Source organism: Fringilla coelebs, assembly GCF_963513975.1.
Source record: "Fringilla coelebs genome assembly, chromosome: 13".
Lineage (NCBI taxonomy): Eukaryota > Metazoa > Chordata > Aves > Passeriformes > Fringillidae > Fringilla > Fringilla coelebs.
Window position 1 is genome coordinate 9,500,966 of NC_140039.1, and position 473,013 is coordinate 9,973,978.

General features: G+C 37.7%; 2 protein-coding genes across 2 annotated transcripts; both read right to left on the minus strand.

Annotated features, from left to right (window-relative positions):
* Positions 1-23,594: 23,594 nt before the first annotated feature.
* On the minus strand, positions 23,595-39,000 carry WNT5A (Wnt family member 5A). The gene is made up of 5 exons (XM_084214398.1): positions 37,547-39,000; positions 34,235-34,368; positions 32,829-33,094; positions 27,852-28,144; positions 23,595-26,300 (listed from the first exon to the last, which is right to left on the minus strand). Exons 1-5 carry the CDS (start codon positions 37,550-37,552, stop codon positions 25,842-25,844), a joined length of 1,158 nt encoding a protein of 385 aa, XP_084070524.1. The 5' UTR covers positions 37,553-39,000; the 3' UTR covers positions 23,595-25,841.
* A 16,052-nt stretch (positions 39,001-55,052) lies between these two features.
* Positions 55,053-457,906, minus strand: ERC2 (ELKS/RAB6-interacting/CAST family member 2). The gene is made up of 17 exons (XM_084214527.1): positions 457,794-457,906; positions 444,488-445,288; positions 406,816-407,232; positions 376,524-376,598; positions 368,303-368,458; positions 364,943-365,110; positions 339,463-339,630; positions 317,234-317,371; positions 311,103-311,243; positions 310,423-310,563; positions 300,863-301,056; positions 284,728-284,863; positions 246,855-247,015; positions 185,047-185,194; positions 171,744-171,875; positions 109,014-109,204; positions 55,053-55,240 (listed from the first exon to the last, which is right to left on the minus strand). The coding sequence occupies exons 2-16, from the start codon at positions 445,142-445,144 to the stop codon at positions 109,124-109,126; spliced, it is 2,913 nt and encodes a 970-aa protein (XP_084070653.1). The 5' UTR covers positions 445,145-445,288; positions 457,794-457,906; the 3' UTR covers positions 55,053-55,240; positions 109,014-109,123.
* Positions 457,907-473,013: the final 15,107 nt, after the last annotated feature.

Genomic DNA, 473,013 nt, shown 5'->3' on the forward strand with positions numbered 1-473,013 from the left:
CTGGAAGTGGGAGAGGTACCAGGTTTAGCAGCAACAGCTAAATCTGAGCTCAGGCTTACAGGTCAGATCAAAAAGCTGCTTAAATGTCCAGAAAAAAATGACTGCTCCACTGGCATGTGGCACAAGCTGTATCAAAGAAATAAACAGTACTCCACTAGGTCCTCAAATCCATTCATTTCTATTCTTATCCTTTTCTCCTTGCAGATAAAACAAAAAACCTCATTATATTTTACTTTCCTAAGTTTTATGGCTCTGACATATACTCAGAATGATTGCCTTTGCTTCTGTTAACTACCTGCCAGCACTCTTATTAAAGTTCATTTAGGAATAATCTATTACCAAAAAGGAAAGGTCCAAGTCTCAAGGATGGATTATTTGAATCACAGCATGCCATTCTGCAGCAACAGGAAGACAGCCAGTTCCCCCCACCAGCACCTTTCAGACCTGCTCAGTGGGGGAAGAGGCAGCCCTTGGGAAGGTGGATTGAATTTCCAGATGGAAAACTAATGGCAGAAAACTCAGGTCACCACAGCTCTGGACAAGTGCAAAAGGACAATATTTCACTCTAGTATGAAGAACTGCATAAAAAGAATATAAATTCTGTACTCTCCCTTAAAAACTATCCAGATAAATGGAATATTTAAGAAAACATATGCCATGCAATTTTATTTGCATATGGAGCATTCTTATTTGCATTTATAAAATACAAATCAAAGCCAAGATACCAACATAGGCAGAATACAAAGTACAAGGCTATTCTAAAGTATGATAATAATGCAGACAAACATTTTTCTTTTCTTTGTTCCAAAAAAAAAATCTAGAAACTTAAATGTATGCTTGAATGAAAATGTACCAAATATTATCATTTATATTATTATCTGAGTATCTTTGATGGTTCACTTAAAATATTTCTTATCTAGATTATGTTTTAAAATGCATCTAAGTGTAAATATTTCTTAGGAGAAAAAAACAAAAAAAAATCTAATGGAATAAGAGGGGGAAAACATCAAGTCATGTTGACTGAGACACAAAAGGTAGGCTTTGTTAATGTTATATTCATTACCTTACAAAATGTTTTACAGGAAGTGTGGTAAATCCACCACAGATGTGATAAAGACTAAAACCTCTTTTAAAGCAAACCTATCCATTTAAAATAACCCAAAAGGTATGTGCAACATTTCTCAGCAATATTCCAAATAAATAGCTGATGAAACAAACTCAATATTAAACTGAAACATTTCATAAATTCTACATAAATACAGTCCTGTAAATCAGGATGAAAATCACAAAACCCCTATTTTTCCCTTCATCTCCTAGAGATATTAAAAAGCACTTAAAAGGTGATTTGGAATGGCAGCCCATTTGCTCCAGCACTGGGCTACCACCCTGACACACAAACCCACTCACAGTGCAACACACTGCAAGGAAAATATAAGCACTTCATTTCCCTTAGAGCACTAGTTAAATTTAGAAAAATTATTTTGAAATACAAGTATCTAAATTAAGAGTACATTATTTGATACACTTAAGGGAGGAAATGTTACAATTTTTATCCATATTTCATTTTGGGTTTTTAATAGACCATTCTTAGATGAACCAGGATTTAATATTTGCATTCAGCACACCTGTAAATGCTCCAGCTGGGTCCTGTCAATCCAAGCACTACAAATTGCTTGCAAAATTCTGATTACTAAATGCATATTAAATCAGCATTAACATTTTCCCCTAAAGATTTATATAATAGTGCAGTGGAGTTAAATAAGGCTTTAAAAATAAAGAATCAAACCAGCCACTTCATCATGATAATGTTGTATTTCATTCTTCTCCCAGGAATGTCCCCACCACCCTGCTATTTTTGGTTTGGTTTTCTACCATTCTCCTCTACATGTAACCAATGTTTTAAAGCAGTTTGTAAAGGAGTATTTAGACCAACAACAGACAGTCAGAAGAAAACAAAGGGATATATTTTGCTATTGCTTTGTAAGATATGGTATAACCTGGTCAGTGCATAGCACTCCCACACATGAGACAATACCAAAATGCTGAAATGGTGCAGCTGAAGAGCAAAAACACCCTTGGGACTCAAACCTGCAAACATTTGTTCCCATGATTAACTATTCTGCCATGAGAAATTTAATTTGAATCATTAAGAGTACTCAAAGTACCAGAGTTAAATGCACACATAAGTATTTACAGGCTTGGACTTTGATGTGACCCAAGGAAACAGCAAAGAAACTCATTCTCTATTTTTTTTTGTTTTTGTTTTTGTTTTTGTCCTCAACTGAGCTGATTCCCATCACTAACAGAAGCATCGGGGTGGAAGCTTTCCCTGGGATCACAAAATTTTAAATCAGATTTTTCATTTGAAGAAAAAACTATCTCTCTCCCAACAAAAGTAGTATAAAGAGAACACGTGTGCAGATTGGAGCCCATAAAACAACCATATATAACATTCAATATTTGCTTATCTTCCTATGTTAGCTTGGCAAGAATTAAATTTGCTACTCATGACTACTGCTGACATTCCAAGTTGATGCCAAGAAATGTATTTACTACCACACACTGCCATCTTTTATATAACATCACATAACATATGTGTGTTTATATGCATATACATATATGCATACCCAGTCAAAAAAAGAGCAGTGCCACAAATAATAAATCAAGTGAAAGTAATATTTAACCCACACACCCCAAACTTGCTAATAAACACTTGCAATGTATGGACAAAACCTATGCTAGACTTTCATCATGATGTAATTGCTATTTCAGAGAAAATTGAGCAAATTAACATGGCAGCCAAACCAACATGAAGTAGACTGACTCGGCCAAAACATTCTATTTCTCATTTTATTTCTGCACTAAAAATATTACTGAAAAATTCCAATTATGTAAATAAGGTAGGAATAAATAAAGTGTTAAAATATAAATCCGTTTCAATGGAAGAGGAACACACAAGGGCATGAACTCTGCTTCTCAACCAGGCTAATTCTCTGCTGAGAAAAAGACTGCACAGATCAGGGGATGCCAAAATGAGCACAGTGCCCCAAATCCAGCATGGTGTGTTACGAGGGAAAGGTATCCTTTCTTTTCTTAAAATAAAGCAGGGCAGTAAGTATCTAAACTTAAACGCTTAAGGGATTTTCCCCATGGATGAGGACGATAATTTGATACATTATATCGTACATTTCCTTCAAATTCCAGTTAAGTCAGTTGTAATTAGCTATTTCTCCACAGGAGCTTGAACAGGCATCAGATCTTTCACTCATCTACAACTGTGCTATTTTCTAAAGGCATTAACCAAGAAACGAGCATGCTTCCAGAAAATTCTCTGATGTCCCATGTCTCCAAAAGAGCAGGGCACTGGCCCAAGTGGTGCCCAGGGCATGATAGCCATGGCATGGACTTGGACAGAGCCCAGCCCCTGGCAGATATTTGCATTCTCTGCTGCTCAAGAAGTGGGATGTGGTCTGTGCTGAGCTCAAGAGCCAGGAGTTACCTTCCACTTCTGCATCAGGGCCTGAGAGGACTCTGTATCCTGATGCTCAGGGGTGTGCTGGGCTGCTACCAGATGTCCTCTTATCGCACTCATGGACCCCTGCCTTTGTTTTGTTCCACAGAAAAGCACTCCTCCTTGTGTGAAGGGGTGCTCACCTGCTGAAACACTCCCTGGAGTCCCTGGGAGGGACACTTGGTGTAGGTTAGAGAAGCTAAACCGAGCCCCAGAGCAGTTTTGAGCAGAGACTGCCATTTCTGCACCCTCTGTGCCCCTGTATTGACTGGGTTCTTTCAAGAACAGCCCAGCTGTATCTGAGCCTGCAGCCCAGCAAGAGCTGCAGTGACCTGTAGGGCTCACATCATGGAAACCAGCAGAAAGGCCAGTGTGCTCCTCATGCCACAAATGCCTCTGGCCAACATCAAATGTTTATGTAGTCCAAGATCACATCAATTCTACAAATTAATGTAAAGTTCACCATAAAAGAGAAAATCAAAACACTCGGGTCAATACACAAAATTCCACAGAGTGCACCCTCAGGATTTCCCTTAATGAGATAGAGCAAAATGCCCATAAAATGTAGACAGCTGGTAATAACATCATGGCAAAGAAGCCTCTATGGATTGCTTAGAAGCTCAAGTACATTTCAATTTAAAAATGTTTAAGCAAACTACATAAACTGAGTGCAAATCATATTTCCTTCTAAATAGGAACTACTACATGGAGACTGTAATATACAGTTTTAGAATTTATTTACATAAGAAAGAGACATTCTAAGTTTTGTAACATACAGTGTTAATATTATATATTTAAATAAGCCTTTATAATTTTTCATCGTGCTCCTTTAAGTGTCTCTTAAATCAGCAGAAAGAGAAGCCTTGATGTCAGCAGTGCTGAGGAAGCACAGCTCCCTGTTCCTCCTGTGAGAGCTGTGCAAAGCTCAGGGCTCCCTCCCCACGAGGTACCCATGGAGCAGGGATGCTCCCTGGCCTGCTGGGAGCTGGTGGCTCTTGTTCTGCCACAGCTGCACACACACTGTGTTCTTCTTCATGTGAAGCGCTCAGAATCTGCCCTAATTTAAATTTAAGTTGGAAAATCACAACTATCATTTAAATAATACACTAAAGGCAGAACCAGACAAGCAAAGTATTGGTTCCTATCTGCCTGTCCAGATACAAGCCAGCTACAATTTCAGAAACAAAGTGAACACAAAGCTCACATGCTGACACCAAACATAAGAGCTGTCAATGGAGCAAACAGTAACTTCTGTAGTAGGAATTTTAAAAAAATCAGCATTTCAGCATAGAACTCATAAAAAGCATCTGTCTAATAATAAAAAGCCATTGTGGATTTTTTTTTTAAATTCAAAGTGTTTTATCAGTTCCTGAGAGGTGTTAGGAGTGCATTTGTGTTGTTCCTCTGGCATGAAGTCACCCAGGAAGTATCTTAATCAGTCTTTGGAGAAGCTGTAACCAGTGTTTTGGGGTCCTTGGTTTCTCCAGAGAAAGCAAAACATCCCTCAGGCTCTACTGATCTGTGCAGCAGGATAAATAGCAGAGGGAAAGGGATGTATCTCATCCCTGAAGTCCTGAGTGTCCCCTGAGTGAGCCCAGACAGGGCTGATGGGCAGAGGGACACAGCAGAGGCAGCAGGAGGGGCTGGGCCAGTCACCTCCCTCCCCTGCTCTGGCTCAGTGACCCCAAGGGAGGTTGCAGCAAGCTGAGGGTCAGTCTCCTCTCCCCAGTGATGAGAGGAAATGGCCTCAGGTTGCCCCAGGGATGTTTTATCTCCTAACTTTCTACTTGGAAAATTTCTCTCCCAAAAGGCTTGTCAAGCACTGGAACTGGCTGCCCAGGCTCCACCAGCAGGGATGGAGTTGCCACCCCTGGAGAGATTTAAAAGATGTGTGGATGTGGCACACGGGGAACTGGTCTAGTGGTGGCCTGGGCAGCGTTGGGTTAATGGTTGCACTTGATCATATGAAAAGTCTTGTCCCACCTGAGTGATTCTGTGAGCCACTGAGCACAGTGCCATATGGCCTGGGATATCCCTTTGGCCAGTTGGGACCAGCTGTCCCCGCTGTGTCCCCACCCAGTCTATGCACTGTCACAGCAGGAGAAACTGAACAGTCCTTGATTGGTACAAACACTGCTCAGAAACAACTAAAAACATCACAGTGATATCAGCATTATCCTAAATCCAAACCACAGCACAGTACCAGCAGTACTAGGAACAAAACTGACTCAATCCCAGCTGAAACCAGGACAACAGGAATCCCTGCCCCTCCTGAGGCTGCTCCTTCCCTCACTGTGTCTGCCACTAATGGGTACCAGAGCAGCAGGAGGAGACGTGTGGGAGCCATAGCAAGCAGTCATGGAGCAATCTTCTTGTAAGAACAAATTCTTCTGGACCCTGAGCCCAGGATCTGAATGTCTGCACTTGCATGTGTCCTGAGCTTTTAAGAACATTTGGGTAGATTTTAATATATGTGGTAATTTAATTGTAATAGCTGTCCGTGGGGTGTGTTTTTTGTATAAAGAAGCTTCAGACAAAGTCTGTTCATTTGGGGGATTTAGTTAACAATTTCCTGGAAATTATTACTTGAAAACTGACTGAGTTACTGAGTGTGCAGGTGACTGTCACCTGCAGGGTTGTGAAAGAGTCACCAAAATCATTTATGTAACTCAAAAAAAACGAGACACTGCCTCTCCTCAGTTTCAAGCTGATGAATGACATATGTGAGTGTGCCCTTAAACAAATAAACAAAACAAAAAACAAAACTAAAAAAAGGTTTCCTGATTAAATAATGAGCTATTGCCTGGAACAGCAAAAACACATAAACAAATACAGTGACTGTGAGAGCTAAAATGGGGGGAGAAAACTCTTTCAGTGAAGAGCAGAATCCTCTCCAGAGCACGAGCTGTGAGCAGTAAGCCGAGACCACGTCATCAGTATGGTTGGCACCAGCTACTACTGAGGCCATTAGTTACTAAAATGTGCTGACTTTTTTTAGCATTGACCCAAGTTCCTTCCATCTCCTGGAGAGCATTCCTCTTTTTTTCTTTTTTTTTTTTTTAATTATTGTGGGGGGTTTTGAGGAATTATTTTAAGTAGCAACACAAAGAGTTGGAACAGGTTGATACTGTGGTGGCATCACGTTTTGATCTCTTGCTTCAAACAAAAGATGCACACCCAGCTATCAAAATAAAGTGAACTTTGTTTAACACGACTTGCCTGACTTTCCCTTGCCTTTTTCCCTGTGTAGTTGTACAGAGCTGAGCCAACAGGATATAAAATGTTACCCAACCAGAACTGTCCACAATACTGACATTTGATACCCATGTTGCCTCTGCTTGTTCCTGAAGTCATTTTAGAAACGTCCTTTCTGTGTTAGTCTTCTTTGTAATATTTAAGTAATTTTAGAAAGAATAACAGACTCTCATCTAACTAACTCACACTGTCAGACTAGCAAAGTCATTTTTCTAGGACAGCTTCCTTTCCTCTCTGTCAAAGGACAGCAGGCTATGGCAGATCCCAAAGCAGGGGACTGATTTGCAGAAATGTTGTGTGTGACAGGGAAACCCTTCTCTGTTAAGCAAGAGCAGCTGCAGCTGCTACAGAGGTATCATCATTATGTGCAGTATTCTTTTAGAAGGCTTAGTTATGATATCAATGTGCATCTAGGATCTTCCACACCATCTGTATTTTAACATTGCCCAACCAGAAATATGTCCATGTATATATATTGTTCATAGGGATTCCAAACTTTTAGATATCTCAATCTGGGAAAACAAACAACATTCCCCCTGCTCCTTCCAAGCTTCCCATTTCCTATTCCTGCAAGGCAATAAAAATACTTGCAAAAGTTTTTGGACACTCTCCTATCTTTTCTCCTGTTTGAGGAGAAAAATAAATGTTCCTCAGATTCCTTATAACAGAGAGAGGTTTAAAATAGTTTCTAAAAGATTTTATAGCATCTTAAAATATTCTCTTTTATCTTTTATATTTTTCTTACAGTGTCTGTAGATTATGGGCTGAGTTTAAAAAACCCTTGGGTGCTACTTTTGGAGTTGAGAGTATGCATATGGTGCACACATTTCCAACTAAGTGATGACTTCCATGAGACGTAGTACTACATGTGGGTGGGATGCTGGCAAGTAACAGATTTTAATGTACAATTCAAATAAGGGCATGAAAATCCAAGTTCTGCAATAAAAGAAACATGTTGAAATTCAATGGGAGAAATTTAAAGTTATTTATTCTGAGCCTTCAAAAGAGCTGGGAATTTTGGTTCTGTCCTGAGGCTGCACAAAATGGCTACATGGAAAATCTGTCTCCAACCAAATCTGCCCAGGACTGCAGGCATCAGGCTGGTTTTGTGATGTCATCTAGAGTATTGTTTCACAGAAAATATGGAATTGATTGCATTTTGCTAAGTGAAGTGGAAACAAAGCGACTTCTCATGCTCAGATGTAATCACTTCAAAATTAGGGCTAATGCATCTTTCTGCCCTCAACAAGAACCTCTCTACCTGTCAGTGCCTCCTGCAGCCTCCAACGAGGTGTGCTGATATCACTGTGCTGGGCAGGAGCCCTGGACACAGCAGGATGGGGACAGTGTGGTCGTTCAAGCTGGAGCAGCAACACGACCCAAATGCTTTGCCCCAGGCACTAACATAATGAGGGATGGCTCTGATCATTAGTGCTGGAGAAGCAGTTATATTGTTTAGCAATTTATCCAGTACAAGCAACATGCTCAGCTCTGTACAGTACACAGCTCACATTTATTTCCTTCCCCAAGGAAAGCATAGATTGACCACACCACAGAATGTACTGTGACTGGGACACTGTGTCCCAAAAATCTTATAACATGCCCTGGTCTTTGCTGGGTAGACATTGTTACTGAACTGTGTTGTAGCTCTACACTAATTAAATATTTTTAGGTCCTTAAGAGTGCTAACAGAATAGTACATAACAGATAACCAGTATATTCTTGAAAGTTTTGCATCAAGTTTGTACAGATCCAAGAAAAAAGTCTTAAAGGAAGCATTTATTATAAAGACAATTCCTGGAGAAGGAAAAGTAGGTGTCTGTTTACAGCAAAAATGGGAAGATATTTTCACAAATGGAGGGGTGGGTGGTGACAGCACAAGGCATAGGAACGTAAGTGGGAGAAAGATTAAGAATTTGGGGGATGTGGTATCACGAAAGAGCAAGAGGTTATGTAAAACTAATGAGACATGCAGAGCCCTAAAACCACATGCTATTACCCAGGGATCAAATCCCACAAACATCCCATGCAATTTAAGAAAATCATTTTTTCTCATCACATCTAAGACATACAGTGTAGTAGGAAAATAGTGTCTCCTTTTTCTTTTATGCTTGGCACACCATCAAAGTCTCCCATGAAGTCAAAGAAAAGCACCTCCACCCTAAACTGAGGCTTCTACACGGGGAAAGAAAATATGTTCCCTTCACTGGCTATTTCTACCAAAGAAAGCAGAAACCAGGTGGGAGACACACAGAGCCATCAGCTCTCCCCGTTCCACCTCAATTAAGCCGGAATTCAGCCAGGTCATTACTTTTACAACAACGCTATCAAAACCTGAGGTGATCCGGTCCAGCCCCTACACGAAGATGACACTTTTGGAAGCCCAGCACTTCCTCAAGCTCTCATTTGGCCCTGCCTGGGAAGGGCTGTGCCTCCCAGTAGCCCACTGGGCCAGGGCTTTGGTGGCTTTCAGCAAACGGTGGAGGGCTGGCCTCGCCCGCGCCTGGGAGCTGGCGGCTCCCAGGCCAACGGGGAATGGCTGCAGACTTGAAAGACACGCTGCTTAAAAGGCTCTCTCATGTTTCAGCTGACCATGTGTTTTCTCTTAGTACCCTGTGAGTTCAAATACCTCTGTATAACAGAAGTCAGACTGAAAAGGCATTGTGCATAAAATAATTCTTATCCGCGTTGGTACGAGCCTTTGTGCTCTTTAAAAGCATATACAAGTAGGCAGGGTCCTATTCACACTGCTCGGTCCATAGATTGTATCTTGTTCAAATTCAGTGATAAAAAAAAGGCTTGTAAAGGTTTTCTTTTAAACCTGATCTGTAGCAGCACAGAAATATTTAACAACATCCACATCATTCATAGGTAACTATCTTTTGAGAAAGACCAGATTTCTCTCTCTTCCCGTGAAACACTGCCAACTTGAGTGCATTTGCCAACAGCAAGATCAGGCTCCAGGGAATGACAGCTTGCAACAGCATCCTACCAGGTCCTAAAGCCTATCCCAATCCACAGCTGTTTAAAAAAAAAAAAAAAAAAAAAAAAAAAGAAAAAAAAAAGTAGTAGTCATGAAGTATTTCAGTAGTATTGAAGGATGCAAATGTATCAGTGGCAAGAAAACAGAAATATGCCAACCAGGTGTGTGGTGTTCATACCCCAATTCAGACAAAGTATTTTTTATCTCTGATTTATATTACTTTTTTAAAGGTACTGGTTTTACAGTTTGTTCAATGTGCTCAGATTGCCAATAAATGAATAATCACTGAAGTAAACCTTCCCCACAGACTAGGTTGTCACTCTAGCAAAATAAGTTGGTATTGATTCGACTCAGAAACTTCTTGTAGACTGAGACTTCTTGTAGACAACAGCTTAAGAAAGAATTTTTATTAAATTGAGAGGCTCATGTGTTACTATGCTTTCTACAAAGGCAGTCATTGTCCACAAGAAAAGAACTTCTCAGCTCTCCTCAAAGTCTTTGCATTTATACTGCAACCTCTGGCATTTTCTCAGAGACATCATTTAGGACAATGTGGTGGACTCTGCATATTCAGTCTCATCCTTTACCTACCACACTAAACCAGTTGCTCACTCATTGGCATGGGAGTCAGGGACCAGCTGAGATGTTCTTCACTGATGCTTTTAGGTGCTAATACACAAAAAATTGCAATCTTCTGGTGGAGATTTTCCAGCCTTACAGATACATAGTCTAAAATGAGCTGCAGACACAGAGACACACACTTTCCCCCAAGCACCCTCAGTCCAGGGTGGTGCACCAGGTTTGCTTTCAAGACCCTGGAGCCTTTTGGAGCAGAGCTGCACTGTACAGCACTGTCCTTGCTCCACATCCTCCTCCATCCTTGCAGCCCTGGCACACCTTTTCCACTGCCATGCACTCTCTTTTTTTTCCTATTAAGAGCAAACCACAACACAAACAGGATTGCTGACAGTGCCCACAGACTCCTGGAGACCCATGTTGTATTCGTGTCAGCCATTGGGGATTTAGCCAGTCATCCATACAGGTTTGAAACAACTCCTCCCCAGCCTCTCTCCTGCTTAGTAGCCAATGTCCAAGCACCAGAGAGGGCAAGGATATGTTTCAAGGCAGCAAAAATAATAATCTCTCAGGCTACCAGGAGTCCTTTCTCCAAACCAGGTCTGTAGGGCTGGGGGAGATTTGCCTTCTGCACCTTGGGCTGCTGAGCCCCCTGAGCAAACCACGTGCAGCAGTTCACAGCTGCCAAAGCCTGGGGAAGGCAGCACAGGGTGGGTCCTATTCTTCATGTGCAGTTTAATTTCCAGGTTTCTCCTAATCAGCCTTAGTGAAGCACCTCACTGCTACAATCATGTTATTCTGAGTACTGATCCCACTGCCTGGGTTGTGCTGTGGACTTCCCTCAACGGTCAGGATCTCAGTCTGAATGACTTGATGCTCTCCTATGGAGTTTTGGAAACTCTGTATTCTTGTAAAACCCACATAAACATCCTACTGTCATGAAAATTTTTATCATTAAAGAAAATTCCAGTGTCGTGAAAGCATTTACTATATGGAAATAATTATTTCCATGTCAGAACAGTGTTTTACAGAGGCATTTTTCATTTGAGAAAAATCAACCTACCTACTTTGTTAAGTGAAATGTTCCCAAGCAAAGGCAAGCCTAACTCTAGAACAGCAAAGATGGCTAGAGCTTGTATAGCTTGTTTTTGAGCCAGAAACAATTAGTTATAACACTGCTAGTAATGGGTACCTTTAATACTTTGACTCAGCCTTCTGTGTGTTTCTTTCCCTCATATTCTGCTTTATACCATCCATCCTCTCTACTCACACAGAAACCAGAGACTGGCAGCCTTTAAGAAGCAGTTAGCTGCAAGTTAGAGGTATATCCCAGATCTCGTGTATTAAATTCCCTCAGGCTGTTGACCTCTTCTATTCCCAGGGAAAATGCAGGCTGCATCACTGGGCAGGACTTCAAAACGATTAGGGACAGGGATCAGACACCACTACACCAGTGTCTGATTTCTTCCCTCAAAGAAAGAAGACCTACAAGACATGCTTCACTCCTCCTTCGCAGCTTTTCTGGAGCACAACATGTTCTGTGTTGCTACGGGTTATGAACACGAGTTCGGGAAATTAAATAAGCACCTAATCCAAGCACTACTCAGTTAATTAATGCTGTGCTGTTAACAGGGCTATAACTGCATGTGCTTCACAAGAATTAACAAGATTTGTTTGCATTAGCATGGTCTTACATCTCCCAGGTGACAGCAGGAACCATGAAATGGGGATTTATGCCCTGCCCTGGCCGCTGCCAGCAGTGCCCAGAGGGGCTGGGCAGGGGCTCTGGCACTGGTGCCCGGGGGCTCTGGTTGTCACCCATCACCTCCAGCCCCTCTCAGGAGGGGCACAGGTTGTGCCCAGTGCTGAAGCCAACTGCACCTCACGGGGGAACTGCAGAGGGCTGGGCACAGACAGGGGGGAGGTGGCCCTCTGGCCTTCTGATTAAATGGACTAGAACTGAACTTGCAACAAAAATAAACACAGCAAGTACACAAATCAGCAAAACTTGCGTGACTTTACGAAGACAAAACTCAAATTACTTCAAGATGATCTTTGCAATTACGTTAGCAAGTTCAATAGAGCATCGGGGCTGACAGCTGTAGCTTTGTGTGCTGAGGAGCCGCAGAAGGCGGTGACAGAGCTGCTCTTCAGCAGGGCCAGGCTGAGCCCCTCTCCCCTCCTATTCTCCAGCCATTACTCACACAGCACCATGGAGATGCTCACTCACAGTATTGGGAAGAAAGATAGAGTGGAGCTCTGCTCTGTGTCTGGTTGGGCGAGACTTCTACTGCTTTTAGTTCATGATTCCCTCCAGTCGTCCCTCTTGCGCTGTTCCTCTCCCCAACTTTGCAAACTCCTGCAAATAAAGGTTTATAGCCTTGACTACTCACTTGTGCCAACCCCTCCAAATACAAGGTTTATAGCCTTGACTACTCACTTGTGCAAACCCCTCCCAATACAAGGTTTATAGCCTTGACTACTCATTTGATGTGGACTACACAAGGATTAGCCAAACGACACAGGCCACGTTACGGGGCAGATTTCTGTAGATCTCAGATGAGGTCCCACATATTACTCTAGTTTGCTCATCTGCAAACATCTGTAGCAGAACACAGTGATCTTCCACTAAACACAAAAAACAACCCGCACAAATGGAGCCAGTTCCATTTGTTTTCCATATATGGGAAGAACTCACTCTAAACAAATTTAATTCTTGACTCCAAGTGGAATTGAAGATGCTTTTCAGATAAGAAGTGGTAAAATAAAATCGCAGAAGATCACAGAAGATGATGTTGTTATTCCCTTCCTGCAGCATTCATCTAATTTTATGTTTCACATTGGGGCAGTTTGGCCTTCTCTAAGACCAGAAAGACAGCAAACAGCAGTTGAGCGGTGGTTAGACTGCACTCATGTAACCCAGCAATCATAACTCAAGGGAGAAAATTATTTCCTGTCAGAAATATAGACTGAAACTGCCAAGAAAATCTCTCCAAAGCTACAAACTTATCACCATTCACCCATTAGACTTGTGTTGAAGAGAAAAATCAAAATTGCACCACGTAAACCATGGATGGAATAGCACGCAGAGAGAAGGAAAAGAAGACATAGCCATGAAGTCAGCTTGAGTTCTAGTAAAAACTTTGTTCTGAAATCACATTTCTAAAAAAATCAGAGAAGTAGGTAAAAATACAGTTGCATTTACAGCCTACCCACTGTGACATTTTTTCCAGACAACTGGCAAGATTTCTCTTTAGCTACAAAGCCGTGTCTTAACAATCTTGTGGATTCACTCATCTCTCTGCCCTTGGTGCCAGAACATTCGTGTGTGATGAGGGCCTGGGTTGGCTTTGGGACATGATGCACATGGGGAGCGGCCCAGGGAGCACAACCTGGGAGCGAGTGCCCGCCTAAGGGCTCCAGCCTCCCCGGCCGCACTCCGCCTTTCCCAAGGCTTATACCGCCATGGAAACGTCTTCAAAATTAGGTAACCAAGGAAAAAAAGTTTGGGAGGTGATGTCCCCTGTGCTTTTTCAGAAGTATTTGCCCAATGACAGCAAATTTCTCTCGCTGGGAAAGAGTGTTCAGCTCCTTTGGTACCAACAGTGGGAAAAGGGAAAAAAGCTTGCACAATGTTATTTCCTGATTAAGCTACTGCTAACCTGTAGCCTTCTTGGTCTGTTCTGATCTATTTTGTTCTTTTGTGTTTTTCTTTTTCCAGTTTCGTCTGCTGAGCCCAAAGGAGATCCAATTTATAACTGGATGGCTGGTTCATAGCCGCATTATCAAAGATTTTCAGATGTGAAACCTTTGTCCATTTTTTCACACTGGTATCCATAGCAGATAAAGCATCATTATTAATGCCTTATCCAATGTCCCAGAGAAACACAGACTGGAAATTCAATTATCTATTGTCACAAGTCACTTTGTTACACTATGAAAACAAAACACAAAGCAGATTAATTTTTTTTAATAGAGCTCCAGAACACTAAACTTTTCAAGAAATGAGAAACACAGTAAGAGCTGAATCTAACTATAAATTCTGACATATGTCCACTTATAATGATTAATGACTAAGAAAAAGAAAAGAGACTGCATGCACAAATGCCAGCCTGAATTGATGTTAAGACATACAGCTATTTTAAATATTTTCCCTTCTAATTACCTCTATCTTACTACTGCAAAATATTCACCATACAAAACCTGATTGGCTCTCCTGCCTCTCTCAAAAGCAGCAGGCAGTCAAATAAGCTCTGAAAAGCCAATTCAAATGCCACAAAGTAAAACAGCACTGCTGTTTCTTCCATAGAAAATCCAAATAAAGCTCATTTACTTCTCTTGGGTGTATAAGACAAAGATATTAACACCACAGCAGAGTTTTTCTATAGCAGTATATGAACAAAGAGACTGAATGCCCCAACCTGCAGCCACTGCTACAGCCTCCATTATATTTGCTCATATGTCAGTAAGAGCTCAAGGAAAGGGCTGTGTCCACACTAACTCAGTTTGTTCACCATTTCAAGAGTGATCTCCAAAAACATAAAAAAGACAGAGCTCAAGAGTGCACTAGTAAATAACATTCAGGATATGCCACTTTGTTCACTACTTTCCAAGGACCAACATTATTTTCCTGGACAGAATGGCTGATTTTAAGACAGCTTTACAGCTAAGGCATGGCATTTCACATCCTACAGAACCAAGACAGCAGCTGACACAGACCAAAGCCACCAAGCACAGTTTCAGGGCTGTGTAGGGTGTTTTTGAGGCACGGGAGGATGAGTCCAGGTCACACCGTGGGTCCCAGCAAGGCCACATCTGGCGTAGACCAGGTGCCTAGTGACAGAAAACAAACCACATCCCTCAATGCCGCTGAGACAGAAAGTTTAACAGCATGTTTTGGGATCTCAAGGTGCCCCTTTGCTGTCCATGACCATAGAAGATGGAAATAGCATCATTTGTCACTGGTTCCGTGCCACGCAGCACATCTGGAATCAGGGTGTTGGCGGTGTTTGTGTTATGCTCTCAGCAGGAGACGATCTGCTGGTAGAGATCATGTCAGCACTGCTGGAGATGAAAACATCCAAAATAGTGTCCATGACTGGCAACTTTTATTTTGCAACATATGTCAAACTCCTGCCTGTGACGTGGCACGACTAGCTATTGTATGATGTAAGGGCTACAGCGCATTCTTTAACATACAATGCAATTGTCTGGGAGAAGTTAATGTGACTCCCCACTGCGAGACACATTTCATGACAACCAAGTCCTGAAAACTGCTCTTGCTCACTTAAAACTGAGCTGAAAGGGCTTCTCAGAAGGCGGGACACACTGGGCAGAAATTTCCAGAAGAGAACTGTAAATGGAAAACCTTTAAGCAAACAGCAGTATTAACCAAACTGGATGCAGAATTACTAGCATGGGTTGGGCCTCCTCAGAGTAATGAAGCAATACCCTTAGAAATGCCTCTGTATGTTCAGAGCCTGCTCTTAAAGCAGATTAGCCATGTTGTCATCTTATGTGAATAACAGTCTTTGCCTGGGAAAATGAGTTGAGACCACACCAAAATGACTCCAGTGAAGAGCTCTCAACATAACCTCAGGGATGCTCTTGTACCACCAAAAGGAACCAGCAAAATGCTGACTGGCTTCCCAAGGCTGTTTTACTGCAAAGCACAAATACAGTTTATGAAATCGAAACACAGTGAGGAAATACTTCCATCAGGCCCCAGCATGGTGATACAGTTCCTCAAGGAAAGAAAGTCATTCTTCCTCCCTTCCAACATGGAGCTTAGGAAAAATTCTCATGTGATGTGAGTCATCTTCCCATTCAGACATGAATTCACTTTATCCTTGCTGGAAAGATGATCTAACCCTTACCTTCTCCAGACTTTCTCAACAGGGGATCGAGCACAGGGTAGAGAGGAGCTCAGTGACAGAGGTGAAAAGAGGAAGGAAAAACATACACAAACACACAGAAAAGTGATAATTCTGGAGCTTTCCGCCAGGAAGCCCCGTGCCACTGCACAGCAACAAAAATAACCCAGGGGTTCCCTCTCTGCTCTGGCTCCCTGTGAGGAGCCACTTTAAAGCTTTTAGAACATTTGCAGAGTTTGAGGGAAATGTTTTTTGTTTAACTTCAGCTACTTCAGAAATGCCTGGGGCCTGAAGAAACATATTTTTGGATTGCTCCTAAAGAACAGACTGAACTTTGAAGTTTGGGGAATTTTTTTCAGATCAAATGTTAAATTAATAAACACCAACATGACAAATCAGTCTGGGAACTGGGGAAAAAATTAACAATCACTAAAAAATCTTTTTGAATTAATTAATTGTGGCATATTGTTACTTACTCTAATACTTTGATGGGTCTGGCATTTCAAGTCCCCTAAGCCACACTGCATATCCTAACTAAGCACTTTTGATATTATTGCCTATTTTTCCCCACAATATAAAGGGCATATCATCCTCAACATCAGCCTGGGTAAGAATGAGATCATAACTAGTTTACTTATGGATGGTTTAAGAAATGCACACAACAATTCAAAGCAGCTGGAATCTAAAAGATTGTGTACACAGCTTATTTATAAGAGAAATTTCATCAATGCCACTGAATTTACCTTGCACTTTCTTGTTGATTGCAGTGTCCCATGTGACTTATTTTCTTTTCACTGTATTGCAAGAAACAGCTGGATAAGGAACCCTGGAGTCCCTGGGAAGCCATGGGTCAGTCAGTTGTAAGCCACACACCAAATATTAATTACAGCTATGTGGTCAGAGCCCTCTGCTAACACTGCAAGTAGGAACAGGATTGTGCCAGGATTGCCACATCTACATTTTTGTATTCTTGCCTCAATTTTCCTCACCCTATTTTCAGAAAGAAAACCATGGTTCATTTCCAATAGGTGACCCAGTAAATAATTAAAAAGTGATAATGTAAAACAACCTCCCTCTATGAACAGTGGTGAACAACAGTTTGCTCACTTCTGTAGTTCCCTACCATCCCAGGCAGCTATAAGAGGGAGAAATATTCAATATCCTTTCCTGCAGATTTTAGGGTCACTTTTTTCAGGAATCATGAGATTCATCAGCAGACCAGAAGTGTACCTGCAGGGACCACTGGAGCAAACTTGCTTCTCCCAAGATCAATTATTTACATTTAAAAAAATAAGTAAAACTCCCCCTCTAGGATCTTAGTCTATTCTCATCAACACAAGCCAGGTGAATTGCACCAGGATATTCCTGCCATGGGATGGAGCTGAGAGAGGAGAGCTCCTACTGATGTTCTCCCTGTGGACTCCTAGAGCAGAACCACCTCCCTGGCAAACACAGCCCCAGCCCTGAGCCTGCCCTGATGGACAGGGTGCTTTGATTAACACCACGAGCTGCTGACCCAGAACATCAGTGCCTCAAGGAGGATTCCAGCAAACATCTGGTACCATTAAAGATCTACACCCTGAGAGGGCCAGGGCTGAGGGATTGCATAGTTCCTCTCCTTGGCTGGAACAGCGCACAGATTTGAATGTTACATTTAAGGAAATTGGCATCAGAATAAAGAATGAGGAATGTGAACTTATTCATTTAGTGGTCTCTCTAATGCTTCTCCATTTAATATTTGCAAATTTAATATTAACACATGCAGGTCTTAGAAAAATTATGTTACAAGGAACAGCTTCTGTACTTCTTATAATAAACAACCAACCAAAAATACATGGTATGTATAGCAGGGGTTTACAGCTGGGATCCTGTATTACTTCTTATAGTCACTTATCTAAGATCTAGTGTCTATAAAAAGCCTCTCTGTTTGCTATTTACACAGGTGTCCTGGAGCATTATATAATCATGTAGCAGATCAACATAGCCTTAGGATCTCAAAGTATAATAAAAGTACATTAGGATCGTGACATAGAGGGAAAGAGTTGGCTACCATTTGACACTGGTCTTTTATTCCTTCCAGAAGTTCACCTGGGCATGGAGGATGGATGTCTTTAGTTCTTCATGAGAATAAGACAAAGGAAACATATCTTTTTGCAATCTTGCTTGCCTAGATTTTTAAAATGCACAGTCAAGCTGGCCCCTCATGTAAATGTTTAAATTTTGCCACTCTTATTTATGCTATGCAGTTCCCCTAAACTTGGCAACAGATCTCCTACAGTAAGGTCCACAAGCCAGGGGTCTGGTAAGAGCTATACTTTCAAGAGTCAAGACTTTAAAAAAGTAAAGCATAGTAACTTAAAGTATTCCAAATATACACCACCAAGGAGGACAACAAGACATGAGAGATGACAGAATCAACACAAGGCATAGATGTTTCCACATATTCTCTAACCACAGGAAGGATCAGAAAATATATTACAAATTAAAGCAGATTCTATGATTAATGAAAAATGCCCTCCAGGAAAGGCATCTATCATCCCTTAAAAAAAAAAAAAAAAAAGAAGAAGAAAAAATGTGATGTATTATCCATAAAATCCTCCACAATGACTAATCTGTCATTTTAGTCAGCCAAATCCTGAAGACAAGGTTTGAATCCTAACAAGGTAACAACAAAATCCACTAGCATGTAAGAACAAGGGACATATTCAATTCCTATTACATCTGGCTTCATTAGAGCTTATTCTGCTTTTAATCTGCTGTAATAAAGTCCTTAAGTCTGAGCAAAGATCTTAGACTTTGACATGCTCATATAGAAGTATACATTGCATGCAAGTGACATGGCAAAGGCAACACAAGTACATCAGACCTTGTACTTGCTCTGAATGAATTATGTCCTCCATTCATGAAGTCCCACTGTCATTCTTTTCCAGAGCATCTGCTATGCAGGATCAACACTGGCTCTTTACAAAAGACAACATCAGGATGAATAAACTTCCACCTCCCATTCCCCAGGCTGTGTACAGCTGCTGCTGATGCCAAGACATGGCACCCTCACTCAGTAGTTTTATCAGCTACTCAGAGTCCCATATTAGAAGACTAGCAAAAAAGCCCAAAAAATTAAAAACCCATTTATATATATATAATTCAATGTAAATTGAAAACTTTTTAGAAAATCTTATTGCCTATTTGCAAGTACAAGCATGTCATCGTGCTTACTGAGGATTGCAGAGGTCATAAGGAACAAGCATTCCATATAATGCATATAACTACCAAGGAATTGCTCCCAGACTCCTGTCATTGGATTTTGCCCACTTGTACATATATAAATCAATTGGCACTGTGGCTTAAAATGGACATACTGTCCTTGACACCAGCAACCATTTGCCTGCTTGACAGCTCTGCAACACTAACTCTAAAAACAAAGCATTTGTTTGCTGCATCTTGCACTGCTGTTTTTCTCCAGTGTTTTTTGGAGCTGTTTCTTAGGTGATGGTTTTACTTCCAGTTCTTTAAGTCCTCGAACTTCATTTACTTATGGGGCCCTTTGCCCACAAATGTACTGTGCAAGATGAAAATTTCAAGGGATTACTTTGATCCAGAAAACATATATGAAGAAACACAGGTATTCTCAATTTTATATGAATGGCAATCAACACCAATGGAGACTGCTAAGAAAGTCAATGAATTTGCACACCACAAATTGGTCCTTTCCCCATTTTCTTCAAGTATTACTAAGTCACATCTCACTGAGTAGCAGCTTTCTTTTTCATGGTGTGAACCCTTTTGCCCAAAGAAAAGCACAAAAATACATCTGAACAGTATTTTATAGCATTAATGACCTCAACCTCCCTGCCCCAGGTAATGGCCAGTTCAAGTTTGCTCAGGGATTACCCTTCACTCCTCCAAGGCTGCTGATTTACAAAGCAAAGAGATACTTGAGAAGCACTAGCAGTATTTGCCTACTAAGCATTAGCTCTTCTGAGATCAATAGTCATGGAAAGTAAACCCCAGCCCATACTTGAGAAAAGCTATGTAAGTTGCAATTTTCTGTATGAGAAACAACAGGAAACCCTACCAGGACATAGGCTTGCTTGTGTGGGCAGAAGAAGAGGCAGAAAGCAGCAGCAGAAAACAGCAGGCAAGATTTTAAGCAGCTTTTAAGACTAGCAGCTGCTGCACTCTGCTAACAACTGCCCAGGAGAAGCTGGAGGAAACCCTGAGGGATGGGTGGTTTCTGCAAGTGGTTCTCGCCATGGAACCTGTCACTCAGGTCTGGAAGTCATTGGAGGAATGGCACAGAAAATGTCACCTTTTATTGAGGGAATATCCTTTGCTCAGAGTGTTCAAGAAAATTACTGAAAAAAACCCCCAACAAACAACATTAAAAAAACCCCACAAAACAACAAAACAAAAAAATACCGCTTTAAGAGAGATGGATGGTTGGAATGGAGCGCTTTATGAAAACAGAACAAAACCAAAAAAGAGCTGTGAGCCATGCTATGAACTCTAGTGTAGAGTTTGCATTTTTAAAATTCCTCGCAATGGATCTGGAATAAATCAGCAATGGGTCAAACCGGTTCAGAAAGTGTTTGAATAACTGCCCATGGAGTGGCCAGAGGTTCTCCGTCAGCAGAGTATTTTGACTGCTGCTGTTCAATTACCATTTGAGAAAGCAGGACTGCTGGGAAAGACAACACAAGGTAAACCAACACGGGCTACAAAAGCAATCAGTGCACCAATATCCACAGTGCACAGCCCGGCCCTCGGAGACCTTCCCAAAGCAGCTTCACCTCGTGCTGCTCCGCGCCAGCAGCGCTGCGCACAGCCAAGGTAAGGGGCTGTCAACAGATCGGGAGAGCCCGAAATATCTCATTTTATCTCTGTCACAGAAACCGTAATTGACAAATCATTATTTTACATTTATAAAATATATGATGAGGAACATACCACATGCATTCTAGACTTTCTGTCTGCACTGGAAATCAGCTGGGAAATTAGGAGGTACGGCATAGAAACATCACTACGAATATACCGTATTACTGCTTTTGCAGCTGCAGTCCCAGAATTTGTTTCACAATAATTCAGTTACCCATGTTTAAACAACCAGCCAGCAGAAGAAAGGCTGATATATTTCATATGCATTCTCTTTGAGCAGGGGGGCCTTCACGTCTGGTCGAAAAATGTCAGGCTCATATGACACCACCAGAGTCAGGAGAGATGCCTAACCATAACTAAAAGCAGAATTTGGCCAACACAATTGGAAAATACCAGCAGAGTATATACAAATGCACACACGCAATCTCATATAAGAGCAGAGCATGAGACAGATTGGATTTTTTAATCACACCTTTAAAGAAAACAACATTTCATGTACAAACCTCTCACTGCACTCCTACGTGGATCCTTTATCCCACTGCAACATAAACAGACATACCAGAGTCTGGAGTAGGGAAGAAAGATTTTTCTTTTTTATTTTTTTTTCCCCATTGAGGATTTTAAACACAATTTAAAAAGCAAAGGAACAGATCTGGCCTGCCTTCCAAACTGACTTCAATAATAGATAAACAGTTTTAAGACTACCACAGTCAGCAAGTACATACATAAGCTTTACATTAATACACTTACCTACATTTTTAGGAGAGCTTCATTTTTCCTCGTTGTTCTTGGTTTCCTCTAGCATATAGTCCACAAGAAAAAAACTAGACATTTTTTCTGATTCACCAAAACCATGCTTTTACAATGAATAGCCTAATGGTTTAAATATTATTCCTCAAAACTTCTTATCCAAAGGAAAGCAGCCTTTCTGTCAGCTTCTGTACCAATTCCTACAAGTTTTGTATCATCCTTCTAAGATAATTCTCTCAAACCCATCCTTCAGAAAGGAAGGATTTTAGCTTGCATCCTGCATGCAGTGCCTGACTTGAAGCTCCATTCTCTTCTTAAAGTCCCTCATCTCTGGTGCACTTACTGGTAACACCTGAGGGCTTTGGTACTTTGCAAAAACAAAGTGGATCTCAGTAGTGGCAAAGACATAACCAAGCACAAACATTTGAAGTTATCACTAAAAAACCAGATTCTGAAACAGCATTTTTAACAAAATTAAACAGATAAACTTTGGTGCAAATTAAAAACAACCCTCTTGTATCTGAGCCCATAATGACTATTTTGAATACAGATTATTTACTGCTGGCAATAAAGAAGTTTTTTGGTAACTTTTCTGTTATTGGGAAAAGCTTGAATACAATCCAGTCAAGAAAAAAACTGCTGACTTTCCTAAATAGGGGCTGTGTTTTTGCAATAAAGAATACTGGTCAATATACAAGTGGAGGAAAACTGAACCAGATGTCAGTAATAGGACCACAGAACGTTGCATTTGCCCAGAATCGCTATTTTAAACACATGATGTTGGTCTACTGGTTTGTGGGATAATACATTCTTGGCAGCCAGAAAGAGTTTCGATATGTTAGAAGGTTATCCTTGAACCAAAAAAAAAAAAAAAAAGAAAATATAAAAGGAGGAGGAGAAGTGAGGTAAAGAAAGGCCACTAATTCATCAAGTTACCTATAGCAAAAAAAAATCACGACTTAAGGAATCAGTTCAAAGACAAGTCAGCGACAAAACAGAAAGCTTGGGGTTCATATTCATTTTTGTTTTCTGCTTTACCTCCTTAATATGAATACTTCATTCATCCTTCATTGCACTTTGCCTTCCTGGGTTTTTCTAAGGACTCTTCCCTTCATTTGCACTCAGGTTCTGGTGAGCTTCCACCCAGCAGTGGGAGCGATGTGGGGAACCACCCCCACCCAGAGCACACAGACCCAGCTCCCAGGGCTTTTCCTCCTGGAAATCTTTGCTCACCCCAGCATCCTGCTGCCCTCACTGGCATTGCTGAAGGCAGCTGCCCCAAAATCCCTGAAGGCAGCCCTGGAAGCCATAAGCACACCAGTAACAACCCAGGTCCCTGTCCACCAGCCACTTAGTAGCTGCCCATCTCAAAAATGCTGCCTAGCTCAGAGTCACAGTTTCTGAGTGGATTTTTGGTGTGTTTTTTGGTTTTGGGTTTTTCCCCCTTCTACTTAAGAAGTCCTCCTCTTCTATCTGTAAGCCTTCTTAATATTGAAATAAAACTTCAAAATGTACTTTGGATGTTTGGCCAACAAACACATCCCTGTTTTACCATGTAATAAATTCAAAAATCAACTCTGCTCATTGTCTTAACAAACCCTTCTCTGAAAGATAATTAAAACCACTTCCCAATATACAACCAAAGTTTTATTTTTATAGTCTATCTTCAATTATGGCATAATCCTTTCTTTTTTTTTTTAACCAGTGAAATATACAAATCACACAAGACAGAAATATGTACATTAAATGTACAGAACAGAAGAAAGGACATAGAAGATTTACATATCTGAATGACAGGTAAAATATTTTACATTAAATAGGGTTTTAATAGCTAGGATCATGAGATTCAATTCTGCTCAGACAGAAGTCACTAAAAAGGAACATGAGGTGATTCAGCAAATGAAAAAAAAAGATCATGGTTTTTGTACAATAAAAACCAAAGTGACATATTCAATGAATTAGTGCTTTATTTATTTCTCTTACTTTAAAGATATTCTTTGCAAACATCTGAAGATGAGGGGTAAATATGTCCTTGTACAATAAATTAAGAGCAATAAAGCGCCATTAAGAAGCTGATAAATGATCAAGATGAATTTAATGATACAGCTTAAAGGCTTGTGAAAAGTCAAGGCTTTAGTACAACTAGGCTAAAGTGAAAGGTTTTCCTCACTTGCTATCTGCAAAACCATTTTCTTTGACTTGTAGGATGGGACTGAGTTGGAAAGTGGCATCTGAACCAAAGATGAAATCCTGTGTAACTACACAGCATGGGGGGAACACATCTTGTTTGACAAATAACAATTCTCTGTTCAAAAACTGAAAAGCAAGGGCCTAATGCAGCACATTTTGGAGTTGGAAGGTGTCTCCTTTCAGCAATAATCAATAATGCCCTTAATGTGAGAGTGGAATAGCAGTGATCTCCAGACTGGTATCAATTCAAGTGCAGGGTGCTGCCTCTACCAACCACCCAAGGAAGTCCTGAAATTGGGAAGAGGCTTACTTCTTTGTGATTATCCTTAAAACTTCTGAACGTTAAAAGTTCTTAAAAAAATAATAATTAAAAATAAAAACCCACCAAAAGCTTAGAATCAATCTAAAAGCCTGAAGAGATCTGAAAAAGAAAATAAGGGATGAACTGCCCCTTTAATTTAGATGTTTTATTTTTTTCCTAAATCATTAAAATATATATGTACAAAAAAGCTTTGAAGTATCAGACACCAGAGACCACAGTTCTCCCATATATATGTAACTGCTCGAGTATAGCCTGAACAATTGTAGTGTATATCTGCAGTATATTATCTAAAGCATGTGTATTAAAGACATAGGATGATAAATTTGGTATTGCTGCAACGTTTCATTGAACTATTAATAGTCAGTTAATGTTATTAAAATATGAAACTACTGTCTCCTTGAGTGAAAGCGTTCCCAAAATCTGCGAAAAAAATAAAAATCAGTCATTCCAAGAGCGGATATCTAATGATTTATTTTCTCACATAAAATTAGAGGAGTTATTTGTCAAGCTGTGTTTTGAAAGACAGCCAGCTATTACACCATTTTAAGGCATTTTCAAATTTGGGGACCTCTCCTTTCCGTGGGCTTGGCAGGCTGGGGAAGCAAAGCTGTCTGTGGGCATTGCCCAGCCCAGTGCTGCGGGCAGCCTGCCCCGGGCTGCTCCACGCCCGCCAGGGCAGCGCGGCTCCGGCACATGAGACACTCGAATGTCACAATTAGCTGATAAGGCCAAGCTCTGCCTTGAAGAATATCTTTATTATTCACCAAGGCAGATTTCTTTTTCTGTTTTTTTTTATTTTCCCTGTCCTGCTCGGTTCTTGCCAGCCCTGGTGACTCAGGGATAGCGCAGTTGAAGCCTTTCTGATCCTTGCTCTTTGCCCTCCGGTGACCCTTGGCGGGCACCGCACCTTGTGATGAACATACCCCTTATTTACAGAGCCCTACATGCACTGAACAGCTTTATACACCCTACTCTAGGAACTTCTAGTGTCTGAACCTAAAAGTCATGGACAGCTCTGTGTGTTCCTCACATCCATAAGGATGGTTCTAACAGCCCAAGCACATTACGTGGTTGCTCTGTCTACTGCACATGTATTACTTTCCATGGATCTAAATTAGGATATGTCGGCTTTTCCCCTCAAACTACTCTATTGTTTGTAAGAAAAGTCAATTATTTTTTTTTTAACTTTGTAAAATAAATATTCTCAGATTCTCCCCCATTATTGCCAAAAATATAAGCCTCACACAGTTCTGGGATGGACGCAGAAAGGGTTTCCAGGCACTTCTCTTTGCAACCTTTATATTTTTCTTTTTTCTTTCTTTTTTTTTTTCCTTCCCCGCCCTTTTCCTTACTTTCTTTTTTTTTTAAATTTTTTTTTATTTTCTTAAAAGAAGATGAAAACTCCTTGGACTCTATAAATAAAGTGGAGATAGTCCTGCAGAAAGGGAGAGGGGCCCGCACCCCTTGCTGGCAGGCGGCTGCAGTTCCTCCCACCTCGTCCGTGCCCTATTTGCACACAAACTGGTCCACGATCTCTGTGCACAACTTGCATTTCACGTAGCAGCACCAGTGGAACTTGCAGTGGCAGCGCTCTCGCTGCACCGTCTTGAACTGGTCGTAGCCCCGGCCGCAGCACATGAGTTCGCAGCCGTCCATGCCCTCCGAGGTCTTGTTGCACAGGCGGCCCTGGGTGCCCAGGGAGCCGGTGCTCTCGTTGCGCACGCAGTAGTCGGGGCTGGGGTCGATGTACACCAGGTCGTGGATGGTGGGGGCGTTGAAGCGGCTGTTCACCTGCACCAGCTTCCCCCGGCTGTTGAGCTTCATGGCGGCGGCGCTGTCGTATTTCTCCTTCAGGGCGTCGCCCACCTTGCGGAAGTCGGCGAGCTGCAGCCAGCAGGTCTTGAGGCTGCAGGAGCCGGAGACGCCGTGGCACTTACAGGCCACGTCAGCCAGGTTGTACACCGTCTGCAGGGGTCGGGAGAGAAGCAAGAACCACGATCAAAGACTAGCACGGCTGGGAGAGCGCTCATACCCCTCATCTCCTGCCCTCTGCCGCGTTCCCACCAGCCCCTCCACAGTGTTCACCTGAGCATCCTCTCCCCTCCTCCTATTCAGTGAGAAGGACGAGTCAGCTGATAACCCATGCACCCCCAGCGCCCCAAAGAGCCAGGAGGAGGAGGAGAGGAGAGTCTCACCAGCCTCTCCTCACAACAGAGACAGCCACAACAGCACACACAGCCCACACAGCAGCATCACTCAGCTGCACTCAAATTGTAGGAATTCACTCTCACACCAGCAAAGGATTTTGCTGTTTCATTGAGAAATGTAAAACATCTCCTTATTTTCTATCTGAGTTACTGTCCCTATTGATCTCTGCTTGAGGCTGCAATTAGGGAAAGAGTTAAGATTCCTCTTGCTCCTGGCTCAGCTGCAGCTGATTGTCTACTCTTGGCTCGGCATCCTCCTCCTATCCCAAATACTGCTCTGGAAGAGAGACTTCATCCAAGAAGAAACCCCCAAACACCTATGGGTGGGAGTCAGAGCTACATAGCAATATCCTCTTTACAAAGCTTTGGCAGGGAAACCTCAGTCATTTGCCCTGTACAAATAAAATAAGAGTCAGTGTTGACACTGCCCCAAAAATCCTGGGGTCTGACACATTAGATGATACTGTAGACAGCTTCCACCCAGCAGTTACAGAGTCTTAACACTGCCAAATGGCACAGCACAGATGAGGCTGAGGAAGGAAAAAACTCCTCAAGTCTCCGTAAGCAACTGTGAAAGTGTCATTTTTCTTCTTGCTAATAGTAACTGGCCTGTCCATTGCTCTCAGACACCCTCCTCTTACATTTAAATACTATTAATTTTCAATTATCTTTCATCCTTCTTCACCTTAGAACACAAGTACAAAGTCTCAGCTGACTATTGTTGGCACTTCAAGCTCCAGGAAAATAATGATTTTGGCTCTTCGTATTCAGACTATTAAAAAAAAGTTTACACCCATTCATTTAAAGCATTTTTGAGATTAAAGAAACCATGAAAACACGTTCAATCACAGAAGACCGTGTTTTCTAATAGCATAGAGAAGATTTTCACATACTCTTAAACCAGGAAAAGAAAAAAAGTCAGAACAACCTTGTGGCACAATTCCAGCCCGGGAAGCCCAGCACACCCCTCTTCCTTCCAACACACACTGTCCTGGTTGGAAACACCAACTAATAAAATTCTGTTCTACAGAGAACCCACAGCGAGCAGGGCACTTTTCATGAAACAATACAGAGGGAAACACAACACCCTTTGGTCCCCAGTGAGGAAAGCAGCAGGACCGTCAGACGACCAACAGCAACACCAGCTCGTGCCCTCTGCTCCCACCCAAGCCCCGTTTTCTCGCTTTGCGCATCAAACCACAGCCGGGCCACGCTGGCTGCTCCGTGCCCCGCTGAACCACGTCCTTCCTTCCCAAGGAGCAGGGATGAGGAGGAGCGTGGCGGGACACGCCGTGCCGCAGACACTCACTCTCCTGCCGGCCTCGTTGTTGTGCAGGTTCATCATGATGCGGGCGCTCTCGTAGGAGCCTCGCTGGTAAACCCGCTCGCGCTCGCGCGCGTCCACGAACTCCTTGGCGAAGCGGTATCCGTACTCGATGTTGTCCCCGCAGCCGCCCCACAGCCAGTCCCGGGGCAGGTCCTTGGGCCGCGCGGCGCGGCTGCAGCCGCACGAGGACAGCTCGCCCTCCCGGCAGGCGCGGCTCATGGCGTTGACCACGCCGGCCGCGCTCACCGCGTAGGTGAAGGCCGTCTCCCGGCTGCCTGCACGGAGACACAAGAGGGGTTAGGGCACGGCCGCCACTCCCAACCCGCCGTGGGCCGGGAGCACCAAGGTTCTCCAGAGCCACCACTCACACGGTAACCCTGAACCACGCTGCCCAAAAGATCCTCACTGGGAAAGAGTCAAGCCAACCCAACCCAAGCCATGGGAGCACACCAGTTTGTCAAGGGCAGAAATCGCTTCTCTTTCATGCTGGATGAAAGTGCAGAGTGGAGGTGGGTCAGGGCCAGAGGCCAGCGGGGCCAAAGCAGCCATGCCTAATTGTGAGGGGAGGGAAGGGTATCAGGCTCCCTGTCCTTCAGAAGAAAGAGATGTTAAATACAACTTTTAAAAGTCTGGTTCTTAAATTACTACTTTTCAAACGTGATTGATGCACTTCACCCACTTATTCCAATTTATTTAAAGTTCAAGCAATTTACAAAGTCTCCCAGCGTCAAAAGAAAGGCACAGCAGAACACACAACTTTTCACCCTACACATTAGCCAGACACTTCTGGAGGAGACTATTTAAAACTAACAACAACCTGCGCTGGTTATTATCCACCACTTCAGCTCTTGTGAATATGGCAAGGGAGCCCATGGACAATCATTTTTACAAATTACAGGGAAGAAAAAACCCTTGGCACAAGGTGGCCTTGAAGATTTTCTCCTGTATCTGGTGCCCTTAAATGGAAATGGAAAACCTCAAGTTTCCAGCTTTCATTAAGAAAAAGTTACAATAGCCATAATGTAAGACATGGCCACATACCACCCTATTGACAGTACCAGATCCCACCTCATTAAGTGTCTGACTTCCCCAATCACTTTTCCAAGGGTGCCACAAGTTCTGAGTACAGCTAGCAAAGCTTGCAGATAAACAAACACAAAACTTGCACCACAGAGCAACACTTGAAGTTTGTTTTTCTCCTTAAGAGACAGCATCCCAATGGGTCATTTCCAAGAAAGATTCTTGGAATGACTAGGAATAGACTAAATATTTTTTTTTCTGTTTATATGATTTAAGTTTTATTCCTAATCTTTAGTCTAATCAATAGATCAAGCTAGTTTTTAGTCTTGGTTTTACGTGATTTTACTTAGGGAACATCATGGGCCTTTGAAAAACTGGGATGTTAAGAGGCCGTGTTTTGGGCAAGTCATATATTTAGACAGCAACATTTTAGGAAAAAATCTCTTTGTACAAGATGTATCATGACAGGTCAAATCTAATAGGAACTTTCAAGCACTTCTGAAACATAAATAATTTGAAGTCTGGTTCATATTTAACATCAAGATGACATCAAGATCAGAGCAGCTTTGTTAATACAACAGCTGTCATCCACTGGATTAATTTTAGTAATAGATGCTGGGCTTAAATGGGAAAAATCAGAAATCTTATGTTAGGAAAGATGAGACTTAAGAAAGATCAGAAGCACTTTGCTACCTTACAATGATCTATACTCACAAACACCTGTTCTTGGAAGCATCTACATGAATTGTGGGTATAAAGGGTTACAGGAGTAGCATTTTCAGTTACAAAAACATTGGCTTTATGTGGTGACTTAAGCCTTGCATCTACTGCAAACTATAGCAGGGGGAACCTCATACAGATTTTAATGTTCCCATTTGCTCTGTAACACACATTTTTGGATTAATTCCTTAAGCAAAATTTCCACTATATTGAGAGGAAAGAAACGTGGTCTGCTTTGGACCACAGGACTCGCCTCTTCCATTCCATTTTTGTTCTTTTGCATGTTTAGTTAACTCATGCTTTCACACGGTTAACTCTGCCACTTACTGCGGGATTTAAACTCACAAAGCTGACTATTTTTGACTAGTTTTCATTATTAACCTGGAACAAATTTTAAAGAACTTACTCTCAGTGGGAAGGAGAAGGAGAGCCTTGGGTACAGGAAGGAGAGCTTTCCTGCAAGATGCCTCCTTGAGCATTTAGGCAAATTATAAAATAGCATCAGCTGCTGAGGTACACTTCAAGCCAACACTGCCTCAAGCCATCGACCCCAGGAACACATTAAGAGTGATGGCTCCACACGGATGAGTTACTCTGAGTTTTCTTTTTTCCTTCTTTTTTCAGTCTTTAGGCACAACTGTGCTTTCCTTCACTGTCAAATATATCTGTCTTTTCCCACAGTCCAGGATTTCTCTCTATTGTAGCCATGGCAAGCAAACACACATTCCAAACACGTTCGAGTCCCCCCTCTCCCATATATATAAAACATAGAAATGGAACTGTTCAATATACACACACTGTAGGAAGCCACCCACAGAGCAAGGCGCTGAGCTTTACACTCCATCTGAATAAGTCTGCAAGAACAGAACCTTTTTTTTTTTTTTTTTTTTAATACCTGCACATAAGATACAAAATGTTCTTTGTCTTGCATTTTAAAAGCATTCAACATCAGGCTGAAGGCAGAATAAGCTGGACCCCAACCACAGGGAGCTGTAGGGGGAGGATCCATTGATTTTGTTTCCTGTTAGCACTCAGCTGTGCGCGCAGAGCCCACGTGCAGCCGGCACAGGGCTGGCCACAAAGCCGGGAGATGGCAGCGAGCACCACGGCTGACCCGGGAACCAGCACCCAAGGAGAGCCCTGCAGAACACAGGCCCTAAAATTTTACAGTTCAATAAGCCACAGAGCAAGTTTCCAAACCCAAGGGCAGGTTTATTTGTACAGCTTTAGCTAACTGCAGGGTAAATCCTGGAAGAAAGACTGTCCATTGACACACGGGGCCGTGGCTGTGCCGGCGGGCAGCGCCCGCCCGGGAACTCTCTGGGGCGCAACCAAGGGCACGTGGCAACATCTCCCAAACAATGTGCACTCAGAGCCTGCACCCTGACTGCTGGGAGCAAGGGCCACCTGACAGCCCATGGCAGCCTCAATCAATGCAATCAGCCTCTGAAAGTGTCCACTCTTCCCTCCACACAGAGGAACGCCAACTGGTCATTACTGAGGCCAGTGTGAAATGCTACAAGTGCTACACCTCCTTCCTCGCTCTCACTGAATACACTCTTCATGCTCTCACTCCTGAATATGGCTATTAACCTTGCTTCCATCTGCAATTAGAATAAGTGGCTTAATTACATGATGAATTGCTGTGTAGACATCAGCTAATACAGTCATATCCAGCAAAAGGGTGCGGCAAAGTTATTTAACTTGAAAGGAACCACCTTTAATCAGATCTGTCATACTTGGGGAGGGCAGAAATATCGATTCCAGAGACAGACACCACAAATCACAGGCCCCATCCTGTACACTCCTTCACACCAACAGTCCCCCTGAGCTAATTTTCACTTGCTTGGATAATAAATAAGGGCTGAAGGATGAAGGCCTAAATTTTAAACAGATTAATTTTCTGACATTTTTTAGATTACTAGAACAGAGAGGTGTATAGAAGAAGCTTGCTTTCATGTTTTTAGACTTTTGCTTGGGTAAGGTAAAAAAAAAATACCCCTATGGAGGGTTAATACTGTGCTTTAAAAAGCCTAGGGAAGGTTGTTTATCTAAAATCAAATGTTCCAGTTCGGTACATTCATGCAATAGATTTTTTTCTATTTGTCTGATAATCTCCAAATAAAAACTTCTTTTAACAAAAACTGAGACCAAATGTGAATGGATGCATTCCTTCAACTTTAACTGGAGTCAGCCCATTTACAGACAAACCCAGATTGAAACCAATTTTAAAACTTTTTCTTTTCTGAAGCAGGACAGAAAAACACAGCCATAAAATCTTTGCTTTACAACCCCAACTAAAAAGCAGTGCCAGTGTACCACTCACTACTTAAAGCATCACAAGTGTCACCCAGAAAAGTAGGCATTTTTCAATTGATTACACAAAATCAGCAATCTGCCTTGAGAAAGTCAGAGGAAGGTTTCACCATGGACCCCGTTCAACAGAACAGCACTGGTTAAAATTTTGCCAAGGACTTTAAAATACTGTGAGGTCTTTAAATGCTAATAAAGTCAGGCAGCACATGAGCACTGGCCATTTCAGAGAGGATCTGATAGGGGAAGGGTTGGGTGCCCACCAAATTGTGATAAGATGTTAAACAAGAATCTGTCTCTCACCATGGACGTGATTCCATTAAATGTCAGTTACAAGGACAATCACACATTTTACCATGATAGAACTGATCTCATGAAAACTACCCTGCTACAGTAATTTCAAAATAAATCTGTTTTCCTTAAAAAGAGAGAAAAAAAACCACTCTATCTGGAAATAAGCAAGGAGGAATTGCCTATAAACACTAATCGACAGAGCAGCAATTTTCAGTTAACCTCTGGACCAAGAGCGATTTATTATCCAGCTGCTAACTTTGGAACTAGACATGGACATCTTTAATTTTACAAGACGTTGCTGGCTTTAATTCTTGTAGGTTGCCTTCGTTTTGTCTCAGGTTTTCTAAAAAAGAGATTTCAGGGCCTCATTTTCCTTTCTCCCCTATTCCCATATGCAAATATATATTCCTACTTTGTTTTCCAAGACATATGGCTGGACAGTGGTGGGAAATCACCTCCAGCTAAAAATAATCCAGCTCCTTTGCCAACTTTTAGAAACACTTGATTGTATACAGTACTCAGTAAGAACCTGGCAAGAGATTCAAGTGCAGAACAGTGTGTGCCATACACATCCTTAGACAAGAGTTTAATCACAAAGATGTTGCTTCCTACCTATCTGCATGACTCTGCCAAAAACAGAGTTGTTGTCCACAGTGCTGCAATTCCATCTTCTGTGTCTGAATTGATACTGGCACTCCTTAATGCCCGTCTTTGCACCCTCTCCAATGAACTGCATGTGGTCCTGATACAACTGGCAGAGTTTCTTCTGTCCTTGGGAAAGCCCTGCTAGCTGGCTACACAGTGGCTGGGCTCCTATAATGTACACCTCTGACATCTGTACAGGGTTCATGGGGTTCATGGGGTTCATCCCTAAAGACCTGCACAAAGAAAGATTTGCATTAATAAACAGAAGATTTCAAAATAAAATAAAGCAATTTAAAAAAAAATCTATAAATCCCAGACAGAACTGTACCTTGTATGTGAGTATGCAACTCCTGGTTTTGTTAACAAGTGAGGAAAAACCCCAGGCACTTAAATATGAAACTTTTGTTTTAAGAACAGGACAGAAGTTACTAGTTTCCACCCATGTGGTTATCACCATACATTAGAGACTGAAGTTCGACACAGACTTGGAAGACTTGCATGTAGGCAGTCTTTTATCAGCTTAAATTGACAGAGTAAAAAAACCAGAAGCTCCAAACAATTGCAAGGCCAGGAAAATAAATAAATCAAAAATGAAAAAAGCTCTCCAAATCCCAATCTTAACGCATATTTTATACTTAAGTCTGGGCATTTCAATCTGATCTATTATAAACAAATAGGGAAACCTTAAGCAAGCCAGAAGTTAGAAACTTGCTACAGACTGAGTTTAGCTTCTTCCAAATGACAACACAGAAACATACAGGCAAAAAATTCTAAACAAAATCAACTTTGTTTTCTTAATTCTTAAAGTGCTCTTCACATGATACATTTCAATTAAAAAGTAGCTTAATCCAAAAGTCATCAGTGGAAAAAGCAGAGAAACACCTATTTCAAGAACTCTCAACATTGTACACTGTACAGATAATTTGCTAAAGCGGGAATTTAAACGTACTCCTTTGTAATGAAATATATTTGTAAACATTTCAGTTACAGAAAACTTCAAACTGAAACTTTAAGTTTTTCCTTGCAAATCAGCATTTTCTCTTGTACATGCAAAACATCTAATGTAAGAGAGTTGAAACATCTCTTTTAAAAGAAAAACAATTTTAGTGATTTAAAGATGATAAAATTCACAGAGAATCCACCAGACAGAATTCTAAAAACTGTGTTTTACAAGACGAGCTGTTGTGCATTTACCCTCACTCGACAGCCCCGTTCCTTCTCCTACACAACATATCCCAACCAGCACACTTCTCCCCTGCTGCCTCGCTCCGGCCGCACTCCCGCAGAAACAAAGTACAGAAGAAGCACAGAGACATTGAAGCAAGCAAATCTTGACAGCCCCTTTCAAACCCAAGTCGATACGAGATGCTTACCACCAAGAGCTGGCTTCTATTACAACCTGGGTAAAAGAGGAGAAAACGGCCAGAGCCACTACGAGGTACTGAGAAGCCATTGTACTGCCAACTGTCCCCACAGCACCTCCGTGGATTAATACTGCACTGGATTTCTAGAGGGGGGAGAAAAAGGATCAGATTGTTTATTGCTTCTCAGACCATTTTCGAGCATTCAAGTTTAAACAACGGAAGTCTTCGGGCCCCTTTTAACTTGACTCTGACTCGCCGGCCCTTCTCCCCGCCGAGGCTCTGGTGCCAGACGCAGGCACGTCGCAGCTCCCGCTCCACCGGGCAGAACCCACCCCGCCAGCCCCCACCCCCCCGCGGACACCGCCTTCCCGGGGCGCCCGCCCGTCCCTCTGCCCCGGCCCCGCCGCTCCCGCACCCCGCCCGCCGCTGCACGGGACGGGACGGGACGGGACTGGCACCCGGCGCAAGAGCTGCTCCGGACACGGGACCCGTCCCCGCTGCCCCGGGGCCACAGCGACCCGCGGGCCCCGGGCCGGGCATTACCCCATCGCTGCCCGCGCCGGGGACACGAAGGGCTCGCGGCTGGCTAAAGGCGGCTTCAGGTTTGCCAAGCGAGCCCGACAGGGAGGGGGCCGGTGCCTCGAGGGGTCGGTTCCGCGGGGGGCCCGAGGGCTCCCGCCCGGGGATGAAGCGGCCGGTCCTCGCCCTTCTCCGTCGTCCCCTAAAACATCCCGGCGCAGCCTCGGGGCTCCCGCCCTCCGCGCTCGCCCAGGCAGCCCCGAGCTCCGCGCTGGCAGCGCGGGGACTGCCCCGACGGCAGCCGCAGGGCCGGTACCGGCCCGGGGAGGTACCAGGAGCGACAAGGGGCAGCTCCGCGTCCCGACCCGGACCCTGCAAAAACCGGGCTGCCGTCTTGGAAGTCAGACGCTTTCCCCGACAGGTCCCGCGATCACCGTCTGGTCCTCACACGGGACTCTCTCACTCTCTCCCTAGAGCCATTCCTGGGGTTGATTTCCCCTCCCCTCGGAAGGGGAAAAAAAAAAAAAAAGAAGCAGAAAAAAAGGACATTTCGACACTTGGGGGCTCCCTATTCCCTATTCATTCTCCAAAGGCCCTTAACGCTGAATTGAAGGTGTTCTTAATTCTAATTTATTTCTGTTTGCGAAGGGCCGGGAGGAGCGGAGCGCTGGCAGCGGGGCCGGCCACAGAACCTGCCCGGGCACACGCGGGGGAGCTGCGGCAGCGCAGGGACCCCCATGCGCCGCTCCCCGACACTGCTCGGGGGCTGCAGCCCGGGGGCGAAGCCTCCCCGCGCCGTGCGGATAAAACATCCCCTGCCGCTGGAGATGAGCCCCCCAAGTCCCCGCTGCTGGGGGTGGGGGCCGGTCTCCCGCAGCAGAAAGAGCCCGCCCGTCCCACGGGGGCTCAGTCCCGGCAAAGGTGCGAACGCCGAGGGCGTGTTGAGCGAGGGACGAGGCGAAGCGAGAGGTGCGCGGGGCAAGCCGCGACACCCAACAGCGCACAACGCGCTGGGCTCTTTTCATCTCGTTACTTCTTGAAACAATGACAGTATCGGAGGAGCGCCACCAAAGTGCCCGAGCCTAGATGAGGTCGGAGATGTCGGTGCCCATGCGGGACGCCGACAGCTGCCCGGCCCAGCAGCCAGCCCGGGCACGCCGAGCTGCCCGGCGGGGCGGGCGGCCGCGGAGGGAGCGGGGGGCCGGGACAGAGCCGGGAGTGAAGCGCTGTCCCCGCTGCAAGACGCGGTCGGCGGGGTCAAAGGGCTCTGTCCCCACAAGGCCCGGGTGCCCCCCGAGCTCGGAGCCCCCGAGCGGCCCGGGGAGCGGTGGCGGCCCGCTCCCAACAGGGGGCGGCCTCGCTCGGCGGCTCGGCCCTTCCGACGGCACCTCCGCGCCCCAGCGCCGCTGCCAGCGCCTCCTGCGCTGCGCGCACTGCGCCGAGCAGCCGGGCTGCGGAGGCACCTGCGCCCGGGGCCGCGGGAGAGCCCGGCCCTTGCAGCCCGACCCTTCTGCACGCAGCAGCTGACAGGATACCACCAGCAACAACACACACACAAAAAAGCCTACATAAAAAAAAAAAAAAAAAAGAATAAAGAAAAAAGAAAAAGCAGACTGCCCAGCAGCACGGAGCGCACTGGAGATCGGGAGTGTGAGGCACCGTGTTCAACTTTGTAGGGCCGCGGAGACTGGGTTTTGGTATTTAACGCACCCCATGCGGAGCCCGCGCTCCTTGCCGAGATGAAAAGAGAGGCTTTTACAGATCCTGCACCGCGGGATCGCCTCTGATCCTGTTTTACACGGGGTGTCTGGAAAGCCTGCGAAGGCATCTGGTTTTCTAGGAGCACTACCAGCGGGCAGGCGGCATCCAGAGCCCGGCTCCGGGGGGCTGTAAACCGCGGGAGGCGCAGCGGCTCCGCGGGGACCCCCCGGCCGCCCCCTGCTCCCCGCTGCGTCTCCACAGCCATTTGGAGGAGCCAGACCACGTCTCACGTTTGCAGGGAAAGGCACGGGTCGGGTCCCGGCCCAGCTCTCCCCACCGGAGGCGCAGAGGGGTTGTTTTCCCGGGGGTGAAGGCACATCGTGTCCTTCCCTCGGCGCCCGGGGACAGCTTCGCTCCTCGGCCCCGCTGAACTCCCCGTGACCCTCCGAGCGCAGCCCATTTACCATACAATTGACAATTAAAAACAAACAAACAACAAAAAGCCAACAGCCTTTCCAACATGGAGTCCTCGCAGCGCCAAGGGGACCCCGAGGAGCCGCGCTCCTCCGCGCTGACCCAGGCGGGACCCGCTGCAGATGCAGAGTGATAATCTCCAGAAACTGAGAATAAAATTAAATGGGGGGGGGGGGGGGGCTGACTCCGGGTCCTCCGCTGGCCCCCAGCCAGTTCTCCTTAAAGGTACAGGCCACCATTAGCGCCGACGTTGGGCTCCTCCATAGCGATCCTCATCGGGAAACTTTGGGAAGTTTGGAAAGATGTCTTTAAACTCGCGTTAGGAGCCGCTGCCAGAAAGATGCACCCGGACGCGGCGGGCAGAGCGAGCCCAGCAAGTGTCCCTGCGGCGGGCAGCCTCTCTTCGGGGGGAAATTTAAAAAGACAAGGAAAAGCAGAAAATACAAGAGCTTTTCCCAAGTGGGGAGCAGAACTCTCCGCGGTGGGTGAGAGCGGAAGGTAGGAGCACCCGGCGCTACCGAGGAGGGGAGGAGAGGCCGCCCCGCGCCGGGGCCCCGCACCTCGCTGAGCGCAGCCCACCCTGCGCGCCCCTGCGGCGCGGAGCCCCCGCGCCCCGCGCGGACTCACCTCCATCGCGCGGGATCACCGAGCGGGAGCAGCCAAGTAATCCAAGCGGAGCAGGAGGAGAAACGGCGAGACGAAAGTAAAATCCTGGCTCGCAGGAGCCGGGCGGAATCGTCCCGAGCCGCGGCCGGGGGAGCGCGGGGGCCCGCGGAGCTGGCGGGGGGCGGCGGGCGAGCGGCCGCCCTGTCCGGCGCAAACCGAGCGTGTCCGACTGCGGAGCGGGGCACCAGTGCAGCCTTCTTTCCAAGGTCCATCAGCAATCGCAGTAATTAGGGCTTTCCACCAGCAGAAGAAGAAGGAGGTAAAAAAAAAAAAAAAAAAGCCAAAAAAAAAGCCAAAAAAAAAAAAAAAAGCCAACCCAACACACGCACACAGCGCCCGTGGGCGTGATTGTGCGGAAGCAAATAAAAATCTTCACAAGCGGCAGCGAAAGCGCCGCGGGCGACGATCCGTCCCACCAGCCCAGGTGGTGCCGCCGCGGGGCTCCCCGCGCTCCCACCCGGCTCCGCCGGCGCTCGGGCCGCCGACCGCCCCCTCCGCAGCTCGGCGCGGACCGGCCCGCGAGAGGGGGACGATGGAGCCGAGCGGGTGCAGGGCTCCCCCCTGCCCGCCCCCCTTCACTTGCTTAAAGGCTGGGCGGTGCAGAGCCGGGGGTCCGCCGCTGCAGAGCCATCCCGGGGCCGGCTCCCTCCATTTTACACTGAGAAGAAAAAGCCCAAACAGAAAAAGAAGTTTCTGCACAAGCGGGAAGGGGGAGGGGGGCTGTGCACGCGTTTGCCTGTCTTACGGGGCGACTGATCCTGCAAGGCGAGCAGGGGCAGGGGGAGGGGAGCAGTCCGGGCTTCAGGAGCTGCGGCTCCCCCAATCCATCGGTGCCAGAGGCGCCCAGCGCCGGGGAGCGGGATACGCGGGAGAAGAGCCGGGAGAGCAAGCCGGGGCAGGCGGCGTCGCGGCAGCCGACCCTTCCTCCGTGGGGCTCTGCCCCCGCCCGCTGCAGCCGGCCCCGCTCCCCCCGCGTCTCTCCCTCGCTCCTCTTCACCCCGCTGCTTAAAACTGCGAAAGACGAAAAAAAAAAAAAAAAAGAAAAAAAAAAAAGAAGGAAAAGAAAAAAAAAAGTTAAGAGAGCCAACGGCAGCTGGAAAACTTTCTCGGCAGCGCATGCGCCCAGGGCCGGCCTATTGCAGACGGGGCTGGATTTTAAAGCTGTACGGCAGCGAGCGGGACCCCGCGCGGCCCCGGGGCGAGCGCCCGCTGTGCGTGTCGCCGGCCCGGCCTGTCCGCCGCGCTGAGTCCCACATCACCGGGCCGTTCTCCCTGGTCAAGCTCGGCGTGAAGCCCCGTGAGAGCAAAGCAGTGCCCCGTGCGCCCATCCCGGCCGGCGGGGTGCGTGCGGGGGTGCACGGCCCCTCCAGCAGCGCCGGCCGGGATGAGCACATCCTGGGCCGGGATGGGGGCACACGTACGTCCCTGCAAACCCGTGTACACCCACATACGCGCATGTACACCCGTACACACAGCCGGGCTCTGCCGGGCCAGCCCCGCGGCGCTCCCCTCGCACACATGTGCTCACAATGTGCGGCGCACATGGCCGCGCCGAGCGGCTGCCCGGCATTCCTGCCGGGCGGCTCGGTGACAAGCCCTGCTTGTCGCATGCTTCGAGGCGCGGAGGCGGCCGCGTGTGCCGCCTGCCAAAGGGGGAACCGAGCGATCTCGACGGCTCGTGTTCCTCCTCCTGCGGCGGCTTTTTGGCGCTGTAAATTTGGCAAGTTGTTGACAAAACTGTTTGGATTAAATAAAGTAAGACCCAATGAGAGCTACAGGGGAGAGGGGCTCCGCGGGCGCTTTGCACCTCCCCGTTCTTTCCCTGCTCTGCAGCCCTCGGGTTTTTATTGCACCTCTCCCGTCCCTGTGCACCCGAGCACAGGAAATGGGAGCGTTCCCCCAGCCACGCCGTAACTCCGCAGTGTTTCCCCTGTATCCGTCTGCAACAGCGGGTCCACGAGGGGATGCGGGGGAGGGGGCACATTATCAAAGCAGCCCTGGGAAATCCAACCAGGCTGCGAGAGCAGCTCGCTATCAATAAATGCATTCACTCCCTCAAAGCATTCCAGTGCAAACAAAATCCCTTCAGGAGGCCGATGGAGGGACAAGTCACATCCCGGCCGGCCCGAGCCGCTGCCGCTGCCCACCTGCTCCCGAGCCAAGAGCTCGTCCGCCCCGCCGGGGCGCTGCCCGTCAGGTAAGGCAGCTCCGGCGGCACCAGCCGGACGGACCGGCTGCCCCCCCGGGCCCGATGGCCACGGCTCCCCCTCGGCCCTGCGCCCCCCTGGCCACCCCCTCCGTGGCTCTGGCGGGCCCCCGAGCCGCCCGGGGGGAGCCGCGCCGCAGGGGCCGCCGAGAGGGGCGCGGCGCCGGGGGCAGCGCGGGGCGCGGGGCGGGAGCGGAGCCCCCTCGGGCCACGGCGGGCAGGGGACCAGCCCCGCACTCCGCGACACCTGAGCGCCCCGGCGGGGCCCGAGGTCGCAGCATCACTCCCGACAGGTTTCTGTACTCTCTAATAGCCAAAGAGCCTTTCCATTAGGAATCCTCACTGCCCGGGCTGCTGTTCATTCCTCGGGACGCCTGGTGAGGAATTTATAAATTAGGTGTAGCACCAGGTCCGGGGAGGGGGAAGGAATAAGGGGGCTGTTCGTTTCTTTAAGAAGACCAACCTTAGTTTTATGCCTAGTAAATAATATTTTATTGCCTTTGGTTTACTGTGGCATTTCAATTATCCCCTTTAGGAGTCTGCAAACTGCATAGGTTAAAGGTCATTTCTCAAATCACTAGAATTAGTAAAGAATAGCAGAAAACTGTAAAAGGGGGAGGAGCTGCGCAGTAAAACAAGAAAGATCGCCTGGAATAAACTAATAAAAAGCCCCGAGCTGTTTACCTCTCGCATTTGTATTCCCGAACGATGTTTATCATCGTGTAATTGCATAATGTCATCGGGCACAGGAAAACGCCAAGCCCGGGATGATCCACACGGGCAGGGCTGTGAGCGGCAGCTTGGCAGTGGGAGAAGCCAACACCAGATCATTTTCTTTGCCGGGATTCCTAGTCGCTGCCTTTAAAAAGAGAACTGAAGAGGGAATTTATAAATCACAGGCAAATTTTCAAGCTATGGCGCATATAAGTGGAAATAAAGGGCAGAAATCCAAACGTCCTGCAAGGCTTTAAGAATTTTAATTTCTCCTCACTATTTAAAACAGCTGGGTGAAGCTAGAGGGGGCAGGAGGGAGACGTATTGACAGTGTTACAGGCATTCATGCTGCCCGTGGTTTTGTTTTCCAGGTTTGTTAGTGATGGAGCTCTAAAGGTAATTAGACAGTTGATCTGTCTGGCTTTACTGCCAACATCGAAGAGTTTTCTGGAGAAAAAAAATAAATTCTCAGAGTAATGTCATAAGAAGTGGGATGATATCATTGAATGCCTAAACAGCAGAACCTCAAAAAGAAACTCTGCAGGATTTTAGAGATTTAGGTCTGTTAGAGCTGTGCAATTCTCTCTAGGGCAGAAGTAAATAATTTCTGGTCTTTTCAATGTGTGTCTGCCATTTTTCTGCAGGGTAATGCATTTTAACAAAGGAATGGCCACATCAAAACCTTGCACGCCTGTGTGGTGCTGTGTGATTTACATCTTTCCACCTTGGCCAGTGGCAGGGTGTTCCCCATGAAGAACCCGTTTGGGAAACAGAACTCTGAAGGAAAGGAGCTGTTTTCCTATATGTCTTTTTAGCTCATGATGGAATTTGAGTATATGGTGTGGGAATTATGACACATCTCACACGGAGCCACTGTGAAGGCACAGCCCATGTGCAGCTGCTTTGGTATCATTACAGTGAATCTGCTTTTTTAGGTGAGGGTCATACCCTAATGCCCATTTGACAGAGCAAAGATGTCACATCACTGTGAACATGTAACCTGCGCTCTGCCCACCAGACCATCTGCCCCAGGGATGACTTTATTTTAAGCTCCTAGGGATTTAGATGTAACTGCCTTGAAAACACATATGGACTTTCTTAAGGCCACTTTCTTTCCCAAAAACATACTGTTGCTTTTTTTTCTACAGACCACCCTGTCATCCAAAAGATGGCTGAACTACAAAAGAAATGCCAAAGATGATAACTTTATGCCAAATCTTGCAGTAAGTGTTATTTTCCTAATCCTCATCCAGTAGAGGCAAGAAACAGCATGGGAAACTCTCTTTTTAGACAATAATTCTATATTTCTACCTTGCCTAAATTCTGAACAGACTTTGACAAGTTGAGAGACTAGAAGACAAAGGAAAAAGTATGGAGGTGTGTCCATGTATGGATGTACCCCCACCCTGTTCCTTTCCCATCTCTCAAATCCCAAATTCATGATGTTGAAAGATGCCAGCATTTTTGGGAGCAGCAATAAACCACTAGAGAGGAAGAAATAAGAGTCTAGATTAACATTCATCTTTACCAGAGGAAGACATAATTTAGATGTAGTGAGATGCAAATAAGAGTCAGCAGGCAAGAGAGGAAAGTTTACAGGGTAATGAAGTGTGACAAATTCAGGTGAATACACCAATCTTCAAACCTGCAAAGCCTGTAGAAAAAAAAACATACCTCTTTACATTTAAATTGATGAAAACTATACCAGTTCATTATTACTAGTAATAAACTGCATGGCAAACAGCCCCGCTTTGTCTGCATTATCAACTGGAGAAAGACAGCTGTGGACTCATTTTTTATGTGCAAAACTCAGGTGGGTTCTTTCCATTTTCTTCTTCTGAGGTCTAATAAACCCCAGGGCCACTACAGGAATCACAGCCCTGGGACAGGACGTGTGTTGGGTCATGAGGAAAATAAAGAGATGAGAAAATAATTTAAAAAAAAACCAAAACAGCAGAAGTAACTAAAAGCTATTGAACCAGGATACCAATGGGATGAACACCTATTGCAGCATGGGGCTCACTGCCATGAGCTCAGCCAGGTGGAAGATGGTCAGGAAATGCCCTCTCCCAAGAGCAGGGAAGGCTGTGTTTTGGTGCCCCACAGCAATGACTGCTGTTCTGGAAGACTGGTGCCATGGGCAGCAGCTTGTGCCCTGCCCTGGCTCCTGCACACTGAGCTCAGTGAGCTGAGGTGCAGGTGCTGAAGGTGTTCAAGGAGGACACGAGTCCCCTGCAGCCAGCAGGAGGTGGGAAAGGTGTCTGTACCTCTGGAGTTAGAGAGGCTGTGGAGGGTTCTGACATTTTTTAATTTGATCTCTGGAATAGTAAGGTTGTTGAAGGTAACTATCAAAGGGATAAATTTACACCCCTAGAAGAATGTGCTGTTTTCTCTCCTGTCCTGCCTCTCTCTGGGGCACGTGTCCCTCTGCTCACACCTTGTACCTTTGTCTGTGTGTGTGGGTCTTTATCTCGGTGATACCTCGCCCGTCCACATCTTGGCCATCCCCCTGCTGCCACCATATGTCATTGGAATGTTTCAAGTAGTGAGTCTGGTTTACTTAAAGAATAGTGCTTTTAGAGGAATAATACTTTGCTTTGTTTCCATTAGGACCTTAAAAAAAAACGTTTATGGGAGGAAAAATAAACAATCCCACCACCGCTCCTTAACAACAGAGTACTTACCCTCTCCTAATGCTACCAGTTCCTTCTTTCACTGAGGCCAAAGGCACCTCCCATAAACTCTGGAGGGCTCTTACATGTTTCTTCTGAGGGCCCTGAACATAACTTTCCCCAGTACACACACACAAAGGCACACAGAGACTTCATTTTCCAGAGATGACCAGGCAGGCAGTTTTGTCACGCTGACCACAGCCCAGGTGTCCTGGTTCCTCCTCAGAGAGCTGCACAGGAGGTGGCACATGGAAGGCCATGGAAGGTGGCACGTGGAAGAGGGGGAGGCATGGGAGGCAGTGGGACAAGGACTCTTTTCCAGGGCCCATCTGCATCCCTCCCATGGAACAGCCAGTCCTGCTCTCCACGCAGGTCTCTGCCTCGGGGCTGTCCTTCCCTTCCCAAGTGCAGCTGCAAAGGGCTGGAGGAGCAGCCCAGCAGGAGCTCTAGGGTAAGGGATCACAATGGGATCTCTGCTCTTTGAACACACCCCTTGGACCTTAGGAGGCAGGACTCCTACCTTAGGAGGCTTTTAAATCCCATTTTCTGCTGGCATATTTTGGTGGCATTGGGGTGGTTGCTGTGCCACACATTCTCAGGATTCTCAGGACATTGATTTTACTGAGAGCAGAGGAGCAGACCATGAACTGGGAGAAGGAGAAGAGAGGAAAGGGCTCCACAGATTTTCTGTAGGCATGGAGCAGTCTGATACCCACTCCTGACATGGTCACAACCACGTGGCAATGCCTGGGGCCACACCTGCTCCTGAATAGCACTCCTTGGAGAAGATTAGAAGATTAGGCTGGAGTTTATAATTGTAGCAATATTAGATCCTCAAATTCCTCATAGCTCAAGGAGGAATGTAGGTGGATGTTGTTTGAAGCTCTCACCTGAAATATCTCCAAGGATTTCTTTAGTGTTTGTACACACATATGTCATCAGTAAAGTGTGTTTGAGAGTGAGAGAAGGGATCTTGGTTAGCCCCTGTATGACACTTATCTTAAAGAGTACTTAGCTAATTCATCATTTCCTTAGGACTAAAGATATGTCATAACAGCTAAGCCAATGTATATTTGTCCATGACTGCTTAAAGCCAGTATCATTCTGAAGATAGCTGTTAATCTAGGCACCATGAGCAGAACATCTGATAAATTTAACCCTTTCTTCAAACTCCATAGTAGTCTGTCAATTGACCTTGATTCTCCCAGTTTATTTAGAATATGGCATTATTTAGAACTCATTTTAAAAGATATTTAAGGTTATGATGAGTTTTGAGCTCTTCATTTTAAGTATTTGATCAGGCAAACCTTGTGACTTGTTGCCCTGGTGATATTTTTGTCTTTATTTTTCATGATCAAGGTACTACTTGAGCTCTATATTATTTTCCTCAATTTAAATAAAAAAATATGAAGTCTTTTGAAAATGGTACTGACAGTGTGAATGTTTGCCCACAGTGAAGAACACAAGGATACACTGACAGTAGAGACATGGGACCAGGCAGAGGAATATGAACTAAGATTCTATACTGAACAGGGGGAAAGGGCACATGGCACTTGGTTCTTCTGCTAAAATCAGTAACTTGGATATTGGTGTATTATGAACCACTTCTTATTCTCTTCTGCTCTTTAGAGCTTGTAGAGTGTTACCTTTTGTGGTGCAACTTGACAAAAATATGTTAATGGTATAATCTTGCAAGAAACAAGTGGGCAAAAGTGCATTGTCCTTCCAGGCAGGACCTGGGGATGAGCTGAGGCCTTCACTGCCCTCCAGCCTCTCTTGATCCTGGTGTCAAAGTCCACAGCCTGAGTGTGTGACTCCTCTTGTTCTGCTTCTTCACCCAAAGGCAGAGAAACTCCATCTGAGCAGTTCCTGGGGCTGACAGTCCCATGGGCATGGAAGATGATCTGTCCTTTACCATGGTACAGAACACTGTAAGCATTTTCATCCAGTAGCTGTATTTTGCTTCTGGGAGAGCATGACAGGTACTCATTAGTGCCCAGTGTGATGGTAATTGCCCAGCCCTGCCTTGCTGGCACCTGTCCTGGTGGCAGCATTTCTTCCACCCAGCCAGTAATAACCTGTAATTCAAAGCAGAGCAGTGACTCCATGATATCACTTTCAACAAAGCAGCCAAGCAAAGGAACAGCTACAGGAGTAGCCACTTAATTGCTTGATAATAGTCATTGCACTTCAGGTTATCTAATAGTCTTTATTACAGGTTGCCAATTTTGCATTTTTTCCTTATTTAATCAGTTGTTTTGCCAATATTTTAATGAAACACTTCCTTCCAGATTATCTGAGGCATACAGGGGAGCTTACCCAGAGCAGAGGTGGGTGTACTGATTGATCCTCTGCTGCTTGAAGTGAACTTCAGAGGAAAGCCAAACCTCATTCCTTTCTGTAAGGTTTTATACAGAACATCTATTGCATTCTCATGATCAGTTAGGTGTATTTCTACCACCTTTTTTTTTTTGACCATATGATTATGATGTTACTGTGGAGGCTGCATTATCATGGGTAAGATATTCTGAGGATATTTCCATAGAATCTGATAGCATTTCTTCACTATCCCACATCACCAGCTTGTATTTGTTCAGAAGATTTTCAGTATTTTCTTTGTGTGTTTGTATTTTCCTCTGTGTCAAAAAGGTGCCTTAGTTGTTAGTCCCAGCTACACTCTGTAAGAGAGTATAGAATATACATTGTAAAAGTCCCTTAAATAGTTAAATGTGTGTCACAGCAGGGCTTTTTGCCACTAAATGGGCAGGGCACTCCCCTTCCAAATGCTGGACTTTATACTCGCCATTTGCACTGCAATGCATATTGACAGTCCTGTCCCTGAGAGCAGAGCACTTTTGGGGAAAGCATTCCTTGTCTGAAACACAATTTGAGCAGTATTTTATTATACTGTGACCCTGTGAGCATACATTCAGGAGGGACTTTTGGGGTTTATTTCAGCTGATTATGGAACACAGAGCAGAATACAGCCAGTGACCTCTGTAAATGATCACATATTTGACTTTTGGATAAGAAGTCATCTAGTCATAAATGATTTATCTAAAAGATTCTATCTGATCTGAGACTAAGCTTCACCCAGCTGCTTTAGGAAAGGAAAGCATGTAACAATTTATAAATTTCACATACTGTAGTACTTTAGAAAATATATTTACGTTCTATATTCTTTACATATATCTGGACTGGATTTTGAAAGCTAACTCAAAGTAAAATCAGATTTTTGAAATGTTTGTTACAAAGCCCTTCCTAAAAGTCTGGTATTCATTTCAAGATGATATCCTGTATTTAATAAGAATTGTTAATATTGTCTGTGTAGCATAATTACAAAACTGTACTAAGATGTGGCACTCAAAAGAAGTGTCCTTTTCATCTTCATTCCTGCGGTGCAAGTAGGATGTGCATCACATCAAAACTATCTCTTCAATTGCCATTTTGTTTATAATACAGTCTTAGGCAGTGACTTTGAAATGAATATGCAAATAGGAAGAAATTTAGAAAAATAAAAACATCTGATTTTTTAAATTTGTCCCATTCCTCTGGTGCTTGACCTTCCTGGAAGTACTGGGCTATCACATATCAAGGCACCATTCCTTTCATATGAATTACTCAATTCAAATACATTTACTTTCTTTTCAGGCTGAAGTTTAGTATCTGTGTTGGTAAGTAATCTAAATTCTTCTCCAAACTTGCTCTGGTGGCGAGGCCAAAGAAACCAGTTGCAGAAAATGCCCCTCTAATGCAGTTTCTCTCTCATCCCTCAGAGTTTACCAAATGTACATGCATCACAATTTGTATTTGGAATTTCAGATTTGAGAGGGAAAAATAATTGAGCCAAACTAGACAGGCAAATTCAGAAAAAACATTTCTCAACTACTAGTTTTGATATTTCCTGGTTTGCCTGATTCCTTGGGACACTGATGGTGGCAATGTAATATATACCAAGAAAGTTTTATAAGTTTTTTTTGTATTTCGGTCTCTGTTGTGCCAGATGCTGATTATATTCAAATCCCACAGCAATCAAAGGGAGAAGGTTGTTTCACACTGCACAGGACACATGGGTAATCCAAGTCTGAAGCTTGTGTTTAATTTCAGCCAGTCTTACCTTAGGTGTCTCATGCCAAGTTCTCTGTGTACCCCCAGAGAAGATGGCAAAGCAGCTGAAGAATCACAGGGTTCCTTCATGAAGAAGTTTTCAAAGACTGCACATGGAACTTCTGTGTGAGGGAATTTAGAGCTAAAAAATGTGCAAAGCAGGGCAGGAAGTAGAAAAAGCATTGGAGAAGAGCAGCAATGCATAAACATTTTAACCCAAATCTTTCCCTTTCCCTATGTAGGGAACAGATGTGGACAAGGATTGCTGTGAAGAGGTACCAGTCTGACCACGAGCATTCACATTAACCCAAATGCATTTATAATTGATTTCAGGCTCTAAGTCCTGTAAAAATTTGCTCACATGAGTACTTGTATTCTTCTGTAAGCTATCTGACCAATTATAGCCCCAAATACCAAGCACTGATATCCCTCACTCACTGGAGAAGGACTGAGAGTAATTCCTTCTGACTTCAGTAGCGTGGGAACAAGGTGCCTCTCCTGCTTCCTGATTTTAAACTTGTAACCTGCTTCACAGACACTAGTGAATATAACAACATTTATAGTCAGCTTAGGAAATGGTTCTCTGTATTTTAGCAGAATGACTATTTCCAGTCTGCTGTATGTCACAGAGAAGGAAGATTGTAAGACATTTCAGTTAATTTAGCTATGAATTGCATTAACTGATGGTAAACTTGAAGAAAAATTAAGAATATCTGAAAAATAATCAGGTCTGAGGAAGAGGTTTCCCCTGAAATATTAATTTTCTTTTAACCAAGAAAAAAAATTCTTATCATATGAGCTGGACAGGTCTTTTCCTGTAGTTTTCAGACTCTGATGTTTTATTGACCAAACTCCTTGCTTTAGACTTGAGCTCATGTTCTCTGAGGAAGTACAAGTGGTAATTATGCAAGTCTTTCCTTCCCTGTCATGGGCAACATTCACAAGGGAGATTTACAACCTCCAGCTTTCAGATACGGAGGCTGGTTGTTTAACTTCAGAGAGAGCAACTCTGACATGGTGAATGGCATCAGAATTGGAACAAATCCTCTAGAAACTACATGCACAGTCCTGGGAGTTAATTATTGGAGGGGCGGGGGGGGGTTTGCCTCTTCTTTCTCTTGAAGATTGCTCAGAATTTAATTTGTTTTAGAAATACTCCTAAAAAAATGCATTTTACTCCTCTAGTCAATAGCAGACCTACCTTTAGCAATAGCAAAGTAACCAATGAACTAAATGATATTTATTAAATTGAAACAAATTCAATGAGATAAGTGATCATAATGTAAAGACACCACAAGGAGAGATTGTGTTAAGAGTTGAGTGCTGGCCTACATACACAAATGACAAAATACATATAGACAAAATACACTGTAAATGAACTTCAGTAATGAGACCTAAGATGTATTTTCTTATCACAAAGCATTCAAAAAGTCAGGCAGTCTGTTCATCTGACTTACATTTAGCTGGAATTTTGATATATAGAGGAAACAGTTTGGCCCCATGCTCCTGTAAATGTACACATTTGCTTCAGAAAGAAGAAAGTGAGTTACAATCAGAAATTTACTTTTAATCAATGGACTTTCATTTCACTTCAGTAAAGTTTGGATTAGGCCCTTAATGCACACGCTTATCACGACTGACACCAGTCCTGCCTTTGCACATTTGGTTGATCTGAGCCTGGAGAAGGTGCAGAGGGCAGGAGAGCTGCACAAGGAATATGCCTGGTCTGTAATGGCTGCATTTTTGTGACCCTTTGTGGATTGTAATAAGGATTTTTTATTAAAACAAAACAAAACTGCAAGAGCTTGGGGGCAGATCTGTGTTCTCTTTTGGCCTGTGTTAACCTCTAACCAAAATCTGGCCATTTAAAAAAAAAAAAGTACTTCAGCTGGTTTTCTTTATTTTTGGAAGTTTAAAATGAAATATAAAGCCCATAATAAAATGCATATGAGGACATGAATCAATAGACATGAGAACTATGTTAAGAACTATGCAACCATAGAGGTCTTCATTAACAAGGTTGTTCTACTTGTGAAATTCAGAAAATGCTCTTATTCACTTGTATGCATATTGTTGTTTGTGTCATTATTTATTTCTATGGTAACCAAAACAGTAAAGACAGCAATATTAGACAACAATCAAGAGAAAAAAATACAACTTCATTGCAAAAGGAGACAACTAAGAGCCAAAACAGAGGTGTTTAGATGATGGTGTAATTTGCTATAATAACTGTTTAACCACATATTTGGCAAGCCCTGGATAACTCACTTATGAGTAATGCATTTGTCCAAATTACATTCAAATAAAAAGTAGTTACCCTGCTCCATTATCATGTGCTCTGCACAGATATTTCCTCCCCATCGATTTTCCCACGGCAAGAAGGCTTCTCACGGAGCCCAGGTTAGCTGTGGATTGGTGCTGATTTCTCTTGTGCAGCCTCTGCCAAGCTGGTTAGGTGCTCTGGAGCCACATATCATCAGTCCAGTGCTATCTGGAGCTATCTGACTTCCTTATGCAGCCTCCCACTCTCCTCTTCCTTGTCTGCTCCATCTGGAGGGAGCTTGGCTGCTCTCCTCCAGCCCCAGCTCCCCGAGTGCACGGCAGCTGCAGCTGCCAGAACATCTGCTGTCTCCTGGCCTTGCTGGGGTGAGCACCAAAAGCACAGCCCTTTGAAAGTTGGACACTGGCCTCCATTTGAAACTGGATGAGTTCAAAGTTCTCCTGTTAGTCCTGAGACTCAGAGCTTCGTGGGAATAGACAACTGTCTGTAACACAAATTCGAGTGCGCGTTTCAAAGGGATACAATGCGTCTTCTTTAGGATGCACTGGCATTGTGCCTGCTCTTCCCCTGCATCTGTGGAGATTTGGGGTTAGAACTGTCTCATTCTGAAGAAAAAGTCATTTTCAAGAGCAAAGAGTGGAAGGAATGCAAACCCAAACAAAATTAATCCTTGACTCTGCAACTTGCACCCATCAAGGGTGGGCTTCTAGTGCACCAGTGCCTCCAGCCTCATACAAAAGCTGAAACAATGTGCCCTGGGCTATTCCTGATGAAGGCAGAGGTTGCCTCTTGTTTAAAAGGCGCATTTGAAAAAGAGATATCTTATTTGTAAAGTTATGAACATGAAATAACATCACTGTAATCTCACAGGAGGAAAAATCTGCACAGCAGCCCCTCATCAGCTGTACTTTTCATCTGTCAGGGTCAAAACATGCCCTGGCGACGTGCAGAGCTCCCACTGGCTTCATAATGGGAAATGCATTACTTCTTTAGAGCTCACTTGGCTTTATTTGGAATGATTTAATACTTTGGTTATTAAAAGTTTCATGGTTTGGAGAAGGAATATCAACGGGTGACACACCCTTCTTTGCCAGTCTGTTCTGTACTTTCTGACAGGTTTCTGCACGGGGCAGAGCCAGAGTGTGCTGGTGAGTGAGGGTCTTCCAGGAACAAATCCTGGACCTTGAGCACAGTGTGAACAACCTGGGATGCAGTAGGAGTTCAGCTTTATCCAACTCCTGCTGGCATGGAGCTTTTGGCACTCTCCAAATGTGTCTTAACTGAGATGTTGGCTCGAAATGCAAGCTGACATAGCTTCATCCCCTGAGTGTCCCCCACTGCTTATACTTCAGCTTGCTCAAACCTGGAGCTTCTCTGGTTCAAGTGAACAAACAGCCTCTCTGAGGAGGAAACCTCAAGCTCAGAAAAGCCTGATCCTTAGTCAGGCTCTCTCAGAGCTGGAGGAGCTCTTGACAGTATGAACTCAAACTTCAACATTAGTGGAGATGTTCCTGCACCCAGAGTTGCCCTCTGGGGAGCTCCCCACCTCTGCAGCACCCACAGACAAAAACATGTTGGCCTGCCCCTCCCCTGGGGCCCTCACAGCCACTTTTTACAGAGAAAAGATCCTTACTGAAAATCATCTTGCAGAAAATAGGCTTTAAGGGCCTTTGACAGTTTCCCCAAAGGCACTGTGGTCCTCTCCAGCTCCTTAGTAAGAAACATTGGCACATGCTGTCCCTGTCACCAGGTGGGGAAGCAGGAGCTGCCTTTAAAGTGATCAATACTGAAAATAGAATCAAAAATATGTCTCCAATGGGACGGGCAACACCCTGATACAGACACCAGCAGAACACAGAACAAGCTGCTCCAAATGATTGTGCAGGTCTGGAAAGAAGATAGAAGCTACTGCTACTCAGTTTGTACCACTGCAGCTCAAAGCTAAGTAGGCATAAATAGAATACACAATAAATGTATATTTAGCTGTAGTTAAAAGTGAAACTTAATATGCTATGTTAGTGCATAGTGCTCTCTTACGAAAGAAAACTAATTTATAGGTAAAGAAGCAGAGCTTAAAACTAAGAGACTGTGTGGTTTAAATAAGCTAAGTAAAATGCATACTTACTTACTTACCTTTTATTCTCCTGCTGTGTGTGCCCTGAGCTGGTCCAGGGACTTCTATGAGGTAAGAAATTCCTGGTCAACAAAAGTTCCTTTTCTAAAAAAAGTGAACATAATGGAAACGGGGAACCACTTACCAGGCAGCTGAAAAAGGAGCTGACTGTGCAGAGAATTTCACACCTTATGGCTTTTGGTCAGTAAAGCACATAAACAAAATGTAATTTTCTATGCAATTACACAGGGTCACACAAGAATATTATGTTTTAGAAACCCACTCAAATGCATATTGCTCTGTAAGAGTCCAATCCAGAAAATGGTTCCTCACTTAGTAAAGTTGCTCGTAAGCATTTCTGGGAGTGGGGCCTACGAGACATTTTCCTTTTTATGCTTTCTTAAACAGTTTATGTGATAGTAACAACAGGAAGATAAATTACTTTGAATGGTAGCAATTAGAGAAATAAGGAGTGTGATAGATTTACCATATGGAAAACATCTCTCACACATTTTCCTACAGTCATTAAACCTGCTTTTAATGACACAACACTGATTTCAGAAAGAAACAAAGTTTATTTGATGAAAATAAACCAGCTGATCAACACTAAATACTTCCCATACACATGATAACAATGTTATGAACTCTAAATACCTTGGTACTTTACACTTCTACAAGACATTAAATTACAATGACTGTCTAATACATGCCCACTGGTAATTTCTAGGAATTCCTTAGTTTCATATCAATGTCCTTAACCATATATCAATATCACAATCCAGAACATGCCACTCACTTGAAAAAATTATTACAAGAAGCACTATCAAATGAGGATCTAAGGTAAATAGGGGATACTGACCCATTGCTGCAGAACATCACATTCAAACGTCACCCTACACACACAAAAGAAACATTGCGGATATAGTTTGTGTCAACACATCTGAGGTCTTTTCATAAACACTGTTTAAAAAGGAAATTGAAACCCACTTTCAAATGAAAGTCAATGTGCAGGTACGTGCATACTGGATACACAAAATTCATTAAATACAAAATTCATACTGTACATTGAAATGAAAGAAAGAATGTGCAGTACAAGACTGATCTCACATTAAAATAATAACCATTATCTTAAATGTTAAGCAAAAGTTGGTTTGCTTGATTACACTCAGAGGAGGGGGGGAAAAAAAAATCTACCAAACATTGCTCAAATAAAATATTTCCCAACATCACAGTGTTTATTGTAAACCCCGAGATTCTATTTTAGGATATGAAAAGATTTTCTCCAAACATCATAGAATATCACATGAAATGAAAAGAAGGAGGAAAAAAAAAAAAAAACAAAAGCAAAGCAAGAAGAAAAAAAAATCAATGTTAGACAAAATTTTCCTCTTTAGGGGCTGACTTTTAGGCCCTGATAAAAGTTTAGATCAATACTCATACCAACATGAGTGGAGCAAAAATGCCCCTAAAATAATATCTGTGACAAAATTGGCACATACATATAAATATCTAACTATACAGCTTTGTATCTGTGACCCTATTTCCCCCCTAGTTTATATCCTACTTCAAGTATTCGGTTGCAGAGTTAAGGTAAAGACCTGATTGTAAGAGACACAGACGATTGTCCCCTACTGCGACAACAAATCTGTCATCAGAAACCTGTTTTGTTGTCTGAGTTTCCAAGTGCAACATTTGTCATATGTGCTAAATATACTCCCAAAAGCTTTGCTGTTTCAAAAACAAAGATCTAAAATGCCGTTGATAGTTAAAGGACAAACTTTTTAAACATGAATGAAATAGGAATTATCTATGCTAATTCTATACATTTTATTCTATTTACTGAAGACAGTCACATCCAGCAGGACTCCTGCTCAAATAAATTGCTCCTTGATTGCACCGAGAATCATGGAACAAATAAATAAAATATCATTTCTAGACAGTAATTTTCAGGGGGTTACTATGTATGGCTCATGTAGGATGTTTAGGGTTAATCGCACCACAGGTTCAAAAAATAATTTTTCTAAATTCAGTGCAAGACTTTAGGAGTATCCATTTAGATTTCTTTTTTTTTTCTTTTTTTTTTCTTTTTTTTTAACAGCAGCAAAGAAAAAGTACTAAGGATTAAGGCCACCCATGCTTAAATTTATTGTTTGTCCTTTAAAAATGCAGATATTCTATTTCCACTGCCATCAGCATGGAAGCATTTCTTCCATGGACAAAAATATGCCTCAACAAAACAGCCAAAAATTTGCACATGTTTGCCAGACTGACTGAAAATGTTTGTGGAGTCAGAAGGAACCTCTCCTTGAGAAGTGGTAGAGATCTGACTGTCAGTTAAGAGTCTCTCACTGAATGGAATGACTTCACATTTTTGTTTTTCCTTGCATGTGCTTTAAATTTATTTTACTAGACACATTTTGTTGACACAAACAGCCTTCAAGTGCTGTTTGTTCATTGGTATTTTCTTTAACATCTAAGATTCATTGGGGTCTATGTTGGAGACTGTTTTTCAATGCAGAGAACAATAACAAACAGTTCCACATTTACAGGAGACCTAGTGCATATACTGTATTCACAGCAATCTTATCTTTGTTTTTGTTTTTGTTTGTTTCTTTAAAGAGTCCCAGCTTTTATTGTTGAAAACATGTATGCATTTGGATGGTAAAAGGTTGATACATCCTTGTGTACATGTCCATATATACACACACATATGTATTTATATACACCTCAAGCTTTTACCATCCAGGAATAGATACATCTTGTATATAATCATATATTTATGTTCAAATTAGATGTCCTATGCATTGTCAGAGACACACACCATATTTTCATAAATCTAAGCTTTGTCATCAGTTATTAGTACCAAAAATTGATTTCATTTCCAACCTGGCCCAGAGCTTAATACCGGTTATAGTATCAATATTTGGTTTTGGTTTGTTTTTAATTTATATTTTTTTATCAGTAGAGAAAAGAAAACAGAGGAGGGTAAAGGCTAGTTTTTATTTTTTGGAAAAGCCTGTATCTAACTGGGGGTAAAGTTAATGCCAACACCCTTATATAGCATTTTACTAATACCTCTTTGATAATCTAGTGCAATAGAAGTGATACTTTAGAATAGACTAGGTAAAATCAGCAAATGCAGATGCCACATCTGGGGAATCTGAATTACCTATTAAAATCAATATTAATTTACCAAAAATTTGCTAAATAACCTGTTTAACTGAACTTCATTAAACAACTATATTCTGAACAGATGGTTTCTTTGTAAAAACAGTAACTCACAAGACCCATTAAAGACAGAAACGAAGCTCTTATAATTTCTGCTTGAGTCTCCTTCATTACTTTCCAAAGTATCTAATTTCACAATAGACTACAAGAAATAATGGAGAAAATGCTAATTAATGCAGCATTTCATTAGATATCAACCTTAGCATTCATTTTCTGCATCTGTGATCTTCTCCAGGATATCATGGTCATGTTTGGAGATCCAATGCAATAGATTATCATTGTTACCTTCCAGTGCTACAGTTCTTTCTTCCTTTTTCACTAGTTCCTCTGACAACTGTAACAAGGGAAAAAAAAAAAATCCAATTAACAACATGACTGAAGCATCCAGAGCGTCTTAGTTCTCATCTAATCAAGATTCTCATACATATGAGTGGAGATAATGCTTTTCTAGGGGCTGAGGATTAAGTATGGCATTTAAATTCAATTTGAACCCACTTATGTTCATAGGGTGGCAATTAGTTTTATTACTAATTTGTATGACACTACTCCCTCTACATGGGAAATATTTTAAACTCCTAAGATGTCAAATTCTGTTGTGCTTGTGATTCTGTAAACAGTGACTTTTATGATCTTGTCTATAAGCACAGTAGCTTTGAAAGGGAAATGTTATTAATAAAATTAAATATTTTTCTGTGGGAGCCAAGGGAACCATTGGTTTATTTCCACCCAGTTCCGTGGCAGGTGGGAATGTGCAGCACCTCTACCAGCCTTCCAAAATTGAGGCACTGTTTTCCTGTCATATTTTAAGCACTTTGAGCTCACTTTAATTTGCAGAACAGTGGAGAAAGGTTTATGGACACAAGAAGCTCAGATTTGCAGAAGTTAGAAGACACAGCAATGTGTTAGGAGGTTTTCAGCCACACACCCACTAATCACAGGTGCTCTGCCTGGCTTGGCTGGCACTGCTGAAACCCAGCAAGAGGGAGCTGGTGTCAGCACAGCTCAGCCAGTGGGAGGAATCTTCCTGCCTTCCAGCAATTTTGGATGAGGCTCTGTCTGATTGGGACTACAGAGAGAGGCCTCAGTGATTTCTGTTGTTACTTTAGCTGTGCTGCAAGCAAACAGCAGGGTATGCTTGAACAGAGAGCAGTGAAGTGGTCTCATTCACATTATCTGTGTATCAGATGAGTGGGAGGAATCAAATGATTCCTTTAGAGGGCAGTTGTTCATTTATTCACTGACTTTATTTCTAGAAAATTTGAAATGCATTATGTATGGGATTCTCCATTATTGCCCTTCCATTTATGTAACCTTAAAAGTTTCCAAAACATCATATTTTATGAAAAAGAAATTGCCATACAATGCTTAGGGGTTTGTATACAGCTGAAGAGTTGGGTTTTTTAAAATAAAGATACTGACTAAAATTCCCCTTTAAAATTTCAGAATCTAATATTTATCAGATAAATTATTCTGTGAGTAAAGTGAAACACTGTTTACAGAAAAAAATTATCATATTATTTTAAATCCCTATTTTCAACTTCACATCTTGCTGGAAAGCACACATAACAGTTTATATCACACAAATGTAGATGAATTTTACTTTTGCAGTGAGCAGTTGGTACAGTTCTTCTGGTCAGAACACTCAGGGACTAATCCAAAGCCCACTGAAATATGGAAAGGTTCCCACCGATTTTAACAAGTTTTGGATCTGGCCCTTGAACAGTCTAAAAATGACTTCTGCAGAGCTGGAAAGCCAGGGAGTTCCTAAAGTAGATCATGTTACTAGTTCTGGCACATAAAATCGTTGCAAACTTTTTATGAAAACTGTAAGTCAGCGCATGCATTACGTTGGGGAGCTGTGCATAGCTCCCATTCTTTCGTGCGCCGAGAATTTCTTAATCATCGTTCAAAGAGATACAGGGGCAGAGGAAGCACACCTATAAATTAATGAGGATAGCACATTCCAGAAACTGCAGCACAACAATGCCTAGGTTTTTAAACTAAAATGTGATCACAGCAAATCTTCAATGTAGTTGCTATTTTCCAAGCTGAAGTTCCTCTGCAATTAACACTTTTATGCTCAGAAAAAACAAGAACCCAGAATAAAGTGTCCAAGCTGAGGAACAACAGCAAAGCACAAAATGCACTCCCTCTCCAGCCTGCTCCTCACATTTTCATTGGGGTTTTAATACAGAATGAAAGCCCCCAAATAAACCTCACCCACTTAATCAACCCACCCATTCACCAGGAAACCATATATGTATTGGAAGTGTAACAAAAACTTGTTGGCCACAGGTAGGAAATGCAAAGTATTTCTCAAGTAAGTCAAATAAATATATAAAAGGATATTGCTGTCAAATACCAACTGAGGTTGAGTAAATTAAATTTATATTTGTTTCTTCAATGCTGCATTTGGTAAAAGTCACTGAACCTCTAAAACAGAAATAAAGTTTGGTAACATGCATTGAGCCTGAATTCAGCAGTGCTCCAGCTGAAATTAATGTCTTATGAGTTTGGCACCTCTGTCAGTCCATTAGATACCAGTCAATGAAAACAGCAGAAGGATGTGAAGATATAAAAGTGTAGTAGCCCACAAATATTTGTTCAGATTGTTTTTCCTTTGGATAAAGACACCTGCCTGATTAGTACTTTTTACCTCCAATCCTTTCCTCTCAGCAGTGATTTGCAGAAACAAGCTGGAGAGGGTGGGTAAACACAAAGGGGTTAAAGGGGAAACTGTTTAATAACAGTAGTAAAATGCAGGCTATTTTTGACATCTGGGTTAATGTCCATTATGCTCCATATGCTTTCCAAATGTTTGCAACAAGCACCCAGATACAAAAACAGATACCCATTCACATAGGCTTAAATTGCCCTCTCCTAACCTGTTACACATGGTACCTACATAAAAGGCCAACAACTGATATGGTAATTAGTGAGTAAGAAAGAGAGGGAATAGACACTTTATTGCAGGGAACTGGTATCTGACCAAATGTTAGTAGAGAAGGATATCATTAATGAAACCTGTGAGGGCTATTTCTGTTCCCTAATCTACAACAAGGCCTCTGCACTATAATGTGACATCCTTGAAAAAGCTGTCAGGATGAATTCCTCAGTTTCCTTCTCCAGACTCATTCATCATTACTGCAATCAGAGTACCAACAAATGATGGGAAGTTATTTCATTTTCTGGAAACAAGTAACTAGACTGGAATAAGGCTATAACTCATAAAGTCTTTCTCAAGTGATGTCCTGGAATTTGCCTATGCCTCTTGCAACAACATCATGTAAATTGTAGGAGGGAGAAAAAAAAAAGGCATTCTCAATTTTTACCTTTGTGCAAAACCATGAAAAGAATGACTCCATTAACTAAGAAAAAGCCCCGACACTCTAAATTCTGCCCCTGCTGCCAATCTATTGTGGGACTAAGGAAAAAGTCATATCATTTTTCTGTGCTTAAACTTGCTCTCTGCTACAGCAGGCATAACATCAGGCTCCTCACAGGAATTTGCAAGGCTTAATGTTTGTAATGCTAAAAAGTCTTGGATGAGTGCTAAGTATTATTATTTTTCAGTTCCTGCATTTGATTAAAACTGAAATAACACAGTAAAAATTAAATTAATATATTAAGTTACAAGTAAAGAGCAAGCATGTGGTTTGTGGAGCTACTTGTAACACTTTTAATACGAACATGTATTACAGAGTAGGTGATTCCCAAGGTCTGTACTGACATGTACCATGTGGGCATAACTTAACAACTGAAAAACCCCCCAGAAGTTTGATTCAGCCAAAAATCTGTTCGTGGCTTCTGTGTGAGCTCAGAGCTGGGGCCAGCAGGAGCCCTGTGGGCTGCTTTCCCCTGCCCCTGAAGTGCAGTTGCAAACACGATCACAGCCCAGATATTTGCAACTCAGCACAAGCAACAAAATTGGGTAGCACAGATCTGCTGCAGTGCTCGCCGCTGCAGAGGTCCCTTAACACAGGATGTGACAATGGCACGACATGGGCTGTTTGAACCTCCCTGTCATTACAGCCCAACAATAAATGCTGGTTTTGCTACTTCCTCCTGGCCTAACTCTTGAGGAAAGAAAGAAAACCCACCTCTCACTTTCTAAAGAACACAGTAACCTGTTAAAGCCTGTTATATCGACATGGAAATCTCTAGTGAGGAGGGCCAAGAAGAAAAATAATTAAGGCATAAATTTGAATCCAACCTACGTAGAAAATTTTCAATGCTGAGATGCCAAAGACACCTAAAGACACTTGTTGAGCAGAGTGAAAAGGTAAAATCTAGTTTAAATTTATAGCATTCCTTCAGTGTCCCTCTAGGAGTTTGGCTTTTTGCCAGTGTTCCTTGTTAAAAATTTGTTAAACGTGTTTGGCATTAATGCAAACACAAAGTGCTCATTTGTTACAAATTCTATTGGAATGCATTCATTTAAGGCAATGAAGTAGTTACCAGAAAAGAAAAAATGTTCATTAAGTACATTTTAAAAATACAATGATGTATGCGGTGCATAACTATGGCGCCCCAGTGGCTATATAAATATCTGACAGAATAACCACAAGTTGTGTTTGGTTTGAAATTGGAATCTCTTAAACAGAACCGATAGAACAAAAACTGGTTTTGTTTGTTGTCAAAACTGATGCTAGTCTTTCTTGTTTAGATCTAGTTATAATAACCAAAGTTTTGCCATACAATTTTTTTTTTTTTTGCATCTCAAATCAATAAAGCCCATGGGTTAAAGTAATGCTCAAGGAAGTTTCTTGATTCTAAAGGTAAGTGCAGCACTGCACATTATCTGGAGAACACTGGACACAGAAAGTAAACACCCTGCTTGGAGGAGAACAAATTTTAGTCATTCTTAAAAACTCCACTTGAGGAAATGTTACCTGGGAGATCTGCAACTGTCTGACAACATTCAGGTTCACCTCAGCAAAAAGTATTTCTACTCCTTTCAGAAAATAAAGAGCTCAGACCTAGTTAACATCCCAATACCAAATCCCTCTTTTATAATAATGTGGAATATCCCTGCTAATGATAACTCTTGATATTGAATAAGCAACTCTGAGGTTTGTTTTTTAGATATTAAAAAATATCTTCTTAGCTACATTGTAAAACTAAAACCATTTTTCTCTTTAGTTATTCAATGATTTACAGCTACTTACAAAAAAGTTTAAAAAGCATAAATACATAAGTAAAACGTATTCAAAAGAAGGATCCAGAAACTGTGTGATTTAATTAAATACTGAAAGATTCACAAAAAACCACCAGCATAAAAAGTTATTTATAAAGACAGAATTAACTTTGCTTCAATTCTGGCAAAGAAATTATTTATCCCATTTGTTGCTATTTATGTTTTAAATTCATTACACAGTAAACTTCAGAAGGATCTGCAGCTGGTGGTAGAATCATTGCACGAATGTGATGAACTTTCCATATTGCTATAATGCCAGAATTGTTAATCTTAGTTAGGGATAAAAGCAGATACCATTGGGATGAATAAAATCAAATGGATTCAAACCCTCTAGACAGCAAGAGTCCTTGAAAACTACTGTACAATTACATCATAAAATTAGATGAAGTTTATGAACCTTGAGACTATTTGGACAAGGATGCCTTCTCTACTGGGAATGTTTATAAATCAATATTAGACAAGTGTTGTATGAGTTAAAAGACAGCTATTTCTTCTTAGAACCTTTTTCTTTTCATAGAACAAGTCCAGTCCAAATCAAAACTCTCCGGAAATATCAGAAAACTCAATACATATCCTTCAATCTGTCAGTTGGACACTGAATTAAAAAGGGAAGTGTTAAGGATGGCTTCAGAGCAGAACTTTTCAATGGGCTGAGCTGGAGTGAAGATGATGGAAGAGTTTCCATCGATTCCAGGAGACCCCGCAGCCGCCCAGGGAGGCGGCGGGGATTCAGCAGCGCAGGGCACCGGGCGCTTTGTCAAGACGTTTATGACTTCCTAAAGATAGAGCACATTGAGATCATCGTAACTTTTTGTTGTTGTTATTTAAATCGAATTAAAGTGACAAGAAAAGAAGAATTCTTGTGTTTCAATGCCTCAAACAGCGACGCTCCCATCGTGATCCTGAAAGCTGTCGATAGCAGGGATCACTCGAAGAAATTGGAAGGTGCCTTTTCCATCCTGGCTGATGTGGAATGCCATTTATTCTCCTGCGCGGGATTAATTAGGGGCCTTTCTTTGGGGTTTTTTTGAAGATCAAGGTTTCGCGCTCGGTGCTGCCTAATAACACGGTGTGCCTGCCCGCCACCTGGCCCGGCGCGGCTCGCCCGGCTCCGGCGGCGGCACCGCCTCGGGCCACGGCAAGTGCGGGCAGGAAACGCCGCCACGGCCGCGCTTAACCCGCGCTCTGCCGGCCCGGAGCCGGCCCTGCGACCGAGCAGCGACCCTGCGGAGGCAATGGTGCCGCCGAGCGCCAGGTCACTGCCCCGGCGGGGGGACAGAGCCGCCCCGGCCCCGGCCCCGGCCCCGCTCGGGGAGGCGCTCGGAGCGCGCTCCGCCGCCAACCCGCGCAGCGCTGGGGAGCCCCGAGCGCGCCCGCAGCGCCCGTGCCTGGGAAAAGAAGTGGTTAAATAAACGCTGTGTCAAGCCCCCAATCTAATAAGTCATCTTATTAGGAAGTTGTGATGCCCTGTTTGCCCTCGCCTGTGGCTTGTCTGCTCCACTGAAAGGTCTCCTGCTGGGACCTTTGTGGCATTATACGAGGTAGAGAGGGCTGCTGCAATATATGAGCCTTGGTTTGGAGCAGCCAAAACAGCAGGAGAACTAAGCTGCAAAGAATTAAACATGTAACAACTTTGTAAAAGCACAGACAGTGATTGAGGTTGGCCCTTTTGCTGTTGACACATTCTGGCCCCTGTAGGTTGTGGTCACTAAGCCCATTAGAGCTGCAGTGTGGCAACATCTAGTTCAGCAAGTTCAATGTGTTTCTGGTTTATTTCTAAATACTGGATGCAAGCTGGCAGCGATAGGAGAGTGGAATATGGCACCAGAAATATGTCATAAACACAGTTGTCATTGTCAGGGATGTGAAATTACTTTTCAAACTATTTATTTTTGGCAGATGGAGGGTGGGTGTATTTTTGCACTTTGTTAACTGAAATTTAATTGCAACTTGCTACATGTTTTGTTTAATCAACGAAAAAAAAAAGGAGACAGGAAACCTTAAGATACTGTTTTCTCTTAAAAGACAAAATTTTCACTGGAGAGAGAAATCTTTGTTGCTAGAAATTCACTGCAAAATAAAACCAGAATAAAACCAAACCCAATAAAATCTCAGATTGGATAAGTTTCACTTATGAGCATCCACTTATTTAAATAACTACTCCCCACTGTACTTTTGTTTCCATTTCTTTAGGATAAAATATGCATTTAACTCAGATTTTAAAAACTGGGTTTTGAAATGGGCAAGACAGATTAATTAATTAATGAAAGGAGGTATTACAGACATAATGAGGGGTAGATTTAAGTTCTAAACCCTAATATGCAGAATAGAATGCCCCTTCCCATCTCCTTGTGGACCACACTTTTTCAGGGAACACTGCAAGGTTTCTGTTGCACATTGATGAGGATGCTCATGGTCCCTCAGCTCTGAGGGCTCTGTTTGCCTCTCCAAACTGTGTTGTGGCCCCAGGTTTTGAGTCCCTGCAGATTCACCTCTGCCAAGAGCTACCAGTCTGTGGATAGGGAGCAAAGGATGAGTTGGCTGAACACTTGTGCATCTGAAACATTTGTCTCTCCCTGGAGCCTGTCAGTGCTGCCCCTGCCCTCCTCCCCAGATGAGGCAAAGCTTATGTAAGAGGTGAAATGTGCAGAGAGGGATAAAAACAGGTCACAGCTGAAGGAGGAGGGGAGGGTTTGGCAATCTTCTGTTCTTTGTGTCTGCAGCACAGGCATTTCCCTGGTGCTGCCCCTCTTTTCTCCAGGGGTTTTTGCTCAGGCGTGGTCGCCCTTTGGGTGCCCCCAGCTCCCTGCTCTGGCAGCACAGCTGAGCTCCAGCTTCTGCTGACCCACAGAAATGACTGCCACTCCTTTTGGAGGGATGAAAATTATGTCAGGGGCAAAGCACATTCTGTCTTTGGCCACCAGTAATGAAGGAGCGCTTCTTTTCTGTTCTTAAGAGTTTGCCTGAGCCAAGCAAGGTCAGAGCTGTGGCTTTTCTCTGGATAAGGGAAATTTCTAGAATTTGCAGGAGGGGGTTTTTTCTGCCATCTTTTGAGATTTGCTGATAATTTGTAACTAGAAGGAAATTCTTAAAATCTCATACATATTTTTCTGGTTGTAGAGTATGATTTGGGTTTTACCTCATGCATCCTACCAGTCAGTCAATATTTAATAGCTAAAATTGGCTGGCTGTTGTGCTTGGATAACTCTAGTTACTGTGGCTGCTACCACACTGTTGTTAGAAGCATATTGGTTACTAGATGTTGTACCAGAGTAAATACTAATAAATTTGGTGGTTGTGGAGAGGAAGTTTAATCCAAAAGCATCCCAGCCAGTAAGGAGGCACACAAGGGCTGTACTCCTTCTTTTGATGCACCCAAAGGCAGGATGGAGTTGGGCAGAAGAGAAGTGGTGAGGGCTGAGTGCAGTTTTGAGGTGCTTTATGTGTGTGCCTATTTCTGCCTTTAGGAAAGGGGTGGATCCTTGGCCAGGCCTGAAAAGTCTTCTTAGAAATGCTGGACATAAGCATGGTGTCCTTCAGGCACACGACTCCAGTAGGTTATTGAAAGCTTGCTGGGGTTGTTTTTTCCTTTACCAAGCAATAGCAAGAAATTAAATAAAGATGCATCTCATGGCTTGTGCCTGCTTTCCCAATCACCTCAGATTTCTCATCTTCTAAAGCTGAGAATAAACTAAAGAGCTTCAGGGTATTGCTCTGTGAATCTGAATATCTGTACCAACAGCTGTATGTCCCACCTATACTTCATAATTTAGACAAACAATTAACATGCCATTTTCTTAGTTTATTCAGCTAGTTAATAACCAAGCACTCACTGAAGTTCTCCTCTCAGGTATATCTAAATACTGATTGTGCTGTGGAAGGCATTGTGAGGTATGCTTTTTGTATTAATAATAACAATATAAAAGAAATCCATATGTCAAAGTATAGTCAGAGTTCTATTGTACACAAAAAGTCTGTTTTACACTACATGAGTTATACTCTCACCTTCTTCCCCTCCAAAGGATCCTAAATATATTTTTTTTATTTTACATAGCTCATGATATGAAACTGCTGATATAAATGGTGCCTGCTGGTACAGTTGCATCTTTTAATGTTAAGAAGAAAGAGATACAACTAAGGCAAGTGTTAGTAGGTTTGGTCTGTTTGAAGACCAATGCTGGATCCATTTAAACTCCTTCAAACTGCTAAAGCATTACAATGACTGTGTGTGGCACTGGGAACAGGACCATACATGCTCGACAGCTACTTATTTTTTAAATACCCATCCAAGTAACATGCAGCATTTTGAAATCTAACTTGTGTGGTCTAATTATGCAATAATTTTTATAATTTAGGCCCCAATATTATGAGCTTCTCCACAATTATGGCTCTGCCCACGCATTTCTCAGTGCATGATAGGGAAGACATAGGGGCCAGCTCTGTTAAACATACAAACATATGCTTTAATTTTTAAATTTTCACTCTATGTGAGACTTAAAAATGCACTTAATATTAAGAAAAGGCTTAAGAGTCCATCCTGAAGGGGACCTTAGTGGCTTTCATTCAACTAAAGGCATACATATATAATTCCATGCAGACTGAGGACCCACATTTATCAGCATTCCAATGCTAATGAGTATCACATATAGGGAAATGATAAAATAGCAGTAAGCAAAAATTTGCTCCCTCCCAATCTTCAAACACCACCTTTCTAATCACTATACACTCAAAAACATATATGTGTGCAAGAGTTGGAGAGATCAGAAGGTTAGACTGCAAGATTTCCAAAGATATTCAAACCATCCATGCAAGAGTCAAATGACAGGTAAACATGTAGAACTGAAAACATGAACTTCATTACGAAATCGTATAAAACTACAATGGTGCATTTGCGACTTGATACTATTATAAAAAAAAGATGCATTGCAATTAAACTGTTTAGCAAAACAAGACAAGGAAATTAATGAGTAAGAATAATCACCACAATCCATTGCTAACTGCAATTTACTCTGAGCAGTATTTTTTTCTAGACACCACCTATTTCTCTATGCCTGTTTTCTTTCTCCTCTCAATCTCCCGTTTCAGACCTTGTCTGACTTCTCTATTTTTCTACTTGCTTAAACTTGATTTCTCCCCACTTTTTTTATTCCATTCTCTGCAGCAGAGCTCTTTCTGCCCTGTCACCAACCTCTACTCTCTGCTGAGAGGTGGCACTGGAAAACAGCTGGAATTGGTGTGACACCACCACCCTCTATTTTCCCTGCAGCTCTTGCAGAACAAGATAAAACATGAGAAGAGTAGTTCATAAAAAGCAGGTTTGAGGACACTAATTTGCTAATTAGAAACAGAAAATACTCTTGATGTGCATGCACAATTGTGTCAACCCCACTGTAGTAAAGGTAAAGACCAGAGTGGAACTTAATTAAAGGAAACAACTTGGAAAATAAGAATAGTGACGGCAGTACAAAAATTGTTCATTCCTCCATTAATTTTAGGGAGAGCAACAACTGAACAGGTACTTATAAAAAGATATTTCCCACTAAAACAACTACAAGAAAGACAAGATAGTTTTAGGGCTACTTTCCAGAAACTTTGTTTTCTAATTCAAGAAGGTAAAACCGTATTTGACAACATATCCTAATTTCTCATTAAACACTCTAAATGCAAACAAAATTATCTAACCCATTTAGTTCTAATTTTCTGGATTTTTCTTTTCTTACAGTTGCATATCTTGCCTCATTTTCTATAGGAACTTAAAGATTTAATATATAGGTCACCACTTCCAGGTACACCTCTACATTCATATTTTTAGAGTCTGTAAATGAGACACAGTGGCCTGTTCTGTATAAAAAACACTGGATTTGGACAAAAAGATGTGGGAAATTCAGCAAAAAAAAGCACAGCTGGATCATTATTTCATATTTGAATGCAGCATGTTGTATTATGAAAATTTGAGGATTAAGTAAAAGAATGCAGTTTCACCACATTTTTTGTGAGGAAATCTTGTTTTTAGAAACATTTTCAGAGATCAAATCAAGCTAACTTTTTATTAATTTATCTAAGCTACTCATTCTTTTGAACAAGTGAACAAGTCCTTTTTTTAGAATATACCTCAACTGTAATTTATCAATTCTTTTATCATCAAAAGTTACTGTTTAAGCCAGGAATAGCTTTTTAGCAGAGCTCAATGGTTAATCATGCAAAGCCAAAAAAAACCACCAACCAAAAATCCAAAAAACAAACAGTAATTTCTCATTCAAGTTACAAGGTCATGAACAGGAGATGTGAAAAAGGAGCAGAGGAGAAAGAGGGTCACCTGTGTCCTTTTCAGATTTTTTTTTCCAATAGAATATTTGGGGATCTTTCATTTAATTAAATAAAATCTTACTTTGAATTCCCCAAGGTATGCACCTTCCATCATCAGGCATTACCACAGTAATGATCAGAAAATATTTTGTAGGCTCATTGTAAAAAATGCAATTTGTTCCAGCAATAATTTCTAATTTATCTATCTTCCAAATTTCAAAGTGTGGGTCAGGAACAGTTCACACCTTCCAGTGTTGCTGTGCAGAAGGAAAGGGAATGAACCCTCCAGGTTCCCTGCACGCGGCCCTGGGAGCTCAGGGCTCCTGCTAAACCCAGAACATGGCATTTAATGGTCCTCAGGAGGCCAATACCATCCACAAACCACTTAGCACAGTTCCACTTTCATTCAAACTCGTGGTCTCTGCAGCTGGCATGGCAAGCCTGGCCAACAGCTCCATGATACCCAAGTCAGAATTACTTGTGTTCTATCCAGAGCCAGTGCCAGCCTGTTGCACTCAGTGTCCATACTGCAGGAAAATTTACCACTCAATTCATCTTCAACCCCTTTGGATTATTAATGATTTTACAGATTTATCATACTTCTATTTCTTTCCCAAACTGAGTATTAATATTGCAATAGCTTCTCTTTACATAGAAATAATTTTAAATCTCCTTTTTTTAATATTTTTTTTTAGCCTTTGTTGTGCTCACTGTTCTTTCTCAGTGGCTTATCAAAAATGGGTAGAATAGCAAAGATGTAGGAAAGCCTTGAACAGGTAGAGGGGTTAAAATGGCTTTGGGTTTAAATAACTTTTTCTTTTCCAACTATTTATTACATTGTTTTCCTTTTTTATTACTGCTGCAAATAAAGGTAAGCTTTTAGACGACTGTGCACAAGAATTCCAACTTCCCATCCTGAAGAGTAATTGCTAATATTATATCCTGATAATTACTATGCAGTCTTAGAGTTTGGGATTGCTTTTCTTCCATGTGGTTCATTTTACATTTATCTAAAGGTAATTACATCTGCCCAGTCCCTCAAGTCACTGCAACCTAGATTTTACATTTTCAGAATTCCTTTAGTCCTGCAGAACAACAAAATAGATTTCAAAACCATTTTGTGGGAAATTCCCATTAAATATATCTGGTTTCTCAAAAGAATGAGCTGAAACCTGCAGGGCAGCTGGGATGGAGGGAAGGCAACAGACACAGCTCCACTCTGTGCATAATTCAACAAAGTGCCAAGCCATGCTTGTGGAATCCTTTGCTGTGCTGGTGCTGCTGGCTGACACAGTGTCAGCATTTTTCAGCATTACACCACCATCAGCCTGCACTGGGACCCTATAAAACAGCTGAAATAAAAGAGCTCTTTCTGCATATTTATGCCATCCTGCTTTGAGCACTTCCTGTTGGCCCCAGTAAATCTCTGCTAAATTTCAATCGACTCTCGGGGTGTTCCAGCTGTTAGATAAACTTCCAAGGGTATTTTTGTGACAGGTACAAACCTAGACAGGAAATCTCAAGAAGAAATCCTAAATTAATTATATGTCAACATTCAAGCCACAAGAAGGAGCAATTGTCATAAATTTTTGGAAGTTAGAATCCAATTTTAGTTGTAAGTGCAAAAAAGTTCACTGACTCATTTGTGATTCAGTGCCAATAAAATATTTCATATTCTTCAGCAGTTCACTTTGACTAAACATAGAAGGGAAGCTAAGAACAGTGAGCTGTATATTTAAATCACATTAAAAATTCAGATGCAAACTAATATCAAATTGTAGATTTACAATTTATAATTCAGAATTTCATAATCTTATCCCATCTTTTTGAAAAAACAGATACTACATATAAACTAATTCTGTGTTAAATAAAAGCATTTAACTACCTAAAAATCTGATAACAGTACCAAGAACATCTTTCTGCAATTCCCAACAGCACAGACTCCATCTCTCTCCTCTCTCCCAAACACGGTGTCTTCCGTGTGTTTTGTGAATGCTGGCAAGGACAAGTAAGGAAGGGGTTCAGAGAGCAGAAGGTGCTGTAACAGTACTGACCCAGAGCATTGCCCACGTTTCCTTGGCTTTAGCATTGCTGTGGAATTCCTGACAGCTTTTCCCATCCCTCTGTAACGTGTCCCTGGAGAGCCTCAGTAGTGTCCAGGGCACACAGGGGTGTGAGGGCTCAGCAGCAGCACGGGGGGCACAGCTGGCAGAGGTTCCACATCCTGCTCCCCCAATATTCCCAAACATTTTCCTGCAACGCTCTGGGGGTCCATAACCCTTGCTGTGCTCCCCAGACGTGCTGCCCCAACAACAGTGTGGGTTCCTCTCCAAGTCCACCCCTGTGGCAGCCAGGGCAGAGCTCCCAACCCCGAGCAGCTGAAAAGGCCAACAACTGTGTGCCGACTCAGCTGCTCCAAAGCAACCTTGTGCTTGAACCTGGCAGGGGGCCCTTCCCAAACCTGCCTGCCTAAAAACAAAAGGGACAGTTTTGAGACACCTGTTGTCTCAGTACAGAGAAAAATGTGCCATGGCAGGGGGAGAGAGGGAGCGGGAGAAAATCCCATGAAGCTTTGCAGGCTGCACTGCTGGATGCTGCTTTGCGGCACATGTGGGAGATGTTTGTGGTCCTCGTCCTGGCACCAGGACGGTCCCAAGCTCTGGCAAGCAGCCGAGCACAGGGCACTTTTCCAAACCCTGCAGCCACTGCTCCAGCCCTCAGCAGAGCTCCTTGGATAGGGAGTGCAGGGAAGAATCATTGCTCCACACAGGAGAGCCCAACAAGGAGCTGCAGCCACCTTCCCTAGGCAGAGGCAGGAGGAAGCAAGCAAGGCAGGGGATCTGCTTTGCAGCAGGAAGAGCTGCAGGTCAGAGGGAGAGCAGGATAGTTCAGGCTATTGGCAGGAGAGGCAAGGAAACGATGATCACACACCGTGGGCACGAGGCCACGGCTGAGTATTCTCTTCATAAACAATGTTCTTTCACACAGTGCAGGTAACATTCCCTGTTCTTTACTGAGTACTTTCTCTTCCCAGACACTAAAAGGATCCATTCAGACTCTTCCAAATTATTTCAGTGGAGATATATCAAGTAGTCCCAGGAAGCAAACACTCAGAGCCCCATCTGCAGCCAAAACTGGGCCCACAGCACAAACACAAATACATCAGAAATCCTGCAAGGAACCAGCAGAAACATACTGCACTTAGCTGACCACCTTGATTCTGTGTCTCTCAAATACCGTGGATAAATAACTACTTATGTCACCCTGGGAGAAAAGGAATGTATGATATGGCTATGAAACCACCTGGATTTTTTATATATAAAAAGTGTTTTCACTACTTATGGAAAGCCAGACATGTAAATTACACTGCCTTTAGCAGGAAAAAATATGTGCCAAAGACCATGCCTAGGAGCAGAACTCGGGAAGAATGGGGGTATGGTCATGCCAGCTTTGCAATGTTTTCTTTTACAAGCCTGTTTTACTGCTGAGGTGGGGGAGACTAGTGTTATTGCTTCCTCAGAAAGCTGTTCTCACAGGATTTGACTATAGGTCATGAAAATCTTATAAGGTCAGGCAATCCTGCAAGATTTTAACAAATGGAAGGTTTAAATATATTCCCAAGATTTTGGTTATGTCCGTTTCTAAGATGGAAAGTAATCCCCTTAACAATGTCCATCGCCTGGAAACAAGAATTAAATAAAAGCAGATCTGGAGATCTAAATTCAGTACCCTTGAAAGTTTACACAAATTTGTTATAAAATAATTTATCTACTTTCAGCCTTTTCACATGGACAGATAGAGGTGGCATTACCAGCAAAACTACACCTGCATATTCAGTATGGCAGTAAATAGACTTGGCCTGCTCCCTTGGTGCTGATTCTGTGAAGGTCATTCTGCAAGAGCAAGAAGACACAGCCACAGCAAACTATGCCATTAGAGGTCCCTTCAAGGCTGATTGTTAGCATTAGAACATGAGCACTCTGGGTATTTATCAAAATGTGGACACCAGAGTGGCTTGAAGTAGTTTCACTTCCTCTTAAATGATAATAAATTGGCAGCATGAGTGTTGACTGCCTGCAACGCAACTTCATTACTTCAGAGGTTAATGGAGCAACCTCTCTCTGTTGATCTTCCTGTCACCATTGGCTACAAAAGACTCTCTGACACAGTGCAGTTTTCAGGAGAGACACAAGTACAACAGAGATTAACCACATCAAAAAGAATACTGTCCCACTCCATTATATTCTGCAAAGCTGATGTGCAGCAAATAGCAGTGGCCAGCAGTGTCATCTGCCTTGTCTGACAATGAAATCAGCATAAAAAAAGGTGATGATGCCGTATTAGAGACAAACACCTTTCAAACATCTTAAAAAAAAAAAAAAGGAAGAAGAAAGTAAAAAAAGTTGAAATAAAGTAAAAAGAAGGAAAAAATATAGGAAAGAGGAAAAGCAAAGAAATAAGGAGGGGATAAAATGGAAAAAAATTAAAAATAAGATAATACCTTAATTATAATGTAAATATTGGAGCCACTGACCTTGAGCTATTTTGCACTAATTCTAGAAAAATCCTCTTGTATTTCTTACAGAAAGCTACACAGTGAATTAATCAAGCTATTATCCTTTTGAACACTGGATTCGTGATTTTGCAGGAGATGAAAACTGACAGGAATAGAGTAGGAGGTGGCCATGAGATTCAAAGAGGACTACATTTAATGCTGGCTAAGTGAATAACCCTGTGAATGAAAATGTATTCATTCAGGGAAATGTGCCTCTTCTTGTTACAGGTTACTGCCCTGAAATGCCTGGCAGGCATCTTGACTTTCAATAATTCATAACTGCTGTTGTCACTAGCACAATGAACATGTCCCTTACAGCTCTGAACAGAGACCATTGCCCAGGGAAGCTGAACATTCTGCACATCCTATACACAAATACCTGGAAGTCACTTCCCAGAAGGGAGGTGACTCCTGTCCTACCAGCAGCATCCACTTTGTCAGGAGCACAAACCCAAATTCACAGCACACCCAGGTTAGTTTTCTTTTAGTGAGCATGTGCATGAAATACACTGTCTCACTGGAAATGTTTCATTTTGGTCAATATTTCTGTTCTCTTCAGCAGATTAGCAGATGAACAGGTAACTGGAAGTGCATCAGACATGCAATTACAGCACTGCAAATAAATGCACACATCCAGTAATTACATGTGGGGTTGTGCAAACCATTCAGGGGTGTTCCAGGTCACTTGTCTCCACTCTCCACTTTTCAACCCCACCAGTGTTTGGGATGGGACTTAGCCAGTCTGACAACACCTCTACAGCAAATACATCAAATTCTTGTTGAACTCTTATCTTTTGGAGGTTTCAATTAGAAGTGAATACTTTTGAGCATGAAACCCATCAGCCTGAATGAAAGCATCCACTTTCTACACACTCTCAGTGGCAGGTACTTGGACTTCTTGTTAGAAGAAACATTGATAATAAGGAGTGTCTGCTGATAGCAGAAGGGAGGAAGACCCTGCTGGAAATTATAGGAGATAAGGAAGATTGGGATTTCTTGCTGGAGAAGCAAACAGAGGATCAGATTCCAGGATGGAACTTCTCCAAACACCAGAGCAAGTGTACCTTCCCAGCCTGTGACCTAAATGTTATGAACAAGACAGGAGTTCAGTGTTCAGCTCTGATTGTGTCAGTGGCTCCTTTTGAGACCTTGGGCAAGTTGCTTAATCTCTGTCAAGATTTACTCAAGTGTAAAAACCAAAAAGATGCTACTGAAACTGGAGAAATCCCTTTCAAATTACAAATCAAAGCAGAATGTCAATTCTACACTTACTTCTGCACTATTACACCATTTTCAGTTTGTTTATGTTGATAAACATATACAGTATTATCTGAACTCAGGCTGATAATTAACCATGGCTTACCTTTAAAAGCATACATAGTGGACCTGGATGGCAATTTTGAAAAAAAGTTAAATGTTTTACTTTCACAAAGTATTCAGTCTCTCCTTAACTTAACATCCTGAGGTCTACCAGTTTGAAGTCAGGTTTTTAATAGCTGCTATGCAGCTGTGGAAAGACAACACTTTACAGAAGGATTTATGCAAGAATTAGAAAGAAATCTCATCCATGGAAGAGTTTAAGTCCAGGCTGGATAGGGCCTTTGAGCTACTGGTCTAGTGGAAGGTGTCCTTGCCCATGGCAGGGGGTGGAACTGGATGAACTTGAAGGTCCCTTCTGACCCAAACCATTCTATGATTCTATGAATTGAAAAAAACAAAAATTGGTAGTTCAGTGCCATGTTGGCTCCATGAATGTTTGAGCTGAGAGCATCTCTCCCATAAATATGCCAAAATCAAACCAGGCATTTAAGATTGTCATCTTAAATATCCTGCAGTGCAGCAGCTTGTAAAAGTTCCCATTTCTAATACCTCAAAAAGATACTGTCCTACTGAAAAGAGTTTGAGAAATTACACAATGGCATACCAATATGAATACCAATTGCATATGAGGGTGTAAAACAACTCTTAAAAATGGGAAAACTCCACCTCTGCATGCAAAGAATACCAGATGCAGCAATATACACTTCAAAGCTACATTGCTGCAGACAGAATCAGCCACAGCTTTCTTTGTAGACTTTCCTTTGAAGAAAGAACTTTATGGGTAAGTGGGTGCATAACCACTCACAGCTACACAAAGCTGTTCATCCTTATACCAGAACCCTTCATTTTTGCTCCAGTCAGAAATAGCAGCCAAAGAGTGGCTGGTCTATAAGTTAAGACAATATTTTTGGATATCAGTGAGAATTTAATTCCAGCTTTTCTTCAATAGCCATAGATTTTTTTTTGTACTTAGGTTTTTAAATCTCTAAATCAAGTTCAGCTCTACTGAAATGTTGCTGCTGCAACGCCAATATATATTACAATGCACTGCTAACATAATGTTCAAAATTGCATAATTCCATCTTGCATCACAATGAACACTGCTGTGGATACATTTATATAAAAGCACTTCACCTGAGCAACCCAGAGGAAGAAAAAGCCTATTAGGCATTTCAGAATCTCTTCAGTACCACCACCTAACAAAACACATGTGACCTTGGACAAAGGTAAGTTTTAAGAAATAAAAACTTGTATCAAAAATCCCAATTTTTGATAAAACAGCAAGTTTTATATTTTCTGACAAAGGAGATTATTACTGATATCAGGTGTCAGTTTTTATTGATGTTGTGATAAATTCCTTATCCCCCAAAACTGAAGCACATCAGGCACTTTTATCAGAGAGGGAGCAGTTCCTATTCTCAGCACATCATTGGAGTTAAAGCAACATCCTCAATTGCAGAAGTAACTGAGTATAGAGAGTTATAAAATAACTACGGTTAACTACATTTTAATTATATGTATGGTTGAAAAAATGTCTACAATTAGTAAAATAATTCTAAGTATTTGAAATATTTCACACTAAGGAAATATTCTGGATCTTTTCTAAAGATCCAGACTCTGACTTTCCATTTTCAACTTTTTTCTCTAAAAACTCTTCAGTTTTTTCTTAATTAGAATTTTTAACAACCAAAGGCAGGAAACTTAGAGGGAAATCTGTACCAATGTATTTTTCAATGAGAGGCAGACTTAGAAGGATTTTCTTTGTAAAAAAGCAACACTTTTTTGATCTTTATCTCCATTTGCATGGTAGAAGTATTCAAAGGAGTGAAGTATTACAGTCATTAGTAAGTAAAAGAGATATCAAGTGTACTAAACTCCAGATTATCCATCAGAAATGAAACAAAACCAAGACTGTACAAGTATAAGACAGCCTCTTTTTCTGCTGGCTGAAATCTTTCATATGGTATATAATGCTGGCAAAACAGAACTTTTCTATTCACCTTTTCCCTATTGAAAAGCAACTCTCTCTTTATCTAACCTTTTCTAAACCACCATTGAAAATTGTATTTTCTGACTCAAACAAAACATTGTTTTTCTTTCTGCCTCATATGGCTAATAATAAAGACTTGAGGTAAATCTCCCTACAGCTGCTTTCAGTTCATTTTAAGTCAATGAAACCTATATAATCCTGTAATACAGTCAATTGTTTCTTTTCCACTAGGCCTGAAGGGCTGCAAGCTTAGAAAGGGAAGAATTACTGTTTTGCTTTTAAGCACCTATTAATATTTTGCCCCTCCAGCAGTTCTTTTTTTCCCCTTTGAAGCCTTTTTCCCACTAAATTAATGTTTAACAATTAAATCAAGCTGAAGGAGATCTTAAAAGATCTAGACAATTACTGATTGGGTAGAAGAACAGGCCTTTAATTTAAATGGGAAACATCTCTGAAACGATGGTATGAGACCCCACAACTAATTACATAATTTTCTGCATCTGAGAAAACATGAGCTGAGAGAATGCAAATAGAGACACACATGGAATACCAGGAAGAAAAGCTGGAACTCTAACATCTTCCTATCATCTTTGAGAATAGAGCGACTTGTAGAAAAACAAGCTTTGAGCTACTAGATGGAGTAAAAATGTAACTTAAAAAAAATATTCAAGGGATGGCATCTCTTTTTCAGGCAAACATTGCCAATACGCCCAGAATGGCAATCCTAAGTCTCTATGTAAACATCACAAGCAGGCCTAAGAGCCCTTTCAAAAGTGTGTGTTCTTTGTATATATAATATACTTTTGTGCACTTGTGAGATAGAAGTGTTCTGCATTTCCCACTTTCTTCCATAGCAATGTGTACGTTACCTTAAAAATATACCCAGAGTAAGGTATGATAATGGAGGATTTCTCTTAGGCCTGGATAAACAGAGTTTGTTCTGAATGAAAATCCTTCAGCTGAACTCAAGAGCTGGCTAGTGGCCAACTCCTTTGTCAGAGCCCCTGAGCACCCGTTCAGAGTCCTGTCCTGCCCCCTTGGTTCAGGAGTTCTGTGGGCACTGAGATCTGCTCAGACCTCACAAATCAATCAATGGGTGCTAAGACCACAAACACTGCTCTTTTCCCCTCCTAGCCCAAGGAGAATACTGTGATTAGTCTTGCTTCTTAAAAGAGGCCAGACTGAACTATGGCCAGGGAGTGTTCGGACCAAATGTGCATTGCTGAGACTTAATTAATGTCAGTGACATTATCCTGCATCCAACAGAGGTGCAGAAGCACCTAAGGGCACCTGCTGGGACATCCAAGAAAATGATGGATTGTGCCAGGAGGAACTGGATATGTCCATGGTGTGAAACTTCCCACACTGGACACGTGCCTTTTAAGTTTGTCCATCACACCAGCATTAGGGACAGACATTCAGTGAACTGGACACCTAATTTCCCAACAGACCCTGTAAAGTATTTCCAAAGGAATCTGGCTCTCACTGATTCCAAATATACAAGAAAACAGCAGTTTTAAAGAGAGATACTTTATGTTGGTTCCAGTTAAAACAGAACAGTTGAACTCTCAGAGAACTTGAAGGTTTTGTTTGCAGTTTCAATGTTGACCAAACTATAGCTATTCTTTAAACATTTCAGAAATTGCGCATTTTTCTCTGGTGATCTCAAGTACTTCTTAGTACAAGACAAGCCACAGGCAAATGAATTAATAAAAATCCCAACAGATTTTCATGATTCAAATACGTGCTTAATATTTCAGATAGAGTTTTCTCTAATTTAACAGTTTTACTCATCCCTAGATAGAATCAAAACATGATTTGAGGGAAAAAGTGTTATTCAGGTTTATGATTCATCAAATAATTTTGAAGCATTGAGCACATTTTAGCTCACCATCTGTTACATAATACTCAATACAAAGTAAAAAATATTCCAGTTTTGGCTACAAACCTGAATTCCATTTTCAGAAAAAGGTTGGGATGACAAACAGACACTATGAAGGACACATTCAGCCAACAAAAAAACACTAGCACTTCCAGGAATTAAGCCTCTCATTCCTATAACAAAAACCATCACTAGCATAAAAAGGTCATGTCCTTTCCTGCTTTTAATATTTTTTTTAATATAAATTCTTTAGTATCTTTCTATTACCCATTGTAAATGTTTCATTTCACCAAGCCAATTATATTCACAATATATTTCCCAATACAGACTGTAACCGATTCATGAATGTGTGTGTAGCAGAGGCATGTGCACTGAAAAGCAATCTCCAGTCAAATGTCTTCTTTTTGTCCACAGAAAGAACAACTAGGTGACCTCACATGTGTAACATACACAGCACACTGTTAAAAATCAACAAAACTGAGAATCATGTATATTATGCAAAACCACCAAAACCACGCACCCACACACACACTCAGGAAGTTCTACAGTAACATTTCATTTATGTTCCTGAAAGGGATTGACTCTCTCAAGGAAATATAAACACTGAGGGCCACCATGAGCACCAGCCCCTGGCAGACAGCTCAGCACAGGCTCTGCTCACAGCTTTGTCTCACTTGTCCCTCCCTGCCTGAAATCCTCTGTGTGAGAGGGGCTGGCATGGGTGAGACCTCTGGGGCTGTGACCAGCAAGAGGAGAAGACACAGTCAGGGAAATCAGGCTGGAGCTCAGGGCTCCCACAACCGCTGGCACCAGCTGGGCGCAGACTGCGTTGGCAGTAGCTCCGAAATGACAAATCTGGGGTGTGGCTGTAGGGTTCTTACTGAGCAACCAGCACTGATTTACCTGCTGCTGCCTTCTCTCCCTTCTGAGTCAGTGTGTGTGCTGCCAGGAGCAGCTGTCCCACACAGCTGTCCCACAGAGCCCAGCCCCTGGGCCTCCAGGGCTGCCCAAGCGCTGCTTCCCTGCCTGGGCTGGACACATCCCTGGGGGCAAAGCCAGCCCTCCCAGCCAGCGACTCGGGAAGGGACACACAGGACAGCAGCTGCCAGGAAAAATGGCAGTGCCAGCTCCCACAGAGCCTCAGACAGGCAGGGGCAAACCTGTGCTGTGCCCTCACGTCCTCACTCTTTCCCCTCCATTCCACACCCCACATAAATCTGATGAGGACACTGTCCTCTGACACCTCTGTTCCAGAGAAACTACAGAACAAGCAAAGATGTTGCTAACACTCCAAGAATGTGCTGAGCTGGGCAGCAAGTTTGCTAAGGATTGCCTGAGAAGGCAGAACCACCCTCCTGGGGCAATCTGAAGGGAGCACAGTATTAAACACTGTTTTTAAATCCATGAAGATAGGGTGGGTCAAGAAGACAGATGATGCAAAAGGCAGGAGAGGGATGAACAAAGGCACAGGCTTTGGGCCAAAGAATAAACCCTCCTGACTGAGTAATGGCAGGGGTGAAGAGGAGCTGGCTGGCAGCAAGAAACGCCACAGAGGCACCGAAAGCTGCGCTCCTCACGCAGGCAGAAAGCGATGCAAGGACGCTGAGATGTTTCTGCATTTTGGGTTCAGCGTACTCTGTACAACGTCAAAAGTTCAGCGAGAAAATTTCCATCTCAGCCTGAAGAAGAAGAGTGCAAATATTTGAGTTTTGTGCTAGCAGGAGGCCGTTCCTGGAGGCGCAGTGTGCGCGCAGGGCCCGGCGGCGGCGGGAGCAGGCCCGAGCGGCCGGGGCAGCGCGCGGGGAAGGCCCCGAGCCAAAGGCAGCGCCGGGCCCTGCTCCGAGCCGGGGACACGGAGCCAGCGCCGGGCCCCGGCCGGGTGGGACTGAGCTGGGGAGCCTAGCCAGACACCTAGTAACAAATAAACAGCAAACAAAGATGTACCGGCGACAACAATCGGCTTTGGAAGTTAACAGGAGAAACCTGGAAAGTGTAAAACGTATTTGTGTTGCTAGGCAAAGGCACTGAAACTAATTCTAGAGTAATGCTGTGTCAAGTAGAGTTTTGCACAGACGAATTCAAAGACCAGAAAACAAGGAAGATTAATTGTTATTTAAATTTCCAGACTTGGATCACTCCCATAAGCTTGACAATGAAAAATTAATAATACGGATTCATGAAGTTTGCAATAAAAAGAAAGAGGCCAATGTTATGTTCTTAACAGGCATTAGCTAAGGGGCATGGAAAGGTTTAAACTGTTACCATTCAGAGCAGTGATGATGAGTGAAAAGTGACACAGGAAACTTAGGGACTGTTTTTAATCACTCTTGCATAGCTGTTAAAGGCACAATAAAATGGCAACACGACATTATAAATAGAGCATGTAAAAGAGCCTTCTGTGACAAGGAGAACTGTGACAGACGCCCTTATTAGACAGGTTGGCTTAAGCATTCACTCTGTCACCCTTCCCAGCTGCTCAAATGCTGTGTCCCATCTCAAAGCAAACTCAGCTTGTTCAGTTTTCCTTGGCCCATCTTTAGGTTAATATTAAAAGGGTGATTTATCAGACAGTTAGTTTAAAAAGCAAAGCATGCACCAGCACAAATGTGTTAAGACTTTTTCAATTTCACAGGAAGGATGTCAGCTTTGTTGTAAAAGCCTCATATGATTTGAAATACAATTTAAACAATCTGGGATGCTTGGAAGTAGATTTGTAGAAGAGAGACCATCTTCCCACAAAGACGCTGGGAGAGGCTGGAGCTTCCTGGAGATTTCTGGTTGTGTCAGAATTTTGCACATCTGTCTGCAAACCACCCCACAAAAACCATTGCACAACATTGTCTTTGCCCTGGTTTTCAAAGAATCGTAGTACCAATAATTCCCACTAAAGTCACCAGGAACATGCAACCAGTGAAAGGAATCTGAAAGTTTGTGCAATTTATGAAGAATAAATTATCATCAATCCATTTAGTCTTGAAATGTGGCCTGCAACCATATTAAATTCTAGATGTTATTCATAATTTACAGCAAGAGTTTCAGCATAGAGCCTGAAAGCTTAAAAAAAAAAAACAGGCAAATATTTCTGGTTTTTATAATTCATTTTGGATTCTTATTTCCTTGCCAGATATGAACTGCAATATTTAACATAAAAAGCAACTATCATTCAGAGTGAGCACTGAAGAATTACAAGGTTATTTCCAGCTGTTATTTCCTTCAGCTATTGCATCACAGATATGCACACATTTATTTTGCTAAAAACTTAATGCATTTAAGGCCACAGTTAAAGAAAATGGGGTCTCCTCCTAATGACTTGTTAGCAATACCTGCCCTTCATAATCACACAAGAATATATAGCATGGAGCCCATAAAAAGGAATATTGGTGCTCGTGTTGTTTAAATTTCTTATTCTTCCTTCCTTTCCCCAAATGAGTACTGTGTTCACCTAATCTCACTTGTCATTCTCAGAAATGTTTAAAATAATGAAAAGAAACTCCTTAAAGAGAAAGATGATTTCCCTTAAGGCTAGGCATAACTGAAGTATTCCAAGGAAATAATATCTATAGTGCTCAAACATGAAGGATCTTTCACGAGACCTACAGTTTTGGACATTTCCCTAACCCTTTTCCATTTTATTGTATTCAACTGTTTTTAAAGGAAATACATTTGAAAGTCTTTTTTCCTTAACAAATATCTCCTTATATAAAGACTGTCTGTGAAATAATTAAGATTGCTCAGTGCTAACCTAGAAAAGGATTGCACAACCCTGACAAATAAGTCCCTAGACATAAGGACATGGCAAATGACAGGATGTCAAAAGCAAAAGGAGGGAGACACCTACAAATTAATTCTGTCATCTGCTCCCTGCTCACCCACTCACATCACGTGGGGCTGAAGAATGAGAGACCTCACCTCAGCAGGGTGGTGAAAGAATCAGAAGAAAGAATAAAGCAGCAGCTGATCATAACAGTTACAATTGAAAATTGGAAAGGAAAAGCACAGGGAAAATTGAAAAACTGAATTTAAATACAGACATAGAGAAAGAGAGAAGACATAAAACACCCCAGGCAATTAAAGGGGGAAGACTGTGCTAGAAGAAAAGCAGGGGTTAGCCCAGCAGCAGACTTACACCTGAGGGACCCTCTGTGCCAGGGCACACTGAGGACACTGAGGGGTGGCACTGCTGCTTCTGAGCCTGCAGAGCCATTCCCCAGTTCTGGAAGAGGAAGAAGGCAGGTACAGGCATGAGTGATATCCACCACCCCTGCTGAACTCCACTGGAAGGCTGCCAAAAAGTGAACACAGTTGAGGATTAAACAAACTATGAGCAAACTACCATTGCTGAGCAAAACTGGAAGAGGGAAGGAAGACTGAAGTGCAGAGGTTGTGCAGGAGCACCCATCACCCTGAGGATGGCTTTGTGGCTCTGGGGGATTCCCTGGGACATTTGCTGCTCCCTTCATGCAGGCAAACCACACTGCTCCTGCTGCACTGCAGGCTAAAACATCCAAAAATGGAGCAACCAGCAGGGAAATTGTCTGTATTTCTTGTAGGCTTCTTCCCATTAGTGTTAGAGCAGGTCCTAACATCAGGATGCAGATGTCTGGCTGAAAATGTGCAAAGTTTACCTGACAGCATGCCTTTAAGGAAATATTTGTGTGGAGAAGGGCTACATTTGTGGGAAGCTACCTTAGGGTATCCTTATCAATGTGCATTTGCTTTCCCTCCTTGGGAGCAGGTACCACTATCAGTGTAAAATGATAGCTTAATTGTTGGAGTACTTACATGGTTTTAATGAGTAGCTGCTTAAATGGTCCAGCAATTCCACACACAAATATTTGACCCCAGGGCTACAGTAATTTATGGACCTCACAATTACAAAAAGTACTCTTTTGTCTTTTGCTTTGCACTTGGACTGTTTCTTTTATTACTTACTCCACATCCTTTCCCACTGTTCCCCTATGGAGCTTCAGGTGATTATGGGAAATGACAGAGGGAGATGTACATTACTTACACATAAGAGGGAAATGGAAAGGTCAATTTATCTACATACCTGGCAAACAGGAATTGTGGAGAAGTTTATGTGGAAAAGTTCTAGGTAACTTTTTTTTTTCTAGAACAGGGAAAAATGGATGTGAGCTAAAATATGGGGTCTAGAGCTAGAGGTTCAATATAATATATGGATTTGCCTATAGCTAAATGTGGAAATCCTGACCTTTTAGGTGTCAATAACTGCTGTAAATGTTTATGAGAGGGGAAAATGGAAATTCTCATCTAATTCAAGTCGTGCCAGAAACATATTTTCATTGTCTACAATGATATAAAAACTGTATCAAGCACAGCCTGATCATATTAAAATTTTTAATTACAAAGTCCTATGCAACTATGAACAAAGTCTTTGGATGTTTCTTCATGAAGTCCAACTTAAGACACACATTCCAGTACTTAAAAATTCTTGCTGTTTATGGTAAGGGATTCATTAAAGTACTTTCAAAATATAAGTTATGAATCTTTCATATAATATTTGCAAAATCTGCTTTAAATGTGTGTTTCTCAGTGCTGATAATACTACAATAGAATTGGAAAAGAAGAAAGCCAAAAGTAATCTCTGTCTAATGAATAACAACATTTTCAACTCTTTGGATGAGCTAAAAATACACAGCTTGGATGAGGAAAGATAGCTTTGAGCTAAGAATAGCAGAAACAAAAAATATTTAAGACAAAACAAAAAAAAAAAAATCCAAAATCATTCTTAAGAATTTGTGCAGAGCTTTAATATTTATAACGTCTTTTCCCAAGCAGAGCTTCAAAACACAAAGAGGACGTGAAATTGATAACAAAGGAAAGACGCCAAGAATGTACAAAATAGAAAGAATTTCTGCATTCCTTCTGTGAACATGGAAGTCCTCCCTCTGAAGCAATTTATCTTGGCTGATGAGGGATTGGTGGGTGTGCCCAAGACAAAACTCGTCAGACAAAGACATGTTTGTTTGCTTTTCATTTATCTTGAAGTCAAAAGCACAATATGTGTCAGTGCCAATGTGGGCCTTTCCAGATCTTCACTCTGCAGTGGGACATGAGATGAAGAGAAATTTTCTTCCAAAGGGAGGATAGGTCTGTAACTAATGCCATGGTTATCATAAATTTGTATAATGAGTAGCCTTTGGAATGGCTGTACAAGCATAGTGAAAAGCATTCTAAACAGATAAGACAAATAAAGCCTGAAAGCAGCATCAAAGACAGAGGTGACACCGTCTGTTCCACCTCCTACAGTAGAATAATGGCCCACTCATTGCTACAACTGTTGGACTATAGGGCCTTGCTCCCTGCAGTGATGTTCCACACCAGAGAAATGTAGATCTTTAAATTAGCATAAATTAGTCACTCAGAACCCACTCCAGCTAAAAACTCAGGCCTAACTGGTAGACAACCTTCCTTATTTTATGTTTTTGATTCCAGTCTTGCACACACTAACAATCTGTCTTTGAAAGGGAGATATTATCCAAAATCAATGACTTTGGGAACATGACAGCAGAAGTTGTTGCTTAGGAAGACGGAATGGGTTAACTGATACATGTAGTTTTTAATTTCAATTGTCCATGTTTCCATGTGGACAAAAAGTGACCCTGAAGACTGCATTCCCAGTAAGGTCAAACACAGAACAATTAACTTTCTGTTCAGAACAAGGTTAAAGATCTCTGGAAGACAGAGAGTCAACACTTTCCTTCAAAGATAGGTACACAAATTTATTCTGACAAAACAAAACAATATGAAGTGAAAAGTCAGAAAAAATTGTCTTGGATCTCTACTATCAAACATTGCTTTTCTCAGAATGGAAGTCCAAGAGATCCATCACCAAAAATTCTTTGTAGATGAACTACATGTTAAGTTACCAATTCAAATTAATTTATCAATGCCACGTCTGGATTTTCATGCATTACATCTGCTATTATTTTATGTTTTTAATTGCACCATGCTTTAGGATGTAAATAGCATAGGATTAATGCACTGAACAGTGATCTTCATTCTGTTTTGTACAGTCACAATTGCAAAGCAGAATTTCTGGAAATTGGGAAGTCCTGAAATCCTGAACTGTTGCTATACCACTCAGGGTTAAATTCTGTCTTGTTGGCTTTTGACAGATTGACACCAAGAATAAAAATAGTACCACGATAATATTTTCTCTTCCTGAAATTTGACTAATTCCAGTTACTTTTGTACCCTTATTAATCTCTTGGGATTACTAGTTTTAAACTACACAAAATAAAATGTATTATCTAATGCAATCATTTGATGAAATTAATGGGCTGAGTTATTACTACAGAAAATGAGTGTTCAGTACCCCTGGGAATGAGGGCCTAACAAGGGAATAGCAAGGCATTGCTATTTTGTCCAAAATTGAATAGTTACATAATATTTACTGTTACCCACCCATGTATTAAAACACATAATGCAGTTGGTATTTAACTCAAATTTGTCTCATTCTCAGAATAGCCCACGGAGATTTTATTTACTTCCAAAGACATTGAAGAAAGAAGATATCCACTGCACTTGCATAATTCCTGGTCAAGACCTAGGGCTGGCTTTAGGCTGTATGAGATTTAGAGGACTCTCAGCCTCCCTGCTGGAGTGTGCCAAATGCTACCAAAGCCTGAATTTTAGCCCTGCTATCCTCAATCCTGGATAAAATTCTATTGCAGTTTTTCAGTAAGAAAATAAGAGGGAATCCCTTAAACTCGGTGGCAATAAATGGTATTTGATAGTTTATCCATGGCCTATTTACCACAGGAAGAGCCCATGAAAAGGGGTGAGGTTTGTGCCTTCCAGAAGCAAGCTGGGAAGAAAAGCTTCTGCCTAAAAAAGATGCTTCAAGGAATTTATCATGAGTTTCAGAACAACAACAATATAGTTGGTTTCGTTACAATCCCTTTCTTCCTGTATTCAACCAGTTCTGTCTCACATGCCTGTTACTCAAATATTCAAAGATCACTATGATGCCCTAGACCTTTTTCTACAGGTTTTACTCCTGAAGTACAGAAACCTTGGAAATATTATATCTTCTCATAAGATTAATATAAAACGCAAAACATTCATAAATATGGTTTTAAGCTACTTCAAATATAATGCTGTAAATCTTATTACAGACTTCAGATGTAATTGTTCTGCTGTTTGTCTCATAACGCTGTGCCTCTTAACTTTATATGGTTACAAAGGGGATTAATTTTGCTTTAGTCCTTTGTTTTCTTTTGCTAATAAAGACCAGACTTGTTTATTCATTTTCTTTCAAGTACTTCTGTTTCTTATAGCATGAGCTCATACAGATGTAATATAGAAAATCAGTAAAAAAGTCTAGATGGTTCAGGTAAAGTACAAAAATTTGGACAACTGAAGAATCATCAGAAGCTTTGGGGAGCATTCATTCCTTTTTTATTTCATCTTATATTTCTCATAGTTCCTCTTATATTTATATATCGCTTTTTTAATATATATTTGTATTTTATTTCAAACTAGTAGAAACTTTTTTTGTCTCCTTCTAACTTCATATGCTTTTCCTCTCAGAATCCAATTTTCTCTTTCCAAAATATCCCCTAAAACTGAGAACACTTGGCTATTAAGGGCTTATAAGTCCATCTCCTTTAAAGGTCATATTGACAAGAAGGATGTACATTTCCAGAAAAGCCCATCTGATCCTCCTGCCAGCTGAAAGCCCCTGTGTAGATCTTTGCTGATATGAATGTGTAGGTGTATGGCAGATTTCCCATATGGCACACCTAGATCAGGTCTAACAGTAATAATTTTATAGACTTTGAAAAAAAAAATTAAAAGACATTTTGTAAAGTAATAGAGTAAAAATGCCTTCAAAGTTTAAAAATAACATAAATATTATTTGAAATGATTTTTTATTGCGTGCCCCTAGCCTGCGCTATGAACTTGAATACAAAAGAATTAGGAACAAAAAAAACACCTTAGGTAATTGCCAAAATGAAACAAAAAAGTGCAACTGAAGTAAGTGTTACAATCAATACAGATTTTGGTACTCTCTTCTGTTGCAGAATCCCAAAATATTAGTTACAAATAGGAGCTACACAGTTTACATTGACAACAATCCTTTATATTCTCTAGCTATAATTCCATTTTAAGGAAGAAATACTGTTTTAAATAAAAGAATCATGAAAGCAGGTCTTTTCATTGTATTCCTCTGACAACAGAGACACCTCTGACCTGTAATTTCCTGGACTACAGATTATGTGCATATTAATGAAGCTCTCACTTATTATTGGCAAAAATTTTCCTTAATGAGAGATAAGCTCTTAGAATGCGAATACCAGAAATACCAGAAGGTTTACTTATGGATTTTTTTCTTTTTTTACCCATCTCATGCAGTTGTCTAAGGCAGGATGAACAAAACCCAAACATTGCTATGCTGCCTCTACAGACCTCCATACAGACTCTGTGACTTCATCTCCCCTTCCCCTCGAAATGCACCATGTCCTAAGCACTGTACACACACTTGGTACTAACAAGTTTAAAGTAGGAAGTGATGGTGATGTGATAGCAAATGAATGTTGGCAAAATGTCAAATGTCCGGTGTAAAATTTTATGAGCATGCACATTCCAAAGTAATGTGGACACAAGCCATCCACTGTAGTTCATTTTGGCAGAAATATTGCAAAAATATATAATTTTAGCATATATTACAATTCACTTGCAGATGCTTAAAAACACATCCATCAACCTCTCCAGAAAGGTCAAAGGAACACATGGGCAGAGCACATACAAGAGGAACTGGTGCATCCAAAGTCACTGGTTGAAAAATAACACACAGACAGGTGAATGACAGCCTTTGCACAGGTTCCTCAGTGCTGACTAGAAGGAAAAAACATGTCTAACATCAGGGAAATGTAGTTGAGCAGGGCTTTGCTGATGCTACTGATGTTACTGCTAGCAGGCTGTGACCAGTCAGGCACTTCTGAACCAAAGCTCTGCACCAGGGACTACATTACAGACACTCAAACATACCTCTGAAACACCTTTATAAATATACTCAAGTCTACTCAGTGTAACATAGGCAATATCCAGTGGACACTTACTGAGAAAAAAGCACAGTAGAGTTAAAAACTTTGTTAAATCATTTGAACTGGTAGGTTTTGAAATGAAGAAATCATTACATTACCCAATTTTATACTTCTAAACACACAGTCATTAGCAACTAGCAGTTTTCAGAATGGATGGAAATATACATCCAAAGAATTTTATTATATTAACTCTTATTTATATAATCAATTCCAGTTCACAAAAAGAAGTGTGACATTTGCCACACTTTGAGACCTGTGGTGTGTAGTGTTTCTTCATGTCCCCAATTAAATTCTTTAGTTGGCAGAAAACATCTGATACCTGGAAGAATTGACCTCTTGGAATATTCATCTCTAGAGATTATTTAATCACAAAGCAATATAATATCTGTGAAAAAAGGGGAACCTAGCCAAGGCTTTGAGATCCTCTGCTATAACTTTGAAACCCACTGTCAGAAAAAAGTCTTCTTTTAAATAAAAGATATGACATCCCTCAAAGCTCTATCTGTCCAAGGCTTTGTGAGCAGTAAGTGATAAAAGACATTAACAGAGAGATATTTTTAATGAGCTTGCACATTGTGTGTCTGCAGGCAGCCTGACTCCTTCTTGTGGCCCTTGGGCTCCTGTCTTACCAAAATAGATCTCCCTTCATGCAATTCTGCTCCTTTGGCTTTTGCCAGCACTTTACAAACTGTTATGAAACAAATACACTAAAACCCAAATAAAATCCTGCCAAGTACCAGACAAAGCATTTATTCTGGCTGCACAAGAGTGTTCAAACCCATCAAATTCAGGCCCCCCAGATAACAACAGGTAAAGCTGCTTTTGCAGCAGAGGTTGTACCTCATGTGCAGAGAGTGTCCAACACCTGCTGCTAGTGACTGATCAATGGCAGGCAAAACCAGCCAACGGCCTTTGTGTGGCCAGGATTATTCCCCAGCAGTGGGAACCTACTGGTCAAACAAACAAACAAACAAAAAAGGCAATGATCCTAGTTGTGACTACAGAGGCCATGAGAAGTAAAGGAAATGCCCTGCTAGATCACACACCCACAAAATCCCTTTCATAGGCTGGTCCATAGGGTCAGCTTCAGACAGAAGCTAATGGGGAAGACCTCTGACTCTAGAGTGGAAATGGGAAAGTAACACTGATTGTCAAAGGTGCCTTGGGAACACTGCCCAAGACACTTAAGAACCACCTCAATGACTTTTTCATTTGTCTCCAGAGTTTCCAGAAGTCTAGACTTACTATCTTGGAAATGTCAGTATCAGACAAATTTATGGTGAGAAGCAAAGTTCATGAGATAATGTGGGCAAGGAAAAGAGGATGTTGAGGGGAGGGAGAGGGAAGAGAGAGAGATAGTAAGTCTAGACTTTATTTTTCATATATCTTCCATTTTGTGACATCATCTTGACTTCTAAGGATCTGGTTGATCTTGAGCTCATGGGGAAATAAATCCAGTTCATAAACAATGGCATCAGTTCATTTGACTATGATACAAATTGATAAAAACATCAAGCCTTGATTTTATCCTGTTTGAGCATCTAATGACCAGGGATTCATTGTCATGCACATACACCTAATGCCTAACTCAAAGTATCAATTCAAAGTTGCAGGGAAAGACTGCAAGCCAGGGTCACACAGAAATGCAAAAAGATGATGCTAAACTACCAGGATTTCCTTAAGTGAGTCTTTCAGTCAAAGCTGAGACTAAAAGTAATGCGGATGACAGTACTGCCCAAGGTTCCTTCCATTCTAAGCATTCATCAGTCCTTAATTCATGGTTGTGTTGAACTTCAGTTGCACTGTACATATTGTACAGATTCCTATTCAGCCTGAAAGCAATTAATGTTTAAAAATGTGCCCACTTCACCTGATGAACAGGCTGACCAGAATGAGTTTCCAACCTGTCTGGTTAAACAAAGAAGAAAAGCAAACCTGAAAACATTAAAGGGCTTAAACATTCCCTTTGATTGTCATTAACTGATTTACACCTAGAAAAGGCATCAGAGAACATACTGTGACAAAACTAATAGGTTAAGATGTTTGCAGAACAAGAATAATCCTTATGCTATAGACAGGAAATATTCAACTCAGAATAAAGTTTAATGAGGGCAAAATAAAGCCTAGGCATGTGTAAATGCCTCTTTGAGGATAGTCTTTATACAATTACTCTTCAAAGATAATGCGTTAATGTTTTTGGCAAAAGATTACAATTAAATCAGATTAATAGTTTCCAATGTTTTTGCATCTAATGTGCTCAAAAATGTTCTTTTGCTCATGTTATGAATCTGTCATCCTTGTATTTTTTACATATTATAATTGGTTATAGCTTTAGTTTTGCAGGATGACAGGATCACATTAATGACAACAAAATATACCCTCCCTTTGTGTCCCAGTGTATTACAAAGAATCTACAGGTAAATTCATATCTACAACTAGCATTTCATTCCTTTCCTATTGTGGGGTTTGTGCCATTCTCCCTGAAATTACAATGAAAATAAAATATATATACTAAGTCAGCTATCAAAAGAAAAGGAAGAAATTTGTACCTCTTGTTACTATAACAGTCTATTAAATTAGGAAAAGAAGATGGATTTGAGTGGAAACAATGTACTTTTTCTGCTCAAATACTGCCACAAATCTGACTCAACGTAAGTGCTTTATTCAGAATTAGTGTCAGGAACCAATGTCCTGATGCTCCTACTCCCTTTTCCCATCACAGTCTTCAGCACTGAGGAGCCCTCCCTCATCCTTGGGCTTTGAAGTGCATCCTCAGCCAGAGATCCACACCCTATCATACACCCTTGAGGAATCTGAGGTAATTTACCTTCTTAACTACTATACTCCTGTATAAGAGTAGAACAGAATTATAAACAGCTGTAGACATTTCAAATACTTAGGTCTTCCAGTAAAATTGCTGTAAATTTAGAAGGTTATTGGATGAAATGGGTTTAAACCATGCCTTCAGTGTCTGTTCCTACTCTTCACCCTTTTTGCTGCAAAGTCTTTTGGACATTGCTGCAGTTCTTTGCTTTTACCTAAGGCAGAGGAGCCTGCATTCCTGTTTAATCACTGTGGCCTGATGTGCCTTGCATTGTTTCCTGGGATATGGGGTGACCAAAAGCCTGTGGGTCACAGGTTAAACTTTCTGGGATACATGCATACATTTCCAGCATTAATCCTGATTTTGATTTTCAGGATATTCAAGAACTTGGAGGCTCAACTGAAAGAAGTGTATTGTCCCATTATAGAAAAGGGGGGATGGGAGGGGGAAGTGTATAGAAAACAGTTTTCTGAAAGGCAGCCTCTTTTCTGCCAGAATAATTTCAAAATACCAGTTGAATTGCAAGTACAATTTCTGTTCCTTGCACCTCTAAGTGGACTTGACTGTGGATTCAAAAAAATGTACCTGTTTATTCTCTAAGGGAAGACTATTTAGAATAAGTGTATGCTTACAATTATGGTAATGCTTAGAAACCTCAGTTACGAAAGGATTTGGTTTGGGGTTTTTTATTTTTTATATAAGTTGCAGTGAAATCTAATGAATTGCATTGAAAATGCGTGATTTTTGCATTCACATCACATTGCTCCTTCTCTGTTCACAAAGTCTCATAAATGTAACCAAGACAGATCAAGTTTCACTGAGAAAATTAGCCTAAGAAAAAAAGCAGAATTCCCTCCACTACCACCCTTTCTGCTTCCCTCATATAGTCACAAGAGAAAGACTAATATCAGCTGCACAGAGAAGGAAGAAATTAGGTCCAAACTTGATATTTCATGCTACATGTAGACTATGTATTTATGAGAGCTTTAAATGTGCTCATATTTGTCAATAAAAATATGGCTCTACCCAAATTCATAGAAACTGTGAAACACACTGGATATTGCCTTTACTTTTTACTTATCCTCCATATTTTGTCTCCATATGCAGAAGAATGAAGATTACCTGTCAAAATAAAATGCTGCAAGAATGAAATATACAGCATGTACTGTGGGAAAGTACTTGGTTTCCCTACAGATGCAGCAGCTGGTGTGCACTGCTCACAAGTGCTTATTTTATTCAGCCAGAAAAATAAAATAGTTTATGGCATATTTCAGTGAAGACATCTTGAATTTTTCACATGCTTAGTATTCACTATTTTTTACTTTAATATTCATAGGTCTTGACTGAAAATTAGTGCTCTTTGTACTATAAAAGGTTAATTTTTAACTCTCTTTCCCATCCAATTTAATATACTGTTACACAGGAAGGAAATCAAGATGCCTTTTAAATCCAGCTAAAAGTATCTATACACTTCATATTAAGCTGCAATGCTTAATTTAATATCTGTACAGGACTGGTAAACATTTTACACAATGGATTATGTAGCCTAAGGGACAAAGCCACAGCATTCAGAAGGTGGTATAATAGGTTTGAAGGATGACTGTACACTTGAGAGGAGGCAGAAAAACCCAAAGCAAGGAAATCTTTACCACAATTGCCAGAAAATAATGTAGTCACTATGTGAGCACACCCTCTGGCACTCTCTTCTGTTAGGACAGGAGAGAAGTCTACAGTACTGTCATGGTCCACAGGCTACAAATGTTCCCAATGTAGCTTTGTATTCAAAGCTTTTGACAAAAAAGGTCAACAGCTGTGGTTCACTGAAAGTCTGGGGACAATAATTCTGTGTTTTAATGACATAAATGACAATAGTTTTTCAACAAGAGAAAGAACAGAGAGAGAGACAGCAAAAATGGAAAATAAAATTAGTCTTATTTCATTTCCTTTCTACATTACTAGTTGGAATAAAACATAAAATATTGTTCCAACTTCCCTCAAGTGCTTGAACTCATTCTTCAAAATGAAAAGCATTAATTACCTGCAGCAGTTACGTTCATCCAATGCTACAAGATTTCATTTAGCCTGTCCAACCTCCGCAGAGCCGCTATTGGACTTTCATTTGAGCAGCGAAGGGAGGGTTTGCATGTTATTATGAAAAGACTAAATCCCAAATATGCAAACAAAAATTCCTCAAGGATCAAAGGAAATTAGATCATTAATATCATACTTGCATATGCATTTAAAATTTTATTGCTAAATACTGGCAGATAACAAAAGATTCTATAACTACTGCACATGACTCTGAAAATGCATACAGCACTTTCAGAAGTGATTTAAAAAAATAAGTGTCTAGGGAAGATAAAATGTTTCCTATATTATATTAATGTTATCATTTAGGATGAGCCAAAAAATATCCTTCTGCAGGTTCAATTAAAGTGCTTGGGAAACTCGGGGATCAAAATATTTACTAGATACAGATGTTATGAACTTAAAAACTAAAAAAAAAAAACCTTTAGAATCCTTCCTTCTACATTTCTACTGTTTCCCTGCCATTCCTACCATTTCGTGATGTGCTTGTGATTTTTCACAAGAGCTCAAAAGGTTCAGCTCAGCCAGGGAAGCAATGGAGTAACTTTCAGCTCTCCTGTTCTCATAATCTCCTTTATCCCCGAACACACCTCCCACCACTGGCCATGCGTGTCAGCTGTGCGATCCCTTTCTCCTTCACTGACACCAGCAGCCTGAGTGCCACAGTTTTGTCTCCAGTGTGATCCCTAGAAGCTAAATTCTCTGCTCCTAATGCAGATTGTTGTGGTTTTTTTTTTTCCCCTTCCTGCTCTGAGATTCATAACAAAGCCAATAAAAATGGAGGGTCTGCTCACAGAATCGGTTCCACACATACTTGTCTTATGGAGGTGAATAATCCTGCTGATTTCAAAAGAATGACAAATGTGCATGAAGTTCAACATAAGTGTAACTGATTGCAGGCTCGTGGCCTGGATGCTGATCCCAGGATTTGGCTCCAGCAGCACAACCTTATGCAGCTTGTGCTGATAAGCTTTATTTTAATATTAGTAAAGGGGGTATGGCACAGAACGTGTCTGTTAAAAGGTTTAAAATACATATGTATTTTATTTAAGAAACGTTGAATTTCTGGGCAACCTCCCTAAATTCCTTTAGTTTGCTGAACAATTAGAATCAGCTTTGGCATTCTTGTGTAATGACGCAGCGGAGAATTAAATGACAGACCATATGTATATGAAATGTATGTAAATTCATACAAACATGCAGTAAAGTTAGACATATTATAAAAGAACAAAAAATGCAAAAGTATATGCTGGTTTGTGCACACAAGGTTCAACACTCTGGTAAAAAACCTGCTATGCTTGTCTAGGAATTTATCTTGCCTCATCTATAGAACAAAACAAATGTTAAAAACTTTTTAAAAAATTCTCTTTTTCAGAGGAAGTGCACATTTGTTCACCAAGTCTGACCTGAATTTGCACACTGTATAGCATCCTTCAAAATGTTTTTCTGGAAACAAATTTCAATTTTTCAACAAAAATGTTCCTAATTATCCTCATGTAAAGATAATTTTTATACACTAGAAGACGCTGAGGCCCAAACTAGAAACAAATATCAAATCCTAGGGAAAGGAAGTACATTTCTCTCTTATCTGTGTGCCCAGGCACTTTTCTACAAGAGTTTGAAAGCCACACACAGAGGCACTTGTGCAGGCAATCAGGGGCAGTGCTGAGGTACAGCATTTCAGTCATGGTGTCACCCACACAGAACTCTTGGCTTACAGAATGTCACAAGCATTCTAACACCCACAGCAAGATGTCACACTGCTTACAAAGCAATCTCTCAGAAGCACAGGCAAACCTGATGATTAGCTTTCCATGGTTGCACTGGTGTTCCTTTCCTGACACTCCATGGGACACAGCCCTGCCTAACACTCAGGGAAAGGAGAGCCTGCATCTTCCTGCTGCTGCTCCATGGGCAGAAGGCAGCTCCAGCAGCTGTGCAGCTCCTCCTGAGCACAGCAGCCTGAAGGAATCCTGCACTTCAGCAGTGCTGATGATGCTGGGAAACAGAGATGGAGAGAGGGGCTGTCACCTGCACAGCCAGAGCACAAAGAGTGGCAGCTCCCACTGCTCAGGGGACAGCAGAGAAGTGACCAAGAGTGATCACCCAGAGCAGGCACCTCCTGGGCTTCCAGAAAAGCCCTGCAGCCCTGGATTCTGCAGTTTGCACCTCACATGAGGTTCTCTGACAATAGCACCATAGCACCTTTTGCTTTTGGAAACAGAAATGGCACTATGGCATTTGTAATCTCATGGCTTAGTTTTTGGTTGTGTTTTTACACAAATAATTAATAAAAGCTTTGCTTTCATGCACAGTGAATTCTGAAGAACATCAGTAGTTTAGCATAGAACTGGGAAAAAGAATCAGAAAGCTAACTTGCATTTTGAGAAACAGCACTAATCTGGAAGAAGAAAAGAGCACAGGAGATTTTGGAAACATTTCCCAAAATACTTCAGGCCAGAATTTCCACAGGGTTTCTGAACCATGATCACAGCATTTATGATGTATGTATGATGACTTATGACAGATTTCCATCTAGCCTAAGGCACTTATTTTCTAAATTTGTTATGTATCATAACAAGAAGACAGTGAAAATAGTTTGTAATGACCACCAATAAAGAAAGATTTGTAAAACACAGACCACATTGATCCATGACAATAAGGAACAAGAGTTGAAAGCAATTCTCCCTCAAAGTGCTCAAAAAAACCCTCTCCAAATGCAGCACTGATTTATCATTAAAGAACAGGGAAATTTTAAAATAAAACCCCATCTCTATTCATCCATCCATCTATCTGCTTTATACATCAATTAGGAAAAGAATACATCTGTATGGTTCAGAATCTAGATATAAGCACCTGCTAAAATAGTTTTGCTAACAATTCTACAGTCATTTACTACGTTTGTTATTTCAATTAAATTAATTGCTAATTATCTTTGCAACAGAAGAAACTCCTAACCAAGAAAAAAACCCAAGCAATCCAAATCCAGATATTATCACTGGTTGAACCCACTAGCCAAAACAGTCACCCTTACTGTGGAAATCCCTCATCACTACGGACAATCCTAACTGAGCAAGGAACATTTCCTTACTTGGTTAACTAAGGTAATCTCAAACTAATGTGTTTGTCCTTTGCATACCTTATTTCCCCATGAGCCAGTCCAAGCTCTCATCTGCTACTGCAGTTTCCAGCTGCTCTCAGAATTAGAACAACTCCCTGAATTTATGAGTGTCTGTTCGGAAGCTGGACAACTTCCAGGACCCAGGAGATGAATGTGACCCTCTGATCAGCACTCAGCAGTTCAATACTGCTCAAGGAAAGAACTTTCAGAGTGCTCAGTGGAAACACAAACTTGCACACACTGAACACAGCCCTCTGTGCCCTCAAAATTCTGCCCAAAACAGTATAGTTTGTGACCACACTTTCACACAGGGACTGGGAAATATAGCTGACATCTGAAAATTACCTGGTAATAATACAAAGAATTTATAAGACATGGTTCGTGCTTCGGAGAATTTTATATTCATTAAAATGAAAGCTGAATTGTGGAGATAAAAGAAATCACACTCCTATCCAAGCTATAATACTAGGAATTCAGTGATTTTTCTGGAAATTACTTATGTCATATAAACAGCAGTAATTTTTCTTCAAAAGGAACTTGTTCTGTGTTTGTACAGGGATTGTTCTGTGTTTGCTGCAGGGATTGGTGATGACAAAACTAACGCTGGTCACAGATTTTTGCTGTAAAACTATTCAGTTTACCAAAAAGGTAGGCAAAACTAAAAATTTTGCTGTTTCTCAGTATTTCCTAACAAAGTACTAAACCAAAATAGAGCTCTTTTTTACTTTCATAAAAAATGCCAAGTGGATTTTAAGCACGGAGCTTTATTCTTCAGCCAGATGCTAGAGGTATAGGGATGATCACTAAAGAAAAAACCCACCAATGGCAGAACCTTTCATCACAGATATCTGTCACTGCAAATTTATCAGTTTAATTATGGCATCCAAGAATGCTTGTGCAGCTGTTCTTGTTATTAACTACATATCCTGTGGTGGTGCTAAGTTAAAAGCTTTTGAAGGAACGTCCTTTACCCACAGCTACCTGTCCAGCAGCTCCATCCCCACAGCACAGCAGAGCTGTTCATGCCTTTGGCACAGTGCTCATTGGGGGTCATACATGACTGAGCTTTGATAGTCATGCTATGCCCTTCTACCCTGAAAGAAAGAATGCAACTCATGTACCAGTTAATTTCCTGTATTTTATAATTTAGATATTCTCTTAATGCCTAGTTTCATGCTGTAATATTAATAATTACTATCTGATTTATGAGGAATTAAAAAATCAAATCTGTAAGCTTCAAGAAACTTCAGATTTGCCATTGGATATTTCCAGACCTTCTGTATCCAAACTGAGGGTACAGAGCAGGAATGCAGACTAGAAATTGAAAACAGATAATAAATGCTTTCCTTGTGGAGGACACAAAAGCAGGGAAGGATTTAGATGGCTCTGTGATTGGCATTGTTTCAGTGCTACAGTAAATAATTTCTGGTCTCATACAAATTTAAAGTTGCCAAATGCTGTTTTTTATTTTTTAACTATTATAATCTTAAGTCATGTTGGGAATGAATTTAACAAATAATTAAGTGTAACTAAGGAATTCAGCAACCTCAGCCACCTTTAATTTATATATTTTCGTGGTTGAAAGAAAAAGCAATTACTAGGCTCTGTATAGCTCCTAAATCTTAAAATAAATGAAATCTAAAAGTAGACTCAATGTTAAATGCATATAAATGCATTTCATGCATAGGCATTTTGTACCAAATACATTTATAAACATTAAGCAACAATTATACATGAAGTTTTTAATTTGTGATAAATTCTAATTAACTGATGAAAGTTAGTCTAGAGAGCCCTTTAAATTTCCATTCACATTTCTTTATTAAAAGATGTGAAATACCTGGAATCTTGTATCAAATCTTATGTACAGTGAAGAAGGTCATATAAAATAGACCTTCTTTCAGGTATCAGCAAGATTCACTTTTTATTAACTATTTTATTTAAGATATGCAAGTTAAAAGGCTTAAGTCTGACTGATGAAACATTTCTGTACATTCTGTATTGAATAAATACTCATTACTGAAAATATTTCCTGAAATTACACATATAGATTTTGTATGTTGGGTCGTGAGGAGCTGAACGTTGTCTGGAAGATGCAAGGCTTCAGTGATCAGAGAAATTCCTATATGGGTGTATATGTGTAAAATGACTCTAAGTTCTCTACAGGAACAGTAAATCTCTCAGTATGAGGATAAGGGGAGGTGCTGAAATCCTGACTGGCATAAATAACAGAAAGCAAAAAACAGAAAAAAACCCCATAAAAATACAGTCAAAATAAATGAGGAAAAAAAGATATTAAATACTAGGAAATCTGAATATCTGACAAAAATCACTACAGGGCAAGCTTTGGATTAGACTTCTAGAAATCTCAATTCAATCAAACAACAGATGTCAAACTGGAAGTTGACACATCAGCCATGTCCTGTCCAGTGCTGTTCATCATGGGAATAACTACCATTTTATAAAGCAGTGTGAAAAATTCCCTCAGTAAGGAGCCATAGTGGAAATGTTGGCCCTGTGCTTTCCCCCCCATTTGTTATTTACATTAAAATAATGCCCAGAGGCTGTAAACAGGATTGAAACCTGGAAACGAGTTCTGACAGCTCTTTGCATGGTGTTGTCTAAGCTTGCTGAATTGGCATGTGTACACAAATGAACATGTTTGTGTACACACACAAACACAGCAGCCCTGCTCACTGCACATACAAACACACAGGTCTTATTTGCATACTCCAGCCCATGACTTTATACTACCAGGATCACAGATAAATACATTTTTTTGTATCCTACATAATGCAATGACCTCTTGGTCCGTAGGTGGGCTGAGCAGACAATTGTTTCATTTACAAAGCAACCTAGCACAAAATCATCTGAGACCCGCTAATTTTTTAGGCAAAGTCCACAGTACCCACAGGAATAGATGTCACATACATTTTGGCATTAATTATTTTCCTCACTCTTCTCCATTTTATAAATTCATTATATATAAAGACAATATCAAGTTACACTTCTTTGCTCATTATCTGACCAGTATTTTGAACATGGGATAAATTAGACATATTTTTCTGCTGTTTTCTCATTGCTGAGCCCCTGTAGCAAATACTTGATAAGGACTAAGTAAAAATCCCCTAAATAGGATTTTTCCCTTATACCTCATGTTAGAAGACATGGATTCCCAGCAGCTCTGTTAACTGGGCACATAAGAATTCCCTTCAGCTCTCCAGAATTACAGAGTATTGTCTTCTGCTGTGGCTATCAGATCCATGGATATTCTTAGCCTGGACATACAACTCCCTCTTTAAATCACTTTGCACCTTGGGACAATTTAAGTTTTATATCTGTGTCTGAAATCTGAAGGGGAGGGAAGGCAAAAAGATAAATCTATGGTATATTTATCTTAGTTGCATGATTGGACCTCTGTTAATTAGGTCTTCCCCAATCATCACCTCTTTAATTGGCACTTTTCTAGTATCAGGAAGAGACACCCAAGATTTAGATATCTGATGCTGCATAAAAAGGCCACCAGTAATGCACAGCCCTGTGCCAGCAGGGCAGCATCTATTGACAACAGAATTACTTCTTGTTTTAAAAACAAAGTCTAAGCAATGAAGTACTTATAGTGTCAGAAGTGAAAAAAAAAAAGGGGGGGGGAAGAAAAGAAGCAGAAAAATTGTCACAGGTATTTTCTAAACAGATAAATGTTCCCCAGCCAAATGGATGTACCACCATCAGATTAGGAAGACAGAAAAATAAGAGTTCTGTACCAATGGGAAAATTCTAAGCCCAGATGACAAACTCCTGTTATTCCATAGGCAGAATATTCCATGATATTTTCTAGGCAGAATATTCCAAGATATTTTCTGTTTTAAGATGCTTAGATTAAGATTTCAAATTTACAATACACCTCCAGGCTTGCATGAGCTTACTGTAGGGTTTTTATTTTGGGGTGTCTTGGTTGTACAAGGAGTAGGAAAATAAATTTAAAACATTTCAACATCTCTTTCCTTCTTTCTGTCTCTTGTTCTCTGCAAATATTTTTTTCTAGTCCTGTAATGTTTGCCTCATGCTCCTTTTTCATTCTATGGAGCCAGATCTTCTGGAAGAGCTTACCTGCTAATATTCTCAACCATTATTTAAAAAAAATCCTACAGAATTCAAAACAATATTGTTCAGCTATGTACTAATACATTTATTTATGCATTCCTTCATTCCTTTCGAGCAAAATCTGATTTGGCCCTACATCTTATGTTTCTTAAAGATAAACAGGGCATTATTAAAAAAAGTTCTTGTTTAGGCATAAGCCAAATGTACCTTGGTGAATATGACAACAATTCTTATTTATGCACAAGTAAATCAAGGCTGTATTTGCACTATACAGTTTTAAAGGTTTTCTGACATCATGAGTTAAACTGATTCTGTTAATTGTTTAGGAAAGATGAGAAATATTCAGCTCTTTGATAATATTTTATTGTAAATGACATTAACCTACTGACTTTGAAGGTTATACCTCCAGTTCAAGATAAATGTTTCTAAATATTTTTACTGATAATGTGTTCTAAATAAATGCATCTAGCATTGCATTTTATTCATCAACAGAAGTGATGAATAGTGATTAGAAGCTCATGATGTAGCCAATAGAACTGTTTGTCTGAAAATCTGCACATCTTGAATAGAGAAAGAAAGAAGGAGGGCAGGATGGAACATTTTTTTGGTTATCTAGAACTGGATATATTTAAGCTAAAGGTTTTTTTAATAGCTTCTCAGGCTTTGTTTCACATTGAAGGGATTTTGTCCCATATCAAAGATGTCTGTTAAAGAAAAAAAAAAAGGTTCTTAAAACCCTCCCCCACAAGCTTTGGCCAAACACATAGTTTTCAATTTAGGAGCAGGTGACAGTGAGGTATATCCCAAGAGCAAAGTATTTAGACTTCTACAGAACTAAACAACCCTGTTGTGATGAAAGCTGGACATTCCTCAGTGCTGGGATCAAATGAAAACATTGGTGTTTCACTAAACTTTGTGCCTGACAATGTAAGAGTTTTACAAAAACCATTAAACATTTATCATCGCATCCTGAAAATTACATTTAGATAAGAGAAATACTTAAATAAAGCTAAAAATCTAGCACAGAGTAAAAAAACCAAAAAAGCAGAAACTTCTTAAAAATGGATGGATATTTAAGAATGATGCCTCTTTGCAATAACCTGTCAGCAATAAGGGGTTTCCATAAACAGGAAATGCTATTTTAAAAATAGGAACATATTATTATCATTTCTGATGACAGAAAGTGCATACTTTTTTTCTTCTGATTATGTTCAGTGCAAAGTCCATCAAGCTGAGCACTTTTACAGACCAAATAACAGGAAATTGTAAGGTCAGAAGAGAACAGTGGAAGTTTCTGTAACACAACTGTGGCAGAAGTTGTGGCCACTGGAGATCAGTAGGAAAAGGCTGAAGAGGCAGGAGAAATGATGTAATCTGGGAAAGTGAGGTTTTAAGTTTGGAAAAAGAGGGTTTGAAGAGCCTGCAGGTTACTAATGAGGAAAGAAGGGAAAAGAGGCCGGATTGAAAAGAAACCAAATGAGCCTGAAATCCTGGAAGGAATATTGCAACTGGAAAAGGCTGTAGAGGGAAAGGAGCTAAGAGAATGAAGAGTCACTAGAGGCCCTAGGAAAAGAGACATTGAAATCCCAAATACAAAATTTTAAAAGAGCAAGTCTGGGAAAATAAGGATAAGGTGCTTCCTTGAATTAGGAAGACAAAGTTGAATATGAGCCATATCCATGCAAGTGTTGAGATATTAGTAACTGGAATATTGCAACATTTTTATTTAGAAAATTTCTCTTAATGACATGAGGCTGATTGTCTTTGACAGGTGGGGTTGGCAGACAAAAAGCTCTCGGTACTCAAGAGGAAAACGAGAAGACAAATTTGGAGAGATAGCACAGTTCATGATTACTTGGATGTCAAGAGCGTAGAAATGATGAAAAAGAAAATAGAAAGTGATGTTCGTGTTTGGCCTATAAAGTCTAGAACAGGAAGCTTCTATGTTTTAGAACAATGTCTTACAAATCTTACAGGTACTAAACAACATGAAAATTAGCTAAAACAGATCAGTTTTAGGAACATATGCCACCTTTTAAATTTGCCTTTAACTGCCTATAGAAACCCTTGCTACAAGAGAAATTACCCTCATCTGTTTTGCAAAACACCATTTCCAGAAGTGAAGCTTGGTCTCACTGAAACATAGATAAATATTTGTGTTCAGATGATGAATTCACTTGCTTGTTCTAAAGATTCATTATTTGATTCTGCATCTCTAAGAAAAACAAATTTGCACAAAGGTTTATCACTACTCCATTTCAATAGTGCACAGAAAACTGAAAGTGTTGGAAATGCACAACTGTGCTTTATGCTACAAAAGCCTTTTTATAAATTATGACTCTATACACAATATGCCTTGGGGATTGTTCCTGTTCTAATCAAATACTTTTGCAAATTTCTTGCCAAGAACTGAAAAAGTATTTACCTGTAATAGTAAGGTGAAAAAATGATACTATCAGGTAAAATATGTTTTCACATAGACTGTGGATGTTTTATTCACTCACTAGCCAGCTTCTAAAGGTTCCACAAAAAATTAAATCACATAGCTTAAATATTTGTCTGCAAATAACACTGGTTAAATAACTCTGCAACATCTGGTTTCCTTTTCTGTTTGCTATTTGAGAGCTTTTTCTGAGTATAATTAATCCTTATAAAATGGGAATAAAGCAAGTTATTGTCTTTTGGAAACTGATGAAGTACATTACAACTACAGAGAAAGGGACTGTACTTCATTCTGCACAGCAGAGTTAAGATGCCCACAAAGAGGGGAAAAAAAAGTTTATGTTCATGTGAAAATGGTACTTGGAGCTCAGAAGTCTAGATTCACTTAACAAATTTAGTAAAATGAAGCACTTAAAGTAACCACAAAGCTGAAGTGGAGAATTTCAGCAGAAGGACAGTTTGAGGAGTTGGAAAATAAAAGCACAGAGACACATGACAGGACAGTTTCTGTCTGCCTTGATTTTCCAGGGCTCTGTGCCAACACTGACTGAATTTGTGGGCCAGTACAGATAATCAAAGTGGGAGAAAAAACCCAACGTGAATGGTGCTTCTATGGGAGCTGTGGTAACATACAGAAGTATTTGCATGTTCATGACAGTATTGGTCTAAGATCAAAAACAAAGGTTTTGTCCTCCCTGTATCTTTCAGTCTGCACAGGAGAACAAAGCCACACTCCTAAGAAATCATCTTTGAATTGAGGATTCATTACTGTAACACTTCAACCAGCAGACCTTGACAGGGCGGCTCCAAAACCAAGCTGTTTAAAAAACTCTACATCAAAAAAAGTCTTTATTATGTTAATTACAGTAGGCAAAACTAACATATCCCAATCTTTCTTTTAGAAATCAAAAAAACTCTTGCTTTTGTTCTCCATAAACATAAGTTTAACATAAAAAGGTCAACAAGAGGCAGTGAATCTTGTTGAAAATACTGGTCTACCTCCTGTTTCTGTTACACATGGAAAAAAAAAACACTAAAGAAGAATTAGAAGCAAAACTAAATTTAGTACAAAAGTCTTTCCTACTTGTCCAGTTGAGGTACTTGGTTCACACATAAAAATAAATTAATGAGTGGATTTTTTCCTCCCCTTTAAAATCAATTCTGTCACCTCATCAAAATCACCAAAGGAGATTCATGTTGATCAGCTACTACATATTTATAATGCATAATATTTTGAGGTTGATCTGATTTTGCTTTGTAAACACAAAGTCCTACATTCATAACTTTCTTTGTGGCCTTTTATAATCAAAGCTTATTTTACATTTCAACAAGATATTACCCACAAAAGGATTCAGACTTTATGGAAGAGACTGGTCCAACCCCTTTGCCACCTACACAAGCAACAGCTTGAACCTCAGGCTCCAAAACATAACAAAGAGCATGACCTTTTTCAAGAGAACCTCAGCAGGACTCAGAATGTAACCTTGATATCCCTCAGCACTTCTGACTGTACAATGTAAATTGTAATGAAAGAAGAGTGGGTAATGCACGTAGGAGTCACACAGTCATAACAGACTAAAGCACAAATATTCACTGTTCATGGTATTCAGTTTAATAAACTCTTATTTTGCAACCCTCTTCATTGTATCTTTAGAATAGGATCTAGGCCTGCTGCATACTAGACATGTACTGGACTTTGCTTGCTGGATCAAATTAAAACCACGAATTGGCATCACCAGTTTGGTCAAAATTTATTAACTACTCTAGGTATGCCACATTACACCGTTTCCAAAAATCAGTTTGCTAAAGGAAATCTCCCCAGCGAAAATGTGGGTTTTTTTCAATATGCTTCAAATTTCTGCATTTTTCTGCCTCAATTTGTTATGGAACTATCTTTCATATTATCCCTGCTTTTATTTTCTTTGGTGTTTGTTTTTAAGTAGAGTCATAAATGTATTTCCATTTCATGCTATTCCCAGTTAGGAATAAAATGACGGTACTTCCAAGAAAGAAAATTACCCGGGAATCTGTTCTGCATTTGTAGACAGGAGAGAGGCACTTTGAATGGAGAAGAAGAATTAAATTAGCCCCAGATATTGGGGCTGAATACTAGCCATGTGTTTTTGAAGTGAGTATCTGCAAACCCTTTCCTACAGATCCTTTATAGTCTGAACTTTATAACAATAAAGGTATAATCTGGTAAAAAGTTCGCTGCCCTACAGCAAGCACAAAACACTTTTTTTTCCTTTCATCCAAAGGAACCACTGGTCTTTGAATAAAATATTTTTACCTTCCCCCACGGCCACCAGTTTAGAATGAAAGCATATTCCATGTTTAAGATTCTATATTTACTCAGTTTAAATATTTATGGGTGAGATGTATATACAGTATTGAATAAAACAGAAACCAGATTCATTCCTTAATGAGTGAGAAAGAATAAACTTCATATGGGGCAAAAAGTAGTGCTAGAAATTGTCACTGCTTTCAAGTCAGCAGCCACAAGAAATGTTGTCTTCTCAACTACTGTACAAAACAACAAAACCAAAAGCAAGCCTTATTAGTTTTTCTTCTACATTATCAGATTTTTATGACAAAGGTTAAAATGTTAAAAAATGTGTTTAAATTTATTCAGCTGTTCTCATAGTTTCATGTTTCACTGGGCTGCTACACTGCATTATGTTCCCATATGACTAGATTAAAGCTATCTAACAGGCTGGTGAAGTTATTAGTCCAGCATCTGAATACTTGTTCAGAACCTTCTTCAGAAAGTACTGACAAGCTGAAAAAGTCAGAGTGATTTGGTTTAAGTTTTCTCTAACAGGACATCCATGGTATTTGTCAGATCAGCGCTTCTAAAGAGTCCTCTTCCTCCAAAGATCCTGATAAACTAAAAGTGGCGTTAAACCCAGTTGTAGGGAGACTGGACAGCCCAAGGGAGAGGTAATGGGATACAGAGACTTTAACCTTTAGGTCATCAATTTAAATTCAGCTCAGGTTGATCATGACCAACACTTCCACATGATGAATGTTTGCTAGCCTGTGTAAAGAAATAGACACAATAAATATTGGTGAACACATTACCAAGGTAACTGATCCCTTTTGGTAATCTCAGAAGAATACCTACATTCTGACAGGCCACCAAACACTCCTAATTCCTCTGGTTTCATGGAATCCATCACCACTGCAAACTCCAAAACAATGTCCTAACCACCATCAAATTACTTTCAACATGTTTTGGAATGTTTTTTTCTTTTATTAAGTGGATATTTCAACCAGAAGTATCTTCAGCAGTGATCACAGAATTAGCTTACCATAATAAAGTTGAGTGTGCAAAGAATACAAAAGGCTATATTGAAAAATGGTGTTAAATTCATTGTTATAACCCAAGTGCTACTTTCAGGCAGATTTGGTTGAACTGTTAAAAGAATGGATATAGGAAAACCAGAAAAACCCAAGACAGCTGACAGGAATAACCAGAGGCATGGAAAGACAGCTCTAAATGGAGTCTGAGATTGAGATTTAGTTTAGAGTCCAGATTAACAATGTTGCCTGGTATGAATATATAAAATAATGATTATTACAGGCATTTCTTCAGAGCCTGGGGGTTATGAATAAAACTAAGCACAAAGGTTCTTTCCCAGCCTATAAGAATTCTGAAGATTTCAGAAAGGTCTTGTTAGTATTAGGACAAATCCTTTCACAATTTTCACAAAAGCAGAGATACCCAACCTTTTACAGACAATAGTCCAGTAGTAAAGACAGTTGCCTTGGATGCATTAGATATTCAGCTGGATTTAAGTCTCTATTCAGCTGGATTCAGAAAAGGAAATTGAACCAAAGTCGCATGTCTTAAAGGATAATGCCCTAACTATTAGGCTCTGGGCATTGTAATGCAGATTTCTCTCAAGGTTTCTTTTTTAGCAGTTCCATTTCCAATAAATTATTTACTTGCTATTTGAAATTAAAGCTTTCTAAAGGAATTTTTTTTTAAACTACCCTAGACATGAGAGAGGTTTTAGGTTTGATACAGAAGCAATTTCTATCAAAAACTCTGTTAACTTGGAAAGATCCCTATTAGCTTTAGCATTTCCAAGAGCAGATGCGAAAAATTTCAGACATTTGTACACAATCTTTTTTCTTTGTGGCAACACTAAAAAGAGGACAGCAAGACCATGCCATAAGATCTCTTCCTCCTCAACACATCAAGTGATTTGAGGCTGAGGAATTGTTGCTACTAATATACACAAATCAACTTCTCCCACTAAAAAAAAAAAAAACAACAAAAAAAACCCTCACCAAAATAGGGAATAAAATTAAAAATGTTTTCATGTAAAATTGATCAAGGGAAAACACAACAGCATTCACACTACTTTTTTTTTACCTAACTCAGAACGAAGTTGACTATTTTTATAGCTGGGAGGATAAGGTCTTTAATGTGGGCTTTCACTAACATATGAGTCATATTTACAGTGATTTACTTCTACCCTTCCAATCTATAATCTTGGAAGTATGCTGTTCCCAAATGAAATAGCAATTTTCATGTGATTTGAACTACAAGTCTGTTTTTCTTAGCTTGTTCTTCTATAACTGATCTTGCATTTGACTATTGCCTCCATCAAGATGCTTATTGATCACAACTTTTAGTTATTGTAGCTGCCTTATGCAGGGCTTCCCAAATTACAATGATTGAAATCAACAAAGTCATGGAATATAGTTTATCCATAGTTATACAAAAATTTATTTATGAAGACCTCTACTCACCTCCCAAGTTTACCACTCCACCAACTCATAGCTTTCTGTAGCAATGTTTTTTCCTCCCCCCTCCTTCTCAGTTTTCCCATTCTGGCTTTCATCCAGTCCTCTCTACTTTTCTCTGTCATCATGTGGGTTACTAGAGTGCATTTTTTAGCTATTTATCCAAATTCATAACAGTGGTACCTAAAGGCCCTCTTTAACACACCAACTCACACTCACTTCAAAGCAATTAACTCAACACCGTGCTAAGCAGTTCCCTGCAGCAATGCACACAGAAGCATTAATATGATTACAGTCTTTATCAATTTAACTTCTGTTCACTGGGAAAGGAGAGACATTAATGTTACACTGAGCAAATGGTAGCCCTGCTAAAGCCAGATTATGGGACAGTGAAAGTCCTGTGTGTGGAACCAGAAATGCTGCCAAAGGAACTGCAGCTAAACCATGAACAACTGAGTACAGACTGCATCCTTCCTACTTCAGAGTTCTCCTACTACATAAAAAGTTCCCTTGCAATGAAAATAGACACTAGCACAGCAGAAAAAACTTGTCTTTAAAACCAATCATCTGTCATGAATAGAAGTTTCTATTCCCACTTCCACCACCCCCAATTCACCACATTACAAAGCAGAAATAGTTCACGTTTGGATACCAAACTATGTGATACATCTACTACCAGGACAGTAATGTGTAATGAATCACATTATTTCTCCAGAGTTTTAAACAGGTAGAAACAATCAAAGATAACTGCCAAGGAAATCTACAGTTCCAATTTTATACTGTCTGTAGGTCTTCAGACTAAAAATAACGCACAGATGTCCTTTTCAAAATTAGCATTCCTATTAAAAAGAAAACCAGACTCATCCTAGTTGATCTTAGACATTGACTTATTCACCAGAATCATTCCATTGAGGCAGATAAATACATTTGCATGAATGAGGGCCTGCACTGCAGGACTTCATAAAAACATACACATGGGACAAAAAAAGAGCCTAGGAACTTAGTCAGTAATTTTGACAAACTTTTGTCTTATAACTGCAATGCAGTCAATTTAGTTGGCTATTCCTAAGTTCAGATCTAATACACACTGCTGTACAGCATTGCCTGAACAGCATTAATGTGTTCAAAGCAATTTCATTTTTTAAGCTTCAAAACACACTGTCTCTGGCTCATAACTGTTGATGCACTTTTGAACCACAAATTCTTCTTGTCATCTTGCCTAATTATAACACGTTCTTTAAAACGTAACTTTTGTTTGAAAAACAGGTTCATAAAATAGCTCAAGTTCTACATTCAAAAGAGCTTTAAAATTAAACTAATTAAAAACCTACAAATGTAGGAATTCAAAGAGAAGAATTTAGACATGTGTAGCCAAAATGATGATCCTGGAGATGTTCCTACCTGGAGATGCTCCTACCCCATCCTGCACAAGTTTCTGATGGCCATAAAGGTTTTGATGATAACAGAGGCCAGACCCAGAAGCTGCATCTCTGTTCAGGGTCAGAGTTTACCTGCACAGCCAGGGTTCTTCATCTCATGGCTCAGCTTCTGCCCAGTCCTGTGGGGAGCTGCACAGCTGATCTGAGGAGTTTGACCCACCAGGCACTCTCAAAGCCAGCCTAATAAACACCAACCAGGTGGGCTCCCTACAACATTCTTCAGGTGCTATGTTTTTCTAAAACAGGACATGAGCACCAGTCATTCCCAGTCTGGCAGCAGCTCTGCTCATCCCAGAAGCCAAATCCCCTGGTCCCATTCCTTCCTCAGCCCAAGACCCAGCAATGTCCTTTACAGAACGTTCCAATCAGTTTGCTACAGGCTGCAGTAAATGCTGAGGCAAGGAGAGGGAGATATCAAAGTTCTACCACTGAAACTCTTTCATTGTACAAAAAATAATTCAAGATTCATTGGGCTGGAGAAAGAACACAAGAGGGAGCAAGAGTCTGTAGCCTAGTGATTTGGGCACTCAGCTGGGAAAAGGAGTCCTGGGTTCCTGGCCTGTGCTCTGTAGAAGGTTCATGCAATTTATCTCACAGCCTTTCAACAATCTAAGTCTAAGCTCAAATCTGGCCATGTTTTACTTCCTGATCCAAGTCTATAAATAACACTTTGTTTGCAAACATCAATATATCTCTTGTATGCTTTTAATGCTAAATTTTAAATAGGAAACATCAATATAACAGAAATGTGCCAAAATCTGAAAGCTTATTTCATGTTCACTTTCCTTTATAATACTTAAAATAGAAGAACTTACTTGTGATTGGGTTAAAAATACTATAAAAATGCAAATACATGGTTTTACCTGTTTCAATAATGCTGCTTTGAACCACTAAATTGGAAGTTATTTTTTCATCTCATCTTGCTCAGGATGAGGTAAGATTTTTAAGGAGTTATAAAAATAGTAATAGCTTTCTAACATCTTTATCCTGCTCAGTTTCTGATTCTCACTTAACAGTATTTTCATTTGCTGGTTCTCATTCCCTAGAACAACAGTGCAATGTCATGCAGGCGACTTTAAATCCAAGCAAGGTTACCCTGAAATTCCCACTCCAACAATTTCATGGACATATTTCTGGTTTTGCTAAACATTCTTTTCATAATAGCTTCATTTTGGGCCTAAGCCTACATAACAGGGTCCCTTTAAATAATATTCCATGCCTTGAAACATATTACAAAAACTGTTATATCAAGGCGAGTTATGCAAGGGCTCTCTATGGTTTTAGCATATTTACTCTGTCACGCCATGTGTGAGACTGCAGCCTCCACAACAAAACCTTTACACACTGAAGTCATTATCTCTGTGAAGTCTGCAACTGGCATTTAAAACTTATTGATGGCCTGGGTATTGGTGGCTCAGTAGGCAGCACTCTTGCCGGAGGCCCAGGAGGTCAGGGGTTCACATTCTGCTCAAAGAACAAGTTGGACATATTCCAGGTTTGTGTGTGGGCTGTGCTACACTCCTGAAGGGGCAGTCCTTAGGACAGTAAGCAAAACCTTGGCTTTTTTGGGTTAGCAAAGTTCTCCCACAAAGGGAAGAGGAAGAGTAAGAAGAAAGTTTAACAAGTGAATGAACACGATCACACTGGCTGTGGACCTGGATTTGGTTGTGTGCTAAACACAGAATGGTCCAGCTAGAGAATACTGAACAGCTTTAAAGAATTTGCCACATTTTAGTCTCTGTGGTCAGCATATGTTCAAGGGAGAGGTACAGACTCCAGGCATGCTCAGTATTAGCCAACTTCCTCAATAGCAGAGTGACTTTGGGTTCAATTTCACACCACAGAACTATGAAAAAAGCATGTGCAGTTTCAGCAAGTGAGCAGTCCAAACAAAAACACTTCAACACTGGAGCAACTTCCACCCATACTATATAATCACTGAAAAAATATCCAGCCAAATATCCAAGTCAAAACTAGCAACACATATAGAGAATAATATAAATCAAGATTCGACCTGCTCTGGTGTTAAACTTTGATACTTGAATATCCCAGATGTCTCCCTCCTCCTCTTCTTCTTTATAGACAGGTAAAGATGGATCTCTTGAAGGAACTGGGGATCACACTCTAGGCAAAGGTTGGACAGGTGATCAATGTACAGCATGAGATTGTGCCGTGGCTATGTGCCTCCAACAGTGACTGGATCATCTGGTTTAGAAAAACAATTCAAAATTGTAATATTTTCTAAAGCACTTATAAGGGAAAAATTAGCAAAAGGGAGAACATGTAATTTTTATAATATGGAATATATCACAGAACATCTTTCCATAATTATATATTTAATTTCAAAAATTCATTTATTTTCTATTTAACATTTAGTTAATTAACTTTTCAATTCCTTAGAAGTGAGTCTTGAGAGGATTGCATCCCATTTCCACTGGCAGAATATGTTCAAAAGTTCCCAGTGTGATACAAAATTACTCTTATAAGTGTCACTTTATATTTTTTTGGCATCTAGATTTAGACACTACCCTACAAAGCACCAGGGCCAGGCCCAGCCCATTCCTTAATCAGGTTTTGGGGCAAGCCAGTATTTATCAGCCAACTGGGATTCTACTCTGCAGTGCTCTTCAGGAGGTAAGCACAGAGGCTAATGTTTTGTTAATGAAGATACATCTCCCAACACACCTTCAATGTCAATAGAATGAAAGAGCATTTTCTAAAGGACCCTTCAGAGAACTTGAATGATACCTTTTCTTCCAACATTTAGGATCACCATCTTTTATCTCCCTATCTTTTACATGCTTTTTTTTTTTTTTTTTTAACCATCATGGAAAAACAAATACTGCCCTCCTTCCCAGAAATATCCATTAGTATAATGGATCTTTAGGTTTACCTTTGGTGAAATCAACCTGAATTTAAGCAACAGTGTTTACACGCAGTAAAAGAGATAATTAATTATTATCATCATGGCATCTTTAGGCTATCACACAATTGATGTATAAGCAACGAGCTGCTTAAATGAAACAAGACATTGATGACATTATTTCAAGTTCAGAAACAGAAGAACTCCTAATATAATCCCAGTGCAAATTTGCAAAGAATTATGTGTTCATTCTGTCACTAAAATATGAAAAGGAGCTATTTCAAGGAACGAAGGATGTCCTCTTAACCTGCAACAACAAATTTGTTTGGTTTTTTCTCTTCTCAGTAAGAAAGCAATTAGGATTTTTTCCAATAAAAATATCCTTGTCCATATATAAACACTCCTGGTAATCATGTAATTACCTTACCCAATCAGATTAAATTGCTGTCAGTTGAGTTCCCACCATTGATTAACTTTTGTGTACTCTGAACCTAAATGAAGTCTTTGGTAAAGTCACTTAGTCATTTACAAAGGTGTCTCTATGATCCCATAAAGGGTAACAGCAGTATATTATTTGCTATAATCATCAAATATCCAAGGTCAAAGATAGATCACAGTGGACCCCTTTTTTAAAACCCAAAGAAACACAGAATTAAACTATGTTGCTTATTTTTGTGTTTCTTGCCATGACTTCTAAATGTAATAGTAACCTTTGACCCCTCCATATTAAACACCATAATTATGTAATTAAAACTAATTATGCAATTTAACATACATATTTTTGTCCTACAACAGGCAGGTCAATTACCTAACTCATTGACCTTGGAAGCTTTCACAGTTTAAACAAAACAATGAGGCTTTCAATTAATTTTAAAGTACAAACAGAGAAGGAGCAGCAGAACCACAGGTCCTCACACTGATACTGCATGGAGGGATCACTTACAAACCTCTTCATTTTGGATTCCACAGATTAAATCCCTTGATAAAAGCTGTTAAACATCTTTCTTCCATGTTGATATCATTAGAAATGTGAACACATTTGTGAACAAATTATAAATGCACATTATTTGCTAAATGCAGGAAAGGAGACCAAGTAATAGGCTTGCTTTGTCCCACTTCTTTTCTTCAGTATTGTTTCCTCTGCTTCCTCCCATACTTCATTGCCTCTATCCCTGTTTCACCACCTCTTTCTGAAGTCTCTTGCTTTCCCCTGTTTTCTTCATTATCTTCTCTGTTCCATTTCTAGCAGTAAAGTTTATCATTATATCAAACTGCTGTAGCTGTTGTCTTCTCCAGTTTCCATCCACATCCCTGACCCCATTCACAGGGTTTCTCAGCAGGTCTTGGCATCATGTGCCTTCTGATGATGATGATGATCCAGCTGAGAGGGAACTAAAATTTAGCATTAAAAGCTACAGCTGAAGCAAACATGGTACATGCTCTAAAATGAATTTTCCAGAGAGGGAAGTTTGGTACAAGTGAGAGACAATTTATGAAATTGTTGAAATATGCTTCACTTTGATAATATCTTTTTTTCTCTTTAAACACTTAGGTAAGCTCTATATACTGCACTAAAGGTTTTTCAAATTGTACAAGAGAGACTCATGCAATATTACATTGTGTCCAAAGAACTTGTTCAAAGAATAAAATTAGCATTATCATTTAACCACATGTTTATTCTTCAGTAAACTAAATCCTAAATCCCATTCTCTAAAGAATAATTTTTAAAGCAAGTACAAGCCCAGGAGCTTGGCATTAAAAAGGATCATGTTCTGCTATCCTGCTTTTTTCAGTTGCTATATTGACCACAAATAGATTCAGCAGAGTTAATAAGCTTAGGTGTGAAGTAAAGGGACAGACCACATATATATAAATAGTCCCTATATATATATATACACACACCCTATATATATATATATGCATATATACACACATATACCAATCATGCTTTAAGTTGTTTTCTCTAAGCCTTGTTTCATGTGGGGATCAGAAAATAGCTACTGGAAAAACACATATGAAAATCTTTCCTGACTTCTTGAAAGTAAGGCAAAAATACCTAAAGTGCACTTTGTGCTTTGGTGTCGTTTCTAACACCATTTTTGGAGTCCTTTCAGTTCTCTGCTTTAATTAGGCCTGACTTGCACAAGGAGCTTGAAAAGATTTCAGTAAACCCTTGACATAATGGAAACAAGGAGCACTGAACTCTGAATGAGGAGTTACAACAGGAAAGAAACAATTTAAGATGGTAGCAGGCCTTATTGCAACATTAAACCTCAAATTGGATCTGATTTACCCAAAGTAAACCAATATATTGAAATAGTGCCCCAAACTTCTGGACAAAAGTTTGAAGAAAAATAATACAGTGCATGTGTAGAAATTCTGTCCAAGGGACTGGAGGAGATTATTCCTTATATTCTCATTTAACAAAAAGGTTCCTTCTGTTTTGAACGGAACATTAAAATTCTAATTCAGCTCATAGAGCATCCCAAACAGAGCAGCAAAAGAATCTGTGAAGGAGCCCAAATATGGTGCTATTGAAACAGAGTGGATTAGAGGAATTGGGATAGAATCCTACAAGTGGCTAAGCAGCAGCAGGAGGTCAGCTTCACAAACAGCAGGATGCTGTTCTTGCCAGACGTGAGTGACATAATACAGGCAAAACAATCAAGACTTCAGCTGATAAATGTATGCCTGAGGAAAAGGCCTTGCTGTAGAACTTTCATAAGCAACAAATATTTAAGCAAATTCTGTACACCTAATTTACACTGGAGAGCACTTTTTTCTTATACAAACATGTCACATTAACCATATAGACCAGAATTCTTTATATCATAATGACAAAAATTTTAAGAGCCTAAATTTGGAAAATATAGGAGTCTTTGCTCAATTATTCAGTAAATGGATTAAACAAAGAGCTTTCACAGGTTGATGCAGCTTCAAATCTGACCCAAGCAATTCTGTGTAAATTAGGATTAGTACACATGAAAACATTAGCTCCAAATATCTAGGATACCCCAGAAAGAATAACAGATTCCATGTAGCCCCATTGGTTATCCATAAATTGCATACATCAGTAGTATTAGACAAGTTTCAAGGCTCTGAAGGGAACAGTGGCATTTATAAGGAGACATTGATATGCTAAAGTAAGATGATCAATAAATCATTTTGGTTTCTAAATGTTATGGTATTATATTAAATCATACTTTAAACATCTATTTTTTGCTTCTATTATTTTTAAAATATATTTTAAAAGGCTGAGATACCACTTATTTTCCATTTTATGCTATGAGCAATAAGAAAAAAATTGATTCAATTGCTTTTTAGCTAGGGAAGTGCAAAACATCACGTGTACAACATTAATCTGTCTACCCCAAATTCTTCTCTGTTCTCCACAAAATATCCTTTTGGGCTAAATACTTCTACAAGTCGGAAATCAATTGTAATTCTGAGGTCGGATTCCAGCCTGGAGCAGAGACCAAACTTCCCCTAGAGTTTTAGGACATTGTGAAATAAGAATTTCTACGTGGAGCAGTTGACTGTTTTCATTCAGAAATCAGATTAAGAGGCAGTTGGGCCTTTGAGAACATGAGCTACAGTGGTGAAGGAAGCAGGACAGAGAAGCCAACCAGGAGCACAAGGACACAGAGTTGCCCTGCCATGGCTTGGGCAATCACATAAGTCCACCATGGCATTGGCAGACACCACCTGAGGACACTGACCCTTCTCCACTTGGCCAGAGCTCTCCTACGATCTGAGCACAAAGGGGCATTTCCTACCCCAGGGACCATGACAGAGTGTGTCTGCACTTGGGTAACTTGATGGACATGGGAATGATCTATGGCCATTTCTGCTGGAGAAAGATCAGACTGCAGGGCAGGCCAAGCTGGCACCAGTCCGTGGATCTTGTAACAGCTGGCCATCTGTGATCTCAATGCGCATGATTTCTGGAGATCTTTCACAAAACCATTCCATCAGGAACTTGAAATGACGTGGACACAGCCATGGCATTCAGCAGCTCCTGCTCAGCTCAAGAGCAGGTGATGCTGCTCCTCCCTCACCTGCAGTTGTGCTGTTACTGAAGCCCAGAGCCATCCTGCTCTCATTCCCACAGGCACTGGGACTTAGCTACATGCAGGGGTGTGCTGCACATTGAAACCTGCTTGGTATGGAGCAGAGCAGCTCAAGTAAAAGCTGATTAAGACATGGTGCTGAGCTAAAAACTGGATGCTTTGTGAATATCTGTGTTTTGGCCTTTCCCCAAATGTCTTCCCCCAACAAGTGGGAGAGGACAGCTGGAGCAGACAAACTTTCTGTACCCAAGAGATTTTTTTCCTTTCTTTTGAAGGTATTACTTGCCTGTTATTACATTTACCTACATGACCTTTATTCTTTCCCATATATAGTAAATTGCACTCCTGTATGTGAACGTTGTGTAGCCATTTCCCCCCAAATACAAAACAGAATTATCTTCACTGTCATTCAAGCCTTTCTTTTTCCCCCATTACAAAGAATTGATGCAAATCTATTTTTGTTTGGTCTGGTTTATGCTGACAGCAATTAATTCTAAAGCCTCAGCATAAAGACATACAAGAATCACATATGTTTTTAATCTACAAGCAAGTTATCCAATTATTTTAGGTAAACTTTATGATCACAACCATCCTTACCAACTCTGATATGATAGGCTATTTTCTCCTTAATGGCTTAAGACTAATATACACTGCTACAGGGAATATACTCTTCAACATTCCTCAGGTTTTACCTCCTGATCTTGAAATAATAATATAGTAAATGAGCACATTTTGTTTATACTTGTTAGTAAAAAGTCACTAAAAGCATGCTGGGAAATAATATTCCATGCCTTAGGACTCAAACAATTTCTCTTTATAAATAGAGTTTGTGTAAATCACAGACAAAGTTGACAAATTTCATGGATTAGTCATGGTGAAAATATCAGATTTAAAACAGATTAACAGGAAAATCATATTACAATTCTGATTAACCAAATTCTGCATCTTGTTGAAGAATGAAATGAAAAAGTAGTGATAATTCTGGAGCGAATTCACTAAATTACACTTGCACTAAGTTGCATACAGAGGGTAAAGATTCCTCATTAACCTTGTAAAACCTCTGAAATCTATATTTAGCTACATTGGAATGAGAACATCACAAGTTAAAGAGATTACAGCACACTCAAGCTATTTCAGTGCATTTTTCCATCAAATTACGCTAGCATGAAATTATTTTGTCACCTCATAGAAAAAAAAAATCAAGGAAGAAACTGATTTGAAGTTAAAGCTCCTATTTTCACAATTATTTGTATTCGGTGCATCTACTTAAAAATTAGGGAAATAATATTGGAAAGAAGTCCCATTTTAACAGAATATCCCATTATTCCTGTAAAAATATAAAATTCATAACAGTGAAGAACAACATTTGGAGTTAAGCAAAACTATCAGCTTTCACGTAGAACTTCACGGCTTTTAAGTGTTTCATGATGATGTAATTTAAATTGAGGCCTTATTTAAAAGAGAGGTTACACACAACCATGTGATTCAAAGAGACTTGTTGACTACATAACAATTTGGCTTGATGCCTCCATGTCCTCCACTGAGCTGCACAGACCACTTGTCATCCTTGCATCTGAAGACAGCCAATTTGTCAGACATTTGCTTTAATTCTTTTTCTTTGTCTTCTTTACAATATCCTTCATATGCATCCTGGTCATCAATATCATATATCTGACTGGAGGATGGAAATTCATCTGTGTTTCCGTCTTATTTTCTTTGCATGCAATCCTCCTGGGTCTTATAGGATGTGCTTAATAAGAAACACATTATTCTGCTAAAGGAAGTCCTTGAGCAGACTTTGAGAAGCAGTATGGCAAATTAGTTTCAGAACATGGAAGGTCAGGTTGGAAATAAAAAGCTGCAGTTATCTACAGTGTTTTCTGCAGTTCAGAATGTAAGAAAAGGAGGCCTAACCTTCAAGAAAGGATTTGCTTGATGTTTTTCCTTTAGAAAGCCGGACTAGTTCATGCCCAAACAATAAAGTGTTGAACATTAGCTGAAACTAATTAAAATTAGCTTTTAGTCAAATTCACATTTGCAACAAATGAACAATCACACTTCTCTTCCAACTGCATTTAAATGTTTTTGTTTCCACAAACACGACATTGTTTGCAACAAATTCTACACCATTCAAATATTTAAATTTAAAAGCGTGCTTGAGTTTGAACTTAAATAGCCCTCTGCTTGGGAATGCCGGGTTTATGGGTGTCCTTGCAACCTTAATTCTGCCCCCTGGTGTCTGTAAATGATGGCTATTTCTAACTAATGATCACACGTTATTTTTCAGTCCAGGGTCTGTGTCACTCTGTCCACAGGACAAATGTTCCTTACACGGTGCAGTTGCTTTCAGCACTACCAAAGTTTTTAAAATGCTGCTTTTGCTAAGCATCTCCCTGGAACTATAGTGCTGCTTGCTTCCTGGGCTTGCCTGTGCTGCTCATCACCATATCCCATCTCTCTAGAGCACTAACAAGCCACTTTCTTTTTTGTGATAGAGGAGAGCATTATTATCTGTGTGGGAAAAGACGGTGCACAGACACTGGGCACAGGTTCAAAAGTTTTTGTTGCAGATGTCTTGGTCATTTGCTCTGATGTATTCAGCTTGCTAGTGTAAAGTTCTTCAGTTTTTATAGCCCTTTTCATTTTTAAAACAGTTGCATAGACTTCAAGATGTTATATTTGACACATTTCTAGAAAATAATACTGTATTTTTTATTTTCCTCACTTTGTAGATGTGAAAAAATTGATTTTTTCCTGGCAGCCCAGAAAGCTGTCAGAGATGGCCTAAAGCTCAGAACCACTCCAACTTCAGCACTGGTTCTGCTCCTGCTAACCAGACACTCCTCCTGTCATCATGGCAGAGTTTTTATCACTCTGAAGTTGCTGAGGGTGCTCTCTGCATCTCAGACGAGCCCTGACTGAATACAGAAGTCCACACCATACCCATTTTTTGGGCTACACAATTTTTTAGCACAAAAGGAATCTGAAGAAAGAGAATGGGTAGGGCTAAGATGCCCAATAACATAACTGCTTGTCCATCCCACAGTTACTGTCCCAGAAAATGCAGCTCAAGAACGGAGTCAGCAGCAGGGAGCAAGCATGGGCCAGCAGTGAAGGCAGTAAATGGCTGTGCAACTGAGAAGTGCTGCAACATGTAACCAAAAGGACACCTAAAAATAATTATATGGGGGCTACTTTAAATCTGGCACCTTCCAACTTCTAGGTTTTCAATTTACACCCATTTAATGAAACCATTGTCTTCCAATATGTATTTGCTATATTAAAAGACAAAAGTTACAGACGACTTTCATGATGGCTTGTGAGTATCAGAAGCAAAGTTTAAGTTTTTAATGGAGTTGAAATACATGTGCACACCATTTAAAATAGAACTGCTGCTATTGGGGATCACCTTAAATCAGTGTTGTGCTCTGAAAGAAATTCTCACTTATATAGACCTGAGCAAATGAAGGCATTTTGAATTGCTTTGCTTATTGTTAAGGCACACTGGGGCATAAATCCATCACTTGCTCTCTGAATAAAATCTGAGTTCCCTCTGGAGTTGTCATGCAAACCAAAATATAGTGAAAATAACACTTCTGATTCTTTAAATCTACCAGCATTCCTTCCCTACTTTGAAAGAGATCCGACCCAAAAACCAGCTGGACTTCTAAGGAACCTTTTTGCTGATTCCCCAGTGCAGATTGGAGCAATGCATTTGGTCAGGTTAAAAGTCAGATCTACTCTTTGCTTTTACCCTCTGGCTCTCAATCACACTCACAGACCTCAATGGATTTCTCATGATCTAACATCAGTAAATTAAAATCAGCTACAAAATTTAACTAAATAAATTTATTCATAGAAGCAATGAATGCATCATTAAGATGCAATAATAGTCTCAGTCACGTCTATCAAAAACTTTCTATTTTCTTTGGCAAGACCAGATTAAAACTGAAATGGTATGAAAAATCCAATTTACTCTCCAGTAGTGAGCTTATATGTCTTGTGTTTGTACTTCATTCTCCTCAGTCATGAAAAATATTACAGTCAGGTTTTGGTTCTTAATACTTTGGGGTGCAAGAACTGCAAAAGACGTGTTTGATTTTCTATTGACACTGAAATGAGAAAAAAAAACTCCACAATGTTAACTTACAATACAAACCAACCCACCCCCCTCCAAAATAACAAAGAAAAATCCAAGCAGAAAAAACAAAACAAACAAACAAAACCAAAACAACTTTGGACTATGTTTGGTCAAAATTTTGACATAATAATCTATTTCCCACTTCTCATGTACTGAAAGAAATCAGTAATCCATGTTTGTGAAGTGTTTTAATGACCTCAGATGAAAATTACAGAAATGCAAAGCAAGAATGATTGTTGTTCTGATGATGAAAATGTCTTATTCTACTCACCATGTTCATTGCCTAAAGTAACACAGTGGGTAGCCTGTTATTACTAAAGGAATAAACTTTTTCATCAAACACTCTTTATAAAAATATTTCCCTGGAAATGTAACACAGCATGTAGCAAGACTACTACAATTTTCCATCAACTATGAGTACAAGCAGCATAGGTACTGTTTTTAGATAATTTCACCCAAGCTTTTTGGCAATAGTTCCTCTCAAGGAAACCTACATTAACCAGAAATTTAGAGTCTGTTATCCCCAGGCCAGCTTCATTGGAATTTTTAATATGGCACTGTCTATTCAACAGTTGTGTGTAAAATGCCAATAAACTGGCCAGAAAAGAGCTGAAGGGCTAATTGCCTTTTAACTCCACTGTGATGATAAAGTCACGTAGAAAGAAAGGAAAAACTCCCACTGCTTTAACAAGTTTATCTGACTGCCACTTTAACATTCTCTGTCTGCATGCACTTTAGTGCATTCACCAATAAAAGGATAAAAGCATTCAAAATCCTGTACCCTCAATAACTAAGAAGTCCAGATTCAAAACGTCTGCTCTGCTGGAATCAGCCCATTAGGTCAGCCAGCTTTTTGCCTGGCACTTGATTTCAACTATAGAGTATGTACCAGCAAAAACATTTCCTTTTGATGCAAAAGATTATAAATCCTTAGGAAACTCAGTGAGAGAAGAAAAGGAAGGATACCATTTTGAAATAGTAATAAAAAGCAGAAACTGCTTCTCACAGATGAAGGGTGAAACAGTACCAATCAAGCCAGTGGTGAAAATCCCATTGACAGGTCAGAGAATTAACTTAAAAAAATAAAATACAGGAAAATATAGCATAATTTATAAGCTGGATAAACATACAATTTAAACTTCTTCTCTGTTCCCTCAAATACATTTTATATTATTCCCTTCCATACTTTCCTTTTCAAAAATCCAGTTTTATAAACATGATTTCTTTCACCTGAACAAGATTTTCTACCTAACTCTGCCTTTCTGAGCTTTCTTCATGGTGTAGGTGCTTCTTAACCCCATAATTAAAAGTAGACATTGAATAATATCACTTATGGAAGTCAGTGCTAGAGACAAAAGCATTTTCCTTTGCCAGCTGAGTGATGACCATCCTTGTCCTCCTTGATTCCACAAAATGAGACAGTTGTTAAAAGGACATTTCACTGAATGATTGAAAAGAAGAAACTAGTGGTCATTTCATTTTTTGCTGGACCTGTGTTTTTACTTTCACCAGAGAAGGAACACAGTCAGCTCAGACAGTGAATTGACCTGTTCCACTTAATAAAATAAAAGCAGCAGTAGAGGCACTGTGATTGCCAGCTGCAAACCAGAGTGTTGGTTTTTTCTATTAAAAATCCCTTCCATGTTTTTCTTATTGTAACCTGGAAAGAGTACAAAATCCAAAATCCAATGGAATTTCTATCTAAAAGAATACTGTTAACACTGAAAGTTCCTCAAGTACTCACCCAAGCAAATGTTGTATCAGATTACAGTAAAATTTAAAAGCAGAAGTTGAAACTAAAATGAAGTGTCCTTCAAAACAGACTCATGTGCATCAGAGCTTATGCATTAATGCACTTATTTCCATACAGCTCTGCACTTCCCTTCTCCATCACTTTGTAATTTGTTCCAGATTTTGTTATTTCTTTCAAATTTGAAGGTACATTGTTCCACATTTGAGTGATGAGCGACTGAACTGGATGGAAGTACACTGAAATGTTAGAGGGAGAATGAAAACAAAAATGAAGTTAAATTTTCAATTTATAAGGTCTTATTCTACTCACAAGTGAAAGAAATAAACAAAGAAACATCTGCTAACAAATAAAGAAAACTAATTGCTCAGGGAGACCCAGAGTGGTCATGTTCACAGTACAAAATAAACAACTTTGCTATCCTTCCAAATTTAAAATGCCAATACCTAAGGGAAGCAATGAATTTCTCCCTAACAATACCCTGCTTTTAGGCTGTCACTGCAGTTCAGGGGTATTCTTCAAGCTTAGATCTTTCTTACTAGATTAGAAGGCAGAGTAAACTAAAAGATCAAGCTAATCTAGGATAAACTTCTTTTCCACAGTTCAAAGGCATTGGCCTTTCCACAGGTTCAATTGCAGGTTTCTTTGAAGATGTGCCCTAAAGTTCATTAAAGAAATTTCACTGACTTGAACTGATTTCAACATAAAAAAGATAATGTGAGAGCTTCATTGCCATAAAGAACCTGACAGACTGACTTTGAAGCTTTTTCAGGTGGCATTAATTTTTTTATTCTTGGACTAAAAGCCTTATTTAAACATAGCTTTATGTTTAAGTCCTCATAAATACTTAAAAATTAATAGAAAAAAACCCCTTGGAAACACAGATTTTTAGAATCCAGTTTAAAAAATTGGTAGTTAATTATTTTTTCTGAATTCAAAGTCACCATCACTGATGTTTTTCCTCTCACTGACTGTACTTAACAATATTTCCAGGTGGTGCTGCACACAGTGCTTAAGCAGCAACTAATCTGTGCAGAGAAATTTGATAATAATCATATGGCAAGAAAAACTGCAGGCTTTAACAATATAAGATTTAGACAGATGTGCTTGGCCTTTGTCTTAGTAACAGGTCCTGCACAGTCTGTGACAATAGGAATGGGAAAAGGAAAACATTGCTTAAGGTTTTCTCAACCTCTGTTGAAATCCAGAGAGACACATTTTCTGATTTTAACTCCAGAATTATAGTTGATGCTTAAGATAAACCTTTGGTTTCTTACATTAGGATAAATGCTCATCTCCTTATTCAGAAAAAAAAACCAAAAACAAAACCAAAAAGAACAAAAAACAACCCTACAAGCAGAACTTGCAGACTTTTGAAATAGTTTGCAGCGTATTACACTTTATACCTCTTTTAGTGCTCAACACGACATTGATGACATGAAGAAAATGTTTCTGGGAACACACAGAAGATTTCCCAAAGCAAGGGCAAGCACCTTGGCATCAGTTTTCTGAATAACCAGATACTCTCTAACTTTCCAGAAGAGAAGCTGTGGTTCCTGGTTACTACAGATTTCAGACTTCTGCACCAGACACACAAAAAACGATTCTTGAATTCCCTTCCATTCCATCATGTTTACTCTATGTAGCACCTTACTGACCAGATTCTGTCAAATAAAAACCCCATTGTGGAGTCTGACATCCATTGTTTTGTAAACACTGCCCATGCATGGACCTTGTCTTCTTGGACAATAAATTCTACATATTTAGATAAACGAAATACTTCCATCGCCTGAAAAAGTTGCCTAAAGGAAAAGTCAGATATTCTGGCAGTACTCTATTCCACCTTTAAGTTTTCATACCTTGAACCTTTATGAGAAAATCCTAAACAGAGAACTGTCATTTGTACTAAGGTTTATTTGCAGCACGTCATCCTCAGCTTTCTGGTATATCCTCTGTTACTGTTTCTCTTCACAAAAGCACACAGATGTCTCTTTTAGCCTATTTGTTTTATTTACTTTGCTTTTCTGAGTTCAAGATTTTATGCTGTAGATTAAAAAAAAAATGACAGAACAGTTTGCCAATGTTGACACATTTAGGTTCTGTAGTAAAAGCTGTCAGGCCATGCAGCTCACTCAAGGAAACTGTCTTAGCAGAAGAGTGCAACTGATTATAAAATAATTATTAAAAATATTACAAGCTGACTGATACAGGGATACATACTGAAGATAAAACACATTACAGCTTTTGTTAATTAGCAGATCTCTTGCTGTATATTTATCCTCTTGCAGGGATGAACAAGTAAATATTTTAACAAAAAGATATTGAAAAGTTGATCTTTCTTTCTACTACCTACCTAATGTTAACTGCATAATACAATTAAAGCCTAGACATTCATCACATTTATCTTGCATACAATCTACTTCATGTGTTCTCCACACACAGGAAAAACTGCTATGGTATAACTACACTATCAGTTTATGACTTGGAACAAGCAAAATGTAAAAAAGTTCCAGAACTAAGATAATCTCTTCAGCTTGAATCTTGAACCTTATTAGATATGAGTTATGATACAGCCATAAACTGTGCATGTTTTGTTTTCCCCAGGACTCCTGCCTCAATCAGTACACAGAAGAAACATCAGGCCAATGACCAACTAGCCAAGATGTTTGATCCATGGTTTCTTCAAAGTGGTTAACTGAATGTTGCTCAGAAACAAATGTCAAACACACACATCGATTCATCCAGGCTTTTCTAGGGCATCCTTACTGTGACATTATTGCATCCATTTACCTGACTGACAGTGCCCACTGTTTGGTCCACTTGCATTTTCCTCATCTCTCCAGACCCTTCAGTTTCTACCATTAGGGATTTTGCTCTGTCAGTTCCAATGTTCCATCCATCTTCAATTTTTTCCTCCAATTCCAATCTCCCCACCCACTCCTGCAGAGTTTAGCAGCTTTCTCCTTGTCTCCTGAAGCCCCAACCATCATTCCCACCTGTTTACACAGCTCTATCTCACCCCAAAGCTGGCTTATCCTTTCTTTCATATGCAGATGAATTCCCTAAGAATCTCACAGAAAGCACAACTCTTCTATAGTAACCAAATTTAGCAAACATTTTCTTGGACAACACAAAATACATCCATGAAATTAATATCATCCAACTGCTAACACTCAGGACACCATGTTGAAGCAACTGGATCAATAAATCTTTTTAAACAAGCAATATTTACAAGTGTGTTTGGGTCTTTTTTGTTTTTTGGTTTTTTTCCCATTATTCTCTGTGTTGGAAATAGCTGAGACTTTCCAGCTCAGCACCTGGAACCATTTGTGTAGAGTATAAACTCTTCAGACAGATACCTCACTTGGCAAGTGTCCCAAGTAATTTTATAAAATTATCAGCTAAAAGAAAGGATTTCTTTAAGGGAAAGGTCAGACAACCTTTAAAAGAAGAAAGGATAACTAGGCAGGACTGTAAACTGGGAATATATAATGCAGATAAATAAACTCCATACTACTGCTTTCCTGTAATGACTTATTTAATTTCTTTCTTTCTTCTGTCAGAAAGGAAATTCTGAAGTGCTGCAATTATAAAATGAAAAAAGATGTGGAAAATATTGTTTAGTAATGATGTTAAAGTAGCTGAGAAACTATTAAAACTCAGCAGAACAACAATAAGTATAATTAAAAATCTAGTTAACAAATTTTGTTGATGATTAGTTTTGATTATTGATAATTGATTTAGGTCATCATGTATTTATACAATTTTGTTATTCTTCCTAAGAATGATAGAAATAAAAAATGATTGCATCTTTATATTCAGTAGAAGAAAAACAAATACATAGCACTTTCAAGCTACAGTATTGACTGCTCATTAAATATATTTAAATCTATCATAATAATCTTTTTTCTTTTAATATTTTGTACTATTTTAGTGTCCATGGTGAAATTAGGGACACAATTTGTCACAGACCAGGTCAATACAAATAAATCAATAAATAAACACCAAATAACTTATGTACAGGTCCTCAAAACTCAATTTCAAAATGGAAATGTAACTGCTCCTCCTTACAATTTATTTTGTGAAGTTTAAATTTATTGAAAAGAGAACAAATAGCTGCAATTAACGCCAAATACTGATTCTGGTTGAAGAAGCAATCAGAATCAATCAGAGTCCTCACAGAGGAACATAATGCATAAATTATACCCATAACACCTAAAAAGAATGGGTGCTTGAGCAACACCCTCACGCTCCAGCAGAGAAGGTAAAAGTTGCTTTTATGGTTTGATGTAAAAGGTAATGGGTGACTCTCAGCTGACATTGATGGATTGGACATCACACCCTCCAAGCCAGCTGGAGGAATTCCAGTTTTCATAGGTGTGATAGCACTATCAGTATTGCTGCCCCACTCAAATAATTGACCAGTGACATCACACCCAAATTGTAAGATTTTATTTGGAGGCCATGGGCTGCCATGTGTTTAATACTACAGTGTACCACAAGGGCCCTTAAAGCATTTCCTTTTCATTTTTTTCCCTCTGTTAGGTGGGTTATTAACGTTATTAGCAGTATTTCCTACTCTGCATATAGGAAATACCTGCTCCTACCAGTAATACCTTGTCAAACTGTAAAAAAACTCGAAGGAAACTACCCACTATCCTACACTCCATAAATACATCAGGCTCTTAGGCACATAAAAGTGAGACCCTGCAATCCCTAGTTAATACCAGACAGATCCTTGTTACAGTATTTTGGCTCCTTCTACACATACCCCCACCATTAAATTTGATTCAAATTAATCCTGCCTAAAATTAAAGTAATGCTAATATTTACTATGCTGAATTTGAATTCTTACTATAAGAGAAAAACAACTAAGTAGAAGAAGTGACAGGAATTAGAGACATTTGAAATATAAATAGTTGTCATTTTTCAATATATAATTTTAAGATTAAAATACAAGATATTTAAAAATCAGATTTGTTTTCTGAACAAAAAAAATGGTTGTGGACAATGTCTGTTGAACTCAACAAGTGTATCATCTAATTTCTTAGGACAAAGACAATTCACAAAAATACAAATACAATCTTCCTTGGCCTCCATTTTTTGTAAATTGCTTAGGCACAAGAGTTTTTCTAACTGTATGAATGAAGGAAAAACACAAAAGCCTTGGATTTTCTCACTTCAGAGGTAAAAAGTCCCAACTACATTTTAATCCATTTAGTTACACCTTGAGATCAACACAGTCTGAAAGCCCAGCTAAGTCCCCTGATACTCTGTATTTATTAAGTATTTGAAAGATGGGTCCTTATTTCTAAAAAGGTTACTTTTAAATAATACCAACTTTGAGAATCACTGTAGATATTGAGTTATATTTAGAATTGTAAAGAACTTTCTCTTTTGCTTTTAGAGGACCATGGAGAACCATATACATACGAAAACATTTTTATTTATTAAAATTTAGTCATCTCATTTCTGGTTTTTTGTACCATAAACAGATGCAGAAATGTATAATATTCAGTGTGTCTAAAAATGAAAGGCACCAGAGTATAAGCCAGAGTCAAATTCTTTCCCAGCATTAATTCCACCCTTTTTTCTTCCACCATGCATTCTTGCCCCTTCTACAACAAGCCTTGAAGTTTAGCAGCTTGAAATCATATGTCTGTCTGTTAAGCTGCTGGTATGTGGAAACAAAGTTTTTAGGAGACCCATAAAATCAAACAAGATCAGACTAAATTATCTGCTGCTGATCTGCACTGATACATTGCTGCTAGTCACTAAACCAGTCACTTAGGGTCCTCAAAAAATTCAAGGGCAATGAACCATGATGTGCAACTTCATTGAAAGCTAGTTAAGCACATTATCAGACAGAAAACGCATTTTGGACCCCCTCTGTTGTCACCCTGGCAAACAGTAACAGTGATAATTACCTCCTCAGCTCTGGGAGGGACCAGCTGAAATATTACACCACCAAAGCTCCTTCGTTCCACAAATTGATCTCCTACTGAATAGGAATGCATTCAACTATTTTTTTAATTCTGGGATAGAAGTTATGCTCCCAAACTTGTGCAGAGAGTCCCAAACTACCTGGAGAGGAGAAGGCTGCACTTCAATCACCTTCTCTACAGTCATGCCTGTGCAGGTCCCTCATCCTACACACCAAGTAGCTGAGATCAGATCAAAATGGGGCTGCTGGGCTTCCACCACTGCTCCTTTTCCTTTGGGCAGACACTAGGTCAGACCTTCTCCACCTACCACTGCACTCAGCTTCATCATTGTCAAGACAAAAAAAGGGACTGCATCAGTCATCCAAACATGGTGTGATGAACATTTTCAGATCACCTCCTAATTGAAATGAAAACTAACCATAAGCATAGAATTGATCACAACTCCCTTATCCTGGGTATTAAAAACTATGAACAGGTGTGTAAAAACTAAGTATTGAGTATGTGCTTGTGCATGAGCTGCCAGAGAAAAGTCTCGATCCTGGAGGACAGCAGTGTGTGGGTGGTGAGGAAGTTCAATCCACTGTTCTTTATAGCAAAATTCTTACCACTTGTCCAGGTCCTCTGCCTCTGTGTAATTACCCTCATGGCTAAAGCCATGAGAAAAGCACTGATAAGGAACCCCCACAGCATCATGCATTACATGTCTTCAAGTGATTCCTTCAACAGACAGAATGTTTTGTTTAGCTGGAACAGTGTATCTTAAGTGAAAGTTTCAGAATCCACCACAACTGTTCGATGCTTAATTCTTTCCTGTTGCAGATTTCTCTCTTATCTGCCCCAATAATTTTGTGTGTGTGTGAAATACATGCTGCAATTAGCTCCATTGCAGTTTTCCAGTGATCCTAAGTGGTTACCTACAATTTTCAGTCTGTGAATGTCACAACAGTGCTTCTGAGCATTTCATCCCCTATTTTCTCCTACAGATATGACCGATAGTTTTGCCTGATTTGTACTCTCCCTTCACTCATCAGACTCCTCTAAATTCTGCTTCCTGCATGAGTGTATTTCTGATTTCCACATTCTCTGTTCCTCCTCTCAATTTGCAAAATATCACTGGAAAAAGCCTCCTGCCCCTGTAGCTTCCTCTGTTATAGTACAAGTACAGAAAGGCCACTGGCATGCCCTGGTTATGTAGGGTTTATAATTTAAAATATGACAGTTTGTAGGTTAAAGGTATAACTACAGTAGTTTTGAACCACATTCCTAAACATGAATCTTGCAATCTGCCATCTCTCCTAATATTGAAATTTCCACCCTTGTTATTAATATCCCAGCCTTTTTATGGACTCAATTTAATTACCAACATTTGAAAAATATTTTGGCTCCAATAAAATTAAATTTCTTTATTGTTGTTCCAAGAGATATATCCTCAAAGACTCTAAAACCTTTGGCTACGAAAATAAGCATCTAAGTCTTTGATTCCTTGGATACTTATCTTCTCTGAATACATCAAGGAAAAGAAGCAAATAAATAAATAATCCAACTTTGAACTGGTATGTCTGAGACCTTCAGGTAGCAAACAACAATACTTGACTGGGGTATGTAAGAACCCAAATATCACAGATAGGATACCATGGAAATGCTTAGAACAGGGGAAATGAAAGCCACTATACACTACAATACCATGTTTTTTAATTCTCTCTAAACACATGCATAAGTGTGTTTCTCTCTCCCCACAAAAGGATCTACACAACAATGGACAAGAACTGCTATTTTACAGAATTGCTTTCAATAAACTTCCCTGAATGCACACCTCCTGATTTGTGATGCCCTTTGATTTACTGAAAGTGAAAATTCAAAATCACACAGATCATAACATTCAGAATTAGTCATTTCCATTACAATTGTAATTCCTATTGTCCTCAAGGACTTCAGTCCCTTCTGTCCACATTTTTACAACTTCAGATAAAATTATAAAGAAACAAATAAAGGTTAGATGAATAGGAAGATACAGTCCTGATCTGAATATTTATCAGCTTTGCTCATCACTTGACCCTCTTTAGTCACACAGAAGTGAATAGCCTTTAAGGATAATTATTAGGGATATAAAGGGAGACATGGTGGTGAGTTTATAGATTTGTACAGAGCTTCCTCTCACCTTGAAGAAATATGAGAGAAACTGATGGTGTGATCTGCTAAGCCACAGGGACTGAATGCTGACAAAACCAGGAGAGGACACCAAACAGTTACAGCACTTTTTCTTTCTTCTGCACTCAGGAAGCCAAGTTGTGTATATTAGAATACAGATACAGGTCTGTAACAGAGGCAGGTCTCTATAAACTGTCTCTGTTCCCAGACTAGAGTGCATCAGGCCCCAAACATGAACAAGCTAAATGTGAGTCCTTGCATTAAACAGATTGGATATTCATAGCATTGCATTTTGGGGGAGATGGAAGAGCCATTGATATCGGAAAAGATCACTTAAAAGTTGTAGTAACAGGAGAACATACCTTTGAAGAAGAGAAGCAGCTGCTTGTACTCCTGTGAAACCTTACATGAACATCTGGGGTTTCAGATGTAAAAGAGATTTTATTTGTATTTCATGTGAAATATATTTTATTCCAAATTATTTACCTAGTTTAGTAGGGACATGTATTCAATTATTATTTTGATTAAAGTAATGAGGTGACTTAAAAGCATTAATTTAAAATTACACATTTTGATTTTTGTAACGTTTTTAAATACACAGCTTGGACAAATGCACATGTAAGCAGCCCCCAAGCACATCCCTGTCTCTGTAACTGTCTCTGCCAAGTCTTATGTGCTAAACATGAAATTCATTCTCTTGACCTCGTCTCCTGCTCTCCTGCTGCAAGGGCTCAAGCATTTACTGCCTGGTGCTGCTTCTTCTCTCCAAACCCATAACCTGGTGTGCTGCAAGCCACTGACAGGATGATCAGCCTAGTCCATGCAGTGGGACTTTGATGGCAGTGGGGAAATGACAAGGGCAGCTCAGGCAGCTGAAAAAGCAAGGGGCCTGCTGGGCTGGGCTGTGTCTGTCCTGGGAGAAACACCCATCTCCCACTCACATGGCTCACGTGCCGGGACTCCAATAAACTGGGAGGGCTGGAGCACGTAGGAGGGATTGACATGTGGAAAATCAAATATGGAGGGGAAACACTTCTTTTATGATGCACAAAACCCATTGGTGTGGTCAACAGATGGAATGTAGCCAGATGCTCATTACAGCAATGCTATTGACATGGCTACAATTAAGGTAAGAGTCACTGTTTCCACTGTAAACTCCTGTTTGCAAGACCTTATAAATTGGCCGTAAAACTTCACTTCAGGCAGAACCTTAACACACAAGGTCTCAGCATTAAAGTATGTTTCACATATATTAAAAAAAATGGTGTGCCTTTCAGATTACATGGTAGCTCAAAACAGGTTTCTCATTCTTGTTCTAGTATTCTCTGCACTCCTTGCACTCAGAAAAACCTTTGTGTCTACTGAGTAGAATGATGGAATTTTCCATTCTAATTACAATTTTCCATAGTTGGGAGCAGTTCCATTTCTTATTTTACTGTCGCATTAATAAGCTAAGTCATTAGCACTGGAAAACTGGTTATCATCTTTTGAAACAGTATTTGTAATTCACAACAGCTCCTATATATGCATTTAACATAATCAAAAGGATGCATTATAGTTTTTGAGTCTATTTTCCTCACATAAACACTCTCCCTCAATGTAAAAAAAAAAATCCTCTAGTTAATACAGTATGTTATCCTTTGTCCCTGAAGTAAGAGGGGAAAAATTTCCTTGGATTTCAACAGGAGCAGATCCAAGCTTTCAAAATACATGGGTGCATTACACTATAATTACTTCTTATTTATGGAGTGCTGACAGTAGGCTCAGGGCTGTGCAAACAAAAGAAGACATGGTCCCTGCCCCTTGGGGCTTGCAATCTGAAAACACAACAATTGAGGCACATAAAACATCAAGTGGCGATACAGTCCACAGTGGAACACTAACGTGTTTGTTTTCCCATAAATAAATTGCTTTTTGGGAGCGGAGGAAAAGGGGCAGATAGTCTTCTTCAATTTGCTCTTTACAAGAGGATTTGAAAGAATTCATATTCCTAGCACTGACTTCCAAATTCCTGACTTCCAAATTCCCCATCAAGCATGACTGTGAGAAAAATAATATATAATATGTAAGGACTTAGTGGGCATTGTCACAGAAAGAAATAAAGTTTGCATTTCCTTTACAATGTAACTGCATGTTTGCATTGAAGAGAACACATCCCCCTGTTTCTGCACAGAATGGATCTGCCTTATTCACACACACACTGCTCAACCCACCACAGCTGGAGTCAGAGCAGACAAGGGACTTCTCAGTAGAGATTTTGTGCTCATGAAACTTGGATTGAGATACACAAACCCAGTGCACTTTGTCTTTAAAGAACAACTGCAGGCAGGTTTTCTAAAGCTCAGGAATGACCCTGCTCTAAGTGCTCCAAGACAGGGCCCATTTCAAAAGCCCTCCAGGAGACAGAGAACATTTCATTCTGTTCCCTCCAAGGCACATTCCAGGGACGTTCCCAGCGGACACAGACTCACCCTGAACAACAGAGCAAGTTCTTGGTTTAGAACGGTCATTTTAAATTTAATTTAATCAGACCAGCTTAAATTCAAACATTAGTGGAAGGCTAACCACTTCTTTCTCCTGATTTCATCTCCTCTGGCCAGTGACAGCAATACCATGGGCCCTGTATGTCTTCCCACTGCCAAATTAAGCGAGGAAAAATGTTGGAAACAGGAAGACATTTTGGCACATGCAACACAATCCCAACTAAAGTGCTGATGCTTAATGCTTCTGGAGCACTCCCCAGTTGTGTATATGACAAAATCCAGTCAAAACTTTGTAAGAGCAAGATCCTGCAGCTCATAAGCTTCACAGTGCAAGTGCCTGAGACTACAGCTCTGCATTCTTCACATAAACTTCTTATGACCTGTGGCTTATGGCTGGATACCGTTTTTAAATTAATCCAGCCTTGGTTATTTATCACACTGCGTCAGTGACAAGTTTTAAAAAAACTATTTGTTAAATAAACATTTACACTGTTAACTTATTAGACTGTAATGTCTTCACAGAATTATAAGGTGGTGGTTTTGTTGTTTTGTTGAGGGTTTGTTTTTTTTTAAGACCAAGGCCTAAAATCTGACATATCCTAGAAGGGATCCTCCTTTCCATTTATTTATTTTTCCTACACTGTCTGTCACTGGTGAAATTGAATTAATGAAAGGCAAGTGATATTAGTAACAAAAGAATTACTGTCTAGGGAGTACCACAAGAAACTATACATAAGAAGTAACAACAATGAAACAGTAGGAAATAATATGTAAGGTTATTTGTTTGTTGAAATGACCCCCCAAGAGGAATCCTGGGGCTTGGAAAATGAGCACATGCAACTGAAGGGAAGGATGTTGGTGGAGGGGAGATGACAACCCTGCCCATGGCAGAGGGATGATGACAAGGCCTTTGAGGGTTCTTCCCAACCCAAACCATCCTATAGTTCTGTGATGAAGCTGCTATAGTAGACTAACTCAAATTTGCAGGCTTTCTCAGCCAAAAAATGAAATAAGGTACTAAATAAACTTCAGTGTAATTACAGTAGGGATGAATGTTTTAGAAGACAGTGGAAAATCAAGGGGGAGAAAAAGAAAATGAAGCAGCATTTAAATTTTGACCTCCCAACCACAGTGAAGTAGAATTTGTCCTGACTGCACTTTGCAAATAGAAATGTAAAACAAAATGTAAAGGAACACTGTCCCTACATCTGCACTATAACACATGTTTCTGAGAGTTCTTCCTCTGCTATCCCCCAATATTATGATTAAACCCACTTATGCTACTTAAGACATCTTTGCACTGTTACTACATTCAGAGGCAATGAAGAGTGTTATTTACACACTGATTGGAGGTGGATGTGCATGGTGTCTAGAAATATAAACTGTCATGAGGGACATCTTAAGGATAAAAAATGAGATTTAAGTCAACACAGATAAGACTCTATCCAGACTTAACAGCCCATTCAAAAAGAGGTATTTGCAAGGTTTGGATTGATTTTTACCTTGAAAATATAACAGAATCCTTAAAGAGCTTGAATAGCAAAGAAAGAATAGGAAAATACACGGTGGGACTGAAGGCACAGAAGATGCTTTGTGCCTTGTGAGTGCATTTGCTGTGGCTGGGCACACGCTGCAATCCACAGCCAGGCACAAGAGCCACATGTGAGTCCTCCCCTGTTCCTGCTGGCCACGTACCCTGCTGGGCAGAACCTGCCTCCTCCTGCTCCTGCAAGGCTGTGCTGGGGGTGAAGGACACTGCATTCTGCTGACCTTCTATGTTGTTATTTTTTTTTCCCCTTAAAACTTCTGTCTCTGTTGCATTCCTTACAGACACTCCTTGTTAAAAACAGTTATTCATACAGGCAATATACATAAATGACTTTAATATAAGCACTTGGGAAAGATTCATTAGTAAGCAAACAATGACTAAATCAAACCACTTCAAAAGAAAACCACAACAACCATTTGGTCATCTCTTGCAAGAACACATGTGATAATCTCATGCAAAATTCATGCCTACAGACTTGCCAAATACCATGAGCTGAGTGTTGGTTTCACACATCTAAGCAAAACAATTTAACTGCAATTCTCAAGACTATTTTTAAACCTCTAACATCAGACTAAATTCTGTCACATTAAGATAAAAGAATCAGTAAATAAAGAAATCTGTGTAAACTGCATTTTTTCCTAAAACATTTATTGTTATTTGGAAGACCTATAAAATTCAGTGTTGTAATCAAGCACTTCTGAGTTTTCATGATCTCAGATGTCTTTTTCTCTTCCATGTTAGGGGACTGTCATGGCAAGCTAGAGAATTTGCTGTAACTTCTATTGTTTTTATTGAGTTCTGCAGGACCAAGGCTTTAAACTGTAGGTCACCTTTTGGAATGTAAATTAGAGCAGACCAATGGCTGTCACTTATTTATATATTTTTTCAAACCCTCGTTTCTAAAATTGGAATAGCCCATTATGTAGAACTAATTCTATTTCCCTCTACTTTGACTTCACTCATTGTCTTGCTCAGTTTTCCCTGAAAAGTCTGTACATATTTATGATTGTGAAAAACAGAAAACTTTCTCTGTGTTTAAAATAATGGATATTTAAATCCAATCCTAGTTCAAGTGTAAGCATCTTTAATACATTTAAACTTTAAAATATTGAATGCATTTCTACGTAAAGACATCTGTTGCCAGGGATTAATCTACCACTGAAAGAAATGTTTTATTAATGCCAACTGAAAAGCAATTGACTTAACTACCTGGAACAGGATACAAAACTCTCTTACAGAACTCCCCTTTTTGCTCCTTGCTGGGGTTGGCTCAGTCACAGGGAAAGGAGGAATCTTATCTTTTCTTTGATAAAAGGCTATTGCAGATACCCTTCTGATATCCAGGAAATATCATGTCTAATGAATAGGCACTTTGTTACTGAAGTTCAACTTCTGGTTAGAAATAATTTTTCAAGTGCTATATATAAGAAATGACAACTGAAATCTATCCAAAGAGAAACTAGTCTGAATGATTTACAGCTGGCAATGATGGGAAAAAGCCATTTTTGTTATGCTGAATCAGTAAAGCCATGACAGGATAAATTTTTATTTGACCTTTAAAGAATGGGTTATGTAGGTAAAATCCAAAGAGCTCGTGTTAGTGGACTGTTTACAGGAAACAAAACCCTCATGACTGGTTGAATACATTAGAAATCCAAACTCCTTGGACTATTTTTTGTTTGTTTTAGCAGCATCTTCCTAAACCAGCACCAACATGCAGTAACTCTGAATATTTCACTGGATGCCAGTGGACATAGTTTTATAATTGCCTTCAGTTTATCTGCTCCTCTGCTGCAAGTGGACATCCTGCCTTCCTTTGCCCCTCTCCCCGAGCCTCCCAGGCACAGATTGCAGTTCTCATCATTGACCTTTTTTGGCTTCAATATACTTTTTGCAGCTGGTGAGCTGGATAAACTCACTGATTCAACAGAACAATCTTTTTATTTTTTTTTTGTAAGGGTTATGTTCAGCCAGATCTGCAGGCTGAGCATGAGTTCTAATAATGGCAAAAAGGACCCAGGAGTCAAGGGAAGGGCAGGAGCATCCTTCACAGAAGCACCAGTACACTTAGACCAGCTTTCACAGTTTGTACTTCCCATATCCACTCTTCTGTCTCTCCTTTTTCATGCATAATTTCTGCCTTCTTAGAGGTATTTTTTGGTTATTCATAACACATGGCTATAAAATAACAAGCTAAGATTAATTGGAATGTCTTACTCTCATATAAAATATTAAAGAAGCTTGCAAGTTCCTTTGATTTCTGCGTTATGAAGGTAGGAAAATGGACAAGGCAGGCTATTGATAAAGGAATGTAAAGCTCTTCTTTAGGTAACAGATTCCAGTTGATAATTGCTGCAAAATTGCTACAGCCTCATACCATCCTTATAGGTGGATAACACTGAATTAGTTACTATCTGTGATCTGAGGTCTGAACAGACACTCAGTAGTACTATATAGTTGGCCAGTACTGTATTATTAGAAATCTAAAGGGAAAAATCAAGGAAAGAAGACAAAATTCAGGGTTTGCAAATAGAGAAAAGAGGTTCATTCATGGGGTTCTTCTGACTTCTCTAATAAATTCACATCCCAAAGCGTATTAGCACTTGTGGCGTCACCAGGAAGTTATGTGCAAAATTCCCTTCACAGCAGCTCAATCTCACATAGAAAAAGAGTATTTAATGATCTGTAGATATGCAAGATATACAGGTAAGAGTGATTCTTAAATTCCCTGCTCCTGACTGACTGCTGATGAACTAAAGTCTCTTTGATACAAGCCCCAAGTTCTCCTGCTGAGAAGACTCATTTAAATTTAACTTGTGATGCCAGCAAAGTCCTTTCAGCTACATCTGGTACTTTATTATAACTTCTGAAACTTTGCTTCACCTTTGCTGGAATGAAAGGCAGATAGATAAAATGCATAAAGTATTCCCACTTCTTTACTACCTGTCTGTATGTGTCTATAAATTTCATTGACCATATACTCTGAGTTCTTGGTAAAATATCTCAGTCCAAACGAGCCTAATCTAACTCTGAAGTCAGCACTGCTTCAAGCAGAAATGTCATCTTAAGTAAAATCTATTTATGCTAACATACAGTGGAAAATTTCTACAAAATATTCACTTCTGAGTTTTACATAAGATTTTGATTTATCCATGAAATCTGTCTGAACAGGACTGAGTGCCACAGCACTCCTGACCATGAATTAAGTTTGGCTCAGGAAACATTTATTCCCCTTTGTCCATCAATGAACATGCTGTTAAAAGGGATCTGAGCTGCCACTTGGTTTTGAAACACCCAGGCATGAGGGTGGTTTATGTACAACTGCCTATTCTCTGAGAACATAAATCAGCTGCAATTTTTTTGATATTACTTTCTGTGTACATGTGCACTGTTCAAGAACATTATCTGAGGAATTCCCTGGAGCTGCTTTCTACAAGAATGTATGTCAGCTTTTCCCCTTGAGCAGAGCTCCTCCTTTCCTGCAGCCCCACCTGAACCATGCCTGCTAAAAATTGTCACTCCCAGGTAACATAATCCCAGCTAAAACTCCCATGCAAGATGTAATCTCAGCAAGCCACTTGGAATCATCTCTGCCATGAGTAAAAGCCTGCATTCTTCCAAGGGAAGGAATCAATATGATAACAGTGTCTCAGATGGATGCCTAATCTGTCCACATGAGAACCTGCCAGGAGTACACTCACTCACAGTGTAAGATTAAACCACCTTTATAATCTGTCATTAGAAGGAAGAGGAATTCATTCATTTTCCAAAGCTTCTCTTAGACTCTCAGTTAAACCTTTCCCATTTTCATGCCTCTACAGAAACTCAGAAACAAAATGAATTGCAAAAAGTAAATTAAAAATCCAATTTTGCTCCCAAATTCCTGTTTAGTTTTGTCTCTAAAAATCTACTTCCATTCATATACTTCCTCCAAAACAAGTATATAAGGTTGAACCACTAAAAGAAGACATCAAAAGTTCCATTGTCTTTGAATTGTGACTATTTTTTCTTTTAAACTAACAAATACATATCTGAAAATACAACAGTCACCTTTGTGACACTGATCATATGTACAACAAACACTGATCATATGTCCAACTGATTATTGACAGTAATACAGAAAACTTTATATTTCCAAGACAAACTTCAAATCAGGAATTATTTTAGGGCAGACCAGTTAAAGTTCAACATGAAACAGCACAAACCAACCAACTAGTCAAGCATATCTTTAATCACTAAGAAGCAAGTATTTCCAAGAAAATACATCTACAGGCCAATGTAACCAAAAATATCATGTCATAACTTCTTCTGTAATAATATTTTCAAATTTTACTTTAGGAAATCCTTTGCACTTACATTTTTCTCATTACTGTTCTTTAAAGGTAAAAAATTTATGCCTCAAAAATTACCTCCTGGGAAGCAGAGATCTCTACCCAGAGGAACAGGAGAGGTTACCAGTTAGCAATTAAAGAAAGACAAGTCAGTGGCTAAAAAAGGCTTTCTAGAGGAACTAAATATAAGCCAATTCTGACAGCTCTGCTAATCACTTGATTAATCATCTTCAGAAACAATATCAGGGCACATGACAGTAGTTTATCTTTGTAACATCTGTCATCCAGACAGGTACCCACCCACCCTTCAAACCAAGTATATATGAACCAAGACACAAGCCACCCTTCATTTTGGGTAAAATCAACAAAAGTTAAAGAAAACTATCAATGTGATTGAATAGTTTAGGAAAAAAAAAAAAATTAAAACATACTGACTCCAGCAAAAAATACAATGGAGACTTTTAAGTGAAGCAGAATATCAAGAAAATGACTGGCTTAGTTAGATGTGACCCTGAGGAGGAAAACCTTCCTGAAAAAGGTGATGATCTGAAGACAAGCTGACAATGGTGACATCCCCAATAGGAGAGCAAACAACCTAACATATTCTTTTGTCAGAAGCAGGGTTATCATCACGATTTCACAATGAGCAAAGCAACATATTGGCGTAAAAAGGAGCTGGCTTGAATTCTCCATGGTCAGACCAGAGCAGCAGTAACCAGGCTATGTCTCTCTCATCTCATGCATCCTTTACACCACTGTGCAACCCTGGTGCTGTTTCACCATCACTTAACCCGGATACAGGCAGCACTTTTTGACTCACGAGGAAGCATCAAACTTTTCTCTTTATCTGTGACTCTTGTAGTCAGCACAGTACAGAAGCAGTGTCCCCTAGAATGCAATTTGGAAATTCCCTATCAGGGCACAGGATACTCTAGGTATATAAGCATGGAGCTCTAATCCCCCAGAAAGAATCTTCCCCCCAAAACTATTTATGTCTTATTCCAGCACAAAATACCAGCCCCAGCTTCCACTCAGAGCCAAAGGCACACCTGTGTAACATAAGGCAATACCTTGCTTTTATTAAGGTATTAACTTACACCTGAAGGTTTGGCCACCAGAAGCAGCACAGCTTTGCAACTTGACAAACATCTTGGGACAACTTGGCACAAAATTTTGTCTCCATAAGGCATGAAATCCTTGAAATCCTTCATTAAATTCTGCTTTTGTTACGAAATCACAGTTTGTGAGCATTAACCTTGAGATTTACATAAATTCCCATTCCAATAAGAAGACAGAAATCAATAACTTGCTAGAAGAACAAATTGCTGTCACTCACTCCACCTAGGGGGAATTTTTTTCTGGTCATTATTTTAGGTAGCACAGTAAAGCACACAGTAAGCATCTTTCCTTGCTCCAAGAAACACACTGAAACATCAGCTCAATTTCATTAAGATTGAGTCTATGGGAATAGTGCAGATCCCCATGGCAGAGGCTACCTGGGGAAGTGGGGTCCAGGTAATGCTTAAAGATGTCTCACGAATTCCAACAGAATAGGGAGCAGTTCACAGTCTGCAGTCTGTGCAGCTGTATCAACTCCTAAATAAAATCCAGCAGGATGCTTTTTCTAAACCCTAAAATCAACAGTGTATCACTTTCCTCTAAGGATCCCTGTTATAACTTATCCATGATACATAAGGTTTCTTGTATTCTGACACACATCTGCTTCTAAGTTTTTTATCAGTCACTCCTCCATACTGTGCACTTTGTTAAATCATCAAAAATCCCTGATTTGTGTTTCAAAGGAAGCACCATACTGCTTAAAAATTATGCTAAAAAATGAACATCACAGATGATCCTCCTAGAATGAACATATGCCTTTTGGATTCCCTGGACTTTTATTTTCATAGTTTAAGATGCAAATATTTTTGACCAGGGAAAAAAGCAAATAGAGGGAAAGCAAATTAATATTATATCGATGCTACTGAGAATAATTCTTTTTAAAAAGCACCACTATTATTTACAGTTTGGAAAATAAAAACCAGAGACCAACAGAGGTGTCAGTTCTTTAATTCACAGTATGACAAAATGATTACCAGGTGTCAATCCAAGTATGCAGTTGATGGGTTGGATTCAGAAATCAGGTGGGAATTTTTGCAAACAGTTTTCAGAAATTGAGATGGATTACTTTATCCCCATGAACTGAAGTCCCACCAGAAAATGCTGCCCAGCCATAAATGCCACAAGGAGTTGAAAATGGAGCCTTTCAAGACCAGGGTCACCCCTAGGAGCAAAGCAGGGGCATGGGTCTAAACTGGGTGGCAAAGTTACATACACAAAATTTCAAAATGACATTTCATCCTTAAATTCTAACACTGACCCAGGTTTGGAAATAGAAAACGAAACATATTTCTTAAAATAAGGTATGAATGTTACCAATAATAATGGGAATTGCTTTTTACACTAAAATATGGGATTTTTTACTCACTTGGATAGAAAAATAGTGATTAAAAAACTTGATACCTTCTTTCCCCCATACAATGGATTTAGGTACTCAGCCTAGCAATCTCCTTTCAACATTCATAATCATTGGTATTATTTAATATTGAAATTTGAAAGAGTGTTATTTATTATTGAAGATTCAAACTCACTCAAATTTCATTTTTGTGTAAGAAAACTAAAAGGGGCACTTGCTCCATCTTAGCCCCCCACCTGGTAAATAAATAAATAAGTAGTATTTTTATGTTTATGGCAAGTTGCCAATGCTTAAATTGGCCTCCTTGAGAGGCTGATAGAGCTGTTTAGTCACTACCACTTTGTTTGAAAAACTGAATGAAAACCAGGGAGGCTAAAAATGTCTTGGTTTACATTCACTAACACAAAAGAGAAAAGAAAGAGTGATAATGGATACAGTGAGGGTAGCTATGCCTAAATACTTTAGAGTCAGTCTCCTTAAAAACAATGTAGGAGGGAAAAAAGAGTCTAAAAACCTCATTGTTCTAATTGCTTTTCATGGGGCTAATTGGTTGGAAGTGACACTGGAGCTTCTCAAAAATAAACTACAGTCAGTCTCATTAAAATTGTAAAGGATTTAAAACAAAGCATAATTTCGTTATTTCATCCAAGTTCATTGTAAATTCTTTGCTTTCCTACAATGACCTCACAGTATTTCACCAAACAACTCAGGATTTTCCCACTATGGGGGCTCCAGTTCACTCCATCTTTTCATTCCCCTTAATGTCTGAGCATAATATAAAGTTGTTTAATGATACAAACATTTGTATCTCTCCCAGAAAGGAGCAGAAGGAAGAGCCTAGAGTCGAATGCTTGTTTCGGATTTCTTGTTTACTCTGTGCAGCTACTCACATTCCTGAGTGTACTGCAAATTTAAAATACCAAAAAATTATATATTTCTTATTTTAATTGCAATACAAAGATTAGAAACAGATCATCATGGAAACTAAACCCTACTGAAAACAAGTTTGTTGGTTTATTTAACTTTGACTGCAACTGAATATAAAGTTTTGTTATTTTGAAAATGCTTTCACATGTGTTGAATTAAAACTGAAACACAATTTCTAATGCAGTAAAACCTCATCTTGAGATCAACTGAAAAATTTAATGGTTCAATGTCATGGCAAGAAAATTTGGCAATGATACATATTTTTTGAAGTCATTAAAAAGCTGGGAGATTAGTTTCTCGCCTGGTGTATTGTGTGGAAATACATCTCACTAAACCCATTTATTCTTAATGCAATTTAAATGACATCCAGTGGATTTAAGCAGACACTAGAAGCAGTGCACCATTGTTAAAAGAATGCCATTCACCATTGTACACAACCAAAAATCAAATGAGATCTGAATAAACCAGTTCTGACCATTTCTTCAGTCCTACTTATATCCTAAAAATCCTCAGTATCTGCCAGAGCACTTTTGGGGCATATCATCAAGAGATTATTGGCCACTCCACTTCAGAGCATTTAAAATTAAGAGACAAAATTTCCTGTAAATTTTCATGTTCCTTATCTTCATTAGTATATTCCATCAGTAAGGCTTACTTCCCATTGGGGAGAATCCAGAAGCAAACTTGCTGTAAGTAATTGTTAATTACAAGTATCACAAAGTACAAAATGGTCTGTGAAAGAAGGGCTCCTTGGCAGCAACTGTGAAAACTGAACCAAGGTATTTGAGAATTAATCTGCTGCTGAATGTGGTCCTACAAGTGCAGCTTTGGAAACGAAGTTAAAAGAAGCTACTGCTGGCCAACCACAAATCACTTCAAATACCAAAAATAAAAAAAGACTAATAAATCATCAAAAAGGCAAATCATAATCATAAGGAATGACAAGAAAAAATCCTATAGAACTACTACCAAGGGCCAGATGAGGTCCCCTTATTCCATGCCTTTTATTTCACAATGACATGGGTGTATTTTGTCTCAAGCAGAGCTATGTGAAGAAAAATTTCTTGAGGTTTACATGACTTACAAGATTTTAATTTAAGTCAAGTACAAAGCTCAGTTTCAGCGTCCCTTATTAGTAGCCATGTTACAAAGACCAGCAAATTGGGAGGTAAAGCTGCTTTAGCAGTGATGCTTATCTGACTTCAACACATCTTTCTTCATGTTTCAATCATAGAACAGCTGCTGTCATCCTCCTGGGAAAACAGTGATAACAGAACATGGAGCCAGCCCTAAAGCCTGCTAACACAGGAGCCTTTGTGGAAATAACTCATCTGCCCTTAAACTTCACATACAGCAAAGCTTGTGACTGAGGTGAAAGGATGGAGGTAGCTGGAATGTTCTTTCAAAGCCTTTTGCTCCTCCTTCCAGAAGCACTCAGATCCAAGACCTTGGTCTCCAGCTGCTGCACCTTGATCTCCACATAACCACAGGGATGGTCTGTCAGCAGCCAGCCTGTCAGAATGATCACAAACTACTAAATCCATCAGTGCCCCATCAAAAACCTTTAGGACAAAGCATGGTGTGTCTTAATATTGACAATCATATTAGCAAAAAGTTATTTGTAAAATAAACTATTAAACTTCTCTTCAGGGTTTTTTTGCTTGTTTTGACTGATAACAGTTTGATGAGTTTTGGAACTTCTTAACAGGTGTAGAAATTAATTCCACTGTTCAGTGAATAATTTGGAGAAACACATCCCCTTAAGAAAAAGATTTAAACCCTAGCAGTTTCGGTAAAAATAACATTCTACAACAAAAGCAGTAGTGAAAAGAAATCACTTTAATGATAGGAGAGTGCATTGAGACATGTCCTGGAGGAAGGAGGGAATTCCTTGGACTTACTATTTTAACAAGGATCATCTGTAGGTTTTTATTTGGTGCAGACAAGAAGGTGAAAGTTTCGTAAACATAACACTTCAATTGATCTAATTTTATTCGGTTTTTATATGAATGAGATCTGTGTACTTTTTAAAACACATCTTCCTTAATACATGCAAAATATTAAAGTCATCAAAAATTTTATAAAATTTACAACTAAGGAATGAATTAATTTTAGGAGGCTGAGTAACATTCTCCTCTCAAAGGAAGATAGGGAAAGTGAAAAGTGAAAATCCTTCTAGGATTTCACATCATTCCTATAACTTCCAGGAAATAACTGCTAATACATAAAATCTCTAAAGATTTGAACAACAAACCACAAGCACCAACACATCGACCTTCAACCTAAAATAACTTTTACTGTATATTGACCTTCTTCATACAGTTGTTTCTTTGCCTTGATAAATAAATCAGCATATTAAGCACGCTGCATACTGTACCTTTGTTAACACGAGAAATTCCCATGAAGAAATGTGTGTAAGGAACACCTCAGAGCTGGATGTGCTCACCTTGCCAGTAGCTAACCACTTTGGTAAGTAAAACTTCCTGCCAATATGAACAACTGGATCCTTTGGGAGGGAAAGCTGGCGTGCTCAGCCTGGCCCTCACACCACACAGCAGCTAAAGGGACATTGAGCAGCACCTCCCCAGCACACACATGCACTGCCTGAGCCCTGGGGGAACAGCAGCTGGGGCTCTGCTCCTCAGTGTGGCCTTTACAAGCCCTTCCTTCTTTCCCTGCCTCACAGAGGATGCTACTGGTCAAGCTGGTCTCACAAAATAATAAACACTGTTTGACTACGCCTGCAAGAAACATGCAACCCATACAGCTCAAAATGCAAATTTAATGGGATGGGTAAATGCCAGATGGATTTGCATTCATGTGGGTTCAGCTCAGGTATGAGTGATTGGAATGATTGACTCTGAAAGCTTCCAGTCACTCTGTGTAAATAAGGATGGATAAAAAAATTGGCACCACTGCTCAGTCCCTGAGAGAAGAGTCAAGCCAACTGGCCAAAGGAATTTAGATCTGGACTTCCTTGAACATGTCAGGAGAATAAAATATTCCATTAAAAATGTATCTTAATCACTAAAGAAAGAGCCATGACATGCATTCTTTCCACCTCAAATGTTGATATATTTATTTTTCAATGCTTGTCAAATTTTCAAGCTTTCAGAAAATAAAATAATTAGGAAATTGCTAATCTAATTAGTACAATATATTTACAACTTGGGCTTAGAGTGTGCTTGCAAACGTAAGATAAACCAACAAAACATAGCGTATATATCCAGGCAATTAATGAGTTTTCTTTGAAGTTGTTGTAAATAGGAAGCAAATGCAAATATACCCTTATAGAACCAGGAAGTCATGCCAGAGGGCATCTTGTAATTTTTGAAATATTGTTTTAAATAAGCAGATTGACCAGTTGATTAATTTCCAGTGATGACACTGCAGGTATCTTGGGGTTTTTTTAGCTCAATGGCCATATTGTAATTTATTGAGTGCTAGATAACCTACCAGATTCCTACCTGGAAACTCAATAAACAGCACTGTCCTAACCACAAAACCAAAATAGCTGAGTTTATACTTTTAAGACTTCTGCACAACAAGCTGCCTTTTTACTAAGTGGCAAACCCTTGGGAAAACACTACAGACCCGATCTGGAATCTGGTAGAGCTGATTTCTGCCTGGACATAAAGACAGCTTAAATCTGGTGAATCAAACCCACTCACAGTTTTTAGCTTTGGGAATTCTTTGATGGTGCATGGGCATTTTGGTCATGTTCTTTACCATGATAGAGCTCTTTCACCACAGTAATGCAAACAGTGCACAATTCTGAGAAAATCAGAAGAAAAGGGAAATTTAGTAGATGTTAAATGGCAAAAAAGCAGCTATTAAAAGAGTATATAGGTTCTTACATAAGCATGAGATCCCTTCATCTGCTGTCAATGACAGTTTGTAAAAACAACATTATAATAAATGTAAATGTAGATGTTATAGTAATTTAAGGAAATCAATATTTTGAAATACAGATATAAAATTATGTGCACCAAAGGTATTGATGCTTAACATAGATTTGATTCATTATTTCAATCTGCAAGTGTGTACTGGCCTTTGTTCAGAAAAGGGGAAAAAAAAGGATTTGGACATGGAAGTCTTGGTGCACTACATCATAGTGCGCTCGAGCTTCACATTGAGATTTTTTATGACATGTTAATTTTGTTTTAAAATGGAATTCTTTCTGCTAAACCTGTAAAGCTTTTGATTATTGACTCCAAGCACAGAGATTTCACATCGTAAAGTTATTTAAACTATGTGCACACCCTACAGATTAGTAAGTGCCAAATTCTTCCATTGTTTCCAAATTTTTGTCCTGCTTTGGATATCATACAAGCTGTCCTATACAATATAACGTTGTCTCTGCCAGAAATTGCTAAAGTGAGAAAAGTGTTCAAGAGTCATTACAGCAGTTGCCTTGGAAATTGGCAATGAGGATCCAAAATTCTTTCTCTACCACACGCCCAAAGTTTTGAGTCATTCCTGATTTCATAGGAGTAAATTTATACTGTGCACTCTTTATTCACAGATTCTTTCTAAAATCTCCTCTTCATGTTCTACAGGAAAACAGACACACAGAAATTAGTATGCATCAGCTTGGAGGGAGAACAGAAAGATGGATTCCTATGGCTAAACTGCCTTTGGAATGGACTGGAAATGCTGCCAAGTAGCAGCCCTTGACTGTCTTTGGAGAGTGAAGAGTCCAGCAGACAAAGCCCTGGCTCTTAGAAATGAAAAGCAGAGTGTCAATGATGCTCCATCCACACTGAGGGAAAAAGTAATTTACTTTATCTTCTATACTCCTTCCTACACCATTCCTGATTACTCTTAGCTCCTGAAAATTATTTAGAATATGTTAAATTCTGTGAAGATCTTTCAAACTTTATTCTACCAAGTGGAAAACAGGAGACAGGGTATTATTAACCTTGAAAAGTTGAGGGCTTTAATTCAAAAACTCATTAAGTAATAAAGGTGAATCCCTAATCTTATTTCATGTTATATTTTATGTTCTGTAACTAACTGTAATGCACATGTGTGTTTCTAAATCCATTATGTACGTCAGAATTCTCCATCCATTAATGGATAATTCTTAAAAAAAAAACAACAAAAACAAATTCAAAACCTAAATACAGCCTGGATATCTTACTGAAGGTAGAGATATGAAAAGAAAAATCAGGTAAGATGTTTTTTCCAGTGTAGCTTCAGTTAGATGTGGAGAACAAAAGAACAATTTTTTAAACTTTCCTAAAGGGAGTAGAGCTTTTTCAAGAATTGACAAAAAGCCACAATGAAAGAAGAAAAGTTCTCACTGCTCATGTGTTATTGGTAGCTCACAAGAGCAAATAAAAGCATCTGAAACAAATAATATCAGTTACAATACTATTGGTTTAATAGTTTGTTGTGTTTTTGGTTTTTTTTACTTAAAGTTTGACCTGTTCTTCAGCTACTTTTTTTTCTATGCTCTGTTCTGTATAGGATTGAAGATAATTTAACTCACTGTGCCAATTATGACTATTTCTTACTGCCCACATAGTTTTGTCATGCTTTATAGTAGCAATGTAATCAATATAAATTGTCTAACTCAGCTGGAAGAGCTTTTCAGAAGATTTGCCTTTGGGCTGGCAAGATTCTGTGTGTGCTACATCTCCATCCATACTAAATCCCAGGCAGTTTATTTTGTATTAAAGCTTCTGTGCAGTGACTCACCTAGAGTAGCAGACAGTTTATTTGTGTTACTTATTACCTTTAGCAATGAATAAAACAACTGTTTTCTATTCTGAAAGTCAGTTTTCTAAAGGGGCTTTCATATTCATAGCCTGAAGTAATCACCAAAACAAAAGCTGCCTTAGCACAACACAGCCAAAATCAAAGGCAGAAGGAAAACCTCCTCCTCCTCCTTCTGTGTGTTCTAGATTTCACCTCCCTCTCCTTTCCTGCCTTCAGGTTTCAGCTGTGTGCTATTCATTCTACCTACCTGCAAAAGTAAATTACAAACTGCAGTAATTTGACTATGTGGGGAATCTACCAAATTAATTAAAACAAACTATTTTAAAAGTTAAATTATAAAATAAGGAAGCAGAAGCAAAAGGTAGATGATCTATTTTACATATATTTCCTTGAGTTAATAACTGGATACCTAAGGTTGCAGTAGGCAAGATTTTAATTGGGAGAAAACAAGTTGGAGCTGGGGTAGGAATGCAGATTATGAACTATAGCAAAGCCACAGTAAATAAATTTTACTGTCAAGTGAGATTAGCCAAAGACAAGAGGGAAAAAAACATAACAAAAGGAAAATAGGAGAAAATGGAAATAAAAGGAATTCAAAAGAATGATGGAGAAAATCCACCAAAGAGTAACTTGAAGAGTTGAAAGAAATTATGACTATTTTCCTCTCAGTCCTTTGTTGCTCTCCATGTATCCTAATTCTACCCTAATGCTCTTAGCACACAGTTTACCTACCCCTCTCATTGGATATAACCCAATAACCTGGATTGCCATTCACCTTTTCACTCCATCTCAGAAGTTCAATCCTGCCAAAACAAACTATGCCCTGCCCTAATGCTAAAGCTAACCCAGTCCTCCAGCTCCTTCCTGCCTCCCCCTGCTAAAACACACCCGGGACTGCAGCTCTGTCATTAATCACACACGACAATCAAAGCTTTGGAGGGGGCTCTTTTCCTCAATCTGCACTCCCACAAAGCCAATTCCCAACTTCACAACCAATCTCTTCCTTCTCATTCCCATCTCACCAAGCCAAATCTTTCCTCCTCACTACTGGCAGTGGGAATGAAAAAGCAGCAGAAGAAAGCCAGGATATTATTTAGCCAAAATTGCTAAATCTGATCCAAGTACAACTGTATAGTTTTTTGATGAAGTTTCAGTTCCTTTATAAGAATGGCAAAACCAAAAAGAAATTATTATTCTATAAGGCAGGAAGAATATTTTCTGTCACCTCATCATGCTTCCTTTCAGTTCCTGGGAATAGCAGTGTCTTCCTGCAGTAATTTTAATTCAAGGACCACTACCTTACACAAGCTGTACTCTTGTCATAGGCATTGAAACATTTAATAATTTTGCAGAATCCACACAATTCTTCAGGATCACTAAGTTTTAAAAGATCATCTACTACCAGAAACTACATCTTAGTACGTTACTCATATGGTGGCCCTAGGAGCTAAACTAGCAAAATAAGCCAAAAAGTCAAACACCCAAATCAAGCAAAAAAACCCAAAGGGGGACAAATTTTTTTTAAATTCAAATGCAGATTCAATATCATTTTGTAAGATAAACTTGAACACATCCCATATAAAAAAAGCACCAGTTGCAACAAGATACTTGGATCCTTCCTGTTCGTGGTTTAAAACTTTTTCCCCTCCTCATTTTCATTCAGTATTTCAAAGCAGCATCTGGGTGAAACATGCTCTAAATATTGTGATTTATTTATTGCCTGCAACAATACTTGGCAATAGGAATATGCATGCAACAACCCCAGAGAACACTTGCAAAGACACTGAGAAAAGCAAGCTCTTGTAAGAGACAATTAGTTTGCTGAGCAGTGAGCAAGCAGCAACATGCATTTTGAATGACACCTCTAAGTTTCAACAGCAGCTTGCAGGAAACATTTACATTTGAAAAATCCCTACTTTGACCTCTTTTTGCAGCTTGCTTGCTGGCAGATAGGAGTACATGACAAATGAAGCTAATTGAAGTGGGCTGGATGCCAGAGAGCACCTGATGGTGCTTTAGGTGAGAGGTCAGTGACACTGAACACCAGCAGGTGTAATAACAACCTCGGGCTCTCTGTAAAGGAAATGCAAACAAGAATTCAGCCCCGGGATATTCGGGACGGAGCCGACCTGTGATTGGCAGCCAGGGCTGCCTCAGGAGATTGGGGATGCTTTGTCAAAGCTCTATCGTGACATGGCTTTGAGCAGTGTGCCACAAAGAATGGAGTCTTGAGCTAATATCATGAAGCAACATTAAACTGGGCACTGAAGAAGAAAGCAGTTTTTCTAGTATTAAAAAAAAAAAAGCTCCCAAAGACACAGAATAAGTTGTTCTGATGCTCAGCTCCTGTTTTTACCTTGCCACAGAATAAATTATTCTGATGCTCTGCACCTGTTTTTACCTTTATCTGTCACCACTTAAAAACCACACTGCTGGAACTACCTGACCATCAGTCTTGTAACACTTGACAAGAGAGTAACCTGTTCTTGCAAACTCTGCACGCTGTAGCCACTACTTCTGAGAAGAATATAGAAAAACAATATGTAAATAACTTTTTAAACCAATGTTCTTCCATCTTACTAAATTGCATTATTTTGTCAAACACCTCTCCTGCAGATTTGGAGGTTTTATATTCCAACTATTGCTTTTGATCTAAGGAAAAGTGATTCACTAATAAACAATATTTTTCTTGCTAAAGGCTTGCTAAAATTGCATTATAATACCAAGAGTAATGCAAACAATTTGGACCAACCACAGTGCAAGTCTTGCAACAAAGCCATTAACCAGTGCAGCTTTCATAGATCTGGGATTATTTTCTAGAATACCACATCCACGCTTGGTTTTTTAAATATTTGCATTTTTTTTTATTTTAGATTTATATATTGCATGTTGTTTTAGAATCTGGCAATGGATCTCTGTCCATTTAAAAAAAAATTCCATCATGGCATAAAAGAATGTAAGACTTTTTGGGCAATGGGATAAATACTTTAATTAGTGTTTGCAGGATCCTAGTAAAAATTATCTGTGTCATATGTGTACCTACATTTGATCTCACATAATAAAACTATGAAAAAAAAATACTGGGCTTCATAATTATCATAATTAGATGAGTGGTCTCTGAATGATGATATGTGGTAGATCCTGCTTGGTGAGACAGATATCCTGATTTTCTTTCACATAAAATATCTATACTACAATTAATTCTTAATACATTTTTTTCTTAAGATGATGTTACATCAGGCAATTCAATTGAGGCCACTTATTAGAAAGACTCATTGATGAGATTTTTATATCATACCTGGAGTAGAATACAGCAAAGGTATGTTATATTTAGATTGTATTCATTATTTATACTGCAAAGAGAGTCAAAATCATGACAATGAGAACAGCATAGCTGACATTCTCTCCAAAAGTTCTGGTGTGAAATCTTGTCCTCCAAAAGTCAGTGGGACAATGACAGAGTTTACTGACACCAATGTGCTGCTGTGTTGTAAATCCTCCAGGACAGTGGAAGTTTCATGTGCTACATTCTTCCTCTTCAACAAACATGTATTCAGCACTTCATAAATAAAATATGATGAAACCATGAGAAAATAAAGATTTCTAAACCCAGTATTATAGTTTCAAAAAAAAAAAAAAAATTGAAACACCCACTGTCATTACTTTTGAAGTAAAAAGAGTCTGTGGCTTTCAGATCTTCCAGCTGGTCAAGTCTGTTTCTGAGCAGCTTTTCTGTATAAAACCATGTACCACCACACCCTGCAGGGCTCTTGCACCATGCTCCAAATTCATGGTGCAGTTGACTATTAATGAATTTTTCTAAATATAGAAAGCATACACAAATGAAAAATGTGTAACCATTTCCATGTGCAAAGAACTTTTTTTTTCTGAAAATCAAAATGCAGTTTCATAAGATGCTTAGCAATTCTTCCTTTAGAAAAGTTCCTATTCTAAGACAATTTAGTTGCACTTACATGCATCAGATCACATAAAACCATGAAACTGAATGCACAAAGACAGCATTTGAAATATTTCTAACATCAGTTATTAACTGAAGTTGGCTTTATGGGTGCTAAGCAGATACTCAGCTTTGTCCCTCCACCCATTTAGGGGAGAATGTAGTTATGTGTTAATCACCTGCTGGGTGGTGGTGGGGAATCTGTCCTTTGATCAAAGGAGACATACTGGTTTTACTTTACATCCTGTCTCTCTCACTCTCAACTGGCCCATAGCTGGAGGGATTCATTTCAGGATTTTTCTTTATTCCAAGTATTCTGTTACTGGCTGCATACCACCACTCAAGGCATCAGGGCTAAAACCAAACACTCTTTGTGGTACACCCATATGACAGACTTCAAAATGGAAACAATATTGAAGTTAAACCTGTAAGATCAAGTTCGCTGAAACCCTGCAATGCACGAAGCTTTTGAACACTTCAGCATCAGATCAAAGTTTGACAGACTCAAGGAGAGAACCAGTACATTTAAACCTATCAATCCTCAAGGAAAAACAGAGCACATTGGTAAAAGTACAGCTGACAGTGCTCATTTGGTCTTGGTGCTAACAGCAGTCAAATACAGCCAGAGAGCTCATGGGTTTTTCTCTGTACTGTACCTTTTTTTCTGTAACTAAAGCAAGGTTTGCTCACTCAGCTCATTTAAAGTACATTTTTGGAGCTCCACTGCTTTTAGAGGGAAAGACAGGGTGTTTTTCTCTTAAAGAATTACTTCCAGATAAAACTTTTCAAACTTCCTTCAAGCAATAAGACTGTATCTGTGAAGGATTCACATACAAGTTCAGCAGTTTTCAGACTAAGAGCTCTCTTCCCCACAAAACCAAAAGAAAAGGTATGCTAAGGCACTGCAATTTTTGAACAAGTTCTCTTCACTTCTTCTAATTAAACATTAGAAACTGACTAAGTAAAAGAGATAAATTTAAAAAAAAAAAAGGAATTAGTACTCTGAGCTCTTTTCTCACTTGCAATCAGTTGCTGGCTTTTTTGGTTGACAGGTTCAATTCAAAGAACCACTTTTACTAGCAGATATTTTTGAGGATTATTCATTTTCCTAAAAATGAAGAATCATTCTAGTTCTAAATATGCTTCCACCTATTAATTACTCAATGGAAATAGATTATAAGCCTCAAGGTAAAGAGATTTGCAACACTGAAACCGAAAAATAGCTCAATTCAATTATAAACCAGTTAACAATACAACAGTTTCTTATTAAAGTTTCTGCCACTGACTTTGGAAATGAGGCAAATTGACAAATGGAGACTAAGATCTCTTAGAAGATGAGTTGTGTAATAGATGGATTAAAAGCTGAATGTGGCTTGGTAAAGAAATCTGGCAAAGAAAAGCAGCTAGCAAATTTCAAGCAGTTTCACAAGTTTTTCTTTTTAAATGTCCTATCATTCATTAATACATTACAAATGACTGCTGCAGGATCTACAGAAATTTCTCAACAATTTTGTCAATCTCAGACATAGCATGACTTTGGGAAGTTAAATATGGTAGAGAAGGATGTTTTCATTAAATCTAACTACAGCTGCAACATAGAGTAAAGCACACAAGAGAATTTAGAAAATTGGGAAAAACATTTCTTTCAGCAGTATAACACTGAAGGAAAGAAACCTACATCATTTTTTTGCCCTGCAATTAATATAAGTAAGGATATAATGCTCAATTACTTTAAAAAAAACCCAAAAAGGCAATCTTAGAGCACTTGCAAAAGGCTTGGGCACAGTTCAATCAGAATGCAGGGATCTGTTATTACTTACTCAGGTATAAATTCCTATTGGCCTGTAGGACCAAAGTCAGACCTAAAACCTCTAACTGCCATAATCAAAATCATCCTAGCTAACAGAATCCCTAAATCATTAAAAAACTTACCTCAGTGTTTGCATTCAACCCTCACCATATTCTTGGAGCTAAAATGAATCCTCATGAGAAGTTCACAAGCAGACCAGCTCAGCAGATGGAGGACACAACACAAAGAATGCAACTGTGCTGCCTCGATGGCTCCAGCAAACTCAGACTGAGGCCTCAGCCACGTTGGGAACAGTAGCCATTTATAAGCTTCCAGATTTGTTTGAGATTTATCACCTAATTTCAAGGCACTAGAACCATGTGTGACAAAATTAATCAAATTATTAATATAATTGGCTCAGAAAAAGCTTGTTGCAAGATCTATCAAAAGATCCCAACCAAAAAAATATTTAGAAGAAATTGTTTTCCTAAAATGTGACACAGATTTAGTCTCCAAAATTACAGTTCCATGGAAAATATCATTTATTACTGATCTCCATGCTTGCATCTGGTAGAAATATGTCTATCTGCAAAATGAACAAAGAGTTTCTGATTCTGATTAGTTAAACAAGAAAACTGCTCAGGATAAATTTCTATTAGTTTAATAATCTGATTACCTAAATTGGTGTTCTAGCCTTTGAAGATAAAGCGATTTCAGGAAAGGTCCTTTTGTTTTTAACTGATGGGTATAATTCTCTTCCAGACTAAGCTTTTCCACTTGAAGATGTTGGTGCCCCTGGCTGCTGTGCCCCAGCATCAGCTGGATGTTATCACTGCTCCTCTGCTCCCTTATCCCCACCAGGCAAGGACAGCCAGGCTGGCCTGATGAATGGGCACTCATCACCACTGATGCTAACCTGCCCCTGCTGCCTTGAAGTTGATAAGGGATTGATTCCTTCTGCTGATGGATGTGGGGGTTACAATTCCAGCAGCAAAAGTGGAGAATGGTGGGTTGCAAAAACATCCTCAGCTGGCACAGCTGAGGCTGGGCACAGAAATCCTCATCCATTCAGGTGTGCTGTGAGCCCAGATTCTCATCTCTCTCCCCTGGGAGACTATGACCTCTTCAAACCCTTCAGGAACACTGTTCAAGTGAGTAGCTTGCTCATTTTAGTACACAAGTTCTGGTTTAAAGTAAAACTAGTACATAAACTGTGCAGCTAGCTTGGTTGGCTTTGGTAGAACTCAGAGCCAAGCTGAAGAAGAGCTCATGGCCTGGCCAGCCAGATGTGCTGAAAGGCTCCCAGAGGGAACCAGTGAAATCATCACAGCTCTTCTGGAAAACAGATCTATACATATTTTCACTGGTTATTTGTCTGTAAAGCAGAGATCAAAAGAGGAACAAAACGAAACAGCAAGGTTCTGCCATTTCCGACATGCAGGGACATTCCATCGCCACTAGAAATGAGCAATTAGCCCAAGAGATTTTTTGAAAAAATAGGAACACTGATGCCAAAACAGATGACTAATTAGAGTGGGACAGTATAGTGAAATCAGAAATATTAACGAGCATTTCTTAGCTTTTTCTAACTCATTGCATTGGTATTTACTACTAGAGCAAAATGACACAAATAGCTTAATATTGTCAAAACAATCCCAAGAGGCAAATACTGAACATAATTAAATCACATGAACCAGTGTTTTTCTTATGTTTCTGTGGTTTTACTCTCTGTTGTAGAATTATTTATAAATTATCCTGCTTCAGCCACTGATTTGAGGCTCATTCTCAAGACAATCCCACCTGCCCAATGCCTTTACTCTGTCAGAAAAAGGACAGGAGTATGCAAGGATGCCAGCTGGAATAGCCAAACAATTCATTTGTTTCTTTGCACCCACACCACCCTCAGCTCAGCCTGAGCTCCAGCCAGCACTCCCTGAAGATGAGTTCCATTATGGAAGGTGTGTGACCTGAAAACCTGCTCCCATGTAGAACCAGTGCCAGAAGAGCAGAAAGCACAACAGAGAGTGTGGATGTGACTCCAAACTGGCTCCAGCCCTGTGGCTGGGGGGACTGGCTATCTCTGACAGCAGTCAGCACCTCTCAGAGCTTTGCCTTGAGAAAACCAAGAGACAAATGCAATGACAACTGGTATTTCATTGATGTTAAGTAGGTCAGCACAAGGAGGCTTTCTCACTTTTTTTTTCCTTATTTTTAAGGTGGCATTACAGTATTGTAACCAAGAGAATATTAAAAAAAGATATTAGAAGATTTTAATTAGGTATAAATTTTCCATCCTTTGATAATCCTTTCCATCCTTTGATTTTCTCTTTTATTTTTTCATAAACTTCCCAGAAGTTATATAAATCTTGTTTATTCAAAATTGGGGTTTTTTCATCTTTAGTGTTCAATTGTAAAATCTTACATTCAAAAGTTTATGTCATATGACCTTTGATTAGATCAGGAGGTACTTTTGCTTCCAAACAAACCAGAACCTTCCAACCAGAATGATCTGCAGGCAGTCCCACATTCACATACCCTAATACTCACTAACAACCCTTCGAAACTGTTTTCAAGACAAATAAAATAACAGTAATTTCACACATTCTCATGATAATTTGTAGATGTGAAATCCAACAATGCAATTCATCACTGAAATCATATCTTTAGGGCAGATTTTTGCTACTTTCTGACAGCTTCAGATTTTAAGCAACAGCTAGATGATTTTATTACTTGTGTGAAATCAGTAATTAACTATTCCATTTTACAGCAACTATAGCATTTCAAAACAAAGATGAAAGCTGTGAAAACACATCCAGCCTTTTCTCACTTTCTACAGTGTTTAAAACTGCTCTGGTATGTTATTTATTTTTACTATGGAAGATTATAAAAGAGCACGACTGATGATGATGGTAGGCCCTGTGATTGTTGACATCAGCCTGACTACATCAAAAGCTTCAAAGTTCAGTTCATCAGCTACATTTTCTCTTTTTTGTACACCTTCTGCACCTGCAGTGAGAAAGCTGAGGCCAAAGTTCAGGCAGAATGGCCTGACTCACACAGCTAAAATACAAGGAAGAGACAAAAAACTGTTGAATTTATAAAATTAATTTCTACAGCTACACATGAGGGTGATTTGGTGTTTCATAAATACAATGTTTAAGATTAGATAAATGAGCATCTAGTTCATACAAATAATTTTGAGAATACATTTGTGTATATGCACAGGTGCAATGAATACTATGTATATGTGTACTATGAATAGAACAATCAAAAGGAAGAAACTGCTCTGAGTAAAAACTGAACAGAACTAAAAGAAAATAATAGAAATTACAGGGCTTTCATTAACTCTAACAGGCCCAGGGTTACAACTTCCAGCCTTAACTCTCATGTCAAGTGATTGACATACTGCCAGTAAATAATCAGTAAAAAATAACCAAATACATACAGCTAAACAAATCCCTACTTTTAATGAAAACCCTCTGTCTTCAGCAGTGAACAATTAATACCTAAAAAATACTAGCAGTAGTATTGAAATCTTTAGGAATCAAAGAAAGGTAACTTCTTAACTAATATAAAATGTCCCAATAAAAATAAAAGCTATAAATGTCTTCCATTAAGAATCAAATTATTTTAACATGAATAAAGTCTTGTCACAAATCTGTCCCTGTTTTGGAAAACAAACATTACTTGGGAGGTTCCTCCTTTTGTTTAGAAAAAACTAAGTTACAGTAAAACAACAGTCCTGCCTAAAAATTCACAAATCCAAAATGCCCTTTGGCTCCAGTCAATGTAGCAACACCCATTTATCTAATTAAGCATAGAGCTGGTATTCACACACTCAATGAGAAAATTAAAATGAACTCTGCAAACCATCATGCTCTTCATTTTTCCCTTGCCTCTCATGCTATTGATGCTCATTTCAAAGCCAGCATGTTTTTTTTCCAAAACAAGCCAAACAAAAAGAAAAATAAATTATTTACAAAAGTTCTAACTTGAAATAATGAAAACAAAAAGCAGAACAATAGCTAATAGTTAATGCCTTGAAACACATCCTTATATAGCAACATGACCAACGATTGCACTGCTTTGTACTGCTAGTTTTAGCAGGCACATCTTGGAAGGGAACTGTTCACCACATCCCAGCAAAGACAAATCTAGGCACCACATTTGTTTTATAACAGCCTTCTCCTCCTCCTCCCTGAAGCATATGAAACACATCCAATAGTTTGAAGTGAGCAGTGAATGTTTGCCTGAGCAATATTCTTTCATCCACGCTGCAGAAAATTTCTGTTTCGAAGGAGTTTTTTACTGAATGGCACTGATGCCTTGTGAATGCCTACACAGTACCGACCAAGGCTAAATTTTAAATGTACAGACTTCATGGGCTGCTCCTAAAACCAAATTTGGCAGTCTAGCTGTATGATCCTATTTTCAAAAGCACCAGCCATCAGCTGCTGCCAGGCACGGGCTTCAGTCACTCTCTGTTTCACGTGTGAAGGGAACCCCGAGGATGTCACAGACAATAAATTTGTCCAAACATCCGATCCGCTTCACATCTGACACAGAACACAGTCTACAGTACTGTACAAACAAAATACTGTACAAACAGGTTTTGTGCTGAGCTCTCTCTCACACATGGACAGCTTGTGGCAAAGCCTGAACTGTTTTTCCAGCGTCTGCTGCACTTCAGTGGTTGGAACTGGAAAGGGAAAACAAGCACTTGTGTTCTACCTGCACCAAAAACATTTTCTGAGGGTCACATGGCTTCAGTTACCCATGACAGATTGCTATATAGGCTTAATTCTTAAAACTTATCATCACCTCATGATTTTCTTTTTTTTTTCCTCTGTAAGGGTGAGGAGAGGGGAAGAGATCCTGTTTCTAACAAGACTCGAGCACTGCAGCTACATTGGCTACTAAATGGGCTGGCCAGGGAGATTTCCCTGAACACTCTGCCAGATCTCTACAACCTTACAGCACTTTCTCATCCTGAAGTTTAAAGGGACTACACTTTCTTTTAAACTAACTATGTTTTAAACATAATTAGAGGCCCAGCCTGTGCTATCATTACTGAGGCAGAGTCCCACCTCATGGCATCCAGAAAAGCTTTGATTGCATAAATCAATCATAACCATTAGTCTTGGAACAAAACAAGATCAGAAGCTAAATGTTTTGATACATCAGGCACTTATGTTTTTTGATAGGGAAAAAATCCTCTTGAAGAAAAATCGACTACAATTCAAAAGCATAAAATCTATTTTACACAGCTCAAATAGATGCTAAATAAATATTCCTTTAGTCTCCTGTCAGCCAGCTTTCAAAATCATTGTATTCTTTATACACAGATTTTCTTAAAGCAAATCAAATATGGTTTTGAGTCTCTAAAAGGGCAAAAATATGCTTTGGTTCATAAACATGTTCCATGTTGCAATGGAAATGCAGTCACAGTTTAAATAATTTGAACTGTATAACTACAAATTAGTTATACAGTTAGTTGACTACAAATATACAAAGTACAAAATAGTAAGGTGAAGATTTGTTTTTAGAAATCCACATTCTTGCAGTTCGAATACTTTTAAAATTATTTTTTTTTATTCTATTTTCCTCTCCAACACAAAACAAATTCCTCATGTTCATTCTCATTGGGTCTCTTGTTTTCTTCACATTCACAGTTAGCTTTTGATAGATGTCTGCAGTAACCAAAAAAAATACGTAGAAGCTTTTCTAAATAAGATGGATATACACCCAATTAAATTTTATTAATGTTGTGTTTTAATATACATCCAGTTGACTGAGAGATTTGATTTCCCTCAGCCATACTACATGTTATGAAAATCAGCAGAGTGTGAGAGGCAGAATGGTAAAATGCCAAAGGCAATATAATGTGTGGAAGTTTTAATAAAACATTAATCTTTGCTTATGTGAGTAGTTTTTGCTCCTCTGAACAGGCCCATTGAAGTAAATAAAATTGTTCCTCCTGTAAGAAGGAGTGAGCAACATTTTCTACAAGCAATCCACCAAAGCCTGGCGTCTTCAGCAATGTTGAGACCACGGTGATTTTGAGCTACAAATTACCCACAGCTCCAAAGGCAAGCCCCAAACAAGTGGATATGCATCAACCAATACCTGACACACCATAATAATACAATTTACACATCATTTGAGAGATAAACAATTCAAGCTGCACTTTGTACTCTGGAATATCACAAGCAAATTATTGTATGGATGTCTTTCTATGATAATATTTCAGGCAAAGAGCATGTATTGCACAGAGATTATACTTCCCTTACTAAATATCTGCTCCTTGTTTTAAAATTTCACTAAAACATTTCAGCTGAAGAGGTACTCTCATGTTTTTCCATGCATATCATAAATTCTATTCTAGTAAAGCTGCATGCTTAATCTGTGGGAAAATTTCTTAAGTATCAAACTTTCATACAAATTCTGCAAAGATATTACAGTGCTCTTCCAGGGATTTTAGAGATGGTACAGCAAATTAATACTAGATTAAAGAACTTATCTACTGAAAAAAAGAAAATTGTCTAGACAGATACAAATACATGTCTTTTAAAGTTCTGTACCCACCTACACCTTTAGCCACAATAAGTTAGGAGAAAAACAAAACCACTAGACCATGAACCATTAGACACAGTTTCCCATTTTTCACTGCATATGAGAAAACATCCTTACAGCATTCACAAACACACAGCCCCATGCAGTGTAACAGAAAACACAGCAATTAGACTGCAACATGAAAAAGAGAGAAAAGAGAGTTTCTCACCCCTCAAAACAAAACTGGAACTTTGGTTTATAGGAACGGCTATGCCCATATACCCTCCTCATCATCCTGTGTGCCAGACATGAGGAGATGCACAGAGGTGGTGTTGGCATTGGAAGGAAAGAAAGAAAGAAAGGTTAGTTACTTTGGTGCACATGAAATACAATTTTCTTGGCTTTTAACAACATGATTTTTTTCTAATGAAAGCCAGTGAACACTCATGAACAAGCTTGTGTTGCGTACGCAAGAATCTGCATCTATAGCAACCAAAAAACAACAACAGTGATGTAAAATTTTTTTCTCCCCATTAAAACAGTGTGTAGGAAGATGATTATAAGATTAAACATGAAAAGATTATCTGTTTTTTAAATGCACGCAATTCAAACCAAAATTGAGAGCAATGAAAAGCTCAAAACTTTAAGTAAGCAAAAAAAAAAATCAAATTGTCTTACATTTTCTTAAAAGATACAAAACTGCTGAATAACCAAAACCTTTTTCATTAGCAAAGTAAAAGTGCACTTTTCCAAAATGCTTTCAACTAAATTTATCTATTCAACACATGTTAAACACTGCACATTTTTGGACACTATTAAATAGTCCTTCCCCTTTTTTCCAGTTTTGAGCCATTAGGTTTATTCATTTTGAGTTTTAGGGATAAATAACATTAATGACAAATACAAAAATTCATAACAATTTCTTGAATTTGTTTTTAAAGGGGATTAATTCATGGTAGACAAGTTGAAAGCAGAAAGTCTTTCTTCAGAATTATTATAAACTTGAATTCAATAATAAAATAAATTTTAATAAAATCTAAAAAAAAAAAGCCATGAACTAAACCAGGAGATTGAAATGTTCTTCCCCAGATACACTAGGATGGCAATTTTACAATGACTCTGTCTATACACACAGAGATATGCATGTGCACAGCTATCTCTATATACAGTTCTACTGTGCCCAATGATGTGATACTCAGCTGCTAGAACTTAGAGGTGCACAACTCAATGTTTTTAATTTAACTCAGGACTTCAAAATCAAATAAAATCATATCATTTTACTATCCTTAAAATTTACCCATTAATATTTTAGAAATATAAAAAAACCCCATTCAATAATTTTGAAAACCTTGAAAGTTAGCTGGTGTAACATATTGCTGGAACTTAATTAAATCTAAAAATTTAATAAAATGAATGGTAATTAATTATGATTGAAATGGACAGGAATTTTAGCCTGAAAGTATACACTGCCAGTATCACTACTGTTCCTAACCCATTCTTGGAATAAAAAAGAGCTCCCAGATGTCAACTGTTATTAAAAACCAGATGTTAAGATAGATGTCTTGCATGTTGCTGAATTAAGAAATCTGACAGTCCACTATAAACTTAGCTATCATTTAACACAGAAGAAATGTGGGTAAATCTTTCACAGTTAACTTGGAACACATCTGCGTTCTAAGGTCTGCACAAATATACCACAAAGCAAAGGCAGAGTAAGGCCTGAATATCCTTATTTATTTTTGAAACAAAGGCACAGGTTCTGCAAAACTTCCAAAGAGCTGGGTTTGCCTCACTGAAAACACAAGTTATTCCTCTGAATTCTGCAGGAGCCACTCCTGCTCAGGCCCACAAATGCTAATTGAACTGACTTTCAAGTTGACAAGAATTTTTGCCAGAGTAAAGGTTGAAGAAAGAATGAAGGATTTCTTTTCCACTGAGTAGTTTGATCCTATTTCACTAACATAATGCATTAGGTTAATCTTTGTTGATATCCTTAAAAACAGCAAGAAATCAACAAAATGGAGAATACAACAGGTTTCCAAGTGACTCCCTTAACTACACATAGCTGGTTTGCTGTTCAGAGTATTGCAATTCTTCAAACAGGCAGACATTCATTTATTTGTGCCATCTCCTTTTGGCAGAATTCTAGAAGAGTTGAAAAATCAGATATTGTCAAATATTTGTAAAGATTTTAATGGGAAATTAAAGACAAATACAGTTTGACACTGATCCTGATATACAAAAAGCAATAAATTAAAAGCTGGAGCTCAGTTAATGTCAATCAACATGGCTTTATTGTGTACCAGTCCTGTCAAAATAACTTTCTATCTTTTCCAATTACAGAGAGACTCTTTTTTATAAGGTAAGTGCTTTGAAATAATATGCTGAGATTTCTGTAAGGCCACTGATTATGTGCCACATGACACAGTGTCAGAACATTTAGCTCTGTACTGAATGAACGTTTGCTGGAGAAGGAAGGGAACCTATAGATATCTTTCTCATCCCAAACTTGTTCCATATTCCCATGATCTGAAAGAAAAGCCTGACAGTCTTCTTGGAAAAATGAACAGATGTGGAATTATCTGAATAAATGTTATCAGACACAGGCACATATGCCTGAAATCATAAATACACTATCATAATTGGACAACTATCATAATTAGAGGTAAGGGAACTGCTTCTGAAATCAAGGACATCAAAAAAGTCTTTACAGGTCATGGCTGAAATGAACACATGGTACAAGGTTGGATTTACCAAGACAAATACAGGCAGAGAAAGAAAACTCAGAACTTTTCCTGCATCTCTGGACAGTAGCATAAGATCATTAAGAGAATTTCACATCTGGTCCTCATGTCACACTCTCATGAATATTTGAAAGACTGTAAACAGATCAGGAAACAGCTAGAAAATTATTGAAAAATAAACTTGGCAGCGAGAAACAAGAGACTCAATCTAAACGATCCCTCAGAAAACATTAAAAGATTTTCTCATCATTATTAAGTAACAGAGAAAAGGAGACAGATCTTTTCCCTAGTAAAAAACATCTAGATAGAGATTTTGGGGATGCAGTTACACTGCAAATAAAGGACATATTTTTCAGCAATTTATCATTTCTGGATGATTTGAAGACTTCATATCAAGTCTTAGACACTTTCTAAAATATATGGTTAATTACATTCAAACTGTTTTTTAAAGTACAGATTTGATAAAGAAATTGAGTAGTCCACATTATGATCACAGTCCACTTAACCTTCAACAGCTACAGTTAATAAAAATCCTCTTCCATCATTTTGTCCTCACATCTGTTTCAATGAAAATGTGTGCCATGATCCATCTTACCCTGTATATAAAAATTTATTACATGTTTTCCAATTTTTTGATTAGCAATTTCATAAAATTAAGCACAGTGTTCTGTTTTGACATAAAATTGAATAAAAATAATTTTAAAAACCAAAAAAACCCAAATAACATCACTGTATTTTAAATTTTTAATACTCAGAACAACCTCAAAACCAGTCTCAACTGGTGTAAATCCTAACTTACAGCTACAAATTTTTTCCTGTGGATAGGAACAAGTAGGCAAAAGCACTGAATAAAAAGCACATAAGAATCAGGACTGTAATTTTGAAGGTTCCATGAATAAAGTATTGTACCAAGAAGGTAAGGTTTGGTGCCTCAGTGCAAACAGATAATGGAGGGAATACAGAATTCTTCACTGAAGTTCCGAGACAAATAAAATTCACTACTTTTTTCTGCATTCTTGACACACAGTGAAGCAAAATAAAAGCTGCAGTTATGCCTTATCATTTATTAATATTGGAACACAGGATTCCAGAAGGAAGCTTAGTTTTTCATATCAGTGTGTGTATCCTACAAAATCATTAATCTATGGCTCTTTCAAACAATAAACTGCAATCAAGCAATTTTTCATTAATGTTTGTGTACATTAACTGCTTTTTAAACTTGGATCTTTCATTGGTTTATAAGGTCAAGAATAGCAATTCAATAACAAAAACTGCAAAGCAAAATCTCAGTTACTGACAAGCAAAACAGGAAAACACCCAAAATTTGAGAGATACCATTTGACTTGAGAAATTAGCATACACACTTGTCATAAAGTTGTTAACAATTCTGAGTGTTTAAAATATTGATTGCCTTGTATTTTTAGGAAAGACATCCCAGTATCTAATTTGGACCTGTATTTATAGTAAAGTGGAATAATCTCAAATACTATTAAGGCTTTTTACAAATAATTGATTTTATTTCATACCTTTTTTTTTTTTTAAATTTGTGCCGCTATTTAGTATAATTGCCTACTTTCTTAAAAACAAGTATCTGCTATCATTAAATGTGATTTACTGCTCTAATCCAATTGCCACAAAACCTCAAATATGGCTTCAAAGTATCAAAATGAGGAAGTTAAACAGTGCTTGGAAAACATTACACCCAGATGTAGAAATGTACAGAGACTGTTTCTGTTTTGCTACTGGAGTATATCTCAATGCAAGCTTTCTCAATGCAGGCAGATTTCTTAGCCATCAGCTCTCTAAGGCTCATCAGTCAGCAGTAAATTTGAGACAGTGGCCTTCAGGGAACAGGGGCTGCCTCACACAGCAGGTTAGAAACAAAGGAGAACTCTAATCATGGTCTACACAATTAGGTCTAGCTACAAAATTTTAATAATCAGATGCCAGAAATTGTCAGCCCAGTCATTGCCATTCTGCATGTAGCATATTCCTGATCACTGGTGAACACTGAGTAGCTGCAGGAGATAATAAATATTTGTGTTCCAACAGCAATAGTGAAACTCTCAGCCACTACAGTGGTCCTGAGAGTAGCCTCTGTACAAAACACCTGTCTTGGGGGGTATTTGGAATTAATCTTGCCCAACACTGTTCCCTTTAGCAATTTCACAGTGTTGGAGGACCTCCTGGAATGTATCTTTCATTTAAGTTGAATCAAAAAGGACTTGGGGTGCCCAATCCAACACCACATCTGGATATGAACCATATGCAAGAAGTGGGAATTACCAGGAGGATTTGATGCAAATTTGCATTCTTGATGAGAACTAAAACCCTAATGCAGGTGCACTCAAAGACTTCAAAAGACTGCATTACTATGAAAATATGTGTTAGAGCACAATCTCCTGCACTCCTGTGGCATGCAAGTATCTTTATAAATCTGTTCTTTAAAAAAAAAAAAGTCCTGATCTCCTTCTAGCTTTTGCAATACAGGCAACATTAATAACTTGATGAGTTAAGCTTTTCTGGCTCTCTTCCCACAATAGAAGACCCTTCCTGACAAAGCTCATCACATTTCCCTTTCATGTCCTGCATGCTAAGAATTAATGTCTTAACTTGGGTTAAATAAATCTAGCAATAACCTGCTCATCTCTGCAACTAACTTTCTGATGACTGATTTACACTGCTCTCCTTATTATCTACAGCCTCTAATGGGTCATTAAACGTGTAACTGCTGGCTCTGAACTGTGAAATTGTCCTACTTACAGCAAATACTTACATTTACAAATATTAATTTCCCCTTTTTACAAAGAAATCTACCTGCTATACAATGACATTTCTTTCAAGTCAAGAACTTAGTCTAAAAATCAGAATCTTTCAGAGCTTAGAGAGACTTTTATCTGCTGCTCAGTTTTTGGGAGCAAACACAGCTGAGGACTAATCACATGAACTCTCCATGCACAGAACAATTGACTACAGAAGAGTTTTGTGCGTGAATGATTTGAAGAACTAAGCCTGTAGCTAAAAAGTGGAAAGACTTACAGTGGATTCATTTAAGTGTTTGGGGCATAGAGCTTTAAAAGGTCTTTATTTTATGTTTCATTTGTATATTCAAAAAGATGAATAAATCTTAAAAATTGCTTCAGCAATATGTATTTGTGTCAGAGGTCTATTTTCAGAGTTATCCATAACAGAAGGGGTCACAAGTGACCATGCATCACCCAGTTATGAAAATGGCCTTAAATCCCATCTCACCATTTGTTCTATTTGTATATAGTTGGGTTAAAATCAATCACAAATACAGCCATGGGCGAAAGTGAAATGTGTTTCTGACCATTTACTTTCCAGCACCCAGACCAGTGTTCACACGAATAAGATGTTTCAGCAGATACTCATGCATTCTAAAGTTTTATCACTAGATGAAGCGGAAACTCAATGCTTCTTATAAGAAGTGGTCCGTGAAATCAGATTTGCAATGCAAAAATTTATGGTCCCCTTTGTAGTGAAAGCCTGTGACATGTTATCTCACTTAAGTAACCAGTGCCAGATATGCAACTTTTGTTATCAAGTTACTGTCTCCCAGAAATGCATTTTTGGCTCTCTCAGTTGGTCTAAAGACCTATTTTAGACTATGATGGTGGCAGATAATTTTTCTGCTAAGAAATGTAAGATAAATGTAAACCTCTATATAAGTGTTGTATATTATAACACACACATTCAGGGGAAATGAAGGGGAGAGATTTCTATAGCTAAACATGATCTCAAAAAATTCTTCCATATGTGGAAAAGACTGGAAAGCTAACATATAAATATAGATATATATAAATATACACACTGCTCAGTGTGTATACATTTATATCACATTCATTAAACCTCAAAATATAAAATAAATTAATTTCTGTAAGCAAAGGAGAGGTATAAATTTCCAATGTGCAAAATCCATCTCCTGAAGTATCAAAGACAGCAAAACCTATTTCCTAGTTCTTGTTTTTAATAAAACTCCAGTTTAGATGGTCTTTTTGTAAATTAAAAATTTATTATCATTAAAAGATGTATAAAAAGCAGCCTGGCTACAGTATAATTGCAATTAAGTGGCAGGAATAACAAAAGCATTTATAAATATTCCAAATTCCCATTGGCGTTTACTTTCAAGTGAGAAATCTTGAGTAGCTCACAACGTTTTTAACAGCAAAATGGCAGCAAATCAAAATCAAAAACCAGAGCATTCCTGAAAGAAAAATTCAGATTCAGAGATACTCTTCCAAATCTCAAGGCTCTTTCTTTTCTTCCATCACAAGTACAATGTAACTCACAATGACCTTTAGGTTTGAAGCCAAACCTCAAAATGTGGGCAAGCCTCTGTGGAAAGCAATTTAAGTTTTCTTCTTAGGACAAAGGAGACAGAAATACCTAGATAGATGTCAGGCAAAATTTTCTATATCTACTGAAATAAGTGCATGATAACACTGACAGAGTTTTGGGAAATGCTTAGACAGAAGTTATTTCCTCATTAGAAGAGAACTATTTGCCATTCAGTAGCTGCTAATAATAAACAATATAGCTATGAAAACTGCATACAACTTAATTGGAAAATTGGTGTTTTAAAGGCGACCATGATACAAATAGGATTTTACTGCATTCAGTTCAACAAGTCTGAACAATGTGTGATATGAATCACAAGTTCTTTGTTCCAGAAGAATAATATGTGCAGCAAAGATGAAAAATTGGATGAAAGATTAAAAATTTGAAAGCATTTATCTGACTAATTTGCACTGCACTTCTGAGCTCTCAAAACACTAATTCAGCACAATACTAGTTATTTACAGTGGATATGTCTGAGATTGTTTATACTGAATGTACTGACAAGCAAACCTTGCCCTGCCCAAATTCCTAAATTAAATAAATCCATGTGACTCCGATGAGCTTAGTGCAGGCTCAGCTCAGTGCTAATGCAATTGCGTGCTGCCCTGCAGCTTGAGGCACCAGCAGAACAAGTTCACATCCATTTGGGGAACAGACAAGAGCAAGCTCACACCTGCCTAAAAACAATGTGTAAACATACAGGATAAAGAAACACACAGAATATTAAACAAAATCTGGGTCAGGGAGGAAGGCAGTAATTCCAACTTCGTGCATTAGGCAGCTATATCATACCACTCCTTTTATGTAGGACAATGTCATTGGTTTTTTCCTTCTTTTCTCTTTTCTTCTTTTTTCCCTGAACAACTAAAAGACAAAGTTTCAATGATGCAGGAAACTCCCAAACAAGATATTTCCTTTTCCCAGGTACTAAACTTCTGCTCTGACTGAAATTTTTACTCGCAGTCTAAAGAAATTTGAAGAATTTTATTCTTTACAAAAAACCATGGTTATTTTCATTAGTTAAAATAGCTAAAACACTCTATTTTGTTTTGTGTTTTTATGGCTGTTAGGTTTTGTTGTTTGGTTTTGTTTTGGTTTTTTTTAAGGAAAAATCTCAGTTTCGATATCCCTGAGGCCTGTTCAGGAGTTTGAGGTTGGCAATTTTCCAGGGGGGCCACAGAATACAAGGCATTATGCTAACGACCAGGACTGCCAAAATACACAAAGTAGCATGCTCTCCCTTCCCCTAAAATTACATATGGATCAATACAGTGATTTGTAGATCAGGATCCAGACACTAAAATAATAATCGTTGTTTGACTGTCCTGTGGTTCTGATTTCCAAGTCATCCACCTCAAACAAAATCCCATCTGACCTGTTCAGAGTTTTTCACATATCGTCTTTCAGCAACTCCAAGGATATTTAGCAGTTCCAGCTGATGAATAAAGACCTGTTGCCAAGACCAGTCACCACTTTACAAATCAATAAACACTTTTTTTTCAGAGCACATGGTCTTCTTCAAAAAGTTAGTTTTTAGTGGCATACACCTACTTGGCGACAGTAAGTTTGTTGTCAAGTTTCACACATCGCTGCGTGTGATTTCTTTTCTCAAATGCTGGAGTTTACCAGCACACTTTTAAAAAGCCTGTTTAAAATGAGGCATATTTAATAGCAAGACAGCTACAGACTCATTCTGGAACAGTTGGCCTTGTGACTGGAGGAAGGGAAGCTCCAGAGATGCACCCTGCCCCATCTCTGTCCTGATAAGGAGGACTTTTCCTTTCAATAGGAGGATAGTTCAGAAACCTTGAACTGCCTTTTAGGCCTCCTTGCTGAGACCTCAGAGGAACAGAAAACTTGTTGGTGAGCTTGTAACAAATTACTTGCAAACACTAAATCTTGTAGAAGAGCCATCAAAAATGTTTTAAGTAGGAAAAAAAATCTCTGTGTAGTCAGACAGGATTAAAAGATGTAAAAGGACATCTTTTTACATGCTTAGGCACCGTGTGACATTCCATCCTCAATTATAGCTTCTAAGAATAGGGCCAATTTTTTGGAAAGCATCCAGTTCCTAAAGCACACCCTATGATATTCACATTTTTCTAAAAATCTGATTATTTTCTATGAGCACATAATCTCTCATAAAAGAAAATCAAAATATATTTGTAGCCCTGGTGACCACAGAGTAAAGCATTCAGCTTTGAATCCACTACAGCTCAGGTATTCAGGAAACTCTTAGGAGATTAAGACCACTGTACATTTTATTTCTTTAAAAATCTCCAGTACTATGGGAAGTAAGAAGATTTGATAGTTGTTATAATCAGGATTGGCAATAAAATCTAAACTATGAAAATTATTCAGATATTATACCTCCAGTCTTGCACTGGGTTAATTCATAGTCAAGTTCTTCCCTATGACCTCTCAAATACCCTGATTTCCTATTAAGAATGCCATCAAACTAATTTAATCTGATGCATACTCATGTCAGATTACCTACACTTCTTTTTTCCTGTAAAAATGACATTTTTAATTTCATAATCAACTACAGTTTTTTACTAAGTAGTCCATAAGCAGAATCTTGAACTTAGAACCTTCAACCACATCTTCATGCTCTCATGAAGTCAAAGAAGTCCTGGTTGATAACCAAAGATTGCTATTCATAATGTGGAGACTATCCTGGAGTTAGAGATGGGTCATACAAGTCTAGGACTGTAAGGACTTTGAGCCAGGAATGAAAAATGCCCCCAGAAATGAACAGTGAGAGGATATGGGTGACTAGAGCATCAAACTCAGAACAGGAAACAGAGCGGGAGGCTCTGAGAGGCTCCTGAGATTAGAAAACCAAAGGGAACAGTGGTCACAAATTGTTGAGGCCAAAACAAAAATGTTTTAAGGAAAAAGGATTTAGAGGTGAGAATACTAGAGGCAGGGAGCTGGACAGGTGGGTTTGGGGAAAAGTCTGTGCTGTGGGGCAAGATAGCTGCTAAATCTGGAAGTTCCAATTTATTTAGCCATGGTGCTTTTTTGTTCCAGATAACTCCTGGATGCATCAATCCAGATTAGATTACTGTAATGCATTCTGCAAGGGGCTACATACTACAACTCCTTGGAAACTGAAGCTAGAGCAAAATGCTTATTCAGCTCAATTTCATTCTAGGAGTATTACACCCGCACTTCAGGATACACACTGACTGCCAAAATGTTTCCAGGTGGAAATTAAGAAAGATTGCCAACTCTCAAGCCAAAACTGAAGAGAATAAATTTAAGTTTTTGTGCAAAGCTGCAAAATTATCTTTTTTTCCTGTTTTTTTAAAGACTAGTAAAAAATTGTTAATACATGTTACTGACATGGCAGCACTCAACCCCCTGAAATTTATTTATGCCAAATAAAAATCAGAGGTACCAAAATAACCAGAAATCACATCATGACCAATTGTAAAAAGACCATGATGAGAGTTAGAGTCTTCCTACTCTTTATGAAATTTCCTTAAAACTTGACCAGAGTTAGGTCCAGACAAGGATGGCAAAAAAATGTCACCCAACTATGCCTCTACCTAGAGAGCAAAATAAAGAGGGAATAAAGGCTAAAAGTGTCTGAAAATTTGTCTTTGTTCTCCAGCAGCAGCCAGAAGACCTAAACACATCCATTGTATCTAAAAAAAGGTGTTCAACTAGTTCCTTCAAGAGAAGTCAGAGATCCTGTTCTTCACTAAGCCTAGAGTCATTCTGCCACATGCTGCCCATGGCTGGATAGGAAAACAGGTAAGAGTTGTAACAAAACCATAATCATTGAAAAAATGTCAATACCTGAAGAGGAAAGCTTCTCATAAATATTATGCCTATTTCAAACAGGATGTGCATCTTCCAAGGTCTTCCAAGAACCTCTGGTACACTTTTGTCTTTACAAAGGATACAGAAATGTCTTATTTTTTGTTGCAAAAATGTACTCCAGTGCCCATGTACATACTTTACAGACATATAATAGCATGTGTTTCTCTATATAAATGTGGCATGTGGATTAGAAAATCCAGAATTATCTACAGAAATGAAGAATGTTTCAAATTAACACTGTTCAACTGTCTCTGCCTCCCAAGAAGTTGGGAGAAAATCCTCAAAATCCCTCCCTAGCATTCATCAAATTAAACAGCATTTATGCCACAACATGCATGACTTCTTCATCTCCTTAAAAAAACTAAAAATTTCCTCTGATGATTTGCAGGCTTATTATTTTTCCCAGCTTATTCTGTGACTTTAAACCATATGTTGGGTTATAGACACCTACCTAGAATCTGTGTGTAAGGTTGAATGGGAAATGCAGGTTTCTATGGCACACAGCAATCAAATTGCTGCTCAAATGAATGCTGTAAAGAGGGGTAAATAACAACATAAAAAGTAAAGAAAAAAGTAAAATCCATGATTGAAAAATGTAAGATAAAGCAATGTCTAGAGTTCACTCATTATTACCCTTGACTATGCTGTTCTCAAAGATTATTTCAGCAAGGATTTTTCTATGAATCTCCTGTTTGCTTTCTTAACAAGTAAACATATGCTGGGCTAATCCATTGTTCACAGTCTGTGGAAATTTTGGGATGACAGCACTTCAGGAGAACACCTATTCTGAGTCCAACACAAGCTGAAATAAAGCTCTATTCATCTAACCTGTTCTTAGAAACCTCCAAGAAAGGACCTTCCATTACATGTATATGAAAGAATGTCCACATTTTGTTTCCACTTACAGATTCATTAGACTTATAGTGAAAAAGTCTTCTTTTTAGAAACTAACCTAGTTATTCCTGGCAAAATTAAATTTACTGCTCCTAGCCTTTCTCCATTGGGCACTGGAATACAATTGATCATCGTCTTTTTTACAACAACATTTTATGTATCAGAAGACTTATGTCTCCCCTTTGGTACTTTCTAGACTAAACAAACCATGTTCTTTAAGCCTTCCCCACAGGTCATGTTCTCTAAAACTTCTATCATTCTTACTGCTCTCCTTTTGTCCCTTTCTACTTTGTCTATGTTTCCTAAAGCATGGAGATCAAAACTGTAAACAGCTTTTCAGATGAGCTCTCATCAGTGTTCCAAGGAACAGAATAATTGCTTCCTGCTTCTTCTTCAGTATTATATCTAGCCTAGAATTAGATCCAACTTCATTGCAATGGAATTCCACTGTGCAATTTTAGATTCCTTTTCCCATGCTATTACCTCAATAGCATATGTGACTTCTCCCCTGTAAGAGGACTTGCCTTTACCAAATTTCAAATTTCTTATTCTAGACTCTCTCCAGTTTATCAAGACTGGAGCAGCTTTTTGAGCAGTTTGACTGCACCTGCATACTTGGAGCTTCTTACACCTCTATCCATGACCAACAATATTAATGGCATCCCTATTTTACCACTGAAATACTCAACAGAATCAGATAAAGGACAGACCTCTTTGGAACCCTGCTGTAACTGGCCCTCCTGCCTGAAAATGAGCAATGGAAAATTTGTCTTTTTGTCTATTGTCATGGCAATCTCATAATTATTTAAATTTAAAAATACATTTTTAATTAAAGCCTTTATTATTGCAATTCATTTTACACTAGTTATTAATTACATTTCAAAAATTATGTATTTATTTGCATATTAAAAATATCTGGTGGGACAGGGTTAAACACCTGGTGAATTAAAGGGTACCACTTTCTGCTTTAACCACAAAACCAGTTACCCTATCAAAGGAAATTAGATTTGCTTGACATAATTTTCCTTGGCAAATTCAAGCAGACTAAATATAGGATGGATATGCTAGACCTGCATTCTTTTTTAGAGAGTGGCCCAAAACTGTCACCTAGGAAAAAAGCTGAGTACAAGTGCTAATAAATACTAGTAAATTAGCTAAGATTTTATATGCTCTGTCTTTAATCCTGCACCTATTTCCACTACTCATATAACATCTCAATGTTCTTGAATATGTTTTGATACTGATTTTCATTATGCTTCTTATACATTCTCTTCCCTGAATAAGCTGTTACCATGCATTGAAAAGCACTTGACTAAATGTTAGCCCTCTTATATTGTCTTGTGCCTCAAATTTCTTTCACAGGTTCAGGTTTCTTAAACTAGTTGAAAACAGTGTCTGGGTTTCAGTAACACTGTGGTGATTATTACCTGTTTTTTCACATCTCTTGCCTTCATTTTGGCTTTTTTTTCCCTTCCGTTCCTTGCATAAAGCCAAAACTTTTTTTATTTTACAGATATTTCCATACAATTTTTCCTTCTTTTATAAACTCAGCCAACTTATCTCTGTTAATCAGAAACAGAACCAAACCAAGACAGCAAGTCCTTAAGTCCCTTCTCCTCCTTCTGACAGAAAAAGTTCTTCTTAACATGTTCCAAGAATGCAAAGGATTATGTATTATGTTGTTCAGGTGTATGGTTTGGGGTTTTTTAATTTGTGTTAGTAGCCAAGAAATTGTGTTTTCTCATTCTTACCTGCTCCTGATTCTAACACAATTCCATTGGTCATCGTGTAAAAAAAGTGTGATTTGCCTCTTAGCCTCCTACTCCCAATTAAGTAGTCTATCATACATCCCCATTATATTTTCTTCCCTGTTTTTTCCCTTTTATTTCTACCCAGACACTATGAACTTATAACCTAGTTTAGTATCAAAAAATGATTTTTCATATAAAAGCAATGTTAAATTTTTCCTCAGGCTCCTTCATCTGAAAATGAGTTACTTGTTTCTACAGACTGTTTTTCTACTCCAGAAAAATAAGGTACCAGACCAAAAGCCAAAATTTTAAACTATTTCAGGACAGAAATAAATACCAGAGCTATTAGCTTCAGTTCAAAGAATTCAGCGTTGCTTATTAGTTCTTTGGAAAATTTATTTTATTCTGAAATAGCAAAACAACAAAGTTATAAAACTGAGGGTGAAGAAAGAGGTGACCAACCTGATCTGGAGAGGGTCTGTGGTTGTGTTGTGTCCTCCCAGGAGACCGATGGTGGTGGTGGTGGTGATGGTGGTGGTAGTGGTGATGGTCATCATCATAGTTATCTGCCATCAGCTTCATTCTGTTTTGTGTCTGTTTAAGATGTAAAGCAAGACAATTTTATTACATGTTGGAATGGATTATTCCGACAGTGTTTTAGGACTCTCTTGGCTCTGGGGCTTTTTGGGGAGTTTTTTTGAGCTAAAGGATCTAAGAATAGAAATCCAGACTGCTGGCTCACAAAGAAAAGGAAAGAGAAATAGAGAAAACAAGTATGTGAACACATCCTCTGTTTCAGTTTTCACATCCATAGAATGACATGAAGAAGTCTGAAAAGCAAATGATGACAGATGATGTGTTTGAAGGGCAAAAGACATTCAGCTTTTCTAAATATATTATTTTAGAGCTGTTTCCCATTTTTCCAGTCTAACATTATGTCTTAGCAATCGACTTCTTAAATCTCACTGAAAGGAATATGAAGTGTACTTCAAACATTTACAGTTGGCTACCAAGGCATGTCAGCAACAACCATGAATAGCTGTTCTAAAAGTTTTATTTGGGGTAATTTATTTTAATTGTACACAAGGATCACCCTGCTAAACAATAACGAAAATGAATCTGAAAACTAAGTGATAGAGACACAGGCACTTAGAGAAATAAGTGATTATGGAACTTGACACATTACTGAATGGAAGTAAGTCTAAGACCTAGATCTTGAAAAAGAGATCAACACTTCAGCTACAGCTGTGTACAGATAATAAAATCTATGTCACCATGGGATAACAAGATACATTGCTGCTCTTTATCACTACTACAATTATTCCATACCATGAAATACATAGACTTGAATAATTCAAACCTTTCTCATAACATCAAAAATATCTTACTACCAATAGTTTGACACCTATGGATACAGTTGTTATTTTTTTGTGGTACCAGGACTGAAGACTCTCTCAGGCAAACCTGCTAAACTGCAATCAAGTTTAAATTAATTTTGCACAGAAAAAAATGGTGTCAACTCCCAAAGTTCTCTTCCAAAATTAAAATAATCAGTTAGAAGCATATACAATTAATACCACATAGGTGACTGAAGGAAAGATAGCAGTCTCAGCTCACTTGATGTCATACTCCAATGCAGCAGGATTCATGGTAACCCCATTGAGGATGGGAGCTAAACACATTGCCCAGGACTTTGCCCAAATTAATGAGTTCCAAAGGACCAACATAAGCAGATGAATTTGAACACAACTCATTGGTTCAGTATGTCCCCATAGTAACTGGTCTAACTGCCTTCCAATGCCAAGTCCCCATAAGATAACTCATGTCCCATAGCTAGGATGTGGTAAATGTGGTAAATTCCAGGACTGTTCTAATTTGATTTTTCTTCAAAAACAATTCTATATCAAAGTGTCTGTTTGGAAAATTTCACTGGCAAGTATATTTTTATGTAAAACCCAGAGATTACTATAAAATTCCCCAACTTTAATGTTTTTTGCTGAAGTTGAAAAGGGACTTGAAAAAAACAAGCAAACTAAATATTCGTATTACATAATATTTCAAGTATAACAAAGTCTAATGTCAGGAAAACGGCCACAGAATCTTAGGAAGTCCTGATGTACCTTTTCATCAATTAATTTTTTTCAGTTGTCACAATGTTTCTCAAGCACTTCACATGATGTTCAATAGAGGATCAGACAAAACCGCTTTACAGGAGGGGAGCTGTACTCCGTTTAAGTAGCAACAACCAACTAACCCAACCAAACCCTCAAGGAATCCACAACAAAAAGATAGAGAAAACATCACAGGTCAGATGTGCACTATTAGACATTCTGAGCATCTCCATAGCACTGTAAGAGCACTTTCTCAGTATGGTATAGAGAAGAATCTGCACCGTTGGAAATATTTTATTCTCTCCCTCCCAAATACAAAGATGGAAGCAAACAGCTGAATGAATTTCAGTTGTGACTTTCTACTGATTTTGATAAAAAGATCACCTCAATCAGAATCATCATGGTTGGTCTGTTTGTCTTTAGATTCAAAGAGGAAGGGCTTTTGAACAAAAGAGTAGAAAAGATGGAGAATTAATAGACAAATAATAAGCCACTTACTATAAACACTGTCATACCCTGCCTCTTTGGGGAAGCTCCTAAAATTTTATTAGTTTATTTTCTTATCAATGAACAGCCTTAAATTTCCTACCTTTCAACTGTATTCCATAAAGAATGCAAAAGTTAAACAAGATGAGATATGCAATCCTAAAAGTGTCCTCTGTAATGAGGTGTTGGGGATTAGGCGTGTCATGGGATAAGAACTGTAAATGAATGATGTCATCTTTCTAATTTGGTGCTGAAATATAAATAAACTACTTCTAATGTTTCTTCCTTTTGCATGCCAGATTGCAGTAAAATCTGCACAAAGAAATGTTAATGCTCTAGTAGCCTTCCTTTAGTATGCTTGTTCTTTGTTCTGGGAGCAAAATAGACAAGAAATATGAAATGAGAATTTCTTTTCCACCCAAGTAACCATCAAACCATCTAAACTTCATCATGACTTGTAACTGCCATCAGTTTCTTAAAATGATGCAACTTACCTGGCAAAATAATACTTTTAAAAGCTTTTTGGTTTTCATTTGTTAGCTCTTCAACTGATAGCGGATGCAATTTTGATGTTCTGTTTGCCTTTGCTTTAGCTACTCCTAGTGCTACACTTCCACGCTGAACTGTATTTTCCAGGTATGCTTAGCTTTGGCTTAACAAGTACAAACATCTTATGATTTCAAACTTGTAAAAGAAAGATTTTTGAGGAGGACAAGCAGGACGATTTCTGGAGAAGAAAACCAAAGTAAAGCTATCCTGAGGAACAAGACAATCCTTTTCACATCCTTCTTAACAAAAATCTGTAACATCACTTCTGTTTTCTCCCTTTGCCAGCTTTTGATATTTAGCAGGCTTTAAAATGCCAACTATATTTTTATTTGAGGAAGGAATTAATTAACCACATTGGAATTTGTTCAGGACCCCAGGGCTTCACACCCCTACACCTACATACACACAGCAAGGTGTGTACGTGTTGGGACACTGGTTTATCAGTCAGAGGAAAATCCTCATGGTCTGGGTGCCAGAGCAACACATTCAGGGACTGTTCCAGTGCTGCCTGAGGGGGGAAATACCACACAGTGACCTGGCAATGCCATCACTTCCTGTCACAACTTCTGCCTTAAAAGTTCCTATTCAAGGACACCCAAGAGATTTTCTTATATTTCTTTAGAAAGCACAGAACATTATTCAATACTGACATTTCTGGATGATCAAGAAATTGAATCTTGAAATATACAATAAATGAAAATTATAGTGGTGATCACACATGCATTCAAACCGTGTAATGTCTAATGTGCATCACTGGTGCACCACTGCACCTTATCTGAAATAGTTCAATTGCACAGGTCAAACTTGTATTCACATTCTCCTCTCAAACCTGAAATGGGATTCCAAAAAATTTACATAGCCACAGCTCAGCCAACAGTTCTTTTTGAAAAAGTCTACAGAACATCAGGCCCTCACCTGAGAAGGAACATGTTTTAATTTGTATTTATACTAAAAAAGAAAAACATGTGAATTTGTGAAATGCAACAATTAATTAACTCTATCTCCTAAAGACCATGTAGGGCCTTATTAGTTCTAGCCTAAACAGTGCCCTCAGTTTTTTTTTTTCCTCTTAATTTATTGTCTACATTCAAAAAATACTGCATCCATTTTGAAATAAAGGAATGAGCAAGGAATTAAAAGCAGCTTAGATCTACTTGCACAGGTATATTAACCCTTAGGGCTTGAAACAGTTGTCTTTGATCATTCAATATCACTATTTGCTAAGCTGTCAAGGTCATGAATGGTATGTGTAACTGAATTTTTAACCCCCTTACCAAAGAATTTATGACCTAGCACTGCAAGAAAACTGACAGATATTTCTTGTCCTCCTAAAAGTCTGTTGAGTTTAAGGAAGGATATACCAAAGTGAAATGAAAGTCTTTGATTGACTGGTAACAGACTAAATAGCTTAACAGCAATCTGTAACTGTAAAACTGTAATATTAAAGCTGTCTTTTGCAAAATATTTTAGCAAGGTGGCAATAGGGAACTATGCTTTCATCTGTCATCTGGATCAAGTTAACAACACAACTCTCATGAATGAGGTTCAAATGAGGAAAAATAATAAGATTTGTTGCTCTGGGATATAGGTGTAATACAATTCAATAGCTATTACTTTCCTTTGGATTTTCTTCTCAATCTCTCTTCATTTAATGGAATTTGAAGTTTCTAGAATATTCACTTTCAATAGGGTAGGATTTTTCCCGAAATGAGAAGGAGGCAGATATAAAACCTGCAGGCTGTCCTGGAGCTATCCTGGGGTCTAACTCTTAAAGCACGAAATTCAAAATCCAGAGACCCACATTCATGGTTTGATTATGCAATGGCCTCTTGTTGTCTTTAATGACACAAACTCTTTTTCTTGCAATCTCACTGGTTGAAAAAAAGCATTCTTATAATTCTGCAAAAAAACTCTGAAAATTTCATAAGGCAGGCATTTAGTTCTAGTCTTCACAATTTTTAATAACAGGTGATTTTGTCTGAGCTTTTTTCCTCCTGATACAATATTTTAGAAACAGAAAAGGGGAGTGATCTAAAAAAATTTAATTCTCCAGACTACAGAGTTCACCAAGTTTATCCAGAAGCTGCATGAAGAAATGATTGGAATGAATCTAGATTTAATGAAAGCACGTGCAACTGCAATTGGTTTTCCTGTATGAATCCAGTGCTTCAAGCCTGAGTCGCATTGACATGAGGGTTAAAAAATGTTTGCTAATTAAGCCAGCTCTGGCCTTATGCTCTCCAAATAAAATCAGTTTTCACATTAGAACAATTTGCATTTTTGCATTCTTTGAAAATTGTTGTCATTTCAACACAAGGGAAGAATTTCTTACCATTTCTACTGCTGCACAACTCAGAAATCACAAACTGCCATGGAATACAATTTATACTGGATTTATTTGACAAGTTACAATTCATTAAATGTTGGACAGCAAATGCTGTACTTGCCCTCACACACCCCTAAAGTTCAAGAAATTACACTTGTCACTCACAATCTTTTAAGTGACTATAAAAGTTTGCATACAATCAAGACTTTATAAAAATGGTACCCCAAAATATTACAATAAAACAATGTAGACTACCACAGAGAAAGACAGTCTTGGAAAGTAGCTACAAAAGGCATTTGAGAAAGCACCACAGAATCCTGTGCTTGTAATAACCCTTATGGTGACTTTTGACAACAAAAGAGTCAACACAAGCTACAAAGAAAACTAGAATTAAATGCCATTTAAAGCCTGTATTTCCAGAACTTAATAAAGTTCACTAATCCTTTTTTATTTTTTTTAAAAACCCTCTTCATCAAGTTTTCCTTTATTCCACTTCTGTTGTTTCATCTTAACTAAATATTTTTCTGAAATCAAAAATAACAAGTTCAAGTTCCAACCTTGGAGCCTCTAAAAATCATCTTCAACCTCACTGTCATTGTTCCCCCTGCTTTAACAGCTCAAGCCTATAGAGATACCTGCATCCTGCACAAGTGATGGGAAAAGAAGCCAAAGAGTGAGATTAATTTGCCATCTAGAAAAGATACTTAGGAGAGAGCCCTTTGCAATGTTTCAGTTTAAACTTTTCATATACTTTGGGGCACTGTTTCACTAACTATCCAGCTGTAGAAGAAAAGAAAATTCCAAGGCTAGTGCTACAAAGCCAAAGCTTGAGACTGCTCCATTTTTAATGGCAGCACTTTTCTTGAATGCACACAATGAAATGAGACAAATTGTTAAAACACACCCATCAAGTATGGTTTTGACAGAAGGGTCCTTTTTCCACCAGCCAGAGGATCTGTTAACCTGTTATTGCTCTGAAGGACCTTTTGCCAGTATTACAGCTGCATGGAAGAAGTGGACTTGATAGACTTCCAGAGATTGTATTACTTAATGCTAATTATTCAGGCCACGTTTAACAGTGTAATACTAACAACATCATGCTAATTATTTCCAAAATAAATTATACTCTTGTCTTCAATGGGTATAAATATACAATAATATTCAATTCAGGCTTCTTCGTTGCTTATGTAGGGAGATTTTAGACACCAAGAAAACTCCAATGGAAAAAAATAAGCTTAAGACTCTTAAGTTTGCCAGCACTCATCAGTAAGTGAAAGATAACAAAAAACACAGCAGTATGTTAACTAACCAGCAACTGCAAATGCTAAATAAGTATGATAATCATAACGGTATGGGTGTTGGAATGCATCACCATGGGGCAGTGTTATGTTTTACTGAGTGCTTTAATTATGCATTTTCTTTTTATAACATCCCTGTAACGTAATCTGTTCTTATATTCTTACTCTTAACTACATTTTAACACGGGTTTGCTGCTTTGTTTCTTGCCTCCATTGAAGAACACAAATTTTTCCCTGTTAAAATTCCAAATGGGCTAATAAGCATGTTTTTCTTTTCCTGTTATAGTGTATGCCTTGTCTTGGAAAGTGTGAGAGACAGGATGCATGCAGGCTCAGAGTGTGCATGATAGCACACTGCAGAAAAGCTTGGCTACTCTGCATTTAACTCTTTTTAGGTTTTACCTCATTAAGGATAAAACTGTTCCATACAATATAAGGAACACAGTCAACTTTTCATGCTAAGAAAGTATACATATTTATCTTTTTCACATCTGTATTTAGTTAACTCACATGATGGTCTTACATTTAAAACTTAGAATTCTTATCATCTGTAACAGGTAACCCAGAGCAGTTGATGTTCAGGCCCTGTCTGCCCACACAGGACAGAAAATCAGGATTAAGAAAAGGTACTGACTATTTTCCAAGTTTTCATTAAATCCAAAATTCCACCCAGGGAAAATACAAAATCAATTGCTGGACAAATTAATACTCTGACTTGTCTGCAGCACTGCAAAGCAACTTCTATGTAAATTTTTTCAGAGACTTAGGTCTGGTAATTTAGTATTGAACGTGAGCATAGAAGCTTTACAGACACTTCAGTTCTTTTTTAATTAGAGCACTATTTAACTGGCATGAACAACCATTACACCTGCTGCTTTGCAAGATGACAAAATGTGACTGACTTACCCTGAAAGAAGCTAAAGCTCAGAGTAAGCCTCCCTCTTCACAAGCTGAAGGACAACAGCTTCCCAAACACCAGCTGGGACATTGGACACTTGGCAGACAGAGACAGGCAGCACTTCCAAGTGCCAAGCAGACACTTATCTAAAGTACTGAGGCCAAATTTCAACTTTTCTGACACTTGTGATTAAACAAAGCTATGCTGAATAGAACATGGACTGTCTGACTTTTTTTGTGCATTTTCCTGCATTTAGAATTTGTGGTTTTGAAGTCTTTTAAAGCTCTGAGAATTAAAAGTATGGCTTGAAGCACAGGAAATATCTTGTAATAATACAGCATACTCAGTAATATATAGGCTCAAGTCATGCTAAAGGTATTTGTCTGAGTCCTACTACTAACCTGGGTAATTACATAGAAGTATGTAAGAACATAGACACAAAGAAGTGGGTTAAAAAGCATAATTAAAGCTCTGAAACTCTAGCTGCCTGAGGACATCTCAGGCCAGGTCCTGCTAAAAACAGACAAGCAACAGAAGAAGGAAGGGTCTCTTTTTTTCCTTTTTACAACAGGAAATAACTCATTAAAAAGATACTTCCCCATAATAATTATTTAAAACCAGACATGAATCAGAAACTTCAGCAGCTAAATAAGACCTTAGAAACTGCAAATCTCTGATTAGCAGCACTGGTCATTTTTCACCATCTTTAATGTCTGATTAGTGAGTTTCAGCTGTACTTTTTACAATTTCAATACAAGCCCAGGTCTCCCATTTGTATCATACACAAAATATAGCTTAAGTTGAAATTACTACATTTTGTTGCATACATTGTATGCAACAAAAATTGCTAAATGAAACATACATTTCAATACACTGGTTGTACATTTCAATATGGACTGAAATGGTGATAACATCACACCACCTAGAGACCCCTTATATACAGCTAATTTCTTTTTGATGCTGGATTGTCAGAATTACCAGTTTTATCCACAATTACAGCATCAGAAATATCTAACAACCAGTTTTTTACAGTATTTTTTTTAATAGCTGGCTACTTAGCACTGCATTTGAGATCGAGTGTTAAACTATATTTAGTCTTATTATCATGGGGTACATTACAGTAGAACATAAGGATTTGTTTAAAACATGTCACATAGAGAAAAATCTTTTTGGCTTGGGAGTTCAGATTGTTGTAATAGAGATATTTACTATTCTTATTTGAGGTACTTAATAACCATTTTCACCTACCAAGCAAGCCAGATCCAGAATTACAAAAGTTTCAGTGTTAATATATATATTATTTTATATCTGCATTACCTACTTTTTCCATTTAAGATTTGCAGTCTCAGTGAAGTTAAACCATTTGTCTGAATAAAGTTATAGGATAAGTTCAAGACCAGATTATCACCAGTAAAAAAAGGCTGCCCTGAGCCATGGCCAGGCTTAAATTGTAAGACAGATCCTTCAAGAATTAAAAAATCCTGAACAGAGAACAAACAGAAACAGATTTTAAAGCAGGAAAGGGCTCTTGTACCAAGCTTGTGGTGCTTTCAGGGGCTGACTGCTAAAGGCTAAAGAAGCCCCTCCCATTGAAATGCTTTGTGTAAAAATACCACGCAAAAGACTTTGGATTCCTGAGAGCATAAGGAGGAAAAAGTGATGCCATATCCAGCCATGACCCAAGTCCATCAAATTTTATAATATAAAGTGTCAAATCTTACTGAGAATATGTGAAAAGTGTTATGAGAGTGCTGCCAACATATTCAGTATTTTTTCGATTAAGTTGTTCAGGCAGAGGCTCTTAGCTCCACTCACATATTGCCTTGCCTACCCTGTGCCCCTCCTGTGTTAAACTACAGGGAAAAGCGGCACTCTGCACTTCCAGCCCTACAGGAAACTGCACTGGGCAAAACTGAGATTCAATCAATTTGCAATGACTGTCCTGACCCACGTTCAAAACCATAGATTCAAAAATAAATCAGGTTAAAAATTAGGAGAATAAACCCCAATGTTAAGAGGTGCAGAAATATTACTTTAGATATTTCTAATTAATAGAAAAGTATCAACTAAAAAGGTTTTTTTAAAGACAGTAAGGCCACTGAATGCTTTCTATTGATATAAATGGGATCTGAATAGCCAGATTTAAAATCAGAGAGTAAAAGACATTTTACTACATTTTCTGAGAACTTTTAAGGAAAAAATAACCAGGTTGATCATGAAGTTATTAGAACATCTATTCCTACCTGTCCAAAATAAACAAAGAACCTGGGTACCATAAGTGCAATAAAAAACCCCGTGACTTAAGGGTCTCAAGACTTCTCTTTTGTTCACAATTAGGTGCTTAAAGCTTGAACAAGACCAAGATTATGACTAATGGTAAACAGCACAAACTGAAGAGGTAAAAAAGCAGCAGAGTGATCAATTAATTATGCCTGCAGTACCAATGTGAATGGCTTCTTAACATGGATTCTATTCTGTGATACTGCACAATTAAACTGCACAATGTCTGTCTGAAGCAGATCTGTGTCAACAACAGCAGCAATACAATGACACCAGCAATGAGAACATCAACAACAAAAAGAATAAAATCATATGGGGTCCTATAATACTGACACCTGTGAAACTCAAGGCAATCAGAAAGATGCATGGCATCAGAAACTGAAGCAACAGTGATTAGGAACCAACCCCAGAGTTGCTGCAGATAACAATGTCTGTAATGACGCTGTAAAAAAACAGTGCAGGACTTTTCTGCTCCCATGCTGGCTAGACATACAGAGAGCTTAAATGCAATTAATTAATTAATTAATTCACAGTGCTGCAGAAAAATGTTTTGGGCTGCCAGAATAATCACAATCACAACAACTTCTAGTAATATTCTTTTGCTCATACAGTAAAATAAACCCCTTCAATATCATAAAATGCACAGTGCAATAAAGCTGAATTTATCTATCGGGAAAAATACAATTTGGGGTATTTTGTTTTTCTTGAATGCTTGATATCACCACCATAAATATCAGAGTAGCAAGGTTTCTGAAGTATTTAACTAGAACAGGATATGTAATGCAACATGCTGCCTACAATTCCACTTTACTCATTTGCTGGTGAAAGAGCTTTTTAAAATATTTACAAGGTAATTAGTAAGAAATAATTCTGTGTATTGCATGCAAGAGAAAATATTGCTAGTTGTTAGTTTGCTGAGAAAGTGTGATTACACACATTTTTTAAATTCCTTGATGGTTTCTCACCCTTTCTGCTGCATTAGCAATATGTTGATGTGATGAAATATAGAGCAGTGAACTAAAAACTCTGCCAAACACCAGCTTTGCCTCTGGCCAGAGCATTCTGTACACCTGCAGCCCTGAGAGCACTGGAAAGGTTTCTAATTTCATGTTTTGAGAAGAAAAATAAAATGCTCTCAAGGAGTTAGAAGACCTTGCATTTTGGCCAACTGCACTTACATTTTTGGCAATATATCCTAGAAGTGAAAAGAGACAACTGGGACGTTTTCTCTCAGTATCCAAGTTCAGGATGAATCAGTAACATAGCAGTGTCTTCTGCTCTTCCCAAAATCTCTTGAGATGTTCTAAAAATTGACTTTTTAGCTAATTATTTCATGAATGATTGCATCACAGTACAAATTTATCTAAAAATACCTTCTTGGAATTCTCAAAAGGAATCTTGGCCAGGGTGATTATGCACATTATGTAATGACTCAGCCAAGCCCACATGGTAATTTTGTTTAATACTGTATTACTGAAAGGGTTCTTAAAGCCTGCTACAAAGTTCTACAGCTCTCAAAATATAGCATTTGGTGGATGAATCAAAGCAATTCCAGTGGTTTTGTTTTGCTGGGAGTGTATTACTATGCTTCCCAATTATTTAGGCAGTAAACAATAAATATTTAGCTGACAGATTGCAGCTGCTAAATTGTATTTAAATCTTTACAATTAAATGTTTGTTTCTTGTGAGAAAATGTGTTTGCAACACAGAGGTCAGAATTATTACAACTAATTTTACAGCTGAATACACTGTGATACAAATAATTTTTCTAGGTTATCTAGGTTTTGACATAAAAACAATTCTCTTCTTCCAGCTTAAAAATAACAGAACTTTTACTTAAATTCACACAGTCACAACCCATGAAAAGATGGCTCAATTCATTCATATTAATAACATTTTATTCTTCAAAATATGATATGCCTATCTGTAGCTTTATTAAAGTGAATCATAAATATTCCCATTTCCTGACAAAGGCAGAATATTTCATTTCCCTGACTCTTTTTATTTTGCAGTGTGAAAAATTGTGACAAATTATTTTAAAATCAATGTCTTAATCTATTCAACATTCACAAAGGCCAGAAAATGTGGAGGAATACATGAGAGGAATACAAATGTTTTTATCATGGACCAACATGTTATTTTGCCTCTCATAGCAAAAATTCCTCTTACAATATAGAAGAGGGATGAATTTAGGGCTTTATGTTAATGTTTAGCATTATCTAGTGATTCATCTTCTAATATTTATAAATATTTCTCCTTTGATAATCACATTAGGCTGGAGAAGTAGGGCTTTTTTGAATTCTCCCTTTCAGCAGTGTAACAGCTGTGGAAATGCAGGATGGGACAAATAAGAGCAGAAGAAAACAAGCAAGGCTGCAGCTGAACATTCACTGAGGCTCTTGAGAATCAGGAACATACTGAGAGAGAGCATCTCTCAAGGAAGGAGAGGAACTGAATCGCACAGAGGGAATCTGCCCCGGCCCTGCCCAGCACAGTCAGAGCAAACCTTTGTGCTGGATGCACATGAGAAACCTCTGGGGGTGGACAGTGCTCCCCAAAGGGATTAAACAAGTATGAGTGAAGTCTACAACCTCTATTATCAGATAATTCTTAAGTGTAATAAAGGGGTGACCTAGTTAAACCACATTCCTGTTCCTGGTGACTCTTTTTTTGTGGTGTCTGAGATAACAGGGAGATTATTTTGGCATCAATTTAATCTAGTTAAATAGCTTTACTGAAGATCTTTATCGCTATAAATAATGGAGGTATTTGAAGTATTTGGTTACAATTCTAACTGAAGTTCTCCAACACAATGCTTGTCTAGCAATCCTCTTCCTTCTCTCTGTCTGAAGAAACCAATCAATGTTTTGAACACTTTCCAGCAATAGCTTAAAGGTGCAACTCCAAAACAAAACAAGCACAACAACAAAACAGTTCTCAGTTGTCTGATGAACATTTTTTAAACACCCATGATATTTAAAGGTATCATGGAACATAGCAAAGGGGGGTATTCATTTACTCTTCAGTAACCTAAGATGAAGGTAAAAAAGGGGAGATATCTAAAAAAGAAAACAAGTACCCTCTCTTTTCCAAAGCAAACCAAAACTCCCTGAAATTATTTGGAATTCAACATCATCTGCTTTGGTGCAGCACAGTACAGTGAAGTGATAAAAAGCATGCAGCATATCTGCCTATCTATCATATAGATTTGGATGAAAAGTATCCCGGGCAGCTGACTGACCTCTTGACAATTGCATCATGGCCAGGACATATGTGATGATATCTGTTTCTAGAGAGTTTTTTAACTAAGTAGTTTTATTTAAACCTCAAATTACTTATAGTGTTGAAGACACAGTGATTTTTATCCATTTGAGAAGTAATTTCAAGGATAATCACAATTTCTAGATAACCTCTCAGAGCGCCTGAAGCCTTCTGAAAACACAATTACTTTACAACAGATAAGCAAATAACTCAACAAGAGCAGGTTAAAATGAGTCAACAGAATGGACTCTTGCTTCATGCAAAGAGCATCTCCTGTCCTCTTTCACAGAATTAAGAAGGTTGGAAACTATATGAAGAGGGAAAACAAAATGTATTGGCTGCATATAATGTGAGCCAAGTAAATGTGCAGCTAATTCTTAACAACTCCAGAGAAGCAATAAACACTTAAATGGAACACATCCTACCTTGTGCAACTGCTGACACAGGTCAGACCTGGCTTGAACACTTCCAAAAGGACATCAGCATAAAACAGTACAAATGAAAATAGTGCCAGTTTTCTGTTGCCATGAAAGTATGAAAAGTAAAGTCTCCCCACCTGCTGTTTTAACTGGTGTACTAATCTGTCCTTCTCTCGTTTAAGGGCCATTACTTCATCTTGAGTCTTCTTTTTCTTTGAAGCAGACAGCTCAAGCAAGGCAATATTTGCATCTTTTTCACTAATTGCAGCAAGCAAAGCTTCCTGTCTGATAAAATAAATAAAATTAAAATTGTTAAATTCTCATTTAAAACAGAATATATACAGCTATACCACACTATGTGAGATGTTTCTTTCAGTCACTAGGAGAACAATCACCTACCTTCTGAACCCTTTAAATAGCAAACATCACCAGGTCTAACCCAATCATGAAATAAATTAATTAGCCAAAAATTTCTCTGTATAGACTTTTCATTATTTGCTTCATCAGCAATTTATTTCAGTCTCTTTTACTACAATATGATATCTAACAACAGTTCTGTGAAATGTCTTGCTTTTAAAAATCTTTGATTGTTTTTGTAATTCACTTTCTTGAATTCTAGAATACCTTACACAAATCTCTTTTGACTTATGCCAATCATAGAGACTGAAAAATAGAAAGCAAAGTGATACAGATAAAACCAATTTTTATCCTGTTAACTTGGTACCTTAGGATTCTCAGTGCAGGAATCTCTGGATATCTTCCTCATATTTACTTACATGTTTATCTATGGATTTATTTTCATGTGCTGTGTCAATACAAAAATATATTTCTAAAAGTGAAATACAAGTTTTTTGATCAGATTGTTCACGAGAGATCATTTCCTTTCCAATCTTGACCCCTCAGTTTTAGAGAGCAAACAGAATCTTACAGTGCTCAGATAATAAGGGATAACACAGACACTCACAGGGGTACATCACAAATAGTTTGTGAGGACATAAGACAAAGGCAATTTTTTACAACATGCAGTTGAAAGCACAGATCTTGCAGTGTCTTATACCCTAAAATGCTCATGCTCTGGCAAGGCCATAATCTGTCCTTTAATTTCATAAATAAAAGAAATATATTCACCTTCTGCAACGTATTCAGAGACAGACTATGACTTATCAGCCAAGAAAGAGCACATAATATCTAACAGCTTTTAGAAAAGAATATGTTATGGCCTGTGCCTTTCCCCAGAACTATATAAGATCAATCATTAAAAAATAAACATGGATAAATGAATCATAAATTAATTTAGGCTCCAACTGCTAATAAATGTAAGAATACAGCTCGTGAACTTCATACAGTCAAGGTGAGCTAAATGTTTGGAATTGTCACAGTCCTTTGCTTGCCAGCAAAAATGTCAAGAAAGTTATTTCACTTTTATTTCAAAGTTCCTAATGTATTAATATAAATATTTATAGGACAATATTTCTGATGGAGCCAAAGAAAAACAACCCATTTATTTTAGGCAAAGTTATGCGACATGGATCAATTTTAGATAAACAGTTGCATTTTATTCATACACTTTAATAGTCTCATTTATTATTCTGTCTTGTTCATTCAAATCTCAGTTAAATGATGTTTAAAAGAGAATGCTGTAAGACTCCAACAGTCTTAATTTAAATTATAGTTACGAATTATTTTAAATAATCAATATTACACAAAAATACGTATCAGAGGGGCTGCATATCCATAATGCTAATTTGAAATGAAATATAGGTACATTGTTTTTTTATAAACCTCATAATAATACATAAAAATTGCTGCGTAGTAATTTGTAAAAGACTCTCAGTTTGTTCACATGTTGTGCTTAAGTACCTATTCCATAATATTTTCATTAAAATATTAGATTTTTAATGCATCAAAAATAGAAAGAAAAGTTGTTTTGCTACTCTACTCTGAACTTGCAGAAAGCAAGGAATTTATCATAAAATCTTGGAATGGTTTGGGTTGGGAAGGACCTTAAAGCCTACCAGTGCCACCCCTGCCATGGCAGGGACACCTTCCACTGTCCCAGGGTGCCCCAAGCCCCCATGGCCAAACTGGCCTTGGGCACTGCCAGGGACCCAGGGGCAGCCACAGCTGCTCTGAGCACCCTGTCCCAGGGCCTCACCTCCCCCACAGATGTCAGTCATGATAACACAAGGTCTCTGGCAGAAATAAAGGTATCCTGTGACTTTAAAAGCACAGAAAAGGAAACAGCATCATTGCATCTAGGCATAGAATATGTTCCTCCAAATTAAATCAGGTTCACTCCTCTGCAGTTTTCTGAGAGCATGCTGCCATAAAATTACTGAGAAAAGTTAGAAGAGCAACAATGCTGCAGTTATAATATCTCAAGTTAAACATTAATACTACCATCACAAACCTACCTATTTTCATTGTGTGTTAAAGAAACCTACATCTCAGAATTTCCAAGGCTTTAGAATCCTTAAAATTATGTTCTTAAGTTGTTGTTGGTTAAATCCACGCCAGCCAGCGCCAATGTAATGTCTGCTCTCTAACAGCAAATTCCACAGTAAATACTCGTCACCCATGAGGTTTAAATGATATATAGTTATTTCACACATATTACAACTGTAAAAAGCCAAAAATTGAATAAAAGGACTAAATTAAAGGTTGAAAAGGACATGAAGCTATAATGAAATTTTACTTCTCTGAAGTTTAGATGATGTCACTGCCTCTAAATTGGCAGTAAAAACACAAACCTGACTAGTGAGGAAGAAGAGTCAGAACTACTGAATTATTTGGTATCATTTCAACATCTGATAATAGGATTCAGTCACATCCATATTTCTTGACTGCCAGCCAAAATGATCACACATTCTTGTGATGTTAACTGCTCAGCTGTGCAACATTCTCCACTCCACTTTAAAGTAACAGATGAGGTGAAACCTTGCATGGGAGAGGAGAGCCAGTCAACATGCTTTAAAAAATCTGCACTCTGGATTCTGCAGCACCAAACCCACAAAATTTTGCAGACCCTAGCATGTATTTTCTCAGCTGATGGGGATTTTCCTATCTTGGGAAAATGATTTGGAAAACATGTAACCAAACACTTTATTCCCGGAAATAATGACTCATATCAAGCACTTCCAGGAAATGATGGTTCATAGTCATGTGAAATAACTGCTGTCAAATGACACCACAAGTGGTCCACTGAGACACTGCAAGGTTTGAATCAAACCCACAGCACATACGTGTTTAAACTGCCCCCCCCAAAATTATTGCCAGCATAATTTTTAAATCTTTGTAGTCAATTTAAATGGAGCAGGGAGTTTGTGACACAAGGGTGGGGATTTCTGGGGAAGTGCTTCCCCAGCCACAGGGAATGATGAACACATCAAATGCAAACTCACACTGCCAGGACCCTTGGAGCCACCCAAATGTGTGCCAGCCTCTGTTGAGAAGCTGCAAAGCCTCATCTGAGAGAAAAGGTGTTTGAGCTTGGCCATGGTGCCACACAACGTGCTGACAGCTTCCAGACTGGGGCTGGCTCCCACAGCCTGCCCAGGGTGGGCACAGCACCTGTCTGCACTGACATATTCCTGGATGTGGCAGTAGATTATCCATGTTTATTATCATGGATAACCTCAACTGCAATAACCTCAAATACAAATGCCATTGAACCTGGCATCCGGGTTAACAAGATGTTGGCATAGCTGGTCTATTCTACCAAATGATAGGTCAGTTGCTTTAATTCTTGTTAATTACTTCTGTTCAGAGGGAAGACAAAGAAGCCCAAAGATTTTCTTATTATTTTTCAGAGTACAAAGTAAAGATGCAGGTTGTGATAAGAGCACCTGAGGAAACCATTTCCTCCTTTACTCCTGCATGACCTAGGATCCAGCCCCCACTAAGTCCCTGGAAGACTGAGGTGGAAAAAGACCTTGCCCAGACTTGTGAGCCAGTGGAAGTGCAGAGATCCAAGCTTTTGTGAAGTTGCCTCTCAGGACAGATCAGGATCTCCACATTATCATATCCTATTGATTACATATTGCACATAGTTTACCCTCATCTGTGAAAGTTGTTATGCTAGCCTGTCATCATATTTCAAGTTTTCTATGGAAGAACAAAACCTTATGGACAGAAGAAATTTATTTTAGCTATTCAGTGACCTTGCTAAAAAAACAACATCACTGTTTTTGCAGCAAACATTTGAAATGAGATTATCTGGCCACTAGGAACAAGGTTAAGATGCCAGCAAAGTGGCTGGCAATAATGACTTCCTCACCTACAAACACAACATAACTTCATTCAGAAATGTAAACTGGTGGCAAGGTTTTTACCTAAATCTCTCAGGTAAGGCATACAATTCTACTTTGCTTCTAGAAAATAAAACTCATCTTGAGTTTTAGTGCTAGAATTTTTGAAAATCAAGACTTGATTTGGCACCAATAACAACATACAGCCTGATACACTCTCAGCTAACGTGCCTAAGAGTGTAAGCATAATTTATAATTCCTAATTATCTACTGTGTCAGGAAAAAAAATGACTATCCAAATACAGTTTTACAGAGATGTTATCACTATTTGCAGCCAAAATGTCTCCTTATTGTTTAATAAATTATAGCAATAAAATACATTTTAAAATAATTTATTAGAGCAGTGGATTAAATGACATTCTTTAACAGTAATATTTATAAAGAGTAATCCCTTTTGTTATTAGTAGTTTTTCCTCTCTTTTTTGGCAAACGAATCTGTTATACAAATATCAGGGTAGTATTTTTAACACCAAAAAAAAAAAAAAAACCAGTCTCACTTTTCACAGTAAAAGTAAGTAAACCCTCAAATTAAAAAATATATATTAAACCTAACAGCAAATGCTCCACGTTGGTAAATATTCTGTCAATGTTTCTTTCACCTGCATAAAGTAATTCCTAGGACTCCCAACTTGTATTTTCCACCATAATATGCTGCTTATTGCAAGGAGGGAACGGAAAAACTTTCCCTGGAAAAGCAAAACTTCTGCAATGAAATTTCTCCTCCCCGGCAAAGGCTGACTGCAACAACCCACAGCAACCTCAGGCCAAGTCTCCCTAACACAGAGCCCGTGAATACAACAGTCTCCTAATGAGCACACTCACAGCTGGGGGATCTGGGCTGACAGTCCCAGTGCTTCCACTAAGAGGTACCAAGGAAATTTGCACCAAAATCTGATTATACTTAATGTCACTTCATATACAATAGAAAAGAACAGATGAAAGAAACAGTACCACTCTGATGGCCAGGAATTTACACAAGTTGTGTTCTATCCAAGATACCAGTTTGTACAATGTTTTCATTAACTAATGAATGATGGACTAGAAAAATCTATTTGTTACATTTCAGTGAGGCTTCAGAATGGGGGAATTTTCATGTGTCACGAAGACAGGAATAAAATTGGTCTTTCCAAACCAAAGATGCTGTCTAGAAGAGCAAGGAGAAGTTCCATATTGGTGATCCGTTGTGAATAAGGCAAGTATCATACTAAGAAATAAAAACAAAAATAGATTGCAAGGCAGAAGTGAGTCTTTTCATCTACACAAAAGGTCTTAGCTGAAATACTTAATCCAGTACTCTGAAAAATGTGGGAAAAGGCAGAGAAATGACAGATGAGAAAACATCAGGAAAAACTACAATAAATAGTCTTTGAGTGACAACATGAGAGCCTAAAATGCTATGTCAAATTGAAACAGAACTACTTTTTTCTATATTCATGGCACACAGAACAAGAAGCAATGTCCATAAATTGCAGAAGAAAGCAGAAAATTTTTTCCTCCTAATATCTAGCCAAGGTGTAATGATAATGGCCATTCCTCAGGGATAGTCAAATACAAAGAGTCCTTTCCCTGCAGGAATGATCAATTATTAGTCTGATAAGAGAGATAGCTTTTAAACAAACAGAAAGTATAAAATAATATAAATCTTTTAGTAAAGTCACTGGAAGTAGTGTCAAATAAAAATATGAATTTAAAAAAAATTCCTTACTTAGGATTAGAGAGAGCAGGTGATAGCAAAGTAACTCAATTATAAATGTTACGTAACAACTGAAAAATGCAATCTTAGGGATCTCCAGCAGTACACATGCAGAGTTTGCATTTGTGAAAGCATCTGTCCTGGAGTGAAAAAATTACTTAATAAGAAAAGGAAGTCTTAGCATACTAGAAGGGAAGATAAGATAATGCAAGAAGAAATAAATCCATGAAAGTCTCTGTTGAATGCCAAACCGAAAAAGTATATTGTATACAGTATTTTATCAAACTTCAGCCTAAACAAATGTCAAATGGAATAATTTTTTTAACAAATATGGGCAACAACTGAGAGAAAAGGGTTGCTCACTAGCATATATTTAGTCAAGATTAACTAAGGATAAAAAAATGTACTAAGAACAGATTTAATAACCCTAAACTGTCATTCAGCTAGTAGGAGGTATTCAAGATACAGCTAATAAAACACAAAAAAATGGTTCTAACCACCCACAAAAAAATCTCAGTAGTATAAAACACTGAAGGATGACCACTAAGATAAATGCTTTCTTTTGAGAGCTGCCTTGCAGTTAACCTTCTTAAAGAGTCTCCCAGAAACCTCTAATCATAATACATTGCATTGCCACTTATCACAGTCAATTTAGAAGTGAGCTCTGTAAACACTCCTGCCTTACTCCCCACCTCTGTTAGTCTAAGAATAATTTTTTGAGCTTTAATAAAAGAACCCATGACAACTTTTTGGGAGGTGGGGTGAGTTCTTAGAAACAGTCCTATTGTAACCTAGCAGAATTCCAAGATTAAGATTTATAGAAACAAGACCTTCTAATGAGAACTTTTACTGCCTTTATTATTTAAGCTGTTCTCCACAAAATACAGAAACGCAATTTAGAAAGTCACTAATAAAGCTAAATCAAGTCAGAAATGTTTGAACTAATGATATACAGTACAATACTCAGCCAGCTTCTTACATGCTAATCATACTGAAGGACAAAAAAAAGCCCCAAAAAACAGTTCAATCAACTTTTTCACTTTAATTATTGTTTTCTTTCCCTTGTGACCCCCGGTATTCAACCTTAAGTTCAGTAGGAGGTGACTAGAGATAGACAGTGATGAGAGATCCTGTTTGAAACAGCTTCTCTCTGTCACTCCCAAAGCAAATAAATGGTTTGTTAAAACATGCTGTTAATCCATTATGGATGTGCATGCATCTTAGAAAATAAACTTCAGAATATTATTGGTATTTTAAAGCTTTTTCTGACAGAAAATTTATCTCTCCAGTTGCTTGACAAAAGCACATTTATAGATAACTCCTTTTAAATGAACAATTATCTTGCACTGTATTCAAAGAACAAACCCCTCTGAAATACTTTCAGAAGACAAAGAGAGCATGAAATTGCATTTTGGGTTGTCCTGGCTCCCTTAACAGCAAACACAGACAACTATTGATGCTCCACAGCCCAAACACAGCAAGAAAGGGCTGCTCCATTAAGTGTGGGACAGAAAAAGGGGGACCTATTCTTACACACCCACTCCACACTCCAACCCACCAAACACTTTTCCTCACATAATCTAAGTATCAAATCTTGAATTTCCCATCTGATCAAGTCTTCTTCTGGAAGCAGGTGTGAGGATGAAATATCAGTGCTTACACTATGTGAGACAGACAACAAATAGCCTCTATATTACACCTGTATTCATTTTATATTAGATGTAGATTAGACTAAAATCAGGAAGAAAAGGGAAGATCTGTCTGTTCCTAACATGAAATTTCAGAGTAAAAGGAAAGGAGCAAACGAGAGGACCTGATTCTGAATAACCTCAAGGGTTTCTTGACAAAACAGCTTCATTATCCATCTGTCCTTCTCCATTCTACCTCCCCAGAGCCACAGTTCATTACTCCCATAATCATACCTCTACTTACATCTCCCACATTGCCTTTACATGGGCAATTTCAAATTATTATCACTTTTCTCCTCCTTAATGGCAACTTGAAATGTGCATATAGGTCCTTTGTTAGGGAAAAAAAAACTAATCCAGATTTTAAAAGGCAAAGAAGGAACTTCATGCCCATCTTTCAGGACTAGTTTTCAAGTAAGAAGTAGCCACTCAACTGCCCTTTCAATTCTTGGAACTTTTTCAAGCCCTATAACATTGTACTCCTGATGTCTTGATAACTTATATTTATTAATGACAGATAAGTAAAACAGATGGCCTAGAAAAGACATTGTGAAAGCAATTACACCTGAGTTTCACAGATCATGCTTCCATAACCACTGCATTATCAATTCATTCAAACAGGCAGCATAGCTCACACAGGAGTAGATATAACAACCTTCAGATTGTGTGAGAAGTACAGAGGAAAAAAATAATTCACAGTCCTGCAAAGCACAGCAGAAGAAATTAGATGACAATTATTCCTGAGTTCTGCAGCATTTTACTGGAACTGACTCCTGTTGCTCATTTGGCTTTGTCTGATTCTCCACAGGAATGTCACCAACACTTGGATGAAATCCCTCTGCCTGCTCTGTGCCACAGCCCAAAGCAGGGCAGAAATGGGGATTGCAGGGAGGAGCAATGGGATCTGAGCACATGGGATTGTGTTACAGCACAACATGGCACTGCACAGGGTCCACCCAAGTTAAACAGGAAAACAAAGCTACAGGTAATCTGTCATTGTCAGCCCCCTCATCCTTCAACACCGCTTTTTTTGTTTATAGAAGACAAAGATAAAAGTGCTTTGGAGGAGGAATGGTTTGATCTTTAGAATATAGTTCCAATAGTAATGTTTTTGAACTGCCAAATAAAGGTTTAAGCAGGGAAAAAATGTTACTATTAAGAGCTATTATGGTTTTAATGAATTTGCAGAGAATTCAAAATATTTGAGTCAAAGACATATAACACTGAGATGTAGAAATGTGATATTAAAAAAAAAGGTATGGTATTGCTAGGCACAGAAGAAACTTTAACATATAATTTCTGATATAACATTTGATAACATATCATATGATATAACATAACATATGATGTTAGGTTCATTTCATATAATTTCATTATATCTGAAACTACTGGAACAAGCCATAGAAAACAAGTCTTAACACCAATAATTACTGGGGCTAATATTAAAAAAAAAACTAAACACCTGGATAAAGAAAATAAGATTTTTTTATTTCTTCTCTAATAGCAGGCCACAATTCTGGTGCAGGATATCTAAAGACCCAATTACCTAAAAATGTTGTATCAGAAAATATTTATTCAAAGCCTGCCCCATCTCAGTAGAAAAAAACCCCAAATTTCATTTTTTAATAAAAAACTGCACACCCAAAATACAGCATGAAATGAATAACTATAAAATAGAAAATATTAGTAAAGACAATGAAAGCCTGGAGTAGGAACAAGATATTTTATTTATAAGAAGAGAGGAAATTAGGCAGCAGCACACAAATATTTCTCTAATTAGTCTCTTAAAAGATTGAGAATGAAAGAGATAGGATACCACATGATGTTATTTAATTATATGACTTCCCTGCTAATGGAGCTGTTCACAAGCATTGCCAGAAGCATGAAGACCTCACATGATTCAACTTGGCATAAAGAGGTTTCCTCATTGATCTTCTTTGGTGGGTTAACTGTTTGGAAATCTGTTTCTGACTAAGGAGACATTTTAGAAAATGCATATGTAGAGTCTTGGAGCTCTAAAATAACCCACCCTGGCTCACTTTGACACTTTGTGCTTTCTCAGAGCAGACTAAAGAGGTACAAACCATTGTCTGATCCAGTTTACAGCCCACAGGATGGATGTTGGAATGGCATTAAAGAGTCAGCACAGTAGAAACAACAGAACTGAGATATCTTAATATAGTTCCATAATGAATTGTAGCATGTTTAGTCTTCATAAACAACTTTTTACACATCATGCCAACCAACACATGAAGTCCCTGATGATTTCAGCAACATTTCTGACAGTGTTTAGCAAAACTTCTTAACCTGAAGGACTGTTATTCCAGGAAAAAAGGCTTTGCTTTTGGGCTCAGATCAAGTTGGTTCAAATTCTACTAAAAATGGATAATAAAATCAATTAATCCATAAACTACACTGGCTACTGAAAATCAGTACTAGATGATACTTTTGAAATTATTACAATCAGTTAACTAGAATTAAAACACCATATGGCTCATACTGTTCATTGGGTAGATCAATCAAACTGGCGCTTCTTTCTTGTCAATATTTTGTCTATCATCTCTCTCCATTGTTAGAACACTTCCTTCTCAAGCTATCAGGCAGGTATGTGCCAGAAACTGACTGGTCTGGTTGGGTATTCTCATTATATGTTAAAATAACCTAGGTGAATCTCCCTGGGAGGGTATTGAGACTTTTCCAGAAGCAGCTACCAAACACAGGTCAGATAGCAAAGTCAGGTTTCCCCAGGGATACAAGAGGATACAAGAGGTATGTTTGCAAGAACATTTGAATTAATAGAAATTGCTGAATTTCAACAATGGCTGTGGTATCTATAAATTCCTTCCAAAATGTAAGACATGGACTGTACATCTAACAAAAACCAATAGTGCTTTTGGAAAGAAAACCAAAATCAGCAATTAAAAAAAAAAAACAAAACAAAACAAAAAACTCTTTAGAATCAAATAAAGGACATGTTCTGGGGCCTCTGCATGCCCATGGCTGATTTTTGTTAAACTCTGTACAAAGTTGCACTTACTGCAACCATGGATAAGCTCTAGAATCCATGACCAAAAAAAAAAAAAATTCTGAGCAGGATTTTGAACATTACCTGAATCAACAGCACATCTGGAAAGAATTGTGGCAGAATCAGCCCAAGTAGTTGCTATGGAAAATGCTGGCTGGAATTGCTATCCGGGTGGCCTTGTGACTCACACAAATAATGTGATCCATTTTCAGATGAGCTGTCACTAGAAGGAGGAATGCTAATAGAAGTGCCATTGCTATGAGAAATAAAACAGCAGCTGTTAATTTCTGCAATGAGCCCAGATTCAGTACAGGTGGGAGGAAATAATGGCACCTCAGCTGCTCAAAAAAGCCAGAAGTAACCACATCAAAGCCTAGATACAATAGTAGGTGTAGGATTTTTTTCCTGCTGCACAAAAGGGACCTCCTTAGTCACTACAACTCAACTTTGCAGGTACCTTTGCTGCTGAATGTGCACTGCAGTACAAAAGAAAATGCACACTCTCAGAATACAAAATGATGTGAAATATCCTAGCCATTACTTTAAAGCATATGAGAACCACGCTAGCTGGCTCCAACAATACTTCCCCAAATAAGAAATTAACATAAAAACTTGCCAAAAAGACACTGAAAGAGAGAATGCAGCATTATCTTTTCTGGATTAGAGGATCAACCAAAAACCAAAAATCACATCAGGATCAAGCACAATGAAATTGTATCTACGTCTGTCTTATTTTTTTCTGAAAAAAGAGAAAAGCATGCAGGTCATTATTGTATTCATTACAAAACACTGTGATTTAACAACAGAAAACAAAGTTCTAGTTAGCAAAGAACTGAGGTATTTTTAAATGTAGGAAACACTATGTAAAATAAAAATATTTAAAACTACATTCAAGTATTAAAAACTTGGCAAAGTCATAGTTAGTTTGTTTCTTCTACTCATTTTAAAGCTACCTTTTGAACACTGCCCATGGTTCTACAGTTGACTTCAGCTTATCCTTAAGGCAGAGATTGGTAATATGCAGAGTACAAAGGAACAAAGTATGTTTCTCCCCAAATTACTTCCATGCTTCTGAACATTAGTGGAAGTTACTCTATAATGAACAATTACTAACAGCTACAATTGTTTGGGAGGAACAAAGTCCATATGATGTTTATAAAGGCTGACATATTCAGTTCACATGCACAGGAAGCAGAGTAGCTTGAAGCAAGAGATCTGAACAAGGAACTCATCACATCAGTGCTGACTACCTAAGTGAAAAGTAAATCAGCAAAGTGTCTGGGAACACAGTTTCACATGTGTTGACAATACTTCCAAAATATGTTTTCTAAGAAAACACTGTCTCAGACACTCATATAATAAAGAAATTTTTTATTTCTCTGTAGTCACTACAGTGAATAAGAAACATGCAGAATATAATAAAAGAACTGCTAATAGGTATCTCCTCAATAGCTATTTTTTCAACAGGTAGAATAACTGTTACTGGTTATAACCAAATCCTGGTGTTAGCCAGTGAAATTTTGATGGATCTGGAATACTCAATAGAGATTAATTTTTTAGTTCTTTCCATTTGACTGTAAGCAATGTCACTAGTTGCCAATCCTTTGCATCTGAAAATCTCTTAAGGAGTAACGTCCAACTGAGTGCTCCAGCTTGATTCCCTGCCTGTTCACAGCCCCGTGCTGCTCCCACCTCTCTCCTGTCTTAGCAGGTCCTGCTGCCACCTCCACTTCATCTCAGTACCACCAGCTCCTCTGCTGCCTGCAGCTGTGCCAGCACTGTCCCTTGGCCAGGAAGGTGGCTGGCTTGGAATCTCCACCCCATGTGCCCCAACAGCCCCAGCTCCAGCCAGCTGATATACAGACCATTGATGAACAAACTGCATAAACCTAAAACCTACCTGGCAGAGCTCATCAGAGCAGTTTACTCTCTGTAGTACCTCATTATTAAGTTTGTGTCATTATCTGGTAACCAAACCAGCAGTCATAATGCAGTAAAATGAATAAATCAGAGCACAATCAAAATCTGCTGAAAACAATACCCAAAATTTAAGAGTATATTTAAAAATGATCAATTCTTGAACTGAGTGATGGACAGAACCCCAACTGTGTCCCCAACTCCTTTCCAGAAACACCTTAAATTCCTCCAAGGACAAAAACATATGTTTTGATTGTGGAGAGAGGCCTTACTTTTTCAAGTAACAGAACAGACTCAGGAACTATTTCCAAGTCCACAAAGAAATGATTACTGGCAATGACTACTGCCCTTCACTGGCAATTTGCTAAAGATTTGATAAAATGTGCTGGTTAAAAAGCTGTGGCATTCATTTCCTTAAGACTGATCTAATACAAATCCCCTTAAATTAATATATTCCAGCAGCGAAACCTCAGCTGCTGCAGGGAGGAGAGAAGCTCCCAAAAGAAAAAATAGCATTTCCCAACATTTAATGACTCACAGATCAATTTTCAATTGCCACCTTCAAGGTGATCTACTGTTCTTTAATATACAGTTACAAACCCACATATCTGAAATTATTTCATAATGTACCTAGTAAAATATGTGCCAACATATTCTTTAAAAAACCTGTAACTTCAGCCTAATTGATTAAAGAAAAATTATGTTATTGAAAAATATTCAATATATCCCACAGATCCTTTTTGCACAGAAACAGAAGTGGTGAGGAATCTACAAAGGGCCATAAAACTCTTGTACTGAGTTTATTGTTTTTTATTCCAATCAGGTAAAACCACTGTTTAGGAAATCCTAATCAAGAAAATATTTTAAGTAAATCTCATTAGTCATAGGCTGGTCAGTATGCAGCACAGTCACTGCTTCCAGGGGTTGTGTGATTACATCCCAATAATGAACAAAACCGTCTCTCTCAGGGTCCAGACCAGCTCACCTGAGCAGGATGTCCACACTGAAACAGGGAACAGGAGGGCTTGTTGGCAGGTTTTAGAGCAACAGGTAACACTCAAACACACACATGTAAAACACAAGTCCTCTGCTCCTTGCTTGATCTATCAGTGGCCCATGGACCTGTGAAAATGCTCTCCTGCACCTTCATGAGTCCTAACCACAGTAATGCACAAACTGCTCTAGTACTGCAGAACTTGAGGTAAGGATTAAGTTTCGTGTTGCTCCTGCCAGGAGTCCCCAGAAAAAATTATCAGAATGCGTCTTCTGAGTATAATAAAATAGAGATATTGAGAATTCCAGGCATGGGGTTTTTTCCTATTCAATACAGACCAGCAATAGTATAGCTTACTAAACCACAGCAACCCTCCAGAGTAAAAAAATCCAGCTGCTAGATCTGGTCCAAGTCTAATTCTGAAAAGGGACCCCAAGGACTCTAGTCCTCATAAGGTCACCATGTGGTATCAATTGGCCTAAAGTGCCTTTCCAAGCACCTTTTTTGGTCAAAGATTCCTGGTTCCCTATGCTCCGTGCAGCCTGCACAGCTGGGGCACATTATTCTTCAGCTCATCCAGACTAGGGGCCTGGTTTTAACAAGGTCACAGGATCAGAGGGCACAGCAACTCTCTCCTATCTCATTTATTCTAGAGTTTCCTTCCTGTGGAAGTTAAATGTAAAGGTGAGTTGATGGGATTACTTGCAGATCTCATCCTGCCATCCTTCAGAGAATCTCCATTTGCAGACTTTCAGCACTGTCCATCAACACAAGATGCTCTTGGAGGAGTGCAAAGCTCTGTTTCAAGAAAACACATATTTCCAGGTTCCAAGGAAAAGACCACATGTGTCCCATTCATCCCAGTTCTGGCTTTGTCCTTCCCTTGCAGACTCTCCATAGAAGGTGCACCTCATGTGAAACTGGGAAGGCAGTGTGTCCACCAACAGATCCTCTCCTACCAAGAGGTTCTCCCTCTGGACAAGGTCAATTGAAATGAAAAATACAGCCAGCCTGTCAAGGACATCTGAGTGCATAAAGCCTAAGGACTGTGGAGATTTTGGCAATACAACATCAGAGGTGCCAGGGTCAGAGCTTAAGGGTGAATCAAAGCAGTCCTAAGTCAAGCAGCTGCTTCAGATTAGCATCACCATGGGCATTCTGCTCCTTCAGAGTCCTTCCCTGATTTCTTTTGCATGGGATGACATGGGATGACATGGGCCTGAATGATTCACTTGAATAACCAGAACATTTCTATTAGATTTATCAGGAAAAAGTGAACCCTATATTTAAGGGAAGAAATCCTTAGCTGTTCCAGCTATAAATGACATGACATCTGTTTAAAAATGAAATGTATTACACATATGACAAACATATCTATTCAGTGAAACTCTCAGTACTTTTACTTTCCAAATACCATTGTACTCTCACTAGCAAATATTTACACACCATATCTCAATCCAGAAAAACAGCAGAGATTACAAAGAATTTCTCAAACATGGCTGTCATTCTCTCCCACTGTAGATTCAGCCAAACTTTCTATATGAACTTGGTGTTATTCAGTTTTATTTCTTTTCAATTTTTAAAAAAATTTGAATCTGAGGAAGATTAAGTCATAATATTTATAGGCATTCATAAAATATGCAAATCCACATAAGGAAACAAAATTTAAAATGAGTGTGAAGGCTCTGATGACAATTATATTGAAAGAGTTAATTACAGTGCAAACCAAGGACTTCTGCAAGCTGCAAATTTACAGTTCCTTAGAAATGATGAGACTCAAAAATGCAGTAGTGAAAATATTATTGCTTCTGTAAACTCCAAGCTCAAGTATAAAGTAGATATGTAATCTTCAACTCCCTAAACACTCCAATTTGGCCACTAAAGATGCTGTTTTACATTTCCAAACATTTTCCCCTGTCACTACTTTTTATACTTCAGTTCTCAGGTTGTAAGTATTTGTTACTTGCAAAGCAACTCCTTTTGAACACAGAATCATGGGAGGCATTTGTTACTAACTGCTAATGCAGCCTGCCAAACAAAAACTCCCTGCTGGTGACATGACCACCTAGTGACCTCTAAAAATGTTTTAACAATGTGAAAAATATCTCCCTCTTGTAGGAAACAGCAATTTTTTAAATTAAATGTACATTGAATGTTCGCTTACATACAGATAAATGGTATTCAGAGTCACCTTCTCTGTTTCCAATTTCAATCTTTTGAAACCCAGCCCAAACCTAAATAAATAAACGTTGATACTAAGAGGAAACTAAGAGCTCAAGAGCCTTGTGATTTCACAAACAGCTTTTTTCCATTTTCTAAAATCTAAACTTCGAGCCAGACATAGAACAGGTAATGAAAAGAAACAAGTTTGGCAGCTCCTATGTGGGTCTAAGCTGAAAATATGTCAGGCAAAAATAAGTGGCTATAATTTGGCAGATTTAAAGTCTTTAAAAGTTTGCAGCTTGCTGAACTGATTTTTTTTCAGTATGTAAAATTTGCAAATTGAAACACTATAAGTGTGTTGAAAAGTGACTGTTACAGAATGCCACCATGACCAAGCTTTTAAACATCACTTTACCACTAGCTACTCCTCATGCAATAGCATCACAAAGAGAAAAACTAATTAGGATATCTACTAATATGATAATGAACATCTAATGCCTACATATGCTATATTTCTTTAATATTCATTGAGGGTGTTTTTTCAAGTTACCAGGACACTGACAGCTTTCTAGGAAGTACTTTATTAGATAGATATCTCATTCATTTACTTCTTTAGAAGAGACTGGAATAAAAAATACTGCTACTTGACAGGTTTTTTAAAAAATATACGTTTCTGGAATATTAACCTGTAATTGCCTCAGATCATTTATGAAGAACAAATTTGCCAGTCTTACTCCATCAACATTAATGATTTTTACCAAAAATAATAAACTAGCTGAGGTACAAGCCTTGAATCTCTCTCCTACTCACAATCCTTTGTCCCTCTGGTCCAATAGTGTATCAGGCTAAGCCAGGCTTAGCAGGCTGATGCCACAAGGCTGACCAAAGTCACAGCTCCTTCCAGGTCGCTGCCACAACTGCACACAACTTCAAGGGTGACATACAAATTCAAGTCCTGTTTAAAAAAAATTGTTCACCTTCTCCTAAAGTCAGAAAAGCTGAGACATAGAGCTGAACAGCTGAAATACAGTTATTAATACCTCAAATAATCCAGAGGAACTTCCCACAGATTTTGAGCACATTGAGTAAAGTCCTTGTTACACCAACACGTTACATCAGTGCACAAGGGCATGCATTTGCTGATGTGTGGCTTTCAAGAACTTTATATTGCACTAATTAGCAGTGATTCCTATAAAGCATGGATAATTTTAATGGAGCCAGGAAGGACACTTTCTAGTACTCTAAGAGAACTTTTTATCTAGATAAAATTCTCATTCTGCATATAACATAATCAGCAACATACACAAGTTTTACATGCATGTGTAGCTACCAACAGCTTTTAGGGGAAGAATGCCTATAATGAGTGACTAAAACTTTTATTCCTAAACCTTATTCATAAGCTACAGGGTATGTCTGCTTGATTCTCCCTCTGTTCCAAAGGTAAAAGTGTAATTTACTCTTCTAAAATTGCAGGAACTGCCAAAAAAGTAAAAGGATACATTTCAGGTTCTGAGTACCAGCACAGAATGCTCATCAATAGAATAAGACCCAAGGCACTGAATTATTTCTCATCTTTGACCCCACCAAATGCTGCTGTTATTTGGGAAGCCTTACCCTGGTTCCCAATGTGTCTGGAAGTGATCTGGAGCAAGGTGTTCTCCATTCAGAAGCTCTCTCAGCCAATATTCACTAAAAGACATCTGATATAGACAGCCAGATAACTACACCTCATCTCCTTCAAATCTCATGCAAGGCACACATGCGAAAAAAAAAATAAAGTAATTAAAAAAGAAGGATAATCCTTGCATTTCCTAACTTTTGCACCAATGGAGAATCTTCTGATTTATGTGAAGTGATGCCCTTTTGATCCTTATACCAGAACATATTCCCAGAGCTAATTCTCACCTGTAATTTTGTTAAAAACCTGTTATTGCTTCTGTAGGTGATGTACAGAGGTTTCCATAATGTTTCTTGAATCAGATCTCTAGCTGGTACAGATTTATTTTGTAAATTCTACTAAAAAAACTGAGAATTTCCTACTTCAAACCTAATGGTCTGGTACATAAACCTTGCACTGAGTCAAACTACCTTACATCAAAATTATAAAGATGTTATGATGATTGTTGAGATTGTATTTATTGATGCAAAATCATAGAAATAAAGCATATTTTCATGGTTTTGTAAACTTACTAATATGTTTTATGCTTTTTTTTTGCTCTGCTGTGTTTCTTTATGGGTTTCATAACAAACTCAGGGCAAGACATGTCTCAAATTCCATCTCTAAGTAACAGATTACTGACTCTGCTTAATACATTATATGGTTTTATTCAGCCTGCTACAACTACTGCACAGGAAGAGCTACTCAAAGTTTTCTTTCTTCTTTTTTCTTTTTTTTTTTTTCACAACAGTGGGAGACATGCCAGCTGGGACATTTTAAGTCTCTTTCATTAAAAAAAGGTTAAGGTCAAAATAAGTATGATAAACATGGTAGTTCATCTTCTCAAAACTCAAGATGAAAGACTAAACAGAAGAGAATATTTTAACCTCACCAACTGTAAAATGTTCTCTTTTTTTCCTTAATGCATAATTAGAAGGAAAAAAACCTTTTTCCTATAAACTTTTTTCTTTAAATGTATTCAGTAGTTAATTTAACAACTATATAACTATTATATTTATTATGTGTTTTCAATTATCTAGATGACTGACATTTTCAAGTTTTATGGAGGATTATGAAGAGTAAAACACTTAAAGAGAAAAGAAATGCATTTTCCCATGGTAAATGGAAAAAAATTAAAAGAGAAACCACATTGTGTTTTAGTTAAATTTGTTGTCCTCTGTGTAAAAATTTCTAAATGTTATGTCTTTGAGATCCTTTCATGTAAGACTATATCAAAATAAAGTAAAACAATATTAAAATACAGTAAATCCACATACTTTCATTTCTTAAACTAAACTACTTTGTTATAAGAACACTAAAATATGTTTTCACTCACTTTCTCAAAGAAAAAAACAGCCCAAAGGTTATCAGATGAATGGGGACAATAGATTAACTTCCAAAGAACTATATTCTGCTTCTTGTAAAAGAAAAGTAAATTTATAGCACACCAAGCTTTTATTCCCAAGAGAATATAATAACTGGAATGTGAAAGTCTAAAACTGGCAACAAGTAAAGCTGGTCAAAGTATAAGTAATGAAACTTGAAACGAGGCACAGAGATTTGAGAGGTTAAAGGGAGATAGGGTGGAAAGCTCACAAGACAGACCTGTTCTCCCTCAAAACCTTAAGAAAAATCTTGAGTACAGCAAAAGCAGCATGGGTTGCATAAATTTGAAGTGACAGAGCCTTTTGGACTGTGGTGTTATTTAAAGTGGAAGAATCTTTTGGGGGTGGCAGGGACCCACAGAACATTACAGAGGGGCAGCTTTCTGCCCAGCCTTAAGGGTTAAAATGAAAAGAGAAATATCAAACAGATCATATTAAAATAACTTTACCTCAAGGACTGGTGCAGTGAATTACCCATGGAGATCCAGGCAGGAAAAAAGGCTCAACTAGCTATTTTCCAAAAGTACACTGCCACACAACTCCTCAGTTAACCCAATATTGATTTTTTTTTTTTGTGTACTTCTTTAAATCATAAAAAAACCCCTGAAATCACAGAAGCTTTAACAGATCTATTGATTATTCTTAATGGATAACACAACTCATTTGGCATCAGTGGGTACAATGCCACAAAAAGGCTGACATACAGTTTATTTAAGGAAGAGGGGAAGGTGTCTAGTCAGTAGTTACAGAGAACAAGCAGCTCACAATGGTGCCAGTTCAACAATTAATATCATAACTGTTCTGATTAAGACACCATATACCCTGGGATGGCTGGCACTGCAGAAAGTGTAAAGTCAGGTAAGAATTTAGTCTCAAGTGCCCTCTTGGACTAATTCCTGCGATGGTCTCAACAGGAGGCCACTCCAGGGCTGATGCAATGGGAAGTCTGAGCAAGTGCAGAAGCAGCAATTCATTTAGAAAATCATGTATTTTAGAAAAAGATCTTTACACCATTACTCTGTGACCTGCACTGGCTGTCTGCCAACATCTGGGTGAGACTGAACCTTCTAGTTTCGATCCACAAAGTCTTAAATGGCTTGGCACCTGACCCCTTGGAAGATTCCCTCTTTCCCTTCCTTTGTGCTGGGCAGCTTCAGAGACCTGGTGTGAGTGCACTCCCAATGGAAGTGTGAGGGTCTGGAGGCAGCAGGGAAGAAAGAGGAATAGGGACAAAGAAAGGAGGAAAAAAACTGCACATCTTGATGTGAACCAGTCCATGAGGTTATGCTGTAAGGACCAACACTTCACCTGAGTGCCTGATTTCCTAGTCACAACTGCTCAATGAACACACTAACTGCTGGCAAAAATTCAGCCTTTGACTTCATAAGTGTTGAAATTATTCTGAGGTTTTCTTTATTTCTTGGCTTCACTTATGGCATTTCCTTAAAAAATGATAAAAAAATACTTTGAGTGGTACGTAATTTTTTAAGCCATCATTACACAGCTAAATAACAAAAAATAATATCAAGTCTATGTTTTCACATGGTGTCTTAAATCCATAGTAAAAGTCAAATGTATGTTATTAAAATCCATATTTTTATCAGTGCTTAAAGCACACCTTACACCCAGTCCATTAAAGTCTCTGCATTCAGTGGCGCTGCTCTGAATTTGCTGCTTTAAGGCTGAAGCACTTAGTGTAAAGACAGACATTCAGATATAAATTACATAGCAACAATTTCCAGAGAAAGGCCATGTTCACAACAGCAATAAAAAAGACTCACAGATTTTTGCAACAGAATGTTTGGAATGGTCAATGAGTAGAACACTGATGTTTTGACTCTGAAAGACACATCCCATAATGCTTTTGCACTCTTGGCATCCAGCTTTTCCCGTAGCATAGAACAGTTAAAAGGTACCGAATCAGGATAAGAAAAAGCAGCCATAAAATTCAGCAGTTATTCAATATATGATTGCACTGTTTGCACACATTCCCTGAAGGAAATGAGAGCAGAAGGCACACAGTACACTGCTCAGTGATGAGACTCAAACAGGGGCTAAAGCCTGGGAGATGTCCCTCAGGAAACCCTTCCTAAATACTCCTCTGTGATTTAATCTAGTTAGCCACAGGGTGTCAACACTGGTCCACACAGAGGGAGGCTCACTAAATTTGTATTTGCCTGTTCAAAAATAAATCTTAAATAAAACAATCTAGAAATAACAGTTTGAACAATTTGACACGTACAATAAACATATGGAATGACTTACAAGAGAAGGAGACTGAAGCACAGAGCAAAAGTGAGTTCAGGAGACACCCAGTCCTGTTACTTAAGCAAGCAGTGAAAAGGCAAAAAAATCCTTTTGCTTAATGCCAATGGGACCACTACATGTCCCAGACAAACAGGGTTCAGCTAACAGGGAAAAGGAAGATTAGGATAAATGGAAAAGAGCATCAGGCATTTTCTTCACCCACTTATATTGGTGTTCTCCAGATTCTTTCCCCAATGACATCAAGAACCCAGGTTTTTTTCTTTTTCAAAGCTGATCATGCTATTAAACTTGTAATTGCACAGCCTATGTGCAGCTAATTAATCTGCAATGCAAAATCATCCAAAACAAAAGTTCCGTTTTACTGATCTCATGCATGTAAGATGGCAGTACCCTCTTTACTCTAACCCTTTATTGAGCAAAATATCTACATTTAGCTAAATGCACTAAAAATAGCTGTTCCCCTCCAAAGCTTATTAAGTCCTCAGGTGTGCTTTAAATACAGCACCTTTTTTTCAAATCTATTGATTCTGTGCTATGAATTAATAATGCATAATGCAGCAACAAAGCATATATTTATATATTCTACTTTAATAATAGAGAACAACTGTGATAAAGGAAAAGTGCACTAGAAAAAATGCAATCTTTATCACAAAAGTTATACTACCAACTCTTCTACTTCAAATGAACATTTTAAAATCAGTAATTCTAAGAAAGAAATTAAACATGACACAACTGAAACAGAATTAAGAGGTCCATCTACAACTTGAGAACTATAAAAATGACTTTGCACTGATCAGGGGTTTTTCACTATGATCAAAGCTGCCAAAATAATTTTCCTATCCAGAATTTCAACCTCTATCCAGAATTTCCATCACTTCTCTATTCTAGATTTTCTGGCTTATGATTATTTCCTTGTGTAACATATTTGAAATACACTGATTATACATGCTTTTCTCTTCACCACAAATGTGAAGTCCCTCCAATATCCACTGTTAAACAAACAATGAAAATTTTCCATCCAGTGGCACTGAGTTACAATGAGTAAAAGAAATGTTTCAAATTCCTGAAGACACAGTTCATAAGGAAAATGAGAAACACTGTAAAAGAGATACACATAGAAGTCTGAACTGGAACAAGTGGCTCTGAGAGTTCATTCAGTCTGGGGGTTCAACGATGAGGGCAAAAACCTGCACTCACCATTAGGGATTCTACTTCAAGTGTACAGAATACCTTTGAGAATTTTTTTTCTTGACTACTTGAAAGCCACAGAGTGGTCTGCTCCTGTTCACTAAAGCATTTCAGGGCATGCTTTCTCACAAGCAAATCACATGTGGATTCAGCAGAATTACCCACATGCTTCAGCTGATGAAGTGCTTAAGTGCTTTGCTAGTAAGGAACAGCAAGAGTGCTACTTGTAAGATCTTCCCTCAAATCCCATCCATTTGTGGTTGTAGGAGTTGGTAAAAGGTCACAAACATTCAACACTCTTCATATGCCTCAGAATCTTATTTAATCCTCAGATAAGAGCAACTATCAACTCTTTTAGCATCCTGATATCTCTATTTTGCTCCCTGACTCAAAAGTATATCTCCAGAAAAAAGTATTTTATCAGACTCTTTAAAAGAATAAACCTGTTCTTTTTAAAAGCTTAGTGGTCAAAAACTGAATGATGCAGCAGGTTAAGGAAAGGACACCTTAGAAAATTAAACTCCTTTGTAATCCTCCCTACTTCCATTGGCAAACCTCAACACTGGCAGGTAGATATGGCACTTCTGCCTTTTCCACAGTGGATGTTAATTCAGACCTATACAAGAGTCAGTCACTTGTCTGTGGTGCCCCCAGGAGATAGGATCACTATCACTTTCAAAAATACGAGCAGACAGGAAGAGAAACATTGTTCCAAACAAAAATCATGGTGGTAGTGTTTGTAAGAGGTGATGAACACACACACCTAACACTGGTGATGCCTGACTGCTCTAAAAAGCAACACACCTAAAGAAAACCAATTTTATATTAAGAATAAATGGCACCTTTTGATGTTGTGGCCAAAAATTGATTTCAAGGGGTTTGGGATTTATTGGTACCTTAGACCAGCTACACTGCACTGGTCCTCACCTGGGCTTCACTTTATGCCCTTCTTTAAAGCACAATGCAAATCTATAATTCTAGCACCTTTAGAAACTCCTTTAGGTTACAGGAATTCAATTTATTTCAATGGTTTTTAAGTCTAACGAGAATTTACACTAAGACTATTAATTCTAGACTGGAATAACATAAGTGATTATTTGAAAGTGTCATCTTTCCAGTCTCCTTAAGCAACTGTACTTTATGCAAAACCTTCCTGAAAGAATGATCACCCAGTCTATGTGTCAGAGATCAGTATTTCTCTGCAGAGAGAATTTACAGAGAAGCAGTGAATCAATTTTAAGATCTTCTGCTAACAGACAGTGCTCTGCATGACCTTGCTCTTTGCTCTATCATGTTTACATTTTCTACTACAGTATGTCTCTAATCCCCAAAGTGTCCCTAAGGGAACTTCACTGGTTTTTAAGTCATGCTCAACTGCTGAACTTTGCAAAAACACAGACAGGGAACCAAAAAAAAAAAAAAAAGACCAAAACAAAACAAAAATTACATGAACTACCAAAAAACTTGTTTTCTATCTTAATTTTTTCACAATTAAATATTAGAGGGTGGTTGTTTCTTAATTTAAAAGATCTAGAATTCTGATAGTCATTTGTTCTGTATTTTCCTCTCAGGAAAAACTACTTTCAAAAATATTCAGTGTCTTGTTGTTATTTATAAATTCCTCACTATTATGCCCAGTAATAAAGAACTGCAGCATAAAATTTGAGAAATAACTTTAATGCACAGTAGTAAGATCAAATATTTCGCTGCAGCTCACCACTTTTGGGACACAAATTTGACTAACAGGCCTGTAAGGATTTTGAATTTCAACAAACTCCTCCAAGCTGTGGGATAGACTACTCTCATTAACACATGTATCTTGAAATGATCCCATGTGAACTAACACTTAAGGCAGTTTCATTATTAATATCTTAACACACCACAAGGAAAATTTGTACTGATACCAGTGAAAATTTTAAAAATTAATACACTCTCTCTCCATGTTGCAATCATAAAAATAATTCCACAAAAGGAGGCATAACATCTCACATCTCCAATATTGCTGCATATGTGAGTGCTGTTTGAATAATTTGACATTATATAACATGATACAGTTTTATACTTCTATGTTCTTATATCCCTGCCAACATATGCAAAAGAAATCTAGGCTACAATTATTGTCAACAGCAATGCATTAGGCACTTTTGAAGGTAGATGATGAAAACAGGAAGATAAGTCAGCACCTCTTGCTGTGCAGACATGGAATGCTGGAGTGGAGGTAATGAATCTTTGTTACTGCAAGCAGGGCAGGGCTCTCAGAGAAAGATGAACTGCTAACATAACATGCACAATACAACAGGGAGCTGCTATGTGCCTGTGGACACAATGACTGAATATTGTCATACACCTTTGATGTCCTTACCTGCTCACAGCCCTCTTAACAATCTCTCCAGACACAGCTTCACATTTTCATGCCCAATACTCACTAGTCCAGAACTAACATGCCCAGTACTAGCAGCCCAGCACAGTTACAGACCAGGCATGAGATAATTATGTGCTTGTTACCTCTGTTCTAGGTTCTACAAATCACTTGGGTAAAGTTACTAAAATAAAAAGTAGGAAAAAATATTTAATTTTTTAGGAAAAAAATTTTATATAAATATTTAAAGCTACAGATAGAAACTCAACATAATTTCTGAAAAATATACCCTGGTAAGTAGTAACCAATCCATGGCAAACAGAAGTTTTTGCTACTTACATCTCAAATCTTCACCATCAGGGGAGCTAGAAACTCATGGGCTTTCAACACAGTGCTACACTTGGTTTGCACCTTTCCTACCAAACAGAGTTTGAGTAATGAAGACACTCCTGCACCAGAGGAAAGAAAAGAAGGCTACCTACATTAATGAAGCTCTCTTTTATATCTAGTGATAGATCTCCTGTAGGAACTTGCTTATCACAGGTGACCCCAGGTATGAATCACAGAAGCTGCTGCTCATAATACTTCTAGATCATGTCATGAAAAAGATTTCCATCACTGACTCTGTCATTTTAGAAAATACTGAAGACCTGTTTCTTAATTGTGCAGATATATATACAATTCTTCAAATCTGCTTGTCTCATTCTATATCAACTCTAATCTACCAAATAAGAAACACAATAGGAACATCACATGAGTTACCTACACTGATGTTGTTATGACACTTAAATGCAAGCACACCTGGGTGATATATGTATATAAAATAGAGATATTATGCCACCTAAAGCATTTTTTTTCCCTAAGGAAACACATCTTTAGTCTTTCCCTTATATTCAAAAAATCCTGAGTAAAAATTTGCACAAAGACACTGAGTAATTTAGACAGCAATCTTTTCATGCTAATATGTGGTTCTGTGACTCAGACATCTTCAACCCATCAGTGTTGGGTCCTCATACAGCAAGATTAGAAATATCAGACCTTAGCACTAAATATTATGAAACTGCTAAAACTTTATCATACTTGGAGAGCTTAGAAAATCTGGTTTTCACCAACCCCTACACAGAAGGACTGATGGCAATGTAAGGCATTCAGATATCAAGGGATGCAAAAATATCCAAAGTGCGAGTTCTTCTCTGTTTGCAGTTCTAGCTTGCGCGCTTGATTTTTTCCACCACCTGGAATGAGCAATGATATGTTATGGTAACTTCTGCCAAAAGGCATGTAAAATCAGCATACATGTACATAGACATACAACATTTGGCTGTATTCTGATACGAGAGAAGGTGATGGCTTTGGGAGTTACACTTGAGGAATGGGTGTTTTTATAAGCGATAAATGAATCCCTAGTGCCATTCTACTGATCTACCAGAAAAAAAACAGGGATTAATCTGGCCCAGGACACCAACTGTAATAGTAAAATTATTTTGTGGCTGCTTTTCTATGTAGATTTATTATCCCTCACTGTGCAGACATATATTGTCAATAAATAATGTCCCTGTTCACCTAGGAAAAGGCCTTTCCTCTTAAAAAGCTATGTATGGTAAGTCCGTGTTTGAGCAGTTTCAATTTTTACATCATCTTCAACAGAGACGTCAAAGCTTCCTCTACTAGCTTCATGAAACAACTCTGAACTTTGTTTTCTTTTCAGAGACATATTAAACATTATTTTCTGCATTAATAATGAAGTTTAGAGCTCTCATTTGGAAACATCCAGAAGCTTTGATTCTGGCAGTGATTACAAATGTACATGACAAAAATCAGGGAAAGTATTTACATTCTAAAAATCAAGCAATACTTAAATATTGGAAGGGGTGGATCCTAATTTGATTCCATTAAAATTTTTTTAAAAACCCAAATGGTATTTAATTACAACTATTTCTTAAGCACTTTCTTCTCTCACTTCTTTTTTTAGAGGAACATAACACAAAGGGAGAAGAGAAAAATTAACTGATCTTTACTCAGGAGAGCATTAACAGAATCTTTTCTCAGTTTCTACATGAATACATATAATATAACTTGATTTTTTTGTTGGAGAAACAGCAGTTCAAAGTTAATTTTGTACATAAAAAACAAACCACAATAAAATATTGGACAAAATCCTGAAATCATAAAAGCTGTGGTTTTAATATCAGGTAAGGAAGACTTTCTACTTTCAACATTTCAGTTTTGTTTTGATCACAGGTTTTTTTTTTTCCCCAGGGATCAAAAAATTTGGAAAAAGTGCAATAGTGAATTTATACTGGGATGTCATAATTTTATTAAACAAACTTTCTCAAGGGGGATGTTATTTTCACTGCAGTTTGTCAAGTTTTCCTTTTCAGTCATCAATATATAATCATTTTTCAAAAAGGATATATTGTCCAGCTCCCAAGGAAAGTATAATCATATTACATTGCCCCGGAACATTGCCCTCAGCTTGATCTTGAAATGACTGCATAGGAAGATAAATGATATTTCCATTGCAAAATCTCCACAAATAGTGGAGCTTTAATAGTGTATTCTCCAGATATGCTTTTTCCTTAGCCTTTCAAAACTACAGTGTCAGGCAATATGATAAACACAGCAATATACAGGTGAAATTGACTCTGTCAACCAAGGTCCGCAGGTAATGCAGGCAAAAAATAAGGCAAAGGCAAGAACAGCAGTGAGATCTATCTTGCCTCACATTAGGTTTGCCGGCTCAAAGGGCTTGTGTGCAGCCCTGACACTGCAGAAATGAAATAACTCCAAAGTAGGAGGACTCCAGCTCCACTGGCTCAGAGCCGCATCCCAGCTAACAAGACCTGACAAGGTTAATTGCTTCAGATGGTGATGTACTGCTGCAGTTTCTAGAATTCCTAGAATTCAAACTCACACTGCTCTACAGAACAGGAAGATCATCCTCAGTTAATAAGGGTGTTTCTGACACTGCATTCCTGCTAACCTTTCTGACAGCTTTCCATTAAAATTGAGTCAGCATTTGTAAAAATCATTCACATCCATCTTCCACACCAGAATGCATAAACCAAAGTTTCTCAGGAGAAGACTGGTCTGAATTATTCATTATTATGCCAACCACCTTAATTCAAAAACCCCCACCCTACAGAATCACCTACTTACAGACTCTTTTTGTTGTTCCATATTAGCAACATTTCAACACCATCGCAGAAGGCCTTTTCTGTTCAGAATGAAATTTATTCTGCACAATAAAACATTTTATTCTATTCACTTCATAGCACTCAATGGACCTTGGATGGATGGTCCCAAAGGCACAGCACCGTTTTCAAGGTCTGTCTTTTGATGGCCATGGACTTCTTAGAAAGGAACCAGGTGGACAAACACACCAGTCCTCTCCCACCATTCCACACTCACAGCCCCACATTCAGAGCTGCTCATCTGTGGTGGAGGACAGGAAAGCAGCCAAATTCTCAAATACACCAAACAGCCAAAGCATGCCCACAGTAAGACTAAAATCAAATTCTCCACACAGAATCTCACCAGTGCTTTTTACCAGCACTTCTGGAGGGGCACCACATGTCAGAACCAAAGCAAGACAGTGCAAGTTTCCCAAGTTCCCCTATGAACTCCACTGCATTGGAAGTTGTCTTTGGACAGATTGCTTCCTTGTTTTGAACTTGTTTCTGGAATTTTCTTTCTTTTTGTTTATTCCTCTATCATCTTTGACAAAATGGCAAGGATTGCCCTGTCACCTCAGTTAAAACTGTAATAAACCCTGAGGATTATACTTCCTCCACTAAAAGTCCAATTTTTTTTTAATTTAATCTTCTTATATACATCTCAAAGAAAGCAATGATTAGCTTCAGCTCTTCTGTGAAACATGAGGGGTCCATAACAACAGCATTATGCCCTTGACTTCCTTTATAAACCATGAAGTAAAAGGAAGCCAAATGTGGAAAAATAAAAGACAGAAATAATGTACAAGAATTTCTAGACACAGTAGTTTAGCTTTAATCTTTCTCTATTTAACAACAAAGATAAAACTGCTGCAAATTTTTTGCTTTCTAAAACATATGTATTCTTACAATTTCCAAATAAGTACAATTTAATCTGCATTGTATCATAAATCATATCTAAAATTAAGAGTAATCCATATGCTCATATAGTTGTTCACAAATCTTTTTAAGTAACAGAAAGAAAAACTGAGGTGTAGAATAGGATGTCAATCATCAGTACATTCTGTAGAATGATTTTTTCACTGAACACAATAGTTGTGTGCCAGTGGGATAGGAGATATATTTTTAAATTTTATTTATTTATGGGTTTTTTATGTTTTGGACTTGCCAAGTAAAACACAATAAAAGCATTATTGACAGCTTTATTTTCCACTTCTTACCATTTATTAAGGTTTCTACACCAGTTAAGGGGTGACAAGACATCAGAAAAAAACAGGAATGTGTTTTTATGCAACAACCACTATTATTAGCACTTAAAGTGCTGTACTTTCTCTCAAGACCCTCACCCACGATTGTGTATCTTATGTATCCATGCACATGGAAGCCATAAAATATATGTCAAACAAAATAAAGCAAGTTATTAAGTCAAAATAGACCCTAAATCTTAGTGGAAGTCAACAGATAAACATACTACAGGTCTAGCATAGCCTAAGTACACAATGCATAATTCAGAGCTGAACTAAGTTTATAACTTATTGCAATATTTCTTACTCAGAGAGAGGTCTGGTGTATTAAAGCACTGTTCACTCACTAATTCAGCAAAACTCATGAGAAATGTCCTTTTTTTAAGCCTCTACAGTGCTATCTCTCCCATGATAGGCATGCCTGGGAAGAAAAAAATGTGGTCTGAATCTGTGTATAATTAAACACAGAAATTTATTGCTGAATTATTTGTGCCCTGGTCTCACTGCCACATTCCTACATACATCTCTTTATGTCATTCCACTACCATTGTTTGCAAAGGCTTTTTCCCTTATCATTTCCTTTCCCAGACATCCATCCTGCTGGACACTGCCAGCTGAAATATAAACATCCTTGTAAAAAAAAAGACCCATTCATCTCCAGAGGGCACAATATGAATCCATCTTGCAGAGTGCAAGGAGGCTACCAAGGTGTTAGGAGTCGACAAAGGAACTGTAGGACGTGGGAATCCAATGAGAGGGAGAAGAATTGTTGGGGTGGGGACAGAAGACTACAATGTCTACTTCACACTCATCTCCAAATCTAAGCCAGGGGCTGTGGCTCCTGAGCAGTTCAAGCTCCTGCTCTCCTGCTGTCCAGGCAACATTCAGGATTCAGCTCAGTTCAGCTACTTGCACCACAAATGCTTTCTCTGTGGGATGAAGAATTTGGCACCACTTGTGACAATGCCTCTATCTTTATAGCCCACACATTTAAAAGGAAATAAAATGACACTATTTTTAAATCATAACAATAGGATCACATGAGAAACAGTGACCTCACATGATTCTTTATTGGTGACCCAGAGTTGAGCACTATGTAAAGACCCTGCAGTGAAACAACTTCCACAAGTACTTAACTGGTAAATTGCCACTCTATCAGTCCAGAGCACTGATGGGAAAAGAGATGAGTGTGACTTACAAAGTGTCCCTGAGGTGAAATAATCTGGGTTTAAAACACTTTATATCAAAATAAGCACTTATTTAGAAGCAGTGCTGCTCTTTAGTACTGACTCTCCTAATTGTTTTCCAGCATCTCCATACTAACCTTTTTTTCTCTCCAGTATTTCCTCCCTAGTTCAGCTATATCACTGGTATTTTCATTTTCTATACAAATCACCAAGAATTTGCTCATCCTAATCTTTTGCTTCTCTTCTCATTTTCTAACATTCTAAAATCACAGATTTATCAAAGAGCTATAGAATGGTTTGGGTTGGAAGAGACCTTAAAGACCATCTTGCTACAACCCTGCCATGGACAGGGACATGTTCCACCTTTTTCCCAACATTTACTCCACCTTCTAAATAAACTTAAATATTTCTAGTCATAAAACTTACAAAAATTCCTCAGGTAAAGTTTTTTATACAATTCTTCCCTCCTCAATTAATTATTGTGGGATAGAACTACTTGTGGTGTTCCAGCCATTTAAATTGAACAGCAGTGGTATTTCAATTTAGTCATGAAATGCTTTGCATGTTTCCATATTTCTTCCAGCCTGCTTTTCAGAGTGCTGCCCATGAGGACAAAGTCAAGCACAGTTGCTTAGGATGATAAACTCATGCTGTAAAGTACCTTTTATAAACTAAAAGATTTATAAAAGAAAATAAGTATTTTCAAGGTTTTTTCCATTTTCAATATCTGAGATTTGGGATATAGGGAGCAGTTTCTGATCAAGCATCTCAAAAAGGATGCCACTTATTCACACACTCTTAAAATTAATATTCCATTATAAACTTCAGTTACAAGAAATGAAATTGAAAGAAGTACTAGTCTTCCTTTTCTTTAGTGTCAAATTTCTTAATAAAAATTCCATGTTAAAAGAAAAAAAAAAGATGAATAAATGCATCACTCACAAGGCAAACCCAGGATATGACAAATTATGGGACAATACTTAATTTCATGCCAGTGCCCAAATGGCATATTTTCAGTGACAGGCTTGTCATCATTATTAAGAACTTCCCCTGTCCCCCAGTGATGAAGAAACACATTACAGACAAACACATTAATCTTTCCACACAGTACAATGTAAAACCTTAATTACAACCTCATGCTTAACCCCACAAACACACAACACACCACAGACCCAAACCATACATATGTCAACCCTGAATATCTGTTGATGTTCTTAAGATTGCAGCTAAGGCTTTGTGTTGAACTGTGAGGGAGATCACTATTATTGAACAGAGAATGCTTTCTCCTCAATTAAAAATTTAGAAAAGAACCCAGGAAATCCAGTCTGTCCTCATGAATTTGGAGCTGCAGGTTTGTGCACATATGCAGACTCCTAAAACAGAGGTTTCCAGCAGTAGGAATAAATTCTCTTCTTAAGTTAAAGGCAGAACTCAACACAAAAGTGCAGTTCAGGGACAAAACCACAAATCATAAAAGGAATACACTCAAATGCCACTTGTGCGCTGATCAGAGGGAACACCTTGTATCAGCAACTGAACTCAGCACCTCACTATCCCTGTTTTCCCAGTATCTTAGTCCAGTAGAAAGAAACTTGGACAAAAATTGACTGCAAATCAATAAAAAAAAACCCAAAATATTTTTTTTCATTTTCAAGTAAAACAATTAATGTAACTGAAGGATTAAAGTTAAATGCTTTGGGTTTTTTTTCTTTAAATTCACTGGTAAAAGGATTGGAATCCAGGTGTACCATAAACACCTGGATCTTTTTTCCTTTCCAAATGATTACTGCAAATGTATCAAGAGTGACTGCCAGTCACCAGGTTATAACATTTTCCAGGCAGATGAAGCATGTGGATTCAACCACAACCTATCAATTAAAATTAAATCAGTACCCTTCTTTGAGAACCTAAGCACTAACATTCTTTCTGCTACAATGACTGAAGGAGTGGAACAAAAAAATTCTTGCTTGTTTTGAGAAGAAATAAACCCCTTCCTCCCATCACTGGACAAACTGCAAAACAATTCTGTAGATATAAATACAAAAGCTTATTTGATTAGTAAAATGTGGTCACACACTGACACTTCTACAAAATAATTTTGATTCCTGCCTTTTGCTGAATTTCCTTGCACTTTACAACTCATTTTCCATTACAGCAAGCTTGTATTAGCCTTCTGCTGCTGAAAAATTGCAGGTCATCACTCCATTTGACCTCCATCCTGTATTATTGCAATGCTGCGATTAAGGATTACCCAGGAGATCACTAAGACATGTCAGTCAGCACACTTCAACAGGGCAAGCAAGGATTCCCATGGTTTTGCTCACAAAAGTACAACTTAATAAATGAGACAATGGGCAAGGATTGGATAACAAAATTTGTCTGCACAATGTTCAATAGATGTAACAGGATATGCCTTTCACATACAAAATTGTAGCAGAGAACTCAGGGCATTACTTTATTCCCATTTGAGTGGGACTCATGCAGCTTGACTTTTTCTGCCTGTGTTCCTAATGTAACTACAAGATACACTGCAAACACTGAACTTTCTCAAGTCAGACAGAGAATGTCAGAACAAAGAAATGTTGATTTCTCAACTACCAAACACAGGTAAACACAGACTTCTCTACTAGCTTACACAGGTTTTAAAGAACAGCTGTAGATCATGCTGCAGCCAAACTTACTGCTTCTGTTTTATGGATACAGGGCTATGAAAGGCAAAATATAGATCTTTATTTAATTTTCTAAAGTATTTTAAAATATTATAAGGGGACAGTAAAAAACCTGCTGGCTGCAGCAATATGCTGAGATTTCATGGTTTATCAAAACTTTCCAGGGAATAAATTATTTTCTTAGAAAAAATTTATTCCCACAAAACAATTCCAAAGCTTTATGGAATAAACTCACAGTTTAAATGTGTATCTGTGACATGCTCAGGACCTGTGACTGCCCCTCAGCAAAACCATGTCCTGCAGGACTTCTTCAGCACATCAGCCTCTATGAGATGAGACTGTGCTATCAGGTTCTGGTCATTTTTACAGGGTCTTAGTAAGACAGAGATCAAAAGAAATGTCTCTGGTCCTCTGTAGATTTACATCAGTTGAAATGCCAATATTTCTTAATTTGCAATGAAACTGCACAGGGCACCCTTCATAAATATTTATCCAAAATGTTAGACAAGTGAATTTTAGTAGTGTGCCAAGCTATAAAGCAACTGAAAGACTATTTGTTCTTCCAGGGAACAGACATCAAGGTAGCCATCTTCCTCTTTGTGTAGCAAATCTATAGGCATATCACTTCCACTTTTTTTTAGTAACTTGTTACTTAGCTGAATAGTGATTATTTAGTCTACTTAATGTGCTAGAATTCAGATTTTGTGGTAGACCCACTATTTGTATTGTTATAGGATAGACCTCAGTCTCTTCTTGAACTTGTGAATTACATGTAATGAGTCATTTCCTTAATGGAAGATGGCTTTATAGAGCTATTTATCCATTATAGTTAATTATTTTTAGTGATTTTCTTAAGTGAAATAAAATTTCAAAAGAAACAGGAACCATGCATATTCTACAATAGTTTATTTCCTTAAATATTCTGTAAGCACCATGCATTCAATAAAACCTGTGTTATGATAATAATCTACCTTGTGTCATATGAAATCTTTAGTTCTCAGTTTATACTAAGCTCAAAGGTGAGTAATTCCACATTAGGAAAAATGTCACTAATAGACTCTGTACACGTGTAAATGGTATTAAAAAGGTCAAAGAGACCAAAGTCTGGCTTTCATGAGGTCTCACAGCTACAAGGCATTTGTCTTTGTTGTTGGTGCCAGTTAAGGCATGTCTGGCTTATTTGATCCCCCAGATTAATACAAAGAAGATATCTGAACTGTGAAAAAAAAAACACAACAGGAAGCTTAAATGCAGCCATATGGACCATCTGATTCTTTCAACCTCCTAACAGATGAGGGTTGAAATAACTTCCTTTGCTTATTAGCTAATTAAATCATCCTAACAGTGTATAAAATGGCTATAATAAAAGTGAGTTTAACCATAACCTCCAGCTATGTTCCACTAAGTCTCACATTCTAGGTCATCTAACTGTACAGTGTACAACATACTGCTAACTGAAGTGTATTTTTCTCAGCTTAAAGAAAGCTCTAATTTTAAAAATAATACAGTTCACAAGAAGACAAGAAATATAAAAAGAATATAGAATTTCCATTAATATATATTTAAGATTTTTACCAAGATTAAATAATTACATTTACATGGCATTAAATAAAAGTCACTTATGTTTTTTCTCCTATTGAACATTCTATTTACAGTAGAACAGTTCTATTACAATATCAATAGTAACTAAAACTGTTTGTTTAGTTGGGGAGTTTCAATGTTTTCTTAACACAAGGAATACTGTGGAATCCATCATAGCAGAATTGAAATCTCTTTTAAAATAAAACGTGATTCAAGGTTGTGCATTACATGCATGAAGATACATTAACTCTTCTTGCTTTTCCAGGATGAAGTCCACTGCCCTTTTAATGATATACATTAAATGACTACATAGAAAATATGTCAGTGATTCTAATGCCTATGCATCACCATGAATCTTCCTTCTTCATTTCTTCCTTTATCAAGTTCTGATGAATTTTAATTAATGCAGCTGGAAGAACTCTACAAAATTTATTTTCAGAACTAGAGCAAAGCCTATGACTCTTTCCAGAATGACTGAAAGCTCCTTTATATTCTGTTATCTCCAAATGATAACTGCACCTTTCAATGTATATTTATTTCTCCCAGATAGGAATAGCTAAAGTACATTTCCACAACATATGACTTCCATTAGAAGATGTGATGAATGACCCGCTCTCAACAGCCCAAGGAAAAACTCATCTGTGCATACTGAAGTAATGAGACTACAATGAAATTTTTCCACACATTTCACCATATATTATCAATTGACATGCACTGTAATTTTGCTAGAGATACCATCCTGCTTAAAAAAGTAAAAGAAATTTCCAAACTGCAGTTTCCAAGGATGCTAAGTTTTTATTGATGCTTTGAAACCCCTCTTCCTTAGCATTTGAATGGCTTACATGCTAATGCTGCCAAAAGTGTCTAGTAGCCTATGAACCAACTATCATTTTACAAATATTGAAATAAGAAAATTTTCCTTGTAATTGGATAGAACAGTTACAAAATTTTTTCTCAGCTACACATACTGATACTGAGGCATGAAGAATCAATTCAAAGCACCCTGGCTCACTTAGGCTTGCACTAACTTGCTCTGACAAAGGTGCCATCAGGAAACTAGAGGGAGGTGCTTCCATATTTACTGCATGTTAGTGAGTTACGAGAAGGTGGATGGAGCAAAGAGGTGCTATTTGAAAAAACATGAGCTTTTTGTGATGATGCCAAAAGAAACAAGAAAGACAGTTGATTATGGTAAATGAGGAAGCTATATCAGGTGGCTCAGGGAAAACTACTCTGGCTCAAAATATTCCTGAAAATTAATAATCATCTAAAAATTATCAATTGCTCCCCTTCCTAGTGTGTGCCTCCTTCCTCCTGCTAATCTATCCAAGATCCTAACCACCCTCCAACATTCTTGTGTATGCAGGAAGAAAAGATGAGTCCATCTGTGCTGCTGATGGTTGCCTGCATTTTGTATTGGCAGAGCAGGCAGTATAAATAAATAGACAGCAAATACAGAGGTTTATCAGCTCATGGTTTTGTAACTCCAGCCATAACTTCATTTCAAACATTCACATGAGCACAGGCAGACCCACATATTGCAAACAAATCCCTATTATCTGCCAACTTTCACCAGTAGCTTCACTTGACACAGCACTGAAGATCTTGCAAAACGAAGTTGCTCATTTCCATTTTTCTAAATCTTAACTGCACAACTTCCCATAAGTCTCATGTGAAGGAGCATCCCCACCTCCTCACATTTCATAGTAAAACAACAAATTTAATTGTAAATCTGTTTATATCAAAACTATCTGTTTTAGAAAAATCATTCAACGTTATTAAAGAATTTCCCATAACTTTGATCATTTTGACAGAATTAGGATAGAAAGCAATTATAAGTACAAAGGATCACCACCACTAGCAGTGTATAAACTTGCAGTGCTGAACTCGAGGAGGCAACTCCATAACCAGATTCAGCTGCTGCCAGAACAGCCTGTATGAATGGAGGCTAAGACACACAGGATGGTTAAATCATCGTGGAAAATTTACCAGCATTTCTACTCCACCCACTGAGATTACAGAGCAAAGTTAAAAATGAAATCCATTGACTACTGCATTTCCAGACTAACTTAAAAACAAGCTACATTAAAAATAAACAAACCCCAACATGGATAAGATAAGCCATCTCTAAGAAAAAACACCAGTCAGTGTGTCCCTCTACTCCATTTTGGCAGTTTTATCAAAATAATATTTCAGTTCTACTCCTCTGTTAGTACAAGTCTGTGCTGTCAACAAGTTGGAATTTATTCTGAGGCAAATGTATAAAGAAACAGTAATGAAAAAACTATGCTATGGCCAGGAGGAGATTCCAGTGATGAAATAAGACTTCAGGAAATCAGTAAGAAAATTTTAAGCTGCAGTGACTTACTGTGACAGCCTGCAAGCAGCAGGATTGCACAAACTTGAATGAATTCATGCTTCAGGGTTATCAATATTATATAGAAGAATAAAAGAACAGTGAATTTTCAACATCCAGTCAAGTAATTTACTTCTTAGGTTACTCTTCCCATGTTACTGAGGTGCCATGTGCCCACAGGACCCACAACTCCCTAGTTCAAGAACCTTTCATTGCCACTCACCCAACACAAAGCTTAAGCAATACTATTTGTAGTAGAGTCCAATGTAAACATCAGCAGCACTATCTAAACGACCCTAACACAGAAGTTACATAATAACACAAAAAAAAAGAGATTTAATGAGATTAACTGAGCTAGGTCCACAGTGACTACAGCACACACCTTTGCCAGTCCCAGCCACCTTTCCCCTTCACTCTCCTCCCTGAGTTTTCCTTTTATCTTTGTGTCCCTTGTATGAAGTTGGTTTGTTCGGGTCATGGCTCAGAAACTTAACCAACAGGATGGCAGAGTGGAGAAAAAATAATGCTTTGACTCCAACTGTAAGATGACAAACCTTAAAAATCAAGATTAGAACCTTTGAAAGTCTCTACTAATCTAGTTTTTTTGCCTCCTTTTTTGAGTCCCCATCTTTACCTACAGTTGCACGTAATCTGCAGATGACAGTATTTTTCTACTGGTAACCTTGGGTTAAAAATTTGTTATTAAACTGTGACTTCAAAATCTTGAGAAAGCTGTAGAAAAAAGAACAGAACTAAAATATCCTAATCTTTATTCCAGTATCATAAATACTGTGTCAAGTTTTTGCTGTTCTTTTTCAGTCATTTAGCTTGGACTAAATAATAATGTTAGAAATATACTCACACTTGAGATATTATTGAATTTATAATACCACATGTACTAGTTAAAAATTTGGGGCACTGGCTAGTGTATGTAACACCTAACCCCCCCAAACTAAGCATTTTGTTCTTCACTGTTTATTATGGTCTTGTTACCATTTCCAGCTATTTCTAAATATACAATAATTTATACCAAGTTGTTCTGTGAAATACAGATGTAGCATAAATTCTATATAACAGAAGCCATATTCAGTGTTCACTTTATAATGTAAATACATACTACATCACAGCTATATACATTGTGAAATTCATACACACACAAAACAAAATAATTTAAGTGCAGATCTTCAAGTTTAAAAGTTATGAGAGTAGAGGACACAAGTGTATACACACAGATCTGCTAAATCACAAGTATTTCAATTACAGATTAGAATTACATTTCAACATGTTATATTTTTCTCACTTTAACTCTGTTTTCCATGTTGACTTTTTTTTTTTTTTTAATTTGCTTGGTATATTGAACCCTGGCTTGGAATAAATGGATTCAAATAAACACAATTCAGTGCCAGAATTGCCACAGGCACATTTTTTTCTTTCAGTGGTCCTGGGAAGTGGTTTGTTAAGCTATTGTTCTCAATTAAAAACTCATGTGTTTGTTCAGTACAATATGGGTCGCTGCTTTGAGTGAAAGATTCCCTTGACATGGCAAAACCTCTAATTGTAACAAGTCCATGCCAAGTATGTTTAACCAGATGCAGCCCCGGGTTTGATTAGCAGCCACTGGCTTCCATGTACAATCAGATAATGATGGTTTTGCTTCTCTGCTGAGCAAACATCCTCAGCTTTTAATCAAATATGTCTGTGTATCTATAATGTATGGATGTATATGTGTATATATCTAAAAACCTCTATACACACAATTATGAGTGGCACAACTATTTTAAAACTACAGCTCATCTCAACTTATTTGACCTTTGACTATTTAATCTTAGAAGGACCTGTGCAATACCAACTGCAAATAAATGGAATAAAATATTTATTTTGGCAGACACCATATAGATATAGTGAAGAGACATGTGGTGCATGGAAATTTTTTACCACACATGTAGACAGCAGAAAAGGCTCTGGAACACATTTTTGTTTTCCCACTTGTGGGATAGCATCTATTGGATAATGATGATATTAGAACTGCAAAGACACGTGCCATTTTGGAACAACATTCCAATACTTCTTAACTATGCCTGAGGGAAGGTGGTGAAGCTTGGTGTTTATTTTATATAAGAGTGGGTATTAGTTAAGTTTGCTAATATGACTTCAGAAATATGTTGGATTCTGCTATTTGCATTTTTTGCATTTTTTTTTTTACTTGTATGTATTCAATAAGGGCTTTTAGTGGAAGCTCATAAAACAAATTCCCATCCCCTTTTTAAAGCCTGGACAACTTTTATTTCAGAAATAAACACACGATTATCTCAGGTACCCAAATCAATCAACATAATTTTTCACATAAAGAAATAAATATCCTTCTTCTGTACACTAAATAACAACCATCTTGAATTTACCCTACCCTGCACTGGTTTCTTTTGTTCAAAAGTACAGAACTGAGTTCAAAGAAAAAGACAAAAGAGAGTTAAAAATAATAGTAATGGCCAGTCTAGTCTAAAAGTACAAAAAATTTTAAAAATCTAAATGAAGGGTATACACTTTTGTCTTTCAAGTATTTTTCTTCCAGAAACACCAAGACATATTCTGCAGTATTGTTAAATATATTTCCCTCTACACTAACATATAAAAGCTTATTCATTTCTATATAAACTAGCAGTTACACTAAGAAGAATGTGTGTAAACTTAGGCACATGAAGTACATAAAAGTATTTAAAGAAACTAAACAAAAAACTACATAACTAGTTAAAAAATGCTCTTTTTTTAAACTGACTTGCTGAAATTAATACATCTCAATCAATCCTCATTGCAAGGGTGTTGTATGTAAATGTATTGGGGACCTGGCCTCTGTCATTCCCTTTCATAACCAGTTGAGAGAGATATGGAAAAGTTACTTGCATGTACTTTCTACCACAGTCTTCAAACTATGGCTGGTTAAAATAGCACAGAAGATGTTTTCCTCACTTAGGATTTTCCTTTTGCATTTTCAAAAAGCCAATGCAATGCACTATTCTAGACTACAGTTCCACATAAAGTTTTACAGACATTTTAAGAGTAGCTGCATCTCCTTATCACAGGCTTCACAATGAATTTTCATCATGTAGATAAGCAGCTAAAAGGTGGTGGAAAACCACTCAAAAGTCAGTACACATATTTTATCTTCTCCAGCTAAACTTCTTTCTTATGTTTACTTAGCAAAGTAGAAGATTTGGGGGCAGCAAGGAGGAATTGTCCTGCTTTGTATCTACATTACAGCACTTAGTACTGTGTTACACTCCTCTGTCATGCTACATCATAACCCCATGGATACCTATTAATTCCTCCATCACAGTTTTCTTCATTCACATTTCCGTGTTGAGTACTGGTTCCTCTGTGTGGTCTTAATTTCCTAACGCCCTGAAATAAACCATGACGTGAAATAAGTCATGTTATGTTTGATTTAGAGGCTCATAAATTGAAATATGTATAATAGTAGCATATAAATGATGGCGATTGCAGATTTTACCTGGTCCTAAAAGAAACACTCAACCTTTAGGAAAAAAGTTTCCAGAGACAACCTAGGAGAACAGTAAGCCCTCCTCCATGAGGTTTGACAACAGGCCACAGCTGCAAGATAAATTCACTGTCTTCTCTTTGCTACTGCAACTGGCTGCTTGTAGTAGCTTGGTTATTTTTTTACAGTAACCTCAAGTGTTTTTGAAAACTTATCTTTAACACAGACATATTTTATGGGTGTGGTACAGATGGGAAAAAGCATTGCAGAACCATACCTGCAAAATAAAAATGAAGTCTTCCCATTTTGGGGAGATTAATTAAAGAAGCACCCCAGGAAACTGGGCAGTTGAACATAAGCTCTGGGATGCAGAACAGGAGAGCACACACATGCTGATTTCCCAGCTCCCAGCAGTGTACAGCCCCTATGTAAAACTGAGATAAATTCCCATGGAAGAATAAGAGAAATTCTGACACTGCACTCCCTCAAGGGCTCTGCTAGCTGTGGAGAGCTGGTGAAGAGCTGACACTGCTCAGCAGCTCATCCTCTGGCAAGACTGGCTGCAGCCCTCCAGGACAGCTCTTGTGAGGCAGCAGTGCATGCCAGTGGAACCATCAGCAAATGCTGCTGCCTGGGAAAGGAAATCGCCTGACACCGTACCCTGAGGATAAAAAAACTTTGGCTTTGTTAAACCATATATGTGTCTGTGTAAGAGAATTCCACAGTCAACAGACCTCCACTGAGAAAGCCCTGCCACCAGATGTTTAAATTGTTAGTGCACCAGCTGATCCCAATTGCTGCTGGTGGTAGTGGAGGCGCTTTTGGCTCTGTCCTTTGAATTGGGCTGTTGTCTCCCTAGGTGGGGCTGTCATTTTAATAATAGATCATTGTGTTTCCCAGTAGGAGAGCCACTGTCATGGTCCTGAGGAGGATGGGGAGAATTAAGCTCCTGTTTAATATTTTGTTGTTATGTCATATCTCACAAATAGCATTGTTTAACTCTGTAGTCCACAGAGAGATCTCATGCTTAGGACTTATATGGAAGAAACAGCATTTTCAGATTTGCTTACACAGAACAGTTAGCTTATGAGCCTGTGCATGCAAAACATAGAGCATTTAGGAACACTGCCAGTGATATGACATGTTACCAGGAAAAAAAAAAAACCAGTGCAGTCTATGTGTGGTCTAATGAAGGTCTGGTAGCCAGGAACAATTCAATTCCTCTGCACTCAGCTCTACTGTGGGGCAAAATACAACACTTGGGTTCCAAGGCAGCTCTAATCCAAGCATCTTATCACGTATTTTGTGGAGTTGAGAAAATCTCATTCATCTAAATGAATGCCAGTGTGATGAACAGAGATGGATATTTGCATCCCCAACACTCAGGTGTATTTCTGAAGAAATGCATAGACAGCAAAGTAGGAAATGCACAGCCTGAAGCAATTTGCAACTAGTGCATTCCTAATGCTCTCACTGAAAAAACTCCAGTAAAAAGTTTAATTTACATGAAAAGATGCAGCTTTATACCTCCAGTTACCTGTAGAGTAAAAACTGCAGAAGCACTATCCCTCTACTATACCAGGATGCTTCAAGAATACATCTATCATAGATCATTTATGAACTATAAAAATGCTGCTCTTTAAATAGGTAGGTGATGTTGCCTCAGATTCAGTTCTGCTCAATTCCCACAGATTGCTACTTTTAAAGACATCCTTACCTGCAAAACATGACATTTTTCAGGAATTTATAACATTAGCATGTGATCCATTCTGATATTTTGCCTCTAACCTGCTCACACATATTGACAACTCCAATGTACATTGCAGATGTCAGTGAACTCCATCATATGAACCATGTGCTGCAATGTCCCTGCTGCACTTGCAGCATTCACTGTAAATCATGTAATTTTCAGGAATCAGGAACTAAGATTCTACTGTACTGAAATCAAAGCTTAAAAAGTATGAATACCCTCACAGCCAGAATGTTTTCAAATATTTGACAGTGATTAAAGCATAGCTCAATTTTTTTTCTATTAAGCATTGATAATCATTCATTCTATCTTTATATAGATACATAACTTGTTTTGTTCCATATTTGTTTAGCATTCTTTATATGTATGTTTTTATCACACAAGTTAAAAGACAATAGAATTAAACAAATGAATGTATTATTTACAACACTTAGAAAACACTATTCATGGATTAAAATAAAGTATAACTTGTCCAAGAGAACTTAATCCATTAAAGACACAGGAAACCAGCTTAATTTGTCAGAATGGCAGCCATTAACTCTGCAAGGTTATGCAAATACAGCAGATGATTGAGAAAGTGCAGGCCATCCCTACTGTGTCAAACATAAACAAACTTTGTATGAAACTGGCAGCCAACATCTTTGTTGTGTAGAAAAGGCAGGTAAGGGAACACAAATGCTTTTGTCCTTAAATAGGAATAATTTCAGTAATTCCATAAATGTTGTAAAGTTTGTGAAATTATACAACTACTTCTGTTCCAAATGGCTAATATGTTTCTTGGTCTCTGAGGCTCCCTAGAGGGAGCAAAGCCTTAGAATCTCTTGACACTCTATCTGCATGGAACTGGCATGTCAGCTGGTAATTACAGACCTATAGGAAGTACTTAAGCATAGGCTAAGGATAAATTTAGATAAATGAACAATTTTGCTAATGAATAATATTCCTGACATAGAAAACCTTGCATTTTAGAAGTATGTGATTTTCCTGACTCCATCAAGTCAATAAGTGCTTTTAAAAGCAGTAACTCCTGAACCTATTAGAGAGCAGAAGGGGGTTAAAGAGTCTTTCACATCACTGACAAATACAAACGGTATGTGTGTGCATGTATATGTTTTATAGATGTAGATGAGCACAGAAAAATTGACAAAGATCTTGTAAATCTGAATTAACAAAATTCAAAAGTTAATCATACAGGTTCACAAGTCACTACATCACTGTAATAACTATAAATGTGCATCATTGCTCTCTATTGTTGTCATCTGGATCTTTCATGCCTGGAGCCCTTTCCTCTAAGCATGGCTGTGGATAAATACACAACCAAAGAACTTGGGAAGGGGCAGAGTGTGTCAATCTAGGACAGTAATGTAAACCTGTGTAAGAGCTGCTGATAAGCATAAACGAGGTCATTAAAAGAAATACAGAAATATGTAAGTCCACATGATTAGTCTTTATGAGGGAGAGGAGAAAAGGAGAGAAAGAAGCACCCAAATCAATTTGAACAATAGTGCAACAGTCAGATAACCCAGACACACAGAAGATTACATTGTACAGAAATAAGATCATCATGATCTATTATGTAGCATTAGGGAAAGAGTCAGGCATAAATTTCATTACACTAAACACATGTGCAACCAGTTTTACAATTCTGCTTTTTGGTTGTTTTGCCTGGAACAATTTTTATTCCAACTTTTCAAAAAAAGCAGTTCACATAACCAGCCACATGATCCCAAATGATGACTACAAATAGCTTTGAGGTAATTGCTATATATTAGGGAGCATATGCAAACAAAAGGTCAAAGAGAAGATAAATTGTGAGAGAGTGCTTGGAGCAAACTCTAGCTTTCACTGGGCAATTTCAGAAGGAAGACAGAGGGAACAAAGTTGTTTACATCCTCTGGGGTTTTTCAGTGCTAGAAACCCCCTTAGCTAACTTTATCAGTTCCAGTTATCACTACAATTGAACAACCCCTAATGTACCTCTTGACCAGTGACCTCTTCTTTCTACTTGTCCATCACATGTTTTTTTGTTTTTTTTTTTTTTTTCCTTTGGCTTTACCACAACTACAGGAAAAGGAATCATTCTAAACCTGAATACTGGTGGATTTTTTTTTTTTTCCTCAGCCTTCTCTACCCTTTTTTCTAATTTCAGCCTCTGGAAAGGGCATTTCCTCCCACCCCAACTGGCAACTTTGTTTTTCTTTCAACATTATACACACAACTTACAGTTCATGAACTCTTCCATGCTGTCAGGAAAAGACATCCTTGGATCACCTCTCCTTAGGCTGGCCCTAGCTGTGCATAACAGAAGAATTTGCTACCCTAACAGCTCAGAATGACCCAAATATCACATGATCTACTAACAGTGCTGCTCTTAATGGGCTACAACATGAATAAAAATATGGTTTACCACACAAGACACTCCATCTCCAACATACAAAAACAATTTGTCAAATATATTAATATCTTTTCATCATTAAAACACTTAAATATACTGTTTACCAAAATAATTAAAGATAAACTCTTCTTTTTATTGATTAATTCCACTGCTCTCTCTTCCCCTGCCCCAAGAACTCAGTCTTCATACTTCTGACTAAAAACTTTGCTTAAAAGGCAGAAGAAGATACAGAGCTATAGGAAATGCTTCTCTGAAGTTTCACTAATGAGGAAGCAGATTTTAAGGCTCTTGCTGCTATTGGGCTCATTTGTATTTTTTATGAGCTGATGTACTGGTGGGTAGAAAAGAGACAGACTCTCTCCTGGCAGATTAACCAGCCCCCTAAAGGTGCCTGCCATTAATTTCAGTTATTCATCTGCACATCTGTCTCTGCCCAACTGTGTCATGACTATTGCTTCTTGCAGCTCACTTCATTTAACCAGGAGCTTTTCCCCACTGAAACCTGTCAGCCTGATTTGTTGCATTACAAAATCTAAACTCTAGTTATAAATTAGCTGAAGATCAGAGCACTCATTTCCGCTAGTGGAAAAAAAAATCTAAAAAAAAAATAATCTCTGATACCAGGAATTTTAAGGTAACAGTTAACAACCACGTTTATTCACCACATCTTACTGACATGATGGCTCCTAACAACAGCTGGTACCTCTATTATTTTCCTGAGAAAACATGCTTTGCTACCCCCAGACTGTCCCAGCTGTGACTCTGAGGGAACAAGTCCCAGTCAAAATCTCTGAAGGTCATACAGCTTAAACCTTTCAGAGCATCAAAATTACCTGGGCCATTCCCCTACCTTCCAATGGAGGAAAAAGTAGCTTGTACCAGATTTGAGACAAATACTTTTTTCCCCATTGGATGGTGTTTCCTTCTGTTTTGCCAAAGCTTTTCCCTCTTTTACATCTTAATTAATTAACGTCTTCACCTTCCTTTTCTTGACTTTGACTTCAACAACTGATTTTGACTGTTACTGCCACCTGCTTACAAAGTGTAGTACATGAGTATTTCAGAAAGAATAAACAGTACATTACTATGCAGTTCATTTGAGCTCAGCTCTTGCCCCAATACTCCTTCCTTAACTTAGGGAACCATAGAGTTTTCCAGGCCTTCCATAGATTTGGCAAGCAGGACCCTGGGACCTGCTGTTCTTCACCTTGAGCTGCCATAAACTCTCCTATACAAACACAGGACTGATCCTACACTCTGTGTTACCAATGTCTGCTTTTTTTTTGGAGACCCCACCCTGACTGCTTTGTGGTTCAACTGATTCAGAAACAAGTGCTGCAGCAGCACTGGGATTAGAACACATGAAATATTCTCTGTATGCATTTATGTTGTTTTCATGTAAATTCTACATAGAAGAATTTATGGTGCTTCTCATCTACAAAACATGCTCCACCCACCATGGTCAGTGTCAAAACAATTACTTGGTACAGAAATTAGTTCGTTCCTTCATGAAGCAAGATATCTGCTCTCAACGGGAATCTTTTACCTGGTAGTCAATTAATCTGCCACTGTTCTTATCAGTCTGAGGTTTAGTCACCTGAAGGAATATAAATGAAGATTTTCTTCCTCTCCTAGGCTTACCAGATTTACCACAATACTGAGTCTTTCAAATCAGGCTATTTTCCTTACACTTTCTTTAAAACAAATCCCTGCTTACTTTACGATAACAGAATAACACAGAAAAAACCCACAACCACTGCTGGATTTTGCCTGTGGATTACCATGTATCTAGTCTTTCAATATGTTTTTTCAATATATTTTTGTAATACCTAATAATTATTCAGTCAAATTTGATTATTTTTACAGACTTAGATTCAGCTATCCTAGGTAGAAGCAGGCACACTGCAAAGCTCTAACCATTAGCAGATTCCCACAAATCCTACCACACCACAGCTCTTCTGTGCCACAGCAAAAGGAGCCACTTTATTCTGAACAAGAGGTAAAACTGTCATTCTGCCCAGATGCACTGGATCACTCATAGGGCTGACTCACACAGGATCAAAGAAAATAAGCCACCATAGGTACACTTCTATTATCTCAAAACCTGCTACTTCTAAAAAATGCAGGGTAGGAAAAAAGCTGTTTCTTATAAAAGTCAGCCTGGCTATCACCTGTGTCTGGGGTTTTTACATGCCTTTCCAGAGACTGATGTGGACAACTTTTATAATCAAATTTCAGTCAAGGATGCACACATACATACAGTCACACTATTTAAAACAAGCTAAAAATTTAGTGGGTCACTGAACACTTCCACGAGCAAACTCTTTTTACACTGCTTATAGAAGGCAAACTCAAAGACAACTGCAGATCAGCTGAGACAAATTCAGTGTAGACTGGTGCAAGTGTCTTATTTTAGTGAATATTATTTCAATTCTGAAGGTCTCAACAGATTCACTGCAACAGGATGTTAATATGAACAACCTTTGTAGAAAAGATTTTTCTCTTCCAAGTGTCTCTACTTGATTCAATAGTCATTACTGTGAACCCTGTGCCAGTGTTCAAGAGATCATTATTGCTTCATTTGCTTTGGTTTCTTGTGGTTTTTTAACCTGTTCAAACTCTGGAACTTCTGCCAAGTCAAAACATATGACTAAAAGTATCACTTTCCAGTGGCAGAACAAACATCTGGAATTTTTCTGGGAAAGCCCCAGTTGGCACAGTTGTCACAGGGACCATCCTAATGACACACAATGCAGAGAACATTCTAGAGGCACACAGGAAATATTTTGGCTGCCTTGTGTTTTATTGATCACAGCTGCTACAGGATCCATCTGAGAATGTTACAAGATGCCCAAGCAAGGGCAAACCAAGAGGTGTTTGAGTTAGGATTGCACCAGAAGTAACTCCAGAACTGGGAGCTACTGCTAAAACCCTCAACTTAGGAGACAGCTCTGTGCTAAAGGGACAACATCAGTGTCAAAAGTAGCTAATATTGGAGCTCTCCTTTTACAGGGATGTTTTTTATATTACATTTCTGCCAAATAAGTTAAAACCATGAAAATAAAGTTGTAAGGTATCATAAATGAAAAATAAACAGCTTCAGGCAATGGTGTATGACTACCATTAATTACATGTATTTAGCTTGAAAAAAAAATTAAATGGAATTCATATCATAGCCTAGTCTAGAATTCCTAGGGTAAGTATGCCTGGTCTTCACAGAATTCTTTATATTCTCCCTACATACTTTTACAAATGAAAGTAGTGGCACTATGCCTTTCTAGGGTATCACATGGACACAGAATGATAACAGCCCCTCCACTGCATTTTTAGAAATCTAGAATAACAAAAGTGATGGGGTTCATTTTCTGACCAAACCAAACTACTCTTGACATGTTTAATGGACACATATCGCCAGTCTTGCCCCAATTTTCAAATTTGTGAAGAACTTGTAAAACCTTAGAGAGATAAATTAACAGCTTTAATTCACAAACCACCAATGACTGCGTGGAGCTAGTGAAAAGGTAAAAGAAGACAAATATTTCTCTCAGAGGAAAAGTCAGTAATACTGCTGGAACTGAACATTAAGTTTACATAAAGGGAACTTAATTTTATTGGAAACATATATAGTTCAAATAAGATTTTTAGAGTTCATAGCTTTTTACATTATACTCTCTCTTTTCCTAAAAAAAAGCAATCATGGTTGTATTTATAATTATAAAGCTTGCTATTTTCTAAAGATGGATAGACTTTCAATGTTAAAATATGAATTGTTCAAAATCTCAGGGAAAAAAACCAGTTCTACTCCAGAAGAATAAGTAATTTTTCTTTCTCAAATGCTGATGGTGAGCCACATGCACTTTGTCAGAAATTATCCTCACAAAACAGTAAAATCAATTTAAATAGTGCAGGGAACCCACCTGCAATGGAGCAAAGAATGAATGCTGCTAATCTAAGGAAAATAAAGGATGGACTGGTTTTACGAAGAAAGATCATCTTACATTTAAATTAGCATTTTCTTAATAAGTCTATTTGCAAAAAATTAATGAAATTCAGGACACAATTTGTGTTCTAATACTGTGAATAGAAATCAAGTCACTGTTATTTGGCCCTTGACAGCTAAATCCACAACATAATTTGAAGTCAGTAAATATGAAAGGCTATCACCTAAAGTAAAATGAGGCTGTGAAATGATTACTTCCTTTAGCTGTGCTTATTAAACCATTCTTTAGAGTTACAAATCATTCTTTAAGTTAATAAAATTTTAGAATTTTTCAGCGCTTCTGAAAACATTATTCTCAGAGTCTTTGATACTGGTACCTATCTTTCTGCTTTGACTTTCCATAGCACCACTGAACCATTTGAGAGGCAATGAAATAATCAACATTTATTTTGATCAGTGAAAATCTACCCTCCACTCCACATTCATTTTATGATGGGTTCCTTAGATGCCCACATCAAGAGTTATGATAGACATTGTGCACACTTTCCCAAAAAAATGCCACAATGTTGCATGCTTTCCATCAGATTCCTGAGCAACTCAGAAATAGCTCCAAAATATGCCTAAATTTTTATCTTCAGACCTTCCTTCCCCAGAGGAATGACTACTGTGAAAACAACAACTTTAATTCTACTTACATTTAAAAAAACAGCCCTCCCCAAAAAAAATCAATAACAACAACCAAGCACAGCTCTCCAGGGTTGTACTTCTGTAGCAGGGGGAATCAGCTTGCATTACTTCACAGCAATATGTTCTGCCTGCTTAGCTCTTTAGTATATAAAGTCACTTCATCAACCCAATTATTTCTTTTTTTCCCTGTTTTTTCCCCCAAAGTAACTCTAAGCTACTTGAAAACACCTTCATTAGAGAAATGATTCGACAAGCACTGCTGCAAACCATGGAAATGTAAAAGCTGTTAAAAATGTATTAAATGCTGTCCATGCCACAAGGGTACTAGTGTAAAATGACCTTAAGTTTAAAGGCTCCCTATGAAGGCAGAACAGTATCTGCTCTGCTTCTCCTAATGAATAACAAATGGGCCTTCACAATTCATTTAGTTCAGTACAAGCTGCCATTACAACCCATTCTGTTTTTTTAACTTTGTGGTAATGTATCATCTTGCCTGACTCTATGTCATCTTCTTGAGGGTCACCAAAGGTATGTAACTCCACTCTCAATAATGAAAAAAAGGAGGAAGGAAAGAGAGATATGACAAATTTTGACAAAGCACCGACCAGTCCATTCTGATATACAGTATCACACAGTGAGGCGCATACTTCCTACACCAAAATGCTTCCTGAGCTGTAAAGAAAGTCAGAATTTCACTGACTTTTTGAAGTCTTCAAAAGGATTCTGTTTTTCAATTAATAACTAAAATAAAACAATACATGGAAAATAATTCTTTCTACTTACTTTCTCTTGATTTTTGTTATGCCCTAAAATATAATCTGAATCAGAGCATTTTAAAAGGAATTAACAGGCCACAAATATTTATCTTTATTTCACAGATATTTAGAAACACTCACTATGTTGCTATGGACAATTAGCCTTTTATCCAATTTTAGCTGGTAGTTGAACTCACCCACCCTAAGGTTTTAATTAGCCCCTTACTCTGCATGCTCAGGCCTCAATTCATGCAGCTGGAAATCTGCCTCAGTGATGTTATAACCTTGTTAATGTAACAAAAGAGGAGTTTACTTAAAACTGTACTGACTGTGGACTTAAGCCAAATTTACTTGAAAGAGGAAAGAGACTGTCAAAAATCCTACAATAAACACAGAAATGCAGTTCTTTCATAACCTTCACCTTAATTCATACAGACAAGCAATTTACATGTAAGTGGATTCATATGGCCTGTGAGGGGCCTCCCCTCTGGAGCTGGACTATTCTCCATACCCTACCCTCCTCTTGAACAAAAAAAGCTCCAACAGCTCACTTTACAAAAATGGCAGAGTATCTGCAATCTTCTTTAATCACAATAAAACATAATTAGGATAAACATTTATAAAGTTAGTCAGCATCAATAAAGGCACCATAATTTCACAAAGCCAATTTCACATAAGTTCAACTAGTCCTTCGTTAAATACATATTTAGATCAATAAAGGTTTTATTTGAAAAGTGGAAACTTGTACTAATGAGGTAATAGTTACATTAACCTTAAGTGGAACTTGGTTGTCAGATACTGATATCCCCTATTAATTTAGTTGCTAAATTACAGGAGGGATTTCCTAAAGTCATCTGTTAATTAGATTCATTTTTAGACTAGATACTACCAAAAACCTACATTAGACTAAACAAAACATTACAGTGTTGAAGTGTTGAAGGGAGATTATTCAGGGAAAAAATTATAAATTCTATTTCTTTATAGAATTGTGAAAATCCTGTAGGTAAATTTCCTTCCTGATTGGATGCTTGTAGTACTTTTATAATAGAACAGCGGGTACCTGGGTGGGATGCACAGACTCAAGAACAGGAACGCTGGTTTCATTTCAGCAGTCTGCTGACAGTTGTTGAGAAAATAATCCAGGTGGGCACAGAGGGTAATGGGCACCCAAAACAAAACAGGAAAGCAGTCAAGTTTGTTTCATGCCTGCTGCAAGTTCAAACATTCTTCATGAGGTATAAAGTCTTTTCCTTTAAACTCATGAATGTCAGAGCATTTTCCACTCTGCTAAGAGGGTATCAGGTTGCTGGATGTTAGATGATGATCTACCCTGCTTCTTGGGCTGCTGCTCTTTAGGTGTTAGGTAATAATCCCTGCTTTTTGCTACAGAATTCACACTAGTCTCAACACCAGCTCCTTTAAACCTTATAGACATCAATTGCTTAACTTTTATTTACTGAACACGCAGGAAACTTCTCAAGGTAGTCATACAAGAGATGGAGGAAGTTGTCCAGCCCATAAAAAAATATTCACAAGGTAACAAAATGACAGTATTCTGTATTTTAGGGCTTTTAGAGTGGGGGAAAATGCTTCTTTTAGTTTAAAAGCTCTCCATATCAACTGCACTTAACCAGTCTCTGAGACACAGTTTGCCATAACATGCAGACCGATGACCACAACCACAAAGTCCCCTCATCCAAAAAACCCCTCCTTTGGCTTTTTCTACTCAGTACCTATCTATGTCCCCTAGCCATATTAAAGGCAAGGAGGTTGGAAACCAAAAGAACAAAGTAGCACATTTAATGACTGTCTCTGTTAGAACAATCTACGTTTCACCCTCCCACCTAGAAGGTGAGAAACATGGAAGCTGGTTTTCAAACTATGCAAGAAGTTTTTTGGGAAGCAGAGAAGAATAATCCATCATAACTAGAATGATTTTAGCAATATGGTCATCATCATAGTCTCCTGTGTGGCCTAATTTTGGTCAGAGCTGAATGCAACAATGATAAACTACATGTTTGAGGTAGGAGTGGTTAGAAACTGGGAAGAGTTTAACCACAAAAAAAGTATTTTACATTTCTAATCTAAGCCAATAAATCATCATTTCCTCTTCAGTATCTGCACATTTACAAAACTGAAACTAGTTGGGTTTTGAAAAAATCATTATTAAATATGAGGGGGAAAAAATATATCAAACCTTTCACTTGCATCCCCCAATAAAACTTTTAGTACTAAAATGTAACACAATAAGCATAGTACTCCTACTAAAATTATGCAAGCTCCTCTACAAAAGTAACATTTCTATTTACCAACAACGATAAAATATTTCACTAAAGATATTCTGTGTAAGTTTGTACTGTCACCCAGCTTTTGTTTCACCCTGAAAAGTTTGTCTATTCAGTGGAAGCCACTTGACCCCAAGGAAGCAAGCCAAGGTGTCCTTTTAAGGTGATGTTTATGCTGAACTAAACAACTTGACTGCAGGACTTAGCACAAACTTATATAATGTACTTTCTTAAATAGGGGTTTTCTTTGCTGAGATACCTTGATACACTGCACAACAACGTGGACTTAGCTTTGTTCACAATCAGAGAAAATTGAAATGAGCTCATCATGATTTTCACTGTCATCACATAATTTATGATCTGTTAGTCTCTGCTAAACAGCAACACAGCATTGAAAGGAGAGGTATTGTTCCTTGAAAAGGTAGTGCTTTAGCACATTTTTGTGTGCTATGTCATATTTTACCAATTGCATTTGAAAAATTCTCTTTTTGCTGCAATGTTTCTGTATTCACATTGTTCAGATAGTGTTGACAGTCATAATGTCATGCATGCTTTTATTATTATCTTGTTTATTACAGTTATGATGGATGGGAACCCATAATACCTGGCACTGTATTAATAAAGGGGATGGATCAGTCTGGTCAGGGACACCATTAGTAATCTAGACACGTTTCAGTGGGAGGGCACAAACACCACCACCACAAGCGTGCCTCCTCCTCCAAAAGGCAAATTTTATTACTCATTTCAAGGTTTTGTTACACATTTGGTAGAAGTACAGTCCTCTAGGAGGATACATTCTTACAGGTGTCACTATATATGTTAAATAAAAGAGTAAATGTTACTTATGGCGTTGCAGGCAGAAGGGCTGCCTCTTGAGCTCTCACCTTACAAAGCATAAAAGAAGTAGAACTATCAGTGAATCCTCTTGGACAAGAGAGCACAAAACTTCAAGCACATCTTGCACCCTACTACACAAGAGGACACAACTAGAGGGAACTAAGGAATGGGAATTTAGATGGTTTTCCACAGCACAGAGAGAAGTTTTGCTTGGGGCCGTGGGGAGGACTAAGGAAGCACAGGAAGAAGGTAGCAGTGGATTTATTCCACAGCACCTGAGGAGTAATGGGAAGGCAGAGAAAGCTAATCAAACCTTTCCCTTCTGATGATAGGAAATCTGCTCCTGTTTGATTGCTTCTGACTCTGTTCTCTTCTGACCTTATAAGACCTTTTCCTTCTAACAGAAAACATGTATTTCTAAGCACATTTTCTATTTTGCATTTTTATATAATATTAAAGAATAATCCATCAGTTTACTTTAAATGATCCAAACCTTTAAAATTTCTTTGCTTCTCCATCTTCAAAGATCTGAGTTTACATTAAGTTCAGCGTTATCCCACTGGGGACACCTTCAGCTCATAATTCCTATCATTGAATTGCATGGCCTGCATCTCTAGTATGCAAGATTTGCCACTTGAAAAAGGGGAGAAAAAAAAAACCAAAACCCTGACCCATCATATTTTGCGGCTTAAAATGCAGAAATATCTGCTAAAATCATACTGAGCTGGCTGAGGTTAGGACTATGGGAGCCTGCACTTGATCAGTGCTGCCCTAGGTGTCACAGAGGCCAATGGGAATTACACTAAGAGGGTTTCAGTAGACAAGGGTGTAATTCAGTCAGCTTTAAGAAAATCCATGAAACAGAAGCCTAACTTTTTCTTTCTTTTTTTACTTTCAGCCTCCTACTCTTTCCTTTCTGACTTTTGAGCCATTTGCTCTTTTGAGTGTATTATCAGAGGTGGAGGCCTCTACTTTCCCATGCTGGCTGAACTTCCAAATAAATGCCATCCTATCTAATAGTTTTTACCATCATTATTGCTTTACCTAAGAAAAATATTTTTAAGGTCAGTTCAAAACATAGTATACACAGCTTTGTCAAGATCACTGATTGCAGGGTACCATCTTTTCTATTCCTTATAGTTTCTATCATTGTAAATAAAGAAATTATGCCATAGAAACCAGACAAAAAGTGTTTAATACTTAGTAGATAGCATTTTCACTTTTCTTCTTTATCTAGAAGATTGCTAAACTGCTCAGTAATTTAAATTCAGATAGAAATAACAAGCTGCCTTAGAAAATTTTAACCCCTAACATACATAAACATTAAAATACAGAAAAGCATTTTAATTTCAAGAGACTGATTTACAAGGAAAAATAAAATAATGGGAGAAGTAAGGGTAATGATTTTCAACTGCAATTGTTTCTTCACATTTTCATTCACATTACAGAAGGCTAGAATACTCTGCATCTCCACATCCTTCAAGCAGTTTGAAACACCTGAAACACTGTTAATCCTGCCTGTCTTCTAAGTGGTTAAATCACTAGAGAATGTCATGTAACTGTCATATCTCACTTATAACCTGCCTTTTAAACCAATCATTTTGTCACTTACATCATCTTGTAAATCCACTTATCCACTACAGGGCAACAGAAGACACAAAAGGCCATTCAAAGTGTGGCCATTGATTTTTCCATATTCTATTAGTGGACTCAATATAACCCATTCTTAAAAATTAAAATTAAAAGGGGTTAGAAATCATCTTATCACTATGTGTGTTTCAGTGAAAGTGAGCAATGTGGGAAGAAAGAAAATAAATTTTAGGAACACAGGTCAAGAACAACCAAAGAGTATAAAAAAAGAGCCAGCTCTTGTCTATGAATTTGTCTAACTCCTTTTGGGATCAGCTGTCTCTGTGGAAGCAAGCTCCAGAAGGTCACCAAGCAACCACTCCCCTTCAAATCAATCACTGATTCTCTTCAGCAAGTGCCTGATACTCCTCATGCTGGGAGATCTGGCTAAACTCTACACTGAGTTTATGCCTTCCTTTCTGAGTCTTCAAACTTCAAACATATCCTCCCCCTGCCTTACCCTCCCCAGACTCAGACGCCTTTTAAGTACCTCCCTCAGAAAGCAGCTGCAGAATCCCCTTGCTCTCTTTACCAGGTCCTGTAGAAAGCACTAAACAAAAGTACTGTAAAATACTTTATTTTGGAAAATTGGATAAGTATTGTAGAATTTCCAATATAAAATGTTTGCTGGAGCACTGACTGCTAATTTTCTATTGAAGCAAGGTACCAGAATGGGTAAAGAACAATGGCAACAAAACTGGAAAGCAAAGTGCACTCCTAGGATATGGATTTGGAATGACCACCAAATTCTCTGCCTGGCAGGTGCCTCAAATCATGTGGACCAAAGGAACCTGAAAGATCACTTGTACAACTAGAGACAAAATCTTTATGAAATGAAGAAAACAAGCCAGACTTGTTTAGTAGCTCAGAAAAGAAGGCTTCATTATTAAAACCATAATATGCATTGTCTGGAATATGTCTGAACTCCTGGTTTGCCTTCAGACAATGCCTCTGTGACATAAGCACTGCTACCTTTCCATAAAAGAGAGGAAGAAATTGTCTCCCTGGAAACACTTGGAAAAGGTTGCTACTGCCCTCTCCCACTGCCTAAACAGGACAAGAAACAATGGGAGAGGATTCAACTTCCTTTACTTGAATATTGATATAAAAGTAGGCAAAACACAGCCTCTCATACCACAGTTTGTAGAAATCCTAAACTGATCTTACTAATCTTCAACAGCAGGTGACAAGATATTTTGAAAGTAAATTATGACCTTAAAAACAGCAAAATTAAGAAAATAAATTTGTTTCCCATGCTGATGAAATTTCTAACATTTTGAATCTTACAGAATAAAATTAAAGTATACTATCCTTTAATCTGAACATAGGAACATAAGTAGGAACTTGGTGACACTCAGATGTCTTTAGGAGAAGCACTGACAAGTTAACAGCTCACTCATTCTGCTCTCACAGAGAGAAACATTTTACTGCTTAGAGCCCCTTCGTTGTTTACAAAAGAAAAACATCTTTTCATTTTAGTCAAGAAAGCTTCTGTTCCAGAGAACAAAGCCTTCATTTGGCCTTCTCTAATCTTTATGGTATTTGCAAGTTGGTGTCAAAAATGTTAGTCAAGGCATGCTGTGTTACAGGTCTGTAGGGCAAAAACAGTCACAAGAGACTTTCCACCAAGTTAGGAGACCACATTACCATTCTAACTACTTCCTATGGAAGTCACAGTTGTATCAACATCCTGCTGGTTTGTTTGTATTTAACTTGGGATATGACTCTCTACACTCTCACCATGAATCCTACAATTAAATTGAAGCAGTCCACAGGTTACTAAAAAACAGTCTAGTGTTCTGCATTTGAAATGGTACAATTTTTGAGACAATCAACTTGCTATCTGAACATGTTTGTAGTATACAATACCACAGCTGCAACAGCATCTTTCTAAAAAAAAAAGTACATTTCTTCCTGAAAATTATTTTTTCTTTACAGCTATTTACACATTCTGTTATCTAACCTATTGAGTAAAGACATGTTAAAGAATTCACGTTAGAGAAATTATCATAGATATCCTTCTCTATAAGCTGAAATACAGCTGGAACAGTAGAAAAAAATTATTCTTTCAAAATAATTCTTATGTTATTAATAATATAAGAAATCTGACCGTTGTTGTGTTTGCTTGAACCTCAAAAAGACTCATTTAATGTCATGTAGTCACTACTGCTCACTCAGCCTAGAACTATTCCCAAGGTATGTGCTGGCTGTTTTTAGAATATACCAGCATTTCAAAAGGAGCATAAACTAGGAAACTCTGCCCACACCTTTTAGTGAAACACCTCAGGTTCCAGGGGAGGGAAAAGAACTGATTATCTCCCTTCCTGCTTTTCTTTTGGAAAGATGGGTGCAGGGGAACGCTCTGCCCGGCTGTAACACAGAAAGCAGGCAGATCTGTAGGGAAGCCATCCTTTGAAGTGGTTTAAAGAAGTGAGTTCCACACATTTCAGAGAGCAGTTCCACCCCTAAATCACTTTGCCAATTTCTCCTACCTTGCTATATTCCTTTCCTCCTCCTTCATGTTGTATGGAAGAACCACAAAAAAAAGGAAAATAACTTCACGACTACATGCAAGTAGAGTCCCTGCAATTTCATCAGGGATTTCCCTGTCAATGAGTGTCATGCCTCTGGCCTGTGCTTGCCCTGAACAGGTGAATTGCATACATAATTACTCTGAGGCATTCCAGATGTACTGGATTTACTACTCACACAGATTTCAGAAGCCCTTTTCACTATTGCTGTACCCACAGCAATGAGGAAGAAACCACTCTCCTGTGGGTGTCAGATCCTCTTAGGGTTGAGCAATTAGGACATAAATAAAGGCAAACATGTTGAGTTCCCTCCCCAGGTGTCAGTTTCAGATGGTGATGGATGGAAATAGTAATCGGATAATGTAAGACAGCGACATGAGCTGATTTGTCCAGGTGCTGGAAACACATCTAGATAGATTCTCTGGACATCCAAGAGCTCTTGTCAGAGCTGAAACTCCTGCTGAGCTGCTACACAGATGTGAAATCCCCAACTTCTACTCCAGTAAAATTTATAGATGGAAAAAAGTGGTATGTCTGCAGAAAACCAGATGAATGGTAAACTTTCTTTTCTAGTTCTGCCACTAGTACTTCACAAAGCATTTTGACTTCTGTACAAATTCTGACTTTTTAGTTTTACATTTTACACAGTCTTTCCCTTAGGCTGTGACACCTGACTTCTAGAATCCATTCAAAGACCCTCTTCATCCCTGCAATATCCTGAAAAGTCCACTTGAAGCCATTTCTGTGCTTTTCCATGCCTGACGCTCTTGCTCTACAAGGCAGGAGGGCACCAGTCAGACCTAGTGACAGACAAGGGGACAAAGCACATTCTCCTCCCAGCAGGACAAGCTTCCTCCTCACCCCGTGGAGCTGCTCCTACCCAAACCATGGTCCTCCACCCAAGACTGGCATCTAGTGGCAAATCCAAGTGCCCTCTCTTTCTCTGGCAGAGCAGCTGAACCACTGACCCAGCAGGCAAAGGGCACTCTGTGTTCAGCACTTGGGCACAGAGTGGCAGCTGCTGGGACTGAATGCTTGGTAGAAAAAGCATTTTATCCCCTTCTTCCCACAAGTATTTCATCCCTGACTATACACAGGTGCTTTTAAATTAGTAAATCTATTAAAAACCAACAAGAAGCAATTTTACTGTTGTTTTCTATAGGCAATTCTATTTATTCCTTTTATTATTTTCAGTGAAAGAAATGGTGACCATACTTAAAGGTAGGGATGTTTAATTTTATACTGTCACTGTAAGAAAATTTATTGCAAAATCTAATTTAAAGTATATTTTTTGGACAGCACAGTAATGTTCTGTTTTTGTTACTGAATAAAATAACTAGTAGCTGGGTTTTTCTTAGGAGCTCTTTAATGCTTCATTACTAACCATCCGATTTATTTCACATAAGGGAAAATACATTTTCTTCTGGAAATCTGTAGTGAATTTCAGGGCAAAGTCAATTCCAACAGAACTGATTTAGCAATACCCACAGGTGATGGCATGAACTCCGTTTAAGGCAAGGAAATTGCCTTTCAAACTCTTGGCAAGAATTCTGAAAGCTTCAGAGTAGTGAGTATGCTGAGTTAACAGAGGAAACACTCAGTAATTAACAACTAAATCTCAAAAATTAAGACTTGTCAGATCTTCAGGTCAAAACATGAAGTTCTGTCTTTTGGGGGATAAATCACATGGCCAGTCATTAAGTGGAGTGTTTGCCACATGTAACTAAGTCACAGAAAGATCATCAAATTAATGCAAAACCACAATGAAATATACTCTGACCTTGTACTTAAACAATAAATAGAGTAAACATCCCAGAAAGTTAACTTAAAGATTTTCAACTAAGAAAACACTTAATTTTGATCACAAAGGGGGGAGCTTGTGTTGGAGTTTTGTGTTTTCTTTTTACCTTTAGAGGTTGCAGTTGAAGATAAAATGCATATAGTTTAAAACTTGAACTTGCAAAAAGAGTGACAATCATTTTTATATCTTCACCACCACATGCCATTAGAATTTCTTTTATGACTTTTGGGTCTCCAGGTCAAACTTTATATCTTCCAAAGGGAAAATAATTTCAATCATTTCTAAAAAGATGATCTGTCCCATGGAGCAAAATCCACTTTCCATGAGGGCAGGCATTTAGTTCACATACATATATATATATAGGGCAATTTTAATATTATATAAATACTCATTTATCTATCTATACAGCTACCTAATTTTGTTACAAGCAGGTTTATGAGTTTTGGAAGGAACCACCACATAGGAAAGGAGATCTGTATGAAAGCACTGTGGTCATGAAAGTATGCTCCACAAATATGGCATTTCTGAAACATCTGACAAACCTCCACCACATCAGAGTGCTGAAACTTCTCCTACCCTCAAGCTCTTCATGTTACAAAATGAATAAGCTTTTCTAGGCAAGCCTTGTGAAGTTCTCAGGAGGTTGTGCTCCTACTTGTGGACTCTCAGAAAATAAAAGCAATGTCTGGAAAAAGCAGTCTTCGGATATATTTCTAACTACCATATTTAAAGCTCAGGCCAACTGAAATATTTCTATGGATGATAAATACATTTCTTAAAAAAAACATTACCATGGCTTTGTCACACTATGCAATAGAGATTTTTTTGAAGTATCATTTACTAAAAAAATTTAAAGTGCACTGATTTTTGCTTTAAGCTCAGAAATAGAAAGAGTACAAAGCAACAAGACAATTAGACAAAATGATGGATTTGAACACATGCTGCATTTTACTGTTAACATGTATGCATAACTTCCATTAATGTCAGTATGAGTTATGTGTGCACTGCTAAAATAATATGACCATAGCAAAAATATTTCCCCCAGAACTAATATAGAAATATTTTAATTAGACATTTAAAAAAAAATTTGGAAATTACCATGCAACTGCAACTCCTTCTCCAAACTTATACTTTCAAATTCTTTAAAATAAACCTTATTTTTTCTTACAAATTTGCATCAAGTTAAGAAAGAATTGATTTTATCAAACTACTGTTTGTTTAATGGGTACTTATCTTCTTTCCAGTTCAAAAAGACCAGCCAGATATGAACAAGACCAGGCTGCTTTCCATTTTTATTCTAAACTTCCATAAATAACCAAATTTATATAGGAACAAGAAATGACAATTGAAAAAGTTTTCTAAAACTGACAACTGATTGTGACCAGTAAATTAAGATGGATCTTGACAATGACAGCCAGATGGGCCTAGAATGCAGAGTTATGGTTGGAACTTGAACATAATATAAGCATAGGAAATCATCATGAATGTTCTTAAACACACACTTCATGCCTATTTAACTGGAAACTTGTAGCCAAAAACTGTAATCACTGGATGTTGAATTTTTTAAACAATAAATAAAAATTATGGTCAATGCTTCCAATTAATAAGTTACCTTGAAAAAAACTGGGCTCTTTGCTACTGAGTCTTTCGCTTCTAATACCACCCACACAGAATAGAATAAAATGTCAAAATAAGTTCTACCTCACCAGTTTTTGCCAACCTTGTTTTCCAGATTGTTCTGTGAGGTTTTGTGTGCCAAATTTAAAAATTCACATTAACAGAATTAGAGATTTCTCCTCTATTTTGTTCAGCAATTGTTAATTATGATTTAAAAAAAAAATCTCATGAATAGGACAAAAAAAAAGACTCTTGAAGAAATAGAGCAAAGCACTATAGAGAAAATAGATAACTGGCACTTAGCATCTAAGTTATGATGGGATAATTAATATGTACATATAACTTAATATTTTTTAAAACTTTTAAAATGTATCTATTATAAAATATAATGTCCCAGATTATTCTAATTCATATGTGATTCCATTTTTCTGTATGGATGTAGACCTCATTAAAGTCAAAACCAGAAATTCTTTAGGTATCCCTGGAAACATTTGTGCTTCCATTACAGTATTCTGCACCTGTATTACCTGGCAGGCATTCTTAAAATCCACTTTTATAAAACCCTGCTAAGTATGTGACTCCATTTCCATTTTGCCTTATTTACAATAACATTACAAAAACCATTTTTTCTGATTATTTCCCTTCCTTTAAAATCAAGGATAACTGTAAACATTGACCTGAAGTTATATATGGCTTCCTCCCGTAAAATAACTGTTTCAAAATTACAATTGTGATTTTTCTTTGTTGAATGTTAACTACATAATTATCAGCCTAGCCAAATCATAGCAGGTTCACCCATTTTGCCAATTTTAAAGATCATTTCAGAGCTTTAATGTCCCATAATTATAGATACTTATTTTTCTTTGCACGGAGGAAGTTAGCTTTAAATTAAATGTCCCTCTTCCTTTTTCATTCTGAACACATACACAGTGGTAAAGTGTATGCAAAAATTCTTTGTTAGTTTGGGGGTGTTTTTAACCAATTCAAAGCAATCAGCTTTGCACCATCAGTAGAAAGTTAATAACTCCCTTCCCTTGCATGTGACACTGGCAGAGATTCCAGCATTGCATTCCCTCTGAGAGATGGGGTTTTACATTTTCAGTTTCTCATAGAAGTTATATAGTATTGATACTTTTACTGACAACTTAAAAAAATTCTGAGCCCTTCTAAAATGAAGACTTTTGCACTTCTATGCTTTTAAAGGAATTTAAGTGTCTTAAAACTATTAAAAGTCCTTAGATTGAGAATTAAATATATGCAGAGAAAAAACAAAAAAAAAACCACCAAAAGAAATCCATCAAAAATTTCTCCTATGGCAAAAGCAGTTATTTTCTTTTTTTTCCTAGAAATTAGAGAAATCAAGGTACTTACTTCATTTCTAGAATTTCTTCAAGCTGTTTCCTTCGCTCTATTCTCAGGTTAGCCAGATGTGCTTCTTTTTCAGCCAAAGACTGTTGTGTTGAGGCAAGACGGGCTTTGGTTGAATCTAATTCTTGTCTAGTCTTCTCCAGCGCATTCATCAGCTCTTCTACCTGAGAGAGAGGATATTTTCAACTCCATATTCTTTACAACACGAAAATATTAAATTCATATAAATAAGGGGGGGAAAAACACACTAAAGGAATTATTTTCTGTAAATGCTGCTCAAATTGTTTTCTATCATAACTGTTTTAAAAACTGACAGTAGTGTTTCAAAACCAAAAACAAAACCCTCAAAGTTTCCATTAATCTATTAGCAATAAACAATTTATATTTATACAAAATAGTGCTAACACCAGAAACCTATTTAACCTGGACCACTGCCACATACAGATACAATTTATAAATATGTCCTGCGCCATTTTTATTATTTAAATTCAGGGTGGTGGTAACTCTTCATCGAAGTTATTTCAGAAATTTTAAATGCAGCTATAGACACACGTTTTGATATAAAATTGTTAATGAAAACCTAACATTTTTCATGAAGAATGCACACCTTTGCAAAAAAGGTTGCCCAGGGAAGCTGTAAACTCTCCAGTCCTTGCATATTTTACGACTTTGAGTGAAGCCTGGAGAATCGGATCCAACTTTGAAGCTATTTCTGCTTTGACTACAGGTTTATAGTGCATTGCCTCTCGTGGTCCTTTCTAATCAAATTATTCTATCATCCTGAACTTTAAAGGTCTGTGACTGCTCTAATAACAATCAAGTTATTTTCCTCCTGATAACTGTGAGAAGCTCTGAAGCATGAAGTGTAGGAAAGTTGTGGTGATCCCATTTTGTCCTCAGAGCGGAGAAATGTCATGGAGAAACTTAAAGAATGGAGACAATATCATGACAGCTGTCTGGCAGCAGAAGCTTTATTTGTGGGGTGAAGCATTTTCCACGAATGGCCTCCAGTAACAAGTATGACAGTGGGATTTCCCCCTCTTTAAATGATACAGTTTACATAAAGTGAAATAGGGGTTTTTTAAGTGACACATAATGATTTGAATAATTAATGCCCTGTTTCCTGTATGTTCTTTCTCACCTCCTTTGTCCAAATATTATTATTTTATAAACTAGAAAGCATTTAAGGAAGAACCTCTAGATGAAATAAAATCAAATGGGAAGGACGATATATTCTATTCATCCACGTTACGCAAAGCATTGAAAGGAGTTCCATTTTGCTGTGAATTGAGAAGTCTGACCAAATTCCACAGTGCTCCTATCATCAGCGTGGCTACTTCTCCCAAGCTCATGCTTAACTGTTGTTCTCTAAAGCTTCCTTGCAGGCAATCAGTGCTTATAAGCCATTTTTGTTTCAATTCCAATAAAGAAGAGCTTCTATATAAAAAGTTCAATAAATAATATAAATAAAGAATAGAGTTGTCATTAATTATAAGGAGGACTCGCAGCCCATTTGCCAATGACACACTGATTACTTACTCCTTCCACACCATCTACACAAACACCCTAATTAGATCAATGAAATACTAGAACCTGTCTGATACCCTGCAGAGCATAAGCTGTATTTCATGAATGCAGATCAGAATTACCTACAGTATTGAAACTACTGATCTTCAACCTTCCACTCAGAAAGTAAAAGCAGTGTAATGGTGATTTCAATGAAATAGCAAGGAGTGCAACTCAGGAGTATCTGCAGATGCAAGATTCCACTGAAGAAAGCGAGAAGAAAGATGATGACTTGAGATGCCTTTGTAAAATGACTGTCTAGCGAATGTTCTTAGAAGCAGCAAAGAGAACATATACTTGAGGGAAAAAAAGAAATAAAAAAGTTGGATTTGCACTTAAATTTCACCCAAAATCCCAAAAACAAGAATTAACAGGCCAGAAGGAAAGAGATCATATTTCTTTAAAAACAGATTCAATTTCTAATATAACACCAGGTATTTTATATTCTGCTTTAGTGCAAGAACATAAACCCATGCTGTCTCCAACAAGACTCAACTAGGATATTTCTAACTGTTTTCTGGTTTATTTCTTAGGCTTTTTCTAGTACCTTTTAAAAACTGCATCTAGTTTCTGCTGAACATCCACTCTATCACTTATTTCCAAACAGCGCAGCTTAATGGAAACTGTAGCAAGAATCAGAACAGGAAAGTCATGAATTCATACAGACTCCAGCTTTGAGACAGTACCTTTAAACACCAAGACAACTCTCCACTTGCAGATTTGTTGGGCAAATGAGAATGCACAAAAAGTAGAATTCTTGAACTTCCATATTTTTAGTATCATCGTGCTCCCTTTCCATGTTCTCAATTTGGTACCCAAATTGGAATTTGATGATTGACTGAATCCTCACCCAAGTTCATATCACATATATCACATAATTTACATTTCAAAATGTTTAAGAGAATTAAAGACTTGTGGAATACAAAGCTGTGGATTTGTTAATGTCTATTAGTAACATACCCTTACATTGCCAGACAAAAGAGATCAAAGTTTAAAATAGAAGGGAAAAAAACTTTCAAAACTTAAATCTGAAAACTTTTTCAAACCACAAATCATTAACACGTGTTGACTTGAAAGTTTTACTTGCATTTACACTTTCAACACAGTATTTGCCAGCGAGTTCTTCCTTCATTTTTTGAACATGACCCAAGTTCATGGCGGCACGTTTTCCTAGTTAACTGTCCTACCAACACTTACAGCCAAACTCAACTGGCAGGCATGTACCCAAGAAACTGATTTTTTTGTTTTTAGATCAACTCCTATCAAATGTAAACGTGTGAATGTTGAAGTTGCACAAACAATCCTCTCATCGTGTTAATAATAAAGCTACAGCAGATGTTTTACAATGGAAAATTAAGTTTAACCACTGAAGGCAGCATTATAGATGAAATTTCAGGCAATCCCTGCCCCAGCCCAGCAGCACCACCTGGCAGAGGCAGAGGCACTGGGGGCAGTTCCCACTTGGAAGCTGCTCCTTTTTCTCAGTGGAAATGCTCCTAATCACAAACCCTGCATGTTTTGAATTCCCAGGAATACAAGTTTTGAAAGAGTTTACGGCAAGAACCTCAGTGAATGCACTTAGCTCAGGAGTATTCTATGCCCTGAATATGTTATTAGCTGGGTTTTCTTCCCTTTTGCAAGACAATGGCCTCATTTTATCCTTTGCATTTTGTAATAAAAGCCTTTTTTTTTTTTCATACTTTGAGAAAGAGCTTAACTGACCTCGGCACTTTGAGGATTTTATTAAAATCTGCACTAGAATTAAGTTTGCATTTCAGAATGGCAGAAACCCAACAAACTAAACTACAGTAATTGTTTCTTAGTTTTGAGTCTATTTTCAGGGAACACTTTCTACTTGTTCTGCAGCTTCACATTTTTAAGTGCTATCAGCAGTGTTTCACACCAAGATAAGAAAAGAAAAAAATGAATGTGGCTGAAGAATACATCTGCGCTACCAGATTCTGCAAATTAAAGGAGGTTAGAGTTCAAATGAATGACAGTTTATTAAAAATGCCCTGGAGCATTCTTAATTCCAGATTGGATTCGGCTCAGTACAGCTCAGGCTAACATAATACTGCTCCAGTTTGTGGGAATGAAGGGGGGGAGGGACAACTGCATGTTTTCTCAGTTCAAGTATAATATATTTCTGCAGGATGACAAAGAGCTGGCAACACTCCAGCAGTCAAGGTTAGTATGGTTAGCACTACTACCTTTAAAGGGTTGGCACTTCATTTTGGCAACAATATTGGTGATAAATACTTGAGTTTTGGATTTCCCCGACTTTTTCAAGTATCCTTTTTCAAGTATCAGTAGCTACACAAGAATTTCATATCTATTTTATTTTAAAACCTAATCTTGTTTTAGCACACAGAGAATTTATGAATTTTACATAGCAAAAGGAAATAAAGAAATCCATCTACTTAGAGACTCTTTTACTTTAATATTAAAACATTAACCATTACACTTTTAAAAAAAGTTTAACAAACAATTACATTCATTCAATAAAGTTGGATGCATTTTGATAATAAGTCATTCAGTGTAAGAATCCATCCACTTGTTTTGAAAGGTTTTTTTTTTCCATTTCCTAAGGAAATGCCTTTTTTTTCTCTACACCAAGTTACACACTACATAAATTTCAGTTATCTCCAGCTCTGTGAAGATTAATTTAACAAAAACAATATTTGGGGGTTTTCCCCTTAGATTAAGCATGAGATTGTGAAAAAGGAAAGACTATAATCCTCAAACTTTCTCTTTGTGGCTTTCCTACAAATTTATTCTGTCAGTGGCCTAAGAGGGCATAGAAAACACATTCACAGAGATGAGGGAAAACAGATAAAAGCTGGAATTTGTACACACCAAATATCCACCTACCAGCTCTTTTGACTCTCAGGCTGGAGACCTCAGCCGTTGCCACGAACACATGGTCCGTGCCTGGCACAGCGAAGGTGAGTGCCAGGCATGCCAGGATGCTGTGCCAGCAGCTGCTGCCCATGCAGGGAACCACTTTATCTCATGGCTAATTCAATTATACACCCACAGGAGAGCCAGCACCAGTCAAGTGGACCTACTGCTTTTAAAACTGCCAGTGCTGTCCTGTAGGATGGTTTGTAAATACCTTGTTCCTTCCTGGTATTAATACAACTTTTCCCAGTGGGCAACTGCCTCAACAGTTTCATTACAAAGGTGTTTCTCACAAAAGCAAACAGACATAGCAAAGTGTCATCCTGAGCTTTGCAAGACATGGAAATAAACTCTCTGTCACCCCCCCCTACTCTCTTCCCATCCCATTTGTCATTCATAGACAAATTCCTCACCTCTGACTTCCATCACAGTTCTTAAAGCCAGGAAACAGGTCTAACAAAACCAGGACAGTTCTGAAGGCTGATGCTCCTGAGCGTTGCCAAACAAAGAAATTAGACACATGCTGTGTCTCACAACTTTGGAAATTGTCAGAGAAGAGAAAAGTAACCATACTCTAGAATGCATAAAAGCTTTAAAATAAACATAATAAGTGAAGGATTTGACAGAATATTAAGCAGTATTTATAAATTCCAGGTTGGTTTTCCAACTCATAAAAGACTAGTCACATAGGGCCAAGTGACATCAGCCAGCAATGCAGTGGAAGTCCAACACCAAGCACCAGAAGCAGTGCAGCAGCAGTCCCCAGGGCAGGGCCATGTCCTTAGGAACACAACAGCACAATTATCAAATGGGATGCCATGATGCAGAATTTGACATCCAAAACCTCACTGAGATTACTTCATTACCAAACGTAGGATTTAAAGTATTTTAATCCTCCTGCTAAAAGCTATGTTAAGAACACAAAGTTTTTGTTTCATTCAGATAAAGAGACACAGCATAGAGAGGGTACATATTTCCCTTCCAGACCTGCAGGGAGCACAGGCAGGGAGAGAAGGTTCTTTACTTTCCTTCCTATTACCACACTGGCTGTCACATGCTGGTCACCAGCCATGTTAATTCAGATAAGCACAGTGTTATGACAGAGACATATGTCCATCTCTACATAGAATTATTTTGAAATGTAGTGGATTCCCACAGCTCAAAATAAATAGATATCCTAAGTGAAAGGATTACTAATGCTATGGTCTTCATTAAGTTAAGATTTTGAAAGAAAGTTTTGGGAATTGTATTCAAGTGGTTTATTTTTCTGGTACTGGCAGTTAGAACATTGATCATCTTATTCTAAGCCTCAGTAATTCAATAAAATACAGAACCACAGTTCACAGAACAGTATCATTCTTTGATTCATTATCTGTGATTTGATTTTCCAATTAATAGAGTGATTTCACCTATAACTGAAAAACACAATTAAATAATTTTGGAAAATACTGATCATAAACACTTAAATAGAGTGAATTTTTGAATCAGTTCAAAAAGCCAAACCAACGACTAAAAACAACACCTTTTTTTTATTAAATCAAACAAAATTATGACCTAAATAATGGTAACCTCTGTGCTCTAGTGTCATGCTCTTAGAAAGATGAAAACAAAAACTATTCTCAAGTACAAACAAAAATGATGCTTCCCCTGCAGTCCCAGAAATACTGTCATCTATTGAAACACTTCATTTTGTGAAACACAAGTGTCCCCCAGTTACAGTATTCTCACTTGCTTCAGGTAAAATACACTGTACAACAACCCAGTGACAAAATGTGAACGTGATCTTCAGGAAACCTGAACAGGATGGGCAAGAGAACAGAGTACTACCCTCAGATGCAACTGGAATATTTGTCCCAAACAGAACCTCCTTCATCAGCAGCAAAACACTTATATATATATATGATGAAGTAAATAACATCACATTCTGATATTTCAAGGCTAGCTGCAAGAATGAGTCAAAAAAAAGTTCTTTTTCCAAGGCAAATTTCATGCTGACAAGGCCTAATTCCAATTCACACTTGGCCCAAATCAACTTATTCACCCAAACATGCACTGTGATGGAAACAAGACCAAGCACCTGAGAAACTGTGCAAGCCCATTTTTAAAGAGAAGAAAAAAAAAAAAATCCATCCTTTCATTTTTGCTTTTACTTTGAAAATTAGTTATTTCACTGACCTGTCTTGTTAATTTTCTCCCCCTTTCCACTGAGCTTCCTCTCAGCAAGTCTATGATCTTTCTAATCAGCTGGCAGCCTTCGTTCTGCTCTTACACTTGTTTGATACTGACCAAACAAATTACATGGTACAAAGGTACCATGGTACAAAGGTACCATGAAACGTGTTTTAGAGCTGTGCAAGTGAAAGCAAATTTGATATAATGCATTGCTAAATTACAGAGCTCAATCTAATGTTTTCAGAAGAATAAAAGTAAAGTCAATTGAGTTGACTATTGAACATATGTTGATTTCAGTAGGACATTCAATTGTCCCACAGGATATTGTATCTGGAAGAGAACCCTTCTGGGCCGAAAACAATTAGGCTGTGTGATTTTGGTGTTGAGTCCTTTCAGATAAACCATGCAAGCAGAGCAGAGCAACTCTTTAGCTGGTGTTAGAGCCCAGCGCTGTCAGAGCGGCCTCCCTGGTTAATGTCAATAGCACTGCGTATAAAAGTGACTAAAGTGTGTACAAATGTTGATCTTTGGAGAAGGCATGCCTAGAATCATGCACACATCTACTATTTCATCCACCAGGTCAACTTCTGGGAGAGAGGGCAAATTGGGAGTTGTCTTGCCAAAAAGTTGATTCGTAGCACGCTTGTTAGGTTACAGTGCACAAAAGCTATTTTCTCACTGCTTTTAATCCATAATCCCAGTATATTATTAAAGTTAGAAATGCTTCCTTAGAATGTATCCAAACACAGCAGGGATTCACATGGTGTCTGTAAATTCTTACTGCAAAGAGATAGTTTATGTAAGAGATTTTCCACACCCTGAATTATGCTTACATATTATGAATTAGCAAGTAAAACTGATTAAAGTGAAAATATAATTGTATGAAAATACTTGAATAATTTTATGTGAGGAATCTTAGAAAAAACAATTTCCTAACAAGGTTTGACACAATGAATATTAATAAATAATATTAATAGGCAGCAATATAAAGATTCATGTAACTGTTTGGAAGATATAGCTTCTGCAGCAATAAGAATTTCATGCCCTCTTTAAAAGTTCCTGTGACTACTGAATGCCCCAGGAAGACACATCTGTGGTCTTCTGTTAATACAGATATTATTGCCCTGTTTACTTAATCCTAGGGCATTTTTGCTCTAAAATTATTTATGCAATATTTCATTGTCTTGGCATACATAAAGAAGTCAGTGGTATGGACATGCTACTTCTGTAAAAACAAAAATTATCTCCTATTGTTTATAGTGCAATATCAACTATATCAATAACTTTGAGACAAGTCACGTCTGTCATGAAAGAACCAAGTTTTACCTTTGGCATACCCAGTTACATTTAACTCTTAATAAGAAAAAAATTTAATACTTGGTTTATCAATTGATAGTTACAACCTGACTCAAATTTATTCAAAGCCATGAGGAAAGTACAGGAGAACACATGGATCAGAACTACAAACAGTTGACTAATTAAATTGTTTCAGATAGAGAAAGAACAATAGCAACACAAGTTTACTCAGAGTAATATAATAATTAAAAATAAAGCAATGAAAAACAGCTTTGGAGAGTGACTTCAGGAAGAGACCAGTCAATAGGAACAGAATTGAAGTGCTTATGAGGCTGTCCAGGGTAGGGCAGCCCATGGGACAGTCAGGGAGGCCTGAGGGGACAACAAAATGTCTGACAACTGGACTCCATTATTAACACATGATAAGCCAGGAATGATCACAATGGAGCAAAAATATCAACCCAGAATTTGTCAACAGGAATTCCTCCATGAAGGCAGTTCACAATCAGCATGTCAAATTTAAGTGCACTAAAGAGAAATCTTGCTCAAACTGTAGCTCCCTGTCCATGAAACTACCTCCACAGCTACTGCACAGGAATAATCTCACAGGGTACATCAGTGCCTCCCTCAACCAACACAGGAGAGAAAAATTCCCTGTGGGCAGGAGAAGCAGGGCTCGAGGGGCAGGATGCTGAGCTGAATTCAACAACAGCCACAGGAAACAGAACTTGTGTGAGAAGGGAGCCAGATGGGAGGTGGTGGCACAGGCTTAGCTACCTCTGGAAGCAGCACTGCCAGCACTTGGCAAAAGCCAAGGGCAGGAACAGAGCCCTTGGATGCTTCCGCAGTGCTGCAGGCACACCAGCTCAGGAGGAAACTGTGCAGCAACTGCTCAGGTCCTGACACACAACTGCATAGCCACACAAGTGCTGCAAAGGTGCAGACAGACAGACTGTGCACAATTCTACACACATGCATCATGCAGAATAGAAACTCTGTAATAATGGTTTGTTCTGATCACAGCAGAGGGAGAAGAAAATCAGATGGGGGAGAGAACACTGACAAGTGTGGGAAGATAGTCCACGAAATACCATCCTTCCAAAACTGAGCCTATTTTCTCAATAACCATTGGAAGGAAAAGGAAGCAAAAGACTTCAGAACAATGGTTTTATACCAGGTTAGCTCCCAGAAAGTTCATCTCCATCTCTTTAGGAAAACTGAGCAGTAGTTCGCATTTTTGGGGAAAACAAAGATGCTGAAGTATAGAACTTGCACTTTTCCAAGCCACAGTCTGACTATTACTAAATCAAAACAAATTTCAGTGAGTATACCCCAGTGAAGAAAAAGAACTGCCACTTAAAACTTGGCCTCACCTACAAAGAACACAAATATTTCAATTCTGTCACATCAGTTTGCAAGTATTTGGAAAAAGCATAAAAATGCAATACTGCAACTCAGTGTTGTAAAAACTAAACTGTTTTTGTCTCCTAGCTAATGATATACTAGCCAAACACACTTCCCCTGAGTGATAGATTTTTTTTTTGATAGACTGAAAAAGGGGAGCAGAAGGTTATTATACCACTCTTCACCTCATTACTGGATTCTTCCAGAGGATCTACCAGGTACAAGAAAATACTAGAAACAGGCAGCAGAAAATGGTACTTCATTCTCTGAAATCAATGAACTTCAGGCTTCAGGCATTGCCCCATACAGAGGAACATCCCATCACTTCAGAAGGCTGCAAGCATCTGCCCTTCTCGTTCTTCAGCCCAGCCTTTTATCCCCTCCTGTTGATGCCCTGCCCCTGTGTGCCCTCTGCTCCCCTTGGTGGTTGCTCAGTGCCCCTGGGCACTCCCTGGCTCATTGCTGTCAGTGCTGCTCACCTGCTGCTCACAGCTGTGCCCACTGGGGATGAGGCTGGGCCAGCCCCACTCCCAGTTACCCCAAACTGTGTGCCTACAGATCTTCCCAGTGGAAGTTCATTGATTTCCCACATCTTATGAAGCGGTTATTGCTCAGCCTGGGTTATATGCTCAAAACCTTGCATAAGGCGGCTTTCCTCACTCAGTGATTACAAGCATTTTTTGCACTGTGCTAAATAGTGAAGAGGAGCAGTTATCAGTATTTAGGTTGAGCATTTGTGCTTCCTAAATTGCACTTTACAATACATTACAAAGGAAAGCCCTATGAAAAGCAGTCTCATAAGATGCAGGAATTCTGTTTATGAAGAAATTTTCTGTACAGATAAATCATGAATCCATTAATAAGAAGAAACCCTAAAGAAATTATTCTCTAAAGCCCTAGCCTGAACCATAATATTTGCTCTGTGGAATTTACTAAAGGTTTCACTATTGTAATTCCTCTTGTACAGACACCAAAGTAATGGGCTTTATAAGTAAGGATTATATAAAAATATAAGTATCATACAGCTATGTATTTTTGTAGGCAAAATATATTAGACGAACTTTGATGAGAATAATAGTATTTCTCACCAGATGTAAAAAGGGAAAGTAGTCACAAAATCTTTAACTAACATAAACTGCCTTTTATTCCTCATCTAAGAGTTTTGTTTTCCTTTTAAGTCTCTCAAGCTTCTTCCCACATGAGGCAACATTCAGGAGAGTATAAATAGAAAACATGCAGATCTACAAGTTGATATTATTCACTTTGCTTTGAGGCAAAATATTCAGACAGCAAGCTAAGTGGCAGAACTTACAAAATTTACAGATGGGAGGATTAAACTGGCCTTGATGAGAGCTTTATTTTGGATCTGCCTGACCTTTCCTCTACACTAACTCACTTGTCACTGCTCATATTCTGTATAATAACTCTCATGAGGACATATATTTTATTATTTTTATCCCTCTCTTCCAAAGGCAGGCTTGGTTTTGGAGAACAAAGATGACTATATACACATCAAGCTGTGCATTTGAAGGATTTTTCAAAATCTAGAGTTTTTATCCAAGGAACATACAATCCCACAAGTGAGGATATATTATAACTACATTTGAGTGTGTTTGCAAACATACAAATTTAACCTGTTTTTACAAACTAATGCTTCCTTTCTTTTCCAACTTTGTACAGGCCTTTATCCCACAGAAAAACTTCATTACAGAAGTCTCTGCTATCCCCAGCAGTTCTTAAAGGAATCCCAGTTATATTTCACTTGTGCAAGCAGAACTTCGAATACAAACCCAAAAGATTCTTAGATTTATCATGTATTAAATAAGTAGCTATGCAGTATGAACTAAGATGTTCGTTTTTTTAAGGCAGAGAAGCTTTTCTATCCATTTCAAGATGCCTGATACTGCATATATTCCATTTCAGATGGGCTATTCAGTCCCTCAAATTTGCTACAGTACCCGCTACAGTAAAATAAATTTACATTGTACTGATGTGTTTTAAGAAATATTGTCTCCAAAATGTTCAGCTAAGTTTATTCTTTCATCTACAGCCCAACAGAAGTAGTAACCCCAACAATATAAGTGTGTGCTCACAACCTACGCTTTCAGTTAGAAAACTGCCTACAATGGCAGAAATTAAGCCCACAGGACTGTTAGAAGCAGGTCATATAGTTATTTATTTTATTATTTGTATTTCCAATCAGACACAAATATTTTTTAAATGTTTTGGAATGAGGATAGTCTAAATATAACATATTTCTAATGGAAATAACATTTGTTCCATTAAGGCCTCAGATACTGCTGATGGCAGAACAAGATTGGAATGTGCAGATAATTATCTTTCAGGCTAGTCAACAGCTAGAAGGCCTTCATAATATCACCTTTAAGATCAAGCCAAGACATTCCAGTCTGAATCAAGGTTTATTTATTAAAGGATTTAGCACTTTTAGATCCAATATTGCCTGGAAGACCACCAATTTCCATTTCCAAATATCTAATTTCTCCAGTTTCTTGGTGCATACATAACAACTTCAAAATCACTTCAGTGAGCACACACATATGCACATAAATGACATCTAAATTCCTTCCCCTCTCTAAGATGAATTCCACAGGAAACACCTACAAAGCAAAATCTCCACAGAGAGAGAGCTAGAGGAGCTTTCAATAAGTCTCATTCCTTTAGGCAACACAGTTTAGACCACTGCAGGTTTTATTTAGTGAAAGATTTTGGATTTTTCTTGATCTTGATTGGTATAAAAGATACTGAGAAAAATAAAATTGCAAATATATAAGATATACTTTGAATATTTTTTTATCTAGGAAGAGAGCTTGACACTTAAAACTTAAGTGTTTACTTCTTTTTTCTTTTAAGAAAGAACCTTTACAATGAGTAAATAAAATTATTTTTCAAAAGTAAAGATCAGAAATTTTCTTGTTCTAAGTTGGCTTTTTCAGTCTGGGGTCTTTTTTTTGTGCTGGTGCCACTTATCTAAAATCTACTGTTCATGACAAGATCAAAAGTTACAGTTTATAATACAACATCTGTTCTGCAAATTCATAGCATAATCTTACAGAGGGTCTCTATAAATGAACAAAAAAGATATATAGCCTTTCTACATATAACAGATTTGGTCAACAAAAAGCCTAAATAATCACAGTATGATCCTGGTTATCCAAACTTCCCTGCTGTACACGTCTTCCTGTCCAACAGTGACTCCTCATAATACAAACCCGCGAGTCCCCCGGATAAATGGGCTGTGATACAAGTTGTTTGAATAAGTGCTCTCCTACTGTACTGCACTATGAATATAGTTTAATCTGTCCTGGTACTTGATGTAATGTTATACAACATTCCAACTCAAGAGGAGGGAAAATTAGCCATCACCAAAGAGTAACCCTCAGCGCTATAAATGCACACTAACATGAGATAAAGTAAATAAAAATTGCGATTGACTTACTACATTTTTCTAATACTACAAATCAGCTAGTATTTCAGAGTCAAAAAGCCAAAATACTGGCAAAGAATGCTTAAAGAAGTTTGCTTTGGTTTGTTTTTTGAAGAAAGAAAAAAGAAGAGCATCTATTTTTCAAGGACAGTATTTTTTGTATGTCTCCCTTCACTTTAATTAAGCAGAGTTAGTAATTTAGCTACCAAAGGGAGGCCCAGAAGATAAAAGACTTCCCAAACCAAATAACATAAGTTTCCTAAACATAGGAAAGAAGATTCAAGTTCCTTATCTAAAAGCAACCTTCCTCCCTGACCCCTGCCTTCTCCAAATAGTATTTCCATTTTTCAAAAAGAAAAAAATGCCAATTAGATGCTCTGTCAGGAGGATATATTCTTCTCACATGTACTGCTCGTTGCTTCAGCAGGACAGATATAGTAGAGTTACTAAGGATAGCAATCCACTATTATTTTTACTTCACACTTATTTTTACTAGTATTTTTCATTGTAATTATAAACTAAAACCATTTTCCTATTCCCAGCACAAGCTTATGGTTAAAAGCCCACATGGTCCCATATACACTGTAATATCTAAAATGAAAGTCTTGAAAAAACAAAGAACTGAACCAAAGCTAAACGCATTGCTGTCTTTACCAGAGAAGTCAACTCAGAAATAAACACAACTGTTCATGAGAAAGATATTAGAAGCAATAAATTTTCTAGTGATGAGTGTTTTTAGGTGTATAATTTATGTGTGCACTCACTGGTGGCATGACCAGAAACACAGATACCACAGAATGAAAAGGAGAAAAAATAGGGGAAAGTAGAAGATACGGATATATGCTCTACTAGGCTGCTAAAAAAATAGCCAACTTATATGAAAGACTAGATTGTGACATATTTTCACAAAAGCAAAAACAAAAACGAGCGTTGTTGACTCAAGAATGAAGGTTGGCAGGAAGCTGCCATTAGTTCTTCTATAGTTTACACTATATTTTTTCCTTCCAGACGCTGCCAGTGGGAGGTTTTAAAGCATAATGATATACTGAGAAACTTATGACAAGCATGTCCAAACAAAGTAAAACATATTTTTCACAAAACAGTAAACTCTGATAGCTTTAAATCCATGGAACCAGAGGTAGCCTGAAGACTAATTACAGCAGAATTGTTAACTTGTAAAACCTGTTTAAGGTATTTAGGTATCCTTGACTTTTTTCCAGAAAATATTGTTGTAGCAGGAAGTTTCATAAAAAAAAACAAAGTTGAAATAGGAAAGACATTTTCATACCCAAGAAAAGCTTAATAGTAATTGGTTTAACAGCTTGATAGGAGCAAAAATGGCATCAATAAAGAGATTGCTGAAGAAAAACCAAAAGTATATTAAATAATATGGGTGGGAAAGACAAATTTTTTCTTTCTTTTATTCCTATTAAAAGACAAATTGGACCCAAGGAAAATAAGGTCAAATCAGTATTTTAGAAGTATCCTGCCACTTTCAGACAGAGAAGGTGAAGTATCAAACATTTCTCTGGATATACAATCCAGTCCCAAATCTATACCACAGACTCTTAGCCACAACCTGACCATTGGTGTGTGAGGAGGAGTGCTGATTATGTGCATTATGGTGATTTTCCCCCTTATTTCCTAATATAACAAATTAATATTTCTTTAATTCTAATAGACCCCAAGAGGGAATTAAAGTCATAGGAATCATGATGTGGCTTTTTTTTTTTTTTTTTTTTTTAGAGCTCTAATTCAATTCTCAGCTGTGTCTTGTGAGAACAAAGAACAAAGAAAATCTCTTGGCATATTTACATGGCACTTGTAGTCACAAGCAGAAATTTTGTTGTTTGTTCATGTTCTTCAGTGATCCTACCTAGGGAAATAATGAACAGGTTCAGCAATACTCAGACACAACACATCTACTCTGCCGAATACCTAGTGCATAACTTCTCTCAGAAATAAAGGGGCACACTAGAAGCCAGGGCCTTGAGATGGCTGGGTAAGGGATCAGGGCACAAGTGGCTTTCCCAAGGGCTGCATATCAGTGCCAGTTCCATCAATGAACACAATGAGGGGATCCAGGGCACCCCCAGTACATTTACAGATGGCTCCAAGCTGGGTGGGAGTGTTGATCTGCTGGAGGGTAGCAGGGCTCTGCAGAGGGATCTGGATAGGCTGGATCCATGGGCCAAGGCCAGTGGTGTGAGGTTCAACAAGGTCAAGTGATGGGTGTGGCACTTGGGTCACAACAGCCCCAAGCAGCACTCCAGCCTTGGGGACAGAATGACTGGAAAGCTGCTCAGTGGAGAAGGACCTGGGGATGTTGGTTGACAGAAACTGAACATGAACCCAGGAGAGCCCAGGTGGCCAAGAAGGCCGGTGGCAGCCTGGCTGTATCAGCAATAGTGTGGCCAGCAGGAGCAGGGCAGGGATTGTCCCCCTGCACTGGGCACTGCTGAGGCCACAGCTCCAATCCTGGGTTCAGTTTTGGCCCCTCACTGCACAAAGGCATTGAGGGGCTGGAGTGTGTCCAGAGAAGGGCAAGGGAGCTGGGGAAGGGGCTGGAGCACGACTCTGATGAGGAGCAGCTGAGGAAGCTGGGGATGTTTAGACTGGAGAAAAGAAGGCTGAAGGGGACCTTTTCACTCTACAACATCTGAAAGAAGATTGTAGTGAGGTGGGTTGGTCTCTCCTTTCAGTTAACAAGTGACAGGACAAGAGGAAATCAAGAGAGGTTTAGATTAGATATTAGGAAGAAATTCTTCACCAAAATCACTGTCAAGCACTGGGATGGGCTGCCCAGTGCAGTGGTGGAGTCACCCTCCCTGAAGGTGTTTAAAACCATGTAGCTGTGGCACTGAGGGACACAGGTCAGTGATGGCCTTGGCAGTGCTGGGTAAACAGTGATCTTAGAGGTCTTTTCCAACCTAAATCATATTATAATTCTCTGATATGGGATAGACAAATTGTCTTGCTATGACAGCTGTAAAAGAATACCAGGATCAGTTATTATTTTAGGTAATTAACTGTATTTTTCAGCTACTCCTCTCACACGTAGTCCTAAATGTACTGATGGCATAACACTTACATTCCACATGTATAATTCAGAGTTTAGTCCATAAATTCTCTGAAGTCATTCTTCTGCTATTACTGAAGTACTTCTTTAAATACATATTGACTAATCTATGGTTTCATACATCAAGTAGACTATTTTTCATACACAGACTTAAATCTGGCTTTAAAAACTGTACGATGAATTGTAAAAACAGTTTAAAGTTATGATTGGCTGATAAAGTGAAACTCTACTCCATTTCACTTGGATTAGTGTGCAGCTGCAAGATATAAATTCTGTGTGAGAAACAGTACATTTTTTAATGCTCTTTGAATTATCATGTTTTTGCAAAATGAAAGACAACTGGTTTCATATGCAGGTAAGAAATATTGGCATAAGGAATCTTATTTGATTTTAACTGAGTCATGTTGCCAGAATGCATGAAACAGCTGCATGAGATGAGTATCTGCCTGAGGCTACAACTTTATTTCCCCCATCTTTTACCACCTGTCTGTGCAAAAGTTACTGGATGCTGGTAGATATCAAACTCCACTGGGATCATTAGCTATCACAATTATGAAATGGATTCTCCACTATCCTATTCCCTTTTCATGTCCAAGTGTTTTTTTACTAGATGAGACAGCATTATCCCTTTTATTTGAAACCTTTTAAAAGAATGTTGTGAATAAACTCACAAACAAAATTACTAAAGCTATACTGAAAGAGTGAGACTTGCCTCTATTAAGTTTACTGTCTCTGGCACATCTGTAAATTTATTAAATGATTATGCCAAGACCACCAAAAGGCTCTTTTACATCATTCTTTAGCCAAGGGCAGCACTGATCCAATAGTACAATTAACACTGGGACGTTTTCATACTAGCTAGAAACAGGCAATTTTGCCCTAGGAGTAGAAATGACTGATAAAATCTCAGAGCTTTTGAAAACAAAAGTGCTTTTGAGAACTCTTGGAGAACAATAGTGATACCAAAACACCAGGGAATGAAAAATATAATTTTGATCTTAAAAAAAAAAAAGTAAGACTGAAGAGTCTTGGTTAAGTATGGATAAGAGTTTTGATTCTGAGACTTACTGGAACAAGTCATCTGCTTCATACTGTTTTCAGGCACTTAGAAGAATGAATATGAGCTCCCAGGCAGCCATATCAAATTAATTTTTTCATATGACAGAAAAATTGACTTAACTGAAGAACAGGAATAGCAGTTGCATCTGGTAACAAATTTCAAGATATTCATATAACCGAACTAAGGAAAATATAAGCCAAATGAAATCCACCTAACATGGATGCCAAACTTGTTTGGAAGTTGTGGTGAGTCACCAACAGTTTACTGTTAAAAGAGAAAGATGTTAAATAAAATGGAATTTTGCAGGACCATAGGATATTCAGTTCCTAAATACTAAAACTACAAAGTTGCAGTAAGGGAAAAAAAAAACCAAAGAGATCTTAAAGATAGAATTAAACAGCTAAATCTGCTATTTAACAGGGAGAAAAGGTCATTCACTTTAGCAGAACTGATCGACTCCACAAATCTAGGAAGAGGAATAACTGATGAAGAATTTGTCTTTTTCTACTAAAGAAAACGATCAAGAGACACTAAGTTGACAAGTCGACAGTGTCATGTTGTTGCAAAACACACACTATGAAGAGATGTCTATTTAGTAATAACCTTTCTGTTTTCTTTGGCACTGACAAGATCTCAGCAGGAGAACTGGATCAAATTTTACCCACTCAAAGATGTGAACAAACTGGAAAGACTACAAAGAAAAGCAACAAGCATAATAAGAAAACTAGAAAACAAAACCTCTGTGGTAATACTGGAAGAATTAGAGTCTATCAAGTTCAAGAAGAGAAAACTAAGAAGCAGGATATGCATTTGCACTTACAGGACATTACAAAGGATGAGGGAAGTCAATTTATTATGTCCAGTGTGGATAAAACAAGAAACAACTGCCTGAAATCACAGAAAAAAAGACTAATGTAAGATAATAGAGATTTTTTTATATATATATATACCTGTGGACTATGAATAATAAACAAAGTTACCATATATGTCACTAAAACCAAAACAAACATGTCAGAAACAGTGGTATAACTGATACTCAGTACTATGGATGCACTAAAAGATACTGTCTCATCCCTTCTGGACTTGTTTTCTATGAAATTTCAATTTAAAATATATATAAAGCCTGTTTATCTTATTTCCTAGCATGAAATGCACATAAGAATCAATAAACAGAACATTCCAGACCTGCCAAAAATAATTTTAGAAGAATCTACTCTCCCAGTTAAGAAAGGCAAACAAAGCCATCTGCAATGAGGAAAGGCAGACTGTCAAGCAGGACTTTTCACCTTGGAAAATGCACTACTGAAAAAAGAAGCAAGAGACTATAAAATGCTATGGGAAAGGTGAACTGGGAACTATTGTTCACTGTTTCTCACAACTGAAGAATTATGGGCACCTTAGGACATTACCAGGCAACAGGCTTAAAAACCACATAAAAGGCAAAACTCCTAATATGACATTTTACATTGTTACAACTCAAGGATCTGGGGTGGTTCTCAGCCCCAAAATGAGTGCCCAAAAGCTTTAAATGCTTTATTAATTCTGAGTCCTTTGGCTTCTAAACATGGCAATATATGTGCTATTTCCAGCTCAAAAGGTCCCTAAAGCTACCCACTGGTAAACTTGAGACAGGATACTGAGGAAAAAACACTGCCTAATCTTACTTTTTCTTAAGCACCAATTGATGGGGTTTTTTTTTTTTCTGCTGACCAGTACAAAAAAAAAATTAAGCACATGTACCCCTTATCTGATCCAGTTCTTACACTGATGATTCCTCCTTTGAAATCACTGCTCCAACCAACACGTTCTCAATTCATCAGGAAGGCATATTTATCATACCAATACCCACAGGGGTGGCTGTTATGCAAAATTACAGAACAAGTTTCCAAGCAGTGGGGACTGGTCACAAAAACCGCAGACGTTAATTTAAATTACTGCTGTACATGGCTTGGAGTCTAAGAGTCATTCTGGGGAAACACCTAAAAACCACTCAGGTTTGTGACACAGGTTACACTTATTTGGCCTCAGAGCCTTAGTAATGTAATGTATGACCTTATATGGAATCAGGTTTAAAAATATATAAATAAAAAAAACACAAACAAACCTAAAACCACCCTGGGTAAAAAGTGCTTAGAGAAATACAAAAATATTCATATCTTGAAGAAAATCTTCACTCAATTTTTGCATGGAGTGAAGAAAACACTTTTGGCAAGACTGTTACAGATCTTAATCAACTAAGTTTCCAAAACAGAAAAATAAAAATCAAATCCCTTTATGTTTCTACCTAAAAATCAAGGACGTATATCAAAGAGTTAGTGATAGTAACTAGAATAAAAGTACAAAACGTGCTTTAGTTTCATGAAAAAAAAATTAGGAAAGGACAGAATATATCATACATTTAAAAGGACTCACAAGTATGGAGAGTAAAGTGGTTGGTACTGAACACCAACAGGCACGACAGAAGCTGGACGTTGGTGATCTCCCCACTAACCTGAAGAATGACATGTCTCCTACCCTTCAGGAAAACTTCACTTCTCAGTGGCCAACTTTGTCTATAAATCAAGTTGTTTATAGAAATGTGTATTAGTTGCTTAAATACAGCTGTGAGTAGATAGATAAGACCCGACAGATCCTCTTGGTCCTCTGGTATTCAGTAATGTGGATAGAAGTGCCCTACTGTAAATCACAGTATGTTACACTAATGCAATGCACATTTTTCCTTGACAACACTGGAATTTAAAATGTATATATACCATATCATTACATACATTATTACTTACTGAAGTGTAATGATTGTATGAAAATCTCAGGAAACCATTTTTCTCCAAAAGACTCTGTACCACAGCTCAGATGACTCACGAAACAGAGTCATTTGAGCTGCCATTTTGGATTCCTTCCTTGGAAAGCAAGACACCAGCTGGATTGATTATGGGCCTTGATGTCCAGAGTTTATTCTGGGATTTTACAAGCAATTGGTGATTTACACAATGAAGTTTTTTTCATGTTCAGGATATGGTTGTGGGGCTGGGAGAGAAAAACAGAAAATTACATCAATTCTTCTTGATGTACAAAAGTGCAAGGCTTTTGTTCAGATTTAAAAGTTTAAAGAAAAAAAATTTAAAAGCTGTATGAAAACTACATTTATTTCACAGACTATTAAAAAGATTCAAGCATAATATTTTCAGGTTTTTACTGCAGTCACAGATTTTCTAAAACCTTTTTGTACACATTTTCATAGTGTTTTAGGAAGTACAGTGCTAATTGGTAGTATGCTCAATGTTATAAAACAGGGGTCTTAAATTTATTATATAAATCTTCTACTACCTAAGTCTGAAGTAACTGAGCAACAGACTCGATGTACCATGGAGAAGTTAAAGCAAATCCTCCTTACTTGGGCATTATATGGGCATTGAACAATTCCAGAAGTTGTGGGACAGGGCAGTACTGTGCACCTCCATTTCACTTTTGCAGCCTAACAACACCTTCCCTGCATATTCCTATTCCTTTCCACATTTGCAGCTTTTGCCTGGTAATTTCCCTGCCTTCCACCACTATCAATTTTAGGGTCCTGCAGAAGGAAATGGATCATCTTTTCATTCTTGGGGTCATTGTATAAACTATAGTTTTCCTGAATGTCATTAAAAAATTAATTTTACCCTTCTTACAGGTTACAAAAAATTCTCAACAATTATTTTGGTGCAGATTTCCCAAAAATGCTGTATAAGAGTACCATTCCTTCTAGATCAGTTTTACTGCTGCTTCTGTTGTCACCAGATAATTTTTCATGTTAATATATTTCCTAGATGTTTCTATTTTGCATAATTAAAGGGCCAATGAAATCAGTGTGTTGTGCTTTCATTTTAAAGGGAAAATTGCAATGGGTTCAAACATAGCTCAGTTAAGGTTCAGGTCCAAATGTATGCTCACTGAGAGTAGGAGATGCTTAATTCTTCAGTTATAAGAGTTTCCTTGCTTGAGTTGACTGTCTTTAAAAGATTTATACATGCTTATTTTTTTTTAACCTAAGGCAGATTTTGGCTGTATGTGAAACAGGTCTCCTGACTGTGACTCTTGAGCCACATCTATAGTGGATAGGTCAAATAAAGTTCTTGTGACCGGGTTTCATTACACAACTGATAACAGTGCTTTGCAGTAGGAACACAGCTGGATAATCTGAATCTCTGGCTGGCAAGGAAAAGAACCAGTTATAATGATGAGATTGATTTATATGCCAGTTCCATGGATAAAGCAGATTCATTCAGAGAACCCCTAGAGATAGAGTCATTTCCTATTTGGTAAACAAAATCAAGAGCTCATCGTCTACCTCCCCACTTTTGATATTCCAAATTCTAAGTCATGTGACTCTCATGCATATAATTTTTTGGTCCAAAGGTTTTTAGATTAAGGAATCCAGTCAGATCTGGTACACAGTCTCACACACCCTACAGACAAACCTCTATCTCCTTTTTAACGTACTATTTTAGCTTTTACTAATAAGTACAATGAGAAAAAGCATAGCTTATACACAATGTTCTTCAGTCCCAGCTCAGCTGATGAGATCGGGTCGTGATATACGAAGAGGGAATTCATAATATAATTTCTGTTCCTTCTCTCCAGGTGCTGACTTTCTTAGCTAAGTACACTGCACAGAATTCAACCTGCCATGAAAAGCTTCAGGTTTGTATTGGAGCTTTAACTATTGTTTCCCAAACAAACAGACATTTTCATTGTTTACAATAACTTGAGAAAGTAATAATCATAAACTTCTCTATGTTGGTAGCCTAATATTTCATATAACTCCCATGTATTTCTAGTATTTCGTCTCTCCAGAAACTTTTATGCCACGTCCCCCAAGGCTACAGTACGACGTGTCTGACTCCTTTTTCCTGGGCAGTTTTCAGGGAGTGCCCTCACTGATGAAATGTCTATTAACAGGACCAAACTGTCCAAACACCCAAAGTGTCAGTACAAGAGTGCAGAAGCTTTTCGCATGTTTATGAATCTACATAAAGGCCACATGCAGACAGAACCTTCTCTCTGCTGCCTGTCCCTGGAGAAAAGGATGCTGTGAAGAACATAAAATAAGTGGGGGAATACAATTTTTTTACACACATTCCTCAGCATCAACATGCCACCTTCTAGAAGAAAAACCTGTAACATCTTCACGTAAAGAAATAACTACACATCCCACAAGTAACAAGCTTTACCCAGCCCTATTTCTGCTGCTTACAAATTGCACACATCTCATAATGAAAAATTAATCTAGAAAATAAAAGAGAGAGAGACACCAAAGGGAACATAATTCCAGCTTTTTTATTCATAGTTATAACAGAAACCTACTGGGCCATTCTGCACACACTTCCAAAATAAAATAAAACAACAAAACGGGGCGGGGAAGTCTACAGTAAACTACAGTTTTCAACCACAGACATTTAGCATGAAAGAGTCTCTACTCCTAACCTGTTTCAGTTATTGACTTATCAGGGGAAGAGAACACAAAAGTAGCTGCACTCTGATGCATTCAGGACACAGTTCTTGCTTTCCAAGTAGCACAAGGCTGCTTATGCAGCATTAAGAGGAAGAAAATCTCTTTCTCCCTCCCCACGATTCCTGACACACTTTTCAAGGAGCTTTGTTTTCTAGTTCCTCCCCTCTTACCCACAGGTTCCTACTGCCATATTTTACTGTGGTAAAGCTGTTTTTACCTTGAATTGAAGGTAAATTGTTGCTTAAGAAATAGAGTTCCAAGATGAATTACAAACGTAATGTAAATTCACATTTCTTCAACAAAATACAAGCTTTGGGAAACTCTTCAACAGAGTAACTAATTTCAATCTTCTTTGAAGATGAAAACAATTTTGCCATCTTAAATTAAGTGAAAGATGTACAAAATTTATAATTTTTTAGATAAACATTTGATAGTTCAGCTGAGGATACTAAGTTGTTCCAGTCACAAAGCCAACACAAAAAATAAAACTATCATGAAAGTGCACATATAGTCATCAGACTGTCAGGCCTGAAACTACTTTTTTCAGATGACACCTTCATAATACACACAGTAAAATTCTGCAAAACTAAGTTTTCAAAGTTAACCTTAAGCTCAGCTGTTTTGAGCTGTAATATTTGGCTAAAGTTACATGTGAACTTTTCAAAAGTATAATTCAAAAATTGGCCGAACTCTGCAAACTTCACAAACACTACCCACCCCCTTTCTTTTCTTTTGTTTTAAATGACAACCTGAGTGTAACCAGGAAAATTTCTAGGCCAAAGAAAAGCTTAAGGTATGATCAGTTTTGTAACCTTATAAATGGGGCCACAAACATAACCCCTTAATAATGTGAAGAATAATATGTTTTTGATTTGACCATACAATGTAAAAAAAATAATGGGATAGGAATTCGATAGTCTTAACTTCCCAAATCCCATATGGTATGTTTATCATTTACCATATGTGTAGTGTCTGATGTGCATATAAAGACCATGGATTTGAGACACTTCTCAGATCAGCAGCTTGAACGTATCGTATCCCACAGCTTCACGAGATCCAAATGAGATGCAGAACAGGCACCATTCACTGCACAGGCGTGTCTGTCTTCATGGAAAGTGGTATTTACATGACCAGATTTAAGAGATACTTGTTAATAAGTGATAAAAAGAAACAAAACTTTATCCTTTCTTAAACCCTTCAGTGTTTTGGAAGTCTTAATTATGTCATTTCGTAACCTGAAACACACACAAGGAAGGAGAAGTATCTAACATTATCACTTCCACTAAAAAATACTCCCAAATGGACATGAGGACATCTTATCATTTGAGGCGCAACATTTTTGTTCAAATTCTGCTGTAATACAAAAAACGAGAACAAAACCTTCTGAGTTCTCTCTTCTCATCTCCTTGTACATGGACTGTAAAAAGTCTTTTACTGGATATAGAGATTCCTACCCATTAAGACTCGGAAACAGAAAAGTAGGTCTGGAAAAAAGTGTAAAGAAACAAAGAAAAGGGAAAAATGAAAATCAGAGTTGTGAAACTTGGCTGTTATGGAATGTATGGTTCATCCAAACCTTTTCTTTGGCTTTGGTTCACATCCCAAATGTTTCTTTGACTTCTGGGCTTGAAGAAAGCCAAAACTCCAAGTGAAACATTGCCAAATCCAACATATTTTTGCAGGTTTAAGGTCAAAACCATGCAAACCCACAGAATTCCTCCTACCATCATAAATCAGCCTGAGTTTGCCAAAATGTTCTTTTCTTAAAAAAACCTTTTATACTAAACTTTTCCCAGTGACATTTAAAATTTTAGCCATCAGTACTGCATTTAGTAACATGATTGCTTAGCTTCATATCATAATGTCTTTCTTATTCAATAGCAATTGTAATTTTTGTTTTAACTTTCTCTTATGTGGTTTCTTTTTTAAATACTATCCACTGCCCTGAGTTTGCAAGGAAGCACAACTAAAGTGATCTTTAGTCTTCAAGTCAATGATGCTTTATTTCTTTAAACTATTCACTCTTTCCAGGCATTTTAAAAACATGACACTCTCAATGCCTATTTCTATGCGACTTCTGAAAAATATAATTACTTGTAAACTTATGAGGAGGAATGACTTAATTTTTTGGGAAAGCACTGGGCTTCTTTACCAATATATTATATAGGTAAATTAGTTGGTCAAATGCCAACTAATTGTACTTTTTAAAAAAAAAAATTTTCTTGATTTTTCCAATAAGGATATCACAGGATATGTGGAGGTAGTCTTCCAAAGCTTAGATGGAACTCTTTTTAGAAAGAGATGACACATTAGTCCAGTTCTTAGGCAAGTTAGAAATTCTCAAATTTCACCTTTAATTTTCAAGAAGGTTAGCATGAAAACTGCTTGGTATTGAGAGAAACTTGGCATGACTACAAACTCACCCTACATTTAATAAGAGTTTGAACTTGGTGGTATCTTTCGACCTGAATTATCCTCAGATCCTATGATGACAGCATTGTTAATTTTAGTAATTGTTGTGCAGCATCTTCTGCTGTCACCTCACTCTGAGATACATCTTCCAGTACTTCAGCTGTAAAAAGGAGTTCTAGAAGGAGAACCGACCAAGTTATTTTTCTTTGAACACCAGAACAAGAAATATCTTTCGTTTTTTTGACCTCATGACCCCCTTTTCCAAAAGCACTCTTTATATACTTTAATTATCTTTGGCTCCAGAGGTTCTCTGGCTGGCTTCTGCCTTCTGACACATTTGAAAGTGACCAGTTTGAGTGCATTTCATTACTTATTCTGTTCTTCATGCATTTCATTGTTGGCCTATTTGGGCTTTTTTTGCTTGTCAGGTTTTATGACTCTGGTTTTTTCAACAAGACAAATTTCAGTTTTGAGAAGTTGTTTTTTTTTGTTTGTTTTTTGTTTTTTTGATAGCTTCCTTTATCCTGCTGTTTAATTGTGCTGGTTTCCGTTTGGTCTTATTAAAGCAGTTTATGATAGGTGGTATCCATTTCCTCTGAGCCCGTATAATTTTCTTTAAATAGCCTTCATGATGCCTGTAAAGATTTTATTCCTTTGACTGTCTTTTTTAAATGCTTTTTGACGTCTAACAGCAATATGGATGCTGAATGTGACTAAGAATAAAAGTCTCAGAAAATGCAGACTTCCATTGGTTCATATTTCAAATATTAATCCTGTGAAGTAGAGATACTTTCCAGAAACACACACACACTTCGACATTAACAGTAGTCTACATAATTTGTAAAATTCCTTCCGGATTCATACTACAGCTGACATATTCCTATTATGAATAGATTTTGTTCAATCATATTAAAAAAAGGTAGTGGAAAAGGAGGGGTTTTTTTCCCTTGGGAATACATATTCAGTGCTAAATATCTCAAATTTTCATGTAAATACCGAGCTATTTTTCAACATCCTAAGATTTTGAAAAACATTTACTCGCTCACTGAGTTCAATACCGATTACACTTTCCTTTAAAGCACAAATGCTATAGTTACATTCTGCCTGATTTACTGGCTTTCAATCACTACTTGAAACATCTGGCCAGCTGTTTTATACTCGAGAACTAGTTTGGGGAACAATAAATTTGAGAGGGAAAAATTAAGAAAGCAAATGACAAAACAGAACATAAACTCTATCAGACACACCAGGACCTTCAGAACCTTGCTAGATAACACAGGTTTATACTTGCTTTATCCATATCATAGAGAACAAATGAAGAAATGGTCACTGCACATGTGATAAAACCTGTGGAGCAGAATTTAATACATGTGCACCAAGGAGATTTCTAGGCTACCCATTAAAACTACTTCTTTCTTTCTCAGAACTTTCATGTAGCAATACTAATCCAATACCTCTTCATTGAAAAAGATAAGGAAAACAAATATACTACATAATAGCCCAGCTGCAGCCTCCTCACTGCCACCAGCACCAGCATGTGTACAGTCCCTGCTGCTCCTGGTATGACCAGGAGAGTGCTGCTGCAGGGCAATTCTGCACGGGGAAAGGGCAGAAATAAATGTTCTTCAAAGATCTTCACAGGTCTGCTATCATGTCCTGGCTTCTCAAAGCACCATAGTACAAAGAACAGGGAAATTACAATTCGTGGAATTATCCAGGACAACAAGTACATGAAACTTTCCCTTTTAAGGAACATTTTCAGGATGCATGACACATTATTTCACTTGACTGTCCTCTGGATAATTTGGGTTTTAATTTAACAGGTACTTCATACACATTTCAATTACAGCATCACACAATCCCAAATATGCTGAGTTGGAAGGGACCCAAAGAATCTCTGAGTCCAATCCTGGCCCTGCACAGGACCATCCCCAAGAATCACAGTGTGTTCCTGAGAGCACTGTCCAAATACTTCTTGAACTCTGACAGCCTTGGGGCTGTGACCACTGCCCTGGGGAGCCTGTTCAGCTCCCAGCCAAGAGCCTCTTTCTAATATCCAACCTAAACCTTCCCTGACACAACTTCAGGCCATTCCCTCACATCCTGTCACTGCTCACCAGACAGAAATCAATTAAATAAGAAAAGAATGCAATTTGCAGTTGAAAATTGGAATAGAGCATCTTAGAGCACCAGCAATACCCAAGTTAGCATATGTTAGCCAGCTAATCATAGCTTATAATTCATATCTAGCAGAACGGATCTAGGATACCTTCACCCAGGTGTCTATTTAATGTCTTCACAGCAAAGATTTCAATGCAGGAATCTACTAGGTGATGTTTTATTTGATAGATTCCTAGTATTCTTGTGCTGCACTTACCTCAAACTGAGAAAAAAGACACCAAAGAGGAGTTCAAGTTGCTAGTTATCCTGCTTATGACACTAATTATTTTAGTGTTTATCAGTTTCATAAGAAAAAGGTTCACAAAGCCATCGTGTAAAAAAGATCAAAGCCTATGTTGAAAGCACAAGAGCCAGACAGCAACCTCTGAGCAATCTTTTCTAATGTCTGTATTAGGAGAAATAATTATATTTGCTAGGACTTGGCAGCCAAATGTTCTTATAAAAGAACACCCAGACAGAAAAGCCAATTTTGACAAGCCTTACAGCTGAAGGACTTTCTCACAAATTACAATTCCCATCAACAGATCAGATGTAAATGATGAATGACAATGGACTGTTTCCATTTTTACTTGAGATCTGCTTTCTCAATGACCTTTTAAGTTTATTTTTTGTCTGTAAAGGGTTTTTTTAATTGTTTTTTCTTCATGTGAGAAATCTTTGTCTGACAAGGCAGTGGCAAAAATTGCATTAACTTTTGTAGAGCCAGGAATTCGCCCCATATGCAGGAACACACAAAATTCTTTCTTCAAAATGAAGAGACTGTAGCACTCATGTGACACACTATTCACATTGTTATAATGTCCCTTTCAAGTTTAAAAAAACAAAGAGAAGGAGGGGATCACAAACACCTGGCTTTTATCTCTGAAGGAACTTCTAGATGGCTAAATTATGGTCGTTCTCAATATGACAAAGGTATGTGACAGCTAAAGAGGAGGTGTAAAATGCTTCTTTCATTATGCCAATATGCAACTGTGAAAAGAAACATAACTATCTAATGCCAAATAATATTGCTCAATAAAACTCCACTAAAGAACAAATGAACTAGAAAAAGCATTTCTAATTCATGTCACTAAAATGTCATAGAAATACAAAGAGTAACCAAAAATGTATTATTAAAAGGAAATATGAAAAATCTGTATTCTGTGCATAGTTGGGACTTTTCAGATTCAAAGTTCACCTTTTTTTAGCTCATCTACATTGGACTAATACTTTTAAAAAAGGTAATTTTTTCCCTATTTATAATTTTTAAAGGTGTCATAGGAAAAAAGCTCTAATTGTATTAAGACATTTATTTAGTGAAAAGATTGATATTCAACAATATCCCAAATCTGTCAAGCTTTCTCCAAGGTGTTTGTAGAGGAATCTCTGTCAGATGCAGAAAGCTAAACAGACTTTCCCATGGAAAAGGATAAATGGAAAAATATAAACAGACGTAATGGATCAAAGAAATGCTTGTTAAGGACCCTAGCTGTAACTTGAAAGAAAAACCTTCTATAAAATTTAATATGCTGCACTGCAGTGTTTGTTGTTGAATTATCTGATTATCTTGACAATTCTGCTTAAAAAGACAGCTGCCTCTAAACTGCAAGTATCAGTACTCTTCTATTTCTTCATGTGCAGATATTATTCACCATCCTCTGAGAATCAAGAGACTACTAAATCACAAAATAACCAATATGATATGTTGTTTCCCTTGTCTTTCATGGCCTAAACAGAAACTTTTGATCTCTCACTGGACTAAAAACTGTATCAACTTCACCTGCACTAAGTACCTCAATCAGTAACAATTCATTAGCAACATTTTTACTGTCATGAGTAAAATATTCTGAGTCAACAGTTCAGACAAGTAAAGGGAATATTGGACCGACAAAGTCTGTGCTCCTTAATTGTTCCATCACCCATCTGGGACACTTTGCACACAACCTTTATTTCTTATGCCTCAGTTTCATTCAATATATTACTGACAAGTCTATTCTTCAAGATACTCTGAGATCTATTAATAAAGCTATTTTTGTGAAGTTTGGAAGTTCTTAATTTAACACCAAATTTTTTTTTTTATCTTTTTTTTTTACCTCACAAACATATTTGGCCCTGGATTTCTCTACTGAAAGAGCAGTTTGTCATCTCTCACAAAAAAGCTTCTCAGAGTAAAGAGGGGGTCACAATAAATAATAATAATTTCCAATTTCCACTATATATGAAGGTGTTTTGCCTTCCTTCACTTTCCAGTCTGTACATAAGAGAGTCTATAAATAATAATGTATAAGGCTATTACAGAATACTCATAATGAGAGTTAAATATAAATTGGTTTACTAACAACCAACCAAAATAGTTCTACTTAGACTTACTCAAGCAGAAATTTTGTTGCTGACCAAGTGTATTAGTACCAGACTTCAAAATTATCTGTGAAGAGTAACAAACAGCAGCAGCAGCTCTCACTGGTTACTAGGCAGGTAAATTCAAAACCAAATTATGGAACTAGGTAGAAATCTGAGCTTGATGCAGACCACAAGAAGGTTTTTGAAAACCTTTTTATATTTTCATCCAGCCTATCAAGCTTTCAGCAAAAATGTTATAGCTTGTGGTGGGCTACAAACATAAGGAAGTATATGGAGGGAGTTTGCACAGAAGTTAGGTAATTGGTTAGGTAATAGAACATATTTACCTTTTTTGCTTCTTTATATAGAGAAAAACAGCTTTCACTATATATCTATAGGTAACATTTTTAAACAATGCCTAAATTGGAAAATCTGGGCTAATACTAATTGCCATTACACTTCTTTTATATTACAGGGTTACAGATCCTATATTCATCTTATATTGAAAGCAGCTACACAAATAGGGTCAGACATTTTATTGCAATTTCACTTTGTAGAATTTCAATCTAAATCATTGCTTTTGTCATTGATTATAATTTATGTCATATAGAGTGTTTAAATACATAATTTAGTAACATATTAGATGAGCTGTAACTCAATGTAAAAGCTAAAAATGAGCTATATGTGGAATGCTATATTGGACAGTCATGTGCTGAAATACTAACATCTAATATAATGAGGTTATTGATGTAGAGTTGACATATAACTTGATTTGCAGATGCCCTACTGACTAACCTTTTGCAACTATATCTCAGTGTAAACCTGTGGTAATTATTGCTGGGTAGGGAGAGTTGGTTTAACTGAACTATTTCTTTTGATGCATGTGAATGCAATTGCCCCCTGGAGACTACAGGAGTCCTGCATGTGTGAGTTATTACATATTGAGGGGGAGAAAAGAAAGTTGTATCACATTAAATTTTTTTCTGTTTCCTATTGTTGCAGTTTTGTTTTTTTCAGTGCTTTGCCATATATGCTCTTTTCAACTAAGAAAACATAATAAAGCACATAGTAGAAATAACTGATTTAATTTAAACATAAAGTACTTGTCTATAGTTGCAGTTCACAGATTTCTAAGTAACTGCGAATCAGGAAATCCAGGTTTTATTCCTGGGTAACTAAAGCCAGGAAATTAACATTACATAGGCAATACTGAAAAAACTGACTTAACTGTAGAAACTGAGAAAGATGAAAAAGTCAGTATTCAGACTGTCTGATATGAGATACCTCACAAGTCTTTGTAATAATGCAAAAAGTGTATTAAAATTATATGTGCTTGCATAAAACCCCAAAATTAATAGATTGTGATATTTCTAAGAATAAAAATTATGTTCTTTTATACTTACTTGTATAATGGAACACACTAGTCAAAAGAAAGGTTATGACAACTGCATAGAACAGTTTTGCTGATAATGCTTTGCCAACTACATTTTTTTTCATATTCTATGTGGTTAGACCAACACAGCACAGAACACTGCAGGACTTCTGTCAATCCACCACTTCTGACAACTCACCAATTATAACAAAGAAAAAAAAAAGTTAAGAGGCTCTGATTCTAGCAGAAATTGGTCTGCAAGTGAGATTTTCACTTATTGTCTACAGGGACATTTTATGACAGGAGTGGTTTTCGCTTCTGGGGATTACACTGCACAATGAAAACAAATGTCAAAGTAAATCCCCCCAAAAAACCCACTTCTGGTATTGATCCTCAGACCTACCAATCAACCTTCCTGCCCTCTGTACATTCTCAAGTACCATTCTTCATCTGAAACCTTTTAGAAATATTTTCTTCAACATAATCTTAAACTACTGGCTGAAGTTCAACACACGTTTCAGCAACACATATGGAATTTATCCACAGCATAAGGAACTTCCACAGGCCAAGGAAAGAAAATTCCTAAATGTCCATCCATGCTTACAATCTGAATTTATATTTATATTATGTTGGAAATCTGAAGATAAGTACACTAGCAGTGTCTTGAATAGTCTTACATGTGTTTCAGTGGATTATCCTGAGATTTGTAAGTACACATTCCTAATGTGGTAATAATTTTTTAATACATTGCACTAGAGCATCACAGCTTTACTGATTTTTTTCCTATCTCCTGGTCTCCACTACTACACTTGTGGGGTTTTTATTGATTCATTATCAATGAGTACAGAAAAGACTTTTGTTAGATGTCTATTAAAAATGTATGATCAGCTCATTGAAAACAACCATGTCAAGAAAATGCACTTCCTGCCTTTTTCCTAGATATTTACTAGGAAAAAAAAGGTCCCCTGAACTGTGTGAAGTTTACAATATGCTACATATTTTGCTGAAGGCTGAACATTTTTGAACTTGTAGTTTCTCCTACACTCTACCTTGGCAAAATCCACCTACAGAGAAGCATTAGAGAGTTAGAGGAAACAGAGAATGCCAAAGTACCCATGAACATATCACTACTGCTCACAATTGTGCACTTTGCTGAGTCCTCCCCATTTTCTAGTACATAACTCTTGCTTTCTAAGGGTGAAGCTAACTGATAAAAACATGAACATTAATTTTCTTACAAATTGACTAAACTTCAGTTTAACCACTCAAATACAAAATGTTACAGTCCCCAAAGAAACTGTAGTTGAAAACATACATAAAATAAGAGCATACAATACCAAATGCCAGTTTTAAGGCATTAAAATGAAGTGAATCATGTAGATAAGTTAGAGAAAACAGGCATAAAATACTGACTTTCTCATTTTTTCATATGCTCATTCATTAACATAATAGACTATATAGAGAGAACTTAGCCAAAAATATTTCAAAAATTGCTTACTTGCACTTGAAATTAACTCACTTGTTAAACAGTATTTGCAACAGCTTGAACAAATAAACCCATTGAGAAAAAGAAACCAAAAAATTTAGAGCGAAACTTTGGAAATAAAATTGTTGCCGAGATTATTTCTGTATGGGCTGCAATAGTAAAGTGGATGTCTGTAACACAAGATGGTCACAGTCTTGAATCTTAAATGTCAGATGCATCATTACACTTCTGCTTTAATCATAGAAAAGTTCTGGTAAAATTAAGTTTTTAACTCATTACAACCATAATAAAAATTAATTTCTATTCTGCATTTTCCCCAAACAAGGCCATGGGTACTTTTAAGGGAGAACTTAGTTCTCACTGGTGCTTACCCCACCTTCTGAATTTCCCACTGAACTGCCTCCAACAAACACCTTACACAATGACTGAAGGACTTGGTGCATCTGACTCTTATGCAGGCTTACAAAACCACCAACTTTTATTTAAAATATTCATATCTGATAGCAGAAATCTTAGGGAGAAGGAAGACCTTCACAAGCATTGCAGTTCATATCTCATCTCCCTCTTGTCTCTGAACATATTTCAAAAGTGTATCCACAATATATCTCATCTGTGTGTTCTGATTGCTCATATTATTAAGAAAGGAAAATCGAGAGAGGTCACCTTGTTCCCCTCATCCTCTGCCCACAACAGAATGAGAGGTACCCAGAAATTCTGCAACTCTACACATCAGAGGTAGACCACAACTCACAATTCACACAGGCACATCATAGAAATCACAGGAGAGGTGTAAACAGGTAAAATCCCTATATTACCTCTGTCTGCCCCCCACAAAAATTACCAGCCTTTTAAAGACAGAAACATACAGAACCCTGAGAATTATTAAACACTGAGAATTATTAAAGCTGTCCAGAAATGTATTGGTCCACCTTAGGACAGATGCTTAAATTAGAATTTACCTTTAATACAATAGCTCACGATTTTAACCTCTTAAAAGGTTGTGTTTTGTCACTGCATATGAATTCAGCAGTACTAATACAAAGCTGTGTGTTTATGCAATGAATTCTCTCCTGCCTTGTGTCAGCTCCATACACTAATGCCTGTCTGCATAGCAGTCAGGACTGCTTCCTCTGTCTCTGAACTGATTACACTGCTCTGTTCATTTTTGTTTGCAAGACTTCATCTCACTCCCTAGCTTCCTCTTTTTTATTTATATTATAGTATCAAAGCTTTTGAGACAATGCAGTAGGAAATACACTACATTAAGAGAAGTCATAGCAAATTTATAGTAAAGTCTGATATACCCCTTGTTTAGGCCATGCTGTTTTATAAGACACAGAAATAACATACAGCAATGCGCAATGTCTTAGGTACATTTTGGATTTTTAGATCTATTATGGAATTGAGGATTATATGGTAAAGCCCACAGTGACAAATAAAGAAATGCAGGGTTAAGGATTCATGCTGACTAGCTGTGAAACCTCTTGGGAGCTATTTTCAGTGATTAAGACATCACAGATATTCACATGGCAAGAATCAGAAAGCAGTAATATTAACTAGCCAGTTTTTTTTATCTCTTTTGACAGGACTTCCTCCTGATCATGCTTTATTCATTACCTAAGACTAAATTTCCAGCCAGTACAGAGCTATTGGAAAACAGGAACTCTTGCCTTGCCTCACTATATCCCATGAAAAAGCATGACTGACAAGCTGAACTCTGCTTAAAAAGTGAGGTATTTACACCTGGAAAATGTACATGTGTACACAATCTGTTCTACAGTACTGCAGGCATAAACCATTGATCAAGCTGCCTGTATATGATATTTGAAATCAATGAGAACTACACATTGTCTCACTCAAAAACAACTTTGTTAGTGAAATATCTCTTTTCCACATGTGGATTTTCAGCCAAAGAAAACCCAAGCTACCTCAAAGAGAATTGTGACAAATTACCCAAACATTTAAAACATAAGGAGAGTCAAGAACTTTGCCAGCAGATGAACTGGAAGAAAGGGGGGAAACCCAGAAGCTGCAGATCAGGGCAGAATAGGGTATTAAACTTATTAAGCTTTTTTTCAGGTTCATCCCTGCACCTTTTTTTGTGACACATATGTATTGGACAGTTTGCATAAAATTTAAAAAAAAGTAAGCGTTTCTAGACTTAGATCACTTATTGATATATTACATCTATGAAAAGCATAATTAGACAACAGTGTATATTCAATTCCCTTTGAGGCCATGAGACACATGGGAATACTCTTATTGCACCCTCATTGCTTACTCTAGAGAAACAAAAAGACTTTGTTGTTGTTATTCCAGCAGATTTGAAAATCAGAATCAAAACCAAATGCACTTAAGTTCTCAATGTTATGCAAATGTTTCCTTTCCCAATTCTACTGAGGTACCAGTGTTCCTGGAAGAAACATGTTCCACACAAGAATCAAGAAAAAAAAAATTAATCTAAAGGAATAAACAAGTCTCACATCTAAGGTTTCAAGATCCTGTAGAGACTTGAAGAATTATGCACAAATCTATACATGGTATCTGTATATTTCTTAGCTCAGTGTTTCTCAAAAAGGCTTATCATTTTTAAGACAGACCAAAAAAAGAGAGAAAAATGAAAGCATGTTAGATACACCATTCTCAAAGAAATTCATGATAAAGTGTTCAAGGTCCAGCTCTCCTGCTGTGATGCTTTGTGTAATATATGACCATCATGTCTGGCAAGATTTGCACAGGTCTGCCCTTGATTTGTGTTAGGAAAAAAACAGAAAACCTCATAACTATTCTTCATTCCCAAGAATTAATCTGGCTTCCTGATGTTTCCAATTTTACAGTGATCCAAAGAGCCCCTCAAAACCACACCTGAAGCATCACTCACAATTACAGGTGATAGCTGAGGCAGACGAAAGTGAATTCCCTCCCCAGGCATCCCAGAGCACTCTCCATCACAGCAGTGGCCCTGGAGTGCTGTGGGATGGGGCCACAGAGACTCAAACTTGCCCTGCAAGCACTGACACTGGCACATGAACCAGCTTTGAGAGGTTTTTACCTGACACCAATACACATGGTGCTACAAGCTCCAGGAACAAGCACACACTATTGAAGCTTCCAAGAAACTCCAGCCTTCTGAACCTCTGCACAGCCATCAGAAACAGCTGATGGGTACAGCTTCAGCCCTGTGGGAGCTGTACAGAAAAGGTGGCACTTGATCACCTCAGTTTGCCCTGGGCAGCCCCTGGATGGTCCATGGACAACCCTGCTCACTTTCTTATTTCATCTTTTCCACTACTTCTGCAAAAGGGACTGAGACTTGGCTGCAGTAAATGTAATTTGACCAGTCTGACTGCTCTTCAGTTCTCAGCTGAGCTTATCACAGCCAGCCAACAGCCAGCTTATCACAGCTAGCCAACAAATACAGTCATTACATCAGGCCAGAGAATTTTAGGATACACTTTTCCCCTAACAGCTCAATACATCATTCACAAATGTAACAAGTACACCGCAGACACAGTGTGTTATAAATGCATATAAATGCAGAGTGTTTCCACTAAAAACAGAAGTTATTAAGAGCAGTAAGAAAAGGTGGTCAGGTCCCTATGGTTTACTAAGATGTTAATTGAACATTTATTGAAGCACCAGCTAATACTGTTTTTAATTAGCAGATGCATAATACTCCGAAAAGTTTTTTTCAAAGTATGTCACAGCATTTGTCTCCCCAAAAATGCTGCCTCATTTAAATCCTTAGATCACTGCTGTTACTTTTTTACACAAGCAAACTCCATGAAGGAGGAAAGATTGTTCTTAAATTATGAAAAAAATTTCCTTTCTTTATCAAGGCTAAGTGACTGGAGGATTAGAATTTGTTTGGCTATACAACAAGTCAATCACCAGCTTATCAGATTCATGTAAGACTTGATGCTCTCACCTAGCATTTGAAATTACCTTACACATAAAAAACAAACTGTACCAGTTTAAATACTTTCCCAGCAGCAGAATAAATGTGCAGTCATGTCACCTGCACTGTGACATGACTATTCAATGTCCCAGCATTTACTTTATTTGCAAGATTTACTACATTGTTTTTGTAGAGCAGCAAAACCTTGCAAAATCTTACAATCCCAGGGAAACTCAAGCTTCCATGCACTCTTCAGCACTTAACCACTTCAGTTAAGAAATGCTTGAGAAGAAATAAGGCAAGGAAATTGGAAGTGTTTGACAGAGGAAATACAACAACTGTTTGTAGCAGCAAACTGATAACAGCAGCTGATTGCCTGCATGGCAGAGAAGGCAGGATCATCCCTGCCAGCAATCCAGCAGCACAGACAACCAAGGTCCCCCCTTTCTCCTGCTGTTCTTGCAGCTACAGGGAAGGTAATATATTACCTAATATATATATATTACTGAAAGTAATATGCTGAAGGACATAATTTAAAAATATTGACATTTTAAGGCATAGTAACAAGAAATACCTGTTCTTGGTTAACTCATATCCAGAAACTGTTCCTAGTGTATAGATGCTTTACAGGAAGTGAATGGAACAGAAGAACTATACACCAAACAGGTATTTTCTTTCTAAATTCAAGCCATTCAGCCACACCACCTCCATTTGCTAGACCCAATCTCATCTCACAAGTAGAAACCTCCAAGTATAGCAGTTACATCAGGGATCCTGAGAATGGCTTCTGTTCTCCAGTCATCACCCCACTGTAATAGATTTCCAAAATACTGAAAAATAAGTTTAATTTATTCTCTTTACTGAACCACTATAATTACAAGTAGCTGCTCAACGCTGAAATTTAATTTTGATATATCATATTGGCAGACCAAATCCTTCACAAGCTTTTATTGCTCTGTCCTGTGCACTGGAATGCATGGTGATGCAATCAGTATGTAATGACCAAGGCTGTAAAGTAAACATAACACTGCACAGATGCATAAATAATGTATCATTTCCTGAACTTGATTCTGACATAAAGCTTCACCAACACAAGCCTAAAGAGAGATGTGGTGTTAATTTTTCCATTTTGCATATAGGAACACATGAGAAATACAACCATATGAAGCATGAGAGGGTCAAATTCCATCCACTGGAAATTTTCCAGAAACACATTATATTAACCAGATCAAGGCAAAATTGATATTTTGCACTGTAAATTGCCTATAAACACTGGGCATGGAGACATTGATGTTGTCAACAGAAATCAGCACTTCTCTTCGTGGTTTTTCACACTCAGATCTCAGAGAATACTTAAGTCAAGCATCAAATTTGTGGCCTTGAATACAAGTTCCCTGGTATGTTATGTATCACTTAAACAGATCAGTTTAAGAACATTCATTTCTCAACCACCAAACTCAGTAACTTACAAACTGTAGAAATTCTCCAGGAATAAGGATCAAAGTCTATCTGAAACATTGAAGCTATATACTTGAACCTTTTCTTTCCAACTGTAAGAAAGAACAGTTGCTGATGTAGTAACTTTGCAGAGGTCCTCAAATTCTTTGGTTCTTTCCTTACTCTAAAGAGGAAAGATTTCATGGATACAACTGAGGTGAGCAGTGCATCCTCTGGCAGAAAAGGAAGGAACCATCAGCTCTTTGTGGGAACAGATTCATTACACACTCTGGAACACATACACTGGAACTGAAGTGTATTTTCTTAGACAGTTTAAAAAAAATTGAAAAATAAACTCACTTGTAAATGTTGCGAGTTGTCAGTCATATTGTCCTCTCGCCTACGAACTTCTTCCAACAACTGTGCATTCTTCTTTTTCTCCAATTGCTGATTGTGCTTCAGATTGGCAACCTTCTTGTTTTGGTCCTTCATATGTCTAAGAATTGCACACACACACACATTAGTGTTAATGATTGCAAGCACTTCTTTTGCAATAGAGATTAATCCTGTGACTACAATACAGGACATCAATACTCCAATAGACACAAGTTTTCCAAGCATCAGTTGTAACAATAAAACTTCATCTTCTTTTCAAGGTGGCATATCAAAACAGCTTTCAATTATGGAGAGGTAGAGAAATTATTTAGGCAGACAAGATTTCCCCCTTTTTATAATTTCCTGACAAAAACACATACATATTTTGAACTCTATGCAGAAAAATTGTTGAAAGAGGGAGATGATCCAACAATCCTTACACACCCTGCATTCAGGAACAATTTTAATAGGTGCTTCATTTCAAAGGAAGCAGAAGGTGAAGGTGAAGACTAATGTACATTGTGAAATTATATTTTTTAAAATCTGGACTACAAATGAGTGTTTAGGGGGATTAAAGTGTGATGGAGTAGGTCAGGTCATAAATATGCCATGAAGAATAAAGGATGACTTTACAAATAGCTTTGTACATGACAAAAATCTTTCTGTCATTTTTTATAATGGGACCTCTTTCTAAAAAGGATAATCAACAAAGCAATTTATGAGCCATTCCTAAGGAAATTAAACCATCTTTGCCACTCTTACATGTTCTCTTTTGTTAAGATTGTATTAATAAAAATGAGTTATTGTTTCAATTTTAATTAACTTTTATTGTAGATGTCATTCATCAAGTTACCAGAAGCATTTCTGAGACTTAGCATACACTTTTTTAAGAAAGAAGGCAAAATAATTTTGTCTGTCAGGTAATGAAAACATATCCTTGCAGTAATACTTCCTACCTGCTTGAATTCTTAAATATTATTTTCCAGACTTTCTTCAACATGAAGGAATTTGCTCCCTTTTATCTATAAAAAATAAAATTCACGTGCAAATTCCTAATGAGATCTACTCCCTAATCCTCTTGTGGCAAATGAAGAGAATATTATTCAATGCCCAAAAGGATCATTAAAAATCCCTCCTTTGCTTCCACATCAGAAGCAGTGAAAAATCTGTGCATTTCTTGCACAGATTTTTATTATGCAAAAGAAACTGGATCATTCAATATTTACTTCTATCACTGATTTCTTTGTCATACCAGTGGTTTTTTTCACTATTTATTAATGACCAAAAATTAACAATTAATTTGAAATCAATAAAAGTGCCATGGTATTAAAAATTCTTAAAAGACACTTCATGTAAAAGTTTGTAAGTACAGCACATTAGAGAAAATCCAATCAATTATTACTTAAAAAAAAGTACCATCAACTTGCCCAGGAAAAAAAAAGTGTGGACAACTAGTTCAGATATAGGTAATTTGCTTGCAGCTCCAAGTGAAAATCCGTTCCCTGCCATGGGTCTGTCTCATAATTGTTAGCACAGACTTACTCAGCATAAAACCAAAATGACTACTGGAAAAAAACCACTTCCACAACTTCATATATAAATCCATTTGGCAGAAACTTTGGTGGTGCAACATGGCTTTGTGCTGTTAAAATATAAATTGGTTTCCAATCTCATGTTGAGTAAATGATAAATTCATTTGCATTTAATCTCTATAAGAAGTTCCATTTTATGCCAAGGCTAGCTGCTTCTTTCATCACCCATGCCTCACACAACTTCCCATTTCAGCTTCTCTAATACCACACTGAAAAGAAGAACATGGTAAAGCTGCAAAGGAAAAACATCTGGTGCCTGTGATAGGCAAAATCTTGAAGAGAGGGAAATAAAAGAAAGTTCTGTCATAGACTCTCTTTATGCCACAACTGGCTACATACCTATGGAAATGAACAGAAAATGCTACTGTTAAAAAGCCCAGCTGAGGATTTTTCTTCAGGCCTGCATTAAAAGTACTGGGGGAGTTCAATGCAGCAAATAAGTACAAAAACATATTTCCCACCAGCTTTTTTTTTTTTTTTTTAATAGCAAATATCAAATACAATCCTTGGTTCAGTAGAATTTTTGACTTGCTTGCTCTCGTGTGTTTTCATGTGGATCTACTGCTTCTAAAATGCTTTTGAATTAAATAGTGGATTAAGCTAAGTACAAAGTATGCATGAGAAATAGAAAAATATTTGGGAACAGTACCCAATCAGTATAAAATAGATGTCAGGACCACAGAGGACATATAATAAAATATTCACATAGCTTACTAGTAACAATGCTGATATGCACAGTTATGTCTACATTACTCTTTATCATGTGGAATTAATTTGTTCTGCTACACTGCTTGCATTTAAAGCTCTAAGACCACAAAATTCATCAGACAAAATAAAATAAAGACTACTGCTTAAGACTGATCTTATAAATCTGAAGTGTACATTTCAGGGGTCTGCTCAGTAGAATTCCTCCTATCACAAGTTAATAATTTTCTGCTTATGCAGCATTTTCTGATAGTATAATTGCCTCAGAGCAGGAAGATGAAATGCTCAGCTCTCTCATTCTCCACATTGTTATACTTCATTTTGAAGTTGGGCATCTACTCTCTTTAATGTTAATTTTATTATTTTTTTATTATTATTATTTATCTATTCTCTTTTAGGTTAATTCTTTTACCTCTGAGCCAGATATTACAGTCATCCCAAGCTAGTTAAAACCCACCACTCTGCTGCATTTGTGATTTTACAAACTTCACAGAACTTGAAAGCCAGGCTACAAACCAGTTCTGAAGCACTCAAGCCCACAGCACGCTGAAATAGTGCCAACACTACACTTAGCTTAAAGAAATGATGTTCTGAGCTCATAAACATTTAAGAAACAAAGCAGATGAAAAAAGTAGCATAGATGACTAAGTCTTTGCACAGATGCTTAATCTTGGCCAAACATTAAAAAGTAGGATTAATGACAGTTTTTCAGATAACAAATTTACATTTGTTTGTGTTCCTATGGTTAAAGCCAGTCAGCAGCTGTTACATTAGGAACAGAAAATAACAGAGTGAAACTAAACTGTCTTGGAAAGAGAGCTAGAACATAAACATACCTTGAATAGTGTAAAATAATTTGAAAAAAAAAAATAAAGAAGGAAATTAGGTCTGTTGTGTTCCAGAATTATAAATTAAAGGATGATATCCTAGGCATCTCCTGACTCTTTTGATAATTCAACATCAGAGATATGAAGATATGCAGTATCCAGCAAACACCCTGTGCCACATAAATACAAGATACTCATAACACTGGCAGTTAATAAAGAAGAGATGAACACCAGGAAAAAGAAAAAATTCTAAATAAAATCTTATTCTTTTAGTACATTAGACATTCTCTCACTCCTAAAGAAGAGAAAAAGATAATATAAAGTAATAGAACTCTTTTAGAAGCTGCCTTACTACTCATTAAATTTATTAATTTATTATACCTAGATTAACTGAATTAGATTACCTAGATTAACATTGCTCTTAACTGACTATTCATTCTCCTTAGATACGAGACTCCATAAAAATCAACCTCTTCCTGAATCTTTCTGACTTGGGATAATTTTTATAATCTTTCTGAATACACAGAATGTTCTACAGTGATCAATTTTCACCTCAACTGGGCACTAGACTTAAAATCAGGTATCTAAATGACAGCAATGGCACCACCTTTGTTTTTCTCAGCATCCAACAATTTTTGAGGAAAGTGGCCTCAGAATGCCAGCGCTGGAGTCAGCAGACTGCAGCAGGTCTGACTTCTCTGCTGCTGAAGAACCATCCTCTATGACTGCTAAATATTTAGATTCACTTCGTGCATCACAGATCCAAGCACGGGAAAAGACAAAACATCCTCCAAGAGCCCTTTAGCTTTATCTCTTATGACATCCAGTCCAAAGGACTTAGAGCCCATCAGTCTTCCTGAGCAAACAGCAAGATGCCCTTACCTCAAATGCACTTTTCATTCTATTTCATCTTTGAAGTGAAATGCCTCTGTAGCAAACAGACATCAGTGCTGTGGAGACCCAGAGCCTGGGCCAGCAGGAAGTTAAACAGCAAAACAGGAGCAGCACTTAGTTCCTGCTGGTATGAATGTAACTCTAATGACTACACTTGAACCACGTTTGGGGCTTTTTCTTCTTCTGGAGTAGCACACAAATTGATCTCACAGCCTAACTACAGGACATTTAATTCCTTCAGTTCAACTTTTTAAGACAAATATTAAGCACTAAGTTTCTGCATATATGTGAGTAGCATTCAGATTTTATTTTACAGTAGTGTGTGTTGTCTAGCCTCCAATGCTTTAATCTCTGATAGCTATAGAAAATCACACTGTTTCATTAAATTCCCTGCTTTAATTAGCCACCTGGGTACCTTGGCCACAAAGCTGGTAATGTCAGCCAAAAATAAGTGTTACATGGTTGCATAGCCTTTACTCTATTTCATAAAGATTTTTTTTCCCCTCAAAGCATCCAAAAAATGCAGACATGCAAAATACTCCCAAGAGCAAAATCTGTAACATTTTCTAAAGGAATATGTCTCTGCAATAATTTTAATCACTTTAAACAACATTGCAATGGGACCAGCTGTCTGCAAGTCAATCAAAAAATTCTCCAGCGTGTTAGGGAGCTGTGCTCCTCAGCAAATAAAAGATTAAAAAATCAGAGTGCAATGAATGTTTTCAGGGAAACAAGCAAAAAAAAAATCAACTCCAAACCAACCAGATCTATTTTATGAAATACAATTTAGTCAAAACAATTAATCTATATAAAAAAATAAAGCGTAAAAAATATGGTTTAAAATTCAATATAGTACACTTATTTTAAATAAACAAACATCACCCAATGTTCTAGGCAGGCACTGGGTAGAATATTACCATCATCATTACCTGAAATTATTATCTCTTTCTCCTTTATAAATAGTCCACACTTTTACAAAGAATTTATGTATGTGATCAATGAAACAAATCTTAACATTTCACTGGGCACTCTGGGTCTCAGCAGCTAGTCATGCAGAAGACCTGATCCTGTAAATCCCAACCATGTGAATGTCCACTCCAAATTACATTACTTCAGTAAGACTCAGTAGAAATATTCCTGGCAGTTCAGTTCTCACTGTCTTAAGAATGAGAATCTAGGCAGGTGCTTCACTGAGTCATGACTAAACCAGCATAAGGGTAACGTTTCAAAATTCAGGTCTAATTTCATTGAAATCCAGAAACTAGAATTTTATTAAGATATAAGCAACTTTAGTATTGTTTCTAGCATTTCCAAGGAATACAAATGCATTTGCTACTACCTATCTCTAAACCTGAAAAACAAAGCTGGGCTGGACTTTGAGAGACCAAAATCACCACAAGAGATGTTAAGAGGGGTACTGACAGACACATTCCTGACACAAGCAAGGACACTGTTTGTTCACTTACAGCCCAGAGTTGGATTTTTTCTGTAGAAAATCTATATTATCAGGATGAGAATGCCTCTACCTGTGACAGGCTGAATTTTTGCTATAACAAAGAAAACAAATCTCAAACAAAAGCAATTTTTTCTAAGAAAGACCTCATGCTTGACTGCTGAACTGATTTTATAAGCTAGGCATAATCACTCTAAGTTTTATAATATGATAATAAAAACCAAGCAGTGACTTTCTGTGCTGTCATTTGCACTTAAAACTTTCACATTGTTTTTTTTTCAATCAAGATCATATAACCTAAAGAATTATTAGCGTCCAAGACATCTTTTAAAAACTTGTCTCCTTATTCTTAGCTTTTCTTATTCTTCTTTTGTTAACAAATACAATTATCACACTGATGGCAAATTAAATGCCTCAAATAAACAAAAGCAACAATCCCAACCATTAAGCAATTAACTGTTCTATCAAATTTAAACATTAAAATCAGAAATACTCCTAAAATACTCTTTTAAAAAGCTGAAAGATTGATACAGACTAAATAGGCACAGGGGAGTAAAGTGTTTTGAATGAAAACTTCTTAAGGAACAAATAAGTAAAGAATCAATTAGTATTCCTTGGTTTTTTTAAACATACGCAAAATAAGCTAAATTAAGACTTTTTTCCATCTCTTTTGTCATAAAGGCCACATCATTTTGGAGGAATAATTTATCCCAAATCTCAAGGAATTCCTTTCTTTGTATATCTGCGTAACCTATTGGCATCCTATAAAAAAAAACTCCTGTATATCCTCTCTCAGCATTGTCCTTCTTACCCTCATAATTCCAAAGCAGAAAATCTAGCAGACCTATTTCCTCTATTTTCCTTTTCTCTTTAAAAGAACTACATTTTCCCCTCTCTCTTTCCCACTGCAAAGGAGCAGGAACAAAACTTCCACTCCCTTTACAATTGCCTAAACTCCTAACCTGTGTGACAACATAATCTATAACCCACAAAAATTCATTTTTAAAATTGTGCTATTTGATCCTGTAACTAAAAAAAAAAAATCTATTCTACAGTGACATAAAGGGAAGTAGCTCAGCTTCCTTAGCAGATCTATTATCATTTGAGATGAGAAAGCAAGCTTGAGTGAATGCCCCTTGGAGAGACAGGAAAATGCTATCAGCCTGTGGCTGGATCTGCCAGGAAGGCTAACAGGACATTAAGACTTTCCCACAGAGAAGAAGATTATGAAAACTGAGTAAAATTTTGGTGCCTTTTGAGCATGAGAATTTGGAGGCAGGTAATTCTCTCTGGTTAACCTTGGCCAAACCGGTATAAAGATGAGGTATAAAGATTTTCTATTTTCCACAAGCCTGAGAAAATACTATTGCAAGAATTGCAATAGTATCTCTGACTGCAGAAGGATGCTTGCTCCTCTCTCTGCCATTCACCCAATGCTGAGACTATGGCAAGCTCCACACCACAGTTCATCTGCTCCTCAGAACTGCCAGGTACCCCTCTGTGCTCTCTCCACATCTCTTTGACAGAAAGAACTGGAAACAAAATGACCAACACAAATATGGGACAAAAAAAATCACCTAAACCAAGTAATATTAAAATAATTTTAAAATATCTAAAAAAACTTTAATTCCTATATCCCTAATTCTCCAGTTGAATGCATCATGACCAGAATTAGCAGCTAAGTGAATTTTATTATATTCCATGTTTTCATTACATTCCCAGCTCGTGTTACTGGCAGGTTACATAGCTATTTCAGTTCCACCCAAAGGAGCCCACAGAGACATGTAGGTCTCAAAAAAAAAAAAAAAAAAACAAACCACCTTCTTCCCATCCCCTTACACTCCCCCCACTTTTAAGTCTCATAATTTCAATTGCCTGAAGGCTGGCTTCAGGTTCCTTACTTAATACTCATAGTATGACAATTTTTCAGTGAGACAATTGTTTTGCCCCCAAATGCCCCACAAACCATTATTGTCCTGGGACAACCAAGAACTCTGCCTGGCAGAAATCAAGCAAGCGTCACAGAAGTCACTGAAACATTTCTCACCTCACAGGCAAAAACGTGGGGAGGAAGGGTTTACCTAACACACACTCTGGGAAGTTTTCCAAAATCTTTATTTAAGAAGTGTTTAGTCTGACACAGTTCCCTCCAAAGCCCTGGAGAGATGCTTGAAATATCCACGTGAGGATAACGCATGAATGAAAGAGACGTACTAAAATCCTGTTCCAAACTATGGTTCATGTCACTTTGTTTCAAGGCAGATCTGCACTGCAACCACGGAAACTCCGACCCAGCACTGCTGTCTTCCTCAGCACATTCCTGCTGGATGACACTTTACATGAACATGTGTGAAATTTATACCAGAAGACTCATCTGTCACACATCTCTCTCCTACACCCAGGATTGTCGTGCATTTTCTTCTGATGTTCTTCTTTAAAAAAAACCAAAAAGCACTGCTGATGACAACATGCTAGATGAGAAGGATATTTGATCTGATTTAATATGGCAATTGCTTGCTCAGCTATTTTATTAATTGAGACCATTAGCAATAACTGTAACTAGTTACTGGAAATTGTTGACTGACATTCGCAACAAAGAAGTTGCAGCCCTGCTACTGGTCCATCAGGTCCTTCCCAGCTGTAGTCCAGAAAAGCTTTTTTCTTCAAATTATCAAACTAAAAAAGCATCTCCACACAAACAAATGAGAAAAAGCAGCTCCTGACTCTTTCCAGTTTTTCTCTGCATCCAAGTGCTCCACAGCATGTCCAGCCCAGCCTGACAGCAATCAGGATCACACCTCTTCTGCAGCACTCCACGTTGCATTGCAATTTCCTTCTGGATCAAATTATTTGACTGCAACTCCTGGCTCACCCTAGAAGTTCTCAGGATCAATCCAGCCATTATCATCCAATACATAAATCAAGCTTTCCATGCTTTTGTAGTAACTTCTTCAGACCTTCAAATAAATCAGGTACCCTTTGTATGATTCTTGTTTAGACATACAAACTTCCCCTTATTATAAATTCAGATCAGAGCACAGTCATGCTGCCCAGGCATGTTGCTCCAGCACTGAGAAAGCAAATAATATGAGTGGAAGGAGTGGTTCCACCAACAGCCCAATTCCTAAATTTAGTGCCCCTGTCTCTTTTCAGTAACAGCTTTTTAAGGGCAAGCTGTGCTATCTCACAAAGATTCTTCACCACACTGCCCTCCACCATGCACAGGGAATCCTGACAGCATTGAGCCCAGCAGTCACCAACATCCCCAGCGAGTGCTCTGGGGCTACTTCATGCGCAGGTTCAAGAGGTAGAGAAATCTGCCCTCTAGATCTTGCCTTTGAGGAAAACTAATGGAGGCAGCAGGTCTGGAGAAGCATAAGAAATATTGATGTCTTCCATCATGAATCATGAAAGGGAAGAAAACAGCTCCTTCTGTTCTCTCTTCCCCAACACAGAGTTGTGGTGTCACATCCAATCAAATCCAAAGTTGCCATTTTTCCTTCAGCGAGATAGAGCTCTTTCCTCCTTATATTCACTTCTTTCTGCATAAACATTCACTTTATGAAGTATTTACCCTCCAAATCAAATCTCAAAAAAAGCAAATCACTGAGAAATCATAAAATATCCTTACTTATTTAAATAATTCCTTTCTATTTTAACCTTTGCATAGCTTTCAGCAAACTGAAAGGGAAAGTCCAGAACAAGGCTGACAAGTTCAGTAGAGAGTGGGATGAAAGTGCATCATCTTGTCCCAGGGCCCTGTTTGTATCTTTAGTGTTCATCATTATGATTTCTGCTTATTTTGTAATATATTATTTCCCTTTTTTTCTTTAAAATAAAATAGCAATGAAATAAACTTTCTACTTTACTATTTCTTAAAAAATGAAATTTACAATCAGTTTAAAACCACACATAAAATCAGCTAAATCTATATAGTCTCATCTCAAAATGTCATCCCTTTCAAAATGTTTAAATGCTAAAACATTGGTTCTGCATATGTCACAAACAAACTAAAAGAGAATGACATGTCAGCAATCTGCCTGTTATCCAATGTGACAACTGTGTTTCTCACTCAGAATAACCAGTCTCTCAGAAGAGTAATGTATATCACAGATTCTCTCAGTTTTCAGTAGTACACTATCTCCATTTCTCCAGGGACATTATCTTTGAACAACATATCGCTCTGCCCTTGGAACCATCAAACTGACATTTGACAAAACTGTGGACGGCTTGTAGGTTAAATTTAAAACTCCATTGAACCTCCCCTTGCACATCTCACTGAGCTCTGGCCTCCCATGGAAACAATTAGGAAGGCCAACATCAGAGCTGGTGGGAAACTTTCCAGCACTTTCTAGTGGGAACTTTCTGGTCAGTACAATTCACATGGAAAAAATACCCATCTCCTGCTTATGTGCAGTTACAAAAGTTTGGGGAGTACATAACCTGCTGTAACCAAAAGGTGTGGGGATGCCACTGTACTGGTGGTTGTACTCAGAATATTTTTATCTTGTACAGGCAGGTGCACATGAGGGCATTATGCCAATATATCTGATTTTCTTGTTTTTCATCAGTATCAATAGCCTACCACGTTTTAAAACCGATGCGGCATTTTTCTAACCATAAAAACCTCATAGGAATATGGATGACAGAATATTTTTATCTTGTACAGGCAGGTGCACATGAGGGCATTATGCCAATATATCTGATTTTCTTGTTTTTCATCAGTATCAATAGCCTACCACGTTTTAAAACCGATGCGGCATTTTTCTAACCATAAAAACCTCATAGGAATATGGATGACTAAAATGACAGCTAAGAACATAGTGATCAGCAGAAATTATGGAAATTAATAGATCTGTTTCTTAAATTCAGTTTTGACCTTAATGAAGATTCAAGCTGAGAAAACTTAACACTTCACTGAATACCCACAATAAATTCTAATCATACTCTACAACTTCTCTGGGACTCTAGGGATGGAAGTTGGCAGGGTTATGCAGACAGTTTGCTTCAACAAGGTCAGTTGGCTTTTTAGGTCAATAAAACATAACAGAAATTGCACCTCCAACTGCTGAACAAATGTTTCTGCATACCAATCATTGAATTCCAGTGAAATCAACCATAATGACAACCACATAGCATAATACCTTTCTTTAGGCTCTCTTGAGCTAGAGAGATTTTCAATCAATGTTGAACATGCTCTGATAGAAATGCAAAGTGGTCACATTCAGACAATAATTTCATCATGGCCAACTCCATAATAAATGCATTTATGTGACTTCTGAAAGAAAGAAATACTCTGAAACTTAATTGTTGAAGTATGTTCACAATCTGGGTGTAACAATTATCCCCTCGAGCTCATAAAAATATACTTGCAGTAGATAGACAGTAAATTTAGCATTCATCCAATTCTTTACTGCAATCGATGAGCCTCAAATTTCAGAAAAAAAACTTTTCAGCTGGAAAGTAACTTGTGATTGTGACACACACTAAAGAACATCAGAAGGAAAAAAAAGTCTAGTCATCTTTTTGTAATGAGCCATCTTTAGCTGTGCAATTTGAAGACATTCCTGTCAGAGAGTTCTCTGACATGTCTGAACTGTGAATTGGGCTTGGTCTTGACTCTCCCAAGAGAAAACATCAAAAAGATGTTTTAAGACTTTGCTAACTTACAATTTACAGCCACCCATAAGCATGAGAAAGAAAATTAACACCAGGGCCTACTAAGAGAAAAAAAACCATCAACCAGATCAATTTTTGCTTCCAACAAGCACCACAAGACATGTAATACTTGAAAAGTTTACTCAGAAGCAGCGTGCAGAGACAAATGCCAGCTAAACTAATCTACAATCTGGAAGAATTTAAAATATGAACCTGACTAGATGAGGTTACATCCAAACACAGCATAAAAACACACACAGACAACTCCTTTACAGTTATGTGCTGGTCCAGAATCTGGCCAGCAAAACCAGCTACAAGTTTCTAAACCACTGAAACTCCTCATATTCTGTTTGTAAGCAGTAAAAGGGGCAATGCAGCATATTAAGAATAAGTCTCTGGTCTTCGGTATAAATCTCTCTGAATACAATTGTCACTGTTCATTACCTGCTGGATTGGGCTATCTACCAAAAATTATTCCCAATGTTAAACTTCCTAAAAAAAGATAAGCAAAACCAAAAGAAGAAAATAATTCACACAAAACAACATATTAATTGAATATGTTGTTAATAAACATTTTTTCTTATAGGCATTCAAGAAAAAGATTCATTTACTGGAAAGTTTCTGGTCTAGAAATGAAATGACCAAAAACTTCACAATAGGGACAAGCAGAATAAAAACAACAAAATACAAATAGAAGTTAACAATGTGGAATCAAAACAACCAAATAAATGAAGCATCAATGAAAACCTTCATTGTGGAAGGAGCATTAAGTAGGAGAGCAGAAAATACTGACCTGGAAGTCAAGCTGGTTGGAGTAGGGATGAAAGCAGCAGTTTGGAGAAAAACAGATAGGGAGGAAGACAGCAAAAGAGAATAAAGGGAGGAACACATTAGTTCTTTAAAAATATAACAAGCAGATGTTATATTAGCAGATTATTAAAAAGAAAAAAAAAAAAAAAAGAAAAGGAAAGGGAAGGGAAGGAAAAGCAGGAACTAAAATGAAATTTCTGCAGCACTACATCCTTCCTGTGCACTTAAGAAAACAAATTTTAAATCAAAAGGGTATCTGGTCATTGGTGGACAGCAGAAAGACATCCATATTTATAACTATCCAAATTCCAAATTCATATACACACCAAATAGAACAAATAAATTGGATTAATTTGGTAGCATTTGCTGCCCCACAAACACCTTGTCATATGCCACAAAGTCTTTCATTTGAACTGTCATGGGCTGGTTACCCTCATTCATCAACTCTTCCAATGGCAGTCAAAGCAGCTGAACAACTCGGCAACTTGTTCAAAGATATTTAGAAGTTCACAAAGCTAATAATCAAAGATGAAGCTTTGACACCGCACCCCAGAAATGCAGCCCCTTCCAATGCTGACAGCAAATTTTTAATTCAGAATGAAGAAGAGAATACTTCAGCACTGAAAATACTCTGATTTTTGACAACTTTATTTGTTAAAAAAATGCCTAACACACCCTTTTCAAAAAAGTAAGGCCAAAATAATCCCCACACAGCTTGACTAGTCCTTAAATCTGTCCCTGGCACACAGGATTTTGTGCTTTTGAGAAAAGGAGCATACTCAACAGCCATAAAAGTACTTTTTTTTAAATCCAATTTTTCTACATACTGATGTTTTTTCTCTTGTGCAATGACTTGTCACTGCTGTGTAGACTTACCTTCATGAGAATTCAAATCCAAATCAATTCAGAATTAGTTAACTGTAGTCTGAATGCCCTAAGAGCTTGAATACACATCCATAGTGTCATATACCCACTGCATATGAGAAGTAGATAACAGAAACAAAAAACTTCTTGTTTAAGAACCAACAGGTTTGTCTCATAGCATAATATTTTAAATGGACTTTTATATTGTTGCAATCTTTCCTGAGAAGCTACACTTGGCCAAGCAACTGACCAAGTATCTCACCACTGGAGAAACGTGGATCCAAGATTTTGCAATCTTTGCCACATTGGCATCACTTTCTCTTTTCAGTCTAAATTTACCAGTGGATGATTTATATTGTATCATGTGCCAGTGCTCTTTTACTGAAATCACTCTTCTTTCTGTGCAGTGCTTATCCCTTTCCATATTTGCCCAGAACATGCATCCCTACAGAGCTTTGTTTTGCCAGAGAAACAAACCACTGTTGCTTAGACTCCTCCTGTGACATGAGCACTGCATTCCTTCTTACCAGCCCTCTCTGCACCTGTTGCTAGTTTTAATTCAACTTCCAAGCATATGACTGCTGAGAAGTACACAGCAGAGCTCCACACAGAGCCTTGCCAGCACCTGATGACATTAATACCTTCCTATCCTTACTGCAGATATTTATTCTGACATATCAGGATTCACTCCTCATTATTTAGATGGCTCATAATGACACAGCCATAAGCAAATTCACCCTTTCTTTTCCTGAACTGTATCAAGGATTTTCCTTAGTTTATATCAGGCAGCCTTATTGGTCCTAACTTCACAAACATGCATTTTATGCCACTGTATTTCACTTCATTTTGTGATTCAAACTCTCTATCACATTTCATAAACATACTTCTCATTCTAATACCATTAATAAAAGCTTTAAACAATACACTCTTTCAATCCTGACAGTTCTGTTTCAGCTGCAGCTCCCTCTCTGTGGTGAGGCTCTTGGCATTAAAACTTCACTACCTTATCCAGTTTCAATTACATTCTTAAAAAAAAAAAAAAAAAAACAACACAAAAATAAAAACCTTGAACCACATTTCCTTCATCAAGAAAACCAAGAAGAAAAACAGCAAGCTAAATTTAACAAAAGTACATGACACATTAAATGTAATATCTTGCATTTGATTTTAAACTTTTTTAAAATTATAAACAGATAAATAGTGAAAATTGTAATAAAAGTTATCAAATAGCTTAAGTATAGAAGAAGGAGTGGTTTCTCCTGTGTAGTAATAAGAAACTGTAAAATAAAAAGTTAATATAGGGAGAGTAATTAAAGAAACAGACCAACATGATTTCATATGAGCAATAATATTAATCTGAAATGATGACACTCAGGAGTATGATAGTCTCTGAGCCAAGAAAATCACATTAAAACCAAAAGAATTACCATTCATATAAAGACTTCTTCATAATTATTAATAATGTTTATCTGCCAAGTAGTAGACACTTATAAATTTAACTGCCCATACCTCAAGGCAGATATTTCTACCCCTGAGTATTTGACACTTCATGTGGGTCAATACTTTCTGACTAGTCAAACATTAATATTCATCTCCTTGTTTTAATTGTTGTTTGAATTTGTAAATGATAACTTTATTACAACCATTTTTACTTTTCAAACTTATTTATACAAGCACACCTCATTATTTTGAAGAATTCCTATGTGAATATAACAAATATTGTGAGGATACCACAGCTCGCAATAGTGTAGATTATCATTTCCTCAGAAATTTATGTTAATATATTTTGAAAATTTATGTGGTTGCAATTATCTTGCAGTGTAAAGATATTGGCATAGAAGTGAATGTGGATCCCAGCAAGCTAAGAATGAAAAAATGCATTCTAATGTCACATTCATTTTCCTACAGGACCCCAGAGATGCCCTTGCATCTGAAGTTTGAGGAAATGTCAAATATATGCTAAAGGCCCCTACCAAGGTTTAACCACTCCATCACATTCTAAGTACAGAACATTCTCTTCAAAAGTCTGTGTTCACTCAGCAGTACCACATTATTTTCTGAGAAGTTATTTCAGGGTCAACACACTCATCAGCAATAACAGACTAGAAACTGCTCCAAAACTTCACTGCTAAGAGTATAACACATTTGAAAAGAAAATTAATACAAAACCAGAAAATTCTCACCCATTACAGGATTCTCAGACAACAGGAACAGAATGTATGCTGACAATGCTGTACCAGTATCTCTGGACCCATTAGTTCCTTGTACCTTCATAACTGCTGCTTTGTAATTAATAATTCTCAAATCAAATGAATTTACTGCTCTCTATCAATTCTTTACCTCTTTTTACATTAAGTATTTAAATCAAATTGTAAGTCATCCTCACTAAAAGGTGCTCTACATCTTTCTTTCCATGCTGGCTGTTTTCTGCCCCCCAAGGTAACCAGCATTTCTGACACGTTCCTCTCTTTCATAGTAATCCTCCCTAATGGGTGCTTGGTCTTGATTGGAACTACAGCAATGATCACAAAAATGAAATCACTTAAACTTCTTTTTTGGAACCATGAAACAGTTTTCTTCTGACTTGATCATAATTGAACAGTTACATAAATGATTTGAAATCACAGAATTCCTTCTTTCATTCAAGCAAGAGTGTCTAATTCAAGGAAGAGAACGAAGAAAACAGATCAATCAAATAAACAGCAGGACCCCATACGGGAGAAGGTTCCAAGATCTATTTAATCACAAAGGGCACAAGAAATCCCAAAACCCTCCTCTCCCCATTATGGAAAGCCTCCACAACCTTTCCAGACACAAGACAATCACTGCCTGGTCAACATCAGAAAATATTCTTTTGAAGCAAACAAAGACTAGGGGAACATTGAGAAGTAGTTACAACTATTATTAAATAGTCATGAGATGGGTTAGAAATACTTACCAACACTTTTCAGGACCTCTGAGAATGACTGATGATGTTCACACTTGAAGAAACACGTGGGGGGAGGTCTGATTCATCAGTTACTAAAAAGACAGGCTTGTTTCCCCAACACTGTTTTCTGGGGGGTTGTTGGGCCTGTAAATTGCATGTGACCTTTCCTATACACACTCGTTCTATGAAGAGTATTAAAAAACGGAAACCTTAAATTTTTCCAAGGTCAGCCAACAGGAGATGCAGTTCTCAAGTAGCTCTTTTTTGTTCTTTTACAAAGCATAACCAATATACTCTTAAAAAACATACTCTGCTTGTAACCTCTGCTTCTGAAATGAAGATCAAGTAAGCAAAAATGCTACTCAATGTAAGACAATACAAAAATTACCTTTCCAACTCAGCAATTTTCTTATCTTTGTCATTCTTCTCATTCTCTACTTCCTTGAGTATTTCTAGAAGTCTGTCAACCTCAGCCTGAGCTTTGCCACATTCTTCTCTATAGTACGATGCCTCCTTGTCAAGCTGTTTCATTCTGTCTGCAAATTCTGGATTCATCCGTGCCTCCTCTTCAGCTTCATGAGCCTTCAGAATCAATATTTCAAAAAGATAAGGGTGACAATAACTTAAAGAGCTTTAAAAGCTTTACCTCTTGAGTCTCGGAATTCAAGTTTACATTAAAAAGGATTATGGGTATTCCTGTCTGATGCATTATAAAAATAAATGAAAATATCTATATAGTCAAATTCTATCATCCTGAAAGGGGAGGAGATTTATTAAGGGGGGTGTTACATATTAAAGTGACCCCACTTGAACTTTTTTCAAATTTACCAAAAACTCACCTTGTAATTCATGAAATTCACATTAAGTTCAGTGTGTTTTGAATATATAGGCAATTTCTGAACAAATCATGTCCTGTTTCCCTATACAGAAACACATGCTCTTTGTCCATTTATAAATACACAAACACAGATACATATATACATATTGTATATATCTGTATCACCAAATGTCTCAAATGTAGTTTGATACAAAGAATTTTAAAAAAAGAAATTGTTTTTAATGCAGAGGTAATTTTAAAAGATAAACCAATAAAATAAAGCTGCTTTCAGCAGACATCTTACCCAATAATCCTTTTTAGCCTATCATTAATACTTAACCTGAACCATCAGAGGAACAAGCCCATTGGTGAAAACAGCACAAACCTGGCAAACACATGCATGGATGGGTGGGATTTCCACAGACAAGAGAGAACACAATGAAAAAACAACAGTGCAGAGCCCAGGCCAACTCCCATCAAACCTAATGGCAAAAACCCAATTAACTTCAATGGGAGCACGACCTGGCACCGAGTGCTTTCAACTGTTGGCTGCAATAATCACAGACAGATGGAAACAACGATGCACTGCAATGCTTAGCCTACCCCTTGCTTCCCATTATTCCTAATTGGCATCTTGAAAGAGCAGGCAAGGAAAAAAGAAGTAGTTTAAGGCAGTGCACATTAAACATAGAAAATTCAGGTAACATACAGGATTTTTTACAGAAATTCATGGTATTTAGAACAGAAGGTCCTCCAACTATCTTAGTATGAGAGAAGACATGGACTTACTTATCCTTCTTAATTTCAGGGAATGGACAATGCAAGCAAGCAATGAAAGAAATGCAGATCAAAATGAAGCATGCAGGTTTGGGAAAGAACTAATATAAACTACAGATACTAGAAGGTCCACATTCTTTGCAATGGTTGAAATTTTCTGTATAAATGAAGAAGTAGTCTGAGTTTATAAATACAACAAAAAATTGAAATTAGTAGGGAAAAAACTTAGGGGGGTTGCATGTAACATATCATTTAAGCATGAGGATAATAAGAAAAAGATAGTAGATTTGAAGTGCTATTTATCCTGTTTGGAGGTTTTTATTCAGAAGAAATATTTCATGACCAAAAGAAGCCAAGGGAATGACATGAGAAGCCTAATAAACCTACTGACCTTGCTCTTCAAAATCTGTTTTGATACATGCTCCAGTCCTGAATTCCATTCCATAGGACTTTTTAAACCCAGAACTCATTTCAACGTAACATTCAAGGAGTATCTTAATTTTACTGTTTGAATGAGATGTCAGCAACAGATTCCTTTTCAGGCTCATAATCTTCCTTAATAATAAACTTGGATTTCTTTTATACCAGTTGTTAATTGTATCAAGAAATTTACTTTCAACTAGCTTTGTAATTTTTTAAGTCAATGTAATACTCAGACTCAAGACCAATTATCTGAGAAAACACTTTGATTGTCCATCAACCCTATTACAATATTATACACTTTTTCATCATTGTGTAATTTTGCAAGGAATAATTAAATTCCATAAGAAAATTCACTTTAGAAAAAGAAATATAACCCAACTCCCACCTTCAAGATACTACAAAACTTATGCAAAAAGTACATTGCTCCCTAGTCTTCAGATTTCTCCTCCTCTCCCAAGGGTAAATCCAGAATTTCACAGTTCCTCTCTAAAGGCTATCACTCTTTTGTGTAACTCCCTGTCATCTTTCTGTCCCTTCACTTTGGTACAAAATTAGTTACATACCAGCCTTGCTTCCATCATTTCACAGAGAGGAGAAATACCCACCTTCCTTCCTCTAACCAGTCTTCACTTTAGCATGAAGTGAGTCTCAGCTTCAGCCCAAAATTTTTTCCCTAAGTACCTCTACCCTTCTCTTGCCCCAGAGCAAGAAGCAATGCAGTTAGGGAGAGAAGCCTGTCTCTTTTTTATGTTTCATTGCCACACTGCACTTTCTACAAGGAAAATGAGTAACTGGGCAAGGACATGATAGCATCACCAATGCAGAGGTGCCCTATGTTCTACTACCATGGGTATTCCTGACACACAGCAGCTCAGAAATGTTCTGAAAAAATTACCTACTGCACAGATGAGAAACAAATCACCACCTGAAATAATAAATATATTCCTCACTTTAGCCCTTTAAATCTCAGTTCAACAGCATGCTGAGGAAATCAAAATTAAGGTGCAAAAGTATTTTCAGTTCTTGTTTCCTGTGGTACTCATGCAATTCCATATTTGTGGGATGCGTTTTTGGAAAATTCTGCAGCACAACTTGGTCACTGCATTTCCCCAACATGAAGTGGAACTTTGAAGGTATGATTAAATGTGATTAAGTGTCCAACTAATGTCACATATAAATCAATGTAAGTATTAAGTTACTACAAGGTTGGTCTTAAAAAAAAAACTAATCTAAAAAAAACCATAAAACCAGTATTGCAAACCACCAATTGATCCTATTGCCTCTCCTTTTCAAAGCACTTAGAGAATCTTTTTTGGAATATTGTCAGGAACCAGATTTCTACAAGAGTATTTCCCAAATGAAGAAGTAAAGTAAAGTTAGTTAAAAAGGTAGAGCAAGAACAAAAAACCACAATTTTTACAAAGGGCTTTCTGCAGGTGGTACTTTAACCTGCAATTCCCTTTAAGGGACTCTTCCCATTGTAAACATGGCTGCTGACACTAGAAAAGAGCAAAACACAATCCATCTGACATGGCCAGGACAAAGGAACAGAATTACTTATATGGCCCCATTTTATTTTATGGCTTTGAAAGATGTGTTTGGATCTGAACTAGGCACCTTTCTGAATTTGTTGTGTACAGATCAGGGGTGATTTGTTGACAGATGGAACTTGACTTTTGAGGTCAAACAGTAGGCCCAAAGGAGTTAAAAGGCAGCTCAGTTGATATTGACCCTGCTCCTGCCAGGACAGGGCAGATTTCTTTGGCTTTTTTCAGGCTGTAGACTGAACTGCTGGATCTAGCTCTAGACAGAAGCTGCATGAATCACTGAATCAAAGTCTCTGCCTATTTCTGCAGTCCTCTCCTTTTTATGTTTAATTTCTGTCCCCTGTTTACTCCCTAAGTTCTCTGTTACCTTGGAAAAAACACTTCTGTTTCTGTGGGGCTTTTATGGGTAAGAGGGACTGCTTCATGTGTATTTTTCAGCTTTCTTAAATCTGAATCTGCAAATGATAACCCTTGTGCGTACAGATTAGGTTAATTTCAAACTAATCCACTCACTTTATGATGCTTTTTCCCCCAATATTATGACTGTGATATTGTATGTTATTTTTACAACTGAGTAAAAATAGCATATCACTCTACCATTAGAATGTCACAAATTTTTACATTAATTATACATCTGTTCTCATCTTTGCTTCATAAGCACTGCAAATGGTTTAGAAGAAAAGTAACATTTCCTTATGTAAACCACAAATTTCCTACAGAAATATCATAACAGTGTGGCACAGACATGCAACATGAATTATTTAGGCTATTAAAGTCTTATGCTATAGTCATGCATGTATTATTCTGCATAATAGAAATGGAGGGATAGATAAGTATTTCATTTTTAAAGCTTCAGACACAAACATACACAGAAATCAAGTGGGTACTTAAAATAAAAAAAAAAGAAAAGGAACAGCAGAATTTACATGCAAGATATTTATTACTTTGTAAGATCCTTCAAATTTTATTACTTTCAAGAATGAATGGGAAAAAAAAGGTTGCTGTCACACAAATTTTCTTGTCTCCTTAAAACTCAGGAGGTTTTCATTTAACTTTAGGGACTGCTCTAAGTAATTTATAGTGTATTCTGCAAGTAGTTTAAATTTTAATCTGACATTTCTCTTTTAGATCTTGGAAAATTTAGTCTTTAATATTCAGAAAAAGGTTCACCTGAACTCCAAACAATACAGCATGATATTTAAATGACAGCACAAAGGCAATAATGTAATTTCTTATAATCAATTTTGCACAAATTCTCATTGCTTATTTCAAAAAGTTCACCTTTAAAACATGAAGAAATATATATCCAATTCTATTTACAACTTATTCTCATACATGTAGGAGAAGAAAAAAGGTGAGCAAGAGAAGTTCTTTTTTAAAAAATCAGCTTGGGGGTATAGTATGATTGCTGCCTGGTGCCAAAGAAAAAGAATCTTGCATCCTTTTTCTTGCTCTATGACTTCCAACAGGCTGTCCTTTTGAAAATTGACCACATAAAGGCAGAAAAAACAGTTAAGAAAAGGACTGACTTTGGAATACTGCACACAAACAGATTAGGAAGTAACAAATGAATTCTATACAGCAGAATCACTAATATTGATCTAATGACTGGCCAGTATTTATGAAAACCAAGCTAAAAAACAACAGTGAAAAGACTCCAGTCTGAAAAGACACGGACAGGAGCAGTGCAAATGATGTGAATAGAAACATAACTACCACAAAAGTGACCCAAGATGATACAGAAAAAAGGGGGTTTATCATTGAAAGGGACAATCTCTTTCTCCAGCACTGTGCCAGAGGGTAGAGGTGATAATCAGGTTTTATGGTATTGTGCTACAACTTATGACTAAATTCTAAACACAGGTAACCAACAACTTCAAAAATAAATAGAGCAGATTGTATGGGAATCCCTTTTCCCATACAAAAGTCATGACATATCCATGACAGGGTTGGAGCTACAAAACCTAACTATAATAGATTCCAAAGCTGGAATCCTGGTCCATGGACACCCATGGCAAAGCTCCCACTGACTCCAGTGATGGCAATACCTCCTCTAATGTGTAGTATCACATTACTTAAGCTACAAACCCACTTCTTCTGTATATACACTATCCAAATTACACAGTAATTCTGACTAGGATTACTATGTAAACTATAGCTTTTAAATTGCTCTTACAGTTACATCATTTTTCTGTCCTGTGATGCTCACAGCACATTAAATGTAACAGTCTCAGCCAAAAAGATGGGAACTCCTCTCTGCAGAGAAAAGGTTTGTTGCTGCTCTTCCTCAAATTGAAAAAGGAGTCAAGTCAAAAGAGATATTGTGCAATTAAATCAGGCATTGGCGAGAACATTAATTCTAAACAAGCCAAAGTAAAGCTCTGCTTTTGCAAAAATTGCCTTTTGCATTTATCATTTTATATTTCAGTATTTTCTTCATTTAAATACAAAGTTTCCATGTTCCTAATGTATATATGCTAAATGTATACACTCTTTCATGAGTAGAACTGACCTATTTTAGTCATATGGACTTTTGAAAATACTGCCAGTCATTTCCTCGATATTATTCTTCATCTAATTAACTCAGTCACTGTAGATAAACTGAATAAATTAGGAGTTATATAAGTTTGAAGGATCAAATAAAGTACTGTACAAGGAGGAATTAAAAAGCAAAGCAAAAGGAAAAGAATTTCTGCATGCATTTTCTAATGGAGAAGTTGAGGACCTAAAGGATATTTGTTTTCTCAGAAACACAGTATGTACCTATTTAATACATTTCAGGTTCTTAAATTGGCCTTCAAGTCCACAAAGTTCATTTATTTGGATACAATGGATACAGCAGAGTGAGCACCAGGAGTGTTCTGCAAAGCTCCACAGAGGAAGAGCACAACACAGTAAGGGAATGGATCCTCATGCTTCCATATGTTACAGCGGGCATTTTAAAAATGAACTTACTGGATTGTACATCTGATTGAACAACTGCTCAGCTTGCTACATTGCAAAGTTGGTAAGGAGTGAAGCACAGACAGGAAAAGAAGGAAAGATCCAGGAAAACAGCATTAGCTCAACAAAACCAGTGCATTTGCACAGAAGAACATGTCATTAAAAAAAAAAAAAAGAAAGAAAAAAAAAAAAGTAGAAATTTAAGATTCTAAACATTCCTTGGTGAAAGTGAGAGGCACTGGGGAAACATAAATGTTGACTTTGGCTCCTAAAAAAGAATAGCTGGAGTAAGAAACTTAAGGTTTGTGTTACTTTCCCTTTCTCAAGTCAAATAACCCATGAAATAAAGAGAGGTGTCCACTTTTGATGATACATTAAGTGCTGGTCTCAAGCAATGAATCACGAGAAGTGCTTTTGGCTGAGGCTGCAATTTATCACCAAAGCTTCAAAGACAGTAATAATAAAAGATTAATTAAATAGTATCATTAAATTTATTACTTTCCTTTTGTTTAATACAATACTGAATTTTCTATGCAGAATGACTTTCAAACAGTACAGCTTGGCAAATAGTTCTTTAGCAACTGCAAATATGTCAGTAAGCAAGTAAATTTAAGATGATGAAAAACAACAAAAGGAGGAAATTCTGGAGAGGATAATAAAGATTATATATACACACGCGTATATAAAACACTTTGCTACCTATTAGGTAATTCTGCTGTTCTTTCACAAGCAGCAATACAAAGTAAGTCAACAAAAATCTATGGAATTTTGGGAAAAAAAAGCATTGACCATTCTCTGGTATTTAGAATTTTTTCTTTTAAAATTTTTATGTATTTCAATCGATAATATTTGTCACAAAATGTTCAATAAGCATGTCTAGAATTTAAAACATTACTTTTTATACCAAAATCTAGCACAGTCACATGAATAATTGCTTTGTACAAAAGTTCTCTTATTTTTGAAATGTGCTTACTGTGTGAAATCATGGGTTTAGAATCAGCATATTTTTTCTTGCCGAAATGCAAAAAATCCAGTTATGCAGTACTAAAAAATATTTGGATCTAATCAGATACAATCAAATCCATCTTTGTTATTAATAAATGAATCCTATTGTCTCCAAAACAAACCAGAAAGCAGGGAGGGAAAGCTGGGGAGGAGAAACTCCAGAAGTTGTTTTGGTGTTTTTTTATTTACAATTTTAGTTTGGACTTGCCTCTTGTGCACATTTTCCTTCAGACATAGCACTTACCACCATTAGTGCTCATGCAAAACTAATTCCCAGCAAGCGTGCACAGAGTACTATCTTCATATTTCTTAGTTTAATTTGTTAAAACTTATAAATCAACACCGAATTAGAATTATTTTACAGCAGCATAACTAAGTACCTGCTCTATGATATTTTTAGAGAGGAGTACTGTATAAACTATTTGGAATTTTTTCAAGGAGACAGCCCCTTGGAAAGAGAGAAGCAAACTGTGCCAGATGCCTCTGCTCCTGCAGAGGTTGATGCTCACACGTGAGCACACCCATGGGACACGTGGGCTCATTTATGACCCTGCTGCTGTCCCCTCCTCCTCTGAGCCAGACATGTGCAAGGGTGACCCAGGTTTCTATTTCACTCACTTTCCTGAGGACTGAGAACACGGTGCAGGTATTTTTCTGGGGACCAATTACTTTTAACGCAGGGTATTTACAGGTTTGAACATAAAGTATTTCATTAAAGAAAATGTGAATTGAAAATGACTGTTTGGAGTCTACTGTCATTAACAGTCACTGTTTCTGTTCAATTAAGCATGCCCAGAAAAAGGTTGTAACTGCATTTTATTGTGGAAATACCTGGTCTCCTACAAATGGTGGGTGAATTGCCATTGGGGCTTTATGCTGCATTTATGATATAATAAAACTATTATGTTTTCAACTTTCATTCAATAATTATTTGTATTTATACACAAGAAACATGCTCCTTTTTTATACAAAAGACATCCCAGACACTCTCTGACTTTTCTAAGTGCTTGTTTTTCCATGACTGTATGATGTGTTTATATGTACAGTCATAAACTATTGACTTAGGATTTCAAGTCCTTCAAGAGGATTTTGATGAGGGTTTTTTAAGTGATCTGTGCTTCCAGGGCTCTTTTACCTATATTTTTTTAAATTAAGAAAAAAGATATTTCAGATTGTAATGAACTATCTTTTGTAGTGGAGTGCAAAATAGACAAAAATTTATTCTAACAAACTAAAGTAAACTAAAGTTCCAGATAAACCTTTTTTTGGAGATTTTAATGCTACCATCAACAGCATCTTTAAGATATTTAAATTATTTGTGTTTCCATTTGTATATGTTTATTGAAAAAAGCTTCCCTTCCTCTCAACTAAGGCTCTAATGCAGGCACCTAATAGCATATATTCATTCTGAATTGTGACAGAATACAAGTATAAGGTTTACACGCTGGTATCCTTTATAATTTGCAATACCTTCTTCACAGGTCAGGTTATTGAAACAATGCTTAATCTGAGCAGGATACTACTCAACCTGGGTAAAAAGAGTGTCAGAATATTATGCTAACAGTGATAACATTCACAGAACAAATATTAATCACCAGAAAATGAAAAACTATATCAATATTTTTTTAAAAACCAAACAAAAACAACACTCGATGTACACTTAGTCATGAATTGCAGAAGGCAAGCGTAATGCCTGACCCCATCAAATACGTAATGAGAACAATGAGAGCAGACATTACTACAACACAGAGAAAGGTCAAAGAAACAATGGTATCAAAACACTTGCAAATCATTTAAGCAAAATCTAGTTTATTGCAGCAATTTAAGTAAAACCATGTAATAAAATACAGGGTTTGTACGTTTTCCTTTAAATGCTTGCTTCCACTTCTTGCTGAAGAGAAATACTAAATTGCCAGCTGATATAAACTTTTGATTATTTTGCTTAATTATCACAAACATGTGTTCACCAACAAAGCCAAAAATACATCAAAATAAAACCTAGCTAGAGTTTTCATTTCAGAAGCTGTTTTTTTAATTAGGAATTCCAGCATTTCTTAGACAAGGCTTTAATTTTTTTTCTCATCCTGCAAACATTTCAGTTTACTTCTAAAAGCGGTGTTAATTCACACACAAATTGCTGGTTTGATATTCCTTTCTGTCCTTTTCCCTCCAATGCCCTGCTCTCAGTTCATCTATTTGTTGCAGCTTCTCAGAATTCCCTCAAAGAGGTACTGAGGACAATTTCTGAGGCTCACTAGTGGCTTTTGTACAAACCACTTGAGAAAAAGCAGTACTTGAGGCAAGCATCAGCAAACAGCATAAGATGGGTAGATTCTAAATTTACTCCAGAAGAGTAAATACGTTCATCACTTCAAAATGAGGGTATGGGATGCTGATTTTTGTTTTGCTGATTGTTTGTTTTAAGATGGAACTTACCTTTTTCAACTGTGCTTCCAACTTACTACACTCTTCTTTCTTTTGTTCTATGGCTATTTCTAAAGACTTAAGTTTGGAGTCTCTTTTCAGCCCTGCTGATGCCAATGAAGATGCATGTTCTTTGAGATCGATTAAACTAGACTGGAAAACGATCAAGAGTAAAAAGTTAATTCCTAGTCACCAGGACACTAACTCATTGCCAGCTTAGCAATCACTTGGATCCTGTTCCCCCTCCCCCAAAAAGAGCTGACTCAAAGATAAGCATTGATAGCAAAAGACACAATTTTGTGCATACAGCTGGAACCACAGGAGCTGGCATGCAGTGAAATACAAACATTCAGAGTACAGACAAGCTCATGTCATATTCTGGAGGTACAAACACACTGAAAACTACTTCTCCAACCGACAAACAAAAACAGGAGCAGCAATAGAATATTGGAGACTAGTGGAAGCTTAGGTAAAGGACAAAGATATTATAATGCACAACTATGTAAAAATTGAAGCAATGTTTTATGTACGAATGCAGAGTGTGAAGAATGCTTAAGAATACAGCAGTTCTGAAGCTGAACAGTGAAGTGGCAGAATTTCAGTACTTGACATGATTCAAGAGTAATCCTAATGTACTTTCTTTCATCATAATGACATAGATAGAAGAGCAGAGTTTTTAAGAAAGGACTGACCTCTTTTTCTGTCAGTTCAGCTTGTAAAGCATTAACTTTCTCCTTCAGGTCCTTGTTTTCTTTTTTATAAGATTCAATTTCTTCAAGTCTTTCTCTGTCATCTCGATCCCTTTGCTCCTTCAGACGCTCTATTATTCTTTCCTAACAAGGGAAAGAATTACAAAACAGAAAAGTTGGAAATAATTTTAAGAAAAGACAGCATTAAATTTGTTTGCATTATGCAGCATTTATGAAAAAAAAAGCTGCAGAAGCAGAGGGTGATTGAGTTAATGGCATTAAAGTCAATGCAGGATTTCTCTAGATTTCAAAATCATAAGATCAACTTTTTCAATATTTGATAAGAGTAGCACAGTACGGGAACTTCATTTAAGAGCTATACTGATACAAGCATGCTTAGTTTTGTGATAGATGTGGAAAGATATTCACTTCAATAATGTATTTCCTGCATTCAATAAGTGATTGAAATCTTGAAAAAAAGGTCAAAACAATCCATGAATAGTTTCCTCTGAGGTATGACCAGTTTACTCAGCCTCAATTTTCTTATTACTCTACAATGCTTGCAATAAGATGTCAAAGTTCCAGATCTAATCAGCCACTTGATAACTATCAGCAACTTACAGTTTACATGTATCATATTTTGAGATGTCAAAAAAACAGTTATCCAAGACACAGAAAAAGTACCCTGATACAAATTAAGAAACCCAAAGGAAGATTTTTCTCTGTGTAAATACCAGTAACCCTACAGACATTTAAACTCAGCCATGTTTCTGCATATTTTTCTGATCTCCAATAACTATTTCAAGGTTTGCTGACAATCACCAGTCATTGATTGGGTGATTAATTCAAAGGGTGAAATGGAAAAAGCAGACACACTAATATGGTTTTGTTAAGCTCTGATTATGTTCTACAAAATCACATTTCATCAATACTTGAAGGATGCAAATACCAATCAGAGAGAAATACTTAGGGTACAATGAAATAACCACTAGAACTGCATTCCAATTTGGAGCAGGTCTTGAAGCAGATTATCAGGAGAACTACTGGTATCATTGAGTGGTGGCAGTCAGGTGGGCATAGAAGTAACACAATTTAGGTCCTGCACTTGGGTCAGGGCAATCCCAGACTGGGCAGAGAACAGACAGAGCAGCCCAGAGGAGGAGGATTTGGCTGTGTACAGTGACAAAAAGCTCAACATGACTCAGCCATGAGCACTCAGAACCCAGAGCACTACCTGTGCCTCCTGGGTTGCATCCAAACAGTGTGGCCAGCAGGTCAGGGGAGGTGACTCTGCACCTCTGTCCTGCCCTGCTAACACTCAGCTGGAGAAGAACTGCTCCAGCTCTGGGGCCCCCACACAAGGACACAGATGTGCTGTAGAGGCTCCTGAGGAGGGCCAGGAAGATCTGAGGGCTGAAACAACCTGGTCTAATGGAAGGTGTCCCTGCCCACAGCAAGGGGTTGGAACTAGGTAATGATTTTTAACATCCTTCCAATCTAAACTTATGACACTAAACAACTTCAGGTTTATTCCTAATAACAAACAATGTAAATTCTTAATACTTTGAATATTAATATTAAGATGCCAGCCTCCATAAAGTAGAATTATTTAATAATCATAAAAATTCAGATTGCACCTGGTTATATTCAGAATTAATTTTTTAACAATTTCTTCTTGAAGATTTATTTACCCAAATGATTTTTTCATCTACAAAAAATTAAACATAACACTATTTCATCTTTTTAATGAACAGTATATTTTTTCTCAGTCAATCACAATAGAAGACTAATTTATCTGTCAGCTGCGTAAGGCTAAATGTCAAAAACGTGTTAAAAGGCCCTAATAAACCATGTTTTGCTTGATTAACAGCTAACTTGCAGAAATCCCAACAATGTGTTCTTGTTTCAGTCTTGTTTGCATTGGGCAGCTTTCCTTATGCACTAATCTGGGACCTCACAGGTCTAATCTACTTGCACTTTATCACAGAAGCAGGAACTGAATTGCCCCAGCATATAGCTCCATTATCAGACATACTCCATTGCTTATCTACTGTATGCTGCTACAGTAGGACCAACTTTATAAATATCAGCTTCATGAAAGCAACCTCTTGAGCTGCTTTGGGCCAGTCCAAGAGCTGAGATATTCTTTGAAAAGTTTCTTGTTATAACATCAAGGCAGCTGATAGCACTTTTGCACAGTCTGATTTTCAAACCTTTTTTTTCTTTTTTAATTGCAATGTAATCCTTATTATTGTTGTTACAAATTTTCAGTGCTTAGGAGAGGCTCTGAAATTAGGGATAAATAGTTGAATGAATATGTTTTGCAGCTTAGCTCCAAAATGAACTCAATGGAAGTTGATTTGTTTCTGATTCCTGACAAGAGGACAAATCACAACAGCAATATCAGAAAAATTATAAGATTAAAAGCAGGAAAATTTGACATTGTTTTATTATATCTACATTAATTTCTCATTTAGTTTTCCCAAGATACCTAATCACTAAACAGAAAAGAAAATCAAGAGACAGATACTTGGAAAAATCTATTTGCATAAAAAATAAGGAGACACGTTTTCTAATTCAGAGCCAAAATCTTAATCTGTGTATTTCCAAGAAAACTGCAGGAAAACATTTGAGTTTTGGACTTTTAAAAACAGCTTTATGATACATTAATGTCATATGATCATGTTTTAATTTGTTTTTTTCTTCCTATAGATGCTAACAAAAACAATTCAATCAGATTTCAGTAAATTGTGGTTAGCTAAACTTGTATGAATACATTTTATTTCTATTTTTAAAGAGCTTCCCGTGACAGTCCTGAAGTATTTTATTCATTATTTTTTAATTAAAATTCTAAAAACTATTGAATGGACAAAGAATTAATATAATGCAAAAAAACAGCCTAATCTCAGAGTATAAACACAAAATTATATAGTTGAAAAGTAGGTCTGATACAATTTCTGGAAAGAAAAAGCACGCAAACGAAATGGAGACCAGGTATTCTTAAATGAAAGCATCATCCTTTCTTGACAGCATTACATACTGAATTGATAAAAGCACTTATACTGATGCACTAGTTAATAAACAACTCACTAAGGATTCCTGTTTTGTCCCACTTGGACAAACCTCTATTCCATATTTCTACCAGTATTCCCCATGGAAATATTAAATAACTATTGATAAAGTCTGTAGGTCTGAAGAATGCTGCTGCATAAGAAAGTTTTTGAGAGCAGTCAGGAGGAATTGGGAAGCTGGACACAGAAAGGAACGAGGCACATGTGTAAACAGACACTGTCAAAGTATTTAGCTGCCAGAAGACAGAAGAAAGCCAGGTGTAATTGTCCATTTGGAATTTCTAGAGGATGGCAACTGGCTTCTTTCTTTCTCATTTGAGAAATCACCCTTGACTTTGAAAAATCTGCCCTTCAAGGGACTTACAATGGAAAAGAAATTGAGGGTGATTTCCCTGTACAACAATCAAAATCTACAGAGAGACACATTTACCTTGAAAACTCTCTCCTCATTGTGGCTCATGCTCTCAGATCAAGCACCCTGTTTCTCAAAAACTAATCTGAATCCTAACTCAGCAGTGGTGCTTGCCTCCTACTCCTTTGCAAGTCTCCATTGTGACAGTCACTCTGCTTCCCAAAGGACTGTTTTAAAAAACCCTCAGCTGCCTCTGTGGGCATTTTGGGAAAGTGACTAATCCAGAAAAGATAGTTTACAAGGACAGAAAACAGATTAAAAAGTACTTTCTGCCATTTTTTTATTAACATGCCGGGAAATTGATGAACACTCTGTCCAGATTAGCAGTGAAACGTTACAGAAATGTATAATTTTTCTGTATAAATAAATGCTTATCCACATGAATAAGTACCAATAATAACTTTTTTCACTGTTGTTGACCAAGCATATGCAAGAAAATCAATTAAACACGCAAGAAATAAAAAATTAACCTGTATGTGTCAGTGCCAACACCACAGCAGCATTTTCAAATCATATGCAGTAATAAATACCTTCATAGGATTACACACTGCAGAAAGGCACATATTACTTTACTGTTCACATTTAAGTAGTGTATTTTAAAATCTGTGAGCTGAAAAACGTGGGTATTTGTACTAATTTTTTGGCATACAAATTCACTTGCATTACCTCGTATTCACAGTGAACTGAACGAAGAAACCTGACCTCACTGAAACTGGTAGGAATGTTGCCACTAATTTAAACAGTCCAGATTTATCCCTTCTCCTAGGCATTTCCAAATTAAAGGCATAGAGTTTGTAAAGGAAAAAAAAGGAATTCTCAATACTTTTTTTTATCAAACAGTTTCCCTTAAAATGAAGTGTAGGATGCCAATAGAGCTCAAGATAATAGTTGGTACAGCCAAGTGTGTCATGGTTTGACCCGGAAGTGAGGTTTTTTTTGGAAAGTTATGGTCAAACCAATCAGTGGCCAGATGTGAAATTGGCATTTGGTGTGGCCACTGAGGATTTGGGTACGCCTCCGAGAACACACTCAGTGGGTTAAAAAGCAGAGGATTTAGAGAAGACCTTCCTCTTTGGAGTCCGGCCGGTGAGTTGCTCGGACCTCTCCCCTGCCCAGCTGCGTCTGGGTGGGGGAGGGGAGGCCATGCGGCCTGAGGAGGAAGGCCGGAGCCCCGGCAAGGTGCAGGGGTGGAGGAGTCCTGGGATGGTTTGGGCAGCCCCCCTGGGAGAGAGGATGATAGAGACTGTGCAGGCTGGAAATTTGTTATCTTGTGCCGGGAGCACAGCCAGGAGGAGAAAGTGGGGGGGGCAAGGTGCCCAGCCGCCAGCAGACTGGGCCGAGCTTGTAACCTTTTTGAACCTTTGGAAGCTTTAAAAACACTGATCCTCCCCAGCTGAGGAGTGAGAGGGGAAAGAGGATGGGAAAGAAGAAGAAGTTTGATTAGGTGAAGGAATGCTTGCAGATGAGAGTGCCCTAGGTGGAGGAGATGAGTGGAGTGGCTTTGGCTGGACTTTTCTCTTACACAGCCACGGGCGAAACCAAGTTCTTCTGATAATACAGAGACTGCTCCTTGGGGGAGGCGGTTGGCTAGAAGCCAGGAGTGACAAGGCCGCGAAGAGAAGCGGAGAGAACAGAGACTGAGGGGGAGGGTGTGGTGGAGCCCTCTGCCTCCAGCGAAGAATCTCTGTTCCTGAGAACCCCAGGCCCCAGGGGAAATAATATGGGGGGGACAGGTGTCCCAAATGGTGAGAGGCGGCCACTTCTTGGAACTAGGCAAAGCATTCTTAAAAGGACCTAAGGAGCAGTTTGGATCCATGGACAGTGGTGAGAGCGCTGGACATGGAAGGAAGAATGGTCACCGCTACAGATTTTCTTCGGGCGGCTGCAGTGTGTGACGTGGAAGCACTGGGGACTTTGCAGTGTTTCCCTGGGGAGGCCCATGGGTTGAGAGGAAGACTCCTCTCTCCTGATGAACTGGGGAGAGTGTGTGTGAAGGAGGGTATTGGATTGAGAATTGATGTGTTAGAGGGGATTTGTTTGTTGGAGAGGTGGGGGGAGGAGAAGTGTTTTTGAAGATGTTCTATTGTGGATTGTTGTGTGTAGTTTTTTTCCTTTTCCCTTTTGTGTCTATGTAGATTAATAAAATGTTGGTTTTTTTTTCCCTCCATTCCCAAGTTGGAGCCTGTTTTGTTCTGTTCCTGGGTCACATCTCACGGTAACCATTTTAGGAATCCACCTTTCATGGGGGCGCTGGCACTGTGCCAGGGTCAACCCATGACAAAGTGTTAAACAGGATCATCAAGATCACAAAGACAGAAAAATGCCCAAAATTCTACCTTCTAAAGTCAGGTGTCCAATGCCTTTCAGTTCTTTCAGGGAATAACCACTGACCTCACTGACTAAGGCAAAATCTTCCCATGTCCTGGGCCATTTTCTCCATAAGCATTCAAAGGACATCACTCCTTCCCCTCCATGTTGTGTGCCAGTTCATCCCCTGACAGTCATTCCTGCTCATCCTACCAGAACAGGGCCACCTGCTTCCCTGACAAGGCCACTAGCCTCTGGGAGAGCTCAGGCCAACTTAGAAGCATATTTTCTGCACACACATCACCCACAAGAGCAGCACAAAGGTTTTCAAGAGAAAACATTACCTTTTCTGATAGGGCTTCCTCTAAGGTTGCCAGTGCTGTGTCTGTATTACTGGAATCTGTCTGCAGTGACTTCACTCTGTCTTTTAGATTAGTTAGTTGTTTGTCCTTGTCCCTAAGTTGCTCCTGTAGATTTTCAATCTGTAAATAAAAACATTACAATAATCATCAACCTTTTCATAATGTTCCAATGCTGAGTGCATACACATCACACATATGATACACACGCCTCATTATACTGCCAGGTGTGTAACTGCTACATCATCAACAGTTTTAAACTTCAGTCTTTTCGATTTTGTTTTCTTTTGCTGAAGCAGTATAATTTTCCAATAAAATAAAGGAAAAATCTCACTGCAGTCAGGTGTTTTATTATTTAAATAGTTTCTGATATTAATCACTCTAGTTTAAGGTACTGCGTTATCTCAGTAATTCAAAGTATGTCTGGAATTACCCCTTTAGATTATTCCTGTTCAAAAAGGACAAAAAACCGGTGAGGCAAACCAATTTGATTGAGCCTTAAAATGAGGAAGACAAAAGATTATAACCTGCCTATCAAAAAACCTCTTCTTCCATGATGCCTTGCCATAAGGAAAACTAAGCTGGGCAGAGATCAGGATGTTTATTCTTAAAAAGGCCAAACCCACAAACAACCAAAAAAAAAAATTCAAGGGACACCACTTCCATGCACTTTCTTCACCTCCACAAATATTTCAAGTATGTCACTCTATTTTGGATATTTTAACTTCTTTAAATAAAACTGGTTCCTCATCTAGAAAGTATTTGAACATATTGCTCAAGTACCTATAAGCACACTGTCATGATTTATAGCGGCTAATTCAGGAGGAGTTAAATCACAAAGGTTTTGTACAAGAAGCTGTCCACAGAGCAATGTGGACTTTGGAAGCAAATGTGAATAAAGCACTCAGCTTCTGATTGTGATGGCAGTCCCCTTCGGTGGCTGTAAGGCACTGTGACCTCTGGGCAGAAGGCAGGGGGGTTGTGTTGCATCACATGTGTAAAATTTCATTAATTGTCTGTTGGAAGAATCCCCCACCCTCCATCCTGCACCCTCATTATGCACCAACTGGCACAAACCCAAGATTTGTTACTTAAGGCTTCACACAAATAAATAGTAACAAGAAAATTAACTGGTCTGTTATTTTAGTATGCCATTTCAGATAATATAAGAAAATATGCCAAAATCCATGATGTATCATTTGTTCAAAACTGGTTTTAAATATGTTGTCAACAATAGACAAATTATTACTGTCAACAGATATTCAAACTCCTACTTTCATCAGTGTTTTTTTTCAGTTTGGATCACATTCTCTTGCTACTGAAATGAATTCAGTATTCCTGTTCATTTTATAATGTCATGATTTGTTTTTTCACATAGCCAGTATCTTTCCATTTAAAGCAACTCAGATTTTAAGAGAAGCAGAAGCTTTTACAGTTACTTTAAAGACTTCTTCTCAAACCTGAAGTTGAATTGAACTCATGTGCAGCTCTGCAGAAGTCAACAGTTACGTCAATAAAAATTTGATCTCCATATGCAAGAACATACCACCATAGTCAAATACACTTTAATTTGGGGCACACCTTGGTAAAAATTCTCCTCCTACTACATTATACAAGTGTGGGAGAAAAAATCCCAAAGTTTTGACATCATATACATCCACAATTAACAAGTCATAAAATCCACAGTACAGCTGCGTGCGCTGCATAAAGTGTGTTTCTGAAAAAAATAAATTTTAAAAGAATTTAAATAAAAATTAAAACAAAATTTGAAAGTAAACTTGGAGGAGCACAATTCAATTAGAAATTCTTTACAGTATGTCAAATACAAGTCTTGTACCTTTTTTTCTTTTTCCTTTTTTTTTTTAATATATACATCACTTGGTATATCAGATTACTGCTATGAGCCAAAGATTCCACTTGCTGTGTAAACTATAAAATACTAAGGAATATATAGAAAGGTCTTTTTGGGAAGACCTGACATAGAATAGCTTACTCTTGTGAATGACCTCTTGCAATATTTTTCTTCGTGTGTATATTTTATACAGATACAGAAACATGATACACGTGTTAATGAGTTAAGAACTTTTTATTTTATGGCATGTGTATTAGTCACATCTAAAATTACATTAACTGGCATTCAGAGGACTGCACACTATGTTTCTTTCTTTACTTCATCCAAGTATTAATGATTCCAGCAACTGCCTCATGACACCCTGTGGAATACTTAAGCAATTGCACATTTCAGCTTCACCAAAACAAATTCTCAAGTAAAAGGGAAATAAAACAGGAGAGTGAATATTGATTACATGTTCTTTGAAACAAAGTTAAGATCTGCTCCTTTACTATCATCAGCTTGACCTACCAATTCTAGGCACCCTAAATTAAAGTACTTATTTCCTATGCACAGTGCTTATCTGAATTCCACAGCATTTACACGATTTCCTTCCTCTTAAAACTAATTGAAAATATGAGCCAACCCTTAACCAAGAAAACATGTTCTAAAATTATTCAGCATTTACAAAATTCTTTCCTCAGAGGTAAAAGAGAACAGGCAGCAAATTAAAAACATCCCCATTGAATCACAACTGCTTTAAAATAAGTCACTCAATACATACTCCATAGATAAAATAGGAGGAAAGGATCTAATTATTCTTCTATTTGTGCTATATAAACCTGAAGGAAATACTTTAATGGGAACAGGACCACACTGGGCTATGCTAAAGTAGAATCAGTACCACAGAGTATTTGTTCCTTGGGATGGGCACAGGATTAGCCAAGACCTACTGATGCAGACAAGACTATGACCACTTAATCACAGAGTTCTCTCAACAAGATTGCAGGAGACAAAGAGATTGAGAGGTCTCACATGCTAAAATCTTGGAACACAAGATATGGTTTAGTTCTTCCTGAGATTTTTAAATCCAGAAACAACAAACCCTCTGGTAACCTCTGTCATTCTCCAACACACAAATGTATTTGGGTACAAGCATTTATGCAAGAGTACAATTCTATTATTGAATAATGACTGTTGAGCATGCCTGAATTCAGTTTGTGTCAAGACCATCTTAATCCTCGAGTTCTTATTTTTTCTGATAGGAAGTTAGTTACCGTGAAGTTTTGTGAACATCTATTTCTTACCTGCTGTTCCCTGTGCCAGGATGAAAAGAAAGTAATCTATTCTTTCTGCATTTCAGAAAGTGTGTATATTCCCAAGGCTTAACCCAGACTTTATTCCTTCTTTTAAAACAATACCCTTACAGATAAATGTCTTTCCTATGAGGCATCCTGTCAATAAACCTCAAGTGCTAATCTTGTCACCTTTTGGCAACAGTCTCAGGAATGCTTATTAAATGCTCAAGGGATTAAATTAAATCTCACCCCCAGACAGGCTTTAAAAGTCTCCAGTAACCCAAGTTCTCAAAAGAAAACTCCTTTCATTGTCAAAATTAAGGTACTGTACTATGGAACTTGCAAGAAAATTATATAATCAAAAAAATGTTCCATGCTGTAACAATTTGCCTTCAGAGATATGCATCAAAGGAGAAGAGAATTTAAGAACCTGGAAAAGAGTCATTATCTAAGACTTCTTGTTCCTACCTCATGAAACCATAAAGCCATATAGTTAAACTTAGCAGCAAGTATTTCACTCTCTTCTCTGTATTTGAGTTTTAAATAGCTCAGACAATAAGTATTTTGCAACAATGGGGTTTTTTTACTCCAAAAGTGCATTTTGCTCTAGTCTAAATTTCTATAGGCAGAAGTCTTCAAGATTTGTTTCATATTGAAGCACAGACTATGTCAATTCCAGTGAAGTAGATTAATAACATGTTTAGTTTTATATAAATTTAAAATTGAAACCTAGGAGAGAAAACAGAACTTTTGTATGTATCATTTGCATTAATTACAATAAAAATCTTTGTATTTTAAGAAATTAAATCCTACTAAACAATTTTGCAAGTACTGTTACAATCTACTTTAAACAAGAAAATGGGATTTAATAAGCAGCATTCGTCCAACATGAGCATTATCTATGACTACTTTAAAACTTAGTACTCATTTTCAGACTTTAGCTTCTGCCTTATAGACATAGATAGCAAAAGACAAAAGTAATGTATCTATTAATCAAAACAGAAAAAAAACAGGCATAGTTCAAACATAAAACTAAATGGCTACTTACACATAATTTCTTTTTATTAGTAAGACTCATGGTAAATGTTCTGGCTCATATGGTCCTTTTCAGAAACCTCTCAGGATATCCCAGAACATGAAACCAGCTTTGGTACTGACTCAGCAAAATAGATGTCTACAGACATCCCAACATCTCCTTCTGGTGTCTGTGAATGTGTGCACGCTTAACTTGTAATGAAACAACCAGAAAAAATGAAATTACTTTACCATGACTGTAAAAATATTACTATCTGAGTAGTAATAGTAGACTTAATACAGTGGTACAGTTTTTGGAGAGTGCTATTGATTTTTAGCAATTTTTTTTTTTTACCAAATGGTGTACAGTTATTAAATACCATATCAGGCAAAATATTTGAAAATTAACGGGCTCTACAGCAGGTATTTAGAGTTTAAGCCTATGGAGTGAGAGGGGAAATTTTCCTTAGAGTCATGATACTCCCTGAATGCAATTCTTAGTTTAAGTAAAATTTCCAGTAATAAAATGAGCCCATTGAAGGAGAAATTCTGCTTCAACAGTTTGACATTGCAGATTGCCTTCAGACTTGAAAGAGACTGCCCCAAAAGTGCTTTCTCAGGCAGTGCCCATAACTTTTCCTTTTTCTTCCCTGTAAGTAGGTAGATGGACAAGCCTTAACTAGGAATACTCTTTCAAAAGCAAAGTATCACATACTTTTAGATTCCAAAAATTGAAATAAATGTTAAGTTAAAAAATTGTCCCATAATACAAAACTCCTAAAAATATTCTAAAATAGGGGGTTGCTGCTTGCAGCTGAATATGTTCAATTAAGTGTAAGATTTGTACTAATCTTTTGCTTGACTGATGTAACTGGAAAAAAACTCGTTAATCTTAATCTTATAATGACATGATAAAACACTCTTGGATTCCATAAGCAGATCCAATATCCACTAAAGTGCTTGATTATGTCTCAAAAGAATACCACTTCTTCCTGATAGCTGCCTATTGAGTAATATGTTCTCAATTTAAAATATTTCCAGAGTGCCTTCCTATTACTACCTTGCAAATTTATATCTTCCAAATTGAAGCAATACAGCAGCATTTTACTTCCTTCAGATTACAATAGTAATCATGGTTCAATAGTACTTTTTAGCTTTATATTCTTGTGTTATTTTGCGCCCCACAAGGCTTTCTCCAACACCAGAGGTTCTAGATGGCCCAAAGCATATGGCCAGCTCAATCCTACTGGATTACCAAATCAGAGACAGTAAAGGTATTTTTAAAGCTGTCCATAAATACTACATAGCCCTTTAGGTGATGTAAAAGAACACCTCCAACTATGGATGTGCTGTGTGCCCATGGAGAAAGCAGTCTCCAGCTCAGTAGGTCTGCAAGGTTTCCACAAGTGATTGATGCATCTGAAGACTTTGTGCCCCAAACTGCGTTCAGGAGGACAGCTCAAAGTGCCCCAGCACAGCTGCAAAGGGACTGCTGTCCCAAAGGAGCTGCTGGAGCAGCCACTGCTCTCACAGCAGCCTGATGACAAGGGAACAGAGCAGTGCCATGAGCTGGTGATCGCCCCACTGCCACCTTCCAACCTAATCCCAGCAGGAAGAAAATAATCCTTCCCAATCTTGCTCTACTTGACAAGCTTAAAAAACAAAAATATACATAAGACCAGAATAGGAAACCAGAACAAAAAAAAGGTAATCAGAGCATTTTTCCTGATGTACGTTTGCACTGCTTCCCCCCAGAGTTACAGCAATTCAACACAACACATTTTCTACTTCTTTAAACTCAGATTTTTGCTGTTAAGATCACACAGCTGATCAGATTAATACTGGAGTTTGAAAACTTAATTTTATGGCTGATAATTATTTTTATATCTATATTCTATAGATGTAAGACTATTATATTCTATATATTTATTTACATTATCAACCACAGATCATTTTCCTTTTTCCTTTGTCTGAAGTTGCTGATTTTTACATGCAATTTGCCTTTAAAGAAGTACCAAGTGCTTTTGACCAGAAGGATGTTAGTTTACACAGTGTTCAGGCAAAATAAGGCTTAAAATTCTAACTGGTGTCTAATTGAACATTAAAGCTGTAGTAGAAACCAAACACAAAGAAAATACAAGGCAAAAAAAAGCAAGTTTACCCAGATGCTGATATGTGGAGATAGGAATTTTCACAGAATTAGTTGAAGAAAATAGAACAAGCAAAAAGAAGGGAAAGGTATAAACTGATGAAGTATGATGAAGTAATTAATACTGACAGAACCACAGCTGTGGGTTCAGCCACCTGAACAGCACTAAGAGTTGCTGTTATATAAAAGCAAAAAAGAGTTGCTATATTGTGTCTTACTAAAAATGTCACATTTTCTTACAACAAATCTCTGTCCTAAGGGGTAAGCAGTGGAGGAATAGAGGAATATTTTAAGATCTAGAAGACATTCCTGCTGTAAAGATTTTAGTCCCATTTGTTCATTCTGACTATCCATTCATTTGACAGTCTACCCAAGACATCCACCACTGTATAGTCATAGAGCTGCAAATGCAAAAAAAAAAAATAATTACGAAGACATGAAATTTACATTGATATCAAGCTTCTGAACAGCTGTTACACAGTAATTAAACTTTCCCAGAGTATGCTAAGGAAAGTAAGTCAGTCTGTGGTAGAATTCAAAGATCAACTCACATAATGTGCAACTATTTCCCACATCATTATTTGTTCTGTATGATTCAGTTTGTTAAATGCATCACAGGATTAGAGAAATCTCAGGGAAAACAGCACAGTACAGAAGCATAAAGTATTATTACAGTATATTAAAAAATCCAATAGGATTTGAACTTTACCTAAATAGAAAATACATATACCCAATAATTTCAGAGAGAGGGGAAAAACATATAAAAAGAAGGAAAAGAATCTATGAACTGTTGGTCAGTAGGGAAAAATGCATGTCATTTACTGGGATATGCAGTAATATTCTTTGGTCAGTACCTATTATATGTGACTTTTTAAAAATTGTCTTTATTCCATAATCAGAAACATCAATCTACTGTCTCATGTACACATAGAAACTGAGAGCATCCTATTGCATCAATAAATAGAAGCAAATGCAACTAAAATTGGAGCTCAAAAGTGATAACTATCTTTTCCTATTCTTCTTCCAAAACAAGCATGTATGTTTGTTTTATTGTGCAGTCACTGAAGGAAATAATTCATCCACTTTTACTTACTGTAAGATTCCAGATCCTTCCATAATACAGGATTCGAAGTACAGGTACAGGAAGGATTCAGAGGAATCAACAAGGATTAAGAAAAGAGGTGTGCAATGAGTTTTCATACAGAGAGCAGAAGAAAACTCCCCCAGGGCTGCTTAGGGAAGAGCTCTGCCCTCAAGTCAGCTGACACTTTTACAGGGCTATAAAAGCAGGTCAGTGGGCAAACCAGCCAAGAGAGGAGAAGGCTGTCACACAGAAAGGAGCTCCTGGATTCAAAGCTTGGCTTCTGTTGCCAGACTCAAGCTGAGAAAGAGCTGGAACTTAACGCTAAAATTAACCTTCCCCAGGAAGCTAGCCAAAAGAAGCCTGGGCTGATAATATCCACTTGTGTATCTGGAAATACTCAGTCTCTGTCTCCTTCTCCTCAGGGGCTAATAAATTCTCTGAACAAAACAGCTTGACTCTTGGACTCTTCTAAGCAGGACTCACAATCTTGTGAGACATCCATTGAAAAGCTTTTCCTCTCATTATATGTATTTACTGTGATGTAATTTAGAATGCAATAGGTATTTTCCAGATAGTAAATACAGAAATACAAAATAAACTAACACATAATTCCATTTATGACAAGGGATGCAGACATTCATTCTTAAGCTAATGCTTCTAATAAAGTCTGTCTGTATATATGAGGGCCAGATTTTCAAGCTGGGTTGGTCGGGTACCTACACCTCACAATATTTTATGAGTTACAAGCTGATTACTGAATTTTTTTTGAAGTCTAGCCCAATTTGCACACTGAGAGCACCTGACTACTAGTCAAAGTTAACCATGAAAAATACTACCCTTCTGCTGCTTGGAAACATCTGGGGATATTCTACTCATGGCCCATTTTGTACTATTTGGTGTATATCCCTATAAAATAGGCTACATTAGCTTACACAAAAATTTTTAGACAACTTTGCATGAAAAACTGCATATGCCAGTGAGAGAAGTACATCTGCTTTACTACACTGTAACATAAATTCACATGGAGGAAAAAAAAAATGCTTTGGCATTCTTATATTTTTAATACAGATCATTGAAGTTGAATGTGATTTTTAGTGTGTATCTTGTCATTCCTACTATGTCTGTATCAATTGGGAAGACTTGGGGGCCTCTGTCCAGATTGAAAAGTTACAGCACATATTATATAAAAGTTCACAGATGGTGAGAAGAGAGAGGCAGCTGACAAGTTGTACAGACAAGTGTTGGGCAACAGGGAGCACTGAAAAGGAAAGCCACAAAAGAAATAAAGATAGGCACCTCAAGAGGCTGTAGAAAGAGAGCAGAAGCCAGTTCGACAGTAGCTGGGGAAGTTTTCCAGAGCAATGAACACAGAGAAATCAAAAAGCTGGACAAGAACAGGGACTAACAAAAGGTGTATGGTGAGTGCTGTGCTTTACAATACAGAAATATATAAAGGGAAATACATGTAATAGAAAAGGAAAAACAACATAAGCTGGGAAACAGATGACCAGTCTGTTCTGAAAGCAGATTTCATTTGGATATCCAAAGTATTACAAGAAAAACACTAAAAAGGCATATTACCTTACTTTAAATTTCAATTATTTCACTTTATAACATGTTATTAAAATAAATACAGTTATTAAAGAGTAATATAGTCATTTTATATCCTTAGGAAAGTTATTAAGATAGGAAAACAGAGAGACATCCAGAAAAAAAGATTTCCATTACAGAAAAGAGCTATAACCTTAAGTTCTGAGTAAAAGGCAGAAACCTTACAAACTGCTTCATTTCAAAGTGAAAAGGTTGAGCAGGTTGTGATGTGGAAAAGCTTGAAGCCTGACTTAATCCCTAGAGAAAAAAAATGTTTTCATTCACTGTAAGAATCTCCTTCAAATCCTGCTTGTGGGCAGTGGAACATACTGTAATACCCTAAGATCCTTTCCAGGACTGCCTATGTTACCCAGCAATGAAAAACCTATGATAATTGAATTTCCTTTCCCATTTGAAGGCTATCCAATCATTTAATAGATGACCTTGTCAATCTGATTTCATGCTACTCATTTTCTAAGATTTACACTGTCCAAAATAATTTATCCTCATTTGTGGTATTTATACCTTCACAATGTTAAAATAAAAAACTAAGCTCTACTGACTTTAGACAGATACCCAAACCCGACAGGTTTTGACCATTCTTCTTCTCTGACACTTTCATATTTCCATCCTTCTTTTGACCACAAGATGTCTGAAATCACACATGGTTTTTCAGGTGGGATGACACAAAAGTCATTTAAAGAGCAGTTATCATCTTTTGCTCCACTACCCATTCTTTTTGCAGACAGAATATTGGCAATTCTCACTACCACATCCCGTTTGAAATACTTTTCAAAACTGTATTAATCATGGCCTTCAGCCTCCTGGCATTAACACTCCAAATTTCTTTTTGTGCTAGTCATCATCTCCTTTACTTCATCTGCATTCAAAGGTGGTTGGGTTTTATTTTTTCCCCCTAATTGAAACAGTGAAGAATATTTTCTAAATGAAAATGCTGAATAAAGTTAGATATGAGATAAAAGGAATTCTCACTCCAACTAAGTCACTCTCATCTTAACTGCAGTTGTTTTTATTCTTTTTGATTACTCTTCAATCAACGCCAATATTTTTTTTACTACCTATTTTTTCACTTGCGTTCTTTCTCTCTTGTATTATTTTTCCTATTCAATCCAGAATTATGATTTATAATAAAATATTTCAAATCTAGAAAGTCACTGCTCCACTGAAATACCATATACTTGAGGTTAGCAATCCCGTTAAGGAATTGACACCAAATTCAAACTCCATCATAATTTGCAGTACCCCAGTTTTTCTTCCCTCTTTTCATATTTTAGTTTATGCACATGTGCACTATAATACTTTAAAAATATCTGTTTTATTTTTACTAACACCACTGTATATTTCTATTGATGGCTTAAGGTTACTCTTAAATCACCAGCCTGAGTGAAAGAAAAGAATACCTTTACTTCCTTTCCTGGAAAGTTTAAAGAGATATTTAACATGCTTTGTAAGGTTTGAATTTGAAACTCAATACATTTCCCATTTAAAGAACTCCTGTAGTTTTGATTCCAATGCAAAGCTATAAAAGATATAAGAGTCTAGACAAAAGCAAAATAAATGCACATTCAAACATCATCACACTATTCCAAAGGCAAAGGACAGTGTAACTCAGATCACATACAATTCCAAAAATAGCAAATGCCTAATCCCAACATGCTACAACTAATTCTGCCAGAAGATTTGGCCATTAATTACATTATAACCGTAATTTCGTATCTCCTTTCATGAACACTTTCACAACACCCCTTCCACACAGAACTGTGTGACAATATTAAACATATTTGGTACAAAGACTTCAAAAGTACAGACAGATAATTCACTTAACAGCTCATGTTAGTTTTACTTGATTGTTTCAGAGAAATCCCAGGATACTTTCACTAACTGAGAAACTTTCAGATAAGCATACTGCTCCTAATTTGAAACAATTAATTGCATAGAACTTTTGTATCTGTAAATAACAGATATTTCACAGCTGAAGGGAAAAACATTTCAAGTATGGTCCTTTAAAACTGCTCAATCCTATTTAGTCCTTAATGATGTCTCTCCCCACTCTTACAAATTTTTTTCAGATTTCCCATAGTCTCTATTTTCCAGTTTTCTTATAAAATATTTTACTTAATAATATAATACATCATCAACATAGGAAAAATATTAAATGCTACACTACTTTGTTCTCAAATTAAGGCAGAAAGGGGCAGAAAGGTTGAAAAGGGAGGAGGAATGCCTTAAAAACTGAAATTAATTTTTGATAAAAAATCTACATTGAAAGTAAAAATAATAGCCCTGTTCCCTCACTACTATGAATAATGGATATAGGAATTTAATACAGCTATGTTTATTTCTACTATAAGAACACCCTGGCCTTCGAAATCACATTTAAAACGTAATGGAGAATCCAGTTTCACATGGTATCATTTTATATGAGTTTCCTGAAGTACCAGTGGTAAAAAGCAGGAAAAAAACCCCAGAGCAGCAAAGTTGAAATGGTTAGGCAGCAATTAATCAGAAATAATAATATTCTTACAATTGGAAAGTTTCTCTTTAGTTCCTTGGTTACAGAAACCATCTATATTCATATGTAAGAGACAGTGGAATACATTTACATGAAAGGAAAGCTTTTGCACAAGGATAACAGATCCCTGCCCCCTTATTTAGAGATGTCTTTTCTAAATCATTCTAAATTAACATATGGTCAATGTACATAGGTTTAGACCCTTTAAGAGTTGAAGTCTTCAAAAGGTTCATCAGAGAACTCAGATTCTTGTTACTATGAGAGGTAATTTAATATTTTCACTATAGCTGCACCAAAGACAATGCAGATATTGAGTTTCACCATTAGTTACTGCAGGCCAGGCACAGTCTTTAGACATATAAACTATCAAAGCACCTCTAAACTTAAACTGAAATGTTAAACGCATCAACTTGCATGTCTTTAATCAACATCTGCTGAACAGTTTAGTTTCTCTATAGCAGCAAAGGTAAGTCAGCAATGCTTTTATGGAAATGTCTGAATAGGAAGTAATCTGTAATCTGATATGGTTTTGTGTTTAAGATAGTTTGCTTTTCGTATGAAAAATGTCCTTTAAAAACTAAAACGATTGAATTTCCTTTATCTTGTATCACCTCAAAACCAGCAGGTTGGTATGTGAAACTCAGCTTCACTCTAATACCATCAACTACACAAAAATAAAGGAAAATTTTTCAAAATTACACCTATGAGAGAAATAATTCTCTCTCTGAATCAGTTTTCATTAGGACTTTGATGCCTACAATTTGTTAATCAATTTAGCCATCCTTCTCCATTTTGCTTCCTTCAGTTTTTTTTTATTTACTGTAAAAGCTTTGATGAAAGGATCTATGAACACTCACTATCCCTTTTGCAATTGCAGGAAAATCCCGAAGATGCATTTGAAGGTAACCTGCCCCTACAATGTCAGTGACACTGACATACTATACCAAAATATGTCATTTTTTTCCCTCTGATTTATGTTTCTTTGCTGAACAATGAGAAGTTTCAGCAGCTGTCAGATGCAGTTCTCTCCCACTGAGCTTCATGTTCACTCTGTGAGCCATGTGCCCCTCTGCTTGGAGGGGTTTGACAGACACTAGATAAAACCCTCACATGAGGGGTGAGTGCGGAGCTTGAAGTTAAGAACAAGGACTTGGAATTCCTTTAGTGATGATGAATATATCCATGTATTACAGGCTGTATCAATATATTACACAGATTGACTATCTCTTGACTTTGGCAAGCAAAAGAATTATTACCAGTCAATTTTTGTCAGGCTTTCTCTTCAAGAGCATGCACATAATTTTAACTGTAAAATACTCCAAAAACCTCGAGCATCACTTAGCAATGAAGCTACAACAGTCTGACAACAACTTCATTTTCAGTGTCTCCCATTCAGATAGTAGATACTCCTGACTGGATTGAATGATGCTACAAGTTCAATGCTACAGAACAGTCAGAGAGAGAAAAGAGCTACCTGTCCACGGAAGTATCTTCTTCCCCTGCCCCCAAGGAGGGCATTTATAAGGATTCACAGAAGGTGTTGCAAGCCAAAAACTTCAAGAAAGGATGAATTATATTACATTTCATAAATTGACAGAAAATACTGACATAGAAATCAGTAAAAGTATGCAAACAGTGAGAACTGATGAACACAAAAGTCATGTAAGAAATTATTGTAAATCTAATTATTGTCATTCTAACAGAAGACAAGCTCCCAAGGACAGTTTACAGGGGTGACCTATTTTGCAACTAAATTAACTAACTCCTGTTTTCTATTACTATATTCTAATGCTATACTTTGAAGTTCTTCCCATTTGATCAGCTGTTTACTATCCTCCCAATATTCCAACAATCTCAAAAGTCATGGATTTAAATTAAATGAACATTCAAAGCAAACTATTTATGGTTCGCCACAACAAAATCTCAGACTTAACCATGAATGAAGAATTTGGGATAGGACACAGCAGGTACTTCACTCAAATTTAAATTATGCTTTAACACCCTCCCTATCCTGTCTGTCAACAAGCTTTAAGATGAAAACTTGACAGATTCCTGTGGACTTTTAGCAGCTTCTCCCTCAAGATAGCAGAAGGCTCTACAGAGAAGAACGTGCAGAGGTTCCCATGGTGTACAGTCACTTTGGCATGGGGTCAAGCACAGAGCAATAAAAGACTCTGTGCCTTTCTGGGGACATTAATGCAGACTTCTGCTGTCAAATTAAGGTATCTCTTAGGCAATAAATATAGTAGGCCTGATTCTTCTCCCTGATAAGTAAAGGGCATTGCTGGCATAATTACCTTTAGCAAATTTACTGCAGATTTATTCTTAAGTGAACAGTAAATAAGCCAACTATTTCTGTTGTATATGAAGAATTACACAATGTTATGCCGTTTTTATTTTTTACTTCCCAAGAATTGCTTTACTCCCTCCTCTTTGTTTCACTTTGATCTTAGCACTGTGCCTGGCTGGGCGTTAAAAATTAAAGTCAGGTGTGTTAGAAGGAAGTGAATTAGATTCAGATTCCACTCTAAAGTTGGACTTATTCTACTCATATTCAAACATACCACTGCTGATTCTCCCACCAAGAAATACATACGGCTTGGCAACACGAAAATTATCAAAGCAATCTGACCAAATTGGCATCACTAGCTCCGGCCACATCTGGTAACAATAATATGAAGGGAGAAGTATGAAGATAACAATTCTCATTTATTGTTACCATTAAACTTATCTGCATGCATACTCCTGAGTCTTTGAACTTCGTGATTTCATAAAGCCAGTAACAGCTCCACTCGAAGGTGAAGGGTGATGCTTCTCCAAATGTGATTAAATACCCAGTTTAGTGAGGTATTAGTCTCTAGTCCCAGAGTGCTCAGTCAGAGGAACAGCAACGGCATACCACCAGGAAAGCACAACTGCCAACATCAAGGAGCTCTAGCAATGTGTAAATTAGGGTGGTTGATTCTATGCCAATAGAAGAATAGAGTTTTAATATACTACAAAAATGGTAATCCCAACTGCTAATGCATAACCCTACTTTTTATGCTTAGTAGGAAATGTTTCTTTTTCACTCCCAGATATAAAAAACTTGGATATACGCTATGTAAAGCTGCAGATCAAGTGTAACTGCCTACACTAGCAAGTAGGTGAACAAGGGCAGTGGGATCTATTTATTTCAGGATTAGGCAAGGATGGTTTATCCTGATTAATAAATTATTCAGTCACTATATTGCTGAATATTTTGCAAATCAGACTATAAAAAAAATCTCAGATGAAATCATACATAAAATGTATCATTTCTGAATCACTTCAGATTTAATACTGTCTGCTCATAAAACTGCATATAATTAACAAGCTGATTCATTTCTTTTCCTAAGGAACATTTCATAAAATTATGATTGGAGATGTGCCTATCCCTGTGAATCCCCCTCATCAATGCCTCTGTCAGTCACTGAAGGTGAGAAGCCACCCAACCTCCTTCCTCCTGCCATAAATCACTCACCTGGAGCATGGACCTTGAAAGCTTCCAAGAAAAACATCAGCATGTAATAAGACATACAAGCCTTTTGGGCTTATGCAATACTTTGTTCCACTCACTGCTTCTTAGGGGATCTGATTTTGTGTCATTTCAATGAGTTGTCAAAGATTCAGTGCTAAACTGCTGGCAGGTAAAAAACCAGCTGAGTCTGTCATGTTGAGACAGTGGGGAAATAGCCAGGCTGCCACTCAAAGATGCAGTTCCAAGAGCAGGGAATTACATGAATACACCCTCAGTCAGCAGCTAAAATTTCTAAGTGAGTCATGACAGCAGGATACCTCCATGTAAAATTATTCTATTACACTTATAAAACTTTCCCTTATAATTTTTAATTCAAATTAGTAGACTTCTATTACATTTTTTTTTGGAGAGAAATTTCATTTCCTCCAAGAAAAATATTATTTCTCCTAAACAATTCCAATTTTCCCTGATTTTTTTCAGATATATAAGTAACCATCAATTTCCATAAATAATTCTTTTATGGTCTACTGAACCTCCAAAATATGACAAGCTCCCCTTCCCTTTTGTCCAGTCACACTACACATAACTGAGCTCTTTCACACTTCAAAAGAAATTTCCCCAACTCCTATTTAATAGAAACTATTACTCTTCACGCAGCTTAAAATTCCCAGCATGTGAGTTGGCTGTTTTCTCAGCATGAATAAAACTTAATATCATATTTAAAGATAACTTTGTTAATTAGTATTGACATTTCAGAGCTGAAGGGCAGCTTTCTTTCCCCCCAGCAACGCTGGTGTCACACGAGCAGTGTGAAGCCCTTATGTAAGTGCCTCATTAGGCTCCATCCCACCTTGCAGATGACACACTGTGTGTGGGAGCACTTGTGTATGCTATGAACAACCTGAGGCTTCAACAGTCCCATTCTCTTCATCATCTGAGGAATCCTCTCAAAACCAGCTAGCATAACTTGATCTACAATAACTTATTATTGTAGTGTAGACAATTGCAGCCAGTATTTCTTACTTGAGAGTCTTGAGACTTACTTGAGGTTTACAATACACCTGATATTCAAAAATTACCATGTTTATCAAACTGGCATCACATAAAAGTTTTTAAACTTTGTAACTCGTGAAACTCTATTTGAGGAATTGAGTGATTTTCTTCTACAGAGGTAAGTGCTTATTTTCAAATAGGCCAGTAAGCAGAAGTGTGTAATGCATCTCTTCTCCTTTTGAAGTGAAGGCTTGAAAAAGAACAGCAGCAGCAAGGAGGTCGGGGAGAACAACAAAATTCTGGAATTCCAGCCTCAGTGGGTCCCAAATTCATTGGAAAGGACAATCCATTCAAACAAAAGCTGGAAAAGTTTATAACAATCCTGAATTTCAATCTACAAAGACCTAAACTCATAACTATGGTTTCAGACTGGATGAACATTCAGGTTGGCTTCACTAAGTGAATGTATATTGGATCACATATTTCTAGTGATCTCTATAAACTGTAAAATCTTAGTAGCATAACGTGTTACAAAGAATGGGAAACTAAGCCAAAGAAAAATTAAAATGATCCCTGCTTCTGATCTTAATGACATTGTTCTCAGTGGCTCTGTGCACAGATTGAGAGCATCCCAACAGTTGCTCTGGTTAGGATAAGGGGGATTTGTGTTACCCAACAGTCTCAAAGTTGCATTTGATTGTGCAGAATCCTTGAGGACACATTTTCTGATAATGCGTTTGGATCAGTAACACCACCACCCTGGATGAACAATTGACTATATTTAGTTCAATTTCACTTTCAGGCTGTTCTGAAAAGCATACCATGATTTGGCAAAGCTACAAGCCTTAGTAGCCAACAAAGTACAATTTTTTAATACTCAGTACATTGAACACTGTACTCTTAAAATGGACATATACTATTAAAGATTCAATTCTTAAATAATACAAAAGTTAATAGTCACCATAGCAATTTTGTAACATCAAAACTTTAATGCTTCACCAGAAAGACTTCCTAATCTTATTTTTTTCAACGCCCAATTCTATGGTGAGAACATGGCTCTATCTTGCAGAACAACTCATGCAGAATTTATCATCTGACTCCAGAATTACAATAGATCTCTGATTTGTGATTGCAAAATGCCAGCTCACATAACAGCCTATTTACAGTGTTCTGATTGAATTTGACACAGTCAATATAAAATGTCCTTTGTCATCATGCCCTGACCCTTCCTGGGAATATGAAAACATGCTCCAGCTGATTAAACTGTGAAAAAAAAATTCCAAAGGCATCTTCTATCAGCAACGTGTTTGCTCGTTCTACTTGTAGCCTGCATCAAGCAATAAGACCGGTGCAAATCTCTCAGCCCAAGAGTAGGACTCCTTTGTTTACACTAATCACTCCTAACCTGACCACTTGTACATTTCCTCTTTTTTAGAAGACAGCCAACAGCTATGCCTCCAATTAATTGTGCAACACAATTTAACACAAACTGGACAATATCACCTAAAGTGCATAGTCCAGCCACTCCAGATACAGATTGCAATTATTACAGGAGAGCTAAGACTTTATGACATTTCCTACAAATGCTAATTAGCTGGTAGGTTAAAGCCCTTAGTCATGTAGCACTTCATCAATCACAAAGATTAAACTATTAAAGATGGAAACTGTAACATTTTACATGAAAAGTTATGTAGCAAGTCAAGACAGAGTATTATATTAGCCCCTTTAGCTGAGTTCTTTTATGATAGTCCCCACAAAAGAATTTCCACAAGCTGTTGTCCTAATATGATCCAGGTCTACATCCTGTACACTGCTCTTGTCTCAACAGCTACTGTTTTCATCACTGAGACTCCTACTTCAGAGTACATACCTGGAGTTTTAAAATATCTGTAGATTCCTAGAGGACAAAACACTCCACTTCTACCTACTGTACCAAAGGTGAAATTTGGGAGCAGAGGGACATCATCCAGCTCAGCACTTCTGCCCTCCAGCCTACAACTTAGCCACATTCATAGAACTGGAACGTTCTGGTAAGAAATACATAAAGATTTCTGAGGTCTGCCCCTCTGCATGCTAAACTGACAGATATGAGGTGTAAGACTAGCTTTGCCAGGTTAAACAAGGCTATTAAAACAGCATACCCAACTTTACTGGCACTAAAATGGAACAGTGGTGCCAAAGGTTCTAAAAGAAAGAAATATTAAGTAATATTGCACCTCTGACATTGACACAAGTTTATTATTACTCCATGCCAATCTACCTTGATCCAAATCCTCTAAACACATGCTGCTCCAGTGCTGGGCCTCCCTTAAACCTGCAAATTATACCGAATAGTGCAGCAGTTTTTCAATTTGGTCAAAAATTACACCCAAATCTCTGTACAGAAGGACAATGCACCATCAGATCCTTATCTAGCCCATCAACTTTTCTGCATCTTATTACCCTGTGTTCATTTCTATGGCTTCCCATGGGCCTCACCACAGCTGTTTTGGGTTTGATTCTTCCCCACCTTTGGTAGGGAGAGTTCAATAGAACCTGTCCTTCCCTCCCAGTGTCACAGCTATCCAGAAAAGAGAAGGAACTGCTCCACTTTCCAAAGGGAGTTTCTCAGGGTTTGGTTTTATCTCCTTTGTATTTTTTTTTCCATTCAGCAGATAATGTATATAAGAAAAGGAATTCAGGTTAGAAATTGCATATTTCCAAGTTACATATTCTTCCTACTCACTTTAAGGTTATTACTGACAGAAATATTTTTAGGCACTATACACAAATTCTTCCTTCTTCAGTTACTTGAATACAACCATTAAAACAAATGTTATTTTAGGCTGAGTGAAGTACTTCAGGCTGAGTGGAGAGAGATGTAGCCATCTATCTTGCATCAACAACTGAAGGCAGGAACACAAGTGGTTATTCACAAGTTTCTTATCAAAAGTAAACAAAAATACAAGGGTATAAAATTTGGTCCTGAGTAGAAAGAGGAAAATGAGGAGAGCAATAAGTCAGAAGAATTTAATGTCCAGACAGAACCTGCAAAAAAGAACTAGAAGCACTCCCTTGATTTTCAGAAGGGCTTTCAGGAGAGTGAGAAGAACCAGAGCAGTCCTGGACTAGGGAGGGTCATTGTTCCATCTCCTGAGTGTCATTGAAATGGCTCATCCTGCTTTCCACTCCCTGAATTCTCCACATGTATGTGCACAAGAAGAAGTTTCTAAATACTCAACACAGACATGTCTGGCTGCCATCCCAAAGTGAAATCAATACTGGAAGATAGGACCAAAAGTTCAGATGATGAGCAAAAACTGGAGGAAAGCTTAAGTCATGTGCAATCCAGAAAGGAGTAAAAGATAAAGTTATAATTAGATTTTTAAAAGGGATAAAATTACTGTAATTAGGATAGATTATATACTTTTCTATCAAAATTTTTTCTTAGTTATGCTTGCAATTGGAAAGGCATATTGTCAAAATAAGAAAGAAAACAGGTATATTGGACAATCTTTTTCTAAAAGCACAGCATCCATTACTACACTCTCTGAAAACTCCAGAAAGGGGCCTGTTCAAAAATACTGCAATAACAAATTTATTATAGTGCTAGGATTTTGTACTATACATATTTCAACATACTTCTGAAATAACACATGACCAATCTGCCTGTGCCCCAAAAGGAGCTGTGCTCCTTTTGCCAGAACACATGGACTGTCCAAGGTATGAGTGCCCTGGGACACAACTTCATCTGCTGAGGGTAAAGTTATCTACAACTGAAAGGCACTAGTGCCAGGAAAGCTTCTTGAAAAAAAAAAAAATTACCCAGAACACCTTCCCTTCTGCATGCAAGTATTGTGACCCAGATGAGACTTCCTCTGCTGCCAAGGATACTGGAATGCTTACGGGCCCCAAGCATGAGAAGTCGTGATCTAATAAGTACTATCAAAATGAAGCTGAACACTTGGCTTAATCAGACAAGGAGATTGCTTTGTTTGGTTTTTTTTTCCAGGTGAATGTAAAAGCCTGAGTTTGCATTGGTGACATACAGCATTTTCTGCTTCAGAATTGTGCACCAGGCACATGAAAAAATAAACCCTGAAAGCATCATTTAAAGCATCATGCTCTAGATTTACTCAAATGAGGGATGAGCAGAGCAGGACAATATTTCAATCAAATATCTCTTTAGTCAAATGATGTGTGAGTGAATATTGGAAGAGAAGCACAAGCAAAATAAAGATCCAAACCTGAAAATGCCACCTAAGGGGAATTTTAAAAAGGTATTTTCCAAATATAACATTCTTCTCCTATAAAAAAAATTAATGGTATTATGACAATCTGGCATTAGTATTTTTCAGCATGCTAACATCTACACCTTAGAAGAATGTGCTTATAAGGAATGCTTCCGAGAAGCAAATCCACACAACTTTTGTGCTGCAAACATAATACTTTTTGCTTTTTTTAAAAATAATCGTCAAAATTCATCCTTCTCTAAGTGAACCCAGTATTCAGCCTACAGCAGAAAAACTAAACTTCACAAGTCCCCTAATGAAAGGAAATAAAAACCTCCAAGATAGGAAATGCTACTGGAAGTGCTACTTCCAGTTTTAAAAAGATCCGTTCAGTACTAGCTTCAATTTTCCACCCAGCTGTTAGCAGGATTTATCTCTGAATACTAAAGCTCACGAGGCTATGGCATATTTTATTCCATGATCTAGTGAGGAGAGAGAGCACAGTTTGAGAATGATTGTCCATTAAGAAGCAAGTGCAAAAGAGGCAAGACCATCTGCAGAGCCTAATAAAAGGGCCATGATTTCTTAAAAACAGGAAAAGTGTTATGCTGCATATTTCTGAGGACAAAGTCATGACAGATAGTGCTGATAGCTCTGTAATAGTTACTCATCACAAAATTTTCATCACTGAACACACATTCCTCTTACTGAACCACTTCCTCAAGATGTAAATAAAAGAGAAATTGTAAATTGTTGGTTTGTTCAGGGGTTTGGGGTTTTTTTAGAATGCAAACAATAAGAAAATATGCATTCTATTCTTCAGAATGCTCAAGAAATGTCTAAAACTAGTTGGCATTCGGCCTGAAGTTTGCTTTCTTTTACATGATCAGCGTTGCTAACAAGGCAAATATTCAGAAATAGGATTAAAGTGGATGAGTACTTATATTCCAGCTTTGATACGCCTTACTTCCCAATAAAAAAAGCAGCCCTCTCAGCTTCTGGAAAATAAGAACTTGGCTTTTTAAATTTGGTACTTAAGCAACTGCAGACAGAAGCACAACTAGAGCATGTGAACCCTGTATGAATCCTGGAGGAAAACCACAGTAACATGAACTACCTACATAATAATAGATTAAGGAGGAGTAGACATTCTTTGAGTGGCTGTAAAAGGAGGGGAGAAGAGTAAAATATAGGTGATGCCAGAAACCTTTCTTCCATTTCTCTGTATGCTCACAAGTGCATCTCTATATGGTAAACAGTGACACACAGGACACAAACAGTAAACACCTGGTAGCATAAATATTTTTGTGAGTGTGAGAAAAAGGATATAGAAAAGAACTCTCTACTGCTGTATGCAGAACCCTTGCAGAGCTGCCTCTACAGGAAACTCCTCCCCACTCCCCCAGGTGGAAACTGTAATGATTGAATCCAACTTCCAAGGAAAGCAAATGCAGTTAGTTAAATCTGTGGAAAATTAGAAATAACATAATTTGGCTGTTTGGAAGGAGCCTCCTTTCTTAATGTCTTTAGATCATTAAGGAAAGCAGATAACTGACTTAATTTAGGTTCCCTCTCCACTCCCCTCCTCTCTGCCCAGAAAAGAAAGTCCTTCAGGCTAAAAACACAGTATCCTGATCCTTTAGCAGGCCCACACATTTAACTTACATTATTTGGAAAGAGTAGTAATCAGTGTTCATAAGGATCAGTGTTCATACTGGAATCCCTTATGTTGAAGGATAAGAAGCTTTATCAGGATTTTTAGTACTTTCCTTTAACACCAATAATTTTATGACAACTGCAGCATCTAATATTTTTCTGATATAATATATATAATACTATAAAAAATGTACCCATAGATAAAAACAAGACATTTTCTATTAGAAAATTTTACTATTACAGACTCTCAGCATCTTTTTTAATATATTAATAGCAATACACTTTAAGAAACAGGAGTATTTCCTTTAAATGTGCCTCAAAAGTTGTACAACATATACTTTCATCAGCGATCTTACCTTTTTCTGAAGGACATTAATTTTTCTTTCTTTTACTTCCAACATGTCTTTCATATCTCGAATTTCTCCAGCAAGGGTTCCTTTCTCTTCTGTGAGGTCTTGAAGTTGTTTTGTTTTTTTATTCAGAAAGGTTTCTTTTTCTTCTAACCGTAACCGCAAGGCATCAACCTACAGTAAGTAAATCAAACATATTTACGGTTCAGTAGAGATCATTAGCAATTTTTTTTCTAACACTTAAGAAATGTTTCATTTCTCTTCAAGGTAATTTTCCAAAGTGAACTCTAAGACACTGTTTTACTTGTTACACTTTTCTCCAGTGTTTATTTCAAAAGTCTCTTACCAAATGGGTCTGACTACTTCTCTGCAGTAATCGCAAATCCCCATCAAACAAAATAAGGGATATTCAATGATTTTCTTAAGCAAAATGCTCTGGTGGTGTTTTCTTTTAAAATACTAAAAAGAAGAAAAAACCAAAACCCAAAAGTGTCAAGAAGATGGTGGAAGCAGGACTGACACCAAAGAAGACTTCAAGCATCTGCAGCTCTTCACTGATCTTCAGCCCAGCCTTTTATCCCCTCCTGTTGATGCAGGGCCCCTGTGTGCCCTCTGCTCCCCTTGGTGGTTGCTCAGTGCCCCTGGGCACTCCCTGGCTCATTGCTGTCAGTGCTGCTCACCTGCTGCTCACAGCTGTGCCCATGGGGATGGGGCTGAGCCAGCCCCACTCCCAGTTGCCACAAACCATGTATCTACAACACAAAGGAATTCCAACAGCCAGAATGTGTAAGTCTTGATTTTCTCATTTCTTGCTGTGCAAATATTCAGCATGCAAATTTGTTATTCTCTTAATCCAATTCAAACAGTAATAAAATAGCAGGGATCTCAATTCATTAAAGAAAGAGAATAAGTTTGGCTTTAACTATCATTACTATAAGAATCACACTGGATATGTTTTGGTGCCTTCAGCAACACTTCCACTCTGTTTACGTATTCTGGTTCAGAAAAGCAGCTACAAATGAATTGCTGAGCAGCTCTCAGCATAAAATACTGGGGGGTGGCGAATATTTGGGAGAAAAGAATAGATTTCATCATATATAAAGCTTTTGAAAATCAAGACTTTTTGTTTCACTGTGAGTTTTGTATTATTGAAAGCTGATTTGCAAATAAAGTAATACAAGAAAATGCATACCCACGAAATTCAGTCAATGCTAATAAACATCATGGAAAGTAGAGAACTAAGATAAAGGGAGCAATCATTTATTGTTACAGAGACAGATTTCCTTAAACAGAGGTTTTTTCTGCACCTCTGAACCATGAGGTGTTCACATTAAGTGGACTCACAGGCTTTCTTTGGCTGCAAGGCTCACCACTGAGAAGTCAAGGTTTGGATTGAAAATGTATGATGTGGCAATTTAGAAAAATCCTCCATCAAGAAGACAACTGCAGGCAGTCAGGCAAGTGAGAAATATTAGATTCACTAATCCAAATTTCAAACAGACAAATTTTAGAAAATAAAGAACAAGAGTTTAAAATTTGTATTTCGTAGAAATGCATAAGGTTAATTCATAATAAAAAGCTAGATGGAAGAAACTGAAAGGGCATAAATGGAGGCTTAACATTTTTTGGTTCTGCAGATGGAACAGTCAGAAAGGGTCTCCTCTATTAAGCAATTTGTTCTCTAGTTAATCAGAATACTATCAAAGTGCAAAACAATCATCAAATCTATATTTATGTATATTCTGAGTTTCGTAACACTAAATTTATTCAAAGGAAAAGTATTTTCAATGCCACTTTAAAACTTGGTTTGGGACCAATTTAGATGATCTATTGGATCTCAAAATGCATGTTCTTCCTGCTTTTAAAATGGCTCATTGCCTTTCTATACACTGGGAAAAAGATTTATATTCCACTAGATTTATTTTATTTTTAAGACTTTTTTTACAATATTACAGTAACAGGATCTCTCAGTTTGTAAGCAGCATGCAGTAAGGGATTCAAAGATGACTTTTTCAATTAGAAAACAAGAAAAAATAGTAGTAGCAAGCTTTCAGACCTCTTTTTATAAACATAAAAGACCTCATCTGAATCTCATTACCACATCTTCTTTATACTTAATCATTTCTTTGCTTCACGGCTGAAAGCAATCCCTGAAGTCAAATCACAGAAATCTCTGCTGGGCCTTCGTCAGGACCTTGGAGCAGCTCTCCAAAAGCAGCTCTCCCCATCAGCCATTGCCAGGCTCATTTCCCAGCTGCCACCAGGCAAAAGCCTAAAGCTTCAAGTCAAGGGAGCAGGAGGTGATTGGATCCCCAGACAAAAAAAGCACTGACACCACTCCCCTGTGGCTGGGATAACACAGCAGCTTCCACGGGTCTGATGCAGCTTGGCTGAACCCAGGAGTGTCACAGTCAATCTTTTCTGCTCTCTCCATCCAGTCCCCACCCCCAGGGCCAAGGAGACATTTCTCACTCTTCTTCACAAACCTCTGTCACACACCCTGTCAGCATGGCTCTCTAGATTCAACTGAGGAATGGGGGCGATTTTAGGCAATAAAACTTGGGAGCACAAAGAAGGTGGAGAGGATGAGCAAATGGCTCTGAACACCCAGTGACATCCTGTGTGGGAAACAGCAGCAGAGCTCCTGTGCACTCCAGCTTCTCAGACTCAAATCCTGCTTTAGCTTCAAATACAGTCTTTAAAGCATAACCAAAGTGTAGCTTCAACTGCACTGAAAAACAGCCAAAGAAGCTCAACCCCAATTCCCACAAGGACAGTGCAAGAGCTGGGAAGGAAAGAGCACAGTATGCCCACCACAGCCTTGGGTGCCAGAAAAAAATCTGCCTAATACATATCTAGTTTCTTACATCTTCTCATCTTGAGGCTGATACAGCAGAAAACTTTAATTCAAAAATCCACCTGTACAATGAAGTATTTTGATGGAATAAGTACATTATCCCCAAAATAACATTCACAGGAAGGAGCCATTCTGAAAGTAGAGGCAGAACTCTGACCAGTGCCAGCCTGGGAGAGGGAATAGAGAACTCATACTGTGTGTGGTCTTGGGTGTACAGATTGGTTTTCTATTCACAGGAGTGCCAAGTGGAGGTTTAGGAGAACATCAGTTACATCAGTCATCTTCTCCTTCCCTAAAGTTGTCTTTCTGCCTCTAGCAACCATGAGCCAAGACTTTTACACTTCTCACAATAGGAAACAAAACTACCTCAGCTTGAACTGCATGCAACCTTTCACTATCTGTTCAGCACTAAGCACGTATGACATCATCCCATAAGTCAAATAAGAACCTCCAGATGGCAGAAAATCAAAATGCTAAATGTTAAATCAGGTCCTCATCTTGTGGACAACCAGAAGCAAAATATACTACTTCATTTTTGGCCAGGGTGAATTTGCCAATGTAAAAAATTGTCTCTTCCCTGAAAATGGTACTGTGAAATCACATCTCCCAAAAATAACACAACAATGAAGTACTCTAAATGGAGCATGCCAGGACACCATGAGGAATGTCTGCCCTTTTGTTACTACCTCTTTTCCATCTAAAGCATTTTAAACATGATTTGAAAGGAAATTAAATCTGGGTCATTTTACAGGTACAGATATATATATATTTATATTTGAAAGGATAAGGATTTCTCGTGCACAAAACTTCTCTCTTTGGCTTTTCACTCAACACTATCTCATTTTAAGAGTCCTTCACTTATTTTTTCCAAGCTCTTGCAGTATATTTACTAGTAAAACTTGGCAGTCTGAAGAACACCATAATTTTCAAGAAAAATAAAGCAAAACCAGATCTGATAGCTAACACATTAAGTATTTCAAAGACCTCTCTCCAAGTAAATTGCTTTTTAATTTTGTCTAACTTCTTTTTCCTCAACAGCTACCTATTTCTACTATTTAATACAATAAACTCTGTCACTTGCTCTGGAAATATACAACACACTGTAAAAACTTTAGAATTGGGTTATACTTCTGACAAAAAAGAGTTCATGTAAGTGGCAAAAATTGCCAAATTTAAAGTCAAACTTTATTAATCTTCATGTCATCACCCGCCACTCAGGACCAGCTTCAGTAGTGATGTCTACTCCTTGAAGTTCCTTAGTGTTAACTGTTTAACTTAGATGCCATACTACATATTTCATTTAAGAAAGTGGTTTAGTGCTAAGGAGCTCCATGGGGAAGTAGAACATGAAGCAGCACTACTGTGTTTTACTGTGAAGAATTATTTACTTTTCCATCATAAATAGATACATTTAAAGCAAATGAAGGTCCTGATGAAGTCCTAAGTGTGCTGTAGTACCACAGCTGGGGTAATGAGAAAAAACTGCAACCCAGTGTTAATCCCCTCCTGAGCCAGCCCTGTTCCTGCACACACTGCAGCCAATATTCACCACTGTCCCAAGAGTCCCCTTCTGCACCATCATTCTCCCCCTTCCTCATCATCACTACAGACTCCACAGCCCTGTAGACATTTTCTGGGCTATTATTTGCTCTTTTAGTATATTATGCAGCCATCTTTTCAGGAAAATCTTCAGTTAATAAAAAAAACCTGAATTTCTATCAAAGATCTTTGTGCCTGTGTTTATGCACCCACATATATCTTGGGGAAGTTCTAAGCTGTTACTATGAAAACCAATTTAAACCAAGAATAAAAGAGCTGTCACTCTGATTTTCCATACAGAACTACTGAATTATTAATACAGACAGCACACTCTCAAATGGGTCCTTGTGCAAATATGAGAACTGAACTTCAGGTAGAGAAAGGATATCATGTGTCCCAATTGTACTCTCCAGAGCCATTTAAAAAAAGCCCAAAAAAACCCTATTCTAAAATAAGAAAATATAATGAAAACTACCTCCTCATCATATTTGCCCCTCATTTTTTAGTCTGATGTGATAAAGATTATCTTTTTCAAAGCAACAGCTGTACCTGGCAAGCCATACATTCATTTCTATCAAAAACATCTGATGTATGTAAAATTCAAGGCAGAAAAGGCAGAACATTTTGAAGCTGCAGACACCTGAATTTTGTACAGTTAATATCCTTTACCCTCTGTTCCAAATTGAAACTCTAGTGAGCTTGCTAGCTTTTTCACTTCACAGAAGAAAATTCCACTCACTTTCAGGCATTATCTCAAACATTATTCTCACCCCTCTACTGCTCTAAGTTGCTCTAGTTCACATTTTAATTCAGCTAATAGTTTATAGGCTTTATATTCTTTAGGCATAATCTAGTTTACTGTTTTATTTCTACGACTTTAGTATTTAAGAGCTGACCCAAGGGGAGGTGTTTAAAGCAGGTGAGTACTTTGTAGTCCAAGGAAACAGACAGGGGATGTTTTGCCAACAGAGACCTGTGTTGGCTGCTCCCATCAAGGGAACAAACTCCTGCCATTTCCCTGACAGAGTCCCTGTCACAAGCTCCTTCAGTCCTTCAGTACAAGGGCAGGAGAAGCACCCAGTGCTGGAACACCTCAAAATCACTTTACTCAATCCTTGAAGATGACACCAACATTTTCATAAACTTCCCAGCCTCCATCCTCAACAGCTCTGGCAGCTCTACTAATCAATCTTTATTTTTCTTACATTCTTCTTATCCACCAGTCCAGATTATGCTCCTCTTTAAAAGAGAGAACTGGTAAACTGATGGGTCATACTACACCAGAAAAGGTTTCAGCTGAACCAGAGATTGTAAATACATTAATGGGTCCTTGTGGAACATCATATGCCACAAGGAATTCTGACCCATGCACCTTATCAATACAGCCAACTGCCTACCAGCTGGTCTACTCTAATTTATATCCTGCTTATTCTTACCACTAAAATTAAGTGCTTTAAAGCAACTAGTCCAAAGTTCAGAATTTAATACTCAGTTTAGTTCCAGGAAATTTTGGAAAACACATGGGAACTGTAACTCAAGTGCTAATATTACAGTTTTTGTTAATAAAACTTCCAGCACTAACCTTACCTCATTGAATTTACCTCACTGATTTTTATGCTCACTATAAAACTATAGTTATTATAATACTTTTGAATTACTACAAAAGGAAGTCAGTCATTCCAGATTCAAAGTCATTTAGCAACGTAATGATAGTTATAAATTCAAAATACTTAAAATCAATTTACAAAACTACCAATCTTGGAAGCTTTTAACTTTTGAAATTTCTGTCTTCAGTGACATTCAAATTTATTGTACTGTAACAGATTAATAGAAAGTTAATTAGATAGCCATGGTGTTCTTTTTTAAAGTCAAGACAATGTGTTTAACTGCTTCCTGAAAAAAAAATGTGTAGAATTCCATGAAAGACTTATCAGTAAATATCCATTAATTTGAAATATGGTAAAAATATAGAGTTTTTACATGAACTGGTTTTCTGTTTAATTTTTTTTTTCTAGTAGGATTCAGTAATTAAAAATAGTTGACACAGCAATGAATGTGTGTTTTTCAAAAAGCACATTTATGTTTGCAACCTACTCAGAATGAAGGAGGTGCCTGTCGGTAAAACCTCTCTCCAGCTGAGCTAGAGAGGCTGTGCTATAGCTTCTAGGGATGAGCTGTGTCCTCAACCTCTCTCTCAGTTTCCCTTCTTTTGTGTGACACATCTCACAGAGGAGAATCTCATGACTCACTCTCTTCTGAAACTGGAGGACCTGGTTGTGTCACCTACTGGAATATCAGACATTCCTACAGCAGCAGGTCCAGCTGGAATCAGCTCTACAGACTACAGACTTATCTTCCAGAATCTACAGCCAGCTTACAGAGGGACATAACACAGCCTGGGCATTATTTTCATTTATTCTTAAGAGTATGGTAAACAGAGGGAAGGTTAAAATAACACACTAAACATATACTGCTTATTTTAAATACAACACAGCATTTTCTCCATGAAATATGGCATTTTGACTCCTGTATCTCTCCTGCTCACATTCTTCCAGAAACCAGGTTACAGCCTCTTCTTTGAAAATTGCTGAATTTTTCACAAGAGGGGACAAGCTTCAATGAAGTCCTTGTAATCCCTCCAATTAAAAATTTACCTCTAAAAGTTTCCAAATAAAACAGCTGAAAGTCCTTTCTCTCTCTCAAGAGGCTAGGCTCCATAATCTCCTGAACAACAGGAAACATCAGCTGGTTGGATAAGGACCTTGAGTACCAGGAAGAATTACAGATCTGCTTCCCTCCATGACACGTCCTCAAGCCAAACCTTCAGTCCTCTAGGCCCTTCTAGAATTCAGAACTTTCCCTCTGGCTCTTGAGCCGTGCAAGGCAAGGCAAACCAGCCCTCTTGCTTATTTCCCCTGCAAATGTCAGCAGGATGAAATTCAGGGATATTCTGAGCCCTTTAAGTAATTGCTCTGTGAATTAATGTATCACATGTATTAATTTATTTCTTAAAATGGCAAGGCTTGGTATTTTTTTAGTATGAAGCACCTCAACCAAAAAACAGACTGTGCTCCTGCTGAAACAAAAGTGCAACTGTTCTGGCCATCCTAGACACTGCAAAAAATATTTCCTTCCTTATGCTAGAAACAGAATTCCAAACTAGTTTCCAGAGATAGTGCTGGCTTGTGATAAGAATTCCAGACATGGAAAGGCTACTTAGATCATGAGAGGCTTCTGTCAAAAGACTGAAAGGACTGTTTCAGATTCCAAACTGGTAACTCCTTACTTATCTCACCTTTGCAGTAACATTTTTTAGGTATTTTAGGTAGAACTGGAGAAGGCATTTTACTCAAGAACGTCAATAATCACAGGAATGATAGCCCTTCATCTTGTATTTTAAATGTTTGAACAGTTTAAGGCAAGTAATGAGACCCAAACAATACTGCAAAACAGTGCATGAAATTGGAACTAAGGAAATAAATAATTCTTTTCATAAATACAGTGATATTAATAGAGGTTAAATGGTAAATTAAAAATAAAAAGTTATGCAAGAATTAAATCAGACAAGTTTCAGTTGCAGGCTGCGTAACTTTCTAACAGAGATTACCTTGCCAAATATTTTTACTGAATCCAGTCTGCCAGATCATCTAGCAGAAAGAGACATGACAAGATCTGATCTTGCATTTATTTATTATTCATCTGAAAGCTATAGGTTCACTAGTTTACCACAATTATATTCCATCTGGGACTAAGCTCCTCAGGACAGAATAGCATCTGCATGAGAAAGATAAAGCAAAACTGATAAGTGCTGCTTTCCTCACAGCCTTGACACTAAACAAGCCATATGAAGTCAGATATGAAAACAATCCCTATCACAGAAATGGTCTTACACTGTCAGATACGTAAGGGATGCTTTCAGGAAAAGAATCAGCAGTGAAATAACTCCCCAAAACCACTTGCGGAGAAAGAGCCATACAACCTCCAAGAACCAAGAGGGAGAGCCAAGATATGGGGACTAAATGAATAAAGTGTCCTCAACTGAGCTGAACACGGGCCAAGTCTGGGTCTTCACAGCAAAGTCTTCCACCCACAGCTCTCTCAACTAATTTCCAAGACCCTCTAAGTCCTGCAGAGGCTTTTTTATCTACTTGATTTAATGTACTACCTGCCAAAAGGAAAAATATGCTGGAGAAAAAACATTATTATTTTATATAATAATGAAGAAACAGAAACAATCAGTGGGGAAGTGAGGGAACTATTTAGCTGCAAGAAAACAACATTTTGTTAACACATTTGAAAAGTGTTTTTATGCAAGAAGTCAGAGGAGCACCATGCCACAAATGAACAAAAAAGTAAATAGTTTGATGGAGTTTAGAGTCAGGACAACAGGAAACTTGAACAATTTCTGGAAAGACCTTCAGGAGCAAGATGTCTTCCAAAAATTCCCAAGGAAACATCCATAGTCCCATAATGACAGTTGTCCCACTGAAACTTGTGACATGTTTTCAAGATTTCTGATAAACAATGAAGAACTACTATTATGATTTATAATAGCAGGTTGGGAGGAAACCTGCAATATGATGTGCAGCATCTACAGAGCAGACCAGCTTCTGTTAGTATTATTATAATTATGCCAAAAATCTCATCAATGCCCCTACAAAGTGCAGTGTACTCCTACTCAGGTAGCCTGTGAAAAGTTTCCCCTATTCAAAAGCTCAAGGCGAAAGTTCAAGTGAGCAAAAAAAAAAAAAAAATTAAAATGGACACTTCAAATCATTTCTTTCAGAATGAAACCTTTCCTTCCTTTTGTTTCCTCAAAAAAGTGAATGTGAGAAAAGCATAAACAAAACTCTAATGTAAAGAGAAACAGATTCCATTTTTTAAGGGGAAAGGAGAAAGAAACCTCTACATATTTTTGTGCACAAAGCAAACTCAAATTGTTGAAACACCAGAATATGACATCTTAATAATACTAAATTGTCATATAACATTTAAGCTACAAGATGCTGAGCATAAGCTAACAATTCTACCTTGGTAAGAAATTAAGATTTTTTTTTTTAAGTATTTTCGAGTCCAGTCAGATTACCTCATGTAAACAACCAAAGTTGTTTAAAAACTTGCTCATCCCTGAACTGGAAATTACTATTCCTTAGTCAATATATCATAGCTGAAAGAAAGAAGAATGTTACCAGTTCACAACAGTGATAAGCAAAATGAATTGGCTGCAATGATTCCTGCAAATGAAACCACAATGCAATGATAGATTCGAGCCTTTTTAGCATCATAAGAAGGTTATTTTGTTTTCCTGATCATCCCCCTAACCTTCCTCTTCCTCTCTGCTATCTGGAATTCATCTCTCTTGAAGCTGGATGACTGCATTTCAGACAAGATCTCAGAGAGTACATAAAAATATTCCCCAATTTCTGTAACAAATCTCTCTCCTGATACATTTTAGTATCAGATTTTCTACAGCCACATTTTATTGGTGACTAACAGCAACCCTCTAACACACTATTATTACTTTTACCTAAACCTCTATACTAAATAGAGGTTCTGGTTTTTTGTCCAGAGGGGCAAAATCCTGCATTTTGTACTACCCTAGCTCATGCTCATCCATTTTTCTCGCTTCAGAATTCAGGATCATCACCAGGGACCCCAATCTCAGGTGTGTGTCTCCAAATTCCGGCAAGCTGAGCAATGGCAATATGAAATAAGCCTCATTGCAGTATCAGGTCTTGAGATGTCACCAATAGTTTTGCCAACCTGGTCTTTCCTCTCCCTGCTATCTCCACTGCTCCTCTGTTAGCCAATATTTCACCACTTCTACTACTCTGGGACTGAAGCATGTCCCACCTGAACATGGTACAGCATGGAAAGCGCTCCTAAGATTCAGCTAAATTAGGCATTATGTATATTTGTTGTTTAAAGATTAGTAGTGTTATCAAAAAAAGATACTGCTTTAGCCTAATTTAGCCAAATTCATAACCAAAATGGATGCACAGTAGTTCTCTAAAACTGAAAAGGTTTTTTTTACACCAGAGAAATAATCTTTTCTAGCAAATCCAAAGGGGAATAATCAGAATATGTTTTTGCTTTAGACATTTTTACAATTTGTTCAAGCTTGCTATCCTGTCTGGGAATGGGAGTGGTAAAATTCAGTTCTAAATCCTATGTTACCAATGAAGTTGCAAACTTTGGATTTTGTTCCAAAAATACCACCAGAATTCCTGCTTTTTCAATTGATTACGTTCAAAAGACTTCTGTTGAAAGTTTCTGGACTTGAAAGTGTGTCTTTGAAATACTTCTAGGATTGAATCTTCTGGGATTTCAACCCTTTCAACAAAAGTTATCCTTAAGTATAAAGATACAAACAATAGTGGAAATTATTTTCCTAATGTGCTACAGAAAATATGGAAGAAAAATTAATTCTAAAAAAAATTACTATTTTAATCATTCATAACATTCTTTTTGTGTATATAGTATATATATTTGTTTGTATATATATATATTTGAGTGTATTCTTTTTAGTCTATATATAAATAGTACATATATATATACATATATATACATGTATATGCATATTCATGTATAAACAAGTATTGCTGCTAAAAAACTCAGGGCATAAATAATTTAACACAGAAGGAGAGGCTATATGAAATCAGACTTACTAGTCAAAGGAATGAAACCTGAGTATGAAAATTCATTCCCTGATCTCTGACAGCTGACATTAACATGGAGCCTTATAAATCTGCCCTTTAAGAAAATTCTGAAAGTAAATAAATAAATAAAGTACTATTCCTCATCTGTTTTTCTTTTCCTGGAAAGCATTCTGAAAGTAATCTTTTTCCCAGACATGCATAATTCTACACATGGGTGAAATTCTGCTCCTTTTTTCAATCTCGTCAAAAGATTGAGAAAACAAAGATACATTTCAAGAAACAGGACAATGCCAGGACACAAAAGGAATCTTAATGTAAAGTTTAGCATATGTTAACTACATAGGATCCTGCACTGCACTATGCAAAGTTAATTGCATTTATTAACATATAAGAGTATCACAATACCATCTCTCAAGTGGAAACAAAGCAAAAAAACAAAACCAAAACCAACCCCCCAGAAAACTCTCACCTTTCAAACCAGTAAGGTATAGAAGACATGTGAAAGAAGTCTTAACACTTCTTTCTGCAGCTGTCAAGCTGTCTTGAAGAACTTTGTTTCCAAGTACTCCTTTAGTAAGGATGTTTTCTAAGAAGTGAAGAGCAGTTGGCTGGCAAATAACAGCTACTATGTAAAACCTAATGAATTTATTAAATTTACATCTACTGAACATTGCATTACAAAAGCATATCTTTGTATACATTGGTATATTAGCCTCTTTGATTTCTACTTCTATAAAAAACATGGGAGTTTATGCCTATCATTCCTGAAAATTAAATTCAGAACAGCGAAGTCAGCCTTTGTTCTTCCTGCTTGTGTTATACCCCCAGTAATACCTCACCAGGTTGGCTGTAAACTTGTGCAGATGCAATTAAGTGCCTCTGTAACTGAAACTTTATAAACCTTTGTATTATTTATGCAAGAAGAAATATAACCTTTACCCTCATTCATCTCTGTACTGGACTAGAAGACCTAACAGAGGACTGAAAAAATTATTTAGTGCATTATATATAGATGTGATCTTGAATGTCAACCAAGTATGAAATTGATAGCACAGGGATAAAATAAAGCAGTCTCCACACTTTCTTGTGATTTCTTTATATATACATACAATTTTTTTAATTTCATAAACACATATGTATAAATATTTAATTTCTTCAGCCACTGAAATTATACCATGAAGTATGCTCTTAACTGGATGATTTTCCATTTTCTACATCTTAATTCCAAGTACCTGTCTAAAGATCTAAATTGGCATCATTATCCTAGGAACATGTACGACTAAATGAATCTAGGAATAATAAAATGCCTTGACCTTAACAGACCTCCTGTACCAAAAGCATTTAAAAGTGTACAGAAGATAAGACTTCAAGTAATCCCACTCTTTAACATAAACTATTATTTCATGTATGAATAAGGGCTCTTTTTCAGCACAACTGCTGGTTACAATTAATAATAGTAAATGCTAGTTTTATACATTCATATTTCTCCTGTGAGTTAAACAACACTAAGCATGCAAGGAAGACAAAGATACACTTAATTAGCCTAGAGGTCACATGCTATAAAAATCATTAAGACCCTGAAAAAGAGGAAACTTTGAAACAAAGGCAGGATCATGAGTTCACAGGTACAGTTCTACAAAAAGGAGAATGTACATCATATACCAAACCTCACTGTACAGAATTCAGCCTTGAAATAACAGCAGCAGCCTTGCCCTGGTCAAGTTTTCAACACTGAGTTGCAACCCTCAACACTGGTCAAAAACTTTCCTGTTTTATTAAGAAAGAAAATTATTCAGGATTTCTCTCAAGCATGACACTGGTTAAGAGAGAAAGTCAGAAAATTGTACGTCACACAAAATTTCCAGTCTTTCTCTTTTAGCTTTTAATGGCAGGTGCCTGATTACGACACTACAACAAATATCTTTGAAGTGTTTAACTTACTAACACTGTTAAAGGAAAAGAAAAACAAAAGCCTAAATACACTATTCATAAAACAGCATATTTTCCTTAATTAATTTTCTCAACATTTACAATATCTTTACTAATTCTCTGTAACTGGATATATTCTGGATCCATTCTCAGAGAATCTGTGTAGAATAAACATTTGAAACATCTTAAAGACTAACTAAAACCATCTTTCTACTACACTCCAAGGCAAATGATTTTTGGATGTTTTGCATTTTTATGCTAAATAGAGCAGCTGCAATTGATAAAAACCAATCAAGCTAATTTAAGTCAATCATGTCCAGGAGGTTCTCATCGCTTGTGTAAAAATGCTCTCACACTCACTCAAAGACTTTACCACAGCAAATACCTCCCCCACACTCAAATTTTGATACCTTAAAATCCCCTCTGCATCTTATGCAACAAAGAAAATACAATTCTTATGGAATAAGCATATGTATTGTTTTACACTACAAATCAAACTTCTGTGTTTCATTTGAATACAAACTTCAATTGTTAGTACCACTTGAGCACAAATATGACTCATCCCACTGCACCACTGTACCTTTAGTGCACATCAAGGCACCGGGTCAAAGGCAAAGTAAACTTCTAGCACTGAGAATGCACAACTGTTACCCTCTAAAACATAATCTGGATCACATTACTGAGATCATATGTTTTGAATTTATTTTTTGATTTATCAATATGGCACATCACAGCTGCCATCCTGAGTTCTCTCTCAGCTGCTCCATTTGACATTTTAAATGATGATAGTTTATATTTTTAAATTTTGCACTATTGCCACTACATTTTAAACCTATGAAACTATAACAACCATGCAAGAACTCATTCCTAGATGGGCAAAATCCAACATTACAGATCTGAAATCTGTGATTGATTCTTACCCGTTTGGCCAACCCCCACATGCATGTGACTGCAGACACTTTTCAGGCAGCTCAAAAAAAAATGAAATAAATAAAGAGAGGCCCTGAACTCCAAAGTATGCCATGTCCTTGCTCCTGTTCTCTTTGAGATGATTATGGGGTTCAGGGCAGTATCTGGAGATGGAAGCAGAGAATCACATCAGCCTGCCCTGGAACTCTTTCTCCTTCAGGAAGAGGTGAAACCAAGTGACAGCTGGTGCTATCAGATTGACATAAACGGCTGTCACAGCTTCTTTGCATGTTCTTTTTGAGAAGTGGCTCACCAAAACCATTTGCTCACTGTTCCAACAGAAGCAAACAAGGAAAATACAACAACATCAAGAAAATTCATTTTCCAGTAATCCTGCAACTGACCAAGACAGGGCTTGAAAAACATACCCTCATCTTCAAATCATAAAAACTACATCTATCTTTGTGGAGAAAGATAATTTCCCAATTATATTTGTCCTACAGTTGTCTAAAGGATTTTTGTTGGGAAGGAAAGGGTGTTTTTTTCTTGATAGACTACTATGTTGGGGTTTTTTTTAATACACTGAACTGTTAAATACCACATCAAGTATTACGATAAGCTTTTCATCAAACTGTTTATCTTAGAACAGTAAGTGGATAATAGTTCTTGGACTTATGTATGACTAATAATAACTATTGGAATTAATAACACATTGCCACTCCAAACTCGTGTTCTAGAAATGCTTCTTTTGGTTATGCATCAAAACACAAAACGCTTCACAACAATAGCTAAGCCAGCAGGAAACAAAGCCAGCTAACTGAACAGGCAGCACATGCCTTGGGGATGTGGAGCCAGTCTCTGGAACACACTCAGAGCTCAGCTTAGACTTGGTGTATCTCCAGCTGAAGGCCCCACCAGGATGGTTGGGAACTGACACACAGAATGTATCTGCAGAGGCTGAGCACCAGTCTGTGCACCCTGACAAAAAAGCCACAGCAAGATCTCAGTGCTGTCTTCAATCATTACTGAGTGGAAGGACATGAGAAGGCAGGGCCAGACTCTTCTCAAGGGAGCACTAGGCAGGGATGAGACAAGTGGAACATGGAAATTCCACCTTGACATAGGGAAAACATATTTTTGGTTTGGTTTTTGTTTTGTTTTTTTACCATAAGCTTGGTCAACTACTGAAGCAGGTGTCTAAATAGGTCATGGAAAATCCTTCCCTGAGGTAGCCAAAACTTGGCTGGATGCCATCCTGAGCAACCTGCAGTATCTAAAACCTACTTAGATCAGAAGCTTGGGCTAGACAACCTCTAACCAGGCCTGACATCACCCTGTGAAGCACCCACAGGCCAGTCCTCCCTGAGGACTTCCCCATGGGCACACAGAGTCCTCAGAGTCTCCCTGTTCCTCCCAGACATTTGTGCCTGCTCCCACCCCCCCGTGTCACTCATTTTCATTTAGCTTCATAATTACAGAAGTACAAATACTTCTTCAATACTTCTTCAATACTTTGATTATACAAAATTGATCATTTATAAAAATGCGTGGTAGCAAAATAGTCTCCTCTATTTTTAACAATTCCTGAAAGCATTCTTTGTCCAGGAAAAGCATACATCATTTAAGCTTACCCTCTCACTAGGTATGTGACAGCACACTTCAAACTTTATGACAGAAGATGACACAAAGTAGAGTGGAGCCTGCTGCCAGACTGCTGGCACACAAAATCACCCTGGAAGAGAAAAAGGTAACAGAGGCCACTGGTACCTCAGTGCAGAGAGGCCTGGACTTGTGTTTGGCTCAGAAGCTAACTCAGCTGCAGGGCTGGGCACAGCCACAAGCCACCAATGCACACGGGTCTAGGTCAAGTCTGGCAAAGATTTCCTGCCTGATTTAAAATGAGTTTATTTGGTCCAATGGCACTTTTCCTAGGAATGGAGGGCAGGTTGACTACACATGTGCCTGTCTTTATTTTTGGCCTGACACTTGGCTGGATAAACTTCATTATGTTTTTGGTTATGCTTAAGAAAAGTACTGTCAATTGTTTCCAGTCTGTTGCAAACATAAACCTCCAAGCTGTATTAAATATGTACTATTGTATTTACCACAATGTTATGAAATCATGCATAAAATCCTAAAATGGGATAAAATAAAGGGAATGTGTCTTCCCCTCCTCCCCTTTGCCCCAATTTCTGGCAACATTTCAAAATAAACAAGGAACAAACCAATGCTTCTATTGAAAGGTCAACCAGCACCTGAGTCAAGGGAAGATAAAACTAGCCTAAAACAAATACAAACATATTATTTAGTAAGTAGAAACCAATTTTCTCTTATATCACATATGCAGAAAGATTAAACAGCTCCAAAATGCAATATCTCAGTAATTACCTGTGCCTATTAAGCAAGAAAATGGAATTCTTTGGGCTGAAAGAGAAACGAAATTTAAACTTGACTAAAAAATTAAATCAATAGTAAAAGAAAAGATTACTTTATTTTAACTCAAATAATGTGGGACTGACTAGGTATTGAGGAGAATTAAGATTTCCATCTTTTATTCCCACACATTCTCATCTCGGGAACCTTATTACTCCTGACATAAAGCAGAGAAATTTAGCTATAGATATTCAAAGACAGAAAAGAATGTGGAACCATGACACAAAAATACATGTTCTGTTTGAAATTCAGTGTAGCAGGGAGTCCCTTAACAACTGTGCACTATGTTATGTTTGAGAGTTCCACAACATGTAAAAGATCAGTGAAGTGCACTCTGTAGCTCAAATAAACTGAGCACACCTTTCTCTACAGTTCCCTGCCTTGCCCAGTAAGGACTCTACTTATTTGTACATGGTTTTGCTATTTATCTAAATTTAAAGGTGAAAGATGAGCCTTCAGTACAAATCTTTCCAGCAGTAATCCATCTTCCATGCAAGCCCCAGACCAAAGAATTACTTCTGTTACACTGGATATGGCACACAGGCATCATGAACAATTCTTGTAGAAAACAAAGAAAAAAGAATCTTAGCAATTCCTGTTGCTGTTGGTAGTAATTGCTACTGAAAATTTTCTTATTTTATTATTTCTCCTAAGTTTTAAGACAAAATTTGTGTCCTCCATGCAGAGCATTTCAATGACAATGTTCCTCCAAATTTACTACTGAAAAACACTAAATATTTTGGAATAGAAGGTCACTTTCTCTGGTCTTGCTACAAAAATGCTTTAATTTCAACCACAAACAGTACCTATATTTGGAAAACAGAAAAATATTTATGCAAAAGATTAGGAATCTATAGAAATAGGCAGATATAATAGATACTGATCTTAATTTCATTTAGGGATTATAAGAAAACTCTACAGCATTTATAAATACTATAATCTTTTCCAGAATCCAAATTAGTGCTGTTCCAACAACATTCAGAACAATGAGTAAGTGATACAGCATAAAAGTAATTAACTAATGGAAAGTATTTTAAGTATTTTCTTGGAACTTCAACAGTTTAAACAGTTGAAAGGGAAAAACAAACATGCAGTGAATGTGAGCCTGAACTGTTTTTATTTACACACTCCTCATCTTTCCCATCCTGTACTGATCTTGTGCCTGATCTCACAGCACAGGGCAGCTGGAAGAAAGCAGTCTTTATAGATAAGAAACAGCTGTTATGCTTGTTTGACCTGAGGAAGAATTTGAAAAACAAAAGTAAAAGGACATGAGAATGAAATGAGTCCTCATAAAGCAATACTTGCAGAATTACTCCAGCCTATTTCCAGCCAGCCCTGCTAACAACATCTGACATGCACCTTGCTTGCATCAAACTTACTTCCACTGAAAGGCAGAAAAAAAGGGGATTGAGCAAAGGCAATAGTGGTTCACAAGCCCTATTTTTACTCAACGGGGGAGAGCAGGGACCAACACCACACATTAAAAAAAGTGTGAATTAAGATTTGCCTCTAAAAATACAGTCTGACTTCTTATGTTAAAACAGGCAGCCAGATGAACACTTCAATAACACAAATCAAAGCATCCTTATCCATTTTATTCCATCTTCTGATCTACTTCTCAATCCAACTTGACACAAGTACCAATGTTTTCAAAACTCTTAAATACTTGACCTGTAAACCCCAGATTTTATCTAGTTAGGTCTTAGTTTTACAATACTTAGACACATTTCTAACACAAACTGTAGCTGAACTCTACTGGTTCAGACAATGTTTAAGCAGCTCTATACATGAGCAGAGATGTTCCTGTCCCAGTGTTCTTACATAACAGCATCTTCTACAACCCCCCCCCCCCACACACACACAATTTCATGCTTTTTTTTCACTTATTTACTACTCATTTAGTAGAGTGCCTCTTTTTCTTCTATTGATTTATTCTTAATGCTTTACAAAAATGTCATTTCCTTGCAAATACTTTTTACCTAAAACAATGACAAATCTTTCAAAGATTTTCACAGACCGCATTACTTGATTTTAAGTGTGGAAAGTACTGGAGAAATGTAAAATATTATGTAATTATATCATGCTATCACTTGGGACATGAAGTGTAGTTCTGTTTGCCTGAGCTGATCTTATGCGAACACTTGTCTAAATATTACCAGGTTACTTCTGAAACCACTAATCTTTCAGCAGCTCAGATCCTTATACTTTCATTGTCCACTGTGATACCAAGAACTAGAAAATTCTGTCCTTCTAAAAATTAAAGGGAAAAGGAAGAAAACAAACAACCCACATCACATAGCCAGAAAGGAAAATATTATTCAGAATCCTACCAAGAAAATAATCAAAAAGCCATAGAAGGTCTACTGTCAGTATAAGCATCTCTAAAGATTTCTGGATGAGCACAGCTGCAGAAGCTTTTTCATTCAAAATGGACCATACTCCTATTTTAAACTCTGCTTCTGTTGTAAGCATGGGTGTTTTTTGCCTCAGCAGAGACAGAAGAAGGCTGAGAATCCATCTTTACGCCTTCTACACTTTGAGTGTTTGGGTTAAGAGCAATTGAGTTAAGGACTCTTACCTGTGTTAGGAAGAGGACATTCTGAAAAAGGAAATAACAAATTTAAGAAGTCTAAGTGGCCCTAGCCTTTTCTCCCAGTCATCTCTTAAGCAGAAAACCCAAAAATTATGCAAAACTATTTCAATAACTACTCCATGCACTTCATCGCTGTAGCAATAAGTGCAAATCATTAACTGTTGCTGACTGTTTATTGTTATATCTACCAGTTATTCTGCTAATTACAACATTTTTGTGTTCCCCTTAGGTTTTAATCTACCTGGTGAAATTTAAATGCTGTTTTGAAGTTTATTTTTCTTTGCATTTCTTGTATATGGTGCCACTACACCAGGATCATAACTAGGCCCCTTTAGATCAATCGCAATTTAACCAATAGTTAGGGTATGCAAAGAATCATTTTTGAAGCAATCCTACCCAAGTTCCTCTTCAAATATCTCCAGTTAGAGCAAAGCATTTAAATTAGTTGCTAAGAGTACTAATATTTTTCTAATCATTTCCATCCACTAGTGACTTATCAGAGTAAATTTTGCTCGGTTATAAAAGCCCATTAAAGCTGTCTAACCAAATACTGTTTTCAATGGCAACAAGGTGATTTTCTATAAAAATAAGAACTGGGGTGGTGGGCAGGAGGGAACTACACTTTAATTTTCACTTTAATTCAATAAAATTGATGAAAATGAGAAGTGTTTTGACAGCAAGATAAATCTAACAGTCATCAAACTATTTGTGCCAAATGAGTTGCATGAATTCTTTACACACCAAATACACAGGCCATTCTTTCTACTTTCCCATTTTCTCTTTGTTTTCCTGCCTCTGGGCACTACTTTCTACAGGCCCTGCAAATGGAACTCTCTACTTTTTCAGCCACCTTGCTCACAGACAATTCTGTTTCAATTTCTTTGAAATTAAAATAATGGTGTCCCCATAACAAAGAAAGAAAGACTATTCAAAGCAATAATGAAGAATAGATTCAGTCAAGGGGATGGGTTGTGTGTATAAGATGTATCAGGTATTTGAGAGAGCTTCATTTGTGATACCATAAAGCCACTGGAATGGGTCTTAGGAGGTCACAAGCACAGCGTCCAACACCAAGCACAGAGATCTGGAAATCAGACCAGCACATTAGATGTGCCTCTGAACAGTCTTGAAATAAATAAAAAACAAAAAGTCTCCCAGATTGCTTCACAGTTTACTTCTGTTTAGACACAGCATTTTGCTAACCTGTGTGTTCTTTCAGCTTAACTCTGAATTTACTGCTCTGCCACTACACTCCTCTCTCCTCTCTGAACAGTCATAGGGCGTACAAAATCTGATTGCTGTGCAAAAACTGAAATGTCTGGCACATTCCACCTGAGACCAAGCTGCACTTGAAATGTGGAACCGTTTGTCAAGAGAGCAGTGGACAGCTGCAGAGTGACAGAGCGTAAATGGTAGCCTGGTGTCCAGAACAGTGCTTTGTGCCACGGGTGATCCTCCCTTCGCACGCACAGCCCATCCACCAGAACAATGCCCTGGCAGCACAGCAAAGAGACCACACTGAAAGATCTGGCCCAGCCTGATTTGAAACAAAAAAAAATCACAAAACAATAGAAAAACACAATTTCAAAGTAAAACTCTAACTGAGAAAAACAAAAATGTGAGAGTGAAATAACCGTAGTTATACCATTATTGTTGTAAAATTAAAAGCAGATTTACATTTCAAGAAATATCAAATATCAACATTGTAATAGAAAGAAAAATAAAGGTTTTTTAGTCTTGTTCCAAGTACTTTGTGCTGTCTGCTTTTATTTGCTCTTTATGCAAACTAAGAACTGCCAAGAAGTCAATCATTTCACAACCCTTCTTTATAAACAGATTTGTTTAAACAAAAAAAGAAGATTGCAATAAATAACTTCTATAATCACCCTTCCTCTCAATTTTTATTAGGTTTTCTATATTAATGTGTATGCTGAACACATCAGTTATTCAGTTACAGTACAGACTTAACCTATTTTTCTAATCCATTTCCTACATTGACAGGACTATGCTCACAATTCACAAAACTTCTTTGTAGACATTTACTTATTTCACAGTTCATTAACTTTCAAACGGCACACCTGCCAGGTTGCAGGTGTGTTATCTAAAGCAATGATACACTAAGTGCTAAAGTATGTTTGTGTCAGAAATGCTTATGAAATGAATGTTTTTCTCCACTGAGCTACCCAGCTGAGTTGAATTTATTTGCATCAATTTATAATAAGTTTTTTTCCTGATGGTAAGTGCAGTAGTTAAGCATCAGTCACTGCAAATATGCACAAAAAAGAATCAAGCTCTACTGTCTACCACTTCTTAAAGCATGCAAATGGCTGTGTTTAATCGCTTAAAATAATTGAAATGGATTATTCACTCTTTAACTTCTTTCCATCTACAGTAACACTACATGGCTTCATTTAAAAATTAACATCTTTTAACAGCTTTTTCACACAGCAGGGAAAACCTCATCAAGTGTGGTATTCTTCCTTCTAACAGTTCTCTGTGGAGCACAGGGACATTTTCAGTTTTCTGTGGCTGGACTAGCCTTACATTGGCTCATTTTCATCTGACCTCAAGGTTTTCACATCATTAATAAAGAGATAATCAAAACAAAGGGTATATACATTAGAGTAGGAAAATTTTGCATAGTTTGGCACTATTATCATATATGACCTTAAAAATGGAACAAAATGAAATGCACATAGCAGAGGTGGTGAACCTTCTAAGGACTGCTTCCAAACATCTTTCCTACTGGCAGCAAACTATTTTCAGACCTCCCAACTCTGGCCACCGTGATAGTTACTGCTGTATGGGGTTTATTTCTTTTTGTTTCAGCTGTCAAAAAAAATTTCCAGCGATAGCTTTTTAAGTCAACTAAACATATTGAAATCAAAATAAAACACTGACATCACTGGGACAACAGTAACACGGCTCAAAAAGAACATTTTGTTTAGATTCTAGGCTTGTTTACCAATGGTTTTAACTTCTTTCGCATTATGTCCCAAAGTGCCATTGCACCTGAAACCTGATCAAAAACTCATTGAAAAAATTAAAGTGTCCTCTTATTTCTGATGACTTGATATAACCTGCGTCAACCAACTAAATCTGCTAGTCATGCCTCAATAGTAGTCAGTATTCTTCAGGATGAAGATCATCATAACTCTGCCTACACTACATTTCTTACTGTTGAAACCAACTGTGCAAGCTAGGGCTCAAATTTAAACTACACTTTTAAAGCAGTAATATTTTTCTGACCTAATTTTGCTAAGACATCATTAAAATTCCAAACATGAAATTATACCCAAAAAAAAATCCATTCTACTGAATAACAAACACTGGTAGAATTTGCCACCAAATAGAGTGAAACCAATTAACTTCCAGGGATACATGAACTAAAAAAAAAACTGTTAGAACAACATGTTACTTCTAAGCTCCATGCCCTACCAGACCTGGCTTGTAAGAATCATGCGGGTAAGATGGAGGGCTGGCTATCAAGTGGAATCAGGACACCCCAGCAGAACCAGCAGTGCATCCTAGGGGTTAATACTGCATCCAGTCCTGTTCCATGACTTCATTCATGATCTGGGCAATGGGGTAGGGTACAGCCTTAGCAAGTGTGCTGGTGGAAAAAGCATGGAAAGGGCAACTGATACACCAGAGGGTCATGCTGCTGTTCAGAGGGATTTTGACAAGCTGGAGAAATGTGCTGACATGAACCTCATGGAGTTTAGGGAAAGGAAAGGTAAAGTCCTGAACCAGGAGACAAACAATGCCAAGTACCCACACGTGCTGGAGTTCACTCAGCTGGAAAGCAGCTTTGCTGAAAAGAACCTCTGGGTCCTGGTGGTCATGATGGTGAACACCAGCAATGGGGCCCTGCAGGGACACACTAACAGCATCCTGGGCTCATTAGGGGTTTAGGGAGGTGATCCTTCTCCTCTATCAGTCACTGCTAAGGCCATAGCATTTGAGATATCAAATCCAGCTCTGGGCATACTGAAGACAGCCCTGTGAAAGGCCATAAGGAAACTAAAGGATTAATTAAGGGCTTTATAAAAGCATTGGAGCATCTCTCATATGACAAAAGCATGAGAGAGCTGAGCTGTTTAGCCTAGAAAAGTGAATGAGGCATCTTATCACTGTGTACAAGTATCTGAAGGAAGGCTGATCTAAAGATGGAGCCAGACTCTTCAGTGGTGCCCAGTGAGAGGAGAAGATGCAATGGGCACAAACTGAAGCCCAGGGGTTTCCCTCTGAACATTGGAAACACTCACACTGACCCATGCGGCCCAAAGAGGTTGTAGAGTCTCATACCTTGAGATGAATATCAAGAGACATCTGGATATGGTCCTGGACATCTGGATATGGTCCTGGACATCTGGCTCTAGGTGGCCCTGCTCAAGCAGGGGAGGTTGGGCCAGATGAGCTCCAGAGCTCCCTTCCCTTCAACCATGACATGATTCTGTGAATCACATCCCATTGCATCATACACAGCTGCTTCAGCAAAATACGAAGATAACCTGCAGAGTACCATTAAGCTAAATAATAATAAAAGGCTTCTTATGAAATAACTGAGAGCCTGTGGAGGGCTTCTTTTATTACAGGATTTACTATGCTAATTTAATTACAACAAGGTGATTACAAAGTAAGTAATCCTATTTAGGCAGGAAGTTGACGCTGCAACTCTGAACACCTTACTCAGCACAGGATTAGAACTGCCTTTTGGTGGTTACTTTCACCTCCAGAAAGAAGCACTTCAAGGCAAGTTATGAATATGTTTAAGGACACAAGATTGTACAAAAACTGTTCTACAAATAGACAGTGTAGACACACAAGAAGAAAGGGGTGTGGCTTAATGCAGGCCAAAATGTTATTAGCTTTCCTCATCTGAGAATGACCAACAACAATAGTTTGTACAGTACAAAATTTCTTCCCTAATGACTTCCACCTGCTGGAGGGCTGCCATTTGTCCCACATCTCCCTGCAGCTGCTCTCCCATCTACTGCTGGAAGCCACTGCCCTCTCTTTAGATAAGATCTGAGGACTGGAGATGGATGATACAGTTGCTCAAAGCAAGCACAAATCTTTTCCCAGTTCCCAGAGATCCAGGCAGGTCTAGAAGAACTGTGGGATTGTTACCACAGCACAGTCTAGGCCTGATCAAGTAAAATGTTCAAGCTCAACAGTCTTGTGCAGAAACTGAGAAGAGGCATTAGATTCTTGTCAGAAGCCAATTGTTCCTCCACCAGCATTGCAGAATCCCAGCAGCCCCTCATCCAGAACACTGTAATTCAGTTTTTGTACCACTGCCTATCAGCCAGCCAGGTTGTGACACACTGAATGCAGTGTGGTAAGGGATTAGGAAGTCAAATCAGTGGAGAACCAATGGAATTCATCACCATCCTCAGCAGTATGACAGGTCATACAAACCTTGCAAAACAGATTTGCAAAGCCCAGGATTTAAAATACACAATCTTTCCTACTCAAATGCTAGACTGAGATCATTGAAATTGCTGGAACCTTTACCCTCGTTCTGATTACTTTGTATTATACACATGTGATGGTTGGCCCATAAAGCACAAGCTGGAAATGCCAAATTTCAATTTCACCTTCTTAGCATGCAAAGCATACAGCAAAAAGGGATAATCAGAATCTTAGAAATATTTACTTCCTGTTTCCACAAGAAGGATGAGTTTAAGCATTTTTTTTCCTAGAGTTTTGCTAGCCAGACATTTGAAACATTCTATAAGATTCCTGTATACCCTAAATAATATACTTCTCTGAATAGAAACTATTTGCTCTGTATGACTAAATTCCACAGGTATTTGTTTCCTGAAAGAAACAAACACATTAAAAATAAAATAATGAAGTTTTAATAGCAAGAAATTTAATCAGTATTGTGTGCTCCAAGCCTATGAAGTTTTTTAAAACACCAGGAAAACAGTTAATGGACATTTAAACACTGGGTTTACATATTCCCTTAAAAGTGACAACTATCTCAAATGGGTATTCCATTTTTTTCCATATTTTTATGGTCTGATTTTGTAGATACATAATTAATACACTGGTCTGTTTTAAACATTTAAAATAAATGTTGACTGCACTTCAAAAAAATAACCACAGATTAATAATATGCACCTTTCAACAGATCCCTTAAAAAGACATCAATGGCTTCATCCTTCAGAACAGAAATACACAGAAGTAAGGGAGCATCAACAAGAGCAACCAAAAGAGAAACTCAGTCACCTAACAGACGAGGAATCAGGTCATGATATCACAAAAATCAAGTCATTAGGGTCCACCTCCCCCCACTGAAGCCAATGAGAATTAGACACAAACATTTTCTTAAGAGGCAATCATAAGCACTTTAAAAAAAGTTCTAGAATGAGAGCTGGTGTACTACCAACATTATATATACACCAAATACATTGGCATTTAAATTGTTTTAGATTATTCATTATTCTTTAACAACTTTTCTGCCACACAGACTTGAATCAAACACATCAGAACCTTGATACTGGCCATGAACTCAATATTTCTATTGCATTTCATGATTAGGAAATACAATACCTCTGTCTGAAGTATGGCAGCTCTCTGTTCTTTGGCAGTAAGGGACTCTTTAAGCACTTCAATGTGTTGCTTGCAATCTGAATTCTGATTGCTAAGGGTTTCAAGCTTAGTTTGTAAGGCAAGAAGTTCTGATTCTTTCTTTGAGAGTTCTTGTTTCAGTTGATCAATCTGCAGTGGGGGAAAAAAAATTAGGTCATTAATTTTGTCTCCAATTCATCGTTCCACTGGAAATCTGAAAGGTGTGAATGAACATGATATGACAAATCAGACACCTGTGAATTCTGGAAGAGAATTAAGGTTCAGACTTTTTACACTCACACCTTCAATTGTGTTTCTTGCAATTTAATGCACTCTGTCTTGAGAATAAATGCCCTGTTGTTGCAGAAGTTAAAAGGAAAATCTTAAAGATGATTTGGCCATAAATTCACCATGGACCTCACTTAAGTTCAAAGGCATGTATCCCATGTGTGGCAAGTCTGGCAGGACAGCAAAAATGCACAGGAAAAAAAATGTTCATAAAAGCATAAATTCAATCCTTCCAACAGCATGATTCCCATGACTTATCACTGGCCAGAATGAATCAGGAATTTTTTAGGAGTCTGATAAAGAAAAACCAGCATCTTAGGATAGGAAAACAGAAAAGTGGACTTTTAACCTTATGCTCTTTTAACCTTATCCTCTTCATGCAAATTTGTTGCTGCCCACCATCCCCACCTCCTATTTTTCTCCCTGGCAGTTCACATGGAATTCTCAGGTAGTAGAAAAGCCAAGCCAAGAAGACTAACTTAAGAGAAGTCTGGGGAAAACATTATACAAAATTCCACACAATGAAAGGGCTCCAAGATTATAAAAGCTTATCCCAGAGGAAACAGCAGAAACCCAATACTAAGACAGGGCTTCCGAATTTAAGTGAATTTAAGGTTCATCAGTAAGTGTCATGGAATTGTGATTACTCTCCTCTTTCCACAATGATAAATGAGAAGAATAGCCAAAGAACACAAAATTGTGGTGAATTTAGAATATATGAATCAGAGCAAAGCACTGGACTATATACAGGATGATGTGTATAGGTGAAAGGATGGTGAATTAATTGGCACATAACTACTCCTAAATTCCTGTGGTATAACACTGGTCACCAGCTGAATCCAGATGCATCACCTCATGAGGATTATTTGAAATAAAATGCCTCAGTACCTCTGCATAACTCGGAGAAATCCCTTCCTTTATATGAAGAGCTCTTTTCCATGTCCCAACAGACACTTGGGATGCAAGAAATCTAGAGGTGGTGGATGGAAGATGATTCAAAAATCCCCAGGGAAAAAAAAAAGAATATTCACAGATCCACAGGTTGATCCTACTCAACCACATTCCAAAGATCCACATACTAAAACATTTCACAAATTCAGTGCTCTATGGTACTGGAAATATTCGCTGCTGGTCAAAATGCCTCTATTTTGTTTTACATTGCAAGTGCATATTTAAAAATTAAATTTAAAAGCAGTGATTCTTCCAACTACAGTCCATATGCATGTCTTAATATATTTATTCCTTATTTCTTTTTATAAATCTTTTTCTAATATGTTTGCAGCATTGCTTAAGGTGCTCAGATAGTCACCCATAAGCTACTGTAGAGAATCAAGAATCTGCCTGGCACTAAAAAAACCTCACCTTTAAAGTCTGAAAATATCAAAATAAGAAAAGAATCATACAAAAACCAGACATGAGGAAAGAATGTAATTAAAAGCTGCTAGAGAAAGCTTTCTCTGGAAAGCAAACCACCTTCCTCCATCCCTTGCCAGAGCATGTAAGCAAGTATGGCAACCAAGAGAAAATGGATAGAAAATGAACAATGGGAAAATCTGTCTGCAAGATACAAAGACAAAACGTGGCTCTGCAGCCAATCTGAATTACATCACAGGCTTTATATGAGATACATGTGAATATCACAGATGCTTAATCTCTTCTAGAAACTCTTCCCCTTCTCTCCATGACACAACCCACACCCTGAGAAATAATAAAAAAAAAATATTCAAAAGGCTTTGCTTTCATTGCAGGTGTGTTCTTTGTGTTTAAGAAACAGAATCTGTTTAGTGTAAAGTTCTGGCTACAATATCTACAAATTGTCAGGAGTTTAAAAATGTTACAGCTCTCAAAAAAAATTAAGAGTTAAAACACAAACCAAATGCACAAAGATTGTTGAATAAATACGCTGATGTCTTTTTAAAATAAATTATCAGGGTGGAAAAGTACTAAGATTTCCATTTTAAAAACTGCCACAAAAATAAAGAGTTACAATAAAAACCTATAAAACTTATATTAAGAAATCTCAGGCATGGGTATATTCACTTTTTTAAAGTTCTGCAGTATCTCAGTGTGTAAAAAAACTAATTGAACAGGACATTAAATAGATTGTTGCCTCTAGCAGATATGCAAACATTTTAGCTGTATCTGAAGTGATGTGGAAGACCAGCTGTCATGATTCAATGAAACCTCATGATCTCATATAATACAGACAGAATAGATTTTTATTCTTTATAAGGACTAAAATGAAGATAACCTACAAGTCTGGATGTAAGTCCTGTAGCACAAAAAAACTCCAAGTTTGTCCTCTGACCCCGACCCTCCCACTATCTCACATATTTCATGTGTGTAATTTGACTGTCACCACTTTTTCAACATTGCCCAATATGATCTTGCTTCACCTCCTTTCCTGAAACCCTAATTCCTTTTTCTTCCTTCTCAATTTACGATTCTGTCACCTCCCGTAATTTCAGTTCTTTAGAACCCATTAATTTTCCATTTCCAGAAAACCATAATGGGTGTTCATCTGTTAGTTTTTTCACACCAAATTCTTATGTGACATTATGCAGAGTAACCAGAAAACAAAGAGGAAAAAATCCAAGCTTTTCTTCTGAATTTTGCACATGAAAATCAATGGGTTAAATCTTTAAATAAATAATTCTGTTAAATGAAACTATGCTGATTAATGCATCATAGGATTTGGTCTGATGCAACAAATGACAACTGCTTTTTGAAGTGAAGGACTTAAGAAAAGGCAAAGGAGTAGCAATGCAAATCATGTGCCTGCATACAGCAGACCCTACAAGTCTTGAAAATATAAGCAGAGTACAATTTGGTATCACCTACGAAACAAAAGTCCTTACTGCAAAATGACATCAAAAGCTAAAATCAAGTAGTTTTCATTTATCCAAAATGTTTTACTCCTTCACATCTACTGATTACTATATAGTAGAGATTTACCAAGAGGAGAAATGCAGCTTCTTGCATTGGAAATGGTCACATTAAACTTTTCTTTTCATTATTTAAGCAGTCTTAATCTCTTTTATAAATAGATCCTACCTTATTTTTCATGAACTTTGAGTGACTCTTGTAAACTTCTATTTGTTTGATTTCTTCTTCTCGGTCCTCTGTATTCAGAACTCCATTTGTCTTTAACATCTGTATTTCATCTTCAAGATCTCTTATATTGCGCTCAAGTGAAGCTATTTTTGTATCCTAAGTTACAAAAAAAGAAAGTATTGAAAATTATATGAGACATATATTAAAGAGTAACAGAAGCATATCTGTACTTGAATGAATATCAAATAATGAGACAGCAAAAAAAATAGATGGTATAAATAGAGAATCCACATAAACCCGAAAAAATTCTATCAGTTTTAGCTTAAAGAAATGCAGAATTCAGACCAGATCTCTTTCACCATAGTGGCACAGTGTGTAGAGAATACATTTTGGTCAAAATTCCACTTAATTCCTACTCAGAGATGAAGGGAGAAAAGCAGATGCCCTATTTTTCCACATATGTATGATAACAAACCTTGTTATCATTAGTAACCACCAAGGCCTGGCTATTCTTCCAAGCCCTCAAACACCAATTTGAGCCTGGAAAGACCAGCCCATGTCTCTGCAGGGCAAAGGCAGAGCCATTGTGTGCTCAGCCTGAGGCTCAGGGTCCCGTTTTCTCTGGAGTTCTGCCTGCTCTCAAGAGAGAGGAAGGTTGTGTCCTCAGATATTTTTGCTTGACTAATCCAGCCACATCACTAAGAGGGGATTTAGCACTTTTTATTGTGAGTCACAAGATAAACAAAACCACAACCATGAAGAAATTCTACATCCCAGCAACAGCTGCCATGTGTGCCAGCACCACACTGAAAAACAGTGATAATTTTTTGTTATTTCCAGCCATTTGGAAATTGTCTAAGTCCCTTTTGTGAGAGTTAGAAAGATTACAAAAGTGATTACACAAACTTGTCGCAAATTTCTGTTTGAAAGAACATTGCAGAATGACTCGTTAGGAAATCTGTTCCTCAACATAAAGGATCAACCACCCATAAAATATTAGAGATTGGGTGAAGTTCTTGTACCATTGAGATGAATATTATATACATTTTTTAAATAAAATTTTAACTTTTTTTTCAAAGCCACACTAAAACCAGCCTGATTGACTAAGACCAGGTTATTAAGTTAGAAAGCTAATTTGGGAAAAAAATACAAATGGAGTTGATCCTTTAACAGGGACAACCTAAGCTTGAATCACTGCAACTTTGTTCCTGTTGCTTTCTTTAGATTGCCTAAAAACAAGCAAAAACTCCAACTCCTGTAATAATTTCTTTCATAACAAAGCTAGGCATAAGTAGCACTTTAAGATACAGAGGAGTCTGGATGAAGTTCCAAAAATCATCTGAATTTTTGGTACTGAAGTGAAAAAGAATCTCAGACTATTTTTGAAAACCACTGTTACAAATCCATATAGAATGATAGCTAAGGACTAAGCAATGTCATTTAGATAGCCCACTGTCATTCCTCTAACATTTTTGCTTTTATCTTTATAGTCAACAATAAATGTCAAACTGAGAGAAGTTTTCTTTTATTGTTTTCTTATTCCAACAAAAATTAATTTTAAAATTAATTTCAATTCTAAAACAGAAAGTAAAGTATTGAGATGGAATGAAAAAGGGCAAGAATTCTCATTGAATCTTATCATTTAAAGAAGCTGCACAAAAAGCAAAATACTGCAGGAAAAGATACAGAAGTATTTAAAAGATCTCCAGACTTAACACAAAAATAATCGTAGATCTCACAGATACTATAAACAATTCAGCCTGCTCCATTAGACTTCATTTCAGAAATATTTTCATCCTATTTTTGAAGATAAAAGCAAAACCTAAGCTTCACTACACTTTGGAATGATTTTGCAATGAAATATATTAATACTTACATGACCTGCTGTGACATGACATCTGGGAATAGTCTTCATCAAATCTGCCCAGCTAAATCTATAAGAGTCTGCTTTTTTGTACTGCCTTTGTATTTTACGTGTTTGCAAATATAATATGGCAGAAAGAATTTTAGCACAGCCTACTACACTCTTTAGAAGATTTATACATCACAGAATAACATTTAAGCTTTATGAGAAATATCTAAAATAACTTGTGGAAGCATTTTCTGTACTTCTGCTTCATAAAACTGAAATCTCTGAGGAAAAGTTTATTTTTAATCAATCTTTGCATACTATGATCAGAGATGTGTAAAAGTTATTTTCCTGTGTCTTGAAAAATTGTCACCAAGTTCTACATTAGCTTTTTATTGAAACAGAAGCCAGAAATTTCACAAGTTTTGTGAAACTCAAAGGTACTGTTCCCTACTGCATGCTGGCTTGCCCAGGAAACCTTAGAGGTTGGACAACTGCTGAAAAGTGAAGAACTTCATAGGTCAAAGATAAAACAGAGAGCCCAGAGCCCCCTGTGGTACTGCCACAAGGGAGCTGGGCTGGCTTTGCGTTTGCCAAAAGTTCTGACACATTCCCATAAAATCTCCTAATTCAGCTGAATCAGCATTTTCTCAGAGAAAATTTCAACTGGAAAACTTTCAACCAGTCTTGTTGAGCCCAGGGTCCAGCAAGCTTTCAGAAACTGAAATGGGAACAGATGCAATATTTCCTTCAAACCTCTAAGACTTATCCCCATTAGCAACATGCTAAAAAACTACATAGGTCTGTCTTAAATCACAACAAAGATTCCTTTGCAATATTAAGGAAGCAGCTTAGTATTAAATGGTACTAATAACATCTTCTGAGTTCTAAAACAATACAGCATTTGTTCAGATTTTTTCAGTCAGGCCCTCTAAATCTGTTAAAAGACATAAGATTATGTAGCAGGCTTTGTGACAGAGATCAGGGCACTCACACTAATCTATCCCCTCCTTCCAGCAGTAACCAATACTTCTTCCTTATCTCCTTTATTAGAATAGTGTTGCAGATATTCTGTGAGAGGTTAGGGCTATTCAGGTTTCTGCTGGCTGGACCTAGTAAAAACCCACCTCTTTTGGAATGTGAAAAAAAGTAGTATGTGTCCTGATGCTGAAGAAAACAATATTTCACAATGGAAAAAGTCTAACAAGTGAGTTTCCACAATGATGTTTCATCAATGATATCAGTCCTTACAAGGCTCCCATAGTACATTTCCTTAAAACTGAGGGGCAGGAAAAGGGGAAAACATTTGTAAACAACCACAGAATCACAGAATATTCTGAGTTGGAAGGCACCCACAAGGATCAAGTCCAACCCTGCATAATACAGCATTCCAGGCTGTCTTACTCTGAAAGGAAAAGTAAGGAAATGCTACTGCTCATCATTTCAGATACATGATAAATTTAAATTACATCTGCAAAATTTTGCTTGTAGGGCATTCAACAAGCAATCAGAAAGAAACATTTGAAACTTCACATTTAATAAAGCTTTAATTTAAACTCTCTTATGTGCACAGACTGTCAACAGGCCATACACAACTACTCTTACTGTATGAATTTTTACCTTGGCTATTTAATACAGAGAATATTCAGGTTTATCTTTGAAGATAAGGGAAGTGAAAGTTCATGCAATCTTAACAATAGAGTATATTGCACTGCAAACACACACACACACTTCTCTAGAACCAAACCCGTACCTGAAATATCACAGCTGGATCAATACATAAAGATGGCTCTTTCTGCAAGTAAGGTAAACCACAAATATTTTCATTTACTTAACAGCTTACATTTATAAAGACTTGATAGTTGCTAGACTCTACATATTTTTCAATATCCTATCCTTAAGGTGAGTTCTAGGCCATATTTGTAGGCAATTTCTGATTTTCTCTCTCAAGTACTATCACTGTTTTAGTGATGATAGAATTAGACCTTAGGAACATGTAATGGCTGGATTGGAAGCAGCATTTAAAGATCATCTAACCCAAACCCCTGTCATGGGCAGGGACACCTTCCACTATCCCAGATTGCTCCAAGCCCCATCCAGCCTGGTCAGGATGGGGCTTGGGCAACCTGTGCCAGGGCTCCACCACACTCATCATAAAATTCTTTTTCTTTATGTGTCCAATCTAAATTTATCCTATTTCAGTTGAAAACCATTGCTCCTTGTCCTATCACAACAGGCCCTGTTGAAAGGTCTGTCCCCATCTGTAGCAGGCCCAGGGCCTGCAAGGGCTCCCTGGCGGCCGCAGCCTGAGACAGGAAATGCTGACTCATGATGGCTGGACCTCAGAAGGCCTCTCTTCCGCTCTCGGACCCTTGCTTATCTCTCTGTAAGACTATAGCTCACTTTCCTTTGACCCTTACTATTGGACAATTTCCAAAACCCCTGTAACCTATTTAAAGAGCTGCTTTTGCCCAGCTCAGCAGAAGAGCTGTCCCTGGGAACCTTCGTAGAAGATTCAACAAAGACGCTCCTGTGGAACCCCACGCAGCGCTTCTCCTCTCTCTCCCTGTGTCTGCCTGCCTGTGGCACCTGGCCAGCTAAGAGCTGAAATCACAATGAGCTGAGAACCACTAGAGCTGATATCACTTCAGCTTGCTAAGGCTGCCTGCAGCTGAGAACTGCTCGGGGACTCGGACAGGCAGGCCTGTGCCCAGCAGGGCCCCGTTATCTGGACCCTGCTGCAGCCCGCTGGGGACACCCTGAAACCCAGCAAGGGCCACATTACCCATCTTTGTTACATGTCCCCTTCCAGTACTGAAAAGCTGCCAGGCCACCGAGGAACCTCCTCTTCCCCAGGCTGAACAGCCCAACTGTGCCAGGCTGTCTGCACAGGAGAGCTGCTCCAGCCCTCTGATCATTGCTGCGGCTCTCCTCTGGACTTGCTCCAACAGGGCCGTGTCTTTTTTTGTCCGGTGGAGCCCAGAACAGAAGGCAACACTCCAGGTGGGGCCTCATGAGAGACGAGCAAGTTTTGACCTGATTCATGTGCTCAGGAGCACTTACCATAAAATCAAGTTAAAAGGGTGCTTCCTTTTAATGTTTTTTTACTATATTAAGAGGTGTTAATCAACCTTGAATATCACTGATATTCAGAATACATTCAAATATATCAGTCATTTTGTATGTGCCAGCACACAATATGCAAGGTGCAATTGCAAATAAAGGAAAGTATTTCCATGTACCATTTTATTTTATACTTTAACAGACTAAGATTTAGGCATGAGGGAAGAAATTGCAGTTTCATCATACATATCCACAGTCACAAAGTCAAAAGCAACCATTGCAACAAAACTAGACTAGTCTGAGGGTATAACAGGAGCATGTGAGAGAAGGAAGCATCCTACCCTCCCTCAGTTTTGTGACTCTGCTTTCTAGAAGAAGAAAGGGCTTCTGGAGAATAAGGTCAGTTGCAGAAAAGAGAACAGAGTAAAGAGTGCAGTGAGAGGCACTAGAACAAAAGACATGGGACATCTGGAAGCAAATGTGTCCATGAAACAAAACCAGAAAGTTAGGAAAGAACAGCCTGTGCAATGCATCTGAAAAGACAACAGATATCTGGAAAGGAATAAATAAAGCAAGAAAAACAGGAGTGAAGGCATAGGATGTGAATTTTCCATCTTTTTTTGTTTGCTTTTTTTTATTTTGCATGAATATACAGGAGATAAACACTGGTGAACAAGACAGCAGTTATACAGAAAATGCAATTGCTGTAAGAATAAGCAAGTATCTGCAAAGCTTTAGAGAGAAATGAAGAAGATGACAGGACAGGACAGGACACGTAGTGCAGATGATGTCCAAGACAAATAAACACAAGGGAGGATAGGTAGGAGAAATGGGTGTCCTTGATTGGATGAAAGGGAATACAGACTGGGAAAAGGGACAGCAAGAATTCAACAGTGGCAAAGGACAGAAGAAAACCACAGAGAGAATACAAGGATTTATGAAGGAAGGAAAGTTGTATCCTGGCAGAGCCTGGGGGAGCCATGGAAGGCACTCAGACAAAAAAGTGTTGAGGGCCTGGAAGGGGCTGGGTGTGGTGAAGAGAAATGCAAACTGTTTGGAGTCTCTGTGTGGGGGAGTGGATAGCCTGAGACTGCCATATTACAGCTAATCCTCTCCCTCCTTCTACCCTCAACATTGTAGGGAAACAATTCCTTCAATGCTTCATCATTCAAAACAAATGTTCCGCATTTTTTTCAAAACAAATGCTGTCTGGATTAAGACAATTTAAATTTACTTGAAAACATTCCAAATCTGAAACTTGTAATGAAAACTGCTGTTTAATCATGTGGATTTCAACATCTTAGATTTGTCCCTTTTTAATATTAGGCCTATTTTAGACAGGGGCAACCCCAAAGGGGCATGTGTTCATAGGGACAGAAAGAACTGCGTGCCTCAGAGGCAAAAAGCAGCTTTGCATCAGGACTCCAGCAACACTATTGCAGCCTCACTCACAACAAATGAAAGCCCTCACTATTAAGATCTGATTTTTGAAAAATGGAATATTGCAGCACACCCACCTCTCCTGGGAGTCAAACAGAAAACACTTCAGTGTCTCCAGGGATAGACACTGTCTGGAACAACGACAGTCATCACATGTGTCATTCATGGGTCCTGTACCGCCCCCCATCCCTGATCTTTTCAAAGACTTTTGGTACAGGAAGAGGAACTAAAAATTAACTTCAACATGTCCTTTACATTGTTATATAACCCACATGAAAGATTATACAGTATCCTAACATATTGCTTTTGTATCCCAGAACTTTTAAATTTATAATTCTGAATATTAATAGTAAAACCAAGTTTCTGAGCCAGCACCTTACTTTCCCATTTACTTAGGGTAGTGAGTTACCGCAGAAACATAGATTTCAGACAAAGACTTCTGAACTAATGTCCAAAGCAAATATACATCCAAAAATGGAATTCTGTAATAAATGTATCTTCTTTGTTACTCATTTAATAGATAATAATTAGTTTGGATTATAAAACAGATACTGTATTGATAAAGTCCTGTTGTTGTTTTAACTGTATGTTTACCACAATGTTCAGACATGCTGAACTCATTTGCTCATAACAGGAATCACTGGTAAAATGAGGCCTTTAATTTGCACTTCCTTTTAAGAATGAAATGAAAGACCATCATTAACGAATTTCAGGCAGCATTGCCAACTCAGAAATTATCTCAAGTCTCATGGTATTTTTCTTAAAGATGAACAATTCAGACCCACAGAATTATGCAAAAATATCAGTTTTCACTTTTAAAATTACTATTTTTATTCCTTGTTATTGTGGAGGGAAAAGCCACAACACTTTAGTAACATTATATAACAAAAAGAGTAAACTATGGTTAGGACTAAGAGAGCTGTTTCATCACATTTTGTCATACCTGCTGATGCACCTAATATTTTCCTTAGCTTGGCAGTAAAATTATGGCCTAATAACAACCAACAGAAGAACTGGTTTAAAGGTTTGAGGAGGAAAACATTTTACACTAGCCAGTTTATTCCATGTACTTTGGATCTCCTACACACACCCCCTAGTCTTTTTAAAAAGCAATATTCTGTTCTCGTTTTTCAGAAGTGCTACACTTGATTTTTAAAATTTTTTTAGAAAACAGACCAGGAGAAATAAGAACTGATTACTCCTAGCTACATAGCAAAATTAATTGACATGGTAAAGGAAACATTCAGTAACTAATGAGTAAAAGTCATAAATCAACACTTGCTAGGCAGCTGTCACAGCTGCTTGTTCACTCCCCCTCAGTGGGATGGGCGAGAGAACCAGAGAGCAGAAGTGGGAAAACCCATTGTTTGAGATAAAGCTGGTGTAATATGTAAGGCAACACTGAGCATGCAAGCAAAGCAACACACAGAATTCATGCACTGCTTCCCATGGGCAGGAAGATGCCTGGCTGTTTTCAGGAGAGCTCATCAGGCACAAGAGTTATTTGGGAACACAAAAGCTGTGACTGTGAAGGTCCTCTCTTCAGTTTGTGGAGGCTGAGCGTGATACAACAGTATGGATTATCCCTGTGGTGAATTTGGGTCAGCTGTCCTCCCTGCGCTCCCTCCCAGCCTCTCCCTACTTGCAGGGTGGGAGCAGAGCAAGAAACTGGGGAAGCTTTGACTCTGTGTAAGCCCTGTTGGACAACAGCTAAAACACCAGCATGTGATCAACACTGTTTTCAGTCTGAAATTCAAAACACAGCAGCAGACAGGCTGCTACAGGGAAAAGTAACTCCATCCCAGCCATACCCAGTACATGAGTTCATGCTGCAGAAATAACATACAGGGAAAGATGCAAAGACCATACCTTCATCTCGATGACTGTTTGCAGAGCCTTCGTCTTTGCTGGCTCAGGCTGAAGTTGGGTTCTTCTATGCAGTTCCTGTGGAGGGACACGATAGAAATAAACTTGACGACTCATCTTTCCATTATTTTAACCGCTCACATGAACTCATTGCAACAAAATAAAAGTCTGATGACAAAAAGCAGGTAACTCCAAGTGCTACAGGTGCTTCCCTGGCTGCATCCCCTCTGCCACCGCTGCACTCTCTGTCTTGTGTTACAGCCAACTCTGACAGCACATGCGCTATTTCTGAAACCCCTTATCAATAATTAACGGCAGGCGTGACAACCCAGCAAGGAATTTCTTAGTCCAGATACAATGCTGCTGTCGCTGCTTAAACAACAAAACTTTATTCAATTCTAATTCAAATACTGGAAAGTGTTAAATCTTCTACTGCAGTTTCTTCTTAATTTTTCCTCTATTGTCTGAAATAAGCAATTTAAACGCATTATATTCAAATTTGACATTTTAAGGATAATAATTATGTAGTGGGCTGACGCACCACACACTACAGTAGCATTAACATTTCAGTTTTCACGTTTTCATACTAGTTTTTATGCATCTTAATCCACAGGCAAAAGAAAAATGGATTGCATTGGATAAGACAAAGTTAACAGTACCAATCCATACTGGTCTTTATAAAAACAATAATTTCAAAAAATCCACAAGCAGCACTCAGTCTCATGAAACCAGAGCTCCATCTTGGTATGACATATCCTGATAAAAAAACTCACATAAGTAGCTGGAAAAAATGTAGAAAAGGTGTGACAAAACACTTTCATTTGAGAATTTGGTGATGCTTATTCTCTTCCCATAAACCATCTGAGAAGTTTATTAAAAAAAAAAAACCTGAAACAGGACAGATATTGTCTGATTTCTACTCCTTTGAAGTCCTTCTGCTCTAAAGGACAGAGTGCCATCCATGATGTCTTTATGTCCCAGTTCTTTCTACTTCAATGCTCCACACAGAATCCTGAACTAACCTTGTAGCCATGAAAAAGATGTTTATGCTTGAGGCCAAGGAGCCAAGGTCTTGCCTCCCTTATAACCCAGAAGATTAAAATTTTTTTTGTATCACAAACTATCAGTCAGTTTCTTCTTCTGTGTAGCAACAAACATATTGCTTATCCATGACTGAGAAAAAAACTGCTCTCAAAGACTAATTACTGTATGTTATTAAACTAAAGTCTACTGCTAATAAACATCTTTATAAAATAGATTTAAAAATGTGCGGCCTAATGTACTAAAATAACTGAAAGAGACATATTAGTATACTCAACACTAAGTCTGAACAGTTTTTTATTACATTAAATATACTGCAGGTACATATACATATATTTAAACTACCTTTAACAGGTAAAAGTCAACTTATAATTTTGCTTTTATGCATTTTTCAAATGCTTTGGCATTTATGAAATTCTTTCTGCGTTTATGAAATAGTATATCTGATTGGACCTTTTTCCTTGTGGCTTTTTCAATTTACATGCAACTCTCCATATTATAAAAAGAAAGAAATCACCTATGCAAGGAATCGCTCAATCGCCACCAGCTGTTTTTCTTAGATGAAATAAGTACCTTCACTGCACAAATGTTTTAAAAAATAAGAGTATGTAATGAATTTGTCATACAGTTACACAAAAGAATAGTTGGCCAGTCATACCACTATCAGATCAGCAAAAATTACAGCTAATTCTAAGACCAGACTTTGCTCCCCAGGGCCATATAAACTGAGCTGGAATATAAACAGGATTCCACACATTGCCCAGGGAGACAAACCAGAGTTTCCACCCCCTTAGCCAAAGATGTATAGACTGCCAAAGATGCGTATTCCAAGATGTCTATCATAGCATGAAGCCTTGCCTCATAATGCTTTTCCTGTTTGCTTTATGAATCAATCTGATGCTGGCTGACTTAAAAGCTTTTCTTCTCTATCCCTGACGGTAAAATGAAGCAGACTTCAGGATTCTGGAGAAGATCAGAAAATGACTCCCACTTTATTATTTTGTGTGGGTTTTCTTCCAATCAGATTCAAATGTTTGGAGACTCCCACAAGGCTCAGTTCTTGAATTTATGTTGTTCTATGTATGTGCTTTTTCATTTGGGGTACCTGATTCAGGGATAATCTTTTGGGGTACTAATTTAAGGATACACTTTATGTGCATGATACCTTACCCTGATTGTTTTACTGTCTGAGGTCATCTGGAGGCTTTCAAATTTGCCTGAACAGCTAAGCAAGAGATATTCTAGAGATTTCAGAAAGTCCTCATAGCCTAAGGAAACTAGATTTTTATCCATTACATCATTTCTGGAATGATGTCTATTTCTTGTTTTCAGTTTCTTTTTATAAAAAGCCCAGAGAGACAAATAAGAAAATGTGGGGGGCAGAAAAAATAGAAAACTTACTATGGATAGTTTATTTTAACCTTAACTGTATTGAAGGGAACTCTTGATTCTTATATCCATGAAAAAATTCTTGTGTCATCATCTCTGCAACAATCAGAGCCTATACTAAAAATCTCTCAGAGATGCCATCATTTATAAAATTAGATTTCCTTTAAATCCTTCTATATGACACCTGATTCTGAGTAACCACTTTACACATGCAAATTAATTACAATTAATTATAATTAATGCGTAACCAAATGCCCACACCTTGTATTTCCTGATGATGCTTAGTTGTCAAGGTGATTAATGCACCCACACAAAACTAGCAGGTAATCAGATCTCCTTCACATTAAATTTACTTGAATAGTCTTTGCTTTTAGACTAAAATGAGCTTCAATCCAAACTTTGTCATTGCTTTCTCCTTCCACATTAGCATCTTGTACTGGCCTCAGAAGCAACTTTAGCACAAAATCTTAACACTAATTTAAACACCAAAAAAAATCCAAAGAGGAGACAGATTATAAATATGATCTTAAAATACCGGTGGAATATGAATTCTATTGTTTTATTCAGAATTTGATAAGAAGATATTGGATTTTGTCATAAATCACTGGTGCTGAAAATCCCCACTACATAGCATAATCTGAACCTTATACTAATTACACAAATAAAACTGTGGTTTTATCCCACCTTTATTAAAAGACACTTCATCCCTTGGCTGCAGGAAAGTCAAGGTGCTGCAAACTGATCTTTACTCTGTTTCTGAAATATTTTATTAATGTTCCCAAGACATCAGTGACTGTGTTGTTCTCATTCAATGATACCAACACTGTCAATGTAGTTCAAGGTTTTACATTTATTTACACAAAACTGCCTAAAATACTGACATAAAGTGGTAGAAAGGAAATTTTAAAAATAGAAAAATAGGCAATTTATAGATAGTGTGAAACTGTGTCTGCATTGGAAGAAGAAAGAAAAATTATTAAAGAAGGCAGTATAAAAACTGGCATGAGCAACCACTGTGTCAGTAAATGTAGCTTTTTTTGCCTTCACAGACAAAATGCACAATCTGCAAATCACAGCAGACAATGGCATAAGAGCTGCTAGTTCTCTCAAACACCTCCAAGCACACTGGTTCCATTCCTCTGGAAAAGAAAGCCTTGGTAGTTCTTCTACAGGATCAGCTTGTCTGAACTATAAAATTTAGATCAGTAGTATTTCAATATTTCAACCAATTATTTAGGCAAAAGCACAGCACTTACCCAAAGTGTCTAAACAGTAGTGTTTCTTTAGCCAAATATACCATTAGAAACACTGATCAAATTCAATTTAACCAGAATACTAGAGAAATGGAACATACAGGAATTGATTCACACTAAACATACAGACTTATCTGCTGTTTTCTAACTCTTCACATCTACCCCCAGACAAAACAGCCTCACAGCAATTAAAATTAAAGTAGATTTAAGAAATCCTGATCAAACTCTTTGTCTTTCTGGAAACCATAAACTGACTACACAAAATTCCCATTTCTGTCTTCAGTGCACAGGAAAAAGAAGCCCTTTTATTGGAAAGGATTCTAAAAATCATGTTACCATTAATTTTCTTTTAAAAATTCACCATTATAGGTATTTGAACTCTAGGAGAACCTGTTAAAGAAGTTTTGTCAAATTTCAACAAATTTTATAGCTTGAAGAAATGAAAATGTGTGTACAAGAACATGAAATGAAAAATTAGAGGAAATGTGAAGAGCGGATAGCTACAAAACTTCTGCAGAGATTATCTTTGTAAATTAGGGGAATTAAAACTTGTTAAGTTCTCAGAGTTAAGCAAAATACTCAGATGCATACCTAATTCTCTCTCCATTTTTCATTTTAAATAAATAGATATGAATTTTGATTAATATGAAAGAAATTGCATTAATTAAGGACCACCACCAAACTATAAAACAAAGGTCAATAGTACATCATGACAGACAAGTCCAGCAATAATCTCAGTGGCCTCAGTACTACTCTTAAACAATGGGTCTGACACCCTCCCTGACCTACATTTAAAAAATTGGAGATGTCAAGAAGAGCACAAGGGAGAAAGGAGGAGTTTTTAGATCAGTTGAAAACCCACACTGAATCACAAGCCAAAGTATTTCTTTGCAATGATCAGACTTCCATTTATTCCTGAACTCCTGCATATAAGAGGGGTTTATGAAGTTTTACTAACAGACTATGAGGAAAAATAATCTGAGATTTAAGAAACTCAGCTTTTCTTTGACCTGTATGTCAAAAACACCTTAAGCAACCACATGCGTTGTCATACTGGAAGTTTGTCCTCTGGCAAGAGACCACATACAAAAAGTTTCAAGTGAAAACAAGGTTTGTATATGGAGCTTGAAATGCATGTGGGACAATTTAGTTTGTAATTGAAAGCACACAGAGTGTTTTCTGAAAGGAGCTACTGAAACTCCACTTTTACCAGAATTCTTGAAAATGTATTTGTTTTCTTTGTAGATGGAATAAAACTCCTAGGGGATCATTTCTGTTTTGCACAGTACCATTAATCTCTTGTCCTCTTACCAAAATTACTTCCCCAAATTTAGAAAAAGGGAAGAGCTATTGCTTTACACATATTTTCAGAAAAAGAAACTTTGACAATAAACAATTTTCTCCCTTTTCACCATTTTCTTTAAGAAGGCATACCAAAATGCTTGAGTGTCTGCAGTAAAGGAAGGCCATATATTTGTTTACAGGTGTGGTCCATCAGAATCAGTAAATAGCTGTTCCAACTGCTGCTTATGCTTCTGCAAAGCAAATATACTCTAGAAACATCCTGGCTAAAAATTTTTCTCTTTTCGGTGCATATAAAGATTAAAAATTGCACAGAAAAATGTGCCTTTTTTTAAAAAAGCTAAATGCTTACATAGTCATTTATTAGTAACTCAGGTGCACTAAAAAGAGTAACTTAACTTGCAGTAGGACACATAAATTAAACATTGTTGGGAGTTATAAACCAGGATTTTTAGCTATTTGGTTTTGGGCATGGGGATCTTTTTTTAGAAGACTATCTTTTAATAAAATCACATCTTCAAATTCTTAAAATGCAAAATCCTTGTTACAAATCCTTGGTGTAATCCATAGAGTCTAAAAACTCCTTATCCAACAAATCCATGATTTTAAAGACTTATTTCCACTACTTCCCTCCCATTTAGAAGCTTGAGCACACAAAGAACTTTTTAATAAGGCTGAAAAAGAAAGCAATATCCCATCAGTTTTGGAATAAATGTAACACAAACCATGGAGTAATAATGGAATTCCACCTTAGGGTGTAACTAAGAATAGACTTCCCTTACTCCTGCCATCAAAAGCATACAGGCAATGCTTCAAAGGGTAAAGTCACAACAAAGACTACTAAATACAATCCCAAGATCCAGAACACACAGTAGAGATGCTGCTGTGTGCCAGCTCCACTCTTCATAAACAATAAAAAACCAAAGCCATCTAAACATGGACAGTACTACAAGATAGGATGTTACCAGCAGTGCCAACACACAGTGCTTGTGGTATTTCTATAGCCACTTCATCTAAAGAGAGGAAAGCAGTTTTCCAACAGTTCTTTCTATACTCACACAGCTAACCTCCTGATAGCTTCCTTAAACAAACTGAAACCTAAGAGTTCTGTCCTAGAAAAACAAAAAGACCAAGGGTGATATTCTGTTAACTGCTTTCCCCACCTTCCAACCTATGCACACACCCAGCAATACTTATTTAATTTCTGCTCTGCACCAGTGCTTCTCTTCAGCCTGATTGCAGATGCAAAACCAATTTAAATTATTAAATTAAGAACTTAGTTTTCAAATGGCAGCAAAATAGCCCTGCCAAAACCAGACTCAAACTCGACAGCTCGAAGCCAGAAGGACTACATATTTCACACACTTGCTGCACAGAGTTCTTAAGGTTACTGCAGAATGTGTTAGCTGTTGTTAACACGCACAGAACTTCAAACATGTGTTCACTTTTCTGGTAGAAATCCTTTTATAAACTTAACATTGAGAAAACATCAATCACTGTAAACAGCCTGAGCCAACCCAGGGGAATGCTGGCCCACCCCCATGTTGCAGTAATATTTCAAATTTATTAGCACAGGATTTTTTAATTTTGAAAAGCATAGCTGTATCTACTAATGTCCAGACTTATTAATGGATATACTCTTTTGTTATTACCTTTTCTAGCCTACATTTTCATGTCTCTTTTCCCTTCATGTGGACTTGGTGAAATCACTACTAAAATAACTTACAGGTTTGATTTTCAGTTCCCTAATTCTTCAGGAAGTGCTTTTCTAAATATGGGTGAGTTTTACTTACATGCATTTAAAATTACTGCTGGCTTCGGCCATATAGTATTTAAACTTAATCAGTAAAGCCAGCAAACATCAGAGTTAATAAGACTTCAAATGTGTAAGTTCATTGGCTCTGTGGTACATCAAGTTTTTTAAAATGCAAATAAAATTTTGTGACAGTATTTGTGGCATCCAAGGGCCCATACACTGAGACAAATACTATCCAATAGCTCAGTCAATGGGATTGAGCACAGCCTCAGCAAGCTCACTGATAGAACCAGGCTGTTGGTTGGGAAGGAATGGGTGAGGGGGCAGTGACAGGCTGCAGGAATGGGCTCCTGGGAGCCCTCAAGGGGCAGGTCCTGCACCTGGGAGGGGGCAATGCCCAGTATCAGAACATGAGCATGGAGAGCAGTGCTGCAGAAAAGGGGTGGACATAGTGGTGGATGAAAACTTAAGATACTATTTTCTAACAAAGATTACAGTTATCATATCATCATGTAACAGAATATCAAAGCTCTCAGTTAACAACATTATCTCCCCTAGATGCTCAGGGAAATGTCATCCCTACATTCCCAAGTGTTCTATATAGCTGTTGGGTTATGCAAATGTATAGCAGAGAGGGACATGAGAGCAGTAACCTAAAGAGATAAGACATGAATATTTTTTCACACAATTTGAGTGATGAGCATGCTTTGGAAGGTGGGCATTTTGGTTTGTTTTTTAAAAAAAAACTTGTAAATAGCATACTTTTTAACTTAAAGCGAAAATTTTATGCTTGTCAAAAGAACTTGCCACACCACAATCAACCTAAAAAAAGAAAGAAATTAGTTTGCATTGACTTTTTAAAAAAATCCAGTTTTTGGATCTGCCAGAAACTGAATTTAAGGCACCCAGCAATTCAATGCAGCTATGCCTCTCAGTTGAGATTTGCCAACCAAGTCAGACTTTCTCAAGAGGGACTTGAGAAAAAGGGAAGAGTGGGGGTAATGTCTAAACATTTGAGAATGCAAAACACTTATTTCACTCTGAAATTATAGGAACACATTAAAATCAGAAAAATAGAGTTGATTCTACCTGAGAATATTGGAGTGAAGGAAACACCAATGTCCTCTACAACAGCCTTGCTGCACAGACTGTGTTCTACCACAACCACAGAAAAGAAATGTATTTCATATAGGAAATGCAGTCATATAGGAAACAACCTGCACAGGTAGTTTATTGAATATTTATCATCCTCGAAAGTTTTTCAAGAGTCTCTTAAAGTGAACCTCATATATCAGCTCACAATAATTTTTTTTAAAAAAGAGAAATAAAATCCACTTAGCACCTGCTCTGATTCTTTTTCCATTGCCTGGGAAACTAAGTGTTGCTTGGTAACTCAAATCCATCTGTTCAAATTTCCTCTTCCAGTCTTCCATTTTTATCAGAACAGAAAAACCCACACAAGAACTGAATATATGATCAGGAAAAAAAAAGAAACTAAAAACCACCAACAAAAAAACTACTTTATCACTGCATAAAAGATACAGCAGTTCCTTATCTGTTTTTAAATTATGGCAGAGTGAAAAGTGTCTGATGTTGTCTCTTAGGAACAACAACACTTCATATCACAGATAACTTTAAAGTATGGGAAAACAAATTCTTTATTCTATTCCTTTTCTTTACCTCAGGGCAACACAAGGAGCAAGACACTCCACTTCCTCACACTCCACTCCACTTCCTCACACAGTTCAGACTTCACCTTTCCTGTATCTACATGCTGCCATGAATACCTATAGATCAGGGGCTGAGGGACAGTTTAAAAACTACTTCCCTGTGCATCAGTACTCCAAATAAATGCTAAATGCAGAGATACTATAAATACAACCAAATGCTTCGTTTTTTTCCAGAGATGTAAATGAAAAGAATCTCGACCAAAATTACTGCTATTATTTCTTGTGATTAAAAACAGACCCTAAAGAAGAATTTTCAAAACTTTGTGAATCCATGTAATGATGCTTGCATAGGTTAAGACTGGAAAACTGGCAAATAGAGAAAAACTGCATGTTGACATAGGATACTAAATTCTGTGCAGAAGACATGATCACATGTATTTAAAAAATCCACCATGTTCCAAACAGAAGTGGTGGCAATAATAAACCACTGTTTTCTATATTTTCCATGTTTTACGTTTTTTTAGGCACAAAACTTACCTCAGTATAGGTATGGGGTTTGGTTTCTTTTGATAACTTTTTAAGTCTTTTTGATAACTATTACAGAAGGCCTGAATATAGCAGGTACATTTCAACAAATAAAACTGCCTTAATATACTGAGAAAAAAATTACATGCTATGTATTATGTGGTTTCTATATATTTTTAGACTCAAAAACTTAGAATTACTTCTATTATAATTATCTTTTGTCATATTTGTTTCAAAAGAGAGGCAGAGTCAGCTCAAGGCTTTTCAGAGTACTTTGTTTCAGGAGACGTTTTTATAAAGAAGACAGTTTAATGTTTTCTTCTCTTTGCCACACTGTTCTCTTTCTGACAAACACATTCTCTCTTTTATGCGGAGCACAGGACACTGTAATGCTCATGACCAGCCAGAAGTACTGCAGGGACCTCAATTCATACCCAAGAAGGAGTTTTCTCTTTTTTACCATTTCCCCTTTCCCTTTTATATTGAAATTAGAGCTTAACTTAACTCAGTCTAAGGCAAGTATGGGATGCATATACATGACACCATCAACCCTTCCAAGCTCTGGTTCATACACTGAAGAATATATAAAAAGCAGAGGGGTTACAAGCAGCCAGAAGTTTCAGCTTAGGTATTTTTGAACTTCCAGAATAAAAAAGTCTACATATTCATTCCTCCCCCCTTGCAGGATTTGCATATATTGATCAGCAACATTATTAAATAGACACCTACATGGACCTTTACCTACCTGCATACATTTCATACAATGCTAAGTATAGATATCACAATATCAGTTGCTATTCCACAAAATGGTCATTTTTAATCATCAAGGTGGCAAACTTCCCACTCTATACAGGAAACCAGAATAATTTATCCAGCCCACAGCCTCTCCCTTTCTGCTTATGGACAGTTATGCACACCACTAGCACTTTCATTAAAAACTTGCAACTCATCACTAATCAAAAGGCCAAAAGCACATTCATTTTATGTGTAAAAATACAGACATTTCCCATCCATAGGCAGACACATCCTGTCACTAAGTTATTCCAACAGCATTTTGATCATCCATTATATCTACTTCTCATTTTAAGGTGGGAGGGAAGGTCAGAACACACCTTCAGTGTTTTATGTAGAGTTACCTCATCCACCCAGTCTATCAATTGCACAACCCCAGCAGTCCCACTCAAGAACTGTTTCCTCATCAGGACAGGGAAAGACAACTCATGGGACACCTTATGTTCCAGAAGGAATCAGGATCCACAGTTTTAGAAATCCACAGTGGTGCCTCCTTCCAGGATCAGGAAAACACACGCAGTGCTCTCTTCAGCTTTGAGCAGCCCAGGGATACACTGCACTGCTTCCCAGGGGAGTACTAATGGCAATAGATTCCTTTTATTTATACCAGTTGGATGAACAAGTCTAACTCATTATTTATGAAAATATTTCTGAACTAGAGAAATTATTTTGATGCCATTTTGATTCAATTAGCTGGTGATCCCCATGACAAGCAAAAGTCTCAGTGGTAAGCAGAGATATGTAGAATAGAAAGAGAATTCCCAACATGCTTAAAGATTCTTGTTAAAGTCCCTGCAGTCAATAAGCCATTTCTTCAAGGTTTGTCTTACACTAAACATGTTCTCTAGTACAACTACAAGCTAAAATTCCACTTCAGAACACTTTTTGCCTCCCACAAATGCCAAAAACATAAAATGCCAGTAACAGAAATGAGAAAGGATATGCAATAATATAAGCAAAATGACCCATAAAAGTGTTGGATTACTTCTCCATTCTAGCTACATGAAAAAGACTGGTTTTATACAACTGTGAAACTACCTTCAGTTTGACAAGGAAATTTGCAACACAGGTTGGCAGAAGAATCTAGTGTTACTATGGAGATTTGATTTGTAGAGTTTCACTTCAAAAGAGCAATTCTCTTTGGAAAACACAGTATGTTGCTAGAGAATCCTTAGCCATAATGAGAAAAGCCAATCTAAAAAAATCTTGATCTCTATTTAGCACTTAATAAATGCACTAAGACTTCAGTCTACATACTGTTGACAAAATTAGCATAATGAAACTTGCAGGTAAGTGTATGCCAGATAAATTCTTTTCAGAATATTCTATGACCTAAAACTCATAATAGAAAACAGAGAAAACTTTAGTCTGTGTGCTAGCACATGGATTCTGATATGCATAACAAAGGAGAACCAACCTTTTCCTGACTTCTACATACATTTCAAAAAACATCTCACACACATATTAATAATGTAGTTCTGAAATAGCTGAGAAAAAAGTGTTAAATAAGTGAGAATTACAAAATTTAACTCAACAGTTCCTTGCCAAGTCTCCACCTTAAAGACTACTACATTTTAGGGGATGAAATAATTTTCTTTCATCATTTAGTCTCAAGCCTAGTTATTAGAACATAAATATTAATGCTGTTAACTCAGTGATTATCAAGTTAACAGAAAATGTCTGTGCACTGAGACTGCAATGAGCTATTGCCCCTCACTTAAATATATTTATGGTTCACCCATCCATCAATTTTACACTTTTCTTCTGATACTTCTGTTAGGAGTTAGGCATTTGTAAATGCTGACACTTCTCTTTAGAGATTCTGTAACTCATACTGACTATTCTTTTCTTTCTACTCTCCCTTCACACTACAGAGCAACAACTCTTCACCTCAATACCACCTGAAATGTTTGATTTCACATTTATTTCATATTTCTTTCTCAAAGTTTTTATAGCCTTAGACAAGGTCAGTCCTAACAATTCTTTCAAATGCAGCAGTTTGTTTTCTATGCCTTCCCAAACATCCCTGTGAGGAATTTGATCTAGGCCTTCTGTAAATCACTAGGGAGTTTGAATCTGACACTGGTTTAAGCACACAGGACTCACTGAACATGCCAAATCTTCAGTCTAGATAGAAATGCCATTCATACACATTCCATAGTTTCAACTCACTGCTTAAGCTACATTTAGAAACTCTCAACGAGTACCAATTTACCAAATTGTCACTAAATGACAAAAAAAATCTGCTAAATCACCCAGTAAGTCTATAAATTGGCAGATTTTCCTTAATTTAAATATAGCAGTAGACTGATTATAACTATTACCCAAGCTCTACTGGCATCAGATAAAAAAGCTTAAAAAAATATTTTGGCACAAGATAATTCAAAACAAAGAGTTCCAGATAATCTAAGGGTTAAAAACTATAATACGTAGGTCAGTTGTACAGAGAAGAGAGAAACTGTGTGGAATAAGAACAGAAACCTAGAGAAAAGTTAGCTGGTGGAAAATTGCCAACTACATAAGTCTGTTGACATATTACAGAAACAATTTATTCCATAGTTTACTTACTGCATTACTTCTTGGTTAAATACTATCTGGTTATTTACAGCTCTCTATGGACTCTCACAATAGAGTCAGGCAGATTTTCTAGGCCCCTATATCTTACACACAGCCTCCATTTTCAAAATCACTTCTTCACATATCCTGCCAATTGATGGACTTATCCCACTAACGTCAAAAATTCTTGGCATCAACTCCTACCTAACAGCAATATCTTCAGGAACAGGTCCACAGTCAGTACCTCATCATGCCAAAGGATCCCTTTACAGGCATTATTCATTTTCTATCTGGATATTGCTCTGTGCCTTTTTTCAGAAGGCTGGATTTCAGGGCTGAACTCTGGCTCTCAGCAGGTCTCTGTGAACCAATGGTTTGACTCCTTATTTACATCAGCAGAAGTGTAATTCTAGTCAGTGACATCACTGCAGCAAAGTCATTGCAGACTATATCATGTGCAAGTCTGTTAAGTATAACCATGAATATGAGGATCTTACTGTATTTAGAGGCAATAAAAATGAAATGGATGTAACATTTTCACTTAGTAGCAAACATGCCAGCAATAAAACATCATACTACGTTAGATCTCTTACTTGCGCTTGTCTCTCTCACTGCTCAAGTCCTCCACACCCCATATCTCTGTAAACACAGTTTGGAAGTGTATTATTCTATGAAAGACCTAACACAAAGTTTCTTTGTAATTTTAATAAAAACATACTTTAAAATAACTACGTTTTATATACTTTTATTGAAAGTTCTTTGTCTTATTGCATTTGGATGACAGCATTTTCTTTAGAACAGTTTACAACACAAGGACATTTTTGTAGAAAAAAAAATTAGTGCAATCTAATCCTTCTTTTCACAGGCTTCTTCTAATCCTCTTATTTTTCGTGTTTTCTGTGAGGAAAACGATGGTACACAGCATGAGCTCATCAGAGGGTGACCTAAGAGAAAGAATGTGACAATGATGGTTTAATTTATTTTATTTTACAGAGCAATTAGGTAAAATGATTGTGATTCTGTACTTCATTAATATCTATCATGTAGCATTCTAAGAAGCAGCTACTATATAGGCCTCATATCATATGGCCAGAATTACAAGCCAAGGAACTGCATCATTACCTGCCTCCATTTAGTTTTTCAAGTTGGGATCATCAATTCCTTTGTCTGACCTTCCTCCTATGCAATGCATTTCCACCAGATGTTAAGAATCTGGAAGACAAGAAAAGGGAAAAAGAACCCTAAATTGATCTGTAGCTCATATCATTATCCAGCCCCTTAAAACAAAAAAAGCAAACCAAGAAATTAAAATATAATGATAAAGTAAATTTAACTGAAAAATTAGAAAAGAAAAATATTCCCAGATACATGCACAAATTGTTAGCTCTGTGATCACAAACATAAATATGAGTGTGACTGACAAATAATTCATTCACTGGAGCAAACTTACCACAGAAAGGCTGGTAGGACTTCTGTGGTTCACCGGGAAGAATGGGCCACTCTGAGGGCCCCCCTTTAGTTCTTCTGCTACACCCTGATGTTCTCCTCATCTGCAAATGTATGCATGCAGAACAATCCCTATATTCAGAATAAGTACCATTGTATGGGGTTCTTCTGAATTTATCAATGACTGCTTCACAAAATGAGAAATGGTCAAGTTAATGAGGGTTTTCTTGCTCAGGAACCAGACCTGAGTATGGTTCAAAATGTCATTTGTGGGTTCTCTTACCTATCTATAGGAAGAGGATTTCAATCTCAATATCTTTCTCTCTTTTCTTGAGCATATTAATGCTACCAAATTTCTGTTAGAATAGCTTTTAAAAACAGTTCTTGGAAATTCAACTCTATCACAGCTTATCTGGTTGTAAACAAGTAATCTGTTTATTCACAATAAACAATACTTCAGAGGTTAGAATTAAAGAATTTTTCACACATTGCTGTTTTGCTTATGCATTTCTCAGGGGCTTGGCTGTTGTGTTGGTTTGGGATGGGGTTTTTTTTCAATAATTAAGACTCATATGAATTATTTTTATCTTAGATTACTCAACAGCCTTACTCATGAGGCAATGACTTCCTGATAGTCATATAGGTTTCCAATACTTGCAAACCAAATATTCCAGGCACAGTGTTTAAATATGGTCATGCTCAATTACCAACATCTAAATACAGATGTTTATATCCATATTTGGCTGTTAATCATTATTTACCTATACCCATCTGAATTGTCAAAGTTTACTTTATTGGCAACTACCAGGTGAAGAAAAAGTGGAATCTGTACTTCTATTATTAGATTATCTCTATAAGGTCATTAAATTTGAGGTGACAGTAGACCAGAACTTTCAAGCCTGAGTGAGAAGAGACTTTGCCTAAGGGTAAGGCCTAAAGAACTACTGAGACAAGGCAAGAACTACTGAGAGACAGTAGCAATAGCTGGAAAGAGGACAAATTGTTTTCTAGATAACACAACTTATACAATTAACCTCATGGGCTTCCCTTACTATTTAAAGACCTGTGACTTCAGAATCTGAGAAACTCAAATCTAAACCAAACAATCTGAATAGTCTTATGGCTGGAAGGTGGGATATCTCAAAAGTAAGTCTCAAAGATTTAAATGCAATTTTTAAGGATAGGTACTCAGAATAAAATATGAAAATGTCCTTGCAACAGTGGGAGGAACTGCAGGCATCCATCAGCTCCTTTTTGCATGTGTTCAGAACGTCTCTAATACTGCCAGCACTAAGATACAAATTGTTTGCTGAAAATTGAAATATATCTGAATTACAGAAAATTCTTTGTCTTCCTCTTGGAACTCAGTTTAATGAGGATGTTCAGAGCATGTTCTGTCCTTCCATTCTCAAGTAGCTCAGCTCAGTACACTTGTACTGACTACCTTCACTAGGGCTGGACATCCTCAAATATCCACCTGGGAAACATGAGATTGCCATGAATACAGAGCTTCTGTCAAATTGCTGCAAAGCTACTGAGTTTTCTTTCCAATAATTCTGAAAAATCCCAAGGTACTATGGAAAAAGCATTTACCATTTAAGTAGAGTTTGAGGACTAGAAGTCTCATGGTATATTAAAGTACCACAAAGAAAACTCTCCCCTTTGTTTTTGCAGATTGTAAGAGTTTTGCACATTTTTTAAGCACAAATTCTGAATTTTCACATGAATACATATTAAACTCACTTGTGCGGTCTTTATATTCTAAAATTTATTTCTCAAATTTTGCTCAGTGTCCTTCAACCATAAAGAAATTAAGATCATATCCTATTAAGTTCCAAATATCCTAAAATACCAGCAGAACCTATTCAAAGAAGCCAAGCAAAATCTGGAACAGGTACATCTCACTGCTACTTCTCAGACCACTTCTCTGGTGATATTACATGAAAACAAAGCATCTTAAATATTCTAAGTTATGAAATTAGACTTTGTCAAGATTTAAGCAAAATCATAAAAACAGTTGTTCAAAGGATTTGCCTTCATCAGAAAAAAAAAACCTGCTGAGATTTTAATGCCAGTAATTTCCAACAGAGAACATTTAACAGAAAGCAGTCTGGGCACAGCTCAGATTACAAGTGAATGTATTTTATACTGAAGCTTTTGCATTACCATAACACATTATCTCATATAATTAGATTTTTCCAAAACCTCTAGAAAATGAACTTTCCACATGCTCTGGATTTTTGTTTATTGCCTAAACATGGTGTGCATGAACTAAACAATGCATTGTGGTAATAGGAATTATGAAAGAGCAACACTACAGCCTAATGGCCTATAGAAACAGTTCTGTAAAACCATCATCTCTAGCACAATATGTCTTAAACATATCACAGACTTTTAGTCTTTTATATCAAAAAGGGCAGAGATTAAAAAAATCCCCCTAATATAAATCCCCCAAAATATCCTTAGTACTAAACTCCTTAGCTCCAAAACTATTCTGCTGCTGCTATGATAATGAACATGCAGTCTAAGTCAGTGAAGAAATTGCATTTTTCACATGCCACCCATGAAGCTGCAGTATAAGACTTTTCTCAGTTACTTTCTGATATTTTTGCCTTTCCTATTTTCTTGCTATTTAGCAATGAACAGATGGCCCACTAAAAAATAAATAAATAAACCACAGCCCATACTGTAAGAGTCCATGAGCTACTAAAAAAAAAGTTTAAAACCATCTTTTAATTCAGTGCTATTTTATCTTAACATGTAAAACAAGACAGACTTTCACTAAAAAGTCAAAGAATTGCTTGCTCATTTAACCCCAACTGAGAAAACAAACAAAAAAGTTAGATTTGATTTCTCAGTGCATTAAATTAGGCAAGATTAACAGATTCATATATAAGCGCACTATATTTTGGCTCAGCTGTTATGGTACAATGACATCTAAAACAGCTTTTGACATGTGCTTTCAAGACAAAGCAATATATTGCTTCCAGTTATCACCTGTAGTGTTGACAATTATGAAAAATTAACGACACCTCATTACTTTCCCTCCTTCCTCCACGATCAATCATTACTTCAGTTCCTTTTCAAGAAATCCCCAACCAGTCCCTGAAAAATCCCAAAGAACTTTGTTCTTTACAGGTCATTTCCTGCTTTTTTATCGTGCTGGTTTCCAGGTTAGGTGAGACTCTGTCTCGGTGTGACAACATCTAAAATCTCATGTCCTTCAGGAACTTGCCAGCAACAAGAAATACAAGTGTAATGTAATAACGACTTCCAGTTCTGTCATCACATTGAACAATCCCAATACAAATTACTTTGTTCAGGTACCAGAGTGCATTAATCCATTCTTAATATACTGGTTTAACACAGCTGAGAATACAATGAAAACTTTCAAATATATCAAATATATTTCCTTTTTCTAGCAAGCTTTTGATAGGCTGTTCATGCAAGAAAGCATTGGAAAAACTATTTTCTGAAGTACATGTCTATAACTGCCAGGTGTTCTGTAAGACTCCACAGTTACAACACGCTCAGTGTATGCATTGCCTCTCCTTCACAGGAAGTGTCATTTTTTAAAATTTATTTTAACACCAAGAATCATGATGTATAGTGCTTCAAATCTTAAATGTTGGAAGGTAAAATTTAGACATCCAGAGCTCTGAAGGCATGCAAAATACAGAATTAGTGCAAAATATAGACAGTTCAATTTAATTTCTGAAAACAAAAAAGGTGCTCTATAGAGAATTACATTCCTACACTCAAAACCTCACCATTTTCTTCTAACATTTACATAAATTTTATTGCAACACTAAGAAAAGTTACTTTTGCATTTGGAAACATTTATGACAGAAGCATTGGTATTATCACTGTCTCAGAATTATTAGAACACTTAAGGATGCAGTAAGCAAGTTTGAATTTACACTGGAGAAAAAATCAAATACTTGCCTAAAACATCTTTAAAAGAACATTTGTCTGTCTTCAGAATCCATCTTTTTCATGAGACATTTCACCTAGTACTTCTATCATGCAAGAGAACTAAAATAAATCATCCCCCAAAACATTTTTACAGATCCATTAATACCACAAAGATCACTTTATATAAGATGCTATATATGGTATATTACTTACATAGAATACTATATTCCTGCAGCCAGGAAATGCACTTGGAAAAGAAAGATTCAGAGTGTGTACATTGACATGGATTTGGTGCATGCCGTCTGTATTTATCTAGATGCAGCTGTCATTCCCAAGCAATTGCTTTAGGAGGAGGTTGGGAAATAAGTGAAGTCCAAGCTGTGCACCAGGCAGGTGTGAGAGCCAGGCAGCCCCACAAAGTCACTGCTGTGCTGCACACACCTGGAACAGAGCTGGGAAAACAGCTGCCACTTACTCTGCACCTGCACCAGGGCTACACTCCCAGCATGAGAGAGGGAAGAACAAGGCATGACTGCTGCTGATCTTTGGACCCCAAGCACAGATGAGAGTGGAGGAGGGCGTGAAGTTGAATACAGAAAGCGTCAAAACATCTCAAAGAAATACGGAGAACAGACAAACTGGTAAACTTTACTTTTTCCAAGTTGCTTGTCGTGGTTTTTCCCTCTCAGTGAATCAACCCAAGCACTACGTAACACTTCAGGAAAGAAAATTTCTGAATAAATTCAGAGACAGATACTTAACAGTAATTCAGAGAGTATTCACAGACACAGTAACATTTTTAAGCCATCCTTAGGACTAACAGTTAGGGAAGAAGGGCTCCAAACCTTCAAACAAAAAGGCTTTTCTGACATCTAAGAGTGCCAAGTAGTTTTCTCATTATTTCAATATGCCTCAAAAGGAATACAGGTTAGTATATAACCTGATTAAATGTTTAATTCTGAAACTTGTCTTCGGCAAAAACTCTGAGTATGGCTTCATCACAATCACCCAATGATGAGAAACAGTAAACACCAAAGCAAGCCTAAAGTATCATGGAAAAGTCTCAATTGTTTCAGCCTGATACTGGCTGATACTGTTATTGCTGAATTCCTCCTTCAAAGTGAAATGGAAAAGAGATGGTAGACAAAACTTCAAAACATTAGATCTGGAATATTTAACTCAGCTCTGAAAAAGAAGGGGAGGACGTTCTTGTGGAAAGAGAATTCATGCAGGCCTTTCATAAAGCTGTGAGTTGCTGCAACCTCAAGTTGCAACAGTCCAGGGAAAGGCCAGGAATGCCAATGACTGCCAAGTGTACAAGACATAATTGTGACCGGGGTAGAACACAGTCAAATAAATTTAGTTGTCATAATGGCAAATGCAATTGTTCAAATCATGTATAAAACCTATTTCAATCTGACAAGCTTTCTTCATAAATTCATTCATGCTGTAAATTGCCTAAATGTTACTTTCCTGTAGTATCTATCCAGAAAAAGTGCTTCACCTGGCAAGCTAAATATGTTAAGCCAGCTCTTTTGCTCCTCTTCCCAGGAGTTTCTGCTCAAAGTGTCAGCATTTTGTAAATAACTAATAAGCATTTCACAAATATCACAATATCATGAAGCACATACACTGCTTGGCAGCATTTGCAATTTTACAGCCTACACCTTCCCTTATTTATGGAGTTTATGACTGTCATTCGGCCCAATTATTCTAGCAGGAAGGGATCATAGGCAATATTCAAACACATTTGACATTAGACCTAAAGCTCTACAAAACTGAATGAAAGATGCTTGTGAAGTCATCAACCATAAATTCATATACTGGTAATATTTAGCCTGCTAATAATGCAGTCATAATTTGTTTCCAAAGAAACAAAAGGGAAGTTTTTATGAAAATTTCTAATGCTATTTTTTCTAACAGACACAAAAACCACTCAGGTTTTCTGCATGCTTAAACCATTATTTTTTTTAGACTTTGCTGGAAAGCAAGCCATTCAGAAAAAAAAATGGTTAATAAATTAAAGAAAAATTTTGGATGTGGCACCTGGCTTCCAGATACATGTGATAGAAGCAAGAAACTCCTCCTGCTGAAGGACACAGCAGAAACAAATGATCAAAGTAGGCCCAGTTTGGAATCCTTCCAGAAGCTCCATCTTACCATCCTGAAGCCCACTATTGTTTTGATGAATTCGATTATCTGAGTTGGTGTTAAAAATGAACTTTTTTCCTGGGGGCCTATGCTTGTCTGTTCCCAATCTCTTGGTAAGAATTCCTTTTTCTGGCCAATCATGCTGTGCCTTAATGGTGCAGATGGGGAGGAAGCACTGCCAAGACCTCTGTAAACACTCACAATACTGTTGAGAGGCTGAAAGGTAACATTATTTTGATAATGGTTTCTGAAACTTGTTATCAGCAGAAAATCTTTTCTCTGCCACATGTCCTCCTATGTGAAAATATGCCATCTGCAAGTTGAGAGCTGAAAATTACTCTCTCCAGGCAGATCAGGAACAAGTGAGAACAAACTGATTGCTCTGACTGAAACATGCAGGTGTTCAGTCCACCAAGGCTCTGAAACAGACCAACATTTTTGTTAGGATAACAATGCATCTGCAATAAAAATCCTTCTTCCTGTGCTACAATGGTAGAATTTAGAATTTAGATTCTACTTCCTTTGTGAGAAAGCTCTACAAGGGGAAAAAGTTGTTTGTGCCATGTATGTGTGAAGGCGCTGCAAAATCAGAGAAATTGTCTACCACATATTTGTTCATCATCTTGCTCAAGATATGAAAACCTGCACAAGCATCTTTCATTTAAGATACAAAAAAAATAATATTTTTTTAAATAATTTTTTTTTTGAGAGAGAATGAATGCTACATCTTATGGAACGATCAAAGTGGTAACTCCCCAAGGATACTGTAATTCTTCATCAAAACAGATGTTTAATAGATGACAGCAAAGACAACTGAGCAGATAGTATATTGGGTGTTCTCATCTATTTGACACCAGCACTATCACTTATGAAATAGCAAATAGCAGCAAGCTTAATTAATCATAGCTGGGGACAGAAAACTTCCTCAGCAATGACATTGCCTATGATTCTTAAGATGTAGCAGAGAAACGTTCTTTCTCCATGAAAACACTGTTCTGTTAAATGACAGCTCCTTCCTCCAGATATTAAAACAAGGAATGCTGGAGCCATGGGAATGCCCAGTGTCTCACAGGTGCCCCAAGCTGAGAGAGGCTGTGGTTTAATTCAGCACTGCTCAAAACTTGCTAACAGCTGAAATGAGCACTGCTGGCTCCCCAATGTGCTTTCAGATGGGTTGCAGTTGCAGTATCAGAGCAAATACGGTGAAAATCCAACCCATCCAAAGAGGAAAATGACCTCTTAGTTTGCTCTTTAACTTTTGTAAATCAAATTACAATCCTTGACTAACACAGTGGGACCAAATTCCACCAATCCCTTCAGACTGCATTCCTGATTTTCTGTAGAAAGCTGCACTATCCTTTTCAGTCCCCTTGCTTTGGTTCTCAGACTTAGCTGTTCTAAACTGCTTTCAGATCACAGACCAAAACAGAATCTGCATGGAATTGTCTTTGCATTGACTCCCACTCTAAAATGAGCAATAACAAATAGGGTGAGATTGTCTGTAAAACAAGGCTGAAACACAATCCTCGTTCAAGAGAGCCATCTAGTGCCTTCATGCTCTATGTGAAGGATGCAAATCTTCAAGTTAGCTACTGGCTGATTTTTAGGAATTATTTAGGGCCTCATTTTTTCCCCATACTTTCAAATACCTAGTAACCAATGCAGTGTTTCATGCTCAGTACCTGAAGACCACTGCTCTAGTTAATAAACCTTGCAAAAATTCAGCAGATAATGAAAAAGTAGAAATTTAATTAAGTCAGTATTTGCAGGAACTTGCTGAAAGGATCTCATGAACTGAGGAATTCCTGAAGTTCTCCCTCTAAAGATTATGCATGAGAAAAATATTTTTCCAATGTTTAGTTTTGAGTCAAATAATGAGCAAATGAAAATAAAACCATATATTTTAGCATGCATTCATTGTTATAAATCTCAAACCTAAGGCCTATGTACTTTTATAAATAAATTTATATTTAGGGAAATGAAATGTGCAAAAGTCAAAGCCAATTAAAACAATGTGACTATAAAAAATAGATAACTAGATGTTAATTATCTACTAGCAAATGAAAATAATGCATTCTCCACACACATACTTTAAGGAGAAAGGTGTGTGAAGCTCATTCCCTTTAATAAATTGCCCTTTATTAGCCCCATTTGGAAGTTTTCCCAAAAAAAATACTGGTCTGAATGCAACTAGGAATGAGACAACATTGCAGAGCAATAGCAGCATAAGAACTCTGTTAATGGAGCACACAGCAGCCAGTGAAACACCACTAAGAACCTGTTTGCAGTTAGCAAGTACTGCAAACTCTAAGAAGCATCACTCTAACAATTATTACATCATTTTCCTTTTTTTTCCTTTTTTTTAATTAATATCAGTGGAACTTGGACTACATAAAAAATCTTCCATTATCACAGGTCTCTAGGAGAGAATACAAAGTGTGTATTTAGAAAGAATACATTCAAGTGAATTCTATAAAAAGCAGGGCAATGAAAAATATACAGAGCCGGTAACTACCCTAAATACACTCATTAGACATAAATGGCTCTAAAACATGTGGGTTGTTTTGTTTTTTAAAGGGTTGTTCCAGGGAGAAGATGTACTGATATATGGAAATAAACCAAGCAGGTGAAGACATTGGCTCCACCTACAGAAAAGCTACAGCAAACTATTTCCTTCCAACAGTGTAGCCTACCAGTAACCAAATCTGGATTCATTTATTTTCTCAAATCTAATCCTATTCTCCTTATATCAGTCAATCCCACTGACCTCATCTGACTCAAAAAAAAAAAAAAAAAAACCACACATAAACAGAATTTTGTCCTCAGTGCTTTTAAACACATCCACATTTTTGGTGGATATGTCTTTCAAAGCATTATTTGGGTTATTCACCAATATTTTAGCCAAATACTTATAAGGAGATGAAATATGTTTATAGCCATTATCAAAGTTTTGTATTTGTGCATAAATATATTGAGAGCCTTATAATCATGTTGGAATACTAGTCTCAAACTGTTAACAACCAAAAAAAAATTTCCTATTATCAGGATTGCCTCACAAGCCAATAACTACATCTATAAAATTAGGATATGATCTATTGACTAAATCAGAAATACTGTTTTGTTAAACAGTTCAATCTAACATGATACTTTTCCTGCATTAAGCTGAGTTTTAGGGTGAAACTTCAGAAAGGGTTTACATTATTACCTGTGTTCTACTACCTACAATAAAACTTCCACTTTCATTACTAAAACAAGCCAGCACATACCAAGGCAAAACTCATTTTCTTACAGAGAGTTTAAGACTTGCACAAGGAAAAAATTTAGCAAATGAAAAACTTCTTTTTTAGCAGACTGAGGGGTCAGGAGTGAGGAGGTTTTTTTTAAAGATGAAAAAACATTTTCTTCTTTCCAGTCTTTGCATCCTTGCAAGGGAAAAAATGCACTCATACATATATATGTATATATACAGATATAGACTCTGGCAGGAGATTGGCCTGTTGCAGTTTTCTGCAACTCCAGCTCGTGCAACAATACTTGGATTTCCAATCCAGGTAAAAGGCTGAGTGTTTGCTAAGACAAAGGAATTTCAACTCAGCCAACAGAGAGGGTCTAAATCAGAGAAGTGTACACTGGAATTCGAGGGCGGCCAACTCGCCCCTTCCCTGGAAATTCAGTTCTGATTCTAAGAAAATACATTAACACCTCAGAGCTGTGAGTCACCTCCATGAGCTATAGTCATTCATACAAAAAAAGACAGGAAGATGGAGCTAGAGAAAGTTAATTACATTACAGAAAAATGAAGTTATTGGCACAGAAATCAGTAGCAGCACATTTACAGAATGGGGAATATGAAAGAAACCAAAATTTATCATTTTTCTCTATTTCATTGTGTGCCTCCAAAATCTTTTCATGCAACCAGAAAGTAGTAAATGTGTGAACTGAGCAAAGAGCCTTGCAAAGACAGTATTTTATGTCTGGGTACAACACTTGAATTACTTCAATTTAAGCCAGTCTCCAGATTGGCTTCTAAAGGATGCACTTTCCAGGAATGCTGGCAGGACCAATACTGATCACCTGCACACACAGAAAGGTACATAAATCCAGCTTATTTATGAATCTGGTTTTCCCCTCTTCCAAAAAATATTTTTTGTAGTTGTTAGTATGAGACATGGCAGTTGCAAACTGACAGCTTTCTCATATATGAGATTCCAAACTACTGGTGGTGGTGTCATGGGGGTCAATCCTGCTTTAAAAGAAAGTGATTTCTAAATGAACAAAGCTTTCCAATCCTTCATGGACTTATAAAAACGATTGCAACCAAGCACCCTGGCAAGAATATCACAGGGCATAGCAAAATCTGAATGGGCTATGTTAGAAGTAACAACTGTTCTCTAGGGCATAATCAGGTTCTATTTTCTCATGTCTCCAGCAACTGCCAACACTGCAGAGTCCTTCTGTATACTTAAGGGGTCACCTTAGAAACACATATTACTATTGATATTTTGATAAAAAGCAATTGTCTTTAGAGCAAATGATAAGATTAATATTTTGAGTTGAGGCAGGAGAAATAAAAGGAAAGAGGTACTAATGAACCTAATAAAAAAGCTCAGTCTAGAATGGTTGTTAATCTGTGTAACCAACTTCAGTGAAGAAACGTTTGGTGTCGATAAAGCATTTCCTTAGTAAATTACTGCTGGCTCCAGTGTAAGACATTTACAGTAAACACCAAAAGTCTGCAAGGCATCTGTTCTATTCACAGTGGAAGAAGGAAGTTTGCTCCATTAATAACTTTAAAAACATGCAATAACTAATTCATGATGGCAGTTCAAATCCTATCAGCAGCCTTCGTTATTTGACCAAGCTGAGTTCAAAGATAGAGCAGTTTTAAATAGCCCCCTGAAAGTTTAGAAGTATACTTTAAATTATTATAAAGATGTGTTGTTCTTCTTTGCACTAAATACAAAAAAGCTGTAACTTTAAACCATGAGCAACAACATTATTTTAAGAATAAATGCAAGATAAGAGTTAAAATGTGTATATAAAATCCTATATGATCTCAGAATTTGTTTTAGTGAAATTGTATGTTGTACAGAGAGGGCATGTGTAATATAGGTGTATGTATATATAATAAAATACTTGCTGGAATTTTAACATTTGACTTCACTAGAGACTTAGTGGGACTTTGCCTTAGGCAAGTTTTTAATAGCAATAATAAAAAAATACTTAATGGTACTTAGGGTAAATAATGTGTGGTCACTATGTTTAAAAAAAAGTAATACCAAACATCTGTGCTAGATTTCCACATGATAAAATCCCCATAATACCTACAGTTCTCCCAAAGTTATAGAGAAACAAATGTTTATTTAAAATTCTAGAAGAGACATGTGATAACCAATTTAAGAACTTTAAGACAGGCATCTTGTGTTTTCTGACAAGAATGTCTATTTAGTGATCTTTATGATATTTAATTCTGAAAATGAAGAAAGTCATAGTATGACGTTATGGCTTCAAGACAGATTTTCAATCACTAACAAACCAAGAACATCCTTTTCCTTAAGTCTACTTGCAATGACCACTATGTTCCCCACAGGATACATTAATTTTCTTATCAAAGCAAAAGCTATTTATTGTTGCTTTCTCAAAAAAACATGAAGTTCATCTACCTTTGAAAAACACTAACAAAAATACTTGACTGAATTTAGTCAGTTAAAGGCATAGGATTCAGTCTAACAGTGATGGAAAACCAGTGCAATCTGGGCAGAAATCCTCACAAAGCATGAAACAGAGCTCAGCACTCTCTTAAGAGGCTCCATCTTCCAAACTGCAGCAGCAACACATGCTCACATTGTTACTCAGAGCTACATTTGTTCTCTCTTGCTTTGTGAATCAGGAACTAAGGAAACCTTTGCTATAACTCTCTCCAAGCTGGGAATCCTGCTATCCCTGTGAAAGCTTATTGCCTAGATTTTAAATTCCTTGATAGAGGAAAGAAATCTAACCCCATTTTTTACACAGCTTATTTCCCAACATTTTAGTGAACCTTGCTGACATTGACATTCTTTGCTATTCCTGTAAAAGAGCAGGATTGCAACTTCAGCTTTATTCTCCTTCTCCTGCTCTGTAATGCACCTCACATTTGCCACAGCTAAGGCTCTCAAACACAAAGCTTGAGCAAAATTGTCATCACAAGTTTGCTTTTGTGAAACAAAGTTTAAAAATTCATGGATTGCATACTGCAGAAAGGTACAATCTTTGAGGGCCACCAAGTCAACACCTCACAGTTAGCCTGTATCTCCTAAAAGAATATGAAAGCAAATGAAGGAAAAAAAAAATTGTTTTATTTTCTGGAGTTATTTCTCTGCGTCTAGTACACCAGCCAATTCCATTACTCTTGCCTGTACTTTCTCTAAGAAATACCATCTAAAGCCTGGAGAGCTTCCAGATCTTTGAAGGCAACTATAATTATCAAATTCTGCTGAGGCTACTCACATGGGGGTGGGTGGGAGAAGGGCAAGAAGCAATCAATGGCTTAAAACCAAGAAATTTCTGCATGATTCTTGGATAACCAGCCAATCAGAACAGTAGGATATTTATTTCTGATAATGTGCATTCTTGTGTGAAATTGCCAGAAAATTAATAGTTGACAAGATGGTAGAGTGACAGACAACAGGAAATTATTTCTCTCTACCTAGTTACGTGAAAAAGTTACCAGATAGACAAAAGCAGCTGTGGAGTAACAAAGAACATCTCCCTTACTGTTCAATTCCTCGTAGGATCAGTGCTCAGGGGGTGCAGGTCAAGGAGAGAAAAATGACATTCATTTGAGATACAGGTGTGTTGAAGAGGTTGTCCTTAATTCCCAATGTTTCAAGACCACTTGCTTCAGTTTCTCTCACAACATGGTAGTTTAATTCCCTGATTAGTCAAAATATTACTCACCAGTGATTATAAATAGCTTTCTACACCACCATGTTGAATTATCTAAAAGATGAACAACATGAATGAACAAAAGAAGAAATTCCAACTTCACACTGTTTTAAAGCACTAAGAAATGAACAGCATAAGAGAGAAAATTATGGTTGCATGAGAACATAGTCAAAGCTCAACATGTAAGACTTTACCTTCTTCTAGCTAGGCCGGTACACAATTAGATTTCATGAACTGAAAAATTCAGATTGAAAGTAATTTTAAATTAAATACCAACAGCAAAGGGCTTATGAGAAGTCCATCTCTGCATTGACACTTTAACGTAGTGCTGAGGCTGTGTAAAATCAGCAGTCTTCAGTTAATTTTTTTCCATATTCAACTTCATTTGCACCATGTTAACCTTTTTTCCCACAGACAGCACTCTTTCTGCTGGAAACTACAGCAGAATCTATCATTGTAAAGGTAAACTGACACAAACAAACCCTATTTGTTGAATAACTTCATATGATGCTACACAGAATTTTATCATCCTTGTTTCACAGAATCACCAACTCAAAAAGGTTGGAAAAGACATCCAAGACCATCAAGTCTAAAGTCTTTGAAAAGCTCCACCTTGTCAATCAGACCACGGCACTGAGTGCTGAACCCTGTCATTTCTTGAACACCTTCAGGGATGGTGACCCCATCACTTCCCCAAGTTGTTCATTCCAGCATTTTACAACCCCTTCCATGAAGGAATTCCCCCTGAATCTCGCCTGGCACAGATAATTTCAAGTGTAGCAACAGAAACAAAATAGCAAAACTAATTAAAGAAAAGAAACAGCCATCCAGGATTTCATCAGACAGAACATTACACATGGCCCAATACTAGTTTCTCAGAAATACACTCAACCCTTGAGCTATTCTCCAACCTGTAAAAATAAAGAAAGCAGAATATTTTAGATTATGTTCTAAAATGACAAATATTTTGTTAAGGGTATAGAAAGATTAACACAATTTGAGTGAATTCTAAATAATTATGAACAAAAGTCATTAAAAATGTATCCAAGTTCTAGCTTACTTTTAAAGCATTTTCAGGAGGAAAAAAAATGTTCAGTAACTCTGCCAGGTGATTTACACAGGATGAAAAACTACCAACACCGTGATGGAAAAAAAAATCAATCCACTGGCAAGCTGCTGCAGAAGATTCAACCCAGTAACCTCTGTTTTATCACACTGAGAACCTGTATAGTGCAGGATGAAGACTAAAAGCAGACAGAAATCCAAATGATCACTGCAGAACAAGGACTTACCAAGCTACACATAAAGATCAAAGGTTGATCTATTTGGACTTTTAACAAATACATAATACTTTTAAAATATCCATAATGTCTGATGTTACTTCAAAGCATGCAGACAACTTTCCATAACAAGAAATCAAAAGAAAAAATTTGAACCTCAGTACATTTTCCAAGAGCCTACCAGAAGAATAAAATCCAGAGTCCTGGATAAACAAACAGGCACCTACTAAAACATTTTGTTTCTAAAGAGTTCCTACAGCCTACACATCATACTTCCAAGCTCCCTACAACTTCAAATATGCAGAAACTTAAAAATAAATAAAAATAAAACCTATAAATACTATGTGCAACAGAAAGAGAGCTGGAGAGAGAGACTGCACCCAAAGCCTTGAATTCTTATAAAAGCAATGAAGTCATGAGCCAAAATGTCCAAAACATTAGACAGTTCCTGACAATCTGGCTGGGACAGATTTCAGGCAACAAAGCCAGTAAAATTTTAAACCTTGATCACTTACCAAGGTATATCAGCATGTCATTAGCAGTAAATCCCATTCTACACTTGCAGCACTCCAGACAAAAGACAACCTCTATATTCTCACATAAACTGAGGGAAAAACAACACTTTTCCCTGCCCCTGAGAACAACTGGGGGGAACATCAAATTAATTCAGTATAAATGCAGGAGAAACATGCACAGTCTATAGGTAGTAATAATATCTCCTCTCAGCATGTCTTGGAGTAATCAGTAAACTGGATGCCAACTGGACTTGGAAGCTGACATTTCCTCTATTTTTTGAGCTCTATTTTTCATTCTACTTCTCACTGTCCTTGATAACCATTCTCATTAGAAACTTTCTTCAAATTTCCTCATGTCCCATATTTAGCCAAATTAGGGTTCACAAACTTAATTGGCAGTGATACAACAGATGAAATAAAATCACACAATCACCCATCTTTGAAAACAGAGTGTATGCAGACCTAAATCCAGAAACTTGTCTGCTAGCTTATAGAACTTATTCCAAAACTGTTCCTCATCACATATTATCATTAGCTCCTAATGCAATTCCTTTCAGAATCCATTAATGCATTATATCAGTTTTAATTAAAATTCTACCTGTGAAAAGATTCAGGATCCACATCTTCACAAGAAACTTTACTGAAGCATATAATGAAATTTTCCACATTCTAAGCTTCAAATGGGCAGCAGAAACTACTGAGTCCTCAATACATATTCTATGTTAGAGAGGAATATAAGCTAAACATAAAATAATTTGTCCACAGCAAAGAAAATATTTTGCCAACAGTCTCTAGATGTAAATAGCTGTTCTTAATCTCAAGCTTAATTCTTAAGCTCTTGCAGTAATTTCATTTGTGCTTTGAGCCATCAGGCAGACTGGTGTTTGCAGTGGCCACACAGCTGCTGAGTTTCTTAGTGAACAGACATGTTTCTCCTGACTCCCCTTGCTGTGTGTAGTTGTCCACAACCTCCCTGCAAATTTTCACCCTCTTTAGCAAGGTCTTTTTGAGGAAGACTGGCCCTGCCTTGTTTGCCTGACAGAGTCACATGACAACACTGCTGGAATCTAAAGGGGCAGATGGGCTTGACACCAGGCCAGATTTTCTTTCAATTGTACTAATCCAATCATCCTAAATCCAGTCCCAAAAATGCATTTACAAGTGATGTAGGCAGCTGGTGCAGGTGGGCCTGGGATCAAATTTAGGTTTTCTCAAAGTAGAGCACAGCCAGCAGCACAGTGCTTTTATGTGACATTACATATATTTATGCAAAAAGTTGGGAGTATCCCCACATGAAAACACATTAGAAATACACAAAGGCAGAAGCCTTTGTTTATATGCAAGGAAAATTATTTTAAAACACTCTTTTCAAACACTAGAGGCATAAAAATCCAACACAAAGGTAGCAAGCACTCATGACTCAGAGCAGCAACAGGTGTGACTTCCCTCTTCAGTAGGTCTAGTCTTCCCTTGCCAGATATCACTTCATCAAAAAGAAAAGATAAAGAAACTTTGAAAATCAACATTTCAGAAACAATAAGCCCAAATATACCTACTTCTCTTCCATATTTTCTTATTCTTGCTTTCAAATATCATACAGTCCTGCTGAGTTCTTATTACAGATGTAAAACAAATGCATGCTATCCTTTTCATCCAAAAATTAGAGCACAAAAAGAAAACTTAAATATTTTAATTATATTTCTAAAACAGCAACAAGTTCCATGACTATTTTTAACAAAAATATGTATTTTAAACAAATATGTGAGTTTTTCATTACCTCTCTAAGATGCATGTTTTCCTTCTCCTTCTGATCTAAAATCACTTCTAAATGATTAACCTGAGATTCAGCCTCTGCCATCCTTCGAGTTCTCTCATTGTCATCTTCCATTCCTTTAGAAGGCAAACCTTTACTTTGCAACATCTCTAGAAGCTTTTTTATTGATTCATCTCTGGCATTTAGCGTTTGCTTTTGTGTTTCAATCCTAAGCTCCATTTCTTCTAGAGTTTTTCTTAACAGGAAGAGCTCTTTAGCTTGTCTATCGTGCTCTGCCTGAAGTCTTCGAAAATTCTCCTCCGTGAGCTCAATGGTAAAATGCTCAGCCCCTCGGTTCCCACTTTCTTGCTGGAGAAGATGGTTAAGGTCTCTCTGGGTTCTAAGCTCATCTTGAAGTGCCTGGATTGTCATTTGCAGATGCTGCAATAAAGAAGACAAAAGACAAAAAATTAGCTTAGGATCTGATTGTAGAATTAGTATTTGATTCAAGTTTTGTTGGATGCTGTTACAAAAAGTCATTAGAATTAGTAATGGAAGTATACCAAATGATCCTATAAAATATCAAATGCAGGTGACAATATTTGTAATGATATCTTTCAAGTGCTTCTAGAAAGAAAAAAGAAGACAACATACACAGACACAAAATAATGTCAGCTACGGATAAAATTAATAGCAACAAACGCAAACACTAGGCAGTGACACATCCATTAGAACAATCAATGTGTACCTACAAAGCTCAAAGACTCAGTATTCCATGTTTTCTAAATTACCTCATAGACTAAAGATAAATCTGTTCTTCATGGTGTTCAACAGTACTGCTGTTCATCAAAGCCCTCAGTACAATTAAAGGGGACTTTGGGGAGGGGCTGAATTGGGGCTGGTTGGTTTCATTTTTTCATTTTGGAAGCTAAAGCTATTTAAAGTTTAGTAAACAGGATTACTGTATCTCTAAAAAGCAAACCAAAAAAAAACCACAATAAGCGATACTGAATTTTGAAAAATAAATTTACTGCAAGTAGTGGACAAACCTTTGTTCTTCTGGCATCCAAAAACTGAACAGCATGGTAAACGAAAAAATGAAGCAAAATCAACATAAATAAAGGTCAGATGCAAGCAAAGGACATTCAACAGAAAGAACTGAATTCAACAAAAAGTATCTTCAACAGAAAAAAATAATTTTATTGAGTTATACAGAAAGACAACAACAAATTCACAGTACTCAAATATATAAATTTATAGACAGTCTTCACTCAATAAAGCTGACAAAGAAAAGCATATTTTAAATAATCAGTCCCATGATAAATTACAACATTCCTATTGGACATTGCTGTTCTTTTACACTTACAGGTTTTTCAGAACACTGTAACTTGTCCTAAAATATTTATACTACATCTGAGTACAGGGATCTGTCTCTGTTCCAGAGGTGTGTCTTGCACTCCTTACTCAACGCAGGTCAAAATCAAAATGGATTTTTCCCACATTAAGGTTGGAGTACAGATAATTAGCCTAAATTGCTATGGCTTATGATTTTCATTTCAGATATATCCTCATCTGAATTTGTTTTTCATCTTTTGTTTTCCCTCTACTCATTGCCTACACAGCATACTGAGCTTTTAGAAATATGAATTCCTAAAAAGCCTCACATTCTGCGCTAAAAGACATTTAACTGATGGAATTAGGGGACTTAAATGCATGTCATCAGACCTTTTAGATTTAATTGATGTTCTGCAACTTCACATTCTAAAAAACAAAACAACAACAGAAACCACACCAAATAAAACCCAAAACAGCAACAACACAGATACCAAACTAACAACAAAACATTTCATTTGATACTACCTTCATGTTTTACACAAGTACAAGTACATCTGTTGAGTTTTAGCAATGATTTAAACTAAATGAAAAATTCTAAACCTTGAGAAACCAACCTTTTGAAATCACCTTAAGATACCAACCTTTTGAAATAATGTCATTTATCAGTTATTTCAAATGGAAAAGAAGTATTGCCAGTGGAGAATTCAGTAAGACACTTTGAATCTGTTCTATCATTAAATAAGCACTACTTTAATGTATGTCTAGATCTTAATTCTCTTATATCTGAACTTACTAAGCACACACTCAGTTGAGAGCATACACAAGTAAGCCACTCATTCACAGCCCTGCTTTTATTTAATGGCAATTCTTATCTTTTCTTAATCTCCCTATCTTTTTAATTAGCTATAATAAGCTTAAAAACTCCAGTAAACTTTAAAATCCTTTAGATGTAGAAACTTCCCACTTTGAATCTACTAATATGCTGACTGTTTGTGACCCCAAGACTGACTACACCTGCTGCTTCCAAAATTACTTCACTGTCCTACTTCTCACACCTGACCAAGAACTTTCTCTCTACTACTATGCTACAACTAAGCAACAGTAATATTCAGTAACTATCAGCACCCCAGAAATATTCAAAATTATTCCCCTGATCCGAATAGGTGGATGTATCTTAAATCATTAATGTTAAACCAGACAATATTTATTACTTCATGCTACAACCTATTTACAAATTAATGTTTTTCCAAAGTCAAGTAGTCCCTATATATCAAATGTCAATATGCCTGCAAAAATCTAGCTGAGCAAAAGAAAACTAATTCTAAAATACCATGTTCTAACCCACAATTGAAAGTAAACTTCACATACACATTGCTAATGCACAAACCTTCTGAATGTAAGCTCTAAAAACCAAAAATTGTTGGATCAACACAAAAATAATTAGAAATCAGAATTCAAATAACAATTCTGGTTCAGATAAATGAGACAAGTTCCTTTTCTGTCCCCAGCAGCCCATGCATGCTCTCTTCAGGCTCCACCCAGACCCACGTTTTTCACTAAGCACGACAGTAGTTCTGGCTGCTTCTCTGTAATTATCCTAAAACTAACAGCCTCAACTGTGGCAGACTACTGCTACTTTGACATAAAAGAATCCATTTTTGTACAGCTTCAAGACTTAGAACATGGTGGACCAGATTTAGACTTCTGCTGGCACAGATTTTTGTATCTGCAGCTTGCTAAGGAAAGGAAAGAACAAATGTTGTGAGGGTGGAAAGAAATTGTATAATTAACTGCAGGGGAAGGAATGTAGGAGTGCTGTGAATATCTGTCACATGGCTGTCATTACAGACACAGAACTTTACAGGATTTTTTTTAAAAACCATGTAAGATTTATCACATTTTTTATAATTTCTATTAAAAATGGACCAGTTGACCAGAAATATTTCCATGCCAATTTCTTGACAATATATAAATAGTTCTCTCAGAACTTTTTCAATCCTTCTTTACAGCCCAGCTCCAAGAAGCAATCCATGGAACTGTGAATTGCCCCATAAACCAAAAGAAAACTATAAAAGGAAGATTAACTAATGGCTCTTGCCAGACTTCAATTCATGTTCTACACAAGGAAGTTCCTCTAGTCTACGCAAACTAACTACACCCAAAAGAATTGCCTGCTGAGAACTCTCCTGGCTGAGTGTGCTTTGGGCCACATAAACACTTCCAGAGCATCCCAAAGCCACATATGAGGTGAACAGCAGAGGGGAATGAATTCCCAAGGAGATTTGCTGATTTTAAATTGCTGGTCCACCTACAGAAGCACACAGCTTCTTGTGCTTTGCACCATCACAGGGCCACCAAAAGAAAAGAACATGTTCAAGTACCCAGTCCACTGGATTTTAGCTCCTGACTCTCCTGTTTCTTTCCCACTCCAGTAAACAGAGAATTGGCAGGGCTGAATCAGCTGACATAGTCTAGTCTTTTGGCAGAGGCAAATATAAAATTATACAGAAGACTGTGCAAAAAAATCATCCTGTGAAATTGTATGCTATAGAAAGCTACAGCCATACCTGAAGAATACACCTCAACAAATATAACAGCAAATTATCCTGTCAACCATATTCTCATTCTCTAAAATCAAGCTTCCTTATTTATTCCATAATCTATTACAGTTCTATTTTAATTCTCCACAGTATGAGTCTCTATCATCAAAAGGAAAACGGACTACTGAAAGCTTTCTTATGAACTGCATCTAAATCAATTTGTATGTTAAATTTAGTTGTGCTACTGAAATAAGCATGAGCATTACACTTGCAAATATTTGTAACTAAGTACTGTTAAAGAAAAACATGCAAATCCTAATTTTCTTCTTTAAATAAAAAAAGAAAGGGAATTGGAGACATTTTCTTTATTACCATAAATTAAGAAATTAATCCTCTCACGCATTTCCTCATCTGCCTATTACAATTCACAAAATCTGGTATCCAAAAAATCCCACTGAAAATGCATTGACTAGAATTTTGCCTGAGTAAGACAGGACTGACAGAAAGAGTTGGAAGAAGACAAATCTAATTTGGGAGGAACAGCAAGAGATTCTGATCATACACGATCAATCTTCAGCATTAAAAATTCTGAGCATGAGATGTGAGAAAACTTTTGCATAACACTGTTTGCTGATATAACCACATATTTGAAAAGAGAGAATTCTTGTCTGATTTTCCTTACTTTTTCTTTCTTTATGCCTTTAAATTTGGTGTCTTGTCAATTCTATAAAGCTTGCCCTTACAAGCGTGCTTTGCAAGTTTGGTAAGGAATCTTGTCACGTACACTTGAATCTGCATTTCTTGACACAGATGTGGTGGGCTGAGCTTGGCTGGAGGCCAGGACTCCACCAAGCCAACCTGTCACTCCCCTCCTCAGCAGGACTGGGGGCAGCAGGGGAAGAAGATGAAATAAACCTCATGAGTCAGGGTAAAGGCAGTTTAATAAAACAGAAGCAAAGGCCATGCACAGAAGCAAAGGAAAACACAAGATTCACTCTCCATGTCCCACGAGCAGCCCATACCCAGGCACTTCCTGGCCAGTAGGGCTTTAGTACAGTTGTTCCAGAAGACAAACACTGTAATAAAGAACACCCCCTCCATCAGCTTCTTGCTCAAACCTTTCCTCCTCCATTACTCATCAAGTCCCTACCCAGCTGCTTTATCACTTCCCTAAGCTTGCCCCTCATCCTGGGCTTTGCAAGTTAAATAAGGAATCTGGTCATACACACTTACATCTCTTTTTTTTTTTTTTTTTCCCCATGGAACAGAGCTCAGTTCAGGAATAGAGCTCAGTTCCCTGTGACAAATGCAGATCTTAATTCACACACAATCCTGCTTCTAAATTAAATACTCCCATTATGTGCATTTTGTTTTAATTTTTTTGCCCTCTCTGATCATCACTAAACCTAATTTCTCCTCAGGCCCCAAACCAGCAGTGAGGAATGCTGATCCTACGGCATTCCACTACTGTTTAAAAGAACCCCAAATAATTATGTAGTCCCTAGAGTTTTCTGAGAGCAAAAACTGCCCTCCAACACATCAGTAATCTATTCTGGAACCTCACAGGACAGTGCTGACATATTTAAACCAAAGTATCAGACTTCACTACTATTCAGTCAGCTTCTCCAGGTCATCTCACCTAAGTATTTTGGCAAAAAAAACAAGTATTGTCTAAAGACTTGAGGTCATTGAACAAAAATGCATTCCCATACAGGCTAAAAAGCTTTAGTACAAAAAGCTTTCAAATTCAGAGCAGCTTTGCATCTATTTTTAAAGGAACAACCTGTAAATATTTCTTTCCTAATTCCCTTTTTTGCTGAGAGACATTGATGAGCCAAATTTTGTAGCTTGCAATCACAAGACCCAGAAGGTCAAGAGGAAGGGACTTTTAGAAATGTAACAAATCAAACAGACTTGAGAGGAATAATCTGCAAAGATTATTGCAGACTATTCTGCAAAGATGTTGGGGGGAAAAAAATCAATTTCTTTAGTTATTAAAAAGAGGTTTAATTAAAACCTTTGTCATCAGTATGATAGCAAAATGCAGGGGTTTGTATTTAGGTGATCCTTACCATGACAACTTTTAAGCAGTCCAATTATGCTATGACAAACTGGCCTCCTTTTTTTCACTTTTCTTCCCTTTGGAGAAATACTGTTAGTAGTGCCAGTGGAAGAATCTGTTTGCAAATTACTTCTTACAACTTAGAGGGGAAAAAATATAAAATATTTTTTAACAAGGCCTGGAAATCAATGCCAGTTTAAGAAAAACACATTATTATTTGTTTCCCAATAGTTCTGTCTGCAACATTAACTAAACAGCTAAGAACAATGCACGGTTTAAAAGTCCTGGATACGCAAAGATAAATCTTAGGCATTGATGTTTTAGAACTATTCTCAACAGATAAAGTAACTATATCCTGTGAGAAATCCTCCATCCCCTCACAAACTCCAGCTCCTCTGATACTCTTTTATTGCCTGCATAAAAAGTTTCTCCTTTTTTCAGTATTGAAGCACTTAAGGTTCCCCAAGGAAGCTTTTAAACCATTTGGGATGATAAACCTTTACCCTCTCCACACAAAATGTCCCACGTGGTCTTGGCTCTTTATAATCAATTCTTGTGATTTGTATTCTGACTGCCCATTGTTTACCAAAGATGAGCAGAATCCCTGTCCTACAGCTAATCACAGGAGTAACTGCAATCACTGAACAGAAACATGGTCTGAGTTTCCCACAGCTCAAGTCTAGGAAAATGAGAAAACACTCAAGGCCTTGTCCAAACAAAAAAGAAAATTCAACTGCCCCATCGATCTCACCCACAAGCCTCACTGGTAACAAATAGATACAAGAGGAAAAAAACAAAAAGCACAGGAGCACATCATTCCCAGCTCTCTGTTTCTCATGAAATAGACTTCCAGTTATCTCCTCTGCCTTTTATCTAGAGGAACAACAAGGTTTCAATTCTGCTGATGCACTATCTGGTACCTTCTGGAAGCCTTTGTTTTTGAGATTGCCTTCTCTGCTGTTAAAGCTTTCTGTGAAGAAAGATTTAACACAATAAATATACCCCTAAAGTAATAATCACAAGCTTTCAGAAGGTAACAGTACATTATCAAGGGTTTTCAATATGTTCTATTTAGACAAGATATTTGCTGATATACACAAACATTGTGTAAAAAATTCTTAAAACTGAACAAGTATTGTTCACTAACAAAACATTGCACTGCGTATTTCTTACAGACTGAAATTTTGTTTCTGTTTTACTTAAAAAAAAAAAGGAGAAAATACAAAAAAAAAAAATTTCTCCCTGATCTCTAAGTTCAAGTCTCCACACACAAAGCAGATTTATTTTTTTCCCCAGCATATAGATATTCAATGTCAAGCTTTTTATCAAATAGTATTAGATTCCTCTTTTGTTATAATTAGTGGGATACTATGTATTCAATGCCCAGCACAGAAATAACCATATCTGGATTAAGTCAGCAAGTCACAAACAGGTAACTAAAAACTGGTAAAATATTATTTGTCTCAGCCCCAGCAAGCTACAGCTTTTTAGTTCATTTTCACTCCATAAAATTGGTTACGTATTTTTTTATCAACATGGGAATTGATTAATCAAATGTTGGGAGAAGCTAAGAGCATGTTTTTTGTTTTGTGGGGATATTTTCAGGGTTTTTAAAGAAAAAAAAATGCAGAGCTCCCCTGAAAGTGAAATCACATATGTCCCCAGTGGACCAGCAACAGACTGAGCACTGCCCTGTCAGATTCCAGAATAGATTACTGATGTATTGGAGGGCAGTTTTCTCTCTCAGAAAACTCTAGGGACTACATAATTATTTGAGGGTTCTTTTAAACAGTAGTGGAATGTCATAGGATCAGCATTCCTCACTGCTGGTTTGGGGCCTGAGGAGAAATTACGTTTAGTGATGATCAGAGAGGGCAAAAAAAATTAAAACAAAATGCACATAGTGGGAGTATTTAATTTAGAAGCAGGATTGTGTGTGAATTAAGATCTGCATTTGTCACAGGGAACTGAGCTCTATTTCTGCTTCCACGGTCAGGTACGACTGAAATGCACCTGTCCAAAAATCTGGGAGTATTTGCCTTCTTACTTTCATATCCATGGGATTATGTTCTTTACCACCAGTTAAGTATGAACCATCGTGCAAACTGCAGCTAATGAAGAACAGAAAGTTGAGAATTTGTTGTTTCTAATTGCCAGCTTTAAAAAAAAAACCTAGAAATCAACAAAAATATTTGGCAAGTACTTTCTTCTTTCTTTTTGGACAGTAGAATGTATTGTGCAGCCTGCTGATTCAGTCAAAATAATAGCATAGCAAAAATCTTGGATGATAAACAGGCCTATTACTTTCTTATTTCTCAAAAACTGAGGTTGGCTTACATTAAAGGAATTTTTTTCAGGCACCAAGTCAAGAAATTGCTTACAAAAGGAGAGCATTGAGAGCAAACAAGGTCACATTTCAAACACTGAAAAACTTGTGGTATTTGATCTTCAGACCCTCCCTTTATCTGCTTAAACTTTTGCTATAGAGTTTCTCCTTTGGGCAGAGGACTGCCTATTACTTTGAAAAAAATGAAAATAAAATTAATCCTTCTCACAGATTTTTTAAAAAAAAGCAAACTGAGCTCTATTTTCCTATTTTTTAGTCTGCCTCTAATGAAACATCCCACTCCTTTCATTAAAGAAATAAGACCTGAGGAAGGAGATTTTTGTGGACAAAGTGCAGGTTCTGCTGAAGCTACCAAAGAGAAATGCAGATAAAGGAAAACTACAGAGATGTCCAAATAGTGTTTCCAGTCATAAAAGATCAGAACAGAAATGGTTGCTACAGTCAGTAAACAGCAAGCCACAAAACACTGGATGATGTTAAAAAATGAAAACAAGTATTCACAAAATATGAAGTATGTGCTTGTTTCTCAGAGGACTTTAATACCTGACACACTGTAAAATTCACATTTTATATATCATATCTAAGAAGCAATACAGGGAACGCCAACAGACTGAGAGAGCCTGCCAGTGTGTCCAGTGGAGATCTTGGTGATTATTTTACATTGTATTGAAAGACACAAAAGAGGAAAAGAAGACCAGAAGAAACCTCAGCACTGTATTGCAAACCTTGATGTTTAATTCACATGTGAACTGGGGGGTGAAGGTTCTACACAGGAAGTCTCCATTGACAGAAGAGGCAAATGCAGGGCATCACTGAAAGTTGTGGGAATGGGATATTTTAATATTTGTGCTGACCTCCTTACCCTGGCCACCTTTCCATTTTGTAACTTTTTAACTATACATTTTTAAATGCAGCCACAAGAAAAATCATATGAATATAAATTATTCACATGACAATTTCAAGCACAGCTTTTAGTGAGCCAGAAATACAAGTTCCAATTTCAACCTCCCCCTGGTCTATTTTAATCAGCAAAATACATAAAAGAGCACTCTTCAGCTTTCAATTCTTTTTCACAACTAGGAATAGTACTGTGAGTTGATTAACTATAATACATAATCATTTCCCATTGAAACAATCTGAAAAGGAGCCTTAGAACTATGTGTTCTGATACAGTTAAAGGAAAATGAAAAAAAAAATCAATATAGGGATTTCAGTGGCTTCACTCAAAACAGAGTTATTAGATCCAACAGTGACAAATGATGCATCACAAAAGAGGGATGGCCATCTGGGAAGACATTTCATCCTGGTTTACTGAAGAAACGCAGATATGCAGGAAAGAAATCAACAGGGCTCAAAAAGATCCCTGCAGTTAACAAATGTACACTTTCACAAGTCGGGAGAACTTTGGTTTCGCAGTGAACTTTGTTAAATCTGGATTTATTCTTGTCAGATTTTGTAGGAATCTCTTCACGGCCTAAAGGAATCCAGGACAACCCCATAAAAAAATCTGCAGCTCCGTAGCGTTCCCACAAGGTGGCACTAAATCCCCAGCTGCAGAAAATCCTGACGGAGCGCAGAAACGCAAGGGCAAAAACCCATGGCCGCGGACAGAACATCGAAAAACAGACTACGGCCACGTACATCACACAAATAAATAGACTACGGCCACGTACATAACATAGAAAAATAATACTATTTACGGATTAGAAATCGCAGGATAGAAAAATAAAAATAACAGCCTAAATCAGATATTTTAGAAAAGATTGTAATTTCCCCCTCATAATTCAACAGCTGAAGTGGAGGGCACACAGACCCATATACCACGTGCGTGTGTGTGTGTTTGTGTATATATATATATATATATATATATATATATATATATATATATTAGACACACTTTCAATGCTTTCAATGTATATACTGACTTACAGACAGCACTTAACACGAAACCAAGTTGAGCTCCTTGTTCAGCTCTTAGCTCTTTGTTCCAAGTTCTGATATAGAACCAATATTTCTGATGTAGAACAGATTTCCCTGCCCTGGTGACGCCCCTCAGGTCAGGCAGTGCTGACTCCCAGCCCTCTGGGCACTGCAAGCGCCAACAGTCAGATACAACCTTCTACTCATATGCAGTCAGTGTTCCACTTTAAACTGCTTGATCTTGTTATCCCTCATCCTTTCCTTGAATGTTGGTGCAGTCATTTCACACCAAGTGCATTGCATAACCTTAATTACTGAAATAGTAGTGTACCCATATGCTGGACTAATTTTTAGTGGTGTTCAAACTCCTGAAGTGTCCAGAAGCCTTCAGGGGGCCCTTTGTTGCCAACTTCAATTAAATAAACAGGTACTGGGTCATTTCAGGCCAAATGCATTCCACAGTGCTGAATTTCAAATTGTTAGCACTATCTACTTTTCCTCCAACAGTCTATTGGTTTTTCCCACATTTTTCACACTGCTTTAAGTAAGCATGCTGTAAGAATATTCAATTTTTACAGGTATTAAGAAAGAAAGGAGTTATTTAAATCTTTGCAACTACTTTGCAACCAAATGCAAAAGACAACTTTTAAGGTAAGAGCAGATAAAGCAATTTGATGATCAGCTCTCTGCTCCAAGCATTACATTCACACCAAAAAAAATGCTAAGTTCCACAAGCACACCACAACTATTGATTTCCTCTCCACCACCCCACATTAGGGACAAGACACCACAAGATCTGGGGGTGGATAAGGGATTTTAGAACCACCTTGAAGTACAAAATGTTTATTTAATTGTAACTGCCAGAGGTTTTTTTCTGCACATCACATGCTTACCCATCTGTTGGCTATATAATGTAAACTCATTGCAATTTAAGTACAGATTTGTGATCAGAATGAATATCCCCTTCAGCATATCCTGCCTTAATCCCCAGTTTTTGCACTGTATGACCAGACAGGATTTGTTCCATTCTGTATAAAAAGAAGTGAGAGTATAGAATCAATACTCCTGTTGTCATCCAAAACACTCCATGCATCCTGCTCAGCTAACGCCAGTTTCTGTCAATAATTGACTAAAACATATGGGCTCTTGTCTTTGTCAAAAGTTATATCATGTTATATCTTTCTACTTTTCCACTCATGCTCAGGTGCACCTTATATTTGACTTAGAAAACTCCATGATCCTTATTATGCTTGCTTTCTGCTGTTGCGAAGATTGGCAAGTTTTGCTGTTTCTGCTGTCCAGGTGCTCAAAGACTGCACTGACAATCATTTAGTGAGACAGCTGTTCCTAGAGGTGCTTCTCAAGGAAAGCATTTCAGTGTTTTCTCAATTCTGTTTCACCACACTGATTATAACTTGTATCCTGACTTTGATGAAAGCCTTAAGATTAACTAGCAAGCTCATAATCACACATTGCTGCACTTGACCTCCCAGAAGGCAGACTACCTAGGGTCAGTACACCACACTTCTTTTATGTTCTTATCTCACTTAATTATCACAATATAAATAATTCTATTGGCGGACACCATTCAGATTCCATCCTAGAATTTCAGGAGTGTTCTAGCAAAAAGCACACTTCTTACAGCACAGGTTACTCAAATAATAATCTGGTAAACCGAAGAACAATATTAAAAAGTCAGATAATCAAAGGTAAATTAATTTCAGTGTAAAGGTTTGGGATAAACATTTGTATATAAGGGCTAAGGGAAACAAAGCATCATTGCATTCCTGCTCTGGCCACTCTTTGATCCTTAAGAGCAAAGCTGTTGGAAAATACAAGTGGTCCCTCTCCAAGCCTGAGAGCTCGTACGGCAATGAGAGCACTACAACTGAAGGATGAGTGTGACAAGCAATATGATCTTTGTAATTGTTACTTTGTTTTCCCACATTTCAAACTATTCTTCATAATGCCTTCTCTCAGCCCAGCTACTGCTGTCACCAGTCCTTAGTATTCCTGCATCAAATCCAGAAGAGCTGATTCCAACCCCTCCATCTGAGGTTCTTCCTCTAACAAACAGAGAATTGTCACTCTACAAGGTGTTATTTTCACACCACATTCTTAGTAACAGAAACAGTATATTCCACTTTTTTGAACAGTTTTATGCACACTAATTGCACAGAAAAATTAATATTGATGATATTTCAAACAACTGCACTGCTTCCAGAGGTAATAAAATATTGAATTATTGTTCTCTAATTCAGGGCCATCTAAGTACTAAGAATTGGAAGAGATCCTGCTCTGAAATACTCTAATGCTGTACAGATGAGATCATTTGTAGCAGCAGAGGATTAGTCGCAGGGGAATTGCTCGCTACTATTTCACATGCTACAGCTCCCACAATTTCCAGTTTGCCTTCTCACTCAATCTATAAAGAAGCAAATGCACTTACATCACCTCTGAATTAAACAGTACTGTAAAATGCTCCTTCAGGTGTAAAATCTGTCCCAGAATTCTCTAGATCAAACCTGTATGCTGCTCAGCAAATGAGAAAGTCCCATGCAAAAGAAGTTTTTATAGAGGATACAATCCACCATAAATGAGAACTTATATCAGCTATTATAAATTAATTTAGAAGCCTGCATCTTAAGCTATTAAATGCAATTATACTTATGAAGAAAACTGCATTCATTTTTTCAACTGAAAAGGGGGGGGGAATCAGATTTTATGCTGTAAGTATTATCTAACATCTTTAGAGTCAAATCTATTAGCCCAAGAAGCCAAGCTTGTGTATAACCCTACATTCAAAATATGTCAAATAGAAGAGTCTGTTAATTAAACATTATCATCACTCCAATTAAGAGACATTTTACTAGAGATGCACAGAGAAATTAGCATTAAGGACAACACTCTTCTTTAGTTCTCCAGAGCAGACATTCTTACTTGAAGCCTGTAGTTCAATTTGGTGGTGAAATAAGTGGATTGATGCTGACAGGATAATTTACTTACTTCAAATTTACTCTACAGGGGGAAGATATAGTTGCTAACAACAACAGGAAGATACCCCAAGCACATTTATTAAAAATTATTTCAACACAAGAAGAAAAAAAAACTAAGGCCTTTTCTCCAAGGAATGATGCCACACTCAGTGGTGTGGAAGTGTCACCAATGAGGCAGAGGTACAAAAAGCATAACAGCCTGACTGTGTTCAAAAACAGGGAGAAGAGGACTAGACATCAAAGAGTGTGATCATGGAGTTTACGAAAAAGATTAGAAATCCTAGAAATGAGAATAAAATGGAACTTCAAAGGCCTTACACTACCTTTTATCCCTAACAAGAACACTTGCCAGAATGGTGGCAGTAAAAACTGCATTACAAGCTTTATTTTTTTCCTATGATCATTTTTTGTATTTCATACAAAGATGTTACATGATGAGAGAAGCAAACAGGTGGTCAATGGAACACTCACCTTTTGTCAAGTCTTAAACCATTATCTCAGACAACACAGGATATGAATTCTACACCTTTTTCCCTTCTCTTCCTGCTTCAATTCCTCTGTATTATCACTTACCTTATTCCATTTAAAAAAAACAAACCCAAAGATGAAAAGAAAGCCTACAGCATTAATACTGCAATTGTGCTCACAAACAGGACATACTGATCTCACTGATGTTTGCAAGAGTGAATCAGACAGCCTTAGCTCAAAGGCCTATTTCATACTTTTTATTTAATATAACTTTACTCCTAATTCAAAATCCAGGTGAATAATGAACCGCTTGCTACCACTTCTAACAAAAAACGCAGCACATTGTCTATTCAAGCCATGTCAAAGGTACTCACTGGGGTTTTTTTACCTCTCCCAGCTGTCTTTTACCGAAATAACCTTGATCAGCTCCATGATTCATCTGTTACTTTGACCCTCTCTTTAATATTCTCAGTTGTATTGGAAACACAAGTTCAATCCTAGATATTGAATTTTATCTATTAAGAGAAAGAAGTCTAGGCCACTTGTACTCTGAAACTTGGAGCACAAAAGCTTTTATAGAAAAGTGTACCTTAAAATAGCACTCTGCCATTTCTACTGCCAAAAACCTTAGTAAAACATATTATACTTTTTAGAGAGGATTAGAGGATTTTTTTTCCTTTGATACACAGAGCCTGTAGAAATCCTGAGTGTTATCCATATTCAATAAGAACCAAGTATCTGGATATGATAATGTGAATAACCATTCCATTTTCCTCCTTTCATCATAAATATTTATTGACAAACCAAAATCTAAAATATCTCAAGCACTTTTTAAAATTATTGATTACTTCAAAAGATAAAGGCTGTCCATTCCAAACCCCACATTTTTAACTTGTATGCACATTTATATATAAAATGCTTGTTAGTTGCAGTAAAATGTAAATCTGTATTGGGATTAGCCCTATTCCTTTTCATCTCTCAGTTCACCAGCACAGAAGCTGCCAACAATGTTACAGAGTAATCTGAGCTGATTCCTTGTGCCTGCATGGGGAGAACTTGCTGTTCCTCAGGTATTTCTCAGACAAAAATGGAGGGGGATACCCACATAATCCACCGGTCAAAAAATTCCCCTGGAAAGGATAACAGGACATGCTGTAATCACTGTAGGGCTCTGCTGGTTCTCTTCAGTTTCAAAGAGAAGGAAAAATAACCCTCAAGTAAACGTGTTTGGAGGGGCCCATCTAGCCTGCAATGCTTTGCTATCTAAGAGTTTAAACTGCTTTATTTCTTCAGGTATTTCTCCTCTTTATTTCTATCTCGCTTTCACCCTTCCAATGCTGTCCCAGGGGAATGGGTGTGTGGGGCTCAGGTGCCAGCTGGGCTTAAAACACAAGCAAGATAATTGCCCATTAAATAATAAAATAATTAATGTATATTTCTAAGTAACTGTTCTGTGATGACTCTATTGTGTTTAGCAAAAATAGTATTAAAAAGGGATGAAATATAAATTAAATTTGTATTGTCCTAAACTTAATTAGTCAGTAGCAATTTTCTTGTTTTAAGAGGTGTGCTTCCTTTTCTTCCAGTGCCACAGGAGGCTTAATCAAACTGGACCACAAAAAACAAATTCCAGGAATGATGAAATGCAAAATATCCTGACCTCCTTGGAGAGTAATACTGTTTACCTGCCAAGTGAAAAGCTTTCAGCCAGCTGGATCATTTATTTTTAACTCTCACTAAATAGAAGAGAAAATGGCTCCAGGCACTTCAGAAAAAAAAGGAAATTAAACATTTAATTGCCTTTGTAATCAAATAGATTTACATTATTATTTTGTTCCGTAGAATCTTTTATCACCTCTTTCCCTAATAATATCTAGAATGGAAATGCTAGAATCTTTGTAAGTTCAGAGCAAAGAGTTCAATAATTTCTTACTTGGGTAACCTGACAAGACCCCAGGGACCTGGTGTAAGACCTCTCTTGAGCTAAATGCGCTAAGTCTAACCGAGAATTTCAGAATAAATCCTAATAATCAAGCATCTCTACTCAGACTTATTGTGCAACTTCATTTGTATACTCTTCTATACTAAATCCTCTTTTCAAAGTTTCTTCAAAATGAAACTGTGCTGGAAGTTATCCCAACAGCAAAAGATTGATAACTACATACCTACCAACAAAAGAAAGTATGCTCACAGTTTTTATTGTATTAAATTAAATTTCATGAGACAAAATACCAGCAGGCTGTTATTACTGATGTACAGATACATTTTTCTGTCCTGAAGCCTGATTCAATGCAAGCATCTGATAAAACCATTCAATAAATAAATCTATGCACTGCAGACAGTTATAAATAATACCCAAATGTAGCATACTTCCACCAGAAAGAATTCAAATTTCATTTCAGCAAAAATAATGCAAGTATTTGCTATAGCTTCAGCTAATTAGACTTCTCAGCACATTGATGGTTTTCCTGGCTCTTCCTCCAGGAAGCAGTAAAATCAAAATTTTCATGACATCCAAAAGAAACATCAAAACATGCTTACTTAAAAGTTACAGGAAAAAGAAGCGCTTTTAGACTTTTGATTTTAAACTTTACAACCTTTTTGACAGTCTTCATCCCTCTGAACTCAAATTTATTTTCTTAATTCAAACTTATACAGTAAAATGTTTTCTAGTACTTTACATTTCTAGTACTTTATATCTGGTGCCTTGGATTTTGAGAGCTTTCCAAACTAAATGGCACCCACTTAAAGGAAGTTTTGTCTATAAAGGTCAGTCCTGATCAGATGGTAAACCTCAACACTTCTGTTGTTCCTAATAAAATGTTGCCGTTACTAAACCCAAATGCATTGTCTCCTAAAATATCCTGTAATGAATCTACGTGGAGTTTTGATATTATGCCTGTATTTGATAGAATTTGATCTCTCCTGAGATCAACATTCTTCAGTGTTTGAACAGCTTTTGTGAAGTGAGTTACCACAACCTGCCTGTGAACAAGAGTGTCTGCTCTGGGTTTGCCAACAATTAATTTAGGTTCACAGTGGGCATGGTTCCAGATGCAGGTGTCCTTCTGGCACTTCTCCCCCTGATTTGGAGACAGATTCCCTGGGTGAGGGAACCAGGATGAAAGAATGTCTGGAACACAGACTGATGTACTTGCCTGGATGATGTCACTGGTCATTGATGATGTCCTTATTTATGATGTAAGCACCCTGCTGTTATTAAGGGAGGGGTTTGGATTACAAAGCAGGAATACAAATTAAAATATTAATTACACAGATAATTAATCTTTTAAACTTCCAGGGAGAGGTAGAGTATGAATGCAGAGTAATTGAATGATTTAGTGAATGTCTTACAAATCAAAAAAAAAGGGGAAAAAAGGGAAAAAAATCCAAAACCTTCCTAGATCATGGGTCTCAGCTGCTAACTTGTAATTAACAGTTTAAATAACTGGAACAACTGAAAAACCAGTAACCTTAGATGAACTGCATAAGGGAAAGCATAGGCCCAACTAACTTTTAGGTGATAAGAAGAACAAGCACACAAGAGAAGCCGTCACAAAGTTTTATCCCAGGCTACAAAAGTATTTAGTCTGCCAATACAGATCAAAAAGCACAAGAGCCCAAAAAATAAATCAAGGGTCAAAGCAGAAGTCTCAGCTGTTTTCAAAAACTGCAATATAAGAAATTAAATCATTATTATAAAGCTTGGGGTTTTGTATTTTGTATTTTATTGTGTCAATCAGCACAGCAGCTACACCATGGAATTTGTGCATGTATGAAAAAAGCACATATAATGGAAATCTTTTAAGCACATCAAAATTCAGACCTCCTTAGATAACAAATTCAGGACCTCTTGGTATTTCTAAGGGGATAGCTCCTAAGGATTTTTCTATAATGGCCTCATTTTTACCCATTAAAACATACATATCAAAAAATGGCATTTTAGTCTATTCAATGCAGAGCCTTTAACTCCACTCTTTGGTAAATGCTCTTAACAAAAGAGATGAGCTCCCTTTGACTTGCTTTCTGTAAAATAACCTCTCACCTAAAGGTACTACAGAACACCTATAATAATATTATAATGCAAACTTCATATGTTCAAAAATCTAAAGTTGAATCATTGCTTTTAGCATAGATTCAACTTATACAGAAAAACTGTATTGAAAACACCACAAAGAACACAGATCACAGATGGGTATCAAGTTTTGCCCATGTGAATAAGGTTTTGTGCCTTTATTCAAACACAAGATTACACAGAATTTAACTTAGGTATACAGGAAATTCCTAGAGTTATAGTGGTACCAATCCTACCAGCCCTCATTAACAGGTACTTTGCACATGTTTCAGATTATTTCTCTTCCATTTCAGAGGGAAGTTCTCTTCATCAAGTTAAACACTGAAGGAACTTCAAGATCACTCTGCACATTGGGATATTCACCTGCAGCTACAATATGAGCAGTAAGTGAAGCTCTTTTAGATGCTATTTCAGTAAAAATTACAGAAGTGCAATATCTTGCCTATATGAAACTGGGAGGCATGTATTGAACAAGTTATTTTACTCATGCATAAAATAATGTGGGTGCTTCCCAAATTACTGTGATACAGATCATAAAATTAAGACAGAACAAGAAAAATCATTATGCTGATGACATCATTTTACATGTTTCTAATCTGCTATTTCAATATATTTGCAATTCCTAACACACAAACTCTATAGAATAACTCAAAACTAAATTCTTTTTTCTGCGGAGCTTTCTAAGATCTTTGGGGCTGTAGAGGGAAAGCTGTGGACATTTCCTTGCTTTTAGAGGTGGAAAAATCCTGAGGACTTCACAAAAGATTCTTCTTTTCAGACAAACTCAGAGACTTCAGAAATTTCCACAGAAATCCATCGTGCCTTCATTTCTCACCAGTGGATCAGTTTGCAATAAATACTAAACCACTATTTTTTTTCTTTTTTTTTTTTAATTCGAGGTATGACATGACAAAATACTTTACCAATAAATATACTCTGTAATTCAAGTAATTCCTACATGTAAACCTTAAAAGTAACATTCACATCCATTTTCTACCCTTTGCTATGGTAAAATAATTGGAGGCTGCCAGAAACAGCAGGGAAGTCTTAGCACATCTTCCACTTTCCAGTACATAAAAGCCATATAGGCCTTCTAAACTCCATTATATCCCCAGGAAAACCTAAGGACAGTATTAGTGTGGGATGCATGTACATTTGATAAATTCTTCACCTAAAAGTGTGCTCCCTCTTGCAAAAATAATATTTATACCAGCTTTTGATGCATTTGAGGCCCATTTCAGGTCTTCCCAATTGCCAAAAAAGCACACAGAAAAAAGTGCAAAAAAAGCCCCATTGTCAATGATTATAATACGGTAAACACTATGCTAAAGGTAGTTCCTCTGAATGAATCAAATATAAATTTGGGGCTTTCCCCAGCCCTTGAAAAAAGAAATCAATTTTACTTTTTTTTAGTATACACTTATTCTTGCATGCCTCATGGTTTTATTATAGAAAACAAGCGCACAGTAACATATGGTACATCTGTTTCATATTTTGTCTTTCTGCTGTCGTGCTGTTTCTCTCAACATTCAGTAACACACACTTCTGTTGGCTCATAATAATTATTTTTAAGCTGCATATGAAACACAGCCCACCTCTACTGTCAGTCCAGGGACACGATATTCCTCCTTCCTTCCCTCCTCCTACAAATGCACTGTGGAATATAACGATAGCAAGACAAGAAAAAGCAGGAGTCATTATCAAACATTTTACATTCCTTCACTTCCAGAAGTTTGGTTTTGCAAACACTCCTACACTGTAATTCACAGAGGAAGTGGTGGGAATGGAAAGGAGACGGTACCAGCCGAAATAATAGTTAAAACTCATTTAAGCAAACCTTAATACTCACTCAAATCTGTACAAAGACATATTCTCCAAGTGAATAGGCAACCTCAGGCACAACAGCCATGTGGAAACATCTGTGAGGCAAAAAGCAGGACAAGAGCGGGGAGAGAGCACTGAGAAAAGAATGGTGAGCAACTGAAACCAGGAACACAGCATGAGCCAGCAAAAGGCACAAGGGGGGAAAAGAGAGGATGAAAAGAGGGTGAACTGGTAGATTGAAGCTCTCTGAAAAATAATAAACCTGGCAGCAAAGAATATGTAATCTGTAGAAAATATGAACCCAGAAAAGGGCAATGAAAGCACAACAGGGGAGGTGAGATGGGAGCAGTGAACATGCAAATAGTCAAGAAAATTTGGAGCACAACATCATGGAGAGAATTTTTTACACCTGCATACATACAGAGTAGCCTGTGTCTCAAAAGAGAAAATATGAGGAAAATATAGAGAGAAACCAAAAGTAGCAATCATTTGTGTGAATCTGATATTGGAAGTTGATGGTGCTGGAATTGCATCAAAAATGCAGCAATAAATATAACCCAAAAAAATCTTAATTCGCCAAAAATTTGCCTCCAGTCTGTCCAAGAAAATCTAAATTCTTCTTAGCATCTGTCTATTCCTATGGGCTTTAAGTCACACTTCACAATAGGACACTGATTGGCAAACCTGAGTGCCACTTTGTTAAACAAATAAACATGCAATAAAAATAATACAGCACCGTTGCTGAAATGCCAACTTTAACTACAGGACTTCAACCCTCCCAGTTTCTTTGGGAAGCAGATGGTAGTTTTGCTGGAAAGCAAAGGACTGGAGGTAGTTGGATTTGGCACACTGAAAATTGGCACCAGAATTTGAAAAGGTTCCATTTCAATTTTGTCACAGGGAAAGATGACTCTATGAATTAGGTCATAAACAGCGAAGTAGAAGCTAAAGGAGCTTTTAACTCTCCAGCCACGTCACCAATAAAGAGTCTGAATAGTTTCCTCTTATTACACACTTTACAGTATGCTGTAAATACCATAAATTAATAAATTATTCCAGCTCTAACCTGAGGGCCTCTTACTGCTTTTCTTCCCTGTTCTTTGTGCATAACCACCAAAATAACTGCACCTTAATAAAAACTTGGCATGTGTATATTAAAAAAAGGCAAATTATTCTCATCAAGAAAGGCATTTCAGGCACATGTTGAGCAAATACAGCATTATTTACTGGAGGAAAAGGGTTTTTAGACATTCATTGATCCAACTGATAACACTGACATGAGATCATCTATAATATTTCATATTTCAAAAGAACATATGGCTTTCAGTAGATTCTTTTATGAATTGGACTGTTGACAAAAAAAAAAGCTTTCCAGATATGCCATTAGCACTACACTAAACTGAAATATTATATTCCCACACACCAACATAATATCAATATGCTTCCTAGCTGTATGGAAAGTCTATAAAGATATATGTGCTTAAAAATATCTAATCAGAAAATACAAAGTCCTATGGAATTTTTTCTACAGGATGATTCAGGATTCCAGCAGAAAGGGTATAGTAGAATATTTAAAGAAAGCTGTAAAAAGGAAAACTCAAAAAAACCCTAGATTTTTACAGATAGTATTTCAGAAAGTTTTATTTTTCACTCATAAAAAGAGAGCTAGGTCATACTTTCTCAGTATTTCAATAGCAAGTAAACAGGGCATTACTAATCTACAAGATACAATGAATTACCAACTTTCTTCTTCCTGGTTACTTCACACTGAAGATATAGCAGTGTAAGGCTACAGGGAGTGTATTGCATCACTTCTTCAAAACTTATGTTTTACTTTAGAATGGGATTTTGCAAGGCCGTAAAAGAATTTCACAGCATGAATTCAATAGCTAAATTTAGTGAGATCTGCTCCCAATTTCCCTAGGCGTTTTTCACAACCTTCCTTCAAAGCATTAAGTACAAACTTGCACAAACTAACTTTAAAAAGAACATTCTTCTCTATCTCAAGAAAAGATATATGAAAATACATTGCTTATCTCAAAAGTGGCATTGTTTGGATAACATTCACCCCAATTCAAGGAAGGAAAAAACAGGGTCCTCATACATCCTTGTTTCCTTCACGTGTCAGGACTATGTTTCCATTCCAGATGTTCTCAGAAGTGACCCTCCTATCTGCTATTAGATTTGGGAATTTTTCTTATTAAAGTACAAGCAGCAGCATTTACCAAAGAGAACCTACAAAAAACACATTTACAATTTTTCAATTCACTCTCATTTTTATGACCATGTATTTATAGTTCCACCAATATTTTTATTCCATAGCCCTCATCTCTCACATATATTCATTCAGTGCTGACAGACATGCTATTCCTTTACCATATATGCATTTATGCCACCAGCTTCAGTGCACAGTAAGGAGGATATAAACAGTCTCAGGGCAAAGTAAATTGAATTATAGGCATGCAGCTAAAATATAACAGAGCATACCTAATGAAACTCTCTCATTTCTCAATTAAATTTTTCAAAGTAAACATTTCTGCAGTCATGTTATGAACATTTTTAAATTAAGACAACCTTAAAATGAGTTAATACCTTTTTTATTTTAGTTGGATCATATCCTGCCAATTTTTTTGGTAAGCTACTGCCTGCTTTTTGCCATGGCTCCACAATACCCAGAGGATGTCAAAAATGAAGCAGACAAAATCCAGCCCTCCCAGTGAAGCCACCTCCACAGATGACACGAGCCCTGAGCTGACACTCAGCTGCTGCTGCAGCACCAGCCTGGACCTGCTCCAGGGCTCAGGGCTGGCAGCAGCTGCCAGCTCTGGCCCTCACCCTCCAGCACAGCCTTGGCCACCACAATGTCTCAGCCACCAGAGGCACCAGCCAAGCACCCAGGTGTTCACAGCACAGCAGAGCAAATGTTCAGGTGATAAAATTTCTTAGTGGTAGGCATGACCTCACCCAAGAGAAACTGGTTGAGACCAAGGGATTTGACCCATCAAATACACACTTCTTTCTCCATCTAATGAAATATTCAAATGAACATTCTAGTATTACCCTAATATGTTGGAAAAAGTCAGTTTTGTACACGTTAAAACATAAATCAAACAGAATTAATATTTTGTAAAAAGAAAGTTAAATTAGTATGCAAGATAAAAAGCTAAATTTGCAGAAACATTCCTTATTTCATGTTATAGAAGGAATTACTCTAGGGATTAATTTATGTTCTTATTCACAACCATTTTTCTAATACAGTCATTAAATTCTGTTTTATGAATCACTGTTCTCATCTGGGCTAAAGCAATTAAGTTCTCAAGACAGAACAGTAGGTGTGCTGGTGCTAATTAATACTCCCCTGAGGTGAGCCTAGAGTTTGCCTGTATCTCCAGTACACCTGAGGTTGGCATTAATCAAGATAACAATTCTTTCTTGCATCCCTCTGAAGGAATAAACTGGGCATTTAGGATCAAATTTCTTTCCTTAATCCCCCACCCTGGCACTCCCTGCTCTAGTCCTGAGATGTGGTGTGTGGTGCTACCCTCACTTGAAACCAGAATTTCACCCACCAACTGCAGTGCTTCCTACCTAATCCACCTTAAAGAATCCATACAACATGACTCTAGCAATTTTAGCTGACTATTAATTTGGTAAAATCTTGGTAAAATCTGCTAACACAGGAAAAAAACAGCCTGTACATGTGGCACTAAAGACAACACCTAAGACATAAGGAAGAAGTTTTTGAGTTCATACCAAATCCCACAAGTGCAGTTCTGGCTCTTTCTGTATGTCAGCTATATTTTTCCTCCCTTCTAATGCCTTATTATCCCATTGCTCCACTGACAAAACAGTAACCAAAAAAAAAAACAACCACCAAAAAAAAACAAACGCAAACTTGTTTGAATACTCTACTATTTCAGCCTCTTCCATAAAACAGGCCAAGAAATTCCTCTTTTTTGTTCTCCCTACAAGTGGTTGGTGAGTTTTTTATAAAAAACATTTTGGTTGTGCTTCAAAAAGAGTTTTACGCTTTCCAGTTATGTTATTCATGGATGTGCTGTATGTAAATACAGACAATTTCTGTTTCTCCTGTTGTTTTATATTTGTTATGTTAGTTTATTCTTATTGTGTGCAAAGCTCTATTCCTGTGTGCACAGTTAAGAAGGTGTACTAACAAAGAAAGTTTCTAATCCTCTTCTGTTAAATTAAGAGCTGGAAAATACTAACTGTTCTAATTTTTAAGTCTTAAGATTTTGCTTTAGTTCATTAATTCAAAGTTCTCAGGAAAAATATGCAAATTATAAAAATACTAGGAAGCCCTTTTGCACAAAATTCGAAATCTTGGAAGTTTCAATAGAAGAAGCTCTTCCATCTCATAACAGTTTATGGAATAAAAGAGATTTTCCACACAAGGTGGGGGAATCAAACAAAAAACAAAAAAAAAACCAAGCCCCTGAGACTTCTAGTTTCCCAGTACAGGGGAAGCAGTCAGTCTTGAAAGTACTTTTGTGTGTCAAGATATTTTTAGTCTCACAAAGAAGGACGCTGGAATTGCCAAAGGCTGCCAACCATCTAATGGAAGCAAAGAACACTACAGATAACTAAGAGTCAATGTAAAACTGGATTTCAATAAATGGACTTCTGTAAAGTGCTTTCATACTTCTATGGTGCTCTGAGAAGTGTCAAAAGAAATATCTTATTACATTGGTCCACTTCATTGCAAATAATGGCACTCATTCTTAAACACATTCACATTTCAGCTTACAAAACAGGGACTCACCATGAAAAGTCAGAGAGATGCTGCAAGGGCAGTGAAAAGGCATCCCACATACTAGACACACAACGTGCTAGGTGCCAGCTCCTATTCCAGACATTTGCACATTTTTTTTTATTCATTGTAATTCTATTGTCAAGGGAAAAGATACTTATGCTCAGGCATACCTGAAAAGTTAGTCAAGGTACACCAAGAGCATAGAAAAGATAGTCTCAACTTAGAATATTACTCTGAAGATTCCAGATCATCAATTACAAGTGGGGGAAAAAAAGGAAAATTAAATTCACAGTAAGGGATCTGATACACCAAAAAGAAACCATTTCCTGTATCCCTTTAGGCATAACCACTGTTCTGATGTCCAAACTGATATGAAACCTTCCAGTTTATATTTTAGCAATCAATTACTATAAAGAGATAAATTTCAACACAGGATAATATTAGCAAAAGATTAATGAGAATATTATTTAGTAAAACTTACAGTGGTCTTAAAGGTCAGATTTAGGTTCAGTTTTTGTAAGATTTAATCATGAAATCCCTTACAGCACAGCAAGAAACCATGCAACTAAAATAGTGAGAACCAGTCTGAGCTGATGGAAAGCTGCTATGATATTTCACACCAGAAAAATCAAAGCCTCAGTCACTAAAGTATAAAAATACTTTTTCGTGATTGACGAAGGCAAATTAAGTTATTTGATGGCAGTGATCCATATTCAAAAGCAATGCAGGAATTAAATTCATATGCTTGGATGCTATGAAACCTTTGCCAATAGGGTTTCTGAACATCAAGTTTTACACTAGATCCAAGAGGCTAAATCCAGAAAAAGAATGTATTTATCCAGTGAGTATTTCCAGATGCCCACACAGGACAGAGCATGAACTCATTTAGCTGCTGTACAGCAGTTTTTGTTTCTGAAATTAAACCTCCACACTTTACTTCTCAAATACAGACACTTCTAAAGCATTTGTTCCTTAAATACTCAGTATAGCACAGCTAAATTTTAAAGATTCTGTACAAAGAACTGAACACTCCACTTTCAACAGGAAATGTTGCTAAGGCCTCTTGGTTTGCTGTGTCATTCAGGTTTTGCCCAGCTTAAAGGAAATTGTAAACTAAAATGGAATAGCTCTACCAAATCCATGAGACTGTGTTCAGACTCATTTATTTCATTATTTAGACACTAGATAGTTAGATTAAAAGAGTAAACTACTGAAGCAAAAGAATCCACAAGAAGACCAGCAGAAAATGGAAAGGCATTAAAAGAAAAAGCTGCATCATCTAAACAACAGAGACAGATCAGGAGAGTTACTTCATATACAAGAACTATCAATTTAAAATGTTAAGTTCAACAGCTATGCAGAGGCAGAATTTAAAAATACCAGTACAGCAAATGTGCACATGTATATTTATTCTTCCTATCATTTATCACAATTTGCTCTGTTTTCCTTCATATTCTTATCTGGCAGCCTGGTAAATGGAATTGTGAAGTGCAGAAGTGGGTAAACTTCCCTACCCTGGCAAACTATGAAAAGCGCTACTACAGTTGTTGAGCATTACAATGCAAATTGTCAAACCTACTGCTGGGTTCTCCTGAATTCCTGCCTTTCTTCTTTCAGCTGTTTTACATGTGTTCCTAGAAGATATTTCAGCATAATTTCTTGAAATGCAAAAAATATTAATATCTTATTTGAAATAATGTTTCATTTATATGTGATATTATAAGAAATTTCCTCTCTGAAACAACCTGAACTTATAATTTATCCCATATTTTACCTACAGAGTAGCAGGAGTTGTGACAGATTGATCCAAAACAAATCAACTTCTGTCTAACATTTAACAGAAAAGCAAAAGCAAGTGACTTTATAAAACAACCTATTAGCTAAGTTAACCATTCCAAATTATAAAGTTCTCCTTAATAGTATATTGGTCTGCACTGGTTTTAGATATCTAACACTTGCAAAAGTATTTTTCTGAATGTCATTACTTGCCTCTGCAGGTGATATGAGAATATTCACCTTCCCTATTCTCCTATAATAGCTGTAGGAAATGCAGTTTACCCCCCAAAGACAGAATCACCTCTCAATCTGAAAAAAAAATACTTCTTTACTTGTTTTGTTTGGATTTTCTTGCTTCACAGCTAAAGCATGAGGTTTCACAGTTTCAGAATAACTTTATAATACCAAAGTTCATCTGATCATTCTGCTTGGAGTCTTTTCACAACTGCACTTCTTAGTGCATTAAATAAAGGAACACTTCAAGCCATGGTTATTTTATGTAACAGTTCTCTTTTGGACTGTTGGTGGGGTCTTGCTTTTTTATTAGTTTTAAGAGTGGTTTATTCTTTCCAGAATTTGCACCAATTTTTTTTTATTTCATCTACAGCTTAAGAACTACACATTTTAAGTTTTTTCATCCAAAAAACTGATGTTTGATTCATTTGTGTACATCTAGAAATTCACACTGTAAGAGGCAAGTTCAGCAGCTTGACTTGATATTATCTATTTTCCCTTATTAATTTATTAGAGAAAATAAATTCACTCAGAAGAACTTGTTGCAGACTATCAGGATGTTCCTCTTCTCTGAACTGTGAACAAAGCTGAACAGCACAACAGAGGAGAGGGGAATAACACTGAACGTGCATTTGTAAATGGTATAAATAAGGAGTTTATACAAATTTACTCACTCTTCTTAATCACACATAGTCCTGCCAGTAGCCTTTTGCGAGCTGAATTAAAAACAGAACAGCAGCAAGACTCATTATGTGTTTTCCTGAATTTTCTACCATCTGGCAAAAATGAATTAATTAATAAAATGAAAGGAAATTCATAGAAAATAGAGTAACTATAGTTTTTGCAGTAAAAACTGTTTGTTTCTGCACATTTTAGAATTCCTCATCTGTTATGATTATTACTAAAAAGAGATGATTACTTAATTCTTCAAAAAAAAATGTATGATGAAAGTAGGTCTTGAAGGGTGAAGTTTGTTGTAGACACTATTACACTAGGATTAGGGAAAAAAAAAAAAAGCCCAAAACAAAAAACCAACATATTTCCACACTATTAGGTAAAGATTGATCTTAATTATGACACTGGGGAAAAAAAAACCAAACACAACCCTTCAGATTATATAAAGATAGATTTTAAAAAATATACTTATGGACATTTGAAAATAAAGTGTCCAGGGCAAAAGCCAAACACACTATTAGAGCTAAAACACACTACTGACCTGCCAATTGTAATTCAGTGGCAAATTGTGTTGTTCACTGCACTCACAATATCTTCACTATCCAACAGTCATGAGCAGCAATGCAAGTGTGAAACACCTGCAGTACCCCAAACGTGACACTGACTCAGGAAAAACAGCAGAGAATGTGAGCAATTGCTGGTTGGCACAGAAATAAAGTGATTTTACAAGTAGTGGAGAGAAAGGCACCTGCACAAAGTAATTGTAGAAGTTGGGACCAATTTAGTGCGAGGCAAAGGTGTCTTCCTATATCCAAACTACTCTACTTTTTTGAGTGGCTTTTAATTAAGATATGTTAAATACCTGAAATATTAATAATGCAACACTGTGTAACAAAGTCTGCCATAAAATATTTATGTTAATATTTCAATTAGTTAATAGCACTAATTTTTTAATATATTTTATCTCCAAGTTATCGTTAAATTAAGCTTTTGGAATATCAAATGAATAGTAGATCCTACCTCACATTTGGAAACAATTCAACTGGACACAGGTGGCAAATGAAAACCTAGAAAAACTTGGGAACAAAATTTGGTTTTCAAATAAAATTTCCAACTGGATCAAGTTACCATTTTCTTCTGAGACCACTGTGATACATAGAAAAGGAGATCCTCTTTATGAAATAAGCAGGAAAAACATATTCCTAAAGCTAATTTTGTTTTCCTGTAAATTTGCACAATCTTTCCTCTAATACTTGATTCTATGTTTAGCCATCAAGGCACCACTTCTCTACACCATGAAGCAATGCTTTATACAAGACCCAAAGAGGATAATGGCCTCGCCATATTTAACACAGGATCACTGGTGCCTTCAATTCATGTTTCATTGTTACATCTATATATGTCCTTAAGAAAAAAAAAAAAAAATCTCTTCTGTAAAATGTTACTTACAAATATTTTTCCTTGGAGTTTGCCTGACTGGCACTGCTTGTTAATTCTGCAGTCCTGCAGCCAGGACAGTGCAGTGCATTCAGGTGGAAAAGTCTATCACCAGTGTCCTCATCTAATGGCTCAAATTCTCAGCCTGACAGTTCTCCCTCTTCAGGGGATGAGTTGCCTAAACAGGATCAAGAATGCCTGGTTTTGCTTTCTTCAGCAACTTCGCTGTTTTCTACTCCTTAGCTCTCTCCTCCCTTCCTTTACTGCACCAGGGAATCTGAAGACAAAAATATCTCTCAAGTGTAAGGAAACAACCAGATCATTCATACACAATTATGCAGCTCACTCATTCCCTTATTTCAACCAAACTAAGAATGCACAAGTCATGTTAAAAATAGAAAAATAAATATACTAAAAATAAATATACTAAAAAAACAATAATATAAAACTAAAATAAAGTTTATCTACTAGAAGGTGACATAGGAAGCAGCGGTTGTTAACCAGTGATGAAAAAACATGCCAAATCACTCTTGCTAGCAAAACTTACACCAGCATACAACCCAATGTTCTTCTGAAAACAATTTTTTTAGGAAGAACTTCAGATTTCCAGAGTATTGTGCTATCATTCCAGTGGTATATTGTAATTTTCATTACAGTGTTAGTTATCAGAAATAAGAAAGGTTGGGGGTTTATTTTGGATTTTTCACAATACATATTAAAACAGATAAGACAATATAATATGTACCTAAATGCATTCACGTTCTCATCAAACTCACTATAAACCTCAATAATTTTTCAATAGGTAGCACATACTCCATAGCCCAGAGAGATGTGCTGACAAGAAGGTACATTTTCAGAATGATGTGGAAAGAATTCTCGCTTCCAAATAAAGGGTAATTGGGAATTTCGATTTCCCTCAAGATACAGCTCAGTTTCTGTCACTCAGGTAAGAAATTTAGTGACCACTGAATGTAAAACAGTCTGATTATCACAACTTATGTATAATTTCTTAGTGTACACGTGTGCATAATCACATATACACCTGAATAGAACAGCAGGCTTTTATTACAGACATGTTGATTACAAACAGTAATTCTTTAAGTCTGGATTGACACTTTTATTTATGCTTTGGTTTATCATGATTTATATATAATCCACTAGTTCATCTCCACCTTCCAGAGTATCCAAATATTATACCACAATATTCAGGTATTTCTTCACTGAATTAGTTAGACCATTATTATGCCTTACCAGTAACCAGGTACCTGGAAGTTAATGCCACACACAAGAAAAAGTTCACACTAACAGGACTATTCTTTCAGCTTTTCTACCTACAAATTACAAAAGCTATACATCTGTTTACACAGTTTACATCAAAATACAGAGAAAAGATGTAATTTTCAAAGTACAGCTCCCTGCCTCTTTCTGTGATTCTCTCGATTTAAATGCAGGCTTTTGCAGTGAGACTGCATACAATTAATGCTGTAGTTAATTAAATAGAAGCTTGAGTGAGTTCAAAAAGCAGGCCCTGTTTTAGGGTTTGCTGCTCCTCTGAAGCTGCACCCCAATATGCGTTTGTGCTTTTCCTGCAGGTTCTGCTGACCTTGGCTTTTCTTCTACTGCAATGTCTGTGATGAGACCCCACCCTCTCATTCAATTATAGATGAGACTGGAATACAGACCTTACAAGACCTTAGCATTTTCTGCATCTCTAACGCTGAAATATTCACATTGATTTGCCTCAGGATTTTCCTATTGGCAAACCCATCATTTATTCCTTTTCCTTCAGGGTACAAAGAGTACTTACATGAAATCTACTGCTTCTTTTTAACATGTGTTTTGTTAGCTTTTTTGTCATCTTCCAACACCAAGAGTAATAGCAATAACTATCCTGTGGCAGATGCTTAAGGAAATTCAGAAAGTAAATATTTTCCCCATCCCACAGGCCAAATATTCTAAAATTAGTAGATTCAAAAGACTTATTTGCTCCTGCCACCATCAATCCAACACGAAGCAAAGTCATCCCTTATAAAATATGCCAAGGGTTCCTGAATCCTAGTTTCTTTACCCCCTCAGCTGGCAGATACTCCAGCAATAAATTCAAGTAACAAATACTATCTTGCAGCTGACAGCTTTAACAAGTGACTCACTAGCACCAGGGAATACACAGTCCATAGTCAGGAATGCCAGACACCTCCAACAGAGGAAAAGAAAAACAGCCCAAATCAGCCCAAACAGCCAAATCATGGCATTAACCAAGGAGAACTCCCAGACATGCAAAAACTCAGAAGAAAATTGAATCAATGACCAACAGGTTAAGTCACCATCACAACATTGTTGTCAGGGTAAGGGCAATCTGAAATGCATCTTCTGAATTCAGGAATATAACAGAAAAGAGAAAGGTTAGGAAGTGTCATGCAAGTTTATCTTTAAATTATATACATATATAAAATAAATAAATATAATGCTTTGCAGCACAGCCAAAAGGGTTGTGCTTCTCAGAAACAGCCCAGAGGAGGAATTCCATACTGCAGGCTAATTGAATGTGGCATTATCAATTGCCTGTTAGATGATTTGGGGATAACTGTCAGAAAATACAAGATGAAGGACCAAAAGGAAGGAAAACATCTGAAATTTTACTAATAAAGACTAATTTTACTAATAAAGACTAAAAATGTAAAATGAGAAAGAAATTACTCTGTTCACAGTACTTATTTCCTTTTCTCTCTTCCACTTTTTGTTCTGAAAAATTATTTCCAGCATTCTTTTCAGATTAAGTCTAAGACCTCAAGGAAGGAAGCCAGTTTAGAGAACCAAACAGAGAAATAAAAATATATATTTTTAAAAATACTCCATGAACTACTGGCTCCATCACAATCAGTGGAAAAGAAATTCACCAAGGATAATGTTTGATGTATTATCTATGATACCTGTGAAAAACTGTATTATTGATGAGATTAAAGGTTTAGTTAACATCAAGAGACTTCATTTATGTTTTGTAAAACTTGCTTTTCAGACAAATTCCTGCATTACAAACCCATTTGTAATTAATGTGATGTATCCAACACCACCCAATTCTAAGAAAAACTCAAAATGGTTTATATACAAATACCTCTCTTCTAATTTCCTTAAGTCATTCTGACAGCATAAAGTACCTACCAGGATAGAAGTGAAGCTGGACTTCCCTAATTTAAGACAGGAGGGGGTAAAAAGCAGCAGCTGTGGCTTAGCAGTAGGTGCTGAAGGAACACCTTCAAGCAGAGCTGCTAGCATAAAGGGTAACTTAAAGGTAGTTTTATCCCAACTAATATTCTGCTAGGTCTATGTTTTTTCTGAAGTGTTCTTTTCTGAGACCCTGTCAGAAGAATCCTGTCTTCTGTTAAAAGGTTTTACTCACACAGCAAGACAACAATCACCACTGAACAACGGAAGAAAGTGCATCAGATTGGGGAACAGAGAATGAAGTATCCATCTGATGTTGCAAGTGAAGTTTAACAAACAGGATGAAATTACTAAATTCATCTGAAATATCATCCTCAAAAACAAATAATAAACCTATAGCCTTTCAGAAAACTCCTCATGTGATACTTCAGTTTTAAGATGATCACCACCGTGACAGGACAAAAAATCCACAACAGACAGCAGCAGCTTTCTTAGTGCTTTGGAGTGCACCATCAAATACCAGTTAAGGAAGTGACTATGTTCAAAGCTGGTGAGTTCACAGTTTCAAGTCACAGAGCCTCACACAGTTCCAACTACCTTTCATTTCAAAGATCTGTCTGCTATAGAGTCATTCCACCTTCTCAGAATGTTACTGGTCTTGTCTATTCTTTTTTATGAAGAACACTCACTGACACTCCTTATTTGACTCTCCTTCTAAGACTTCAAGATGCAAATGAAATTTCATGCTAGCACTTTGACACTGGATAACTGAGAGTGACCTATATGCTGAATTTAGTAGGTATTTTGCAATATTCAATAATTTTTAGTTTCCCACATGATGAATAAAGTATCTTTTGCTCTAAATAAAATAGTACTCTTTCAGTTGACAGCTACACACAGTGCATCCTAAAGACTACAATTCATGATCTTTATCTTTTTTGAAATACTGGGGACAACAGAACAAAACAAAAAACTACTTTCCTCAGATCTCCTTATACTTCAAAAATGCCCAAAAGGGTGTAACTTATTATTACTATCATTTCCAATTTACCACTTAACATGTGATACAGTTTTCATACAGATTAAATTATTAGTTTCTATTTTTTAATGTATACATGAATACTACTATCTAAACCAGAACAGCACCAAAAAGCTTCAAGTTACAGAGTCACATTCCTATAATTCATTTTCTAGCTCAATACTTACCAAGCTTTTTCAGACAGAGGGTCTCAAAAGGTTAAAAGTAACTAAATTACCTCATTCACCCTCAAGCACTTTCAGGTTATTACTCCATCAAAATTTCCTTGGTTATCTGTAGTATCATGGCCCCTTCTTTATGAAATTCTTCTCCCCACCAGAGCCAGGAGCCTTTGCTCCTCACTAACAACAACAGACAGCAACACACACCCTTGTGGCACAGCTTATTCACTGTTCCTCACCCATTACACACCATCCCTCCTCAGCTGTCCAGCTGTTTTGGCCTCTTCCCATTTCACAGACATTATTATTTTGAATATAATATAAAATCCACTGATTTCATTCTACTTTGCTATTCAGGTAATGACCATTTGATCTATTCCATGTGGTTAAATGCTTAAGCACTTTGTCGCGTTTAATAAACAAAGTAAAGAAGAATATTTTGCACTTACCTAAATTGCCATCAAGGTACATGAGTTAAAATGAAGAAAACAGTGGAAACATGCAAAATAAAGTTAAAATCAACAAGTGTACATGCAGCTCAAGACAAATATTTTTTTAAAAGCTGGAGAAAGCAGAAAACAACAGTACAGTGAAAAACAGAAAACAAGGTGAATGGGTGTGATGAACCTACCAGCTTTACAGAATTATCCTAAAACACCTTCAGAAGCTTTCACTGGTTGTAAGTACTATATTAAAATTTGATGTCGGAAGTATTTTTTCTTGAAGAGACTCATTTAGTAAAAATACAGCCAGTTTATTTTTAAGATTATTACTATGAAAACATACCTCAGATAGTATAGTAAACCACAAGCACATTTCCATTCCTCAGGTTCCTAGCTTTGTGTAACCATGTACTTCGTTAATATTCCCAATAAACTTCAAAATCCCTGCTGTTTCAGACATTTACACAATAAGATGGGCTGAAAAATATTTATACCCAAAAAATCCTCCTCTGACCACAACTGCTATTAACAAACAATGAAAGGTCCTTTCCAACCAGTAATCAAGTGCATACTTTGACCCATTAAGGAAGGCAATACCCATCTATAGACTCACACTAAATACCCAAGTGTTGGAAACTGCCTGCATATTCCACTACAATGAATCTACAAGAATTTTAAAGGGCATAAACAATATATCTAAAAAAAATTTTTTTTTAATGTATACCTTAGCCTAATCAATATTTTATTAGGAACATATTTTAATTAGTACAGAGAAGGGAAATGCCATTTCAGAATATTTGCAAGTATACTTTCTCTTATTGTTCTATTTAGATACTTGTCATGAATCAAAGTAAAAATGAGGAGCACATTGTGAAATAACATTGAGTGGCTACTCACAGTTCTAAATTCATGAATACACATTCCCTTCTGTACTGATTATTTTATCAGCTCTATTCTGCTAATTGCAGCATCTGAGTTATTCACACTGCTACAGATGGACAAAAGTTACTTGGAGAAACTATTTCAAGAAAATTTTTTATTCAGAGCTATAAGCCTCAGAGGAACTGCTCACTATCCTTTTTATCTTCTCTCTATCTCATTAATCAGAAGTAAATTCCTGCAGTATCAGGATAGGAATTAAACTTCAAAAGATCAAAATCCGTAATGTGTTCTCAAAGAACACATTAAGTCAATTAAAATTACCTGGGCTTTTTTTAAGGGAAAAAAGGATCATGCTCACCCATTTATTTCTAATATAACCATGCCATGCCTGAAAAAGAACCACTATTCATGGCACACAGTGTCCATTTTGTATTAATTATGTAGTATTAAATGACTACATTTTTAAGTAAGCAAAAGGGGTCCTTAATTTGTGCAACAGGGCTTAATATGCATTTTTAAAAATATCACAGTGATTCAGTTTTTGCAATGTCATAAAAGCAGCATATAAACTGATAAACATTAATGTACTGTATTAGAAGCAGCTAATCCAAAGCAATAAATTAGTTTTCCCTCTTGGCAGGCAACAACCTTGGAAATTAATATTGCTGAATAATGCCTTGTGTCTTCCCAGCACTTCCCACCTCATGGCCTTCTGCTCTCCACTGAAGCCTTCCACACTAACACTCCTATATATTACATATGATTAGAAGCTTCTGATCAAGCCAAATTGGAGCAAATAACTATCCACCAAGGGGAAAAAAAGCAAAATCTCTGTTTGAGACGTTGTAAATGGATGACTCCAAGATGAAGAACTACTTTAATTAAAAACATGTAGAGTGCTTCCTGCCCCTATGTATACCAATACATATATAAAATAATGCCAGTTACACTGTGAGAAAATATCACAAAGAACATGAAAAACAAAAGCCAACTAAATATGGACTGTGATATCAAAGTACAGGTGCTGAAAGCATACACTTTCAGAAACATAACTTTCGAAAGAAAAACAGGAATGTCCAAGTTACTGTCCATAAACTTCCTCATGGATCTCTTCTGCTTCCAAGAGGTTTAATTTTATCAATTTTCCTGTGGAAGCAGATCCTACCATTTCAAACTAATTCATTTATTTGGAAAATTTATTTTCATTTATAATCCTACTTTCCAGGATGGTTTTAAGCATTCCCAATCTTGCCATTATTTGGATGGCAAATAACACATCCATCCTTTAGGACACTGATGAAAGCCTCAAGCACATGACAGATCCCTACCAGATCCTACTGGAAAATAATCCTAACTTTAAGCATAACAAGCTGTGATCTAAACTGGTTAGAATGAATGGTGAGGTTTTTTTCAGCTATGATAAATATTTCCATTAAGATATTAGCTTAGTACTCAGTAGCAGCAAAAATAAAGGCATCCAAAACTGGAAAGAACAAACTAATTGTTGGGAATTTCTGTGAGAGACATACAGAATAAAAGGGCAAACACTACAACATCAACACAACTCATTTTAGACCTTATCAAAAACATAAGATGTTTTGGTCCCCTTGCCTCTAAAAAAAACAAAAAAAATCCCAAACATTTAACAGGTCTTAAAAACATCATGTTACTGTTTCACAAGGAATTATCGCACATGGCAAGATGCTGCTGTCTGGAAAAGAGCTGAGGGAGGGATGTGATGATGGCACTGTAAAGTCCTAAGTGGCACTGAGACTGGCACCAGACATCAATTATTTATTGCTTCTTTCTGTACAAGGAGAAGGAAATCCTAGCAAAAGCAGACAAAGTCTGGTGCAAAACCAAATGAAACGAGTGGTTCCTCACAGGTACGTTAGGCTGTAAGAGCCTGTGGACACTGGCATTTTAAACAGGTCCAAAAGTAACTGGCTGAATTTAAAGTTCACTGAGCTGGATCACAAGGAGCACTTGCTGGGGATACCACTGGGTACTTGGCCTCTCCCGTGAATGACTGGACACTTAGCAATGGAATGGAGCTACCCAATCTCTGTGTATTATAGAGGGAGGATTCATGTTAAATATACACATAGAGCAAAACATATTGCTTTTTTCAGGTTTGCTTTTACAAGAAAATAAGAGTTTGTAAAAGAGACAACATGAATGAACTCATAACTAAGTTACTAGTTTACTTTCCCTCAAGATAAACAAAACTAGCTTTCAGGGGGAAAAACCAAAACAGAATTGTCACTGGTATGTGACAAAGTCTCTTAACACCAGATTCAAATTCCAAATGTCAGTATAAGATATTAATGTGACATTTCCATAAGACACACAGAGTCTATCAGAATAATTCTCCTCCTAAGGTGACACTAACTACCACCATTAAAGTATCTAACCAACAAAGTTTTTGATAAAACAGAACCTCCACCATGCATCTTTTTGTTAAAAAAGATCTATTCGTTCTAGCAGCATCCTAGTGCATCTGCTATAAATAAAACTTCTGTCAGTTTGGATACAAAAGTTATACAATTAATTCATTGCACTGAATTCCTGATGACAACCCAGCCAGGTTCCCACTGAAGTAACTGGTAACAGACTTGCCAGCTCTGTAGATATTTAGGTTCATGACATGCCTAAAGGTGAGAGAAAGTTTGCTGAGAAGCTCTAATTGATCACAAACTTGGAAGTTAATTCAAAATCTCAGTTGTTGCTGCCTGCCAGCAAAGAAGTTTAGATTTGGAATCTGGAAGTGAGAGAAACACAGGACTGTGTTTTTGTCTGGGGAAAGTTAACAGATGGTCTAAAAAGGAGCAGCTTTAAAATAAGACCAGAAGCCAAAAAGTGTGTGGAGAAAGGAAGGATAATTTTTTTATCTATTCTGTGCTGTTGTTCCATATAACTTGGTATATCTAGCTGTATATTTGATATAGCAGTCTCAAAGTTTGACTTCATAGATTTATCCATCCAGACTAAAATATTTGAATCTTTTTATAGCTTCAGGAAAATAATGTTACAATGTGAATAGAAGTATTTAAAATACATATTTACAAGATAGTCATTTACTACAATGCAGGTCTCTGAAATGTTACTGAGAACTTCATTCTGTAATGCAGAAGTACAGAAAGCTGAATATGAGGATTTATCTTCTTTTAATTTTAAAACTGTTAACTCCCTGTACAGCTTAAACAAAATATGCCTCTGGATATTTATTTCCACTTTTTCAAAAGTGGCTCATTTACCTCTTCAGAAAATGATGCCAAGACAACATTTAGACAGTTGCAAAAAACCCTAGAGAAAGTTTCAAACATAAGAGAAAGGGTAACAACAATTATTTTATCCATCTAAAATGTGAAGGGATGCTGCATGAAGGTAATTATAACCTGCATTTGGATTCTTATTAGTGTGCTTTCCTGAAGTTTAGCGGTCAGAAGCAGATAAATCAAGGTATAAAATTCTTGTGGCAAACAACAAAAGCCCAACATCAAGCGCTTGGTTGTAAATCAACACAAGGAAACCTTCATCATTACTTACCTGATTTTCTTCATGGGAAACTCTCATCTGTTCTTTAAGAACTGACATTCTGGCTGCTTCTTCTTTCCTTAACACTCTCTCTTTCTTTAGCTCAGGACTCCAGAAAGTTTTGATGCTGTTCATAGAGGACCCCAGCTTGCTGTCCTTAATGTCTAGTTCTTTTCTGAGAAGGTCATTCTCCCTCTGTAGATCCTTAAGCTGAGCCTGCAGATCTAACATGGTGCTATCCCTAACCTGTCTCAGCATGGAAGGAACCTGGTGGTGGTGGTGGTGTGAGGATGTGGTCAGCCCTCCATGCTGGTCAGAGTAAGAAAGGACATCTGTGTGTGACAGTCCAGCAGAAGCGATATTGGGGCTGCTCCCCATGGCTGTGACTCGGCCACCATACACAGCTCGATTTGTAGCCCTTCCAAGAGTCATTGTGCCCTTTGGGAAAGTAGTAGAAGCTACACCCTCGTGGTCACTCAGGTACATTGGTCCAGATGTTGCATAGGCTGCGTTAAGGGACTGGATGTTCTCCATGGACAACGTCTTCCCTGTCCCCCCTCCTCCCCCGCTGCTGGTTCGCCTGTGCCCCAGGCGGGGGGACCTTGGCAAGCGGGGGGACCTGGAGGGACTTCCTTCCAAGTTGCTGATTGTTCTTGCACTTCCATACATTTTTCTTCTACTTTGAGGTACTATTTAGTAAGAAACTAGTAACACTAAAGTTGAATGTTAAATTAATAATTCTGGCTAGAAATACTGGCAGTTTCACTGCATCCTTCCAGTAGGCAAAAATCTGGTTTTCCTCCCAAGACGGACCTGAAAAAAAATATTATAAAATTAAGTTTTCATTTTGGAAAATAAAAGTAATCATCATATATCAGAAAAACCAACTTCCCAGAGTAAAAACTACAAAAATAAAATCTGCTAAACATTTCATATTAAGGATGATTAGTTAAAAATGCATTTTCAAACTAATTTCATTTAAAATAAAACTCCTCATTTCTTTCTTGCCAGAAAGCTTCAAGCTAAAGCTTGTCAAACTAAGCCAGAATGAACAACATGGGCCCAATACAATAACATACCATACCTTACCTTGTCACTTATTTAAGTGACATATTTGACTGACAATATGAAATTTATATAAAGAAAAATATTTTTTATTGGCATAAAGAACTACCCTCTTAAAGCCTCCAGAATTCATTCCCAAGGCACACAGATATAAAGGAATCTTGTTGATTTACTTTTTTAAGTTTTGGCATTTTAACATCACTGTCCAAACCTGCCCCTCTTTTTCGGCTGTCATGCAGCATTCAAGAGGTGACCCACAGCTTGTTCCACCAAAAGAGCCTGTGCAGTTTTCTACTGTCTCAGCTTCAACACATTGACCAATAAAAAAAAAATTCTCATCTAATTCTCAAGTGCCAGCCATCCTCTGGCCAAGTAACTCATCAAGCCCTTTGAGAAATCCACCCCTGTATCTTTCTAGTTGCCTGAAACAGTTCCATAGCTCCTTCACAGAAAAATCTTCCATGGGACCAGAGCTGAAGATCACTTTCCTTCCACCAGCTCCTGGCAGATTCCAAGCAAAAGCAACAACAGATCTTCTGAATTGACAGAATTCACCCCACCCTCTTGCTCACTCAATAAAAAAACCCACAAACAATACAAAATAAACACCCCCTAAAAAACACTACACTCTGGTCTGGTAAAAAAAAACAATACTGCTAGCAGGAAATGCCAGTGACAATTTAAACTGCACACAATACAATATTTTTAGATACAGCAGATATGATACACAGCCAGGCAGTGGGGTTGGGTATAAATTTGTTGATCCTAAGAAGCAGAGGTACAGAATATTTTATCTTATATCATGTCCATAATGTTTTTCCTTTTCAGTCTGATAAAACAGTACATTTCTTACTTAGAATCACTTAACTTACTTAGCCTTCTGTTTATGTCTCTGATATGTATTTTCAGGTACTTGTTTTGTCTTTTAGAGCTTATTAGTTGTGGCCTTTCTTTCCTCAACTTGTGTGAATTTTTGGAAGTTCTTATATCAGAGAAAACTTATCTTGCTTAGCGCTCCAGTGCTTACCACTGAGCTCCACTGAAAAAAGGATCCTCATTCCTTATCCAAAGGGAGGCTAACTACTCACTGAACTTCTTAAACAATGTTCCAATGCTGATTGAACCTTGTAACTTCCAGAAGCTTGTGAAAATTCAGAAAGAAACAGGAAAAGAGAAGCAAAACACCACCAACCAGGGTTATTACTTCCGCAGCATTTCCAATTTCTTTTCTTTTCCCTCTAGAAGTATTCAAATCAAAACAGAGACGTCTGTGTTGTAAACACAAACACACTGATGATACACTTGATTTTCTTACTTTAACAGGCTATTAAGGACAGCTCACAGACCAAAAGCTGAAAACCCTGACTTTGCAAATTAAAATGGAGAAACCCTAAGAACTTTTTAGTTTGTTACCTTCTACAACTGGAATTGTACATACTGGCTTTCCTGCAAACACCTCAGAAAGGCAAGCACACAAAAATATGCTTTTTCAATGTGTGTACTTCTTAAGGATAAAACTGGAGCCTTCCTTTATGGCTGTGAAATCTCAGAGTAGAAGCCAGATGCCATTGCTTTATGAAAGGGAAAAAAAGCACCTTACATCATTTTCTGCTCTTTACTGCTTCTACATGTAGCCTTCCTAGCTTCAGGAAGATTTACTGGGTGTCTCAACACATCAGGAATTGGAGACATGAAGAAGCAATACCAGCCTCAGGACCTCAAAAACTGCCACACAGATCATCATCTACTGCCTGGAGAAAAAGAGAGAGGAGAGATCCCATCTTCCCACAGAACCAGCTAACAGAGCCATCCCAGTTGAACTGAGAGTGGACAGGTGAGATAAAGACCGTTCTATTTTGAAAGGTAAATTTATTTTATATTGCTATTTTAATTGGACAGAGAGGAAGGAATACTAATACTCTCAAGTAATAATTCTTTACCAAAGCTGCAGGTCTTGCAGTAGCCAGGGCAAAGGAGTCACAAAGGTCATATCCCACTAAAACCTTCTCTGAGAAAAAAGTCACCCAGCTTCATCGAGTCTGGTAGGGACAGACTGCAGACCCACCACACACATTTTCCTATAAGAGTTGAAGATGTAAAATCCAAATCAGCTTTCTACTAGAAAAAAACCCCAGATGCTCACCTGCTTGGCTCGGTATTTTCTTATTTTAAAGAAATTCCTTTAATGTACATGATGTAAAATTAACCATTATAATAATGAGTTTATTATTCTGCATTGAACAAAACTGTATTTTATGTGAATCCTTTTAGGATCCAGAAAATTAAGCATGCATTCTTAGCTGGGTGCAGGCAGGTAGGCACTAGACACTCTGCCCCATGCTCTCATTAGCCTGGAAAACTCCAGCAGACCTGACACCATTCATGCCAAAGTGTCCCCAACACCTGTTACAACTTCAGCTTGCCTCATTCTCCACATTCCTGCCCCACCTAATCACCTGCATTCTGCACACAGCAACATCACGGGCTCACATTACCCACACAGCTCAAGCCTGACAACTCACTTTGTCTTTTAGCTTTCTATTTTTTGAGAAACCTGGAGCATAGGATTCTGATATGGATGCTACTAGAAGATCTCACTCAATTTAGTTTCCAAATCCTTATTTGTACATCTAACATAATTACAGAGTTTGCTTGAAATACTGTATACGCAGTACCCCGCAAGCTCTGATTTTCACTGGTCACACACTTACATGCTGAGGGATGATTTCGGCTTTTAGTGTCCCCTCCTGTGGCCTGAATCACCTAGTCAGCAGGAAGTTTGGGTATCAGCCAAATACTTAATAGCTTTGCACAACTACTTGCCAATATTAACACTGAGCCAAGAGCTCAAACATTTGTAAAAGTACCAGAAGCTTTAAGGAAACCTCTTCTGCAGAGTTAACCTTCCCAAACAATATATGGTGACAGTTAAGTGCAGAAATTATCAATCCAATTCCAAACTGTCTAAAACTGTTTAGTGCTATACAACTCCCCACATATAAACCAAAAGAAGCAAAATAGGAAGGAAAAAAAAAAAAAAAAAAGAGGTGATGTAGAACACAATGCTCGTATTTTCTCTGCCAGGACTGCACTTTGAGGCTCTACAAAGGAAGGAGATTGACAGAAAAAAATCTGTTCCATAAAAATATGTCCTAGCAAACAATGGTTTCTTTTGATAACATCTTTGATGCTATCAAAACAATTATTTTGATAACATCTTTTAAATACTCTCATTTAAAACACAACCTCTCCGTACACAGAAGACCAGGAGCACAAGTGTATTAAAAGTAGTGACTAAGAGTCAGAAATATTTCTAGCACTTTCTTTTGCTTTACCTGTTCTCTACTGCGTTCATTGTGGCACAATACATTCTCACAGCAGAGAACATTCTTTTCTTCACGTTTTTTAGTGTCAGTGCTGATCTAAAAAAAACGCAGCAAGCTGATACAAACTAGATACAGAGAACCCAAATCTGTTGTAGAGGAGCCTGCCTTTCTTCATTAATCTGAGTGGGCAGCCTGGCATGTCTTCTTTTAATAAAGTAAAGGAAAAAAGATAAATACAATGCTCTTTATATGGTGTTAGTACAAGACCAGCATTGTTTCTATTACAAGGACAAAGGACTCTCTTTTCCTACTTACCCAGCTGACCAAGTAACTTCTTCTCCCCCCACCTTTTTTAATCCAAAAAAGAAAATAATTCATTTCTTCCTGCTACTCTACTATTCCTTACAAGTTTGAAAAACAAAGCCTTTATGAAAACTTCAAAAGCAACATTTTCATTTAGGTTACTTACAGTATCCTGAATCTGCATTTCTTATGCAAATTTAAGTTTTACTACAGTCTGCACACTAAATTTCTTTTTACTAGTTAGCAGACATTAATTTATCCCCTCTCTTGTAGCTTGCTGTAAAAATTACATATATGTAGTTGTAAATAAAATTAGTCCCAAAGCCTGTTTTAATCTTGCTAGCTGCTCATGTCCCTGAACTCCCACCAGTGCTACATGGAAGAACTGGCACTTATCACCTCACAGGAGCAGTTCACATCAGACCAGCCTGCCTTTCCTTTCACACAGAAGAAAATATGAAGGCAAAAGTAAGAGTGGCTGTTCAATATGCATCCAATGACATATATGGAAAATAAGGTTGTCAGGCATTCTAAAGCTGTCAGGTGCAGTGACAGCAATGAATACTTGTCATGCAATCAGAAAACTCCACTAATTGAAATATTTGCTCAAAATGCTGCATTAAAAATCTTGAAAAGCAAGCAGTTCTGACACCATTATCAGGACTGTCAATTATATTACTCTTAAATATACTTAAGTGAAGGGTCAACAATACATTTTTAACTCTTTTATACAAGTTTCATGGGTTTAAAATAAGCCTAGTGTTCAAGAAAGGTGCGCTTCTTTCAAAGCATTTAACTCTTTATTACAATGTTTGAGACATTGTAATTGTTTTAAAACATTCTCATAGTTAGAAGTAGGCTTTAAATAATATAAATATTTAAATACTATTTAAATTCCACCAGTTGACACCTCCATTATTTTATAACTGTTAAGTTAGGTCTCTGTTGCTCAAACTTCAATTCTTAATGTTTTATCTCTAACACTTCCATTAAAACAATTATTTCCTGCAGTCCTGCATGTGACAAGTATCCTGGGGTTTCTAAGATATCTAAGGAAAGTGAGAAATTTCAAATTTGTTTCATTTTATTTTTTTACATGTTATGTAAAACATAAAAGACCTGAAAATGGAACATTTAAAAAAAGGCTTCTACAGCCAGGCAAAGACAGAACCATCACATCTAACTTTAATTGTTAGGCCAGAGAACACACTGCATCTTTATAAAAAGCTATAGGGCAGCCCATCTGCCAAGTCTGGGCAAACACAACCACGAACAGTCTGTAAGAATTACCTGCCAGTGCTGAGACTTTCTCACTCTCCAGTCCCTTCTGATTTAACAGCCACCCCCCAGATGCAGGGATGTTTAGGGTTACCCTTTGTTTAAACCACAAAGCACAAGCACCAACAGTGGTGTGAACAGCTCCAGAGGTGCAGGGTGAAACACCTCAGCTGTAATTGACTGAAGCTCCCAGTCCCACACTCACTTTGTCATTGTTTTGCTGCCCATCTGCTCTCGGCAGCTCTTAACACTGGGGTTCTATTTTTTATTGACGGGTGGGAGGGTGGGTGGTGTGAATCACAAGCAACAAGGGATAGAGACACAAATTCCAAAACACCGCATGTCCCTGCTCAGTTTTTTGGTTCCCCATACCATAATGGCCTTCCCAGGACACAGATATTTCTAAGGACCTGGCAAGCTTTTGGTTTTCCAGAGAAATATTTCCTAACATTTCAGTCCTTGAAGGTGTGCAGGTGTCTTGTATGCTAAATTCTGCATCCTAGTCTGTATTCATCATGCCTTCCATCCTGCAATTGTTATTCACTTGCCTTCTATTCCCTTCTCAATAAGAATTCTCATTTATCAATGCAAGCCTGCATTTATAAGCTCCACTACTTTGTGGAGGATTATTCTAAGGCACTTGGTAAAGCGGGCAAACAGTACTTTTCATTTAATGACTTTTAAAGAAAAACAACAACAATCACGTCTTGAATTTTTACTAAAATAGTCTCCTTTAGGGAAAAATAATAGAATGTAACAGTACATAAAATTCTTCTGGATTACTTGAAAGTTATGCCTAATTATTACACAGTTATGCTTTGTTTTTGTCAGCGTTTACCTAACTTGAATGACTAAATAATTTACAGAAACACAGTTATAGACTGAGTTATCCTTTGAGAAAGTAGAACTTAAAAATAAACATGATTTAAGAAAACCTACAAGTTTTCCAGGAAAAATCTGAAAGACCAGACTTGTTCTGTCATTCCTATACTGTCAGCATTTACAAATTCTTTGAAACAAAAAGCTGTTCAGCTGGTAATATACATATTAAATGCATATTAAAGACTACATTCATTTTAGTAAAACAATCTAAGAACTGAAAATAGCGTAAAAGGAAATTGACTGAGTTTATAGTTTGACCTGTAAATTTGTCTATTTTTACATTAAGTATGCTTAAAAATAGTCTGGCGTTTACAATTATGTCATATTTTTAATTTTAAGATGCATTTATAACTCTTAATGGTTTAAAAACCAACAGAGATACTCCCACACAATGGAGTACTTTCAATTTAATTCAATAAGGCTACCCCCATGAATGTTACTAAACACGGGCTTATACATTTGCAAGATAAAGCTATATTTTTCTTTTTTACTACAAAGCTTCCATTCTCTGTAAAAAGGCAACAAAATAGTCACAGGATCAGCTATTAAGACTACCTATGCAGCCTCCAGCAGTTTCTTAGAAAATACTTAAATACTGGGGTATTTAGCAAACCTAAATATCCATTCTGCAGTTTACATTTATTTGATTCTAGAATAGCAATATGCCTATTCAAACTACAAAACAAGAAGCATATTTGTGCATTCAGCATGCTTTGAAACCACAATATAAAAACCTGTAGAACATCCCTCCTCTGTTGTCTTTGCCCAGATATAAGAGGATGCACATTTCAGTACCATGCCAAAGAAAAACTGGCTGTGCTTCAGCCACATCAGATCAAAGCTGTCCAAGGAACTTACAGACTCTGTAAGCAATGCAAGTGATTTAGCAGATTAGCTTTCAATTCATCATAGAATCAGCATCCTGGAACCATTAGAAGACATTGCACTTCAGGAATTGCCTTTTTATTTATTTATTTATTCCCCAAAAGAGTTGAAGAGTTCCCCAAGAACTTGGTGGCTGGCTCGTAATTTCACAGCACAGTCCAATCTGCCCCCTTTGGGCTCACACTCAGCTAAGCACAATCACACCAGTTCATCACAAGTGCAATTTATAAGTCCTCACAGGCATCTGACTTAACATTTGGAGTTGATGACAGATGTTATTGTAACTGTTTCCTTAAGGAAAAACAAATGCTTTGAGCAGATTTCAAATGAGGTCCATAAATGAAAGCTGAGGTACATCATGACTGCCAAGACTCAGCCATCAAAAATAAACTTGCTGTACACAGCAAACTGTCTTCCAGAGAAGCCCCTGAGAGTACCCATTTCTTCCACTATTATTGGACATAGGTAAACAAAAAGAACTGTGCTTTATTTACCAGGTCATATTTGTCCACTAATCTGAATTTTTCAAAGAACATAAGTGGTAAGAACTGCATTTCAGCAATATATTTTGAGGAAAAGAATGCGCTGCAGAAAGCTGTTTAAGTCAAAAGCCTCACCATCATAGAAATAACACAGACCTGTGCTGTTTTATAAAGTAATTAAATAATTCAGACACCGCACGTGCCAAGAGATAATGAAATATATATCTAAGCAGATTACCAGTAAATTAATTTTACTGACCATGGAAAGTGTTTAGATAACAACACTGAAAACTGAAGGGGCAACAGAAACATTTCTAACAGGACTCAACTCGTATTTGACAATGAAAAATCAGTTCCTGAGAATTCAAGTACTGTGGCCTCCAAGTCCTGCAATGAAACTATCCAAACATACCAAACAGTGTAACCACAAGTACAGACACGTTACACCTCCGTAAGGAATTGGAATGAAGTGACCAAGATGTGCTCTGTAAGCCTCTCAATGTATGGAGAAGATTATGCCCCATTAGTCAGCATCCCAAGTGATCCAAGTTATTCACTTGGAGGGAAACTGCCCCACACATTACCAATGCTCTGTGCAAAATTCACAAATGGCAGATTTGTTACATTTCTTTCACTTCTTTCAAAATAAATTGCACGTTATATCCAACTAATCATTCACTACAGACAATGTTTTCTCCAATGCCTTCCCTCCCCAACTCCACAGTACTTCCTGAAACTACAGTGCAACCTTTTTACACAAACCTATACAATATATATTTATATATACACACCACTTCCATCAATCCTTTTATGCCATACAATGTCCCATGTAATTTCTCACACAATGAGAGTTTAGCATTAAATCACTTTGAAAATCTCCCCATTTTCAATTTTTGTAGAATTTAGCTGCTAGATTCTACATCTGCATGGTGACTTCAGTTAGAGAATAGGATAATGAGCAGGACAAACAGTGGGAAGTATTTAAAAAACAGTATTTGCTGCAAGTGGGGTATTCTAACCAAATAAAAAGTATATTGATCATTAAAGAAGCCCCATGGTAACAAGCCTGAAACATTTCCAGTGAACGCCAGTCTGCAAGACTGTCTTAGAATGAGTTTTTAAGACAATCGAGAAAGCAAATATCACCTTTCAAAAACCTAATCTTAAAATTCACAGAAATGCTCTGGCTTTGCTAAACATCAAAAATGTTAAAGACCCCCACACATCCAATCACAACTTGAAACTGACATACACCCCAAACTCTTAGACACATTCTTCTGCTTACCTAAAAGCACAGAAATTCCAGCTCTAGGCACCTCCCCCATTATTCTCATTTTAATGTAAAGGAACAGCACATCACCTGCCCATTGCAAAGTCTAAATTTCTAATATCATGAAGGAATTCCAAGTTTCTGTAAATAGAAATGGTGTAGCAGTAATGAAGCCTTATCCAGAGAAGTGCTAAAACATCTTTGCTCCTCCTCTCTCCTTTGGCAGAGCTCAGCACCTGACAGACCATCCCTGAAAGGAGATGTGGTTCCTAGTTGTTGCCATTGCCCCAAAACAAGACCTGGTTACTTAAGATATTCTAAAGCTGGGAATCTAAAAGCCACCATCACTAAATTAATTACAAGAATCCCTGAAATAAACTGCCAAGAACGCAACAACAAAATTTAAATTCCACAATGCTAATTCATCAGACACCCACATTTTGTCATACAAACACTGGATATCCATGCTTAGAAAAGTCCTTGGACCTCCACAAGCAGTGGAGTAGTCAACTGCTGCTTTCCAAGGAAACAGGTTGGGGGTTTAGTTTGCATGTTACATACAAGCAGTAAGAAACCAACATAAGTCTATTTCATTTGATTACAGAAAGACTGTAAGCGATGGTTTCTTTCTGTAAACTGTGTTACATCTTTAAAATGGAATAAAACCAAAATGCTCCAGAACAACATTTAACTGATATTTCTGCTGATGTGCCTTTGTATTTTCTTAGTGTCAAAGTATCACTCAGAAGAAGCAGCACTACACAGTTCATTTTCAGAATTTATTTTCAACTATGACCCTGAAAAAGAAATTACAAAGTCATTTTACTTTCAAATAGCTCTTACCCTTTTGCCAACACTTAACAGAAAATATAAGCTAGTGTTAGTGTTGCAAAATGTAAGTAAATTGAGGGAAGCTAATCATTGCTAAGTACATATGAGATCATTCAAAAACTAAGACTTAAATCACAAAAATATTCTAACACAATCCTAAACCAAACAAATAAAATATCACAGATAAGAGGGGTCACATAATAATTTATAAAAAAAAAAATCAGTATCAGAGTAATATTTCCTAGGTGGATCTAACTACGATCCTCCACATATATATCTCCCAAGCATTAGAAACTAAATTAAACAGAAGATAACAAATACATCATAGTGGATAAAAATATAATAAACACCCTAAGAGATACAGGTGGGGGAACATATGTGGTCTTTGGAAGCAATACACAGGCTGGTTGCCTCACCCTCTTTGAGGGGTGAACAACCCACTCTTTTTTCTTAGTCATCCTTCAAAGGTCAGTAACAATCACCTTTCTAAGGCAAAAGAAAAAAATATCACCTTGAGCATGCTTATACAAAAACACACGCTGAATAGATAATTCTCTAAGTATCAAATATATTTGACATTCTAAAATGGTTGAATGCGTTCTTTTGGTATTTGGCTGCTAAGAATAGGGCCCACACCTTTCTACACAGCAGGCAAGGAATAGCAGGAGGGACCGACATGGATGCTGGATCTAACACTACCATGCACCAGAATGTGACTAGCAGTAGATTAGAGGAGGATAAAAGGCAGCAAGATGGGCCTTCTCCAAATGCTGGCAAACCACAAGAGCAAGGATAATGAGAATAACAAGGCACCCAAACACTAACCAAGAAATTTCTCAGTTCTTGAGTATCTACCCCAGCCTGGGTGCGCTCATAAACACAGCATGGGGTTTCCCCAGAGTTCAGAGGTGTAGTTGTTCAGCCTGAGCTGGACAGCCATAACCCCAGGGACTGCCCTTATCTCAACGAGCCTTTGGAAGAAGAAATTGTTCCCTTCATTCACTGGACAGAAAGCCTCTCCTTCCTCCCAGATTCCCCTAGGAAAAGGGAAAATGCTAACTCACTTTGATGCCTTTGAAAACCATTTTACACAGAGCTTTAAAACAAAAATAACAGCAGTAAAAATGCTTCCTTTAAGGTGCTGAGGAGATGCGGAGGCACTTTCACACAGCCCTTAACACAGTCACCCACGAAGCCAGGGCTTGGACCACAAGTTTCTTCCATCAAGAAACTAAGAAATCTTTTTCCCACAGAAAGATATTCCTTAAGGGACTTGGATATACCATTACACACTCTGCATGTGCAGAAACAGACCCTTAAAAAAGAAAAGGGCCCTTTTCCTCCTTCTGCTGGGGTAAAGTAACTAACGGGGAACGAACTGTTCCAGCACACGCGGCAGTGAGGGGACTGCGGCTGAGGGGCTGTTTTATGGCTGGTGTTGGCTTCACCTGAGCTGTGGGAGCGTTCGCCATCCCCTGCCCCGCCATGGGGACAGTCCGAGGAAATCCCCCCGGCAGAGGGATTGGTTTGGGGTCCCGGTGGGGACGTGCAGCCCTGACACCGCCGCTGCGCGGAGCCGGGCCGGGAAGGCGGCCGGGCTCCCCCAGCCCCGGTACCGAGCAGGAGGCTGGCAGGGCAGGGCCCGCTGTCCCCCCCGCACCGGGCTGGGGAAGGGCCGCAGGAGGGCTCTCCCCGCGCCCCCATCCAGGCTGTGGAGCTCTGCCATTCCCGGGGGAGGGAGGAACGGAGGAAGGCGGCAGCGCATCCCCAGCATCTTCCCTCAGGGCAGGGCGGCGGGGCTGACGCGGGGGATCCGCTCCGTCCTCGGCTCGGCGAAGGGAAACCAAGCGCCAGGGGCGAAGTGACTTGATGGAGAGGAACCTCCCTCCCTTCCCCGCCCTCCGAGGAGGGGGAGCCGGAGCGGGGCCTGCGCCCGGCGCGGCTGCCGGGAAGGGGCCGCGTTCGAGGCGGCCGCCCTGGACACGCACGTGGGGCTGGAGGTGCAGGGACGGGAATAAAAACAAATCCCGAACGACAACAGCTAACTGAAACCACTGATTTAGAAAGCCGAGCAGAAAACTAACCCTGGCAAGTAGGATTTGCCCTCCCCTTGGCTGCACTTATTGGCCGCGCTCGTGTGCAACGAGCTCCTGTCTGCCAATGCCAGTGGTCGGCCGGCGTGTCCATCACGAGGGGAAGAGCAATTCGCCGCTAAGGGAATAGATTCCCATCCATCCATCCATCCATCACAAGGCTTAGCAGGTAGCCGCCTAGAAATCAATCACACACTAATAAAAAAAAAAAAAAATCCTTCTCCATCAAATTACTACTGTAGTGCTCCCAGAAAAAGATCTATGTATCCTTGGTGAACATAGGCGTGGACTTCATCACATTCATCACTTGTCCAGCCTAAAATGATCTTTTCTTAAAAAAAATTAAACCCCAGCATCATAAATGAGGGACCCCAGTAAGTATTCATTAATTATATAACTGAAAAATAATACCCTGTTAGCGTCTGTTTCCATTTGCCGGCCACTAGAAGGGAACAGAAATCTCTCACCTTTTTTCCTGACATGGTTTTTAAAACACCAAACATTATCCATTATTTAGGTATAAAGCTAGGAATTTCCAAAACCCATCAATTCTATTCCGGAAAACTTTAACAACAACAATAATATTTTTAAACACTAGGCACAAAAAAAAAAAAATTTAAAAACATATTAAAAATAGAGTCCTATGGCTGCTTTTAATAGAAATTGCAAGAGAGGTTTCTGGTTGACGATTCTGTAGGGAGAGGCACTCTGTTACCAGAATAAGATGTGCACTTGGTCCCATTTATTACAATGTATTTCCAAAGCAATATAAAAAGCCTATTCTGCAAATTCATCTCCAGATTCAGCTACCAGACAGTTGTAAAAAGCAATATCCAGCATTTCCTTAATCACAGTAAATTTACAGTCATGCATCCCAGCCATATTCTTGTTCAAGCTTCTCACCTTTCAAATCATTGCATCTGCCTTTCGTCCTCACATGGATTTTACAACATCACGTTTAGCTGGCATCCCATTTGCGCGGAGGAGGGAGGCAGCAGGGAGAGCGGGAGCCGCGGAATACCTGCGAGGGGCCGAAGAGAAGGGACCTGCTGCAGTCGGGGGAGGTCCGTGTGCCCCTGTCCCTCGCCTTTCCGTCCCTCAGCGAGTCTCCCTCAGTCAGCTGCGAGCCCGGCTGTCTGGGTTGCCAGTCCCTGACTCAACATTCCCAGCATTCCCGAGGAGCCGGGGCTCCAGCGGCGCGGCTCGGAGCCGCCGGGGGCAGCAGCAGCAGCAGCAGCAGCAGCAGCAGCACACGCACCGCAGCCCGTGATCCCTGCGAGCGTCTGTCTCTGTCCATTCATCGCCAGCCCGCGGGTTCCAGTCCCCACCCAGCCAACGGCTGCGAGCGTGTTACTCATTGGGAAACGGCCTAAAAATACACCTAGGTCTGCGTAAAACTGCAGAGGATAAATTGCTTTCTCCCCCTGTTCACCGAAGGCCAGAAATGTTCAAAGGCAGGTGCTTCAGAGCATGATGTCTAAAAATCCATTGCTATATGTGTGTGTTTACATAAACAGAACAAACCCAGAAATCTGAATCTGTGTTTGGGCTTAAGTGTAAAAGAAATTAAGATGACATCCATATTTATTTGTGGTTTTTTTTTTTTCAAAAAGCAGTAAGCAGGGGAAAAAAAAACTCAGATTAGCTGCTACACAAAGCCTGAAAGCCTTTTCCATAAGAAAATTGCAAAATGCATTAAAAATTATGCCTAAGATTTTATTGCTTTTTATTAACAGGAGTAAAAGAAACTTCTGTAAACGTCACTGGCATCCTAAGAACAGAAGGTTTGTTCCTCTTCTATTTTTCCCTCTTCTCAAATTTTTTTAGTTTAATCTCTGTGGATACAATTATAAGTGACCACCTTCGGTCTTTAGCTTTAATGCACCTTCATACCTTACCCTACACAAAATTTCACAATTTATTTTATCTGTCTCCTCTTGATCTCATTGCCTTAACAATGATTCTAAGAAAAATTTAAGATTTGTAGTTGCTTTAATATAAATCTTTATTTTATTTCTCTCTTGCCCACATAGGCATCTATAAATGCCACTATTAAACAGCATTAAAAACAACTTTTATGGAATTATTGTTAAAAACTATGTCAAATAAAATTGATTTCAGCCAATCATGTTTAAAATTAACATAATCCCTTTATTGCTGTATCTGAATTATCCAAACCAGCTGAAATAATTGGCTGTCACAGGTATTTATTTGGAGATGCTAGAATGTCATTCCCAGCAGGAGCATAGCAGGTTCATATTTCTCCAAGAAAGGGACACACTCTTACAGTACCCACCTACTTTAGCTATAATTGCAAAAGAGGGCAAATACTTTTTCTGAGTTCAAAGTAATGAAATAACCCTGATTAAAATGCAGACTTCAATTGCTTTTAAACCTACATACTTATTTAAAGACATTTCTGTCCAAATAGTTTCAAAGCCATGAAAAATATGGACAGAGAAAATCTGTTCCTGAAGAAATTGACAAGAAGGGATATGGTTTTGGATACAAATAATTTCACTTGATCTGAAAAGCAAACAAAGTATTCCTCAAGAGTTAGCAAGTCTGCATCTGTAAAAAATGGATAAGCACTACAAAATGTGGGTCACTACACTGAATGCTTCAGAGCACAAGAAGTGTCCATTTTCAGCTTAGCCCTTAATTTGGATTCAGTGTGAAATAAGAACCTCTTCCAGACCTATCTCAATATTGCTAAATCCAGTTCTGTCTCAGTACTGCTAATGATGACAGGACTTTTGTTCTAAGTGGTGTCAGCTGCTGACAGTTTTTTAAACAATATGTCACACCATTCCTGTCTATATGAAAAGACAAGGAACATCAGGTTCTGCCTTATCTTTTTTGTGACTCATTCACTGGCAAAGACTGAGGGCCTTGTGATAGCCAGCCAAATGTCCTGACACAGGACCAGTAGCCTAAGAATATTCTTTCCAAGGAATAATCACTGTGGGAAGACAGAGCTGCCATAAGGCTGCAACAACACTGCAATGAATTAAGCTTGCTGTCATTGAATAAACTTTATAGCAGAGTTCATCACAGCCCATCTCAGAGCTGCAGACCCTCTGCAGGAGACTGCCAGCACTACTAGTGCCAAAGAACAGAATATACCCACCATGGATAAGACCATTGGAGAGCTTTGTGTGAAAAAAATATTTTGCCAAATTGTACTCAAAAAGACTTGTTAGAAAAATGTGCAGTTCAAGAGAAGGAGGGGAAAAGTAATCAGAATTTTACAGCTAATCTACTTATTGTATTAGTAGAAACAACATCCATGCAAAGAACCTCAGGGTCACATAATCCAAACCCTTCAATAATATTCATTCCTTATGTTCAAGACCATGCTGGAATCCAAATCCAAAGGGTAGGATAATAACAATTGTGTCCTTAAGGCTGAATTCTTTGCAGCTGATGAAAGTTCTCATTTCAGTCTAATCACAGGACCATCTGTGTTGTCCTCAGTGCCATGATGCAGGTAGGTGCCATTAAGCACAAACAGAGCCAGAACATACAAGTAAACTACCACTTTTTTTTTTTCTTTTTTTATTGTAAGAGGTTCCCATTAACTACTAGACATATCTTTCAACCAACTGTTAGAGGAAAGCAGTCTGTTGTAAAACTTAAACCACTATTTATAATATAAGGTGCCGTGTGATGCAGTGTCTAATGTTTGCACTTGTCAACAGTTTCCATCTTCAAATAGATTTTTGGCTAGCAGACTTCAGTTTGTTTTCTACCTTAAAAATGCAGTATATTCACAGTTCTTTCTGCTTTCATGTCAGGAGCTGTGGAAACCCCAGTGAAATAATTAGTTTTTAGGGGGTTTTTTTTATTTCAATTAGCCCACATTAAGGCCTTAACCAAGTAAAGTAAATATGAAATACAGATTTTCAAGTCTTTTCCTTCTCTATGCTGTACTGATTTTGGAAGCAGAAGAGTATAAAACATACTTATTACAACTCTTCTGTTTACTTATTTTAAGTATAAATAATTCAAAACAACATATAATATAGAATGTTACTTACTCTCTTAAATTCCTGTGCATCCCTCCATCTTTCCCAATTTTTTCTTCTCACCCGTGGTACTAAGACTTCAGCAGCAGCTAGCTCCCTTTCATGTTTTGGTGAAGATGGATGTTATTTAGTGCTTAATTTCTTTGAAAACAGAAATACAAATAGAAGCTTGGTCCCTGCTGCATAATTCCTAGCAAGCAACTGCAGGTATGCGCTTTAAAAACCCAGGAAAATGTATTTCAGCTTTAGTCATTGAACCTGGCCCCACCCGATTCCTCTGTGCTTCCCTAGTGCTACTTGATTTACACTGAAATTTACAGAACTAAGAAACCTACAAAATATTGCCTTTACCATGACATGGTGATCAGATTTCAAGTAAGCACTTGACCCAAAAGAAACAAAAAGCTCCAAACAAACAAAGTAATTGAAATACATTCAGTTTCCTGTCGATTTCAGAATGAGGCCCTATCAGTCAAGTCCACAGAGATGGTGCATTCATCACTCATTAACTATGGACTGTTCTTTCCTCTTTATCAGTGTCTATACTCAACTACAAATACCTGTCAAACTGAATTACAAAGCTTCCACTACATGTTAAGCTTCTGTTTTGCTTTCCTCATGACTTATCACCCAAGACTGCTATTGTGGTTTTAAAAATTATTAGTATAATTTATTATTAATTGACATGATCACATGCTTTCCAAAGGATGGAAAAGTTACTTGAATATACCTGAACACACAGGAGGCCATTAAAAAATTCATTATAATGTATTAAAATGCAAAAACAAACAAGGAAAATATATTATTTTGTAATTACGTAATTTAGCAGTTTATGGTGTACTGCACAGCCTGTATCTATTCAGGATAGAAATAGAGCTACTCTGGCAGATACTATTAACATCATAGTTAGAAATAGAGCAAAAATACTAAAATAATTTAATAGTAAAAATACCCATCTCACAGAAGATCTCCTGCTTCCACATCTCAAAACAGGGCTATTAATAGGCTTTTGCACCAACTCTACAACATATTTCAGAGAGTTAAAAATACTTCTTGGGAAAACTCAAACTCCAGGAATTTCTAACAGTATGTAGCAAAGACAGCTTAAACATCTTGAATTAGGTTTAACATTTTAAATTTTACCAATGGCCCTTTATTTTCCTGGTTGGAAACAGTATCATTGCTACCACTATTGTACACATGAATACACACAGCCTGTCACAGACAAGTGCTGCTAAATGAGCACTGACTAGCAAACTCTCAGATACTGGTCTGGGGTTTTTTTAATCATTTCAGAGCTAATGTCCAACTGACTTTTCAGTAAGAATTAAGCTTTCAAATGCCAACCTCACTCCTGAAAAGTAAATCTAGATACCAAAATTTTACTTACAAGTGTCAACATGAGGCACTTCATCTGAAGGCAGCTGAGGTTCTCCTCTCAATTCTCAAGCTGCAGAAAACACATCTCCTTCCCTACTTACAATGTCAACCTCTACAGCAAACCTGGCATGTACAAACACTGGGATTGGAGGACTGTTCACCCCTACCCATCACCTTTTCCCAGCAGAACTACAGGGCAGTTGTTCAGTGAGGGAACCTTCTATTGGCAACATAATCTCCAATTTTAAACAGCTGAGTACTGAAACCTGAGGCACTGCCTTAATCACATGCACATACCTCACAAGATTACACAAAGTAAATTTATGGGGAATTAAGTTGCATTTATTTTATACATTAATTTAAACAATTTACAACATGGTCTTATAGGTACTTTTACACATACAGTAATACTCCTCTGCATGCAAACATGAAAAAACCTGCACAAATTCCACAGTAAAAAAAAATTCTATGATACAAAGGTTCAGGTTGTCTCAATCTTGAAATCTTCTTCACTACAAAGTCCCAGAGCCTTTAAGAAGAAAACACTTTTCCTGCTTCTGTGGTTCATCCAAAACTTTTGTGGTACTATTCAAAAGAAACAATCTAGAGAACACAAGAACATTAGATTTCTACCCTTACTAATGTAGTTTTTGTTTCATGTACAACCTAAGGCTAGACAAGGAATCCTACATTTCAGTAACCAGACAGTTGTCACGTACTCCTTAATCTTCACTGAAGTAACCTTAACTTTGTTGTCCCATTTCACTCACAACAGGATCTCATAACCATTGGATATCCATTTTGTCACTGAGATTGTCAGTGCTGTGACACAGAATAACAAATAGCACAAACAATTCTGACTACTTCATTTAACTTCTGGTCTTTAAAATTGAAGAAAGATAAAATATAGGCTTTAAAAATCAAAGAAAGATTAAATATAGACTTTAAAATAAAGGCTTTAAAACATCCTTTTATCAGTATTTCTATGTCAATCATCTACTAGCCTGAGTTTGTGAACTATCAAGACTTTTCCCACATTTGAGCAAAAACTTGGCCACTACTTGAGGATCTGACTTCAAGAGGTTACATCCCATTATTGTACCAATTCTAGAAGTAAAAGGAGATGATGGTCTTCTTCTCATTTATTTTATCACTTAGAACCAGCCCTGGAAACCATTAAATAAGCATATGTAATTAAATTTTTGTAGAACAACTCTATGGTATGAAGAAGAAATGGCTTAGCATTATCTTGATTTATGCCTCTGGACTCTCTCAACTCCCAAAATAGCATATTCCCATGAAGATTTCCAGTTGAGAATATACACAAACTTATGCCAGTTTCCAAAACATGCTTGAGAACTGGGCTAGAGGGAGTTTGTCCAGTCCAAAACATGTTTTTTTTAACAATTCAACAGTTCAATTTCTGTGCCAAGAAGTGCTTCCTGTTTAATTTACTAGCAGAGATGTAACTGTAGGTGAAGTTCCTTCTCTCTGGATGATTATCTGACTACAAAAGCATCTAATGAATAAGTTCCCCTCAGAACCTGAAATGTGCCTTTAAAGAAAGCCTATTCAGTACTGATGAATGCAGATGAAGCACTTTCCTTAGGGGAGGCTTTAGATCCAGGATCCAACTTGGCAGTGCCTTTTTTGCATTCTTCCCCTGAGAGTTTCTGCTTTCTTCATTGCTCCAATCCCACTTTACATCCTATTCCACTCATAAAGTTTGCTGATTATCTTTCTAAGAGCAATCTATGACTTCAGTGATAGAAACACAATCACACATTGCAACAGAAGAACGTATGTATATACCATTAATGGAGGTCGACATTAAATTCAACTGATGACTTTTTATTTATTGATTAATCTATACAGAAAAAATATGAGAAGGCTCACAGGTTAAAATAAAAAGGGAGAAATATTTTTAATTGTCAGCTTGAAATTATATAACATTTCCCTACAACTGGGTATGAAATGGCTGCTAAAGTACAGGAATTCCTCCCTGCCAGTCTGGCACTTCTATTTCTTGTGGGCTGCAAGAGTCAGCATGTGCAGATCGTGAGCGTGACTGTGCCTGAGGTGTAACTGTGCCACGGGGGAGAAGGTGGCTCTCCTAATGAAGTTCTTGCAAATTCAAGGATTTCTTTTTTTCTTACCACTTTATCAAGTATTGCTTAGAGAAAAAAAAAAATGTGTGATTATTACTAATTTGGTTTGTCCATTTTTGTAAACTTTCTCACTGTTCAGTTAACTTTATTGGGAGAGTCCAATTGAAAAATGACAAACAAAAGGAAACTGGCAAACTTTAAACTTGGTAGAAATAAATAATAACCTGGGGGGTTTGTTTCCCACCAGTTCTGGTTATGGATTAACTATACCATAGCAACTTTCATTTCCCCATAATTTTTCTGTTCATTTAGACATAATCTTGGGAAGAAAACTTCCTTGAATTGGCTGAAAAATTATACACCTGAAAACACAGGATGAAAAATGAAGCTATAAACAGTGGTTATTCTATCCTTCACTCACCTTTAAGGGTGAAGAAATATAGGTGCTCCTGTTGATGCATTCGTATTGAGGATTCTTTTGGCAGATGTGAAAAGAACCAGAAGAAAACCATAATCTATGCTAAAGCAATATAGAAATGATGAGAAGCAGATTTAGAACTCCCAGAAAAAGCCAGGCAATAGAAACAAATAGAAGTATTGGTAAAACTCTTTTTGTTAAATTACAAGCTAGAGGAAGCAATGCAATGCAAAATTTCACTACATTTATCAGCCACAGAGAAGGTAAGAGAAAAGCAATGGAAAACCTCACAAATATAGCTTATTTCCATTTTTTGCTCCTTCAGGATGTCAGACACCTATATACAAGTGAACTATTGACTCTAAACAAAAAGATTTTTCATGTTGGGGAAAGCAGTATTTTGCCATGCAGTACTGAATTTATTCTGAAATCTTCAGGGCAATCAGAAAACAAATAAGTATAGTACAAGAGAGACAGGCAAACCATATTTTACAGCAGCAGCCACTGTGAAGAGAAGGATAAATGCATTAATCACTTGAATATAGCTCAGTTAAAAAGATTTTTATAAACCATGAAAGATCAGACTACAATACAGAGCATGATTTCTTGATCCCTGAGCAGACTGTGATGCTCTTGCTGTGTGAGAGCTGTATATGGCCATCTTTAACATGAATTAAGAACCAGAGAGATCTTGGAATAAAACAGGAAGCAGAAGTAACAGCAGCAGTATTTTAAATAACATTTCTCTGCATCTTATTTACACCTACTTAAATTTCTCTGCTCCTTATTTAAATGTATTTTCAATTTTCAAATATATATTTTTATTTCCTGCATTAAATCTTTTTCAATTCCTTGATCATGCAGCCATGAAGAGGAGTACATTTGAAAATTAGTAGAAATATTTTGCAGCTACAGCAATTGGTCTAAGAAAACATATTACCTCTCTGCACAAACCTTATCTCACTGGAAATATTTTGTCTGCTTCTTTTATGCAGCTAATTGGATTCATGATTTTGGGGTAAAGGTTCAGTTGCAATTTTAGGATCGTAAACATTTCCATAACCTGTGTTTGACAGAGAGAAGGGTTGATTTAGAAATAAAAGCTAATGTAAACTACTTTAGTTTTTAATGAGAAGAAAAGTTAGGAACATGGGAGCATAACTAGAGAAAACTAAGTGTTTTGGAAGTTTACAGTTATTCAATTTACAATAGTTTACGATTATATTAATTGAGTGAAATAGCACTTCTGTGGTATCATTACAGAGCAGAGATTATGGTGATTCACAATGTATTATAAGGAACACAAGTGAAGAAAGAAGATCAGGCTTATGAAGGATTTAGTTTGGTACAGCAGCAGGTACTCAGGAGTGTAAGGTGAGTTCAGGTTGTGAGCACATAAACCCCCAGATCTCCAAGACCTCGGACAGTGCCTGCCCAGCACACCCATTACTGAACTTTCCTGTCATACCTGCTAACACAAAAGGTTGGTAGGCAAGGAAAAATGCTTGGCAGAAATATTCTGGTCACACTTTTTCCTGCAGGGCTCCAACCTGGATTCAATTTTCATGAGCTCTCTGTAAAGCAGATTACGCTGCCCAAAGGCTCTGAGTGTTGGTTTCAGGCCCTTCTCAGACCCTGCTTGCACTATAGCACAGGTTTGCTTTTTCTTGCCAGGCTACTTTCTTTGCTTCTGAAGAAGCTGCAGGTTGCTGGTTTTTTTACAGTCCTCTTCTTCCTCACAATTTTTTGGATAAACACAACCCATCAGCAAAGGCAGCTGTGGAACTGAAGGATAGTGTCTGACAGGTAGCTCCCGGTGAGACAAAGCCAGCAGGGGTATAAAAGCCCAAAAGCATGCCTTTGAAAGAAGAGTCATGTTCCTAAATATTGAGAAGTGATTCTCTTAAGATAATACTTGCAATCAGCACTCAGCATGTGCAGCAGCCACGTCTGCAAGACAAAATTGGCTGCTTCAGAGAGTTCAGCAAAAAGCAGATGGCTGGGGTACTGCAGTTCTCCTACACTGAGTTATTAAAAGACAAATCCTATACGCTACCGAAGCTTAAACTGAGGTGCTCCAAAATCATGCAGTTCTGATATAGAACAGAAAATATTCAAGATCTGCATATTGCCATTTGAAATTTAAGCTGTGGTCACCAAACCCACCCATGTAATTAGCGTGGATCTTAGAGATGCTTTTGGCAGAGCAGCTGGGAGTGTAGAACGCCTTCAGAGGTGTAGAAATGACTAAGACACAAGTAGAGGAAAAAAAATTTAAGGAAGATATGAATAAGAGAGGTGGGGGAAAGATCAGAATAAAGTACTGCAATCATTAGAATTTTTATTTGTAGAAGAAAAAAAACTGCATGTTGCAATGGAATGATGGCTGTGGTTCTGGACTAGATACCAGAAGAATTAGTGGAAATTAATGAGTTACTGATGAAGTACTTTTTATTAGCCCAGGTGCAGCAGTGGTCAGCACCTCAAGAACAGGGATGATGATGCCTACACCAATGACCTCTGGCAGTGAGATTTTGATGGAATTTAGTATTATCCCTGAGATTGCAATTTTCTTCTTACTGTAGAACCCAAGGTGGACCAGTATCCCTAAGTTTGCACAGTTCTTGTACCCAAAAACCAGATTGTTTCCTAGCACTATTCTAGCACTATAAGTGCTATTTTTTATTGCAGAAACATAAACTAAAGATTCATTTGTTTTACTCAATCTCTCAACATGATATCCCCCTTTTCAGAAGACATGGTCTTTTCATGGTCTGATTTTGAAGAGAAGCTATCAAAAAACCCAAAAATTGTTGAAACGTTATTTTCATTTTTATATGCTGTTCCCTCTGCTGCTCTCCTGATGCAATCATATTTTATAGGAACACAGTAAGGATACTTCTGAGCATTTTTATCTTTCCCAAGTTATTTATTTGCAGTTTCAACTTGTTTGTTAGTCATAATTTCAGTAAGCATATATCTAAATTATTGTTTATATTAAATACATATTTCTCTAGGAAAAAGGAACAATTATTGTCTTTGAAGTGCTGACATACACTTGATTGGATAAATTTACAGTAGATCAAATAGCATTTTTAAATCTTAAATAAATGCTTGTGTAATTTTAGTTTTAAATTCCATTTGTGTCAAATTAAATACTCATCAAAGGCTACAGAGCATCTATGTGCTCTATACAATAACAGACATTTGGCTTTGTCATCAGAGGAAAAAATATCTATTTACTGATAAGCCTAAGATATATTTTAGGAAGTATTACCATTCTGGTCACTCAGTTGTTTCCAGACATCCTTTGGACAATCTGCTATTATTCAAAGGTGGTGTGTCCTAAGGACAGTAGAGTGCAACTGTGCTTTTTCTTAGTTGTTTTGTGATAAGCATTAGCAACCAGAATTTAACAACCCCAAGAACAAAAATGGCCCCTTGTAACAGGGGCACTCCTGCCAAGTGAAATCCATGGGTCCCACAGCTTCTGTCATATGCAGCCTGTTGGTTGTTTAGTTTGTAAATACAAACACTGCATAAATCAGGAACATTTTTAATCTAAACAGGGATAAAGTATGACAGATGGCTGTAGAACACAGATGGAAGGAGGGAAGAGAAAGTCTTCATTGCTGTGCCATATTTATTAGCAAGACAGAAATAGATGTTTCTGAAGCACCTGTATTTTGAGCTTGGAACTCTCATAAATCACTTCCTCACAAATTACTCAGCAGCTTCAGCCCTTTAGGCAGTCAACAGTCCCACTGCCCCTATTTCTCTCCCTTTTTAAAAATTTTGCATGACATAAAGTTCTAATTGTCACAGACATCATCTTTTTATTCACCAAACCACGAGTTAAATGTGTAAGCATTTTATGATCTCCCAAGGGGCCTTAAAATTTAATCCCATGGTGGTGTTCTTTGGCTTATTCAAACTTCACAGGTATAGAAAGGCCATTCAGAAAGATGTCGAGTGTTCTATGTTGTTGATTTCCTCAGCATGAGAAAAGAAAACACAGTAACTCCTTTTTTTTAAGGAAAGAGATGGAAGTGAAAAAGACAGAGGCAACAGGTCCCTTCTATCTATTATCTCTCTCTCTCTCTGTATATATATAGAAAGGGAGAGATCATTCAGAAAGGGAGAGATCATTCAGACAACCACCCCTCCTATACTGCAGCTATCAGGGGTGATATGTATACAGCAAGTTCTGAGTAAGGAATCCCTTTCAGAGAAGCTCTTGTGCAAAGCTTCACTCCTTCAATTTGCCAATTATTTAAATCATTTATGAAATATCAGATATCATACACATGAAGAGCCATGTAGACTTTCTAATACTACTATTTTCAGTATTTTACTTCTCCCTGAGACTGAACAAAAGAATTCATTTACCTTAAAAAAAAAAAAATTACAATTTTTCAAAAGCCACATTGCATAACGCCACGTAGCCATAGAGATGAGATGAAACTGCATTTTTCTGTGTTACTGGAAACAAGAGCAGTGTACATGCTATGAAAGGGAGATGCCATTTAGAGTATAATCTAACATATTTGAAGAAAAACCTTATCAAAATCTTTATTAATACTGGTCTTTTTTGCAAAAGGAAAAGTGAAGTAGGGAGGGAAGAGGTTACACCCCCGTTATCCAGGATCAGCAAGCAGTGTGTTTGAGCTCCTGGCCATAGGGCAGTTTCACAGACTATCTTTGGAAATTCCATTTGGGCATTTCTGACAGGGTAGTAGCAGCACACAGTATATCTAGCTCTGTAATTTAACTCCCAAAATAAGTCAAACAGCACTCACAGACATACAATTGGCTAAGAATAATCTTCCAAAATTTCAGGGAAAATATTTGTAATCACTGTTAGAAATAAATGGTCATTACTGTGTCAGTGTGCAGCCTCTAACTTGCAGCTTTCCAGACACAGATTCCTTTTCTGAAACATTCATTGGTCTGGCAATAATCCTTTTAGATCCCAATTATTTTCAACTTAGTGTACATAAAAGTGACAGAATTCAGGTCATTCTTATGATTACGATCCAATAATGTATGTTTCTGAATTACCCATGTTGTGAAAGCATACTCAGTTAAAAACCCAGGTATGACACAGCACTACAGAACTCCCTTTCAGAAACTGGTAACTTTTTATAACCCATAATGATTTGTCCAAGTATGAAGCAATTCCTTGTAGATACTATAATAATGGCTGGCAGATCTCATTTGTTCCAGAATATAATACAGCAGCACTATCAGATGTGCACTTGCAGGACAGAAAAGGAACTCCCCTGCAGAAGGAACTCCAGCCTGACCTGAGCTCCAGTAAGACCATGATGGTTCCATGTCACACTTGTCATCACCACATTCAGGCTTGTCCTGCAGTAGCCAGACAAGTGTTTTTTTCTTTGAAGAGAATGCCAATTATATCTGGAAATAATTGTTTTGCAGAAGCACAGAACATTTTTGAATGCCGTGGCACAACAGTTTTATCTCCTTTTCTTAATAAAGCTCCTTTGCCTATTCAGAAAGAATATCCTGAATTACTGGTGTCCCAATCTCCTTCTATTCAAGCTTATCTAGTTCAACACTGTGCAGCTTTCAGAATGAGCAGAAAAGAAATACAGTAAATACTTATATTTTTGGGTAAGTATGCTTATAAGAACTCCATATATTTATATATATTTAATATATGTATGCATGTGTATACACACCCCCACATACATAAAGCTTTCATTGTAAAAACAAAACAGTTGGCAGAGCTTACTCATGAAGTGGGATTGAATCACAAACCGTTCAAGAGATCCAGGCTGATTTCCCAATTTTCTGCAAAACAATTATTGCCAGATATAATTAACATTCTCTTCAAAGACTGATAAGGACTACAACTAAATTAATTTACATGCTCAGAAATTCTAAAGCACTAATGAAAATGATAATACTCATAGAGTAGCATTTGTTGAGATTTATTTAAATTATTTTGAAATATATCCAAGATCAAGCCTAACTTGGTTTAAGAAGCAAGTTACAGTTAAAGAGCTTTGCTTAGAAAACTTGAAAAAACGGGACATTCATACAAAAGATGACAGAAAGCATTACATTAGCATAGGTCCATTCTTTCCTTTTTTGTTAAACCTCTACTATGCTGCATTTTCTAAGGTTTGGACAGGTTAAAAACAAGGCATAAGCATAAAAGCAAAACATTTCCAATTCTAAAAGCCTTTTTCTATTGTTAAATTTAACAGGCAGGAGGATTCAGTGAAGTTGATGGTTTTTAACCAAATCAATTTCTGCAATTATTTTTTCTACTCAGAGCTGAATTTGCAATTACTGTCTTGGTTCTCTTTTTCGTGCATGATTTAGGCAGTCAAAGATCTCCACAGGCTCATTTTTGCCTGTGGCCCATGGATGTATTTCCCTACCTTTATCAGACAAACTTTAATGTAGATTGGTGATCTCAAAAAAACTTTTAAATACACAAAATAGTCCCATATTTCCTAAACATCACAAGGGCATATTATTTATTTTCCTAAGTCATATTACAATAAAGTGTAATATTTGTACTTACTACACCTTCACTGACCACTTTAACATGTGCAGCATTTCTGTAGTTGCCCCCCAGTCAGAAATTTGAAAAAGCATGTAAACATTCATTTTTGAAGAAAAAATATTTGTCTGCAGATACCGTCAGGGCTCCATTTTTTTCCTGCACAAAAATAAGCCCCTTTAAACCTGCCCTCACTTCTCAAGTTGAGGGAGCTCTGCAGCTCAGTGCTGAGTCCACCCTAAAATCCCTGGAAAATTTGGCTTTAGAAATTGAACAGAAGAAGCCCCAGGAGCTCAGAACATACTTTTCACTTTTCAGATATGATCCATTACAGTGTGAACACACGGTTTTACTTTCCCTCAGGGCTTCTTCTGAACAGTCCCTTTGCCCAAGTTCTAACAATCAGAATGGTTCAGACTGAATAAGTTCAATCTCATCCCAAGAAGACAAACAATATAATAGAAAGTGATGGAAATATAATTACTAGCATTCATTTGCCAAAGCTATAATTTTCTTTTTTATTTCTGCAGTTGGTTTAAGTTTGATTGTTTCAGTGCTTTCTCCTAGAATATTCTCTGCATAATGATTTGTCCAAGCTCTGATGAACATTTCTTATTGAATGGATATAGTTGTTTTTATCTTAGGAGTTTTGAATTTATGGCCATTTTCTTTTTAAGGTAAGTTGCACTTTAAAAGTGTATGTATACAAAAGCAGAATAAAGGAGAGGGAAGGTATAAGATTTGATCAAGTGCTTGCTCTGAAAAATTCAGTGGCTTGACCCATTTTTTGTATGCAGAGGACTTAACTTTCTCCCTCTTTTCTCCACTCCTTTGGTCTCTTTAAGACAACATTCTTAATTTTTAAACTATAATATAGTTTTACTTTATTAGTATTTGATTTACCACAGTTTTTCCTGGTTTCATGAAAATCATTAATATTTGATAACAATAACAAACAAATATCATTACTAGTTGAATTATTTGGTTATTTTCTGCTGTTTTGCTAAGGTTCTTGGTGTTTTTCATTTAGCTTTCATTGGTCTATATTCCAATCCATACTGATTGATTTCTGATTTACTGAGGACAGTTTCTTCAGTCCTCATATTGGACATTTATTTCATACCTGCTGTGAGATATTAATTTCATAACATGAAATGCTTCTATGTGACAAAAATCTCGTCAGTTCACATGGGCCAGTTACTATGCATGAAGCTGAACTCACCAGTGGCAATCTGATGTCTCTATCCAAAATAAGGCTCCTTCAAGAAAAGTAGTAGATGATTTGACAGCCTGTTGGAACTTTATGAAGGGGAAAAATGGGAGAGGAAAAAAAATCAGGCTTATTAACCTGGAGCAAAAACTCTGAGCTGTCAAAGGCTAATCCTGAGACGCTTGCCATGTCTTAATTAAACACAACATGGGCTGATAAAATGCAGAGAACCGACCTAAACTCCCTGCTGTACTGTGAATTTCTGCCTAGACATCAAAGACTATTTTGAATTCTCTGCAGCTTGCAAATTGTACTGAGCAGTTGTCAGATTTCTGCATAATGCATTTCAGTCAAGACTGCAGAAGAGACTAATTTGTAAGTATTTTGCAGGAGATGCTTTCCTGACAAAAATGAAATGTTAAGTGGTAATCCTTGCTTTTA

Excerpts from the sequence above, each read along its gene's own strand:
- WNT5A (XM_084214398.1), bottom strand. Across the intron at positions 33,095-34,234 it reads ATAGAAGCCAGCTCTTGGTG|GTCTTTAGGGATGAACCCCA; the intron begins GTAAGCATCTCG and ends TTCTTTGTGCAG. Across the intron at positions 26,301-27,851 it reads ACAACGAGGCCGGCAGGAGA|ACGGTGTACAACCTGGCTGA; the intron begins GTGAGTGTCTGC and ends CGACCCCTGCAG.
- ERC2 (XM_084214527.1), bottom strand. The coding sequence starts at position 445,144 with ATGTATGGAAGTGCAAGAACAATCAGCAACTTGGAAGGAAGTCCCTCC. Across the intron at positions 376,599-406,815 it reads AAAACATGCATCTTAGAGAG|GAACTGCATAGAAGAACCCA; the intron begins GTAATGAAAAAC and ends GTCCCTCCACAG. Across the intron at positions 310,564-311,102 it reads CTGAACTGACAGAAAAAGAG|TCTAGTTTAATCGATCTCAA; the intron begins GTCAGTCCTTTC and ends ATCGTTTTCCAG.